General features: G+C 31.2%; 30 protein-coding genes and 1 non-coding gene across 62 annotated transcripts; 27 read left to right on the forward strand and 4 right to left on the reverse strand.

Moving 5' to 3' along the window:
* The first annotated feature begins 113,518 nt into the window (after positions 1–113,518).
* On the forward strand, positions 113,519–114,164 carry mRpL14 (mitochondrial ribosomal protein L14). Its single transcript, XM_076396350.1, has 2 exons — positions 113,519–113,818; positions 113,870–114,164. Exons 1-2 carry the CDS (start codon positions 113,578–113,580, stop codon positions 114,121–114,123), a joined length of 495 nt encoding a protein of 164 aa, XP_076252465.1. The 5' UTR covers positions 113,519–113,577; the 3' UTR covers positions 114,124–114,164.
* Positions 114,165–114,603: 439 nt separating this feature from the next.
* On the forward strand, positions 114,604–127,822 carry Sfmbt (Scm-related gene containing four mbt domains). Of its 6 annotated transcripts, none has more exons than XM_076394984.1 (18): positions 114,604–114,674; positions 115,062–115,270; positions 115,494–115,737; positions 115,987–116,206; positions 118,467–118,662; positions 118,736–118,900; positions 118,956–119,122; positions 122,257–122,443; positions 122,502–122,631; positions 122,682–122,822; positions 122,884–122,987; positions 124,399–124,584; positions 124,647–124,794; positions 125,918–126,012; positions 126,068–126,194; positions 126,244–126,380; positions 126,455–126,622; positions 126,677–127,822. In XM_076394984.1, exons 2-18 carry the CDS (start codon positions 115,073–115,075, stop codon positions 126,851–126,853), a joined length of 2,790 nt encoding a protein of 929 aa, XP_076251099.1. In that variant the 5' UTR covers positions 114,604–114,674; positions 115,062–115,072; the 3' UTR covers positions 126,854–127,822. The 6 variants fall into 6 exon arrangements, with proteins under 6 accessions (XP_076251099.1, XP_076251101.1, XP_076251100.1 ...); XM_076394986.1 differs by having other exon boundaries at positions 126,253–126,380; XM_076394985.1 differs by having other exon boundaries at positions 122,682–122,816.
* Positions 127,823–129,238: 1,416 nt separating this feature from the next.
* crp (transcription factor cropped) lies at positions 129,239–238,830 on the forward strand. 2 transcript variants are annotated; one of them, XM_076396348.1, is made up of 7 exons: positions 129,239–129,690; positions 147,698–147,866; positions 233,852–234,038; positions 234,098–234,273; positions 234,330–234,699; positions 234,753–234,943; positions 235,752–238,830. In XM_076396348.1, the coding sequence occupies exons 1-7, from the start codon at positions 129,614–129,616 to the stop codon at positions 235,758–235,760; spliced, it is 1,179 nt and encodes a 392-aa protein (XP_076252463.1). In that variant the 5' UTR covers positions 129,239–129,613; the 3' UTR covers positions 235,761–238,830. The 2 variants fall into 2 exon arrangements, with proteins under 2 accessions (XP_076252463.1, XP_076252464.1); XM_076396349.1 differs by lacking the exon at positions 129,239–129,690 and adding an exon at positions 130,223–130,560.
* On the reverse strand, positions 151,100–152,945 carry LOC143191364 (uncharacterized). The gene is made up of 3 exons (XM_076396347.1): positions 152,310–152,945; positions 151,530–152,025; positions 151,100–151,427 (listed from the first exon to the last, which is right to left on the reverse strand). Exons 1-3 carry the CDS (start codon positions 152,808–152,810, stop codon positions 151,153–151,155), a joined length of 1,272 nt encoding a protein of 423 aa, XP_076252462.1. The 5' UTR covers positions 152,811–152,945; the 3' UTR covers positions 151,100–151,152.
* Positions 238,831–240,411: 1,581 nt separating the features above from the next.
* LOC143191362 (putative multidrug resistance-associated protein lethal(2)03659) lies at positions 240,412–263,583 on the forward strand. 3 transcript variants are annotated; one of them, XM_076396343.1, is made up of 15 exons: positions 240,412–240,656; positions 241,332–241,547; positions 241,602–241,806; positions 242,415–242,637; positions 243,913–244,069; positions 244,125–244,290; positions 245,804–245,935; positions 245,991–246,357; positions 249,363–249,882; positions 252,114–252,362; positions 259,566–259,629; positions 259,684–259,834; positions 259,896–260,126; positions 260,314–260,481; positions 262,449–262,575. In XM_076396343.1, exons 1-14 carry the CDS (start codon positions 240,580–240,582, stop codon positions 260,451–260,453), a joined length of 2,898 nt encoding a protein of 965 aa, XP_076252458.1. In that variant the 5' UTR covers positions 240,412–240,579; the 3' UTR covers positions 260,454–260,481; positions 262,449–262,575. The 3 variants fall into 3 exon arrangements, with proteins under 3 accessions (XP_076252458.1, XP_076252456.1, XP_076252457.1); XM_076396341.1 differs by lacking the exon at positions 260,314–260,481 and having other exon boundaries at positions 262,449–263,583; XM_076396342.1 differs by lacking the exons at positions 241,332–241,547; positions 241,602–241,806; positions 242,415–242,637; positions 260,314–260,481 and having other exon boundaries at positions 240,600–240,656; positions 262,449–263,583.
* A 2,031-nt stretch (positions 263,584–265,614) lies between these two features.
* Positions 265,615–355,053, forward strand: Ptp10D (Protein tyrosine phosphatase 10D). 11 transcript variants are annotated; one of them, XM_076396333.1, is made up of 32 exons: positions 265,616–265,923; positions 321,352–321,595; positions 332,086–332,217; positions 336,119–336,154; positions 339,554–339,700; positions 343,874–344,080; positions 344,871–345,039; positions 345,114–345,301; positions 345,362–345,496; positions 345,555–345,730; positions 346,587–346,809; positions 346,867–347,005; positions 347,062–347,193; positions 347,415–347,513; positions 347,570–347,751; positions 347,812–348,013; positions 348,938–349,011; positions 349,066–349,306; positions 349,362–349,530; positions 349,582–349,692; positions 349,746–349,901; positions 349,958–350,145; positions 350,198–350,316; positions 350,398–350,415; positions 351,228–351,465; positions 351,650–351,836; positions 351,894–352,009; positions 352,074–352,215; positions 352,271–352,419; positions 352,478–352,713; positions 352,937–353,066; positions 353,874–353,994. In XM_076396333.1, exons 1-32 carry the CDS (start codon positions 265,870–265,872, stop codon positions 353,914–353,916), a joined length of 4,782 nt encoding a protein of 1,593 aa, XP_076252448.1. In that variant the 5' UTR covers positions 265,616–265,869; the 3' UTR covers positions 353,917–353,994. The 11 variants fall into 11 exon arrangements, 7 of the variants coding, with proteins under 7 accessions (XP_076252450.1, XP_076252451.1, XP_076252455.1 ...); XM_076396335.1 differs by lacking the exon at positions 336,119–336,154 and having other exon boundaries at positions 265,615–265,923; XR_013004485.1 differs by lacking the exon at positions 350,398–350,415 and having other exon boundaries at positions 352,937–353,127; positions 353,874–355,053.
* Positions 355,054–355,605: 552 nt separating this feature from the next.
* l(1)G0020 (RNA cytidine acetyltransferase l(1)G0020) lies at positions 355,606–361,049 on the reverse strand. 2 transcript variants are annotated; one of them, XM_076396344.1, is made up of 20 exons: positions 360,819–361,049; positions 360,586–360,744; positions 360,334–360,521; positions 360,145–360,276; positions 359,860–360,093; positions 359,655–359,808; positions 359,314–359,587; positions 358,401–358,522; positions 358,243–358,348; positions 358,063–358,187; positions 357,893–358,009; positions 357,663–357,839; positions 357,421–357,548; positions 357,018–357,155; positions 356,716–356,957; positions 356,486–356,658; positions 356,316–356,425; positions 356,109–356,256; positions 355,940–356,055; positions 355,606–355,764 (listed from the first exon to the last, which is right to left on the reverse strand). In XM_076396344.1, exons 1-20 carry the CDS (start codon positions 360,924–360,926, stop codon positions 355,665–355,667), a joined length of 3,051 nt encoding a protein of 1,016 aa, XP_076252459.1. In that variant the 5' UTR covers positions 360,927–361,049; the 3' UTR covers positions 355,606–355,664. The 2 variants fall into 2 exon arrangements, with proteins under 2 accessions (XP_076252459.1, XP_076252460.1); XM_076396345.1 differs by having other exon boundaries at positions 355,606–355,851.
* Positions 361,050–362,746: 1,697 nt separating this feature from the next.
* On the forward strand, positions 362,747–367,172 carry Jasper (JIL-1 anchoring and stabilizing protein). 2 transcript variants are annotated; one of them, XM_076394987.1, is made up of 15 exons: positions 362,747–363,011; positions 363,157–363,215; positions 363,279–363,441; positions 363,511–363,643; positions 363,697–363,768; positions 363,822–363,893; positions 363,952–364,111; positions 364,344–364,443; positions 364,546–364,582; positions 364,635–364,780; positions 364,861–365,083; positions 365,134–365,254; positions 366,625–366,745; positions 366,801–366,927; positions 366,982–367,172. In XM_076394987.1, the coding sequence occupies exons 1-15, from the start codon at positions 362,940–362,942 to the stop codon at positions 367,041–367,043; spliced, it is 1,668 nt and encodes a 555-aa protein (XP_076251102.1). In that variant the 5' UTR covers positions 362,747–362,939; the 3' UTR covers positions 367,044–367,172. The 2 variants fall into 2 exon arrangements, with proteins under 2 accessions (XP_076251102.1, XP_076251103.1); XM_076394988.1 differs by having other exon boundaries at positions 363,700–363,768.
* Positions 367,173–368,297: 1,125 nt separating this feature from the next.
* On the reverse strand, positions 368,298–370,006 carry LOC143191367 (uncharacterized). Its single transcript, XM_076396351.1, has 4 exons — positions 369,868–370,006; positions 369,656–369,812; positions 369,344–369,593; positions 368,298–369,262 (listed from the first exon to the last, which is right to left on the reverse strand). The coding sequence occupies exons 1-4, from the start codon at positions 369,877–369,879 to the stop codon at positions 368,461–368,463; spliced, it is 1,221 nt and encodes a 406-aa protein (XP_076252466.1). The 5' UTR covers positions 369,880–370,006; the 3' UTR covers positions 368,298–368,460.
* LOC143191369 (TATA-box-binding protein) lies at positions 369,868–379,448 on the reverse strand. Of its 9 annotated transcripts, XR_013004489.1 has the most exons (8): positions 379,332–379,447; positions 379,219–379,271; positions 378,961–379,102; positions 378,657–378,802; positions 378,327–378,597; positions 377,643–377,911; positions 374,634–374,742; positions 369,868–374,539 (listed from the first exon to the last, which is right to left on the reverse strand). XR_013004489.1 is itself a non-coding variant. In XM_076396355.1 (7 exons), exons 4-6 carry the CDS (start codon positions 378,791–378,793, stop codon positions 377,663–377,665), a joined length of 657 nt encoding a protein of 218 aa, XP_076252470.1. In that variant the 5' UTR covers positions 378,794–378,802; positions 378,961–379,102; positions 379,219–379,271; positions 379,332–379,447; the 3' UTR covers positions 369,868–374,742; positions 377,643–377,662. The 9 variants fall into 9 exon arrangements, 8 of the variants coding, with proteins under 8 accessions (XP_076252470.1, XP_076252472.1, XP_076252476.1 ...); XM_076396355.1 differs by having other exon boundaries at positions 369,868–374,742; XM_076396357.1 differs by lacking the exons at positions 369,868–374,539; positions 374,634–374,742 and adding an exon at positions 377,252–377,572.
* Positions 370,397–371,929, forward strand: LOC143191368 (N(4)-(Beta-N-acetylglucosaminyl)-L-asparaginase). The gene is made up of 6 exons (XM_076396352.1): positions 370,397–370,537; positions 370,599–370,752; positions 370,814–371,039; positions 371,094–371,332; positions 371,518–371,625; positions 371,683–371,929. The coding sequence occupies exons 1-6, from the start codon at positions 370,435–370,437 to the stop codon at positions 371,903–371,905; spliced, it is 1,053 nt and encodes a 350-aa protein (XP_076252467.1). The 5' UTR covers positions 370,397–370,434; the 3' UTR covers positions 371,906–371,929.
* A 9,747-nt stretch (positions 379,449–389,195) lies between the features above and the next one.
* LOC143192087 (U6 spliceosomal RNA) lies at positions 389,196–389,302 on the forward strand. Its single transcript, XR_013004712.1, has one exon. It is a non-coding gene; the product is annotated as a U6 spliceosomal RNA (small nuclear RNA).
* Positions 389,303–394,217: 4,915 nt separating this feature from the next.
* LOC143191371 (TATA-box-binding protein-like) lies at positions 394,218–401,551 on the forward strand. Of its 2 annotated transcripts, XM_076396363.1 has the most exons (6): positions 394,266–394,331; positions 397,143–397,320; positions 397,406–397,602; positions 397,716–397,865; positions 397,921–398,190; positions 398,729–401,551. In XM_076396363.1, exons 2-6 carry the CDS (start codon positions 397,275–397,277, stop codon positions 398,972–398,974), a joined length of 909 nt encoding a protein of 302 aa, XP_076252478.1. In that variant the 5' UTR covers positions 394,266–394,331; positions 397,143–397,274; the 3' UTR covers positions 398,975–401,551. The 2 variants fall into 2 exon arrangements, 1 of the variants encoding a protein (XP_076252478.1); XR_013004490.1 differs by lacking the exons at positions 397,143–397,320; positions 397,406–397,602; positions 397,716–397,865; positions 397,921–398,190; positions 398,729–401,551 and adding an exon at positions 396,532–397,001 and having other exon boundaries at positions 394,218–394,331.
* A 413-nt stretch (positions 401,552–401,964) lies between these two features.
* Positions 401,965–410,020, forward strand: LOC143190587 (uncharacterized). Of its 2 annotated transcripts, none has more exons than XM_076394989.1 (5): positions 401,965–402,601; positions 402,690–402,925; positions 403,067–403,203; positions 403,263–403,533; positions 403,663–404,180. In XM_076394989.1, exons 1-5 carry the CDS (start codon positions 402,556–402,558, stop codon positions 403,909–403,911), a joined length of 939 nt encoding a protein of 312 aa, XP_076251104.1. In that variant the 5' UTR covers positions 401,965–402,555; the 3' UTR covers positions 403,912–404,180. The 2 variants fall into 2 exon arrangements, with proteins under 2 accessions (XP_076251104.1, XP_076251105.1); XM_076394990.1 differs by lacking the exons at positions 403,263–403,533; positions 403,663–404,180 and adding exons at positions 409,193–409,463; positions 409,593–410,020 and having other exon boundaries at positions 401,970–402,601.
* LOC143192017 (TATA-box-binding protein-like) lies at positions 408,477–409,155 on the forward strand. Its single transcript, XM_076397477.1, has 3 exons — positions 408,477–408,522; positions 408,611–408,846; positions 408,988–409,155. The coding sequence occupies exons 1-3, from the start codon at positions 408,477–408,479 to the stop codon at positions 409,153–409,155; spliced, it is 450 nt and encodes a 149-aa protein (XP_076253592.1).
* Positions 410,021–414,826: 4,806 nt separating the features above from the next.
* Positions 414,827–422,396, forward strand: LOC143190588 (uncharacterized). Of its 2 annotated transcripts, none has more exons than XM_076394993.1 (5): positions 414,827–414,885; positions 414,974–415,209; positions 415,351–415,487; positions 421,481–421,751; positions 421,881–422,396. In XM_076394993.1, exons 1-5 carry the CDS (start codon positions 414,840–414,842, stop codon positions 422,127–422,129), a joined length of 939 nt encoding a protein of 312 aa, XP_076251108.1. In that variant the 5' UTR covers positions 414,827–414,839; the 3' UTR covers positions 422,130–422,396. The 2 variants fall into 2 exon arrangements, with proteins under 2 accessions (XP_076251108.1, XP_076251106.1); XM_076394991.1 differs by lacking the exons at positions 421,481–421,751; positions 421,881–422,396 and adding exons at positions 415,547–415,817; positions 415,947–416,464.
* Positions 420,765–421,443, forward strand: LOC143192018 (TATA-box-binding protein-like). The gene is made up of 3 exons (XM_076397478.1): positions 420,765–420,810; positions 420,899–421,134; positions 421,276–421,443. The coding sequence occupies exons 1-3, from the start codon at positions 420,765–420,767 to the stop codon at positions 421,441–421,443; spliced, it is 450 nt and encodes a 149-aa protein (XP_076253593.1).
* Positions 422,397–426,833: 4,437 nt separating the features above from the next.
* LOC143191867 (uncharacterized) lies at positions 426,834–428,192 on the forward strand. Its single transcript, XM_076397307.1, has 4 exons — positions 426,834–427,064; positions 427,208–427,353; positions 427,413–427,683; positions 427,813–428,192. The coding sequence occupies exons 1-4, from the start codon at positions 426,969–426,971 to the stop codon at positions 428,059–428,061; spliced, it is 762 nt and encodes a 253-aa protein (XP_076253422.1). The 5' UTR covers positions 426,834–426,968; the 3' UTR covers positions 428,062–428,192.
* A 9,174-nt stretch (positions 428,193–437,366) lies between these two features.
* Positions 437,367–438,730, forward strand: LOC143190589 (uncharacterized). Its single transcript, XM_076394994.1, has 4 exons — positions 437,367–437,542; positions 437,684–437,829; positions 437,889–438,159; positions 438,286–438,730. The coding sequence occupies exons 1-4, from the start codon at positions 437,447–437,449 to the stop codon at positions 438,532–438,534; spliced, it is 762 nt and encodes a 253-aa protein (XP_076251109.1). The 5' UTR covers positions 437,367–437,446; the 3' UTR covers positions 438,535–438,730.
* A 5,410-nt stretch (positions 438,731–444,140) lies between these two features.
* On the forward strand, positions 444,141–445,504 carry LOC143190590 (uncharacterized). The gene is made up of 4 exons (XM_076394995.1): positions 444,141–444,316; positions 444,458–444,603; positions 444,663–444,933; positions 445,060–445,504. Exons 1-4 carry the CDS (start codon positions 444,221–444,223, stop codon positions 445,306–445,308), a joined length of 762 nt encoding a protein of 253 aa, XP_076251110.1. The 5' UTR covers positions 444,141–444,220; the 3' UTR covers positions 445,309–445,504.
* An 8,918-nt stretch (positions 445,505–454,422) lies between these two features.
* LOC143190861 (uncharacterized) lies at positions 454,423–455,787 on the forward strand. Its single transcript, XM_076395431.1, has 5 exons — positions 454,423–454,468; positions 454,557–454,792; positions 454,934–455,079; positions 455,139–455,409; positions 455,539–455,787. Exons 1-5 carry the CDS (start codon positions 454,423–454,425, stop codon positions 455,785–455,787), a joined length of 948 nt encoding a protein of 315 aa, XP_076251546.1.
* Positions 455,788–471,420: 15,633 nt separating this feature from the next.
* LOC143190592 (uncharacterized) lies at positions 471,421–473,141 on the forward strand. The gene is made up of 5 exons (XM_076394996.1): positions 471,421–471,555; positions 471,644–471,879; positions 472,021–472,166; positions 472,226–472,496; positions 472,623–473,141. The coding sequence occupies exons 1-5, from the start codon at positions 471,510–471,512 to the stop codon at positions 472,869–472,871; spliced, it is 948 nt and encodes a 315-aa protein (XP_076251111.1). The 5' UTR covers positions 471,421–471,509; the 3' UTR covers positions 472,872–473,141.
* An 8,404-nt stretch (positions 473,142–481,545) lies between these two features.
* LOC143191868 (uncharacterized) lies at positions 481,546–482,944 on the forward strand. The gene is made up of 4 exons (XM_076397308.1): positions 481,546–481,772; positions 481,914–482,059; positions 482,119–482,389; positions 482,519–482,944. The coding sequence occupies exons 1-4, from the start codon at positions 481,677–481,679 to the stop codon at positions 482,765–482,767; spliced, it is 762 nt and encodes a 253-aa protein (XP_076253423.1). The 5' UTR covers positions 481,546–481,676; the 3' UTR covers positions 482,768–482,944.
* Positions 482,945–492,159: 9,215 nt separating this feature from the next.
* On the forward strand, positions 492,160–493,882 carry LOC143190593 (uncharacterized). The gene is made up of 5 exons (XM_076394997.1): positions 492,160–492,294; positions 492,383–492,618; positions 492,760–492,905; positions 492,965–493,235; positions 493,365–493,882. Exons 1-5 carry the CDS (start codon positions 492,249–492,251, stop codon positions 493,611–493,613), a joined length of 948 nt encoding a protein of 315 aa, XP_076251112.1. The 5' UTR covers positions 492,160–492,248; the 3' UTR covers positions 493,614–493,882.
* Positions 493,883–498,960: 5,078 nt separating this feature from the next.
* Positions 498,961–499,937, forward strand: LOC143191869 (TATA-box-binding protein-like). Its single transcript, XM_076397309.1, has 3 exons — positions 498,961–499,100; positions 499,160–499,430; positions 499,560–499,937. The coding sequence occupies exons 1-3, from the start codon at positions 498,976–498,978 to the stop codon at positions 499,806–499,808; spliced, it is 645 nt and encodes a 214-aa protein (XP_076253424.1). The 5' UTR covers positions 498,961–498,975; the 3' UTR covers positions 499,809–499,937.
* Positions 499,938–505,218: 5,281 nt separating this feature from the next.
* LOC143190594 (uncharacterized) lies at positions 505,219–506,658 on the forward strand. Its single transcript, XM_076394998.1, has 4 exons — positions 505,219–505,395; positions 505,537–505,682; positions 505,742–506,012; positions 506,142–506,658. The coding sequence occupies exons 1-4, from the start codon at positions 505,300–505,302 to the stop codon at positions 506,388–506,390; spliced, it is 762 nt and encodes a 253-aa protein (XP_076251113.1). The 5' UTR covers positions 505,219–505,299; the 3' UTR covers positions 506,391–506,658.
* Positions 506,659–515,220: 8,562 nt separating this feature from the next.
* LOC143190595 (uncharacterized) lies at positions 515,221–516,894 on the forward strand. The gene is made up of 5 exons (XM_076395000.1): positions 515,221–515,355; positions 515,444–515,679; positions 515,821–515,966; positions 516,026–516,296; positions 516,426–516,894. Exons 1-5 carry the CDS (start codon positions 515,310–515,312, stop codon positions 516,672–516,674), a joined length of 948 nt encoding a protein of 315 aa, XP_076251115.1. The 5' UTR covers positions 515,221–515,309; the 3' UTR covers positions 516,675–516,894.
* A 4,417-nt stretch (positions 516,895–521,311) lies between these two features.
* LOC143190862 (TATA-box-binding protein-like) lies at positions 521,312–521,990 on the forward strand. The gene is made up of 3 exons (XM_076395432.1): positions 521,312–521,357; positions 521,446–521,681; positions 521,823–521,990. The coding sequence occupies exons 1-3, from the start codon at positions 521,312–521,314 to the stop codon at positions 521,988–521,990; spliced, it is 450 nt and encodes a 149-aa protein (XP_076251547.1).
* Positions 521,991–522,051: 61 nt separating this feature from the next.
* LOC143190597 (TATA-box-binding protein-like) lies at positions 522,052–522,805 on the forward strand. Its single transcript, XM_076395001.1, has 2 exons — positions 522,052–522,298; positions 522,428–522,805. The coding sequence occupies exons 1-2, from the start codon at positions 522,134–522,136 to the stop codon at positions 522,674–522,676; spliced, it is 414 nt and encodes a 137-aa protein (XP_076251116.1). The 5' UTR covers positions 522,052–522,133; the 3' UTR covers positions 522,677–522,805.
* A 19,314-nt stretch (positions 522,806–542,119) lies between these two features.
* LOC143190863 (TATA-box-binding protein-like) lies at positions 542,120–542,765 on the forward strand. Its single transcript, XM_076395433.1, has 3 exons — positions 542,120–542,165; positions 542,254–542,489; positions 542,631–542,765. Exons 1-3 carry the CDS (start codon positions 542,120–542,122, stop codon positions 542,763–542,765), a joined length of 417 nt encoding a protein of 138 aa, XP_076251548.1.
* A 66-nt stretch (positions 542,766–542,831) lies between these two features.
* On the forward strand, positions 542,832–543,632 carry LOC143190598 (TATA-box-binding protein-like). The gene is made up of 2 exons (XM_076395002.1): positions 542,832–543,107; positions 543,237–543,632. Exons 1-2 carry the CDS (start codon positions 542,943–542,945, stop codon positions 543,483–543,485), a joined length of 414 nt encoding a protein of 137 aa, XP_076251117.1. The 5' UTR covers positions 542,832–542,942; the 3' UTR covers positions 543,486–543,632.
* The last annotated feature ends 5,009 nt before the right edge of the window (positions 543,633–548,641 follow it).

Here is a 548,641-nt window from a genome sequence, read left to right on the forward strand (position 1 = left end):
TAAATATGAAAAACTTTCTAATTACTATTTTGTTCAATTAATATTTATTATATATTATAATGAAATATTTCAATAATTATTAAAATTTTAACGTGGTGTAATATTAATGGCAATGTTGATTCAGTTTATATATATATACATATATATATATATATGTATATATATATATATATATATATATATATATATATATATATATATATATAAATAATATATATAATCTGTTCATTTTTCAGCGCATAAAACAGTTATTATCGAATGGAGCAATGCCTGATAGACGTTTCCATTAAGTTTATATATTTTTATTAAGCATTATTATGTTACTTTGTCGCGTTTTGCTTATATAACAATTATTTTTATTTAACTGCTTGATTAGAGCCAATCCGTCCTATTAGAATTATATTGTCAAACCAAACCGTTTTTATCATTTGATATAATTTGATATAATATTCATTATTTTGTCGATGGAGAAAATTCACCGTATAACACGTCAATTGAAAAGTCCCTGGCCTGACACATAGATGGCGCTGCTAGAAATAAATCCATATGTTTTTTAGTTAGCCCTAACCCTCAGAAGATGAGTGTATAAATTTGGCAGCTGTCGGATCATTAGTTTGTGAATTATAGCATTTTGAGTGAAGGAACTTTTGTTATTGGGAAAAAATGGATAAAAAGGATTTTGTCTTGATGCCGAGTTTCTGGACACTGTCACAGGAAAATCAACTATCAAGGATTGGTATGCTAAGTTTAGACGTTGTGAAATGAACACCGAAGACGGAAAACGCAGTGGACGCCCAAAAGAGGTTGTTGTTACGAAACATTAAAAAAATCCACAAAATGATTTTGAATGACCGTAAATTGAAATTGAATAAAATAGCAGACACTCTAAAGATATCGACTGAACGTGTGCATCATATCATTCACGAATATTTGGGTATGAGAAAGATCTGTGCAAAGTGAGTGACGCGCGAGCTCACTTTTGACCAAAAACAACGACGAGTTGATAATTTGGAATTTTTTTCGGACAAAATTTGCTATAACTCACAAACTAATGATCCAACAGCTGTTAAATTTATACACGCATCTTTTGAGGCTTATGGCTAACTAACAAACATATGGATTTAATTCTAGTAACGACTTTTCAATTGATCTGTTATGACCTCTTCATTCGACCCAAATCTATCATCCCGTAGCTATTTCTTTAAGTTTTGAAATAAGAAATAGTCGTCGAACAGGATGTGGTAACAGTTCATAGCCCAATTTATGGATTTTTTCCATTATGACTAAACTTGTGTGCACCCGTGTTTCATAGTTTTTTGAAACAATTTTTAATTCTCCAAATGCGGTGGTTTTTGCTTCAAATTATCTGTCCAGAAACTCTTTCCAAGAACCCCGATATGGATGCTACCGTGGGTATCCCAAAAAACTGTGGCCGACTGACATCGACTGATCAAACTGTCCTCATACTATCTTTTTATATAGATTGTATTATATTCGCACAATCAAACATAATTATTCTTAATTATATTCTTAGTTATATGTTTACAAATATATTGAATAGCGTCTTTCAACGTAACAAATACTCTATATTACAAAGGATTTCAATCCATTATAGTCAATATTGAATAATTGTTATCTTATTTCATTACTTTGTTGCATTATAAATGGAAGATTTGGTATAATTCATCATTCGTAATATCATCTATAACCGCTACCTTTTCCAACCATTTGGACAATTTACAAATTAACCGCTGCTCAGACAGATCACGGCTCATATATCGGAACAAGTACTAATCAGAAGGAGTAAGGTCTGGAGAATACAGCTGGTGTAGTATGTGTTTCCACCCGTTTTGCAACATGTGGTCGAGCGTTGTCATACTGAAAAATACTGTTGTATCTTTGCTCTTATTCCGGCCGTTTTTCACGCAGTACTCGGCTCAAACACATTAATTGTAATCGATTACGATCGATTGGCTGTTCAGAACACTCTTAGTCTTCGATGTCAAAATCACTACTTTAAAATGTCGAAACCAGGATTCGCATGTTGAAATCGATGAAGCATGGTCGCAGCCTATCTTCATGGAACTAAACAAGTACAACTTCCTGCAAATGCGATTTACTCGGTACAAATTTAGACATTACTACATATACGTAATTGAAAGTTACATTACATTTTCGTATACCTTCTAAGTAAACTACTACTGATCATCATAAAGCAACAAACGAACGTTTAAACATTCACGACGAATGCCATCAGAACCGATAAGAATCCGATCAAAATGTTATGATTATTCCCAGTTTGATTCGTCCGTCGCCAGATTACGAAGAATTCGATTTCGCTTCATGTCACGTTATCACCCGCCCACCCCCTCAATATAATGAGGCGTATCGTTAGCTGCCGCTAACGAGTCAAAGCTCCCGCCTCCCATCGTCCACCCCCCTCCCTCCGGGGGGTCCAGGCGTGAGCCGGATCGGTCTTCATCCGCCGAGAATCGGCATGAAAAATTAACCGAAAAGTCGGCCGGGGGAAACGGCGGCGGCAGCGTTCGACTGTTACCTTTTCCCTTCGGCGCGATTTAACGAGCCGACCGCGATTTTGACACGATCCCGTGTCATTTCCGAAACAAACGAGCGCAATTTCGCCGCCCGCTCCGATCTAATTGCCGGGATTAACCGGTTCGTTCGCGATCGATCCGGACGACGGTTTTAATTGTCGTCCGCGAACGATCCGCGCCCGTACCTCGCCGAGCGCGGGGACGGTATTCAAATGCCGCGGGTTTTGACAGTTTATGCCAAAATTTCGCATGGTTGTCATAACTATACCCAAATCATAAATTAAATATAAATCCTTCATCATTGTAGATGTCAAGATATTCATTAGCTGAAATCCGGCTAGTGGCGAGCTTCTTTTGGGACCCAAAAACCCATCCGTTGACCATGCTGCATTCTTGCAATCATCAAGTGTTCAGATATTACGATCATTTCACCACTTTTTTCGCAGCCTACTAGCATTGACTTTCTTTATAAGGGGTTTCGCAAATTCAGGAATTACATGAATGTTAGCCTGCTGCCGTGCTGTTTTCATCGCAACAGTATTACATAAGTGATTGTTGAATTCTGTTCTTACTTACGCCGTGGTAATTTCATGTTACCCGGCTACACTCTTATTCAAGGTTCGTCTTCGTTAACTTCGCCCACTATTCCTCTTCGACGATGATGTGCCACCGTGTTTTGTATACGCGGTCATTACTCAATACATTTGCTGTTAAAATTAGCTGTTAGTAAAAAGATACTGTATCTGGCGAATACACTGGACAGAAAATAGGACTTTCTATCTAATTCTATAAATATTACATTCCGTTGTGGATTTTGACGGATTTTGCAAGATATTGGCAAATGTTCTAATTTTGCAAAATCACTTGATCGCCATTTTACTTCTATATCGATAGTTTGTGTTCAATGCTTAACTCAACTTAAATCAATATAATTTAATTATAATTAGAAATCAATTAGATCTAAATGGAAAAAACATACTTAATTTTTAAATTTATTACAGGGCTCTAACTGCTAACTGTAATATTGTAATTGACTTACCAATACTTTTATATAGTGTTGGGAACTTTCGACTGAAATTGAATATTGATTGTTTAGTAATTGACCAATTTTTACTATCGACTGTTTCAGTCGCTATTTTTGGTTCGACATTCTGGCTTTGTCGTTTAGCCGCGACTTTGACTAAATTGTGCCGAATTTATACATACATAAATTTATATGTAATATATATAGTTTTATGATTTTTTTGCTAGTTTGCTTGTAAATAACAATATATTGTATATTAACATAGCGACATTTTGGAACGCTTTTTTTCAAGATTATTAAGGTAATAGGGGAAAAAGATTAAAATTTAATGATAAATAGTAAAACACTTTATGCAATAATAGGTAATATTTTTTTGATTAATTTTTTGTCTTTTGATTGTCAAAAATGGTAGTCGCGGCACTTTTTAGTTAAGATTTACTTTATCAGCAGGTAAAACAGAGAAACCTTTTATACAAACTATTTTAATATATTATATATTTTAAGTAGAGTGATGCATTCAGCGAAAGATTCTATAGTTTGAAAATATTTTGAAAGTACATCCTCAACTTCTGCTATTTGCAATTCTCGAATTAACAAATTAGTATTTGCGATTACAAATAATGCTTAGGTAATACGAGAAGTTATCACAAAAGAGATATCCACCATTTTAACTTCAAAAAATACAAATACAGTACTACAACTCGAAATTCAACACACAAATACCGACGAAGACTAGCTAGAATTAATGAAAAATTTACATAATGTACTACAACAACCTTAAAAATTAAGCAGTATTTGGAAAAGCCACTTTTTGGTTGTTTACAAAACCCGTTAGATTTTTGGAAAGCTCATAAAATGATATTACTTGAATTAGTTACTTTTAAAATCTTCTGCTATACCCGCAACATCTATCCCCTCAGAACGAGTTTTTTCAAAATTTGGCCAAATTATTAACAATCGAAGATCACTCTCATCACGGGAGGAAAGCTGAAAATGTATATTATATTTTTGAATAGTGATTAAAAATATTTCCGTTTTATAATAAATGAAACATACATTTTATCTAAGAAAGGCTCCCTATTATGCGATCTTTTTTAGTTACGCGATGGATTAGTTTTTTTTTCTATGATTAGGTATATGTTTAATTTTTATTTAGTATTAATATAAATATATTAATTATATGCGATAAAGCATCTGTGAAGTTATTATTCTATTCCATAGAGTATATATTACTTTATGTACCATCCTTTTTACAGATCCACAAAACATCAAAAATAAAATAGTATGGTAATAGTATTCTGTAATTATTTCTTTCTTTTTCTTTTTTAGAGTTAGTAAGTGAAGGACTATATGCATATCCGTCTCGCTTATACTACCTTTGGAAAAAAAGCACATTTGAAATAAACTGCCCCAAGCAACTTTCTCCGTCCTTTCCTTTCTCACAATTTCTAAAGGGAAGAATTTGTTCATCTTCATCTCACATCACGAATGGAAGAAAATAGTCGAACCGTGCATTTGATTAAAAATAATAATTACTATTTTCAATCAAATGTAGTTTTTTGACTATCGATTGTTTTGCGACTATCGACTGTTTGGACTGTTTTCAGTCGATAGTTCCCAACGTTACTTATATATTAATACTATATTTCTAAATTAGCTCAGATGTTCACTTTATTATTCATAATTTAAGCATTCGTATCTGATTAATTCTTTTAGATAGAGTTTTCTAAATCTCGTGTTCTTGCGAGTAGTCTTTTGATTCAAAATTGTAGAATCGATGTTGACAAATTTTCATTATTTTGCATTAAAGGTTTCTTTAAGCTTAATAATAGGAGGTTGTATCGTCATGTTGTCATTTTTGAATCGAAGAATTATTTTGGCTATTTTATATTTTTAGGAAAAATTTCGAAAATAAATGATTCAAAGATTTAACGGATATAAAACAGAATTTTTATAGAATAAATATTTATTTTAACATAGACTATTAATTAGATTATTTTTAAAATCAATGTAAATACTTAGCTTTATAAAATACCATCGAAATAATCACGAAAAAATATAATACAAAACCCTATCGGTTAAATCAAAACATAAAAATAATTGAACTGACTGATCAGTGACGAACTTAGAGATCATTCCAAAAGACATCCAGTCCTTGTCGGATTTTCCACTGTGCCTGCCTATAAAGACATTTCATTTAACACGTCAATAGAAAAGTCCCAGGCCTACTATAGTAAAACATATTTTTTTGGCCAAATTGTTTTTTTTTATTCACAATAATGCCCTTCAAGGGTGATACACCGATTATAGCGACCTTCCAACTTTTCGATATCATTTTTGTAGTACAATTTGTCCTTTGCTTCAAAATAGGCCTCAGTTTCGGCGATCACCTTTTCATTCGACGAAAATTTCTTCCCAGCGAACATTCTTTTGGGATCTGAGAGTAGGAAATAGTCGCTGGGGCCAGATCTGGAGAATACGGTAGATGACGAACCAATTCGAAGCCCAATATATGGACTTTTGCCATTGTTTTCAATGACTTGTGACACTGTCTTGGTGAAGTAGCAGTTTCTTTTTCTTCAAGCTTCTTTTCGCCAATTTCGTCATTCAAACGGTCCAATAACGCTATGTAACAGTCGCTGTTGATGGTCCTTCCTTTTTCAAGCTACTCAATGAAAATTATTCCATACGGATCCCAAAATACAGACGCCATAACCTTGCAAGCCGACTGTTGCCTTTTCCCAAGCTTTGGAGCGGGTTCATCGTGTGCAGTCCACTCGGATAACTGTCGATTGGACTTCGGAGTAAAATGATGGAGCCATGTTTCATCCATTGTCACATACCGACGCAAAAAATCGATGAGTTTATTACGCTTGATCATCTTCAAACACTGCTCCGAATCATCAACTCGTCGTTGTTTTTGGTCAAAAGTGTGCTCGCGCGGCACCCACATTGCACAGGGCTTTCTCATACCCAAATATTCGTGAATGATATGATGTACACGTTCAGTTGATATCTTTAGAGTGTCTGCTATTTCATTCAAGTTCAATTTACGGTAATTCAAAGTCATTTTTATATTATAGATTATTTTATTGTTTTCATCGGTAATAACCTCTTTTGGGCGTCCACAGCGTTCATGGTATTCAGTGCTCATTTCACCGCATCTAGACTTGGCATACCAATCCTTGATGGTTTGAAATTTATCAATTCTTTTTCACAATAACAAAAGTTCCTTCACTCAAAATGCTATAATTCACAAACTAATGATCCGACAGCTGTCAAATTTATACACGCATCTTTTAAGGGTTAGGGCTAACTAAAAAACATATGGATTTAATTTTAGTAGTGCCATTTATGTGTCAGGCCGGGAACTTTTCAATTGACCTGCTGCAATCACAAACATAATGTACATCCATGCTGCAGCAGGATACGAACCCGCGACTATCGCAACAGTAGGAGAACAATTTAACTTTACTCTCAAGATCTCACTCAATTATGTTCTGTTAATTTCAAACAATTATATTATTGTTTGATTATTAGAAATAATATGAGTCTGTCTCTAGTGTTACCATGTGTTGCTCAGACTGAATAAATAATAATAAATAATAATATTGTGTGATGTTTAAATTAAATATATAAACATGAAATATTAATATTAAAAATAAGCATGTAAAAAATTTAACAATCTGGGTAATCATGAACTAGTATTCATTAATTGATTCCTTTACCAGATAGGTTAAGAGAACTTCCTTTTTCATTTGGTCTTATTAAACAAACATTTTGAATTAAGTTATTAAAATATATTTAAAATGATACTACTAATATTATTATGGTGAAAAAACAACATTATTTACATAATTTATCATCTAACAACTCTGTCGATGATTGACAATATAATCATGGGGAAACTAATCACTCTTAAACGTCTTTATCCGATTATTAAAAAGAAAAACTGAAACAGAGAAGGGAGATATTTCTTTTGATCTGCTATCAAATGAGTTCTTAAGTTTTCACCCTTAAAATGGAAAAACCTTCTCATTATAATAATTTTTCAAGAATGGATCGTGTGACACTGTGGTAAGAGATACCGAACTTCAGTAATTATTTACTTTTTATCATACAATATTATCATATTGCATTTTTAACAGTTAGGAAGGTTTTTCTTTCGTCCTTTGATCATGTTTAAATAGTTCGTTTTGAGGACCGAAGACAAGACGATCTTTTGGCATCATCCTTAATGATTTCCTTTTGTCGTTATCGTTATCTTTCCTTCGTTGTTACTTTAATCATCGGACTTTCTCTACCAAAACACCACCTGGTTGATGAAAATTAATATTATTTTGTTGTTATGTGATATATATCATTATTAATGTTATTTATTTTATATTAGTGCTAAATTTATATGAGTAAAAATATTTTTAAAATCTTTCTAAATTTAGTTAACAAATGTTAAGATTCTTTAAAATATATTAATTAATTGTTAGTAGTCATTACTCGCTAAATTATAATTTATACGTACTGTAAATTTAATAAAGGATCTTATTTAGTTTCAATTATTTTATTATTTTTTATTAGTTAGTTTATTATTTATTAGTTTCCATTAAATACACATACATACACAGAGTACTTTGATGTTAACATGGAATTGGAGCATCTCCTCATGTCTGTTTGTGAACCTCTTAATTTACCGTAACCGAAAGTTTCGACATAATATATAATTCTTACTAGTGATCGATAAGTCATATTTGTTTCCCTCATAATAGAGTAAAAGGACTAAAAATGATATGTTATTTAATTACAATGTCTATATTGATAAGTGTAAAAATACTAAGCCACTGAATATTATCAAATATTTTCATATGTACGATTATTTTTAAAAGTGTAAAACTTAAAAAAAAAGTTAAAAAAACAACTTCGGAGCATCAAATATAAGTAGACATTTTTTTACTAGAAAGTAGTAGTAGTAGACATAGAACTTTTTTTTACTTTTATGCTATAAAAATAAGTATTCAATAATAAATGAAGTTATACATGTTTGTATATTAAAACAGAAAAAATATGAAAAAAGCATTATTTAGCATGTGTATTAAGAAACGAACACAATAAAATAACTTATTATTTACAATTTAGAAATGTATATTAAAGGAATGTATTTACAATCATTAAATTAACTAATAATTTTCCAAAACTTATATTTACCAAAATTTATAAAATAAATAATCAAAATAATTAATAGAAGTTTCAAAGAATAATATGTCACATAGTGACATATATTATTGCATTAATCATTAAACAACTTAATACTTATCAATGCTTTAAAATGTTGAAAAATATATATTAATAATTTATAATTTCTTCTATTTGTCCTATATGTGATATCTATGCAAATTATGTAGTTAGTTTCATTTTAGCTCCTGCATATTTTCACTACATAATTTATGTATTCATTTAGTCTCTACCTTTTATCCATATTTCTCACTTAAAATATATATTACAAAAACAATAAATACACCAGGCTGATTAAAAGAATAATTTTTAAGAATAATCAAAATCTTTATTGTTCGATCTCGCCCTTGCCTATAGCTCATCTTTAGTTTGTCTTCTATATCCTTAATTTATCTTTTTTTCTTATGTGCATGTGTCCCAGTTAAAATTGTTAAGAAATGCATTTATTAATGAAACCTGAAATTAATCAGAAGTTAATACCACCAAAATGTACCAAAACATTCACGCCAAAAACACCTAATTTTAATATTGTGATTTCGAAATTCTAAATATCTTGTAAGCAAAGAAAACAGACGATTCTTGTTATTCTCGAATTTCTTTAATCTATGACGGGTTTTTCTTTAAAAGCCATACAAATTTTGCATCATTCTTTGATAATTCCATCAATACGGGATAGTAACACAAAAATTAAATAACTTCGTTTAATAATGTTTTTATCACTCACTTGCCATTTTAACATAATATCGTTTTAAAGGTAAAAAACAAAGATTCACTTAATTTTAATGAAAACTATCCTACATTTTATTTTATAAAGTTAAAAAAGTCTTTATCCCCAGCGAGTGTCGTTCCTAGAACGTCAGTGTTGATGAGCTAAACCCTTAGGCCGCACCCATTGGGTTTGTTAATATATTTTGTGTCCCTGATCTAACGGCTACTTCAGGTTGCTTGATGGGCGTTTTTGGTTTTTTAGAACATATTTATTTGTAAGGCATATTACACAAATATATTAGGCCTAAAAATTCTTTCTCGATATGAGCTTTAACTATTCGAAACTTTAAAAGGTTCACTAAGCCGATTAAATAATATATATAGTAAATTCAAAATAGCAGTGACACGGGAGACCTGTTAAAACGTCGCAATGTTGCAGCAGCAACTCTGAATTTTACTACATTTTGGCTCTGACATATAACAAAATTTTAATATAAATAAAATAATTGAACAAATATTCTATTAAATATAATTTATTTTAACATAATAGTACATCAAATGCATTTATTATCGAAGAGCTTAAAACTAAAATTAATTTTACAGCCACAATAATTTATAGGTTAGAGTTGTTTTATTATATATATACTGAACTTTTTTCCACACTAGTATCCGCAGGGTTCTAGGCGCGTTTTTGTATGTAGTGGTATTCCCCGAAAGCCTAATCCACATATTTAACAATTGTATATCTGATTAATGTATTTTACTTTCATTAGAGAGTATATTTATGTTTTACGCTTAGTTCTTGTTTCTTTCGATGCAATGTATCCTTGTAAAGTCATTATGATATTACTATATTTCTCTTTGGTTCGTCCTGTTACTATCTGTATACATCTTTCTTGATAAAACTACATTTAATCGCTGCATTATCCTTAATGCATTTGCTATATCTGAAAAAGAGTTAGTGTTATATCTCTCCTCATACATATCAACCAAACGTTCATGTATATTCTGAACAATAACACACACGCTCATACATCTTTCACACTCTATAATACAATTCCCTACAACTACAACTACAACAAAGTATATTAATTGTATACAGACCTTTAGTGATTTCCTCTTTCATCAACTAAGCTGTCTATTTCCAATCTATCAAAAACTTGCTCAAGATTCTACCATTTGTCAATTTCTTCTTCAATGTATCTGATCGAGCTCACACAAACCGAAGGTGCTATTTTTAACAATACCTTGTATCAACTCAATTGAATTAAAAATGCAGTGATAGGGAGGAAGACGAAATACTCTGTGGCCATAACATTCAATAATCTCCTATGTATCTTTTCTCAGGCTTATTTCTAAAAAAGTTAATTACATATATGGTAGATATGGTGTATTGTACATAACAATAACTAATGGTTCCTCCAAGTGCTTTACAAGCTGATTTTCAAACTACTGCAAAGACACGTTATGGTTCATTTCTTCAACTTTTGTTCAATTATTAATATTGTTTTTTGCATGTTACAATTATCTGGTTGCCTCGACACTATTTTCTTCAATTTTTCAAATTTTATAATACTTCATATGATTTGGTATCAAAATTTCGGAATTACGAAGCAAACACTCAATTTAGGACGTTCTACAGTTCTTCTTAACTTAAATAAAAACAAAAAAAGCCTCAAAATCATCGTTTTGAATTAGGAACATTAAAACAAAAACGAGAAAACTTTAAAATTGTCGTAGTTTAGGCAAATTACTTTGAAGAAAACTTTTTTTTTGAATGAATATAACTTTATTATTATTTTGGAATCTCCACATGTTCACTAACTATACATTCTCAGCAAAAATACCAAATCTCAAAATACTCAAATTCTCCGTAGTAGATTTTAAAATTCTCAACCATGAACTCTTTGAAACCATATAAAAAAGGGGTTTCTCCACTCTAATGACTCATTAATGTATCATCCATTCTCACGCCTGTGCTACTGTCGCATCAACATTAGCTGTGTTTACTCTGACTCTATAAGCTGATATAACATTAGCCAAAAATCAAGTTTACAATGAAAGCATCTTCTATTCAGTGAGTCATACCAAATTTATGGCAAAAAGCAATTATCATAATTAAATCATTGGAAACATAGTTTGCGAAAAAACAGCACTAAGTGGAAGTGCGTGAACATAAATCGAAGTACTGCGACTACTCGACACCACTGAAGATTGAAGAGACAAAAACCTTTTGAAATAATATAAAGTGTCGGAAAGCTGAGCGATGTTTAAAACTTATGTGCAGTGCACTTGGAAGCGGATCAATCAAACGCTCATTAATTAAGGACTGCATCTGAGATGTGGGCTTTGAGAACAATATTTAGAAAAAAATACTAGATAGTGAATAACTTGTCGTAATGTGATGTTACCCTGTACTTTTTCAGTTGAATGTACTCCTACTGAAATCTACAATAATGTCAGCAATATGTATTTATAGTAAACAAGAATAATTGGGTTCGAATAATTGTTTTCTATTAATTATTTGAGTTTTTCTGCAACATATTTCCTAATTTTCGTCTCGTTGATTTTGATATATTGATCATTGCGACACCCTATATCGATATAAGCGATATATAATATGATGATAAATCAGAAAATGGCCCGGAGAAAAACTCGAACCGAATAGGGTCGGAGATGCAGCAATACGCCACATCAAAAATGCCTCCCCCTACAACTAATTTGACACCGTCGTGACGCTTGCCGTCGGCACGCGTTCACCACATCGTCCAAATCACTTCAATTATATCTGTTACATTGTTAGTTTATTAATTAACGCCGGCAGCGGTACCCTGCTGAGCTATTTCTCGGCACGTTCTTGGACACCCCACTAGTAATGATAAAAAGCAATTTTATCCCAAATGGAATAATAATTGTAATAATTTGTATTATGTTTGAATTGGCAAAAAAATAATTGTAACACTTATTTTTAAAAATTGACAAAACATATAATATAGTTTTTTCCTTGACTATTATTAGGAATACTTGTTTGTTGATCAGTTAGGAAATTTTAGACGTTGTCAATAATATTCAGTTTGGCAATCTTTGACGTGTTCTATAGTTAATATTTTCTCTTAAATAAGCAACATCTTAAAAACGTTTTAAATTATTTATTTAGATTGAACCTTGTAGAAAATTGTGGTGATAATGTTTCAATTAATAAATAATGTATAAAATGGTGTTGACGGTCAAATGATAATGTTCTTACTTTTAAAGACAAGCCTCTCATTCTACAGTAAAAAATTGAAAACAAACAAGAGAGACGAATATCTTAATTTAAAAAGAAGACAAAAGGAGATTCAGAATCATTAACAAACAGTTTCTGTAGATTCAGTAGTAAGACGATTACAGCGATTTTGCCTAAAAATGATACATGTATACTCCAAGTAGAAGTCAAGTATTAATCGTTGGTATCTACTGCGACATCAACAGCAAAGCTTTTATTATTTAAGTGCACAAAACATATATATTAGAATTAGTTATTATCTATAACTATTTAGTGATTTTTTCTTCATATTGTTGTTGAAGTCCAGATATAAGACCTAATGTTAATTATCATTTCATAGATGTACTTCCACCGGTGCCTTCCACATAGTTTTTACAAATAACTATATTAGTTCAAAGAGTTTTTATCTTTTCAATATCTGGATGAGCCCTCAGTTGTCGATCGGTTGTAGTACTTCGACTTTTTTATTATCACGCAATCTTTCATGATGGTTTTCGCAAATCTTTTAATATCTTCACTGACCGTTGGTATCTTTAGATCTTTGTGGATGTTCTAATTTCTAATGTACGATAATGTGTTAAAATTCTGCGGAGAACTTTGTTTTGATAAGTTTCGATCAAAATCACATTTCTTCGTACAAATCTTCGTATAATAAAAGTTTATTGTGGTGCTCTAATTCCACTATTCAATCCCATTTTCATTAACTTTTCATTAAGTATCATACAAAGTTCTGCTTGTTTATTTTTAAATCCCGATAAAGTTTGGATGAAGGTCTTGTTCATAAACTACAGAAAATGTTACCAAAACAACACACCGAACTACCAAAATCGTACATTACAGCCAGAATGTTTAGAGTTAAACAAGAAGAAGGTTACTCTACAAGATAAGAAGCTAAAGCAGGTGTACCACAAGGAAATGGGACTGGGGCCAATGCTTTATCTACTCTACACTTATAATATACCACAAACGGAGAATATTGCGATGGCTACATTTGCTGATGATACTGCGATTATAGCTGTCGGAGATACTAGTCAAGAAGCCACACGAAAATTACAACAGGCAAGTGACTATATAAATAATTGAACACAAGCTTGGCCAATAGAAATTAACGAAAGTAAATATGTGCTTGTGCAGTTCAGCTACAATCAGACCATACAAGCACCAATAACATTAAATAATACTATCATTCCATATAGCAACAGCGCTAAATATCTCGGAATGAAACTTGATGCAAAACTTCGCTGGAAGGAACAATAAAGAAGAAAAGTAACGAACTGGAATTGAAATATAGGAAAATGTATTGGCTAATTGAAAGAAAATCACGATTATCAAAGTATAATAAATTGCTATTATATAAGCAAATATTGAAACCTATATGGACATACGGAGTTCAATTATGGGGATGTTCTGCAAAGAGTAACATAAATAAAATACAAATTTTTCAGAACAAAGTCCTGAAAAGTATTACGGGCGCACTTAAATACTTCAGGACTGACTACCCACATCGATACCTTCAGATACCCATAGTCAGTCAAGAAATCAAGAGAATTGCAGAGGGACATGAGGAAAGATTCCATTCTCATGAGAATATTGAAGTATTGCAAATTTTGGGTACCACCAGACCAGAACACAGGCTCAAAAGAATCAAACCATCTGATTTTTTGTAGTGTTGTGTAGTGAGATGTAATAAAAAATACAGAAGTGACATGTATAAACATTATTTCATCAGAGACTGAGATAGGGCTGACGGGTACTTTTAGTTATATACCTAGATTTAAGTTATCATAAAGACAAACTTTAGGTTAGTCGGAAAAGACTAGTAAGTAGCTGGAATGCATGCAAAGACATAACAAACTTATTCTTCTGCGATATAATTAAATTTGGTGATAATTACAATCATTAGTTGGTAATAAATCAGCATTATATCCATTACTGGGTGTAATTACCCATAAATGTGATGCAATTTGGAGGACCTGTGATGTGAATTCGGAATTCACATCTTTTACAAAAACCGAAAATTGGCCTCTAATTTTGTTTGAAGCACACGAGACACTTTGCAGTCAGTGAGAAACAATACTTGTGTAATACATTTATTGATTTGCTAGGTATGGTAACCACAAACTGGTATAACTATTCACATATTTATAACTATTTTATTCTTAGGACCATTATTGTTTCAAATTTTAACGTCTTTGATTATATTTCATATGCATATATTTTTTAAGCAAAGGCAATATTTTATTCTAAATATATAACAATTCTCTGTCATGATTTCCTGTCGTGTTAATATCGTGCTAATAGCCCTTTAATATTAAATATTCCGCATAACCTTTTATAGAGTTTTTATATTAAACCCCACTTGATAAGAAACTTAAGCAATGTTAAGAAATACTCGTTCAATAAGAACGTTAAATTAAATCACAACATTTTCATTTAAAAACATTTAAAATTGAAAACAAGAAAATTAAAAGAAAAGTCGTTATTATAAGACTAAATTATAACAAAGCTCGATTACTTATTGCAATATGCATGAAAATCATTATTGGAATACTTAAAGGAGTACTCCGTCATACTCACCTCTTTGTGATTATTACGTGCTTCAACTGAGCAGTGTTTCTATTTTTATGATGATGTTGAATAATTAATCAGATCCTATTCAAAACAATGATCAATGATATGAACGCATATAATCATAGTTAGCGTTGAAAACTATCACCTGAAAACAGTCGAAACAGTCGATCTAGCGACTCAATATACCAAACTTTTTCTGTATAAATTGTGAGAGAGGAAATGACGGAGAAATTTCTTGGAGCAGTTAATTTTATATGTGCTTATGTTTTCCAACGGTATTATAAGCGAGACGGAGATGTATATATGCCTTGACGTACTAACTTTAAAAAAGAAAAGGAAAAAAATATTACTGAATACTATTAACATGCATTTAATAAATTCATTCTAAACGAAAATTCATTTTAACGTAGAATTACTTTTATATTTGAATGTTCTTTGGATCTGTAAAAAGGAATGGAATTTTTCTATATTATGGAATAATACCCCACAATCGTGATTTATCGTGTTCTAATATGTTAATTGATAATATGATAATATACTATAAAAAATATTGACAATACAATAGAACTTAAACAATACCTAAAACTAAAGATGTACAATAACCATAAATACTAAATAAAAATTAAACATAATTAAATTGATCGCACAATAACTACTAGAGCTTTTTTAAATAAAGTAAATGCTTTATTTATTGTTGAACGGAATGAAAAAACGGGAGAGTAATCGAAATATTACCTATTATTATCTTAAAAACAGTCAAAAGTATTTTACTATAACAATCTTGAAAAATATCGTTCCACAATGCTGCTATATTAATATACAATATATTGTTATTTTCAAGCAAACTACCAAAAAAATCCTAAAACTCTGTATATTACATATAAATCTATGTAAGCATTAATTGGGTACATTTTAGTCAAGGTCGCGGCTAGGACGATAGAGCCAGAACGTTAGAAATCAGTCGAATAAAACTATTAGAACTAAAAATAGTATCTGAAACAGTCGATAATAAATAGTAAAATAATCAGTCAAACCAAAAATTGCGACTGAAACAGTCGATAGTAAAAAGTAGTCAATTACTAAACAGTCGATAATTCCCAACGCTAATTGTAAAAGAAAATTTATAAAAAAATGAAAATAGAAAATCACAATCCCTCAACATAACCAAATCTTATTTAATGAATCCATGAAACAACAAGAAATTGACTGATTTAGAAAAATTCTGTCTAAGACTATACATATTGGAAAATAAAAAGTCCTGCCTAGTTTCTTCCATACTCTCTGTCCTTTCTAATAAAACAACTCGAGCAAGAGTGAGGCGACACCATGTAATATCAGTGGCTACGTCCAAACAGGTCCATATATAATATTCAGATTTTTTTCTTAACCAAATAAAGCCGAAAATAATATTAGAATCAATATTTTATTTAAGTTTTTGTTTAAGTTTTATTGTTAGAAAATAGAAATTAATAACTACAAATGTCTAACTTGGACATGAATATGCTGAGATATAAAAAATTGTACTAGCAACAACATAATTAAAATATTCTGAACAAATTAAATTCAGTAATAAAATCAATAATATATTAATATTATGTCTTACATTAGATATGCTTAGTACAATCTTAATTTAAAAATTAATTTATTACTAGTGTTCTATTGTACTTGCACTAATATAATGCAAGACGAATGCGCAATAAATACATGATTTCCCAAATTAAGAGTACGACACTCAATACTATACACTATACAAGTTTGTCTAGTTTGATTTAGTTCAATCTTCTTCCTGCACATTGTCGAATAGTTATATTGCTTCCATTCCATTATTCATTGGTTGCAATGAAAGGCATTTATAATTAATAAGAGAACTTTGTTGTAGCAGTGTGGAATTAGTAGTCTTTTTTATGTAAATTAATTAATAATTAATTAAAAAGAAATATATTAGAAATCACTGGATGATGAAATAATCAAAAAGTTAAATAAAATGTTGTTCCATTGTTGTCATGAAAATTTTAGAAATCCGTAATAATATAATATATTAAATTAATTATAATTATTCAACTATCAAAATTTTCAAAATATTATAAATAATATAAAGCATGTAAATATAAAAACATAGAACAGTAAAAGCTAATAATAAGAAACAATGTGAATTAAAACGTCAACTAATATTGATATTTTTATGCGTACCTATGAAACACTGTAATATTAAAATAGCATAAATATTTTTATAAAATAAGTCTATTATAATATACTAGAGAAAATTAATCGTTTATAGCCAATTGTATAAGTAAAAAAAACAAGTAAGAGATATAATATTTAATTGCTAAATGGGTCAATAAATGTTGCTTAAAATATAAGATATAATTTATAGAATTTTAAGCATTTTTATTAAACGAATTGGAATTAATATATTATATAACAAATAAACAAAAATGAGTACTCACTAAAGATTAAAAAATTATCAAACTTAAATTTTTAACTCAAACTGACACACACAATTTAGCTTAATATCTATCTATACCTATTTATCCATTTTCAATATTAGTTTAATCTTTAGGGAGTTCCTTATTTATTTTTTGAAGTCGGATCAATTTTATTGTTAAAAATATTTTATTTTTCTCTTCTTAGTGTTAGATATTTACTGAATAAATTATGCAGCTATTTTATTTAATATTACAATGGGTAGGCCAAGTAAAGGTGCAGCCCGTATGAGGAAAAATAGAAATAAAGAAACAGTGATAAAATAAGTGACGCTTCAGGTCCCGAGACGATTTGACAAATGTTCTAATTAAACAACAACAAAAAGCTGTTGTCGTCGCCGGAAATCGAACCTGCGACCTCCGTTAGGAAGCTAAACGCTTTAACCGTTACACCATAGAAGCAGTTGTTTACAATATTTCTACGAGGTCTTATATGGTACAGTAAATGCTTAAAACGCAACCTGAATGGTTTTAGCACTAATGTTCTGAATATGAATATGAATATGTTCGATTAAATCAGCTCAGTAATAATATAATAAACAAATATCTGATTATTTAGATAAAAAATATGTGAAAATTTTATACGTACCTTTGAAATTTAAGCATTTCGCTCGATTTCCCCCAACTAATGCTGATTTAATTTCAATAGGCAACACTGACCTAAATGCCAAAAGATATTGTTCGGCTGCTATCCTAGATATATCTGAGGCTTTTGAAAAAGTATGGCATACGGACTTGCAGGTTAAAGTAAAGAAACTTCTCCCTCATCCCGATTATCAGTTACTAAAATCGTATCTCACTGATAGACATTTTATTGTAAATCAAGGCGATGGACATACCGAAATAAATCCCATATATTCAGGAGTTCCTCAAGGTAGTGTACTGGTTCCAGTACTGTATCTTCTTTATACGGCCGATCTTCCCACCACAAAAATAACTACTGTGGCAACATACGCAGACGACACTGCAATATTTGGCATCCCATGAAGATCCGTTCACAGCATCAATATACCTACAAACCCACCTGGATCAAATACAATTATGGTTGAAGACATGGCGCATTAAAGTCAATGAAATAAAATCCACCCATGTAACGTTTACCCTGCGTAGAAGAACATGTCCACCAGTGAATATCAATCATTGTCAACTCCCACAAGCAGAGCAAGTTAAATATCTTGGTTTGTACTTAGATCGACGCCTAACCTGGAAGAAGCACATACTCTATAAACGATAACAACTTCGTCTGAAATTATATCAAATGTATTAGCTCATCGGGCGCAAATCCAAGTTATCATTAGATAACAAGGTGTTGCTGTATGAGTCTATATATATATATCCATCATTCAATGGTTCCAAAATAAGGTGTTGCGTGCCATTGTTGATGCTCCGTACTATATTTCAAATAAAGTGATACAACGCGATATTCCTCTATAACCTATAACGAGTGTAATTCAACGTGTTTGTGTGGAGTACTTCGAAAGAGTGTCGGTGCATCCCAATGTACTCGCTAATCAGCTAAATATGCGACGTGATAGTGAAGTGCATAGAATAAAACGGTTAACACCATCTGATCTGATTACTGGTCATATATAAACTTTAGAATAAGCTTTAGAATAAGACTAATTAATTAAGATAATATTTTATAAAGAAGATCGCTTAATGAAGTGATTTTCTGCATGCCATGTAAATATAATATAGACATAAGAAATACTTATTGCCTATAGGGCAGATTGTGGAGTCACAAAGAGTAAAAAAAAAGTTTCAAAGGGAATCTCGGAAGGGCACTCTCTCAGGTAATTAAAAATAATTGATTAATAAATTATTCTTAAATTATCTCGTTCTTAAATATTAAATAAGTGTAAATAATTATATGTAAATCAATAATAATAAAAACTGAAGTAAAAAAAGTAATGTAAAATTAATTAGGGACAAAAAAAATATTGAAATAGGAAACAAAAACAAATATTCAAAAATATACTAAAAAGGTAAACAAAAAATAGAAACTATATCGTTCTGGACCAGTTAGGATACGTCCCACGACCGCACTGCCACCACCGCCGCCGCCAGCCTCCTCTTCCGCGCCCCTAGCGTCAGTAATCGGCCCTAGCGTTTTAATTTTCTCTTCACGTCAAAAATCTCCAATTTACAAATGGGCTCCCCGAATGCAAAGAGTGAAAACAAATTAAAAGCGACGGTCGCAACCAATGGGGTTTGTTTCTTTTCAGGGCGTGTGACCAATGGACTGCGCGCGATCCGGCCAAGGTGTAAAAGACGAGCATGTGTGCGGCAACGGCTTCGCGTCATGAGGGTCGCACGAAATAACAACAATAACGAAGGAAGAACGTTAAAAAAGAGTGGGATTTTTTTTTCATAGAAAATGGTTGCTGTACCCTCGAAATAAAATGACAGGTTTAACGTTCTTGATAGAGTGGATTTCTCGTTAAAATACATTCCAAAAAATTCCCATAAAAATATGTTTTCCATGGATTTTTTAAATCATCTATTAAAGAACTTACTTACTAAAACATCTTACTAAAACTTAATCTAAACTAATCGACTCCAATCGCAGTTAAATTTTATTAAGGTGTGTTTGGATTTGCCTTGAGGCTATATCATTGAGTCCTAGTGAAAAACTAACATTACAGTGTCGTCTAAGTATGTTGCATCAATAGTGATTTTTGTTTTAAATACTGGACCCAGTACAGTACACAGCCTTTTGACAGCCACTGAATATGTTGGGAATATAATTTAGTATGTTCATCATTCAGCAAGCATTCTTTTGAGATCTGAGAACATGAAATAGTCGCTGGGGGCCAGACCTAGAGAATACGGTGGATGAGAAAGCAATTCGAAGCTCAATTCATGGATTTTTGCCATCGTTTTCACTGACCTGTGACGCGGTACGTTGTCTTGGGGAAGCAGCACTATCTTTTTCTTCAAATGTAAGCATTTTTCAAAAATTTCATCTATGCTAAGTAAGAGTCGCTGTTGATGGTCCGACTGTTACGTCTTCTCACTCTTTGGAGCGGGTTCATCGTGTGCAGTTAACTCGGATGACTGTCGATAGGACTTGTGTGACGGAGTGAAATGATGCTATGTTTCATCCATTGTCACATATCGATGTAAAAACTCGGGTTTATTACGCTTGATCATCTTCAAACACTGCTCCGAATCATCAACTCGTCGTTGTTTTTGGTCAAAAGTGAGCTAACGCGGCACCCACTTTGCATAGAGCTTTCTCATTGATGGTTGATTTTCCTGGGGCAATGCCCAGAATCTCGGCATCAATCCAAGATTTTGCTTCAACTGTATTTTTCCCTTCAAAAAGCAATATTTTATCAACACACGAAATTAATTTTTATCCATTTTTTTCACAAAAATAAAAGTTGCTTCACTCAAAATGTTGTAATTCACAAACTAATGATCCGACAGCTATCAAATTTGGACACGCATCTTTTAAGGGTTAGGGCTAACTAAAAAACATGGATTTAATTCTAGTAGCTCCATATATGTGTCAGACCGGGGACTTTTTAATTGACTTGTTAGTTCGCACACGCGTATGAAGATGAACATGCTAATCTTAAACTTGATTATATACCAGTACCGAAAATAAGATTTAACCTAAATTTCTCAACGTTAAAAAGAAAAGAAAATAAATATAAAGTTGAATGAATTTGAAATGCAAAAAGCATGGTTTAATTGGGAGAAAACCTCAATTATCATAATAAGTAAAAGGTAGATAATAAGCTGCTATATGTATAAACATAGTTTGAAATCATTATGGGGTAGATCCGCTATAAAATAAATACTTTTTTTATTGCAACTTTTGGATAAATCTCGAGCAGAACGCAAATTCAAAACCGTTTGATCTTGTAGTGCAATAAGTTGTATTTAACATAAAATATAGTGACTAAGAGCAGATGGGTTCCCCTAAATAAACACATAATTTTGTTGTTTGTGTAACCAGTTGCAAGTTAGCGAAAAACGACTAGTTAATCTATTAATAAAATCTAAAAAATATTGGTTCAAAGCAAATACGACAAAATCACCCTGCTCACAATTTACTAAGCTTCTTTCTGTGCTATCAGATCGTGTAATATTGTCACAGGTGATTAAGTTGTTACAAGTTTCATTTATCAAATGGTAAATCGTTACCAAATAAGTTACTTATATACTTTCATATACTGGAATTCATACTAAGTTTGCCAATTAAATATATATTATTTGAACATTAGTAATATTCTTGGCTGGCTGGGTTAACATTAATTTCTTAACAACGATATATACAAATTATAAATTGGAGAAGACCACAATAATTATTAATTTACTTTTATATTTTAATATATATAGATATATATATATATATATATATATATATATATATATATATACTGTTAAGGAAGCAAAATAAACAATACTTGAAGAAACAAATGCTAAAAAGCTCCTGATTTTGCCCTAATTGGTGGAAGAATCTTAAAAGAGCTCTCAGAAAAGTGCATCAAATAAATAACATCCATATTTAATGCCATGCTTATTAGAGACTTAATTACTTTCCTAGCACTTGGAAAGTGACTCAAATCATCATGATTCTTAAACCTGGGAAAAAATCAGAAGATTATCGTCCTATAAGCCTGTTACTTGTGATCTATAAACTATTCGAGAATTAAAAGACTCAAAATAATCGCAGAGGAGAGAAATATTATTCCAGACCATCAATTTGGCTTCCGTAATAAACACGAACAACAAAACAAATACATAGATTAATCAACCAAATTAACAAAAACTTAAACGATAAAAAATATTGCTCCGCTGCATTTCTCAATATTTCTCAGGCCTTCGACAAGGTGTGGCACACTGGACTGCATGTTAAATTGAAAAAGCTTCTGCCCCAAACGCACTTTCAACTGCTGAAATCATATCTCACAGACAAATATTTTATTGTCAAGCAGGGCGACGAATACACTGACCTACACCCAATATATTCGGGTGTTTCGCAAGGCAGTGTTCTTGGACCATTCTTATATCTATTCTATACAGCTGACCTACCGACCTCAAGAAACACTACTGTTGCAACATATGCTGACGATACAGCGGTTCTATCATCACACGAGGATCCAACATCAGCTACAAGAAACCTCTAACTTCATCTTAACAAAGTCGGATTGTGGTTAAAAACGTGGCGTATGAATGAAAATGAGACAAAATCTACCCATGTGACATTCACAATTTGTAGAAGAACATGTCCCTCAGTAAAACTGAATAATCATGAACTTACCCAAGCAGACATTGTTAAATATCTGGGAATACATTTTGATCGATGTTTGATATGGAAAAACATATAGTGACAAAACGCAAACAGCTTGGGTTTAAACTAAACCAAATTTATTGGCTGATAGGGCGTAAATCTAAATTATCATTAGATAACAAGGTTTTGCAAAACAAAACAAAGTGTTTGCAAGTCAAAAGTGTTGCAAGTCATCGTCGATGCCCCATATTACGTGTCCAACAAACTCATTGATGGCCCATTCAGGCATTTAGAACCCATAACGCGTGTGATTCGAAGTGTTAGTGCGAAGTATTCTGAAGGACTATTGGTGCATCCCAATGCACTCGCCAAATAGTTAAATGTGAGCGGGGACAATCTAGTGCATAGGTTCAAACACAAACTAATTAACCATACCAACTAATTAATAGACACATGGAGTGAGATTTAATAATCTCTGGAATAAGTAAGAATTGTCTTTAGAATAAGTTAGGATAGACTTTATAATAAGTTAGAATATTATTTAGAATAATATTTATAAGTTGTACAGCAGATCACTTACTGAAGTGATTTCTACATGTCAGGATTTTTATATTATATAACGGAAATCATATAATAATACTTATTACCCACGAGCAGATTGTTGACGTTCTGAGAGATTAATAAAAAAACTTTATAAAACTGATTTATTCAAGGAAAGAAGATAAAAACAGATGTCACTCGTTCATACTTAAGATCAAAAAAACAGATGACCGGATAGTCTGAGTTGTATAACATAACACTTCCCTCCTAAAGAAACGGCCACAAGGATGTACAGGGTTATTATTTCATCTGAACAGCTTATTTTACTTTCTGAATATCGGTTGTACCTTCGTACTCTACGGAATAGTCTTCCAAATGTTAATAACTCCAGATTCCAATAGTCAACAGCTAAGAAAATGAGCAACCGCAATCCGCCTCTGGTGGCCGTACATCTCGAACTGCAAGTTTCTGTCCAAATTCTAGTACAAACCGTTAATTTACAGTAACTTCAGTTCGCCTTTGATGGCCTTCGCATTTGATAGATCTTGAATTATGATGTATGTACCGCTAATCCACAAACTAGAGGTGTTTTTCAAAACTTAACTGTTTCTTGTTTAAATAGCTTATGATTAGGCATCGTTGAGTAAATTCAACGCACCTTTTGTGGCCTTACTGCCTGAACTCCACTTAAATACAGCAAGAAACGTTTTAAATAACTGTAGAACGATAGGGAATCCAATGTCTTTTCTTGATAATTATTTGATTCAGGTAAATTGAATGTATTCAAAAGAGTTATAATTTGGGTAAGTGTATTAATCACAAAAACTATGTACTTTAAAACTACTAATTTACTTTAAAAACTGATTTTTTCAAGGAAATAAGATGTGTGTGTGTGTGTGTGTGTTATTTCTCAATTGTATGAAGCTGTTTGCCTTTTCGCGGCGAATATATCCGATTTTAGCAACTTTTTCTTCGAAAACTCAACTCACATCATTCTGTAACCACCCTGACTGCATTATTTAGATTCGATATACCTTATCTAAAAAAAATTCTTTGGGGCTGTTTTGAATAACGAACATTGGTTTAAAGTCATTTCAATTCAAAAATATCATCATCAGTTTCAGTAAATTTTCAGTTGAAATGTAATTTCAATTTTTTTAAAAAATCTTCTAGAAGAACAATTTCATTTTTCTCACAGAATTGAAAACGATAACAAAAATGATAAAGATAAAGGCCACACATTTAGGACGGCCCTTGTATTAGGACCCTCAGGAAAACCGACAATTTGAGGCGTGCTCCCGACAATGGCAAAATAAATTGAATTAAGATCGCACTAACCGAAAAACCCAACTCTCCTCGAAAATCTCTTTTCAGGAAGAGAAGGCTCAATGGCGGAGAAATAGGTAGAAAAATGCCGACAAAATTGACGCTCACATCTATCGTAGTCACTTTGTTTATTTGTTTACTATAATTGATGCAATAGATTCAATTACATAAATTTAATGTTACTTGTTTGTTTTGTCGCAACTGTCACGTAACAATCTACAGTCATTAAGTAATTACGTAATTTCACTAAAACACATCAACTTAAGAATATAGATGTAACAGGAATAATTATCTGTCATGAGTAATGTAAGTTTTAATATTATACAATTTGAGTATGTAATCCAAGACAATTTAAAAGTTTTGCTAGATAGAGGGCTAGATTTTAAAAACTGTTTTGCTTAAGAACTGAAATATTAACATCGAGAGCTTAACATTCATCAAAAATACTTCAAAAATTGCAGAAATTCCCATATACCAAATATCAAACACACACCAGAACACCAATACTACTTAAAATTATATATAAATAATAGTTTACGATTACCATGTTAATTAATCATTCAGAGAAAAAACCTAATACCAACACACCACTTTGGGTTTATTAACAAGCATTTAACAATTGACTAGGTCCACAGAATAACAGATGTTATGGGAAAAGCCTACGAAAGTATAAAGGTATGCTCACCTATATTCTTAGATGTAGCACAAGCCTTCAATAAGGTTTGGTATGAAGGTTTTGTTCATAATCTACAGAAAATGTTATCAAAACAACACACCGAACTATTAAAATCATAAATTACAACCAGAATATTTAGAGTCAAACAAGAAGACAAGCTTACTCTACAATAAAAGAAGCTAAAGCAGATGTACCACATGGAATTGTACTGGGACTCATGCCTTATCTACTCTACATTTGCGATACCACAAATGGAGAAGATTACGATGGCTAAATTTGTTGATGATACTGCGTTTATAATTGTCTGAGACAATAGTGAAGAAGCCTCACGAAAATTACAATAGGCAAGTAACAATATATATAATTGGACACAAGCTTGGAAAATAAAAATTAATGAAAGCAAATCTGTGCATGTGCAGTTCACCTACAAACAGACCGTACAAGCTCCAATAACATTAAATAATGCTATAATTCCATATAGCAACAACGCTAAATATCTCGGAATGAATCTGAATGAACTGAAAGTATAGGAAAATGTACTGGCTAATTGGAAGATAATCACAGTTATCAGTATATAATAAATTGCTATTATATAAGCAAATGCTGAAACCTATATGGATATACGGATTTCAATTATGGGGATGTTCTGCAAAGAGTAACATAAATAAAATACACATTTTCCAGAACAAAGTTCTGGGAGGTAATGTGAGCACATCCAAATACTATAGGACTGATTACCAACAAAGAGACCTCCAGATAGAGAATTGCAAAGGGGCATGAGAAAAGACTCCATTCTCATGAGAATATTGAAGTACTCCAGCTTTTGGATACCACCAGAACAGGACACAGACTAGAAAGAATCAAACCATCTGTTCTTTTGTATAGTGTTGTGTAGTGAGGTGCGTATAATAAAAAATACAGCAGTAACATGTATAAACATTATTTCACCAGAGACTGAGTTAGGGCCGATGAGCCCCTCTAGTTATATACCTAGATTTAAGTTATCATAAAGACAATTGTAGGTAGTAACAATATTATAATTAAATAATAAAAAAAATTAGTCCTAATAACCACCATTACAGCCGCAATTATATAATCTATTTGTTTATGAATATTATGAAAAAGATCTGTTTATCATTTTATCGACACTGATCTAAACCGTGGAGGCTCTAGATTTAAATTGTTCATTTTTAACCAATTTATGATCATAAGGGACTTCAATTGCGCCTTAGAAATCTATATTATTAGTTATTAAAACACTGATTATAGCATATATAGTAGAATAACTTTATGCATCAAAGAATAAGACGTCAAAACAGAATATTCTATCATAATATTTTTCCATCTTGTTGTTAATCTTCTTGACGATGAGTTATTTACACTTTTCCAACAAATACTCTTCTAGGACCACATGTGTGTACATTCAGATGATTTTATCTATTACCTAATAGTATTTGTACCATTAATTCTTAACAGGGCTCGCAGATAATATAACATTATATATTACTAATATTGCAGGACTGGACGTTCTTCAGCAATAATTCAAAATTTGCTGAATAAAATTGGCCGTGAAAGTTCTAGACTTGAATCCTTCATTTTAGACCAATTTATGATCTTAGGCGACGTCAGTTGCACCATAAAAATCTACATGCCTATTGTTTATTAAAATACTGCTTATTGCATATATAATGAAATAACTTTATACATCGATAACAGTAACAGACGTCAAAACATAACATTTTATCATAATGTTTTTGTATTTTACTGTTAATTTTCTTGACCATGCTTAACATGACATAATAATTAGTTCTTGATCATTGTTATTTTCGATAATTGGATCAAAGGAAGCTAACTAAAAATAATCAGTAGAATAACTTGAGCTAAAGTTAATAATAACACTTTTAACATACAATTTACACAAATTATTATGACTTTCTTTTCGCTGTTGATTACTCTTTGTCTGGTTCCGGGCTTAGTTCACTAATATGTTTTTCGAAGCAATTCGGTTTAAATTCGTTAATCCTGTCGGATTCTATTAAATTTTCTATTGTCTCTAGTGTTTCTGGTTCTGTGCCATACTCATCGATCTTTTCTTCTTTGCTTGCTTATATCCATGACTTCGAGGAGGCAATATACTTCACTATCATATTTCTTTCTTATTACTGGAACAGCTTCAGTTGCTTCTGTTGCAGCTAAATGAATGTGTTATATTAGCCCTATTGTTTTTATTACTCCTCGATAGTTTTCAGTCTTACATTGAAGCTGTTTGGAAGCTTCTCAATTATTAATATAAACTTGTTCCATCAGTACATATGTTACGAATGATAAGGAAACAATATTATTTGACCAATAACTTCTTCTCTTTTTTATTAATTCTTTTATCTAAAGATGTTTTGAATAATAATATGCCCATTATACAAAATGTAAAACTTTTAAACATATGGTTCATTAAAACGCATTATACATTATATAGCAAAACTGATACTTTTACTGATGATACGGCAGTAGCAGAGACTGTAGAGAAATCAACTCGAAAACTCCAATTCTTTTGATAATGTTGGTATCTGGAATAAAATGTGGCAAATCAAATTAAATGAAGCAGAATCACACACACTGAATTCACATTCAAAAGCATTGCGTTGCAATGGGTTTTTATTAGCGCCATGAAAATTTAATATGCCAACAGAGCAAAATACTTGAATACCAAGTTCAGATGGAATGAACACATAAAAAAGAAACGCAATGAACTCAACTCAAACTCAAATTCAAGAAAATGCATTAAATGAGTGGCCAAAACTTTGACCTTTTGACTTACAACAAGCTTATTGGATATCATTAGATACTAAGACCAGTGTGTCTACTATGGAAATCAGCTGTGAGGCTGCGCTAGCAAATTCAATATCCAAGTTAATCAGAGGACGCAAAATAAGGCGCAGAAGTGTATTGTGAAAGCCTTGGTGTGCACCTTCATCATGACCTATAAATCGATATGGTTACGGACATTATCAGAGGATTTTCCGATTCCCATCAAAGAAGACTCTAGAACCGTGTCAACATGGCCAGAACGATAACTTGACTTCTAATTGTACATAATAACATTATTGTTACTGTGTCTTCTGATTTTGAAAATGTTTGAACACTAAGTGATCAGGCTAAGTCAGATTAAAGTTGATTGGTAGTTGTATACTAGTTTTAATAAATACATTTATATTTTATTTTTAGTTCTTGTATTTAATTATTCTTGATCTTAATTAAATAACCCTTAAATATTATATTTATTTTGGTATCTACAAATTATAACAGACTGGTTAATAAAGCAATACCAGTTTTTATTAGGTTTTCAGAATTGGAATATTTATAATCAAATATTATTGCCTTCATATTCTTAAAATGTATTTAACAATTTTAAAGTTACCTTCTAAATTTATTAATGTAATGTTATGATAACTTTAATTATTACATTTTCAATAATTACATGCGAATTAGAAAGGGTTTCCTAATATAATGTAACTTGTAACATTATTGTTTAATATATAGCATCCAATAAAAACACAATGATTTTAATATTTCTTCTATCATATTCACAATTTTCCAAATCTTCTCTTATCAATCAAAAGTCACAAATCAAAGTCTTGATTCCTATAATTCTTCGGAACTATGAAATTACAAACCAACAAAATACTACTTTTTCAATAATGTTTTTCAAATATTTTAAACAGATTTGGGCAAAAATGATATAGTTATTATTTGACGTAGAAATATAAACAAAGAGAGATATGGATTTATGACATGATTTATTTGACTTTATGTAGAGGGTTGAATTTCTGAAATAGTTTTAGATCATGTTGTTATATTTGTGATTATAAAATAGCATCTACTCACTACTTAAACTCTTAAAAAATAGAATAGAATACGATTTTTAACAATAAAATCTTGAATTTTCCAAAACTTACTGTAATGATTGAATCAAGATAAAGTAATAATCGGTAACATTTCCTTCCAACCACCTTCTCCTGCCAATGTGAATTTAAAACCTGCTCATACATCGTTCAAACAAAAAATAATCTTTTGAGATGGTGTGTATTGTGAGGTGAAACCAAGACAAAACCAGTCTTAACAGCATTTCTTGCCCAGGTAAACCCTAGATACTAAAAAAAGAGACTTATATGTATTAGATGGAAAGAAAAAACAATGAAGTTATTTGTAATATAGTTGCCAGTATTGATTTCTCCAATAATCTATACTAAATCGGCATTATTTATTAAGTCCCAAGGAGATATCTTTTTTTTTCATACAGCTGCTGGAACAATACGCCACTGACGCCTCACAATAGCTCATCACTCCTCGTCTTATCTACCGCCCCTTCGGCGACCCCCGATTTCGCCCGCACAACATCTCAACCCCTCAACCCCCTCTCCCGTCGACCAACTTAAAAGTGTTTACCGAACTGTCAGCCAAAGAGAACGTCTCCGAAACATTTTATGTGGAAACGAAATCGAACACTTATCCAATCTTTCGTAACCTTAACGGCGGGGACAGGGGGAATGTTAGCGGCAAGGGTGTGGGGGGTGAGGGGGCGTGTAGAAAGACGTCGACGGTGGAGGTCGGACGAGGAAGAAAGCAGATTCGAGATGATTGGGTTTGTTTCCCCTCGACTTTTAGTTGTGTCTTTAAATCGTTCGTGCCACTTTTCCCTCCCAGAAAAAGAGATAACGAGGATGGACATCTTGGAGCGGGATCGCCTGGTGGAAACGCCAGTTTACGCAGTTCGATACTGTTAAACTGATGATGGTATTGTTTGGTATCGGTTAATTGTGTCGAGCGGCGTACAAGAAATTGTTCCTTTTATATTCGTTGAACAATTTCTAATCATGAAATAAGCTTCAGAAAACCAAAATTATTGAGAGATGATTTAAAATACAAGAACAATCATTAATAAAGTTTTAAAAATATTATTTAAATTTTTAATAATTGGTTTGCAAAAACGTTGCCTTCTACTTAAATATAATAATAATTTTTAGAAAATATTCACCGGTTGATGGTTGGCCTATACAGATGACCTGGCGATTCTAACGCAGGTCATTCAAATAGCTCAAAAACAAATAATAGCTAAATAAAACAGCAGAAAAAGAAACACATTAACACACTGAAGAAGAAACATACAGGCTAAGGAAAAATAATGAAATGGAAAAGTTTAGCAATATATATTTAGGTTTAAAAAAGGCAGGCTAAAAGTTTATGGGCATATCATCACTATAACCAGGCATTAAGGAGGATCTGAAAGGAGCCAAAATAACATAACAAATATAGGATTGAAATATAGTACGGAAAAATTGCGACTAGGAGGTGAACCAATCAGAGATACCCAGGAAACCTGTAAACACGTTCTAAGATGAATGAAGAAGAGCCCATTCCGAGAGAATGTTATTTAATTATTACATTGTTACTAGTCGTTTCCGACTAACCTAGAATTTGTCTTTATGATAAATCTAGGTATATAACAAGGAGGACCCATCGATCCTAACTCAGTCTCTGGTGAAATATTATGTATACCTGTCACTGCTGTTTTTTTTTTAATTATATGCACCACTACACAACACTACACAAGATCAGATGGTTTGATTCTTTTGAGTCTGTGTCCTGCCCTGGTGGTATCCAAAAGTTGCAATACTTCAATATTCTCATGAGAATGGAGTCTTTCCTCATGTCCCCTTGCAATTCTCTTAATTTCTTGGCCGACTGTGGGTATCTAAAGGTCTCGATATAGATAGTCAGTCCTGTACTACTTGGGTACATATTTCGACAGCTATAATCGCAGTATCATCAGTAAATGTAGCGATCGTAATATTCTCTGTTTGTGGTACATCAGAGAGGTAGAGTAGATAAAGTATTAGACCTAGTACGCCTCCTTGTGGTACACCTGCTTCAGCTTCTTTTATTGTAGAGTAAGCTTCTTCTTGTTTAGTTTAGTTCTTCTTCTTCTTAATTTGATGTATTGTGTTGATAACATTTTCTATAGTTTATGAACAAAGCCATCTTGCCAAACCTTATCGAAGGCTTGTGCTACATCTAAGAATGCTGAGCATACTTTTTCGCTTTCGTAAGTTTTTTCAATAACATCTGTTATTCTGTGGACGTGGTCAGTTATTCAATGATCGTTAATAAACCTAAACTGATGTTTTGGTATTAGTTTTTTTTTCTATGATAGGTTTTATTATTTTCAACAGGAGTTTTTCAAAAACCTTATATATTACTGGCATCAGCGATATAGGTCTATAGGCTTTTATTTCGTTTGGTTACTTTCCAGCTTTTGGGATCATTATAATTTCCTCCATCTTCCAAATGTCTGGGACATGTTTTAATCTAAATGCTGTATTGATCAAGTTGGTGAGTTTTATAATTCCCCTTCTTGGTAGCTTTTTTAGTAATTCTACTATTATTAAATCATAGCCTGGTGATTTCCTGGGATTAATGTCAGTTTTAATAACTTTGGTTAGCTCTTTCGGCGTGACTAATTCAATCATCGAATTTTCAGCCGTCCAGGGAATATATATATATATATATATATATATATATATATATATATTATATATAAACTTTCCTAGTATGTCGAAACTATATGCCAGATAAACAATGCTGCATAAGTCTAAACAAGTGGCAATCAGAATGTCTTTATATTTGGCGAGTACGCTAAGTGTGGTAGAACTTAGCGTGCTTACAAATGAATGGGAACGAATATTCAGCTTCGGTGTTAGAAATGCCACGGCGTGTTTGCAATTTTCCCTCTTCTGCGTTTCTCCTATCGCATGTTCAGCAGTCTTTGAACTGTTTTGGTCCACCAGGTCATTCTTTATCACTGACATTAAAATACAAATATAATTTTAAACGTTCTATGATTAGCGTTTGTCTATAATGAATAACTCAGTAATACTAAACTGAAAATTTGTTATTTTATGCAGAGTAACAATCGAATCTCATCAAGAATTTAACAGATTATTTATCTTATCAACACATCTAATAAAGATTATGAATTAATTTTTAACAGTAAAGAAATTCTGTAACTAGGTTGTTACCTCTTCGATTCACGAACATTATTTTTCATAAAGGAATATTTGGAAACGTGAAATGAAACCGAAATTAAAAGGCACTATGTCTGATTAATGCTCGATGTTGAAATAATTTAAACTTTAAGTCGCTGATTTCAGTGATGATTATTAAGCTGCCTGAACAGATACTTTATCTTGGCAATAAACTCAAATCGCATCAACAAAAGTATGCAGAAAATATTTTAAATGACCTTCAAATGTGTATTTGTTCCACTATTAGAAAATAGGGTACCCATTGTGTATAAATTTTTTTAAATATTTTTTGAACCGGCTTGATTGGCGCAGTGGTAAAGGCGACAGAACGATACAGCTAATGTTGCGATAGTCGCGGGTTCAAATCCTGCTGGGGCATGGTCGTAAAGTTGTGTTTGTGATTTTTTAGTTTTTGATTGTCCTAGGCAAGAGTGCAAAACCCGACAAGGAACATAGTCCCAGTCACGCCAGTAATCAGGCTGGGTAAGACCGGATGTCTTCTGTGATGATTTCTAAGTTGCCAGTTTCTTAATGCCGAGTTCTGGAAATAGGTTTTGGTCTACCAGTTGTTATTATTACATCATCTACAACTGGTCTTATTAACATTTCCAATGTCTCTATATTTTACACCCTATATATTCCTTTATTATTTTGAGCATTAACATGACAAAAACGGTTTGGTTTAATATTCGATCTTGTCCTCGTCCTATTTAGGTTTTGAAGGTTTTTGATTTTTGTTATATTGTCTATAATAACGGCATTTATATTTATCTCAAATATTTCGTAAATAATTCTTGTAATTTTATTACTTAAACATCTTTGTTCTAATATAGCTTAATATAGCTAATATAGTGTTTATATTCTTATTCTGTCAAATGCCTTTTCTAGTACTAAAATATTGTCTTCTCTTTCGAAATCCGCTCTGCTATTCTGTTAGTGTCTTATATTAGTCAGTATCTTGTTGGTCGGTATTTTCTTATGTTGCTTCTCGCGTGCAAAGTATTCCTTCCAATTTTCCATTATTTTTCCACCAGGTTTTAGGTTTTCTTTAGTTTTTGTCTCGATCCCTTCTCTAAATTGTATCTGTTTGCTATTTTTTTTTGGTCATATTTTCTTTAACTAACACTACAGGTTAATCATTTTGCAACTTATAAGTGCCTATACTTTAAAACTATGTCTCTTTCTTTGTTAACTGTTTCTGATGTATAGACTCATTGTCTTCTCTTGTACTTGTAATAATCAAATTCATAGGGAAACTGACACTGCAAAAATCAAGCACTTCATATCTCAATCATTCCACAAACAACAACTCAGCTCAAGTTTTTCTGAAAACGCACTTGTTCGCGAGCTGGTCGACATGCTGGGAGCTTAGCACCGCGTCACCGCTAAGCTCTCCCCCTTTTCCAGGCTGAAACGACCTCATCCGTCGCTACAGTCATAACTTTTGCCCCTATACAACAGTACCCAGTTGTGTGTTAACTCAGGTTCGCGAATCAATAGAATCGCCGGGCCCTCGTGCCCAATAACGGCTGCCCGATCAGCGGGTGCCATATCCCCAAATTTAATGCAGTAGCAGTAGTGATCCACAGGGGTCAACTGTGAGGCGGTTTCGGTTTAGTGTATTGGTAAGCCCAGAGGCAGTCCCACATAACCCGGTCCAACTTGTCACTCCAGGGCAAGTCTCCGCGACCAGGTATGCGTCATGCATTCCACCGCCTGGTTTTTAGGCCAGAACAAAAAAAAATCTTGTACTTATACTTTTCAGTGCTAATAAATAGTGATCACTTCCTATTTGTGATGCAGCGCCCACTCTTGTATCCTAAATTGTTATTGTTATTATCATGTTAAGATAAAAACGAAGCATGTTTTATTTGTTATTTCTCATTTCCTGTGTGTTTTCTTAGTATTATGTATAATAGTAGGAATAAATAAATATTATATATTTATTACAGGTATGTAGAATCCAGGTTAATAGATATTAATGTAATATTCTATTTCAAAAATTGAAGAAAATAGTAGAATAATTCACATTCATATAAAATTATGAACTTATTCTCGTTCATTCACGATTAGTAAATATTTTACAATCGACTAGGTTATTTAAATTGGAAAAGAGAAAATTGTTCAATTAGTCATGGTCACCGCTACAAAGAATGGTAAATTGATATAACTGCCATCACGAAGAAATTTATTTTTAAAATATATTATCATTTCAGAGAATTACATTCAAAATATATAAAATTTGGGATTAATCTACAAAATGAGCAAATTGCTACCGCAGAATTACTGTCGACTACTCGAATCATATGTTTTCGAAAGAAAATTTAGTCTCGTGTGAAGAGACTTTCTCATACTTAAACCTATTTCCGCTGGAGTTCCCAAGAATAGTATCTTGGAACCACTCCTGTATCTGATCTACACGGCCGATATTCCAACAACAAAATAAACAGTAAATGAAAGATTTGCTGACGACATATTATCATGGTAAAAGATATATTTGCTCTGCCTAAGGCTGTAAAAAAACGATAGGTAGAAGTCATCAAGATCTTGAGACTAGAAAATACAGCTTAATAGCTACAAATCTGCCCATGTTAATTTTGCGTTACGGCAATATGATAAAAACGTGTCCGATTCCTCAGTTAAATAAAAAAAACCTTCTCAGCGTACATCTCTATGGTAGGTTAAATTGGAAACATCATGTTAGACAAAAAGCACAGAAGATTAGACTCAATGTCACGCAACTGTACTGGTGGGTCAGAAAATAGTCTTAACTTGGCCTAAAATCAAAGGGTGCAAATATGGGGTTGCACTAAAACATCAAACCAAATAGTAAGCCAACACACCCAAAACAAACTTTTACATCTAATTACCATTGATTATCGCTACGCAACCAACAAAGAGCTGCACGATGACCAAATCAAATGGTATACGTAGTGATCCAATATTTCGCATTAAAACATAAAATAAGGTTGCTAAATCACATTAACGTGGAAGCAAACACTGGACTACACGCAGAAAATACAAAAGAAAATTGAAGCGAACCAAACCACAAGAACTTGTTTAGTGTATAAGTGTATTCTTAACTTTATCATAAGTAGTTAAATTTTACTTTAATTTAGGAGATACATACCGATGTATCAATCCCGTACTCGTCCTACTTGTCTACTAATTCAACAACAACATAACAGTTAAGTTAATAAGGCACATGGCTCAAGACTTATATATATATATGTTAGTACTATAGTTGTGATGATGCAGATCATACGCTTTTTTTCATCTAATGAAGTGGACATAATGCAGAGTAGATATACTGTGCAACAAAACGAATAAGCAAAGTATTTTATGTGTGATATTAAAATATGAAGTAGGACAAACAATAATAGACGATTGCTTTAAACACGAATAAGCAACAGTTATTCATGTTAGGTCGGGTATTTTTAGAAACTAAACTAACAATATTCCTTTATTGGGTTTACTTATACTTTTCGTTCTTTTATTAATATCGATATACCTTTATTGATATGTTACAAACGTATCCATTATAAAATGTTTTTACTGAACGTTTACTTGTTATACTGCTTATGGCGATGATTTCAAAACAATAGGCGAAAGAAGCATAAAAGTCATAAAATAACAAAGCTATTGTCTAATTCCTAAAGTAGTAGTAATAATGTTTCCTGATATATATATATATATATATATATATATATATATATATATATATATATATATATATATATATATATATATATTGCACAATTTACGCCTTTTTATAATAGAAAGACCACAGACGAAATGGCGTTCGCTGTTCGCGTATTTATATTTCCTTTTTTGCCTTGTTTCTTGTTTCTCTGTCGTCTGTTAAAATGGTCGGAGAGGCATCATTTAAATGGGGCATCATTAAAATGGGAACTGCCAACTTTGAATATCAGAAGGCTGATGATTAAAAGTTACACAAAAAAATAAAACATAGCCTTCCCAGCTAGGATAATTAAACAGTGCACTGATATCTGTTCATTAAAATCAAACTGTTCTATCAAGATAGCAAGAAAAATATAAAAATATAATATTAGCACATCTTGTTCTTTCCAAATGTTAAGGAATTAGGTTAAAATAATGTTAAGATAGATTAATTTTTTTTAGAATAGAAACTGTAAATATCATTTAATCATAATTTTTATATCAAATTAATATTAAATTAAATATATTTATTAATATTCTGTTTCAGGCAAAATATTTATAGATAGTTTTAAATATCTTTAGAAAATTGCAGTGCTATGTGAATTTTAAACTATTACAATTTTCTTATATTATGGAAGAATTCTTATTTCTACTAATTCTATTAAAATATATAATATTTCTGACATCACTATGATGCCTTGTTCTACCAATAACATTATATTCAAGCTTTATTAGGAAATAATAATTAAATATTATATAATTAAAACAAAACCCTTTCAAGTCGTCTGTAACCTAACATATCTTAATTTACACTTAATTTATTACTACTTTTCATATGTACTTGGACTAATTAACAAGCAAGACGAGTGCGAGAAAATACATCAGTATGTATTCCTCAATTATAAAATTATAATAACTTACTTATTATATTACTTACTATAGCTATAGTTTACACTAAATATATACACTTTATATAAGTTCGTATGGTTTTGTTCGGTTCAATCTCCTGACATCCTGCGCGCTGTCCAGCAGTTTTATTGCTTCAACATTAGTATGATTTAGTAATCTTCTTTCGTCTTTCAAGGCCAAATCTTGGATAACTTCGCAAATCCATTTCATTTCCAGGTCATCGTGCAGTTCTTCATTGGTTACATAGCGATAGGCATTGGTAATCAATCGAAGAACCTTGTTTTGACAGCGTTGTATGACTAGTTGATTTGAATTTTTAGTGCAACCCCATATTTGCAGCCCATAGGTCCAAATTGGCTTTATAATTTTATTATAGATCAACCTGTTTGATTTTAGATCAAGTTGAGAGTATCTTCCAACTAACCAGTATAGTTGTTTTATTTTGGCTCTAATGTGTTTTGCTTTTCGTCTAACATGATGTTTCCAGTTTAATCTACCGTTAAGATGGATTCCAAGGTATTTAGCTGATTCGGCTTAAGTAATCGGGCATCCATTGAGTAATATAATTAAGTTTTTATTATTTTGTCGTAATGTAAAATTAACCTCGACAGATTTGGAGCTATTAAGTTGAATTTTCCAATCTTATCCATTTTGTTGACTGCCACTTGCACTTTTTCTATTGCCCTAGGCAGAGATATATATTGCCATAATAATTGTGTCATCAGCAAAGGTTTCAGGTAGTGTTTCTTTTGTTGTTGGAATGTCAGCAGTATAGAGCAGATACAGGAGAGGTCCTAAGACGCTACCTTGTGGAATCGAAATAGCTTTAAATGTTTAAATTAAATTTAAATTTAAATTTTAATATTTAAATAAATTAAAATACATTTTATTTAAATTTAAACTCCAGCCGAAATAGTTTTAAATGTTGAGAACGCCATTTCGTGCGATACTCTAAATTTTCTTCCGAATAAATATGACTCCAGCAATTGACAATAGTTACGCGGTAACAATTTGCTCATCTTTCAGATTAATCCCAAATACCAAATCCGATCAAAAGCTTGCGAAACATCCAGGAATATTGCAGAGCAATATTTCTTTTCCTCAAACGCTCTTTCAATAGCCGCAGTTACTCTGTGCACTTGATCGATTTTTGAATGGTGATTTCAAAAACCAAATTGGAAATCTGGTATTACTACCAAATGATTCACACGTTTAAATATTAGTTTCTCAAATAGCTTTGATATTGCAGGTAGTAGCGGTAAGATTCGACTTGTTTTGCAGGTTTGTCAGGTTTTTTGAGCATAATTATTTGTGACACTTTAAAGCATTCCGGAACGTGCTTCACCCTTAAACAGGCATTAAATATATATGTTAACATAATGATTGCTTTTCGTGGTAGCTCTTTAAATAATCCAGGTGAAATGTCATCTATAGGTGCTTTTTTAGGATTGAGGTTATCAAATTCAGTGGCAACTTCCAATGCATAAATTAGATTTAGATCTACATCGGCTTGATAAACAGGAGATGTATCCATGGTAGATTCTATATCATTAGGTTAAAATATGTTAGCTAAGTATTGTGCGAACAATTCAACTTTTTCATTGTCGAGTCGAACCCATTCATTTCGATCATTTTTAATTGGCGGTACTCAAATAATTGGTCTTTAAAATCTTCGAGTTGCTTTTTATAGCAAATATTCTTTGTCTGTTTGTGGGCTTAATTCACTTACATACATTTGAAAGCAATTCTCTTTATATTCTTTGATCTTTTGATTTGTCTGATTACTAATTCTATTAAAGGTAGTTTTGCAGCTTAGCTCAAAATATGTTATTTTTCGTTATTACTTCAATCAATCAGTCAATCTTCAATCAATAATTGATATTCCAGCATTATTTAGACATACCCCAAAATATGGCCTCATAACCTTATCAACAGATATTTCTGACCTTCAGACTTCAGACCTTCTAATTTGAGGATCTGATTCTTAGTCGAGTTTCCAGAGTTAGAAATCGATTCTGCAGTAATGCTCTTATTTACCCATACTTCTTAAAACATCAGTTAATATGTCATTTCTCTCACTTTCGGTCAGTTATTATCACTAATATTTTATGGATCATTCTCTAATTATGTTTATGGTAGAAACATTTACAGCAAAAACTAACACCTTAAATCAGCTACATTAATTGTCATCAGAGTAATTACTCTACATCTAACTTAAGCAAAATAAGTGTAATAAGCTTTTAGTTCAAAACAAATTCATATATTAGAGCTATTTTTCAGTCACATCTTTTTAAAACCTTAACTATTTAAATTGACAGAAATATATAAAAACTATATGTGACTATATAAAAAAAATAATAATACATAATAGATAATAAACAATTTTTTGGCAAAATTAGTTTTTTTTATTCAACATAATTCCCTTCAAGGGTAATACACTGATTATGGTGACCCTCCAACTTTTCGATACAATTTTTATAGTACGATTTATCCTTTGCTTCAAAATAGGCCTCAGTTTCGGCGATCACCTCTTCATTCGACGAAAATTTCTTCCCAGCGAGCATTCCTTTGCGATTTGAGAACAGGAAATAGTCGCTGAGGGTCAGATCTGGAAAAGACGGTGTATGAGGAAGCAATTCGAAGCCCCATTCATGGATTTTTGCCATCGTTTTTACTGACTTGTGACACGGTGCATTGTCTTGGTGAAGCAGCACTTTCGTTTTCTTCAAATGGGGCTGTTTTTCGGCGATTTCGTCCTTCAAACGGTTCAATAACGTTATGTAAGTCGCGGTTAATGGTCCTTCCTTTTTCAAGGAAGCCAATGAACATTATTCCATGCGCATCTCAAAATACAGACGCCAGAACCTTGCCAGCCGACTGTTGCGTTTTCCCACGTTTTGGAGCGGGTTCAGCGTGTGCATTCCACTCGGATGACTCTCGATTGGATTTCGGAGTGAAATTATGGAGCCATGTTTCATCCATTGTCACATATCGATGCAAAAATTCGGGTTTATTACGCTTGATCATCTTCAAACACTGCCCCGAATCATCAACTCGTCATTGTTTTTGGTCAAAAGTGAGCTCACAAAGAAAAGTTGCTTTATTCAAAATGCTATAATTCACAAACTAATGATCCGACAGCTGTCAAATTTATACACGCATCTAACATTTACCAAAATCTAGGGCTAACTAAAAAACATATGGATTTAATTCTAGTAGTGCCATCTGTGTGTCAGGCCGAGGGTTTATATATATATATATATATATATATATATATATATATATATATATATATATATATATACATAAAATATTTTAGGTGCAAACGAAACTTTCTCTTAAACTTAACATAGGGTAAGAAGGATAACAATATACCGTACAAATAATAAGTCTTCGCGGAACTATTTGTATGATTGTACTTCGACATCAACAAACTGAAGTCTTTCCGCTTTTCTCATAATACCTGCCAGACTAAAACCCTTCCTGTTCACTCAGCACCATCCTTCCCATACCATTTAGATGTCCGTCGAAGGATTCGGCCCACAAGGGCATAAAACAAATCATTCAGTTTCGTGAAACTAAATCCGATCAATCAGATCCCGATGCCTCAACGACGTCGGCCCTGTCACAACACCGGTCCCATCAATTACTCTAACGAGAGCCGATAGCGCTAAATGGGGTGAAACTCAAGGCCTCCTTCAAATCCAGGCCGCGCCATTCAGTTAAATGATTCGATAATTTATTATAAAGCCGTATAAAAGTCTTTTATAAACCTAATATGATTATTAAGACACAATAACAAATTAGTAGTACTTAATATTAATCAAAATAATTAAAGTTACAATTTAATTATAATTATATTATTAATTAGTTTACATTTTTAAAGATTAAACGGACATTTAGTTAATATCCTGAATGCTAATGTTTAAAATGCAATGCAACTTTTATTTTTAGGTCAATGGAATTGGATATTGGAATTTTGATACAGCGGTGCGCTCAAATACTTAAAAATATATGAAAATTTAATTTTAAATTAACAATGTATACTACATGTAATCTAAATCAAACTGGTAGATTAACACGTCAATTGAAAAGTCTCCGGCCTGACGCATAGATGGCGCCATTAGAATTAAATCTATATATTTTTTAATTAGCCCTATCTCTCAAATCGGATCATTAGTTTGTGAATTATAGCATTTTGAGTGAAGCAACCTTTGTTATTATAAAAAAAATGGATAAAAAGGAATTTCGCGTGTTGATAAAATATTGCTTTTTGAAAGGAAAAAAATACAGCTGAAGCAAAAACTTGGCTTGATGCCGAGTTCCCGGACACTGCCTCAGGAAAATCAACCATCAAGGATTGGTATTCTAAGTTTAGACGTGGTGAAATGAGCACCGAAGACGGTGAACGCAGTAAACGAGGTTGTTATCGACGAAAACACTTAAAAAATCCACAAAATGATTTTGAATGACCATAAATTGAAATTGAATGAAATTGCAGACACTCTAAAGTTATCAACTGAAGGTGTACATCATATCATTCACGAATATTTGGGTATGAGAAAGCTCTGTGCAAAGTGGGTGCCGCGCGACGTCACTTTTAACCAAAAGCAACGAAAAGTTAATGATTCGAAGCAGCGTTTAAAGATGATCAAGCGTAATAAACCCAAGTTTTTGCGTCGATATGTGACAATAGATGAAACATGGCTCCATCATTTCACTCCAAAGTCCAATCGACAGTAATCCGAGTGGACTGCACAAGAGGAACCCGCTCCAAAGCGTGGAAAAAACGCAACAGTCGGCTGGCAAGGTTATGGCATTTGTATTTTGGGATGCGCATGGAATAATTTTCATTGACTACCTTGTAAGAGGAAGGACCATCAACAGTAACTATTACATAGCATTATTGGGCCGTTTGAAGGACGAAATCGCCGATAAACGGCAGCATTTGAAGAAAAAGAAAGTGCTTCACCAAGACAATGCATCGTGTCACAAGTTAGTGAAAACGATGGCAAAAATCCATGAATTAGTCTTCGAATTGCTTCCTCATCCACCGTCTTCTCCAGATCTGGTACCCAGCGACTATTTCCTATCCTCAGATCTCAACATAAGGCTCGCTGGGAAGAAATTTTTGTCGAATGAATAGATGATCGACGAAACTGAGGCCTATTTTGAAGCATAAGGATACAACTAATTTTGCCAGAAAAATATGTTTTACTATGATAGGCCGGAGACTTTTCTATTGACCTGTTATCTATCACAAGGCACAAAATCATGAATTAGTATAGGAGAGCCAACCAGATCGACACCGTAGCGGAGTATTCATGGCCATAAAGTTTTACGAATCGAATGAAACTGTTACTGAAGATATTTACTGATATCATATTCGATGTCAATGAGTAACTTAAAGCCATCGTCTAGCATGATCTAGCATGATAACACTAACTCACTGAGAATGAAGGATACGCTGCTCGAAAGTTCTGCCGTGCCCAGCGTACTCATCAGATATAACACCTTCCGATTACCACTTGTTCGAAACAATGAAGTATGCCTGGGCTTGTTCAAGACTTCTTCATTATAAGTGCGGAAATGGACCAATGATTGGATCGTTGCCAAACCAACATCGTTTTTTTTTTTGAAAAATCGTTTTTAAATTTGAAATTACTTTTATCGTGAATAAATTTCTTTTTAAACTGAAAAAATGACCAGGTCACATGTGATCACATAGTATATATCCAATTATTAATTAAAATGTAAGCAGGTGCATCATTCGTGAACATACGTTTTCGATATATCTAACAATCCCAATGATCTAGACTACAAAATAGGGGGCCTTTTGGGTCTTCGAAGTCTTCGGCAGCTCTCCCACCCGAGCGAAATGTTATAACAAACAGCTTTTGTGTACTTAAATGTCAGAATTCATTTCCGATTTCCGACGCTGATAGAGATTTGATTTTTCAATAGGTGAGATGCGAGTCGATATAAAGTTCCACCTCTTTTGATAAATACGTGAGTGTGTATGTGTGTTTTGTGTATACAAACACGCACACACACCGGCAAATAGAGACAGAGAGGGGACGGTAGGTTGACGCCTTTATTTGTCGATATTGTTTGTCATGCGAAATATTATTAAAAAAAAGGAGATAAAGAATCCTCATAACCCCCCTGATGGTATCGTTGGAATATCATTATTTTTAATATAGTTTTAATGATGTGTAGCGGAGCTGACAGCTACGCACACATACACGGTTAAACGTGTACACGTGTCAGCTTTTTGCGATATTGATATCAGAAGAATTGTCGTTGTTATTTAACGTTTTTTTCCTTTTCATTGGAAATAAATGAGTGTGAGTTTTGAGTTTTTTTTAACATACTTTCAGAGGCATCGTTATTATTTTCAGGTATTATATGAGCAATAATAAGATTTTAAAACTATGTTTTACAATTCTAATGAATCGTGCATTTTTTTTTATTTCACAACCTCTCATATTATAAGAAGATCAACTGGGATTATTTCATTTCATGAACACATATCAAGTATCAATTGCTCCTTGATTATTATTTTATAATATATATTTTAAATAATGCAAAACAATGTGTTCTTTATTAATTATATTTAATTGACATTGACACTTATCTTAAAGATCAGTTGGTTAGTTAACTTGTAGTTATTGACCTTTTATTAAAATTTTTATGTTATTAACATAATCGACTTATACCATTCTTGGACAATTCTTGCGACGTAACCGTTTGCTATATATTTCGAAATAATTTCATCATCTTTCCGTTTGTTTGTTAATAGCCATATATATATATATATATATATATATATATATATATATATATATATATATATATATATATATATATATAAGTGCATTTTCATTTATTCTAATTCCACTTCTTTTCTTTTTTATGTGCTCTCTCTTATGATATGCAAGATATAGACAATTTGTTGAAAACAACATATTTCCTACACAGCGCCACATTTGTGCAATATTAATAGAGATAGCAAACAAAGCACAAAAAAATATATAATATCGGAAATATAAATATAACTATGTAATTTGTTTCTAAAAAATCTAAAAGTTAAAAAGGCATCATTAATAATAAAAATGAACTACATATCAAGCAAAGTAATCAATAGATAAAACATACTATTCCACAAATATTTATATAAACAATTAAACGGTATTCTTACAACACATTTTAAAACATAAAGAAGTAAAAAAACATTGACATTTCTTTAGTTAACAAAAAGATTGCTTTACACTATTGTTACAAATATAGTTATTGAGATTATAATATATAAGGATAGAAAGCTCTAATTTCGATAGAAAAAAAAGACAACCTCATTGGAAATTTGCAACAAAGTATATGAATGAAAATTACGTGAAGAATTTGATAACCAATAATCATGAAATTTAAGCTAAACAATATTTAAATACGTGCGAAGATCAACTTAACATTTTAATAAAATTATGTTGATTCAATTATGAGGATGATCATCTTATTTTAGCAATAATGGTCAACATTTTTGATGCTTTAAATGGGATTCATTGTAAAAATTGAAAATTTTAATAACAGCTTGAAATGTCCTAAAGAAAACCAATATTAAAAACAAAAATAATTGTAACAAAATGTGTTTGTTTATTAATGTATTATAGCATCTAAAACTTATTAGTATTTTTAGAATTGTTTTATTTTTAAATATTAGATTACATCTATTTTGATCATTTTCCCACCTTAAGAAGGCATTTATTGAGAAACATTACCATTTACATTAATATTATCATTTTTCACAGCGTGTTCTAACATTTTAACATGAGGATACTCTATATACAGAGTAAAGTTGATCTCTTCTTTAATTACCTGTTAAGCAATAAAACCGCGATGCTGAAATGGTTTGAAGTGGCATTTTCAGTCAATTCTTGTAGCAGTTCGGCAATTCATCAACTGCTAAACGGTTTTCTGAAGTTTCTTTTAGAATCTCAGATGTATTTTCATCCAACAAGTCTTGCATTTCATTATCTTCGAATTATCGGCCTTTATTTGCTATTGATATAACATTTATCGGGTTTAAATAATAGAAACCAAAGCCAACAATTGAGTTATGACGACCTTCGGCAGCATATTTCCTTAAATTAAACAACATTTTTAAATCAACATAAGTAATGAATGTGGAAAATGTAATTTTGAGCATTACATAATTAGTACCAATAATATCTCAATAATACTAAATGGGACACTATTATTTTATGTGAATAAATGTTAAAACCCATCTAACATAACAGTTGTTAACATTTATATTTCCCATTTCAACCAATAAATAATATATCTGATCAAAATACAGTCAAAGCCGGATTGCGGGTTCGACTCCTCCTGTGGCATGGTCGTAAATTTATGTTTGTAATTGTTTAGCATTTGTAATTATCCTTAGGCAAGAGTGCAAAATCCGACAAGGAAAATGATCCCAGTTACGCTAGTAATCAGGCTGGGTAAGACTGGGTATGTCTTCTGGGATGATTGCTAAGTTTTCACTCACTCACTCAGTCACTAGCCAGTCGGTAGATTCAATACTGAGGACCGTGGTTCGGAGCCCACGTTAAACTGTAGGTCCAGTCCAGATAAACCCTCATTGGTAAAAAGAAGACTTTAATATACATATATATATATATATATATATATATATATATATATATATATATATATATATATATATATATATATATATGTATATATATATATACATATATATATATATATATATATATATAAATTTTGGAGCAGTGGTAAAGGCGACACGACGGTCCTCCTATTGTTGCCATAGTTGCGGGTTCGACTCCTCCTGTGGCATGGTCGTAAATTTATGTTTGTAATTGTTTAGCATTTGTAATTATCCTTAGGCAATATCCTATATCTATATCCTATATATATGTATATATACATATATATATATATATATATATATATGTATATATATATATATATATATATATATATATCACATTCTGGTACTAATATAGTTATTAATTTTATACTATTTTACTATTTATTTTGTTCCACTAGGAAATCTAGATAATTACATTACATGTATTACATACATAACTGTTATGAAATTGAAATGAAGTTCTTAATAAAAATATAAAATAACTGTGGATTAAATATATGCAATGTTGTATGGTATAAATCCTGCATACAATTTTAATTATATCACTGCATATTTGGGTAAAATTCAAACGTAATAAACATAAAAGCTTTTTAAGAACTTTAATAGCGTGGATCGTCAAAAGTCACTCACTCGAAATGTGAAATATCCTACTCTCCTTGGCGTTCCTGCTTCCGACAAAAGGATCGGTCCATGAAACGTAAGAGCATAATGAGAAATTGTGCCAAAACACAATCCCTTTCTGAGTTCAAAGCAAGATGGAGTCGTTTTCGTCTTGAGCAATATTAGAGCTTCTAAGTGAATGGTGCATTTACGAACCCTACCTTTTAACAGAACCTTTTTCATACATCAAAGAGTAAAACTGTAAGCCTACATACACGGATTATTTATTTAATATTTCAGTAATAATATCACTTAATAATCACTATTGTCAAATGAGTATCATTAGATATACTATTAAAAAATATAAATAAAATAAAAGTATTTTTAACTAAATATCACAAAAAAACTCATTTTTAATTTACAGTAACTAGAAAGCAAAGTTTATTAGTTTGATGGAAATTAGGTCCTAATTTTTATGACCGTGAAAATGTTCGTCATGTCAATGTATTTGACTATGACTGATTTATAATTGGTTGACCAATTGATAGTTCAAAATTATCTGAAAATGTAAATCATTATATATATATATATATATATATATATATATATATATATATATATATATATATATATATATATATACATATATTAAAGTCTCGTCTCCTTTTACCAATTATGGGTTTATCTGGACTGGGCTAAAGTTTAACATGGGCTCCGAACCACGGTCCTCAGCATTAAGCCTACCGACTGGTGAGTGACCAACTTTAGAAATCATCCCAGAAGACATCCGGTCTTACCCAGCCTGGTTACTGGCTTGACTGGGATCATTTTCTTCGTCGGATTTTACACTCTTGCCTATAACATTCACAAATCTTAAACAATCAGAAACATAAATTTAGGACCATGCCCCAGCAGGATTCGAACCCGCGGCTATCGCAACAGTAGGAGGACCGTCCCATCGCATTTACCACTGCACCACCAAGCCGACTGTAAATCATGAGAAGTATTTTTATACAGACGTCAAGGTTCGTTCAACATATTTTTAACTTATTATATATGTTAGTATAATATTATAGTCTAGAAATATGAAGAAATCTATTTTTTGCATATTTCCAAAGCCTAACCCTTTTTTAACACCTCCTTAATTAATAGTACTGCTCGTTTACACTTGATTAAAATAAAATGAATTGGCATAAATCAAACACAGCTTTAAAACTTTAAAGTAGTTTATGTGGTTTGATAATTTGTTTCATATTTCTGAATTTTTGCATTTTACTCAGTAATTGTATTAGTTCTACGTTAACGTCATTGAACCTGCGATATCTTCATGGATCCATTTGATTTAAATGTCATCATAATGCTCTTTTTTCAATGTTTAATACTATTCATTAATATTCACTTAAAGACATTTTTTTCGGTAGCATTCGATTGTAAGTTGGTTTTATGGTTAGCGGTAAGCAGTAGGGAGTATCTTCTCTGATCTCTGTTCTTTTGAATATGACACTTGTTTTTGCTTGAAACTTTTGTATGAAATTGGACAAATTAAATTATTGTTTAATCACCACAAGTCAAAGTGGACATAAGTAGAATGTTCGAATATTATTAATAAATAAATTAATTAATAAAAACATATTTTCCAATATCTTTCCCGATTTCAATTTTATTTGCAGTCACTAGACGTTTTTATCCTACTTTAGATAGAGAAATAAATTTGGCACAAATGGCTGTGTTCTCAACGTCAGCAATAGGCAGCAAAGAGTAGAGAGGGTTTTAACGTTAACAATTTCCCTTGATGTCATTGTATACATTTTCTTTCAAAAAGACACAAATTTTAATATACTACATTTTTTATTAAATTTTAGATATGTTTAATACATTCTTAATTTACAAATTAATTTATTACTACTGTTCTGTTGGACTTGCATTAATACACAAGGAAAGCGAGTACGGAATTAATACATCAGTATGCATTTCTCATAATTAAATTAAACTACTTGAGACAAAGTTAAGAGTAGGTTAAGTAACATTATTTCAAGATCATCGAGCAGTTCTTTATTAGTTATATAGCGATAATCATTGGTAATTCAGCGTTAGTTTGCTAATAAAAACACAATAAGACCAAATATTAGTCTTTATATCTTACAGAGAAACCAATTTTTTTTTATCTAAGGATAACTTGAAAGATTATTCCGATTAAATAATACTGTTTTTTGCTCTATACTCTGCTTTTTGACTAACGCGATATTAGCAATTTAATCTACAAGCTCTAACAGGACAATAGAAGATTGAAGCAAACCAAACCATACAAACTTATTTAGTGTATAAGTGTATTCTTAACTTTAGCTTAAGTAGATTAGTTTTATTTTAATTTGGGAAACACATATTGATGTATTATATCCTTGATCCTATAATCGCCTTGCTTGTGTATTAATGCAAGTACAACAGAGCAGTAGTAATAAATTAATTTTTAAATTAAAATTGTACTAAGTATATCTAATGTAAGATGTAATTAATTAAAAGAATAGACGTTTCAGAAATAATTTGGGTATGACATGTAGCAGCGATATAGACTTTTAAGACCCGACTTGTTCTGCCGGTTTAACTGATTTTCTAAGAACAATTATATGAACCACCTTAAATATTCCGGAACATACTTTAGTATCAAACATAAATAGTACCTATGTATTATACATGACGATTTAGAAAGATATGTTGTTGCTAAGATAATTCAAATGCTCTATTTTCACATATAAAAACTAATACTTTGTATTTAGTAAGTGTGAATAGATATAGTTTGTTGTAAGTTAAATCAAGATTTGGAGATGTCTATCGAAATACTTTTTCGAAAATCAACATTTCGGATGCAAGACACAGTGAACAGCTCAGAAGACATGGATCAATGTAATAAATGACAATCTAAAAAATAAAAAACTAACATTCTCCCGGATCAGAACAGACTTCAAAGTTTGAAGAGATTTAGCGAATAATATTTTAAGTCTTCCAGCACCAACAGCAGCATATTGGTTAAGAAGTAGTCCCTTTCCCCGAGCGCCGGCTGTGGCCTGGTTTGTGGTGATGATGATCGATTGTTAATGTTAATAATAAGAGAAGAGCATTAAATTAAAACGACATTTATACAAAGACACAACAAAGTTATTTTGTAATTTGGAAATTAAGTATACCTGGCTTATACAATTTCAATCGAAGTCATGATCTAGTTGAGGAACACTTGTATCTAATTCTTGAGCACTAAATTAAAAAAAAAGCAAATCCAAGCGATATGTCAGTCAATGAATATGAGTTTTGCTGCCAGTTTTTTAGAAAAGCAATAATTTTAATCTTTCTATAAATCAAATTACCATTTATTCGTTTACTATCGCGTCGCTAAACTTAATTAAACGCTGCAAACTCCATGGAAATCTACAAACACTTTTGATAACAAATCTTTATACCATCCGCCCCATTAAGATACTAGGGAATGAGCTAACTCGGAGTTTTGTAAAATTGGAGTAATATTAGATGTATGACTTATTTAGTTTAAATTATTTCTGAGATTGAAATATTTCCGCAGTCTCTAGTAATTTTACAAGAAACAAATTCCATATGTCAGTACACCGAACGACATCCATCATTGATATCTCTAAAACATCAAAACCTACAAGTTTCTACGATGTAGTTTCAGTGAAACCTATGAACAACATTTTTAAGATTAAGATATTGGTTGTTTATATCATATATATATAGTTTTATTAATATAACCTTGAATATATTTTTAAAATTTCATTAATTCATATATTGAACCATTCAATTGGTTAATTCCAACCCAGTATTGTTAAGAGTACTTATTTTTGCCGATTTTCCATGAATAGAGCCTATATAAATTATACATTAACAACTAATAATACAAATATGAATAACCCTCTGAATGAAACGAAAGTGTATTCATGTTTTCGTTCACGCTCATTGTCCCAGGCATTTAACAAAATGGCGTACCAACAAGACCGGCAAATTTAGGGAAAAAATAGCAACAGCTGCACGTTTTTTTTAATGTCCCTGTTGATCTTAAACGGCCTTCCCCATGCATGATGCGCACTCTGTCATTGGAGCGTCATAATTGAAGCAAGGGTGACGTACGACGTGCCTTATTCAATTACCCTTAATTGAAGGGGTGAATATGACGTAAAATGTCAACCCTTATGTGATTTCTCCATTATGGGCGAGCGTCGGTTTGTTAACGACGTAATTTTGGGAACACGAACATGGCCCGTAGGACTTTTTTCGATTACCAACCGAACGTATTGGACCCCGAGGGCCAAGGAGGAAGAAGGTGGAATGGTAGTAGCATGGCTGGAAGAATTAGCAAAAATAAAATACTATTAAGACCTAATATATGAATAAAACTAAAATATAAGGAATTAATTGTAAGAAATTTATCCTTAACAGAAGCTATTTTTACGACGCATAATCAAGTCGTATTGTGAAAATAACTTAGTTGAACTAAGGATAAGAATTGGAAACTTTATTTTAAATCACCGCCAATCAGTGAGAAATAATATATATTAGCTTTGGGAACTATCGACTGAAAACAGTCTAAACAGTCGATAGTCGAAAAAGACCTAATGTATGAATAAAACTAAAATATAAGGAATTAATTGTAAGAAAGTTGTCCTTAACAGAAGTTATTTTTACGAAGCATAATCAAGTCGTATTGTGAAAATAACTTAGTTGAACTAAGGATAAGAATTGGAAACTTTATTTTAAATCACCGCCAATCAGTGAGAAATAATATATATTAGCTTTGGGAACTATCGACTGAAAACAGTCTAAACAGTCGATAGTCGAAAAAGACCTAATGTATGAATAAAACTAAAATATAAGGAATTAATTGTAAGAAATTTATCCTTAACAGAAGTTATTTTTACGAAGCATAATCAAGTCGTATTGTGAAAATAACTTAGTTGAACTAAGAATAAGAATTGGAAACTTTATTTTAAATCACCGCCAATCAGTGAGAAATAATATATATTAGCTTTGGGAACTATCGACTGAAAACAGTCTAAACAGTCGATAGTCGAAAATGACCTAATGTATGAATAAAACTAAAATATAAGGAATTAATTGTAAGAAATTTATCCTTAACAGAAGTTATTTTTACGAAGCATAATCAAGTCGTATTGTGAAAATAACTTAGTTGAACTAAGGATAAGAATTGGAAACTTTATTTTAAATCACCGCCAATCAGTGAGAAATAATATATATTAGCTTTGGGAACTATCGACTGAAAACAGTCTAAACAGTCGATAGTCGAAAAAGACCTAATGTATGAATAAATCTAAAATATAAGGAATTAATTGTAAGAAATTTGTCCTTAACAGAAGTTATTTTTACGAAGCATAATCTAGTCGTATTGTGAAAATAACTTAGTTGAACTAAGGATAAGAATTGGAAACTTTATTTTAAATCACCGCCAATCAGTGAGAAATAATATATATTAGCTTTGGGAACTATCGACTGAAAACAGTCTAAACAGTCGATAGTCGAAAAAGACCTAATGTATGAATAAATCTAAAATATAAGGAATTAATTGTAAGAAATTTGTCCTTAACAGAAGTTATTTTTACGAAGCATAATCAAGTCGTATTGTGAAAATAACTTAGTTGAACTAAGGATAAGAATTGGAAACTTTATTTTAAATCACCGCCAATCAGTGAGAAATAATATATATTAGCTTTGGGAACTATCGACTGAAAACAGTCTAAACAGTCGATAGTCGAAAAAGACCTAATGTATGAATAAATCTAAAATATAAGGAATTAATTGTAAGAAATTTGTCCTTAACAGAAGTTATTTTTACGAAGCATAATCAAGTCGTATTGTGAAAATAACTTAGTTGAACTAAGGATAAGAATTGGAAACTTTACTTTAAATCACCGCCAATCAGTGAGAAATAATAATATATATTAGCTTTGGGAACTATCGACTGAAAACAGTCTAAACAGTCGATAGTCGCAAAACCGTCGAAACAGGCAATAGTCAATAAACAGTCAAATCTTTTCTTTTCAGTTCGTGATATTGAACGAAGATGTACGAATCTTTTCCTGTGTATATTGTGAGATAGAGAATGACGGATTAAATGATTGCTTGGAACAGTTTATTTTAAATGTGCTTATATTTTCCAACCGAAGTATAAGCAAAACGGAGATGTATATAATCCTTCACGTACTGAATTTAAAAAATAAAAGAAAAAACTTACTTAATACAATTAACATTCAATTAATAATTTCATTTTAAAGGAATTACTTTTATATTTAAATTTTCTGTGGATCTGTAAAAAGGAATGGAATTTTTGTATGGAATTGAATAATACCCCACAAATGTTTAATTACATTAACAATTTGAAGAATATCATTCCAAAATGCTGCTATATTAATATACAATATATTGTTATTTACAAGCAAACTACCAAAAAATCATAAAACTATATTCTATATTATATACGACTGAAACAGTCGATACTAAGTAGTAATAAAATCAGTCGGACCAAAAATAGCGGCTAAAAACAGTCGACTAAAATAGTCACTAGTAAAAAGTAGTAAAACCAGTCGAACCAAAAATAGCGACTAAAACAGTCGATAGTAAAAAGTAGTCAATTACTAAACAGTCGATAGTCAATTTCAGTCGAAAGTAACGCTAGTATATACACAAACAGAAACTAATTTTATAACTATTTTCTATATATAATAGGTAGTTACAGTTTAATTTGAATAAGAGTAATAATATAAGGGAGGATATATTTAAAAAACACTACTAAGACAGTACAGACAGGACTATGTTAGAGGTATTATAATTTAAAAATTGTGTTTATTATATTATTGTAATCTATATAATAACTATATAATTATTAGATGAACAATAAGTATTGGTTCTTCAAGTTTTTTTAGCACCTTTTAATAGAAATAATCTTACTCGTCTTACTCTTTATAATTACTTATCTTAGTTTTACATTAATTGATTACTGCTTTTCTTTTGAATTTGATTAAACTACCTTAACTTAAGCTAAAGTTAATAGTAACTTTATACAAGTTCATATGGTTGATTTTAGCGTTGGGAACTTTCGGCTGAAATTGACTATCAACTGTTTCGTAATTAACTAATTTTTACTACTAATTACTGCTATAGTTTTATGATTTTTTTTGGTAGTTTGCTGCAAATAACAATATATTGTAAATTAATATAGAAGCATTTTGGAGCACTGTTTTTCAAGAATGTTAATGTAATATGGTAAAAATATTAAAATTATGAACTATAAATAGTTAAATAATTTTGACTGTTTTTTTGGCAATAATAGGTAATTTTTTTTATTGACTTTTGAGTCCAACTTATCCAACTCTTTCGATTTCTTTTCCTGTCAAAACTTCTTCCCTAAAATCTTAAAAACAAAATTTATTCGAAAGGTTCAAGAAATTGAATCGATACGAAAAGATTTGAAAAAGCACAGTACAAGGAAAAAAGTACAGTAGCAGTTAAATTTCGTAAAAAATATTAACCGTAAATAAGTGATAAACTATATTCAAGGATTATACCAAATATTTGTAATAAATAAATATTCTTATTTTCTTGGCTATTAAATAAATATTCTTATATTCTTGGCAATTATAAAATACAAGAAAATAATTATGGTCGCGACAATTTTTATTTAAGATGTATTTTACCGGCAAGTAAAGCAGATTAATCGTTTTTACCACCTATTTTTATTATTTTATAACTTTTGAGTGGAAAAATGCAATTAGCTAAACGTTCTATGGTTTGAGAATATTTTGAAAGATCATCCTCAACTTCTGCTCTCTGCAGTCCTCGATTTAAAGAATCAGTATTTGATATTACAAATAATGCTAGAAATAAACGATACTAGAAATTATCACAAAAGAGATATATATTCGATTCTAAATTCAAAAAATATATATATACAGTACTACAACTCGAAATTCAGGACACAAATACTAACGAAGAATGTACTTCGCCTGAAGACAATAGGTTAAAAAACTAGCTAGAATGGAAGAGCTAATTATACCAGGTGCTACAACAACTTTACAAATTAAGCAGTATTTGGGCATGAAATTTATTGGGCGGTTAGAAAACCCATTAGATTTTTGACATGCTCATAAAATGATGTTACTTGAATTATATCAGTCTTAAAAACATTTAAAATATTCTGCGATACCTGCAACATAAGTTGTTTCAAAATCTGGCCAAATTATTAACAATCGAAGAAATCTCATTTAATTTATTTAAAAAAAACCAGTAGTTATTGTGCGATCATTTTTAATTGTCATGGATTTATTTTTTCGATGATTAGGTATATGTTTAATTTTTATTTAGTATTTATTGTTGTTGCACATCTTTAGTTCTCAGGTTTTGTTTAAGTTCTATTGTATTGTCTATATTTATTATAGTATGTTATTTGAAAATATTAAATAACATTACTAAATACATTAATAAAATAAAATTAATAAAATAAATATTAATAATATATAATTTTATATATATATAAAATATATAAAATATTTGTGGTCGTTATTATTCCATTCCTTTTTACAGATCTATAGAACATTCAAATATAAAAGTAATTCTATATCCTTTCAAATGAAATTATTCATTGCATGATAATAGTAGCCAGTATGTTTTTTTCCTTTTCTTTTTTAAAGTTAATACCTGAAAGAATATATACATCTCCGTCTCGATTATACTACATTTGGAAAATATAAGAACATTTAAAATTAACTGCTCCAAGCAATTATCTCCGTCCTTTCCTCTCTCACAATTTATACAGGAAAGGATTCGTACATCTTCGTCTGACATCACTAATTGAAAAACAGTGGAACACTGTTGCTAGTTTTTTGACTATCGACTGTTTCGACTGTTTTCAGTCGATAGTTCCCAACGCTATTACGTTGATTTCGATCCAATTTTCTGATTTCCTGCACGTTGTCCAATATTACTTTCATGTTTAGTAAACTTCTTTCATGCTTTAGGCCGAACTGTCAGATTCCTGGACTTCGTTGATTCGGTTGAATTTAAGATTATCTTGCAGCTTTTTATTGGATACATAGCATAGGTAATTAACAGCACAATTTGGTTTTGATAGCCTTGGATCACTAGCCAGTATCCATAGCACTTTAGTGTTTTACTGGGTATAAACATCTTCTAATAATATTAGGTTAAGTTACGCCAAGTTGGACGTATCCTTCGACTGACCAGTACAATTGTTTAATATTGAATTTATATAATAAAGTTTAATATTGATCGGCTTCTTGGCTAAACTGATTTGAAACACGTTATATAAATTATTTTATTCATTAGATATTTAGATATTTTATTTATTTAAATGTATTATAAAAGAGAAAAAACACAAACTATGCTATTCTATTTTATTATCATTAATTAAAATGTTTTTAAATCAATAAATTTACACAATTTCAAATAAAATTGAATAAAAAGTATATCATTTTGTTGATGCTTTCTATTATAAAATTCAATTGAAAAAAACTTTCTCTACCTATAAATTCACAAAATATGTCACACGGTTATTCGGAAATAACCCAATAATAACACTCCAAGTTTCCAGATCCGAAACTTGCAAAATATGACAGAAAAACTTGGTCTAAATTTATTCGCTCGTATTCACTTCTCCTAAACGGATTTTCTTAGATGTTTACCCGATAAAATATACAGAAAACAGCTTTTTCTAGTTACGCAAGTAAATATTATTGGTTTATGTTTTTTTTTCATAAAAAATATTTTCACAATTGATTCAAATAACTCTGAAAAAAAATAAAACATGGGCATATCATTTTTTAGACTCTGGTTTAGTTCAGGATCGTGATAATAGACCCAAATCTCATTTCGAATAATGAAAATAATACAAAATAATTTTAGTTCTTATCCAAGTTGTACTCGACTATATTTTTGTTCCAATATCAAGGAATGCGACACATAGTTCATATAATAATATTCAAAAAAAATTTATTTCTATAATATCTTAGAGCCAAGTGCTTCTGGAACATACTTTAGTACTAATATTAGTACTAGTAGTAATTTTAATATAGGATATTTTTCAATTAATAATAGCTATTACTGTTTCCATTAATTATTTCGCCATCTGATGGATTGAATTAGACCACCACGGTGTATTACGAACGTTTTACCAACCATGGTATTTTTATCATTCAGCTAGTTTATCATATCAAACACACCAGTTTGGGTTTATTAATAAGCATTCAACAATTGACGAGGTCCACAGACTAACAAATATTATTGTAAAAGCCTACGAAAGTAAAAAAATGAGCATACTTTTTTATAGCTATATTCTTAGATGTAGCACTCGATAGCTTTCGATAGACAAATTATGATCCTATATCTCCAACAGAATCTGAACAGAGCTGAACAGCAGAAATTCTTAAATAAAGGAAATACAGAGTGCCCAAGGATAGTGTCCTGGGATCTATACTCCATCTGCTTTGTACAAGTAATAACACATGACCATCCATGAGGATCTTCGACCACATTAGCAGTAGACAGGAAATCTTTCAGATTAGTTTTGATGATTGTCTGTGGATTACTTCAAAATTATTAAAGCAATAAACTTAAATTCCTTTTATAATTTCTGTATCAGTCGGGTGTAAAATAAAATTATAAATATAACACAACAACTTTCAACCATCTCAAAAAATTACTGGATTGTCAAAAAAACAACTTATTACAATGCCTTAGTCAGATTTAACTCCTGCTAATTTCTGGTTCCTTTATTAGAATTCGTAATGCTCAAAATGATGATTCAGTGTTTTATGGAATGATGAAAGGTTTATCTAATGTGTAAAGATATGTGATTTGATTCATACAGATGTTTGAACAAATTTATTCTATAATAAAAAAGGACAATTACGTCACCGCTTAGATTGCAATAAATGTAACAAAAAAGCCTAGACTTGGAAGCACTAAAATAATCTGCAACTGCCATTGCCAATTGTGTATTCAATATTTCGGTGTTTTGAGCTGTGTGTTCTTCATGATACCAACAAATGGTCAAATAAGTCAAGTGATGAATACGCCATGTGCGATAGGACTTCTCAAGCCAAGGTTTTATTCATTAGAAGTTCAAGAGACTCTTATGAATTATAAAAGATCTTCAAGCACACAAGTTTCCAGAAATTTGTAATAATGAACCCTTTTCAAGGCTTAAAGGATTTGTTATTTTAGCGTCAATGTGCAACGTCATTGCAAACTCGCGATCTGTCCTGATTTAACTTTTGAGATTCTTGTAAACAATTTGTTTTATAAGAATATATAATTCTCATCTAAAGTATTTCCGTACTTTAAAACCTATTGGAATTGGTATTAAGAATCCAATACCGAATGTGCTGTTTATCAATTGCTATCATAAAATCTGCTATTCGTAGAAGTATGTAAATCCAGCATTTAGGCCTGGAGTAAATGGTTTCAAAACCCAAAAAGACTCCTAGAATATTTTAATCTTTACTATAATTTTCAGCTAAAAGAAAAAACCTGCAAAAATTAAAATATCGAATTTTTGTAATTTTTGTATTCTAAGGCATATATTAACAGTTTGCAGATTAAGGTTGTCTCTAAACTCTTTTCCACACCACCTATGAGGCAGTGTTCCAGGTGCATTTTAATGTAGTGGTATCCAGTAAATATAGCAAAGTAATGTATTTTACTTTCATTAGAGAGCCTATTAACTTTTTACATTCCATTAGTATTCTTGTTGCCATCGGTGCAGTATTTGCCTGTACAGTCATTTTAATATCACTGTATTTCTCCTGAGATTGTTTTGTTACTAACTGTATACATCTTTCTTGATAAAGCTAAATTTAGTCACTGCATTCTCCTTAAAGCATATCTCCACAATACAATTTCCTGCAGTTATCACTATCACCTTTAGTTGTTTCCACTCTCTTCACCCTGAGTTTGTAATTGCCAACGTTAAAACATATTCCCACATTCAGAAAGTTTCATTTAATCACTTTTACTTTTGGAATCGCTATTGGAGTGAATAACTATGCTGTTAATTTCCAATCTATCTAACACTTGTTCACGATTCCACCATTTGTCAATTTCTTCTTCAATGTATCTGATCGAGTTCATCCAAACCAAAGGTGTTATTGAAGACTTTGATATTGTTTTTGTATGCTTATTTCCATATATCCAGAGATTTCTTCCTTGTACATCATTCTCAATCAGAATGTCTATCGTAATAATTCTTTGTCACACCCCATATAAATTACATTCCTGTGCCCAGCATGTAAGACAATATATCAGCAATGAATTATTCGTAAATGTTACTACTAACCAAAGCGAATCGATTGCTATTCCAACGTTTTCCTTTTTCTATGAACTTTTGTTGTATCTGTAACCATTTGTATTATCACCTTGCCATGAGTGACCGAATGTCCCTTTCTGAAAAATTTTTTACCAGTGACTGTTTCAGTTGACTATTTTCAGTCGCTATTTTCGGTCCGATTGATTTTGTTACTATTTACTATCTACTGTTTAGGTCGTGTACTAGTTTCATTCTTTTTAACGTTCTGGCTGTGTCGTCCTAGTCACGACCTTGACAATAATGTACGTAATTTATGCTTATATAGACTTATATGTGATTTTTGTTAAAACATATTTCCGTTCAATAATAAATAAAACATTTACTATGTTTTTAAAAAAAATCTAGTAGCTATTGTGCGATCATTTTTAATTATGTCATAAATTAGTTTTTTTTTCTATGATTAGGTATAGGTTTAATTATTATTTAGTATTTATGGTTATTGTACATCTTTAGTTTTTAGGTTTTATTTAATTTCTATCGTACTGTCTATATTTATTACTAGCGACCCGCCCCTGCTTCGCACGGGTGCAATGCTGATACTAAATTAAATACACTACAGAAAAAATATGAACGTTGTATATAAAAACATAGCGGCCCGCTCCGACTTTGCACGGGCATAAAATATATATGCCTATGTCACTCAATGAAAACATGATTAAAATCGATCCAGTATTTTTGGTTCATTCATTACTGCCCTTGGCCTGCACGCATTAAATTTGGAGTAAAACAATTCCTCTTCCCCTATACTTACTATGAAGATTTCCTGCTATCTTTGGAATATCTAAATTCATAAAATTTTTATTACATTACACATTTTTAAACACAAATTTTAAATTTGTAATATCTCCGAAAATATTTGTTTAATTTACATGCTGTAAGGAACCATATTGATCTATATCAATTGCACACTGTATTTAAGGTACTTAATTCGATAAGGATTAATGCCATATTGCTTAAAATAGCTTCGTAAATAAGCCATTTTCTCACGTAAAAAGTAAACAATAAAAATGGTTAATGTGGGTTATCCCTAAAAGAAAAACATATACCATCGCGGACTTTTTTGTAGACCTTTTTATGGTGTACAATACTATAGTACATTAATTTGATCTAACTCGTAGGGTTAATCAGCGTTTTTGCTAATTGCTAAATAAGCCTAAAAAAATAGGTTAATTTACGACATCACGTTAGAAACCTCTAAAATTAGCAATGTTGCCTTAATATATTATGCATGTATTATACATATAAACCTTCCTCTTGAATCACTCTATCTATTGAAAAAAACCGCATCAAAATCCGTTGCGTAGTTTTAAAGATTTAAGCGCACATAGGGATATAGGGACAGAAAAGGCGACTTTGTTTTATACTATGTAGTGATAGTATATTATTTGAAAATATCAATTATCGTATTAAAATACGAATAAACATTTGTGGGGTATTATTCCATTCCATCGAAAAAATCCATTCCTTTTTACAGATCTACAGAACATTCAGATCTAAAAGTAATTCTGCTTCGTTTAAAATGACATTATTAATTGCATGTTAATAGTATTCAGTATTTTTTTTTCCTTTTCTTTTTTAAAGATAGTACGTGAAGGAATATGTACATCTCCGTCTCGCTTTTACTACCGTTGGAAAATATAACCACAAATAAAATTAACTGTTCCAAGCAATGTTGTGTTCCTCTCCCACAATTTATACAGGAAATGGTTCGTACATCTTCGTCTGACATCACGAATTGAAAAAAACATTCGAACCGTGCGTATGACTGAAAATTCATTCAAAAAATTTTCAGTCGCTAGTTTTTTGACTATCGACTCTTTCGACTGTTTTGCGACTATCGACTGTTTCGACTGTTCTCAGTCGATAGTTCAAAACGCTAGTATTATTTTAAAAGCAATACATGGAAGTTTCATTATACTTCTTCGTGGGTTATATTTATACCATTTAAATCCAATATTACACAATAGTATATGAAGGGATGTCGGTCAAAGAGCTACATATCTCTAAGTTTTCAATGGATACTTCCCAGTCTCCCTCTAAAATAATTCTATTCAATTATGTTTATACTTAAAAAAAACTACTCATCATTTTTATACAATTCATATTTTTTATAAGTATTGAATAGAATACCAAGGTATGTAGACACTTTCTTTTGTCTTTCTTCATGTCCATATTATTATTCGGTGCTGAAACACAATAAAATATTTCCAATAACAACCCCAACAGTTTAATACTTAACATTAAAAATGCTTACCTCTCTGACGCATTTTCTCACGTATCGTCAGACGTAATCTCTTTCTTACTGACTATTCATTTGACCTCGGCATTTTCAACCAGAGTAATCACAAACATTAAGTAGCGATTTGAAATTTACCAAAACAAGCAAAGCGCCAAAGCAACATTTGCTGGCTTATAACCTCATATCATTAATGTTGAAGAATTTTGCAGACACTTGACCACTTGGACGACTTTTGCAAGCTGATTAGGTTACATGTTCGAACGTATCAGACAGCATTGTATCTCTGCTTAATTAGAATAAAGTTTTTCTTATTAATCTCCTAGAATATTAACAATCTGCCCGTGGGTAATAAGTATTATTATATGATTTCAGTTATATAATATAATCATCCTGACATGTAGAAGATCACTTCAGTAAGTAATCTGCTGTACAATTTATAATATATATCTAATTCTAAAGACTATTCTAACACGTGTCACGACTTTATGAACGTCTTTCGAAGCACCGCGATTGAATTTCTTAAGCATTTCTTTCAAATTATGTGGGATCCAACTGGAACATAACTTTCGCACAGCTGAGTGTTCATATAAAATCGCATATATGCTGGTGAAACTAATGTTTAGGGATGCCTCAATCTCACAATAAGTGACATGACGATATTGCTTACTCATTTCGCACACAGCATCGATGTTTTCTGGCACAACAGTCGATTTTGGACGCCCTTCACGAAAATCGTCGGACAGCGAACTACGACCACGATTGAATTCACTAAACCAGCGATACACGGTGGTTTTTGATGGAGCTTCATCGCCAGAAGTCAAATTAAGTTGATTGATGCAGTCTTGTGGTAATCCACGTCGAAAATCATAAAAAATCATCGCACGAAATTGTTCACGATTCAGTTCCATTTTGTTGCCGAGACGAAACTTTCAACTAAATATAAAATAAACAAATAGCGTCCGTGCGACAAAATGTTCTGAGTACGTATATCGTCAAAAATGTTAAACTTTATAACGGAACCGTCAGATGGACTTACATGACATCAGTGTTCCAATTCCCGAAATATAAATAGTGACCCTCGTATAAAATGAAAGTGTAGTGAAAAATCATCTACAGTATAATTATCTAAAGCAACACCTTTTTAAAAGCCAAATAAATTTCCTTGTTGTTTACTCCAAATATTTTAGCATAAATCGCTAACGAATAAACAGTTGCTACGTGTTCTTGATGATGACAACAGGCGGAAACTCTCAGGTTTAAACCTGAATATGTCACAAACAATGGCATTAGCTTTGCCGAGTGCCCTCCTGTTCTATAACGATGGCCTTTTCAATGTTCTTCGGGCGGTTTTTCGCGGTTCAAAATGGCGGCAATTTACCATGTCCCGAGGTCTTGTCTTCGTTCGCGGTTCGTTAGGCGCGATGATGGAGAGCCAAAGGCGCCTCCCCTCCTGGAGTTACATACCGTCGTAACTCCCCGCGACACCTCCACCCCGCCGGTTCTCTTTTGAGGTTTCGAAATTAAATCGTGAAAATTCATAATGGGCGCTCCGCGGCGAAAATCGCAATTCTCGGTCGTCGACTAATTGGCGCCGGCGACAATCGAGAAATCAGCTCTCAAACGAACCGTTTACGTCGTCTGAATAAATTCGATTTCGCGCGTCGCGAAAGAACTTAGCCGCCGCCGCCGTCACCATCCTCGTCCTCGTCCACGGATGGCTTAATTAGTGACGATTCACGAGGGTCGATCATCATCGTTTTAATCGCGACGACAATAACGAAAACAACTGCAAAAGTCCGCTGATTAACATGACGGTTCATTCAAAATTACACTCATTGTTTCGGATTTTCAGTGTCAGAGCTCCACTGTACCTGCAAATAATTCGAACGTATAAATATTTTCAAATAAATTCAGATAAGCCGACATCTTCTCAGAGTATTTGAAAAATGTCTTTAAACCCTTCCCATCTGAGCTTTCTGAAGACGACGAAAATAAAATTACTAGCTTCCTAAACTTGGCATTACAAATTGATTTACCACATAATTTTACATCGTGGAATAACGGTCTACAAAATACCCAGAAATATAATCCCAGATGTTGAACACGGGCGGGGTGCCAGCAGCGCCAACTAGAACCCGATAACGAATAGCTGGCGGCAACCCCGAGACGTTTATCTGGGATGTTATTGAAAAGTATTTCCATTCATTCAGTACTCGACCATCGTTTGGTTTAGACGTGCCACCATCGACTGCCCAAGCCTCGTCTCCAGGTAACACCGCTGCCATCCGTTTTATGATTTGTATTTGTACATTTTTATATTACTTCAATAAATAACGGTCACATAATGTAAACAGCACTGTTTCATTCCGTTTTACCTCCATTCACCGAGCCACATCATTTACCCTAAACGTCATTGAAGCTCATCAAATAATTATCGCAAAGATTAATGGTAAAAAAGCACCTAGATATGATCTAAAAACCGGAACAATATTACAGGAACTATCAGAGAAGGGGTTAAAATTATTAACATTTATATTTAATGATATTTTACGAACTAATTATTAATTATAACATCTAGAAAGTAGCTCAAATAATAATGAATCTCAAACCAGGGAAAACACCAAAAGATGTCACCTCCTACAGTCCTATAAGTTTATTACCGATAATCTCAAAAGTTTTTCAGAAACTGTACATAATGATGCCCAACTGTATAATAGAAAATTCTGCAAGGTAGTGTACTGAGTCTTCTGTACACAGCTAATCTACCTACAACAAAAATAACAACTATGGCAACCTATGCAGACAACAGGGCTGTCTTAGCTTCTCATTGAAGATCCAGCCATAGCATGGATAAACCTAGAAATACAAATGTGGCTGAAAAGATGGCGTATAAAAGCCAACGAAGCAAAATCTAATCATATAACTGTTACGCTCCGTAGAGGAACATGTCTACCACTCTATATCAATAATTGTCAACTCTCGCAGGCATAGGATGCTAAATCTATTGGTATGCACCTGGATCAACTTGGAAGAAGCGCATACTCGCCAAACGGAAGCGACCTGGACTTAAGCTCTACCAAATATATTGGCCTATCGGGTGCAAAAGTACCAAGTTATGATTAGATTAATAACATATTATTGTATAAATCTATACTCAAGCCTATTTGGTCATAATGAGTCCAACTATGGGAAACCGCTAGCAAGTCTAATATATCCATCATACAACGGTTCCAAAATAAAGTGTTACGTACCATTGTCGATGCTCCGTATTTTGATATTCCTCCAGAGCCAATAACGAGTGTAATTCAACGTGTTTATGTAAAGGACTTCGAAAGAGTATCAGTGCATCCCAATGTACTCGCTAATCAGCTAGATATGTGAAGTAACAGTGAAGTACGTAGATTAAAACGTCTAACATCATCCGATCTGATTATTGGACATATATAGACTCTACAATAAGCTTTAAAATAAGATTAGTTAATTAAAATAGTATTTTGTGCAGGAGATCACTTAATGAAATGATTTTCTACATGCCATGTATATATAATATAAACATAACAAATACTTATTGCCCTCTGGGATGATAAAACAAATAGGAGTAATATTTTAAAAAATATAATTCGGATGATTATAGAGAGAAAAAACCTAATACCTGCAAATCAATTTAAATTTATTAATAAACATTCAACAGTTGACCAGGTACATACAATAGCAGATGTAATTGAAAAAGCCTATGTATTTAAAAAGGTATATTCAGCTATAGTCTATTCAAAATAATAGTGAACCCACGTCATCACGATGTCGAATGTATACTTATCGCAATTTGTAAATTCGTTTTAGAATTAGATAATATTTTCCTTCTCATTTTATTATAGGTAAAAAGAGTTGTAAAATGCTGTCTGATACGTACGAACACGTAACCGAATATGCCTACAAAATTCGCCTGATTACCTACATAAGCAAAATTTTTCAAAACAAGAGTTTTACATAATATTAAGTAACAAAAATGTGAAGTTTTAAGTAGAATAAGTCGTTCGTGCAATGAAACTATGAAAGCCAAAATTCTACATTCCCCATAACATTTTGACACCTATCATTTGAAAGTTATCATACTATCGATTAAATGAGTCTATCTCCGGCTTGGTGGCGCAGTGGTAAAGGCGATGTGACGGTCCTCCTACTGTTGCGATAGCCGCGGGTTCGAATCCTGCTGGGGCATGGTCGTAAATGTATGTTTGTGATTGTTTAAAATATGTGAATGTTCTGGGCAAGAGTGTAAAATCCGACAAGGAAACTGATCCCAGTCACGCCAATAACCAGGCTGGGTAAGACCAGATGTCTTCTGTCGGTAGTCGGTAATAATAATAAAAAATATATATACATATATATATATATATATATATATATATATATATATATATATATAGATATATATATATATATATATATATATATATATATATATATATATATATATATATATATATATATATATATATATATATATATAGATATATATATATATATATATATATATATATATATATAGATATATATATATATATATATATATATATATATATATATATATATATATATATATAAATTCAGTCTATCAACGAGGATGATGTTAAAGTAAAGAAAAGAATAAATGTTGTGTAAAATTAGTGCGCAAACACATGCTTTGTCTTCATTAATTTATATATCAACTCAGTTGTTAATATAACTGCTTAAGTTAAAGGAGTTACAACATTTCCTTTCAACCTAAGTTCAATACACGAGCAATATTGGTACAAAGCGATTCAGGACTTCAGTGCTTCTATTTTATTTCCTAAGAAAGAACAGATTAGATAGTTTTGCATTTTTTTTTATCTATTAGCGCACATGGATTCAGGAATATAGATCCTTCGGCTGGTTTGTTTTTTAAAAATCATTTAAAGTACTCATTATAAGTTAATATTTTTCATCTCATTCGCCGTTAAGATATCGTGAAGGGAATGAACATGGGGGCCTTTAGGTAATTTACGTTCCATACTAATGGAGGATGTATTACCAGGAGTTAAGAAATTGTAAATTGAATCTATACCTTCACTTCCAGATTTTCCTATACGAACAAACAAGACTTTATTTAACAAATTTATTTCAGAAATTAAATTGTTTTTTATTCAAATTTTATTGGTCAATTACACGTGATGTCGGGGCTGTCACGTTCCAAAGTTTATTAAGCAGCCAGTCAAATGTCTTCACAGCAAAATGTTTTTCTTGCCGATACCTATAACGGATATTTTTAGATTAACCAATCAAATTACGCGAATGGCAGATTAAAGTTCCATCCGGACGTTGGGCAAAGCAAAACATTTTCCCAGAGACCCCCCCCTTTTTCTCTATTACTCTAAGAAATATACCTTGTTTTGTCACAACAGATGCCATTTATTACTGATTAACATATAATTGAAATCATTGTCAACATCAGAAAATAGTCCTCTAGTAAGTAGTATTAAACTTAAAGCAATTCCTCTACTACTTGTTCCGTACAAAAGCGGCATTCAAATGAAATTCCATTGTAATAGCTGATCCCATCTTATCCACCAATCGACGACAAATTCCCAATTCCTGGCATCAAAGAGCGGCCATCCCCATCTCGAATAATCAAACCAATTTGCCAACCAGCACCACCGACGAAGGAATCCCGCGATTCCACCATTGCATTTGCATAGCGGTCATTAAAAAAACGACAAAAAAAACGCGCGCAACCCCGCTCGCCCCCTGGACCCCGGCCCAGTTCTTCCTCACCTCCTCCTCTCCTCCTCCTTCCTCGCCATCAACACGGTATGTCATTCGTTCTTCGGCAGTCGGCGATACTCGATGGCATGGTGGCGAACGGATTTAATGGTCGCTCTGTGGGGTTGTCCCCCTTTACCTTGCTGCACGAGGGGCGTAGTCAGTTGTGTCGATCCCCTTTCGTCTTCAGAGCCGGGTTGCGCCGCTCCCCGCCGCTCCCTGCCCGGTTCCCTGTGGAAAAAGTCGCGTTTCTAGAGGTCGGTTTGTCGACCTACTATAACCGAACACAGGCCAGAAATTTGAATGAATTTATATATAATATTATACTCGGTCCTTTAAGTGCGTAATTAAAAGATATCCTTTTCATTAAAAATATTTTTTTTAGTACGTGATTTTAATATATATCTTCTATATCCCAGTACTCAGTTTTAGTGCGGTTTTGAGGAAATCATAGAAAAGACTTCTTAGCCGTCATAATCATGAAGAGCCATACGAGAGGTTGTGATTTTATGGATGCTGAGAAAGAATTTGTCGAAAAATATCAAATATATATAGTAAATTGAAGGATGTAATGAATACTGTCATCAATATAATCAATTTCATTCAAGAACGTGAACTTAATCATCGAAAATTTAAAGAGCTATTTGAGAAATTACATGCTAACATAATTACGGTGATTTAGTTCTGCACACTGCCGTCAAAGGGTTAAGCAAACAAAAAGTGCTATAATCAGAAATAATTGTATTCTCAGAACAAAATGATAAAGAATATTCTCAACTGCTCAGTGATAAATAGTGGTCATTAACGGCTTTTTTTCCTGATATTACTCTGAAGTTTAAAAATCTTAATTTAAAAACTTTAACGTTGCAAGAATCTAACAAGACGATCGAACAAATGTCAAAATTATTTATATATAATACTACCAATGATGGTAATATAATAATAACTATTATAATTGAGTAAATGTTTACAAAATTAATATAATAAATAATAATAATTGGTGGCACATCTGGTCTAAGGTGCTCACTTCTCCACTTCCGTTACGCCGGTCTGTCGTCCGATTCCCATCGGCAACTAATATTTGTGTGATCTACAAATATTTGTTTCGTACGTCTCGGTGATCTTTACAGGTAATTATTACCATACAAAATGTTCTCCCAAAAATATAACAGTTGATTGGTGCTGCAGTTGATTCACGAATGTGCCACCCGCAGTGATATCTCACACTGTCCAATGTCGCCCTTGACTTGAGAAGAGTGTGAGGACCACTGCTATATAATTAAAATGTCCACGTATTAACACTGCTATTTTTTCTGTTAAATGGCACTTCACTGTACTACTAAACCAAATAGGTTAATAATGTGTCACTGGGAGTGTATATCCTGCTCAAGTGTTATCCAAGTTGCAATACTTCAGTATTAACATGATTGCTATGTCTCTTTGCAATTATCTTGATTTTGTGAGTAACAATAGAATCACCGTAATTAATCATTCCTATAGTATCTGGATGCAGCTACCATGGTTTTTAAGACTTTAGGACTACTTTCGTTCTATTATTTTAAGGGAATATCCCCACAACTGGTTTCAGTTGTGTCATATCAGCCATATATTCTCCTAATACTTATTGATAAGATTTTAGTCAAAGTGTGGGAGATGGAAATAGTCTACTGAATCCATGAGAAAAGATTGAGTAAATTGACATGTCCAATCAATAATTTGTTTATCATTATTTATATGTATCTCCTTTCTAAAGAGATAGCGCGGAGAGAAAAAGTCCTTCTTCCATATAAATAAAGTTTTCTTCAACTTTATTCGGATGTCCCTCATTTTACGTCAATATATTATCAATTACCTTGCATACTAGAATTTTCCAAGTTTGCAATCATGAATCCTACATTTTTCAATAATTCCCATTCCTAATGATTGTCAAACCTTCAAGAACATTTGTCAAAAAAACAAAATATGTCTCCTTCCATAGACACCAATACTTTTTACTATAAAATAATGATTTATACAGGAGATAAACAAACCACAGTCGCTGTATTTCAAGAAAATTTATGTATAATTATGCTCCAGCAACAATTTTTTTAATTATTTTAACATTTTAAATAATCTTACATTCTTTTTTTATTAAATAAAATTCGACAGATTTTAAACTGGAACTATATTTACTTTAACTTACAGCTAGACCAATGTATACAATGTATACAGCAATGTGGTCCTACGCGATATATCTGGAAACTATGATAACTTATACAGAGTTCCAGTGTAAACACATCTTTGTAGATTTACCTAATGTTTTCTTCAAAATAATATAACTATAATTCTTAATTAACAAATAGCATTACGTGAATGGTGAACGAAAAAGAATAGAAAAATGTAACCAATGAAAAATTAAATCCAAACAAAAATATTAATAAGAGATTATAAATATTTTTGTATATCAAAAAATGTACAAGCAGTAGGTCCAGTTGTATTTAGCCTAATTCGTTAAAAATGGGCCCATGAAAATGTTTAAAAATATTAAGTATCTATACTGATTTATTATAAATTACTACATTTACAGTTAAAATTAACCTATTAATAACTATAAGGGTTCTTCAATATATTATTCAATAATGAATAAATTTTACTCGACATTAACTAGATCTTTAGTAATTTCGTGTACAGAATATAAACTAACATGAATGAATTCAAAAAATTATAAGAATACAAACGATATAGTAGGCCCACGGATGAAAAATTAAACGAACTCGCCCTAACACACACACATACACTTACACACGTCGAATACAAGCCCTACTGCCTCTATCTCCTCCCCTGATTTCCATGATTTACCATTTGAAAGGACACAGCCATGCAATCTTACATTATGGGTCGACTGATTTGAATATTTATATTTCCAGTCGGGGAGTATAGAGGAAAAAAACCTCCTACACATAATACGTCGGCTGTCTCGCTCCTAAGCGCGGGCCCAGAACGGCACGGACCATTGTGCTCCACCGATTCGTATGGTAATTTTTAAGAGAGATGGAAAAAATACGATATGGCCTCGCTCCGGATGAGACCTGGTACATTCGCGGGCACAAACCACAATTTCGTAAAAACGAAATTATCGAATGAGAAAATGTCATGCTCTGGCGGTATTTACATAAATTTGGGAGGGGAAAGCTTTCGGCTATATTGACAGAAAGCGAAAGCCGCAAAGAAATTGGATTCATAGCTCTAAATGCGGCGATTTATCGTTTAGATAAAGTCATTTGCTATTGTGTCTTAAATTTTATAAAATTATAATTTTATCAATAAATAAAATGAAATTAAGACATGACCATATCCCATAACATTATCCTTGTGTATTTCATATATATTTTTTAAATGTGTGTAAAACTCTGAGCATTTTGGGAGTACAATTATATCGATTCATCAGCATCAATTACAAGTGGTAATAAAGAAACTGAAAGGCTGAGACGCGAAAAAAAGACATATATGGATAGTTAAAGGATTTATGGTTGAGAATATTACCAGGAAATTAACAGAAAATATCCAAATATATTTTGCAAACGAAAGTTTCGAAATTACTTAATACCAACAAAACTGTCACATGAACAAAATATTGTGTCATTATATATACCGAACAAACCTTAAAAGCAGAATAACTCGCCTTAAACATTCAGCAAACTATTTGGAATAATAACCCTACTTAAACTAACAGAATACAATCAATGGAAATAATTACAGCAGAGAAATTAAGGAATTGATTACTGAAAAGCAAAAACTTTACTTAAAAGACAAAATTGCCAACGAAATAAGATGCCTGAAAATAAAAATATATCAAACAATATAACACAAAAAATATAGAAATATTAGAGGTTAAACCAAAGCCACAACAAACTACCTGTGAGAATTAACAGATGACAAAGAAACAGACTTCTCACTATGGAAAGCTACACTTACAAGAGACCTAAGGGGAAACACGCAACAATCAACAAAAAGCTGAAGCTTTCGCGTACCATTTATCAAAGCTTCAAAAAAAATTCTTTATTACATTATATTTTATTACATATTACATATTACATCTTTATTAGATATGCTTAGTACAATCTTAATTATAAATTAATTTATTACTACATTTCATTTATACTTGGATTAATTCACCAGCAAGACGAGTGCGAGACAAATACATCAATATGTATTCCTCAATTATAAAATTATAACAACTTAAACTATAGTTTACACTAAAGGTATACTCTTTATATAAGTTATTTAGTTTGGTTAGCTTCAATCTTCTGATATCCTGCGCGTTGTCCAGTAGTTGTATTGCTTCCACGGTAGTATCATTTAGTAATCTTCTTTTGTGTTTTAAGACGAATTCTTGTATAACTCCGCAAATCCATTTGATTTCCAGGTCATCGTGCAGTTCATCGTTGGTTACGTAGCGATAAGCATTAATAATTAATCGAAGAATTTTATTTTGACAGGGTAGGATAACTAATTGATTTGAATTTTTAGTGCAACCACATATTTGCACCGCATAGGTTCAAATTGGCTTTATGATTGTCTGATAGATCAACCTCTTTGATTTTAGACCAAGTTGAGAGTATCTTCCGTTTTGCTTTCTGTTTAACTCGATATTTCCAATTTAATCTACCGTCACTTTTATTTTTACTGTTTTACATAACTATTGTAAAAAATACAACATAACCAACTAGTATCATAAAATACAGTACAAAATAACCCCTTTTATCAACATAATGCATTTAAATGTTAATTCCACTGTATTAAATGTACACAAAAATGGAATAAAAAACTGTCTACTTCTTTTATTCAATGTTGATTGTTATTTATATAATTTTTACATCTGTCTGTATTCATTTTATATGATAAGCACATCAGTTTTTATATATAGAGTCCATCAGACAATACAACACTCACCCAAATATTGCTAACAATGCTCTATCTGACACTTTATATCGAAATCAAACATCTCTATTCACTCTATCGAGTCTGAACGTGTACCTACCTAAAATTTCGCGGCTAATTTCATTGAAACATTCCTTTCTGGGCTGCAGTTGGTGCACGTCAAGCTTCGACCGCATCACCTTTTGTGATCGAGATTGTAGTGTCCGATAATGATGGTTTCTTTGTCAGCCGAGAACGGTCCTAATTAAATGTCTTTACAGGTGTGTTATCCGCCACCTAAAAATACAATACTATATCATTTTAAAAGGGTTTTTGGTCTACTGGAATTTACGGATAGATTGAAATAAAATTGTGTATTTGTGTTTAAAATAATCGAATTAATCTGTATTGTAGTTTTATTGAATACTTGCATATTGCGTCAACTAAACAATAATATTAGATATTGATCAGCGATATTTGTTGATGAAAATATGAAGTATATGTGTAAACCAAGTACTAAATTCAATATTTTGCCATTTCTCAATGAGCAAGCAGACAACGTTAAATATCTGGGAATGCATTTCGATCGACGTTAGACATGGACAAAACATATAGTGACAAAACGCAAACAGCTTGGGCTTAAACTAAACCAAATGTATGGGCTGATAGGGCGTAAATCTAAATTATCATTAGATAATAAAGTTTTGCTGCATAAGTCAATTCTTAAGGCCTCTTCGACCTATGGTATTGAACTGTGGGGTATTACTAGTAAATCTAACACAGATATCCTCCAGAGGTTCCAGAATAAAGTGTTGCGAGTCATCGTCGATGCCCCATATTACGTGTCCAAGAAACTGATTCAGCGTGATATCCCCATAGAACCCATAACGAGTGTGATTCGGAGTATTAATGCGAAGTACTCTGAAAGACTATTAGTGCATCCCAATGCACTCGCCAAACAGTTAGATGTACGCGATGACAGTGAAGTGCGTAGGTTCAAACAAACTGCCATACGAACTGATTAATAGACAGAGTGATATTTAATAATATCTAGAATAAGCTAGAATAGTTTTTAGAATAAGTTAGGATAGACTTTAAAATAAGTTAGAATAGTCTTTAGAATAAGATTTAGATTATAAGTTGTACAGTAGATCACTTACTGAAGTGATGTTCTACATGTCAGGATAGTTATATTATATAACTGAAATCATATAATAATACTTATTGCCCACGGGCTTGACAATAATTGATTTTGACAGATTAGAGAGACAGACAGACAGATTGTTGACGCTTCTCATGTACAAATCTACACAAACGTTAATCATAGATATCACTCATAATTGCCTTTTCGACATCTAATATTGTTACGGTTTGATTTATAGAAGTCACACTTTTAGAAACTTGTCGTGATGTTGCCTAAATTGTGACAATAATAACGAATGGCTTGGAGGACCCAAAAAGTAAATGAAAAGAATCAAAAAAAAATTGTGACGCTTATTGGACGAAAACTCGGCTCAAGCTTACAGAGAACTTAAATATACTTGATTCCAGACGTTTATATAGGCGAGAAAATATCCAAAATGAGTAAAAAAATGAAAATGACTGAAACGTTTCAAAATTGCGGTTTATTGGCTGACCAAAAAAGGAGAGTTTTCATGTATGAACTGTTACTAATGACGAAAATTGGACCTAATAATTAGCAACAATACCGATCGCAAAAGCTTGTAGATTAATCCAGAAGACCCATCCACATCAACATCGAGGCAAAATATTCATGGTCTTGCAATGCATGTGGTGGTATCGTCACGATGTAATGTATAATGAGCTACTAAACCGAATGAAACTATTACTTCAGATAACATATTATTGCAAAAAATCATGGTTTCAAAATGCTGAATATGGAAATGCTAAAATGGGTCGATTATTGGATTGCTGTAAACCCATGATCATTCTTTGGACACGGTATCGCTCTGTTACTGCAAAGATGAGAAAATTATAGAACATGTTTTAATTGTTATATATTTCACAAGTTTTCCAAAAGTCATTTTTAAGGCGAAAAATTTATCAAAATATATGAAAGCCTGTAATATCACATAATTCGCAATAGAAATATATTATTATCATGCCATATCATATATAAATAATTATTAATAGTACAGATAATTGGTTTCGTACATAACTGGACTATATCACCTTGCTGGTTTATTATCTTTATTATATATTATCAAGTCAAGTATACTAGCAACAGTATTAATTGATATACATGGCGGAAATATATTATTAAAACCATAGGTTCCCACAGATTTTACAACATATCACCAAGCAAAGGCATATGACATATGACATAGGGCCAAGCAAAGAAATTTTGTACATACGTCATCCAAATTTGTGACATCAAAACGTTTCAATTCGTCAAAACGTCAAAATTGTAATCTAAATAAAATAATTAAACAAAAGTACTGTTAGTATATGTTCCACATACGAATGTAATGTACATGTAAAAACATAATTTATAATAATTTATTTTAACATTATAGTAAGTCTAATGCATATACTATCGAAAGCCTTTAAACTACAATTAAGTACACAATTATAATATTTTGTAGGTTAGGGTTGTGTTTGATTATATTTACATTTAATTATTTTCCATACCACTATAAGCTAGAGTTCTGGGCGCGTTTGTAGCTGTATCCCCTGGAGTTTTAATCCACCTAATTAACAATTGTATATCCAAGTAATATATTTTAGTATATTTTCGTCAGAAATTATATTTACCTTTTTACGTTTAATTCTTGGGTTCTAATACCTGTACACATCTTTCTTGATAAAATTAGAATTAGTCACAGCATTCTCCTTAATATATTTGCCATATCTGCAAAACAGTTACTATTCTTTCTCTCCTAACATAATTTAAACAAGTTCTCATATATATTCTGAACAATTACACGCATATATGTACACATAAATATTTCACACTCTAGAATAACATTTCCTATAGCTATCATATACTAATTATATATTGACCTTTACTTGTTTCCGTTCTCATCACCCTGTGCTAGAAATTGGTAGCATTAAATCACATCATATTCAGAAAGTTTGATTCAAGTGAATAAAGAATCTGTTAATCTATCTAACATTTGTACAGAATTCCATAATTTGCTAATTTCATCTTCAATGTGCCTGATTGAATTCATCCAAGCCGGAGGTGTTATTAACCATTCCTGTTTCCAGCATGAAGTACAATATATCTGTAATGAATTACAAATATTCTAATAATAACATTATTTTTATCATCTTGCCATGAGTGACCTTTCAGTATATTGATCCCATTCTTAAATGTCCATGTAAATACATAAATTAAAGTAATAACACTTCATTCATTTTATTATATGCTTTTAAAAATTGTGTTGTTTTAAAAACAACATTCGGAAGTTCCATTGGACCTCTTCAATAATTTTCGGACTAACAGTTTCCTTTGAAATAATTGTATTAAATTATGTTTGTATTGAAAAACTACTCACTGTTTTTATACATTTTATATATTTGATCTCTGATAGAGCTGACATCAAGCCGATCTTGATTCTTCAGCCACTTTGTATGAGGGCAGTTTCTTTTCGGTGAATGCAAGATTATATTTTATATTTTTTCATATTTATGTTTAACCCATTAAAATTGACAACAATACCTGGGCTAGGAACGATAAAGATAAAGCGGAAGTTTTCTGTAAACACTTAAAAACCGTATTTAATCCGTACTCATCTGAAATACCCGCAAGAGAAGAAAATAACATAATTGAATTTCTTAACACTCCGTTTCAAATGGATCTGCTACATAAAAAAATTGCTGTTAAAGAACTAAAAGAAACAAAACTTAAGGAAATCAATGATAAAAAAGCTCCCGGTTTTGACCTAATTACTGGAAGAATCTTGAAAAAGCTCTGAGGAAAGTCATCAAATTAATAACATTCATATTTAATGCCATGCTAAGACTTAATTATTTTCCTAGCACTTGGAAAGTGGCAATCATTATGATTCTTAAACCTGAGAAAAAATAAGAAGACATCTCCTCTTATCGCCCTATAACCCTGTTACCTGTCATCTCAAAACTTTTCGAAAAACTATACATTAAGAGATTAAAATTAATCGCAGAGGAGAGAAATATTATTCCAGACCATCAATTTGGCTTCTGTAATGAACACGGAACAACAGAACAAATACATAGATTAGTCAACCAAATTAACAAATACTTAAACGATAAAAAATATTGCCCCGCTGCATTTCTCGATATTTCTCAGGCCTTCGGCAAGGTGTGGTATAGTGGACTGCACGTTAAATTGAAAAAGCTTTTACCGCATACGCACTTTCAATTGCTGAAATCGTACCTCTCAGACAGACATTTTATTGTCAAACAGGATGACGAATACGCTGACCTACAACCTATATATTCGGGTGTTCCGTAGGACAGTGTTGTCGGCCCATTGTTATATCTTATGTATACAGCTGAACTACCGACCTCACGAAACACTAGTGTTGCAACATATGCTGACGATACAGCGGTTTTATCATCTCACGAGGATCCAATATCAGCCACAAAAAACCTCCAACTTCATCTTAACAAAGTCGGCTTAAACTAAACCAAATGTATGGGCGTAAATCTAAATTATCATTAGATAACAATGTTTTGCTGTATAAGTCATTACTTAGGCCCATCTGGACCTATGGTATTGAACTGTGGGGTACTACTAGCAAATCTAACATAGAAATCCTCCAGAGGTTCCAGCATAAAATGTTGCGAGTCATCGTCGATGCCTCATATTACCTGTCCAACAAACTGTTTCAACGCGATATACCCATAGAACCCATAACGAGTATGATTCGAAGTGTTAGTGCGGAAGTACTCTGAAAGGTACTGAAAGACTATTAGTGCATCCTAATGCACTCGCCAAAAAGTTAAATGTGCGCGATGACAGTGAAGTGCGTAGGCTCAAACGCAAACTACCATACGAACTTGTTAATAAACACATAGAGTGAAATTTAATAATTTGTAGAATAAGTTAGAATAGTCATTAGAATAAGTTAGTATAGACTTTAAAATAAGTTAGAATAGTATCTAGAATAAGATTTAGATTATAAATAGTACAGCAGATCATTTACTGAAGTGATCTTCTAGATGTTAGGATGGTTATATGATGTAACAGAAATCAAACAATAATACTTATTGCCCACGGGCAGGTTGTTGACGTTTCAAAAGATTAAAAAAAAACTATATTTATGTTTCAGTTACCCTTTCCATACCAATATTCAGTGCAGCTTCAACACCCAAAAAATATTCTGAATAAAAACCGCAGCAACTTAATATTTTACAGTAAAAATGTTTACCTCAGATAGCATTGTGTCCTTTTTAACTAGAATAATATGAGAAGGAAAATATTGTCTGATTCCAAAACGAATTTACAAATTTCAGCAGGCAATATATTAAACAACTTGATGATGATGTACAAATCTTTGGATAAACTATATAACCACTTTGAAGTATTATTTTCAATTCTTTTTTAACTATACAGAGCATTTCTTATTGAGTGTTATAATAAAATTACCTACAAAATAGCTAAACGAATATTCAACGTTTTTATTTATCTCGTATATTTCTAGTAAAATTGTTTAGGGTACTTGCAACAGAACTTTCCTTTGTAATTATCTGGAAAAGTAAACTTTCCCACAAGTGATGTTTTGTTTGTTAATGTTAGAAACGACAATAAACATGTAATTTATACATCAATGTGTGGACTGTTATAGTCAACACAAAAATCTGTATTTTCCGAATACAATTTCCTGTATGGCTGCAAAACTTGGATACTGTTACCGCCTGACATCCGTAAGCTCTGAGCATTTCAAGTGCGATGCTTAAGACCAATTATGTGTATTTATTTCCAATATCGTATTAAAAATAAAGTTGTTCCATTATAAAATGTGACACAACTACTGCACTGTTAAGGAACAAATTAAAAGACCCGAATAGAAGGTGAACAAATACCTTACAAACTTCACCTCAATCACGAAATAATCATTTCGAATGGAAAACAAAAGTAGGAGCCTCAAAAAGACACGAGTGGCCAATAGTTTTAAAGATCGTTTTAATAAATAAGACACTAAGAATCCTTGATGCCAGATCGGTTGAGGTGAAATGCCAACAGTGGAGAAATTTGGTAAATAAAGTTGAGGATAATAAAACATATTGGTTGGTACTGGTAAGTAAACATTATTCCCAAGTGCTGGTTATGGATTATCAATCCCAAAAAATTATTGTATACTCTTTGAAAATGTTGAAAAATAGTGGGATTTCTAGTAAAATAAACTTTTTATAAAATTTTTATATATATTTTTAAGTCTCCTTTTTACCAACTAGGGATTATCTGGACTGGACCTACAGTTTAACGTGAACTCCGAACCACGGTCCTCGGCATTAAGCCTACCAACTGGCGAGTCACCAACTTAAAAATCATCTCAGAAGACATCCGGTCTTACCCAGCCTGGTTACTGGCGTGACTGGGATCATTTTCCTTGTCGGATTTTTGCACTCTTGCCCAAGACAATCGCAAGTATTAAACGATCGCAAACATAAATTTACGACCATGCTCAAGCAGGATTCGAACCCGCCACCATCGCAGCAGTAAGGGAACCGTCCTGTCACCTCTACCGCTGCGCCAAGCAAGCCGGTATGAATGAAGTTAGTCTCACTAAAACTCGAAAATTGCAGTGCAGATTTGGTTAGTTTTAGATTTTAAATATTTATGTAAGTCCTAGGAAAGTGTTTATGGTGCGAAAATATGGAATAACTGTGAGAAAAATAGTACAAACAACAATTTTGTTTTCCCATGCATAGTGTTAATGTCACTGTCATCAATAATTTCACTGTCACAAATAATCGACATTGTTGTTGGTTGGTACACCGATTCGATAACAAAAAAATCAAGTGCAAAAATAATGACATATATGTTAAATATGATATAACTATGTGATTAGTAATTTCGAATAGTATTCTAGTTCCGGTCGAGTAAACATTTTCGAAGAATAAAGTTGAAATATATAGTGGCTGTTTATGGTAAAGGATATGTATTTGTAAATGTACTTCACATCGTTATTTCTCGATTAAAGTATGTAGTTAATGGACAGTGTGAAATAAACAGATAACATGAGATTTGAAGCTTTGTGATTTATTATTATTTTCGGTTCATATAACTATTCGAGTTCAGTTCCAACCTTCGTAGGGTGAAGACGTATTTTCAATACGGTCCAAGCTATAAAAAGATACCGTTCTTTAAAAAAAACCCAGTATTTTATTACGGTTATTTAATTGAGTGTTAAAAACGCATAACAGATGCGGCTATCCGTCTCTCAGTGGACCTAAAGTGTAGTGAATACGTGTTTACGTGACCAGACAAAAGGACTGCATCTCATTTTTATTAGTGTTTAAAATTATTTCATCTTATTTTACAACAGTCCTTTTGAAATTAATTTATAGTATTTATAGTAAAAAACTAGTGCTAAAATAACGTAAGTGAAAAATGAAGTGCGTGAAATAAACAATGTATTTATTTTATTTTTTTATCATCTGGAAGTAAATTAAATAAAATATTAAAATATTAAAAAATGGCAAACCATAGCGATTCAACCAAATCACCTGCACACTTTGATATAAGATTAGAACAAACAGCAATAACGCAAACTCCACCATCAGAATGGACTACAGTCATTAACAAAAAACGATTGAGAAGTCCAGAAGAAGAAATCGCGAGGAAACAAACAAGAATCAGTGACTATTGGTTGCAGAAACCGATAGAGACAAAAAACAGTTTTAGCAACCTGTCGGAAGAAATTGAAGAGAACATACAACCAAGCCCTGAAAAAGTTGTTCCCAAACCACCACCAATAACAGTCTATAAGGTAGGAATAATAAAAAATATCCATGACTTATTGAAAACCATTACTACGAACTACACAATTAAAACAGTGAGCTATGAAACAATTAAAATCCAAATGTTCGAAGCGGATCACTTTAAAGTTCTTATAAAAGAATTAGATGAAAGAAACACCCAATACCATACATTCAGGCCAAAATCCGAGAGAACATTTAAATTCGTATTAAAAGGATTACATCACGGGACGGACTTTAACACCATCAAGGTAGCACTAGCTGAAAAAGGCCACGAGGTCGTAAATATTCACAATATACGACATCACATGACAAAAAAACCTCTGCCTATGTTTTATATAGACATAAAACCTAATGGAAATAATAAGGCGGTGTATGAAATCACCAAATTGGAAAATAATATTATTAAATGCGAACCACCACATATAAAAAGAATTATACCACAATGCACAAGGTGTCAAGCGCACGGGCACACAAAGACTTACTGTCGCAAATCATATAGATGCGTAAAATGTGCAGGAGAACATAAGACAGGAGATTGTACTCGTAAAGTTCGCGATGAAAAAGTGAAATGTGTTAACTGTAACGGAAATCATCCAGCGAACTACAAGGGTTGCGCAGTTCACAAGCAACTACAGCAGAAACTCTATCCTGCCTTAAGGGAAAAAAGGCATCAACAAAAACAATCCACTACTACCAATCTACCACTACCCACCAGAACAAGTCAACCAGACATAACTTATGCCCAGATAGTTGAAAATGGTTCAGCACAAAAACGAGAGACAATATCTCAACCTACTGAAACTAGCAACATCTCAAAATTAGAAAATATGATGGCCAAACTAATGGATCAAATGAGTACGATGCTTGGTCTACTCACAACCGTCGTAAGCAAACTTGCCTAATGCCTGAAACCAATAGCTACAAAATCGCCGTCTGGAATGCCAATGGGCTCCAACAACACGCCAGGGAACTAAAAATGTTCGTAAATGAACAAAATATTGACATTATGATGGTTTCCGAAACACACTTTACGGACAAGAATTATCTGAAAGTTCCTAAATATAAGATTTATCATACAAATCACCCTGATGATAAAGCACATGGAGGTACAGCCATAATAATTCGAGATGATATAAAGCATTTCGAAAATGAAAAATTCCGCAAAGACTACCTGCAAGCCACCAGTATAACCATAGAGGAAGCCCATGGACCATTAACAATTTCTGCGATTTATTGCCCACCCAAACATAACAACAAGGCAGAACAATTTCAAGAATTCTTCAGTACGCTAGGTAATAGATTTATAGCAGGAGGAGATTATAATGCAAAACATTTAATGTGGGGTTCAAGAATAATAACCTCAAAAGGTAGAGAACTGCTCAAAGCCATAAGGAAAGATAACTTACAACATATCTCTACTGGTGAACCAACATATTGGCCTTCAGACAGAAATAAAAAACCAGATACAATAGATTTCTGTATTACAAAAAATATTGATCCAAAAAAGTGTCAGGCAGAATCATGTTTCGACCTGTCTTCTGATCATTCACCAATAATAGTAACAATATCTTCAAAAATTACCATCAAAGATAAACCCCCTTCTCTGTGCAATAATAGAACTAACTGGCCCTCATTTAGAGAAAACTTAGACCAAAATATCTCTCTAAACTTACCGTTACAAACTGAAATGGATATAGAAATAGCAGCAATAAATCTTACAAAAAATATACAGGAGGCAGCATATTCCGCGACTCCCAACAGTGAAACATTTCCAAGAAAAAATACACATATATCATGTACAATACAGAAAAAGATAGCAGAAAAAAGAAAGTTACGACGAAATTGGCAACAGCAAAGGACTGAAGAGAATAAAAGAAAATTTAATAGGGCCATAAAAGAGCTGAGAGATCTAATTCAAATTGAACAAAACCAAGGCATTCAAGAATACCTAGAAAACTTGACATCAACTGAGGCTACAGACTATTCGTTGTGGAAAGCAACAAAAAAGCTTAGGAGATCCCAGCAGCATAACCCACCTATTAAAACAAGCGAAAATAATTGGGCGAGAAGCAATAAAGAGAAGGCAGACATTTTCTCAAAACACTTAAAAAATGTTTTTAAACCTTTCCAGTCTCAGCTACATAAAGATGACGAAAATAAAATTACTAGCTTTCTAGATTCGCCATTTCAAATGGATTTACCGCACGAGAAATTAACGGTCAAAAAAGTTAAACATACAATAATGAGAGAGATTAATATTAAAAAAGCTCCTGGTTACGACTTAATTACTGGCAAAATTTTAAAAGAACTATCAGAAAAGGCTATAAAACTATTAACATATATATTTAATGCTATGCTACGAATTAATTATTTCCCTAGTATCTGGAAAGTAGCTAAAATATTAATGATACTTAAACCAGGAAAAATACCAGAAGATGTGACCTCCTACCGACCTATAAGTTTATTACCAATAATCTCGAAAGTTTTCGAGAAATTATACATAAAAAAACTAAACTATATAATAGAAAAAAGAAAAATTATTCCAGAACATCAGTTTGGCTTTCGCAATAAGCATGGGACTATAGAACAAGTGCATAGACTTGTAAACCAAATAAACGCTGACCTAAATGCCAAAAGATATTGTTCGGCTGCTTTCCTAGACATATCTCAGGCTTTTGACAAAGTATGGCATACGGGCTTGCAGGTTAAACTAAAGAAACTTCTTCCTCATCCGGACTATCAGCTATTAAAATCGTATCTCACTGACAGACATTTTATTGTAAATCAAGGCGATGAACATACCGAATTAAATCCCATATATTCAGGAGTTCCGCAAGGTAGTGTACTGGGTCCAGTACTGTATCTTCTGTATACGGCTGATCTGCCCACCACAAAAATAACTACTGTGGCAATATATGCAGACGATACAGCAATCTTAGCATCCCATGAAGATCCAGTCACAGCATCAATAAACCTACAAACCCACCTGGATCAAATACAATTATGGTTGAAGACATGGCGCATTAAAGCCAATGAATCAAAATCCACGCATATAACGTTTACCCTGCGTAGAAGAACATGTCCACCAGTAAATATCAATCATCGTCAACTCCCCCAAGCAGAGCATGTTAAATATCTTGGTATGCATTTAGATCGACGCCTAACCTGGAAGAAGCACATACTCTCTAAACGGAAACAACTAGGACTAAAATTATATCAAATGTATTGGCTCATTGGGCGCAAATCCAAGTTATCATTAGATAACAAGGTATTGCTGTATGAGTCTATACTCAAGCCCATTTGGACATATGGAATTCAACTATGGGGTACCGCTAGCAAATCTAATATATCCATCATTCAACGGTTCCAAAATAAGGTGTTGCGTGCCATTGTTGATGCTCCGTACTATATTTCAAATAAAGTAATACAACGCGATATTCCTCTAGAACCTATAACGAGTGTAATCCAACGTGTTTGTGTGAAGTACTTCGAAAGAGTGTCAGTGCATCCCAATGTACTCGCTAATCAGCTAAATATGCGACGTGATAGTGAAGTGCGTAGACTAAAACGTTTAACACCACCTGATCTGATTACTGGACATATGTAGAGTTTAGAATAAGCATTAGAATAAGTCTAATTAATTAAGATAATATTTTATACAGAAGATTGCTTATTGAAGTGATTTTCTACATGCCATGTATATATAATATAAACAGAAGAAATACTTATTGCCAATAGGGCAGATTGTGGACTCACGAAGAGTAATAAAAAAAAAAAAAGAAAAAAAAAAAAAAAAAATATAACTATTCGGAGCATATTAATAGAACAGAAATATATATCGTATAATATAACATTATTAATAATATATTGTGTAACAAATTTCATTTCCAATAAAATAACCAAAAAAGCAAGCTAAGTAAGACACGCAAATTATATAAATAAAATATTAAAACATAAACTAGAATATATATAATTAATTTTGACATAGACGTATAGTTTTAACCTCTTATAACTCTTTTTTTTTTCCTTATATTATGATATTTTACTTCAAATGGACTATGTACTTCTCTTTGGAGTTCTGTTTTCCTATGGGCTCTAATAATTATTTTATTTTGATAGTTATTAGCATTTATATGTTCAATATCCAAAATTCATTTCCATACTTTCAATCAGATAATGTAATCAATCTAATCGTTTTTCCAACTGTTACCCTAGCATTCCACTTTAGTGTTTGTAGGAGATTTTTCAGACTCAAGGACTATATTGTCGTACTTGTGTTGATTTAAGTATTGTTTTGGTGACAGTAAGCCTTTTTGTTCTATCTTCATCTTAGAAGTAATACCTGGAAAATTAATATATTCATAAAGTTATTGTTAACGCACTAGTAATAGTAGTAGCACTTACATACAAATAAATTAAAAATTAAACTTCATCAGTTCTTATATTTTTGTCACGTACACATCCACCAGCTGCATTTTCAAATTGATTACTGCTAATTTTCTCTACAAAATATTAAATAATTATATTTTCTCAACAAACTTTTGTAGACATAAAATTAACTTCCTAACCACACCTCTCGTAAACAACAACGCGTGCTGGGAAATCTATCAAACTAGTTTAAAATAAATGCGCATGAGCAGTTCTGGTCAATCCCAATGTAATGCATTCCATTGTCCTTTTACAGCCATCTGTCAAAGTCAATGAAACGTGCGATGAAATAAGTCACGTACTAACAGCACTGATGGCTGGCGATGAAGAAAATATGATAATAATCTAATTAGTATGTCACAATTGCAATCTAGAGTAGCTGGAAATGAAGTGGATAGGCTTAGAATGCAACGAGTTTGTTTACAATACATCAAATTCAAACACAACAATAGCTAGCATGGCATAATAAAATTGATTAATTTAGCAGAAACAGTACAGCTCAGGTACATGAACGAGCCACTGCTATACGAAAATAAATTATGGTGCCAACAAGACGGTCACAATAGTTTGTGAAATGAGAATAATTTGTCAATATTGTAAGTCATTAAAATACAGCGGTTAAACAAACAGGTCAATTGAAAAATCCCCGTCTGGACAAATAGATGGCGCTACTAGAATTAAATTCACATGTTTTTTAGTTAGCCCCAATCCTCAAAAGATGCGTGTATAAATTTGACTGCTGTCGAATCATTAGTTTGTGAATTACAGCATTTTGAATGAAGCATCTTTTGTTTGAATTATGAAAAAAATAGATAAAAAGGACTTTCGCGTGTTGATAAAATATTGCTTTTTGAAGGGAAAAAATACAGTTGAAGCAAAAACTTGGCTCGATGTCGAGATTCTGGACACTGCCCCAGGAGAATCAACCATCAAGGATTGGTATGCTAAATTTAGACGTGGTAAAATGATCACCGAAGACGGTGAACACCCAAAAGAGATTGTTACCGACAAAAACATTAAAAAAGTCCACAAAATGATGTTGAATGACTGTAAATTGAAATTGAATGAAATAGCAGACACTCTAAAGATATCAACTGAACGTGTATATCATATCACTCACAAATAATTGGATATGATAAAACTCTGTGCAAAGTGGGTGCCGCGCGAGCTCACTTTGGCCAAAAACAACGACGAGTTGATGATTCGGAGCGGTGTTTGAAGATGATTAAGCGTAATAAACTCGAGTTATTGCGTCGATATATGACAATGGATGAAATATGGCTCAATCATTTCACTCCGAAGTCTAATCGACAGTAATCCAAGTGGACTGCATACGATGAACCCGCTCCAAAGCGTGGGAAAACGCAGCAGTCGGCTGGTAAAGTTATAGCGTCTGTATTTTGGGATGCGTATGGAATAATTTTCATTGACTACCTTAAAAAAGGAAGGACCATCAAGAGCGACTATTACATAGCGTTATTGAACCGTTTGAAGGCCGTAAAACGGCCGCTTTTGAAGAAAAAGAAAGTGCTGCTTCAGCAATACAATGCACCATGTCACAAGTCAGTGGAAACGATGGCAAATATCCATCCATCTACCGTCGTATCCAGATCTGGCCGTCAGCGATTATTTCCTGTCCTCAGATCTCAAAAGAATGCTCGCTGGGAAGAAATTTTCATCGAATGAAGAGATGATCGCCGAAACTGAGGCCTATTTTAAAAAAATGTGTTTTACTATAGTACGCCGGGGACTTTTCAATTGACCTCTTCCTTGCTTATCTTTTGCCGGTGGAAACGTAAAATTGCTGCAATTGGTCCCACTATCAGATCCATTGCGCCAATTAGTTTCTAGGATGGGAAATGATTCTAATCACTTCTCGGCCAACATGCAAGAATATAATGGTTGTTTCGAAATAACACCATTTAGTGCAACACATATTGTAGAAGACAGCCTTATTTCCACTTTCAACGTATCATAACAAAAAAGTTTTTTGGTGACATTCAAATTCGTATCCAAAATAAATTAACAAAATATCAAACAATTACAGATGCAAGGATATACAAGGTATTATCAATTGATAGAATTTATTGGATTGAATTGATAGGCGTACTACTCACAATCCAACCCTGAAACGAACTAATGTCCAACAATTATAAGCGTTTTTTCATCAGAATAACAATTTAGTCGAAATGCTCAAAATAGTATTGGATTGGTTGCCATCTGAGAAATTTGAAGAAAATTTTCAAATAAGATATAGTTGATACGAAGTTCACTGTGTCATCTAGTGAATGAATAAATTAATATATTTCACAAAAAATATTTCTTATCAGTAGGCTCAATTTTTCAGCAAATATACTTTTAAGTGGTACTATATACTGGTAGAACATCATCCGCGTCTTTGCCATGAACGCCAATCAACTATTCTGACGCAGCAATTATCTACAATCAAACACCATCAACATCTGCCCCTGTACCTCTCATCTCAATCCCATTTTTTTTCCTTTTAAGATAAACTCGCCGAATCTGAGATCCGCAATTAAGTCGTCAATATTCATTAGAGGCTGGCGAGCGGGGCCCGAGAATAATTAAGTGCCAAAATGCGGTAATGGCACTCGTTTCCATGGATCTCGCGAAAATAGATGAAAAGTAATGAGAAAAATTAATTAAAATTTAAAGAAAAAAAAGCGGGCTTGATTGAGGCGTGTTAATTAAAACTTTCAAAGTGTCACGAACTTGGGTTTGTGATGTAAGAAACCATATAAAACGCTAAAGACTACCGCAGTCCTAAGAAATACTTCGCAAATAAATTTACATTTTTGTATTTCCAATTTATTTAATTTTACCAGGGTTGTGAATTATAAGAGATTTACAATAGATGACAATTATATAAGAAAAGCATTTCTCCCAACTGAACTAAGAAATGAACACTCGACAATTTATCAGATAGATTATATTGCAGCTTTAATTGAAAAAAATTTTGAATAAAAGTAAGTTTGTTCTACTATATTTCTAGACTTGGCTGAAGCCTTTAATAAAATATAACACGTGGGCTTTAAATACAAGTTGACAAACAAATTTCCTAACCAGATAAGCTAGATTCTGAAATCCTACAGTTCTAACCATCACTTCATAATAATATACGGTGACTTCACAATAAATATTCATATTTTGCTAATAATACTTCCCTATTCAATTCATTGTATTTGTCCCTACAAATAAGAACAGGCAGCTGTTGTATAGGGAATGAAATTAAATGCTACAAAGTCTACAAGATGTGAATTTCGCGCGTGGAATTCCATATCTGCACACAAAAATATACTTGGGTATCACACTGGATGGGAAGTGGAAAGAGCATGTTAGAAAAAAAACGAACAAACTTTGTATAAGGGTCAAAATATACAGTGGTTGATTGGATGATAATCCGAATTATTACTCCACAAATTGTTCATATATAACCAAATTTTGATACCACTGTGGACGGTTTCATCTATGAGGTTGTCGTGGGTGGGTAGAAACGGTCAGCGAAGAAATGTCAACAAAACGTCAAACACCAAGTGAGATTGTGTGAATATAATCGTTGAAGTACTACAAGTTTTCGGCAACAGTGGATTTACCTAGATAGTGAAATGTTTTTAAATTAAAGAAAATCAAATGGTCTTAAGTGGATATATGTACAAATACCCTCCAAATGAGAAATAAGCGATAAACTGCAAAATAATAATAATATGAAAAGGAATACAAAAGAAGATAATACAGAAAATACCAGTCATATTTGAACAACACAGGAAGATGCATCAGGTGCTCCTAAACCTCAAAAATAAAAGAGATCAGCTAAAGGTAATGGGCGTCTCCCAGTGAATATACAAAAGTGTACATACATGTAAATACATATTCCACTTAGCTGTGGCTCAACATCTAGTATGATGGACATGATGGAAATCATCCAGAGACTTTTAATAAATTCCAAAATAATCTCAATAATTATATATATTATTAATTATATATAATAATTATATATAAAATTAATAATATTATATATATATATATATATATATATATATATATATATATATATATATATATATATATAATATATAATATACATATATATATATATATATATATATATATATATATATTATATATATATTAGTTAATTACTTAACATCGATACAGGTTTGATGCTGATTGCTACGTTTTACAAAATGCAATTTCAATGCAATTAGATAACGCTGTATACGCAATAAAAATAATGATACAGAAAAGTGAAACAAACCATACAATTTAAGAAATTTCGAGAAATAAATCCACATTGTGTTAATTATTGTTTTATTGTAATATATGTATCCAGTGATATCATAAAATTAATTCATTACCAAGTTTTTCTAGAGATCAATAAGCCCACTATTGTCATTTTATTATGTGTCATATTGTTTAATTTCAAGTATTTAATGGTTCTAGCCCGTATGGCGTTTGCCCCTTCACTTTCCAATATCATATTTAATGATAGGTACTTTTAGGTGCTGATGAATGTCCTCATTTCAAATATACCACAATGCATTAGCAATAATCCAATAGATCCAAAGTTGGGCAACATATATGTCACGTTACTCTAGAAATTCATACATTCATACATATATCTATGATTCATAACACAATTACTAACTCAAATTTATTACTATCCAAAAGTATAAACATAAAATAACAAAAATCTTTATTAAATTATAAAATTATAAAAATAATTATTAAAACATAAATTCATATACATGACAACAAATAATTATAACTATATACTCAACTAAAAATACAATTCAGACAATGTAAGTTTGATACACTAATTTCTAGCGATCAGATAACCTGCAACAAAGTTGGAATAATAGAGGCAGAGTATACGTTATCGCTGCATTACTAAAACAGATACGTACAGAGTCCTTATACATTCCGGTAACAAGAACATCATCATTAAATTCTGCATAGAACTAAACTAATTTACAGAAATGGAGATTACGCGTAGCTGGTACCTTTTTTATTGTGCGATATATCACGTTCATCTGTCTGAAATTACACAAACAATTAGAACAAATATGTAAGTATCGGTATATAAAAGTGAAGATAAGATTATTTCTTAAACGACATCGAAAAGGGAGAAGGTTCTATGTTCGGCTGTATATGTATATGTATATGTATATGTCTATATGTGTATATATATATATATATATATATATATATATATATATATATATATAGCGATTGTTTAACATTTGTGATTATCCTTAAGCAAGAGTGGAAAATCCGACAAGGAAAATGATTCCAGTCACGCCAGTAGCCAGGCTGGGTAAGACCGGATGTGTTCCGGGATGATCTCCAAGTTGGTCACTCGCCAGTCGGTAGGCTTAATATCGAGGACCATAGTTCGGGCCCATATTAAACGATAGGCCCAGTCTAGATAAACCCTAGTTGGTAAAAATAAGAGTCGAAAATATAACAAAATAATTACCAATCTGAATAATCAAATAAAATAACTTAACATAAAGTTGGAAGAAAACTTAATGATAAAGCAAGGACCTTAATAAACGTTCCATGTTTTATAAAAAAAAACTCCCAACTGTATTAGGAATGTAAAGTTCGCAAGAGAATATAAAACTCATCTCATATTAAAGTAAATGTCTCAACTTCTTAAAGACAGTTGAATAAAGTAAGGTCCGTAAAGTAAGAAAAAATAAAATTATTATAAAATTTTATTTTTTTATTTATATTATATTATTTTATTTATATTATATTATTAAATTTTATTTAAAATTTTAAAATTAAATTTTAAATTTAAATTAATTTATTATTATTAAATATTATATTATTATTTAGTAATTTAAAAAAAAGCAAAATTGATTTTAGATCAAAATCCTACTCAGGTCCCTTTTATTATTAGATATTTACATATATTCTGATAATTTCATTCAATTTATTCACGTACTGATCGTATTATATGCACAACAAACCGCTCAATACATGTTGAGACGGTTCGAAATGGCATTTTCAGTCATCGAATGTAAACATCTGGAAACAGTTGATTCATCCACTCTTAAAATGTCTTAATCTGAAAGTTCTTCGACAGTTTCAGCTGAGTTTTCACTCAATAAATCTTCCAGTTCATTATCTTCGAACTGTTTAGGCCTCCAGACCGTCCTTGACATCACAATTACAACTTTAAAATTATGGAACCGATAACCGACAATTGGGTTTGACCGGATACATAACCATTATTTTAAAAATATTGTAAATGTAGGCGTTAATAAATCAAACAACAAAAGTGGCCGGCTTAGTTGGAGCAATGGTAAAGGCAACAGGACGGTCCTCCTATTGTTGCGATAGTCACGGGTTCGAATCCTGCTGGGTCATAGTCGTATATTTATGTTTGTGATTGTTTAACATTTGTGGTAGTCCTTAGGAAATAGTGCAAAATCCGACAAGGAAGATGATTCCGGTCACACCAGGCTGGGTAAGACCGGATGTTTTCTGGGATGATTTTAAGTTGGTCACTCTCCCGTTTGTAGGCTTAATGCCGAGAACTGTGGTTCGGTTAATGTCCACGTTAAACTGTTGGTCCAGTCCAGATAAACCCTCCTGGTAAAAGGAGACTTTAAAATATACAAAAAAAAGAATATCGAAAATCAAGTTTTGATGGTTCCATGGCTATCAGCTAAATACACCAATAATTTAATAATACTAAATCTTAAACTGTTATTTTATGTAGAAGAATGTCAAAACCATAGAATTTAACAGTTAGATTAGGATTTTTAATAATTACTTATTTTTAATTTCACCAATAGATATCGCCGATCAAAATACATGCAAGCATCTAATTGGTGTATAAATAGATATTTCTCATTAATTAAAATAAAACACCAGGAGATGAAGCCGAAGCCGAAAGGCGTAATGGAAAAGCGTGTGAATAAGTGATCAAAGAGATCACCCATTTTATTCCTAGATATTGGCCCTTTCTGACTACCATTTGTTCCAATCCATGTCAAATAATCGGTCAGAACTTTATTTCATCTCTTGCGAAGAGCCCGAGAAATAGATGTAGGAAGGCGTATCCCCGGTCATATTTATGAATTTTTTAGCCAATTAAGAATAAATTATTTCATTTATATTTTGAGAAAATATTGTACATGTATTTAAGAGTTCATAAACAAATTTTGAAAAGTTTTTTTTTTCTAATCACACAATGAAATTATCGGTTGCCGCGCCGCGCGTTGGTCACAATTTTCATCTGAAACATATTTTACAAGAAAAATATTTTTTAAAGTATTTCTTCTATATGAATTAACATTATTAAAACTAGAATTAATATTTTTTCGAAATGTGAAAAATCAAATTTACAATTTTACAATTTTTTATCAGTTTTATATTTACATGCAATAAAACATAGTAAAAATGAAAATTTTTCTTAGTTTCTAGTGAACAGAGAAATTATATTGGTTAAAAACTGTAAGAGCTAGAATGTACACAACTTCTAAATACGATTTCGAGAAGAACCTGTTTGAAACTTAAAGTAGCAGTAGAGGTACGTTTACGGCGCTAATTAATTAATTTAAACAATTTACTAATTAATCAGCTATCCTAGCACCATATTGCAGTCCTGCATTAGCTTCATATATGTCATTTTCGGCTTCCTGCTGTTCTTTTTGAACTTTTCGAACTTCTTTATAATACAGAAAGCTGTGCTAATTTTGTCGAATTATGTGTCGATTAATTTCTTGGGAATAATTGAAGCTTCTGCTACCAACGGGTATATTAATCTTGTTCAGTGAAATGATCTTTTACGAGATTTAATACTACGGCTTAAACCACCATTCTCGTTTTTCAGATACGAAGACGTTTTTTGTATAAATGATACGCAGGAATGAAAGTTAAGCTATGAAAGCTATGAAAGTTAATTTAGAACTTAATAATTAGAATTAGAATTAATAGTTAAAATGTAAATATTCTTGCTGGGTCACTAATACTTCATACTCTATCATTTATCACTATACATTTATATCCAAAATCTCCATTGTTAAAAAAGACAAAGATTCCTTCCAATACCGCACAGTACTACGTCAATTGTTTCAACCATGAGACTGAAGGACGCTCACTAAAACCCTTATAACTATTAAATGGTTTGGAATTTTACTTTAACATTTTCAGACTATATTTTTAAGTAATTGTACTATCGACTTATAAAACAAAAGAGAATGAAATAAATCTTTTGGAGCCTCTACATCTATTTCCCCCTTAAGAGATAAGTCTCCAGTGCGAAACACGTATATATTACTACCTTTTATATATTTTATTTCAATTTTTCTAACCGTCATACCGCCTCATAACAGAGATAAACATTTAAAACCAAAAAAGTTTTAGAGCCATTTTTTTATTGAAATAAAGAAATTCAAAATATTCCGTGTACGTCTCTGTCGTACAGGTACCTCACACTTCTTAAGAACCTCCCCTCAGTTTTTCACCGCCTGCGGTGGAAATAATGGTCGCTCGAGTTAAATACGACGCTGGGTCTGGTGTTTTTCTCTATAAAAATTTATAATAGCAAGCGCGGAATGAGGAGGGGAAGAGGCGCGGAGGGAGATGTTGCGTGTACGTATGTGCGAAGAAAAATCAAAGCTTCTCACCATCAAATAAATATCTGATATGTAGTTTCTACTTAATTATATTTAACAAGATTAATCTTTAATTAATATCAGGCTGTTGTGTGCGTTCTTAGTTCCTTGTTTCGAGTTAATAACATTGTATTAAATATTATATAAGAACTATGAATTAAGTTGATGAACAAAATGAAAAGACTCCTTAACCATATATCTTGAATATATTGACCAAATGAAGTAATAAACAAAGAGTTTAATTTTAATAATAATATTCATAATATCTTGTAATTGTAAAATAAATTTTATTGTAACAACTTCTATGTAAAATACAATCAATTGTCTTATTCAGTTATGGTTCCAGCTTCCCCAATTAATCCAAGCTCATTGTCAAAATCTCATCAAAGTTCAGAAAAATAATAAGTAATAATAATACAGAATAACAGTATTTTAATTTGAATATAGAATCTGAAACAGAATCAAAAATTCAATATATTATTTATTCATATGTTAGAAAATGATATTAAATTAATTATTATCAAGTAGTAAATACTATTTTTCATATCAATGTATTCAATAACATGCAGCAGAACAAAGTTGAGGAATAAATTCAGAGATGCAAATGATTGTGCTTTGGACATGTTGATTCCTCACAGTCTTCTATACGAAGTCCTCAATTAAACCCATTGGATATATTGATGATGCAATGAGCAAACCAAAAAGAACAGGAATGAATATCAAAAATAGCAATTTGAAAGACAGCAGCCTATTACTATACAACAATTTGTGCCTGTCATCAATAGTTCAATATTTTCATTCATCAATATTTTTTCCTATTTTTGTTTTAATAGATATTTCTACAGATATTTATCGTCTACTGCACTTTTGCCTTTGGGGCATTGCCCTGTTTTTATCAAAAATCATGACAATAATCCTGTCTTCAGAATAGTTTATAGAGGCATAGCTAATTAATCTCAACTCTAATGCAGGAAAATATATCGCTGAATAAAAACAAATTCATTAAAGTCATGTTTTATTCCTTCCAAATTCATTCAATTATCAACCTTCCACTGGTAAAATTATTCGCATAAACTGAGATTCCTCCAAGTCGCATATTCATTAATTAATTATTAAAAATGTAATTTAAACAGTGGTGTTTTGATGATTTTTATTTAGTATATCCATTTTCATATTGAAAATTATCGTAGGTAATTTTGAAAATCTATAGTTATATAAAAAATACACAACAGTAGTGGAAATTATTCTACCGATATTAATTAGTTTATTAAATTGTAGTTTTCAATATTACGACAATTTCCATATCATATCAAATAGGATAGCTATAGTGTTTATAACTTGATTTTGTATATTCAACTACATTGTACCACCTGTCCCACCCAATTTGCTTCCAATTTTCTTTTGCAATCTAGCCAAAAGCTTCCGACTTCGATACTTATTTCAACTAGTAATATATCCTGTTAACATGCTGTGCTATAAGCTTTTACAGAGCTTCATTGCTTCATGTCTTTCTAAGATAGATGACTAGATCCACAAACAATCTAGATACTGTAAAATAATGCTTAATAACTCATAATCTGTCCATATATTATATCAACTGGTGGATGCTCAATTCCTCAAGTAGAATCAGCGAAATACCTCGGCATCCTTCTTGATGGATTAAATTGAGAGAGAACTCACCGAACTATTAAAACCATATATTACAACCAGAATTCAGTTTAGAGTCAAACAAGAAGAAGCCTACTCTACAATAAAAGAAGCTAAAACAGGTGTACCACAAGGAACAACGCTTTATCTATTCTACACTTGTGATGTACCATAAACGGAAAATATTACGATGGCTACATTTGCTGATGATACTGCGATTTTAGCTGTCGGAGACAATAGTGAAGAAGAAGAAGAAGAAGGCAAGTGACAATATAAATAATTGGACACAAGCTTCGAAAATAAAAATTAATGAAAGTAAATATGTACATGTGCAGTTCATCTATAAACAGACCGTACAAGCACCAGTAACATTAAATAATATTATCATTCCATATAGCAACAACGCTAAATATCTCGGAATGAATCTCGATACAAAACTTCGCTGGAAGGAACATATAAAGAAGAAAAGAAAAGAACTGGAATTGAAATATAAGAAAATGTACTGCCTAATTGGAAGAAAATCACAATTATCAGTACATAATAAATTGCTATTATATAAGCAAATACTGAAATCTATATGGACATACGCAGTTCAAATATGGAGATGTTCTGCAAAGAGTAGCATAAATAAAATACAAATTTTTCAGAACAAAATCCTGAGAGGTATTGTGGGTGCACCCAAATACTATAGGACTGATTACCTACATCGAGACCTTCAGATACCCACAGGCAGTCAAGAAATCAAGAGAATTGCAAGGGGGCATGAGGAAACACTCCATTCTCATACGAATATTGAAATATTGCAACTATTGGATACCACCAGAACAGGACACAAACTCAACAGGATCAAACCATCTGATCTTGTGTAGTGTTGTGTAGTGAGGTGCATATATTAGAAAATTCAGCAGTGACATGTATAAACATTATTTCACCAGAGACTGAGAGAGGGCCGAAGAGTCCTCCTAGTTATATACCTAGATTTAAGTTATCATAAAGACAAATTGTAGGTTAGACGAAAACGACTAGTAACAATATATTAATTAAATAATTTTAAAAAATGGGAGAGGGCAGGTTAGACTCAAAATTAAACTGTAGTAGTCAGAAAAAAACCTGATATCAAAGTAATTGATTTATCAATCCACAATAAAGTATATTTGGTTTAGTTTGGTTTGGTAACTAGTCACCAACACTGCCAAAACAAAGTTCTTACCTCTACGGATTCACAAGGTTATCTAGTATTTCGCCACAGAACATAAAAATAGGTTACTAAAACACACTAACATATTCTGGATGAAATTAACAATTAGCTTAAGTGACTAAATTAATTTTAATTTGGGAAATACGTGCTATTGTATTTATCTAGCACACATCTTGCTTGGTCAAGTACAAAAGAACAATCGTAATAAATTAATTGGTTTATAAATTGATGTTGAAACGGTTCAAAATGGCATTTTCAATCAATTCATGTGGTAGCCTCTTTTTAGATCTTTCTCATCATATGCAAAAGTTCGAAAACAGTTGATACATAAACTAGAAGAAGTTTGGTCGAATACCCACGTCCCATATTAAGTATTGCGATTCATGGTTTTTGTTGACGTTGTTAATCGTTACAACTAATTAAAACACTATTTTTAAATCGTTGAAATCAAAATCGACAATTTGATTATGACGAAGCAGCAACACTATAAGTGTCTAAAAAAGTTTCATAGGCATGAATAACAGATTTCTTCCAACCAGCAACTTTGCAAAATAAGCGGTTTTGAACGTTCCTTAATTAGCATCTTCATATTCTGACTAACTCAATATTACTAAATGAAAACTGTTGTTTTTAAAATGATATGTTTAAACTATCGAATTTGACAGTATATTTTGTTATTTAATAGTTTTTATAGATCGATACTTCACTGACAAAATGCTTTGTAAAATCTTCAATATGTATTACTAAATAATATATATAATATATATAATATATAATAATATAAATAATATTATATAATATATGTAAATAATATTTTTAATAAAAAAATTAAACAGACTTCAAAAAAATAAATAAACTAAAAATCGAAAAATAATCAAACTCAGATTTTTAACCCAAAAAAAACATTTTAAAATAAAATATATACATGATAATCGTTGTAATAACTAAACCTATTTATCTATTTACAATATTATTTTAACTAACATACTAATTAATTAATATGTATAATTTAATAATTAATATTAATTAGTATGTTAGTTAAAATAATATTGTAAATAGATAAATAGGTTTAGTTATTACAACGATTATCATGTATATATTTTATTTTAAAATGTTTTTTTTTGGGTTAAAAATCTGAGTTTGATTATTTTTCGATTAGTAGATTAATTAATATTAAAGTAATTTAATTTTTTTGTATGTCACAAAAAATCATATTATTATTTTTATGTTATTTTATGTATTGTTTGGGTTTGGCACCGACTTCACAGTGATCAGTTGGTAGTAGCAAAACATTTTTGTAAATGGATAAAGAGGTTTAGATGGGTTTTAAGTTAAATTATGTGTATATAGTAGAACCGACAATTATTATGTATATATTTTATTTTAAAATGTTGCAATACAGCCCGTACTCAGCCTAGGATTTAACAAATGTTCTAACTACATAACAACAAAAGTTATTGTCCCCGCCGAGAAACGAACCTGCGATCTCCGCTTGGGACCGAAACGCTTTAAGCATTACACCATAGAAGCAGTTGTCTTTAATATTTTTATGAGATCTTATATGTTAGAGTTAGTGGTTAAAAATCAAACTGAATGGCTTTTGCACTCAACGACTAGCGATTTTCTATCACATCAGTCCAGCAATAACATTTTATAAAAATATCTGATTATTTTAGATAAAAAATATGTGAAAACTTTGTACGTGCCCTTGAAATTTGAACGTTTCCCTCGATTTCCGCTCCTTCCCCCAACAGATCCTGATTTGGTTCCAGTGGGACCACCTCGGAAGTGCACCCTTTCGAATAGAAAAAATAAGTTTGAAAATCAGCCCGCAATTGACAGAGAAATCAGCGAACATAGAACCTCCTCCTTTTTCGAAGTCGCTTAATATGTAAAGGAGAATGTACAGATGGGAATATTTGGGCGTTAAAAATTAATAAAGTTTCTTGTTTTAACTGTATCACTATATAAATGACATATGTGACATATATGACGTTATAATTTAAATATATATATATATATATATATATATATATATATATATATATATATATATATATATATATATATATATATATATATATATATTTATAATATATATATATATATATATATATATATATTTATAAATATATATATATATATATATATATATATATATATATATATATATATTTTAAAATCTCCTTTTACCAACTGTGGTACTAAAATTTAACGTGGACTCCAAACCACGGTCCTCAACATTAAGCCTACCGACTGGCGAGTGACCTACTTTAGAAATCATCCCAGAAGATATCCGGTCTTACCCAGCCTGGTTACTGGCGTGACTGGGATCATTTTCCTTGTCGGATTTTACACTCCTGTCTAGAACATTCACAAACATAAATTTACGACCATGCCCCAGCAGGATTCGAACCCGCGGTTATCGCAACAGTAGGAAGTCCGTCCCATCGACTTTACCACTGCGCCACCAAGCCGGCATTTATAATGTTTTCTTATGCGAACATAAGATTGAATGAATCTTGAGTATTGACAATATTGAAGACCAAACAAAAGCGATGTTTAAATATCCCGACATTATTTTATACATAATGTAAAAAAATGTCTTCACATATCAGCCAACAACCCAACCGCAATCCGTAAAACAAACGAACTCCTTCATTTCCTTCCGTAAGCAGTAAGCCTCCGTACCTGACGTATTCCTTCGCCCAAAATAAACAGAAAACAATCCGAATCGAAGCTATTGATACCGCCGGTCCCGAGGCCTAATCCTATTAAACGCACCTTTCCTTTATACCGATATTTTCCTTTTTTCTCCCGTTTTGGTTTTTTGTGCGTTAAGTTCCCTGTTTTGACTGTTTACTAGTATTACCTTTCAAGTGGGTCCGTTTTGTGGCGTGTTTATCCCGTTCCGGCATTGTGCGGCTGTCCCCTTCAATCTGTCGCTGTTGTCGACATCCATTCAGCCGAGGTGTGGACAGAATGAGTACTTGTCAAACAACTTGTCACCGGACCGTTCGCGATGCCGGTCCACAAAGGAGGAATAAAAACCGAATGGCTACCTGTGAGACGCATTATGACGCCCTCTCTCCCCGTATTGACCATTATAGATCGCGGTCAGAATGATCCCACAATTATTCGTTTTAAATATGTCCAGCTTTTGTGGAAGTGAGAGTATGTCGTGCTCACAATGCCGGGTGTCTTGGAAGGTGTCAAATACCATTCGTCATTTATAATTTTATCCAAACAATTTCGTATATTTGAGCGTATTATATTCATCTAGTATGAGATCCAAGAAATGTTATTATATTCTTTTACAAACTGAGTGTGTTGTGTTTATATTAACGAATGTCTAATACATGGCTTTACAACTTCTAAAAGTGTTTAACCATGTACTTCATTGGTTATATTAACAAATTCACACATAGTTATAAATATTAGTTGCCTGCATATATTCTGATCAGTTTTTATCTTTAAAAAGTCATTTACTGAATATTTATAATATTTCAAAATATTTTCCATCATTTTCTACAGCTCTTTCAAAAGTACTAGTCATTTTCCTTATTTTTGTATCTCACTCGCCGCATAAAAAGCTGTACTTGAGTCCACAAAGACACTGTTTCATAACTTTTTTATCCTCCAAGACTTCTTTTTGTCACTGACATACATTAATATCACCAATTCCAAATATCTGAAACCAAAACAGAGATTTGAAGTATCGCCAAAAAATTGGAAAAGCATCATCCAAAGTTTCTAAAAGTATTTAATGGACTTCTGCACCAAATTTCTTCGAGCGGACCAACAAAAAATTTTGAATATTCCATGATTAGCGTCTGCATATTGTGAATAACTCCGTAATACTAAAGAAACGCTATTATGTTATGTAGGGAAATGTCACAACCATAGAATTTAACTATTATTTCCAACACTTTTTACTAATAGTTATCACTGATCAAAATACGATCAAGAACCTAATGGATGTTATCGCACGATTATTGGCATGGAAAAATTCTTTATTATAACCTCTAAATTTCGCATGAATTGTTTCTAATGATAATAGGTCAATTGATAAGTCCCCGGCCTACCATAGTAAAACACGTTTTTTTGCCAAAATTGATTTTTTATACTCAACATAATTCCCTCCAAGGGTGATACACTGATTATAGCGACCTTCCAACTCTTCGATGCCATTTTTGTAGTACGATTTGTCCTTCGCTTCAAAATAGGCCTCGGTTTCGTCGATCATCTCTTCATTTGACGAAAATATATTGAGATCTTAGAACAGGAAATAGGCACTGGGGCCCAGATCTAAAGAATACGGTGGATGAGGAAGCAATTCGGTGGTGAAGCAGCACTTTCTTTTTCTTCAAATGTGGCCGTTTTTCGTCCTTCAAACAGTCCAATAACGCTATGTAATAGTGGCTGTTGATGGTCCTTCGTTTTTCAAGGTAGTCAATGAAAATTATTCCATGCGCATTCCACAATACAGACGCCATAACCTTGCCAGCCGACTGTTCCCACGCTTTGGAGCGGGTTCATCGTGTGCAGTCCACTCGGATGACTGTCGATTGGACTTCAGAGTGAAATAATGGAGCCATATTGTCACATATCGACGCAAAAATTCGGGTTTATTATGCTTGATCATCTTCAAACACTGCTCCGAATCATCAATTCGTCGTTGTTTTTGGTCAAAAGTGAGCTCGCGCGGCACCCACTTTGCACAGAGCTTTCTCATGTCCAAATATTCGTGAATGATATGATGTACACGTTCAGTTGATATCTTTAGAGTGTCTGCTATTTCATTCAACTTCAATTTACGGTAATTTAAAGTCATTTTGTGGATTTTTTTATTGTTTTCCTCGGTAACATCCTCTTTTGGGCGTCCATTGCGTTCACCTTCTTCGGTGCTCATTTCACCACGTCTAAACTTAGCATATCAATCATTGATGGTTGATTTTCAGGGGGCAGTGTCCGGAAACTCGTCATCAAGCCAAAAGCAATATTTTATGAACACGCGAAATTCCTTTTTATCCATTTTTTTACAATAACAAGTTGCTTCACTCAAAATGTTATAATTCTCAAACTAATGATCCGACCGCTGTCAAATTTATGCACGCATCTTTCATTTTTAGATGAACCATTTTTCATCAGAAAACAGTGGGAATTATTTTCAACACTTTAATTAATGGACGAGAAAACATAATCATACTGACCCTACTCTATTAATATTGTTAAATTTCAATGCAAGAATAACTCGTGGAGTATAATTTTGAAAAACAATCAGGTAGATGAACGCATGGCGGCGTCAGCGGCGGCAACAGCCGCCAAGAAAATCCTTTTTATTTAATGGCGAGTAATTGGAAATTTACGGTCTGCGAACGCGGGAGAAACCCGCTCCCACAAAAGCGATACGAAGAATTAGTAGAATACCGCCATGATGTTAAAAACCTGCAGGGGGAGTCGGAGATGACGTAATGTAATAACTGAAACATCCCCGTCCTAACCCCTTCCAGGGCCCCTCAAATAAAAACCCTTAAATGACAGCACTCGAGCGCCTTCGTTACGTAATTAAAAAAATTACGATAGTTTACGACATTGAGGCGTCCTCTTTTGTTCGTTTTGGCGTTATTTGCTTCAATACACAATTTTAATGGAAACTATTACAATTACAAGAAACATTTTATTAATAATTTCCAATATCACAGCTGGAACGCTTTAACTTTAATTAAAATAAATGGAAACTTTGTGACTAATTGTATTTGGTTTCACATTAACAGTAATAAATGGAACATTGAAATATAAAAAATATAAATCAAATTTAACTTAATTAGACTTTTTAAAATGCATATAGGGTATACCAATATTTTTACAGATTGTATCATGAAATGATTTTTTTTGTATATAGTCTGGAATGAAACTACTGCTTACGTGGACTTCGAAACACAGTCCTTGGCATTACTCCTACCGACTGGCAAGTGATTAACTTAGACATCATCCCAGAAGACATCTTGTCTTACCCAGCCTAATTACTGGCGTAACTAGGATCATTTTTCCTTGTCGGATTTTGCACTCTTGTCTAAGAACAATCAAAATTATAAATAATCACCATCATAAATTTACAACCATCCTATTTCCTTGACCCCTACGTCAGCCAAACCAGCAAGAATTGTTTGCTTTATTGTTTATTCATTACTATCTGTATTCTACGGCTTTCACCAATCTTTCAGGCAGCATATAGATTCCCCAAGCTTTTGGCCTCTTCATTAGAAGAGAAGCTTGAGGGTAAAAACAACTGTCAAACAACAGAACATTTTCGATTCTTCAATTAATTTTCAATCTTAAATCCATTTTCATAGTTCTTTTGGAAACCATATGTAAGCCAAGCCATACAGCATCGATCTGAACAAGTAGTAATCACAAGGCGCTTTGTCTGGTAAATGCGCTGAATACAGCGGAACTTCTTATTCGAACTGCAAAAGTATATGCTTAACAACTATTGCTACGTGTGTTCCAGCGTCCATTACTCTTTTTTTTTTTTGTTATATTCTAGAGCCTCCTTTTTACTAAAGAGAGTTTATCGGGATCGGACCTACAGTTTAACGTGGGCTCCGAACTGCAGTCCTCGGCATTAAGCCTACCGATTGGCCAGTGGCCAACTTAGAGACCATCCCAGAAGATATCCGGCCTTACCCAGCCTAGTTACTGGCATCACAGGGATGGTTATTCCTTGTCGGATTTTTTACTATTGCCTATAAACACATTTGAAATTGCAATCACATATATATATATAGCACATCCATGCCCCAGCAGGATTCGAACCTGCGATAACCGTCTGTTACTCGCAATTAATGATCTTTTTTGCAGCAATACTTCCTTCACTTTACACCATTGACGTTAGTAGGTAAAAATAGTAACAGATTCATTCGGCTTTAGCAAAATCTGTACTTGAAATCGAAAACCGACAATTTTCAATTAAACAACAAAAGTAATGAATGTGGAATGAGCACTGAAGAACTCCATAATACTAAAGAGAAAACTGTTAGTTTATGTACATAAGAATCAAAGAGAGTCGCTAATAGATACCCCTTAACAACATACATGGAAAGACAATAAGTACTCCGATACAAAGTTGCTGTAGTATTCCAGGCTTCCATGCAAGTTTGGTCCTTAAAAGACATTGACGACGTTTCGGCAGAATCTCATCTGCCATCTTCAGGAATAAATGGAAGAATAAAACATGGATCGAAACCCGGAATACTGCTATAACACGTAAAACCCACGGAAATATCAGAAATATCAGTTACAACTATTTTAAAACCGGAATAGACCGTGAAAACATTTTAGTACACATATTTTAACTCTGAAGCTTTTTCTGTTGCTACTAAAAGCTGATTCGCTTTAACGTTTTCTGCATAAATTACTTCGATTTTTTAAATCCAGGCATCGCTAATACTTTCTTTTTTTTTATTTTATTCAATATAATATAATAATTCATATCCTTCACTGATATGTAGTGAACCTCTCACCAAATACCTTTAAAATAAACAACTGACTAGACTACTGTTGTAATAGAAAGTGACGTAATTACAATTATTATACATTTCTACACATTTTAAAGAGACAAGATAAGCGTCTTGTTGATAATCATACTATTTGCGAGTTTGTTTCAACAGTTTTATTGTTTTGATTTCAATAGCATTTAATAATTGACGCAATGGATAATGTAAATAATAATAAGTTTGCCAGAATTAGAAAAGTTAAAGCTAACTATTGGTCATATAGTAAATTCACATTTCATTTCGGTATTTATGATAATATAAATTAAGTATCATATTAAAACCATTCAAAAATGAACCACATCTAAATAATTTCAATTAAACGTTATTAACTACTAAACTTTAAATTAATTAGAATCAAACTGCTGATTTTTAAAATTTTAATTCATAGTTACAATTTTCTAGTCGTTATAATTAAATTATTTAATATCAGTATACATATAGTCTATTCAAAGTTTTTTTAGTAATGCGTCGTGGATATTTGTGACGTCGAAACATTACAAACGTTGGCGCATCAACTCTGAATTTTAATTCAGTTCCGCTATGACATACAACAAAATTCTGATCTAAATAAAATAATTGAACAAAAATGTTATCAAATATAATTTATTTTAACATTATAGTACATCTAATACATATATTATCGAAGGACTAAAAACTACAATTAAGAACACACGTATAATAGTTTGTAGGTTAGATTTGTTTTGTTTACATTGAACTCTTTTCCATACCATCTATGAGGTAGAGTTTCTAGGCGCTTTTTTATGTAATATTATCCCCCTGGAGACCTAATCCACCTAATTAACAATTGTATATCTGAGAAACGTATTTTACTTTCATTCGAGAGCATATTTACTTTTTACATTTAGTTATTGTTTCCTTCGATGGTGTGTTTATTTGGCAAGTCATCTTGGTATCACTGTATTTTTATTTCTTCTGCTACTACCTGTGTACACCATGTTTGATGAAATTAATCACTAAATTATGTCTAATGCATTTACCATATCTGCAAAACAGTTAGTATTCATTCTCTTCTCATACGTTCTAACCTAATGCTTATACTTAATTTTGAACAATTACAATCATATCTGCGCACACAAATATTTCACGCCCTACAATACCATTTTCTGCAGTTACATTCATTTAATTATGTGCATACCTATAGTTGTTTCCACTCTCATCACTCTGTATCAGGAATTTCCAGCATTATCACATATCGTGAAAGTTTCCTTCAGTCACTTTCACTTCACGACTCACTGTCCAATTCAATCACTAAACTGTTATTTTCTAATCTATCTAAAACATGTTTTCGATTCCACCATTTATCAATTACTTCTTTTGTAGGTCTTATCGAGTTCATCCAAATCGAACGTGTTATGGTTGACAATGCTTCCTTCCACATATCCAAACAGTTTTTGACGGAATATTCTTCTCAAACAGCAATATATCTACAATTAACTATAAAGAAATATAATGACCAACAAAACACAATTGAATGCTATTGTAACTTTTACCTTTTTCCATCATTTTTTATTGGCTTTACACTTTTTTTTGTTACTGTCTTGTCAAGAGTGAACCACTTTGAAATATTCAAGTTTTTTATATTATTTTAAGCCTTTAATTGAATTCTTTTTAAAGTAATGTCTGGAAGTTCCATTAAACCTGTCCGAGGGTTATCACTACATAATTTAAACCCTATGTCCTGTAAGAGTGTATGAAAGGATATCTTACATCCCTCAAAAAGCTGCATGTCCCTAATTATTTTATGTATACTTCCCAGACAGACAATTTTCTCTAAAATTTTTATTAAATTATGTTTATATCGATGAAATAGTTTATGTACTTACTGTTCATACATTTCGTATATTTAGTCTCGAATAGAGCCAATATCAAGATGGTCAAGATTCGTCACCCACATTGTATGTAGACGGGTTTTTTTGGGTGAATCTAACGTATTATTCCTCATTTTGGCCACCTTGGAAGTGCACTCTTTCGAATAAAAAAATAAATTTTGAAAATCGGCCCATAATTGACGGAGAAATCATACATTACAGTTATTTTTGAATCTGCATCTGCATGTTGTTTTTTATCATTATTATACAATTTCAATAAAGTTACTTTAAATAAGCATAACCAAGTTTAAGATTAAATTAAATTAAAATTAAAATAACTTGAATCTGGGGCGAACAATAATCTGTTTAATTTAAAATATTTAATGAAATAATTTATGGATGTAATACAGATATATACTTCCAACCTAAACAACTCAAGTATCTTACTGTTCTCCTGCTACTTCCGCATCCAGAACATGGCAGTTCATGAAATTATTCTTTTGTTCGCACTTTTACGTCACGACCGACCCCTACACTATTAAATTCTCTGTAATAGATGTTGAATATTCCCGGCCATATTGGCAGCTTAATTGCAAATAGATTGAGCGCGGTATTTCCATATCAAAAATATGTTAATTTTTCGCCAACTCTCGTAAAATCACAATGAGAATCAAATTTTCCTTCGTTATTTTGACGACCTAACGAATACTGTTCGGCGCTCGTCTTTGGTCGATGTCTGAAAAGTGTCTGCTTTGAATTGTCGAGTATTCAAACAATGTTAACTAAAGATTAAATTATTTGTATTGTTGGTATATATTAGCGTTAGGAGCTATCTACTGTTTGGTAATTTTTGATTATCGATTAAGTCACTATTTTTGGTCCGACTATTTTTTACCATGGATTGATTCAGTCGACTATTTTCGATCGCTATTTTCTGATACTTTCTGCTTTCCGTCATAACCGCGACCTTGAAAATGATGTGTCGATATTATGTTTATATGTAAATTAATCGAATATTTTGCATCATTTTTTCAGGAAAACTGGGTCATCTCAAGGCGTGAAATATGGCACGATTAAAGCTTTAGGAAGGAAGAAGTTTTAGGCCTAACATTTTTTATGATATGCGTTTCACACAAAGAAATTCCAATGAAACGAAACACGTCCAAATCAAGCAACCGGAAATAACCGTCAGATCGGTTACACAAAATATATAAATAAATATTTTAGACTCTAACTGACTCAATGCCAGGTCTAACTCTTATACAGCAGACACGGACGCGTCCTTTTTAAAACAAAAATCTGGCAACGTTGTACCGTAAAATATCGTTTGACAATTTGAGATCGGAAGGCAAATCCATAAATTTTACATTTGCAACGATGTTAATAGATAAAGCGAATGTGTTAAAACATTATTAAATGAAGATATTTCATTTTAAGCAGTGTAATTTTTGGTTATTCCCGTGTTGTTGGAACTATTTAAGAATTACGACAAGTTTATAAACAACTATTACGAGTAGTATGATCACGTAAAATTATATTTTGAATATTTATAGCTGTGAAAGAAAAACTCGACATATGCGAACAATTCATCCAAACATAGATTAACAAAATTCGTGAATAACAAAAATCGTACGTCCCCTTTGCTTATAAAATATTTAGATTTTCGAAATCGGCTTTTGATTTCATTTGATGTCTGGTGAACTGAGAACAGTTAAGAAAAATTGTTCTTACTTAAGAACTGTTAGTAATTAATATCGTTCTGGAGACATAGTACATCATTGTACTACAGGTAAGTGTAAAGCTTATAAAGATTTTTGTAGCCGGCTTGGTGGCGCAGTGGTAAAGGCGATGGGACGGTCCTCCTACTGTTGCGATAGCCGCGGGTTCGAATCCTGCTGGGGCATGGTCGTAAATTTATGTTTGTGATTGTTTCAAAATTTGCGAATGATCCCAGTCATGCCAATAACCAGGCTGGGTAAGACCGGATGTCTTCTGGGATAATTTCTAAAGTTGGTCACTCGCCAGTCGGTAGATTCAATGCTGAGGACCGTGGTTCGGAGCCCACGTTCAACTTTAGGCCCAGTCCAGATAAACCCACAGTTGGAAAAAGAGACTCTAAAATATATATAAAGAAAAAAATAAGATTTTTCAGTATATTTTAGTATTATTACCGAAGCACTATCCTAAGTATTCCAGACACAAGTATGTTAATTAACAATTATAAAATACCTTCATAGAATTTGAATTCGTCATTTACCCCTTTACTCTGTTATGAGAGAAACGTGATTAACTTAATTAATTACATTAATATAGTGGCAGTCAGGAGCTCAATTTTTCAATATCATTTATTAATGTAATACGGTAAAAAGATCAAGGTTTAATTGATAAATACCAGAATAATTTTGACTGCGTTTATTTTATCTTGGCAATTATTAAATCTTTTTTTTTATTAACTTTTTCGATTTTCTAAGTCACTCCGATGTTCGTTCAAGTTTTGACTGTTACGAAATAATCTTTAAAAATTCCTGACTAACGATAAATAAAATCATTATTTTATTTAAAAAAGGTACTTAATATAAAAATAACTTTATATCATTCAAAACGAAACTGTTTTTTCGGTTTCTAAAAACTGTTTCCAAACTGTTTCAAAAAAAGTTCCAGAAGGAATACGTACATCTTCGTGTCTCATTTATAAGACAATTGAAATAAAACAATAAACATTCGTAAACACACATAGGAATTAAATAGAAATAAACCAATTAAATGTATATACGACGAAATATATTTAGGATCATTATTCCATTCCTCTTTTCACACTGCCACTTGCCAATTTAAAATTATTTAAAATGAACTGATCTGTCACAGTACATCTCTGACTGTTATCATGAATAGAAACGATAGTCTAGGCTTGTATTATACTGACATACCGACCGATCGACTGTTTCGACTGTTTTGAGTCGATAGTTTCCAACGCTAGTAAATATGTAAGAAATAGCATACAAGATTACAAGCATAATCAAATTTTCGATGATTTTAGGGATAATTCTGGAGTATATTCATGCCAAAGTGCATTAGTCAGTCTTTATTTTGTATGACATGTGATTGATTAAAATTTAAACAACATATAATTCTATCATATCATATATGAGTTTGAATATAAAATATTAGACATGGAACCACTGACCATTACTAATCATTAATTTTGACATGCCACCTTCTATTTAACCATTACCCCTTTACCTAGTTTCCATTCTCATTATCACCCTGTCAACTAAACTGTTATTATCCATCCATACTCTAATAAATATTCCAATATCTTACATTTCCAATATGGTATTAACAATCTATCTTACATTTGTTCACAATTCCATCATCTTTCAATTTATTTTTCAATGTGTCATATCGAGTTCATCCAAACCCAAGGTGTTATTAACCATTTCTGTTTCCAGCAAGAAGTACAATACATCTGCAACGAATTATTAATAAATGTTATAACTAATAAAACTTAATCAATTGTTATTCCATCATTAACTTTTTTCCATCAACTTTTGTTGTCATGGTACTATTTTATTATCATCTTGCCATGAGTGACCGTTGGGTATACTAGCCCCATTCTGAAATATCTATGTCTCACCTAAATATATAAATTTAAATAATAAGTCCTTCATTTTATTATATGCTTTTAAAAAATCGTATTCTTTTAAAAGCAATATCCGGAAGTTTCATTTCACCTCTTCGATACTTTTAAGTGTGTATTGATTTGTCACCTGCTTCGTATGAGAACAGTTTTTTTTTGGTGAATTCAAGATCATAGTTTTCACTTTTTAAAATACTTCAGTAACCGTGTCCATACTAATATTCAGCGCAGCTGTAAAACACTAAAAAATATTTTCAATAAAAATTCTCTCTCTCTTTCTCTCTCTCTTTCTCTCTCTTTTGACAGGCTAGTTCGGTTACATGTTCGGACTTATCAGACAGCATTGTGTCTCTTTTTAATTAGAATATAATAAGATGGAAAATATTGTCTTATTCTAAAGGGAATTTACAGATTGCGGCAGGCAATATATTAAACATGTTGATGACGTATGTACAAAAAAGCTTTGGATACACCATAAATTTTTTCACTCGAGCGTAATTTTCTACTAAAAGTTTTTTTTTTTTCGTTAGCGAGTAATTAGTAAAAATTTAGATTAACATCTTCATAAGTTAATCTAGCTTGTGTTCGGCCAACATGCGTAAGACCCATCTTTCAATATGTTGTTTATTAACTGAGACGTTATGTAACTCACATTGTTACTCGTTGTTCTAAACATTTTCATCCAGTTCTTTCAAAATTGCAATACGTAGAAAAGTTTCCATTCCAATTTTAATACATACATATTTTTTTAATACACATGACATATTCAAGTGTACATTAATTTTTTTAATCAAATCAAGACATACAACCACCAACCGTTACTAATTATTAACTTAGACTTCCCCATTGCTTTTTAATTATATTATAACTAATAAAAATATATTATTTAACATTTATTGGGTAGAGTTATCTAGGAATCATCATCATCATCATTATCAATCCACAACCAGGACTCGTAATGAGTAACTACTTTTCAATCAATAGGCTGTTGTTCACCTTTCATTCGATAGTGTATTTATTAACGCATCTTTATTGAATGACTTCGTTTCTAACCCGATCCCCTAAAGATACGTGTAGAAATTGGCTTAGCCATCGCCAGATGTCAGTCTGTAACAGTATCCAAGTCTCGGAATCATACAAAAGGAGGTGAAATAAATATTCCATTGAGCCGATTTTAGTTTTGATTGAAGTATTGCTTGCCTTTGATGTTGATGCATGAGCAAGAGGTCTCTATGATATTTTCGTTCTGGATTATCGTAATAGATCCACTTTCCATACGAGTGCAACGATACCGTGCAAAGAAAAATCATGTCTCTTGGCCTCATTTCATACAGCACAAGATATCCAAGGTCTTGAATAATTTCCATGTTTTTCTAACTAATGGAAATAATTTCTTGTGTTACTCCAAACAATTCTTCATATTTATCTTGCATTTTACAAAGATCATTTTCGAGTAAGACCTTCAAATCCTCGTCTTCATTTTTTGGCTGCCTAGAATGCTTTTAACCAAGAGAAACCAATATGCACGTGTTGAAATCGATGTATCTTTGCTATAAGCTTCGTTGATCTTGATTGAAGTAAGATAGTAAATCTTCCCACAAATCCAATTTAGTTTGTACAAATTCAGACATTTTCAACGCATTGAAAACACTTCGACAAAATGACATATACTGAAAAGTGAAGCCTGTCAGTGAGACTTCAACATGAAATAGGTTACAAATGTACCGATGCGATTTAATACACATTAACATCATCTGTTAGGATTTACAGCAAATTAAAATGTTGAAAAATGTGATCGTCCAATAACAATTAAAAGTTTTATTTATATCATTAGCTTATTATTTAGCAATTAAACCCGTTTTTGATGTATCGTTTCCGGTTTGGTACCAAGAGCACCTTTTTGTCATTAAAGGGCGTTAAAATCTATAAATCCAACGTTTCGTAAACATCATTATGCGAGATGAAGCATGAACTTAGGACAGATTCAGATACTGTCGATCAATAGAATAAACATCGTAACCAAAGCTATTGGTTCTTCGTTACTTTACCGTGAAAAATTTAAATCGAAACGGACTGCTTCTAGAGTCCGTTTTCGATCTAAATATATTTTTATCAATAGTTGATTATAGAAAACATAAAATTATTACTGATAATTTTACTGTATCCTGACTTCATTGTAATGTTTAATTGATAATCAATACAATGCATAGTCAAGACAACAGAGCGGTCATCTTACTGTTGCAATAATCGCAGGTTCGAATCCTACTGGATCATGACTATAAATTTATATTAGTGGTTATTTTAACAGTGATTGTCCATAAGGTATGAGTGCAAAATCCAACAAGAAAAAACATCCCTTGGATAATTTTCAGTCCAAATAATCCCATTTGGACCAAAAACGAGACTCTAAAATATTAAAAAATAATTAACAACTAGGTTTAAAATACATTTTTTAAATTTTTATTAAAAATATTTAATTATATTTATTTTATTTCGGATAGTTTATTTATTTTTGTAATTTACTAGGCTTTGTAAAGACATTATTTAATATCATGCCATCTCTATTACATGTATTATCTATGATCTTTAAAACTTCGAAGAAATTAAATCTTATTAAGCTCTTTTGTTCTAATTTAGGATATAAACGTATTTAATTTAAGTTTGTTACGGTCTACGAGCGAGATTTATCCAGCAAGAATTATCCATATCCGTTATGAAATCATTAAAGTAGCTAGGAATCACTACTGTGGAAACATAATCTGACGATACGATAGATTTAAAATCATATAATGATTACATATTAGAAAAAAATACTTAAAAACAAGTCAGCGAATAAGCGAAATATACCACCACTCAAAATTAACAGTTGCTAAATTGCTTGATAAGTATTTTATTCAATACTTAGATTGGAAGAAGCACACATTTACAAAATATAAAAAGAGAGTACTTATGCCTTTTGAAAACAAAAAAACTCAATAGTAAAGTTCAACAGAAGACCATTTAATGAAAACATTTACATCTTCTCGTTTAGATATCATAAATGAAGTAGTAAGCACAGTATTGATTTTTTATGATAAAACCTTATACGAAAAGTCTGGTTAAACATTAAAACAAGTTACTAGTTGTTTTAAATAGCATATTATATGAGCATATCAGATTAACTTATGAAAATCTTAACACAAAAATTAAAATTGAATCATCCGCTTATCAAAAAGTCCATAATGGAACCTTGAAGACAAGAACACTCTTACGATTAATTACTAGATGAAATCTAGGGACCGCAACTAAATTAGTATACCAGAAAATAGTCACTAAAAGAACGAACGTTAACACGAAAAATAAGAACGTTAAGAGTAAGAATTACTAACAAAAATATATTTTTTATTTACTAAAAAAATTTTTATCGATATTTCTAATCTCAACGATTATAGTTGGAACCTCGTATATTTTCTATCGTAAGTGCTCAATTTATCAATTCGATTAAAAAGGCCCAAAAGAATCACGGTAATAGTATTTATGAGGGTTTTCTTTAGAATATTCAAATAAAAATAAAATAACAAAACTATATCGACAGACGCATAACTCAAGGCCTTTTCCTAAAAATAATAAGATAAAATATCCAAACAGTGAAATAAAATCACAGGAAATAGTAAAAACAATAATAAAAATATATTCATTCGGAAATATTCGTACTATGTTGGTATACCTCGTATTTAACTAGTTATGGGTTACGGTACATTTTATTCTAAACAGTTTTTGTACTATTTCCTTCCAAGACGTTAAAACGACAAAACATATTACAATTTTGTATTACCTGTACAAATACTGTTGCATCCTTTTCCTTATAAATAAATGACGTTTGTTAGCTGTGCCGAAATTTGCCTGTTTTAATTCCCAAGGTAGTAATTATAATCTGAAGATGCAACATCTGATTTGGTAACTGATGGAATATCTTAGGATTCCTGTGGTACTTCACCGAAGATTTTTGAACAATTATTATTCTTTATTAACTTCATTATAGTGATTTTTTATAGCGACGATGTCTCCATAGAAGTAAGGTGTTGTTAAATCTTAACATATATCTGTCAGAAATGAATGAACTATTGTGTTTTCTAAATATAATAACCAATATTCCATATTGGAAGCGAATCTGGCATTCGTTAAGAATAAACTGACAGTAACACTAACAAACTTGATCGTTATAGAGAATATAAAGAACGGAAACAATAATACATATTTTTAATATTTGTGTAAGTATATATTAATTGAAAAAAAAAACCATTTAATACTTTGTGAATTCCGAAAAGGATCCGACGCTAAATTTAAACTTTTGAAGTGTGTGAAGACAATTACATTAAAATTAATTGAGCTCCTCCATAATTAAATATAATACTATATAACTGGCAAAGATGTGTATAATAGTTGGAATTTATATTATATTGTTAGAAATTATTGAATATTACATATATCTACGAATAAAGCAAGAATGCAAATATTTATATTGTAATATGAATATATTTTGAAATCTAAGTAAACGAAACATAATAATTAATACATTAATAAAATTCTGTTTAATTTTATCACTAAATAATAAAATTACATACTTTCCTTCCAAGGTTCAATAACGCACGCTCCTGAACACTAACAGTTTGATATGCACTCATTTATAAGTCAACAGACCCATCTCTCCATATTATGACGAAATATGATTTCTGTCATCTTTCAGCACCATCTACCCAAGATACGTGAAACTGTTTTCGAAACAGCAAATTTCTAACCTAATATTTTAATATCCAAATAATATAAATTATTGAGTTTATGTTCTGTGTTATAAATACAGTTAAAATGTTCACCAAACCATTTATAATGCAGCCTATTATATCTGTTACACTTTCAGTAACAAAACGTAGTTTTCACGTATCTCATGTAAAAAATGAAATTCAAAAAATGACTAAGCTTCGAGTTGTGGATAACAGCGATATAGGAAGACAAGCTATGGCAGAAGGAAAACCCCCAAAATGTATACATGTTTATAATAGAACAGGAATTGGCTACATAGGTATATACTTTAGTTATTTATATAAAGCCATGTAGAATATTTATATTTTAGGAGACAAAGTACTTGTTGCAATCAAAGGAGAAAAAAAGAGGGGAATCTTAGTAGGTCTTAAACAAAACCAGAAACCGAAAATACCTAAATTTGATAGTAATAACATTGTACTAATTGATGAAGGTGGTACTCCATTAGGAACTAGAATTCATGTACCTATTCCAACAATTTTACGAACTATATTAAAAGAAAAAACTCAGTCAAAAGGTGCTGATTATACAAAACTATTAAGTATAGCTTCTAGATTTGTATAGATATTTTAACAAAATTGTAGAATAAAACGTGTACATATCTATTTTGTGTATATGCCTAAACCAGTGTTTTAAATTTGATAAGTTCTGACACATATCGAAGAATTCCTTCACCAAATTATCAACATTTTCATATATATATAATAATTTTTTTAGTTAAATATTTATTTATATATATACATATTTATAAATTGACCAAATTAGAAACAGCAATGATTAACTGAAGCACAGAATTTTTTTTTTCTTTATTGCTTTATCAACATAATTAAATATAATAAATTATATCTGCGCCATCTAGCGACAATATAATATTAACCTTTATAAAAATATAATTTAAAATATATTCTATTAATATACCATCACCAGATTATATTTTCAAATCACAATTTGTAATTATTAAATATTTTAATTTTCATTAGAATGTACTATTTGTCTTTTAAATTATTTTACGAAATTTATTTCTTGTATCTAGTCTTGCAGTTGGCTGCACTGAAGCTTTGCGATTTTTGACAGTCACTACTCGTTAAAATTTTGTGGAATCTCAAAAAAATCGTGTAGGTCTTTTTCAAATATACATAAATTTTAACTGAAAATGTTATCGAATCGATATAGGGCAAAATTGGAAGACAAACAATAATTTTCTAAAATGAACGGTACGTTATTTTAGCTGTTGTATTAGTAGAAAATCTTTTGTTTGCAAACACCCAAATCTGCCAATGTTGATAGTTTTGTATTTCTTTTCTTTTTTATAACATTAAAACGTCTGTCGTACACTATTCGATTTTGTTATATATAGTTAGTCCTAAAAAAGCGTGTATATATCGGAGAATCTAATTTCAATTAAATGCCGAACATATAAACAAGATTAGATCTCCAAAAAGTGTAGTTAATGCGGTTGTCGTTTTCGGAAGAAGGAAGTGTTTAAAAAAATATTGTTACAGTATACAATACTATGCCCGGTATGGCCGAAATGGGCATGGTATGGATGGGTTCACAACAAGCAGTTGGAGAAGTGCCTATGGGTCTTATGGCCAACGAAAGCAATGAAATTCTTTTGGATCAAGACAATGTTTATTACACACCATCAAACCGTAGTATGTCCAGCCAGTCAATGGATGATATACATAGTACAATGCACAGCTCACAAGTTGTAAGTAAATAAATTTTGTTAAAATTGTTTCAGTTAGTACAGGTATTGTCAACTGATATCATTTAACGTCTACATAAAGTTAGTTAAGCTCAATTGAATTGAACTGATAGGTCACTAGGTATTAATGGAGGGTTTAATATTTAAGTAGTTTTAGAGCACATGAATCATACAATTGATTCCCAATTATGTAAGAAGTTATATTAGTTATATTATTTTTGTACAGGACACAGTAGAGAATTATGAGATGATGCACTTTATTGATATGAAAAATGAGAGTAATGATTCAAGCTACCTCGAAGATGATAATTCCCAACCTGTATATATGATTACTACAGCCACCCAAACTTTGCCTTGTCCGACACGGAAAATCAAACCTGTCAAACATCCAGGGCTGGTATTAAAAACACCAATAGCATATCAGGGGAACACTGATCCATCTGTGATACCTATTCAGAAGGATGGAATAGGTAAGCATCATTGGTTAATATTATTCTTATTATGGTGTTTGTATTACGTTATCTTTATGCCACTAAACCTATTTTGATTTTTATAGATTTTCTATTATGTTGTTACAATACTATTTCAAAAATTATTTATATACAAAGTTAAATCACAGCTATTTACATTTGCAATAATGAAAACCTACTTATTTCTATTTGTTTAACATATTAATAGCCTACCAGGGTCATAAATACCATCATTTTTCTTTCTTTTAGCTGTTTGTGAAAAATGTGGAGCTATAGGTGTGAAACATGCCTTTTACACGCGGGAAAGACGATTTTGCTCTATGGCTTGCGCCAGAGGATACAGCGGTCTGATACCAGAGCCGCTTCCGCAATCCAACCCAGACACACCCGAAGCGAAGCAGCAGTTTGCCAAATATAGATTCTCCATCAAGTACGATGACGATTTCACCGATACTTACATAGATTCGAGGTAAGCAATATACCGATGAGGTTGGTACCGCGCATCGCGTGAACGGTCGATGATTTGAAGAATTTATGCGCTCAGCATTGACGTTTTTTTTTTCTTATCAGTATCAATTCAAACGAAGTAGTACTGGAACAGGTAGATAAAATCGGTTGCTACAGCAAATTTGTGTTCGTTGCAGAACCGCTTATCATATATTGCGAGGACGTAAATTAGTTTTAAATATATTGCAACGGTTATTGTCGGCTAACGGTCTATTGTTTACCAACGTAATTTTAAGCAGATTTATTCTTCAAATATTATTTAAACAAAATTTATACACAAAAACGATTTTCTTAAGATTGTGATTGTTTATATATTAATGTTGAATATATAGCTGACTATATTCACTAGATATGACGCCGTTTGATTGTACCTCCATCAGGTGAGTTACTGGTTGTTTTTGCAACGAAAGGTAATACGGATTACTATTTGTTATTTAAACTCATTTGAAAATAAAACTAACATTAGAAATGTAAAAAATGTCTTTTTTCCATCAGCCTATATTATCATCTAATACCAATCAAAAATTAATAAAGGATTTTTTTAGTTTTCTATATATTACTGCGCCAAATGAGATATTTATTAAAATTACTAGGTAATAGTGCCAATACATGGTGTGAACAATAGAACTAAATACTACATTCGTAAGCAAAATTTACTACAAATCACTAAAATGAACTTAATTCAGAATTGTAGACACAGCAAGTGCTTCTACACAATGGGTTTCCTACTCGTTATCGATGGGACAAAAGCACACACTAGCGCGAGTTTAAAAAATATTTGTCCACTTATTTACCACTATGTAATCAAAATAACTAAATAACATCAAAATAACAAATTATGCGTTAACATCGGACTCTTCAACTTTCGAAGCGAATTAATTTCATAAATCGTCCAAAAAGACCGCAGTTCGTGAAGATACAAATTGCCTTCAATACCCAACTTATACACTACACTTAACATCCTCTTATTTTTGGATCTTTATCAATCGAAGATGTAATAGCTGATATAAACATAGTTGGGCATAGTTAATCCAAAAGTAAACTCCTTAATAGTCGTAAATTCTGGGCTTTGCTTTTCATCTGGTAGCTTCTGATTTTTTCTTTCTCGAACTAGGTAACAGTACTTCTACCTTTCCTCCACCTTGTTGCTGCTTTCGCTAGTACTAATAATACAGTGTATTTTTTAAACCTTTCGACTATTGCATTTACAGTCAAAATGTTGGGTAAAAGGCTTCGGCCAGCATCCTTAGTCTTCTATAAATCATTAAAAAAAAAATCCACATAATGGGACATTTGCGAAAGATATATAAAAATGCACTGGGTGTCTAATATCTTGCACTATTTTCACAATAATTGGTAGGATATAAGTCCCAAGATACTCTTGAGCTTCACCCTCAATTAAATCTAGCGCTCTAACTATTTATGACATATAATCTATTCAAAAAAGCAGTGAACTCACTTCATAACAGTTAACCTACAAAACTCGCCTGGTTGTCAAATGTCTGCAAAATTCTTCAAAACAATTATAATAATTACAGGTTTTAAACCGACAAACGTTGTTTTAGCGCTTTTCTTGTTTTGATAAATTTTAGATTGCTGCTTATTATTACTCTGATTGAATATGTTGAAGCTATCAGATACAATGAAAGACTTAGAATACGTATCTAATTAGTTGCTTCGAACACTTACTATAATGTTAAAATAAATTATATTTGATAACATTAACTTATTAGTTTTAGTTATTTATAGTATTAGTTTCATTATATTATTTAGATTAGATATATAGCAAAACCAAACTGAACTCAAAGTTGGTGCGACGTTTTGACATCTAAAATTTAGATGACGTGAGTTCACTGTATACAACAAATCAAAAATATGTATAAGAAAATTATTAAAATGTCTACATTCAAATATTAGATTTTAGTTCTTTACACAGTATAAGTTAAAGCCAGAGAGACTTTCTATAAAAGTGACACTGATTTTTTTGTTAGTTCATACAGCGTCGAAGGCGTTAATATATTTTTAAAGTTAACCCGTTAAACAGATTATTAGGTTCGTTTGTCTATATTAAAATTATGTTGAGCAATAAAGTCATTTTTTACAACTGTAAAGCTAAATCTTGAAATATCCGCTTTATTTCCTCGAACTTGTTGAACAAGCTAATTCATTCTTTTTTTATCTATAATCTCTGTATCTTTATTCATTCATAAAATATTTTATAGGTTACCGCAAATACAGAAACAAATACCGCAAATCGACGATACCATCCCATTGGTACGACGAAAACCATCCGAGTTGGCTAATTCCTTCAGCTGGGATTCGCAATTGAGTGATCGATACTTCGTAGCCGCTCCGGTTACATGTTTCAAACATGCTCCCATGGCTGATATATGGGAGAATATCATGGTGGGAATGAAAGTAGGTATTCCCAGCATCATAAAACTAATATATTACCTTTTAAGAGATACTGTAGCTGCGTTCTTGTTGTTAGGTTGAGGTGGAAAATACAGACTGTGATAATGTGTCTGACGCTTTTCCGGATTCTTTCTGGGTGGCCACTGTTATGAAAATAGTCGGGTACAAAGCACAGTTAAGATATGAAGGTTTTGGCGCGAACGATTCCAAAGATTTCTGGGTTAGTTTGTGCTCAAACCAGGTAAGCAACAATCAATAACACCGCCAACCATATATCATTTCATTTTTTTATCTAGGTCCATCCAGTCGGCTGGTGTGCGACTAGGGGGAAGCCTTTAATACCCCCTAAGACGATAGAGGATAAGTACAACGATTGGAAGGATTTTCTCCGTAAAAGACTGACTGGTGCTAGAACATTGCCTTCAAATTTTAGTAATAAAGCGAGTGAAAGCCTCAAATCCAGGTAAACGCAACTACATTATAAAAATTTCCACTACATTACATTACATGAATTTTGATTTAAATTTTAATATTACTCAAGTTCTGTTGGGATAAAATTGAGTTAACAAAAAGTAATCAAATGCTTTAGCAAAAATGCAGGAAACATGAATTATATATAAGGAGTAAAAGGTAATAACACCAGATAGCAAATATGTTAATATATATAGTTTCAATTAATACCCATTATGGTTTTCTTATTGTTTTAAAAATTAAATTTGATTACATTTTTATTTTAAAGTGAAAGAAAACCGGTTATGTTTTATTTTATTCAAATTGTAATCTTAAAAATTCTAAGATAGTTATCAAAAAACGAAAGTAACTATTATATTATACATTTTAAAGCATCTTTCAAAATGTTTTAGTCCTATCAAGATAATGTTTGCTTTTTTTCCAATGGAATAGTATAATGAATAATAAAATCTTACCTTTACTGAGTAAAATCTGACTTTTAGGTTTTTTCAAGAACATGACATTTTTCAGGAAACAGAAATCTACTTTTATGAGAATGTCTTTGAGTCATTTGCCTTTGATCATTTTTTTGGTATCTTGATTTTCGCAAACGTCTCAGATGTTTTGCTTTCCGTATTTAATGATCTACATGGATTCGTCAAATGGTTCATATAAAATGTATTTTTTGCTATTAAGTTTGATGGGAACTACTTTATTTATACGTTGGACACGAAATCTTAAATATAATGTATATTAATTGATTTAATCCGAAAATTAAATGTGAAATGTTAAATCTGTATAATAAAAATGTTTAGTTTTAACCAATTTTTATTCAATATTTTGATGACGTAGTCCGTTAAATGATAAATAATTTTGACGTTTTTGACAATAAATGTGTAACACAATTAACGTTAAATTTTTTGACAACATATAGTTAACTGGTTTGACTTTCAAATATTTCCTGTATTTTGCAATAAATGTTTTACACATTTGGCAACATATTCTACAGGTTTAAATTTCGAATATTTCCTATATTTGGCAAAATATTCTACATATTTAACAACAGGTATTTTACAAGTTTTACCGTATTTTATATATTTAACTTTCAAATATTTCCAATATTTGACAATATATTTTATATATTTGACTTTGACTTTGATTTTATATATTTGACAAACATTTTATACGTTTGACAACATATATTTTACATATTGGCTTTAAAATGTTGCCAATATTTAACAAACATTTTATACTTTCCACAACATATATTTTACATATTGACTTTTAAATATTTCCTATATTTTATATATTTGACCTTCAAATATCTCCATTATTTGACAGTAAACATTTTATACATTTGACAACATATATTTTTCATATTGACTTTCACATATTTCCAATATGTGATAGTCATGAAAATATTTTATATATTTGACTTTAAAATATTTCCAATATTTGACAAACATTTTAAACGTTTGACAACATATATTTTACATATTGACTAATATATTTCCAATATTTAACAAACATTTTATAGGGTTGACAACATATATTTTACGTATTGACTTCCAAATATTTCCAATATTTGACAATATATTTTATATATTTGCCCTTCAAATATTTCCAATATTTGACAATATATTTTATATATTTGACAAACATTTTATACATTTAACAACACATATTTTACATATTGACTTTAATATATTTCCAATATTTAACAAACATTTTGTAGGTTTAACAACATATATTTTACGTATTGACAAACATTTAATTCATTTGACAACATTTATTTTACATATTTGACTTTCAAATATTTCCAATATTTGACAAACATTTTATACATTTAACAACATATATTTTATATGATCTGACATTTTGACTTTCAATTATTTCCGATATTTGACAAACATTTAATTCATTTGACAACATATATTTTACATATTTGACTTTCAAATATTTCCAATATTTGACAATGTATTGTATATATTTGACAACATATATTTTACATATTGACTTTAAAATATTTCCAATATTTAACAAATATTTTATAGGGTTGACAACATATATTTTACGTATTGACTTTCAAATATTTCCAATATTTGACAACATATATTTTACATATTTGACTTTCAAATATTTCCAATATTTGACAATGTATTTTATATATTTGACAACATATATTTTACATATTGACCTTCAAATATTTCCAATATTTAACAAATATTTTATACGTTTGTCAACATATATTTTACATATTGACTTACATATTGAATATTTCCAATATTTGACAAACATTTAATTCATTTGACAACATACATTTTACATATCTGACTTTCAAATATTTCCAATATTTGACAAACATTGTATACGTTTAAGACCATATATATTTTATATGATATTGACATGTTGACTTTCAAATATTTCCAATATTGACAAACATTTAATTCACTTGACAACATATATTTTACATATTTGACTTTGAAATATTTCTAATATTTAACAATTTTATACGTTTGACAATATATATTTTACATATTGACTTTAAAATATTTTCAATATTTAATAAACATTTTATACGTTTGATAACATATATTTTACATATTGACTTTCAAATATTTCCAATATTTCACAAACATTTAATTCATTTGACAACATATATTTTACATATTTAACTTTCAAATATTTCCAATATTTCACAATATATTTTATATATTTGACCTTCAAATATTTCCATTATTTGACAAACATTTTATACATATGACAACATATATTTTATATATTGACTTTCAAATATTTCCAATATTTGACAATATATTCCAATTATTTAACAAACATGATATACGTTTAACAACATATATTTTACATATTGACTTTAATATATTTCACTTTTGAATATTTCCTATATTTGACAAAATATTTTACATATTTGACTTTCAAATATTTCGGATATTTAACGATAAACATTTATACATTTGACAATAATATTGTATACATTCAACAACATAAATGTTACATATTTGTGTTTCAAATAATTGCTATATTTGATAAAATATTTTACACGTTTGACAACACGGTATTTTAAATATTTAAAGCAAATTACTTGTATACATTGTATTTCAATGAATGATTTATTATTATTTTCAGGTTTGATCTAGGCCTTAACCTTGAAGTTGTTGATAAAAATCATATCTCTCGAGTTAAAGTCGCTGTGGTCCACAAAATCGTTGGCAAAAGATTAAATGTTAAGTATTATGACATGCCGCAAGAAGATATGGGTTTTTGGTGTCATGAGGACTCACCATTGTTACATCCGGTGGGTTGGGCGAAAAAGGTATTATCATCTCCCTTAGATTGTATGGTAGTCAGCATCTATACATATTTTGTTGCAGGTGGGTCATCATCTAGTAGCACCTATTCATTACGTAGAGCGTCTTAGTCAAGGTATATTTGATGATGATGACGCCACTGAGGATTTATTTAACCCCATACAAGTAGGATCACCAGATTACTCTAGCACTGGTAAGTTACAAGATCAGTGTTTTGAACAAGTTCAAACTGTCCACTTTCAGGATTCTCTACCGGTATGAAACTGGAAGCTATTGATCCACTGAATCTATCATCAATATGCGTCGCTACCGTGATGGACGTCTTGAATTATGGGTATATTATGATAAGAATTGATACATATGATTCAGACGCGACAGGTATGGGTAAGAATCGATGAGCTATTTGGTAGTATAGAGATCTTTTACTAAATTCTTATTGGTTTAGGTGCTGATTGGTTCTGTTATCATGTGAAGTCGCCTTGCATTTTTCCAGTCGGTTTTTGTCAAAGTCACGGCATTCCATTGACGCCACCGAAGGGTTATGGCCAAGTAAGTGTTGCTATGCACGTTAAATAGAAATGTATGAGATTGAAAATGAACACTTTTACTTTAGTTACAAAATATTGTAGTTTAACAGAAACAAACAGGTACTTGTTGAATCTACTGTACAGGCATTACTACTGTTTTGGTTATATTAACATTAGCAAAACTTACATTGTAAATACTATAGGCTAACAAAAATTAAAATATTTGTTGGCATACTGATTCATTTGAACAACCATTGGCATAGTAGGATGTAACTTACTTTCTAAAGAAACAACTAAATGGTTTATTGTCCTATCTGAACAAATTTCAGTTGTATTAAAATACTTTTTGATGATCTGAAATCCAATATTTCTACCCAAACTTCCAATTGGTATGGCTGAGCATATGCTCTAGTTCAGTCAGCCTCTGATGGCCATACACCCAGAACTGCGATGGTTCTACCCAAATTCTTCAAATTTTTGCAATAAATAAAAAATTAATGCCTTTTGGTATTTTCCAAAACTCCAATAAACTAAATTAAAGAATGTTTTGAGTAATTTAGTTAAGTAATTTTTTTTGATAAGTTATTTGATTCTGATCAATTGAATGAATATAAAAGGAAAAAGCCAAAACAGGTCTCCCTAGGATGATCATACCAATTGATAAGAAATGTATGAGGACATAAACAAGAACTTGTTCTTTGATTTTGATTGTTGTATTTTAAATGGATTCGACGATTTTGAATCGGCAGTGAACAAAACCTACAATATAAACTAGTTAAATTGATCAATCTTGCTACAGTCGACGAGCGGCCGCGGCCGAAAAGACCGATTTCGCCACATCAGTCTGTAAAGTCTAGTTAAATTAAACTTGAGAAGAAAAAAAATATGAAAGCCAATACTTTTATAGTGCTTATTGACTAAAAAGTTATACAAAACACAAAATTACATTTAACAAAGATAAGACGAAAATATTCCGTTGAAAATACAAGTACACATTAAAAACTAATTATAAATCAAGAGGCAGAACTATGTTTACTATGTCAATTAAAAAAAAAATAGCGGTAGATATAGTAAGAAAAGTAAAACAGCAACGAATAGTGTAGTTAGGGCATGTGTTAATAAGTACGGAAAAAGTACAATAACCTGTTAGAACTAGGAATGAGAAAAACGTCAACAGGTTAAATTAAGGTGTCTTAAAAAAGAAGTAATAACTGAACGAACAGAGCTTCCTTAGCGGCGATATCCTTTTGATTATGTGCTAATCCATTCATTCATAACAATTCACTATAAGGTATTAATTTGGATAATTAGCAATCGAAAACAATGATTCAGAGCCCACATTAAAAAGCATATTGCATATGAACGTGATTTACCTTATTCGATTTATAACATTTTTTTTTTCTGTTTTATATACAATTTCAATTATATTACAGGCGACTTTTGATTGGAACAAGTACCTACTAGAAACTGGCAACATACCGGCTGATCCGTCACTCTTCAATACCTACGTTCCATTACACGGTTTTGTACCGGGCATGAAAATCGAAGCTGCCGATTTAATGGATCCCAGACTAGTCTGCATCGCCACCATAGACAAAGTTGTCGGCCGATTGCTGAAGGTAATCCTTTCGAACTTTCAAAAGCTTCCAATCTATCAGAAAAGTGTTTTAACGTTACGCAGGTTCATTTCGACGGATGGGATGAAGAGTTTGATCAATGGCTTGATTGTGAGAGTTCAGATATATACCCGGTTGGTTGGTGCCAAAGTGTCGCTCACAAACTGGAAGGACCACCCATCCAAACAGCACCAACCACAAAGAGTCCTAAAGGTAAACAAATATGAGCATTATTTATGATTAATTTGATTTGTGTTTTATTAAAATGTATATTACACATAAATTCTAACATTGTTCTCCAACTAGGCCCATTAATTATTTGATATTTATTCTGAATTTCTTTTTTTGTAATACATTGGGTATGTTCTTTTCATTTTTTCCTGTCTTTTATTTTAAGACGAATGGTTACTCAAGGTTTCGTAAAATAACTATAACTACCAAGAGAAATGCAATGAAATATTCCGTGTTCTGAAAACCTCCTTATATAAATCATTCATCTTTTTTTTTTGTGTGATCCTGAATAGTTAATATTTTATAATTAAATCCTGCTGCACTTCGTCTCTTAACGTCTTGTAGCCAAATCAATGGCTGCATTCAACGATACTAAATATAATGAATAAATATTTTATTGATTTCCTTAATTTTACCCAAACCGGTTAAATGTACAATAGCTCAAAATAGAAGACATTATTTAGTTAATTGATATATAGAACTGGTAAGTACACATTTTGGTGCTATATCAATTTTCACAAAAGAACTTAACATATGTTAATATAGGTTTTCCAATAAGGGCGGGTTTTTTTGCTGCGTCTGCTTAACTTTTTTATTATTCTAAAACTAATACTAAATCACCATGGCACGTCCAAATACTCAAACTTTATGATCAAGAGGAGTCCCCTTAAGGACCCAAATTTTTAAACGAAAAATCATATTACGATGATAAGCGATTTCTTTAGGACGTAATAAGGACGATTAATAGTAACGTACGCCACTATGGATATTCTGCATAAGTCTATTAGCCATCAAGATCATGTGACTTGACCCCGCTAGGCTTTTCCTTCTAGTCACAAGGACTGCCAATATGCTTGAATCCACCCATGTCTTTAATATCAACATAACCCACGCCATCGCTGAAACTCTACTGGTTATTGAAAACTGTACCACTGATATTTCAACGATATTATCGAACGCCTTTCAAATAAAAACGATTTCATTAATACCTCCTATTACGATAAGAATAGTACAAGACTAGCCTTTATTAAAAAACCTTTTATTATCAAAACGCATTAGATTCAATCTCCAGTAACAATGTATTAACAATAAAAAATTGTTTTAGTTAAAAGAAAAAATCGAAAAAAGAAAAATAAAGACAATACAAAGACCAACACCTTGGGTACACAGTCATCAATCCAGCTAAGTAAATTATCCAGAGTAAGTACAAGATCCTATTGTTAAGTATCATAACTAAGAGTCCTTTTAAATTTAGATAGATGCACAGGAATCTTATGAAATGGTATCGCAAGGTGTTGAGGAACAAGAAGCTGAGGATGATCAGTCAGTCAGTATAGATCTCAAAAGTGAGGTCAGTGAGGATAATCACGGACCTGAAACTGGTAAGGATATTTCGTAGGTTATGTTCAGAATTAAGCTTCAGTTGGTTAGTTTTTCTAGCTCAAGAACCAGCAGGACCTGATCAAAGTTTACCAATTGCCACTAATGAGGTGACGATGATCACCAACGTTAGTTCAACACTTAGTAGTGAACCACCTTTAGAGAGAAAACCCACCACTTATGTTAGTGTAAGTCATCTATGTTTAGCACTGTATCACATTTTATTTGTTGCTTCACTATGATTAATAATTATGAATTCCAGTCATCATCTAGTACAAGTTCCAAATTAATACCTCGCTTGATCGATAATACAAGTAGTACAAACGATGCTGGTGGTGAGTTATGTCCAGACCAATGGAATGTATTTGATGTTGCTCAGTTTCTAAGAGTGAACGATTGTGCCAACTACTGCGACGCTTTTAGCAAACAGGTATAATAATTTCCTCTTTTTTAACGAGTAGTTGGTTAATCTCCACGCTTTTAGAAAATCACGGGGAAAATGCTCATGAACCTCAACAAGGAGGACATCCTACAGTACACCGGCGGAAAAGTCGGTCCGAGTCTAAAGATCTATGACCTAATACAGCAATTGAAAATCAAAGTAAACCCCGCCCAGTTACGCCACATGAACATTAAAGCTAATATTAAAAAGTTCTTATAGTGCCTAAAAAATTATAAAGAAAAAAATCAGTGAGCTAGTTAGAGAAAATTATGGTAGACAAATAGAGAGAATGGGAGAGTGAAAGAGAGCGGAAGCAAGAGAGAAAAACGAGAGATGAGATATATGCCTAGCAGGTCTTGATTTTCATCTAGGTAACTATTTCTGACTTTTATTTAAAGATGAAAAAACTTACACTCGTCTAGTTTTTTCTGGTTTTTAAAGTTGTCGATAGTAATATATCTAATCTCTCCAATTTATATGACCCTAACTATAAGGTAAAACATTAATTAATCAAATATTATGGTGACAGTTTAATGATACATTAGTTAAGTTAAACATTTGATTTTTCCAATTTGATTTGATAGGGTGAGCTGCAAGATTTACTATAGGAAGTTCCATGATATCACAAAATATGTGGATGTGCGGTTTTGTTTTGATGATATTACATGATCACCTTCGATTTGGTTAATTCATTATATTTGGTTCCAGATAAGAATCAGTAAGTTAACTGGCTGTATCAGAGTATAAACTGTCTCTAATAATAAGTTGATTAATTTTCTATAGATCATATTGCTATAGTATTTAAAGATACTGTATATATTAAACCAAAATACTACTATTGTCATTTAGCAGTTTTTTCCAGTATTTTGTGAATTTTACTTTTTCTATTTTGTGATCATTTAAATTAAGACCCAATATTATTTACAGTTCGTATTATCGTTGTTATTTCTATTACTTTAGAAATGACTGGCTAAACCTTCGTTTTACAGGATGTAGATGTAGCATTTCCATTTTTTTTTTCTTTAAAGGATTTGTGAGATTGTTTTGCATACTTTAGTAAAAAGCTTCTCCTCCTTCATTTATTTATTATGCTCTTATTTGGAATAGTTCAAACTTACTTGGTTTGTAGCTTTCTGATTTTTCTATAATTTATGTTATAATAAAAATATCAATAAAAATCAAAACGTATTAAGTAGTGTTACTTATTTGTTAAATGGAACTGTATACCCTGTTTGGAAAACTGTTCCACTGCAGCTATGAAGATATCTCAGTAGGTGCTTTGGATCATTCCTAAAGATAATACTGACATGATAATACTAATAAGTTTTATTCTTAATCTCTACTGGCTACAAGAAACGAATCGATTCTACTTCAACACCATTAATGGTAAGAGCTTTACCAAGTGTGAAGTAACATATCATTGAGTAAATCAGTGAAACTGGTGGTTATTAACAGGTTGTTTTATATTTTAGTGGACAGTGGACAGGACAACTGATGTCTCATATTAACACAATAAGAACAATTCTTTCATGGGTGCTTTACTCTGCATAGATTATTAAGCATCACTAAATAGAATATTGATGCAAAATATACTAACACTGTAGAGATAATATATACTGTATTTATTAGTATATAATTTATATAGCTGGTGCTAGCTAATACGACTATACTATGGGAAATAATGAATGGAGTAAATATCTGAGCATGAAAGAAGTGACGTTAATTATATATCGGCGGATATAGATGTTACATTTTTGAAAATATATTAATAGAGTTGATATACGCAATAATCTCAGATTTTGCGGATTTATTTAACTATAATTATGGATTATTCAAATTGGCATCTCTTAAGAAAAGATAGGATCGAGATTTTTAATTAGTAAAATTGTCTTAAAAAAATTAAAATGCCCTTTTATTGTTAAGTAGTAAAGGTCAAGGTATTCAAAACTGATATACGAATTGACTTGCAGAAGATCATTTCAACAACACGTTAGATTTTTACGTCCACTTATAATTGAAGAAAAACTATGATATATTTCCCAGAATACATTTCCATAAACACATGTTAATTTGTTGAAAGTTGAAATTTAACCGGCAACGGTAATTTTTCAATAAAATAACAGGTAGATAATTAAATACATTATCAAAAATAGTAACTTTCCAAATTATATTTTTGTTTCGCAAATTAATTGATCAAAAACCATATAAATGTAAGTTAATAAACATTTCTCCATGACTTCAAAATTTAATGTCAAATAATAACATATCAAAGGATCATCTATCTAAATCATTCCCCGTGAAAAATATGCCTTTCTCTCCATGCGATAATTTCGTTACATCGTTGGGTCAACAGTCAACAAAACCCGTATTATTTTATCTACTTGAGAAAACATCAACCGTATCGTTATCAATAGAGGTGTCAATTTTCATTCATGCCACTTTCATTAATTTTGACCCGCGCATATAGGTGAGTACTCATTTACGTTAATGAATCGTCGTACTCTCAAGTACTTTTAAACTGACCCTTGTAGGAAAGATCAAGACCATGTAAACATGGCAACGTTGCGGGGCCAAGAGACGGGCGGGGCATACACTACAGCTGGCAGACGATACGTATATCCGTTGCGCTCTCTCCGCGTCAAAAATAGTACCCCATATAGCCGATACATTTTCGGTGCAATTTTGCCAATTTACGACATTTATTTGATACTAAGTGAAAATATTTTACGTTTCGTTGGAAACGATGTAAAACAAAAGTGGTGATTTGAGTGTTGGATGGGTGAAATAACGCAACGTTTTCGCGTATGAATCGAAGTGTGGCGTCAACAGTCTCTCAGCTGTTTCCCGCGCTCACAGAAAACCCCTGTGAGGCATACTTGTCGTTTGGAACTCGCGCTCTCGAATTTTATTCGTGTTCGAATCGGTTTTTTTCTTTGAAAATCTTAACAGTAATAACGGACAGTGAGTGACCGTACAGTAATGTATATGAGCGAAGAAAGAGGATTGTTCGAGGAAAACGGTGACGAGAAAAAAGAGCTTTTGGGAAACATCACAAGGTAAGTGTACCGCATGATTTCGCCCGCGTTTCTGTACACATGATTTTGACAACTAATGTACGTCATCATTCGGTCGCTGCTAATCTCTGATGATACTATGTCCTCTCATTTGTTTCTGTGCGATTACTGTTGAATGATTCGTTTTTAAATCGGGATATTTAGACATAACACGATTTGATAAATGTGTAATGCGCCATGTGTACGTGACTTTGGCGGTTCTTGGCTGGGCCCCAGGTCTCTACATGTCTCCGCACCGCGCGCGACGCATTTCCGTGTCGTTGGGGCCGTTTTCTCTCGGAAATTGATCCGCCAGCACGCAAATACGACTCTTGTCGCAGCTGATGCCGCCTAAATATAGGTTTTAATTCAGCCGTGCCGGCACACGGCTTAAAAAATACGCGCATACACAGAGCTCTTGCATCTTTGTGGCATTGAGATGAATGAAATAATGATTCATACTATGCTTATGCTATGTGAAGCTTGTACGTGGGCTAATATGGTTATAAATATTTACGAGACCAGGCGTGGAACCCGGTCGAAACGATCCTGGTGTTTTCGTATACGTGCACGCAAACCCTTGCGAATGCAGTGTGCTTTCTCTTCGTCCAGGTCGTCTGAGTTTATTTTTCTTTTTTTGCGTCCTGTCACCATCGGTAACGAATTTATGGGTGACAGGTGAAAGGGACCAATGTATAATGTTTCCTTATATCACACGGCGTGAACAACTGTTGTAAAATTCTCTTTGGTAAATCTGTTTAATGATTATTATATCATTAGGAAATTCAGGCTCGTGATACTATATCGGAAACATAGTAGCACTTGATTTCAACTTGTAAACAACTGAAACAAGTATTACTAGGAATGCTTATTGTAAGGATATTTTTTGTGTTGTTATTCTTTAGTTTTAGCATATTATTGGCTTGATAATTGGTAATTTTGTTTTTAGCAATGTAGCCTTATATTTTTCAGTGACATTTAAATAGTACCTATGGTTTTTTATAAATCGCTACTGTTTTTATTTTTTTGCGTAGATCAATTTAAACAATTTGATGTATAATCAATGGTCATTGCATGTTTCATTCCACCATTAGGTCATTATTTTGTTTATTTTTATTTTAAAAAGGACATTTACATTGATTTGTATGTTATCTTAGAGCATCTTGTGTTTAATAAATAAATTTCTGTTTTTTGACCTCATTCGCAGATAGTTATGATCTTTATGTTTGTTAGTTAGTGTTCTGCATAATCCATATTATTGAATAATCGAAATAATCAAGTAGTCGTTCGTGTCATTTATAATATAGTCTTGCATAATATTATAATTTTTTCAAATACAATAAGAATATTAATAATTTATTTTCACAAGTGATAAGCTTCTAAATATAAGAAATGAGTTTCATTTTTCCCACTTTTGATTTTAGACATATTAAATAAACAATATTTAAAAATGGCTTGGATATGGCTTAATATCTTTCATGGATCTTTTGAACAACAAACAAATTCATTTAAATTAAAAATAGTATTTACAAGTAAGAATCTTATGCCAGGCGGGTGCCATATATTTATTTCAATTATGCTTCTCACTTGAACATTGAATGATTTGGATGTCGCATTGTGTAGATACTAAAATATAACCACTGTTAGGCAAAACTTGACATTTCCCCGTTAGATGTTTTCAATAATTTATGACGGTTGAATGATAAGCATGGGCCTGTCGAACTGATCTGTCTCGTAATAGACATCTATAAGTCTCCTAGTTATTATAGAATTTTTAAAATCAAATATTCACCAAGAAGTGGGTTAAGATTAATTATGTTCGGAACCAATGTTTAGACCGATAGAATATGAATTGAAACCGAATGATAATAGCTTTCGGATACGCGATAGCATTTCTAATAATATCAAGTAAACAACGTGGACTATTGCAATGTAAAAAAATCGAGTTAAAAATAGATTTTAATAATCTACTGCAGACCACCGTTGCCGCTTTGTTTGGTGGCTTTCGGCATTGGTTTTTAACTGCAGGATATGGCTTTTTAGATCTTTATTTATTTTCCTACATTGTTATTTGATTGTGGATCAATTGTGTCTTCGTTTTTTAACTTTTTAAATGCCTAATTAAACTCTTTGGCATTCTTTTTTAATACACTGCGCTGTTTTTCTTAATGATTGTCCAATTAATTATTAAAATACTAATTTAGATTACTCCGACGAGATCAGTATTAAGCATAATTCATTATATTCCTTGTACTAAAATTATACTACAGTTATAAGATGAAGTAATTTTAATGTCTGTTTTAAAATTAACTTCTTGGTAACTTTATTCACCCCCAAATTCTAATTTTAATGAGGTTTTATAGAATTTTATATACTTAAACGGGTTACTCTTCTTTTATTCCATCATGTTTTGTTCTTCTGGAGTTATTTTGCATAGCCATACAGCTACTTGAATTCATTGTTTTAATATGACTTCGGTACAAATGAGGAAAACGAAACTATACGTCTTAGAATTTGAACTCTCTGATTGGTAAGCACTTAAATTGTCCGTTTATTAGTTGAGTGGTTACATGAAATAGTTTTTTTTTATTTATTTATTACATTATTACTAATCGACTAACCTACAATTTATCTTTACAACTTAAATCTAAGTATATAGCTGGGAAGACTCATCGGTCCTATCTTAGTCTGTGGTGTAATAATGTTTAGACTGCTGTTTTTCTGTTAAATGCTCCTCACTGCACTAAACTACACAAGATCAAGTGGTCTTGAGAGACATGAGAATGTCCTCTTGCGATTATCTTGATTTCTTGAGTGACATTCGGTTTCTAAAGGTCTCGGTGTAAGTAATCGGCCTTATAGTATCTAGGTATCATCTATCTAGGTGATTTTGTTCTGGAAAACTTCTATTTATATAACCGTTCGCGGAACATCCTCATAATTGAATTCCGTATGTCCATATAGCTTTCAGTACATGGTTGTGTAATAGCAATTTATTATGTAGTGATAATTGTGATTTACGTCCAATGAACGAATACATTTTCATGCATTCACATATGGAACGACAGTATTATCTTCAGTATTAGTTTCATTATTTCAGTATTCAGACAGTATTATCTATTGTTTTTGGTGCTTATACAGTCTGATTATATGTGAACTGCACATACCCAGATTTACTTTCGTTAATTTTTATTTTCCAGGTTTGGGTTTAATTGTTTTTATTATAACTTAAATTATATTGTAATTTTCATGTGGCTTCTTCGCTATTGTCTCCGACAGCACGAAATCGTATATTTTTCATTTGTGGTATATAAGATGTATAGAGTAGATAAAGAATTGGCCCTAATACGCTTCTTTGGTGCTACACCTGCTTTAGCTTCTTTTATTGTAGAGTAGGCTTCCTTTAGAGAGAGTCAAACTCTTAAACATTCTGGTTGTAATGTAAGATTTCAATAGTTCAGTGTATTATTTCGGTAACATTTTCTGCAGCTTATGAACCCCATTAGGCCGTCATGCTGCACCTTATCGAACATTTGTACTACATTTAAAAATATAACTGAACTTTTACTTTCATAGGCAAATGAAAAATTGAAATTCCCCACGTATCATTAAATAAGCCACAAAAGTATTTTGCTATTTCCTAATAATTTTTTACTTTTTTTTATAATTATATTTTAAAGTCTCCTTTTTTACCAATGATAATTTATCTGGGCTGGACCTACAGTTTAACGTGGGCTCCGAACCACGGTCTTCGGCATTAAGCCTACCGACTGACGAAACTTAGAAATCATCCCAGAATACATTCGGTCTTACCCAGCTTGGTTACTGGCGTGACTGGGATCATTTTATTTGTTGGATTTTGTCTAAGAACAATTCTGTCGCCTTTACCACTGCGCCAACTAAGTCGGCCATTTTTTAGTTTGCCTTTATTTTTTTTATTATCATTTTAATTGGAAATCTTTACATTATGCACATTTTAACGACTTGGCAACATATTTGTTTCATGTTAACCCTTTCTCCTTTCGATATTTTCATTTTGTTCGTTGTTTTTGAAAACCAAAAACAGAATGAACGTATGTTGCAATAAGTATGACGAGACAGTGCGTTGGTCAATATCGATCTGTTATTGGTTTCTTTTTCACAAAAAGATGGACGCTCGGTGCAATCGAGCGATGAATCATTCCATAAAATTAATGGCGCGTCGGCCAGCGGCATCATAGTCCGAAATCCACCGCGCCACGGCTAAATGAAAACTGCTCGGTCATCATTCGCGGACAGGGGCAATGCCTCGGTAACCCGGTGCCCCAACAAAGGCCCCTCCTCGTAAATGGAGGCGAGAAAATAGCTCGAAAAAATCGTACTGTCGGTTTCGATTGGACAGTACGAATGTGCCGAAATTCGTCGAAATTTCACCTTGTTTCGAGCCCCACCAGACGCGCTCATCTTTCGCCGTGACGTATCTTTGATCCAAGTACCCGTGTTGTAGCTGCAAAGAGTGATTTTAAATGTATTTATAGCTTTTTTATTGATTGGTGTTTTGTCGAACCTAACGCATTATTGTATGAAATTTAACAGTCAAATTATCACTATTTTAAAACGGAAAAATCTTTACATTATTTAACAATCAATCAACATTAATCTAACAATTATCTTTAATTAATGCTTGCCGTTTTTATTGGTATATTTTCGCATCTCTTAACTCTCTTATCTCATCTTCTCCAGTCACGAGCTGGCACTTGAATAAAAGTTCCACGTTTGTCTATTCGCTGATTGGCGCGGAACAAACTTCCAGATTTTATTACGGAAATGTTCCCACAATAGGCAAATTTTAGTTAATTAATTGGAACTTCCGGATAATTTAATTAAAATTACACTCTGTCATCTCTAATCATTAACATTTATCTTTAATTAATGAGTCATTATTAATAAAGATATTTATATTCTTATGTATTTAAAACTTTGCTTCACTGTACCAGTAAAAATGCATAACTTCATAACGTGAAAATGTATCTCTAATTAATTACCGCGCTCAACAGATTTGTCTATCTTGACACTGAATCAATTAACAAGTATCAAATATCATATAGTTATCAGTTTATTTAATAGGAAATTATAATATTTTATTAGTAAAAAATAAATTCACTTGAAACGTCTGCAACAGAAACCGACGACATTTCAATGGATAATTTGTATTTCTAGGATTGTTATCTCTAACGTATATAAAATTTACATCATATTATCAACTTCGCCGTTATTAACCAGTTTCGGTTTAATTTTAATTGTTGTATTTAATTATTTTGTTAAAAACTTCTGAATGCTCTTTGGGCTCATGTCTAACTAACTTATAATAAATAAGTTTCTTTAATAATGAATAAGCCCAAATGTAGTTGTATGTAATACCTTCCGTAGGTTTGTTCAAAATATGAATCTAAAAGTCTGGTTATATATAATTTATGTTTCTAATCAATTAATTGATTTTAAAAAGTTCGTAGTAATCTAATCATTGTTTTTACTATATTTTTATATTCAATTAAATGTAACATCGTGAAATGTAGAGTCTTGATTTTTTATTGGTTACTATCTCTAATTAACTATTGCACCTATCAGATTTATCTATATTATCCATCAATTAAACTGAATCAATTAACAACTATTGTGTATTAAAGATCAAACATGTTATCAATTTAATAGGAAAATATATTTTTACGGGTTTTTATTAATCAGCTTGCTTATATTTCACTAGCAAAAAATTAATTTACAGAAACCAACGACATTTCAATCGATTGTGTTGCGAATTTGTGTTTCTGCCATTGTTATCTCTAATTTATATAACATTTACATGCAATTATCAACTTCGCCGTTATTAACTTGCCTCGGTTGAATCTTAATTGTTATATTTAATTATTTTATTGGAAATTTCTGGATGTTCTTTAGGATCACCGTTAACTAACCTATAATTATTATATTTCCGTAATAATTAGTCTTTTACTATGTAATACACAACAGGATCGATTATTTAGTGTAATGATTATCTTTGATTACCAATTATCTACTTGAATATTTAATTCAATAAACACTAACATATTTTGCATTTTGAATGTTATCTTTAATTGATTAGGACTTTTTGAAGTTTTCGTATTGTTTACGTGTCAAATTAGCGTCTAATTTCAATAATTTGAACGTTGATCGACCCTAGCTCCTTTATCCTCGGATATTTTTCGTTACCCCCACAAATATTCCTGGAGCAAACAACCCGAACCGGCCGACAACTGCACGGAACGTTTAATTCGCGAAAGAAAATTTTATTTATAGTATAAACCGGTTTTGGTTCCACCGGAGATCGGCGGCACGGTCTACGGTCGGTCAGTTAAGAGGCACCGACACCGCTTTGTCGTATTTTTCGTACCCCGACGAATTAAAAACGTTCCTTGGCAGAAGAACGCGTATATATCCGAAAGGAGAGGAAGAAGAGGTACAAAAAAACCGAATAAAATCGCCAGAACAACAGCGTTCCTACCAAGTATGTTGAACTCGGTTTATCAGCACCGGCCGATGCAAGACCCCTGAATCGCTCGGAGAATTTCTAACGCTGATAAAAGACGGGAAAGAGAGAGAGGACCGCGAGGTGCGAGCGAGAGGCCCGTGGCGGGCGAGAGAGATGGCCGATTTCGTATCCGGTTCGGGGCCCAGTCGTTATGTAAGGAATGCAACAATAGAATGTCGGTATGGTGGTACCTAGGTCACGAGAAAAGTTTCGACGGTGATGGTTTTGCTTTTACTTCGCGCGGCAATTTCTCTATCGACCGTTCGCTGCACCGCTTCGGAAAACGTCGTCCTTTACACCTTGATAATTGCATGATTTAATTAGCGGTAATTACCCGCAATTATACGTCGAACTTATCCTACCGTTTAATATCTCGGCCATTACCTTAAAAAATTTTGATTAATTAATACTGAAATTTTACCATCTAACGGCAGTGCCTATTAATAAAATATGATCCCGTGGATTGTCATGATCTGTTATCAATCATTGTCACTAATTAAACTAAAAACTGTTATTAACTGTAATAAGAATTATCCCTTGTCGCTAAAGAAGTCTTTGAGATCAGATATCTTTAAATAATTAAATCAGCAAGTTAGCGTGAATATAGAAATTTTATCTCTAATTAATTTCTATATGCAACTACTGATTAATATGTCCTAATATCCTAATATCATATGTCGTAGTGTGACTATAAATTACCAAGTGGGAAGGAAATAATTATCGATATCTATCTCTAATTAAACCAAGAATCGTTATAATAATTACTATAAATAATTGAGTAATGTTAATTTTATATAATATTTAAAACTGACAATGCAAGTTTAACTTAATATTTATTAATTAACTTAATATCTAATAATCATTAATTAACAATATGTAATTGCTAATTAATACACCCTAATGAGTAGGACTATAAAAGTGTTACAATTATTATCCCTCGGTTTCTCTAATTAAATTGAAACCCGTTATAACAGTTATAGACATAACTGAATTGACTTAATTGAATTAATAAGGTGATTTTATCTGATATTTAAAATTGAACATCCGATTATATTTTAATGAGTAAACTAACAGGGAAGCACTTAGATGAGATGGTTGTCTCTAAATAACATATCCAATAACTTATTATGAATATATAATTCTTATCTTTGATAAGTTGTCTCTACATGCAATTGTTAATTAATTGACCGTAAAAACTATGACTATTAAAGTGTTAACTTGGGCTAAAGGGGCTGTTATAACTATTATCGCTCAGTATCTCTAAATCAAACGGAAAGCTATTATAATAGTTACAGTTAAGTGATTTTGTCTAATATTCATTTGTCTTAATATATCATTTAGATGAAATAGTTATCTCTAAATAATTTAAATAATAATTTGTTATGAGCGTAGAATTTCTATCTTTAATTAACGGTCTCTATGTGCAATTGCTAATTAATGTGCCCTTTGAGCCTGACTATTAAAAGTGTTAATTATTATCTGCCATTATCTGTAATTAAACTTATAATCTACCCAATAACTTATAAACATTTAATTATTATCTTTAATTAACTGTCTCCATGCGCAACTGCTGATGAATATGTCCTGATAAGTGTGACTAGTTAGTGGTAAGGAAGGTATCTCTAATTAAATTAAAAGCTGTTATAATAGTTTTCATCTATATATCATATAATAATTATTAAGTTATTATATTAGTAGGTAATTAAATCAATAATTATTATCAAATTAAACCTTCAGTAAAATTAATTAAGGAGTATTAACAATACTCATTACAATTATTTATATTTATGTATAACTGTATAGTAATAACACTGCTACAGGATTCATTATTCATTATCTCTAATTATTTCTATTGTCGCCATTATCTAAAATCGAAGCACAATAAAGCACAATTATTACGTATAATAATAACCAGCACATTTTTATTTATTCTTATGATCTTTAACTTAATGTGTAATTGAATAGAGCAGCAGTATGAATAGTTTTGTATGTCTGGACAGTTGTTGCTTTAAAATGATGTTACAATTTCAATTTCATTTCATATATTATAATTTCATTTCAATGTTGTTACAAATTGTAATTTCATTTAGTAAAAAGGTCCGTCATCAGTTCAGATAATAACGATCACTGATTAATTCATTGAATAACTCTGAGTTTTAGCTAGTTAAAATTCAAATTAATTTAAATAAACCAAATTAATGCTATTGAAATTGTAATTAAATATTAGTTAGATTTTTAGTTTCATTATTAACTTCAATACCATTTGTTTGTGAAAATTTCTGAAATATTTACCTCTATGTTAATAATCTTGATATTTAATTCATTAACATTAATAATTTTAATTGGTTATTACAAGTGTTTTTACATTTACTTTTTTAATTATTTTTATTGTTACGTGAATTTCCATCAGATTCTTTTCACGACACTATCCTGGCCGTGATATTTTTAAAACTACTCTCGTTTCTCAGATATGATCTTTCTGCGTTCTTTGTGATTCTGTATCGATACTATTTATTGTGTGACCTTCTCGTGTGTATCAGTCAGCTTTGTTACACCACCTGAACATTCTATTGGATGTGAATTCCACGGAAATCTTAAAGCAAATAATTTTTTGTACCTGAGTTCAGGTAGACAACCTTATTTGTGAGTCCGTTAAAAATGTCTTTGGTCGTCAGATGTTCTATTTTAAAATGGACAACACAAAGAAAGCCATGCATCACGCTGGCAAAAATGTGGTGGGTAGTTACTTGAATACTTCTCAACCCCGATGAACAAGCAATATTGTTAGTTTTCTTTATTCTAATTAGATGTTATTTCATCATCACTATATAAGTGATGACACCAGGGGTAAAATAATTTTGATATCATGAAGAAACTTTAATCGTTACTGTAAATGGAAATAAAAGGTCGTAAAAAAACTATTAAGAAGTAAAAGGCAAATACAAAGCAGTCCCTATTATTTATTAATCATAATTAAACTCGATAACTGTCGCCCGAATAGCTTTATACTTTTTCCGGATATACCAACATAATTAAAATCCATAAAACTTTCATAAAGTGAACTGAAAACATTTTTATCGACAACTAGAGCTTAAAGTCATTCTAAATAATTAGGATTAGGTTTTTTTATTATTCACATAATATTTTGTTCGATTTATAAAAGGGTCATTATGGTGTCCGAAATCATTTTTAATATTAGTAAGAATTATTTCGTTGAAAGTTAAATCATATTTTATGATTGTTGAACTAAAATCAGAAAACTAAATGTTGTTGAAAATATAAATAGATTTTTTTAATTGTAACGAAATTGTATTTTTAACGGAGTTGTAGTTTATTAATTACAGAAAAGTATGCTGTCAGTTTTACCCATTCAATGGTGAACCTTGGCTTAACACGATTTAAAACGTCATATGAACGTAACCTTTTAAATGACGTTAGAAGGAATTGACGTAGTTAGACATACATTTAATTAACGCTATTAAGAGCTCATTAAAATAACTCAATGGTTAATAGCATCAGAATTATAACATTGATGTGGTTGTTGTTATGTTTCGAAAGTTTATGAAGATAGTCCATCTTCAACAGTGATATACACTTTCTTACGAAGATCATTTTACTATAATTATCAAAATGCAGATTTTTGATCAGTGGTGTTGAGTATTGGTAGTAGTAGATAGTAGATATAATAATACTATATATAATAATAGTATATATGATAATAGTATATCTAATAATAGTATATATAATAATATATAGTAGTGTAATAAGTAGATAATATAAAAATATTGTTCCCATCTTAACTTCTTAATTGTTTGATTAGTATTGTATTTAGTAGTATTTTAGGTGGTTTTTTGTGTTTCGAAGTATTTTCAATGTTTCGAAGTATTTTGAATTGGAATGTTTCCTTGTTTTGGAGTTCTTCAACCTAAATACAATACGTCAACTAATTGTGTATTGAATTTGTCATTATAGCTTGGTATAATTTTAAATGACTACGTGACTTTCTTTCATAGCGTCCTTGTAGATAGGTCATATTTTTATATGACTTTATACCAAGCATTAAAGTTTCCTGAATAAGAATCTAATTTTTCAGGGTTGCTTAAATTGCTTAAAAAAATCGAAAACATTTATTCAAAATGGATACTAAACAAACAATCCCTAAAATTCATAATAACCCTCCTAAGTAATTAAAATAAAATATCTGAATTTTATGTTTCTGCAAGTGTTGAGTAAAGTTATTCTTATTATTACTAAACCGTTTTAACCCAAAAAACAGAACATCAATACTCGCTTCAGAGTCACTTCCCTGTGATCCAGGAAGGCTTGTTTCTGGAAAAGTGTAAACAGCTGGAAATTAAATTAATTTTGGTGGCCGTTTTTCGCTTTCAGTGTAAAACTTTCAAGTAAAGTCATGGTTCCGAACGTAAAGAGATATCATGCAATTTATAACTGTCATGATCACATGATGTCACTAATTAAACTTAAAATCGTTGTTAACAGTAATAAGAAATATCCCTTGTTAGTAAGAAAGTTTTCAGATCAGATAAGTATATCTATATAATTAAATCAATAAGTTCTCATGAGCGTAGAATTGTTATCTTTAATAATTGTCTCCGTGCTGCTTAATAAGCCCTAATGACTGTGTATTGATCACTATCTCTAATTAAATTAAATACCCTTATAATGGTCATCTCTAGGTAATTAAACCAATAAGGTAATTTTATCTAATATTTAAAACTAAATATCCAATTATAACTTAATTAACAAAATTAGTAGAGATATATGTTACATGGGAAAATAGAATTGCCATCTTTAATTGACTGTCTCCAAATGCAATTGCTGATTAATATGAGTCCTAATGAGTGTGGCTATTACAATCGTAAGAAAATCAATATCTCTAATTAAACTAGAAACAGTTGTAGTAGTGATCTCTATAGGTATTTAAATTTGGTAGTTTAGGTTAAGGTAATTATGTCGGTCAGAAATCGATGATCATTATAGCTTCTAGGTGTGAATAAAAATTAGATTCTTAATTTACATATTAATATTATCTATAATTAGTTAATCTATTTTAGTTCAAATAAAACAGGCAGGAATCAATAATCGCTGTTTGTGATTCATGAAAGCTCATCTCTGGAAAATTGTGAAGGCATCAGCAGAGCTATTTCAAGTGATTTATAATTTCGATAAATGAAAGGCTGTTCAATACTCAAAATAGCAACCTTTTGATCACTGTGGTTGTGGATTGAATAAATGTGATATCTGATTTGAGAGTGTTGTCTAAGTCGTCCAATGAACACGGTCAGTTCTGCGATATTACTCGCAGAACTTTTTTCTTTTTTGACGCGATCTGATGTTGATGGGTCGTTCTCTATCTTTGACAGGACAGATAAATCTCTTCGTATCTCTCATCACGCCATAATTTTTCACAGTTTCCCATTTTCTAAACTCAAAGCCGCGCACCATATGCGCCTAAAAACACCACCGTCTGCCTCGTCTCACGTAAACCACATTTTTTATCCACCCCCGCGCTATCGTACGCTTCTGTCCGTCGTCGACCCGTTCGCCCCCTCATCCCCGACAACTTTCCCGACCCCTGTAGCTCTCCCACTTTTTCCGACCGACACGTCGATCGATAGGACGAAGTGGAATCGCCCTCGTGCTCCCCCCCGCAGCCGCACCAGGTCTCATACATCACCACCGCCCGAAACGCCACCGCCCTGCCCCCTCGCTTACTACTCTCGGCCCGTCATTTTGCGAAATCATGTGTGGGCCCAACAAACCTGACCAAGATACGTCGTAAAACGGCGTTCGGCTTCGGGAAAAGCGGATATCAGGATCTGGCGCGCTATGTGGCAACGTCGCCTCATACTCCGATTTTTTTCCCTTTTCGTATTAAGCCGGAGGATTTATCGCATGAGCTGGCAACGTGATGCTAGAACTTTATAGTGGTGCACTGGAAATATTTTACGGTACGACTTTCGGTAGAAGTTTGTTATTACGAATAATTTTTACCCAACAATACTTAATTAATTTTTTCACGCCAAATCCGTAAAATAGGTTGGGCACTCGTTACATTCTTGACCCCTTTCCGTACCAAGAACATTGCGAATAATTTTGCAATTTATCCGTTTTAATTAGCTTAAACTTGGTGATGTCAAAGTTGGCCATGATTTTTTTTTGCTCGTGGAAATTTCACGCACCTAAATATCGGTCGTTTTCGGGTACCTCTTGCGCTTATTTCGCCGTACCTCGGACGTTACATTATCGAAGGATATTTTAATGTGGAACAAAGCTGCAGCAAAAAAAATATAACGCTGTCGGAAATCTGACCTTGGCAGATGGTCCCCATGTCTTTCAAGTCGTTCGCGAAGGAGACCCCTCGAGCCTCTAACACGTGTTCTTTTTTATTCTTTCTGATCGTCCATCACCTGTCCTGTACCGGTTTTCGTCCGAATGGGCGCTTTCCGTTCTTTTTTTCTAAGAACCCATTTATTTTACTGCACTTTGGCTTTATTGCGTTTTGGTTTGCGCTGTTACTTTTCTTTCTGGTCGCTGATGGTATATTTATTCTAATTTTGCACTTAATATAATTGAAACTAGGCGTTATGTAGTTTTTTTTTGTTTTGTTATTGCAAATGTGCATAATGTTGCAAAAATGCAAATGCATTATCGTGTTCTTTTTGTTTCTGAAGATTTTCTGTTTGTTTCTTTTTCTTCGTTAAAATTCTTATAATGCTTGCCGGTGGTTGGTGATTTTTGTATTGGAATTGAAATAGTAGAGGTAGAATTAGTTTTTGAACCACTTTTCTAGTCTGATTGAGGCTTCGTCAAAACATGTGTTTACCTAATATCTTCATTATGTCGAATTTAGTATATTTTAATAAATGACTGAGTTTGTTTTGGTTGCGGGTTTTTGAACTATTTATTGAAAATATCATACATAACGAAATGTTCCCAAAGATGCTTTAATTGTGTGAATAAAAATATAATAATAAAAAAATAATAATAAAAACATGAGTATCTTGTAAAGATGCATTGTTGTCGAATTGATCTATTCTGAAAATTGTAAAATTGAAATAGCAAATGATGATAAGGTGACTTAAAAGAATATAACCTTACGAATTGTGTTCTCATAATGATGTTTTAGGGGCTGGAGCACCAAACCACACTGCAAAGATACTAGTATTAGTTTGACAATAATTTTGTATGGGTTTTATATATCATGTGTTTAATTAGTGAAAATGGAAAACTTCAGAGAACTGTTCGAATAATTCTTGTACGATAACGTGTCCATGTCAATTTGGTTTATGAAATTAAGGTGATAAATCTTGACAATTTAATTACTTTACAATTTAATTTACAAACGGAATTATCTTAATTATTTGAGAACTATTTCAAGAAAAGGATTGACTCATATGTGTGCGAGAAATATTGCATTAGTTACTAATAATAATTATATTATTCGATTTATTGTTGGTGTAATAAATTTGAATATATTGATTGATGTAGGCCATGTCTTTTCATTATTGATACAAAAACGAAATCATACTTATAGAACATCGCCCTTATTCATCAGATATAGATTTGTTTGACCGACTTGACCTAAAAAACATTTTTGAGAAGTTTCTCTCAAAAAATTGATCATTGTTAAATCTTATTTTGATCGATTCCACCCGAAAAGTAATTTCAGTTTTTCTCTTATAGAAATAAATTAGCAAGTTTTGATGCATCGGCCGTTTATAGCCCAGATCTTGTAACTCTCAATGATGTAAATGTGTTTAAAACATAAATCTGTTAGTCTATTTTCTCGCCTAGAGACCTCAGAAGTTCTATAGTGACGGAATTATAGTTTTGCCATAAAATTGGCAAAGGGTCATAGATCAAAACGGAATATGGCCGGCTTGGTTGGCGCAACGGTAAAGATGACAGGACGGCCCATAGCCTATTCCATAAAAATAAATTCGCTCTCAGAAACATGAAAAAATAAACCGAAATTAGTTTTCGGGCGGACTCAATATTTAAAATCAAAGTTCTGATAATTTGTAGTTATTTTTGTATTCTCAGTAATTATTACGAGACCCTCGTATACAATACGGATAGAAAAAATTTAGTAAATAATGACCATAAACAATGTCGTGTATCATCATTACTTTTCGCTGTCACCTGTACGGTCTAGTCGTAATTCCAACTGAACTCGTTTTATTTTATTTTTCGAGTCTATTTTTTTTTCGAACGGTTGAACAAAACCGTAGACGCCGCCTGTCGTTGTTTCGCGTATGGCTTCGGACTTCGCGTAACTTCTTTTGCATGTCGGGGCCCAGACGGACGCCAGCCGTCTAGCCGCTTTCAGCGTCCTTGATCCAATTCCGACGCTTGGCTAAGGATGTCGAAGCCCTTTAAATTTAATCGGAGGCCCACTTAGGGTTTTGCCTCAATAAAATCCACTAATTCTTGTTATACGTTGTTTATTGAGCATGTCGACCTGAGTTCACAGAATGTACCACACACTTTTTTAAATATATTTCCTATTCCAATTAATTAAATTATTCTTTTATTTTATTATTAGGAATATCATGTTATCATAGTTGTAATTATTTTTGTATTCTTCCTAATTTTACGTTGGTTATGTCAAATATTGTCGTCCTTTTTTGTAAAAAATGTAAGAAAAAACATTACAGGTAAATTAATAAATATAACTTCAAATATTAGGTACGTTACTCCTTTAATTTTGAAAACAATAAACAAGGTGTTAACAAATTCTGTAAAAACAGTTGTAACAACTAAGTTTAAAATCTAAAAATATTTTTTGGGTACCTATTTCCATCCCGGAGACCATATTGAGATCACAATAATCAGTATGTGATATTAAATTGTATTCATAATAATTATGTAAAATTAGTGCTTAACAATCATATTATAATAATCTAATCAGACTTTTGTCAACCATTAGCATGGATTAAGTAATTCTAATTTTCCAGGCAGTAGTGATAAATTTGTGACGTGGACTGACTTAAAACACCTTATTTTTCTCCCTTTTTTTATTGCTTTTATGACAAACTGGGATTCACCGTTACTATTGTCTGACCCATAATTGAAGGCGTTATTATGAATAATTGAGTACATTAATTGTATTATCAAGTATATATCGTATACCCTAACGGTTTTCTCATTTTTTATACAGTATTCGAATTCAATCTCAATAAAACTATTCATACCAGCTAGACTATGACTGATTGGAACAAGTAATTATCAAAAGGTAGATGTCTGATGAATACAGTCTGAATAATTATAATAATAGGTTTACGTAAGTTTTGCCACATATTAAGTTTTGGTAGGTTGCTAAAGCTTTTTTTGGTTCAATGTTATTTTAAACACATTATTTGCAATTGTTAGCGGTACCCTGTGCTAGTTTTAATCGTTTTCAAATCTCAATTAATCATTTAGATGATAATCGATGGCAATTTAGGATTTACTAACTTAATTACAGTGAAGTTTTCGGGTAACAGTAAAAGTAAGAAAGACCCCGTAAAGTATTTATTATTATAAAGTGAAGTAATTTAAAATTTCCATTTCCCAAACATCATTTCCGAAGACATTTATCAATAACATAACCTTCAACTAACAAAATTTTTCATTAGCATCATATTAGTTTCATCGTCACTGAAGATCTCAATTGAAGATGGAATTTGTGATATTTGTTAGCTCAGTGAGTTATTTTTTATGAAGACTTTGAAATTGTCGGATGGTAATATCGTCAGGACCCGGTACTTTTCGGGTGGTCAGATTCTGTACTATTGTTGCACGATTATTTTTTGTTCCAAGTTGACCTTACTTTATGATATGTTCCAAGTCTTTATGATAACTTAAATCTAGGTATATAACTAGGAGGATCCATCGGCCCTATCTCAGTCTCTGGTAAAATAATGTTTAGGCATGTCACTGCTGTATTTTTTATTATATGCACCTCACTACACTGGATCAGATGGTTTGATTATTTTAAGTCTGTGTCCTGTTCTGGTGGTATCCAAAAGCTGCAATACTTCAATATTGTCATGAGAATGGAGTCTTTCCTCATGCCCCCTCATGGTATTTTTCGGGTGGTCAGATTCTGTACTATTGTTGCACGATTATTTTTTGTTCCAAGTTGACCTTACTTTATGATATGTTCCAAGTCTTTATGATAACTTAAATCTAGGTATATAACTAGGAGGATCCATCGGCCCTATCTCAGTCTCTGGTAAAATAATGTTTAGGCATGTCACTGCTGTATTTTTTATTATATGCACCTCACTACACTGGATCAGATGGTTTAATTATTTTAAGTCTGTGTCCTGTTCTGGTGGTATCCAAAAGCTGCAATACTTCAATATTGTCATGAGAATGGAGTCTTTCCTCATGCCCCCTTGCAATTCTCTTGATTTCTTGACTGACTGTGGCTATCTGAAGGTCTCGATGTAGGTAATCAGTCCTATAGTATTTGGGTGCGCCCACAATACCTCTCAGGACTTTGTTCTGAAAATTTTTTATTTTATTTATGTTACTCTTTGCAGAACATCCCCATAATTGAACTCCGTATCTCCATATAGGTTTTAGTATTTGCTTATACAATAGCAATTTATTATGTACTGATAATTGTGATTTTCTTCCAATTAGCCAAAATATTTTCCTATATTTCAATTTTAGTTCTTTTCTTCTTTATATGTTCCTTCCAGCGAAGTTTTGCATCAAGATTCATTCTGAGATATTTAGCGTTGTTGCTATATGGAATGATAGTATTATTTAATGTTATTGGTGCTTGTATAGTCTGATTGTAGGTGAACTGCACATGCACAGATTTACTTTCATTAATTTTTATTTTCCAAGCTGGTGTCCAATTATTTATATTATCACTTGCCTGTTGTAATTTTCGTAATCTTTTATCAATTTAAAACAGTTTATTTTGATATTGTGTCTGCATATATACTCCCTATTAATTAAGTTTTTATGACACGTTTAGTAATACCCTCTTTTATAATTAACTATTTAAAATCAAGATAAGTCGTAGGACAACCGCATTGGCTTAGGTTATGGTCTATTATGGCCATTTAACGGGTCCTACGAGGGTTGAAAATGGTAACCAGGGTTTAAGCGAATGTGACTGTCGTTGCCTAATACCCACCACCTGCCCCAGAACTTTCCCTTCGTTGATTCCGTACAAAAACCTTTTTCTTTAGAAATCAGCAGGGTTTTTTTGTTGGAAATAACAGAATAGCCGGAAAAAACTTTCAAATGTAGTTTTTGTGAGAATTTAGTTTAATAACCGTGGGAAATGGGCTTCCACTGAACCCCGACACGATCAGTATCGAGAAATTGTCTCGCAGTGCGTGAACAAAAATTGGTTTTACGATTTGATATATTTTAACGAGATATATTTAAGGGCCTACCTTAACTGGCGATTTAATCTCGATTGTTTTTTCGTTTCAGTCGAATTAACAAGGGTGGTGAACCACCCACGGCCGCAATGGACCAGGAGAAACGTATACGGCGGGAAATTGCCAACAGCAACGAACGTAGGCGTATGCAAAGCATCAATAATGGGTTCCAATCTCTTCGCAGCCTTCTACCGCATCATGAGGGAGAAAAGTTGAGCAAGGTACGTGGAGTTGTTAGTTTCTAGATATGTTTAAGTCTAGGTCTTATTGAGATTGGTAAGAAATATTAACGGGTAACATGAAATTATAGTTTAGAAAACATGTTACTATGTTTGTACATTATGTACAAATTTAAATTTGAAAAGCGTAATTTCGAAAGGCTTTTAATATTTTATTATTTACTAGCTGACCCGACAGACTTCGTCCTGTCAAAAAGATTTGTAATGTGGCAGTTTTTGTGCCTAAGTATTTTAAAAAATTCTCCTGAACAGAAACATCACCCTGGTGATAGGGCGTTGTGAATAAAAAATAATTAAATAAAACATATATAAGGATTTAAAAGTAAGTAATCACTTTATTGTTAATCATGTGAATCATAATTATTATTATTATTATCATTGTAGTGCTTTGTGGTATACGATGTTTTTTGTTTGATTACCTGGCGAATAGATAAACAAATCTGATGGTTTTCCAACACGGGAACAGGCAACATACAATTGACCATGTGAGAAACATGGGTTTTCTAGATTAATACCACAAACACTTAATGATTGCCCCCGGGACTTGTTTATAGTCATAGCAAAAGCAAGCCGCACTGGAAACTGTAGTCGTTTAAACTCAAATGGCACATCAGTCGGAATCATTGGGATGCGCGGTATGAGAACATCTTCTCCTTTATACTTTCCTTTGAGTATAGTTGCTTCTATCACATTGTTTAGTAATTTTTTTATCGCTAACCGTGTACCGTTGCAAAGACGCGGTTGGTTGATATTTCGCAACATTATAACCACCGATCCAACCTTTAATTGAAGATTGTGAGGTGGCAATCCTGGCAAATCCAGCGAGTTTAAAAATTCCGGTGGATAGTTGACTACATCATCTTGATTAGTAGCCGAATCAACTGATTTATATATATCCTCAATTCGCCTGTAATTTGTTCTTGAATTTTGAAATTTAATTCATTTACATCTATGTTTTTTGCAGCCAGTATAGCTCGTTCGCTCAACCAATCATGGTTTCTGTAATTTTGAGAAACATCTGGAAACACCTTCTGAATAAGTTCATCTTTTGATCGAGTTAACTGACAAAAACTTTGAGAAAAGTTAATGCAGCCAGTCAACATGTCTATAGGAAATTTGCCATTACCAATGTCAATGAGTTGTTTAGAGAATATGTTTCCAGATTGGTCATTTTGCAACTCGACACGCATATTCTTGCTTAAATGAAGTACTTTGACATGTTTCCACAAATTGGAGGACTTTAGACATGCATTGAGTTCATCAGCTGGCATTGATCGTGGAATCACTGGCAATGTTTGACGAAAATCTCCTGCTAATAAATTCATTGCACCACCAAATCGGTTATTATTGCTACGTAGATCTTTTAAGGTACTGTCTAAAGCCTCCAAAGATTTTTTATGTGCCATCGTGCATTCATCCCAAACAATCAATTTACATTGCTGCAAAACCTTTGCCATTGCAGAGTTATTCGAAACGTTGCAGGTTGGAGTTTCATTGCTTTGCATATTTAATGGCGATTTTAGTGCTGAATGGGCTGTTCGACCACCTTCAAGCAAAGTTGCTGCGATTCCCGACGAAGCGAGTGCAAGTGCAATTTTATTTTGTGAGCGAATTGTTGCTAATATTAATGAAATCAAAAAAGTTTTTCCTGTACCACCAGGTGCATCTAAGAAGTAAATCCCTCCAGTTTCATTATTTGTTACTTTCATAAGAGTTTCAGATACATACTTCTGTTGTTCATTTAACAGTGGAAGATTTGTTTGAATTAATTCTTTCAAAGCGTTGAGATCATACAGTCTTTCTCGATGCAACTCTTGGTTAAAAGCGTCATGCATTGGACGATTGGGCGCGGTCAGGCCTAATTGAATTAATATTTTGTTTGACATTATCAAGCACATGTCCTCAATTGAAATCAATGCTTCATTGTAAATTTCTTCACTGATTTGTATATTTGGATTTCCCATTCTATTCCGTATTTGATACAAAATATCATCACACATATAATCTTTGTACTTGATCCACAAATCAATTGGGTTTGATGGGAAGCATGTAGATATGATTATAGAAAACAATGTTCCTATTTGATGAGCGTGTGATGATATTACAGCATCATTGAGAGTTTGATCCCAATGAGCGTCATTTTCAAGCAATTGCAAACATTGACAGGCTTCTCTGTAGGATCCACACAATTCACCATCAACAGTTCGTAACTGTTGGAGTGATGTTTGGCCACGTACATTGACTAATAGCAGTCGTAAATGAAAACATTCATCATTGCTTGGATGTACTGAATAAATCCGGCCAATCGCATCGGTGGAATATACATCTGTATATCCTGGAACTGGTTTTCCTTGTTTCCGTCGTATAAATCTCCTTGAGGATTGATTCCAGGTATAATATTTTGGCATTTCAGAATATAGCAATGTTTGTGCGAAATCATCGTTTTGGCATGTCTCAAAAAAACTGGTTAATGTAGTAGATGGTGGCTGAGCAGCTCTTTGTACTGCGTTCTGTGCTGTAAAATACACTCTTTGTCCATTTTCTAAATGCACAGCTAAGTGAACAATTTTAATCGATTTCACTGAATAGCAAGATTCAACGTTGATGTGTGCTTTGAATGTCTTTGATAAAATGGGTGAATATGGAACAATCCAACGATTATCTATTTCAATATCTTGTTGATTTAATTTGACAATTGTTGATTTTCCATTGTCTGCTGTCGATCTGCGACGATACAATGGATAACCGTCATTACCAGTAATTGTTTCCGATATTATGTCCGTGGATATCGTTTTGAACATTTACCATCCATCATACACGGTGAATTTTGATTAAGAGTTCCACAGGGACCATGTATCATGTTTTTGATAACTACCTCATGCAATCCAGGATCTACTTGTACATTAGGGATTTCAGCTGATATCACTGCATCAACTTCATTTGGCCTTATCTTTTCAACCAACCAAATCAAAATGTGTGCATGTGGCAATCCTCGTTTCTGCCACTCCACAGAATACATCCAGCAGCGTGTCTCACCAAACACATTATGTTTTACGATGAAATTCATTAAAGATTTCAACTTTTGTCTAAAGACTCTGGCTGTAATATCATGACGATCAATGGGTGATTGCCCAGGGAATAACTCCTGCTTAATTTCTATCCATTGCGGATTGCATGTAAATGTGATGAACAAATCTGCTGTACCATAATGACGAACATACGACATGGCATCTTGAGCATATTCGTGCATATGCCGATGGCTTCCGATTTATGTTGCTGGAAGAATAGTCATCCGACCGACATTCTGTGCATTTCCATCAGTATTAATCGCATCTCGAAGGTGAATATACTCTTCAGATCGGAGTTTGGTTTGATTCAACCTGATGAATGTTAATCTCTCCGTTTCAATTTTAACATACATGTCAACAACATATTTGTGATATAATCGCCGACATTTCAATATGTGATTATCTGCATTTTCCCGAATCATTAGGCGGTATGAATAATAGTTCATTGAACTGACTTTTTTGTTGGTTTCAGAACCTGTCAATAGATTTTGTTTTAATAACATTCAAATATAAAATTAAAATACATAATATAGTGACTGAGATATTATCGCCATAGCTAAACTAATATTTTAGTTACCTGTAATGGGATTTATCATTTTTATTGATAAATCGTAGCCATCTTCACCTTGCCAAAATATAATGGGATATTGCAGTGCATCATATGAGCGGTGTGTTTCCTTTATACGTTGTAATTGATCATTCCGACGATGTAAAACAATATCACGGGATTCCAAATTTTCTCCAACTACAATGATAGCAACTTCATCAATAGTTGGTGCATTAAAACGTCTTGTATGTTGACCTGCAGGTGTTTTATCAGCTCTGATTACAATTTTGTGATTATCGGATGGCATCAGATCCAGGGCAGTTTTAAACAATATAATCAATTGATTGTGTTGATGAAATAAAGTTTGTAATTGTTCTACAATAGACCTTTTTACTAAATTGTTATGTGCACAACGCAGATCAATTTCTTGTGGTGAATTGCCCATAAAATAAATTTGCAGGAATTTGTTGTCGCTATCTGACACTGGTAACAGTGAACCTGCTCTGTGATATATTTGCCCTTGTATCTGTAAATAAAAAAAATATTATGGTGTGGTATAAATTAATGGATTGTCAATGATCAAACTTAAATAATATTTGATCTTAAAAAGTATATATTTAGTTTTAACTAATATCTATCAAATATAAAATATAATAAAAGTGTCACTGAAACTGAATCACCATATAATATGATGACTAAGTGATATATTTCGTAATGATTAAGAAATTGAAGATTAGTAACACATCTTAACTTTGGTGACAGAAAATTTTGTTCGCTAAAATAATTATGAGTAACTGCTATAATACATACCTTGAAAGTTGGCATAAAATTTTCCCGAACTACATTTGTTGCCCCAAATGAAGTCATTTGAAAGCAATTGTTATATTGTTGGATATGTGTCAAAAAGTGTATAGAATCTGTTCCTATTCCTGAAACCAATGAGTACAATGGTTCTGGTGGTGGATCCAATGGTATCAATTTCACTTTACCATTTCCGCAACACAATCCATCGGCTTCGTTTTTGTATTTTAATGCCTTACAGTGTGAGCAAACCAAGTTCATAGAACCAATAACAACACATTGGTAGTTACTGTAGTCAATTGACACATCGTAACTGAAAGCAGCTCGATTCAAACTTGCGCGATTATTAGTTGAATGTCGCGCTCGCGCTTCACGCGTTTTTGATATCCGAATTCTTTCACGTTCATTTCCGTCGTCACGTTCTTGTGCAGTACGATTAGATCGGTAATTAGCTTGGTTTATAGCATTTCTGGTTCTTCTACCTAAATTGCTTCGTCTTATAGGAGGCATATCAAATATAAATTATTTTTTCACTAATCACGAACTAAACAAACACTAACTAACTAAACACTCTGCACAAAACACGATATACGAATTTGTTTCGTGTATCAGTTGACAATTCATCTGTCATCTGTCAAAAGTCATCTGTAACAGACAACTTTTTTTTTAAATTTGATATGACTTGAACTCAAATCCTTTTAAGCCGTACGAATTGTTTTATTTATTAAAAATTTGGATATTAAAAATAATAAAACACTGTTGGTAACGCGATTTTTGTTTGACTGATGTAATGACGTGGAAACTGATGCATTTTATCTCGCGTGCCGAAACTAATACAAAAGAAACGCGAGTTTCGGAACGCGACATTAAACTCCTCCAACTATGTATTCTGTGCTCCAACGCACACACGCACATTGTTTTGATAGATATGATCTTTGACGTTAGGAACACACCTACATTGCTTAGACAACAGTGAGTGCTTGTAATTTAATATGAACTTTATACCATAGCAATATAGCTCAAATTGACTACGTTTTAGTTACAAATCATTTGTATGGGAAAAAGAAAAGGGCTATTTTTAGGGTTTTTCCAGCAATAATTCTAATTTTTCTCGTCGTAAAAACCATCCTTGAACTTCAACGAACATTTTAAAAAAAGATTTTGCCAAATTGGTCCAGGCGTTGTTGAGTTATGCGCTTACCAACACATTTTGCGATTAATTTTTATATATAAGATTAAAACAACATTACATAATAGGAGCTCTATTTTGTTTATAATAATTGTATTTGATAATTTTAATGGTAGATTTTTACTTTGCTCTTGTCGTTTAATTGAGCAAAACTTGAACGCACTAAATATAAGAAGCTTAGTGGCTTAGTTTAGTCTAGGATAAACTTTTCAAAAATAATATATCGAGGTTATATCAGGAATATATATTCTGTTAAAAAAAACAGTTTACTATTTGTGGCATTGTAGCTATTAATATGGATTTTTTGCTTCTTAGATTTCAATTCAAAATGATCATAGTTATTGCATTGGAACGATATAAATCGCACAGAACCATATCTGGTAGATACGTTGGTTGATTAACGGACGAATAGCAATGTTGCATGTTTTGGCTTTAAATTGTTATTCTTTGTGCTATTATCATATAGGTTTCATGGATATCATAAAATTATTTTATCAGATTTGGTATAACTACTAATTTCTCTTGAATACTTGCCTTAAATGCATCAATTACGATTTTGGTTCACCGTTTTATACTTAAATGTTTTCGGTTTCTTCTGTTCAACTAGATCGAAATCACCATTAAATTGTCAAAATTTCACAGTTTTATCTATGAAGTATTCTCACTGTGGCATCTAATATTACTTGATTGTTCTATTTTATATCTTTCTATAAAACTTTACTTTAGACTGTACTTTAATATTTCTCTAGTTTTTGCCATCATTTTCGGAATATATGCCAATATCAATGCCAAATCGGTCAATATTTTGTTTGACTAATACCTACCGTTTTTTTTTAAGAAAGCCGTGACTATCACATTCTTTCTAGGTCTTCATTCTGTCTCAACCCAACTTGGTATTGTTTTATATTAACAAACATCATTCATTTTCCTTTTCGATCTTGCATCATTTCCAACTTGATTGATATTTAAATGGATATTTTAACAGAATTTTTTTATGCTTTTCTAGTTATCACATACTCCGCTAAAGGAACCGGAAAATCTAGTGACAAAAGAGTACTTAATTGGGAAGTTAGGAACACGGTAAAAACCTGGAGAGGGTAACAAAGAAGAACCATGCTTCTTAATTTTTAATTCTCGTACCCTGTTAGCGTCTGAAGACTGAAGAGACCTTAAAAAGGTCTTTTCCATCTATGTTCTTTAAAATCCAGATGACAACAAAACATCCATTTATACCGGAGATATCGCTAATGCAGTAACCAACTTGTGCATTGGGATACAGTAATAGTCTTTCAGAGTACTTCGCCTAATACTCCGAATTACACTCGTTATGGGTTCTATGGGAATATCGCGTTGAATCAGTTTGCTGGACACGTAATATGGGGTATCGACGATGACTCGCAACACTTTATTCTGGAACCTCTGGAGGATATCTATGTTAGATTTGCTAGTAGTACCCCACAGTTCAGTACCATAGGTCCAAATGGGCCTATGTACTAACTTATACAGCAAAACGTTGTTATCTGATGATAATTTAGATTTACGCCCTATGAGCCAGTATATTCGGTTTAGTTTAACCCCAAGCTGTTTGTGTTCTGTCACTATATATTTTTTCCACGTCAAACGTCGATCAAAATGCTTTCCCAGATATTTAACATTGTCTGCTTGCGGAAGTTTATGATTATTCAATTTTACTGAGGGACATATTATTCTGCCAAGGACGAATGTCACATGGGTAGGCTTTGTCTTTGCTTTGATATGCCACGTTTTCAACCACAATTCGACTTTGTTAAGATGAAGTTGGAGGTTTCTTGTGTCTGATATTGGATCCTTGTGTGATGATAAAACTGCTGTATCGTCAGTATATGTCTCAACAGTAGTGTTTCTTGAGGTCGGTAGGTCAGCTGTATACAATAGATATAACAATGAGCCAAGAACACTGCCCTGCGGGACACCCGAATATATTGGGTGTAGGTCAGTGTCTTCGTCACCCTGTTGTCATCTCACTCTCACCCTGTCCGTCTGTGAGGTACGATTTCAACAGTTGAAAGTGCGTATGGAGCAAAAGATTTTTCAATTTAACTTAACATGCACTCCAGTGTGTCACACCTTGTCGAATGCCTGAGATATATCGAGAAAGACCTCGAAGTATTATTTTTAATCTTTTAAGTTTTTGTTAATTTGGTTGACTAATCTATGTATTTGTTCTATTGTTCCGTGAATTTTTACGGAAGCCAAATTGATGCTCTGGAATAATATTTATTTTCTCTGCGATTATTTTGGGTCTCTTAATGTATAATTTTTCAAGTACTTTTGGGATCACAGTTAACAGGTTTATAGGACGATAAGAGGAGACGTCTTCTGATTTTTTTCCAGGTTTAAGAATCATAATGATTTGAGCCACTTTCCAAGTGCTAGGAAAGTAATTAAGTCTTAGCATGGCATTAAATATGAATGTTATTAATTTGATGCACTTCCCTGACAGCTCTTTTGATTCTTCCAGTTATAGGAGCCAGGCTTCTAGCCAGGAGCTTTTTTAGAATAGATTTTTTAATACTTTTTTTTTACTTTTTTACGTTTTACTTCCTTAACTTCTCATGTGGTAGATCCATTTGAAACGGAGTGTTAAGAACGTCAACTATGTTATTTTCTTCTGTTGCGGATATTTCAGACGGGTACAGATTAAATGCTGTCTTTAAATATTTAGAGAAAACTTCCGCTTTATCTTTATCATTCCTAGCCCAGGTATTGTTGTCAATTTTGATAGGTGGATTATGTTGTTGAGGTTTTTAAATTTTTTTGTTACTTTTCAGAGAGAATATTCCGTTTCATCAGTTGGCGTTAAGTTTTCTAAATAGTTTTGAATTCCTTGATTTTGTTATTAGCTTATTTATTAGCTCTTTCAGCTATTTTGTGGCCTTTTGTAGAATTTTTTCTTGTTTTCTTCTGTTCTTATTTGTTGCGACTCTGAACTCTCTGTGTTAGTAATTATTAGCATTGGACCACAAACCCACAACATTTTTTGTTTGTGCCGCTCTTTGTATTCACCGGCTCTCAATGCTTATATTAATATTAAGTGTGGATGCAACATACGTGCCTCTCTAACGCATTTTACTGGTAAGAGAGGGCCACCATCATTTCGGTCATGCTCGACGTATCTCATCAGAGATGCAAAGACGCTTTGGTACTTATTAATTATCGATAATAGTTATTTAGTTCATAACTCATAGTTCTAGTTCGACCTCCTAAGAAGTCGCTTAATTAATATTAATACCAAAAGAAAAGACCAAATGTGGCGGTCTTTAATATATCCCAAAAAAGTACCTCTTTCGGTACCACCGACCGCGCTCGCCCATACGAATCGATCTGTGCGATCTCCAATCTTTCACGGCCGGTCTTTTTCTCCGGTCGTTGTTGTCCGTTAACGGCAACTCGCGTTTAGCGAGCGCACCAAAAAATGATGATGATCCCACTTGAATGATAAACCGCTTTCATTCATAAAATACTGAATATGTTTAATTCGAACACATCCGCTTTTGTAATTTGTACGAACGCTAACGAGTAAACCTATTTCGGCATTGTGTCGTAAATGGAACAAAACAAGGTCAGTCGCCGTTACACAGGATGGCTTTAAAGGCAGACTCATTCACTGTTCTTGCACACTTTTGCGGTCGCGGAAGAAGGGTTTTAAATTTTAGAAAATGTGAGGCTGTTTTATGACTCCTAATTTTTTTTGCATTAAGAAACGTGTTAAAATACAGATGTCCACATATAAATAATGAAGCCTGCAGGTGTAGGCGAAAAAATAGGCGACTTAATGAATTGATCCTGAACAGTCTAATTTTAATTAAAACAAAACTCTTAATTCTGAATACTTCACTTATAACATTTCACAGATAAACATAGACACCATTTTTTTCTGAACGTTCGGCCTGCCAATATACTTTTGATCTTCTTAATTACACTGTTTTATCTTACACCTTCAACTGCAATGCTTGTGCCAAGAATCTACGGACTGGGAGTGTTTTTCAATGCATAGATATTTCTTGAATTCTGATAGTTTTTCTAATCTGGGGGACCTTCAAAGACTCTTCTTGAACTTAGACTGGGAAATTCTACCGGACACGTCATATTCATCAGATTTGACTCTAGTTGACTACTATTTATTTCGGACAATGACTAAATCTTGAGACTAATGGATGAACAATTAACGCTGGACAACGTTCATTTTTATCAATTCTGATATGAACTAAATTTGCTGTAAAATATTTAAGCATCAAATTAGATAAATAAAACTATAGATCCAGGTATACTCGTGATGATACAAGGATATATATCCTTTCTATACAAATATAAATATATCTATTAAAATTTCGCTTAGCAATTTCTGGTGTCATCACCTTTCAAATTCCATTTTGATTTGTCAAGGCAACAATTAGTTTTTGTTAATGTAAGTTATATAATTAGACCGTTGTTTTGGTACCAGATTTCTTCGCTTGTAATTTGTTTTTTTTATTTGAGTTATTTTTTAAGGACTGTCTTTTACACTTTTTTTTTATTAATAGAGTTCTGACTTAATCGGTTTTTTATATTTCAATTGTTATTTTTCATGAGATTGTTAATTTTTTTTATAACATATTTATTAGATACGCTTAGTACAATCTACAATTAATTTATTACTACTTTTCCTATATACTTGGATTAATTAATAAGCAAGAAAATACATCAGTATGTATTCCTCAATTATAAAATTATAATTATTTATTAATTATTAACTTATAGCTATAGTTTACACTAAATGTATATACTTTATATAGTTCATATGGTTTTGTTCGCTTCATTCTCCTGGCATCCTGCCAGCCGTTGTATTGCTTCCACGTTAGTATGATTTAGCAATCTTCTTTCGTGTTTCAAGGCGAAATCTTAGATAACTTCGCAAATCCATGTGATTTCCAGGTCATCGTGCAGTTCTTCGTTAGTTACATAGCGATAGGCATTGGTAATCAATCGAAGAACCTTGTTTTGACAGCGTTGTATGACTAGTTGATTAGAGTTTTTAGTGCAACTCCATATTTGCACCCCATAGGTCCAAATTGGCTTTATAATTGTATTATATATCAACCTCTTTGATTTTAGATCAAGTTGAGAGTATCATCCGACTAACCAGTATAGTTGTTTTATTTTGGTAACGTGATCCTTCCAATTTAATCTACCGTCAAGATGGATACCAAGATATTTAGCTGATTCTGCTTGAGGAATCGGGCATCCATTGAGTGATATATTTAAGTTTTTATTATTTAGCCACAATGCAAAAGTAACGTGGACAGATTTGGAGCTATTAAGTTTTGTATTTTCCAATCTTTCGTCCATTTGTAGATTTTTTTGACTTCCACTTGCACTTTTTCTATTGCCTTAGGCAAAGATATATCTTTTGCCATAATATTTGTGTCGTCAGCAAGGGTAATAAAAGTGTTTATTGAACAAAGCTAATAAAAATATGTGCTCAGTCTAAGTTTGATAAAAACTTTTGGCCAAGAAAAGTAGATGTCTTTAACAATCTTTGTAAGAATTATAAATGACATGATGTTGATAGTCCATAAAATACCAGTTTCAGAAGAGATAGATTCAAATTGTAAAATCTTATAAATTTTAAACAGCTTGGTTAATTTTTAGTATATCGAAAGTGGATTATGAAAGTCATTGTGATCATACATCAAAAGGTAATAAGACTTGATAGTCAGAAGGATTCTGCCAAATCAGTTATTATAGATCAGCTTCGAATCTATTTATTATGTTTGGACGTAATGTATCATAGGCTATCATATTTGTTTCAATTTAGTTGCTTTCACATATCCTTAGTAAAGTAAGCTGCTTGTGAATGATTGTTAATTAATGTCGAATTTTTCATTAGTCTATTTTTTTATCCCAATGAAATGCGATAAATAGAAGATAATAAACTGCTTTATTTCAATTGCCTGAAAATTCCATTATATGAGCCTAAAATAAAAATTGTTTATAACGTCAGCTTAACTCGTAAATCTAAATATAAAGAATCACGAAATTATGAAACAACCTGATACTACTTAAGTACACATGTTCTTAGTTAAATATAACTTTGCATGTGATTTTTAATCAATTATTTACATGCAAGGCCTTTTTATGAGTTGAGTGTTTTCCATCGTATAACTTAAGGTATCGCATCAGTACGTCACGTATATTTTCATCAACATAACTTCAAACACAAAGCAACATTAGCAGGAGATTTCAGGCGAAAGAATTTATCGATAAATTTAATTACTGCATTGTTCGAAAAAGATATTGTAATAAACACTTAATGTTTCTGTAATTCTAAGAATTTATATCCCGTATCTTTATAGTTCCAGTAATTTTAAAGTAAAAATTAATATAGAATTAATAGGACCACAATTCTTTTAAAAAAATTATATTATCGAAAATATTAACCTTATACGGCTAAATAAAGTGTGGTATTTCTTTGGCAGGCTAGGGGTGTCGGCCCCCCCATGAAATGTCGATGTTTTAAATAATATTAACAATATATAACGATATTTTTAATAAACATTTAAAATTAAGTGCCAAAATACACTAAAACCTTTAAAAGTATGTGCCAATTTAAAAGGTTTTTTTAAAAATGTTTAAATGGTTAAATGTTTAAGAAATTTATTTCATTTTTTTTTAAATCGTGACGTATCAGTTGGAGGAAGCACCGTCACCATTAATTTATTTAATTAAAATAAATATTAATAACATTCAGAGCCATTTTTTTGAAGACAAATCAAATTCATTTATACTCCCAATATTACATTTATTTTTTCTTGCGTAAGTTTGATTATTATTATCGCAAATACCGCGCCGTATCGCGAAAAAAGTATTTCACTGTATATGATTGAGGTTTTTTTTCGTGGAATTTATGTTGGAGCTATGAATGTATTATGAATAAGTTATGTGCGAAACCTTGGTCTCGATTCAAGCATCACGCGCAACTGCTGTTCAATGGCGTAGGGTTTTTTTCAGTGTTGTGACGTACTTGGATACTGTCGATTTAGGAAAAAAGTATATTAGAAAATTAATTCTCATTCGTTTTTAATGTTTGGTGTTTCAATTGTGCTTTTTCAATCGATTTATTTTATAATTAAAGGAAGAATGATGCATATATTTAAAAATGTTATTATTTTTTTTCTTAATATTAAAAAACTCATTCATATACGCAATATAATTACTAGATTTTTTTTCGAATAATTTCATGTATGTTTCTTATTCTTCATATATTCATCACACAATCTTATCTATAAAATTGTTTCTGCCTCCAAAGCCAACTAAAAATCCCTCTAACCTAAATCTAAACATGCCAAGAGGTTGCTGAGTCTTTAATAAACATTTTCATCTGTTACCACAGTCTGGGTTCCTATTCTGTGGATTTTTAGAGTACTATGTACGAGGTGCGTTCAATATATATTTAGAAAGGTTAGAAAATCAATTTTTTATATATTCCAAGCGTTGATCTGAGTTTTTAAAGCTATCTAAACGGTAAGGTTTGGAAATATCTTTAAAATATGATAAAAACTGTATTTAGATGAACTTTGGAAATAAAAGTTCACTGTAGGTCAAGTTTGATAAAGATTTTTAAAAGCGTTAAAATGTTTTTTGTTGTCCCTTCGCTTAACCGGTGCAATAACCGTATGATATAACATGTCGTATAATCCAGTTATACTTTATTCCTTTTTTAAGGAAAATAAACAGTATAAAAGATTCTGCGTATAACATGGCGAATTTGCCATTCGATTTTGCCATGAAAACTCTTTTTTATTATCTCTTTGCCTCTCTAGTATAATATTACTTGCTATGTTTCCTGCAGAAAATCATTAAGATTGCGATGAGAAGGCACCCAAATCGTATTTTGATGTTATTGTCAATCTAGCCGAAATTTTCACTCCCAAGATTCCCAATTTTCCGTTCAAAATTGAAAACTCTGGACTACTACTACTTTTGATTCATCCATTATTCAAAACCATATCATGAATTTTGCCTTAGAATTTCAGGGATATTCATTTCCTCTGAGGAAATTCAGGACGACTTTGACTAAGCTAATTCGCTTAATTGTAATGAGTTACGAATATAGCTGGAAGTATTCCGTAATCTTTATTCAATTTTGTTTTGATCACCTTCGATGTTCGATGTAACACATTTTTTACTGATGTTCCATGCTACAAACTACGGTTTTCTAAAAACTTATTGAATGATCCTCGTAATATAAGATTAGACATTTCAGATGTGATCACAAATATTTGCGGAAATATTTGAGAGTCTGAATCATACTAGATTTACAGTTCAAGGAATATCTAATAGTTATTCGCAGATCTTGTTCATAATCTATACGATCATAAAGTAACATTACGGATTCAGTCTCTTTATAGCCTTAACCTATTCCCGACATCCATGGCGCGGCTCTTTGACCCACCGATTGCAGTGCGTTTAATTCGTCGACCTCATTTCCTAGATCGATCTGGTGTTCGAGCCAAAATTAACGTTCTAAAACCGAACAGCCGATGACTGAGCCACTGTCTAGACTAAACAAAGGCAAATGGTCGACCGACTGGCCTCTCCCCCTCTCCCGCATCATCAGCTGACTTTTACCGACTCTCTCGGCTATTTAAAATGGTTACACAACGGAAAAAATATTTTAACAACGACCAGCTGATCTGTAACAAGAAGCGCGATCACACCACACGCGTACAGGCTGTCGATTTAGCCAGTTGGACTATTTCTGATCGTCTTAATAAATATCTCACCATCATCACGACGGTATGACTTCCGATCCATAGACCCTGGGGATAATTTGCGAGATCCTGTTTATTTCTTTTTTTGTGTTAACGTTTAAGTAAAACGAAATTGAATTGTTATAAAATGGGGTTCTATTGTTACCTCCACCTGTTTATTATAACTTATTTAGAATATCTACTTTTGCCTTTTGTGTGTGATTATAGTGTTATCAAATAATATGAGATATGATTTTCAATATTTTCCAGGTTTTTATTCTTTCAATTCCTTTTCTTAAATTATCTGTACCATTTAATTACTTAATTATATACTAATTAATTATCTATGGTAATTATTTATATACATTTATAACCTTAAACGGTGTTAATCGGCGGTAATCGGTGTAAGAGCTCTAGTATTTTTTTAGTGAGAATTGATGCCAATTTAAGAGAAAAACTAGGGACAGTTTGAATATAAACGTACTGTTTTAATTTAATACATAACAGGTCAATTGAAAAGTCCCCGACCTGACACATAGATGGCGCTACTAGAATTAAATCCATATGTTTTTAGTTTAGTAGCCCTAACCCTCAAAAGATGCGTGTATAAATTTGACAGCTGTCAGATCTTTAGTTTGTGAATGATAGCATTTTGAGTGAAGCAACTTTTTTTATTGTGAAAAAGCTGGATAAAAAATAATTTCGCGTGTTGATAAAATATTTATTTTTGAAGGGAAAAAATACAATTGAAGCAAAAGCTTGGCTTGATGCCGAGTTTCCGGACACTGCCCCAGGAAAATCAACCATCAAGGATTGGTACGGTAAGTTTAGACGTGGTGAAATATGAGCACCGAAGACGGTGAACACAGTGGACGCCCAAAAGAGGTTGTTACATTAAAAAAATCCGCAAAACGATTTTGAATTACCGTAAATTGAAATTGAATGAAATAGCAGACACTCTAAAGATATCAACTGAAAGTGTACATCATATCATTCACGAATATTTGGGTATGAGAAACCTCTATGCAAAGTGGGTGCCGCGCGAGCTCACTTTTGGCCAAAAACAACGAAAAGTTGACGATCCGGAGCAGTGTTTGAAGATGATCAGGCATAATAAACGCGAGTTTTTGCATCGATATGTAACAATTGATGAAACATGGCTTCGTCATTTCACTCCGGGGTTCAATCGACAGTCGCTGTTGATGGTCCTTCCTTTTTTAAGGTAGTCAATGAAAATTATTATATGCAAATCCCAAAATACAGACGCCATAACCTTGCCAGCTGACTGTTGCGTTTTCCCATGCCTTGTGGTGGGTTCATCGTGTGCAGTCCAATACAGCAACGAGTGGATTGCACACGATGAACCTAACGATGCATATAATAATTTTCATTGACTACCTTAAAAAAGGAAGGACCATCAACAGCGACTATTACATAGCGTTATTGGACCGTTTGAAGGACCAAATCGCCGAAAAAGGGCTGCATTTGAAGAAAAAGAAGGTGCTGCTTCTCCAAGACAATGCACCGTGTCACAAGTCAATGAAAATGATGCCAAAAATCCATGAATTGGTCTTCGAATTGCTTCCTCATCCACCGTATTCTCCAGATCTGGCCCCTAGCTACTATTTACTGTTCTCAGATCTCAAAAGAATGCTCGCTGAGAAGAAATTTTCGTCGAATGAAGAGGTGATCGACGAAACTGAGGCCTATTTTGAAGCAAAGGACAAATCGTACTACAAAAATGGGATCTAAAAGTTGGAGGGTTGCTATAATCAGTGTATTACCCTTGAAGGGAATTATGTTGAATAAAAAAAACGATTTTGGCAAAAAAATATGTTTTACTATGGTAGGCCGGGGACTTTTCTATTGACCTGTTATTTAGTTTTATTTAACCATGGTGTTAATAAGTGCAAGCATAAGTGCATAAGGCAAGCATAAGTGCTACTTATTAGGTGATTGCATATGATCACTTTTGCACCTTTCAAAAGGTATTTATTGATAAAATTTGTCCGATTATCCCATTATTTTCTAAAAATACTAAAAATTTTCTGCCAACATGGTGATACAATGTCAAAAGAACATCATCGATCCATTTTCGCAGTTCTTCAGCATTTCGATATCGTGTGCCCGCCAAGTCATGCCGCATTGATCTGAACATGTGGTAACCCCAAAGGCTCTATGTTTGCTGACTACGCTGGGTACAGCTGAAGTTCCCATTCGAGCTGCAATAATATATATTCTTGCAAGTGTAGCTAATCGTAATGCAATATAATGGCTTTACGTCTCTTACTGGCTATTGCTATTTTACAATAATACGTTTTTCAGTTGACTTTAGCAGTTCATTTGAGTTCAACTTAACAGCTCATAATAGATTACACCTTATTGATTCCACCATATAGACAGAAAAACTGTATAACCATGAATGCATATTTAGTGTCGGTGTTCTCTTTGAATAACATATCAGTTTTTGCTTGCGGTTTTCGAACTAGGTTCACTTTTCATCGCAAGTCACAAAAAACACATCGAAATCATGGATATGATGTGGTATAATAGAACATCACCATAAGTTTCTAAAAGTGTTTGATCGGCTTAGGCGGCAGATTTCCTCAAATACAACAACAAAAGTGTACATTGGAGGTTCTATGATCAGCGATCCTATACACTGTATGTAGATAATTGTTAAAATCATCGAATTTCACAATTAAGTTAGGTTATAACATCGGTATAAACAAAATATAACCAAATCAGTTTGCTTTCTTATTACACCCATATTTAAATGAAGGCATCATCATAACAAAATAAAACTGGGGAATTCTCTGAAGTGACGAATATAAACACATGTGAAAATTGTACTGTCATTGCTATATTTGTCGATGATTTCTCACTTATCTACATTGTCTATTTCAAACAACTAAAATTGGTTCTAAGTTCTGATTTGAAAATTGGATAACTTGAATCCATTAGCCCGAATATTGAACAACATCTTTACTATAACACGGAAAAATAATTACGATTTCAAGACTTGATCTTCATCAGGACAGACACCTCCCTCCATTCTTACTGTGATTCTGGGTTGAACAATATATGAAATACATATGTGAATGTTCTCATTCATTTAAATTATAAAACGCTGAGGAATTCCTGAGGGAAAATAATTGTATTACGTTAATAAAAAAATCTCACGAAAAATTTAACTGGGTCAGTACACAATCCTGAAGTCTTTTTGATTACATTAACCGGGTTCATGGATTTCCGCTAGACTAATTTTAAATATAAACTCAAGCCAATAATCTCAAGCGAAACCGAAAAAGACCCATTAATATACTTGCGAGTACTGGCGCTAAGGTAGAGGGGAATTGGAAGACACACTAACCCAAATAACATCTTTCGCGTAAATGCTGACCCATTTTTTTTTGGACGATATCTATAAATAGCAGCGAGAATACGTTCGCGCATCGATGGATGATGACTTAGAACTATAAGCTGCAGAACATTACTTTCGCATTGATTTTTATCAACTTTGGGAGCAGATAGGACTTCAGGGGATAGACAAATAATATGAACACTCTGAAATATAGTACATTTTGTTGCATGTTGTCAATGCTGCTTCCATGTAAGTGATGTGACTTAGTGATATTGCTCAGTTTACATGCCAAACCTTGTGGATTATGTCAGTGTATTATATTGTGTATTATACGCTTTGTTGAGCGACGGTTAAAACAAATGATTGGAGAAATGTATGATCTCTTAAACGTTGGTTAACGTTTAATGAGCGATAGTATACACTGTAATTATAGCATACAAAAATATAGTAAAATATCATCGGCGAAGAGGAGTAGTGGGCGAAACCCAAAGTTAGTAACTAGACTGGCGAACGAAAAAGTATTGTGGCCAAACAACATAAAACCACCGCTCCAAAAGTGACAATAAAACCGAACATCCACTTGGGTAATACTGGTTTCGACAGGAACGCTACGGAAGGGCTGCGATTGCGAAACCCTTTATAACAGAATCCAGCGCTTAGCTGTGAAGAAGCCTACAATAAGGACTGCCTGCTTCATACAGTCAACCATATTGGATATCCTGGTATGGTTTGAGTGGTAATACGAGGGTCACTATTTAACAGAACGTATTTAACAGTGTTGCCAATTCCCGAAATATAAATAGTGACCCTAGTATCGTAATATTCAGCTGATCCTCTCGAACATCTCGACATCCTTAACGATGAAGTTCTTACGATGACTAGCATATCGCTGCCAAACACTGCCATATTCCGAGGTGATAATGCGCTTATCCACACAGCCAAAGAGGTTCACTGTTGGTTTAAGGAGTATCAGAATATCATCAAACATCTTATCTGGCCAGCATAATCGTTGGACCTCTAAGATTAAACCGTAATGACAAGCGATTGGCAGATGTTTTGGTACAAAAATGGCTCAATTATTTGGGGAAGTATTCAGACATTCTATGAATCTATTCCGTGAAGAATTGCAGCTGCCCTGCAAGCAAACGACGGCTCAACACATTGTTTTGTTAAATATTGTATATATGCCAGGTACTTATATTATTTTGTGCATATTCCCTATCTCGTAAGCTGAGCGAACTGTTTTTTTTAACTTTATTTTATGAGCTAAACTGAGATAGAATGAAAACAAGTGAAAATCTATACAAATTATAGTTATGACATGTTACAAAGTCTGTTTATCTATTTGTAACGTTATCAATTAATATATTAATATAATATAATATAATAATTTCTTCAAATTAGGCAAGACTTCAAGTTGGTTTGATAAACTTTTGATGAAGAAAAACATTTGGTAAGGAGTTAGTTGTCAAATATCTACGCTGGTTATGGTAATGTCTGTGAATTGGGCCCACTAAAACGAAATGCACATTAGGAACCTACAGACTAAGAGTGGAGTCAAATCAACCTAAGTATAACCAATATTAAAAAGCACCGTTCAGTGTACAGTACTTGGAGTAAATAAAATGAATGAATAACTTAAAGATTCAAAATCATCGGAGGTGGTGATGAGGGAAAAGTAATGACGTAATGACGCGTTCCTAGATTCAAGATAAAAGTAACATAAATTCGTAAAATTATTTCTCATCACTCAATAATACTTAAAATAATTCAAAAAGAATTACACTTTCCGAGTTCGTTCATTTTTAAAATATTTCATTCATAAACTTGCTCAATGCGTCACGACAGCACGGTGTATAGTTACACCCTTAAGGACTTTAAAAATATCAAGAGTAGCTATTGAGCTACTGAATACTTGCTTACTACCTATTCTTCATCAAAAGTAAATTGTTAATACAAAGTTGTTCCAACATATGGCGCGTTGTTCTTCCCTTTCGCAGTATCAAGAAACGGCCGATGCATTTCAAAAGGTTTTTCGTCGTTCTCATTAGCTGGAATATATAACGTCATCTTTATTTACCATTTTCATCGGAGAAAAATAAAGGAGTGACGAAAAAGGTCGACCAGTCCATTTCAGTGCCACTTGACGGAGAGAATAAAAGTTAAAACAAACTGCAAGAGAGAATACGTGTCTGTGTCAGTGTGTGTGTAGGTCTGCAACTGCAATTTACATGAATGAACCTTATTTGGGTCACAGAGTTACACACACATACACATAAAAACGCAGACAGGAGCGGCGTTTCTGCATTTTTGCGATATCATTGATGCACCGCGTGCACATTATTGTGTGACTGTGACAACTATTTAAAACACTTTGAAATAATTAAAATTGCCTTGATACAACTTCAAATAGTCATTATTTATTATTTCATTCATAGCCAATCTTTGCTCATTATATTATTTTATGTTAACGATCCGAACAAGCAGTCATCACAAGGGGAAATATCTGGGATAGAACTTTCCCTTTGGGACCGTTGTTATTGTATATAATACATAGCTATTGCATGAATAAACATAGAATAAAGTTTGTGTATGGAATAGCTAATGGTCACTACAGATTTAGTACTACATATACACTTTATAGAGTTTCGTTAATGAACGATTGAATCTCCTTCTTCTTTGATCTTTGACTTTAAGTAACCCCTTTAAAAATAAGTTAAGTATTATTAAATAACATGATTTGAGTCAATTCTGATCAACAAAAATCAGGAAATGTTTCAGTAATTGAATTGTTTAGCAGGCTGTATGGCTTGTCGCACATGTCGTCAACATCAAAGTAATCTAATTTAAGCAGGAACAACCCGATCACAGCTTTAGTAGCATCATGTTTGAAAAAGCTGGTGTAATAATCATGCCTGAAGTCCACCAATCAGTGGTGTGTTGTTTATATTTTTGTGTTTATGGCAAACAAATGTGGGTTTATTAGAATTCAGGAAACGCTGAAGATAAATATGAACTTGCAATTGCTAATTGTGGTCGCCACTTTCATTATTGTTAATATTGTTTAATATAAATAAGTATTGTTTAACAATGAAGAAGCATTGTGGTCTAGTATAGTACACCATGTTACTATCCCTAAACTGTCAGCTGTTTGGGCTGTGATCTTATCTCTAGCGGCTGATTTATTTGTTATTCTCTATATAAAATGTATGTATAAAATGTGTTCATAAACAATACAACTACTGGACAACGTGCAGGAAATCAGAAGGTTGAAGCAACCCAAAGCACACGAACTTGTATAGTGTTAACTCTTAACTTTAGTTTGCATAAGTAATCGTGATATAATTTTAATGTGGGAAATGCGTTTTAATGTATTTATCTCGCACTCATCTTGTTTGTTTGGTAAAAATTAATTTGTAGATAAAGATTGCACTAAACATATCTAGTTTAACAACGAAGAATGAAAGATGGAAATAATACAACGAAGATTGTATTGAAAACTGTTCAGCCTCTTTACAGGTAAACGTTAAAGTTTGCTTTCATTCCTTTTGACGCTCTTATCTCTTATAAAAAAAGCAATGATAAAAAAAGACGTGAACGTTTATTTTTTATTCGTTGAATGTTCATGTCATCTGTTCCGATTCGCTTGAAACGCGAAAAAAGGAAGTGGTACGGGGGTGGTGGCTCGAAAAAGTAGCCTCATCATCGTGCCTTTTAAACGCCATTATGTTTTGGTTCCTTTTTTCGCCTATGGCGGTGGAGAGGAGGGGGCATATCGTTATTCTTAATTAATGCGACGACTAATATGACGGTAGTAATCCATCTACGCTCTCAGGGATGACGCTTTTTGCCGTCCACCCTCTCCCACCCTTGCCCGAACGAACTACCACGGATCCCTCGCCGACCGACCCCCTGACCAGATTCGCTTTCGATCTAATGGATTCAGTGACTTGGCGCTTTTTTTGTCGCTTTCTCCCTCACTTTGCCTGAATAGGCCCACAATATTTCATAACATTACATGAAGGGAGTGGATATATACGGGGGATGGACAAAATAATATGAATGCCTGACGTATACACGATATTTATTTATTAATAAGGTTTTGAGTCACGATTTGTTTACGAACAGTTCGCGGAATAGATTCGTAGAGTGTCAGAATATTCTACCATTCTTGTACTAAAACATCTGCCAATTGTTTAAGCTATGTTGGAGATGGAAATCTACCCCTCACTCCCCTCCAAAACTCCCCATAAAGGTTCATTTATGTTGAGATTTGACAATTCTGCTTGCCTGAAAATATTTTTGATACTCTTCAAAACCAAAACGGAACATTATTATCTTGGAATATGGCAGTGTTTAGCAGCAATATTCTAGTCATAGTAAGAACTTCATCACTGGGTATGCCGATATATTCATTCGCAATAATCTAGCCAGTGATGCGAATGAGAGGATCAGCAAAATACAACGATATTGCGAAATCACCTCCACCCTGCGTGACTGTAGGAAGCCAGATTGTAGGCATAAACTTGGTCGTTTGTAGAAAAAAATGTAATTGATAATTTATCGGACTAACTAATTTATCGACATTCACTTCCAATCATCAAGTGCACCACTTCTTGGCAGCTTACCGTCGACATTTTGAAGCAACATTTGTATAGTGATGTGGTGAAATTTTGGCGTCACAAAAAAGTTTTGTGTTAGTAAAAGTATTTTCATTCTTAAATAATATTTCGGTATTATGATATTTGTATAGAAAGTAAAACCCCATACCCCACGCAAACTATAAAGACTATTCTAAAAGAGTCACTATACGATCACAATAAAGAACAAGGTACACCTGCAGTTGAGTTTCTGCAGGCTTAATCTATGGTTTCTAGAAATAATCTTCTAAACTGCGAAACTGAAATAAAAATGGTGCAGTAAGAATTAAATATTTTTTTATTGAAAAAGCACTCTGCGCATATATATGCCAACTAGTAATTTGATTCTGAATATTATTGAAGTTCAGATCTAAGGTTTCATACCTAAACTTAAATAGACTTTTATGGATGAATATTTCCTTTCACTGGTACACTCCACGTAAGTTTAAAGCTCGGTACTTTTTTTAAGCCACATATCTTATCCATTTTGGCTGTTTGTCTCTTCCATGTCTAAGTCCAGTGTTGTCGAGGAGTTTGCCGTTGTTATATTCACGCAATTTTATTTTTTAATTTTCATCTTCAATATACCATAGATTGGTGACAATATTCTGAAGAACTTTGTTTTGATATAGTTACACACGAGGTTTTTTTACATAATAACAATTTGTTGTGGAATGATAATCCAAGCAACTACCATATTTTTCAGCCTCATACAAAGTTCTGGTGGTTTCTTCATAACATGCTCTCTTCACTTCAGTTTAAAAGTATCGTATTTTGTTATGTAGATAGAATTACTGTAGAGTTATCACTGACAGGTAATCTATTTTTTTCCAGGTGAAATTCTCATATTTAGATTACATAGCATTTAATTCTATACGCTATTTCTTGTTTCAATCAGTAATATTATTGACAGCTGTTTGTAATTTTCTTAATGTTATTATTTGTAGCCAATAAAGCAGTATCATCAGTGAATGTAGCCACTGTTAGTCCTTCACATTTAGAGACATTACTGGTATAAAGCAGTCCAAGGACACTACTGAATTCTCTACTCCTAAGGATCATAAATGCATTTGAGAATCTGATAATTTTCTGAATCGGGAAATAATTTAAGATATTTTCAGCATATTTAAATGTTTTTCAAACAGTAAAAAAACATGACAATATTCTTATTTCTATTGTCGCGGCCTCTCACACAAAAATACACACTCCCAAAATTCTCGATATGACTTTGATATCTGTGTATCTGTATATTCTATTTTGTCCATATACTCTTGATCAGAAATTAATTTTCACCTAACTTTTTCTTCAACGATTTTTCTTAACCCCCTTTCTTAACACACTTTCCACCCTTTCTAAGATCTCAACATCTCATTAATAGGCATATACTATAGGCAGATAACTACTTTCAATATTTACTAAAATATACGTTATATAGACATAAGATATACGTATGGATGAAAGACACGTTCTTTTTTACATGTATTAACTTACCTACTAAATATCTCCAAAGAAGTTAAAATTGATACATTTTATTATATTTTATAAATTATAAATATATACAGAGAATCTAACAAACAGGTTAGTTTTCTTTATTTGAGGGGTTTTCAATAAAACTAACAAATGATTCAACGTAAATGTTGGGAGTAGGGGCACCTGTTTGATCTACGCATTACCCGCCATCAAAAACGTACTCTATTTTTTTGTTCTACAAAAAAAACACTTAACCTTGACAGATTGTGGTTTAGTACGAAACAGCGGCGACAAACTAAGAGCAAAAAACCCATTAAACTACTACGTAATAGTACGGTTTAATTTTTTTCGCATTGCCGAAAATTTAACAAAGAAACGCCGAACAGCTGTTTGATTGGTATCATATCATCATAAAAATTATGTGGATTTAATATATATTCTGGATTTAAAAAGGTTTTTCAAATTTTAGGTTGACATGTGTTTTTAAAATTAATTCAAGAACATTGTTTTATTAGAAACAAATTTTATCATTATATTATCATAATAATATACCTAGGTCAATTTTTTTTTCTTTTGGATTTTCAATTCTTCAATCTTCAATTCTTCAAGTCAATTTCATTCTTCGATCGAAAGCAATAATTGCTATGAAATCTAATTTTTATAAATGTAATCAAATTCGAAAAAATTCGAAAGCAAAACATCACATGGATCCTTAACACTCGGTATCTGAAGTGTTAGCTGATATTACTCTTTGTTTATATACCTGATGACTAATAAACCCAATTCTGATAATAAATATGGTATATTGCTACAAATGAGTAACACGTGTATTCGGTCTAAATATACACACCAACAGGAAAAAATAAACGATTATCCTTTATTTATTAATGAAATTTTGGGGGTATATTATTTATTCCATAATAAATCGTTCGAATAATTTACCAGTTTCCGAAGTTTAATTATCTTGTTATTTCGGACGGTAACAAACCGAAATTCGGTATGTAATTATTAATGGGACTTTTTCTTCATTAATAAGTTAATAACAACGAGCGCTGGTTATGAATACGGAACGCTGAATAGATAATGAGGGGGTTCGGACGTACCGAAAACTCCAAAAGCGGAAAAATAATTGTGATATAAGAATTGACGTTCGACATTTCATTATATTTTAATATGTAGAGAAACGGTAATTAATCTGGCTGATTGATCAATAATAGATAAAAAAAATTATATTTTAAGACTTCTTTTTGCCAACTATTATTTACCAATGTTTACCAACTGACGTAACCATGTGAGGAACAAGAAGATATCCGCTCTTATCCAGCCTGTTTATTAGTCACGGATTATTGTTGCTTATTGAATTTTACACTTATTTGTGTTGCTAGTGAAGAATAATGAATAAGAAATGATAAATCAGAATATTTCGACAAGTATTTGACTTCAATCAAATTTAGATAATTAAGAAATTTTCTCCAATATAATGGTAAATTCGGACAATACAGGAAACGTTAATATAACGAACCTACAAAAATAATGTTGTACCTGTCACATGGTTCTTTTCGAATCTGATAATGTGGCATTCTTCCGTAGTCTGAGATCATTAAAAATGCTCTGTTTATATATTTTTCTTTTGTACATTTTTAATATATTAAAATCTTATTCAATAGTTTTGTCTGTTTTCTCCATTGGTACAAATATTTTTCTTTTTTTCCAAAATTAAGACTATATCTTCAGTTCATAGATCAGCTGGAAAAAGATTCAAATGTTCAAGTATATTATACCTTGTTATTTGTTCTTATATTTTACCATGTTCTTATTTTGAAATCTATTAATATTGAGGTAGGCTTTAATCAACGATAAATATAAACAATTTAACCTATAGTTATGAATAACATAAAACGCCTATCATGGAAAACATTTTCAACTTTCACTACTTTTTTGTTTTATTTGAAGAAATCTTTTTCTGAAGTTCATCAAATACTTTTATAAACTTATGCTCCGTCATATCCCAATTGTCAGTTTTGGTTGGAAGATGGCTACCACACGAATTAACTAAAAATGCTATTTCAAACCGTTGCTATTCAATATCGTGGTTTAATTATTGTCAGGCAAGTAAGAAGAGTTTTCTCTGACATATTGTGACTGGTGGTGAAAAGTGGATCTAACACAACAAATCCCAACCGGAATAAGTCATGGATTAACCCAAGGGAGCCATTCACATCGACACCGCGGAATATTCATGGCTATTAAATATTTCTGTGGATATGTTGGGATCAGCAAGATATAGCGTGTTTACAAGATGTTAAAACCGAACGAATCTGTTACTGCAGATGGTCGACGTCAATCAATTTGACAAATAGAATAATATATTATTGCCAAAAAGTACTTAACAATCGCATGCAACGGTCACACGTTTCAAGAGTTATAGTCCGTATAATACAATAACTAATGCACGTTAAATATAGTTCTAGTTGCAGTTTGTAAAAAAAATAAAATTTGTTCCATAAAATTCTATGAGTTATTTACTGAAGGCTATGTTGCCAAATGTCTGCAAAATTCTTGAAAATATTAGTGACAATAATTAGGTTATAAAACAGCTAAGGTTGTAATCCAAAAGTCAAATTCGATGCAGCGCCATTGCGAAAAAAAAAAACAAAATAGGATTTCTACTTATACATACATTTTTGTATTCCTCTGTTTTTTAAAATAATTCGCTTTGTTTTAAATTTCTGTCCACTGACTCGAATACGAGTCGGGTTCTAAACAACAGCATCGATTCGTCATAAAGTGAAAACCGACGAAAAAGCACTTGTTTAATTCATAAAGTGAATTTCCGTCGAGTAACGGGGCGAGTTTCGCTTTTATCCTCGAACGTCTGTCTGGTGTTCTTGTATCGCCTTCGACAAGGTAAAGGCCAGCAGCGGCACCCGAAAGAACCAACGTCGGAGTTCTTCCAACAGAAATCGCGCGAGATTTTATCACACGGGACTGTCTCAAGGAGAGCGGCTTCGTTAAAATATTAAATCGAGTCGGCCTATCAATGAATATCCCGATGGTTTTTTGTTCCGTTCCATGGCCGGCTCCGATTATACAACGCCTAGACAGATGGTTTACGTTTTTTTCGTCTGGTGTGTTACTGTTTTTTTTTTTTTTTATTTCCAGATTGTATTTAGTGATCTAGACAAAACAGTTTTTAATCATAGGTCATGGCCACCATTTATAGACAGAGATGTGGATTTTTTTTATGTAAAAAACGGCTTTCAGTATCAGTTACTAGAATGTTCACTAAGTTCTTGAAACGGAATTATAGTATAAAAATGACTTCATGATCATCCAATGTATGAATTCCATCAGAGTGTTGGTTTTCTTAAAGATACAATTTATTTTGTTTTTATTTATTAAAACTAGTAAACAACTAACAATTAACATTAATCTGACTTAACCTGCTAACAACTACAACTAAAATATTTTCTACTAAATCACTTAGTGTTCAAACATTTGCAAGATCAGAAAGGTATTTCCATTTGAGACGTCGATGACATCATACCCATTTAGAAGTCTGGACTCTTCCTTGTTGACGTGGTTCTGGAGTCTACTTTGATGGGAATCGGCAAATCTTCTGATAGTGTCTGTAACCATATCAATTTCTAGGTAGCGGTACAGGCGACAAACGCATACATAACAAGGTGCATTCACATTACACATTAGCACTTTATTTTAGAACCTCTGGATTATTTGGACATTGGGGTCACTGGCGCAGCTCCACAGCTGAATTCCATACCATCATACCGGTAGTATCTGCAGATGTGCAGCAAGCTTGTTGCAAGTTGATAGCTCGGAGTTTCGACGAAGCAACCAATACATTTTTTCCTGAACTTGATGTTGAGTTCATCGCGTTTCTTTTTTATATGCCCCTTCCATCTAAGCTTGGCATCCAGGGTCATGCCAAGGTATTTTGCTTTGTTAGCATATGGAATTTTCATGTCTTTAATAAAGAGACGCTCCTCTTATTTTTAAATTCAACGTGTGTAGATTTTGTTTCATTTTATTTGATTTGCCATTCCCTAGTCCAAATAGTAACTTTATCAAGAGAAGATTGGGTTTTCCGGGTTGAACTCTCTACAGTCTGCTTCAGCTAGTATTGCCGTATCATTGGCAAAGGTGCTGGTATCACTGGTGCAAAGGCGATAAAGCACTAACACCAACAAACACACTTGAGGCATGCCAGCCCTTATCGATTTGAAATCATAATCACTATATCTAGTGAAATGCCTAGAACTAAACTACTGGATCTGATCTAGGCCAATCAACAATCATCCAAAACCATCCAAACCTGTATTTTTCCAAAGATTTCTGGTATTAATGCAGTTTTACGCACCTATTTTGCGTACTTCATATTCAAGGAATCAAGCCACTTCTAGCCCAATTGATTGGCTAATCTGGTGCACTTCAGTTTATTATAAAAAAGTTGTGATTAATTTTTACTGTGGATTTTGTTGTTTGGGAAGTTGAGAAGTCCATGAAGCTGACATGTCGAAGAAAATATGTAAGTATTTAAACCTGCAAAATATATATCGAATAAAGAAAGATTGATTACCGCCTTTCAGTCATGAACTTGCTGACTATTAGATGTGAAATCCTCTGATCAGAGTAGTGTAGAATTGTATCGAATTATTTAAAAGTCTTAAGTATGATTAATAACAAGGTATCCAGTTAGAACAGCTGTTGCTATTCGTCATCAATTAATCAAGTTTGGCGAAGAACGTAAATTCTACGATGTAGACACCCACCAAACGCCAACGAAAAGTTTTTTTGGTATTGAATACGTATTGCAATACATGTTTCTAGATCGGTTTATAAAAAATCTATTCTGAAAATAGTTCATTGATGAATTACGATGTTACTAACTTGACCAGGTTCATGATAATAGAGGTTTCATTTCTTCATGGTAGTCACCCTTGGGCTTAGAGAAACACTAATTCTGCACCAGGAATAAAACCATTCCTGTTTCCAGCATGAACAACTAGATGTCTGCAATGAATAAACGTTATGGCCAACAAAACTTATCGATATATATTCGAACGTTTACCTTTTTCCATGAACCTTTGTTGTTTTTATACTATATTTATTATCATCTTGCCACGAGCAACCCAATATACCATTCTGTTATATTCATGGCTCTTTTAAATATATAAATTGATATAATTCTTCCTTGATTTTGTTATATATTTTTAAAAATTATATTCTTTTAAAAGCAATCTCTGGAAGTTCCATTAAACCCCTTTGTAGTTAGGTAGTTTATCTTTACACCACTTAAATACTATATTATCCAACAATGTATGAACGGATATTCTACATATCTTAAATAGCTGTATATCTTTTGGATCGTTGTGGATACTTTCCAGACTAAAAATTTTCTCTGAAATAATTGTATTAAATTATGTTTCGATTGAAAAAACTACTTACTGTTTTATACATTTCGTATATTTGATCTCTGAAACACCAAGATTGATCTTGATTCGTCACCTGTTTCGCATAAACACCGTTTCTTTTTATCGAATTTAAGGTTTTTTTTTGAGGTATTTTAGTGACCGTGTCCGTACTAATATAATAAACTGCAGCTGCAAGGCGCAAAAAATATTTTCAATAACCTCGGCGATTTCAAATCTTTTATTACAAAGCGTTAAAACAACCTTTTCCTGTTTATAACCCGTAATTATAATATTTTGAAGAATTTTCAGAAGTTTGGCAAACGGACAACTTTTGCAGGCTCTTTCCGTTACATGCTCGAACCTCTCTAACAGAATTCTCTTTCTAAATCTCTTTTTAAATATAATAAAATGACAAGGATAATATTGTCTGACTGTAAAACGTATTTACAAATTTAGACAGACATATATTGACACTCGTGTCACTGCTATTTTGAATTGACTATATATTGAAATTGTTCGAAATAACATTTTTAGTCAATTCATATGCTATTAATTGTTCCGCCTTCTGGATCTTTCACATGGCATGTAAACGCCTGGAAACAGTTAATTTATCAACTGCTAAGCCGTCCGAAAGTTCTTTGGGAGTTTCACCTGGGTTTTCATCCAATAAGTCTGGAAATGATCTCTAAGCTGTTTTTTTTTGTCTTTGGGGCATTAAAATCACCACTTTTGAATCGTTTAAACCAAGACAGCTTAGATATGACGAAACTTTTATTATTTTTAAAGAAATGTCAAAACAATTGAATTTAATAGTTAAGTTAGGTAATTTAGCATATGCTAACATTGATACTTTGAATTTTCACCAATAAGTATCATTGGTCGTATAATACATACAATACAACGAACACTTTTTTCATTTTCCAAAAAAAATATCATTAGTTTAAAATAGATGAGCTACGGTAATTTTATTTGACAACGTTCATGGTCCAATCAATGGGATCATTGATTCAGCATAATTGATCGTAACTAGTAAGAGCAGTTCAATAGAGATCATATCAAATGTATTTGATGAACTCCTAGATATCTTTTTTAATAATAAGGATTGATAGAAAACTTTGAATAGGTAAAAAGGTGTGCCCAGGTAATTAAGTGGAATCATGAAAATTAATAAACATCAAGAGTCAATAATGTGGCAAAATATGACCGCACCAAATGAAAAAAAAAGTTTTTTTATTCTTTCAATTTTTACAAATTGATTACGAAAACTGGGTGGACTATAGGGTGGGCTGATATTCATATGACAATCATAATTTTTGAGGTATGATGCGTAATATTTCTACGTTACTCAACATTTATTAATTTCCCCTTTCTTCCCTGAAAATATTCATAACGCAACCGGGGTGGCCACACTGAAATACGTGACGGTCGTCTTTTTACACAACCGTAAAAATTCAAATGTAATTATGGTAAAAGCAAAAAAAAATTACGACAAATATCTGGCACGTAAATGATACCACAACGTCGTCGAACCTCGAGCGAGGGGTGCTTCCTGTGCCGCGAAGGACGGGGGGAGAGACGAGCACTGCCGACAGTCACCGGCTGGGGATTGCCGTCTAGGGGGATACTTGCGTGGTTGCCATGGTAACGTGATCATAATACGAGACTTTTTGGCGAGATTTTGTCGAATTCATATATATATATATATATATATATATATATATATATATATATATATATATATATTTTTTTTTTTTTTGCAGTATGTCTCGTAATTTTATGTGCTAGTCTGAATTTGCTTGACGTATCACAGCTGTGTTTAAAGGGAATACATTAATAGTGAAAATCATATAGATATTTATTCTGTTATCGTTTGTTTCAAGACTCCCTGATTAAACAACAAAAAATTATTTTACTTTGTTCTTGTAGAGGTATTATTTGTTCCTGTTTACTGTTATACTGTCTCATTATTAGTTTCTGTTCAGTGCTCCATCAATGTATATCACAGTTTTACGGATTTAACATATGGTATCATAGTGGTTTTTAGTTCTCTTTGAGGTTGATGATTATTCAGTTTCGTATTCTGATTTCCATCATCATAAAAAGAGTGGCTATAAAAACGTACCTGTGTAACATGCGTTGGTTTGTTTCCTTCAGATTTTTCCGCAATTTTCGTTTTTACATGTATTCATTGAAGTTTTTGTTATCTTGGTATTTTTTTGTTTTTAATTTTTGGTTTCTAAGATTTTTTCATTAATGTTGGAACGATCCAGCTTGTTTGCTATTAAGTAACAATTTGTATTACATTATTTATATGAAACTATATATCTGGCATAGGTCCGAATATATTATGTGTCATATGAAAATGTCGTAATACTTTCATATGTATGTTTTCGCAACGTTTATTTTAAATCCTGTAGTATACGCGCTATCTGGAATAACTCTAACTGTAATGGCATCGAAACGGCTGGCGCCGTATTTGTGCCAATTTGGCATCAATGGATGGAAAACTGAAAACTCGAAAAGATGTTAATTATTCAAGACGGGGCATAGTAATCTGGTAGTCTGCTATGAAATTTTAATCTTCAATGAACCAGTGTTGTAGTAGTACAGTCAGTGGTTGCGGTAGAGCCTACTTACGCGTTACTACTACAATCAATCAGAATGGCTTACTATTCGTCGTCGTCGTACGAATAAACGTATCACCTGTCTCGGCTTTCCGATCCAAAGCCGTAATATCTCGGAACATCTGATGCCCGCGAGGTTGCCATATCACATCGTTTTTTCCTCTGCTGAAGGAAAAACTTAATAGCAATATTTGAAAAAATATACTCATTTTTAATTTCATTATATCAGCTTGAAAGAAAAGTAAAATACAAACAAGAAATACATATTCCGTTAAAAAGAAACCTCGTTAAAATACCATCAAGGATACAACGTAGCAAAACGGTCTTAGTGCAACTGCACCGAGGTTATTTGACCCAAGGGTGGAAAATGTGGGTGTGCTGGGGGGGCGATTGGCGTCCCGACGTCCGTCCCCGTTGTCTGAGCGTCGAGACGGCGCCAAACCCTAATACGACTAACCGGCATTGCCGAACGTGTAACGACGTCGAAAAATAGATTTCAGCCCGATATGGGACTCACTCCCCGCGCTATTTTTTGCCTGCAATGGCAGAAAATCGCGTGGTTACAGCAGGAAAATGTTTTATTCATCTGTGGAAGTCAAGGAGAGGGTTGTCCCTGTTCACGAAAACAAGAAACTGCGACCAAAATAGCCAAATCGTTTCGTAAAAGCTTATGACGAGGCATTGTATGGCATCGCTTTTTCTATTATTAGATCGAAGAATGTTCGTATGCATTTCGCGTTAATTGTGTATATTATTATGGGCATGCGAGGTCTTGAATGACATCAGCTATATAGGCCTTATCAGTCATACTTTATCTCAGTGATTATACGTCTGTATATATTAATCAGATTTTTTATGTTTTAATGATTAATCGTTTCGTGACTCTGACGCTGGGTATTTAATAATGAGCTGTTTGTAATTAAACACATTACTAAATGGTGATGGAACGGGACATATATATAGAAGAAGACAAAATCTATAATAAAAATGGTGCTAAAAGAGTAAGAGAAAATGTTGTTAAAAGAAAATATTAGAGAAGCAGGGTGTTTCGTAGATTTGAAGGAAAAATATAAGACATAACAAGCTGCGCGTTTAATAAACTAACAAAATGGCAACTTTTAGTAAAAATTCAAAATTATTCATTTTTTATTCCTTTTCATAGATTTGTCTTACAAAATAAGCATCAATTTCGACAATAACTTCTTCGTTTGAACCTAACCTCTACTCCTGGAATATTCTTTTGAGGTCTAAAATTGTCCAGCCAATTATCTTGGCAAAGCAGCCTAATAACAAAAGTTGCTTCCCAAAGACCATTATAACTTTTAATTTAAACAACAGATGGTCATAATTGGTGCTGCCATTTATATGTAAGGCTTTACTGATTGACGTGTTGAAATGTGAGATAAAAAACATTTTCGCTATTTTGATTAAAAGAGTGTTCTTCAAAAGAAAAAGTATATACTAATTAATCTGAACTAGAGGTTTGGGTATGTTCTAATTATTTTTTTATTTTAAAAAGGCATTTATTGAGAAGAAATGGTGCAATACATAATGATCAAAACATTTACCATCATTTTCTACAACTTCTCATTCTTCTGGCAATATGACGGTACTGTCTCGTCAGAACAATGTTGATTTCGCAGCGATCCAATCATCGTTTCATTTTCACACTTCAGCATTTCGAAATCGTGTGCCAGCCAAATGTTCAGTCCAACAGACGCGTTATTCTGGGTGTGGCGATTTGAACTACAACACTTCCTTCCTTCGTAATTTTTGCAATGTGTGGACGATCTATGTCAACAAGACAGTGACTTTGCATAAGTCGCTCTCCATTGCTGGTCTTTTTTACAACAATGCGTCGTTTGATGTTTGTTCAGTTGACATCGGTAAACACCTAAAGTAATAGCTTCATTCGGTTTTACTAGCTCGTAATACTCTACACCTTGCTGATCTCGCCGTATGACGAGCAAGATTTTATGGCCTTGATATCCTGCTTCGGTGTCGATGTGGAGGTCTCTCGTGGATTCATGACTTTATAGTTAGGTTGTTTAACCACTATCACTACTACTGGAACGATATAGGACCAAATAACTTTCCGGTCATAGTCTTATTCCACATATTTTAATTGCAAGCTGAATTGTACTTTTTTGTCTGCCATTCTGAATTCTAGATTTTGAACAATCAAACAGTCTATATACACTACCTTTACAATATTTAATGTTCCTAAATTCCAATAGTTCGGGGTATGGTTGCATTGAGCAACTTAGTTCTCTTTTTTATTACTCGTTGAACGGTGATGAATCTTCCCAAATTCCTGTGGGGTATATTAAAGGAGACTTTCATAACTTCAGAATGTCCAGCTTAGAATAGCAGTTTGAACTTTTGGTAGCCGTATAAGATATGTTAAGTGTAACCAAGAAGTAATAACAGAGAAAAAATAGAATAAAATTATCAAAGGTATAACTAGTGGACATACCAATTACACTACGATATTACATCAATTGTACAACGATATTACACTAATCAATCTTAATTATTTAAAATGGATAATAGTAATAAGTTGACGACATGAATCAATTTCGTAGATACGCCAATAATGATTCAAAGCCATATATGGCTCTGTCGGTTCTATTTTCTATCATTTTTACGACTGCGACGCCATTCCTGTGGGCCAATACCGGTGCCCACACGTATCCGACCGCTGTCGCTTGACGTTAACGACGACAACGCCACCTACGAGCGGGATTAAAACAGAAAGATGGCGTCGTCTTTTCGGTCTAGAAGGCGTTGAACGGGACACCGCTTTCGTATTTTACCACACGGTCTTTCACTCGAACGATTTGATTTGTTATTTTATGCGGCATCGGCTCGGATGGTAGGCGTAAGTCGATAAAGTAGGCCAGTGCATTTTAAACTTTTTGCCTTTTTTGTCTTTTTGATGAGTGGGTTGCTGAAGTAGAACTCGATCGCTACTAGAATGATGACTGGTTTCTCTAGAAATTTCTAATAGGTAGATCCATTATATAAACCATTATAGATGGCCTGAGAAAAAGGATGTTAACCATGGATCTGATCCTCTTTATTGATACGTATTTACACTACTCAGAGACGCATATAAGTTATGGAACGTCAAAATGACATCTTATTATCTTATAACCCCTCGCGACCTAAAAAATGTACATAGTCATTGTCTCATGTAGTCAGTTTATAACTGTAGTTAGATTATTTGTGACTATCGGCTCTATCTTCGTCCACTAGTTCGCTTTTAATGATTTTCTGAATTACACTGTCTTTATCCACATTTCTATACTATAGCCTACACGGAATGTTATTATAAATTTTGTTTACTCCAAATTCCAATAGTCTATGGCTAAACAACTGAGTTGCTGCAATCTGCCTTAACCGTACATCTTAAACGCCAAGCTTTTGTCTAAATGTCAGTAGACTATACCTCTCAGCAACTTCAATCGGCCTTTGGGTAGCCTTACAACCTAAACAAGCTTGTACCAGATCAAACCGTATATAACGGCTTGAGGATGTTTCATGCATGAATGTTGAGTAAATTTTATAGTTTATGGCTAGAGGAACATTGAGTACCTTCAATCCACCTTTAGCGACCTTATAGCTTGAACTGCGATGCTTTTACCCCATTACCAATCCGACGTCTACCTCTCTTGTTTTCTTAATCAAAGCGGAACATTTTTTTGATTTCCCTGTGTGCTTGTAGTATTTAATTTTTAAGCCCTTAACGTATTATTATAGGTATATTCATAAGAAGTTAAGTGTAACTCAGACAAGTCACGTCTCATATGTCGGAACAAGTAGTAATCAGAAAGAGCAAGTCTGGAGAATACAGCGGAGTAGCACTTCCCATTTTAATGTTTACAAGTATGTTTTCGCCGATTTTGCGACATGTGGTGGAGTGTTATCCTACTGAAAAGTAACATTATTGTGTCTTTGCTCGTATTCCAACCATTTTTCGTGCAATGTTAAGTTCAACCGATTCAATTGTAGTCGATTTCCATCTCCATTGTTAGTTTCATGGAGTAATCCATTCGATGTCAAAATCACTACTTTAAAAACACCAAAACCAGCATTCACATGTTGAAGTCAATGAGGCATGGTTACCATAATTTTCATACAGCATCTCATGATCTTCAGCCGCCTTTTTCTTCAAATTAAACTAAAACTTACTCGTTATTTCAAACATTTTTAACGCACTGAAAACATTTTTTGTTGGCACTTCGACGAAATGACACGTACTGAAAAGTGAAGCCTATCAGTGAGGCTTCGACTTGAAGTTGATTACAAATGTACCTTATGCGATTTAATGCACAGTGACACCATCTGTTGTAATTGTTAATTATTGTTAATTTTAATTTACAAGCCTAATAATATATTTGAGAAGAAATCATGATTATAGTCATATATATATATATATATATATATATATATATATATATATATATATATATATATATATATATATATATATATATATATATATATATAGATATCCACCAATACCTGATCATGAAACAATGCGTAAACACGCCGAAATGGATTTTCTCGGCAATACCAAAACAAAACCGGACCTTCCTCTCCGACTAACCTCGATGAGCGTTACGCGAACCCCGTAAAAGGACATTAGTGGCGGCGTCGCTACAAACGACGTCTCGGATCGATGCAGCAGCCTCCGTTGCCCAGGCAACCGACCGAGAGAGCCGACTGACGTCACGCGATCGATACCCAAGTCAGAATCCACGTTGGTCAAGAAGACTCGCGAACTTGACGGCCGAAAAGTGGTGCAAGTTTTTTTCCTGTCCGTGATGCCGATGGAATAGTTTTTGTTCCTTTGCTGTTTGATGATTTGAGCTTAAAAATGGCTAGCGCGACCTGTTTGGGTGTGTTCCTTTAATTATACTAGATGAGTGACGGTGAAGCTTAACAGAAGTTGATGTGAACAGGATATAAATAATATTATCTTGTTGCAGTACATTTTTTATATTTTTATAAGCATTATATCATAAAGCTTCTCAATGTTAAGTTGGTTTTCAACAATATAGTTAGTATACATGCTAAGCTCTTTTGAGAGATTTCTAGACAATTCTATTGTAACTAGATTATTTCAACATTTCCATCTATTCAATTTCTTGTAACGATGGCATTCGATGCAAATTGATGGCCTACGATTACCGAAGTATACATGGTTATTCAATAAATTCATTATTTTGCTATTTTTTGCCATGAACGGCCATTTATTGAATTAAAAAGTATAAATCGAAAATGAACAGAGGTTGAACTGAGTCTTATACTGCTTAGGGTTCAAACGTAATCGCTTATCATGCCTTCGTTCCAAAATTCTTGGTATCGCCTTTCGATTTACACTATATCTTGATGTACCCACTCTGCTTTCTAGTGGCTTGTATCGCCCAAGTTTTGTGGAAAAAATCAAGATATGAATGCGGAAAATGTAGTTTGAAAGACATTCCAGCTCTAATCTTACGATAATGTTGCAACAAATTGTCGATCATATGCTTGTAATCCAGTAATTTGTAATTCTCGAGAAAATTGTAAAGAGCACTTTGAAACAGTACCCATACAGCTGTTTCATGGGATGTTAGACATTTTATAAACTTTGCGTCAGCCTTTCGTTAATTCACTCTATGAAATTAGATGCCTTTCTTCTATAACGAAATCATTTTTTCTCATTTTTTACACTTGTGTCTGGACAAATTTGCGATGGATCACTGTCCGTACTTGGTACTAGCTTTCTTGTCATTCCTTGAGCAAAAGTAGCAATCATCTACATGATTTTTCTGTTATCTCCAGAACGTTAGCGTTAGCGCAGAAAATGAAAAGTATACATTGTCACCAAGTGACCACCTAGAGCTTCGTTCTGTATTTGTTACAAAATAACCAAAACCAAAGTAATGCAAATACGTATCTTTGAGTGCCTTTGTCATAACATATAATATCCACAAACGCAATAAAATACTTTGAATCCTTGACTTTACAACAATGTCGTCAACTAACAGCCGTTATAGGGCGTACTGCTACCACCATGCGTGAATTCTAAGTAAACCCAATCTTGGTACACTTATTGAACATCTGAGTTAAGGCATCAAATAATATTAACAATCGTTTTCATCTACTCTGGTCCAAAAATTGAACGAATTTATAAAGTTGTGTTATTTATTTCCAAATTTATATGACATTTGATCAGATCTTTCAGATTTTGCTATTTAACTCGGATATATTAGTCCTTCATGATGGGATAAGTGAAGACTATCCCAAATCAACTTTAGGATCAATATTTCTGTGTAATCCGTAGGCTTCTGTTTTCAGACGTAAAATTCTACATTTCCTAATGCCGCTACAGCATAAACAACTAGTAATTAATGTACATCAGAATTGTCATTACTGAAATAGAACTGTGAGTTCTTCGAAATTAAACCGAATAATTCGTCAAAGGTACTTCTCGTGGCCATAATACATCCTTTAATAATTTTAACATAGAAAAGTATATATATATGAAACATTACTCTCCTTCCATTGCTATATATTCGTACCAACATTCCTATGCCTTTTCTGTATATGTAAAACTGTCTCCTCCTAAAATAAATTACTTCCCAACAAGCTTCTAGTGTTGCCTCATAAAAGTTCGGATCTCATTGTTAATCATAGGGACCTTCGTGTTTCAATAAATATCATCATTACATATATTTCGTGTAAGAAGTAGAGAGTTGTTAAGGGGCTAGCTTTTACCTATTTTCGATACTAATTTTAAGAAAAACCTTTTTTTTATCATTCGTACCATAATACATTAGGTATTGAAAATGTCAATAATAATATTAAGAAAGGGCATAAAACTTTTATGACGATTTTCGAGCACCAGTTTCTTGTTTTCGTCGGTCATAGTCCTTGAGAGTTGCGTATCACGAGGCAACTTCCACTTCTCGGTTTGAATGCTTTAGGGTATTCATGTGCGCGTGTTTTTGGCATATACGATATATCGCTTTAGGTATTTTGTAAAATGTTCAGCAATTCAGTACACGATATATTATTTGAAATACAAAATTTAAAGCTCGTTGTTCGTATAAAAAGCTTGCTGTATATGGCCACGTGTTGTGCTTGCTCAGTCTAGTTAAATTGAAGAGAAAGAATAGAAAAAGTTCACGTTTCTTTTTTTTCCTATTTTCACAAAACTTTTCGTGCCATTGTTTCTAAAGAAATAGACGTTATTTATGCATTAGACATTCAAGAATCATCTTAAAATCGAAAAGACTCAACGTACACAATTCTAATTACTCTTCGATTCTTTCAATCACTGTCACTTCCTCATCTTCATCTTCAAAAACAATGTTAGATCAGAAGTTGCATAATTTCCGTCGTCAGAAGAAATCAAGAATTCATCGCTCTACTGGTCCATCGACATATTTAAAGATTTAATGATTTATTCGCTCCTTTATTCTACAGTTAGCAGTCTTGAACCATAGCTTACACTAGTCAAGTAAAGCAGATTTATAAAATAAATTAATTTTAATTAATTAAACAAAAACATATACATTGCAAAAGGACATATATTTTGCTATACTGACTGCAACACTAATAATATAACATCACCAAATTACAGTAGAATGGAATCAGATATCTTCTCCAGGCAGATATCTTCAAACAATTTTTCAATCAATTCTGGTACTTTTGTACCGAATTTATCACATGACATTAATACTATTCCAGCTTATTTTTTATTCCACAACTAATCATAACTTAGATTGGATTGACCAATTTCACTGGATTTTCTCATACAATATAATAAATTTGTTTCGAATTGAGTTTCAAATGAATCCAGTTTATGTATCAGCGCCGCAATTGACAACATATCTTCAATCGAAAATGAACACATTTGGTTCTAATTATTTTACAACATTACGAACATATACAATTTTGATTGATTTGACAACAGCATTAAGAGCAATAATGAGGCTTGAAGTCAATGGAGAAGAATGTAAAATCCAACAAGGAACAATCGTTATAGTCACGCCAGTAACCAGGCTGGGTAAGAGCGGATGTTTTCTGGAATGGTCTCTCAGTTGATTACTCGCCAGTCAATATATTCCAGTTATGTCGAGATGAACATAACATTCTTTCATTTATAAATAATTTTTGTGAATAACATATGGTTAGGATTTTTTTGAGATTCCTTAATTCATTTAACTTTTCTTAAAATTAATTCACTAAATTATCGTGCTGCGATTTTCTTCTGTAGCGCTGCTGATTGCAACTGAGTTTTATTAAACAAAGAAACTTGCAAAAAGCAATTTGGTAGAGACATACATACATGATTACATACATTAATCAGCTATTAATCTTTTTTATTAATTCTTGTACTCGTATGCTCTAGATTATTGTACGAGTGTTATCCCTCTTGGTTGACACAAATGTAGATGTTAAAAGCAATTAATTAATTATTTTTTCTTTTATTACAGGTAAGTTAATGCCAAACCTGAATAAATAACGTATATAAGAAACAAGATGGTACGTATTATTGGTATAAACATTTGTTATGTTTTATATAATGTAGAGGCTTGGATAACTAACGATATTTTAAATACTTTGGAGACTAACATAAATAATCTTGAAGCTTATGATGATATGATGCTTGATTGATCTGTATGTTTCTTTTAGTGAATATTTTAATTAAAATGTGACAACGACATAATGAGTGATTTCTTCGCACTTTTTGAATCTTTGAACGCACTTTTGATAGAATTATCGGAGAAGTAACAATGTTTAAGATCAACTGATCTACTGAACATCATAATTGAATGATGAAATTTGATGAAGAATTCAGTAATTGATCCTTTTTTCATCACCACTAACAATACGATGAAAAAAACCTTTTCGATTTTGCCATTGAAGAATCATTTTATACATGACTAAACTATTTTCAATATCTCTTGGCTTTAAAACATCCAAGCTTTTTGGATGCTTCAAATGGCTTCTTGTGTGCCTTCCAATAATTCTGCATATTCTTCTCGAGTTTTGCAGTTGTCATCATTGAGTAATGCCTTCAAATATTTGTCTTCCAACATTTTTTGGCCGTCCAGAACACTTTTTGTCTGTATCAAAATCACCTCTTTTAAAATGTCGAGCAATGACGAAAGTACAAGATTCATGATAAAGTATTTGGTTTAAGTTTCACTTCATTTGGACTATTTTTATCTTTAAAATCCTGATATTAATTATCATTTTCTTGTAACAAAATTCAAAATGTAATTTATGTTTTTTTATTCTTAATATAATCTATGTATTTTTTTCCATATAATTTTACATATAAAAAGATGTATCCTCACTATGACTTATTCTTTTTCGTTACATTTTTGCCAATTTGTTTTTTTGGTGCTAGTCATGGTCATTTTAGAATGTAAAAGTTCATTATTATGGCACGACTATACTTGTTATACGATATAGTCAATGAACAGTATTTTATAAACAGGATAGGGTGTTATTGCTTCACTCACTTCAATTTATGTGGTTCATTGTCACTCCATTTTTGATTTATCATTACCTAGATGTTTTTTTGACATTACTAAAATGGGTATTCCATATTATAAGTTAAAAATTCATGTGATATGAAGACTTAGGCGTTAAAGACCCGACGTGTATTCTCCAAATCCGTCGTCAAAGTCCAACGAGCCGCCAACAATAGACCCCAACAGGCTTGAAACGATGCCGAACCGGCTTGACGTAATCGTCGAGCAATTTCCCGTCTTTTTCGTTGTGCATTCATTGAGAGAAAGTCGTCTAAAGCTGTATCAGGCCGCGCCAAATGCTTCCAGGAAATGAATGATCTAGCAATTCGTATATTTAGCCGACCGAAACTGGGGGAACGCGGGCGGGCATAGTAAGATGTTGTTATTGTGAAGACGTCAGCTTTTGGGAGGAGGGCGATAACTGAATCGGATTTAGCTGGAAAGGGTTGTTGTATTCTGATGGTAATGAGAGGGGTAAATTTCTGTTTTCTCTCTAGATGCCCTCTACTTCAAAGATAGATCTCGGGTCTTACCGCTCTCGTTGTGACTTTTAGGATCTCCCCTGCAGGAAGTTGCAGGATTATCTTATTCGCTGATGATTGAATAAACTTCTTCATAGTGGTAAAATTGTTGTTAATATTTGCTAAAACAGTTATTTCAAAAATTGGGGACTGTGAATTAATTTTAAAGTTTTTTTGTTGGTATTATTATATTATTATTTAGTATATTACAAGTTTATTAACACACACTGTAACGCGTGAAAGGAGTTAAGTCAACAGTTAACACTGAATACAATAGTGTTATGGGTTCATAGTGTTGTTAGTTCAGTTTTAACTTGATCTGTCGAAGAGATCACGTCTTACTTTAAATGTTATAAATAATATATCAATATTTTATAATATTTTTCATTTTGTACAATTCTTCTGATGTTCTGATTTAAAATCTCCGTCATTTCCGCCCATCCAAGACTTGAGCAATGTTCAGATATTTGGAAGAGAGGTACTTGGACTTGGCAGATAGGTACCAAGATCTGATATATGCCATCGGATACGGCATGTAGACTTTCACATATTTTACAACGTGTAACTAGCCGTTATCATGCTACAGAACCAGTTCCATGTTTCAATATTCAGAGCAAGCCCATCAATAGCGATGTTACACTGAAATGAATTTTAAATTTCCTTGCTGGTAAGCCCTTGATGACTTTCAGAAGCTGGATTGTTGAACTATTCTTTAAATAAAAAAAAACTTCCTGTGAGTCGTGCTATGTTGATTTACAATTTGATATCTCCATCTGAAAAAATATATTGTTTACTTTTGATACGGCAAACAAATAAAGCTTAGCGTCAGAGTTCTCACGCAACATAAACAGTGGTGTAAGAAGTTGGGTTATCTACTGTAAATACCTCAACATTAATTCACCATTCTAGTATTCTTGCAAAAAAAAAACAATAACCATTTTTTGCTATCAAGACCGACAAATTATCACAAAACGTTGTTGCGATGGGACGGACCTCCTACTGTTGCGATAGCCGCGGGGTCAAATCCTGCTGGGGCATGGTCGTAAATTTATGTTTGTTATTGTTTAAAATTTGTAAATATTCTAGGCAAGAGTGTAAAATCCAACAAGGAAAATGATCCCAGTCACTCCAGTAACCAGGCTGGGTGAGACCGGATGTCTTCTGAGATGATTTCTAAAGTTGGTCACTCGCCAGTCGGTAGGCTTAATGCCGAGGACCGTGGTTCGGAGCCCACGTTAAACTTTAGGCCCAGTCCAGATAAACCCATAGTTGGTAAAAGGTGACTTTAAAATATTTAAAAAAAAACATTGTTGAAATCCCCTTTATTAATATCTTCTAACAATTCAGATTTAAGTGGGTTAAATAATTATTAGTAGTACATTAGCTTTTATTTTTTGTTGTTCTTTTTATTAGAGGAGAGCGTATTCATTCTTGCTTTATATTGTCTTAGTAAGATCCAAAATAAGACTTACCCTAGCGTAAAAAGGATTTTTAGGCCAATTTTAGAGGAAATGTAAACGGTTGGGTAAACTCATGTTTGTTTCTTGATTGTAAAACTATTGTTAGTTTTTTTCGGCTTATTATGTTTTGTCAATTGTTCTAGTTTTTCATTGCTTCCAGTCCGTTGACTTCTCATATATTTCTTAAAATTTGATTTTTTATGAGTTGTGTGAACTGTATGATGAAATTTTTTAATGATTGGCATCGCAAAGCATTACTGTTCAAATCATCAACTATTTTTTTTATTTCGTTTCAAATCAACATTACCAATAACACTCTCAACTACATCGAGAATTTTTGTGTGGTCTTTTCGGTCTGAAACGTATTTCAGCAGAATTTGTGTCCACCAAAAATATTAGCGAATGGAAGTTGCTTAGGAGTTGCTGAATGAAGTCAACGACATAGAACTATTAAAACGTATCATAACATATATTTATAATTAGGGTGTCAAAACTAAATACAATTCTCAATATTTTAGATCGCCAAACCGATAAAAGCTTGACAAATTGGGTCGGATGTCAAGATACTATTGTGTTTTTCAATTTTGATGGAACAATTCACGTTGTGTTGCGTTGTTGCCACAAGACCAAACAGTGCCGACCTGGTTGGCGCAGTGATAAAGACGACAGAAAGGTCCTCCTTCTGTTGCGATAGTCGCGAGTTCGAATCCTGCTGAGGCATGGTCGTAAATTTATTTCTGTTATCGTTCAAAAGTAAGAGTGCAAAATCCGACAAGGATGATCACGGTGTCTTCTGGGATAATTTTTAAATTGGTCACTCGACAGTTGGTAGGTAGGCTTAAAACCGAGGAAGAGGGAGACTCGGCGAATCATACCATAGTTTCGATATTCGTCAGATATAGCACAGTAAGATTTTTTCTGTTCCCAAAGAAAAATAAAACAATTTTCCATCTTCAAGAACGAAAGCTCTGGTAATTGGGAAACGCGCTAGTTGGCATAAGAGTATAATATCTGATTCGGTATATTTAAAGGGAATAGAATTTTTTTGAATTTTAATGGAATCAGATTTATGTAGATGATTAAGATTCTTTCTGAGAAATAAAAATGAACATTATTTTTTTATCACATCTGGTATCTGTTTCAGATAGCTCTAATGTCAGTCTTTTTTTCTTATCGAGTTCAAAATATTTTAATTTTAACATTATCGGTATTATTCTAAACTAGTATATGGATAATCTTGTATGATACTTTCAATTTTAATCAGTATCAATTTAGAGAAAATATTAATAAGATTTTTGTGACTAATTGTGACTCATACTCGCTTAGTCAGTTCAGATCATCATCATATTTGTGAGCTCCATTTTAAAAATTTCTTTTCTTGTTTTATACCACTTTTATATTAAAACTCATGTAACAGTTTTGTATTGTTACAGTATCAAAATTGTCCCTCAGCTAAGTTAATAGAAAGAGACTGTTTTTTTACGATACTATTTGAATAGTTCGAAGAAGGGCGATGTTTCTTATATATTAAAGTAGAGTGATTACTTTCTTCAGTAGTTAATTTTACGGGCATATCCATATTAGAAATTCTACGTCCATAATGACTTGATACTTATTTATGCAATTGTTTCCATCTTATTCTTGTTCGATTCACGTGGTCCATACATTTAAACCACAAGTTGAAAATGCTTTTTACCCTTGGGTGAATCTATAATGTTTGTATGTGTTATATTTTTATGGTTCTTCAGATTAACCAAAAATTGTAATGTATAGTGAAAAAAATTATTTACTATGCAAAATATAACACCATATATGCCATAAAGATCTGGCAAACACTTGTAGTTATCCTTCATAGAGTGATTATAAATTTACGACCATACCCCAGCAGGATTCGAACCCGCGACTATCGCAGCAGTAGCAGGACCGGCCTTTCGTCTTTACCATTGCGCTAACCAAGCCGGCAATCGAAGTAATTACCATCATTATATACTCTGCTTTGTGTATTGTAATTATTTATTTATATTTAAACATCACATTTAAAACAAATTGAACTTCGAAATATCGTGTGTATGTATTAAATTTTTATGGTTCTTCATATTCTGAATGAGACGATAATATGTATTGTCATCGTCACTTTTTGCCCACATGATAATGGAAAACTAACAAAATAAAAAGTCGTCTGCTTTTCACCGTTTAGTAATGACGACCTCCGCCAGAGAACGCGCCTCTTGAACCTTCGCCCTACCTTCATGTCCCTCTTCTCCCTCTCCCCCTCACGACGCCACCAGAAGACCCATAAAGACGTCTGACGACGTTGCCAAACCGAGCGTCTTTCTCGTCTCGCCCCCGCCCCTATTTACGCTACGCGAACGTCGTTATCGATTTTCCCTCGTGCAAGAAGGACCAACCCCTCCGCCAACCGACCGACCGACCGCCGGCCCTCCTCCCGGTCCCCGCTGCCCCAGTCGTCGTGAGTCCTCCTTTTACGTTTACGCAAGTTCCACGATGGAATTCGGCTGACTGATGGAAAAATGCGAAAAAAATTAAACCGTGTAAATTGTCCATTCCCTGGGGATCGTCTGGACTGCTTTTTTGTTATGCTACGTGTGTGTTTTTCAATACAACGTCTTATTTCTATTGACGTACGTTGGCTTTGTACAAAACAATAACAAAAAGTTATAGTAGTCTCAAAAATATTAGAGCCAAGACTAAGTATTTCTGCATTGTGTTTCTGATGATCTGTAAGCTCCTGATTATTATATGGGGGTTATACGACTGCTGCGACCACTTTATTCTCCACATACCAAATACTTATTAGTATTATACAGTTAACTAAATATGTAATAATATATCTATGTAATAATGATATAAATGTCAACGTCAAATATGCATCATTTTTGTAAAGTTCATGTCCAATACCTTGCGCACTTTTATCAGACGAGTATTTTTAACTTTTCATCAATTTTGTCGCAATCAAGTATAATAGAATTGCCACACCTTCATCCTAATATGGCGTCTAATATTTTTTTACTCAAATATTCACTAGAGATATGGGGAATATACCTATTCCATATATTTGTATAATTGATATTGATTAAACCGACACCTTGAATAAAGATTAATTTATTCATATTTACATATTCCCAAATTATGGCTTTAAGAAGATGAAGATAAAATTGAGAATGGCTGGCTTGATAAAAACATCAACAGATTGAATTTTCTTTTTAATGAAAATCTTAAATTTGCATAATATTTTTTAACAAGGAAGAAATCAAATATTCGTTAATCTGTTGTATGACTTTATTGATACTAGAATATGAGTAAGATAGTAAGTGGTATTGATGAATTAAAGAGTTAATGATTGGTTTGATTCGAGCCAAAGAATGACTGCATACAAATTATGGCAACCAAAAACTAGTTTTATACATTTAGAAAGTTTTGTATGTTGTATCGACCACAAGCAATCAGACTACTTTTACTTTTCGATGCATCTGTTAAAAGGTCAGTAGCTCGGTTTTACGGGAATTCCAAACGAATCGAAACATTTACCCCAAAGAAACACCTCTAAATAAAGTAAACAAAACCATTAGATTTTTTAGATCTATCCAAAAGTGCATTTTTTAATTTGGGACAAGATTAATGTTTAGTGAAAAAAAGTATTGTACTATGGAAATGTAACACCATATGTGTGCCATAAATTAACCTGAAATAGGGTCTTTAATACTCGCTGATTATAGATCTGGCATGCATTTAGTATTATCTCGCATAGTTTTCCCTATATAATAATTAGGTGCTTAATACTCAGTAATTAAACAAAAAGATATTTCCATACTGTTAAGGCGAATTCAAATCTAAAAACAGGACATGATATAAATATTTTATGTTTGTGTAAATGTCCCTAGGCAACAGTATAAAATGCGACACTAGCACCTCTAGCTGATTAAGGCCGAATATCTTCTAGGATGGTCTCTAAGTAGATCAGTAAGGTAGGCAAAACCCTGGAGTCAACACCAGTAGGATGGACTTTTATCTGTTGAATATTTATGACATACAAGTTCAAGAACGAAAGCTCTGGTTATTGAAAAAGGCGCTAGCTGGCATAAATGTATAATATCTGATGCAGTATATTTAAAGAAATAAGATTAGTGTAGATGATTAAGGTTCTTTCTGAGAAATTATGATGACCATTATTTTTATCACGCCTGGTATACCTTTCAGATAGTCCTAATGTGAGTATATTTTTCTTATCGAATCCAAAGATTTTAACATTATCTGTATTATTCTGAACTAATATATAGATAGTCATTTTGTATCATGCTTTTAATTTTAATCAGTATCAATTTGGAGAAAAAATCAATAAGATTTTTGTAACTAATTGTAACTCATACTCGCTTAGGCCGCGCAGATCATCTTTGTGAACTCCATTTTAAAATTTTGTTTATTTGCTTTATACATACCAACCTTTATATTAAAGCTCATGTAACAGTTATGTATTGTTATAGTATCAAAATTGTCTCTCATCTAAGTTAATAGGCATTAGTTTCTTTTACGACAGCATTTTAAGAGTTGATGAAGGTCGCTGTTTCTTATATAACTAATCTTTCTTATAAAATGTAGTGATAATTTTCTTCAGTACTTAATTTTACGGGCATATCTAGATTTGAAACTGTAGATCCACAAGGGCTTGATAATTTATTAAGTTAAGACTAGATATCTTCTAGGATGGTCTCTAAGTAGATCAGTAAGGTAGGCAAAACACACTTAGAGTCAACACCAGTCGGATGGATTTTTATCTGTTGAACTTTTATGACATACATATCCTTCCTTGGTATAGTCTGTTTAAGTGCATTTTCTCCAATCGGTGTTCCAAATAGATAAACGTAAGCAATGCTCCCTCGTTTGGACACAGTTACATGTTCATGCATGTGATCTTGCTATAACCATACTTAAAAAATGTAATATAATACAAATGTAGACGTTATTAATTATGAATATATAGTTGTTTTGGAGTAAATTAAACGCAAAAATGGAGAAAAAAGTTCTAAATAATATAACTCCAAGCCATGAAGATAATGAGACTTCTTAATATATTGTATTTCTAGGCCATTTTGTTGTATTGTAAATATTTCATCACATTTAAAACAACTTCGAAATATTATTAAACCACTTTGAACATCTGGTCTTAAACTTTGTTGACATTGTTTCATTGTTTATCATTTTATGATAATAACATAATTATATAATCCTGTACTCTAGATAACGTTTTTTTTAACTAATTACATCATCATCAAAACTCGTTATGTATTTTTAGCGTTTGATAATTTATATATTTTTAGATCTGTTTTCTTCGATTCTATGAAGTAGACTAGACCATTAAATCCTCCTAGATACGAAACGGACTGGAATTAAACTGGTCTGATTAAATTGAGCCGATGCTCTCTCTAGCAACAAATAAAAAAACGTCAGGCTTTCCGATAAACAACAGCCACTGTTAATGGTATTACGTCGGATCGATAAAAGCTACTACGTCGTTCCGTGCCCCAGGAGTGTCTCGCACCAACCACCCTCTTCCGTTCTCCTCCTCTTCTTCCGGCGTCCACCCCTCCTCGCCCCTCCGCCTATCTGTCCCGATTGCATTTTCAAGTCTGCATCTAGACGGCCGAGTGCAGTAGTGCGCACAAACCATTCCGATCCCTTGCACTCTGACCTTTGGACACGACATTGGACGAGGTCGATCGGGAGCTGGAGGACAAGAGGACAAACTGGTGAAGCTAGAGGGGACGATATCTTATGGACTATCGATAATAGAATCTGTCTATACATTTTATCAGTTTTATTTTTTAAATGTTATTAGATGAAAAATTTTCCGCACACCAGTATCAAGTTCCCAATTCTTAATTTTCGGCTAACAAATTATTAGTCAGTATTATATATTAAATATTTTACAACTTACACACCATCAGATTGTTCAGTAAGCTTACAGAACTTTTTTTATTAATATATTATTACTAGTCATTGCCAACTAACAGGTCAGTTGAAAAGTCCCCATTCTATCATAGTAAAACACAACTTTTCCATACCATTTTTATAGTACAATTTGTCCTTTGCTTCAAAATAGGCCCCAGCTTTTCGATCACCTCGTCATTAGTCGAAAAAATTTTCCCAGCGAGCATTCTTTTGAGATCTGAAAACAGGAAATAGCTGGGGGCCAGATCTGGATCTGGACTGTCGATTGGACTTCGGAGTGAAATGGTGGAGCCATGTTTCATCCATTGTCAATATCGACGCAAAAACTCTGGTTTATTACGCTTGATCATCTTCAGACACTGCTCCGAATCATCAACTCGTCGTTGTTTTTGGTCAAAAGTGAGCTCGCACGGCACCAACTTTGCACAGAGCTTTCTCATGCCCAAATATTCGTGATTGATATGATGTACACGTTCAGTTGGTATCTTTAGAGTTTTTTATAACATCTTTATTAGATACGCTTAGTACAATCTACAATTAATTTATTACTACTTTTCCTATGTACTTGAATTAACTAATAAGCAAGACGAGTGCGAGAAAATACATCAGTATGTATTCCTCAATTATAAAATTGTAATTATTTGTTAATTATTAACTTATAGCTATAGTTTACACTAATATTACACACTAAATGTTCACACAAGTTCGTATGTTTTTGTTCGTTTCAATGTCCTGACATCCTGCGCGCTGTCCAGCAGTTGTATTGCTTCCACGTTAGTATGATTTAGTAATCTTCTTTCGTGTTTTAAGGCGAAATCCTGCACAATTTCGCTTCTTTAGAGTGTCTGCTATTTCATTCAGTTTCAATTTACGGTCATTCAAAATCACTTTGTGGATTTTTAAACGTTATCAATCTCTTTTGGGCGTCCACTGCGTTTACTGTCTTCGGTGCTAAATTCACCACGTCCAAACTTGATGGTTGATTTTCCTGGGGCAGTGTCCGGAAACTCGGCATCAAGCCAAGTTTTTTCTTCAACTGTATTTTTTCCCTTCAAAAAGCAATATTCTTTCAACACGCGAAATTCCTTCTTATCCATTTTTTCACAAGAACAAAAGTTGCTTCACTCAAAATACTATAATTCATAAACTAATGATCCGACAGCTGTCAAATTTATACGCGCATCTTTTGAGGGTTAGGGCTAACTAAAAACATGGATTTAATTCTAGTAGCGTCTTCTATGTGTCAGGCCGGGAACTTTTCAATTGACCTGTTAACTTATAGTTTTTCTCTACAGTGACTTAAAACTAGGTCCTTGACCCTTTCTAATTGTATCTCTCTAATTAAATAAAATAAGTTTGTAGTGGGAGTGGAGCCTTTCCTCATGTCTTGTTGGGAATCTCCGAATTTCTCCTATGATAGTTGGAATCCGAAAGTTTCGGTGTAAGTATTTGTTCCTATAGTATCTGCACTATTCTGAAATATTTGATACGTGTTATGTTTATGTCAGTTCTTGCACAACATCCCTACAACTAAATCCCATAATTCTTTGTATGTTTCAGTATTTTCCAATACAGCAGCAAGTTATTATATACCAATACATATTTTTATATTTTTACTCGAGTTTGTTTATATTCCCCTTTCAACGAAGGTTTGCGTTGTGGGATAATAATATTATTCATATTTGTTATTCATATGAACAGTTTGGTTATAGGTGAATTCAATATACTCTGATACGTTGACTTTTATGCTCTATGTTTGCAGTTACAGTTTTGGTAGCTTTTTCCCTATTATCTCCAATAGCAAGTATCGCAATATCATTAGTATATGGAGTTCAAGACACTGCCTTGCGATACGTCCAGGAATGTAGCGAAGCAACTTTCTCTTCGCAGACTTGTTCAGTAATATCTTTGATTCTATAGTATACTCAAAGTTTTTTATACATACGTCATCAAAATGTTTAATATATTGCCTGCCGTAATTTGTAAATTCGTTTCAGAATCAGAAAATATTTTCCTTCTCATGTTATTCTAGTTGAGAAGAGGTACAAGGCTGTCTGATTGTCGGACGTACGCAAAATTCTTGAAAGCACTAGTGATAAGAGGTTATAACTCTAACCTATAAACTATTGTGGCTGTATTATTAACTGTAGTTTTAGATGTACTATAATATTAAAATAAATTATGTTTGATAACATGTTCAGTTATTTTATTTATATTAGAATTTTGTTGAACTAAAACTCAGAGTTGAAGCGGCAACATTGCGACGTTTTCGACGTCACAAATTTAGATGACGTATGTACAAAATAACTTTGAATAGACTATATGTACCTGGTCAATGGTTGAATGTTTTCTCATAACACCCAGATTTTTTTCAACTTTCAAGACTTTTGGTATAACAAGTGCGAAATTTCATCACTTAGATCAGTAGGTGCTTTCTTCTTTTGTTCGGCTAAATTATTTCTGAGTACGAACCTTTTTTCGAAATCGCGGAGCCGGGTTCATACCACTAAAATACTAAGATTTTTATTTTAATCCAAGACAGGATAGTAGACCAATGAATGAGTATGTGGTGAAAAAACAAAATCTTTTAAATAATTATTAGCAGGTGGAATGCCCATGGTGTATACATATTAGTTTTCGATTTATATATAATCATGAAAATGTTTATATTTTTATAACAAGTGCAATATTAAAACGGTTATCGTCTGTACCTTCGTCCACTAGTTTGCCTTTGATAATGTTCTTAATTGCACTGTTTTATCTCAATCTTCATGGTATAGCCTGTATGTTTTCAAATTCCAATAAGCAACTACGAATTCTGCTACTGAGCTACTACAATCTGCAGTGGCCATACACCCCTTAAGTGTAAGCTTCGATCCAAATTTCAGTAGACTGTGGTATATAATTTATGGCTGAAGATTGAAGGTACTTTTAACACCTTCAATCCAACATTGGTGATCTTACAGCTTGTACTGCGATACTTTTGTATAAATTCCACTTAATTATGTCAAGGAATTCTTCGAGTAACTGCGGAGCGATTGCCAATCCAACCCTATTTCTCAACAGCCCTATTTCTTGAACATCTTGTACCGTATTAATCGCTCTATATAACGTATAACTAATTTATTAACTTATATAACAACTTAGTATATAATTTTAGCGCTGGGTGTATATATTTGCTCTGCTGAACTAGAATGTCGTTGGACCACTGCATAATCAGATTATGTTCAACCAGTCAAATTTTCATTGCTTGCTTAATCTATTTATAGTTTTAGAAAGTTCTAAATCATTACACGAATATTATTTATTTCTGCTTGACATTAAACCTTTGACATATATGAAATCTGCGCTATTTGGTAATGTGAAACAACATTATTGTGGCTATAAAATTTTTAAAATATGTTGAGATGGTCATTAAACTGATGTATGTTTAGCTGAGCTTGCATTCTATACAATATATTGCAACTTGTACTGTTTATATTTATGTCATTTACGTTCATAATGATATACTTTCTGTAAATGTAGTTACAGAAAGTCTAATACAGTATAGTCTGATATTTGTGGTAATACAACTGGAGACCTAGGAAGAACAATGCTGTACATTTTGTCATTATTTTCATTTCTTTATGGTTTTTTTATAGTTTTATGTATATCTAGACTGGAAAAAAATCATTATTTGTTTTTTTATTGATTATATATATATATATATATATATATATATATATATATATATATATAATTATAAAGTTGACAAAGATTTTCAGGTATTGACTAGACATGTTTTCAGTTATAAGTTAATATTTTCATTTTAGACTACTGCATTAATTTTTTTCGTAATAATTTTTCTCAACAGTTCAATATTTTATTAATTTTATAGTGTTCACAATTATAAGTCATAAAATACTAATTAATCATTGGAGATATTTAGACCACTGTATTTGATTTCTCGTAATTTGATTTTACTCTTTATTTTTTTGACTTTTGTGATTTTCTCTTATACCATTGTTATTGAAATGAGTTTGTTCTGCTAGTAGTATTTGCTTAATTGTCTAATTCCTCAGTTACCCAATATTATATTATGTTTGTTTAATTCATTTTTAATTTTATATTAATTATGACTGCGGAGATATCCAAGTAATATTTTTGTGCCATTGTATTCTGAACTATAGCATATAAAAGCGTTATTGTCTAATGTGCTATTAATTTTATAATATCTATAATTCTGACAATAAGAAACTGAGAACATTTTTCAATATTCCTGTGGTTTGAGATTGTATTAAACAAGTTTACAACTGATGTCAATCTATCCATATTCAGTTTTAGTTATATTAGTGCAAACGAAACTTGTACCACTGCATATTTTAAAAATGGTATTTTCACTATATTTAGCCGAATTATAATATTATATATATTATATTATAAAAATAAAATAAATATAAAAAGCCAACTAGTTATTCTCCTTTGAAGCTGAAAATCACAATGATATTGTTACAAGTTTTTTGTTGGTAAATATTGAAAAACATCTCCTAGGAATGTAACCCATGCGGCGTGAACAAAATGCGAGCCGGCAAATGAATGGAAATCAATGCGTTTAAATCATTTTCCTTTGTTGTCTGTTAAGAGACAAAGACGGTCGGGGGAGGGAGTGAGAAAACAAGGTCAGACGGGCGGATATTTCAATTTTATATCAAAAGCGTTTCCTACGCAAGGCTTTCTATTTATAAGTCGGCTCGGTGTAACACGCAAATGAATGAAATCTCATCATCCGAACAGTAATAATCTTCATTTTTCCGAGATAACTGGAAGATAATACAAGAAATGTTGATGAGGTCAAGTTCATTCGGTCATCACTACTCATAAACTGTTATAAAAACGTAAATTGCATCATGATCTAGGGAGAAATAATATTTCAGACCATGCGTTCATTGAGACATATCATTAATTCAACCAACCACAAACGAGAGTATTGTTCAATCACCAAATTATGTCAGTATATGTGTTCTGAGATGAGTAATGAACGTTTGGATATTATAACAAAAGTACTACTGAGATTTATAATGGAAACTATGAAAAATGTTTTAGTAGTTCATGCTAAAAATATACCGAGGATATGGTTTTCTGATACTGTGTGGACTGTATGATTAATACAATCAAAACTTTCAACTAAGCCGAATATCCATGGTTCCGAAGCAAATATATCGTAAAGATTTAATACATATATCTGAACTTAAGGTTTCATAATATTCATGAGAATCAAATGCAATAGTATGTTGAGATATTCAATTTATTATTATTTTTATTTTTTTTATAATTTTTAAAAATTATTTTTCAATTTATAATTTAGTCAGCCTGTTGGTATGAGGGACATACTGAAACACCTACCGGTATCATATGTCATTATGCAGTTAATAATCAATGAAGTTCGGGGCCAAAGCATCAAAATAATTTAATTTGCATATTAATTATGAATTCTAAAGAGTATAGCTTGTGTGTGGTCCTGTACAAACGCAAACAATATTAAGCTTACATCCGGGCTTGTTGAAAAAAATATCGATATGTCTATAAATGTTTCTATTTATTTTTAAGAATATGGAAAAGGTAGCAAAAACGTTATTTTTAAAGGAAACCCTAGGTATAATAATGTTTGTATCTCTTCCGAGATCGCCATAACATCCGTTACTGAACATTGACGTAGTTCACTTTAATTGGTATAACTTTCATGGCGGATTGCTGTATTTTCCGGTTATGTTTTGTCAAGTAAACTATCAGTTTTGTTCTAAATATGAAAATTAGGGCATTAATTCGATTTCATTAAATACATTATTTTTTCAATTGTTTATTACCGTCAGTGTCCATTGTACATTAACATTGTTCATTGATTGATAAATAAACCGACTCTGATTAAGTCCCACACAATTGTAGTACGATTTGTCCTTTGCTTCAAAATAGGCCTCAGTTTCGTCGATCACCTCTTCATTCGACGAAAATTTCTTCCCAGCGAGCATTCTTTTGATATCTGAGAACAAGAAATAATAGCTGGGGAGAATACGGTGGGTGAGGACGCAATTCGAAGCCCAATTCATGGATTTTTAACACGGTGCATTGTCTTGGTGAAGCACACTTTCTTTTTCTTCAAATGCGGCCGTTTTTCGGCGATTTTGTCCTTCAAACGGTCCAATACCGCGATGTAATAGTCGCTGTTGATGCTCCTTTTTCAAGGTAGTCAATGAAAATTATTCCATGCGCATCCCAAAATACAGACGCCATAATCTTGCCAGCCGACTGTTGTGTTTTCTCACGCCTTGGAGCGGGTTCATCGTGTCGATTGGACTTCGGATTGAGAAGAGGGAGCCATGTTTCATTCATTGTCACATATCGATGCAAAAACTCGGGTTTATTACGTTTAATCATCTTCAAACACTGCTCCGAATAATTGTTGATCAATTAGATAATTTTAATGAGAAACACACCGAAACACCTACCGGTATCATATGACGTCAGTACACAGTTAATAAGCAATGAAGTTCGGGGCCAAAGCATCAAAATAATATTTTAAAGGAAACCCATTTATTTCCTAGGTATAATAATGTTTAATATGAATATTATGAAACCTAAAGTTCAGATATATGTATTAAATCTTTACGATACATTTGCTTCGAAAATGATACCAAGCTGATCCTGTCAAATACACAACATTAGCTTGAAACCATGGATATTCGGCTTAGTTGAAAGTTTTGATTGTATTCATCATACAGTCCACACAGTATCAGAAAACCATATCCTCGGTATATTTTTAGTATGAACCACTAAAACATTTTTAATGTTTTAGTAGAAACAAAAAAAAGGCGACCAGTTAAGGTCGTCTAACATATTCTACCGCACGCTTTCGAGACGATACTACCACCGAAGCAGTTGTTAAGGCAATCATGTTGCTCGAAGGATCAATAAATTTATATTATATATAATTGTTAAACATATATATTATATATATATATATATATATATATATATATATATATATATAATAAACAATCGAAAAAATAATGTATTTAATGAAATCGAATTATATATATATATATATATATATATATATATATATATATATATATATATATATATTTACAATATGAACAGTTCAATAGAATTGTTTCAATATCCACACAATTATTATATCATGTGCTTTTTGGATGAATCATCATCGCTTAGATGTTATAATTCATCAAACCGTGGCATGAAAGGTACTTTTTTTGCTAAATACATTTCTACGCAGCGAATTTAATTGAAAAGGTCGTAGCCAAGGCCGATAAAATCATTCTGTGTTCCCGCTGGTCTACTAGCTCGGTTGCCATATGGGAAAGTGATCATTTTCATAATTGCATTTGCATACACCGACTAGAAAAAAAACAGGCGAACAGTTAAGGTCGTCTAGCATTTTCTGCTGCACGCTTTCGAGACGGTACTACCACCGAAGCAGTTGTTAAGGCAGTCATGTTGCTCGAAGGATCAATAAATTTATTAAATAGCATTATTGTTATTCATTGAACATATCTCATATATTCGTACGAAGAAGTAGTGTGGTTGAATCACTGTATATGAAAAAGCGGGTTATGACTCCAAATTGATCCACTGTATAAGTTGTAATTTTTTTGTTAATTATGTAATGGTTTACTTTCGTTAAATCACGTAGTTTTTAATGTGTGTTTACTATATACTATTATTAGAACAACCTTAAAAAACTGTTGCTAGACCACTGTGTGAAACTGGGTCGACATTACTTGGTCGATATCAAGTTCCTTTTATTGTTTGGTTTTTTTGCGGTTCTATTATGTCGAATTTTGACGCTGGACAAATTTCCTGCGAGGATAGCAGCTGGCTTAGTGCATCGTTGAACTTGTAAATATAATTTACAGCAAAAATAATTGGACTATTATATAGAAATAATCACCACATTTTTAATAACTGCTTCAAGTAACTTTATTTATTTTACTAAATTTCGGCAGCTATACATGGCATTTGATACATAATCGCTACAAGCGGTAGATAATATTTGTTGTTTATATTGATGATCAAGTTTTTTTTTTTAAATTATAGTATGTGGTATGTAAAATATTATTTGATTATGCCACCAAGAGAGCTCTTCCTATCTATACAGTTTACAAGTACAATTTTATATTATTCTTCAATATAACTTTAAAAAAATATAGGAGGAAAATATAAACTGCCCACATTTATTATAATAAAAAGCGTAAAAGCATAAAATAGTATAAAGTTATTGATTGGCATATTTACATTTGTTGCTAATAATAACTTAATTAATTTATCTCTTAAAGTTAAAATTTAAGGAATATTAATGGGTGAAAATTTTCTTAATCTTAAACATTCCTTGCAAAATCAGGTTACATAACCATTATAAAGTCGATACCCTGTATCGTATAGTACTTACAGAAACGTATGTTGATGGCATTGCCCTGTTATATTTTTTGTCTCTGAAACCATCATCACGATCACCTCCATGAACTTGATGAATCAATTATTTTGCAATCAAATCGTGGCTCTACTGACATGATTCATATATGCCATAAAAAGTAACTATTTTTAGGAATGCTTCCATTTACCAGAAATGTGATATACCTTAATAGATTTTAGCATTTAAAGTCGCTAGATACTTCTATCAATGTCATTACATTACAAACTAGTTTGTTTCACAACCATTCAGTTTTACATGACGTGAAAACAATGTTGCCGTGAAAGAATGGATAAAAAGGAATTTCGCGTGTTGATAAATATTGCTATTTGAAGGGAAAACATACAGTTGAGGCAGAAACTTGGCTTGATGCTGAGTTTCCGGACACTGCCCCAGGAAAATCAACCATCAAGGATTGGTATGCTAAGTTTAGACGTGGTGAAATGAGCACCGAAGATGGTGAACGCAGTGGAAAAAGAGGTTGTTACCGACGAAAACATTAAAAAATTAAAAGATATTAAGGATTAATTAGAAATTGAATGAAATAGCAGACAGTCTAAAGATATCAACTGAACGTATACATCATATCATTCACGAATATTTGGGTATGAGAAAACTCTGTGCAAAGTGAGAGCTCACTTTTGACCAAAAACAACGACAAGTTGATGATTCGGAGCGGTGTTTGAAGATGATTAAGTGTAATAAACCCGAATTTTTACGTCGATATGTGACAATAGATGAAACATGGCTCTATCATTTGACTCCGAAGTCAGTGTATCACCCTTGAAGGGAATTATGTTGATTAAAAAAAAATAATTTTGCCAAAAAAATGTGTTTTACTATGGTAGGCCGGGAACTTTTCAATTGACCTGTTATTATATTGTAATTTGACTTATTTCGTACCTTAAAATAATTTCACTGCAATGCGTTGAACAGCATTGAAGGGACTTTGATTCAAGGGTATGTAATATTCAAATATCTTCACTTAAAAAAAGTTTAACCACTACATATTATTTTGAAATAATTTTATTTAGTAGAAGCAAACATATAATATTTTTAATAAATTGTATGGAAGGAAATTAAGAAAGGATGCATATGTTATTATATATTTTTATTTTAAATCTCAACAATACTTACAACGTTTTTATATTTTTTCACATCACTATATAGTATATTGTAATAATAAATATAAATTATAAATAATATTGCATTCCATTCGATTGAACGGCGTTGAAGACAGTTTGATTAAAGGGTATATAATATTCAGACAGCTTCACTTAAAAATATTTAAACCACAACGTTTTTCTGTAAGCATCAGAATGAATTGCTTTTACCGAATGTTGTCGATTATAGAGTTTAAAATCGAATAAACTTTCCAATTAATGAAATCTACAGTAGATCTACCATCAATAATTTGTATAATTCTAGTGGTGAGTGTGAGTTAAGTGAAAAATGTTGTCAGAAATAATTTATATCAAAAAGTTAATGCAGATATCATTTCATATCATATGAAGATGCCAAAAATCCGTATACAGTCTCAAGAAATCAAGTTTCTACCAACCTGATAATAACAGAATACAAGAAAGATGGGGAAAAATACAGATTATCTATTAACAATATTTTGAATAAAACATAAAAGTTTCGTTCTTTTAAGTAAATTATCCACAATTCTTGATAGAAAAGACCAGTGGATACACCCAATAAAATATTAATCAACTTCGTGTGGTATAATATATGTCATGACTAATATAATAATAAATTGGAGCCATCACAACAATGTAATCGACATAAAAATGGAAATTTTACAAAAAAAAAACACTAACGATCCCGATATCAAACTTCAATTTCCCCGTCTGCCCCTCCTCTTCATACATCTCTCTCCGTTCCTCCCCACCATGCAGATATCTCTCGTTCTATCCGAGAATTCGGTCATTTATTGCGCCATACAAGTCCGTCAGCTGACTGTAGTAGTATATCCTGCATTTTTGTTTGTTGCTTGGCGTTCTTTTTTCCGCGCCTCTAGAGAGACTTCTCTTTCATACGAGCCCCGGCCCATTAATGACTGTTCATGCTTGAATGCTCCTTAAATGCGATATGGAACAAAAAACGGAACGGAATTCACGGTGCAGGTGTTGACGGCGTGGATCGACCTAGATTCTAGGTTTTTTAAAATTAACTCTAGTAAACAACGCGGTGGAAATTCTCGTCTCGACTTTTTCCCGTTAAAAAAAAAACACCGAGAAATGTTTGTTCGTTTCGGTATTTTATTTTATATTTTTAGTAACACAATACTAATGTTTGTCTGTCTTTCTGTTTTGTTCTTTTGACTATGCATTTTTGATAATTATACCACTGTATCACTTAATTGGATGTAAAATAACTAGTATCTAATTTATTTAATACATAGTTTTTTTAACAGATTATACATATCAACATATCAAAAATACCAGGTCAATTTAAAAGTCCCCGGCCTACCATAATAAAACACTTTTTTTGGCCTATCATAATAAAACACACAAAATTAGTTTTGTTTATTCATCATAATTCCCTTCACTATTTATAGCGACCCTCCAACTTTTAGATACCATTTTGTAATACGATTTGTCCTTTGCTTCAAAATAGGCTTCAGTTTCGTCGATCACCTCTTCATTCGACGAAAATTTCTTCCCAGCGAGCCTTCTTTTGATATCTGAGAACAAGAAATAATAGCTGGGGAGATTACGGTGGATGAGGAAGCAATTCGAAGCCCAATTCATGGATTTTAAATTTTGCCATCGTTTTCACTGACTTTTGACACAGTACATTGTCTTGGTGAAGCAGCACTTTCTTTTTCTTCAAATGCGGTCGTTTTTCGGCGATTTCGCCTTTCGAACGGTCCAATAACGCTATGTGATGGTCGGTCGCTGTTGATGGTCCTTCCTTTTTCAAGGTAGTCAGTGAAAATTATCCCAAGCGCATCCCAAAATACAGACTATATTTTTCTATATTCTATATTTTTATGTGATGGTCGGTCGCTGTTTGATGGTCCTTCCTTTTTCAAGGTAGTCAGTGAAAATTATCCCAACCGCATCCCAAAATACAGACTATATTTTTCTATATTCTATATTTTTATGTGATGGTCGGTCGCTGTTTGATGGTCCTTCCTTTTTCAAGGTAGTCAGTGAAAATTATCCCAAGCGCATCCCAAAATACAGACTATATTTTTCTATATTCTACATTTTTCGGCAAGCACTAAGAAATCTACTGTCATTTATTAAATCATAAAGAATAATTAAATTTCATCTGAATTAGAATTATTGCCACCTATATTGTGAACAGCTATATTAGCGCCTATTTTAAGAGCAAGGACAGATCTACAAAAAGAAGAGGGTTGGAATTAATACATCGTTTCTGAAGGAGAATGTGTTAATGAACAAAGTTTAAACAATCGTTATTCCTATCTAGACAGGAAATTATTAAGTGAATATGGAAATTACTAATAGTCTCATTTCTGTTCACAACTGTTCAAAATAATGAAGGAAAAATGTTTATTATTTATGTGATAAATTTGAGTACTAATTTGTTTCATTTCATTTTATTTTTAAGGTAAGACGCGCAGTAATCCTAAAGGTGGTTCGTAACGGTCAGGTCCCAGGCAGGAAGTTTTTGGGTGTTTTTTTTATATTTCAATCAAATTTGAACGCGAAAGCTTTGGAAGCGAATTTGCGTTTATTCCTCCGAAGTTGTTTCGGTATTTTAATATTTTTAACAGGATGTTACGTAAAATACCTGACTTCATAATATTTAGTAGGACAACGTTATTACAAAACAGCTATTAACAGATGGTTGGTGCACTGATACCTTTACATTTTTTTAGTTTTGTTTATTTTTTCGGAATGTTTCAATTAGCGGGATTTAATATATGAATATAACTGCTTATGTGAAATTAATTCCTAGGATGTGATGTTTTATGTTGTGACACTTCACCAATTCATTTTTATATATCATGCCTATAAATTAATTTTAAAGGATTTACAACACATGGTGTTACTGAGTATTAAATCGCATCGGATATATTTCCAACCATTTGAATGTTGAAGCCTCACTAACAGGGTTCGCTTTTTAATATCAATCATTTCGTCGAAATGAGAACAAAATTTTTTTTCAGTGTGTTGAATATGTCTGAATCGTGTAAATCTCATTTGTGGGAAGTTTTACTTTTTCATTTCATTTTGAAGAAAACTGACTGTCACCGAATGCTGTGTGAAGATTATGGCAAGCATGCTGCATCAATGTCAACATGTTAAAACTGTTTGGACGTTTTAAAACTGTTGATTTTGCCACCGAAGACAAGTGGCGTTCTGTACAGCCAAGTAGCACAAGAAACCATTTCCAATCGCTTAAAGATCACGGGAATGATCCAAGGGCTTGGGTATTTTGTGCCGTATGAATAATGGCCAAGAGACATTGATCATGTGTGAAATACTGATTCAGCGGCAAAATTGGAAAGGTTTTTTGAATCGTATTGTTGCTTGGGATGTAAATCAATGCTTCAACGTCAATGGCAAAGCCGAATATGCATAGCTCCACGCTAATGCCCTGTATTTGGAGGAATCAGCTTGTTGTACTATACTGTGAGCTACTAAAATCTAATAAAACCATCAATGAGGATCACTATCAGAAGAACTGCGCAAGGAACAACCGGAATACGAGCAACAATGATCACTAGCCACTAGTAGGTTTTTCTACTTTTTTGACAAAACTTGAATTCCATATAGTTTTATGAATCTCTGAATTCAGACCAGTAGATGTAAAGTCTTGCGAATATAGCAAAATCCTTTTATTTAATTGATTGCACTTTTAAACTTTTCACTGGTTTGTATTTTGTCGGCTTTCTGCTTGTGTTTTCTACTCATCATTGAAATTAGTGATAATCTCTAGTGTTTCTTCAATTGGATTAGAGCATTCAACATTCAACGTTACCATTCAATACAGAGTAGAATTGAGAGTAGTAGAATTTATTAAATTGATAATGCTTTTTATTGAATATAAACGCATTTTAAAAATAGGTAGATTGTGTATTAAGTAATTTAATTAATGGAAAACAGTTGGACGGCTGTTTTATTTATCAACTGCAACGTGTTATTAAACTTTTAGGTTAGTTTTATTTTACATCTGCGTAGAATTGTGAGAGTACAGACTGAATATTTCAAGGTCGGGTCGGCCTTGACTTTGTCTGATGCCTAAAATTGGACACCGCCATCATTTCTAACATCTTGCCGTTCCATTCGAGGACCAGTTCGCCCGTCCCGGCGAAATTCATTCACGTACACTTATTGAAATGGTTCGGATTCCATCCGGAGCGGCGTTCTCACGAAGAAAGTCCGTCTCTCGTTCGGCGTTCTATTATTAGAAACTACAAACGGAACTTTTAGATCGAAATTCTTCGACAGCCGTAAAAATACGCCGCTGTCACCTTTTTTTCTACCGGGGAGAATCTAAAACATCACTCACATGACACTTTTGACTTCCGACAGAGTGCATTGCTTTGGTCGAGCAACGTTTTTGTTCTACTCTATTACATTCAGTACATTTTTTCTTAATTTCTTCACTCAGTCGACTCAACAATATATAATTTATCGTATCATTTGTGTTTATTCGACATACTCACCCCTTAGAAACTTCCCCTCAAAAAGCAATATTTAATTAACACATACTCAAACCACTGTAATTTTTAAACTAAACGCTAGATTATCATGTTGACACGTGACAAGGTTAAAACCACTGAGTTAAATTAGAGAAATTAGGAGGTTGTGTCACCTAATTCATATCAGTGTTATTTCATCATCAATGTCATATTAGGAGGTAGGACTTATAGTCAGGCCCGGTATTGTTAACATATAGTATATCCAATAAAACATCCCATGCATGTCTACATCATAATTTATGACGCCAGCACGTCTCAATGTTAGAGTAAAATGAAAAGGAAAACATCCACTCCGAGTTGAAAACTACTACATTTGGCAACATATTCGGCGTCATCTATGGCACACATTGGCTGTTTTATTGTTAGAACTATAGCTAATGTATTAGAGCTTCTAAATAATCGATGATCAAAATTATAATATTATACCAATATCGTTTCAGTTCATTAGTTTTAAGTCATTTCGTTCTATAACTTGTTACTCATTACTTTTAGTGCTATTAAATTGAATATTGAAAGGCATGGAGGCATTTTATGATTTTTAATTTTCTATTTTTTATATCAAACTTCTATTAAGTTTGCTGTTAAAAATAATGTATAAGATTTAATATACTTAATGATAATATACTTAAATATATGATTATTAAACATATTAAATCTAACTTAAATTATTATAGATACATTTATAAAGACTGAATTTTGAGTTTTTTTTTTCATAAATTGTAAAAAAATATGTTTATAATTTCTTCTATTATCGGTAATATTCGAGTTTTATATCAAAGAAACTACATACTCTTGTATGTTATCCTTGTCCCTTCATTTTCTAATATCTTTATAAAACATGGAATGGCTGCTTACCTAACATGAGACCGAAAAAGACTTAAATCTGGAAAAAGTATTTTAATAAAATGGCCTAAAAAAAATTTTGAACATTTTGACTGAAGCGTATTTCTGTTTAATTCGTGGATTATACTCTGTGTTAAAAATGATTCAAAATTAATTCACAATACATATATTTCCGATTTTCCAACCTAATTTTTAGCAAATCATAAAGCACTACTGTAGTTATGTAATAAACATGTGTTATATGTTAAGATATGTTATAAACATGTGCTTCGCCTGTCTCTTATCTCATCTTTCTGGGTTTTATCTATACATTTAGTTCAACTCACTAATCTCATTTGCAGTGCTCAAGGCGACAGGACAGTCCTTCTGTTGCGATAATCGAGCGTTCTAATCCTGCTAGGGCATGGCGGAAAAATGTATGTTTGTGATTGTCCAAAAAGCAAGAGTGTAAAATCTGACAAAAGGAAAATGATTCCAGTAACGCCAGTAACCAAGCTGGGTAAGACCGGAGGTCTTCTAGGGGGATCTAGTCGATAGGCTTAAGGGCGAGGACCGTAGTTGGCAGCCCCGATTAAGCAGTAGGTTCAGCTCAGATTTACTCTGGTACAAAACCGACTATAGCAAAAAACAATAAATTTGAATGGTGATGTTTTGTTCTGAACATCTCAAAAAGTGTAAACTATATTCCTTAGTTCTATTAGATGAGAATCAGTTGGAGATATATTTGTTCTCTTTGACCAAGCTTGGTAGAATTTTTTTTAACAAACAGTTAAAGTTCACTGCATTTTAGTCCACTATTTGACCTGTCCCCGTACCGTTTCCGTCTCACAACGAAAAACAGTTCTTGCCGCGTCTATCTATCGATGCACAGCGCCAATAAAACGCTTGTGTGAGGTCATTGACGTTTATTTGCATCATTTTTCGATTGAAAAATTAAAAGTTTCGACCGGCTGTTACGAAACGTCGTAGTAGAGTTGTGTGACCGAGCCCGTTCCCTATTTTTCTTGTTGTTGTTTCGCCCGTTGCTTGTTAAAACTAACGAAATACGTTGTAAAGAAATCAATGTTGGTTCTTTATCACGTATTAGCCAGTTTATCAGTGCAACTTTTATTCGGCCTACATCATCAGTTGTTCAACCACTGTCTGTGAACTGGATCACTTTATTTGTACCGACAACATTCCATGGCGCTCCCATATATCGATATTTCTGTCCTTGCTTAAATTCAATACATCACATTTTCTGACTTTTTTTAATACTATATTTAATACATATGCTATTTGTAAGATTTCAGGCTTACAACACATGATCGGTAAAACATCACTCAATAAATATCCGGTCTATTTTCATATCAAATTGTAAATATGGCATCTTAACATCCATAAGGTTATCAGCTATCTAACGGAGCTTGTTACCATTTTTCAAAACAAATTCATGAACCTTATATTTTTTCCGGAAAAGTTACCGATTTTTGGACAACTAGACTTGACTATGAATATTATTGTAAAGCCACGGATTCTCGATTTCTTTGCGTCGTCGTTTAACAATTTTACTCCAGGAAATGATTTTTATTCTATTATATTATGTCAGATTTCTTAATTAATTCCTTATTCATTTACTAACTGGTGGTTATAATAACCTCTTCTTATTGTTTATATAGTAGAGATGAGATTCACTATATTATTACTAGTACATCACCCTTGTACTATATTGTTTAAATTTTCTTGTTTCTTGACTCTCTAAAATAACTATTTCTAACAGCTGGCAACTATTTGGTTACTTGTACTATTTTCAGTAGAGAATATTAAATTGTTTTTTACTATATGAGTTCCGATATTAGACTACTGAATCATATTCTCTTGTATCAGAGGTAAGATATAGTTATTTTTTCTATATGATATCTTCAATTTACGTTTAAAAATCGTATCATCAGTAAACATTAATCCAATATTGAACCACTGTATGTTCCATATTTCTTTTTTTATTTTATTCTATTCTGAGCAGTGAATCATCTAATTATGTTACATTGATGTGATAAAATTACTTCTATTGAAGTTAATTCAATCGAAAAGTTCCAATAATATATTTTTTATCATAGTATTTTTATTATATTTTTATATATTATGTATATATAGGAATATATATTTTTTATTATTGTTATTGCAATCTAGTAAATTAACACTAACAAGCTATTTACTTGTATCCTATTTTGCTATAGATTTAGAATTACAAAGTACTTTTATTCTACGATAGACACTTATGAGCTTAACATATGTCGCTGTTTTTGATATGCAGTTTTACTAATAACTTCACTGAACTAGATCAAACAATTTTAGTTTCTTTAGTCTTCTGACACTGCCATCATTATCTATCAGCTGGAGAACCTCAAAGTTGATGTGCTGATGGATCCTCTGTTCATGTTTTGGGCCATAGTCCTTGATAACGTTATCGACAGTTTCTACCTTCAAGTCCTTATGCAGATAGTCAGTATCTTGTTTTGAGATAATTGTATAATATTTCTATTGCTTTGGCTAGTAATATATAACATAGTTGAAGACCGTCCACAGTCCACACACAGGTTTCAAGACTTGTTAGCAAAAGCTTATTATATACTGACAGTGCCGAATATCTGTTCAATAACCAGTACATTATCTTGTACTTCAGCTTGAGTTCTTCATATTTAGCATTATTTCAAATGGGACTACTTGTAGATTTATATATATGCTCGTTTGTGATTGATTACAAAGAAAATATAAATGTTTATTTTGTTGTCTATGTTATTTGGTGTTTCATTATTATGAATTATTATTTTCAATTTTATTGGAGTTTGTTCATATTTATTAGGCCTATAAATTTACGGTGCCTTGGAAAGGTCTTAATTTGTAGCAAGTGAATCAAATTTATGAGTTTTGATTTTTTACTTCAATTAGAAATGAAAGACTGCTAAGGGTTATTGAAACCCGTGAGACTTATAGTAACCATGTCCCATCGATTTCAATATGTTCAACAAGATAAAAGAGCTTGGACAGCCAAGAAATAGCATTACTTAACGAACATTCGTGTAAGAAGAATATGCACAATTGTTGGGAGTATTACAAGAAAGCATTTCCAATGATCCAAAATCTCGAATATTTTATGCCGGGGAATGGAGCCAAGAGATATTGAAACACTTTTGGTCATGTTTGAAATTCATCTCTAACGGCAAAATCGGAAAGATTTTTTGCGTCTGATGGTTACTAGTGATGAAAAGTGGATTACGATAATCCAAAGTAAAAAAAAATCATGAAGACCACCTAGTCATGAATCAACATCAACGGCAAAGCCGAATATTCGTAGCTCCAAGCTAACGCTGTGCATTTGGTGTGGTATACAGTGGCTGCTAAAACCTAATGAAACGATCAATGGGGATCCCTATTAATTACACTACCACTGTGCGAGAAACGACCGGAATACGGGTCAAGGCACAAAAATGTTATTCTTCAGAATGACAATGCTCGATCACATGTTGCAAAACCGGTAGGAATATACTCGAAAACATTAAAATGGGGGATGCTACACGTAAATTTCTTGAAAGATGAAGAAAGTAGAGGCTGTCTATGGAATTATTATTGGTCCACTGTTCTATGGATCTATTTTCTGCTATTACTAGCATCAGTTTAAAAATCATAAATTTTATCTCCATTTAATGGTCTCGACAAGAAAATTCAATCTAATCTTGGACCACTGTGTGTCTCCAAAATTCGTATTTTCCCGATCGGTGAGTCATCGCGTATCAGGGGTAACTTGCGTTGGTGCTACGCTATTTGCGGCCCCGTTCTACATGTGCACGTGGTATTTGTGGCACGGGTCGTCGTCGTCGTTCGTAAAAGAAATCTATGCCGATATTTCGGCTATCGCGATCCACGTGCCCGACGATGTTGTGTTGTTCCAATTTCCCCCCGGGCATCGATACCTAGGAAAGCCGCGTCCCGTAAATACGTCGTAGCCGATTACTAGATTACGTAACGCGTTGGACTAATAGGAGCGCATTTATCTAATTGTTTTGTTTGTTTACGAACGATCAGCTGATCGGCGAGCGCTGAACGCGACCGAGATGCGGAGAAATTTAGAAAACGCGTTCAAGACACGTCAAATTATTTGACTTACTGGACTATACCGTGTTCTCGTAACATAACGTATTTGTCGGTTTATTTTTGTTTACTTAAGCCGTTGTTTACTTTTATATTTGTACCACTGTACCGGAACAGATAACAAATAAAAAATCTAAAGATATGTAGTCCATGAAATATAAAAAAATATATACCAGTAATTAAAAAAACAATGATAATATAAATGTTGCAACGTAACATACGAGGATAATTTAGATAAGTAGATGTTCTATAAAAAAACTGTTTTTAAAGTCGGAAAATTAATTTAATCTCACACAAGTGGACAATATATTACTGTATTTTTTTATTAATTACAGCTTACATTAGATACATCATCAAAATAGGTATTGATCGTATAATAATACCTTGTTATTTAATAATAGCTTAGATTTGCGCCCGATAAGCCAATACATTTGCTCTAGTTTAAACCCGAGTTGTTTTCGTTTAGCACATGATTTTTCAAGTAGATACTTGCAAGTCTATCTTGATGCATTCCAAGATATTTAATGTTAAATGTTAGATGTCCCCCATCTGTGGGAGTTAGCAGTTGCTAATCACTGTTGAGCATGTTCTTCTACGCAAGGTAAAACTTATTATTACACACCTTAATAAAAACTATAATATTTTATTAAGGTGTACTTGGAGACTGCTTGATTGGGTCCTCGTGATATACTAAGATTGCTGTGTCATCTATGTAGGTTACTACAATAGTGAATGTTGTGTGGTCGATAGATCAACAGTATACAGGACAATGCTGAATACAGCACACTGTCTTGTGTAACTCACTGAATATATGATATGTAGTTCAGTATGTTTATCATCTTGAGCCAAGAACATTCCGCTTCGATGTCGATATGGATGTTTCTCCTTGACTAACCCATGACACCATCCATGAACTGAAATTTCGTCGAATAAATGTTGCAATTCATCGTCTTCGAACTTTTTTGACCTTCCAAGTCTTCTGTATAATTAACATCAAAATCAGTAGTTTTAAGCCTTTGGAACCAAAATCTATAATTTAGATATGACGGAGCAGCATCAATATACGTCTGCAGCAATTGAAATAACTATACCTATTTCACTAGTATTATTCTCCAATATTTCAGTAGCTGAAAGTGTGGATGGGGAAGAAGCTTTTTTAATTTAACCTGCGGCCCTTTTGGTAACATACATCATTATCATATATATTTTCAAACCTTACATTTATTATAAATGTATAGCATTATAAAAAAAATTACAGTGAAGTATGATAAAAAAGAATATAGCGGACATCCAATAACGTAAACACTCAATACTGCAAATATTTTGATAATATGAATTATACTTGGTTTCAATTAATACACATTAACGAGCGTCTGCTGTATTTCGATAAATTAAACTTCTAGTCTTGTCAAAGATAAATAAAATGTGTTTCAATATAATAATATATTTTATAAGCCTATCAGTTCAATACTAAAACATTCCTCAAATGTGTCAATAATTATATTTATTATATAACCTGATTGGCCACTTTTTTTGTTCACTCAGTTCAAAATCTTCCGCTTTAGTATCTTTTTTTCCCAAGAAGAAGCTCGAAGACTGTTGATACGTCAAGGCTAATGTTATAATATATACAAATTGATAGGTTGTAAAAATTATTTGTCTTAATTCGACAGGTTTATTGCTTTATTACTATTAGAATGTACTTTTTATATGAATAATATATTGAGGAGTTGCTTCATAATATTAACCCCGTAGGGATCTAAGATGTATCTCAGAAGCTAGAAAAAATCATAAAACTCGACGTACCGTGGAAAACTACGATAGCCATAACTAGCTAAAACTTGAACCATTAAAGAGAATTTAAAAGGACCGTGTCCGCACCAGATGTTTGGCCTGGGGCGTCGGTCTTCACGTCGTAATTACTTGCACTTGTTCGGCATTCTTCAATTCACGTCCGACTATGGGAAATGAATGGTAAGCCATACGCGAGATAATAGAGAAAAATGTTTATACTGCGTACCAATCTCTTTTTGATCGGATTGAATCAGAGTAGTATAATCAGATAGATATTTCGACAGATGTTTATGACAATAATTTTCAACTATTATTGGTAAAATTGATGCCTCACAGTTATTAATAATAATATAATGTAATTCTTGGTGACCATTTCTTAACAATTTGTTAAGAATGAAACTATTTCTAAGTTAAATGTTTCTTCAGGTATTCCTCAATCTTCAGTTCAGCAGTTTATCGTTGCTTTCATTGACCTAAGTGATAATATAGTTCGAATAGGAACTATAACTTGAGTAGTACTCTAGCCCGGAGTATACCTGTATTCTTGATAAAACTGCTCTTAGTATTCATGATTTCAGTGGTTGTTACCATATAGGAAGCTTCTAAAACTTCTAAATATCATATACATTTCGTGTTATTTTTTCCACTGCGCACAAATTGAGATGCAACTTGGATTTGCCGATCATTAGTATAAAAGCTCGTTCATGTACTATTTAAATATATTATATATATAAATGACGAAACTCATAAGAAGAAAGGGTTGCTGAGGTAACGTTGTCAGAGCAATGTTAGTGCATTTGTAAACCAAACCCTGGTAATAAATTAGATTGATATAATTCAATTAAGGACAATTTTTTTATATTATTTTTTCCAACTAGGGTTTATCTTAAACTTATACAGTTTTACCATCCTGTTGAAAATAAATCCATGTGATACAGGTTGCGGAACAAAATAGGCTGCTGCTGTATAAGTTTCTTAAATAACTAAAACGCATCCGGGTTTATGTAATACTGTTTTTCTTCGTCAACGCTCGTGATGAAAAAATGTAGTAACTTTATAATACATGAAGAATGCCATAAAATGCTGTCAAGTCAGGTGTTTGAATGTACACTTATTATTTTCCTCCATTTTAATGGACAATAAATGAGAGAGAATAAATAAAGAGAAATGTATTTTCTGCAGCTTTTTTCCCATACTTATAGCAACTTGGCGATATAGTGTCGAAACCATACAATTTTCGGGAATTATATGGCTCGATGAATGGAGGTAGAACAAATCAAACTGTGGATGTTTACATGATATGACCGTTATTTATTAGCGCTTAATAAAAATATAAAATGTAATGGATAGAAGGAAGCGGCGCATGTTTTACCAGAAGGCGGGTCTTAAGCAGGTGATGATGGTACGTCTGAACTAAGCTCTGGTCAGTGACTGAAGGGTCTAAAGTAACCTTCAATAATATACCAAATCAAAGACTCTGGGTTACCAGGTTTTCGTTATCGTTTACTGAACGGCGCTACGGGCACCCCGCACTTGTTCAACATCTGGGATGATATTTCTGGTGGTATTTTATTTTAGTTTTGAAACCGTGTAATAATCAGAAGGTGTTATGCCTGATGAGTATGCTAGGTGAGGCAGAACTTTCCATTGACAACAATAGTTCATTTTTATATTTGTTTAATTGTCATCGGTAGTGATTTCTTTTCGATTTTATGACTCTCAGCAACAGACTTTAGGGCCTTGAATATTCTGCTTTGGTGTCGATGTGGGTAAGATATAACGATGTGATGTGGGAGACTGTCTTAGTAAGTACACTTTTAATCGCCAGTCACGATACCTCATATAATATTCTTCTTATGTGACTGACAAACGATGAAGTCTTTTTAGATCTTTTCCATCGTATATAAACGTCTAGAAACATTTGATTCATCAACTGCTAAGTTGTCTGAAAATTGTTTGTGGGATTGGATGGGTTTTCCTATAAAAAGTCCAGCAATTCATTGTCCTCGAACTTTTTGATGATTACTGAATGAGTCAATAATACTAAATAGAAAATTATTTTATGTAAATGACAAAACTATCAAAATTAACAATCTTTTATAGTCGTTTATGTTATGTTACTAGTTAGCCTTTTTGGCCAGTAGATATCACTGATCAAAATACACGCAAGCACCTATTAAATACTATTTCCTATACTGTCACAAAATAAATTAAAAGCGAAAACGAGTCGGTTCCTAAATCATTAAAAAATCGGAAATCGGTCAACTACACATAATTCAATGATGTTGTCAGTCTGGCCCTCGAAACATGCTGCCATAAATTATAAGTAGTAGATCATGATGATCAGTGAACCTTTGCGGATTTTTCGCCGTTTTGGAGTCCGGTTTTGCGCCACGCCCAGCTGATGCCGCAGTGACGTCGGGCGTCGAGACGCCGGCAGCGGGGCGCCGCTGACGTCACGCGGAACGAAGGCGACGCCGCCGGGGTCGATGGACGGCGCTCGGCAACGGCGCCTCTCGTCGTCTTACGGTCGTACGACCAGCATCGGGCAGACATCGTCGTCGACGCCCTAATACCCTACCTTCAAAAATAATACATCCAACCAGACGTTACGCAACATGTAACGGCAATCCAGTTTGTAATTGTTTTATTTTTATCCTCCGTTCTCATAAAATCTCCTTTATTTGATTTGATTCGGGGGTTTCGGAGGTTTTGCTGATGTTCTAGAAAGAGTTCTAGTGAATCAATATATCAGTCAGACACAATCAATCAGAATTGAATATACCTGGTGGAACAATAAATCCGCGTAACTCCATATATTCGTCAGCAATAGAGCAAAACATATAGCCCAATATATCCGATAAAACAGCTAGATGATGTCGAATATACTGTCAAATTTGTTTAACATTTGTAACGAATTTTTCCTTCTGATTTTACCAGTTGGACAGAATGCTATCTATAAAATTCTATTTGTGTTTTCTGTTCTATTCTATTTTGTAATAATTAGAGGTTTCAGTTCGGCAAACGTAAATCAAAATCCATATAAATGTGGCAACATTGTGACATTCCGGTGTGTTGTATATGTTGATGACGTGCTGTTTTATTGGGTATACTATATGTCGCTGTTTTAATATGTTTCATCTTTCATAAAAACATAACCAACATGTCATTTCAGTATGTCAATTCATTCTTCGTTTATAAGCCCAAAATTGACATATATTTTAAATTAAATTAATATAACTTTAAAATTAAAACTCATGCCAATATGGTAAATTTGTCAGATGAATTTGTTCCTACAAAAGCAATAGTTTGTAAATGACCTACCTTGAAGACTATCAATGTCAGAAATCGTCTTAAAAGTACAAGTTAGATTTTAGTTTCTAGACATTTCACAAGGTCTATATGAACAATACTTTAAGAAAGGTTTTGGGTTGCAAAAACTGTGTCTACAATGGTGACAGCATTAATTACGCTAACAATGCAAATAAAAACACATTCGAATGGGATTTTTTCAACCATTGGAGATGTTAGAAAGGATTTCTTTCGTTTCATGATTGAATCTTGGTTCTACCATTATAATCCTGACTCAACACAGGAGAATGGTATGAAATCGATGTTCAGCTCCAAAACAACTTCTTAAAAAATTGGAAAATATTTTTTCACTTCCATTCCGAAAACTTACTAAATATTCTGTTTTCTGTAGATTGTTTGTGGTTAATTCTTGTTCTGATGTCAAGAGTATCCCTACTAAGGGAAGCATCAGTGAACTTATAAATAGAAACTTGTTTTGAATTCATGCATTTGCTAGTAAAGATCTATTTCAGCAATAGTGTGGTAGTGACAGTGTAGAGTAATACCATTAAGCTTTGATTGCTCGGTTGATACCATACCTGTGCTAAATTTGGACATATTAATCGTATTACTGCCTAATTTACCATATTTTTAAGCAATTTCTCTTCTCTGCGGCAGTGAGCTATTCTAAAATTCACATTTCCTCATAATCCTGTGGTATCTTCGGATATTCTCTTTTTTTATTTTCCTAATACATAGCAAGGAACGACATTATATTACTGTTTATACCGATTTAGTCAAATATAATCCAACTATGGGGTACGGCAGGCATCTCTGATGTAGCCTAATCGTTGATGCTCCGTACTATATTTCTAATGAAGTGAAACAGCGTGCTCTTTAGAACCTTTAAGGTGTGTAATTCAGAATGTTTGTGTTAAATATTTCGGAAAAGTGTACCCAATGTACTTAATAATGTGCGACATAGTGAAGTGCATGGACTAAAACATTGAACGCCATCCGATCTGATTAATGGACAAATATATAGGCTTTAGAATAAGAAATTTTATACAGGAAATCACTTGTGTGCATAGCATTCTATTTCCACTACTCTACAGAAAAAGCAAACTACCAATCCCACAGAAAGCAACCCTGTATAAAATGTTGATTCGGCCGAGAGAAAAGTTCCATTCAAGTGTTCCAATACAAAAAGTCCTCACGTTACTCAATTCCCGGTTTATGAGGAACATAAACAGCCGTCTCAAGTCAGGCATCCCATTCGTAAAAATCTTCACGAATATGTTCAGCGTGAGGTTTTTCCTTGGCACCTTGCAACATTATAATCAGTTGATTAAAACCCTACCCACTCATCACTCGCGGTAGATAAACTCGGTCAACTCGACAATCTCAGTCGTATCTAACAGGATCTCTGTTACCCACAAAACTGCTAAACCTAAAGCAACATCAGCAATAGACTAAAGTTGAATTCTTACTGATTAACCCCCCAAATATCTTTAGCACCTACTCCGATACCGTTTTTATAACTTTCTCTAGTCTAGAAATTTTTGAGCTCTAAGATTGCCACCATTTGGTAATATGCACTTAGAAACACAACTGCTTAAATGAACCTGATGTTTTTTATTTGGATAATCTGGCTGTTACTAAGAATTTAAACACCACAAGTTACTTTTGACCCGCTATATTTTTTGTAATGGAATATAAAATTTGCAATCCATCAATCTTCACCTAGTCTAGCTTTAAAATAATATCAACAAATTTTGTTGCATTTGATTTGCTTTTTTGATTTTACATGTACAGACTTTCACGACTCTTTCATTTAAAAGCTTTTTAATAATGTGCTGTTGTCCTTTTCAAAGCCCCTCGTATGCATAACATAATTTCTAAATATAATGTATGAATCTAACATACTCTGGATAAAAAAAAACTATTAAATAAATAACAGATAACAATATCATATATTTCTGGTAACTTTCAATGAGGTCAAAAACCAAACATTGTCAACCCCGTTTTGGTTTCAATAGTTCAACTTTATGATCATGGATCCATCCAAGAAACCGAATATCATAATATTAATTTAGTGAAGGAAGCATTTGCTTCAAACTAAATCTGTGCTACTGATTTGGAGAGATGGCACACACCCGTTTCTCAACCCAACCATATCAGATGTTTATTTTGGTTGAGAGTTGCATGAAACCGTGTATTTGTATTCGATAAAAAGTGACCTACTTTTGTCGAGAATAACAACAACACCTCGTTGAATGGTAATAGTTTCCGAAATAGCAACAGAGTTCAAGAAACCCACGAGCAAGCGGTACCACGCCTGTCACTTCAACGGGAAAAATCGGTTTTTTTCCTGTTAATAGATTCGGTTAATAGATGAAGAATTTGTTGGAGAACAGTTTAAATTCTGTCTTTTCAAGAGAGAAAGTAATAAATCCTCAAGGCTTTTTCATAGAGAACTGTTAAGGCTTTTCAAGGCCATAATCTTGGTATCTTTCGAGAAGCGTTATTCAGAAGATTTACTGATCTTCGTTCATGTTCAAAGATGATAATTTTGAATTGTCAATATTTAAAAAAATATTTTTAATTTTAACAATTGTTCATTTAATTTAACATAAGTATTATGTTAAGTAAAAATATTGCATATTGATTGATTCTTGTCATATTTAAACCGTTTTTGCTTCAATAGTCACAATTTGATCTTAAACATTATTTCACTCTAGTTTTTTGAGCAAAATTAAAGTGACCAACTTTTTGACGTCTACATTTTTCTGCCACACATGTCAAAGTTATCATTTAAAAATGTTTATAAGTTCCAAGACTTGATAGTATCAAGACCAAATTCAAGCAGTTATTTATTCTTTAGGAATGAGGAGAATTAAGCACATTTGTTGTATTTTCTTTTTTCAGTTAGGAAGTATTTTAAATTGTTTTATGTGAGTGAAATAACAAACAAATCGCATTAATTATAGGTCAAAACCACTGTGCCGCTTATTACAGCTTTAAATTATTTAAGTTTGTTTGATTTTAATTATTAATTACGTGTTCGGAAACATTTTTAAGACACATAATAGTATTCAGGATGGCTTCTATATGATTAAAAAAATCCAAGGTTTTGTAGATCAAAATTGTTTAGAGCTGAATAATTAACATTCTTAATTAATTCAATTTGCTTAACTAAAGGAATATTGTTTAGCAGTCTCGTTCTATGAATAAGCTTTCTTAATAGATAAAAATAAACAAAACGAATTACATTCCAAGTCTTGTCCAAACGAAAAAACCATTAGGACATTTCAAGGCCAAAACCCTGTAATTAATTTCAAAAATATTAACATTTTCCCATATAAAAATAATAATATTATAGGTCAATCTCACTTTACATTAAAATATTTACACCTGTTCGATTATTAATATTAAACATATGTTTTACAGTTTAAAACGTTAAAAACAAAATAATATATATAATATATATGGAGTCTTCTTTATATAAATATATTACATATTTTCTGTATAAATTATTAATACTTTGTAGGTCAAAAAAATAACGAGCTGAAACTTATTGCTTATTTTATTTGATAAATTATATATAAGAAATATTATTTAGCAGTTTCTTTAAGTGGTTTGCTTTTGTTAAAGAATTATTCTCTAAATACTGTATTTACAGCTCAAACCAAATGTTTTAGGCCCACTTCTCGAAGTTCTCGAATTATCTAAGGTTTTGTGGGTTGAATATATTTTGAACTAAATAACTTTTTAATTAATTACCTTAGTTTTATTGAATTAATAATATTAAAAGGGTATTTTCAACACTTTTGTAACTTCACAAATTATTTTCGTATGTGTAAACTGCCCTGATAATGCCAAAGGTTTGTATAGGTCAAATTTATTTTATATTTGATCAGTAACATTAGCTTGATTATTCAGAATCACCTTTTGTGCTAGCACTATCAAAGCTTGTTTGTACGAAACTCTCAAAGCTTTTATAGGTCAAATCTATTTTGAGCTGAATAACACACTTTTTAATTTTAGATTTAGTTATTTTTGTTATTATTATTATTTTGGATGAATATTCTTTAACTGTCTTCTTACTTTAAATAGTGAATTTTTTCAGTTCATACATATATATATTTTAATTTATTATATATTAAAAATTTTAAGTTATAATGTTTTTCAAATATTTCTTTACTAAAGCATTTAAATGTAAAACTGAGTAACGTATTTTTTATCAAACAAATATTGGTAATAATGTATGCTTCGAAGAGCTTGATATCAAGGTCTTTCTGGGCCATTTTTCGTCAAAAATCGAACATATAAAATTTTTGTATAGATTAGTTTACACATTGAAAGCCACAGTCCTTTTGATCTATTTTTTAAAAATAAAAATGGAACATATTTATTTTTCCAATCAATTCCGCCCCCTGTATGTTGAAAATAAACATATTTTTGATTCTGATAATGTATTTTTAAACGTTCCGTAAATGGTCAGATAACGTTCTGTAGCCAAACAAAAAGAAAACAACAAGATGGAGAGAAAAGTTAGCGATCTCTAAAACGTTTTAACGATATTAACTCCGTTTATGTCGGGTGTCTGTTCTCTGATCAGAATTTGAACGTGGGAACACGGCGACATTTCTGCGGCTGCCAGCCTTCGCCGGGAGAGATCGTGCTGCAGCAAGCGGAGGGACCAGTGGGTGGGGGGCATCACCTCGGGCGACGAATAATCGACCAGAATGTCATGCGAAATAAAAATTCGCATTCCAAACTCTTGCAAGACGGTGAAAGAAGGAGAAGTAGTGAAAGGGTGTGTGTGTAAGAGAGAGAGAGAGGAGGCTGCAGTAGGTGGTAACGACCCATGTAAATTCTTGAGCCGGTCACTGGATGAATTAGTGACGTTATATTTGAAATATTCATGCAGTTTATTTTTTGTTGTTATTATATGGAATAGGAATGATTACTGATTTTAAAGTACTGTTAACACAAAAAATTCCGTGTTCAATGTATTTAATATTATTAAAAATATATTGTTTTTGTGAGAAGTTTTCGGGTTTTTCTATGTTAAATTTTAAATTGTGCGCCAATTTGTGACTTCAGGTCTATGTAATTCAGCAGTAAACGCTAGGAGCCTGAACATGAAAGCCATTTATTTAATTATGTGTTAATTATGAATTACAAGCTCTATAATTGGTGTGCCATGACATAATGTATCAATAAAAAATCAAACAAATTATTTGTTTCTATACGAGGAGGTCCAACAGCAGCTATGTCCAAATTCAAATATATGTTTAAACTTCTAAAAATTGTATTAGGCGTTATGGTATTTCAGCTTAGTTAACAATTGTAGAGTTCCTTTCCTTCGTATAGAAACTTATCAAGGAGTCCACTATATGATGGTAGTTTAGACTTACCACTAAATAAATCATTTAAAGTTTGGCTAGTCTTAAGAGTGTATCTACTACTTAAACATTTGTATATGGTTTCATTGTTGTTCGTAAACCATTAAATTAGTAATTAAGAAGTTCTGCAAAATTCACATCCCTAGTCAAATTTAGTACAATGGTTTTTAATAAATTAACAAATTTTTTAATAAAACTAAAATATATTGCCAATTATTTCAACTAAACTACTTCAATCCAAAGTATTACACACAGACAACTGACCAAAAAACAACAGGATTTTTATTGTGTAGCCCATCGACGTAGGGCAATATTCCTTTCTTGTATGGTTCAAAGTAGTTCGGATGCCCTCGACATAATTAGATGTAACTGTTGACATCTATAAAAAGTTACATTAAGAGAGAGAATGAAGAAATATGGTAAAGCAAACGTGTAGTGTGTGTATAAAATATTTAGAAAATAATATGTCATCTAGCGTAATGTGTTTATTTAAAGTTAAGTGAATAAAATTTATAAACAGTTGAAAATATAGTTTATTATTTATTAAGCATATTAAACATTCTAGAATAATTAGGTAATTTTGGCCCTAAGGGGCTTAAGCCAAGGCTTCTCCGCAGCGTCAGTTATTGCTAGCACTACTACTACTAATGATTCACGGTTACTAGACTAATTGATATTCTGGTACCTGTTTGTTCTATAGAGTTAATAAATGTGTAACGTTTGGACATTATGTAATATTTGTAAAAATTAAAAATGAATTTCAAAAATATGAATTATTTTTTCACGCACTCAATACATAATATGTAAGGGCATAATTTTCTTACTAAATCTATATTAATGATAATAATCCTCTTTAGCGAGCCACACTTGGTCACACATGTTTTCGAACGGGAAAACCTTTTTATTCTCATAACTTTGGGACGGAAATGTATTCATGTTTCTCGTCGTTGTTGTGAGCGGATGTGGTATTATGAAAGTAAAGACGCCAACCGAAGGAACCCCCTCCCCTCCGCAGACAAGGAAAGCGACCTTGACAGCAAGTAGATTTTGCTTATTTTGACATAGGACAAGACTTATCGAATGATCATTTAGGAAAATAATATGATCTACCTGTGAAATGCCTGTGTATGCTTGTCTTAAGATGGATTGATTTATTAAGACTCCTATCACTCTCGGTCATGTGATACAAACTGTAAAAAATTGCCTAGGCACATATACAGCGATGATTTATGTCTCAAGCCGTCAATCATCATCAACACTTCGATACACTCACAAAGGAAACCGACAAGGCTATTTATGGACGTCGATTTCAGGTAAGTTCACCAGATGGTCCTGTCGTTCTCATTGTCAACAACCTGGAGAGCTCGAAAGACCTCTCGTACCTGCAAGGCGACGCCCAACAAAAACGGAAGGAACGCCAGACATCTGCATATAAGCAGGCAGCAGATGTTGTTCCCCACTGCTGATAAATCGCGTCGATTTCCATGATGGCATCACCAATGAAGCATAGTACAAAATACGATGTAACATAAATATTAAGAAATGCGTTGACTATAATATTACAGATTTTTTCAATAATATACACTCATTTTGTTCTTATGAAAAAACTGTGATAAGATAGGGCTTGAACAAATAATCAACGTTTACGTTTGATAACAATTCTGTACATTCCATGAATGGAGATTTTTTATTTGCATAAAAGAGGTGTGATAATATGTCTAAAATGTAAGTAATAAACATGTAAATATGCTAAAAGTATGTTTAAAATGTGACAATTAAGTTAAAATGTATAACGCAAAGCATCAGTATTATAAGAAAAATATACAAGTAAAAATCAAAAGGAAAATGTTAATAGGAACATTTTATACTACGCTAAAACTAATGAAGAAGATAGGTGATAAATCACTCTGAATATCACAAACTAGCTGGACAGCTTTCTGCAAAAGAACTTAGGACCAAATCACTGCATATATTCTAACAAATACTTATATCAAGTAGTCAGAAATATAATATATTTTTAAAATAAGGAAAAATTATATAAAGATCAAATAATCTCCATCCGACTGTTGTTGAATTGATAACATGAAATGATCATGATTTAATTCCATTTTTGGAATAATACTTTATTTTTTGAAGTGTCGTAATAATGATGTAATAAAGCAAAATATAAGATCACTTTTCCTATGAGTATACATAACTTTTTTGTCAACTTATTCTCATGGATTTTTTAACATCAATATCACAGTGTAGGGATAATACTTTTTTTCTATAACATTGATATATTAGTCCACTCTTGCATTTATTTATTCGTGGATTCATTACATTATATAAAAAGTAAAATACACCATACCACCATGTAATAAAAAATACTTTCTACAAGTCATGCCGGACTTCATCCAATCAATCACTTCCATCTTGGTTTACCCTTTTCTTTTGGGTCCTGTTTCGATCCTGTTATATATTTCCAACTTCTTTCTGATCGCTTCTCTACTTCTACTACAAACACCCATTTTCCTTTTTATCTACTTCCATTTCTTTCTCAATATCATAATTTATTTTTATACATGTTCTCGGTTATTGTTGTTGGTCTCAGTGCGTGCCCATACAATATAAATTAAAAGTAATCTTATTTTTAAACGAAGAAATCAAAATTTTGAACACTATATCCTGTTAAATACAATTGCAAACAAGATGTTCGGTACATTCGAAACTGAAACGAACTATCAGGCACAACCAAACTATTTAATAATAACGCCGATATAATTACCCCGCAAAAAAACCTAAACAAACCGGACTGCGATTTAACCGCGCTTGGAACGCGCTCGACTATAAAATTGGCCGGCTCCGTCTCTCTCTGTCTTGTTCCTAGTTTCGTACGCGGTAAAAAAGATTCGAAAATCTAAACGTTGAGCGAAAATCTACCACATGACATTACCGAATAACAGCTGATTTAGCTGATACGGTGTCAAGTGGGCGCCAAACTGCTGCGACGCCATTTCGCCAGCTATTCAAGGTCAACCGTGTTTTCTGCGACGGCATATCATTTTTCGACTGCGAACTGCATGCGGCTCTACCGATTCCTTTAGGTAACGCCGCCGTTTCAAGCCTGCAAACTACGTTCTATTGGTTGCATCAAACAATTAAAATTCTGTTTTATTTTTAACCATTATTATTATATTAATAGGCGCCGATCGAGAATTTTGCATGCATAATTCATACGCAAACATAATGGCACGGTTATTAACAAAGTTGACTCAATGCTGTTTCTAAAAATATTTTGTTCCCTTTGATTCTATTAATTATTGGGTTAAAACCCCATATAATTATGATTTACTGAATATGAATATTTTATTGTATTAGGTGTAAAATTTTCAGGGTTTATGTTTTGTTGAATATCAAATCAAAGGGTATTTATCTCGAGTTCGGAAACACATTTTCTAATGCACCTCGTAACGGCGGGACGATATGACTTCCCGTTGATGCCGAAATCCGGCAACCGCGCACCGACTCACCAATTGCAACCGGAGTGGGTTGCCCCTTCCCGCATGCCTACCGGTCGGTATTTTTCTGTTCCACGTTGCCTGGCAACCGCTCGACAGAAGTTGAATGTGCGCATAGCGACCTCGGTTCCGGATTCCGCCGTCCACGGCGTGGGGTAGCAGCACCTATCAATCCGGCGAAGCGTCTTGGCGCTCCGTTGCCAGATCCGTTGTACGGAAGTATGTTTTAATGAAAAATACTTTCATCGCTAGTATTTATTTTCCTACTTTTTTAGGAGTTTTAAGTAATTTGAATACGAATTAGTGTGTAGGTTCATCGATGAAAACAAAAGGGTTTATTGTCACATGTATTAGATGGAACGTCATTAAACAGGTACAAGTCCAAACAAGATGGCATTCACCATTTGTCAGATGTCAACTAATGCAATTAGGAAGTTTATCTTACATTGTCATTTCGTCTTTCTGGTTATTCAGAAAATATTGGAGAAAATGTGTGGCTAAAGTTCCAAATCAGTAGTTCCACTTTAAAGATTTATAAACCTGGCAACGCTGTTGTTGCCTAGGTTACCCTACGTCTATTTTTAGATGGCCAAAAGCGCGCGCTGCTTTTCGCTCTCTCATTTTCATCTGTGCATCCGCGTCTTCTCTCTTTGTCGCACGCGGCGCTTGGTAAAGAGCAGAAAAAAAAACGTTACGATTAGAGACGGACGACAAGGAGCGATGTAGTAGTAGTAGTAGTATTGTGGTACGATACAAAATTATTGAAGCGGCCTTACGCTGGCGCGGCGCAGAATACGTTTATCTAGAAATCATCTGTTTTTAAAAGAGAGCGCGACAGAGACGGAGCAGCGGCCTGCTACGGTGTTGCGCCGGGACCGGGGGATTTAAGCGAGGAATGTGGAGAATGTCGTCGATTGGTCAGGGATTGAGAGAATGCGGCATTGGAAAACTGCCGGTTATCCTTTGACCGTTCAAAGCGCACTTTTGCAACTATTGAAGAGTGGCCATGCTGTTGTCTTCATTCTCTGTTGACCTCTCTTTTTCGATGTTACATCGACATTTATTATTGTAACTCGGCTTCATTATTGAATCTAAATATATTACATCATTAGTAATTGTAACCATAGCGTGGACATCGTAATCTTCTGGAAGTCCACCCTAAAACATCACAGAAATAAAAATAATAGTATGTTTTTCTACCTAGGTAAAAATATTTACATTACCAAACTATCAAAAATAAAATTATAAGAAATCAAAACAATATTATATCCCTGCATTGCGACTATATAATATGAACATAACCTTGACATATTAACTAGGCATAACCTAACACAATAGAAATTAAATTGTGTCATATAGAACCAACTGTTAGGGTGACAATCTTATCATTTTTGAGGATTTTATTTTTAACAATGATAGTGTTTAGAAATCAAAAAGAATTAGCAAATTTGTTGATGAGAAAAATCATCATGAATATATCTAATAATTGTTTTTTATATAAACTCTTCGAGTTTCTTTCTTGGATAATTTATTTTTGAAAATAGCACGTCAGATGTAAATTAAATTGTAACCGCTTTCAATATTATACATAGTGTCTGTTAAAGATGTCCCTGGATTTTTTAACTGTGAATGTGAAAGCATTATTATTAATACCCTATTTTACGACTATTGTAAAGATTACTACAAATAAGGTATGAAGATGAGGATAAGTTATGAGTGGCTACGTAATAATAAAATTTTAAGCAACAAGTGGTACTAAATTTTGCACTCTTTAAATATTATAAATTAAAAAAAACTATTGATTTAGGTGTTTTTTATTGGACTACAATTAATTTGATAGGACCAGACGTAGCTCAAATAATACTAAAATGGTAGCATAAAATGGTATTTTTTAGTAATGAGTTAGTAATGAGACTCTGGCTATCACCAGGGCATTTCCATAGGTAACTTTGCGAACTAGATCCCATTGGCGGAATTGTCAGAATTTTTAAAACCTATGTTTCTTTAATAATTATAATTCTTTATATTGCTCAAAATTTTAAAAATAAATAAACAGAGAAAATATGACGATGAGAATTAGGTTTCAAAACCGATATAAAAATCTATAAATATATTTTTTTACTAGTTGATTGCACAAAATATTCAATTCGAACTGGAATATACAATTAAAAAATATATTTTTAATATATTTTTAAAAATATACATTTTTTGGTGTACTTATAATGTTGATGTTTTTCTGTCTTTTGAACAAATAAATTCATAATTAAGGACATGTTAGATGCTTACCAACAAAGGATTAACACAACTGGGAATGACAACGCTTAATGCACACAACGCATTATTTAATCAAAAGTTAATATGATTCCGAGGTACTAAAAGAAAAACTGTTCCAGGAAACCTTCCCCTTCTAAATCAACAACAAAAATCGCGGTTTTTTCTTAGATGCTCCTATTGTAGTGTAACTTGAAAAACGTTTTTAATATCAGTGTAATTCGAATCATTGATGGAAACACTTACAGTCAGTTTTGTCAACGATTCGATCGCAAAATGGAATTGCATTGGAAAGCAGTCGAACAGCTTATTCAGCAAGCTACTGTTGAACATGCAAACTAATGATACTGTAACTTGCGACCTTTCGAGGAAGTTTGCGAGTGTTAAAAGCAAAGCAATCTGATCCTAAATTGATTAATTGAATGGTTAATGCATAATGATACAAAAGCAGAATGAAAAAGTTATTGCAGGCATAGACAAAAATAGACGTAAACATTTTAATGCTTGAATTCCAATAATAATAGGTATTTAGAATAAATGAATGTTAAGATATGTTAGCATAGAACTAATTAAAAAACAATTACTCTAAACCAATTAATGTAATGGTTTTGGCGGAACCAACTTGGCCAATTGTGCAACACAATCAAGGGACTCTCAATCAATCGCCTTGCAATGTAGAAACACAACGTTCATTGGTCCAATAGCAACGATTTGCTAGGAATTGTAATCGATTGACGTGTTATAATTGAATGCAGCTTAATTTCGTCCAACTTCATTCCACTTTACATTACTTGTCAGTTTCATTTGCTTGTATGTATCTTTGATTTGCAGCATTGCGAGTTCTGTAACCAAAGTTAGTACGTTTAATTGCTGGCATTTTAAAGAACCATATTCAAATGAAAATAAAAAATTGACTCCTGTAATGTTTCTGTTTAACCATATATATATATATATATCTTAGTCTATCAAAATTGGATAAACGTTCAGATCGAATGAATTGTGCACTAAGAAATTAATAAATACATTTATTGATCGATATATGCTGACTGATGCAGCTGTTAAACATTTGTCATGCTATCACATGGCCAAGTTTAAACACTGGTTAAGTTTTCTTACATATTCAATTTTTTTGCGCAAGGAGTAATAGGGATTCATTTATTCTAATATCTGTATCTATTCTTTTCAGGCGGCTATTCTCCAACAAACAGCAGAATACATTTACTCATTGGAACAAGAAAAAACTCGACTCTTATCACAGAACTGTCAGTTGAAGCGGTTGGTCGGGCAGCATGAGGGAGGGGAACTGCCGCCAAAGAAGCGAATGAAACCTGAACTTATTTTACCCACCATATCGGCTGAGTCGGCTGACGAAGGTATTAATGTTTTAATTTTATATTTGTATTCCTTTTATTTAATGATGCTTTCGTTGTAGGTTTAGGGTCTATGTCACCAGAACCGGTGAAACTTATAACAGTGACAGTGAATAATCCAAACAATAGTGAATCTCCTGCAGAGTTGAAGCAGGCTTTGGACCAGGAAAGGAATATGCGGATGGTGCTTGAAGACCAAGTACGACAGCTCGAACAACAGCTGTTTCAACAGCAACAGGTATTTGTTAAATCTCGACAACTATTGAAACGTTTTCTATTTGAACAACTTTACAGACTGTGCAGTCCACGCAAATCCAATTCATTACCACCGAAGAGACTGAGAACATCGCCGGGCTTCAACTAGTGGCTCCAGATAGTCTTCCTGTGGGACATACGCAAACGGTCGTTTGTTCACCGCCGACTTCAAGATGTTCTAGTCCTGAGCCCGCTTTGACCACGGTAACAATGGAGCAAAGGCTACCGAGCGTCTTGGAAGCCGCTATCAAGGCGGAGCCCAAGGTGGAGGTGGAACGATTGCCCTCGCCGAATAATAACGCCAACGCTGGAGTCCACGAAGAAATGTCGGGTGCACGACTTTATGCCGTGAGCAATACATCCAGACAAAATCTAGAGACGATTGTCGAGGCTATTAGGCATCTTGAAGGTACGCCATTTCGTATTCGAGTACGCGACAAATTGGCATTAGTATAATTGCAGGTGATCATATGTTCGGCGATGAACCAGCGCTTGGAGCTTCGGTAACGGTAACCACAACTCCCGCAACTCAGGAAGCGCCGTTAGCTCTAACCACCCGCACTATTAATTCTGATGGCGCTTTTGTGGAGTATAGCGCCGCCACAGTTCAACAACATCAACAGTCTCGACCGGGCGTTATTGTAGTTAAGCAGGTATATTATATTAAAGAATAATGTTATTAGATGTGAATGAAAAAGTCATCTATATAGTAAGTTAATTATGTCTAAATAGATTGGGACGAAAAACCATTTTTCGCTTAACACATTCGCTGTGTCTGGTTAAGAAAACCAGAAGATGAAGTGGAAACATTCACGCCCGGTAGGCGTCCTTTAACACTATAGTAAATAAATGGTTGGCGCCACCGTGGCGCCAGACGCCTCGAATTTGTTTGCAAATAGTCATTTCTTTCATAAATTTTGGTTCAATGAAATGATTATTTTCAGCCTTAGAATATTGACAACATGTCTACCTTAGGTTGATATCGCATTTGAGGAATTTTTACCGCTTTCTTTTCTGTTTATGTCTCATCCCCAGAATCCTTTTGGTCAAATTGTTGCTTTAAAGACAGGTGAACTGCGTTCTTTTGCTCTAACATTCGATGTTCAATTGTGATACACTTTTAAATAAATGTTGGCTATATCCTAAAAACCGATGAGGTTGATGTAATAACTCGCTGACAATCTTATTTATTCATTCATCAAAACTAACAATGAAGCATAGTAATTTCAACTATTTTTTAAATTTATGAAGCAAACGACTTATTACTTCTTAACAATTATAATTATATCTGGGTATACTATTTTTAGTACAAATATTGTAAACATTCCAAACAAAAATACGTTAACAAAATACAATGATTGATAGTATGAAAAAAAAACGATGTTACTTGTTCCTTGCTGATATTTATAGTTGTTAAATTGCTTTTTCTGTTGTAATCAATTTTCGTGTTCTATTTTTCAGGCTTCGTGATCGAATATAATCCGTTTCGCCAAGATGCGTTCTTGCCAAAGCCGAAACCCGACAGTTGGCTCCAATCATCTGGCGACAGAACTAGATGAATGAACATCCAGAGGCGATCGATGTTGCGGCAGTACTAATTCGCAGATGCCGTCGATCACACCACACCACCACCACCACCACCACCATCAATAATAACAGGCCGACCTCGGATTGTGTCAAAATTGTTCAGTTCCCATCATCGTTTCGTTGAAGATAATAGCAACCGTCACCATTCTCATAGCCTTAAACTTGATGATGCGCCGCTCGATTTGACCGTGTCCAAGCCTTGCGTCTGCTTTATGGGACTCGGCGTCAGCGCCAAATCCCGATAATCCAGACCCATTACTGCACGAGCAGACCACCTAAATTACTTATAGCATCGCCGTTTCGGGACTAAGATTTTTGTCGACGGTGAAGTATGTCATTCTGAGTAATCGTATCGTTGGGTAATTATTTCAATACTGAGTTATTTAGGTGGTCGATTGTAGAATGAGACACGAGCCAAAGACTGACATTATTTGTTTGATTTTTGTAATAAAGCAAAAAGTTATATATATATAGTATATATATATATATATATATATACATACATACATATATACATATACATATATATATATATATATATATATATATATATATATATATATATATATATATATATGTGCATATAAGAATATATTTACGAATACTAAAAGATAGTATGGTAGAGAGATAGTCCGAAGATTGAACATGACGATTTTTTATTTTATTATTTTGTTACTTAAAATGGTCGAAAGTTTCTTTTATATTGAAACGCCAAAAATATATATTTATCTCTGGTAATATTAAAGAGATACGTTATAAGAAGTTTAGTGAATTCTCTGTTCCTTCTGTACATAGAATATTTAATTTTTGTTCTTAGGATAGACATTATGGAGGCGCGGTGATTGGGCCTCCCTGTTTAGTATTAGTTTTCGTACGTTTTTTTTTTTTTTTTTTAATTATTATTTCTGCAACTCATAATGTGCCAGATCCTTGTTCCCTTTTGTAGTAATTTATTTTAGTTTAGACGATTATATATTGTACATTCCGTGTAAAACGTATTAAAGTGCAGCATAATGCATTGTTTAGAGTATCGAAGGATCCTAGTACCAGAATGCCAAAATTGATACATGATATCTGATATCTGTGATGCAACTAACGATATTGTGTAAGAAGTTTCGAATGATATTGAATCTGTGTGTTTCTTCGTTTTAATTTCGGTTATGTTTGTCCCTCAAAATTTTCTTTATCGACGGCACAGTATGGGTTGTCTTCACTGTCACTGTTGTTTTATATGTTTCTCTCTAAGGCTCTATATTTTCCCAAGGTGGCCCTTAAAAACTATATTTAGTTTTGTATGATTGGACACAACAGATCTAGGCAATATTTCTTCCCAATGCTCTTCGTAAATTTCAGTCGCGGCGACGATGACACGCGAAGACTAACGCGAAGGTAACGGCACCATTTAAATAGTTTATACTTTTTAAATACACGTGTCCGTTATTTTAGTATGTCTTCACGATCGATCGCCACTATTACCTTGCCAAAGACAATTTCAAACAAAAATTGCAGGAAAAAACTGCTAGTTAGTAAAACTGATTTTAAGTGCCATCTAGCGACATGGGTGTATATATAACATTGAAATAGTAAATTTGGTATACGCGAACTATGAAGTTTTAAGAATATAGAAGTTGTTTTCCGTTGAATGTAGTAGTATTGTAGTTGACAGTTTTTATTAGTAGCGTTACCACTTTGTCGTAGTGCTTTGTATGATGAAGATGGGTCATGATGAAAAAATAGCATAGAATGACCGTGGACATGTTTAGGTTAAATTTTCTCCCCCATCCTTATTACAATATGTAAATATCTTGGACACAATTTCGGCTTAAAATAAACAATATCCATTCTCCATCTGAGATCCACCTCGTTCAGAACGACGGTGACTCTTCGATGGTAACTCTAGAAAATTATCCTACGTTTGGTAAATGCATTTTTTTCAAATATTGTGTGGAAAATGTTTAGACTAATCAATATAGTAAAAATTCGCGAAAATATCCATAGTATTTCCGGTTTGGTTATTTGGAACGGACGCATAATGGATACTTTTTATGTCTTAACGTGGATATAGGACAATTTGGAGACGCTGCCTCTCGGAGTAGCTAAATATGTACTGAAACCTAGTTTGAGCCTGTTCGATGCGTCGTGCTGTAGGAAAATTATTGTTCAATAGAATAGAAGTAAGGAATAAGAGAAGTTTATGATTTGATGGTTAAGGCATCGACACAGGGCCAAACGGGTTTTTTTTTTATTGAACCTAGTTTGGACCTGTTTGATACGTCGTGCTGTAGGTAAATTATTGTTCAATAGAAGTAAGGAATAGTGGAAGTTTATGACTTGATGGTTAAGGCATTAAGATAGGACCATGCGGGTTTTTTAGTGAATCACAGTTGGCCAGGCAGCGTCTCCGCCAAGATTACGAAAAGGCAATAGGAGCTATTTTGTACGCCTGTTTTTTAGAGGAATATGTTACACGACATCAACCGCGACTTAGCTTCGGTTACAGTGGAGTTCATGTCACATTAACTATTCCCAAATATTACATAAGCAATTATATTGTTGATCGTTATTCTACTAAATTGCCTTTTCTTCCGCGCTCGGTTTCAGCAAGCCCTTTTTTAAACCGCCAGATTTAAAACCGTAAAGTACGTGTCATCTTTTGTTTTCATTGGTGTATATTAGCAAATAGATTTTTTTTTGTAAAATTTACATGGATCTGTGGAATTCTTTGTCGTCCTCACCTCTATATGTTATACAAATATTGTACAAATTACTATTTTATTTTGTTTTTACTTTTCACGTACCAGTTACGGAACGAGGCGTGGTACTACGTTTATATATTTATGTATTTGACATTTACTAGGCGGATTAATCTTTTGAGAAATTGTGCTTTTCGAAGACATGTTTATGTTTCGCTTGTAATCAGTCTGGAAGATTTAATAAAACCTTTAAGATGTCAGACGTTGTCTTTTATTTTTTATTATCACAAACACCTTTACATGGTTTCCCAAAATAATGTGTAATATTTTTTGTTTTAATATCTCGCTCTCAACTGAATTGACTTTTCATAATGGACCTGAAATAATATATTAAAGCAAATATTTTCTTTTAGTTTAATAGCTTTTTTTTTCTTATTCCTTGATGACCAGCTAGAATCAAATGGTCTTCTGTTTGCGGGCGACAGAGACCCTGGGTTACGACTGGGATTGTCATAGTTGGTTTATTACCGAGGTTTGTGGATGGGTAGGGATTTGGAACACTTGGAGTAGTTCAAGTTGTTTCTCAGAGACATACCTGTACTACACCTGTGCTGCGTAAAGGCAGACTGGGCGGACTAGCATTTTGTAGGCAGACTGGACGGACAGAGTCGCTTTCTGGGAGATTGGGAATTTACTTTTTCTGCAGAGGAGTGGAAATAGTAGGCTGTACACGTCATTGCCTTTGTAAACAGCGTGCTGTATTTGAACTGACCATTGGAATCTGCGGTCGAACTGGAGAGCGAGGTATGAAACTTTCTGAAGCTAGGGGATAGGGACTTTATCAATTTGGAGACGATAGGCGAGGAACTCCTTCTTGCGGTGGAACAGAATAGCCTAAGTTTTGCTCTGGTTTATCTGCAGCCGCCAGAATTTGTACTACGCAATCGCCTGGTTCAGCTGGACTTGAAGTCTGTCATGAATAGCTTCGGAACTATAACCAGTTGTCGAAAAAGCAGTATCATCTGCATAAAAAGCTCTGTGGGAAAGTTTATGGAGGGAGAAATCAGCCATATAGAAGGTTGAATAGGGTTGAGGCTAATGGAGCACTTTGCGGGACTCCTGCAGAAAACATTTTTACGAGAGGAGACAGCGTCACCGATCCTCGCTTGAAAGGACCTACCATCCAAGTATGAATCTAACAGGGACATTGGCTCATTCGGTAGACCATGCTGTTTCGCTTTGAATATTAGACCGTGGTGCCATACCTGATCGAAAGCTTTGGAGACATCTAAAAAGATGGCTCCAGTTTTTCAACCTTTTCTTAATGCCTGTTGGATTGTTTAGTAGATGATTCAGAAATATTAAAACTTTGTAGCCATCTTAAATTAATTTTATAGTTTCAAAATTTTTTATACCAGCAAAAATCGATAAATGTTAAAAAAAAGAATATGGCCAATTTTTAACAATTAATAATTTCATATTTATTTTATATCCAAATTTTGCAGAAATAAATATGTATATTCAAATATTATAAAATTTCTGTTTATATAATAAATACGTTATAATTATTGTACATTATGTGCTAAAGAAAATTTGTTTTATTTAAAAAGTCATAAGAATGGTATGTCAATATCGGGTTAGCATTCATGGGTTTACATGAAAATCGACTATGCTATAACACCATTTCTACATTTTTTTAGGTTTAGATGACATTCGCAAAATATAATAAGTATTAAGAGAATTAAATTAAAGGGAAGCGTCTAATGTGTTGACTCCGTTTACTAAGCAATTATTGTGTTAAGAACTTAAATACAAAAATGATGCTGCAGGATGAACAGCTTAGTGATATCACGAAATGTATTTGTTAAAAACAAGTTGTATAAATAACAAGTAGTTTCATTGTTCACCGCAGATAAATTGTTTTAATTCAATAATTGAATTAAGGAAGGGATATTAGTACTACAAATTTTACGTTGCAGATCTAAGATAATTTGAAATTATTAACGAATATGTATATGGGATATAAAAGTGTTTCAAAACAAAATCCTAGAGAAACTGCAGGTATATTGTCATTTTTGACGTTTGGGTAAGTGCTTAAAATATATTTCATGCTTGTTAAAATGTGTTAACCTATCTGATACATTAACATTTTGCCACATCAGGTGATTTATTTGAATGTATTATGTAGTAGCCCTTCCGATAAAACAGCCAATGCACGTAATCAACGTCGAACGTATTGCCACATTCAGTTTATAAAAACGTAAAATAGCATTTAATCTCAGGGCAATTTTTTTCATTTTACTAACTACCATTACTAGTTAAAAAGAGACAGAATTAAGTCTGGCGTCCGACATGTAACTGATTTGGTCGATGAAATTGGATTGGTACTGGTCGACACCGTTGTCGTATATCAATGTAAATATAATAAAAGAACTCTAACCTACAAACTGTTGTGGCTATTTAATTAACTGTAGTTTAGGCCCTTTAATAGACACGCATTAGATGTAACATTATAGGTTAGAATAAGTGATATATAAAGTTATTTTTGTTTCATTATTTAATTTACCATTAGTATTTTGTTCTCAAAGTTAAAATAAAGAAATACTTAAATTTGGTGCGGCAATGCATTATAAATTTTGATGACGTGCATTAACTGTTTTATTGGAAAGAAAGGTTTTACAAAACCATTTAAAAATTTATACAAATATAAGCTATCGGCAAAACAGAATCTTCTGATACCGACATATTATTATTTTGACAGGTATACATTGGAATTATTTAAAAAGGGTTTGAAGGGTGGTTTGACAGAAAACGATATTTATGAAATACCAGACAATTGCGAATCAAAAAAGTGTGCACTGAAAACGGAAAACGCTTGGAAGGAATGTAATGAAATATTCCCATTGTTATGGAAAAGATTTGGAAAAACTTACTTAATGTATTCAAGCATTCATTTAACATGGCTTTTAATCAACAGGTATGGATTTATCAAGTTTCTGACTAACGCCTATAGGTGATTCATTTTTTCTAGTTGTATTAGGCCGTATGCAATGAGTCGCTTTATTTCTTATTTCGATAAAAGTCAGTCAAGTTATACTAAACAAGATGCGTATTATTATGGAGGAATTGTTATATCGTTGTCAGTGATCAGATGTGTTTGGATTCACAACTATTTCATGCTTGAATGCATTCTAGGCCTACAAGTTAGAACGTCGATCTCGTCGTTAGTATATCGGGTGGGTATTTGAGGAGTTTTATCGATGCCTTCTATGTATAGTCTATCCAAATTTGGTGTGAACATACGTCATCTCAATTTATGACGTTAAAACGGTGCTATGTTGCCACATCAACTCTGAGTTTTAGTTTATTTTGTCTTTGACCTATAACAAAATTCTAATCCAAATAAAATAATGAAACAAAAATGTTATTTTTTTAATTTCATTTTAATTTATTGTAACATTATAGAACATCTATAAATACAGTTAATTATACGACCACAATAGGTTATATGTTAGAGTTATAACCTCTTATCATTATTGTTTTCAAGAATTTTGCATATCCTTGACAACCGGACGACTTTGGCAGCTCATTCGTCTATGTGTTCGAACTTGCATTGTGTCTCTTTTTAACTAGAATATAATGAGAAGGAAAATATTGTCTAATTTTTAAACGAACGAATTTACAAATTGCGGCAGGCAATACATTAAACATTTTGATGACGTATGTTCACAGCAACTTTGGATAGACTATATTACTTAATTCACTTTAATCAATATGTTTATTTTATGTCAAAATTATTTTTAATGTTGTCATTATAATAATTACCTTTTGCTGGTGTTTTAAGAAAATTTTAAAGCTAAGCCCTCAAATTGGAAACGCCAAATTGGGAAATTTGGTGACTATTTTAACAAAAGACATTAGATCGATTGTTGATAACATGTGGCCGATGAGTGACCTATTTATAGGCAGTATCCAGCTTATTGTATCCAGCTTCCTTCTCTATATGAAGATGGGATATCCAGCATTGTTGGGAATAGTCATATTATTATCAACTATAGTCATACAAGGTAGACACTTCTTATAACATAAATTACTAGGTAAGGCGGTTATGCATTTTCTTAGGCGGCTTATATATTTATTTATATATTTTTATTGGTCTTTACTGACTAACCTAACCCTTAACTGAAACACTAGTTATATTTCTAGGAAAAGCCGTTCTTACTTTATTTTTTCTATTTCTTTGTTTATTTTTTCTGCTATATACACTTCACTATATTACATGATCAAATGGTCTCTCCTCATGTCTCTTTGTGAGTCTCTTCATTTCCTCAGTATCTGATGATCTCTATATAAGAAATCACACCGAAAAATCTGTTGCAGAACTTATTTGGGTGTCTATGTATTTGGTTGGTCAACATTAAATTAGCTTTTTTAAGAGATTCTATTTTAATTTCGACGCCTAAAATTATCTTAATTATCCAAAGTCTATCCAAAGTTATTTTGTACATACGTCATCTAAATTTGTGACGTCAAAGCGTCAGTTTTTTATAATTTCTGATAGTTAGCTCTATCTCCCAAGCTGATCTTGATTAATTACCCGCTTCGTATGAGGACGGTTGTTTTTTCAGTAAATTCAGGATTATACTTTTCATTTTTTAAAATATTTCAGTAACCGGGTCCATACTAATATTCAATTAAAATAAACTGTTAAAATCTGTTCCTTATTCCTGTTAAAATAACTGATTACAGAAGCAAACTGTTCTGTCTGGATTCGGAATTTTTAATCAAAGTAATAATAAACAGCAATTTGAAATTTATCAAAACAAGCAAAGCGTTAAAATAACGATTGCCGGTTTATAACCTCTTATCATTGCTATTTTGAAGAATTTTGCATAACTTTGAAAACCGGATGGCATTTATAGGCTAGTTCGGTTACACGTTCGAACTTATCAGACAGTATTGTGCCTCAGCAACTTTGAATAGACTATATGTGAGTGTTGAGTTCTGTCACTTTTGTCGCGGTAGTTTTATGTTGTCGTCAGTCCCTGTCAGTCAGTCGCCTATGATGTTTTACCATGTTTTTCGTATGCTGTCATCACTGTGGATACTGTTGCTCGCAAAACGACTGACAGGATCACATATTTCACCGATCGCTTGTATTTACCGTCGTAGAATAAAACGTACAACACACTGAAATATAACCTTCAAGACTTGCCACGTAAACTGAGCAATATATACGCGTCACATTATTTATACTGAAGTTGCGTTGCCAACATGCAACAAGAATTACTATATTACATGGTGTTCATATAACTTTATTTATTCCCTGTACATCTCCACAGCCTTATTGAGTAGGACGCTGATGCGGATGCGCTTGAAAGTGGGAAAGATGGCCGATACTCGTTTAGAGATGACCAAGGAAACCGTAGCATCATTAAAAATGATTAAAATGTATACATGGGAGGATTTTTTCCAGAAGAGAATTTGCGATGCTAGGAAGTAAGATATTCCCTGCTAACACATCAACGTGCATCCAATCTGACATGCTTTTCAGAAAAGAAATGAGAGCTACATTGAAAGCCTGGTACCTGGGGGTTATCTTAGTGAACATGGGATGGTTGGTGGCTAAGATGAGTTTCCCAACCTTGATACTCATTTATTTACGGCTAGGATATACGATTGATACAGAATTCCTTTTCTACGTTTTGAGTTTATATAAGGTAAGTAGAAAATGACGATTTTAGGCTATCCACAAATTGATTCAGAGTCTTAGTAATAGTAATCGTTGAGTTTGAGCAACTTATGATGATCTACAATATGAGTTTCCTTTTGAATATTAAGTGTGACTAGTGGTATTGAAGCATGACTAGACGACCTCGATGACTTATTCTTCTACCAGGTGTACCGGAAAGTCATTACCGGTTTTTATAAAAGATGTCGCTTGGCTTAAGTATATGTAAGATGTTTATCTGGTCGGTCGGAATGTGTGGCTGTTGACACGATTGTTTGTCCGAACACTCACTACTATTTTTGTGGAAAGAATTCGCACGAGAACAGAACAGAACAGTCGTCGTGGTGGTATTTTATAGCCGGGAACCGCATGGTACTAATCCACCAGCGTTGCCTACCTTTGAACTTAATGTAGATGTTATAGTGGTGGCCTAAAGGGTTTTAGCGGCCGCTACATTAGTCCTTTTCTAGCGGAGCCGCCCTGGAACGTACCTCCATGCGGTGCAGGTTCCTGAGCACACCCACAATCATGCAATCAATCGCCCAGGGACTGCTTATGAAATGGGGGTCCAACCTTAGTCAGGAGATTTTCGGGATCAGCTGCCATCGAAGGAGTAGCAGGATGTAGTTCATCTTGGGGCGTTCCAATTTGTTTTAGGGTACCTATAAGTGTACGGGTGCCTTACGTTTCGTGGTGCAAGGGCGTTGATGTCATGCATGATGGGCTTCTGTGGTATTCGTCCATCGCGCTAGTCCCGTGTGATAACGTCGAGCATGTGATGATGACGGGTTCCTCGCGCTATTATTCCATGAACGTCTCGAGCGCGTGGTTCCTGTTGACTTGGTTTATCCGTCAGGTACTTCGATTACGTTGGGGTCACCAATTGTGGGAATGTTCGTCTTGTCGGTCGGAATGTGTGGCTATCGACGCGATTGTTTGTCTTAACACCCACTATTATTTTTGCGGAATGAATTCGCACGGAGACAGAAAACACCGACTGAGTAAAAACTTGCTTATTTCGATCTTAAATACCACATGTGGTCGATGGGAGGATGGACAGGATATTAGGTTAGGTTAAGAAAGTACGGAAGTGCTATGGAAGTGATACTGTTACAAGGGGTAGAGAAAAGAGAAAAAAACGTTGTCGTGGTGGTCTTTTACAGACGGGAACCGCAGGGTACTAATCCACCAGCGTTGCTAATCTTTGAACTTGTAGATGTTATAGTGGTTATAGTAGCATAAAGGGTAGTAGCGGTCGCTACATATACAATGTTCGGATTTTACACATATGTCATTTAATTTTACTGACATCATGCTTCAAAACTATACATTTAGTATTTAATAGATCAAATTATGTTCTATTACGGATATTATGGATAAGGAAATATGGATGTTTTCGAAAAAAAAAGTTATGCTGATACAAAGTTGTTAATATTTTAAAGTTCTTCACTATAGTTTAATATTAAAATAAATACTAAACAGTTTAATGGATATTTTCACAGGATCTCGGTCACGTTATCGGCGCCGTGATTCCAACAGGATTCCGGTTTACTGCTGAATTATATGCATCGGTGAAACGAATCGGACGTGTCTTATCACTGGAGGAGTTTGAGAAACAGCCACCCCGTTCTCTGGTAACAACGAGAGTGTTTTCAACGAACACTTTTGATAGATGTAAACATGTTTTAGGTCGGTAACCCTCGCTTAGAACTTAAACAAGTTTCGATCGTCACTCGTCAAGACACCATCCTCAAAAATATCTCGTTTACTATCGACGAGCCGGGACTGTACGTTTTAACTGGTCCCTTGGGTTCTGGGAAATCCACATTGTTGAAAGTCCTAATGGAAGACTGTATAGGGGTGTCAGGGTCGGTGATGATTAACGGCAGAGTGAGTTATGTTTCCCAGGAGCCCTGGTTGTTTCCGACCACGATCAGGAGGAATATATTGTTTGCTGAAGTGTTCGACAAAGTTAGATACGAGAGGGTCATGAGCGTATGCTGTTTGAATCAGGATTTGAACTCTATGACTGACAGAGATAACACCGTGGTAGCAGGTAAGTGATTTCTCTATTTATATGTTCTGATCATTTCTTTTTCATTTCAAAAATGTATTTGAGAAAAAATGGTACAAAGTATATTAATCAAAACATTTTCCATAATTTTTAAAAACTTTTTCTCATCTTTTTGGCAACATGGCCATATCGTGTCGAAATAACGATGTCGGTTTAACACTTCCTTAGTATTTCGAAACCGTGTGTCAGGAAATCCGTACTGTATCGATCTGAAGAAGCGGCAGTCACGTACTACTCATAACACAGAGTAGGAATGCCGAAAAATATCGATAGATCGATCCTTTTGTGGCCTATATTATTCGATATTTTTTTTCAGAAAAGTATCGTTAGTTCTAAAGGAGATTATCAAATTTTGAGTTTAAAATGAAAACATCGATATTAAAAATCTAAGGTTTTTGAGTATCGAACTTGTGTTATACTCTTTACCCTTTTGATGAAGATTAAAACTGGATCGCAAAAATTTACGAAGAAGAAGATACGAAAATCTTCTAGTTGTCAAAAGAATTTTGCCTGGCAAATTGGGGTTGGAGTGAACAAAATTAAAATTATTAAAAAAATATCAATATATTGACGAATAAAAAATGTCGATACCAAACGTCGCAAAATTCACTTGATATACGGATGGAAAAAATTTTAAAACAAAAGTTCGGTATATGTATTGAATTTCTTCTGCTCTAGTCAAACAAAAGTTCGAAAAAAAATAAGTTTTTAATATTAATATTTCACTTAATACTTGCATTTATACCTTTTGAAACTTCTTGGAAAAAATATCGATATCGCGATATCCTTAGCTTGTAATAGACCTTGCAGGTCCCAACATTTTGTGAATACCATGGAATATACTGCTACGTTGTCGATATGAATAATTTTCCTGTATTTGGGCTGGCACTGTATGCAGTAGATCCCTTTCCTTTTTTTTCGCCCCAATTGCCACGTTGAAATTTTCAGTCAAATCATGTGGCAACTATTCTCGCTTCTTTAGAATCCCCCCATTGTAATTTAAATATTTGGAAACAGTTGAGATTCATCAACTGCTAAGCTGCCAGTATTTTAAACACTTTACCATGTCATCTAGCTGCTCTTGAACGCGCGCCTGGTGATGATCTTATGAAGTTAGGTAAGCCGTGTCATCAGCGATTACTACTTTGATGTACGTTCTTCTTGGAATGATTGGATTGTTAGAATGGCTGTGGAACGCTGGACTTAACATTTTTCCGACTTCCGGAGAGACAGGAATGTATCTTCATCTGTGATGAGTTTTTAGGTTATTTGGATGATAAACACTTTTGAGCTAAAACTAAACTAAAACTAAAAACGAGTGCTAAAACGGATCTACTCTGAACAACAATGTCTTATTGTCTCTAAAGCTTGACATTTAACTTAATACTTATTTCGTATTTAATTTGGAGATCGAACTGAACAGACTGATAGTCCGAAGGCGAAAATTATTTTTAGGAGTCACGTCAATATGCGAGTGTTTCCATAACGCTGGGAATGTTGCAGCCTCAGGAAAGAGTTGGCTATACAACGTGGGGCAAAAGTCCCGCTACCGCTTTGATTGCATATAACTTTGCTCTAAGAAAAGATAAGTAAGTTTGGTTTTCATAAAAAGTTTATTTGGTCTTTAAATTTTTTCGTTATGATTTTGTTCGTTTCGTTATCAGCTCTTTTTAAAGCATTTTTCATGACATCCTGCAACATCTGATGCTTGAATTTCTTCCATTTTGTGACGAATATTGTCTTTAAAATGTTGAAGCGTTTGGGGCTTATTCACATAAAGTTTTGATTTCAAAAACAGTCTGGTGCTGTTAAATCCGGAGATCTGGTTGGTCATGCTAAATCGCCACTTCGCGAAATTAGTCTTCGTGGAAAAACATCATCATCGTCATTAAACGTCATTCAATAATTGAATTGTTGAACGAGCCATATGTGTTGTGGCCCCATCTTGCTGAAACCATATGCCCTCTAATCCTTGCTCTTTCAAGAAAATGTCTAGTCATGTCTTGATACCATTCAGCAGTAACTGCAACAGCTTGGTCATTTTCAAAAAAATAGGGATTAATGATGTTTCCAGCATGAATACCACACCATACAGTTGTATTTAGTGGATGCAATAATGTGTTCCCCAATATCGACTGTTCTGTTTATTGACGTGGCCACTTCAACTTCACCACACTATCGCTCATTATCAATTTAGACGAAAAATCTTAAATTTCACCAGACAGCCTTAGGATTACACTACTATACTCAACTCGTTGATCATGATCATCGGTAGCAATTTTTGGACTAATTGAATTTTTACGGGAACATTTTCAAATCAGATTTCAAAATTCGCCTTAAACTGCCTGCAGAAATGTGTAACTGGGAACAACGTCTCCGAATCGATGTTTCTGGAGACTCTGCAACACTATCGCGCACCACAGTCACATTTTCAGCGTTACAAGAGCTCCGTTGTCATCCAGAACGAGGCCTGTCTACTGTCATACCGTACTGTCGAAAATTGTGAGGCACTGGACGATTAGGATATTTTTGATGCAATTTCCGCTGAGTGGCAATAATGGAACGATTATTTTCAATAAATATTGTCAATATTTCTGCCCGTTCTTGTCTTATCCATAATAAAATTTCGACGTCTACACAAACAATAAAGCGAAACTGAGTTAGACGTCACATAACCAAGATGGCGCGCAATTAAAATAGTAGCGGGACTTTTGTCCCACCTTTTATTAATCATCTCAGCGACCTGCTTATGTGGAATCTTTCTGAAATGGATGACGGATTTTCTTCGAATAATTGTTGAAAATTATTGTCTTTTTTGACTTCCCAAATCCAAAACCGACAATTGAGATATGACGAAGCAGAATCACCTGATGACTGATTGTGTCCTCTACTGTGCAAAAATGTTACAACATCACCCTCGTTTGATATATTTTCAGCATATACTAACTTGGTGTTTTGATTGATAATAATTTGTTCGTCATTTACAGATGGTGGCTTGAACCTTAGCCGTGGTCAGCAGGCTAGAATAAACTTGGCCAGAGGAATATATCGGAATAGCGATATCTATCTTCTGGATGACCCTCTGTCAGGCCTGGACGTCCGAGTGCAACAAGATATCATCAACAACTGTTTAAAAACCTTCCTGAAGGATAAAATCGTAATATTCGTCACCAACAATATGGATCATTGCGAACATGCTAAGAAGGTGTTGGTCTTGCAATCTGGCTGCATTACCATGTGTGATAACGTCAAGGCTACACCACAATGCCGTCTTGACGGGGGTTGTGATATCGTTGATGTAGAGAGGAAGGATCGTTCTAATTATTGGAGGGAAGAAATATCTCAAAATATTTACCGCGAAGAAAACAACTTAGGCGGGGTTAACTTAAAGAACTACATAAGATACGTGCGTTATGCCGGTGGTTTCTTGCTGTTTGGAGTCATCGTTGGTATTTTCGTCGTCTCTCAGTTCACGGAAAGTTACTCGGAGAAACTCTTATCCAATTGGTAAGTATTAATTATTATAATATTTGATTATTAACTAAGCATTTCATTAAAACAAAATTTTACCATCGTATTTATTGAAGCGTAGAACACGTATTTGATTGAAAAATGTAAGTGAATTTAAACATTTATTCGTGAACTACTTTAATTACAATTACAAATAATACAATACATATAAAACAGATACAAATAATAAGATGTAATATAATGATTTTAGGTTATTTCGATGATAAACACATTTAAAAAAACTATTATATTTAGTTTTCTTCACTTTTAAACTATTAAACTAAAACGAATCTAGTATAAACAAACAGAAAACACGTGTTATTTTCTTCAAAGCTTTTCTACAACACTTACTCACTTCATTTGACAATGAAATTCTTCAACAATTCTTATTTTAAGGTGAAAGTCCGAAAACAATAATGATATAAAGTTTTCGTTCTTAACATAATACGAGGGTCACTATTTATACTTCGGGAATTGGCAACACTGTTGTCATGTGGGTCCATCTGGCGGTTCCATCGTAAAATTTGACATTTTTGACGATATACGTACTCAGAACATTTTGTCGCACGGACGCTATTTGTTTATTTTATATTTAGTTGAAAGTTTCGTCTCGGCAAAAAATGGAACTGAATCGTGAATATTTTCGTGCGATGATTTTTTTACCATTTTCGATGTAGATTATCACAACAAGAGTGCATCAATCAACATAATTTGAATTTTGGCGATGAAGCTCCATCAAAAACCACCGTGTATCGCTGGTTTAGTGAATTCAATCGTGGTCGTAGTTCGCTGTCCGACCAGTTTCGTGAAGGTCGCCCAAAATCTGCTATTATGGCAGAAAACATCGATTCTGTGTGCGAAATGATTAAGCAAGATCGTCATGTCACCTATTGAGAGGTTGAGGCATCCCTAAGCATTGGTTCCACCAGCTTGTGATTTTACATGAACACTTAGCTGTGCGAATACTATGTTGACGATGGATCCCACACAATTTGACAATCGCTCAAAAAAAGGCTCGTGTCGACTGGTGCAAAGAAATGCTTCAGAAATTCAATCGCGGTGCTTCGAAAAACGTTTATAAAATCGTGACAGATGACGAATCGACTGTATGGGTATTCCAAGATGAACACTGGATTGTCCTTCATCATGACAATGACAAAAAAAATGGACACATACAAAACTAATTACAAATAAAAAAACAATTAAATTTACAATAGAAATAAAACGGCAAGAGTAGTATTATTAAGTACTTTATTGAATATAATTTTATTGAATTTTAATTTATAAACGATATCTGTTGGTGAAAATGCGAAGTATCAGATAAATGTGTCATCGTTATGAACATCAAACAAGTATTAAATAACCTAACCTAATTATTATATTCACGTCTTGATAGTCTTTCATTTAGTACTATTAAGTTATTCAGTATATACAAACAGATAGAAATCATGGAACACTAAAAATTTCCAACATTCATTACTTTTTTTGCTTTATTTGAAGGAATCTTTGCTGTCAAAGCACATCAAACGCTTTTAGAAGTTTACTGCGATGCAGCTTAGTCATATCGTGTCTGTTTTGGATTCAACGATTTAAAAGTCGCGATTTTGATGTTAATAACATCCTGGAGTAACAAAATAGTTAGAAGGCAATGATTTACAAAACTTATTGGACCTAAACCCAGCTCAAACTCAAAAGAGACTTTCCAGCGGTTTACTAATTGGTGAATCGACTGTTTCCAGATGATTCAAGACAAGGAAAAATAACTATTGAAAAAGAAAAATAATAGTCTATAGAAGCTAGAATAGTCCCGGTCATCGCGCCTTCTATTTGTACAATACGGTACATGTTCCTACAGATACCAGAAAGATTGAAAATGTTTGTAGATGATTATGCGAAATTCTTTGATTAGTACATATTTTTCTCAAGAGATGTCTTTTTAAAGTTAAAAAATTATCAAAAAGATGCAAGGACCCTTGTAAATACTGATTAGCCTTGTAAAACATAGATTACCTCATGTAACATTTGAATCTGATTATAGTTAAATACCACAATGCAAAAACAAAACTGTACATAACTGCATAGAAGTCGTAGCTGCATTTGGGAAATAAAACTTTTCGATTTCTATTAAATTTTGCATGGACATACTTCCAAAATCAATTATTAGGTACTACCAAAATACCTTGTTAATATTTGTCGAATTCTGTAAATAATATACGACTTAATTTTAGGGTAGACCGTCAACACAATACATCACATAACTCTGTACAGAAACAAGACTCTAACGAAAGAGACCAATTGTTCAATCTGTATCTGATAGTCATTACCTGTTCAGCCGCCCTGGACTTGATTAAGAGTTATATTTTTTTGGGATACTGTCGAAGAGCTGCTATAAAGTTCCACAACATCATGTGCAACAGGATCATAAACTGTAGAGTATCATTTTTGGACACCCATTTTATAGGCAACATATTAAACAGGTAAGTAACAAGTCAGTTGAAATCCCCGGCCTGGCACATAGATGGCGCTACTAGAATTAAATCGATATGTATTTTAGTTATCCCTAACCCTCAAAAGATGCGTGTATATATTTGACAGCTGTCGAATCATTAGTTTGTGAATTATAGCATTTTGAGTAAAGTAACTTTTGATATTGTGAAAAAAATTGATGAAAAGGAATTTCGCGTGTTGATAAAATATTGATTTTTGAAGGGAAAAAATACAGTTGAAGCAAAAACTTGGCTTGATGCCGAGTTTCCGGACACTGTCCCAGGAAAATCAACCATCAAGGATTGATATGCTAAATTTAGACGTGGTGAAATGAGCACCGAAGTCGGTGACCGCAGTGGACGCCCAAAAGAGGTTGTTACCGACGAAAACATTTAAAAAATCCACAAAATAATTTTGAATGACCGTAAATAAAAACGTGAATGAAATATCAGACACTCTAAAGATATCAACTGAACGTGTATATCATATCATTTACGAATATTTGGGTATGAGAAAGCTCTGTGCAAAGTGCCATTGCCGCGCGAGCTCATTTTTGACCAAAATCAACGACGAGTTGATGATTCGGAGCAGTGTTTGAAAATGATCAAGTGTAATAAATCCGAGTTTTTGCGTCGATATGTGACAATGAATGAAACATGGTTCCATCATTTCACTCCGAAGTCCAATCCACAGTCATCTGAGTGGACTGCACACGATGAACCCGCCCCAAAGCTTGAGGCAACCGACGGCTGGCAAGGTGATGGCGTCTGTATTTTGGAATACGCATGGAAACATTTTCATTTACTATTTTGAAAAAGGAAGGAGCATTAACAGCGGCTGTTACATAGGGTTATTGGACCGTTTGAAGGTCGAAATCGCCGAAAAACGGCCGCATTTGAAGAAAAAGAAAGTGCTGCTTCACCAAGACAATGCACCGTGTCACAAGTCAGTGAAAACGATGGCAAAAATCTATGAATTGCTTCCTCATAGACCGTATTCTCCGGATCTGGCCCCCAGCGACTGTTTCCAGTTCTCAGATCCCAAAAGAATGCTCGCTGGGAAGAAATTTCCGTCGAATGAAGAGGTTTTTTTTTTTTTTTTTTTTTTTTTTATACTTATAATGCATTATTATTACTCTTCGTGAGTCCACAATCTGCCCTATTGGCAATAAGTATTTCTTCTGTTTATATTATATATACATGGCATGTAGAAAATCACTTCATTAAGCAATCTTCTGTATAAAATATTATCTTAATTAATTAGTCTTATTCTAATGCTTATTCTAAACTCTACATATGTCCAGTAATCAGATCAGATGGTGTTAAACGTTTTAGTCTACGCACTTCACTATCACGTCGCATATTTAGCTGATTAGCGAGTACATTGGGATGCACTGACATTCTTTCGAAGTACTTCACACAAACACGTTGGATTACACTCGTTATAGGTTCTAGAGGAATATCGCGTTGTATCACTTTATTTGAAATATAGTACGGAGCATCAACAATGGCACGCAACACCTTATTTTGGAACCGTTGAATGATGGATATATTGGATTTGCTAGCGGTACCCCATAGTTGAATTCCATATGTCCAAATGGGCTTGAGTATAGACTCATACAGCAATACCTTGTTATCTAATGATAACTTGGATTTGCGCCCAATGAGCCAATACATTTGATATAATTTTAGTCCTAGTTGTTTCCGTTTAGAGAGTATGTGCTTCTTCCAGGTTAGGCGCCGATCTAAATGCATACCAAGATATTTAACATGGTCTGCTTGGGGGAGTTGACGATGATTAATATTTACTGGTGGACATGTTCTTCTACGCAGGGTAAACGTTATATGCGTGGATTTTGATTCATTGGCTTTAATGCGCCATGTCTTCAACCATAATTGTATTTGCTCCAGGTGGGTTTGTAGGTTTATTGATGCTGTGACTGGATCTTCATGGGATGCTAAGATTGCTGTACCGTCTGCATATGTTGCCACAGTAGTTATTTTTGTGGTGGGCAGATCAGCCGTATACAGAAGATACAGTACTGGACCCAGTACACTACCTTGCGGAACTCCTGAATATATGGGATTTAATTCGGTATGTTCATCGCCTTGATTTACAATAAAATGTCTGTCAGTGAGATACGATTTTAGTAGCTGATAGTCCGGATGAGGGAGAAGTTTCTTTAGTTTAACCTGCAAGCCCGTATGCCATACTTTGTCAAAAGCCTGAGATATGTCTAGGAAAGCAGCCGAACAATATCTTTTGGCATTTAGGTCAGCGTTTATTTGGTTTACAAGTCTATGCACTTGTTCTATAGTCCCATGCTTATTGCGAAAGCCAAACTGATGTTCTGGAATAATTTTTCTTTTTTCTATTATATAGTTTAGTTTTTTTATGTATAACTTCTCGAAAACTTTCGAGATTATTGGTAATAAACTTATAGGTCGGTAGGAGGTCACATCTTCTGGTATTTTTCCTGGTTTAAGTATCATTAATATTTTAGCTACTTTCCAGATACTAGGGAAGTAATTAATTCGTAGCATAGCATTAAATATATATGTTAATAGTTTTATAGCCTTTTCTGATAGTTCTTTTAAAATTTTGCCAGTAATTAAGTCATAACCAGGAGCTTTTTTAATATTAATCTCTCTCATTATTGTATGTTTAACTTTTTTGACCGTTAATTTCTCGTGCGGTAAATCCATTTGAAATGGGGAATCTAGAAAGCTAGTAATTTTATTTTCGTCATCTTTATGTAGCTGAGACTGGAAAGGTTTAAAAACATTTTTTAAGTGTTTTGAGAAAATGTCGGCCTTCTCTTTATTGCTTCTCGCCCAATTATTTTCGCTTGTTTTAATAGGTGGGTTATGCTGCTGGGATCTCCTAAGCTTTTTTGTTGCTTTCCACAACGAATAGTCTGTAGCCTCAGTTGATGTCAAGTTTTCTAGGTATTCTTGAATGCCTTGGTTCTGTTCGATTTGGATTAGATCTCTCAGCTCTTTTATGGCCCTATTAAATTTTCTTTTATTCTCTTCAGTCCTTTGCTGTTGCCAATTTCGTCGTAACTTTCTTTTTTCTGCTATCTTTTTCTGTATTGTACATGATATATGTGTATTTTTTCTTGGAAATGTTTCAATGTTGGGAGTCGCGGAATATGCTGCCTCCTGTATATTTTTTGTAAGATTTATTGCTGCTATTTCTATATCCATTTCAGTTTGTAACGGTAAGTTTAGAGAGATATTTTGGTCTAAGTTTTCTCTAAATGAGGGCCAGTTAGTTCTATTATTGCACAGAGAAGGGGGTTTATCTTTGATGGTAATTTTTGAAGAAATTGTTACTATTATTGGTGAATGATCAGAAGACAGGTCGAAACATGATTCTGCCTGACACTTTTTTGGATCAATATTTTTTGTAATACAGAAATCTATTGTATCTGGTTTTTTATTTCTGTCTGAAGGCCAATATGTTGGTTCACCAGTAGAGATATGTTGTAAGTTATCTATCCTTATGGCTTTGAGCAGTTCTCTACCTTTTGAGGTTATTATTCTTGAACCCCACATTAAATGTTTTGCATTATAATCTCCTCCTGCTATAAATCTATTACCTAGCGTACGGAAGAATTCTTGAAATTGTTCTGCCTTGTTATTATGTTTGGGTGGGCAATAAATCGCAGAAATTGTTAATGGTCCATGGGCTTCCTCTATGGTTATACTGGTGGCTTGCAGGTAGTCTTTGCGGAATTTTTCTTTTTCGAAATGCTTTATATCATCTCGAATTATTATGGCTGTACCTCCATGTGCTTTATCATCAGGGTGATTTGTATGATAAAGCTTATATTTAGGAACTTTCAAATAATTTTTGTCCGTAAAGTGTGTTTCGGAAACCATCATAACGTCAATATTTTGTTCAATTACGAACATTTTTAGTTCCCTGGCGTGTTGTTGGAGCCCATTGGCATTCCAGACGGCGATTTTGTAGCTATTGGTTTCAGGCATTAGGCAAGTTTGCTTACGACGGTTGTGAGTAGACCAAGCATCGTACTCATTTGATCCATTAGTTTGGCCATCATATTTTCTAATCTTGAGATGTTGCTAGTTTCAGTAGGTTGAGATATTGTCTCTCGTTTTTGTGCTGAACCATTTTCAACTATTTGGGCATAAGTTATGTCTGGTTGACTTGTTCTGGTGGGTAGATTGGCAGTAGTGGATTGTTTTTGTTGATGCCTTTTTTCCCTTAAGGCAGGATAGAGTTTCTGCTGTAGTTGCTTGTGAACTGCGCAACCCTTGTAGTTCGCTGGATGATTTCCGTTACAGTTAACACATTTCACTTTTTCATCGCGAACTTTACGAGTACAATCTCCTGTCTTATGTTCTCCTGCACATTTTACGCATCTATATGATTTGCGACAGTAAGTCTTTGTGTGCCCGTGCGCTTGACACCTTGTGCATTGTGGTATAATTCTTTTTATATGTGGTGGTTCGCATTTAATAATATTATTTTCCAATTTGGTGATTTCATACACCGCCTTATTGTTTCCATTAGGTTTTATGTCTATATAAAACATAGGCAGAGGTTTTTTTGTCGTGTGATGTCGTATATTGTGAATATTTACGACCTCGTGGCCTTTTTCAGCTAGTGCTACCTTGATGGTGTTAAAGTCCGTCCCGTGATGTAATCCTTTTAATACGAATTTAAATGTTCTCTCGGATTTTGGCCTGAATGTATGGTATTGGGTGTTTCTTTCATCTAATTCTTTTATAAGAACTTTAAAGTGATCCGCTTCGAACAATTGGATTTTAATTGTTTCATAGCTCACTGTTTTAATTGTCTAGTTCGTAGTAATGGTTTTTAATAAATCATGGATGTTTTTTATTATTCCTACCTTATAGACTGTTATTGGTGGTGGTTTGGGAACAACTTTTTCAGGGCTTGGTTGTATGTTCTCTTCAATTTCTTCCGACAGGTTGCTAAAACTGTTTTTTGTCTCTATCGGTTTCTGCAACCAATAGTCACTGATTCTTGTTTGTTTCCTCGCGATTTCTTCTTCTGGACTTCTCAATCGTTTTTTGTTAACGACTGTAGTCCATTCTGATGGTGGAGTTTGCGTTATTGCTGTTTGTTCTAATCTTATATCAAAGTGTGCAGGTGATTTGGTTGAATCGCTATGGTTTGCCATTTTTTAATTTTTAATATTTTATTTAATTTACTTCCAGAGGATAAAAAAAATAAAATAAATACATTGTTTATTTCACGCACTTCATTTTTCACTTACGTTATTTTAGCACTAGTTTTTTACTATAAATACTATAAATGAATTTCAAAAGGACTGTTGTAAAATAAGATGAAATTATTTTAAACACTAATAAAAATGAGATGCAGTCCTTTTGTCTGGTCACGTAAACACGTATTCACTACACTTTAGGTCCACTGAGAGACGGATAGCCGCATCTGTTATGCGTTTTTAACACTCAATTAAATAACCGTAATAAAATACTGGGTTTTTTTAAAGAAAGGTATCTTTTTATAGCTTGGACCGTATTGAAAATACGTCTTCACCCCACGAAGGTTGGAACTGAACTGAATGAAGAGGTGATCACCAAAACTGAGACCTATTTTGAAGCAAAGAACAAATCGTACTACAAAAATGATCTCGAAAAGTTGGAGGGTCGCTATAAACAGTGAAGGGAATTATGTTGAATAAAAAAAAATAATTTTGCCATAAAATGTGTTTTACTATGATAGGCCGGGGACTTTTCAATTGACTTGTTAATTCTTTGGCAATTTCTGATTCTCATTCTCGCTATATCGTGGTTTATCGCTGAAAGTCCTTCCTCAAGTTCTTGATTGTAGCTGAGACGGTTGTTTTAAAATACTCTTTTCTGCATCCCGATTCGTTCAAAATTTCGGGTAAGGAAAGACTCTTTCAGCTAGGAACTTCTTCTGGCGATAGAACGCATGCGTTACGGACTCTTAAGAAATGCTCGAAAATTCCACGAGCTCGGGCCTTCTTCAAGTTTATTGTTATAGCCATTATACGGGGTCCTCTACCTGGTCTAACTTCTTACACACTTCGTCTAGCCCCGATACCTGAACCCCTATTATCCGGAACACTCGGCAACTTTGCTCGTTGCCTTTCTTATCTTGGTCTAACTTCACCAGATATTCGATACAATGCTGTATTTTATATTGTAAAGGTCAAGGTCTTAATTCTTTTCTCAAAAAACAATTAAATGGTCTAATAAATTAAACCTAAACTATACAAAAGTTCTACCACCATAGTGAGAAATGGTGAGAATACAGCTTTTCAGTCTTGAAGCAAATTCGTGTTCAACAATTGTCCGAAGAGCAAAAGGATTTTTGGTATGCAGAGGGAATTTGGTTAATGTATTATCTCCAATCTGGTAAATCAATAAAATCACATTCTTATTGTAAGTTTTTGAACAAAGTGTATGTAAGCTCGTGAACAAAATGTTTAAGAAAAACTTTGTTATCGATCAGGACCATTTGATTGACACTGAACTCGCGTTTCTTTTCCGCGGACTTACTTGACATCCAAGGAAAGAAGGAACTCTATACTTCTATGCAATGACTGATATACTATATCCAATAAAACAGCTAATACGTGTTATTAACATTTATGATGTTAGCACGTCGTAATGCTGCCGCATTAACTTTTCTTAAGTAAGTAAGAGTTTTGGTTTTCAAAGTTTGTCGACTGATAACCTCTGATTATTATCACTAATGTTTTGAACAACTTTGTTTTGACATTTGACAATATTGTCGACCAGTACCAATACAAATCATATTTTACAGTCTTTTCTGTGTCTCATTTCTTTCTCTTTTTAACTAGGGTAAAATGAGAAGGAAAAATCCGCTCCAAGTTTATTGACTATGTTATTGAAAGGACTATAAGTCACATATCAAAATAACCAAAAGCATTCGTACCTTTGGGATCAACAAACATTAGAAAATCTTAATTGACTATTGATTATTTGTTTCAATTATTGCAAAAGATCTTTAAATAATTAAAATTGTCTTTAGGAAAAGCCTTTAATTTCCAAATTAAGGATAGAATGAAGGACATGTATCTGTTATTTAAAAAAAGTAAAGAATTGCCAATGGAAATTTTGTATAAATTAACTGTTAAAACCCGTTAGTTTTCTTAAATACAATGTTAATTATATTCATTATAGATTTTCATACGATCTGGACAACATTGATGAGGTGTTTCCTATGTTCTTCATGAACATTATAAAGGTACTTTTATTTCGCTAAAATATCCGAGAAATATTAATTCATATTATGATTTAGGCTTCACTGTCTGTTGTTGGAGTATTGTTACTGATTTTCTCAGTTAACTGGTTGTTTCTATTGATGTCATCGTTGGTGATCATCGTAATGATCGTACTGAGAATGCTATATATTCCTGGAGCTCGAGGATTAAAGAGACTAAGTGCTTCAAGTATGTATATGCCAAAGGTACTACTAGTAGATCGTGTAGAAAGATATAAAATATGTTTTAGCTCGAAGTCCTTTGCTGGGGCACATAAACGCTTCTCTTGATGGTTTGACAACGATAAGAGCCTTTCAAGCTCAAGAAATCCTCACCAAGGACTACGATCAACATCAAAACACCAATACATCAGCGAATTATATGGAAGCCACCACTTCACGTGCTTTTGGGTTTATTATGGACACAACGGGAGCCATGTTTGTTGTTATGGTCATCATAACATTCTTGTTCATAGATATAGGTGAGAAAAATGAACTAAAATCGCTCTATCTTTCTTATTAAATCTCTCTCTAGCTAAATATTTAAAGGATATTATTAAATATTAAACCTAAATATGTCTTCTTACTTTCAAATGCTAATGTCAGAAATAGTAAGTCTTTTGAAATAAATGACAATCGCGAGTTTTATAAAATTGTTTTCTAATCTAGATGAAGAAGGTGGTTATGGAATTATACGATTTGTATTTTTTGGTGAAAAAAGCTGTAGAAGGACGAACACAGGGGAAATTAACCTCAAGGAGCGTTCCTTTTCTTTAATACCCATTTGGCATGACGGAAGGACTACATAAACAACAACACGGTGTCCTACGTATTTACGTAACTTCTCTACATATTTCTTTTTTTTTCTATTCAAAACTATGTTAGTAAACATTAAATAATTTATAACAATTGGGCTTAAAAATTAATTTTAAATGATTTGCAACAGATGGTGTTAGTGCTTATGTTACCAAAAAAATGTCAGTGCGTTGAAAATGTCTGAATTTGTACCGAGTAAATAGCATTTGCGGAAGTTTTACTTTTATACCTCAATTTAAAGAAAAAGCTGGCTGGAGGTCATCGAATTTCAACATGTGAATAGTGGTTTTGACGTTTTAAAAGTGCTGATTTGACACCGAAGACAAAGAGTCTTTTGTCTCTGGAGAGACAAAAAAATTATTTGAAGGAGAGCTTTTGAAGGCAGTATTCGATAAACCATCAATGTGGGCTATCGACTGCAATCGATGCACTTGAGCTAAGCACTGTACGAAAATCGGCCAGAATACGAGCAAAGATGGCAATGACCCCATGTTGCGAAACCGGTGAAAACATACTTGGAAACATTAAAAGGGGAAGTGCTGCCCCACTCGCCGACCTTGCGACTTTTTCCAGGCAGTTTTCCAGACCATGTTCCATCTGATTACTATATGTTCCCACATATTTGTTTTTCCTTTGAGATGATATTTTTAAATTGCCTGAAAGATGAGAAATAGTAGCGGCTATCGATGGACAATACTTTAAATAAAATGCATTGCACTGACTTTTCGAATTTAAAAACAAATCCTTTCAAACTAATTTATAGCCTGATATATAACTATACTCAAAGATATTTTATACGTACGTCATCTAAATTTGTGACGTCAAAACTGAGTTTTAGTTCAGTTTGGCTTTGACATAAAACAAAACAATAATCTAAATAAAACAATTAAATAGAAATATTATCAAATATAATTTATTTTAACATTATAGTACATCTAAAACTGCAGTTAATTATATAGCCACAATAGTTTATAGGTTAGGATTATAACCTCTTATCACTATTTCTTTCAAGAATTTTACATACGTCTGACAACCGGACCTCTTTGACTGGCTCATTCGTTTACGTGTTAGAACTAGTCAGACAGCATTGTGTCTCTTTTTAACCAGAATACAATGAGAAGGAAAATATTGTCTGATTTTAAACGAATTTACAAACTACGATAGGCAATACACTAATCATCTTGAATATGTATGTACAAAAAACTTTTAATAGACTATATCTGTAATATTGCTATAACATCAAAATATAAGCATTGAAAGATTCGTTGGTTAAATTAGACAATGAGGAAAACTGACATTATCGGCGAACAAGAGATTGAGAGAATAATTTTAAAATGATGTAATTTATTTGGTGATATACTAAAATTACATGGTATAATACAAGTGATAAGAATTTTTGTTTAGATTTATGAATAATATTAATTATTAGAAGAATATTTTTAGATAATATATTTTCGTCACATATAGGCTACTAGGCATACAGATGCAGCTTCCTATAGAAAATAGTAATTAATTTTTATATATCTCTAAAAATATATAATTGCGGCTTTTTAATTTGTAGCGTAATTGTAAATAGGTAGTAATGTGTAACATTACCGTTGGACATTATCGACTACATACATATATGATTGTTGACTTTAGGTAACTTATAATACTAGGTGCTTATATAGAAATCTATAACATAATTCGGAATTTTCGAGGAGGTCAGGTTAGATGGCGCCGTTGTTGTTAATCCGAAATAGTTCAGGCATTTATGAGCAGATGGTACTATGCTAATTTCAAAATAATAATTTATAGTATATTTAATAATTATTACCATTTGTTATGTATAATTAAAAGTAACGTTTTTGCATTTCTAAAGTAATTGTTGATTCAACTCTTATGCAACTAACAATATAAATTAAAGGCAGCGATTGAGATAAACTGGTGTAACACTAACGATTTCATCCAGTTTCAGTCACTCAATACAATTTCTTCTTATTTTCCAGATAATACCGTTGGTAATGTAGGCCTGGCCGTTAGTCAGGTTTTTCAGTTAAGTGACACCTGTTTATGGTTCATCCGAGCATGGGCTGAGCTGGAACAGTGCATGACGTCCGTTGAGAGAGTGGTGGAATATTCGGAGGTCCCCAAGGAGGAAAATAATGATACAACGCCACATGGGAGGTGGGGTGTAGGCAAAGTGGAATATAAAATGGTCAATTTGTCTTACAGAGCAAAACATCCCATCCTGAAGGGTGTAACTTTCGTTATAAGACCTCGAGAAAGAATTGGTATAGTTGGTAGAACTGGTGCCGGCAAATCTTCAATAATATCCACTTTATTCCGTCTTTACGATTATCAAGGAGATATCCTGATCGATAACGTCAACACATCGACATTGCCTTTGCGCTACTTAAGATCTCATCTATCCATAATACCCCAAAATCCTTTAATCTTCAAGGGAACTCTTCGTGTCAACGTTGATCCTCTGGAACGGTATCAAGATGACGAGATATGGCAGGTCCTGGACCATGTCAAACTAAAGCACCTGGTGCCAACTTTGGACGTGCCCTTGAAAAACTTGAAATTGAGTACTGGCCAGTGTCAGCTCCTATGTTTGGCACGGACGTTCCTCGCCAAGAATGATATCGTCATCTTCGACGAGCCCACGGCCAACTTGGATGCGACCACCGATGACGTTATCCAAAAACTAATCGATAATTCTTTTACTGATTCCACCTTGATCATGATAGCGCACCGTTTAGATACCGTGATGAAATGCGATAAGGTTATGGTGATAGCGGATGGACGAGTGTGCGAGTTTGACCATCCGGATATACTGCTTCGAAACGAAAATGGCATATTTCGATCTATGATAGAGACTAACAGTGTCCACTGTAGGTGATTTTTCAGCTTGCGCAATTACGTCAGCTTATCACTATCAATAAAGACGATACTATGCACCAGATTCCGATTAGATGGTTATTAGAAGTTAATTTTTACTAAATAACAAAATAGTTCACTTTACCACTAGTAATATTAAGGGTAATTTAACTTTAACAGTGTAATTAAGATTTCTCAAATTATGAAGCCATTATGTATTTAATTTGTTTTTATAATAAAATACTTTAAATAGTGAAAGTGTTATTGAGAATTATATTTTCTTATATATTAATGTTTTTAAAGGTTTTTATAATAATATTTTGTTTTAGTTATATAAATTTTATAAATATATATTATAAGCATGAAAAATAAATATGATTTACGGCGATAAAAAAATTAATGATATTTGAATAATATTGTGAGGAGGAAATAATTTTAAAAATTATATCAAAGTTATGGAAGTTTCCTCGTGTTTAGATAACTAGTAATACTTTAAATGTTGACTGAATTTTATTCTGCGGAAACTTATTAACTAATACATATTCCCTAAATACACTCCTTCATTGCTAATTAAGCATTTCCCGTTTGATACTGATGGTGTCACAAAACCGTTATTGTTATATACCCAGAGAATGATATCACGGACATTGCTGGTCGCCTAAATGCTCTAAGGCTCTATTTGAAACATTCTAAGGAATAAAACTTTTTCTTTTAGTGCAAAACGCCATGTATTAAACATTAACTGGCTTCATAATCACATCTAAATTAAGGCAATTTATCGGACAGGTGGATTTATGCAGTATCACACATACCTTTTACACCTTTTCAATAATTCAGCACGTCAGGATTCGGCAGGTGAAATGTTGCCAAGATGCCGCGATTGACGTTGATCTCGGATTTATAGGGTCGACCAAATAAAATGAAAACTTATTTTTTTTATTTTAAAAGTACTCGTTATTATTCCGATTTCTGACACTTTAAATCAATATAAAATTTTTTATTAGCTTTCTGATCGTTAATTTAAAACAAATTGTTTTTTATTTTATAATAATTCAAGTAAACTAAGATTCATTAATCCAAATTTGTTAAAAAACTGTTATATGTTTAGTACAATTATTAATTTATTTTTATTGTTATGTTGTACTTGCAATGCACGATCAAGATGAGTACGGGATATATACATCAGTATGTATTTCCCAAATTAAAATTAAATTAAACTACTTAAACCAAAATAAAAAATAATACTTATAGTAATTCAATAAAACAGCCAATGCATGTCATCCAAGTTTATGACATCAGCACGTTGCAATGTTGCCCCATAAACTTAAAATTTTTGTTTACAACATTTGGCGCTCTGTAAACTCTTGTTTTGAATATTTTTGTAGAGAACAGCGTCGATCGGTATCAATATTATAGTACGTTCAATATAATAGTGAACTCATATCATCTGAAACGATGACGTTAAAACTTCGCAATTTTGCCTTATCAACTTTGAGTTCTAGTTCATTTTGGCTTTGGCATATAACAAAATTCTAATCTAAAGAAAATAATTAAACTTATACTATAAATAACTAAAACCAATAAAATAATCTTATCGAATACAATTAATTTTTCTGTTCTAAGTAACTGAACGAAAACGCAATTAATTTTTGATTTTGCCTAATAGCTTCAACATCTTCAATATCTACATCATATATTCCATATCGTGATGACGTGTGTTCGCTGTTATTTTGAATAGATTCTGACCGACTGATTCGGTTACATGTTTCATGGTTACGTGGCACAGCAGACAGCTTTCTGTCTCTTTATAACCAGGAGACTTTAAGTAGTAAAATGAGAACGAAAAATCTGCTCAAAGTTTAAAACAATGTTTGCATTTTTATAAACAACATTTGGTACTATTTTTGACGTACATTGGCTGTGTTACTGGAAGGACTATACATTATACAAGTTCCTATGGTTTTGGGTTAGTTCATTCTTCAGATATACTGAGTTTTGTTCAGTATTTGCATTGCTCAGTTTTTCTGTGATTCATAGGTCTGTTTTGAATTTTAGTCATCGTGTAATTTCTTCGTTGGTTACGTAGTGATAAATATTTTTAATTAACTTTGTCTTGGCAGCGTGGTGAGCCCACAAGTCCATATAGGCTTTATTATTGATTAATAATATTATAATTATTCGGTTGATAATTATTTTGGGGACACTATATGCATTATACACCTTGCCGAGAGAGTCTGACAACGCTGTAATGCAACAAACGTGCATAGCTAAACGTCAGCGGATATCTGTCAGTAGTAACAGAGCCAGACAGTTAGTTTGCGCTAGCGATGGCGTTGGTGTGGAGTCTGGTTCGTAAAAAATAAAGAGAAAAATGCGACGGACATAAGTTGTGCTGTGATTTAATCGAAACACGATGCCCAGTACGCCTCTTCGCGTTGTTTGTTTGTGTGAAAACCGTTAGTTTTGCGTCCTATCGTTTCGGTAGTGTTATTTGTTGTTGTATTGCGGCTTTTACCTGTAGAATTTATATGCCAATACATCAAAATGAGCGGATTTAAGTGTGTTTTGCTGTTTGTCGTTTATTGTGCTTTTATCCAGGTATGACACAGTGTAGTTGTATGTAGCTTTAAATTTTCAGACTATGCATTTTGTTTATGTCTTGCGGTGACGGCTCAAGCCTGAAACTTTCGCGATATTTTGAGTCCACTAGTATTTGTTACCCGCTGAAAGCCGTGATCGTACAGCAAATACTACTAGACACTTTCTCTTTTTCTAGTTTACTGGCGTTATTCTGTTTTGTATCGTTTTAGAATAACGTTGCGACCAAAAAAAAGTCCTTCCTCAGACTCGCGAATCGATTTAAATTAATCAGCCTTAACTTACGAAACCGATTTAGTTTGAACTGGGAAAAAATCGACTGCAATTTTTAATATTGCATTGTGTCGTTTTTTTCTCTGTCCCCAATAGTAATTAAAATTCGGTTTATATTTTTGTGTATATCATTTGCGCCTTCGTCGTAGCTATTCTCTCGGAACGTTTGTGTTTTGGGATTGTTTTTGTCTAATGTCACTGCGAATTGTATTGCTGAAGGGAACCGTGTAATGGAACCAAAAATTGTTAATTCTCGCCTTGTTTTTTTACTACCTGTTTTAATTGAGATTTATTATATGTCTTTAGAATATTGACGCCCAATAATCATAAACTAAAAGGCGACTAGTCTAATTAACAAAAAAAATTCTTCCTTCAAATATTTTATATATTGCAGTTGTCAATATAGTTTCCTACTATAGAAATTCAAACAGTCTAATGTCTCTACAATATTTTGTAACAAGGTAATATAATAGATATTTGTTTTAGCTATGACTGCTTTAATAGATGACATTTTTTACTGAAAATGACCTTTCTTGTGAAATATTTATCAAAGAGAGCCAGATCTGGCCAGTGCGATGGAGCGACAAGCTACATTCATTTCAGTCGGTGCAATTTTGTAATCGAAACCAAGCGTTTTGGACAATATGCAATATTTTCTCAGTTTCTACATTTAAGATATCAAATAATTATGCGTCTCAAATTCGGATATTAAAACTTTTCCAAATTGCTGTTGTATTTTTGTGTATTTCAGTCCATTTACATATTTTTGTTCGATTTTAGATAGTTTTCCGTGTGCCGGGATGAATTAATGTTTCAACTATTATCAAACAACGACGCAAAAACTGTTTATTGCATTGAACATTGCCAAGTAGCACTCTGAATCATCAACACATTGTTGTTTTCGATCGATATTCCAATCGATGTTTTGTAACAAGGATCTGTTCTAAGCTCTAACGCCGTACAGAGCATATACATAACTTAAATATACTTAATAACCGTGAATGACGGTAAGCTTTGATCTGTATAGCCAAGATTTTAATGCGCAAAATTGTGTATATTATTATTTGTCAAAGTATTGTTACTTATAGTTATATAGTATTCGGATCCCATGTCGGATCTTGAAATTTTCTTAGGTTTTGTTGTAAGAATGAAACTGCTGTTCAAATGCAATAGATAACGACATTGATGACCTTTAGAAACACCTTTAAATAGAATGTATAGAATTATTATATAATTTAGTCTTCATCAAAATCCTTGAAAATTAATTCACGGTGCCACTATTAGGTCCTTGCATGTATTCTGGCCATTATTCACCTTAAAAAGGCATTTATTGAGAAAAATTGATATAAAATATATTAATTATTAAATTATATATTTATAAAATATATTATTAAATTAACTTTTTCCACATTGCTGGCAACATGGCGATACCGTGTCTAAAGAACAATATTGCGACGATCAAATTATCCATTTAGTATTTCGAAACAGTGTGTCAGCACGCTACGCTCCACCTATCTAAACAAGTGGCAGTTGGATGGGCCTATGTCTGATGAGTACGGCAGGAAAGAATGTCCCATTTGAGTTACAACAGGTATCCTTCAAAATTCGTAAGATCATTGCCAGTAAGAGTTCGTTATAGAAAGCTCTTAAACTTGCCCTTCCTGTTGAATTTTTGCCATATAATACAAACGTATATACAGTAGATTCATCAACTGCTAAACAGTCTAATAATTCTTTGAGGGTTTGAGTTCAGTTTTATTGCAGTTCATTGTCTTCTAACTTACCACATTTAAACCATTGAAAGTAAACCCTAGCGTAGCGTCTGTATATACTAAATAATTCAATAATACTAATAGGTAAATTATTAAATTATGTAGGGAACTCTCAAACCCATCGATTTTGACAGTTAGTTTAGATGTTTTAACAGTTATTTACATTGATACTTGATATTTTCACCATTTATATAACGCAGATCAAAATATATGCAAGCACCAAATATTTTATGAGTTCATCGTTTACCAGACTGTTTTAGGAACCAAGCAAAAAATAATTCCATGTTTACACATCTTTTTAGTGAGAAATTTTACAAAACCCAACTTATATTAATAAATTATCTGACAGTTGATGTAAGGCATGAAATAAATTTTATTTTAAATTATCCTTTTCTTTATTGCTGATATAGTAATATTCGTTTGAATAATAATTTTTAATTAATTCCGAAAATTGTGTCCATATCCCCCAATTACTGATGGCATCCATTATATTTTAGGGTTCCCAGTTTCGTTATAGGTTTATCAATTTTAATTAGCTAAATCGAGTGCGAACCCCTTAGAACAAAATATTGGAATATTCCTTGGAAATCCATTGAGGATTTGAAGTTCTAAAGGAGACGCTTTGCCCTCTACAAATTCATCGATTAAGAACTTTAATATCTCTCTAGCAATATTATTTTCCTTTTACGGAAGCTTCCAATAACTTCGTCTTACAAATTCTTGTTAACACTAGCTGATGTCTATGAAAGAAATAATTCAAAAGAATAATGTTTTCTTCTGGGAATATTAACGTTTTATTTAAAAATTTCCCATTTTTGAACTGTTTCTGGGCCCTTATGTATATGGAATCACAAAACTATTTTAAAGATACGACTTTAAAACATTGTTGATGTGGAAAATAATAAATGTTGTCGGCAGCAAGAGAATCTGCTGTTCTTATACCGTTGTGAACAACGTAGGCATGACAGCTGAACCGAGTTGAAAAAATTCATTTTTCTTTTCAAAATTGCAATTTTTGTTATCTCCACAAAATGTTATATTTTCTGATGTAGTAATGTTCGTCGGGTCGGTCAATCGGTCGATGTGTGTGGCTGCCGCTGCAATTCTTTATCAGAACACTCACTACTATTTTTGGAAGGAATTTGCACGGGAACTAAAAACACTGATTGAATCAAAGTTGTTTATTCTAACTTACGATTGATACATGTGGTCGATGGGAGGATTGACAGGATCTTAGGTTAAGGTGAAGGAAGTACGGTAGCGCTGTGGAAGTGGTACTGTTACAGGGGGACGGTGATAAGAAAAAAGGAGCGAGACGTCGTCGTGATGGCCTTTTATACTCCAGAACTGCATGGTACCAATCCACCGGCGTTGCCAACCTTTGTAGTTGTTGATGGTGAATTGGTGGTGGCCTAAAGGGTCGTGGCGGTCGCCACACTGATGTATTTGGCTATTTGAGAATGTGGAACATTTTTGCCCTCGTCTATAGGGACAGGGTAATCTATTTTTGAGCATAACCCGCCTTATCAACCTTTCATGGCATGCCATATGATAGATAATATACGATATATGTGACTGGTTTTTATATGAAAAAGGTAATTAGCAGCACTATTAGATTCTTGTAGGTTTTTTTATCAGCAATCTCCATTGGTGAAAATGCGAACTATCAGTGTAAATAACGTAGAAGAGTTTTCTGTGGTGTATTATAATTAGCGATAACACTAGTAATAGTAAAGTAAATAATAATAATTCCAAAAAAATCAAAAAAAGCCATGAGTTAGTCCAGGAAAGCCGGCCATATCGATACCGAAACGAAATATTCATAGAATTAAGGGCGTATTGTAACAGTAACAGACGCAGCCATGCTCTTGTATTACAACGCTCGGCCACACATTGCAAGAACACCAATAGGATGTTCTGTTAAGCCCAGCGTACTCGCCAGACATAGCACCTTTTGGTTACCACTTTTTAGATTGATGCGGCATTGTTTGAGGGGCACACGGTTTGGAATGTCTGAAGAAGTACGAATAGGGATTGATAACTGGATCGGTCCTAAACCAATATGTTTCTTTCAACGCGGTATCGCCACGCTACCGGAAAAATATGAAAAAACCTTTTTAAAGTTAAGAAATCATCAGAATAAATGCAAGAATTTAGTATATTTGTTTCAATACTCAAGTTTCTACTTTATTTCTTAAAAATAACGTAACCAATTAGAAATGTGCGTTGTTTCAAATATATGTATATCGATTTTATTTTTAGTCAGTATTCTTGATCATTTGACATTTGATCATTTAACTTTCTATATTATTTCACAGCGCTATATTAGTTTCCATTTCATTTCTTAAAATAACGTAAATAATATTTTTTTAAATATAATTAATATTATATAATCATAATATTAATATAATTTAATATTAATATATACTTGATTTTTTAATATATAATATGTGTATTTATTTTAATTCTACCTAAAAGTATTTTAAAGTTGTCCCATTTGGTTTCTTGTTATTGTTCGAAATAACATTCACCCCTAAAGCCAAACTATGCGTAATAGCTTGTTACTTAGGTAATTCTAGTCAACAGAGAAACATATGGTACCGATAAACTATGCAGTTCGTTTATTTTCGTGGTATAATCGCTTGTATCATCTTCCTAATGCAGATGCTGGAGTAGGTAAATATAAGTGAATGCGTTTCCTGTTTTTTTTCGAGTGCTATTACTCAATGTTATTAATAATAAACATTGAACACAGACCTTGATGTATGTAACCTTTTACTTTTGTTAATTTTATTCGAAAATCGCGGTTTATCCACTCTGGCAATTGTTTGGCTTTTATAAATTTCGGTTAAAGTATTTAAAAGACCTTCTTTCCGTATTTTAAACACAAATTTCATTGTACATTTGTCGTTTTATTACTTCCTTGGGCAGAAATATAACCAGCTATTTTGAATATTGCTTTATTTGGAATGTTATTATTTTTAATTGAATAATAAATTATGATGATTGTATCCCTATCATCATCATCATCATCAAATCAGATTATATTAATTTTTCATTATTTATTCAGTTTTTATTATTTAAATACATATGTATGGTGGGACTTACTGTTGACATAAATTTCATTGTATACTTGTCGTTTTATTACTTATTTTATTAAAAAAATCGGAAAAGCTCAAACGTAAAAAGCAACTTTCTTTGGATCTATTCGTCTCGTCACATATTGATTGTTTTTTTTTCATTTCTAATATTATCATCGAGAAACACAGACCTAACAGGTCAATTCAAAAGTGCCCGGTGCTCGATACCATTTTTGTAGTGCGATTTGTCCTTTGCTTCAAAATAGGCCTCAGTTTCGGTGATCACCTTTTTATTCGACGAAAATTTCTTCCCAGCGAGCATTCTTTTGGGATCTGAGATCAGGAAATAGTCGCTCGGGGCCAGATTTGGAGAATATGATGGATGAGGAAGAAATTCGACATAATTTTTACCATCGTTCTTACTGAGTTGTGACACGGTGCATTGTCTTGGTGAAGCAGCACTTTCTTTTTCTTCAAATGCGGCCGTTTTTCGAAATTATAGAGCCATGTTTCATCCATTGTCACATACCGACGCAAAAACTCGAGTTTATTGCGCTTGATCATCTTCAAACACTGCTCGGAATCACCAACTCGTCGTTATTTTTGGTCAAAGTGAGCTCGCGCGGCACCCACTTTGCACAAAGCTTTCTCATACCTAAATATTTGTGAATAATATGATGTACACGTTCAGTTGATATCTTTGGAGCGTCTGCTATTTCATTCAATTTCAATTTAGGGTCATTCCAAATTATTTTGTGTATATTTTAAATGTTTTCGTCAGTAACAATCTCTTTTGGACTTCCACTGCGTTCACCGTCTTCGGTGCTCATTTCGCCAGGTCTAAACTTAGCATATCAATCCTTGATGGTTAATTTTCCTGGGGCAGTATCCAGAAACTCGGCATCTCACCAAACTCGGCATCAAGCCAAGTTTTTGCTTTAACTGTATTTTTTCTCTTTAAAAAGCAATATTTTATCAACACGCGAAATTCCTTTTTATTCATTTTTTCACAATAACAAAAGTTGCTTTCATCAAAATGTTCTAATTCACAAACTAATGATCCGACAGCTGTCATTTATACACGCATCTTTTGGGGGTTACGGCTAACTAAAAACATATGGATTTAATTCTAGTAGCGCCATATATGTGTTAACTTTTAAAAAGTCTACAATCTGATTCCATGTAACCTTCAGTTCATGTTATTGTTTGCTATTGATAGTAGGGGAATTAAAAACGAATGCATAACACAAATATAACACATCGCAGCGTTATATTATCCTCTTTGGTCGCTAAATCTGTACTAAAAGTATATAAAACAATAATTCAGAGCATCAGAGCTGCGAAAAGCAAAAAGCGAACGTGTCAGTTATCATAGAAAACATGGCAGTCTTTCTACCAAGTGAATATGTATAGTCTATTCAATTTTTTTTTATATCTCATCAAAATGTTTAATGTGTTACCTGCTGCAATTTGTAAATTTGTTTTAGAATCAGACAATATTTTCCTTCTCATTTTATTCCAGTTAAAAAGAGACACATTACTTAGATAATTACTACAATAATACTTACAATAATTAGTTCTAACATGTAAACGAATGAACCTATCAAAGTTGGACGTTTGTCAGATCTATGCAAAATTCTTGAAAGCAATAGTGATAAGAGGTTTTAACTCTAACCTATAAACTATTGTGGCTATATAATTAACTATAGTTTTTAGATGTATTATAATATTAAACTAAATTATATTTGATAACATTTTTTTTCAATTATTTTATTTATATTGGAATTTTGTTGTATGTCAAAGCCAAATTGAACTAAAACTCAGAGTTGATGCGGCAACATTGTGAGGTCTTGACATCACAAATTTAGATGATGTATATACAAAACAACTTTGAATAGATTATATATAGAGTGATGTAGCGAGAGGTAAAAGCTTAGCACGTAATGATTAATAAATTTAATACAAAAATATTATAGTACCATTTTGTTATTTTGTACCCATTTTGTTCGTGCGGCAAACTACTTATTTGGAAACAAATTCTGAATCGCATGTGTACATATGGCAAGCAGCTGTGGATTACATCAATAATAATAATATGAAAATAATCCTGCAATTACAAGTACTCAGGGGTATTGAACGTTCTATAATATTCCATCAGTATTGCTGTGTAAACGGATTTGGACATGGATACAGACAACTATACAATTTATTAAGTAAAAAAATCCTTAATTATTATTGTTATTGTTTTTTATATATTTTAGAGAATTATTTTCTTATTCTGTTATTTTGTTAATTTTTTCGTAGAAAATTGCTTTATAGTATCGGATACTATAAATATTAGGTGTTCTATAACTATTAGTTGAATATTTAGTATAATATATATATTAATCAAAATATTTTCTACTATTTTTTATGACTTTTTCCCATCTTTTTGGTAACATGGCGATACCATATCGTAGGGCTGTCGGCCACCAAGAAAAATATCGATATTTTAAGAAACTTATCGATACTTTAAAAAAAATATCGATATATCGGAGGAAAGAAAATATCTATAATTTTTTGCAATATATATTGATATTTTTAATAAACCCTTACAATTATCTACCAATATAAAGTTTAAGAAATTAAGAAATACATTTAATTTTTTTGAGAAAATATTGAAGAATATCGGCTTACAAAAATATCGATATTTTTTTCAAGAAATATCTGAGCTTTTCTTAACGTCTTTGTTTTTTGTTGTTGGAGTAATGTTTGAATATAGTCGCATTAAAGCGAATTATAACTAAATTATTTAAAACTAATTTTTCGACTATATCGATTATATCCAACACTAACATATACAGATGAGTTGACACTTGAGTAGCCTGAAAATTCGTGTTATTTTTACAACGTTGAATTCATATGCACAAAGTAATAGAGATGCAACTCAATAGTGGACTCTGGCACAAAGTTTTGCATTCAAGTAATTTGATTGGTCAATTTAAATCTCCATTACAGGCATCTGTAAGAAAAATATTTTACTGTGAAGACATTTGATTGGCTCATAGGTAATGTTTGGCACGTGACAGTCGTGACGTCATGTTTAATCGAGCAATGCAATTTAAATAAAAAACAATTTTTTTCTTAAATAAATTTATTAAGTTTTCAATTAAATATAAATATGTTATTTAAAAATAACTAAATATAAATATAATCTACTACAATAAATATAAATATATAATGTAAATTTATATACAAAATATAAATATAATATAAAAATTAATATATATAAAATAATATCCATAAAATATAAATATTATATACATATATATAAAACCATGCAATGTGCAAATCAAAATTCCCTTCCGTCTTCATACTTTTGAAACTTCATACTCAAGGAAACTTTTCCATATTTGTTTAGTGTCATTAATTTAATAGGATTTATCAGAGTTCTGTCTTTTTGTTTTCTTATACTAAAAGCAAACTTTGAGTCTTTCTCTCTTAATATTATGTTCACCTGTTTTACTCAAAAGTATATAGCACACCTTGTTAGTACTTGTAATATTTTATCCAAAAGATCATTATTGAATGTACGATTGAAGGGTTTTAAATTTACTTTTTTTTTAAACATTTAACAAAAATTTTGTTATATTATCGAAGTGGCAAAATCTCTGAATAAAATAAGACATAATTCAAAGACCTACTGACAGTTTAATAAAACAATTTTGTTAGAGTCTGGGACCGAGATATTGTCTTTTCTCTATAGAATCAATCTCAATTTGTGGGTCTACTGATTTATTCATAATTGTATGTAAACAAAAATTTTACTAAATAACCTGAGCTGTACACTAATACATAACGTAAAACTTTGTTTGCTCTTATAGAAACATCTGGACTAAAGTTATAAAGTCAAGTAGTTTACAATAAGAATAAGCAGAAAGGGGGATACTGGCTGAATGAATACAAACTTTACCATTACCTTCTGGAGGTTGTTCAAATGTCGATGATACTTGATGATACTAAAATAGGCACTATAAATATAGTAAGACAGTTTAGAAATTAAAGGTAACAATTATGAACAGAAATGTGACTGACCCCTTTAATTTACCTTCTATATCAATTTGATTTTGATTCACTTCCATTTGTACTTATTCTGGGCTCGTGGTATTATTTTCACCATCACTAAATTGTTCATAAGTACTTAAAGGAAAGGTTAAATATATCACAAAAATGTTTGACATGGTAACGATCATAAATCTGTTTCATGTTTAACCCAACCAGTTTAGGATTTTTAATGTCTTCTACTCATTTCTTAAAGATCGCCGGATACTTTTTTAACAGAAAACGATGATGCCTTTTCTTATCATCTGGGCATCGGGGCACACAACACTTCCTAGAACGAGAATGCATTTCAACTACCGACTTGTATATACTAATAAAATAAAATAATAATTTAATGTATAAACGTTATAAAAAGCTAATCACACTTCTCTATATAGGACACATTGAAAATGGCGTACAATATAAACAAACCATAGAACCAAATGAACAATGCAGATCCCGTCGCCGCTCTTAGCATAGCGAATAAAACAAGTAATATGTTAAATGTAGCGACATCTACATGTTGGACGTCACGAAACATTCCCATAATAATAGCCACTAGCAATGCTCAATACTTTAAGAAATAGTACTCAATTTTTCATGAATTTCAATTAATTTTAACTTTGAATATGCTGATAAAATCCTTTTAAAATGTATTCACCCTTGTATTAAACTTTTACGTTGGATTTTAAAATAGAAAGCGGTTTCTACGGGTCTTCGGGGACATAACTTTATTTCCTCCAATTCCCTGTAGTCCTATTCTCCCTTTCCGCTTCGTAACTGCTTTAAGTAATGTAATAAGGGTAATTAGTTTTGCATATTAGAATGATGTTAACGTATAATAGTATGGACTTTGATTTGGTTAATGTTCCATTTTATTTGGTGATGTATTAATTCCATTACTGTTGCGAGAATCTACTCGTAGGGACGCCTGGCGTGCATTTTGCCACGTTGCCGGTTCTTATAAATTGTATGCATATTTTGAGAACATAATCTATATAGAATACATTTTCTTGGATTTACAAATTAACCTAAAATATTCCTTTAAGTTCAAGTTCAAATATTGATATGTTTATTGGTACATATATCATATCAAATATTTATTGTAACTATATAATTGTACATCATCCATATAAGCTGTTATATTTAAATATTTCAATAAAAAGTGTTTCATTTTTGCCTTTTGCTTTTCTGTTCACTTTTCTCATCCACCAAAACAAACAACACCTACTATTATCTCTCTAATTATGTCTCGTGCAGAATTCTCAAAACAGTTGATTGTTTTGAAAAATACAGGAATTTGGTGATGTAAGATATTGGACAGACTGCTTGTTAAGTTTTGTTCATAATCTGGGAATTCAATAGAACATTCAAGATATCATTTATCAACAAAGTAAAAAAAGCCTCTGGCTTTGTCAAATTGCATCTATCATTCTGCCGGGCTTTAATAACTTCACTGTTCAACTCACATTTCCTAACATATTTGAATCAATGTTTTCTTTCTCCTATGCCACAGCTAAAATGGAGCCTTGTTATATTTTACAAATCAGTTACATATAATTAACATTATAAAAGACTTACAATGTAAATAACAACTGGAATGGTATCCCTTCCATTCCACTCTTCTACATTTCGGTTTGTAGTTATCCTGTGTAAGATGTATATTACAAACGCTTTTGCTCTAATTTAAGACCTCACAAGAGATTCTCATCAGTTTTTCATTATTTATTGCTACAAGCCATTTCTGACATAGAGCAGGATCCCTAGGAAAGCTAGGTATTCTATTTGAGATGGTACTACATCCAGAGACGCAACACTTGAAATGTCTTAAGATTTAAACAAATCATTTTAACTAAAAAAGAACCATAAAAACACAGTTAACAAAATAAGAATATTTAACACGTTTTTAACACAAGTTTTTTAAGTTTGCTTTGTCAGTAATGAAAGAGACGCTTTCAACAAAAGCTTTGTCAAAAAAAATTAAACCAAAATTCTTTGTATATAAATAAAACTGTTTCTATAGGCTGCATAGAATTACCAAAAAAGTCCAAAATATCCAGTAAATTTTTTATTATTTCCACCAAACATACGTACACTACGCCTTCTTATTTTTTAGAATAGGCTTCTGAAAGCAGAAAGTGTCAAATTTCAGTTTTGCTACCATATTTATACCTCGAGCCACCTGGTGGCAAATTAATGAACTAAAACACTGTATCGCATGCGCACATTTAAGATGATACCCTTCTAAATTCTCCATATTTTGTGCTTCTCGCTCACTTGTAATTGCTAATGTCGAACAACAACGCGAAAACTGCCGAAGCTAACCGAGTCTGACAAAGTGCCACTGAAAGTAGTCAATGCTATTAATGTTTTAATATACTGATAAAATATAATTTTAGATTAAATGATAAAATAATTTGTAGATGTTAGTGCTAGGAAGAAAATAAGAACAATAATAAAAAAAGATAATATATTAAAACATTTGGTTGTGTATTATATGGACGATTCAGACTTTTTCACTACCAGTCAAGAAGTTTTTATCGAAAACTTAAGAAGTTTTCGTGTTGTCTGGTGTAGACATGATGAACGTTAACACTCTTCTTATTGATTAATTTTATTTTGGTAATTTTTTTACACTTGTATTAGTTTTAGCCGTTTAATACGATCAGAAATCATTTTATCTGAGGCAATGCAGGCCTAATCGGTCCCTTATTTTACTCACTATATGTTTAGATATTATGTTTAGGAAATTGTTCTATTTTATTTTTTCATTTCTATCAATACTGTATCAATTATGTATTGTTTTGTATCTTATGTTTTCAAATATAAACATTATATAATATAATCTACTATATAGCAATATTATGTACGTTGCTAATATATATTGTCAATTTATTTCAATAACATTTTTAAATTACTGAAGAATATTTTTGATTTTGAATTCTGGTTTCCATTTATCATCTAATATTCGTATTAATGAATATATAAGCTACAATAATACTACAATCTTAAGTTGTTTCATAATTTAAACGCCCACTATCATTAGAACATTACAATCTTAACAATTTAGATTAATTTAACGACCAATTTGTTTTTAACAACTGTCTTAATAGTGTAAAGGTTGGTATATATTAGTTTCCCCTCATCAGATTCCATCAATTGTCTTTTTCCTTACTTCTATGGCATTTCATGGAGTAGTTTGCTTTAGTTTTCTTATTATGAGTTGGTATTGTGCTGTGTTACTTTTCCTATCTCAGAGACACGTTTTTAACGATCTCTTAATGTTATTTATTACTGTTTAAGTGATATTAAATCGTTAACACTTGATTTTCATTGCAACTTTCTTGAGGTAGAAGATCGTCATTATAGGCGAATCATGAGATAAGACAATGTTGGAATCACCATTCATTCAATATTGCATGACACTCGATCCGTATCAGTCCACGTGATTTTTATTGTCTATATTTTTTTTACCTAATAGCATATTATTACGATCCATTCATTCACTTCCATTCGCAGTTCCATTCATGTTGTTATTATCAAGTTTGGCTTATATTAGTAATTTGTAGTCTTGGGAACAATCGACTGAAATCGACTATGGACTGTTTAGTAATTGACTACTATCGACTGTTTCAGTCGCTATTTTTGGTTCAACTGTTTTACTTGTGACTGTTTTCAGTCGCTATTTTCGGTCCGACTGATTTTATTACTATTTACTAGACTTACTACTTTTAGTTACTATTTTCGGTTCTCATTCTCTTTCATTCGACTGATTTTTAATTAATGCGAAAGTAATGCGCCGAATTTATGCTTATATAGATTTATATGTAATATATGTGGTTTTATATTTTTTTTGTAGTTTGTTTGTGAATAACTATATATTGTAAATTAATATAACAATTTTTTGGAACGCTAGTTTTCGCGGGCAAAAAAATTAAATTGTATATCATAAATAGTAAGATATTTTTAACTAGCATAATAAGTAATACTTTTTTGATGTACTTTCACGATTTTTGTCCAATCTTTTTGTCTGTCAAAACTTTTTTCCTAAAATCTTGAAAACTAAAGTTAGGTTCCAAAGGTTTCAGAAATTGCATCAATTCTAAAAGATTTGAAAACGTTTTTGCAGTAGCAGTTGTTAAATTTCTTTTAAAGATATTAATGGTAAAGAGGTGAATAAAGTATATTAAATCTTTATAATAAATACATTTTCTAATAGGAAAACTTTAGTATTCAGCAATTTATTTTGATGGCTGTTAAGAAGAGCACCACAGTTTCTATTTGTTGACAAACAGACTATCTTAACAGAATGTGTTCAACTTTTAAAGCCCATTGAAATAATGACCACTGAGTTATCTGGTGAAATATATCCCCCGATGTTTTTAATTATACTGTTAATAAGAGGACTGCAACATTCCATCAAATCCAGGATTTTAACAAGTGAATAGGGAAAAATATTACAAAATTGACTATTAGATGTCATCAGTAAAAGACTGGCAATTTTAGAAATGAACACGATATGCGGGAAATCCATATTTTTAGATCTTAGCTTTATAAAAGCAAGATTTGTTATTGCAAATAATGCTGAGGCGATGCAAAAAGTTATCACAAAAGAGGTATCTTCCATTCTAACTTTAAAAAATACAAATATAGTTACCACAACTCGAAATTCGAGACAAAACTACTGACCAAGAATGTATTGACATCTGGAGATATTTTGATAAAAAAATGGCTAGAATGAAAGAATTAATTACTCCAAGCACTGCAGCAACTTTACAGATTAAGCATTATTTGGAAATGCCATTTATTGGGAGTTTAGAAAACCCATTGGATTTTTGGCAAGTCCATAAAATCCAACACTACCTGAATTATATCAGTTACGTATACATAAAATATTCTGCAACATCTGTCCTCTGGGAACGAGTTTTTTCAAAATCTGGGCAAATAATTAACGATCGAAGAAATCGCCTCACGGTAGAAATGTTGAACATGATAATTTAAAAATATTTCCGTTCAAAAATAAATAAAACTTTTATTTAAAAAGGATCTGGTAGTTATTGTACGATCATTTTTAGGTTCGTCGTGGATTAGATTTTTCAATGATAAATGTATACCTACATTTACATTTTATTTAGTATTTATGGTTACTGAACATCTTTAGTTTTTAGGTTTGGTTTAAGTTGTATTGTACTATTTATATTTATTATACTATGTTGTTTAAAAATAGCAATTAATATATTAAGACACGATAAAACATTTGTGGTGTTATTATTCCATTCCTTTTCACAAATCCACAAAACATTCAGTATAAAAGTAATCCTACTTCCTTTAAATTTATATTATTTATTACATGTTAATAGAAATTAGTAATATATTTTTTTCCTTTTCTTTTTTAAGTTAGCACGTGAATGAATATATATATATATATATATATATATATATATATATATATATATATATATATATATATATATATATATACATCTCTGTCTCGCTGATACTACCCTTGCAAAACATAAATACATTTAAAATTAACTGCTCCAAGCAATTATATCCGTCCTTTCCTATCTCACAATTTATAGAGACAAGAATTCCTACATCTTCGTCTGACATCGCGAATGGAGAAAACAGTCCTACTGTGCATTTGACTGAAAATAGTAATTACTATTTTCAGTCGCTATTTTTTTGACTATCGACTTTTTCGACAATTTTCAATCGATAGTTCCCAACGCTAGTAATTTGATTATTTATTGGTTAGTATCCTGGTGTTTTTCTGTGTAAATGGCAACCACATGCGGCTAATAATATGGTTAAAATCGTGGAATATCCCAAATGTTACACAACATTAATTGACGCAGCGGAAGTATTATTGATGAACGGAAGTTGTAGCAATACACAACAATATTTCTGTGGTAATTTTAATGACCAATATTGAACGTACGTATATATTTCCAGGTTCACACCATTTGACATACATTGATAGGTTGTCCGTAGTGAAATACATAATCAGGAATGCTTAAAAATTTGTTTGAAAATGCCTAATTATTTATTTTATAATGAAATTTCCTATAAAAAGGCGTTATATTTTTGTTAGAGTGTATGAGGAAAAAACTATGGCTGAGACTATTTCTAAAGGCACTTTTTTGACGTAAAATATGAGGATAAAGTGAAAATGAATTAGAAGCGTTATCTGAACCAAGATTCTTGCCAAATAAGATCTACAAGAAATCAATATCACCCAATTAATACACTTTTACATTACATTTACAGTTATTTGAAAGCCATTGGAATATTTCGGCAGTAAGAAAATTGGGTTCTTCAAATATTGCTTCAACACCAGAAACAGAAGTAGTATTTGTATCGGCATATGGGTTATGGAAATTGGAAAAAAATGACAAATTGCTTTGACAACATGTTTTGCATTTGATGAGACATTACATGATGTTTCAACAATATATTGATCTTATTTTACGCGATCAATCAAAAACCATTGAATGATTTCATAAAACACCTGAAAGATGAGCATCATTTATAGCTTCCATGACACAATTTTGAATAATTTATTCATGTTATTATAGAGTAAATAAAATTTAAAAACGGAAACTTTTGCAAATTGGATGCTGTAGATTGAATGTATTTTAATCCTTTGATGATGATCATGTGTTTCTGCTTGATATAGCGTTTATTTTGAAGTATAATATGATAACTAATATTTTTCAAAGTTAGGTCTTTTTTTTGTTCGAAGTTTTTTGTTGTTTTAAATCCTCCGTATTTCATAACTCATATTGACCAACCATATGTACCTACATCGAAATTAGAAACAGCATTATCGTCATTTTTGATTCATCGATAAATCGTGTGCTTTCTAAACTAGAGAATGATTATGGGAACAGTTATTTATAACTATGTAAGCTTATACATCCTGTTGTGTCCAATTAGTACCGTAAATTAATTTTGAATATATTTTTTTTTAATTCAAGGTTTTATTGTGAAAAATCGTGTGCAATTATTTTCTAAATACATTACTGTGCATTCCATTTAAATTCCTCATAAAGAATCTTTTGAAGATATGTAATAGTCGATTCGTTTTTATGTGCTATACAGTTGCATCGATTGGTGGAAAAATTTCGCGGAGTATTGAAACATTTTTGATAAAGATAGTCTTTTTCGCTCATAAAGTCACAACAGCATTCGATGACTGAAAGCCCATTAAACTGACTGAATTACTGAAATCAACCTTCAAGGCTATACACATTATATTTTGCAAAAGTAACACCGTCATAGATTTATACTTCTTTGAAAATGTTAAGGTTTGTACCTGAAAACGTGCCTTTGTGGTACGCATTACTTTTCTTATTTAATCAAAAGAAAAAAGCCGCAGAAACGCCGCATGCTCTGACCTTAAAGACATCTGAGGCATGGTTTCGAAAATTCAAAAGTGGTAAATTCGATGTTCAAGACAAACAACGTTATGGTAGATCTAAAAAATTTAAAGATGCGAAACTGCAAGAGTTATCGGATGAATTTCCAACCTAAACGCAAAAGAAACTCTTGAAACCTGATGAAATAGTTAATAGTGATCGCTACCGACAACAAATGATTAATTTGAACCATGCATTGATCGAAAAACATCCAGAATAGGCCCGAAGATGATGCGCTGTCTCATAAAACCGGCCAAGGAAGTGTTGAAAGCACTTGGATGGGACATATTATCGCACCCGCTGTATGCTCTAGACCTTGCCCCGTCGGACTATCAACGTTATCGCATCAATTGGATACGCACTTGCAGAATATCGGAGAAGTTAAAAAATGGCCCAATGAATAGTTTTTCTCAAAGGGCAAACAGTTTTTTTAGGGATGGTATCCATAAATTGCCTGAAAGGTGAACAAGATGTAGAGAATCAAATGGTCAATATTTTGAATAAATATATTTTTCCATTTTCTTGAAAATCATGTAGTTTAAAAAAAAACGGTTACGACTTTCTGTTACACCTGATGTATAGACTCTGTATATTAGATTTCCTTTTCGTTCATTAAATTTCGTTTGTTTTAAGTAGCACCATTATTCTATTACAGTGAAACATTTTTTGGACAATTGAGTGAAGTTATTTTTACGCGATTATTTAAGCGAAGTTTTGAAGCTATTTATTATTCCAATCAAGGATTTAAGACTAATAAAATATTCATAAATGCCCATTAAGGTATCATAACTTACGAACAAAAGGTATAACCACATCATTAAGAAACTGAGAAAAGATTAATACCTGAGAATGTCAAAAAATAGGTATTAAATGAAAGCAATAATATTTCTGAACAATATCATTAGATCAAAGGTGACACTCGAAATCCCATAATTTAAAAATACTCCTTTTCCTCCCATTTTTCCTAATGTAAGAGCAACTTAGTGGCTTGTGAAATATGTGGTTCAGAAACTTAATTTCAGGCACTTTTTTTGCAACATTCTCTGTACCCATATATTTCTTATATATTCTTATTAAATATACTTCTTATTAAATATACACATCATATTTTTTATATAATTACTTTGAACAATGACACAAATATTAATATATACAAATTAGATACCCTACCAAGCAATATTAGATAGCTTTATATATTTTCTGCAGTCAGGTGACTTTTGAAAACTACTCTATACCGGTTATTTTGTTGATATTGTCACATCTAGAATATTCTAGAGTTGTTATTTATATTTTTATTAATATGGTAACAAATACTTACTAGAATTAATATATACTAGTGATATGTGGTCAAAATTCGAATTTATTAAGTTAGTTATGTCTCTCTCTTAACAGAGTAAAGTTTTCACTAGCGTTGAAAACTATCGACTGAAAACAGTCGAAACAGTCGATAGTCAAAAAACTAGCCACTGAAAATAGTCATTACTATTTTCAGTCAAATGCACTGTTCGACTATTTTGTTCAATATTCGTGATGTCAGACGAAGATGTACAAACCCTTTCTTGTATAAATTGTGAGAGAGGAAAGGACGGATATAGTTGCTTGGAGCAGTTATTTTTATGTGTTTATATTTTCCAACGGTAGAATAAGCGAGACGGAGACATATTCCTTCACGTACTATAAAAAAGAAAAGGAAAAGAAATACTGAGTACTATTAACATGCAATTAATAATTTAATTTTAAACGAAGAAGAATTACTTTTATATTTGAATGTTCTGTAGATCTCTAAAAAGGAATGGAATTTTCTATTGAATGGAATAATAACCCACAAATGTTTTATCGTATTTTAATATGTTAATTGCTATTTTTGAATAATATACTATAATAAATATAAACAATACAATAGAACTTAAAGAAAACCTAAAAACTAAAGATGTACAATAACCATAAATACTAAACAAAAATTAAACACATACCTAATCATAGAAAAAAAATTCATTACTTAATTTAAAATAATCGCACAAGAACTACTGGAGATTTTTTAAATAAAGTTAATGCTTTATTTATTATTGAAAGGAAATATGTTTTTAACAAAAATCGAGAGTAATTGAAATATTACCTATTATTGCCATAAAAACAATCAAAAGTATTTTACTATTTATCATTCACAGTTTTAATCTTTTTAATTGCATTAATAATCTTGAAAAATATAGTTCCAAAATACTACTATATTAATATGCAATATTTTGTTATTTACAAGCAAACTACCAAAAAAATCATAAAACTATATATTACATATAAATCTATGTAAGCATAAGTTGGGTACATTTTTGTCAAGGTCGCGGCTAGAACGACAAAGTCAGAAGGTTAAAAATCAGTCGAATGAAACTAGTAGAACCAAAAATAGTAACTAAAAGTACACGACTGAAACAGTCGATAGTAAATAGTAACAAAATTAGTTGGACCGAAAATAGCGACTGAAACAGTCACTGGTAAAAAGTAGTAAAATCACACGAACTAAAAATAGCGACTGAAACAGTACTGAAACCACTGATAGTAAAAAGTAGTGAATTACTAAACAGTCGATAGTCGATTTCAGTCGATAGTTCCTAACACTAGTTTTCACAGTATTTTCAATATAAGATCAGAAATGTATGTTGATATATAACATTAATTAAAAGAATACTTGTCTGCATATTAAAACATATTAAAATAGCTATCACATCAAACACTAAGGAATACTTTTAGGTAATTTATTTTTTACAATATAGAAATGTATATTAAAGGAATGTATTTACAATCATTAAATTAACTATTAGTTTTTCAAAACTTAGGTGAATGAATGAATAAAATGTTATATAGTCACATATAATACTGATTGCTTGATTGCTAAACGCCTTAATATCAATCAATGTCTTAAAATGTTTACAAATTTACCGTTAATAATTCATAATTTCTTCTATTTGTTAATATCATTTTAACTGCTGCATATTTTACTGTATTCATATAATCTTTATCTTTTATCCATATTTTTCAGATTTATTTCACTCGATCTCACCCTTGCAGATAGTTTATCTTTAATTTGCTTTCTACGGGTTTTGTTTATTTGCTGCTTTCCACTTTGTCTTATATCTCACATAGGAGCTAACATCTTACAATCAAATGAGGGATTAAAATTCTATGAACAATCATTTTAATTCTTGATGCACAAGTACACAATACGATCTGACGGCTATTACTGGTTGCTTCATTTGAAATTATTGTGCATTTATTTATTTTATTGTTGAAAAACACTGAATTTTTGTATTTTTTTTTCGTAGGTAATATTAAAATTAGCAAATAATAAACAACTAGATATAGATTATCGAAGTGCTTGTGGGCATGCGTAGAACGAACCAATTATATATTGCATTTCGTTTGTTTTCCTATAGTCTGTTAAAACTGATCTGTTAAAATAATTATTAGAAGTGAGGTTTAACCAATTTGGGTGTTATCTAGATTTTTTTATGTTAACTGGTAGAAGTAAGTACTAAAACGCGGATAATAACGCTTATAAGGCGTCTTAAAACTGTTAATTGGCTTTAAACCGTTAAACTATGATAGTTAATAAACATTTCGAAGGTGTTCAAGTTCATAAATAACTCGAATATATAAAGTGTTAAATACCAAGTACAAAGATAAATAATTAAATGTATATTAGATATACATCTCCCTTTCATATCTTTCCTTGATTATTATTTCTGGTTTTATATCGACCTGGTCTACTTTACAATTTTAAAATAATATTTTGAAAAAGGTCTAGTACACATTCTCTTGACTTTCTAACGTACGATTTGTTTTTCTTTTTTAAAGCTAACGGATTTTAGTCTCGGTCTATCTCGCAATTGAAAATAAAAATCCTGATTCCCTTCGAGTTCTCGTATTTCCCCTTTTCTTTCAGTATGTTTCCCTCGTACTTGCTTGTTAAGATCTCCCCCCATTGTTTAAGTTAACGAATCTTTTGGGATTTTATTGATCACAGGTAAGGATACCGTATATGTGCAATAAATACGATATAAAAACGAGGATCTTTTGTTTTCCGATATTTAATTAAAGTTGGTGTGTTAGTGTTAACAATTTTCTAATTATAAATATTCTACAGTACTATGATTTTTTAAAATTTAAAGTTTTATTTACGAGGATAGCCATGAAATAGTCTCAGAGATAACAGAAAAAAACTATTTTATACGTGATGTATGAATTCAAGATATATATTTACCCTATGCGAAAAAACGGCTATAAAAAAGATACATTTTAATATTTTCTCTTTTTAATAGACCATATTTTCTGTACAAATCTTATCAGATGATTATGCCATATGCAGTAAAACAGTTTAGCATATTTTTTCCATGTTGATAAAAATGATTTATTTTATAGTATAAAATCAATTTTACTTTTTTGTTAAAAAAATATATTTAAAAAATATCATTATATATGGATGGAATGGATGGATGGAATATCATTATGGATGACTAATTGCAACAAAAGTAATAATTATCTTTAGCATTACTTCTAGTATTATTTATTACTTCCCTCACATCCATCACAACTTTTCTTATTTCAACAACAATAATTTTTTCACAGCTACGCATTGTTGCTTACGAGAGTTGTGGTTAGGAAGTGCTTTTTAGATAAATTTTATATTTACAAAATTTTCTTGAGGTAATATAATTATTTATTACTTAATAGAGAAAATTAGCGGCAGATAATGAGAAAATAAGTGTAGAGGGTATGAATTATTAGTAAAATGTTATAATTTTGTAGATTACTATGGAACACAGGAATATTTATGTTAAATAATACGAAAACAGAATTTGTTTAAATATTGTAGTGAACGTAAGAATGAAAAATGACCATATTTGTATAATTTCTACCTATAACTTTCTGATTTTGCAAATATTTCAAAAGATTAACAAAAAGTAGGTGTTTAAATGAAATGTTGTACATTTTTAGGATAGTGTCAATATAAGATTTATGATTTATTATTTCTTTCGGTTTATATAAGTCTCCGTCATAACCAGGCGAAAACTACCGAGGTTTACCGAATACGGTTGGGATTTTCCAGAAATAGCTACTACAGAAACAATACTCTTAAATTGTCTATGAAGTTAAATTTATAATTACTTCATGATTTATATGGTTAAATAGCATTTTAAAAATGGCGAAAAAATTAGAGTTATTATTTTCTCAACTCATTATAAAACAATAAAAACAGTTAAGAACAGTTCGTCAATGAAAAGAACTAAATCGCATACTATAAAATCGAGGCGCTATATAATGCCGCCGATGGCCCGTCTGTCTTAGCCGTAGTCGCCGCTGGTGATTTCTTTTTCGTTGCTACTCGTTCGGAATACCTAGGAGGTTTATTTAGGTTTCTCAGAGTTTCCTGTCCGCCATCGTTCGCGAACGGTTCTTATTAACTAACCCAATTTCTTTTCTTGAACGTAATTCAGGTTTGTTCGTATTACAATTGTAGATTAGTCGTTGGTTTCTAGTCGAAAAAGTTCTACGAAATGTGTCGAAAGTTTAGCGAACGTTCTCGTTTCGTTTGTTTACGCTGTTCGGGAGATATTTGTTTGTTCTCCTCCGTTTTATTAGCTCTTTTCTTTCTCGAAATAGCCTATTTTATTGGCTATTTCCCGTCACTGGGTCTCTAATTAGTTTAGTCTAGGTGATAAATGATTATTATCGATGTTTGCGCCTTCTTTTTTAATTAAAACTTTAGCAACAGTTCTACGTTATATTTATTCTTTTTATTAATTTCGTTATTGGGATAAAGTTCGATATAAAAACAATTCGATAGGTATTAGTAATACGGGCTTTTTCTTCTTTTTATTTCTAGCTCTGTCATTTATAGAGAGTGAACATACACTATAAATTCTTCTATAGTATCAAAGTAAAAGATGTTTGTAAAAAACAACATTTTTTTCGTCAAACTACGGCTTCATTGAGAGAAAAAAACCTAATAGCAACACAGCAGTTTGAGTTTATTAACAAGCACTCAACAATTGACCAGATCCACAGAATAACAGATGTTATTGAAAGAGCCTACAAAAGTAAAAAAGTATGCTCAGCTATATTCCTAGATGTAGCACAAGTCTTCGATAAGGTTTGGCATGAAGGCCTTCTTCATAAACTACAGAAAATGTTACCAAAATGATACACTAAAATCGTACATTACAGCCAGAATGTTTAGAGTTAAAAAAGAAGCAGCTTACTCTATAATAAAAGGGCCAATGCTTTATCTACTCTACACTTGTGATATACCACAGAAGAAGAATATTACGATAGCCACATTTGCTGATGATACTGCGATTATAGCTGTCGGAGACAGTGGTGAAGAAGCCACACGAGAATTACAACAGGCAAGTGACAATATAAATAATTGGACACAAGCTTGGAAAATAAAAATTAGTGAAAGTAAATTTGCGCATGTGCAGTTCACCTACAATCAGACCGTATAAGCAGCGATAACATTAAATAATAATATCATTCCATATCGCAACAACGCTAAATATCTCGGGATGAATCTTGATGCAAAACTTCGGAAGGAACATATAAAGAAGAAAAGAAAAGAACTGGAATTGAAATATAGGAAAATATATTGGCTAATTGGAAGAAAATCACAATTATCAGTACATAATAAATTGCTATTATATAAGCAAATACTGAAACCTATATGGACATACGCAGTTCAATTATAGGGATGTTCTGCAAAGAGTAACATAAACAATGTACAAATCTTTCAGAACAAAGTCCTGAGAAGTATTGTGGACGCACTGAAATACTACAGACCTTCAGATACCCAGAGTCAATCAAGAAATCAAGAGAATTGCAAGGGGGCATAGGGAAAGACTCCATTCTCATGAGAATATTGAAGTATTGCAACTTTTGGATACCACCAAAGCAGGACACAGGCTCAAAAGAATCAAACCATCCTATCTTGTATAGTGTTGTATGGTGAGGTGCATGTAATAAAATATACAGCTGTGACATGTATAAATATTATTTCATGGGAGACTGAGATAGGGCCGATGGGTCCTTTTAGTTATATACCTAGATTTAAGTTATCATAAAGACAAATTGTAGGTTAGTCGGAGACGACTAGTAACAATAATAAAAAAATACGGTCGTTCGCAAAAACGTGAACTTTTTCCTATTTTTTTGACATTCCGAATTTTTTAAAAATTGCAAAAACTGAAATTTGGGTATAGTTTTATTTTTGCACGAATAAAATAGTTTCAAGAAAAGCTCCTTTAATATTTACTTTTACACGCCGCGTTACTAATACTGCTATATCTCCGAAAATGAATATGAAAAATCACTTTTTTCTAGGCTAGAATAAGGAGTATTAAGGTATTAAGGACAAGTAGTTAAGAGAATGTACTATCTCTATAACAAATTCATCTGAGATATTTTCTAAACAATTATTCGATAAAAATTTAAATATATATGTTTAGAGTCAAATATTTTGTGTCTAAATTTAAGATACAAAATGCCACTGTGGAACTAAGTAATGAGACACATATATTTCCGAAAACAATTTAAATTTTGATGTTTTAAAAGTGTCATGAATATGAAAAATCTATTTTTTCTAGACTAGAATACCTAAGGACAAGTAATTAGAGAATGTACTATCTTTGTAAAAAATTAAACTATATTTTCTAAAAAATGTATAGAAAATTATATAGGAAATCCCAGGACACTTTACGAAATAACTTCTCTCAAGACTAGAATATTAAACTGGCCTATAAACGTTCGTGATGTTTATTATACTAAAATAATATCAAAATCAATAACTCAAGGATTCGCTTCATGTTTTGCACCTTCGTGGTGTATTATTTGTAGGAAATGTGGATGAAATTCTCCGTATAAAAGATCGATCGGGTTTAGTAAAACACTAAAAATCGTTGGCTAAAGACGTTAATATTTTATGAGCCAGAATGTTGATGTCATTTTGAACCACTATATTTTGATATTTTTAAATTATAAGTCAAGCAAACGCTGCTAATTTTGGTTGACCTGATTGCAATTTAGTTATTATATAAAATATTTTTTTTATCAACAATGTTAGTTTAAATTCCTATCGATATTAGAAGATTACTCACTAGAGGTTTACAAATGTCGACGTAAATTGTTCTTAAGCAATGTATATGAGTATATGAAAATTGTCGTATATGAGCGATTTAGGTATATTAATATATTATAGAGGAAATTAAAAGATTCGCAATAAGATATGAGAAAAGACACCACTGCCGTGTAAACACATGTAAACAAATGAACTAGGATGACTCAAGAAAACCAAATCATGTGATCTGATTTAGTTGTGCAGTGCAGTACACTAAATAGTAAAAACATTGAAAACTGCCACTAACTTTATTTTGTAATAATTAGACTAAATAAAGGCTAACGGGTCTTCTTAGGATCTTAGGAAGTTTTAGGGAAAATGTTCTTTTTGTGAGGTAAATTCTTTTTATTGGCAAATAAGCTTGAAGATAATTTTTAAATCTTTAGGTAACATTCAGTAACGTTAATTTTATTACATTATAGTCCAGTAATTTTTTTGTATATTTTAAAGTCTCCTATTTACCAACAAGGGTTTAACGTGGGCTCTGAACCACGGTCCTCGTCATTAATCCTACCAACTGGCAAGCGATCAACTTAGGAGATCATCCCAGAAGACACGGTCTTACCCAGCCTGGTTACTGGGTTGACTAGGATCAACTTGTCGGATTTTACAGTTTTGCCTAAGAACAATAACAAATGTTAAACAATCACAAACATTCGAACCCGCGACTATCGCAACAGCAGGAGGACCGTCCCGTCGCCTTTACTGCTGCGTCAACCAAGCCGGATACAGTTAATTTAATTGTTGAACAAGAACAAGTAGGTGTTAATTACATGTTTATTATTAACTTTTTATTGTAAATTATATACGAAAATGAATATATCCGTTACTACGTATTTGAATGTCATGGGAGACAAACTAGGAGTAATACATCTTATTGTCCAATTGTTCATTCACATTATCGCTTGTTAAAGTTGTTGTTAATTGGCTGTGTACCTACTCAGTTTTCGATTCGTTTTGGTTGAAGCGGTTAATGAGTTTTCCAACTAACGTCAATTTACTTGATAGTCAAACTCGGTTGTCATATTAAATATAAATACATCGTGTATATTTTTTCATAACAAGCGAACAAAACATATTTCTGGGAATCGTTGAAATAACAAAGCGGCAGAACTAATGAAACGATTCAATGAAATTTAACATTTTATGTGCGTTTGTTATTATCACGTTTCGGGACCGGTGGCAATAACAGCGACAATATATAAAAACAGGTTAATTTAATTATCTTGGTTTTTTCAACATCGAAACATAAGGTAAAGGCAAATAATGAGAAGTGTTATTTAAATATATTTTTTATTATTTGTTTTTATTTTTTCTTTCAATATTTTGCATGAATATTTTATTTTGTCATTTTAATGATTTCTTTTGTGCAGGATTTAATATATTTTAGTAATCTATATTAGGTGGCATAATTTGAAGTCAATTTATACGGGGATTGGAGATCTCAAACCAAAACTTTTGTCCGCAATTCAGCATCATTACATTTAGTATACACGCCATTTGTTGGAAGTATTGTTTTTGCAAAAAACTAAACAAAGACATACGGTGACGAGTGTATTACGTGCTGAAAAAACTTGTCAGGAATGGTTCGATAATTGGACGATAATTGTTGCCAAATTTAACAAGAGCTTGCCTACTTATTAGATGCTACTCAATAAGCCATTTCCCGCGGAATAAAAACCTTAGAAATGTTTGAGCAAGAAGGTTGTTGGCTACCATACCAATGAAAACCTAGAGATATTGAACGGTTTTACATCAGGAAATTTTGGGATTTTTGCATCCCGTAGTTACCGAAGACAAAAAGTGGATTCACTTTGAGCACCACAAACCCAAAAATGTGAATAACCCGACCACGTTTCTACATCGATGTATTAAGACAAATGTTTAAACATCTGTACTTTGTTTACTTTGTTCAAATTTGACTGTTAAAATATGCTCTGCGATCTTTACACATTTAACAAATAATTTGGTCCACATCTCTAATCTCTACGACCTCTAATTACGACACGTAAATAACTATAAATCTTTTCATTTCCATTTACGGAAATTTACGTTTCAGTTACTCGAAATTATTGAACACTCTAGTATATGTCATATATATTCTTTTTCTATTTCTACATATCTCTATATGCATAATATTAGCATCGGTTATTTTCTTTTTCCTTTCACATGATCCGAGCGACTGGCAAAAATATCGACAGAACCAACAGGAAGCAAAAGAAGAAAACACGTGGCTCGTGGAAAACGAGGTTATGTCCCGTTTCTCAGATATATATTTCTCGGCCGATGGCTTTCTGTGTAAGCTGATACCGTATGATAAACGAGCCTGGCAACTGTTCAGAATACAACGCGTCGTTTAAGAACAACATCCTCTCACTCTGGAATGGAGAAATGCATCCGATCCACATACCATCTCGGTTAATTTTTCCTCGGGCGGAATAGGATCGGAAAAGAAACCTGAATTTATGTTTTGCGTAATAGAACACTTGGACGTTTGAAAGTTGCGTACGACTTAATACAGGTGAATTTACATATCGGCAGTTAAAATTGATATCCGCGTGTGATGTAACGCCATAAAGATATTTATTAACGCTTTTACATAATTAATTGGGAAAAAGGTTTTTATATTCATTCCGTAAACTCGAATAAAATAAATAGTAAATAAACCGGCAATTACGATTTATGCGCGCGATTTCTGCTGAGAAATTGGTATAAAATAAAAAGATAATTAAAATTTTATATAACTCTTATATAAATAAAAAATATGGTAATAAAATTTCATTATTTTTTTGACCCCAGATGAATAATCTACATTTTTATTTAAAATGTTATGCCGTCTATTGAGGCTACAAATACATTTTCGCCGGTGTTAAAAATTTATTAAAAAATAGCCTTGATCAGGCCCTGTGCGATTGCCATTTCCTTTCCTCTCGGCAATACTCTTAATGGCAAAGTTGGCTTCAAAACACAATTGTTTCAGTTTTTCATGAATCAAAATGGCACATGTAAAATCTATTAGCGCTTGAAATTTATAGTATATTCAAAGTTATTTTGTATATATGTCATCTAAATTTGGGACATCAAAACGTCGCAATGTTGTCGCATCAACTCTGAGTTTTAGTTCAGTTGGGCTTTGATATACAACAAAATTCTAATCTAAATAAAATAATTGAACAAAAATGTCATCAAATATAATTTATTTTAAGATTATAGTACATCTATAAACTACAGTTAATTATACAGCCACAATAGTTTATAGGTTAGAGTTATAACCTCTTATCACTATTGCTTTCAAGAATTTTGTATACGTCTGACAACCGGACGACTTTAACAGGCGTGTTCGATTACGTGTTCGAACTAATGAGAGAGCATTGTGTTTCTTTTTAACTAGAATAAAATGAGAAAGAGAATATTGTCTGATTCTGAAACGAATTTACAAATTGCGGCAGGCAATATATTAAACATCTTGATGACGTATGTACAAAAAAACTTTGATCAGACTATAAATAACATTTTCCTTGAAATAACATGAGAAATACCGAAGTAACATTTTCCTCATCCCAATATTACCGGTTTCAGATACCTATGATAAATATGAGATTATTTCAGGTTATCCCAAAGCTTTGGTTACGGATATAAGATATTTAAAGAAATGCAAAATGGAAATATAAATAGGTAACGATTTGACTTTGTCGTCATTTTGTTTGTCTAATATGTTATTCAACATTTTTTACAGAATATATGTCCTATTTAGACTCGTATTGGAAATGTTTTTTAACAGATTCGGTTACGATTTCAGAACAATTCTGCGACGAATGCATCTCAGTTTTTGATATCTTCACATAATGTGCGGTCTTAATTGAAACAAAGTATTCATCAGAAATATGGATTTTCACTGATTTGGGGAAAAGATGTGACCGAAAGTTATTCTGTTCCAAAATCACTCGATAACATTTTTATTTCTATAATGACTGACTTAAACTAGTAGTTTAGTTTAGTTAGTTAAACTATAGTTTCAATTTAAAGTTTTCATTCAATTCATCGTTTTTAAACTAGTGAATTTACTTACCATAGCTTATTTCATAGAATTCAGATTTTATTCGAAAAGTAATTGATGTGTTATCCGCAGATTTTTTTCAAGTTATGAAATAAAATAAAAGTTTTACGCAAATAATTATCTCAGAAAATTTTATAAAATATGTGAAAGTAGAATCTCTAATACTTGTAGGTTATATTGGTGACAGATTTTTATTGATTTTAGTTACGCCAAGCTCTGGGCCTTTTTTTCTTTTTTTGCTCGGTATGTTATGGATTCGAATACAGTTGCCTCATAATCATGTCTGTTTGTTTACAATTTTTTAATGATCTTTTAATAGGTACGTCTAGTACAGTCTTAATTATTAATTTGTTGCTACTTTTCCATTGTACTTGGCTGAATTCATAAGTAAGGCGACTGCAGCATAAATATATTATTAGGTGTTTCCTAATCAAAAATTAAAGTTTGTGTGATTTGCTGCTGCTTTGTTATCCAGTGGCCTGCACCTTTCATATGTTATTCCGAAACCTTTGATAATTCATTATCTTCATTAGTTACGTAGCGATAAACATTGGTAATAAATCAAGGAAATTTTTTTCTTACACTCGAATTGCTAGCCAGTTTGATTACTTAATGCATCCCCATATTCGTATCCCCTAATTTATTTACGTTATTATTGACTGATAAAGTCAATATCTTTGATCTTAGTTTTAATTTTTTTCTTATCTGATTTTCTTTTTATCTAACGTGATGTTTAAGTTTCTATCAACGAGATGGATACCGAGGTATTAGCTGATTCTGCTTGAGTACTAGTATAGTATCAAAAGTTTGAGTATTCGATAAAATAATGTTAGGTCCGACAAAATAACAGAACACCCAGTAAATCACTGGTTTAAGTAAGAAAAATGTGTCTTTACAAAATTAAACTTTTTTAGAGAGATTTATTAATATATCATCACCCGTATAATATTTTTATGTTTTGTTGGTGCAACAATTTGCTTTTATTTTCGAAATAAGCCATGGTTTGGTCAATCACTTTTTCTTTTAAAGGGGTTTTCCCTGAACCATCTTTTTGAGATCTGCAAAGAATTCATGGGTATTCGCTGGGCACCAAATCCGGAGATGTTAAGTCTGGAGTATGTCAATAAATTTATTTGTAATTTATTCAGTCTTAGGACCATTTTCCTCTTGACTGTGAGGTTTTTTTCATTTATAAGTTCAGTTGATCCAATAATGCCATGAGTTACACCATCGTAAGTAAATCCTCAAAATTAATTCACGACGTTAATATATAATGAACGATTAGCCTTGTGAATTCAACATTTTTAACATTCCTAGTAATTAGTATTCTAATTAAATTGCGCAAATACACTTCGGCCAATAAACGTGGTTACTGCGGCAATTATTGGTCTAAACCTGCGTTTTTTTTTTCAGCCGCAGTACGACTCGAAAACATGAGTCGCGCCTGAGGCTTATTACGTACCCACGTGAATATCGACGGTTGTTGTATAATTAACATTATCTGGTGTAATTGGTAATTTTGCAATAACACAAAAGACCGCGTACTTTCTATTGTGGCAATGCAGACTAGTTTCGATCGAAACGCTGCAATTGGTGCAAGAATTGATCAATACAATTCAATCAACCTCGATTTGCGTTTGTTCCGTCTTGATGCGAATCCGACCGAGACGTTGCTAGCTGATGAGAAGAATCCCATCGCTATCGCCGAAACCTAGAAACGCCGATTAAGAACATCTGGATACATGGGACGCTCTTATCGACACTGGCTGATACTTAAAACGGTTCCCATGCGATTTTTGTTAATCGGCATTAAGAATGCAGTTTTTCAAACTTCCTTCTCCTATCTATCGATAAGAAACACCAACGAAAATAACATGCGTGCGAACTTATTTAAGAAATAATAGGAATATTTTACATATAGTTTTCCAGCTTATTTGTCTGTTTGTAGTGTTCTTTGTCACTTATCACTATAAGTTACAATCATGTTTGCACAGTCCACCTATAAAAGATATATGTCAGAATTGGACACGCAATAATCAATAAAAAGCTTAAGTATTCGCTGATCATTTAGAGCTCACATTTCAAAAAGAGGAAAGTCAATTTGAGCATAAGTTATCATCAAATGAGTGTGAGAATTCGATAATTCGCCAAGTCATGCTAAAAAAGTAATCAAAAAATCCAGGCTATGACCTCACTATGAGCAACGACTATTAAAAAGTTAAAAGCAAATTATATATAGAAAAGTCTAATATATGGCCATTAGATTATCTTTCATCCATAAAAAGTTTGCTTAGCTATATTCCTGATATAGTGCAAGCCTTTAACTAGGTTTGACGTTCAGGACTTATGCAGAAATTGAAAAAAATTTTGTAGCAGCATGAAAACCAAAGCAGCACGCTGAATTTCTAAACTCTTACGTCTCGGAATATTTAGGAAAATTATTATTAGTGAAATAAGATGTAATCTATTCTACAATAAAAGAAGCTAAAACGGGTGTACCACAGGAAAGTGTAGTTGGAAAGGACCTGTTGTGGTGGTATGATGATGGTGTTGGATATATATGATGGTTGGAGACAACAGCGAAGAAGAAAATTGAATATTTCAATAAGCGAGTAATAATATAAATAATTGAACCAAGACTTGGTGAAAATAAAAGTTAACCATAGCAAATCTGTGCACAATGTATAATACTGTCATGCTATATAGCAACAATGCTAAGTACCTGGAACTTCGATGCAAAATTTCATTGAAAAAGAAAGAAACAGATTAAAGGAAAAGAAAAAAATGAAATATAGAAAAATGCATTCGTTGATTGGAAGAAAATCTCAATTATCTGTACGTAATAAGTTACTGTTGTGTAAAAAAAAATCTAAAAACGATATGGATTTATGGAATCTAGTTACCCATAACTATTGCACGAAAAGTATCATAAATAAAATACATTTCCCATTTCAGAGGCATCGTAGATACACTCAGATACTAGAGGAATAATTACCTAACTGAGTACTTCACATGAATAACCTACTGTTATTTGAGAAATCAAGAGAAGCAAATAGACATGAGGAGAAACTCCACTCTTATCGAAGTATTGCAACTCTTGAATAACATTTGAGAAGGACACATACTCAAATAGATCAAACAATTTGATCTAACAGTGCAGTGAATTTTATTTGACAGAAAAAAAAACAGTAGTGGTGATATGTGAACATACTACTGGAATGTCCCTTTCCAAAATTTAAGAATGTTTGGGAAATTAAACAAATGAGTCTACTATATCTACAATGTCCTAGCATTGTTACCTTTCAAACTCGCTGTATTATGACTTCACTGAATTTCAACATATATTTCTTGAATCGAAATTACTTTTTTCCCAACCTAATATTCACAATTGCCTTATATTGTATCTTAATCTAGCTATGTAGAAAAAATATCGATGTTTCAATTTTTTTTTCTGAATATATCGATATATTTGGCTGACATATCGATATTTTCTAGCCTATATTTTTCGATATTTTTTCAAAATAAATTAAATATTATTTTTAATAAACCTTTAAAATTGGTACTTAATTTTAAATATTTGGTGAATTTTTTGTTCACTCCACCAAAAATATCAGTTTTTAAAAATATTTAGAAGTAATATATATCTTTTTAAACTAATATTTTATTATTTTTTTACTTGTTGCAAAAATTATATAGTTGTTTTTTAAAATATCGATACGTTTTTCGGTGGCCATCATCCCTACCTTAACCACAATAATCCTTTTTAAAATTTGGCATGTGCAGAGGATATAAAAATATATATTCATTGGTTGTCTCAAACACATCACTGGTCGACATTCTCATTGATGAAGCTCTTAATATGACTAGCATATTACTGTCAAATACTGCTATATTTCAACATGATAACGTGCCCATACTCATAGCGAAAAAGGTTCACTATTGGTTTAAGGAGCATTAAAATATCATGAAACATCTTCCGTAGCCAGGACAATCTACGGATCTCTCCAGAATAAGAATAAAATATTTGACAAATATCAGTAAGCCATTTTTCTAACATAATTTATAAGTGTATCTTCGGAATTTTATTTGTAATAATATTCGATATATTATATATAATTTTTCTCTATTGTTTTCTATGGATCTGTAATGATATAGAAACTAAAACATATTAAACATATCAGGATGCATGTAATATTCTTATCGTCATAGTCTGGTGGTTGACACGGTTCACATGGGATCATTTCAGTAATCTACTCGAAGAATGCCACATTTCGAACTTCCTTCTCCCATCTATCGATGATAAACAGTAATAGAAGCAATATGCGTGCGGTTTTATTCGGTAAATAATAGGCATACTTTACGACATATGGGGAATTGTGAAACTTGAAAATAATGAGATAAAACGTACGCTATAAAAGGAGTCAAGGTAATCGTGCCAAAAGCGTTTGTATATCTTACAAGGACTGTTTCTTGTATGCGTTGTTTCTTCAGTTAATGTCGAGGGCTTGGTAATGCGGCACAATATCAACTACATTTTAGATTTTTCTCATCAATTTATATGAAATATGTTGAAATGAATATTACATTTTAAACCTTTAAATTCAAGTTAATTTTTAATTTTTTTCGTTATTTTCAATTATTAGTAATCACTTTCAGTAATAATTTTATTCCCATAAAATAAAATAGGCAACACTAACTACAACTCACGTGCATATTGCTTAAACATTAAACATTTTAATGTTTAACTTTGAGTTCCGATTAAATAACTGCGTAATGTAAATGTATTTCTGTTGAAATTGAAATGATCAATATTCATCGAGTAATTAATCCAAATTTAAATGCTGTGTGGCAAAAGTCCTACTACCATTTTGATTGCCTATAACTTTGCTCAAAGAAAAGCTAAGTAAGTTTCATATTCATAAAAAGTTTATTTGTTCTTTACATTTTTTTTTTTCGTTATGATTGAAAAATTATGTCGGCTAAATGGTGACCGCGATTCGCTATGCAACTTTCGGCTCATTTAAAGGTATTTTTCATGACATCCTGCAACATCTGAGGCTGAATTTCTTTAATTTCGTGACGGATTTTATCTTTGAGATGTTGAATCTTTTGGGGCTTATTCACATAAATTTTTAATTTTTAAAAACCCCATAAGAAAAAGTCTGGTGCTGTTAAATCCGGAGATCTGGATGGTCATGCTAAATCGCCACTTCGCGAAATTAGTCTTCGTGGAAAAATGTCATTCAATAATTGAATTGTTTGAACGAGCTGTATATGCTGTGGCCTGATCTAGCTGAAACCACATGCCCTCCAGTCCTTGCTCTTCCATTTCAAGCACAAGAAAATTTCGAATCATGTTTTGGTACCGTTCAGCCGTAACGACTGCAACACCTTAGTAATTTTCAAAAAAATTAAAAAGGATGATGTTTCCAGCATGAATATCACACCATACAGTTGGTTTTATTGGATGTAATGATGTTTCATGAATTAATTGATGATTCTGTGTTCCCCAAAACCGACCGTTCTGTATATTGACGTGGCCACTGAGAAGAACATGGGCTTCAACGCTCATTATCAATTTAGACGAAATATCTCCAATTTCACCAGAGAGCCTTAAGATTCCATTACTGTACTCAACTCGTTGATCAGGATCTCTTGGTAGCAACTTTTGGACTAATTTTGTACGGATACATTTTTAAATCAGTTTTCAAAATTCGCCTTAAACTGCGTGCAGAAATGTGTACCTGGGGGCCACCTTTCCGAATAGATGTGTATTGTTTCTGGAGACTGCAACACTATCGCGCATCAGAGCCACATTTTCAGCACTACGAGACGTCCTTTGTCTTCCAGAACGGGGTCTGTCTGCTGTTGTGCCATATCGTCGAAAATTCGCATGTAAACGATAAATTGTGGTTTTGTGAGGCACTGGATGATTAGGATATTTTTGACTGACTTTCCATTGAGTGGCAATAATGGAACGATTATTTTCTATAAATATTGTCAGTATTTCTGCTCCTTCTTTGGCGTATATTTATCCATAATAACATTTGGACGTCTACACAACACATTGGTTAAAGCGAAACTAAGGTAAACGTCACATAATCAAGATGGGGCGCAATCAAAACGGTAGCTGAACTTTTGCCCCACCTTTTCAAAAAATGTCTCCAATACAAAAATTCGCATATAGTTAAATAAAATTTGAATTAAACTCCAGTTCGTTTATAAATTGCTAATTCCTAATTACAATATAAATAAAATAGGTTAGAAGCACTTCACAATAGAAAAAATTATAAAAACAATAATTACACGTGTATTTTTTGCTATTAATACTTTTTATGGTTTTCTTTTATTTTATATCAGACTATAAATTTGAATTGAAAGTGTTATGCTTTAATTAGTTGAATTTGAAATCGCGATTAATTACGTAATAAAAAACTTTAATTATTCTTAGATATAAATATTTGCTGTTAATTATAAAATACGAGGGTTGATTTTTATATTTCAGGATGGTCTATTAAAATGTTTATCAACCTGGCTTTGTTCTTGAAATTATTATCAGTTTTTCCTGATATTTTTACTGTATATATTTAATTTTATTACATAATGCTTTAATAGAGATTTCGGAAGGCGCAATCTTTGAGAAGGCACAGAATGTGACAGTTAAAAATATCCAAACTAAAATGTTAATGTTGTACAACGTGCCATCATAAACATTGACATTGAGATATTTTTAACGATTTAAATTTAGTCGATTTTTTGAATAGCTAGGATGTTTTTTGATTAATAATAAATTAGTTACAATGTCCAGATGTTTTGACACATAAATGAAAAAGTGAAACAGAGACATATAATATTTTCTATGATAATAAAGGGTGGACCATTTATTGATATTTTTTGATAATGTTTTTTAGTCACGATACAATTTTAAATGAAATGTTGCTTGGCATTAGCTCATTTTCTTAAATCGAATTTGCAACATATTTTTATATTATATTTTAAAGTCTCCTTTATATCAACTAGGATCTATCTGTACTGGGCCTACTACTTAACGTGGACTCCGAACCACGAACCTCGGGCATTAAGCCTACAGACTGGCGAGTGACCAACTTCATTTCAGAAGACATCCGGTCTTGCCCAGCCTGGTTCCTGGCGTGATTGGGATCATTTTCCTTGTCGAATTTTATACTCTTACTTTTTGGACAATCACAAACCATACCCCAGCGGTATTCAAACCCTCAAGTACAGCATATTGTCAAGATCAACGGTAGGGATGATGTCTATAACTGGCTAAGAATTGGATATCCAGGAAACATAATTAATATTGGATTGTATTTCTTGATAGTTGTGATGCATTTCTTGTTATAAGTAATGAGCGGTTATAGTCTTATGTAGTTGATTTTGGAAAAAAATGATGGGTGCTAATGTTCTGAAACTAACTAATGTTCAAAGTGTCGCAAAATAAAATAACACAAGTATAAAATTAGTTTTGGACCTCAGCAATCAAAAGTTGTTCATAAAGTAAATTAGGGGGCTGAACGCAAATCAGCAGCCCGTTTTTTAAAATGGGTTCTAGTTTTCAATATTCAATAAATTCATTATTCTACTATTTTTGACCATTAACGACCATTTATTGAATTAAAAAGTATAAATCGGAAATGAACAGACATCGAACTAAGTCTTTTATATTTCATAGGATCTGCTTCACGCATTAGAATCCAATAGTAATCCCTCAAGAATTTGTAAATTTGTGTAATTTGGATTTCTATGTACATTAACACGTTCGCTGCCGATCTAGGATCAAATACTTACCCTAGAAGCCGACTACATTTTTTTTTGATTACAACAATAAAATATTTGTAATAACTAATTCGTATTCGTAATGAGAAGAATCAACTACTAAAATAAGATAAAAAAATATTCAGCGGAAGAACGAGAAAAAAAAAACTAAAGAAATGTTACTAAAAACAAACAAAATATCTATTCAAGTAAATTGAGAAGTCAATAGAAATAAATGAACGACCATAAGTTAATACAAATTTTCACTAAAATTCACAAAAATTCCTATTCAGATAAATGAAAAGAGGCCATGACTAATTTTTGCACAGTCTAAACAGTAACCAGGATATCCAGGATATGCTATGCATACATAAATATTGTCTTTACTTTTTTTTGTAAATAACAATTTTTACATTGCTTTCTTATTACCTATTAATCGATATATACCGATAATCCGATAATCGCTCTGGAAGCAAGTTTGGACTGAGCCTTTGTTAACCTTTTTATGACAGACAAACGAAAGTCGTAAATTGGAAGACGATGACCTGAATATTTATTGTTTTCATATCCTATTTTTCCATTTTTAGGACAAGAGGGCCCTAACATATCGATATGTTTTCCCGCCATATACAATTCTGTAATATATATGAATCAAAAAGGAAAAATAGAAACGAAGCACGTAAATGACTCACCTATAGTCTTCAACTAATGCCGATTCAACTGTACGGGCACATCGCTAATGCCGAACTAAATACAAGGCTTAGAAAGACCACTGCACATATAACGCGCTGGAGCGTAATTGACATCCAACGAATGCTTCACGTTACGCGCTAGCTCGTTATTAGCAGCGAACGTGTTAATCTACTCAGCGTAATTACTAATACTACAATTATTTATTTTTGCAACATAAACGTTTTCAAACCATTCCTAGAAACATGTCGTCTACCGACTCAAGAAGCTATGATTTTACCATTTTATTTCAACTATTAAAAACAAAATGTACTGTAATTATGGCTACAGCGTTGTCAGACAGTTTCAAACTTCATCTTTCTTTATTCGGCTTTCCGTCTGATGAATTATTTAGAGTCCAATTTCTGTGCGTGAATAGAATGTGTAACGTGCAAAGATACCGGGAATTGGTAGTTTAACAGTCCTGCGTTAATGGCTTTTTATTATTTGTTTTTTCGAAAAATTATAAAACTGTATTAAATCAATAGGTTAAAATAAGTGTGATTATTATGCTACAGCCGGCTGTTAACTAGATTGTTTACAGCAGCTGGTTAAGTCAATACATTTTACTAATGTTTTATGGTGTGTAAAGGGTGTGTTATTATAGTGAAGAAATAAAAAGTATAATCTAAGTTTTAAGCAATTTTTCAAAGTATTTAGAAATATTTCCGGAATATATTCATCTGAGAAACCGAATTTGAATATTCATTTTTTAATTGCGCTCTAATTATAGCAGATTTTACTTCATGATACATTACGTGGTTCCAAAATAAAGTGATGTATGGCATTGTTAATTCTTCTTGCTAAATCTTTAATGAAGTGTTATAAGTATAATAAGCTTTTTAAACTAAAAGAGTACTACTACTTCCAGCCGATCTAATTAAAGACGTTTAGAGATTTAAAACAATATTTAGGTTATATTTTTTATATGCCTCCAGTAATAGGTCAATTGAAAAGTCCCCGGCTTACTATATTTTTTTGGCAAAATTAGTTTTTTTTGTTCAACATAATTCCCTTTAAGGGTGATACACGATCATAGCGACACTCCAACTTTTCGGTATCATTTTTGTAGTGCGATTTGTCCTTCCTTTTTCAAGCTAGTCAATGAAAATTATTCACGACTGTTGCGTTTTCCCACGCTTTGGAGCGGGTTCATCGGTTCAGTCCACTCGGATGACTGTGTCGATTGGACTTCGGAGTGAAATTCTGGAACCATGTTTCATCCATTGTCACATATCGACGCAAAAACTCAGGTTTATTACGCTTGATCATCTTCAAATATTCGTGAATGATATGATATACTCGTTCAGTTGATATCTTTAGAGTATCTGCTATTTCATTCAATTTCAATTTACAGTCATTCAAAATCATTTTGTGGATGTTTTAATGTTCTCGTTGGTAACAACGTCTTTTGGGCGTCCACTGCGTTCACCATCTTCCAAATTCACCATCAAGCCAAATTTTTGATTCAACTGTATTTTTCCCTTCAAAATGCAATATTTTATCAGCATGCAAAATTCCTTTTTATCAATTTTTTTTTCACAGTAACAAAAGTTACTTTACTCAAAATGCTATAATTCACAAACTAATGTTCCGGGAGCTGTCAAATTTATACACGCATCTTTTGAGGGTTAGGGCCAACGAAAACATATCGATTTAATTCTAGTAGCGCCATCTATGTATCAGGCTGGGGACTTTTAAATTGACCTGTTAATATAGCATTTCGTTATTCTTTCAGGCAGTCTATTCCCAACAAAAGAACTGTTACTAAGCGTTTATATTTGGTACATTTTGGAACAAATTTTGGTACAAATAATGGCATTCGTACATAAAATAACATTTCGTTATTCTTTCTGACAATTTCTGACAGCTGTTATTAGGAGCTTACATTCGGTACATATTAGGAAATTGGAATATCGGTGGCAGGAATAGTGCACTTCTATAAAAATTTCAATAAAATCCATCGAATAAGATTGCTATAAGATTTATGAATTCCATCAAAACGGCCACATTTCCTCCGATGCGTGATTTATTTCTTGCTCGAAAATTTCAATTATTTTACTTACAAAAAATGTTAAACGAATTACATAAAATATGTGTGGATGGGGTCTCTCACGAAAAAGATTATGCAAAAAAAATAATGGGCAATTTCGTGTTGTTTTCGTAATGGGTTTCTCTCTCGCGTGGACGTCCTTCCTGCTAAGCTTACTAATAGCTAATGTAAATTTGTTCTGACTGTAATAACGTTGTTTTTTTTTTCGTTAGATTTACCTTGAAAATTTCCGCATGAATATAAATGTATGGCAATGTGTTTTGTTCTTTGTTCCCCACATAAATCTGAATTATTTGTAACGAAACGTTAATCTGTTTATTGTTGTGTTCCTCTGTATATACGAAGATACGGGTGTTGTATGACAAATACATGATCAAGATCAGAGATAACTCGCTAGTTTTAAAATGGGTTTTTTCGCAATTATTGTTTGTCTCGATAATCTTCTCAATAATCAATTAAAGTGTCAAAGGATTTAGATGTAGGAATATTTTTTTGCTTTATATATTTATATTTATATAGAATATAACTAAATAACTCAATATCGCTAAATGATTCAAATTTAAGTTTTTTATTATAGTACTTCGCATTTTCGCTAATAGATATCGTTGATCAAGATACATGCAAATTCTTAATATGCTAGAAAGATACATTAAATTACAAGAAAATATACAAAACCCGTCCAATAAAACCGGCGATGTATGTTATAGAATGTCATCTATAAATCAGAGCGGATTGTTCTTCATCATTTTATCCTAGTTAAAAAGAGATATAATGGTGTGTAAAGTATTGGAACATGTAACCGAGTCAGCCTATAAAATTCAATTTGGGTTGGTAGTGGTTGGCCATGTTGTCTCCCGTCAGTTGCTTGGAACGGGAATGAGATAGTGAACGGCTCCATCTTTCCAGTAAAATGCATTGGAGAGGTTACTTATATGTTGGATATAAATATAGTATACCTATATACTATACACTCTTAGGAAACATAGCTTTTAAATGGCGTACAAAATAGCCCACAAAAGCTAGTGAAACCTCCACAAAAATACAATTCCGCTACGTACAATATTCGTTACTTAAATTTCTGTATCTAGACGAAATATAGATATTCCAAAATGCAACATTGGATCACTCATGGCAAGACGGTAATAATAACAACAGTGTAAAGACGTTCAACGACGTTGAGGCCGCATTGGAGAAATAAACCGGAACACGTTTTTGTTTTTATTTGAAAATCATTATGAGTATATTTAACATTTTCTTAAAAATTAGTAGATTTTTTATGGACTTCTTGCTACTTTTTTCAAATGGTATGCCGGAAAAATTCCTCGGAAAAACATTTCCATGTAATGAAATAACAATATTATTGAACAAAAAGCTGCTTTTAAATTATATATTTATGAATGGATTTTGATATGTCGATTCGCAAAATATGTCAAAAGTAAAACGTTATTCATCATCATTCATACTCGAAGGAAGTTGGATTCATTAATTATTATCATTCCGTGAAATAAATAAATTTCTGTCTGACAATCTTTTATAAAACCGCTCGTTGGATTTTAATGAATCGATATTTTTTTGGCATTCGTTGGAAGTTCACAGCCGTAGATTCATTCATCGTTTTATAACTAATCTATCGGTTTTTCATGCTAACAATCAGAAACAGGTAGCGAAATAGTTGGCGAAAGATGATCCGAAACCGAAGAAACTACTTTAAAATGACTTTGGATTGTCAAGGTGATCAAGATGACTCATTGTTTTCTTAGACACACGATGTTTGATATATCATGAATTTCGGTAAGGCTATTTCGGTTAAGGTTATTGGTAAAGATAATTTAAGACGTATCTTTTTGCGGAAATACCAAATAATCGCCGTATCTGTTAACATTTCTCTATTTTCTTGACAAACTATTAAACTTTAAATGATAAGTCTGCTTAAATTCAACGAACCCAATATTCGTAATCGTATTCCAATTGTGATGAGAAGCCCTTGACGAACAATACAAGTTATTAGACACATACATGTGTAGGAATATTTGAAGGAAAGAAAGGAAATAGAAAAGAGAGAGAAACTGCTCATGCGCATTTATTCTCAACTAGATTGACATATTTCACAGCAACATTTAACATCGTGGTTTTATTGCTTGTCAGGCAATAAAAGGAAAGTTTTGCTGTGACATATTGTGATTGGCGATACAAGTAGATCTACTAAATAGCCAAAAGTCGTGGGTTAGTCCATCTACATTTGTACATATGATACATATGAAGGTGTAGTGTCTTAAGAGCTGCTAAAACCTACGTCGTATTATTGCAAAAAAAGTAACAGGCGCAATGTCATTATATCCCATGTCACACGTTGCAAGGATACAATGTTGCCGCTTGAATGGTAAGTTATGTCCGGTAATGGACTTTTGACACTGATTATCTCCGTGTTACCAGAAAGATAAAAAGTGAAAAAATGTTCGGTTCGTTTCTCATTTCTGTTCGGTAAAAATAAATACATCATTCTAAAAAAACTAACGCTACAATTCAAGATCGATATTCTGAAGTTAAACAGAAATTGGACGAATGGAATGGTTTTTAGCATTTCGAATTTAAAGTGAAAATCTTATATAGTCATCACTAAGTTCTAAAGAAGATCGCTTTGGGTTAATATCATAATTGCATTCTCAGAAATGCACAGTATGGTATGGTTCATATAACAGGTGAATTGAAAAGTCTCCGGCCTGACACATAGATGGCGCTACTAGAAATAAATCCATATGATATTAGGTTAGCCCTAACCATCAAAAGATGTGTGTATAAATTTGACAGCTATCGGATCATTAGTTTGTGAATTATAGCATTTTGAGTAAAGCAACTTTTGTTATTGTAAAAAAAAATTGATAAAAAGGAATTTCGCGTGTGTGGAAAAATAAAAACAACTACAATGTAAACGAAACACATTTAACGGTGTATCGTATCACTCATGGTATATAACGCCTTTCTCCCGAAGAAACGACCAAAATGATGTTTGTAATTGTTGTTCAGTCTGGAGACCTTACAGTTTTATATATACTATATCTTGTTGCATGTTGGCAATGCTGCTTTCATGTAAATAATTCGACATGTATGTATTGCTTAGTTTATGTGCCATGTCTCCGGTGGACGTCGTTGGTGCCTATTTTACGGGAGGGCCTACGATGAAAACAGAACAACTGAACTGAAAACTGAAAAGTTTCATAATCTAGCATTCATAGGAGGGTCGCGATTGTGAAACCGTCTGTAAAAGAAGCCAACGTTAAGCTGCAAAAAAGGTGATGCAATGCTCATAAAACCTAGACACTTGATGATTAGAAGAAAATGGTATATTCCGATCATGATGTAACAGCCGGGTTTGCGTATAAAGAATGCCAAAAAAGCTTACATTCTGGACTATCTACTTCCTGCAGTCAAACATTGGGGAAATTGCGTTATGATTTGGGCAGCTGTGTGATATTCTTCAGCTGGGCCTTTTACTCTTATCACCGACCGGGTTACTAACGAATGAACGTCTTGACATCCTCAATGATGAAGTTCTTACTATGACTAACATATTGAGGCTAAGCACTGTCATATTCTAAGATGATAATACTCCCATATACACCACCAAAAAGGTTCAGTCTTGGTTTGAGGAGCATCAAAATATCATTAAACAGTTTCTCTAGCCAGCACATTCGCTAGATATTAACATAATTGTACCTCTATGGGGAGTTTTAGAGCAGACAGTGGGGAGTAGATCTTCAACGTCATTAAAGAAATTGGCGGAAATGTTTGAGTAGGAACGGGACAACATTTTGTTGGAAATTATTCCGCGAAAATCTGCAGCTACTTTAAAAGGAATTGGTTGAGCTTATAAATAATAACAACAATAATTAAATATTGTGTACATTTGTCGGGTATTCATTCATATTATTTTATCCATCCGTTAGTTATTTGTATCAACTATACCTTCGTCTGCCAGTTCACCTTTGATGAAATGTACAAATTTTTATCCAAAGTATAGTTTTTATCCAAATTTCGACGGTATATTGGTTGGTCCGGTTGTCCCAAAATTCCAACTGGACCGATTGATTGAGCAATCTGCCTTTGATGGCCGTATAAATCTGAACTTCAAGTTTTTGTTCAAATTCCAGTAGACTATCTTAGTTTATCCATCTTAAACTTGTCTTTGGCAGGCTTACACCCTGAACTACGATACTTGGGCCAGGAATTCGCGGGTGTTTCCTAATTCTAACAGTTTTCAGTTCTAACGTTTCATAACTTGACATGTATTTAGAGGTTTCTAATTAATGCACTATTAATTCTTGAGTACAAAATCACCTATTAGATTAAATTAATAGACATGTAATTTACACGTACTTGTATAGGTCGAAAAGCCTAGGACAACGTTCATTCAACTAACTGAATATGATTTTCAACAATACAACTTTCGAAGCGAAGCTTCATTAAAATGTTTATTGACGAGCCGCCGACAGGTCTTGCATCAAAAATAGACAACCGCTGGAGAAAACCCAGGAAGGAGACGTTTATTATTTTAATACGTCTCTATTGTCTGGGCTTGACCAGTGTGGTATGAACTTTGGTACATTTTTACGATGCAAATCAGTTGTTTGGCTATCAGAAAGGACTCTTGGTTTGGTTATCAAATATTTAGCGGTATATTCAGAAATTTACTTTGCGACAAAAAATAATATTGATTAAAACTACCGGCCAAAACTACCATCAAGCGCCAAGTAGAATATATAATATATTAGACATTGAAGATAATTTCTCGGTACTGATTCGTTTAGTACTTTACGACTATTTATATTTCATACAAATATAGGTATTGAATGATATATCAAGTGAAAAATAATGGCATATATGTCAAATATGAGATAACTATGCTAATTATGCGCATTCTAATTGCTTGTTGAATTGACTCTCGTCTGAACTGTTTATGGTAAAGCGTACTTTGTATATATATTTCACATTTGTTATTAGTTATGTAGCGACCTAGAGGCATGTCGAATTTTATATCGTGGAATAACGGTCTACAAAATACCCAGAAATATAATGCCAGATGTTGAGCCATATAATTTACCCTAAAGTTACAATTTAGTTTTAATATTCCTTATTATTAGTTAATATTAGTTACAAATTTAGTGCGCGAGAGCTTTCTTTTTTTATTATTATTAACAGCACCAAAGGGAAAACGACCTGACTCGATCATTAAAATCATTCAAATATGTCGTTAGCTACCTCACGCACTAACCGCACTGATAACCAGTAAGAGGAAGAGACTGGAAATGAAGTGGATAGGCTTAGAATGCAACGAGTTCGTGCACATTAAACCAACATCGCGTGCGACACCATGAAATTGAACGATTACGCAGACGCATGGTCCTATGATTCAGGAAGGATCAGCATTCCACTACGACCCGAAATTATATTATGGTACCGACAATGAAACTCAAGAAGAAAATTTACATTAGAAATAACACAAAAAACAATTTTACGTCATGTAATTTAATTAAGAGTAACATGGAAGCCAAATAAATCAAAATAGAATTTTTTATAGGGAATCTTTCTTTCCAGGCATCTAGGACAGAGCTATGTTTGTATCATATAGACACTGGTTATGAAAAATGGGTCCACTATGATAACTCAAAGAAGAGAATATCAATGAAAAATTAATAATTTAAAAAAATATTCACGATTAATATGTTTGACTGAGTAGAAGGGGAGATATTGTGAGTTATATATTAAAAGTTATTGTTCCTTCATATTTTGATCGTTGAGTAATATTAATACAGTAATACTTTATATCACATGAATAGTAATAACTAGATCTATTTGTAGATAAGATAGTATATTCTATATCGTAATGTATCTTCAAAAACTAAATAAGTTTCATTCTATCGACGCGGTATCCCTATGGTGTCGAAAGATAGGATAAAGTGGGACTAACGATGGAACATAGTTTGAATATAACGTGAAATTTCGATCTTAAGAAACAAAAACTTCTTTGTACTGTCACTAATAATTTAAATGAATTATTTTAATGCAAATATTATTAAAATCAGAAATTAAATATAGTATTATACAGTAACAAAGTTCATGAGACTAGTTTGATGGTAGAAATAGACAAGGTACACAAGGTGACACACATTGTAAAAATACAAACACATCTTACCTAATTTCACTGCAGTCCAAACATTTGTATGGACGTTTTTATATTTTTCGAAAAAACTGCAGATTTTGGGCTACCTAAACATCCATCATTCATAATTATTGTTTAAAAACTAACATAATAGTTAATAATAATTGATATCAGTGTCTGCTTCTAATATGTTTCCTTTTCAAAAAAAAGTGAATCATCACGTGAAATTATTTTTTATCTATTGTTTTTTAAAATAATAATCTTATTTAGTAATATGTATAACTTGTATAAGTATTATGTTTAACGCTAACATTTGAAAATTTCGCTCGGGATGTAATTAAAAAGATGGTGATTGAATGCCTATATGCATTAGGGATCGTGCCATTGACTGACTGGCCAGGTGGGAGAAACTGCAATGTCGCTAAGAACGAGGCCAAGATAATGCTCTCCATTTTATTGACTGGCGTAAATAACTCGTATCGTCAGGTGTGCGATGAAAGTTAACAAAAGCGAAAAACACTAAAGAGAAATATTTGTTACAAATAGTTTCGACTTTCTTTAATGACATGGGGCTATGTCATACCCAAATTTTTTTCATACCAATCTATTATGATCATCGTTTCATGTGCAGAAATGTTATACAATACAATAAAATGTTAAAAATGTAAAATTATATCATCAGAATTATTGAAATGATTCAAAATTAAAATTATTGAATGATAAAGTTTTTATTTTTATTATTTAATTAATATATTGATACTAGTCGTTTCCGTCTAACCTACAATTTGTCTTTATGATAACTTTAATCTAGGTACATAACTAGGAGGACCCATCGGCCCTAACTCAGTCTCTGGTGAAATAATGTTTATACATGTCACTGCTGAATTTTTTAATATATGCACCTCACTACACAACACTACACAGAATCAGATGGTTTGATTCTTTTGAGTCTGTGTCCTGTTCTGGTGGTATCCAAAAGTTGCAATATTTCAATATTAGTATGAGAATGGAGTCTTCCCTCATGTCCCCTTGCAATTCTCTTGATTTCTTGACTGACTATGGGTATCTGAAGGTTTCGATGTAGATAATCAGTCCTATAGTATTTGGTTGCACCCACAATACCTCTCAGGACTTTGTTCTGAAAAATTTGTATTTTATTAATGTTACTCTTTGCAGAACATCCCCATAATTGAACTCCGTATGTCCATATAGCTTTCAATATTTGCTTATATAATAGCAATTTATTATGTACTGATAATTGTAATTTTTTTCCAATTAGCCAGTACATTTTCCTATATTTCAATTCCAGTTCTTTTCTTTTCTTCTTTATATGTTCCTTCCAGCGAAGTTTGGCATCGCTATGTGTTAATATTATGTGAATTTCTGGGATTTATGAGAGTTTGTTGATTTGTATTTAATTTTGTATGAAGATTTCTTGTGGTTGTAGTTCTATTGGATTAATATTAAATAGCAATATTGATATCTTAAACGTATATTAGTGTAGTAGTGACACTTATTGTCAATAACATATTACATGTAAGCGAACAAGATCTGATATATGATTAGCTAGTTAGACAAATTTGGTCCTAGATAAAACTATTAATATTTAAATTTATAATAATCTGGTTACGTATGACATTTTAATTGTTTATAGACCAATATATCGATAAATATATCGCTGATTTCATAGTGAAGTAAATTTAGTTAACAATATTGTGTACATTATTATTTAAACGGTTTGAAAATTAATTCATCTTAATTTAGTTATAATTATTAACATTTTAGTACAATTAATGGAAGTTAAAGTTGAAAAACTCAAATTTATGGGAGATGTTTTTGAAAATTCGCTCAAACAATTCAAAATAAAATTAAACTTATTTCAATAGATAATGATTCAATATTGTATATAGCATTGTGGCAACATTTTAACTCACTTCAGTAGAGTAATAGTAATATGTAATTAGCTATAATATATAAACTCAATTTATCGTATCAGCCTCGCTGTTATTTTTTCATTTCCTCTTTCATTACTAATAAAAAACTAGTGTTTCTTTTTTCTCATTACATTTTTACAGTCATAATTAACAAGATAATAAAAACTCAAATCATAACCATAACATTACAGATTAGATTTATCTTATTGAAATGCACATGGGCAGAAGGAAATATATACTACATATTGTGTGTTTCCTTGTATCTGGTAAACACCTGGATCGGGGAATCATGAAGGATCAATCGGTTGAAACTGAATGACAAAGGACCATAACATATTCAATGGGCAGCTGTATATAAGAAGTACAATATTTCGCAAAAAAATGACCTAAATGTAATTCAATACCAGGAATACATTTGAGTGGTTTAAAATGGGCTTTATTTTCTTTATATATGTTCACTCCAAATTGGTACCCTTGTCAAACGGGTAGGATACGTCTATCTGTAACAGCTGAAATATATTTTCATTTTGTGATGATCATCCTTTCATCTCTTACGATTTACAGCAGTTGCAATGTAGAGATGTCAGGTAATAATTCTATAGATGTATAGCAAGAACCATCTGTTTGCTAGTATGCATGTATATAATAATTTGTTCAATCAAGTTTTATGTTTGGTAAAAGACGGCACAATTATTTCTCTATCGTCATTTAATTAAGAGTGATTTAGTTTGGTTTTCGATTTCAAACAAATGCAAAAGGTGCATATTGAGTTCTACATTCACTAACAATGAGACTTAAATATAAGTTTCAGTTGTTTTGGAATATAAAAGGAATGTATTTAAAAAATCGGATTAAAATAAAATTAGATTACTATCATAGCTTTTTAACGAATAAGAGTACAAATTCAAAGGAAAATTTGGTTTATTAAAAAAAGAAGACATTCTTTATTAAGGCAACTTTTTTTTTAATTAGTTAATTCAAGAAAAAAATGTTACCACCTTGTTTGTTAATTTAAAACATAAATATATTAATATTTATTACAGCCGGCTTGGTGGCGCAGTGGTAAAGGCGATAGGACGGTCCCCCTACTGTTGCGATAGGCGCGGGTTCGAATCCTGCTGGGGCATGGTCGTAAATTTATGTTTATATTTAAAATTTGTGATTGTCCTAGACAAGAGTATAAAATCCGACAAGGAAAATGATCCTAGTCACGCCAGTAACCAGGCTGAGTAAGATCGGATATCTTCTGGGATGATTTCTAAAGTTGTTCACTCGCCAGTCAGTAGGCTTAATGCCGAGGACCGTGGTTCGGAGTCCACGTAAAAACTGTAGGTCCAGTCCAGATATACCCATAGTTGATAAAATGAGACTTTAAAATATATTAAAAAAATATATTTATTAATAAATGAAATTAAAATATATGAATAATTTTAAGAATATGTAAAAAATAATGCAATAAATGCTTTCATTATGTATTTAAAATCATAAAATCATGTTTTTTATCATACGACAAAACTTAATTTACTATTACAGAACTTAATATCTAATTAACTTTAAATTAAAAATGAATTAATATCATAATATACGTCATTGGTAAAAAACAAAATCATCTTCGAATGATATCAGACATAGGTGACAATTAAGGATGACTGGATGAAAGGAAATTAAGAGGCTATTAAGTGTTAACGATAGTTTATTTATAGAACATGGTGATTATTTTCATGTCTATAACAATTGTCACCTTGGGATTGATGAATATTAAAGAAACGTCATATCTGGGCATTTGGTAATTTTTCGGTGATTGTCTTCAACCAATTAATATTTTGTTAGCTCCTAGGTCAGAGTCATTGCAAAAGTATGATTTAAGTTTTATAGATTTCTCAACATATCAATATCATAAGAAAAATATGCAACAACGAACTTGTCTCTTTATTCCTAAGAGACATAAAATAAATTGAGTAGTACAAATAAGCTGTTTATGGTTTATTTCAAGAGTGGTAATGTATATTTGTCCTGTAATTTAAGTAAATACTTTTATTTTAGTACATACTAGATACATGTGTTTAATTAATAATTATAATTTCTAAATTATTGAAAATTTATAATTACATTATTCACTTCTTATAATTTTATTTATAGTTTGCGATATTTTTATGTTTCCTATAATTGATATTGCGTTTTTATTTAAATACAATTAATTATTAATTTATTTCATAAAAAATAGACAAAGGCAGACTTAATCTTAAAGATATTGTCCATTGTTTTCTATTACATTGCGCCATCTTTTAGATAACATTTGAATTATGTCGTGAAACAAACTTGCAGGCTTTGGGACGATAAAGTGATGACTGTTGGGTCAGATGGCGCCAAGTTTGATGAATATACTGTGTTTGTGGAGAATAGCCCGTCCCAAGTTCAATAGAGTTTTTTTCTATGAGAGATCTGGCTTTGCATGCAACATGAATGCTTAGGAACAGATGTTCTATGTTAGTAACTTCTAAAGTTCCGACTTCTGATAATTATCTTCCGGAATCATCTTCAATTTAAGATGAAAACTTTATCTGAGGAAAACCCGTGCTTTTGATACTTTTTAAGAGACGTTTAGCCCAGTTTCTTATCCAGATGTTGCAGCACATTAACAATCGTTTATTGCTTTATTTCACATTGATCTTAATTGTTATTTTCATGACGTGCATCAAGTATACATAGATCATTTGAAAAACTCTGGTTATTAACACTACACTCACAACAATACACTCATTTCAATCTTCTAAATTTGATACTTTTTTGAGATGATTTGTGGTTGGTCACCTGAGACTGCTTTGTCTTTTTGATACATTGTGTGCAAAAAAAGTTTCACACTACTTCATTTTACAATTCTATTTTCTGGACTTTTTTATGTAGCTGTTGTTTTGGGCAACCGGATTTTCGACATTTCAGCATTATCGACGTTTGTATAATCGCATTTAAGTTCAGCAAAGCAACTAACAATGGCTGATTTTTTTGATTCATTCTTATGCCATTTAACATTATTTTCCTATTATCAAAGTATTAATTAAAGTACGGAATTATTTTATCCATTATTTTTAAAATAATACGTTGCCTCACTAAAACCACTGTAATAAAGTTTGAAGGTGTAACGAATGTATTAATATTAACAGAAACACTAATTACTTTTTACTTATTTACTTGGTACTGGTTGATAGAAGGATGGATAGATATATAGGTTAAGGTTATAATGTAAATCAGAAAGAGGAAAGGACGTAGTCTTCCTGGTTTTTTATACTCCCTGACTGCATGGTACCAATCCTCGTGAATTACCATATCACTATATTTACCTTTGAATGTTCAATACTCCCCTCCCAGCAGAGCTGCTGGGGAACATTTCTTCGTAGGTTTAATAATTCGTGATGTATGTCGAAACCTTATACTTGTACCACAGAATTAATAGCCCTGGGACTGTTCGGTGGAATTCAAATGTTAAATAGTATTTATTTATTATTATGAATAAACATTGTATTGCATTAACATTACGTTATTTAACATAATGGACGATCAGGGGATCCGCTAGCGTAAAACCAGGTTACGACCTTTTATGTGAGAGATTACCTTCCATGTCTCCTTTCATTTTAAATGGAATTATACAGAAATTTCTAAAGGCATTAAATATAACATATGTAAATATATCCCCTTCATTCAGAATTAGTGAAAAATGTTCCATTTCTACAATATCTAATATGAGAATTCATGTAAAATTGCCCTTTAAAATTCTACTGACTTTTTCTATCCAAAAAAGCAAACACTTTATTATTACAATATATAAATTTAGTTCTTGGTCTTTTTGGTGTTGCTCATGCTAGTTGTTACTATCCAGATGAAGTTGAAGGTGACGATTCGTCTGCTTCAAGAAAATACTCAAAATTTTCAATAAAAATTTCAAGAAAATATTTCTATTTCTAATTATTTTTCTAGAGAGATTCTAATGTCCAATTCAAATTCCAGTATTTAAATTATATAACATCATATATTCCTACTAGATAGGTTAAGGTAAATAATATATGAACAAATAAATAATATATGAACAAATACATGTTATGTATTGGTTCGTCAAGTATAATGAAAGATTATTTAAACTATTTATTAATTTTTGAAATTATTACTACTATTTAAATTCCAATTAGGAATTGCAAGTTGGTTAAGTGTTGATTTCCCATCATATTTGGATCTATAATCATCCGGCCTGTACGGAGAATACGCAGAAAATCAGAAGATTGATGATTGACCAAACCACACGAACTTGTATCAGTTGAAAAGTTCCGGCCTAACATAGTAAAACACATTTTTTTGGCAAAATTAGTTTTTTTTATTCAACATAATTCGCTTCAAGACCAACAATACACTGTTTATAGCGACGCTCCAACTTTTCGATACCATTTTTGTAGTACGATTTATCCTTTGCTTCAAAATAAGCCTCAGTTTCGACGATCACCTCTTCATTCGACGAAAATTTCTTTCCAGCGAGCATTCTTTTGAGATCTGAGAACAGGAAATAGTCGCTGGGAGCCAGATCCGGAGAATACGGTGGATGAGGAAGCAATTCGAAGCCCAATTCATGGATTTTTGCCATCGTTTTTACTGATTTGTGACACGGTGACATGATATGATGTAAATGTTCAGTTGATATCTTTAGAGTGACTGCTATTTCATTCAATTTCTCAAGGCCATTCAAAATCATTTTGTGTTTTTTTAAATGTTTTCGTCGGTAACAACCTCTTTTGGGCGTCCACTGCGTTCACCGTCTTCGGTGCTCATTTCACCACATTTAAACTTAGCATACCAATCCTTGATGGTTAATTTTTTTTGGCAGTGCCCGGAAACTCGACATCAAGCCAAGTTTTTGCTTCAAATGTATTTTTTCCTTTCAAAAAGCAATATTTTATCAACACGCGAAATTCCATTTTATCCATTTTTTTTCACAATAACAAAAGTTGCTTCACTCAAAATGCTATAAGCTATTAGCGCCATCTATATGTCAGGCCGGGGACTTTTCAATTGACCTGTTATGTAAAATCTCGTACTGGCCTTGCTTCTGTATATTCTTTTTGTTTATATACCTCCGGACCTCTGATGGTTACGAAGTCACTCGGAACATGGATTTCATTCTATAGAAGTTTTAAGTGATTGTATCACTATGACAATAATAATAAATTAAACATGTTTTTGTTAGTTAAAATCTATTATTTTTAAATTAATGTATTATACATAAATTAATATTAGAAAGATAATTACTGAAATCTTCTTGATTGCAGCTAAACGGACAATGTTATACAGGTGTGCAACTTCAAACTACTACTACTACACGTGTGGTGAATGTCATGTTTCTTGTGTTATGTTTTTTTTTTACATTTGTCCTATTCTGGAGGTTGTTCACCCAATGATCATTAATTGACCAGGCGAACGCTAGATAACGAGTCCATCCAATCCATGCTAATTAGACATCAATGGAATGAATTATCGTTTGAATGTCAATAAGAATTCAGAACGAAAAATGAATATAAATGGGCGATGCACGGCCCGCTTGATCCCACTTATTAAAGTCGTCGTTGTTCCGCTGTTTTTTACTGGCCGTCTCTCACCAAGATAACGATTAACGCAATTGGGATTGTTAGCGACGCATTGTTTCCAATTGTTTCGCTAAAACCAGCCTCGTTATTATATGCATTATTGTTAGATCGGTTCTTAGATGTATGTTGAACCTATTAACCCGTTGAATCATGTCGGCGTTTCGGGGAATGACATACAGACTAACCAAATTATCTATCGAGTTGTCGGAAAGAAAACAATGTAAATGAAATACAGATTATTTTCTCTTTTTTTTGCGTAAATTAATGTTCAAAGACTAGTTGTTTATTTAAATTAATAATATAAAAATATATACATTTAAATATGCTAAATCTATATGTTATAATGAAAAGAACGAAGGAAGGAAGAATATTGGTTGGCTTAGTTTCACCAGACATTCGAGACAATGCGAATGTTTTATGTTGTCTCGAGTCATAATTATCTTCCCATGTCACAAATATTAGGAAAAACAGTTAAATGGTATAATAAATTAGACTCCTAAACATTTATATTTCTCCTAAACCTAAAACTACACAATTTTCTTAAACATAGATAAATAATAATTACGTCGCACCATTATCATTGTTAGATTTTTGTTTGGATGAAATTAGATTTCTCACGATATAGAGTAAAGAAATGCGATTAGAAACCGGATGTGTCAGCGATTATTTGTTTCCTTTCATATATATTTTATTTTAAGAAGACCCGAGTTAAATGCAAAATCTTACAGAATTGAAAAATAAAATATTTTTACCAAAAAAAATTGAACCGACTTGGGTAGGCCAAGTAAACGTAAAAGTATGAGGAAAAATAGGAATAAAGAAACAACGCTCCAGGCCCCAGGACCTGCTATCTAACCTAGGTGATTTGACAAATGTTCTAACTAAACTAGAACAGCAAAAAACTGTTCTCCGGGAATCGAACCCACGATTTCCGTTTGCAAGGTAAACGCTTTAGCCATTACACTAATAAAATTTTTACTTAAAAAAATAGATTTTTTCATATTTTCAAAGCTTGACGTTCTAATAATATACCCTTAAGAGTATTTTTCAACATTTATATTATTTTCGGAAATATAGCTGTTTTAGTGACATAAGTCATGACATGACAAGACAGGAACCAAGTCATGATCTGATGGGAGAAGGGGTTTTTCACATATTTTTATCTAAAATAATCAGATGTTTGTGTATAATGTTATTGCGGACCTGATGTGATGGAAAATCGGAAGTCGTTCAGTGCAAAAGCCATTCAATTTGCTTTTTAAGCACTATCTTAGCTTCTATGGTGTAATGGTTAAAACGTTTAGCCCCCGAACGGAGGTCGCGGATTTTTGTTGTTGTTTAGTTAGAACATTTGTCAATCACCTAGACTAGGTAGTCTCCCCTGTGGTCTAGAGCATTCCTTATTTTGAATCATTGTTTCTTTGTTCATATTTTTCCTCATATGGGCTGCACCTTTACTTAGCCTACTCATTGTAATATTAAATAAAATGACTGCGTAATTTATTGAAAAAATATCTAACTCTAAAAAGAGAAAAACAACCGACTGCAATAAATAAATATAGGACTCACTAGAATTTTAAAAATGATCAAACGTATATTTTTAACACAAGAGAAAAACATTTTTAAAAACAATATCTACATAATAATCGTTATAATAACTAAATAAAAATAAGCAAATACCTTATTTAACCTATTTACTACACGTATTTTATTTTCTACTATATACACACAATTTAGCTTAATAACTACCTAAACCTATTTATCTATTTACAATATTATTTTAGTTGCTACCAACTGAACACTTCAGGTGCCGAGCGCAAAAAATACAAAAATAATAATATAATTATGTGACATACATAAAAAATTAAATTAACAACGAAACAAATCTAAATTAATATAATTGTTTGAGTTTAGCACCGACTTCAGAGTAGTTAGTTGATAGTAGTTAAAATAATATAGTAAATAGAAAAATGGGTTTAGGTAGGTATTAAGCTAAATTGTGTGTATATAGTAAAATATGAAATACGTGTAGTAGATAGCTTAAATAAGGTTTTTGTTTATTTTTATTTAATTATTACAATGATTATTATGTACATATTGTATTTTAAAATGTTTTTTTTTGTTACAAATCTAAGGTTGATTATTTTTTAATTTTTAGTGAGTCCTTTATTTATTTATTGAAGTCGGTTCAATTTTTTTGCTAAAAATATTTTTTAATTGTATTATTTGTCTATTTCAATAATTTAGAAAATATTATTAACACCTTATAATACGTTATTATCACGACTCATGATGATTTTTGTTTCAGGTTGCTTTCACCGCTGAATTGGTCATCCACATTCCGGGTAGTCTCGGTCAGGAAGGTGTCGTCTATCGGCTGGACTACTATCCACCGTTCGGGAACCCCGCGCCTAACACCACCATCGCCTCCAAGGATATAAGAGATGTCATCAAATTTTCCCAGGCCCTGCCCGGTACCAAGTACGATTTCTGGCTGTATTACTCCAACTCCACTCATAACACGCTTACGTGGACGGCCAATTTTACGACTGGTAAGTCCAAATAAAGGCAACGAACGATTCCCAAACTTGCAACAAATTAATTTTAATTAAGGCGGTCGTCTTAAAATAGGCTCTGAATAACCATCCGCTAGTACTGTCGTAACATCGGCCTAATCCCTGCCTTGGTCTTTGATACGTTTAATAAAAAACGACACTAAAAAACAGAGAAGTCTCTGGTGTATTTCAAAGAATTCCATCGCGTTTTAAATTAAATTTTGTTAGTTTCTTGTTATTTACAATGTTATCACAGTAATGTTTTCTTTTAAAAAAATAAAAAAACAAAAAAAAATTAACAAAGAAAAAATCGTTGATAACTAAAAGGAAGCGATCGTTATATTTCGATATTCCTCCACATTTCATTAAGTTATTGATATTTCTCTCAAGATAGTGTAAAGAGAATCATTTAAAAATTATATACTAAAACTTGTTTTGTAATAAATGTGTGTACATACATGCAAACTATCTCAAGAAATAAAACCCACTAACTTTTTTTAAAAGGCATTTAATTAAATCTAATTTCCATTATGTTGTAATAGTCAACAAAATATTAATAGGTATAAATTTTTACATCTGTGAACATTACAACAAAAGTATCATGAATCATTATTTTCAGAACTGTAACAGCTTGAAAGCATCAAACATAAGTATACATGATTTAATATATAATTATTAATATTAAATCAAGTAACACATATTTGTATATTAATAAAAACAATAACACCAAAAAACAATAAAACAATAAACAATAACTAGGCGCTTTCTTCTAAGTAAAGAACTAAAATAATTAACATATTTTATTGCAAAACTATTAAACATCTTAATAATTATCAGCGGTTTAAAATATTTACCCAATTTCTGTAAATAATTTATTATTATTAATTTATGTCTCATTTCATCTACATATTTTCTTTACTTCATTTATGTGCTAATATAATTTTTATTTTTTATACATATTTTTTTACCTGAAATATATATTGAAAAACTATAAATTATGTTATTTGATAATAAAATCATTTTTTACCTACATTTTAAAATAAAATTACATTGTTCTTTACTTCCGCTGCATTTTATTCCACTTTCTTTAAAGCATTATATTTTTCCCTGACAGTAAAGTTATTTATTTGAAGCTATAGTTTTATGTAATATTCTAAACTCGCACCATTGCAAATAGTTCATCTTCAAATTGTCTTCTATGGCTTTCGTTAATCTACTGCTTTCTACTTTGTCTTACGTCCCACGTGGGGATTAAAAAATCTCCAACAAATGAGGAATTAAAATTTTAGAAACTATTTTATAATTGCTAATATTCTTTACAACATTCATTTTAACTCTTGATGTACAAATTAACGTATTTATTACTTGCAATATTTGGTTACTGTTTTGTTACGAAATATATTGAACTAATGAAACTAACTACTAATGAAACCTGAAATGGATTAGAACTTATATAAGTTATAAAAAAATTTTACCATTACCTTTGATATAATTATATACTATGTCTCCAGAACCTTTCCAATTACTACCAGTTCCTAAACAAGAACAATTTTTCTTAACTGTTCTTGAGTTCACCAGATATCAAATTAATTGAAATTCTTAAAATTGAGAATGTATTGATAGTGATTATGTTATGAGTCTGAAAAAGCTGCTTCCGAAAATCTGAATACCTTGTAAACAGAGAACAGACGATTCTTGTTATTCTGATAAAACGGACACATTAAGTTATCCCTACAAATGATCATACTTGTCTTAGTCATAACTACCGTAACTGTAATAACAGGTGGCGAAAAATGTCCACTACCATTTTGATTGCGCGCCGTCTTGGTTTTGTGACGTTTAGGTCAGCTTCGCTTTAACCATTGTGTTGTGTAGACGTCCAAATTGTATTGTGGATAAATATACGCCACAGAACAAGCAGAAATGGTGACATTATTTATTGAAAATAATCGTTCCATTATTGCCACTTAGCGGAAATTGTGTCAAAAATATCCTAATCGTCCAGTGCTTCACAAAACCACAATTTATCGTTTACATGCGAATTTTCGACAGTACGGTACGATAGCAGACAAGCCTCGTTCTGAAAGACAACGGACGGCTTGTAACGCTGAAAATGTGGCTTTGGTGAGCGATAGTGTTACAGAGTCTCCAGGATCATCATTCCGGAGACGTTGTTCCCAGTTACACATTTCTGCACGCAATTTAAGGTAAATTTTAAAAATCGAGTTGAAAATGTTCCCGTACAAAATTCTATTAGTCCAAAAATTGTTACCGAAAGATCTTCATCAACGAGTTGAGTACAGTAATGCAATCCTAAGGCTGTCTGGTGAAATTGAAGATTTTTCGTCTAAATTGATAATGAGCGATGAAGCCCATTTTCTTCTAAGTGGCAACTTCAATAAACAGAACAGTCAGTTTGAGGAACACAGAATCCTCAATTAATTCATGAAACATCATTGCATCCACTAAAACCAACTGTATGGTGTGGTATTCATGCTGGAAACATCATTGGTCTCTATTTTTGTGACAATGACCAAAGTGTTGCAGTTACTGTTACTGCTGAACGGTACCAAGACATGATTCGAAATTGTCTTGTCCCTGAAATGGAAGAGCAAGGACTAGAGGACATGTGGTTTCAGCAAGATGAGGCCACAGCCCACGCAGCTCGTTCAACAATTCAATTATTGAATAACGTTTTTCCACGAAGACTAATTTCGCGAAGTGGCGATTTCGCATGGCCAGCCAGATCTCCGGATTTAACTAACCAAACTAACTTATCTTTTCTTTGAGCAAAATGGTAAATGGTAGTTCTCACGTTGTAGTTTGAACAACATGGGAATAACCACAAGTAATACAAAATCGTAAACAGCATTGCGTGAAATTAAAGAAAAATCATTTAATAATGTCTTAACTCACTCACTTTTCGTGTTAATATCGTTTCAAATACAAAACGCACGGATTTGTCTTCTGATTTAGAATTGCCCTACCGGCATTTTGCGGTACAGTGCTGCCAGATTTACGTCTTCGATTTACGTACAACAGAAACGGCGAATAATTCGCCGTCTTAGAATTGGAGCTGGTAATGAAAGTAGAGCCTAAAATATTGTTTATAATTTTGTGTCACCCATCTGACGGCTATTCCTGGTTGCTTGGGTTGTTGTCCTGGTTGGGTATATTACACACACATTTTAAGCCTAAAAATTCTTCTTCCATATAAGCTTTAACAGTGTAGCCGTTTACAACAACAATCAGAATGAATGTATTGAGATGATTGAGAGATTGAATGATTCAGGGTATATAAGTTATATGTGAAAAGTTTAAAACAACAAAAATAGTTTTGTTTTATAGAAAGAAGTGGTGACTTACTGAACGGCGATACAAAACGATTATATATATTTAAATCTATTCCCATACATGTATTTCCACTGTCTCTGAATGCCTCACTCATTATACCATTCACTTCACTCTATTCATTACACGAAAACTCCCCATTCATAGATGTTAACACAAACATAAGTTTTCGAATTCGCACTCCGTAACTGGGTCCAACTATAGTTGTAATAACATTATTTTTGAGTTTTCCGCCAGTTTGTCTAATGATCTTCAAAATAGCACTGTTTCTACCCATATTTTCTTGGCATACCCTGTATGGAGTATGATCCCAAGCAAGTTTTGTTAATTCTAGATTCCAATAGGCCACGGCTAAGAAACTAAACTGTCATCCGCCTTTGGTGACCGTGCACCCTGAAACCTCTGTCCGAATTCCAGTAGAGTATTTTAGTTTACAGAAACTTCAGTTCGTCTTGGGTGACCTTACATCCTGAACTGATTTATTTACATTTATTTTTCTTTCTACAGTGCCCTTTTTGAGATATCCCAAACAAAAAAATACGTAGAAAAAAAAACAGAGAAAAATACATGTTATATGTTTCAGTTCGATATGGAGATATTTGAATCTACGTCCTTTAAAATTATTATATTTCTATTTTCCCAATACTTCACCAAAACTGTCCAGTAATATTTTAGGCTGTGTTGTGTGTGACATCTGTGTTGGTGGCTGGTTGGTTTTATTGTGGTCTTTTTATAAAACTAACAGCCAGGTCTTTCTCTCTTTTAATCTGACCCACTTTTTCTAAAAAAATCTCTTCCGTGTTATAACTATGGTAGTGTTCCGAATAGTACGATTTTATTTATAATTGTCACTGTAATTATAATCAATAAATAACATTCTTTATTATTTATTTAGTAGCAGTGAGCAGAATATGAGCTTCTCTCGGTTAGGAATAATCGTTTTATTTTGTCTAGTTCGATTTTGCATAATTTTAACATTTAAATTTCATTATCGTTGAAAAACATTGAACTTCAACTGGAAATTGTTGATGTAATAATTAAAATTGCAAATATTTATAGATTTTAATACGGCTTTAATAACAACTATAACTAAATATTAATTATGTAATTGCTATCAGAATTCCGCAAAATTATTTTAAATATAATTATTTGAAATTTCAGTAGTAAAAATATAATTTACGTTGATAAGGAATAAGCCTAAGCCTAACGTGGTTCACAACATTTATGGAAATATAAACAAAACTAAAATATCTAAGGGACCTTTTATTGATGATAAACAAAAACAAAACTAAAAATATATAAAACAATATAAACAATAATTCTAATGTTCGCCTGCGAGACATAAGTAATATCAAAAAAGGAGAAAAACAAAATCCAAGCAGTGAAAATGAATTATCTCATCTTATGAAAGAGTAAGAGGTGTGACAAGAACGGGCAGAATGAGAAACACTGAAATAAGAAAATATCGTCTCAACATAACATTTTTAGAAGAGTACATAGAAAAGACAGGTTATTTGTGACCATTTACAGCCAGTTGAGGAAACAAGACAAGTCAGAAGAGTTTGGGAAGCGAAGATGGAAAGGAAAAGGTCCAGGGAAGGACCTAGGCGACCCTGAGACGAATATATCAAAGAAATAACCAATTATAATATACCTACACATTTTTAATAATAACCTTTTATAGTGAAAACCAATGCGTTTTTTAAGTAGACAAATCTTTGAACATCAATTCGTGTTTTTAAAAAATAGCGGTAATATTATAGTGGATAGTGGTATCTAGCATATTCTATCCAGTACAGTAAAAGCTTTCCATTTCACGTAAGGCTACTCTAATGGTTTTAATAGTTCAAAGTCATGTGGTACAAATTAATGGTTTAACCAGTTCATCTAGATAGAGCACGGGTATAGTTCAGGTATATTGGCAATAGTATGATCAAAGCTGTTACGAGTTTGAGCAATCCTGAATACATTTTGGTATGTCAGGAACTCTCAATCACATCCTGACAACACTTGTTGAAGGTTTTCTCAGATTTATGTGGGCTAAAGCCAGAAGCTTTCATGATATTAATGCAGTATTCACAAACCAGATCATGATATAATTGCAATATCAGAAAAAATCTTGACTAAAAAAAAATCACTCTCTTTCTTTCTTAATTCCTTAACTTATATTCAGCCCAACACTAGTCTATATTCATATTCAGCAATACAAATTAGCCAGCGATTCTGTTCCTTTGCATAATATAACAATAACAACGGGAAGTATTTGTTGACGAGTAATAACATACTCGCTACACTTACAGCCAGCAATCGCCATCTACAAGTCAGATCGGGTACTTCTCAGACTATCCTCGTTATTAATCGATTCTATTATATGTGATTTTTGGTTTTGAACATAATTTTGATAAACGTTAAATTGAATTTAGTTTATTAAACAATATTTAAAATTATAAATAGATTGTTCATAATTATAATAGGGATCTATTGAATGTAATTTATAATATTAAATTATGTGTAATTCTAGCAATTTTGTATTTTTATTATTTGATAGTTTATAACAGGTCAATTGATGTAAGTCCCCGGCCTAGCATAGTAAAACACATTTTTTTGCCAAAATTAGTTTTTTTTATTCAACATAATTCCCTTCAAGGATGATACACTGATTATAGCGACCCTCCAACTTTTCGATACCATTTTTGTAGTACGATTTGTCGTCCTTTGCTTCAAAATAGGCCTCAGTTTCGGCGATCACCTCTTCATTCGACAAAAATTTCTTCTCAGCGAGCATTCTTGAGATCTGAGAACAGGAAATAGTTGCTGGGGGCCAGATCTGGAGAATACGGTGAATGAGGAAGCAATTCAAAGCCCAATTCATGGATTTTTGACACAGTGCATTGTCTTGGTGAAGCAGCACTTTCTTTTTCTTCAAACGCGGCCGTTTTTCGACAATTTCGTCCTTCAAACGGTTCAATAACAGACGCGCCATAACCTTGCCAGCCGACTGTTGCGTTTTACCACGCTTTGGAGCAGGTTCATGGTGTGCAGTCCACTCGGATGACTGTCGATTGAACTTCAGAGTGAAATGATGGAGCCATGTTTAATCCATTGTCACATATCGACGCAAAAACTCGTCGTTGTTTTTGGTCAAAAATAAGCTCGCGCGGCACCCACTTTGCACAGAGCTTTCTCATACCCAAATATTCGTGAATGATATGATGTACACGTTCAGTTGATATCTTTAGAGTGTCTGCTATTTCATTCAATTTCAATTTACGGTCATTCAAAATCATTTTGTGGATTTTTTAAATGTTTTCGTCGGTAACAACCTCTTTTGGGCGTCCAGTGCGTTCACCGTCTTCGGTGCTCATTTCACCATGTCTAAACTTAGTATACCAATCCTTGATGGTTGATTTTCTTGGGGCAGTGTCCGGAAACTCGACATCAAGCCAAGTTTTTGCTTCAACTGTTGTCAAATTTATACACGCATCTTTTGAGGATTAGAGCTAACTAAAAAACATACGGATTTAATTATAGTAACGCCATCTATGTGTCCGGCCGGGGACTTTTTAATTGACCTGTTACGTAACATGTACCAGATGTGTCGGTAATGCCTTTCCATTTTTGTCGATTTGTTGTGAGATAGTTAAAATGTATTCGTTCAACATTTTAACCATTTAATTCTAGCACATCTCTCAATCAATTTATGGATTACCATCATATTCATCGAGGCATTTTTTAACTTTTTCGAAATTAGCGTGAAATTGGTTGAAAGTGCTTATCACGTGCCTGATGGATGCGAAAAGGTGATAGTCTAAACTCCCCATTCAAGTGATTCCAACACTTTTTTCATTGCTTCAACATTGTTTTTTTTTTCATTTCAACACTTCTTATCATGTCTTTAAGTGTATTATGGACGTTTGGATCAATGCACAGTTCAAATTGATCATATTTGTCGGTAGCGATCAGTGTTAACTGTTTCTTCAGGTTTCAACAGATCATAATATACGACACTGACTTGATCTCAGTAGACACAGGTCTTTGCTCATAGTGGTGTAGCGTAGAGAAGTACGGTATTTCCTGGGTGGCGCTTTTAGGGGCTGCAAATTTCACAATAATAATAATATCTTGTACCTACTTTTCGGACCAACTGAAGGAACATTTTTGATGACGGAACTGGTGATGCTTACTTGCCTTATGAAAATAAGTTGAAAAGAAAGCTATTTTCTTAGGTAGATTGAATCATGTTAGACATTTATGAACGTTATTAGATGCTACATAATTTGGCGGGTAAGTTTGCTTATCTAACTCCGGTCATATTATTAGATTCGGACGGCCATATTAGTATCTTCCGAAGTTGGCAGGACTTCAAACTAGAACGACTCCGACTGCGGACTTTTATTACTGCCACAGGTAACGAAAATAAATCAGTGAATTGTTAAAATGTATTGTGAAATTAAAGCTAAAAAATAAACTCTGCAAGTCATTGGTACCGAAATTGTTTGGTAACGTGTGTAGAACAAAGCTGTACAAGGTCACTTGGTTGAAAATGTATACTTTTAATTTTCTGTGCCAATATTATGGAGAGAATAGATAAATCATGTAGATGATTGCTACTTTTGCTCGATGAATGTCGTCTCTATAGATGCAGAAAATAGCAAAGTATAAATATCCTGACATCCCTTGCCAAATTGTCCAGCTACAAGAACAAAAAAAAACTGTTTCTAAAGGTGTCATACGCTAAAATCAAAGACGGAATATTGTTCGAAGCTGAGATTCGAAAACAAATGGCTGACGCAAAGTTGAGCTGAACATTTGCTTGATGAACGCCTGATGAAGCAGCAGGATGGCCATCGTTTCAAAGTGTCGTTCACAACTTTTTTACATAACCGACCATTTATTGCAAAATTACCACAAAATCGGGGCTCGAATGTCTCTCAAAATATATTTTCTGCATTCACACCTTGATTTTTTCACCCAGAATTTGAGTTACACGAGCGACAAGCAAGGAGAGTGGCTACACCATGATATAGCGAAAATCGAAAGGCGATACAAAGAATTTTGGAATGAAGAAGGCAGGATAAGCGATTAGTATTGGACCTTAATGCGTGAAACAGATTCCAAGAAATATAAAAGACCAGTTCAACCTCTGTTCCTTTCTGATTTTGGTTACTCAGGTTCAAAATCATGTATACCTGTGTAACGCCTCGAATATTCTTCACAATTGCCATAAGCAATGCTAGCGGTACGAAAAGTTTTTCAAAATTGAAATTAATTTATTGAAACATTATTTAAGATCAACAATGTGTACTTTGAGGATAACCAACCGACTATCTGGTCTATTGAACAAGACGTGTGTGATGCTGTAGAGATTGATAGTACAATAAAATACTTTTCTCTTAAAAAAGTAGAGAAATAAAGTTTTAGTTAAATATTGAAGTGAAGTCGATTTACGTTTTATATTCAAACCGCTAATAACTTTATAGCTATCATAATAAATGTTCTATACCTATTTTATATCAACGTAAATGCCATTATGTTCAATACATTAAGTAAGTGGATGTAAATAAGTATAAATGTAAGTCTACAATACTCAATAATAATGACTGTTCTTGCTGAAAAGCTCTTTAGAATTACTGTATATTATAATATTTTAAATGGAAATATCTAAATGAGAGGGCTGCAAAATTATTCTGCCCCGGGAAGCTGACACCCACACTATGCCATTGTTTTAACGATGATCTATTGAAATTTCAGTAGTTTTGGTATTTACCTATCAAGAGTGATATTTTCTTCGCCATTAATTTGTCTACATATGCTGAAATAATAATGATTAAATTACCGTTATTTATTTATTATTAACCAACGATTTCAAATTCTTGGTCTATCATATCAAAGTTTGACTAAAAGCCGACATTGTTCTATCATCACACATCACTCTGTTAATTGAATTTTTACAAATAACAATAACCTGACAAACCGACAGAACAAGAATTTATTTGAGAAACTGCTTTTAAAACGCATTAAACCATTTATAGAAATACCAGATTTCCAGTTTGGATTTCGGAATCACCATCCGACAATCGACCAAGTGCTCAGAGTAACAGCGGTTGTTGAAAAGGCATTCGTAGAAAAAAAATACTGCCCTGTAATATTCCTGTAATGTCTCGCAAGCTTTTGACCGGGTATGGCATTTGGGATTAATCTACAAAATGAGCAAATTGCTACCGCGGAATTACCATCGACTGCTGGAATCATATTCATTTCGGAAGAAAATTTAGAGTATCGCATGAAGGGGCATTCTCAACACTTAAACCTATTTTGGCTGGAGTTCCACAAGGTAGTGTCTTGGGACCATTTCTATATCTGCTCTATACTGCTGATATCCCAACAACAAAAGAAACAGTACTTGGAACATTTGCTGACGACACAGCTATAACGGCAAAGGATGTGTCTGTGTCTAAGGCTGAACAAGTACAAATAGCGGTAAACAAGATCTACAGATAAATTAGAGACTGGAAAATACAGCTTAATAACTCCAAATCTGTCCATATTAATTTTCCTTGCCGAGAATTTACAAAAACTGAATTATATCATTTGACGGATGCCCGGTTCCTCAAGCAGAATCAGCTAAATATATCGGAATATATCTCGATGCTAGGCTAAATTGGAAACATCATGTGAGACCAAAAACCGAGCAAATTGGACTCAAAGTCAAGCAACTCTCCTGGTTAGTCAACTTGATCTAAACTCAAAGAAATTTGTTTATCAGTCAATCATATAGCCTATTTGGAACTATGGGGTTGCACTAAAACATCAAATCAACTAGTAATTCAACGCACCCAAAACAAAGTTCTACGATTAATTACTAATGCTTATCGCTACGTAACCAACGAACAGCTGCTTTAACTTTAGCTTAAGTATATTAGTTTTATTCTAAATTGGGAAATACATACTGATGTATTAATCCCATACACACCTTGCTTCTATATTAATGCAAGTACTGTAATAATAAATTAATTTGTGAATTAATATTGTACTAAGCATATCGAATTACCAAAGTAAATAGTTAATTCCTTGTCCTAATTTAATGTAAAATTATTATTGAATTAATTAATTAATACCGTTTTTATCTTCCACAGTTCCTGATCCACCTTCTGGCTTATCGGTGTACGTTCGCAGTGGCAAACAGGCGCTCATATCATGGTCACCACCAGCCCACGGCAGCTACACGAGCTTCAAGCTGAAAATCAACCCTCTAGTCCATTTGCCTGGTAAGTATCACGAAGTAGAACAGGCACCAGTGAAATCATAAAGTCTTACTAACAGTCAAAAATAATAAATGCGAACTACTTCAATTTATTTTGGTGTTTTTTCCCCAAAAGATTCAGGACAAAAATTAAGTTTAACTTTTTATTATTAAAAATAATATTTTATAAGTAAAATAATCAAACAAAAACAATAAGCAGATGTAATCCATTAACATCATAATACCGACATCTAATACAATCTGAGAACAGGAAATAGTCGCTGGGAACCAGATCTGGAGAATACGGTGGATGAGGAAGCAATTCGAAGCCCAATTCATAGAATTTTGCCATCGTTTTCACTGACTTGTGACACCGTGCATTGTCTTGGTGAAGCAGCACTTTCTTTTTCGTCAAATGCGATCCAATAACGCTATGTAATAGTCGCTGTTGATGGTCCTTCCTTTTTCAAGATAGTTAATGAAAATTATTCCATGCGCATCCCAAAATAAAGACGCCATAACCTTGCCAGCCGACTGTTGCGTTTTCCCACGCTTTGGAGCGGGTTCATCGTGTGCAGTCCACTCGGATGACTGTCGATTGGACTTCGGAGTGAAATGATGGAGCCATGTTTTATCACATATTGACGCAAAAACTCGGGTTTATTACGCTTGATCATTCAAACACTGCTCAGAATCATTAACTCGTCGTTCTTTTTGATCAAAAGTGAGCTCGCGCGGCACCCACTTTCACAGAGCTTTCTCATACCTAAATATTCGTGAATGATATGATATAGACATTCAGCTGATATCTTTAGAGTGTCTGCTATTTCATTCAATTTCAATTTACGGTCATTCAAAATCATTTTGTGGATTTTTTAAATGTTTTCGTCGGTAATAACCACTTTTGTGCATCCACTGCGTTCACCGTCATCGGTGCTCATTTCACCAAGTCTAAATTTAACATACCCAATCATACAATCCTCAGCATCAAACCAAGTTTTTGCTTCAACTTTATTTTTTCCCTTCAAAAAGTAATATTTTATCAACACGCGAAATTCCTTTTTATCAATTTTTTCACAATAACAAAAGTTGCTTCACTCAAAATGCTATAATTCACAAACTAATGATCAAACAGCTGCCAAATTTATACACGCATCTTTTAAGGCTCAGGGCTAACTAAAAAACATATGTATTTAATTCTTGTAGCGCCATCTATGTGTCAGGCTGGGGACTTTTCAATTGACCTGTTATATTTTATGTTGAGGCTTTATTTCAAATTTGTTGAAAGCTGTGAATCAATATTCATTATATATTCATATTTAATCCTTTCAGCTTTCTGATGGTCCAATAAAAAAGATCTGCAAAAAATACAGAGAATAGACCTGAAAAATATTATTCTATTCACAAACCAGTAACGGTATATATTTTTTAGCTACTACATGTTCACTAGCAAATACTAAAATCATTTCTTTCTCCCGGCGAAGTTGCTCTTTGTATACCTTCGCTTGCAAGAAGAATCTGAAAAATATTTCTGAAGCGTCTAACAATAGTCTCCATTTTTCTCGCCATCTTTTCTCCATCTTTTTAATGTCTTACCATTATTAAACTCATCAGGGAACCTAAAGCTTGAAATGGTTTTAACATTTCTTAAAAACAATTCACCTTTCTTTTTGAGAATCTACCACAGAGGTGATGAATTGTGGGTCAGTCGTTTAGTCCGATAAAAATTTCCTTCACCTTTGCTTCGAAGAGGCCTGGAAACTTTGAAACTATATATTTGAAACAATCTCCATCTTTGAAAAGTGATTTTACAAATTACTTAATCAATCCCAACTTTATGTGCAACGATGGTAAAAGAACTTTATGTGGAGGCATCAATGTGTCTTGAAGGACGTTCTTTTCGCCTTTACTTTAACTTACTGCTCTCTAGTCCAATAATTTGCTTGGGTTTACTATCGCGTAGACACAAAAGGCAAGAGAATTTGGTAAATCCAGCTTATTGTCGACCAACATGCACATTATTTTAAAATCGCCACACACCTGTCAACTATGGCCGTCATATTTTAATTTGCAAAGAACCAATTCCAAGATCTTGTAGGTTTCTTCGGAGTTAACGGAAGTAATGCAAATAATAATTCATAATTCATTCATAATAATTTTCATGTTGAATTCAAGAAACCATAATAAAATATTTTTACACATGTATTACACATTATGATTACATATATTGCAGTATTAAATGGTTTTTCGTACTTCGTGAGCATATACGACCACGAGTAAACCTTCTAATATACCAAAAGAAATAAGTCATTTTTTATTTTCATTGCAGTCACTACATAAATATAGCATACATTAATCTTCACCAATTCCACTCATATTTTTGTTATTATAGCTGTGGTAGAATTGCTTTTCTTATAAAAAAAACAGAATGAAGAACATGAATGTGTTTACATAATATACCTATAACTATTCATCATATAATAAAAACTTATAACATCACTTATGATACAACTTTTACTCTGAAGGAAATGTTAGAGATTTTAAAAAATACTTAAATATACTTCCTTCCTGAACGTACTGATTTATACGATTGCTAAAAAAATCTATTGAGCGAAAAGAAAACTAGTATTTCTGTAATTTTTAATTTAACATTAGTTAAATCCATATTCCTTTTATACGTTTTATGAGTGCTGTTTACATATTTATTCTAGGTTTTAAAGTTTTTCATTCATAATAATTTTCATGTTGAATTCAAGAAACCATAATAAAATATTTTTTACCTATGGAAAATATACCCAATTGCAGCTAACATGTACATATACTTATAATACTGTGATATTATCGTTCTTTATGGTTACATATATTGCAGTATCTTCTAATATACTAAATAATATAAGTCATTTTTTATTTTCCTTGCAGTCACTACATAAATATAGCATACAGTAATCTTCACCAATTCTACTCACATTTTTGCTGTTATAGCTGTGGTAGAATTGCTTTTCTTATAAGAAAAAACAGAATGAAGAACATGAATGTGTTTACATAATATAAAATACCTTTGATATTATTTCCAAGGCTCTGTCAATTATATAAATTTTAACATATTTTTTATTTATAGTAGTACCCTACTAGGCGGTCCTTTTCGCATATCACACTTACCAGAACTAAGTCATATTACTCAGTATTTTCATATTATTAAACTAAATAGTTTTAACAAAAAAAAATTAACCAACTTCAAAAAATGAATAAAGAACTCACTAAAAAGTGAACAATAATCAAACTTATGTATATAATAATCGTCGTAATAACTAAATAAAAATAAACAAAAAACTTATTTAACCTATCTACTACACGTATTTTATGTTCTACTATATACACACAATTTAGCTTAATACCTACCTAAATATGTTTATCTAGTTACAATGTTATTTTAACTACTACCAACTGATCAGTTTGATGTCAGTGCCGAGCAACAAATTAGATTTGTTTTGTTCGTAATTTAATTTTGTGTATATGTCACAAAATTATATTATTATTTTTGTATTGTTTGGGCTCGGTACCGACTTCAAACTGTCGCCTACACCGTTTCTACGACACCTCATATGGTACTGACAAAACACTGACTTTTATACTGAACTACTTCCGATTTTTCGTCATATCAGTTCAGCAATAACATTATACACCAATATCTGATTATTTTAGATAAAAAATATGTGAAAACATTGTACGTGGCTTTGAAATTTGAGGTTTTCCCTCGATAGGCGGGAATACCGGAAATTTGGAAGCAACAACCTCTTGCAAATCTGCCAATTCTTGTTAGTGCGAAATGCTTTTGCACAAATTTAGCCCTAACTCTGGCAAGACTTTATGATTTCAGTGGATTCTGAATAAAACAAAACCTATCGAACGTTTATTCCTTTTTGTAGTCGTAAAAACGTATCTTAACTTTCGAGACAAAAGCGGTGAGTATTCGAGGGGAGTTACGTTTGAGCTAGTGCGCTTCCTGCTGCTCGGTCACGCCCAGCTCGATTCACTTCATGACTATTCATCGAACATATTCCGTGTGATTTTCCATTACCGTTACTTTTAATTATTAAAACATTAACTGATTAAAGTGGCAGGTAGATAGGAGGGTGTTTTGAGGAACAGAACTCTTTTGATTAAAAGGAGCTGCGAATTCTGTCGAGCGCACGTGGTTTGCGTGTTTCTTATCTGCCTGTTTCTAGCCATCTCATTTATTTTCATTCATCTATCAGCATACGTAATACAAAATATGCACAGGGTGCGACATTTCGTCTTAAAAATATTACCAGATGAAAAGTGGTAAAAATAAGTAACAGTATTAGTTAAAAGCTATTTACTATCTTTGTTTATTAACCTTTTGTATCTGGTTATTACATTTGCTGGATCGCCAGCTATACAATACAAAATAACCAAAAACGTAACCTGAATCAAATGAAGAAGACAGAGCGAAAATAACTGATATTTCTTATAGTTCAATAAGAATGATTCATAAAAAAATATCTTTTCTTATACTTATAAAATGTTTTCTTTCTTTCTTATAAAATATTATAATTATAAAAAGATAATGATTTTTGAAATTACTAAGAAATTATAAATAAGAAGCTCTGGAGGGGCCATGTTATCATCATGTAATAGATAAAAAATCACTTCAAACTATGGTGAGATTTAGAGGATATTGTAAACTGAAGGTATTTTAATTTATTTGAATTAATAGTCTCAATGAACAAGCACTCGCCTGGTAAGCTCTACGTAAGTGTATACACTTTTTTCTGTAACTGGCGTTGAATATTTTAGTCTAATATATTTTTCTTTGTATATCATTCCGAGACTGAGAAATTGATCCCCATGAAATTAAAAATCAACAATCAAACATGTTACAATAATAAAAGAAATGCTAATAATCCTTAAGTACTGGAAACTCATTTAAGAACTAACAAAGACAGGACTTGATATTATTTTATTTACAAAAAGTCCAGAAACCATATTTGTATATGTCATTCATCTGTGTCTCCAAACAAAATCTTCATCTTGCAGACTACCGTATTTTTCACCTGAAAAAAGTCACCAGTTCATCATTATTTTTTCATAACTATAATTTATTTACCTATGATCTTTTGTTTGTTTCACTCCTCCAATTTCAAAGTAGTAGTCATTAGATCATTAGGGTGAAATTGGTGATTAATGTTATATGTTTCGTTTATTCGATTCAGGTCAAGTCTTACTGGTAAATTTGATCTTTTTAAAGTATCGTTCCTCACTGCTCTTGCATCCTGCTAAATCCTACCTATTTTTTTCTATTAACTTTCATCAGTTTTACCTCAACAAGTAACAGGTCAATTCAGAAGTCCCCGGCCTGACACATAGATGGTGCTACTAGAATTAAATCCATATGTTTTTTAGTTAGCCTTAACCCTCAAAAGATGCATGTATAAATTTGACAGCTGTCGGATCATTAGTTTGTGAATTATAGGATTTTGAGTGAAGCAACTTTTGTTATTGTAAAAAAAATGGATAAAAAGGAATTACGCAAAGAATGGTATGATAAGTTTAGACGTGGCGAAATGATCACCGAAGACGGTGAACGCAGTTGACGCCCAAGAGAGGTTGTTACCGACGAAAACATAAAAAAATCCAGAAATTGATTTTGAACGACCGTAAATTCAAATTGAATAAAATACCAGATACTCTAAAGATGTCAACTGAACGTGTACATTATATCATTCACGAATATTTGGGTATGAGAAAGCTCTGTGCAAAGTGGATGCCGCGCAAGCTCACTTTTGACCAAAAATAACGACGAGTTGATGATTCGTAGCAGTGTTTGAAGATGATCAAGCGTAATAAACCCAAGTTTTTGCATCGATATGTGACAATGGATGAAACATGGCTCCATCACTTCACTCCGAAGTCCAATCCACAGTCATCCGAGTGGACTGCACACGATGAACCTGCTCCAAAGCGTAGGAAAACGCAACAGTCGGCTGGCAAGGTTATGGCGTCTGTATTTTGGGATGCGCATGGAATAATTTTCATTGACTACCTTGAAAAAGGAAGGATCATAACAGCGACTACTACATAGCGTTATTGGGCCGTTTGAAAGACGAAATCGCCGAAAAACGGCCGCATTTGAAAAAAGTGCTGCTTCACCAAGACAATGCACCGTGTCAAAAATCCATGAATTTTGGGCTTCGAATTGCTTCCTTATCCATCGTATTCTCCAGATCTGGCCCCCAGCGGCTATTTCCTGTTCTCAGATCTCAAAAGAATGCTCGCTGGGAAGAAATTTTCATCGAATGAATAGGTGATCGCCTAAACTGAGGCTGCCAAAAAATGTGTTTTACTATGGTGTGTCGGGGACTTTTCAATTGATCTGTTACTACCAACTTCACCTATAAAAGAAAAATTAAATCGTTACTAAAATATATCATGATTGAAGTAAATGTCTAATTTTTGTAAGTCGCCGCAATTTCTGCTACTATTTTTGATGAACAAACCCCAGTAATGAATTGACTACTAAACTGATTAGCTTTTGGTTGACACATTTACCAACCTAAAACGAATGGATGATTAATTACAACAAAATGTGTATAAACGTTTTAGTTACCTTTACAATTGTATATTATTTCTCTCATACCCTTTGCATCGTTTTTATTTGAACAAAAAGAATAATTTTCTTGTTTGCTTCTTGTTATCGTTTTGAAATCTCCAGCTATGTCTCCAGCATAAATTAGGCGCATTACTTTCAAGGTAGCGGCTAGGACGGAAGACCAGAACGTTAAAAATCAGTCGAATGAACTAGTAGAACCGAAAATAGTAACTAAAAGTAAACGACTGAAACAGTCGATAGTAAATAGTAATAAAATCAGTCAGGCCAAAAATAGCGATTGAAAACAGTTACTAGTAAAAACAGTCGAACCAAAAATAGCGACTGGAATAATCGATAGTAAAAAGTAGTCAATTACTGAACAGTCGATAGTCGATTTCAGTCGATTGTTTCCAAAACTAATACTAATGAATTAAAACATGAAAAAATATAGTAAGGGTATAAATGATAATAAACAAAAAATAAAGAGAACTAGTCATAAAACACTATATCAATATGTCAACGATAATTCATGAAACTTCATCGCACCCTGTAGTCGCTTTATCTATAATGTTATTCACCCTAAGCGGGTGGGGCTCTTTTATCATCATATGCTATATGCAGTTTGTCGCCAACACATATGTTTTCTTTCGCATCAAGCACTCTAACGAGATTAAATCCTTTTTCATTTTGGATAACGTTATTTTATGTCTCACAAAGAAGAATTTTCATTTATCTTGAAATTAATTTTCAGATGGGAAAGCTATAACGATCGACAATGTGGAGAACACCCAGTACACTCTGAAGGACTTGGTGCCCGGAGCTACATATCAAGTACAAGCCTTTACAGTATTCGAGAATAAGGAGAGCGCAGCTTACACGTCAAGAAATTTTACCACCAGTAAGTTTTATATAAGGTGATTTTTCTTTGTGCAGAAATTAAACTAAAAGATAAACATACTGATATTTAAATTATACTGCTTGAGGTCATAAATGGAGAAACTAAAACTGAAAATTAGTTATTTTTTTAATATTCGATCGTTAATTTTTTTCCAGCACTTAATTAATTTGCTTAATAAATGTTGCGATATTTTGGATCAAGCTTATGACATTGCAGCCAATCCATATTACTGTTGTCTGACTCTTTAATAACCCTATGGTGGCCTTGTCATACGTCATTTAAGACATCTTTTATTACTTTGTTTTTAACAATGGAATCATTATCATGTTGATAATTCTGCATCAAAAGTAAATAGTCTTCAACATAGGGCAACATACTTCGTAAGATATATAGGGCGTTCATTCAGACAATTCATATTTTAAATTTGGATTGCTTTGCAGAAATTATTGTGGGGTAGTGGGTAGTGATCTTGATCAACGCTCGATCCACAACTGTATCATAGTTCTCCATACTTGTTTCAAGAGTATGGACAATTATTCATTTCGTTACAGATCATTTCATTATTATCATTACAGATTATATTATTATCGTTACAGATCATTCATTTATTACAAATCACAAAATTAAATTACTCAAAAGCTGATTATGATATTAAAGAAAAATTATTATGTTTTATTTCAGCAAGGAAGTTTCGTATCTAGCATAGAAACAAAAAAGAATAAGCCAATATCTCTTTAAGATCTAACTCAAAATAAATACATCAAAATTTGTCATATAGTGTGAAATGGGTGAAAAACTTTTGTACTTAAATGCATAAAATAAAATGCGCTAAAATTACGATAATCTTTACAACCAAATGGTTTTGTGCAATTTATTTTTATAGACTCCATAATGCTTTCAGTTGCTACAACTGCCTCACTCCATGGCTGGAAAAGCACCATCAGATCGTTGATCGACTTTGCTAAATGCAGATTTTATATATTTACGATTGAACACTTTGAACATTTTCCGTTAGTTGAACACGGTATTACCCACTTTGTTGCGTCTAGTTCGCATAATTTAAACTTACTTTCATGAGAGAACGAGAACATGGAACATGGAAAAATAACATTATTCTCCAACTGTTGTAAATGTTTTCATACACAAAGTTCTAATCACCATATAAGGTTTTTCGAAGTTGCAATTTTTGTCATGTCACCACAACGACATGTAGGAATAAAGCTATCAGTCAAAAGTTATTAAGTTTTGAAAATGGAGACGGAGAAAAGAGCGTTCTGTAGTCTGTCAAACTGTAGTTAGCTTTATAAATGGTAGCAAGCTCGCATTGGCGTTAACGAAGGTGATGCTAAATATTTGATGGGACTGAAAAGATATTGTTCACCATTGCGTAATCATCATCACCATTCAGAAGCACGCTCCTTATATCTTGCCTCGTCCCAATAACATTTATTTCGGTCTTTGAAAAACTCTCTTAATGATGTAAATCTTGCTCCAAGAGGCTTATAATTTATTTAAAATAATTTAATTCATCTTTTCTTCCAGAAATATCAGAGTGAATGAAAAACTCTAACTGTGGGAATAATACTTATAAACATTGTTATAGCGTTAAACCGTTAAACCAATTGAAAGTTCGGTCACTTAAAAAATATCTTAAAATAATAATTAGTCGATATAATACCGGAATAAAGAGTAACCACGATTTGGAAGTATTTGATTGTACACAGCGAGGTCAGATTTTTTCGATGCTTTTCTTGCCGATGACTCAAATGGGACCTATTAATTTGTTAGTCATCATTGTCATCTGGTTATGCAATTATAATAGTCACCATTCGATTCGGATTGGATTTTTTTGCTAGTCCAAAAATAACTCTCGGAGTATATAGTTCGCAGATTTCATTTTCGTGAAACGCAATAACATCCAGTGATAGTCTTACATATATTCTTGTGGAGACTGAACATAATGCAGCAGTATGTTAGGGGCTACAATTTTTTTCAAATATATTTGGCTTAGTTTTATTTTGAGTGGAGTTTTTGAACTGTGCCGAAATTTGGAAGAACTTTTTTGTAAATTAAAATTATTGTTTTTCAAAGTTTTATTTTTATTATGACCCTTAATAGTTCAACAACAGACGAACTTTCAATTCAAACCAATTTCTTAGATCTAACTTCTAGTAATCTAATTCTAATATAATCTAATAATCCCATCATCCCTATATGCACTCCGATGGTCTTACTAGACTTCAGTGATTTTATTGCTGTTCTTAGCTCGCCTATTGTTTATTATTCATCAAGAAATAAGATATCTCAAATATTAATTATTGAGGGCGTTACTTATATATATGACCAATCATAATCACAATTAGCAATAGGGATCCTCGGAGAAAAGTTTCGCTACGTCCGATATCCAGATGGGGTGATAATCGGCCATTCAAGTAATTTAATTGGTCAATTTAAATTTCCTTTGTAGGAACCTCTAAGAAGATTTTGCTGTGAAGACTTGATTGACTCTTTGATAAAGTTTGGCATGCAATGCGACACATCACAGCCTGGACGTTGACCAATGAAATTTAAATAAAAAACAATTTAATTTCTAGAATAAGATTATTAAATAAAATTCAATGGAATACAAAAATTTTTATATTATCGACTTGGCAATATCGTGGCATAAAAGACCTACTGACAGTATAATAAAATAATTTTGTTGCAGTCTGGAGCATAAGATATTGCTCGTTAGTAAGGAATGTAAATTATCTAAAGCGCCCTCATGTTTATCCTCTTCGCAATTTCCTAAAGGCGAATGAGATGAAAAAAACTGGAATTACTAGCCGAAAATACTTCTGAAATATACTAGCCGTATATTTCTGAATCCATGAGCTCTAATAGATCTAAAACAAATTCTAAACTATCTTGGTTGAGTAGTCTTAAGCTGATATATTTATTCGGATAATTACACTTTTTTTTAATTTAATGCAATAAACCCCTTCAAGACAGTTATTAAATTTTTAATTGATGACACTTGACAAATTTGTTCTTACGTGGGCAATAAAATTTTGTACTATATAAGTACTGAATCGCTTTACACCAAAAATTCATCATGTATTGAACTTTAGGAGCTATCATTTTAGTGGAGTTGCAACTATCGAATAATTGATCCAAAAACAAAAGTATATCACCGTTTGCATAGCTTCTTTCAGAATAATCCCTTTCTTTTCTAAAATTAAAAAAATACATATTTGAATGATTATTAACATGAATAAACTTACCCCCACTTACCACAGCAAAATACACTGTAATGATCATAAAACTCTTTCATACTTAATCCAGTCAGTTTGGAATTTTTAACATTATCAAGCATTTTATAAAAAGCACCGAATACTTCTTCGGTGAAGAAAAACGATTCTATATTTATTTACTATCTGCGCATCCGGGTACACAACACTTACTAGAACGAGAATGCGTTTTACTTATTGTATTGCCTTTATGCCATATGCCTATATGCCAATGAACTAATAATTTAATCCCTAAACGTTATAAAAAGCTTAACGGACTGTTTACGTAAAACACTGAAAATAACACCTAAAACAAATAAACAATCGACACAATATAGAAACAAAATGAACGAATCAGATCCGGTTGCGGCTCTTAACACAGCGATTAACACAAGTAGTAAGTTAAAACGTCGCGAAACATTTCTCCAAAATTTATATGGTTATAAAGTTAAATATTTATTTCTCTGTGATGTTAACCCTAAATGTTTAGCATTAAAAAATTTGGATCAGCGATATCAGATATATCCGTGGGGAAACGCAAGTATCATTGTAAAGAATTTTTAATCAAACAACAGTTTTCCATTTAGTATAATTTAACTCAATAATACTAACGTATATAGATGCTAATATCATGAAACGTTCAAAACTGAATTTTGTACATTAATTCCTTTTTTGCTTGATTTAAATAAATCTGCTACCGTAGTATTAAAACAATAAAGTAATAAATAAAATAGCATTAAAATAAATATAATTAAAAATATTTTTATATTCTTTTACATTTTTTTTTGAGAACTTTAGAAATTCTGAAAACCGTTTAGTACACTTACTGCAATTATTTACTAAATTTACTAAAGGTTGTGTCATTGTAATAATCGCCTGATATCAATTTATTTTTCATTTGCAGAGCCAAACACGCCGGGTAAATTTATCGTCTGGTTCCGAAACGAGACGACTCTGCTGGTATTGTGGCAGCCCCCGTATCCTGCAGCCATTTACACCCATTATAAGGTGTCAATCGACCCTCCGGATGCCAACGATTTCGTTTTGTATGTGGAAAAAGAAGGCGAACCACCGGGCCCTGCACAGGCCGCATTCAAAGGATTAGTACCTGGTAAATGTCTTTCCATTCTCTTAGTTTTTGCAAATCTATATGGGATCTTTTAATCGTATTATTATCAGTCCTTTTATCTTGACTATGAGTTGAATTGAACCATTTGCAATCGTATTGCATATTCTTTAAGTACATTTTTGTTTTCAGTTCAGTACTAATCTTCAAAAGAAAAGAAAGCATAAGTTTATGAGTTTTTGTGCTAAGATTGACACTACTTTTGTTATTTAAAAAAAAATGTTTTAATTTTACATTGCTTCTTGATGGGAAAAATACCGTTCAAGCCAAGCAGTGGCTTGAAAAGTGTTATAAGGACTCCACTCCATCAGAAACAGCAATAAAACGTTAGTTTGTTGACTTCAAACGTGGTCGTAGAGACACCGATGATGCAGAATGCAGTGGACGTTCAAATGAGGTAGTAACACCAGAAAACATAAAAAAAATCCACAAAATCGTTTTGAATGACCGAAAAATGTTGTAGAACGATCGTTATCAAAATGGACTGCAACTGGTGATTCTAATAGAATTAGAATGATTGTGTGGCTCTTGTTGGAGATTGCGTCGATAAATGAAGCCAATTTTGAGCAAAAAAAAAACGCGTTTTCTTTGTTACGTCCGGGACTTTTCAGCCTATGTGTTATAAGGTCACATATATCTAGTAATACGAAAAACTCTCGAAAACAAGACAAAATTCAAAAATATAATGGCCCTATTGCGTTTATGACGAAATATATTCCATAAATGTCTGTGATATATATAAAGGTATATTTAAACATGTATAATCATCTTCCAGGCCGAGCTTACAACATCTCGGTTCAAACTATGTCAGAGGACGAAATATCTACACCCACTACAGCTCAGTATCGTACGGTACCCTTAAAACCTGGTAAAATTACATTTGATAAGGAGAAAATAACCACAAGTTCATTTCTGGTTCATTGGGACCCACCTAGTGGTAAAAGGTAAAACTATATAAAAATATATACTCTATATCAAGAAATAACGATAATAAATTTTTGTTCTTAATTAATTCCAGTGAATTCGATAAATATCACATATCTTTGGGAACTATTCGGAAAATACCGCCATATCATCGGCTCAGGGATGAGCCGACATTCTGGGAATTCAAGGATAACTTGGAGCCCGGTAAAACTTATTCAGTTGTGGTGAAGACTGTATCGGGCAAAGTCACGTCATGGCCAGTATCAGCTGAAGTTACCCTAAGTAAGTTATATAAAGTCAATATTGTTATTTCAAACTCTTCAACTAAAATCATACTTTTAGAACCTTTGCCTGTTAGTGGTCTCCGTTCGGTCCTAAACGACAACACCGGTACGATAAGTATTTCTTGGCAACCACACCCCAATAGTACTCAAGACAGCTTCCTAGTATCATACCATGAAGTAGAAAGTACCATAGGTATGTCCTATTTGTAAACAACAGTGAAAAAAACTTAAATACATTGGTTTGTTTTCAGGGGACAGCAATACATTAACAACAAATGAGACCACCATTGAATTAGAGTCGCTTTTCCCCGGAAGAAATTATTCAGTGACTGTACAAGCGCTTTCCAAAGAAATGAACTCGAAAGAGGAATCAATTTATGTTGTTACAAGGCCCAGCTCGCCCATCATTGAAGACTTGAAACCAATGGTAATTAAATCTGAAACACTAATTCATTTAATATAAATAAATGTAATATCGAAGTATTTTTTAAGAGAAAGAAATATTTCTTGGTACTCTTTATATAAAAAAAACCATTCAATTTTTTTTTTTAAATCAATCAGTACTTGTTCAAAAATCAATTCTAAAATGAAATGTCACAATTTTTTTAAGAATTGGAATAATTTTTAATATTGCCGAAATAATTAAACCTCTACAAACTTCTGATCTGGAAAATGCAGTGTCGAGATATTATTTGACCAAGGTTCCTGTTATAACAATAATGAGAGATATTGAACGGCGATTTTGCAAGAATGTGAAGAATTGTTTTGATGTAAAAAATATTATTTTGCGTAATACTGTCACTGACAATGAAAAATGGATATGCTACAATAATTCTAAGTATAGAAAATGCTGAGGTTTGCCTGGTCATGCATCAATATTCACGGCAAGGTCGAATATTCATGGTTCGAAGCTCATATTCTCTGTATATGGCATCAGCTTAGTGTTGTGTATAACGAGATGCTTCAAATGAAATAATTGCGAATAAATTCTATCGAATACGGTTGATACATAACAACTCGAGGAGGTACGTGTTGCAAAATCAATTAAAATCTACATACAGGAGCTTAAATAAAAGTGAGAAGTACTACTACGTCCACTATTTGCCCAGACGTATTTCCTTGAATGTCACGTGGTTTGGCTAAATATTAATATTTTGTTTATAGAATTATCTAGAAATATATATGAATAAGATAAATTATCAAAAAGCTGATAATATATAACTTTTTATAACAAAATGTATATTAAAAACTCCTTAAATTAATTAGTAACATCTTGTCTGCAGGTTGATGGTTTAAATATTAGTTGGAAATCGGACGTTAACTCCAAACAAGACGGTTACGAGATCGTATGGATAAGGAACGATACCAATGAAAGAGACTTCAATTCCACATCTAGCTCAAAAATACTACTTAAAAATTTATATCCCGGGGCGGGCTATTTAGTGAAAATATACGCCATATCACATCGTCTCAAAAGCGAGCCTCATGAATACTTCCAACCAGTTTGTAAGTTGCGCTAGCCTTAGGTCCACCGGTTAATTTTCAATGAATTACTTTTCACAGTCCCTAAACCACCAAGAAATATGACCATTGAAAAGACCACAACCAATTCGGTCATCGTCCAATGGCAAGCCCCCCTAGACTCCTTGATAACGGAGTACTCCATCAGATACAAAACAGGAACAGATAACCAGTGGATCAGGTAAGAAATATGCTCTATAACATTTTGGCCTCAACATATCACAAACGATCTTGCAGATTGCCTGCTGTTCAAAATACAGAAGCTGAAGTCACTGATATGACTCCTGGTGAAAGGTATACTATACAAGTGAACACAGTGAGTTATGGTTTGGAAAGTAATGAACCTCAACAACTTAATCATACTGTTAGGTAAGTGCAAATTAGTTATGTATTGTTTCTGCTTTAAAATATTTGTAAAAAATACAGCGATATATCTGCGATAAAATATTTTCTAAAATATTAGCAAAAAGAAATTTTTACTTTATTAGTATTTATATGACTATTACTTTAATCATAGGTATAATTATAACAAAACTACAAATATATTGTGAAAAAATCACCTTTCATTATCTACTATTTGTTTTTTTTAGACCAAATCCAGTATCAAACATAGCACCATTAGTGGATTCTAACAACGTTACTCTGGAATGGCCCCGTCCCGAAGGTAGAGTCGAAACTTATGTAGTAAGGTAAACCTATCCTCTAATCTTTGAAGCGAACGATTATCATATTATTATCTTTCCAGGTGGTGGGAGGCTACTACACCATCGCAAGTTAATAAAAGTACCGTCGATCAGAGTCAAAACGGAACTGGCTTGGTCAGATTACTGGTCGGTGATCTGATGCCTGGTGAAGAATACGTGTTTGATATACAAGCGATATCCAATGACTTGGAAAGCGACGTAACAGTGTTACGAACCCGAACAAGTAAAATGGACGAAGATATATCGTCAGCAACTACCATCAACTCTTTTTCTCCTGTTTCAGTGCCGCTTATTCAATCCGAGGTCGTGGTTGTTAATAATCAACAGTCAACAGACTCTATCAGTTTGAGATACACCCCCACACCACAAACATCATCCAAATTCGACTTGTACAGATTTTCGCTATCAGAACGCAGTACTCCCGAAGAGAAGTCTGCCAATGATTCAGAAAGACTGGTCACATTCACAGGTTTGGTACCGGGCAGGTAATAACATTTCTATTTTTGAATTTTAAGGGAATAACACATAAAAAACATCTTTATATAAAATTCGGGTTGTGTTAGATAGGAAGTAATTGTTGTTAGCATATTATATTAATTTTAATGTATATTATGATACATATGTATATTAATGTCTATATATCTGAATGCATAGGTCATTTAAAATTACTAGTGATCCCAAAGTAATTTCACCCTTATTTCTTTTCTTTCAAACCTTTTGTTAATTTGAAATTAGACAAAGTCTTTTTCCTGACTAATCCAATCTCAAAACATTTTTAAAATTATTAAGATTGCTCCTTCAAGCAGATTCTACATGAGGCGGTAATGTGAAACAAACATATTTATAGATATGAATATTTACTGACAATTTCTTCCAAACTTGAGCTTCCAAACTCTTGTTTTAGTCTAATTAAATAACGTGATAATTTTAACTCTATTAACATTTAGTAGTAACATAAGTAGTTTATTTTAATAGAAGTTTGAAGTGCAGTTTCATTTAACTTACTTTTTATAGGACACTAATTTAATGATCAATATTACCTATGTATAAACTCAGATTTACCCACAGTTTCCGGGTTTCAATAGATAAATAGAAAAAATAACATGGATTGATTCCTCTGTTTGCGTCAGTAATTTAGAAGAAAATATAATAATTAAATTGAAACATATTTGAACAAATGATCTTGATATTTTGAGTTGAATACACATATGTCTATGTTGCATAATGTTGGAACTCTTCATCATAAATTGAAAAAAGTCTCCATGTGATAATATTTCCTACTACAGTTCAAAGCGTTTAATAGAAACGGCAAATATCAGGCGTATGAAAAGTATTTATCCTTTTCAACCATTTAAATATCAAACCTGGTATAAAACTGGCAAAATTGATATTTAAATAATGTTATTCAGGTTATACAATATTACCGTTTGGACTGTGTCCCAAGGAGTAACTAGTCAACCTCTGCAAAGGCAAGATCGCCTGTGTATGTATAATAAAAATAAAAAACACCAGTACATACTAATGGTGTAACGTTCAGTTCCAGAACCAGTAACTGGAATCAACGCTACCTACATATCCGATACAGAAATTACATTGACCTGGACCCTTCCTAGAGGTGAATACAATGCCTTCGAGGTGCAATACATCAATTCGGAAGGCGGCTTCAGTCAAAACCTGACCTTACAGAATTCTATAGCGATAATTGATTTAAAACCTCACCGAAACTATACATTTACGGTAGTCGTGAGGAGTGGTACCGAATCGAGCATTTTACGACGGTAAATTAAATCATTACACAATATAACATAGATTTCAAAATGTATTCATTTTCAGCTCATTGCCAGTTTCGGAAAGCTTTACAACGAAAGAATCTGTACCTGGTAAGGTGGAGAAATTTGAACCCATAGATATCCAACCCAGTGATATTGTATTTGAATGGTCTTTACCTTCTTCCGAACAAAATGGTATTATCCGGAAATTTACTATCAGCTACGGGCTAGAAGTAATTAAATATTTTTCATAATTTTTAAAAATTAATCGTTATATCTCCTAGGGATCTTCGCATTTACTCTTGAAAGATTTTGCACCTTACGAATTTCGAGGTACTATAGCCAAATTATTACCCGGAAAAACATACATATTCAAGATTCAAGCTGAAACAAAGGTAAATACTACTTATTTTTAAAAGTACACTCAGTTCATTCTAATTTACTCCAGATCGGTTTCGGACCAGAAACTATATGGAAAGAGAAGATGCCGATTTTAGCTCCCCCAAAACCAAGTATGCAAGTAGTACCTACGGAGGTGTGCAAGAGTTCGACTTCCATACAGATCCGATTCAGGAAAAATTACTTTAGCGAAGCTCACGGTCCTGTAAGTTTCTTTTAACTTGATTTTGAGGTCCAAATTTACCTTTGTTGTATTTTCAGATTATTTCTTACGCTATAATCGTAGCCGAAGATGATTCTAAGAACGCGTCTGGTTTGGAGATGCCGAGTTGGAGGGACGTACAGGCATATTCCATCTGGCCGCCATACCAAGTTATCGAACCGTATTATCCGTTCTTTAACACATCCGTGGAAGATTTCACCATCGGATCGGAGACTTGCGACATACGGTAAGTACCGATTTTTGAAATTGTATAAATTATTCAAAAGCATCTTTCTCAGTCAAGTCGGTTACTGCAACGGACCTCTCAAGTCTGGATCTACATATAGAGTCAAAATCCGAGCGTTTACAGCTCCAGACAAGTTCACAGATACCAGCTATAGTTTTCCTATTCAAACAGGTATGTTAATTGAAAAATCTCCGTAATTCTTTATTACTAAATCCATAAAATTTTATTTCCCTATACACGTACATACAACAGGATTACTGCGTTTAGAAGGTAATAATGATGTAAAATGTTCAAATAATGAATGTGTTAAAGATATTTATTACTGTGCAGCTTATAATTTGATAACGAAGGTAACACTGCTAGTGAAGTTAAAGGGGACTTTTTGTTTTCATGTCCATTCTCATACTTTTAAAATAAAATGCCTTTTTCTGCTCTGTTGTTTAGTTTTTTCATGTACCAGATTGATTAAATATTTTGCTTCTTCAATTTATGTTACTTTTATCAAGGCAATTACAGAACATTGTCATAATTTTATTCAAGACATGGAATTTTTCAGTTCATATAGTAATATAGCACATACATTAAATCAATCGCAAGATCCTTCATCAAATCCGCATCAGACTTTACTCATATCGATATTTTCTTTAGTTTTTTCCAAATAACGTAACCTACTTCAACATCAAACTTATCAGATATCTGTATTGTATTAAGCATAGGTAGGCACATTTAACACAAAAGTTAATTTTGTTAATCGCTAATTGGAAATTTTAACTGTTAAAATGTAAGTTAATCATTCATGGTAAATAAAGCGAAAGCATGTAAGTAAATTAATTATTATTAAGTCATTAAAAACACGGTGTATGTTACCTCTAAGATAAATATCATAATACTATCTTATATCTTATGTGTAATCTGGTATAGGCTACAATTTCCATCAAACCTTGATATCTTCATAGAAATAGAATAAACTTTTTGCTAAACAGTAATGAAGGCGAACTATTGATCCTTCGCCGTTTTAATATTAAAAATGAATTTACAATATAAAAAGTGAATCTATTGTTTATTGAATTTATTGTTCATAGATCAAGACAACACTCCCATTATTCTGGGCGTGGTAATACCCATCATACTGATTTGCCTTCTATTCATCACGATCATCTTCATCCGACGAAGGCGATCGGCTGGCAGAAAGGGTATGGTAGAATCCAGAGCTAATGATAATATGTCCATACCCGACTCCGTTATCGAAACCAGCCGCCCTGTTAGAATCGAGAACTTTGCCAATCACTATAGAATAATGGCGGCTGACTCCGACTTCAGGTATTCATATACTTATTTTAAAATAATGTAAATTATTGCTTTAAACTTTAATAACGCATTTGTTCTTAATTGCACCTTAGTAAGGAATGGAATCCAAATAATAAGTGAGTGGCTTTTTTCAACGAGATGACAGAATGTTTAAACTTTATCTTACATAAAAACAATATTTCTTATTTGATTATAGGTTTAGTGAAGAATTTGAGGAACTGAAGAACATCGGACGTGATCAACCTAGCACAGCAGCCGATTTACCTTGTAATAGACCAAAGAACCGGTTCACTAACATTCTGCCGTATGATCATTCAAGATTCAAATTGCAACCTGTTGATGATGAAGAAGGATCTGACTATATCAACGCCAACTATGTACCAGTAAGTGTAATTTCGCTCTTTTAGCCATTGGAGTAGACTATCAGATGGTTTTTGTAGGGTTTCAATTCTCCTAGAGAATTCTTAGTTACTCAGGGACCTTTACATTCCACAAGAGATGACTTTTGGCGCATGGTATGGGAGTCAAATTCAAGAGCTATTATAATGTTGACTAGGTAAAACCTATCAATTTTTATATTATGTTTTTAAAACTATGGTTTATTTCTGTTTGTCATGCAGGTGCGTAGAAAAAGGTAGAGAGAAGTGCGATCACTACTGGCCATATGATTCCATGCCTGTTTACTACGGAGATATCTCAGTACAGATATTGAACGAAACTCGATATCCAGACTGGAATATATCAGAATTTTTGGTCTGCCGGGTAAGGATTAGTTATTTTACTCTGTACTAGATAGTTTACTTTTTTCCCCATCTAGGGTGATCAACAAAGAGTTGTTCGACATTTCCACTTCAGCACGTGGCCAGATTTTGGAGTACCGAATCCTCCACACACTCTGGTTAGATTCGTTCGCGCTTTCAGGGAGAGGGTACCTCCCGACCAAAGACCCATTGTAGTTCATTGCAGGTAAGCCCATTCCAGATTACAATTTAAACATTTCAATTCATTATTTGCTCCTTTACAGTGCTGGTGTAGGTCGTTCCGGAACCTTTATCTGTTTAGATCGAATCTTGCAACAAATCCAGACGTCAGACTACGTGGACATTTTCGGTATCGTCTACGCCATGCGTAAGGAAAGGGTGTGGATGGTACAGACTGAACAACAATATATCTGCATCCACCAATGTCTGCTAGCAGTCTTAGAGGGGAAGGAAATGACTGGACCACCACGAGAAATTCACGACAATCAAGGTTTTGAAGGTACATACAGACCATAAAGATTCTTCTTGTTTTGGGCGAGTTATATAGCTTTTTATTTATTCCTAAAGGAAGCGGTAATTGGTTATATTGTTGAATGTATCCATCATTTATACAAACGAATTTAAACAAGTTAATTAGTATATTTGGGTCTCTTTAGATGATGGATATTGACATCTTGCTTAATTTTGGCTTACCTGTATGTATTATTTTGTACTTGCTACAGACATGGTTTGGCACATATTTAGTCAGTGTAAAAAGCTGCTTCTCTGTGGTTCAGGAAAGAGCATAACTGGTACTAAGCCGGTCGTCGAACCTCCCAAGCTGGGTTCGCCGGACGAAAAGGGAAAGGAGAGGTAGCTTTGCAGGTTGTCGGCACTAAATCTGGTTTTTCTCACCGCTGATGGGTTTAACGGTGTAAGGATAAACGATCTATTTCTTTCACTAGTTTGCATGGATCAGTCGCCTTCCAGTAGAACATCGTTTAATACATCTAGCTCAAATCCGATAACTAATATTGTTTCATATAAATGCAGTTATTTTATTTTAACCAAACACAACTTTTTTCAATCCGACTAACCTAACACAAGCAGACATTATTTAGAAAGAAAAAAAAATACAAAAGAACAAATCACACCAGTCCTAATGATCATTAACACTAAAATACATTTAAACTACTGCATGATTTTACTAACAAATTAATGTATCCTTTAACGTAACTAAACGCGCATTTGCACTCATCGTTTTGTATTACTATACATATCTTTTTATTTCTGTACAATCCTGAGCTATATTTTATCTGTATATATATAAAATAAATGTAATAAAAAAATTAAAATAAGTAATGTATTGTACAAAATGAATAATTATTATTGTTCATATTGGCTGTATTAGACGAATCAAATATCCATGTGCAGATGACTACTCAATTTCAATGAAATAATTTTGAATTTTGTTAAGCTTTATTTAAAGATTGCAATTATTTATAACAGATTATTAATAATTTTAATACAGAATATAATACACTTTATAGTTTAAAAAATTATTATGGATATAACGTCGAAATAATTCTATTCTGTCGATGCATCAAATGCGCGTTTATTTTACTATCTAATTTAATTAACTATATATCACTATTATAAATTAATTGTTATTATTAACAGAGGACGAAGGAATAGCAGAATCGGGAATGTGACGACCAAATAGCCCGGGGAGATGGAACCAGTAGCATTTACTTTAAATTGTATTCAGTAATTATATCTATATACTCATGATTAGATATTACAGACGTGTTCTTTTTTAATGGTAGAATCAGTAAACGATTATTTAATTAATTCAAATAATACCACTTATTTAGATAACACGTCTTAGTATTACAATAGTTGGTTCTTATCTGAAACCACACCGTATATAAAAGAATACTCATCTTAAACTTATTAAAACATTTAATTAGATGCACATACTTAACGATATAGGGAATGATTTATTATTATTTATGTAATAGTTATGTTTTATCTGTTAGACCTATGGGTTTATTTTTGTTGTATTATATATTGTACAGTATTTTTTAATTAATTAAGGTTTTTTTAATTAATTGTAACTCCTGTATTGTAATAATTTCTATTTCATCAGGGCACTTAAAATAGTTAATGAAAGACGAATACGCCAGATGTTTGAGTAGCTTTAAACCACATGCGAGTTAACCAGTGAATTACAGGCAATGCAAAAAAAAACTATTCAAGCATCTTATGGCATAAAATTAGAAACGAAATATTTTCTGAGAGGTTTTTTATAAAAAGATGATAAATTCTCCATAGATTTTAGACAATCCAAGTGCCAATTTTACCGAGTATTTCCAAATATTTACGCCATTTACAGGCGGGTAATGTTAACGTCCAAGAAAGTACCAATGAATAGTAATTCTCATTACATTTTTTTATTTGGACCTGTTATGTTGTTGATTGATGTATTCATAAGGCTTACAATAAAGTATCGTTTAAAATTGCACGTTAATTTATATCAAAATTGACTTAGATTAAATTAAGTTATGTCACTGTGATATGGTTTGGTTGACTATTTTGTTTTGGTGTTGTTGTTTCTGTAAATTGCCAAACGGTTGGACTTCCAAGGATATCTTTTATGAAACTGTTCTTTTGCTTTGTTGATGTTGATGTGACTGGTTTTTTATTTTAACACAACGTAGATTTCCAAAGAAGACCAATATAATTTAGGTTTTATACGCACAATATTTAAAATTATCTGCTAGTTCACATTTCATGTACTTAATTATTTTTATATACTCTAACATTAGACATGTAACTGAAATAAAATATATAACAAAAATATGGAGTTTTATTTATTATTGGTTCTGATGACAATTATAAAAACAACACTAGACCCTAATTTGTAGAGAAAACCGATATTTTATTACCAGCGACCAAATATGAAACAATATAATGACTCTGGTCTCTGTTTGAGAATCATTCAAATTTTCTTTTTCTAGTTTTCGTCAAATTTTACCACCGGTGGTTATCATAGGAAACAGCAGTCAGCAAATAAATTAAACAATTTGGTGCAATCTCACCATCAAACATAAGAACATCGAAGCACTTGTTGGTTTCTACGTCACTAGTATTTCAATGATCTAGAGAACCGTCGTATATAAGCTAATCTTTGATAATTAATCATTAAGAGGTTGAACGAAATGGTCAAGTGATAGTTTGTCGAAAGGTGTCAGTGCCACTAGAGGCCCCAGCAAATTGATTTTTTTTGATAATAGGTCCTGGAAACAAATATTCTCTCAAAGTACCAATAGAGTTAGCCTTAGAAATTCTGAGGTTCATGGTCAATATAGACCTGAATTAAGAAACATCGGATTTTTAAAGAAAAAAGAAGTTTGTAACAGGCAAATATATATATTCTATTTGCTTTTTATAAAATATTCACATTTTTACTTATAACGACCGTTTCTTCTTCAATTTCTTCTTCTTTTTCCCCGGCGTCTCATCCACTTCTAAGTCCTTGCCATTTTCTTCAAAAACTCTCTTTTCTCCACTGTAGAAAAGATAATTTAGTCACTTATTTTGCAAAGACAATTCATCAATGGTTGAAGCACATTTATCAATATCATTTTCAATGTCACTAAAAGAGTTCATCTCATGTGGAACTTTTACCACGACGAAGCTAAGCAGCCGAGAATATTTTCATATCTTAAGACAATAAAACTTACCTTTTAACTGATATGATACTTTTCTTATTCTTCCCCGTCAATACTTTGGACCATTCTTCCTCTGAACCTTTTATGACAAACTGATCCAAATTTTCCTTTTTCAACTTTTCCAATTCCTAAAATAAAGGGATTTATCAGCACTGAGGCAAAAATATTTCACAATTTTTACCTTCTTTTGTTTCTTTTGTAGTTCCCTGGCTGCCTCTTCTAGCTCATCGTTCATACTTTTTGCTACTGGTGTTAAATTAATATCTTTCTGAGGTTGAAGTGATTTTTCAATGTCTTTCTCGAGGATAGAATTCAGATAATGTTCACACCTACGAATTTCAATTCCAATAATTTTTATTGTAATATTAATGCAGTAATTAAAAAATACCTTCGCATCATTCTATTGAACAGACCCAAGACTTGGGACGATGGTAGATCCAGCTCCGCGGACAAAGAATCTACTGTTTTATGTTGCAAACCCAAGCCCAACATAATTGCCTATAGTTGAAATAATAATAATTTAGCGTGACTTAAATTGAAGTAAACCGATCGACTTACCGATTGAACAGCTGACATTTGCACTTCTCCCATTTGATTCAAGAAGAATAATCTGGCTAGGGTTGGTAAAAGATCCATAATTAAGTGGTAATCAACCAGATTCTTGCTGTACATCTCAAGTCGTTTAATATCATATTTGGTTATTAGCATTTCCATTTCTTGTCTGCTTAAATCTAAAAATAATTTAATAGTTTTAAGATGCTTAATCTAACAATCTCACATGAAGTCACCTTGCGTTTTTGTTTTAACAGCTTTGTTAGTGAGTACACCCAGAGCCAGAGTAGGCGAGAATTTATTGAATTGATAAGCCAGTAAACTGACAAAGCGTCTCTTGAAGTCGATCCAATATGAGTTAAGCCACGTGGAACTTGCAGGCCTTTCGTCAGTGTTTAAAACATCCAACATAATACAGGAATGCTCCCCAGTCAGATCATTTGTGGTCTGTCTTAAATAAACTGGAACGAAATTGGCCCTGAAAATTTGAATATCATTTATAATATGTAGTTTTATTTTATAATTTAAAATAACTTACTTTTTCCAAAATTTAAGGAGTTGTTCTGTCAATCCAAAGGATACACCAATATAGTCCAGTTTCTCAGGAGGCCTTTCACTTAATTTCAGTAATAATGGCGGTAAAGACTTTCTAGGCTCAATGGTTTCTTCAAGTAACCTAATAAAAAATATCCTCCATTAGATATACCAACAATAACAGTTTTGCCATGTACTCCATATTTGTGTAAAAATATTAAGATGAAGAATTGGATGCATCATCTCATGAAGACTCTTATCAAGAAGTAAAATAAAGGATGTCATATAAGTTAACACCAAGAGATGTTAAATGACAAGTTCATTCAGCTTCTTTATAATATAAAGTGATAAAACTTAATAGTATTAAATAACACTTATGTTTTTAAAAAGCCAAACATTTTACATACCCTACTGATTCATCGTCGACATTCTCCAATGTCTCCTGTACTTGTGATGTGCTATCATCATCCAAACTAGGAATTTTCATTTCATAATATTGTTTTAACAGCTCCAAAGCCCTAGCACCATACCCCATCTAAAATTATGAATAAAAATAGATTCCAGTCAATGAAATTATTCAAACACATTGTAGGCATTTTAAAAATAAATTTTCATTAGAGGATTTTACACAACAAAACTGAAAACATACTCCTTGATAATCAGGATGAGTGGCAATTCGAACAATTCGAGCACCAGCTAATTTAGGGAAGTCCGAATCTTGGTACTGCTGACCTATAGTCCATGGAATCAGATCTCCAGAAGCTTTCTTTCCCCTTGAAAAACCATCCGTTACGGTATTCTTCGATATTTCACCTTCTAAACAAACCTAGAAGAGCAGAATCAAAACAAGCTGATAACATACTATACACACTTAATCACCTGTATGAATACCAACACTTCAGGTAAGGTTTTTTTATTCGGATCAACAGGTCCTAGAAGACAGAATAGATGATGAGCAGGAGCATCGGACATCATTTGAAGATCATTCGGTGTATTCTAAAAACGATCATGTGTTATATCAAGACTAAAACAATACTACATTTTGATACCTTATAATGCGATGCGACGTAGAGAGCGACCAAACGTTGTAAAAATTCCTCCGACGCTCGATGGTAACAAAACAAAGTGTCTCTATTAATGTAGTATAAATCACAATTATCTGGAGGGGGGCAACCTATGGAAAAAAAACTGTAAATGAAAGACCCAGTCGCTTGTCGCATTCAACTAACCAGACAAAATTGACGCCACACTTGTGGAATCTAAACAGAGGAGTTTCGTCAGCCAGCTCTCCACAGCATCTCCGGGCTTGTAACGGATAGATTCATCTAAAGTTACCTGAAAGTAATTCTTTTTAACTGGACTTAACATTATTACTTTTCCCTGTTACCTCATGTAAGGTTCGACCTGTGGCTGCCGCCGTGTCCTTTTTGTTAGCAGCATTTGTGTTTGCTCCAACTGGTACCGTCTGAATCCTAAGCTGTTGCAATAGTTTCAACGATAAAGAACGACCTACAAACATAATAGTTTCTATGTCACTAAGTCATCTGCGTTATTCTTGTGTGGGAAATTCTATTACAACTTCTAAAAAGGTTTTCTTTTCATAATTCCGAAATATATCAAGAGTATATTGGCAAGAACAAAAACCTGAATCTTAAATATTTACACTGTTAGAAGGCAAGACGTAAGTTAGAACAAAATGCATTCAAGTAGCTAGAACACTATAGACCACATAGAAAAAGGAATGGGTTACAGATTCCGAATGAAAATTTTCAGGTGAAGGAAACTTAGGACCGATAAAATTGTAAAAATACTTATATATAGTTTAGTTTATATACTTATAGTTCGACACATTGGTGGCAGAAAATTTTCAACAAAAATCCAAAACGTTCGACTAGTGATTGGCGCTATGTTTTTTTTTTTGCGCCATTGGAAACCGCCGATATTATCCATCCTGATATTGAAGTTATTAGAATTAGTTATCAACTGATGAAGATTTATTCATAAATGATTTACTACGAAGGTGCTTGGAAGGTCATACCCAAAATTCTTGGAATGTTATTAACAAAATAAGTTGTAATTTCTAATTATATAAATGTATCATTTTCCTAGATATAAAAGAATAAAAATACCTTCCAATGTTCTAATAAGATGTAAAAATCTTTAAATAATACAATTATTTTATAAACTTTATAAAAAATGGTTAAAAATACAATGTCTAAAATTTTAAGGCATTGAAAGGAGTTTCCTCTTAAGTTACAAATATATATTCATCTAATAGTATTCCAAAAATAAGTACATACCAGTTCCTTCATAACCATTAATAGTAGAAGCTAAAAATACTAAATAAGGACCAAACATAGACTTCACAAAAGGTAAAGGTATAGCAGCAGCTTCATCTATCACCAATAGCTCAGCTTGTGATAATTTATGTGCATCTGTAGGATGAATATACTGTATAGTTTGCCTATGGTCCCTAAATATATTAACCCTAACTATAGCTTTATTAAAATCTGGATTAGTACTTTGAACTAATCCATAATCAATGTGTTCTTGGTACTCCAAAGCATCAAAACCCTGAAAGAAGGTACATAAATTAATTAACAGGTTCTTAAGTAAGCTCAATTTAAATATTTTAACTTACTTTAAAAACAAATTCAAAAAATGTATTCAAATTTTCAGGACTGGGACTAGTGACAAATATGTTAGAGTATCCAAAAGCCACAGCTGCTGATACAGCCAATCCCAAAGCTGCAGATTTACCCCGACCTCTTGATGCTGTCAGTGATACTGTAGATCTACAAATAAAACAGTGTATGCATTCTACTATATATTAATTCCAAATTTACCTTAGGGTTTTTTCAGATATTGCTTCAATAAATTTCAATAAGGCTTTGCCTTGATCTAATGTTTTACAACAGTTGATAAGATTACCAACAGGTTGAGTGTCTCGCAGTTGTTGTTTCAGATCAGATAATTCAGTTTCACTTTCAGTTGGTTCTTGAGAAATTTCTACAGGTGTCACATGAAGATTATGGGATGATATTGGAAGAACTGTCAGTTGATCATCAACAACCAAACACCTATTAATAATTGCTGATAAAAACAGTACATTTTATTTAAAGTTCACCTACCTTTTGCAAGAAGCAAGTGATAAAAGGAATCTCTCATTAAATCGACAGATAACATCTTGATGAGCTTCAGTCCTAAATCTTTGATGAACATCCATACTCATGGTATACAGCTGCTTTAATGAATTAACACTCCTATATAAAATATTATTTACTATAGCACTCACTTTCGACAGAAATATACTAACATACCTTAACAATAAAACAACCAGTCCTCCTCCCTCAACTGTTTCAATAGTTCTAGCTAACAAATTTGGAGTTAAAGCTTCAAAATCTTGTAAAACACACATACCATAAGTGTTACCCAAAATTTTATGGGTTTCTGAATAATAACAATATCTAATTTTTGTCGATGATAAAAATAATTCAAATGGATCATCCTAGAAATAAAATGTTTATTAAAATGAAGATGAATCAAACTTATTAAATGTATTAACAGCCTACTTCATTAACACTGAGTTTTCCTGCTTGTATTTTATGTTGGAGATGCTTCATTCTTTTCTTTCTGTGACTGCTAAAACCAAGTTCTTTTTTGTAACACCATAATACAGAAGGTCTAGCTTTAACTTCAGCTTTAGACAGCATATGATGCAAAATTACAACCTAAAAGATGTTTATTTAATATTAAATAACTTAAAGATATGCAATATATTCATAGTATATATTGCAAGTAATACCTGGTCTCTTCCTTTATCTCCAACTATTACAAATAAAGTTCTATGTCCTAATTCAACGCCATTTTCAATTAGTGTCCTAATACGATTATCAATTTTCTTTCGGACCATTTTAGATATATTAGAGAAAAACACAAACCGTTTAAATTAAGATGAGCAATGTTTTGAATTTCAAAATATTATATACACGTGAAATTCTGAGGTTAATACCAACGGCTTCTTCTTCTTAAACTTGAGGTCATATCCATTTATATATATATATATATTTTTTTTTTTCTATTGGTATCTGCGTCACTATTTGATCTGTGTTACTTGTATTGTTAAACTTTTGCATAAATACAAATAAGTATTATAATATCCACAATTTGCATACAGGTTACAATTAAAAATTATTATTATTATTAGTTATTTGAATAAAATATGGATTTTATTTAATCCATAGAATGCGATCTTCCGACTTAATAAAGTTGTACCTATATTATATACTTCTGAACCACCAGAGGGCGCGCCAAGAGGGCTTACAGCGGAAAATTTAAAAAATACATTTTAACTATACATGAAGGGGTTTACGTGAAAGGGTTTAAAAAATAAAAACTATTAATTTACTTCAAAGATTTTGTATACGGCGATACAAAGCGACATTGAGCGTAAAAATAATAAAACACATACACATTTCAATGCAATCCACTTAGAGCAAGTGCAGGATTAGAAGAAAGTGGCATCTACCGCCGAAGTTCTAAGCGAAATCGACCAAGCTGCAGGTTTTGCTTTTGTTTTTATAAAATGGTGCGTGTGGAAGAGAAGAAATATTACTATCAAGACTAAAATTCGCGTCTTTTGAACACTTATTTTCCCAATCCTTCCGTATGGCTTCAAGACACTATTACAGTGTGACATCTGTAAGGTTGGGGTCTTTCAAATGCTTAAGGCAAATTTAACCATAGAGTATATATTAATCACTCTATGAATTCAACTAAGAACATTCGAAGTGCTGCGTCATCAACAGTGGCGTATTGTTTGAGAAATAGAGACTCCTCTATGTATTACATAATAACAATCAAATATTATTTAACAGTTAAATACTAAATAAAATAAAAAATACTATGTAATCTGACAATTAACACTTAACAAATATTGAAAATTTTTCATTATGCCAATAATATAATTTTAAATGGGATATTATACTGGAATAATTAGACATTAAATAATAGTTATTCAAAGCATATTCTCAACATTAATAAAAAAAAATATTTTCATAACATTTCATGTGAATATACATATACAAAGGTAATATATATGTAATATTAATATTAATATTATATATGTAATAATAATGTTTATTTCCTAAAAAGCTAACACTTAAATGCAATATCTACAAAATAAATTGTAGTATAAAATATATTTTTATAGTACAATTTCTATACTTAGAGTAAACATGAAAACATTTACATTGACACAAAAAGCCATTTGAAATTGGAACATAATTAACTGAATAATATATTATGCATCTGAATTATCTTCCTCAAACTTCTTCTTCCTTTCCTTCCTTATATATTTCTTGAAAGTATGTAGTTCAACACTATCCATATATATAGATTTTGCAATAGTTTTTTTTTTAAATTACCTTTAACATTAGCAACGCGGAAAGAATATCGATAGGTTTTTGTATCATCATCGTGAGAAGTATGTATAGAATAAACGTTATATCAATAGATATTTTTGTTTACCAGTATTTTCTGATTGTTGCAAAAAAAACATTTATATATTGAAAATGAAATATCGATATTTCTATTCTCCGATCTATTGATATTTACAAAAATATCCCAATTGATCGATATTTACAAAAACATATCGATAATTTTCTTCGCCGCCGACTTTCCTATTGTCGATTGTGTCGCTTTACACATCTGGCCCTCTAGTGTTTCTGAAGCATATATAGTCATGGTCCAAGGTCATGCGGTTAAGATCCCCTTCTAAGTATAATTTTTGTATTATTTAAGCGTCGGTTTGAATTCTAAAAATTTGGAGTTTTTATTCTGTCAATTATCTATTTAGTGGAATATTTACAGAAACTTGGAGAAGTGTTAAGAAAATTCCTATTCGATTTATTGACTAGAATCCGGAATGACTAAAGTGTATAACATAGGAGACAAAGTGTTTGCCAAAATTAAAGGATATCCTCCATGGCCCGCTAAGGTGAATATTTACAATATTTAAAAGGGTGTTTTAACTGATATATCATTATATGTATAGCATTGCTTAGTAAATTAAGTTTAAACATATCAAAGTCATCATTAAACTAATTTTGTTTCTTTTGGTATTACTGTAATTTTTTTTTCAGATAGAAAGTGATACAGGTAAAAAGAAGTACAATGTAACTTTTTATGGAACACAAGAAGTGTAAGTTAATAATGTTATACTGTAAATATATATTTTCATATGATAATGTTTATTTTATTTTAGAGGAGTTATTAAGGCTGAGGATATTTCGTACTATTTAGAGAATAAAAACAATTTTGTACATAAATATCTAAAAAGAGTAGGCTATAACTCTGCTGTGAAAGAAATTGAACAAGCGATAGAAGAAGATGGAGGAGATGGTAGTGAAAATGCTGTATTAGTTGATGTAAGTAAACATACATTTATTGAATAGGACTCCGAATAGTATTCAGTAAAATAAATGCTTTCTTTTAAGAATTCAAATACATCTGTTAACACAAGCATTACTGATAAAAGGGGTGTTAAAAGAAAAAGCACTGCAGGTAATGATGAAGTGAAAAAACCAAATACCAAAACAAGAAGAAAAAGCACTGCTATAGATGTTAAAGGTGAGTTTTGAACTTTGTAAAAAAATAATATATTGCATTTGATGTATATGTAGTAGAAAGCTTTGCTGAGTCTGAAGAGTCAAATCTTAAAAAAGCAAAGAAGAAATTACTCAAAGTTGAAACTGGTATGTGTATATATTTCAATAATATATAAAATAATATAAAGTATTAATTGCAGAGGCAGAGTCAGAAACAGTAACTGAATCACCTGGAAAGAAAGTGAGGAGAAAGTCTATTTTATCAGAAAAGGGTTGGGATATTTTCAGGTTTATGTTTCCTATCATATTTTAATAAAATTGCTATTTTAGAAACTACAGAAAATACACCTAGCCTAATTGAAGGTTCAGGTCATAATTTGTCAGAGACAGATAGAAAAAGCACTGAGATAAAAGAGGTTAAAATTAAGCTTTCTGAACTTGAACAACCATCAGAAACTACTGATGCTACTGTTGAAGATAGAACAAAAGAGTAAGTGTTACAAAACTTCTCTTGGATAATTTATAAATAGTATAACTGATTGGTAACTTCCTTACATACAGCCAAAATGTGAAGTTGTATATGTTGGCTGGACAGAAAGTACCAGATATAATAATTGAAAAGAGCCGACAAGCTTTTGTTATTTGTGAAAAGTTTGTGCAACTTCTTCAAACATGTTATCCAAAAATACATTCGAGTATTGTTTTATGTGAATTTGTTGTAGGAATGATCAAGACTTGGATAGTGCAGACAAAGAAAATGAAATATTAGCAATTAAATCAGATATAGTTACAGAACAAATGTTAAGGAATAATCTTTTATATGTAAGTATTAATATAACTACATTAATGCAAAATTTCTGTTGTTTCACAGTACTTACTTAGTGTTAGTTATTTTTATATTATAGAATATCAGTATTTTTTTAGGCGGAGCATGTGAAAAAGAAGGAGAATATGTATAGAGGTACTTTTGTCACTCCTGTTCAAAATTTTTGCTAAAAATATTTTATTTTTAGAGAAACCTGTTGAAAACAGACAGGACAGCAAGAACCAGACATTCCCTGTTAAACTATCATCAGGAGCAATATGTGGCTTTCTCATTCATAAAGACTGGCCACTATGTCATAGCAACGAATATGAAAGAGCTTTATATGATGCAAAGGTAGAATTAAGTTTTTCCTTTTGTTTGAAATTTTTCATTTTGATAACATAAAATTTTTTACAATTAAAAAAAATATTTAGGTGGCGACATTGTTATTCCAACTCAAAGATCAGGTAACTTCAGGAGATAAAAAAATTGAAGACGTGGATAGTTTTAAAGTCATGCCAGACCTGCGTATTACAGACGATGAACTTACTGAGATAATCTACACAAAAGACATTGAGTCTAAGAAAAAAAGATTAGCACGGTTGAAGACAGAAGCGGATCTGGTAACATTGGACTCGAAGATAAAAATGAGCCTTGGTAAGTTTGATAGATTAACTGTTGCTTAGAGATATTAATTAGATGTTTAGGTCTTGATAAAGCACTTTTGGATGATGCGTTAAGTTGTTTAGAAGAATTTAAAGACATAGAGAGATCGCTGGACGCCCTTATGTTTAAGAAACACCCACATGTTCTAGAGACTATACGGAGGTAAGTTCCTTTTGTCCTATACTGCGTTTAGCTCAGCAGCTAGGTGAGTTTTGCTAAGTTCATGATTTTAACTGATCATTTACATGAATTTTTTTACGCATTTAAAATACATTCAGCTTAGAAATCTAAATGACCTTCCATAAACCGGCGTTGAGCAAAAATATTTCGCTTTGTTTCTTTGCGAGATTTTTGACGTCTCATTTGCATAATATTCATAAATATCTTTCCGACTATTGATAGGAGACTTATTTCTTTATATATAGGTTCTACAATGCATATTATCACTGTTTCAAATTGCACCTATCAATGGTTAGCCAATGACGTAATATTAAAGTTTTGAAAAATCTAAAATTTCTCAGAATTTGCAATTAAATTAGTAGAAAACATACCTCATACATTCCAATTATGATAATAGAGGCGATTACATATACCTACTTTTTGTATACCACATCCTTGTCTAGTTTGGTCATGCTCACATGCTCTATTACAACCCACTCTCACAAATATCTATTTCAGGACATAACTTTGTATAAAATTAGTATTTACTTATTGTTCGATTAATAAAACAATGAACTCACGTCATCTAAATTTGACATTAAAACGTCGCAATGTTGCCGCATCAACTTTAAGTTTTAGTACATTTACAACAAAATCCTAAATAAAATAATGAAACAAAAATAATTTTATTAAATGTAAAATATTAAATAAAATATATCTCGTTCTTGTTCGAAGTTATTGTTTAAAGACGCAATCTGTTTCTGGCTGACTGCCTAGTGGCCGTATTTTATATCAGAGTAATAATAAGCAGCGATTTGAAATGTATCAAAACAACGTTTGCCGTTTTATAACATTAATGTTTTAAAGAATTTAGTAGGTGTTTGACAACCAGGCGAATTTTGTAGACTTTGAACGTATCAGTCAATATTGTATCTCTTTTTAACTAGAGTGGATTGAGAAGGAATATATTGTCTGTTTTTAAAACGAATTTACAAATTGCTATAGGCAATACATTCGACATTCGTGATGACGTGAGTTCACTGTTATTTTGAGTATATACGGTGTCCACCCTTTAATAACTAGGAAAAAAATTAATTTACTGTTTATTGTTCACAAGCCTCTTTTAGTTAATGCACAATAAATATTTAGCCATAGCATTACCAGAATATAGTGTCTTATTTGTAACTAATCACTGGTTAAGTTAATTTATGGATTAAACAAGTTTTTGAATAAAAATCAAACCATACAAATGTCTTTAAGTGATTATAATATAGATAACCATCAAGGTTAACTTCTTCCTTGATGGAAAGATTTGATTTCTCAGTCTCGTCCTTTGAGCCAGAATACTAATGTATATTTACAATTTCTTTTAGATTACGTAAATATGTAGGAAACGTTAGAGAATGGAAAATGGACGATAAAGAGTTAACAACGTTTTCTAAAAAAGCCGAGAAGATACGATATGAAGCAGATAAAATTTACAATAGTTTAATGGTAATTGAATGCTATCAAGTCAAGCTGCAATGTAACTAGAGTAATTTTATTTTAGAGTATTATTGATGTGCGTATTGAAAAAAATACCTTTTGGGACTCATTTCTAGAGGTAGTGTCTGAATTCAGAGCTCAATGTAAAGAGTTCTCTGATTTGGACATTTTGGTACTGTGTGCTGAACCAAGTGAGATATATTTTCGTTTTATATTGTCTCTAGATTAATAATATTTTTTTATAGATTCTAGGCAAGCCTTTTTGGATCAACTGGATGAGATAACTGAACCAGAGGTGCAAAACTGACGTACCGCCTAATTCGTCTGAAATAATTATAACTGTCTTCTTTTGGATGTCTTGTGAATAGATAGAGTATTGAAATAATACAACTTTTTTTTAAAATTGTTTTGAATAAAGTATACATTAAGAATTTTACGTTAATGTTTTTATCCCTTTAGAGGGAGTTTGTGGATTTTTTTCACTCTAATTTTTATTTAAACTCTGTATACTCCACCAAAACCATAAATTTTCTTAGCTTTGTAGTATTCTCCACTGTTGATCAAAATGTCTCCTGTTTTATGGGCTTACTTTAGCTCTATGTATTGCAAAGTACATTGAGATTTAGAGTTGCTGGTGATCCGGCTGTTATTAATTTTTTCTTTATTTTATCAAGCCATGAAAGTTATATAGTGTAGAGTAGGAGCGTCAACATTTTTAATATTAAATCTGTTAAGAATTTTGTATTATAATATCGGCTAATAATAAATATTTTTCATGTAATTATATCCGCTGCTGTGTTGAAAATGAGTGTATAGACGTCATAATCACGAACTTCGGTTTTGGTCGCAAATAAATCACATATTGTTTAATAGAGTAAAACAACCCACATGAGAGATATTAACCAAATTATTGTTTCATTTAAACATAATTGGCCCACGACACCACTGAATTTGGTTAATGGCTACATGATGATGGAATGGGTTATTAATTTTAAAATCGGCTTATTGATATAGATTTGCAACTCCTCAAGGAAAAGTTTAGGACACGTAACCTCTACGAACAATAACCATATCATCTTGTCTATATCGATGAATTAGGGCTAGGAGAAAGTTACATATAGTAATTATATAGCGTTTTTATCGTTAATACAGTGAAAAACTATCAATCGATCAGTCTGCCGGCTAAAAGTCCGCACCAAAGTGTAACTTTTTGTGTACTCCACTTTACATTGTTTTCACATAATTACTTCCACTACAATATTATGAAACATGGGAGAGATATTTTTTTGGCGAATTTCGATTCGGATAGCAAATAGAGCTGGTGAAAAGAGGTCTGCAGGATTTTAATAATTTATATCTTGAATTACTACTTTAAATTAATATGGTTTTCATAAACATTTTTCCATATATTTGTAAGATATTTACTTGCTAATAGTTTTTATAACTGTAGCATATCTTTAATTTTTTGAAGATCAACCTTCAAATTCATTATAAGATGAAATATAAGACATTTTATTGCTATTTTTAGATATAGAAAGGAAGTCCAATAAATAAACTCAAATTTTAGACTGGCATAAATATTAAAACAACAAATACTTTTATTGTCTGATTCATATTTCACAAAGCATATTACATGAATATTGTGAAATAGTTCAAAAATGATATATTCAGACTTAAATAATCATCATTTAAATTTGAAACGCTATTTTACATGTAAACTTGTATTAATGCCTTCTTCCACCTCGAGGATACCTTTTGAAATTGTCGGGATTCGGCGATCGCCTCTTATCTCTCGATGTATAAAACTTGTCGCGACGTGGAGATAATCTGGTGTTTAATCGCTGTGGGGAATGTCTCTGACTCACTCCTCGGTCTTGTGAGTAAACTTCACCATACCCATTTGGACTCTCTGCATGCTTAGCATCTTCATTGTGCAATGAGCGATGTTTAGATTCAACCGACGGATAGTTTCTAACAGACGAATCTGTATGATTTGGTGAAGCATTCTGTTCCCATCTGAATGAACTGCCCTTCATATTTGGAGACTTGTCTTCTGGAGTACCAACAGATTCTCTGCTTTGAAGCTTCATGTGATCATTGTAATCTCTATTGTGCCTTGTATTTTCTGTGTTAAACGATTGTTCTCTTTTTCCCGCATATGAGTCATTAACGGGCGAACGAAAATGAGTCTTTTCTGATACTAGTCTTGCCTCTTTTGGCGGGGTGTACCTTTTTGATATCTTTCTTGGCGGGGAATGGCAATCCCGTCCTCCTGGTGAATTGCTCCCAAGTCGCAATGGAGAACGCTTCCTCCCGTGAGTCCTCTCTCGATGCCTCTCCCGTCTCTTTTCCTCTTCTCTTTTGCGTCGCTCTTTTTCTTTAGCTTTCCTTTCTTCCTCTTCTTGAATTTCTAAAGTGATCGGTTTCTTAAAGGGGCGGTCTCTGCCTCCAAAACGTAACTGGCCAGATTCTTTTTTTCCACCAAAACCACCACCCAATCTTCTTGGAATCCAACCTTTAAGCAATCTAAAAAGTTATAATTTTATTATATAACAAATTAAAAATACAAAAATAATGTATTACAACTATTTACTAAAAAAGCAGTACCTTTCACATTCAAAATCAACAAAGATCACATTGCCGTCAACAACCATTTTGTTTGCTAATCGATAAGCATCTTCGGCTGCTCTTTCTTCTTCATACTCGACAAAAGCATATCCTTTAGGCATACCGGTCACAATGTCTTTAACCATTCTGAATCTCTTTAATTTACCATATTTTGAGAAAATGTCCTTAATGGTATCTTTAGTTGTTTCATGATTTAGTCTACTGACGAAAATAGTGCACTGTGGATGTCCTAAAATAATTAAAACAAACTTATTAAAAGTTCGTAGGTTTATACCTCAGAAACAAAGTAACCTTTCACAAAGCGATTGGGTCTGTAGGTGGATTTTAAGGCTCTTTCTACAGCTCTGTCGTGGGGTAAAACGTCGGTACCATCAATCGAAGCACATTTTATAGGGTCATAAACCTTTGCAAACTTACACCAGTTTTGTAGTACATCTTGATTTTTTTTCTAAAATATAAATACTTATACCTTGAAAACATTAATAATGAATAACTAAACTAACCTCGTGTTGCATTACTTATTAAATTTAAATACAATAGATTTTAAATTAATATTTAAATACTCATTGAGTATTTCTAGTATATGTTAATTTGAGGTTATGTCTAACCTATATCCTCTATATACAATAAGTAAATATTTAGATACAGACTACAGATACTTTCTATACAAATACAGATTATATACAGATACGATACAGATATTTGTATTCTATGATAGATAGGGTGTTGGGGACCGAAAAAAATTTCGATATTTCCATATATATTGAAATTTGGTTTATTGGTAAAGAAAATCGGAAAATATCGGCTATAAAAATATCGATATTTGGATATATACTAAAATTGATTAAAATTTGGTTTATTAGTAAAGAATATCGGAAAATATCGGCCAAAAATATCGATATTTTTTCCGCATCCCTATTCTATGATAGTTTATAAAGTTAGAAGAGCTTTGTTTAATAATTTATTTGAAGTACATTGCTATTAATTATAGGTACATAAAGATTAAATTTAGACGTAATTACTTCTACTTCCCGCAGTAATACACACATTATTATAGTTTTAAGGATATAATGATACTTTATTGGATATTTTTAGCAACAATTATTTGTTGCAATGCGGTTAATCTTCCAGTTGTTATAAATACCTGGGCATTTACTAAAGCAACAGAAAATGGTATTTTAAAAATTGTAATGTTATAGTGTCACTTGTGTGGTTTAATTCAAATATGTTTCAGCTTGGAACACTTTAATAAAAGAAGACGATTCTATTAGTGCTTTAGTAGACGGTTGTAAAACATGTCAAGATCTTCAATGTGATTACACTGTAGGATATGGAGGAAGCCCTGATGAAAATGGAGAAACTACCTTAGATGCTTTGATATTTGATGGGTCAATATTTAAATAAAAGTAATTGTTAATCAATAACAATTCAATATTAATGTATTTTTAGAAATACTATGGATATGGGTGCCGTGGGGGGATTGAGGCAAATAAAAAATGCAATTGGTGTAGCTAGGAAGGTGTTAGAAAATACAAAGCATTCATTTCTGGTTGGAGAATTGGCTACAGATTTTGCAAAAACGATGGGTTTTCCTATAGAGTCTTTGGAAACAAATTATTCTTTACAATTGTTAAATTCTTGGCTAGAAGCAAAATGTCAACCAAACTTCTGGGCTGTATGTATTTATTGTTAATTTTTGTGAAGTACTCTTATATTACCTTCGAATTAGAATGTTTCACCTGACCCATCTAATAATTGTGGACCCTATAAACCCATAGGTAGACTCTATTTACCCAATTCTCATAAATGCAGAATATTTGATCAGTTACTGACAAATGAAATATCTCAAAAATGCAGTGATGGTTTCAATTCAAAAAATCATGATACAATTGGAATGCTCGTCATTAACAAGAAGGGACATATAGTTGCTGGTACTTCTACCAATGGTGCTAATCACAAAATTCCTGGGTAAGGGTAAATATAAACATGCACTTCTATGCTAATTATTATCTTGACAACACTGTCAAAATTATTTAATTAGTTTTCCTCATACTGTTAAATTGAATATCTGTTCAATGCAAACAAGTATGTGCTTATTTTAATTATGCGATTATATCGGCGTTTGCAGTTACATGATTGTTGATTGTTTTTAGGAGGGTTGGTGATTCACCAATTGCCGGCGCAGGTGCTTATGCGGATAGTGATGTAGGAGCATCTGCAGGTACTGGGGATGGAGACATAATGATGCGTTTTCTCCCGAGGTAAATGATAAAAATGCCACTTAATTTCATCGTTCAGCATTATATATCGAATTATAGTTTTTTGGCAGTTGAACAGATGCGACTAGGGAAAACACCCGAAGCCGCCGCCCAATACGCAATCTCTAGGATAGCAGCAAAATATCCGACGTTTTTCGGTGGAATTATTGCCGTCAATAAAAAAGGTATCGTCGGGGCAGCCTGCAATGGCATGGATAAGTTTCCGTACTCTATAATGAATGCAACAACTGCTGAACCGGTTGTCAACTATGCACAGTGTTAATTTAAATAAATACATTTCTACCTATTTATGTGCTTCTTTATTAATTTAATTTTTTTTAAATTTAATAGCCACATGGCATACATTTACAAATTGTTATTCATTATCTATAGTCTATCCAAAGTAACAGTAAATTAACGTCATCTCAATTGCCTCATTTAAAGTTAAAATTGTACCCATTTTTGTTTATTTTAGGTTCAGTATATAACAACATTCAAATATAAATAAAATTATGAAATAAAAATATAAAATATAATTTATTTTAATATTACAGCATATGTTATCTAAGGACTTAAATTACAGTTAATTAAACAGCTACGACAGTTTGTAAGTTAGACTTACTTACTTTTTTATGTTTAGATTCAACTCTTTTCTAAACTATCCATGGTATCATTTGGTGGCTTAATCTACCAATTATTAATTGTACATCCATAATATTACTTTATTTTATTTTGATTAGATAATATATATAGGTATATATATAAATAGAATATATATAAATAGGTATTTATGTTTAGTTCCTTTTAGCTCTTCGTTGCTGTGTTTTCTTGTAAAATCATCCTGATATCAGTATATTTCTCCTCAGTTTTTTCTGTGAGTACCTGTGTATACTTTTCTTGATAACATTAGATTTAATAATAAATTTTAGTAACATTTCATTATTGTACTTAATACAGATTCCTTCTTTTAAACTAAAGAAGAAATATTTACTTTAATACTTTCCTTTGTTAAGTACAATAATCAAATAAAGAAAAATAATTTAATCCCATAGCAACCTTAAACTAAATGTCTGCCATCTGCTGCTCCGTCGAGACATGTTGAATTACGTTGTTAGTTGTCGCCCTTAACTGTAGATCTGGTCTGATGCCAAGCATTAGATACATCAACGCTTCGACTTCTCAGTTTGAAAACTTCTGCTTTGTATTATTTTCTTTCCCTGATTGCAAAGAATTTAATCATTCAAAGACTGAGGCTTTTTTTTAAATTGACCGATCTTTTAGCCTGGCATCTAGTCTCTCTTCTTGAAGCTCTGAAACAACTTCATTTAAGTGGTTCTTTGAAGTGTTTCTCTCACAATCTTGTGATTCATCATTAACAGTTTCCTCTTCTGGTTTCACATCTTGAAATGGTAGTTTAATATGTTCATTGCAACATTCAGGTTTCTCTTCATACTGTACATCTCTAGACAAAATAACGCTTTGATCCTTTTCAATCCAAATTCTAAACCGGTCACCACCATCATATCCTATGAGGCGCCCTTTTACGGCTTTTCTATCCATTTTTCTTCTTTTCTGACTAGGGATATCGGCATAACATGTTGAACCAATGATCCTTAGATGTTTTGTTAGATGATTTTCCCGTTCTGTTCATTTATACTGCAGTGTTAACTAACTTAGCCCATAATCCTGCTGGATAGGTCACTTCTGTATTTGAATATTTTAAGTTCCTGGCCATTTCAACTACAGTTCTATTGTCTCGTTCACAAACTCCATTATGCTCATAAGTGTAGGGTGCCGTCAACTTTTGTGTAATTCTGTTTTTGCTTAAAATAGATCTAATCTTTCTATTGTAAAACTCCTTGCCATTATCACTCAGAATCTCTTTTACTGAATGTACTGTCTTTGTGTACCTTAGAAAGTCCTTCAGTGCTTCAATTACCTTTGACTTTTGTGCTATAAAATAACCATACCTAAATTTTGTATAATTATCATTAACCAAAACAAAATAACGCTTCTTTCTGAATGATTCATCAAAAGGTCCACACACATCTGTTGATATTAGTTCACCTGGAGTTTTTGACACCTCTCTTGTACCAAATGGTGAATAATGTACCTTTTCATGTGTACAAATATCTATAATTCTTCTATAACGCCTTCCCATATATGTTTAGTGCCATCAATTTTATGGGATCTATTAGAGCTCTAACTTATCTTGATATATTGAACTTAAAATCATTCCCTGTTGATATTGCATTAACTTCATTAAACCAAAAGTACAATCACACCTCATAATAAATTAAAATTTGGTCTTGAAAATCATTATGGATTGGAGAGTTGAAACACTAAAAATGTATGTGTTTTTTAAAGATATTTAGATTTTAGAGTATTTAATCTGTGGAACTACTTAATATAGAATATAGACAAATATTGCATGTTGTCTCTCAGAAGTTTTGTTAAATAGCCTGAACTAAGACAAAATACAATATTAGACTCTTGTTTTCCTCAGAGCAAAATTCTCTGGAACTGAAAATATAGACTCAGCTGGTGATTTAACAACCTCAAGTGGTACTAGAGCTCCCGTTAAAAAAGAATATAAGTTATCTACCATCTTCATCTTCTTCACAATTTTCTCCGGGAGAATGATGTGAAAAAATTGAAGTTATGAGCCCTTTTAAAGATTTCTAGAACATACTAGGGGAAGGATGCTGTTTCTACCTCCATGACCTCTAATAGATCCAACAAAATTCTTTAAGCAATCTTGGTTAAGATTTGCTAAACAGATGTAGTTATTTGTAAATTTAGACAAAATAGATTTCTTTAAGGTAATAAATCCCCTAAAAGTAGCAATTAAATTTTTAATTGATGGCACCATAACAAATATTTTCTTCATAAGGCAATTGATTGAACACTGATTGTTCTACAAAGTTAAAGTATTGCAAATATTTTAGGGATATTTTACAATTAAAAGTAGTATTTATTACTACTAATTATCCAGTTATATTAATTTTTACCTTCTTGTAAGACTTCTTTATGCAGAGACATCACACTGACAGCATACGAACAACTTGGTAGATTAATTGAATTTTATTACTACTAACATTTTCATAAGGTTTTGATTTTCTGTAAACAAACAATATATAAACAGACATGAAGTAGATAGATAATTTTATATGTACTTGATAAAACCAATGATGGATATGCATTTACCCTAATACCTGTTCCTGAAGGAACTGGTATTAGGAATTCCTGGAAAATGTCCATAACAGACACCATGACGTTGATATATTTACATTGTGGTTTATCCAGGTAACTTACTACTATGTACTTGATCAACCCATTTTTGGAAAGGAGCGAGATCATTCTTTGGGAAACGATGTCTAATTTCAGTAGTAGATTTTTACCCCGGTACACTACATCTTTTATTACACTGACGCATTGTCATCATCAAAAATGGAAGCCCATAGAAAATGCTGACTTCACAGAATTTGATCGACCAATCACGTTTCATGTTAGTGGCGGCACCAGGAATTTAAACTAGCCAATCACAATTTGCGATCGCAGCGCTACAGTTGATTGAACTAAACAAAACATTTCCCCAAGGTCGCCTATACCGTGTAATTTCTATTTTTTCTATGATTCTAATCTAAATAAAATAATTGAACTAAAATGTTACCAAATATAATTTATTTTAACATTATAGTATATCTAAAAACTACAGTTAATTATATAGCCACAATAACTTTTAGGTAAGAGTTAAAACCTCTTATCACTATTGCTTTCAAGAATTTTGTATACGTTTGACAGCTGGTCGCCGTCCGGTTTTCAGATGTACGTTAAATTATTCAAAATATTAGTTATAATTACTATAGGTTATAAACCGTCAAATATTCTTTTAGCCATGACGCATTACTAAACAAACTTTGAATAGATTATCGCAAAAATAGTATGGCAATACATTAATGCTACTTGCTAAAGTAGTATTTAAATTTTTTAATTTATTTATTACGTTGTTAATAGTCGTTGCCAACTAACCTACAATTTGTTTTTAAATTAACTACTTATATATCTGGGAGGTCTCTGGTCTAATATGTTTATTAGGGATGCAGAAAAAATATCGATATATCGAGATTTTTTAACCGTTATTTAATTTCATCGGGCTAAATTACTCTGTCACGGAGCGATAAAAATATATTAGACTAAAATTTTCAACATCATCAACAACGAAACAAAGTATTTGTGTTCGAGCGGAACCTGCCGGAAGAACGCTTGTTCCTTCAGACTATTAATTCAAAGAAATGAAAATGCACATGGCCTAAACCGAAACTACATTATGTTATACAGAATAGAGGAAATGAAATACGAAGAGTTGATTTAAGTAATATAAAAAATATTAATTAATAACGAAGTATTTACAATATATACCAATCTTCTGAACTTGTTATCTACCGATTATCAATCACTACATAGTATAAAACAAAGTCGCCTTTTCTGTCCCTATATCCCTATGTGCGCTTAAATCTTTAAAACTACGCAACGGATTTTGATGCGGTTTTTATCAATAGATAGAGTGATTCAAGAGGAAGGTTTATATGTATAATACATGCATAATATACTAAGGCAACATTGCTAATTTTAGAGGTTTCTAACGTGATGTCGCAAATTAACCTATTTTTTTAGGCTTATTTAGCAATTAGCAAAAACGCTGCCTAACCCTACGAGTTAGATCAAATTAATGTACTACAGTATTGTACACCATAAAAAGGTCTAAAATGTTTATCTTTTAGGGATAACCCACATTAACCATTTTTATTGTTTACTTTTTACGTGAGAAAATGGCTTATTTTCGAAGCTATTTTAAGCAATACGGCATTAATCCTTATCGAATTAAGTACCTTAAATACAGTGTGCAATTAATATAGATCAATATGGTTCCTTACAGCATGTAAATTAAACAAATATTTTCGGAGATATTACAAATTTAAAATTTGCGTTTAAAAATGTGTAATGTAATAAAAATTGTATGAATTTAGATATTCCAAAGATAGCAGGAAATCTTCATAGTAAGTATAGGGGAAGAGGAATTGTTTTACTCCAAATTTAATGCGTGCAGGCCAAGGGCAGTAATGAATGAACCAAAAATACTGGATCGATTTTAATCATGTTTTCATTGAGTGACATAGGCATATATATTTTATGCCCGTGCAAAGTCGGAGCGGGCCGCTATGTTTTTATATACAACGTTCATATTTTTTCTGTAGTGTATTTAATTTAGTATCAGCATTGCACCCGTGCGAAGCCGGGGCGGGTCGCTAGTTTTCTATAAGTTTATTTTATTAGAATCAACGACTCACCTAGATTTGTTAAATAATCCTGAGTTTGCATAGCACTGAAAGTTTCCCTAAACTTAGTTTAGTGTAATTATAAAAATTATTTGGTGGTTTAAACAATCTTTGCGATAATGTAACTTTGATTCTTTATGGACAGTATCATCAGTATTGAGTGTTTTATTGTTGCTAATTAACATAATAAGATATACTTCGTATTAATATAAAGCGACTTGGTTGTCCCAACCAAGATAATGTTAAGTAAACGTTAAAGGTAAAGTTAAAGATAATAATTACACATTACATACTACACATATTTAAAATTTTTTTATAATAAAACTGTGTTATAATAAAAATCAGAATACAGATACTATGTACTTGTGTAGATAGTACATCAAATATTCGTTTTAAAAATGGTTATCAACTATGTTACACTTTACAAATCTAGAGTTATGCTAAAATATTTTTTCTATTTGTTCATTATCAATAATAGTCATTAACTAATATTATTTGAAATGTGATCTAGTTAGTGACAATATTAATTATTATCTTTGATATCCACAAAATAAGTTAATCTTCGTGTGAATTTTATTTCATCGTAAAGGCTCACGAAATAATGAAACCCTCTGAAATATTTAACACTAATATTGTTGCAATCACACTCTGTAATATTAGTTAACTGTTTAATAAACTTACTTAAAACGAACGTTCAAAAATCATTGTTTCTTGAACATCTTCAGGGTTGGATAGATGTTATCAAATGCCTCATCTATTTCTTGTCGTACTTTAGCACCACATAATACCACTTTGCCCGAGAGGAATATCAATAATACGATCCGAGGTTTTTTCATACGGTAAATTAGTCCAGGGAATAGTTCCGGCTCGTAGGAACTTAAAGAACCGTGCACCAAGGCTAAACCTTCCAATCTGATCTGAAACTTGACATCGCAACTTCCTACCATATTCTGTAACAGAAACACGGACTAAATGAATTAGTTAAAACTACAAATTTGATTTACCGCCCTGAACCGCCCGCTATTATATTTAAAATTAAGGTGTTTTTTTTCTCTTGAGTGCATGACTCCCAAGGAATCATGCCAAAAAGCATTTATTTTGATCTCAAGAATTCTAGACTAATAGCGAAAAAAATTGCAATTGTATTTTCAATAATAATTTTTAGTTGGAAAAGAAATTTTTATTATTCCTTTAAAAATTTCTATCATGAAAAGCCTATATTTAATTACTAGATTTCTATTATTTCACATCCTATAAAGATCTAAATTACCACAATATCGGAACTTATGAGTCTGAAGTGCTCGTTTTGAAAAAGAAAATGATGCGATAATGCGTTGTATTATTATTATTATCTACAATATACACCTGTATTTTAAAATCCAAGAACTTGACGGAAAATCCGAGTTTCTGTATTATCCGGGCATATTTTCTTGCTGCCAGCCTTGCGTCTTCTTCGCTCTTTGCCCCTGTACATACCATCTTCCCAGAGCTAAATATTAGAGCTGTAGTTCTTGGTTCTCTTATTCGCATTATCGCAGCAGCGAAACGTTTTGGATTATATTCCGCATTTCTGGCATGTAATGCTATTTTCTTCAGGTCCAGTTTGCAGTTCAAGTTTACAGCTGATACGATGTTCCTAGAAAAAAGAAAACTAGAAATGTTACCTATGAACTTTCTGAAGGAATTTGCACATACTGTAATTGAGGTTTAATTCCATGGTCTACTGAAAGAGGTGTTATGGGGGTCATAGGGGATGTTATTGTAGGGACCTCTATAGTAGGTGTAGTACCACCGGCTTCTGATTCTCCTAAGTTTACCATTGGTAACATCATAGTATATTGCTATAATAATGAAAATAAATATATAGATGGAAAAATGGTCTTCTGTTAAATCGTTCATATATTATGAATGTTATTACAAAATAAAACGAGAACAGTAGATTTATTTAGTAGATAATTCAGTTGTTTTTTCATATATAAGTATATGTATATACGTATACCTTCAAACTTTCAAAATTCCTAAACCTAAATTCGGTGTTAGTCCTCCTATTGGGGCTAGTGATGGTACTTGACTAGTAACAAGCTGAATCTGCTGCTACTATTGCAAAGCACTTGGTAAAATTTGCTGATATAAAGCTGTACCTAAACAGGATTGTACATATAGTTTTATTTAGGAACCCTTATTGTTTGATGTAGATTATAACAATTGTAACAGCAAATACCTTGCATTTCTAAAAATAATTTTAAATAATATTTACCAGTACTAGGTATACTACAGCCAGGGCTGAAAGAAACACAAGGCAAGGAACACCTGATCCATTTTGATATAAGATTATAAATATATATATTTATGTTATATAACTCTACAAACCTTTATACACACTAAATTCACTTACAATTATAAAGTTATATATTTCTTCATCAGGAAAATGATTACAATGCATTGGGGGCTATATATATAGAGGCTCCTCCTACCCCCTATGAATAAATCAATTGTTTTCTTTGTATATATATATGTATATACAAAGAAAACAATTATAAAAATTATAAGATAAAACAATATACAACATACAAAGAATAATATATACAAAGAAAACATTTGATTTATTTTCTCAATAGTTCCATTGTTCTTGTTTTATCTTGTAATTTCTATAATTTTATCTTGCGGTGTATATACATATAGATAACATAAATACAAAGAAACAATTGATTTATCTACTCAATAAACAATTGTCTTTTGTATATATGTATATATATATATACAAAAATTTACAAAAAACAATTAATTTATCTATTCAGTACATCCGTTGTTCTTGTTTTATCTTGTAATAACATTCATGATATATGAACGGTTTAACAAACTACAGAAGCCCATTTTCATAACGTAGCCGTAAACTTTTTCTGGTCACAAAAAGAACAGTTTACCTAAGGATACATTAAAAAGTCATCGTGATCCAGAGATGCGGGTATTTTTGCCAGTATTCGTATCTCCGGGCAATCTGAAATGCTATAGGTCTATTTTGCCAAATTTACCGTTAGGCTATTTGCTTTATGGGCTTAATTTATATTAGAAAAACAATTATTAAACAAAACTTTCCGAAATTAACTTTTATATCTTGTTGTGAAAAAAAATTAATTATAGAGAATGTTAGATACATTTTTTACTATTTAAAACAATATATAGTTCTTGCCTTTAGATTTCTACTCTTGTCTTAGAACTCTGCAGAGTACTCCTCAAAGGAAATGGCGGTAAATGGTATTGCTCTGTTTTGATGTTGGACATAATGGTCACTATATTTACAATATACAGGGTAACACAACAGTTATTACAATAACATTCGTCTATCAATTACGTCAACAAGTACTCTTCGAGAGAATCTAAGAAACTATATGATTTCCAGTCAAGGCGCCGGCCTTTCTATCCGAAAAGCATATATCTCAGCATTCCTTTCGCCCGGCTTTATACCACGTCTTCCTCGACCAGCGAATCAGGTCATCAGGTGCCCTTTACTTAATTTGTCAACAATGCCGTTCTGTATTTTCTTACATTAAATTTTGCAGGGAAAGTAAATTAGTATGCCAAGTTTGTAATAAGATATGTTTAGCAAAGACAAACAACAGACATATGCAAAAAATTTACCATGATCTTGTCGCACAACGAAAGCCGATGACAAAAAGGATCATCTGCCCCCTCTGCGTCCTCAACTTAATGATTTTAGTATCCATACATAGTGAATTTCGGCAGCATCTTTGTGGGATCCATAATATAGGTTTTAAACAATCTAATCTTTATATTAAGAATTTGTAAGGCTTTGAAAGTTGAAAGTCACGGGACGATAAAGAAAAAAAAATATTGCCTATAGAATTTTTCAAGTTTCAAGAAATCAAGAGGCTTAATATACATAGATATGTAAGTATCGAGGTGATTATTATCGTATGAATGAATTCTAGGTAGGGTACGATAAAGCAACAAGAGTTACGGCAAAAATTATATTAAGTCTGTCTATATAAGTATTTTTTGTTAAGAATACTACAAGATTCTATATAGAAGCAAGTACAATTAGCCAATATGAATCCCAGAATAATATCATACAATTGAATTATGACAAGATAATGGGGAGTTATTTATTTAAGTAATGTCAATTAATCGTCCGGTTTATAGGCATTGCATAAGTGCAGGAAAATTGCATACCATTAATCAAGTATTAATCAGTACAATACTTAATAATTAAGTATTGTACTTGCTACAGCTGTATCATTTGTTGATAAATAAGAGTAATCTTCCCAAATATTAAAGGCGAGGAAAGCAGACCTAAGAAGAAATAAAAGGAAATGCATGGAAGGTTGCAAATTTTATTGTATTGTAATTAATTAGTAATTAGAGTGAGAAGTATAAAATATCTACAAAGAAGTTGTTTGTTGTAAAATTTTATTTATATATAATAACATTTGTAGTATTGTATATCGAAATATATGGTTTCGTAACTGATTTATGACATAGTTAAGGTTCATTGTTTCATATCCTTTAATTTGTTATTAACACAAACTTGTCGTCTTACTGATTCTTTTCCAACACATTGTCTGGAGATTGAGGGGGTTCCGGTTACGCAGCGCCATGAAGGGACAAATTTGAATTATTACACAGTATTGATAAAAAATCAGTTAATCATAATTCACTTATCACGTCGATTCTCAGGGCATGCGTCATCGAGCAATATTCTTTAAATTTTTATTTATTTATTATTTTAAAAACCCATCAGTCTCTTGGGCTATTTAGGGTCGAGTTACAATGTAGTCTTTACTTAAGATATACAAAATAATGACATTTGAAAATAATATTCAATACAAATTACAATACAGAAGAATTACAGGAGTTGTATCAGTCCCGCGGCAGTTAAAAAGCATGTCCAAATGCTTGGGTTGGACCAGTTGTTCTAATGACCTGGGCATCTCGAGCTGTTGTCTCAGTACCTCAAACTTTTCATAGTCCAGAAGGATTTGCTTGACGCTCTGTTGTGTTTGGCATATGTCACATTGTGGAGGGTCTTTTCCTTTTAACAAATTCTCGTGAGTCAGTCTGCTATGTCCTATTCGCAGCCGAGTTGCTCAATTGGAATCTGTTGAAGTTGTTAATATTAGGAGATTGATGAAAAACCCTCTTCATTTCCCATAACTTGTTACTTTCCATAAGGAGATCCCAATTTAGTTGATCCAGTTTTTTTTGTATAGAGTTCTTATATGTGTTTAAATGTCTTCCTTACTAAATAGAACGCTCAGTTTGACTGAATCTTCCTTTCTTCTCGCCAGATAGTTGGCTCTTTCGTTACCGGGAATTCCCCTATGAGAGGGCATAGATATTTTACCCTTACTCCCCTTCTCTCCGATGCTGTAAGTAGATCTCTGATAGCTAAAATTAGGGGGTGGACTATCTTTACTGAAATCAGATTATCTAAGGACCTTATTGAGTCCAATATTATAAGTATTGATGCGCCTGTCGGTGACCTATTCAGGGCAGATAGGGCCTTATAAATGGCCAAAAGCTCCGCGGAAAAAATGTCAGTAATAGTAGGAAGCCAAAAGTGCTTTTCCAATAGTCTTCAAGTGTATGCGACATCAACGAAATCTTCCCGTTTAGAACCATCCGTATAAATGGTGAAGTGATTTGGGTAACTCTCCACAAGGGTCTGGGGGAAGAGCTGTTTTACTATGGAGGAGCTAATATATTCTTTGTTTAGTACCTTCATGGATAGGTCTATGGATATATTGGAGTATTGCAAGGGTGGTATTACCGCAGTCCTGTTGACTGCAGCAGGGATTGTTGTTTTTAGTCGATTACAGATCCTATGAAAAACTTATGACGGACTTCGGCTTTTTTATTGTAGTGTTGTTGTTTAGGTTGTTAGAGAAGAAATAGCCGAATTGACTCAGAGCTGGATGAAATTTGAGGGAGCTTGCATAGTTCATGAGAAGGAGCTCTCGCCGTGATCCAAGTGATGGAATTTTTGCCTCACATTGAAGGCTCTCAACCGGACTGGTCTTCTAACATAGGAAGGAGCTGCAGTGATGTAACATTGACTTCCATAATCCAGTTTACTTCTAATTAATGTCTTGTGTATGTTACTCAGTGAAATTCTATGAGCACCCCAATAGTGATTAGAAAGAGTCTTCTTCATTAATCGTATGTCTGTTAAGCATTTTTCCTTTATGTATTTTATGTGAGGGATCCAATTTAGTTTGTGGTCAAATAACAATCCAAGAAATTTATGTTCCTGTTTATTTATTAAATTCTTACCATCCAATCCGTGCAACCATCTGTGAGAAATTTCTTCGTCTGCAAAAATGAACATTTACGGACTTTGCGACAGAGAATTTTAGACCGTTTTGATTGACCGAATTTCGTATTTTATTGAGACAATTCTGTATAAGATGTTGGCTATATTTATGATCCGAATGCTTATGATTAAAAATCACTTCGTCTGCGTAAAGCCCAGCATTGATGTGTGGTGGGATAAGCTGATTAATCGAGTCTATAGCGATAATGAAAAATAATGGGCTAATGCAGGAATCATGTGGAACTCCATTGGTCTGACGGTAAGATGAGACCCCATTCACTTTAACCCGATAACATCCGTCGGCCAAGAAGGATGAAATAAATTTATACATATTCCCTCCTATTTTCCACTTCTCAAGTTGTTTTTGAATACTGGATTTTTTTATGGTGTCAAATGCTTTTTCTAAATCGAGCAAAACGGCGGTCACATGTCCCACGTTGAATCCTTCACATAGATCCACCTGGAATCCGATTAGATGGTCGAGTGTGGAGTATCCTCTTAAGAATCCCAATTGACGATCATTCAGTGATTTTTGATTTTTAATTAGGTATATAAGTCTACTGAAGACCATATGCTCCAGTGTTTTGCACAAATGGCTACTTAGGGTAATAGGTCTATAGCTCTTAACTGAATGTCTCGGTTTACCTGGTTTATGTATAGGTTTCAAAAGTGATCGTTTCTATTTTAGAGGCAGATGTCCTTGACTCCAAATTTCGTTGTATATTTTAAGCAGGCGAATTAGTTGGGAATGTGCGAGATTCTTAATTAGAGGGAAATGGATTTCGTCAGGTCTACAAGACGGATCTTTGCCTTTGTTTAAAGCTCGACCAAGCTCCTTCATTGTGAATGGGTCGTCCAGTTGATCATATGCGCCCTCAATCTCCTCAGATCCGCCGCTCTCATCCTCTTCCCCGTGCGCGTTTAGTATGGTGTCGTAGTGTGTTGCAAACAAGACCGATATATTGCAGGGGTCCACAAATCGATGATTTCGGTCTACCATCGCTGGGATTTTAGGCGGTGGGATGCCCTCCAGAATTCTTACTTTCCTCCACACATCACAGGATGGAGTTTGTGGAGTGAGGTTGCTTGTAAATTCTCCCCAGGAGTTGATATTCGCTTGCCTTATGGTTTTTCGGGTGATTGCTTTTGTTCTCTTGTAATTTACAAAATATTCAGTCGTCGGGTTTAATTTAAACCGGTTGAGAGCCTTTCTTCTGGCCTTTACAGCTCTGACGTAGTTCTTGTTCCACCATGGTACTGATAATCTATTTGTCCCTGTCGTAATGGCGGGAGTGGACTCCTTGACCGCTTCGATGATAGGGGTTGTAAACTCTTATATATCTGAAATTTTTGTGGTTTTCATTTGCGATCTAAATTTATCCCATTTTATGTATCTAATGCTCAGCCTTGTTGTTGTAGGTGATGTTTTTATGGTAATCGCTATCATGCAGATCAGCGATGGTAGTTCATCTCGTCAAACCCACCAGTGTGTGGGTGACCATAAATGTGGATGACCCATCATTTATCATGTGTCATCATTTACTATTTTTATCTATTTCCTCCATCAACCATCGGCCTCTTTGTAATCCCCACTTCTGAGTAATATTATAATATTATTATATATATATTATAATATTATGTTTCTTCCTGCTAGATGTGTTCGGATTGCCATCGCTTCCAGTTCCGTTACTATATTCAATTCTTCTACATATATGTCGTTATGGGCTAAGATAGATACGCCTCCAAATGGACGTGCACTGTTTGTCCTGTCCTTTCTTGTGATATTGTAACCTCGCACCTGGAAAGAGTCTTCAGGGGATAAATTGGTTTTGTGCAAGAGCATGATTAATGGTATGATGGTAGACAAAGTAGAGAAAGCTTCTCTCCTTTGCCGGGACGTGGATTGGAACGAGTGGGAATGGGGAATAGGAAGAGGACGGGGAAGGGATCGATCCCTCCCACCCGAACCAACTCGGGATGGTGAGGACCTTTGGTATGAGGATAGAGGGGCCATCATGTAGTCGTGATATTTTTGTGGTTGTTTTCTTTCTAATCGATTTCTAATTGTTTCCCGATCATCGATGTTACATTGAGTGATTGTTGTGATATAAAATTTTGGCAGCTTTAACATAATTCATTTGGGTATTACCCAATTCTATGTAGCTATATTTCTGGCCATGTAGTACGATATCTTCTCTTTGGTTTTGACTTTTTGTATTAGTAATTATTCTTTGTATACAGGGCATCTCTTGTATATTGGAGAGTGTTCCTAGTCGCAGTGGACACAATAAGGTGTTGGAAGGCATTCAGCCTCTCCATGTGTATTTTTTCCACAGGAGGGGACGCATAGTTACAATTTATGGATATATGCCCAAACCTTTCGCACCTGATGGGGTTCAGGAGGTACTGTCTTACTTTCAGGCCTTGATCCTATTGGCCAGAGCCTATATCCTGCCTTGACCCTTTCAGGGATATGTTCTTTTCTGAAAGTCAATATAAAGCTGTTGGTTGCAAAACTTTCTCCATTTTTGCACGTGATGACTCGCTCAACAGATGTGACCCCCTGCGGTCACATCCGTGTCAGTTTCTCAAGGATCTCCTTCTCCGTACATACAGACAATTCTCTGCTAGATATTACTACCTTACAAAAGTTTAACGTCGCATGTGGGATTACTGTCACTTCTACACAATGAATCTTTCTTAGCTTCAATATTTTTTCCGACTATCTAGGGTTTTCCACTACTACCAGTATTGTTCCATTTCTCAGTTTCTTAGTTGATTGTACGTCTCCCACCACTGAGAACAATTCTCTATATTTTACAAATGGCGAAAAGCCCGCCAACAGATTATTTTCTGAAGATATCACAAAATATCTATCAAAATCACTATGCGTATGTTTATTCAATGACACGTTCTCTCTCCTGGATTTTTTTAGACCAATGTTTTGGGTGCCAGTAGTCATTATCTGCACCCCGGTCACCTACCCAAAAATGCTGCGCAGTTAACGGCCAATTTTCAAGCGGGGCCAGTGCGACCGCCCACGGCCTCGGCCGGTACTGGGGTTCCGAGTCCCTGCACCGTAATTCTATTTTCTAATTTATGTAGATCCATATTTGGGAAAGAAAGAACATAGAACATATAGGGGACACCACCGTGACACACAACTGGAGCCCCGGAGTCGTCACACCCGCACTATGTCCGCGAAACATCAACCTTGGTCAACGCCACAGCTCCCTGACGATAACTGGGATCCCGGGATCGTTATACCCGTACCACCGCCGTAGAGTATAAACCATAGTCCATCACCCACAGCAACGGCTCCCTGAAAGACTCGGGCCTCGGGGGCGTCACTCCCCGAACCCAAACAATCAGTCTGAGTCCCGTGAGGGTACAATATTCTTTAGAAATTGTCCTTTTAGACATGGTTAACAACATGTTACACTTTACATGTCTGAAATTATGCTAAAATATTTTTTTTATTTGTTCATTGTCAATAATAGTCATTAACTAGTATTAATTGAAATGTGATATTATCAGTGATAATATCACACACATATTATCCTTGATTTTAAGAAAATCTTCGTGTGAATTTTAAATTATGTTGATTGTACGAAAATGAAAATCCGAGTTTCTGTTTTTTCCGGGCAAATTTTCCCTCTCAGTGCCTTGAATTTTCTTCACACTTTTTAATTTTAGCATTTTAAAACCCTTTTAATTATATTTAATAAACTTTTAAAATTGGTACTTAATTTTGAATTGTATCTATTCTATAAATTGGTGCTTAACTTTAAAGGTTTATCATCGCTTCCTATTTATTTAAAGAATATGGATGACATATTTCCTAAGGTCTACTCTGCTAAGGCCATACGAAACAATTCTTAATTTATATTTTTGGTTTTTCCTAATCCGAGGAAAATGTTTAATACATCCTCTTACATCACAAACTGCCTAGTTATGCAGAACTACCTGTCGATGAGAAAAACTCATGATAGCATGCGTAGCCCTAAGTATCTGCCATTCCGGGGTTCAATTAGGACCTCAGCAGCTCCCAACTGGTATGAACAGCAGTGGAAATTTCCGGACTCGTTGAGAAAAGGCCATAAGGGTGGCGGAATACAAAATAGAGACTTGTGATGAATGTCATATAGCGGCGTTGAAAGCCAACTGGCTAATTGGGGTTATTAAGAGAATTGGAGGTGGCCTGAGATAAGTGTTGTAAAACCAAAATTACCTTAAATTTGAAAATGACCATACAAATTAATATGAGAGAAGCCATAAACCTTTTCTGGTCACAAAAAGGACAATTTATCTATAACTATGTTGTAAATAAAATACAATGAATTTTATTAGCGTATATTAATGCACAAAGACGAGTTTCTTTATTGGAATCAATAAAATATACAAAATAAAAGAAGTACAAATAGAAATAATATAAATTCGATACGGAATTCAATAAAGTGTTTAAATAGCAAACTGAGCGGCTCTTGCCTTAAACGTCTTTGGTAAGTAGACCTTTATTAAAATCTCCTCAAACACCCCTGAAGGATATGGCGGCCCGATATGCTTTCATCAGTAGCTTACCTAAATAACTTCGAAGTATACAATTAGTTCTCTGTACGTCCCAATAATATTTAAAGATATATCCTCTAATTCCTAACCTTTGTGACGTTGGAAATAGTGTACGTACCTTTGAAATTTGAGAATTTTCCTCGATTTCCCCTGATTCTAATCCCATATAATATTACAATTGAGGTAAGCGTATATTACTCATGATGCCTCTGAACTTCTCATGAAATATTATAATTGAATTAAGCTTTTATGTCTTGTAACGCCTTTGAACTTCAAGGATTCTATAATACACGGAGCGACTATACTATACTGACTATACGAAGGGCGAGAGAGGAGGAGAGACTTGTCGAGAGAGAACGATAATCCATTTGTTTTTGCCCATAAAGGAAAGGAATTGAGACAATTCTCCAATAGGCTGTGACTTGGCTTATGATTTCTATTCCAGTAAATGACAGCGTCATTCGCAAAAAGCAGTCAAGATCCTACTTTTTTCGGTATAATCATGTTGATCGAGATAAAATCTCTGAGGAACAGAGAACTTATTCTCGATATTTGCGGTACTTCATTAAATTGGGGATATGAGGATGACAGCGCATCATTAACCCTCACCCCGACGGATCGATTTGTTAAAAAAATATAACATATGTGAAATCAGCATGAAGCGTTATATATAACATCCTATTTTCCATTTGTTAAGAGTCAAATGCTTTTTCTGGGTCCAGAAAATCTGCAGTTGTATATTGTTTGTCATTAAATCCAACCACAATATTCTCAAAGCTCATCAGGTGGTCCAAGGTAGAGAAGCCCCTAACAAATCCTAATTGGTGGTTGCCTAGTAGGCCGTATTTCTATATAATAAACATTAGATTATTATTAACAATTATTTCCAGTATATTGCATAGACGACTGGTCAGGTATATCGACATATGCCCGTTGATAGTGTGTCTTGATTTTCCAGTTTTATGGATCGGAATCAGTATGGAATGTTTCCACAATAACTGTCCCTTATTCCATATTAAACTGATACTGAGTTCTTTAGATTATTCTTATGCCGTCAGAGAGGGTGAAGTTCGTCGAAGATAATGGAGCAGTCCAATGTAGCATCGTCTCTCTCCACTTCTGGTATATTTGCAGCAATATTATTATCTTGATCTATGGAATATATTAAGTGGAAATGATTGTAAAAAGATTCAGATAATTCTAAAGGGTCAGATATGCAATCTGAATTATTAACATTCGTTGTTAACTTTGATGGTGGCGTACCTTCAGCTTCCGGATATTTCTTCATATAGTTTGGGATGTGGTTTGTTAATTTAGGTTTCTGGCAAACTCTCGTACTTACTTCGGTGGTACGTATACTAAAATTGGAACGATACAGAGAAGATTAGCATGGCCCCTGCGCAAGGATAACACGCAAAATCGTGAAGCGTTCCACGTTTTTCGACTCGCTCATATATAAAGAGACTAAATCCAATCCATAACACAGTACTAAGGATTGCTCTAGGAGTATACCATACAAGTCCAATTGACACTCTACTCTGTGGGGCGTAGATTTTTTCCCTAGATTCTCGTCGAGAACTTTTGCTACTAAGGTACACAGGCTCATTAAAACTCAAGCTTATCTAACTATCTCAGTATGGGAATTTTTCCCCATCAACCGCAGTATTAAAATAAATGGGAAAACATACAAAGGGTCTGACTATTGCTTCCAGAAAATCTGCAATCGCTTGTCATTGGAAATACCTACCATCTGTAAATTTACGAATAGAATATCTCCCTGGCAGAACGTACATATTGCCATTGATCTTCAGTGAGTTTTCTTCCTAAGGATGCTCTTAACTCTTATAGTGCAATTGATCTATGAAAATTCCCTTAAACACCATCAGATTTACACTGACGGATCTCAAGCGATGAATATACAGGAGCTGCATATATATCAATATTCAAGGAAGAATATTACAAATTGCCCTCTTTAACGAGTGTTTTTACTGCTGAATTGTTGGCTATATACAAGGCTCTTAAATGCGCTCAAGACAGTGGAGATATGATCTCGGTGGTAATCATCACTGACTCTATGAGCTCTCTTGAGAGCTTAAAATCGGCACAGGTTCATCATTCACTGACAATGCACATTCGAGAATTAAACACTGCCGCTCGTAATAGCGGCAAGAATATTACCTATATAAGGGTACCATCCTACATGGGAATCGAAGCTAACGATCACTTTTAGAAAACCATCTGTACTGGAGAAAGAATCTGAATACATATCATACCGCACTTTATAAAAAACAAGACCAACTAATCTTTTTTTTTGGCCTGGAACCGGGTTGGGGAATCCTGTTACGGATACTTGGTCGGGAAGACCCGCAGGAATAAGCGAGTTGGACTGGTTATGTGGAGACTGCCTCTGGGCTACCCACTAAACCCCACCCTATCAGTTGATCCAATGACCCTAACTGATACTTCTTACTGTTAGTAAGGAGGGTGCCCGTAACCGGCAACACCGTTAAGAGGCACAAGGGCCAGGCAAGGACGTGGCGTCGTTATCACACCACACAGCTTGCGCTACATGAGTTAATCGCTCGCCGGAGAAGGTCGAGACAATTTGGAGTCAGAGCGCGACGGGGTAGTGTCGGCTATGATAGAATAAGGCTACGAAGAGCCGAATGAGTTATTGGCCTAAAATATCGGCCAGCTCGGTAATACATCTATTGTCCGAGAGACGAAGAGTGGAGAAATATCTTGAGTAAAACTCGGATATAAAATCGTGAACTTGGGGGACGTCTGTTTCTCTATGAATTTGATTGTTCCTGACGAACAAGGGGGCGTTGATTATTCTCCTGAGAATTTTGTTTTCAAAGACTTGAAAACGTTCCACCTGGCTAGGTGAGACGTATTTTAGATAGACACTGGAGCCGTATAGAACGACTGATCGAACCAGCATCTTGTACAGGAGATATTTTATAGATAGAGGAAGCCTGCTGGCCCGGTTGATAAACGGGAACAGCAAATTAACAATACCTTGACCTTTATGGAGGGACTTTTGAATATGGGAATTCCACCAAAATTTGCGATCGAAGACAAGACCGAGATAGGTGGCTTCTTCTGACCATGGGATTTCGGCGTTCTCGATTTTAAGACGCGTAATGCTCGGTGCAAAACGCTTCTTGTGGAAGAAGATGACCTGGGTTTTCTCTGGGTTGACCTGCAACATCCAGAAATGTAACCACTGGACCGTCTCATCGAGTTGTTTTTGGAGTCTGCTTCGGATGTGCGGTGCTACTCTTGAAGAAGCAAAGTAAGCAGTGTCGTCTGCGTAAAAAGCAGCCTCAACTTGTGGTCTCCTATGAATATCTGAAAGAAAAATATTAAATAGAGCGGGTGCCAGGGGGGAGCCTTGTGGAACTCCTGCGTCGATGGTTTTCCGGCTAGAGAGAATATTTTTAATCTTCACCTGGAACGATCGTTCTGACAGAAATGATTTGATAAGAGCTGTTAGGTCATCAGGTAGACCTAATCGGATGCATTTCGCCACTAAGCCTTCGTGCCAAACCTTGTCAAAGGCTTTGGTTAGGTCCAAGAAGACCGCTCCAACTCTTTCACGTCGATTAAAAGCACAGTTGATTTTTGCGGCCAGCCGATGGACCTGATGAACGGCTGAGTGTTTGGCGCGGAACCCGAATTGCTCATCTGGAATGATATTGTTTGTCTTCGTAAAATCATTAAGATTATAGAGACCAACTAATCTGGGACTTACTGATCAATAACAATTTCTGCGAGGTAAAAGAGGAGTTTACCAAGGTATCAACTTTTGTAACTTTAGCAGGCGCAAATTCGGTATTTTTTCCAGGCTCAGAATAGGCCACTTATGACTATTATGACTGATCATCATAAGTCATCTCATAAGTCAGTCGACTTATGAGTTTCTACTCAAAGGAGAAAGTCCGCTCATCTGGGATAGATGTAGATGTTATGTTAAATTAACTATAAGCTCTTTTAGTTTTGTTCTTTATATTGTTTGTTCTGTAAATAACCCTCGAGGCTGATTGGCCTTTAATAAATAAATCTAATCTGGTAAACTCTTATACTCCACAAAATGGAGAGTTGTGGGGTGACTTTTGAACCTATTAAGTATCATTTTCCTTTCATTGATGGCACTCTTACGGTTTTCAATAATACAGGGGAATTTTATAGTATGATTTGATACAAGGAGCTGATAAATCAACTGTTTTAGTAATAGCCTCCGTACATTTTTCTACCAATGTATCTATATTGGATGTGCGAGAAGGCAGTGAGATTGATTGTCTATATTTATACCAATCTATTTTTTATGTTATTCGTAGACGTAATTTGTAATGTAGACGAGTTATCGTTAAGTATTATCATATATCATTTCTATTATAAGATGAACCCCTATTTGGCAGCATGGGCAATGAGGTATCCCATGATTATTATTGGATGAGGCAATTGTGATATTATCCTAACAATATATGTTGTGGTGGCAATTATCGATGAAGAAATAATTGCTGATACTAATAAATCTGCCTGCTATATGTATTTCGATTATTCAATCCCTTCCATTTTAATGGATTTGAAGCTTTAGATTAAGAGAGATCATGTGTTCATCATTATCAGAGATCTGTGTTCTTTAAGTTGGTTTCCTGGAGGATCAAAAGGGAGGGCCTATAGAGCCCCACCATAAAGTGCATTTCGGTATTTCTGGATTTGAATCCATTCAAATTTCATTCTACAATTTTAATTGTTACGATTTTAATTAATTACATGCCAATTAGACTGCTTAGTTTAATGTCTCATTCCCAGAAGAAGTGCAAGAGGCCGGACAGGAAAGCCATGTGTATGAGATGTGGGGTCACAGGGCTACAGTATGCAAGGAGAGCGCCTTTTGTTCAGTATGTAATAAGGCTGTAGGGCATGGTGTTGGCAGTGGCAAATGCTCAGAGTTTAGAGCGGCTTTGAGCACGATACGTCGATCGTAGGATAGCGGCGTACGACCTGCTGCTGCACTCCGCTTCGGTGGAGGGACTGGATGTTGTCCTGGGCCGGGAACCTTGTAAAAGAGCTGTGATGAAAAACAACTGAGATATTAACTGTGATACTTTTATAATTTTATATTGTAATAAGACTGTGAGATAAGTTTTGCAAAAGGGTGTTGTTTTGTATGCGTGGAATTTGTTGACTTGTGTATGTTTTCTTACACGTATATATATATATATATATATATATATATATATATAAACGTAATAAGCATATATTAGTAGATAATTGTCTATACTCATTGCAAACAATGTTGGATAAACATTTACTCCAGGACCTATTCTTGATAGAAGAATAGTTCTTAATTCCTCACTAAAATATCTATGATACACATACGATAGCCATGATAAATTTATATTAATTCAAATCAGATATTATTTACTTTAAAAGCTGTCTCTTTTCTGTAGCAGCTTTAGGTTAAAAAAATAGTCCATCAAATGTCATAGGGTATTATATAGAGCGCTAACTTAATACATATAAACTGTTTTGCGAGGTCTTAGTAAAGAAGGTGCTGAGAACGCCATATCACTGCATTTCATTGGTTAGTTTAAATTACCATTAAAGACAGACTAACAGGATTTCATATGTATCGCATGACTAACTGGTGACGTCATATTCTAGAGAGATCAATTATATTTAAAGTAAAATCAAAATTTAATTTCTCAAAAAAATATATTAAAATAAAATTCTGTATATTTCATAAAAAGAAAATAAATTTTATAGAATATCAAAATACTAAAATATAAGATACAACGTCCCAAAAACGTCATTAAATAATTACAGTTAAGGTTGGAAAGAGTGGTCAGTTCCGGTCAAAGGGCAGGGCAAGGGCATCCGATGATGGATCGCTAATAATGGGCCTGTAAAATTCTTCAAAACATTAGTGATAAGAAGTTATAAGCTGGAAAACGTTTTTTTTTATTCTAATTTAGCTTTCTTTAGCTTTTGCTCGATAAATTCGAGCAAGACTTCACTTCACCTATAAAAGAAAAATTAAATCATTACTAACATAAGTTATTTTTAAAGTAAATGTCTGGTTTTTATCAGATATTGCTACTTTTGATGGCTAAACCCTAGTAATGAATTGACTATTGTACTAACTATCTAGCTTTTGGTTGACGTTTTGTATCATTACTAACATAAAACGAACTGATGATTAATTTTCTTTTCTCTACTCCCTTGTAACAGTACCACTTCCATAGCGCTTCCTTCTTCTTTAACTTAACCTAATATACTGTCCATTCTGGCGTCGAACACATGTATCAATTAAGATCGAAATAAACAAGTTTTTATTCAGACAGTATTTTCTGTTCCCGTGCGAATTCCTTCCACAAAAATAGTTGTGAATGTTGAGTGATAAATACCGCGTCGACAGCAGCATATTCCGACCGACAAGATGAATAATCCTACAATTGGTATAAACAAAACAAAATATGTATAACCGTTATAATTACCTTTAAAATTACTTCTGGTACAAATTTATATTATTTCTTTCATACCCTTTGCAACTTGTTATCGTTTTGATATCTGCAGCTAAATCCATAGAGTAATAGAGAGAAAATTCAATGGAGCTATCTGGAGAAAAGTTTTTCTTTGCTCAACATCCAGATATAATCGGCCATTCGAATAATTTAATACGTCAATTTAAATCTCCATTATAGGCACCTATAAGAAATATATTTTGCTGTGAAGACATTTGATTGGATATTTCATAAAGTTTTTCATGTAATAGCCCGACTAGTCACGTTAAATTGTCCAATAAATAAAATGTAATGAATGAAATATTGGCTGATTCTAAAACGAATTTACAAATTTTGGCAGACAATACATTTGATGAAGTGAGTTCGCTGTTATTTTGAATAAACCATATTTTCTTTCTTCTTTACGTAAAATAATAGTTTATTTATTGGATTGAATAAAATATATAAAATAAATAAAGTACACAGTTTTGTATTTGAAAAAAATCATTCATCGAGCCATTTTCTAAATTTTTCGTCATTGGCGAAGTGCTGCTCTCCAAGCGCATGACCCATTGTTGCAAAAAGTTGATAGTCGGACAAGGTAAGGCCTGGGCACTATCGTGCGATAATATGTCTCACCCAAGTGCTTTCAACGTTTCATTAGCCGGCTGTAGAATCAGTATATCGTGCTGTAAAATAATTTTACCGTGTTTTCAGGTCCATTCCGGATGCTTCTTCCCAAAGTCAAAGGGGAGAGTGTTTACTTAATACATATAATTTACCTTCACCTAAGACATTATCCCACAGGCACCACAAAAAAGAAAGAGGAAACTAACTTCATTGTATCCTCAGAACTATTTAATTATTATTGTCATAAACTTCTTATTGTATCAGAAAATCTAAATATTCTAGATTATTTGTTTTCACTCAATCGACGGTAGAATACGCTACTCCAGAACATCTCCGGTTTGACGCATATGCAGCTTCATTTACTTAATTTTTTATCGTGATTATTGGATTTAATGTCGAATATATTAAGCAGGTAAATAGGTTCAGGAGGTAAATAAAAATGGTAAAATTTTGGAAATAACAACATTCATTTAAAAAAGTATTGAGTAAAATGAAATAATAAAAATAGTTTCTATATGATTTTCTATTTTTATAAAAACACTATATTTAAATAAATTTACATATTTGAACAATGAATAAGAACTCCAAGAACCATATAATATATATTACCATAAAAATATCAAAATCGTTTAGCTCAAACATAGCCAATATAGTTAAAAATCAAACGAAAAAGCCACCACTATATATGAAGGCAGCAAAATTTTTCTAAAAATTTCCAAATATTACCACTACTATTCTTGATCAACAAACCCCATTAATACATCATTATTTTTACAAAACAATAATTTATTTATCTATACACTTATAACCTTAATGCCTTGTATTTTCCTTGTCTTTAGATCATTAGGGTGTCGTTGATAGTTTTATATTTTGTTTATTTGATCCAGATCTGCTTTTGTTAGCAAATTTAATTATTTCAAAATATCACTGTACTGTTCTTATATCTTAGCAAAATGCTGTCTAATTTCTTCTCCGATTCTCTGAATTTCACATTCTTCAGTTTTTACTCTCAGCAAATTCTAGCTACATTAGCTATAAAATAAAATTTAAATCATTACTAAAATACCTTATGTTAAAATAAATGTGTAATTATTACGAGTTACTACAGTTTTTGATAATATTCTTGATGGACAAACCTTATTAATGCCTTTATTACTTCCAATACAACAAGAATGATTTTATTCTTTGTTCTTGTTATCATTAAATTTTGGCATATGTTGATACCTATTCCAGGTGGTTGAAAATTATGTGCTGACTGATGATTGATGCTGTTTGAATTTTATAACTTTTAAAAATTTAACCTCATATTCTGCACTTACTCTTGTTCTTCCATACTTTGAAACCAGTATGTGAGATCACTAAGAATAGCACAACAATTTAATTATTATTACTATAGAATTATTAACACAAAATCTACTGAATGTTAATGATTTTGTTGGTTTGATCTGACCAACTGTATCGTACATCGTGTGCGAATACGACGGCTCTTACACCGTTAGATTTGTTATAAAATTTCTTATTGTAGTCATAACCATAAAGCTACAAAAGGCCAGAAACTGCATAATACCGGAACATTCCTTAAGAGTCCGTAACACATGTGTTCGTACCATCCACGTGAAATATTGAACAAGAGTGAAGTTCAAAAATTATATAGAGAAACAGAATAGAAGTACAGAACTAAGATCAGAAAGAGAAAGGAGAGTCAAGAATTGCCCAGAAGTATCGAAGATTAAGAATCAAAATCAGTCAGCACAGTCAAGAGTAGAAAGAAAAGAATCAAGAAAAGTCAGGTCAGAGGATTAAGATCAGAACAATTGAATTGTTATATTCCATTGTTATCATCAACGATCATCATCATCATTGTATCATATCAAACGATGTAGTGAACACCATTTCATTTCGTATCAAATTTATACAATTCGTTTTTGTACTTCTTTCATTTTATGTATTTTATTGATAGCAATAAAACAAACACAACATCTTTCTTAATTAATATACGCTAATAAAATTCATTTATTAGCGTATATTATTTACAACATTGTTTTCTCATCTTAAGAACTCAAGAGTGGGGTTTATCCCAGTTAAATTGTTCCTTTTGTAACCAGAAAAGGTTTATTTTATGGTTTCAAATTTGAGGTTTTACAACACTCATATCAGGCCGCCTCCAATTCACTTAATAACCCCAATTAGCCAGCTGGTCGCCACCCCTGTAGATTTTTCCACATTGTACCCACAGAGGGCCCTCACGCGCCAAAATGGTCTCCCGAAATGGATCAGATATTTCTTAGGTTTGGCTTTAGTATGCCTAGTTTTGGTAAGTATTATTTAAAATTATTTTTTTATTTTTATAAATATAAGATAGTTGTCGTTAAAGTTGTTATATGTACAATTCTGTTTAGGTACACCTTTATATCAGACAGAAGAAGGTCAGCAAATTTTGCAAAATGCTTTACAACAGCAGCAATATTTCCAACCTGTTACTAATCAAGTACCATCACCAACACCACTAGGAGGGCTAAGCCCAACTTTACGTTTACAAATAGGCAATGCTGTGTCAATTCCTCACACAATATACGTAACAACGCCACAAACACCAGTAAGTCCACTAAATATATTAGGTATGTTAGCAATAGGAGCTTCCGTCTTTGTTAGATCGTTCATAAATTATGAATGTTATTACAAGATAAAACATAATTTCCATTATTATAGCAACATACTATGACGTCACCAATGGTAAACTTAGGAGAATCAGAAGCCGGTGGTACTACACCTACAATAGAGGTCCCTTCAATACCATCTCCTATGACCCCCTTGACACCTCATTCAGTAGACCCTGGAATTGAACCTCAATTACAGCATGTGCAAATTACTTCAGAAAGTTCATAGGTAACATTTCTAATTTTCTTTTCTCTAGGAACATCCTATCAACTGTAAACTTGAACTGCCAACTGGACCTGAAAAAATAGCATTACATGCCAGAAATGTGGAATACAATCCAAAACGGTTCCCTGCTGTGATAATGCGAATAAGAGAACCAAGAACTACAGCCCTAATATTTAGCTCAGGGAAGATGGTATGCACAGGTGCAAAGAGCGAAGAAGACGCAAGGCTCTCGGGGAGAAAATTTGCCCGTATAATACAGAAACTCGGATTTCCCGCCAAATTCTTGGATTTTAAAATACAGGTGAATATTGTAGAAGACTTTATTCTAATCTATTCTATTTCAGACCTCATAGATATATTAGCTATGTATATGGTCGTATTTTCGATCTTTGCGGAATTTGAATTTCTAGATGTGTTACAATCTTTCTCGGTATAAGTCTAGAACTAATGAGATCAATATCTTGTCAACTTTGGATTTATAAATATACACACATATGTAAGCTAGTTAAGTATAGTATAAGTATAGTTAGTTAAGAAAATGATAAAATTACTAATAACGCAAGGATTTTGAAACAAAACACATATGAAGATATCACTAAGTAGGTATTTACTATTTATATTAAACTTTTTATAGTAAAATACACATAAATATCTTTCGACATGATACATTGGGGTTCACTTTCTGCAGAGAAAAATGAAAGCCGTAGATTTAAATTACATTGCGGGTGGTTTTTATATCGCTTAAACTTCTGAGACCATCAACCAATATTTACTTATTTACATTCTAAATCCATTTTTTAGTTTTAACTAATTCATTTTGTCCGGTCTTTCTGTTACAGAATATGGTATGCCGTTGTGATGTAAGCTTTCCCATCAGATTAGAGTGTTTGGTATTGACGCACAGTTCATTCAGTACGTACGAACCGAAGCTATTCTCTGCACTAATTTACCGTATGGTAAAACCCAGGATTGTATTATTGATATTCCTTTCGGGAAAAGTGATAATAGCTGGTGCTAAAAGGCGACAAGACATATATGAGGCATTCGACAACATCTATCCGATCCTGAAGAATTTCAAGAAGTGATGACTCTTCGCTATGTTATTAGTGTTAAATATTTCAGAGGGTTTTATTCTTTCACGAAAAGTTCTTTTCTAAGAATAATATTTAATATTATCACTAACAATATCACATTTCAATTAATAGTAACATAGTTGTTAACAATTTCTAAAATGACAATTTCTACAGAATAGTGTTTAGTGCGGCAGTCCTGTGCATCGAAGTGATCACTGAAATGTGATTAATTAATTTTTTGTCAATACTGTGTACTGAATAAATTTTGCTCCTCAATCTCCAGACGCTATGGAGAAGAATCAGTAAGACGGCGAGTTTGTGTATTAATTTACGCAAAGAAGAAAGGAAACAAATTATGTATTACTTACAATATTTTTTCTCTCCTTAGCATATTAATAGCGGGTTTTTCCATATTTGATAGCGGGTATCCTCATTATTGCTTGGGGCGTCGTGGGTCACTCTGTGTTTTCATAAGTTTTTTATTATATTTTATTTTATATTATATCTGTATATACATATATACTTATATATATAGTAAAAATGACCTTAAAAAACAGTAAGATGGTCCATTCATTTACGGGATATTTTAAAGATAGTAAAAAGGAAAATACAGCAAAGTATTAAATTTTTTTAACTAACCTTAAAGTAACAGCACGATATTTAATGAAATCAAGGACTCAAATACCTAAAAACGCAATGATGTATACTAATTTGTATGTTTTTAAGTATATATCTAGTATATATACCTTCCAAGTATTTGCTTTTATTTCTTCTTAGATCCTTTCCTCTTCTTTGATAGTTTGGCAGAACATTCTTTTTCTCGACAAATCATACAGCTGTAGCAAGTACAATACTTTCCCAAATACCTTCTCAAGATTAATGGTATGCCGTTTCTTTGCACTCCTGCAATTCCTAAAAACTGGACGATTAATTGAAATTTCCTAAATATGTAACTTCCTATTACCTTGTCGTAATTCAGTTGTATGATATTATTCTGGAATTCATATAGGCTATATGTACTTGCTTCAATATTGAGTACTATAGTATTCTTAACAAAAAAACTTATATAGACAGACTCAAAATAATTTTTGCTGGAAACTCTTTTTGCTTTATCGTACCCTACCTAGCATTCATTCGTAAGATAACAATCACATCGATGCTTTTATATCTATACATAACTAAGCCTCTTGATTTTTTGAATTTTCTTGTTTTCTGAAAAATTCTATAAGCAATAGTATTTTTTTCTATATTGTCCCGTGACTTCCAACTTTCAAAGCCTTACAAATTTTTAATATAAAGATTAGATTGTTTATAATCTATATTATGGATCCGAGAAAGATGCTTCCGAATTTCAGTATATATGGATACCAAAATTATTAAGTTTACACAGAGAGGGAAGATAATCCTTTTTGTCATCGGCTTTAGTTGTGCAGCAAGCTCATGGTAAACTTTTTACATATGTCTGTTTCTTTGTCTTGCTGCTGAGCATGTGTTATTGCAAACTAGGCATACTAATTTACTTTTACTGTAAAATTTAATACCAAAAAATAAAAAACAGCATTGTTGACGAACTATTTAAATGACCCGTGATGACTTATTCGCTATAAGAGGAGTACTTCTGTCGGGACCGCGCGATGGTAATGCTGAGATGTACACCAGATGAGATCCTTATTTATTTTTGAGGTCGGTTAAATTTTTTTTGTTATAAATATTTTATATACTCTACTATATAACCCAATTTAGCTAATGCTTACCTAAACCTATTTATCTATTTACAACATCAGTTTAACTACTACCAACTGATTAGTTTGAAGTCGGTACCGATCCCAAACAATACAAAAATAATATACTTTTGTGACACATACACTAAAATAAATTACGAAAAGATCAAAAATAATTTGTTGCTTGGCACCGATTTCACTGTGATTATTAAATTAGTTAAAATTGTTGTAAATAGATAAATAGGTTCAGGTAGGTAATAAGCTAAGAAGTGTGTATATATTAGAACATAAAATACATGTAGTAGATAGGTTAAATAAATTTTCTGTTTATTTTTCTTAAGTTACTACAACAAATGTTATGAACATGATTCATCTTAAAAGCTTTTTTGTGTTTAACATATAAATTTGATTACTTTTTAACTTTTGTGAGATCCTTACTTATTATTTGAAGTCGGTTAATTTTTTCTGTTAGAAATATTTTATATACTCTGCTATATAACCCAATTTAGCTAATACCTACCTAAACTTAATTATTTATTTACAATCTTATTTATTTATAATTTTATTTAACTGCCACTAACTGATCAGTTTGAAGTCAGTGCCGAGCTGCAAATTAGATTTGTTTTGTAGGTAATTTAAATTTATATATGCTGCGAGATTTTGTTATTTATTCCCATGCAATTTTTGCTACGTAACAAAAAGTAAGAGCAAAGCAACCCGCTCCGTCACTGTTTAATATACTTAAAATTTTTGTCGTCTTACCCAATAAATTAATTATTGCTGACTTTAAAGAAATGCAAAAAAATTGAACTGAATTTAAAAATTAAATAAAGAATACCCTATTGCTTTCCTGAACTCACCTATTCTTTACTTATTTTATAAAAAAAATATTCTTCTCTTTTTTGAGTTAGATATTTACTCAATAAATTATGTAGTTAATACTTTATTAAGTATTACAATGGGAAGACTAAGTAAAGGTAAACGAATATTTTTAAAATCTTCGTGGTCTTACATAATAAATGAATTACTGCTGAATTCATTGTTTTCTGAAAAATTGATTTTTTTTTGAAAAAAAGGAACTTTGTAAAATGCCATATCAAACGCTTTAATAGTTAAATAAATAAAAATCCAACATTAAATCAAAGCAGTACCGTTTATCGCCATTTTCTTTGAATAGTACTCTGCTGAGTTACCAAATCTAAAGGCAGGAACTATATATTGTACCAGATAGTAAAAAATATACCTACTATATAATTATTTTTATTTATAAATTTTTATTTTATAAATATTTTTAATAATTGTTATTCTAAAATAAATTACGTCCATAGAGTAAATAGCCTAACGGTATAGTATTTCAGCTTGCCCGGAGTATAGAGCGCCGACAATATATAAATAGTGGCGAAAGTACCCGAATCTCTGGATCACTATGATTTTTAATGTATTCTCAGGTAAACTTTAAAATTCAACACCAATTTTAAAAGTTTATTAAATATAATTAATTTTTTTTATAATATTCAAGAAATACTTTAATTTTTTTTAAATATCGGTAAAGAATATTTTTATATTTCTTTAAAAAAAATTTTTCATTATTTATTAAAATTTTTTAATTTTTATAAATATTTTACCGATATCCCTACCTATGCCTAAAGCTTACTATTGGACGTAGAAATCGGAGGGTGTAGGAGGCGGAGCAGGAGGAGGAGGAGGGGGTAGGAGGAACCTATACCTATATATATATTGCCCCCAACGAATTATAATCATTCATTTTCTAGTATCTGCCCGATGAAGATAAATATATAACCTTATATTTTTAAGTGAATTTAGTGTGTGTAAAGATTTTTAGAGTTAAATAATATAAATTCATATATCATAATGGATGAGTTGTTTCTTAGCCCTGGCTTTAGAATGCCTAGTCTTGGTAAGTATTATTTAAAATTAAAAATATTATAATCTAGATCAAACAATAAGTATTATTAAATTAAACTATTATTTACAATCCTTTTTAGGTACGCCTTTATATCAGCCAGAAGAAGATCAGCAAATTTTACCAAGTGCTTTGCAACAGCAGCCGCAGATTCAGCCTGTTTCTAGTCAAATAACATCACCTGCACCAAGAGGAGGACTAACACCGACTTTAGGTTTAGGAATGGGCAATACTATGTCAATGCCTCACACAAAATATGTCACAGACTTTGCCTTACCTATTTCGGAAATACATAGTGTAATGACGCCACAGACACCAGTGAGTAAACTAAATATATAGCTACGTTATGAAAATGGGCTTCTGTACTTTGTTAAATCGTTCATATATTATGATTATTATTACAAGATACAAAAGCAATCTGATTAAATTATGCATATGTATACATTTTTATTATTATAGCAACACACTACAATGTCACCAATGGTAAACTCAGGAGGATCAGAAGCCGGTGGTACGATACCTAGTATAGAGGTCCCTACAATACCATCCCCTATGACACCTCATTCAGTAGACCCTGGTATTGAACCTCAATTACAGTATGTGCAAATTACTTCAGAAAGTTCATAGGTAACATTTCTAATTTTCTTTTTTCTAGGAACATCGTATCAACTGTAAACTTGAACTGCAAACTGGACCTGAAGAAAATAGTATTACATGCAAGAAACGCGGAATACAATCCACAACGGTTCCCTGCTGTGATAATGCGAATAAAGGAACCAAGAACTACAGCCCTAATATTTAGCTCAGGGAAGATGGTATGCACAGGTGCAAAGAGCGAAGAAGACGCAAGGCTCTCGGGGAGAAAATTTGCCCGTATAATACAGAAGCTCGGATTTCCCGCCAAATTCTTGGATTTTAAAATACAGGTGAATATTGTAGACAATAATAACATCAAAGGCTTTTCATGATAGAGAATTTTAAAGAAATAATAAAAGTTTCTTTCTAACTAAAACTTATTATTGAAAATAAAATTTTACAATGTGTTTCTGTTACAGAATATGGTAGGAAGTAGCGATGTCAATTTTCAGATCAGATTGGAAGGTCTGGCCTTAAAGCACGGTTCTTTCAGTTCCTACGAGCCGGAACTATTCCCTGGACTAATTTACCGTATGGTGAAACCTCGGATCGTATTATTGGTATTCCTCTCGGGCAAAGTGGTGTTAACTGGTGCTAAAAGGCGGCATGAGATACATGAGGCGTTCGACAACATCTATCCAATCCTGAAGAAGTTCAAGAAACAATGATTCATTCATTTTAATTATGATTATTAAACACTTAACTAATAGTATTGGGAAAAAATGTGATTGCGACATTATTAGTCTTAAATATTTCAAACGGTTTCATTCTATCGTGAGCCTTTACCATAATCTAAAATTTACACGAAAATTTACTTATTTTGTCGATATCAACGATAATATTTAATTGTAGTTAACTGTTGTATTTATTATAACAATATTTTATTATAATTATATATGAAATAAGTATCAAGATGGTTTCCATACAATAAATGTTGTTTTGTCAGTTTTATGTATTTATTTTTGTTATTATTAAGTAATTGTGTGATATGCTCCAAATAAAGCAGTAAACACCTTATACGAACATAGTTTGCTTGGTATATCTCGGTTAAAATAACCAAATAGCTTTATACTAATATGAAGTATATCTTGATATGTTAATTAGCAGCAATGAAAACATTCCATACTTATTATACTGATTATAAAGAATCAAAGTTACTTTGTCGCATGGATTGTTTAAAATAACTATGTGGTTTTTATAACTACAGTAAACTAATAAGAAGAAAATTTGCAGTTCTATGCAAACTAGGGGTTGTTTAAAAAATATAGGCGAATCGTTGATTCTTATGATATAAAGATATAGAAAATTTCTGATGATTCTGAAAATTCTGAAGTTCTGATGATTGGTATAGATTGTAAGTATTTCGTAATAAATTATTAATTTATTATGTTACTTAAATCAACTCTTCATATTTCACAACCAGTAGGTGTAACCCTTATCCAAGATACAGCAAACAGAATGTAATTTCGGTTTAGCATATGCGCATTTTCATTTCTTTGAATTAATAGTCTAAGGCAACAAGCGTTCTTCCGGCAGGTTCGGCGCGATCAGATATACTGTTTCGTTGTTGCTGATGGTGAACATTTTAGTTTAATATATTCTATTTCTATATCACTTCGGGGCAGAGAAATTTAGTTACATTAAATTAAAAGCAATAATGAAGCATATGTTGCAATAGTAAGAAATTGTTAATATTTATTAAAGTCCCGCGGACTCATTTTAAGATTAGCAAAGATGGCAAAATGAATAGTTATCCTTCCTTATTTATGAAATATTTTGAATTAAATACTAATTCAAATGTACAATTTCATATTTGGAAATGCTGCAATTTTGTTTCCCAAGTACTAATGCTTTAGTAGCTAAAAGAATTAAACACGATGGTGATGTTAAAGTCAATAGGAATAAAGGACAACTAAAAATCTAGAGTCAAGAACCATAGACAATAATTCTTTCTAGGATATGTTAAATCCTGATAATTATAGAGAGAGAGAAAATGACGTGTGAAATAATGAAAGTGATTGCCGTAAGTTGGCTAAAGATTTTGTTGAGATTATGTTAAAGAAATAGTATTCGTTATATTGAACAAGATTATTTCTAAATGCTTTGATGAATGACGATTCATTCATCACGTGGCCACTTCTACTATTAAAGAGATGTAATGTATAATAGATTTTCAGATAGATACATGTCACATCATTGTTAAAGAAAATCCATAATATATAAATATGATTACGATGAAATAAAGGAGTTCATGTTTCAAAGATTGTAGGCATGCCTTAACTCTTGATTAAATGTTTAAAGTCACTTCCTTGTACAATTTTAATAATCTTAATTTCTAGTAAAAAGGTTAATTTATCTTATTTTATATTTATGACCTATATATATATTAACGAACAATGTCTTAAACGTGCATATACCATAGACTTATTAGATATATAGTAAATGAATCTTATCCAGCTAGTATTTAAATAAATTACTGTTCATAATAATACTGGTATTAATCACTTATGATGAAAACAACCTCGATCATATTATATTATTTTCTGATAAATAAGTCACGAGACATGTAGTGAGAACATATAGTACATTTACAGGTTATGTAGTATCATTTGACGTTAGTAAATTAATAATCAGAGCTGCCTCTTTCTTTTCTTTCGTCGTTGCAATGTCAACAAGCTTATTCTTCCGTGAGCTTCTCCATAGTTTGATTGGTCGACTGCCTACCTAACGATCTGTGAACAAATCATAACTTACCATCCATTACGTAGACTATGTAGCGGACCCCGGGTTCTGAAGCGGTCCTTATTTCTAATCATCGTTTCTTTATTGCTATTTTTCCTCATACAAGCTGCATTTTTCATTTCGCGCTCTATTGTAATACTTATTATATAATTCTTATACTAAAATATTTTTAACAAAAAAATTGAACTTCAAAAAGCAAATCTTACTAAAAGTTAAATAATAATCAAACTTTTGTTGTAGTAACTAAATAAAAATAAACAAAAAACGTATTTAACCTATCTACTACCTATACACTATATTCTACTATGTTGACACAATTTAGCATAATACCTACCTAAACCTATTTATCTATTTACAATATTAGTTTAACCACTACCAACTGATCAGTTTGAAGTGGGTGCCGATCCCAAACAATACAAAAATAATATACTTTTGTGACATATACACAAAAATAAATTACGAACAAATCAAAAATAATTTGATGCTCGGCACCGACTCAAAGTGATTAGTTGGTATTAGTTAAAATAATATTGTAAATAGACAAATAGGTTTAGGTATGTATTAAGCTAAATAGTGTGTATATATTAGAACTCAAAATACATGTAGTAGATAGATTAAATAAGTTTTCTGTTTATAATTCTTGAGTTACTACGACAAATGTTATGTAAATATTTCATTTTAAAAGGTTTTTTGTGTTTAAAATCTAAGTTTGATTATTTTTTAAGCTTTTGTGAGATCCTTATTTATTTTATGAAGTCGGTCAATTTTTTTTTGTTAAAAATATTTTATATATTCTACTATATACCCAATTTAGCTAATGCCTACCTAAACCTATTTATCTATTCACAATATTAGTTTAACTACTACCAACTGTTCACTTTGAAGTCGGTACCGATCCCCAACAATACAAAAATAATATACTTTGTGACAAATACACTAAAATAAATTACGAAAAGATCAAAAATAATTTGTTGCTTGGCACAGACTTCACAGTGATTGTTAAGTTAGTTAAAATAATATTGTAAATAGATAAATAGGTTCAGGTAGGTAATAAGCTAAGAAGTGTGTATTTATTAGAACATAAAATACATGTAGCAGATAGGTTAAATAAGTTTTCTGTTTATTTTTCTTTAGTTACTACAATAAATGTTATGAACATGATTCATCTTAAAAGCTTTTTTGTGTTTAATATCTAAATTTGATTATTTTTTAACTTTTGTGAGATCTTTATTTATTTTTGAGGTCGGTGAAAAATTTTTTGTTAGAAATATTTTATATACTCTACTATATTCCCATACAATTTTTGCTAGTCAACAAAAAGTAAGAGTAAAGCAACCCGCTCCGTCACTGTTTAATATACTTAAAATTTTTGTCGTCTTACCCAATAAATTAATTATTGCTGACTTTAAAGAAATGCAAAAAAATTGAACTGAATTTATAAATTAAATAAGGAATACCCTTTTGCTTACCTGAACTCGCCTGTTCTTTACTTATTTTATAAAAAAATATTATTCTCTTTTTAGAGATAAATATTTACTCAATAAATTATGCAGTTAATACTTTATTAAGTATTACAATGGGAAGACTAAGTAAAGGTGAACGAATATTTTTAAAATCTTCGTGGTCTTACATAATAAATGAATTATTGCTGAATTCATTGTTTTCTGAAAAATTGATTTTTTTTGAAAAAAAGGAACTTTGTAAAATGCCATATCAAACGCTTTAATAGTTAAATAAATAAAAATCCAACATTAAATCAAAGCAGTAACGTTTATCGCCATTTTCTTTGAATAGTACTCTGCTGAGTTACCAAATCTAAAGGCAAGAACTATATATTGTACCAAATAGTAAAAAATGTACCTACTCTATAATTATTTTTATTTATAAATATTTATTTTATAAATATTTTTAATAATTGTTATTCTAAAATAAATTACGTCCATAGAGTAAATAGCCTAACGGTATAGTATTTCAGCTTGCCCGGAGTATAGAGCGCCGACAATATATAAATAGTGGCGAAAGTACCCGAATCTCTGGATCACTATGATTTTTAATGTATTCTCAGGTAAACTTTAAAATACAACACCAATTTTAAAAGTTTATTAAATATAAATAATTTTTTTTATAATATTCAAGAAATACTTTAATTTTTTTTAAATATCGGTAAAGCATATTTTTATATTTCTTTAAATTTTTTTTTTATTATTTATTAAAATTTTTTAATTATTATAAATATTTTACCGATATCCCTACCTAGGTCTAAAGCTTACTATTGGACGTAGAAATCGGAGGGTGTAAGAGGAGGAGCAGGAGGAGGAGGAGGAGGGGGTAGGAGGAACCTATACCTATATATATATTGCCCCGAACGAACGAATTATAATCATTCATTTTCTAGAATCTGCCTGATGAAGAAAAATATATAAACTTATATTTTTAAGTGAATTTAGTGTAAAAGGTTTTAGAATTAAATAATATAAATTCATATATCATAATGGATGAGTTGTTTCTTAGCCCTTGCTTTAGAATGCCTAGTCTTGGTAAGTATTATTTAAAATTAAAAATATTATAATCTAGATCAAATAATAAGTATTATTAAATTAAACTATCATTTACAATACTTTTTAGGTACGCCTTTATATCAACCAGAAGAAGATCAGCAAATTTTACCAAGTGCTTTGCAACAGCAGTCGCAGATACAGCCTGTTTCTAGTCAAATAACATCACCAGCACCAAGAGGAGGTCTAACACCGACTTTAGGTTTAGGAATGGACAATAGTATGTCATTGCCTTACACAAAATATGTCACAGACTTTGCCTTACCTATTTCGAAAATACATAGTGTAATGACGCCACAGACACCAGTGAGTAAACTAAATATATAGCTACGTTATGAAAATGGGCTTCTGTACTTTGTTAAATCGTTCATATATTATGATTATTATTACAAGATACAAAAGCAATCTTATTAAATTATACATATGTATAAATTTTTATTATTACAGCAACATACTATAATGTCACCAATGGTAAACTTAGGAGGATCAGAAGCCGGTGGTACTACACCTACTATAGAGGTCCCTACAATATCATCCCCTATGACCCCCATGACACCTCATTCAGTAGATCCTGGAATTGAACCTCAATTACAGTATGTGCAAATTACCTCATAAAGTTCATAGGTAACATTTCTAATTTTCTTTTTTCTAGGAACATCGTATCAACTGTAAACTTGGACTGCAAACTCGACCTGAAGAAAATAGCATTACATGCCAGAAACGCGGAATACAATCCACAACGGTTCCCTGCTGTGATAATGCGAATAAAGGAACCAAGAACTACAGCCCTAATATTTAGCTCAGGGAAGATGGTATGCACAGGTGCAAAGAGCGAAGAAGACGCAAGGCTCTCGGGGAGAAAATTTGCCCGTATAATACAGAAACTCGGATTTCCCGCCAAATTCTTGGATTTTAAAATACAGGTGAATATTGTAGACAATAATAACATCAAAGGCTTTTCTTGATAGAGAATTTTAAAGAAATAATAAAATTTTCTTTCTAACTAAAACTTATTATTGAAAATAAAACTTTACAATGTGTTTCTGTTACAGAATATGGTAGGAAGTAGCGATGTCAATTTTCAGATCAGATTGGAAGGTCTGGCCTTAAAGCACGGCTCTTTCAGTTCCTACGAGCCGGAACTATTCCCTGGACTAATTTACCGTATGGTGAAACCTCGGATCGTATTATTGGTATTCCTCTCGGGTAAAGTGGTGTTAACTGGTGCTAAAAGGCGACATGAAATAAATGAGGCGTTCGACAACATCTATCCAATCTTGAAGAAGTTCAAGAAACAATGATTCATTCATTTTAATTATGATCATTAAACACTTAACTAATAGTATTACATTATTAGTGTTAAATATTTCAGACGGTTTCATTCTCTCGTGAGCCTTTACGATAATCTAAAATTCAAACAAAAATTAAATTATTTTGTCGATACCAAAGATAATACTTAATTGTAGTTAACTGTTGTATTTATCATAACAATATATTATTATAATTGTATATTAAATAAGTATCAAATATTTCCATTCAATAAATGTTGCTTTGTCAGTTTATTGTATTTATTTTTGTTATTATTAAGTAATTGTGTGATATGTTCCAAATAAAGCAGTAAATACCTTATGCGAATATAGTTTGCTTGGTATATCTTGGTTAAAATAACCAAATTTGATTGGTCGACTGCCTACGTAACGATCTGTGAACAAATATTCAAAATTTCAATATTTTGTTTGGAAATAATGTAAAAGAAATAGTGACAAATATACATAAGGCTTTATATATATCATAAGAAATCATAACTTACCATCCATCACCTAGACTATGTAGCGGACCCCGGGTTCTGAAGCTATTTTTCCTCATACAAGCTGCATTTTTCATTTCGCGCTCTATTGTAATACTTACTGTATAATTGTAATAATAAAATATTTTTAACAAAAAATTGAACTTCAAAAAGCAAATCTCACTAAAAGATAAATAATAATCTAACTTTTGTTATACTAACTAAATTCAAATAAACAAGAAAACGTATTTAACCTACCTACCACATATACTTTATATTCTACTATATTCACACAATTTAGCATAATACCTACCTAAACCTATTTATCTATTTACAATATTAGTTTAACTACTACCAACTAATCAGTTTGAAGTCGGTGCCGATCCCAAACAATACAAAAATAATATACTTTTGTGAGATCCTTATTTATTATTAGAAATCGATTAATTTTTTTTGTTAGAAATATTTTATATACTCTACTATATAACCCAATTTAGTTAATGCCTACCTAAACCTATTTATCTATATACAATATTAGTTTTACTACTACCAACTGATCAGTTTGAAGTCGGTGCCGATCCCAAACAATACAAAAATAATATCCTTTTGTGAGATCCTTATTTATTATTAGAAATCGATTAATTTTTTTTGTTAGAAATATTTTATATACTCTACTATATAAGCCAATTTAGCTAATGCCTACCTAAACCTATTTATCTATTTACAATATTAGTTTAACTACTACCAACTGATCAGTTTGAAGTCGGTGCCGATCCCAAACAATACAAAAACAATATACTTTTGTGAGATCCTTATTTATTATTAGAAATCGATTAATTTTTTTTGTTAGAAATACTTTATATACTCTACTATATAACCCAATTTAGCTAATGCCTATCTAAACCTATTTATCTATTTATAATATTGTTTTAACTACTACCAACTGATCAGTTTGAAGTCGGTCCCGATCCCAAACAATACAAAAATAATATACTTTTGTGAGATCCTTATTTATTATTAGAAATCGATTAATTTTTTTTGTTAGAAATACTTTATATACTCTACTATATAACCCAATTTAGCTAATGCCTATCTAAACCTATTTATCTATTTATAATATTGTTTTAACTACTACCAACTGATCAGTTTGAAGTCGGTCCCGATCCCAAACAATACAAAAATAATATACTTTTGTGAGATCCTTATTTATTATTAGAAATCGATTAATTTTTTTGTTAGAAATACTTTATATACTCTACTATATAACCTAATTTAGCTAATGCCTACCTAAACCTATTTATCTATTTACAATATTAGTTTAACTACTACCAACTGATCAGTTTGAAGTCGGTCCCGATCCCAAACAATACAAAAATAATATACTTTTGTGAGATCCTTATTTATTATTAGAAATCGATTAATTTTTTTTGTTAGAAATACTTTATATACTCCACTATATAACCCAATTTAGCTAATGCCTACCTAAACCTATTTATCTATATACAATATTAGTTTTACTACTACCAACTGATCAGTTTGAAGTCGGTGCCGATCCCAAACAATACAAAAATAATATACTTTTGTGAGATCTTTATTTATTATTAGAAATCGATTAATTTTTTTTGTTAGAAATATTTTATATACTCTACTATATAACCCAATTTAGCTAATGCCTATCTAAACCTATTTATCTATTTATAATATTGTTTTAGCTACTACCAACTGATCAGTTTGAAGTCGGTCCCGATCCCAAACAATACAAAAATAATATACTTTTGTGAGATCCTTATTTATTATTAGAAATCGATTAATTTTTTTTGTTAGAAATACTTTATATACTCTACTATATAACCTAATTTAGCTAATGCCTACCTAAACCTATTTATCTATTTACAATACTAGTTTAACTACTACCAACTGATCAGTTTGAAGTCGGTGCCGATCCCAAACAATACAAAAATAATATACTTTTGTGAGATCCTTATTTATTATTAGAAATCGATTAATTTTTTTTGTTAGAAATATTTTATATACTCTACTATATAACCCAATTTAGCTAATGCCTACCTAAACCTATTTATCTATTTACAATATTAGTTTAACTACTACCAACTGATCAGTTTGAAGTCGGTGCCGATCCCAAACAATACAAAAATAATATACTTTTGTGAGATCCTTATTTATTATTAGAAATCGATTAATTTTTTTTGTTAGAAATACTCTATATACTCTACTATATAACCTAATTTAGCTAATGCCTACCTAAACCTATTTATCTATTTACAATATTAGTTTAACTACTACCAACTGATCAGTTTGAAGTCGGTGCCGATCCCAAACAATACAAAAATAATATACTTTTGTGAGATCCTTATTTATTATTAGAAATCGATTAATTTTTTTTGTTAGAAATACTTTATATACTCTACTATATAACCTAATTTAGCTAATGCCTACCTAAACCTATTTATCTATTTACAATATTAGTTTAACTACTACCAACTGATCAGTTTGAAGTCGGTGCCGATCCCAAACAATACAAAAATAATATACTTTTGTGAGATCCTTATTTATTATTAGAAATCGATTAATTTTTTTTGTTAGAAATATTTTATATACTCTACTATATAACCCAATTTAGCTAATGCCTACCTAAACCTATTTATCTATTTACAATATTAGTTTAACTACTACCAACTGATCAGTTTGAAGTCGGTGCCGATCCCAAACAATACAAAAATAATATACTTTTGTGAGATCCTTATTTATTATTAGAAATCGATTAATTTTTTTTGTTAGAAATACTTTATATACTCTACTATATAACCCAATTTAGCTAATACCTATCTAAACCTATTTATCTATTTACAATATTAGTTTAACTACTACCAACTGATCAGTTTGAAGTCGGTGCCGATCCCAAACAATAAAAAATAATATACTTTTGTGACATATACACTAAAATATATTACGAAAAGATCAAAAATAATTTGTTGCTTGGCACCGACTTCACAGTGATTATTAAGTTAGTTAAAATAATATTGTAAATAGATAAATCGGTTCAGGTAGGTAATAAGCTAAGAAGTGTGTATTTATTAGAACATAAAATACATGTAGCAGATAGGTTAAATAAGTTTTCTGTTTATTTTTCTTTAGTTACTACAATAAATGTTATGAACATGATTCATCTTAAAAGCTTTTTTGTGTTTAATATCTAAATTTGATTATTTTTTAACTTTTGTGAGATCTTTATTTATTTTTGAGGTCGGTGAAAAATTTTTTGTTAGAAATATTTTATATACTCTACTATATTCCCATACAATTTTTGCTAGTCAACAAAAAGTAAGAGTAAAGCAACCCGCTCTGTCACTGTTTAATATACTTAAAATTTTTGTCGTCTTACCCAATAAATTAATTATTGCTGACTTTAAAGAAATGCAAAAAAATTGAACTGAATTTATAAATTAAATAAGGAATACCCTTTTGCTTACCTGAACTCGCCTGTTCTTTACTTATTTTATAAAAAAATATTATTCTCTTTTTAGAGATAAATATTTACTCAATAAATTATGCAGTTAATACTTTATTAAGTATTACAATGGGAAGACTAAGTAAAGGTGAACGAATATTTTTAAAATCTTCGTGGTCTTACATAATAAATGAATTATTGCTGAATTCATTGTTTTCTGAAAAATTGATTTTTTTTGAAAAAAAGGAACTTTGTAAAATGCCATATCAAACGCTTTAATAGTTAAATAAATAAAAATCCAACATTAAATCAAAGCAGTAACGTTTATCGCCATTTTCTTTGAATAGTACTCTGCTGAGTTACCAAATCTAAAGGCAAGAACTATATATTGTACCAAATAGTAAAAAATGTACCTACTCTATAATTATTTTTATTTATAAATATTTATTTTATAAATATTTTTAATAATTGTTATTCTAAAATAAATTACGTCCATAGAGTAAATAGCCTAACGGTATAGTATTTCAGCTTGCCCGGAGTATAGAGCGCCGACAATATATAAATAGTGGCGAAAGTACCCGAATCTCTGGATCACTATGATTTTTAATGTATTCTCAGGTAAACTTTAAAATACAACACCAATTTTAAAAGTTTATTAAATATAAATAATTTTTTTTATAATATTCAAGAAATACTTTAATTTTTTTTAAATATCGGTAAAGCATATTTTTATATTTCTTTAAATTTTTTTTTTATTATTTATTAAAATTTTTTAATTATTATAAATATTTTACCGATATCCCTACCTAGGTCTAAAGCTTACTATTGGACGTAGAAATCGGAGGGTGTAAGAGGAGGAGCAGGAGGAGGAGGAGGAGGGGGTAGGAGGAACCTATACCTATATATATATTGCCCCGAACGAACGAATTATAATCATTCATTTTCTAGAATCTGCCTGATGAAGAAAAATATATAAACTTATATTTTTAAGTGAATTTAGTGTAAAAGGTTTTAGAATTAAATAATATAAATTCATATATCATAATGGATGAGTTGTTTCTTAGCCCTGGCTTTAGAATGCCTAGTCTTGGTAAGTATTATTTAAAATTAAAAATATTATAATCTAGATCAAACAATAAGTATTATTAAATTAAACTATTATTTACAATCCTTTTTAGGTACGCCTTTATATCAGCCAGAAGAAGATCAGCAAATTTTACCAAGTGCTTTGCAACAGCAGCCGCAGATTCAGCCTGTTTCTAGTCAAATAACATCACCTGCACCAAGAGGAGGACTAACACCGACTTTAGGTTTAGGAATGGGCAATACTATGTCAATGCCTCACACAAAATATGTCACAGACTTTGCCTTACCTATTTCGGAAATACATAGTGTAATGACGCCACAGACACCAGTGAGTAAACTAAATATATAGCTACGTTATGAAAATGGGCTTCTGTACTTTGTTAAATCGTTCATATATTATGATTATTATTACAAGATACAAAAGCAATCTGATTAAATTATGCATATGTATACATTTTTATTATTATAGCAACACACTACAATGTCACCAATGGTAAACTCAGGAGGATCAGAAGCCGGTGGTACGATACCTAGTATAGAGGTCCCTACAATACCATCCCCTATGACACCTCATTCAGTAGACCCTGGTATTGAACCTCAATTACAGTATGTGCAAATTACTTCAGAAAGTTCATAGGTAACATTTCTAATTTTCTTTTTTCTAGGAACATCGTATCAACTGTAAACTTGAACTGCAAACTGGACCTGAAGAAAATAGTATTACATGCAAGAAACGCGGAATACAATCCACAACGGTTCCCTGCTGTGATAATGCGAATAAAGGAACCAAGAACTACAGCCCTAATATTTAGCTCAGGGAAGATGGTATGCACAGGTGCAAAGAGCGAAGAAGACGCAAGGCTCTCGGGGAGAAAATTTGCCCGTATAATACAGAAGCTCGGATTTCCCGCCAAATTCTTGGATTTTAAAATACAGGTGAATATTGTAGACAATAATAACATCAAAGGCTTTTCATGATAGAGAATTTTAAAGAAATAATAAAAGTTTCTTTCTAACTAAAACTTATTATTGAAAATAAAATTTTACAATGTGTTTCTGTTACAGAATATGGTAGGAAGTAGCGATGTCAATTTTCAGATCAGATTGGAAGGTCTGGCCTTAAAGCACGGTTCTTTCAGTTCCTACGAGCCGGAACTATTCCCTGGACTAATTTACCGTATGGTGAAACCTCGGATCGTATTATTGGTATTCCTCTCGGGCAAAGTGGTGTTAACTGGTGCTAAAAGGCGGCATGAGATACATGAGGCGTTCGACAACATCTATCCAATCCTGAAGAAGTTCAAGAAACAATGATTCATTCATTTTAATTATGATTATTAAACACTTAACTAATAGTATTGGGAAAAAATGTGATTGCGACATTATTAGTCTTAAATATTTCAAACGGTTTCATTCTATCGTGAGCCTTTACCATAATCTAAAATTTACACGAAAATTTACTTATTTTGTCGATATCAACGATAATATTTAATTGTAGTTAACTGTTGTATTTATTATAACAATATTTTATTATAATTATATATGAAATAAGTATCAAGATGGTTTCCATACAATAAATGTTGTTTTGTCAGTTTTATGTATTTATTTTTGTTATTATTAAGTAATTGTGTGATATGCTCCAAATAAAGCAGTAAACACCTTATACGAACATAGTTTGCTTGGTATATCTCGGTTAAAATAACCAAATAGCTTTATACTAATATGAAGTATATCTTGATATGTTAATTAGCAGCAATGAAAACATTCCATACTTATTATACTGATTATAAAGAATCAAAGTTACTTTGTCGCATGGATTGTTTAAAATAACTATGTGGTTTTTATAACTACAGTAAACTAATAAGAAGAAAATTTGCAGTTCTATGCAAACTAGGGGTTGTTTAAAAAATATAGGCGAATCGTTGATTCTTATGATATAAAGATATAGAAAATTTCTGATGATTCTGAAAATTCTGAAGTTCTGATGATTGGTATAGATTGTAAGTATTTCGTAATAAATTATTAATTTATTATGTTACTTAAATCAACTCTTCATATTTCACAACCAGTAGGTGTAACCCTTATCCAAGATACAGCAAACAGAATGTAATTTCGGTTTAGCATATGCGCATTTTCATTTCTTTGAATTAATAGTCTAAGGCAACAAGCGTTCTTCCGGCAGGTTCGGCGCGATCAGATATACTGTTTCGTTGTTGCTGATGGTGAACATTTTAGTTTAATATATTCTATTTCTATATCACTTCGGGGCAGAGAAATTTAGTTACATTAAATTAAAAGCAATAATGAAGCATATGTTGCAATAGTAAGAAATTGTTAATATTTATTAAAGTCCCGCGGACTCATTTTAAGATTAGCAAAGATGGCAAAATGAATAGTTATCCTTCCTTATTTATGAAATATTTTGAATTAAATACTAATTCAAATGTACAATTTCATATTTGGAAATGCTGCAATTTTGTTTCCCAAGTACTAATGCTTTAGTAGCTAAAAGAATTAAACACGATGGTGATGTTAAAGTCAATAGGAATAAAGGACAACTAAAAATCTAGAGTCAAGAACCATAGACAATAATTCTTTCTAGGATATGTTAAATCCTGATAATTATAGAGAGAGAGAAAATGACGTGTGAAATAATGAAAGTGATTGCCGTAAGTTGGCTAAAGATTTTGTTGAGATTATGTTAAAGAAATAGTATTCGTTATATTGAACAAGATTATTTCTAAATGCTTTGATGAATGACGATTCATTCATCACGTGGCCACTTCTACTATTAAAGAGATGTAATGTATAATAGATTTTCAGATAGATACATGTCACATCATTGTTAAAGAAAATCCATAATATATAAATATGATTACGATGAAATAAAGGAGTTCATGTTTCAAAGATTGTAGGCATGCCTTAACTCTTGATTAAATGTTTAAAGTCACTTCCTTGTACAATTTTAATAATCTTAATTTCTAGTAAAAAGGTTAATTTATCTTATTTTATATTTATGACCTATATATATATTAACGAACAATGTCTTAAACGTGCATATACCATAGACTTATTAGATATATAGTAAATGAATCTTATCCAGCTAGTATTTAAATAAATTACTGTTCATAATAATACTGGTATTAATCACTTATGATGAAAACAACCTCGATCATATTATATTATTTTCTGATAAATAAGTCACGAGACATGTAGTGAGAACATATAGTACATTTACAGGTTATGTAGTATCATTTGACGTTAGTAAATTAATAATCAGAGCTGCCTCTTTCTTTTCTTTCGTCGTTGCAATGTCAACAAGCTTATTCTTCCGTGAGCTTCTCCATAGTTTGATTGGTCGACTGCCTACCTAACGATCTGTGAACAAATCATAACTTACCATCCATTACGTAGACTATGTAGCGGACCCCGGGTTCTGAAGCGGTCCTTATTTCTAATCATCGTTTCTTTATTGCTATTTTTCCTCATACAAGCTGCATTTTTCATTTCGCGCTCTATTGTAATACTTATTATATAATTCTTATACTAAAATATTTTTAACAAAAAAATTGAACTTCAAAAAGCAAATCTTACTAAAAGTTAAATAATAATCAAACTTTTGTTGTAGTAAATAAATAAAAATAAACAAAAAACGTATTTAACCTATCTACTACCTATACACTATATTCTACTATGTTGACACAATTTAGCATAATACCTACCTAAACCTATTTATCTATTTACAATATTAGTTTAACCACTACCAACTGATCAGTTTGAAGTGGGTGCCGATCCCAAACAATACAAAAATAATATACTTTTGTGACATATACACAAAAATAAATTACGAACAAATCAAAAATAATTTGATGCTCGGCACCGACTCAAAGTGATTAGTTGGTATTAGTTAAAATAATATTGTAAATAGACAAATAGGTTTAGGTATGTATTAAGCTAAATAGTGTGTATATATTAGAACTCAAAATACATGTAGTAGATAGATTAAATAAGTTTTCTGTTTATAATTCTTGAGTTACTACGACAAATGTTATGTAAATATTTCATTTTAAAAGGTTTTTTGTGTTTAAAATCTAAGTTTGATTATTTTTTAAGCTTTTGTGAGATCCTTATTTATTTTATGAAGTCGGTCAATTTTTTTTTGTTAAAAATATTTTATATATTCTACTATATACCCAATTTAGCTAATGCCTACCTAAACCTATTTATCTATTCACAATATTAGTTTAACTACTACCAACTGTTCACTTTGAAGTCGGTACCGATCCCCAACAATACAAAAATAATATACTTTGTGACAAATACACTAAAATAAATTACGAAAAGATCAAAAATAATTTGTTGCTTGGCACAGACTTCACAGTGATTGTTAAGTTAGTTAAAATAATATTGTAAATAGATAAATAGGTTCAGGTAGGTAATAAGCTAAGAAGTGTGTATTTATTAGAACATAAAATACATGTAGCAGATAGGTTAAATAAGTTTTCTGTTTATTTTTCTTTAGTTACTACAATAAATGTTATGAACATGATTCATCTTAAAAGCTTTTTTGTGTTTAATATCTAAATTTGATTATTTTTTAACTTTTGTGAGATCTTTATTTATTTTTGAGGTCGGTGAAAAATTTTTTGTTAGAAATATTTTATATACTCTACTATATTCCCATACAATTTTTGCTAGTCAACAAAAAGTAAGAGTAAAGCAACCCGCTCCGTCACTGTTTAATATACTTAAAATTTTTGTCGTCTTACCCAATAAATTAATTATTGCTGACTTTAAAGAAATGCAAAAAAATTGAACTGAATTTATAAATTAAATAAGGAATACCCTTTTGCTTACCTGAACTCGCCTGTTCTTTACTTATTTTATAAAAAAATATTATTCTCTTTTTAGAGATAAATATTTACTCAATAAATTATGCAGTTAATACTTTATTAAGTATTACAATGGGAAGACTAAGTAAAGGTGAACGAATATTTTTAAAATCTTCGTGGTCTTACATAATAAATGAATTATTGCTGAATTCATTGTTTTCTGAAAAATTGATTTTTTTTGAAAAAAAGGAACTTTGTAAAATGCCATATCAAACGCTTTAATAGTTAAATAAATAAAAATCCAACATTAAATCAAAGCAGTAACGTTTATCGCCATTTTCTTTGAATAGTACTCTGCTGAGTTACCAAATCTAAAGGCAAGAACTATATATTGTACCAAATAGTAAAAAATGTACCTACTCTATAATTATTTTTATTTATAAATTTTTATTTTATAAATATTTTTAATAATTGTTATTTTAAAATAAATTACGTCCATAGAGTAAATAGCCTAACGGTATAGTATTTCAGCTTGCCCGGAGTATAGAGCGCCGACAATATATAAGTAGTGGCGAAAGTACCCGAATCTCTGGATCACTATGATTTTTAATGTATTCTCAAGTAAATTTTAAAATTCAACACCAATTTTAAAAGTTTACTAAATATAAACAAATTTTCTTTATAATATTCAAGAATTACTTTAATTTTTTTTTTAAATATCGCTAAAGTATATTTTTATATTTCTTTAAAATTTTTTTTTTATTATTTATTAAAATTTTTTAATTATTATAAATATTTTACCGATATCCCTACCTAGGTCTAAAGCTTACTATTGGACGTAGAAATCGGAGGGTGTAAGAGGAGGAGCAGGAGGAGGAGGAGGAGGGGGTAGGAGGAACCTATACCTATATATATATTGCCCCGAACGAACGAATTATAATCATTCATTTTCTAGAATCTGCCTGATGAAGAAAAATATATAAACTTATATTTTTAAGTGAATTTAGTGTAAAAGGTTTTAGAATTAAATAATATAAATTCATATATCATAATGGATGAGTTGTTTCTTAGCCCTTGCTTTAGAATGCCTAGTCTTGGTAAGTATTATTTAAAATTAAAAATATTATAATCTAGATCAAATAATAAGTATTATTAAATTAAACTATCATTTACAATACTTTTTAGGTACGCCTTTATATCAACCAGAAGAAGATCAGCAAATTTTACCAAGTGCTTTGCAACAGCAGTCGCAGATACAGCCTGTTTCTAGTCAAATAACATCACCAGCACCAAGAGGAGGTCTAACACCGACTTTAGGTTTAGGAATGGACAATAGTATGTCATTGCCTTACACAAAATATGTCACAGACTTTGCCTTACCTATTTCGAAAATACATAGTGTAATGACGCCACAGACACCAGTGAGTAAACTAAATATATAGCTACGTTATGAAAATGGGCTTCTGTACTTTGTTAAATCGTTCATATATTATGATTATTATTACAAGATACAAAAGCAATCTTATTAAATTATACATATGTATAAATTTTTATTATTACAGCAACATACTATAATGTCACCAATGGTAAACTTAGGAGGATCAGAAGCCGGTGGTACTACACCTACTATAGAGGTCCCTACAATATCATCCCCTATGACCCCCATGACACCTCATTCAGTAGATCCTGGAATTGAACCTCAATTACAGTATGTGCAAATTACCTCATAAAGTTCATAGGTAACATTTCTAATTTTCTTTTTTCTAGGAACATCGTATCAACTGTAAACTTGGACTGCAAACTCGACCTGAAGAAAATAGCATTACATGCCAGAAACGCGGAATACAATCCACAACGGTTCCCTGCTGTGATAATGCGAATAAAGGAACCAAGAACTACAGCCCTAATATTTAGCTCAGGGAAGATGGTATGCACAGGTGCAAAGAGCGAAGAAGACGCAAGGCTCTCGGGGAGAAAATTTGCCCGTATAATACAGAAACTCGGATTTCCCGCCAAATTCTTGGATTTTAAAATACAGGTGAATATTGTAGACAATAATAACATCAAAGGCTTTTCTTGATAGAGAATTTTAAAGAAATAATAAAATTTTCTTTCTAACTAAAACTTATTATTGAAAATAAAACTTTACAATGTGTTTCTGTTACAGAATATGGTAGGAAGTAGCGATGTCAATTTTCAGATCAGATTGGAAGGTCTGGCCTTAAAGCACGGCTCTTTCAGTTCCTACGAGCCGGAACTATTCCCTGGACTAATTTACCGTATGGTGAAACCTCGGATCGTATTATTGGTATTCCTCTCGGGCAAAGTGGTGTTAACTGGTGCTAAAAGGCGGCATGAGATACATGAGGCGTTCGACAACATCTATCCAATCCTGAAGAAGTTCAAGAAACAATGATTCATTCATTTTAATTATGATTATTAAACACTTAACTAATAGTATTGGGAAAAAATGTGATTGCGACATTATTAGTCTTAAATATTTCAAACGGTTTCATTCTATCGTGAGCCTTTACCATAATCTAAAATTTACACGAAAATTTACTTATTTTGTCGATATCAACGATAATATTTAATTGTAGTTAACTGTTGTATTTATTATAACAATATTTTATTATAATTATATATGAAATAAGTATCAAGATGGTTTCCATACAATAAATGTTGTTTTGTCAGTTTTATGTATTTATTTTTGTTATTATTAAGTAATTGTGTGATATGCTCCAAATAAAGCAGTAAACACCTTATACGAACATAGTTTGCTTGGTATATCTCGGTTAAAATAACCAAATAGCTTTATACTAATATGAAGTATATCTTGATATGTTAATTAGCAGCAATGAAAACATTCCATACTTATTATACTGATTATAAAGAATCAAAGTTACTTTGTCGCATGGATTGTTTAAAATAACTATGTGGTTTTTATAACTACAGTAAACTAATAAGAAGAAAATTTGCAGTTCTATGCAAACTAGGGGTTGTTTAAAAAATATAGGCGAATCGTTGATTCTTATGATATAAAGATATAGAAAATTTCTGATGATTCTGAAAATTCTGAAGTTCTGATGATTGGTATAGATTGTAAGTATTTCGTAATAAATTATTAATTTATTATGTTACTTAAATCAACTCTTCATATTTCACAACCAGTAGGTGTAACCCTTATCCAAGATACAGCAAACAGAATGTAATTTCGGTTTAGCATATGCGCATTTTCATTTCTTTGAATTAATAGTCTAAGGCAACAAGCGTTCTTCCGGCAGGTTCGGCGCGATCAGATATACTGTTTCGTTGTTGCTGATGGTGAACATTTTAGTTTAATATATTCTATTTCTATATCACTTCGGGGCAGAGAAATTTAGTTACATTAAATTAAAAGCAATAATGAAGCATATGTTGCAATAGTAAGAAATTGTTAATATTTATTAAAGTCCCGCGGACTCATTTTAAGATTAGCAAAGATGGCAAAATGAATAGTTATCCTTCCTTATTTATGAAATATTTTGAATTAAATACTAATTCAAATGTACAATTTCATATTTGGAAATGCTGCAATTTTGTTTCCCAAGTACTAATGCTTTAGTAGCTAAAAGAATTAAACACGATGGTGATGTTAAAGTCAATAGGAATAAAGGACAACTAAAAATCTAGAGTCAAGAACCATAGACAATAATTCTTTCTAGGATATGTTAAATCCTGATAATTATAGAGAGAGAGAAAATGACGTGTGAAATAATGAAAGTGATTGCCGTAAGTTGGCTAAAGATTTTGTTGAGATTATGTTAAAGAAATAGTATTCGTTATATTGAACAAGATTATTTCTAAATGCTTTGATGAATGACGATTCATTCATCACGTGGCCACTTCTACTATTAAAGAGATGTAATGTATAATAGATTTTCAGATAGATACATGTCACATCATTGTTAAAGAAAATCCATAATATATAAATATGATTACGATGAAATAAAGGAGTTCATGTTTCAAAGATTGTAGGCATGCCTTAACTCTTGATTAAATGTTTAAAGTCACTTCCTTGTACAATTTTAATAATCTTAATTTCTAGTAAAAAGGTTAATTTATCTTATTTTATATTTATGACCTATATATATATTAACGAACAATGTCTTAAACGTGCATATACCATAGACTTATTAGATATATAGTAAATGAATCTTATCCAGCTAGTATTTAAATAAATTACTGTTCATAATAATACTGGTATTAATCACTTATGATGAAAACAACCTCGATCATATTATATTATTTTCTGATAAATAAGTCACGAGACATGTAGTGAGAACATATAGTACATTTACAGGTTATGTAGTATCATTTGACGTTAGTAAATTAATAATCAGAGCTGCCTCTTTCTTTTCTTTCGTCGTTGCAATGTCAACAAGCTTATTCTTCCGTGAGCTTCTCCATAGTTTGATTGGTCGACTGCCTACCTAACGATCTGTGAACAAATCATAACTTACCATCCATTACGCAGACTATGTAGCGGACCCCGGGTTCTGAAGCGGTCCTTATTTCTAATCATCGTTTCTTTATTGCTATTTTTCCTCATACAAGCTGCATTTTTCATTTCGCGCTCTATTGTAATACTTATTATATAATTCTTATACTAAAATATTTTTAACAAAAAAATTGAACTTCAAAAAGCAAATCTTACTAAAAGTTAAATAATAATCAAACTTTTGTTGTAGTAACTAAATAAAAATAAACAAAAAACGTATTTAACCTATCTACTACCTATACACTATATTCTACTATGTTGACACAATTTAGCATAATACCTACCTAAACCTATTTATCTATTTACAATATTAGTTTAACCACTACCAACTGATCAGTTTGAAGTGGGTGCCGATCCCAAACAATACAAAAATAATATACTTTTGTGACATATACACAAAAATAAATTACGAACAAATCAAAAATAATTTGATGCTCGGCACCGACTCAAAGTGATTAGTTGGTATTAGTTAAAATAATATTGTAAATAGACAAATAGGTTTAGGTATGTATTAAGCTAAATAGTGTGTATATATTAGAACTCAAAATACATGTAGTAGATAGATTAAATAAGTTTTCTGTTTATAATTCTTGAGTTACTACGACAAATGTTATGTAAATATTTCATTTTAAAAGGTTTTTTGTGTTTAAAATCTAAGTTTGATTATTTTTTAAGCTTTTGTGAGATCCTTATTTATTTTATGAAGTCGGTCAATTTTTTTTTGTTAAAAATATTTTATATATTCTACTATATACCCAATTTAGCTAATGCCTACCTAAACCTATTTATCTATTCACAATATTAGTTTAACTACTACCAACTGTTCACTTTGAAGTCGGTACCGATCCCCAACAATACAAAAATAATATACTTTGTGACAAATACACTAAAATAAATTACGAAAAGATCAAAAATAATTTGTTGCTTGGCACAGACTTCACAGTGATTGTTAAGTTAGTTAAAATAATATTGTAAATAGATAAATAGGTTCAGGTAGGTAATAAGCTAAGAAGTGTGTATTTATTAGAACATAAAATACATGTAGCAGATAGGTTAAATAAGTTTTCTGTTTATTTTTCTTTAGTTACTACAATAAATGTTATGAACATGATTCATCTTAAAAGCTTTTTTGTGTTTAATATCTAAATTTGATTATTTTTTAACTTTTGTGAGATCTTTATTTATTTTTGAGGTCGGTGAAAAATTTTTTGTTAGAAATATTTTATATACTCTACTATATTCCCATACAATTTTTGCTAGTCAACAAAAAGTAAGAGTAAAGCAACCCGCTCCGTCACTGTTTAATATACTTAAAATTTTTGTCGTCTTACCCAATAAATTAATTATTGCTGACTTTAAAGAAATGCAAAAAAATTGAACTGAATTTATAAATTAAATAAGGAATACCCTTTTGCTTACCTGAACTCGCCTGTTCTTTACTTATTTTATAAAAAAATATTATTCTCTTTTTAGAGATAAATATTTACTCAATAAATTATGCAGTTAATACTTTATTAAGTATTACAATGGGAAGACTAAGTAAAGGTGAACGAATATTTTTAAAATCTTCGTGGTCTTACATAATAAATGAATTATTGCTGAATTCATTGTTTTCTGAAAAATTGATTTTTTTTGAAAAAAAGGAACTTTGTAAAATGCCATATCAAACGCTTTAATAGTTAAATAAATAAAAATCCAACATTAAATCAAAGCAGTAACGTTTATCGCCATTTTCTTTGAATAGTACTCTGCTGAGTTACCAAATCTAAAGGCAAGAACTATATATTGTACCAAATAGTAAAAAATGTACCTACTCTATAATTATTTTTATTTATAAATATTTATTTTATAAATATTTTTAATAATTGTTATTCTAAAATAAATTACGTCCATAGAGTAAATAGCCTAACGGTATAGTATTTCAGCTTGCCCGGAGTATAGAGCGCCGACAATATATAAATAGTGGCGAAAGTACCCGAATCTCTGGATCACTATGATTTTTAATGTATTCTCAGGTAAACTTTAAAATACAACACCAATTTTAAAAGTTTATTAAATATAAATAATTTTTTTTATAATATTCAAGAAATACTTTAATTTTTTTTAAATATCGGTAAAGCATATTTTTATATTTCTTTAAATTTTTTTTTTATTATTTATTAAAATTTTTTAATTATTATAAATATTTTACCGATATCCCTACCTAGGTCTAAAGCTTACTATTGGACGTAGAAATCGGAGGGTGTAAGAGGAGGAGCAGGAGGAGGAGGAGGAGGGGGTAGGAGGAACCTATACCTATATATATATTGCCCCGAACGAACGAATTATAATCATTCATTTTCTAGAATCTGCCTGATGAAGAAAAATATATAAACTTATATTTTTAAGTGAATTTAGTGTAAAAGGTTTTAGAATTAAATAATATAAATTCATATATCATAATGGATGAGTTGTTTCTTAGCCCTTGCTTTAGAATGCCTAGTCTTGGTAAGTATTATTTAAAATTAAAAATATTATAATCTAGATCAAATAATAAGTATTATTAAATTAAACTATCATTTACAATACTTTTTAGGTACGCCTTTATATCAACCAGAAGAAGATCAGCAAATTTTACCAAGTGCTTTGCAACAGCAGTCGCAGATACAGCCTGTTTCTAGTCAAATAACATCACCAGCACCAAGAGGAGGTCTAACACCGACTTTAGGTTTAGGAATGGACAATAGTATGTCATTGCCTTACACAAAATATGTCACAGACTTTGCCTTACCTATTTCGAAAATACATAGTGTAATGACGCCACAGACACCAGTGAGTAAACTAAATATATAGCTACGTTATGAAAATGGGCTTCTGTATTTTGTTAAATCGTTCATATATTATGATTATTATTACAAGATACCAAAGCAATCTTATTAAATTATACATATATATATAAATTTTTATTATTACAGCAACATACTATAATGACACCAATGGTAAACTTAGGAGGATCAGAAGCCGGTGGTACTACACCTACTATAGAGGTCCCTACAATATCATCCCCTATGACCCCCATGACACCTCATTCAGTAGACCCTGGAATTGAACCTCAATTACAGTATGTGCAAATTACCTCATAAAGTTCATAGGTAACATTTCTAATTTTCTTTTTTCTAGGAACATCGTATCAACTGTAAACTTGGACTGCAAACTCGACCTGAAGAAAATAGCATTACATGCCAGAAACACGGAATACAATCCACAACGGTTCCCTGCTGTGATAATGCGAATAAAGGAACCAAGAACTACAGCCCTAATATTTAGCTCAGGGAAGATGGTATGCACAGGTGCAAAGAGCGAAGAAGACGCAAGGCTCTCGGGGAGAAAATTTGCCCGTATAATACAGAAACTCGGATTTCCCGCCAAATTCTTGGATTTTAAAATACAGGTGAATATTGTAGACAATAATAACATCAAAGGCTTTTCTTGATAGAGAATTTTAAAGAAATAATAAAATTTTCTTTCTAACTAAAACTTATTATTGAAAATAAAACTTTACAATGTGTTTCTGTTACAGAATATGGTAGGAAGTAGCGATGTCAATTTTCAGATCAGATTGGAAGGTCTGGCCTTAAAGCACGGCTCTTTCAGTTCCTACGAGCCGGAACTATTCCCTGGACTAATTTACCGTATGGTGAAACCTCGGATCGTATTATTGGTATTCCTTTCGGGTAAAGTGGTGTTAACTGGTGCTAAAAGGCGACATGAGATAAATGAGGCGTTCGACAACATCTATCCAATCTTGAAGAAGTTCAAGAAACAATGATTCATTCATTTTAATTATGATCATTAAACACTTAACTAATAGTATTGGGAAAAATTGTGATTACGACATTATTAGTGTTAAATATTTCAGACGGTTTCATTCTCTCGTGAGCCTTTACGATAATCTAAAATTCAAACAAAATTTAAATTATTTTGTCGATACCAAAGATAATACTTAATTGTAGTTAACTGTTGTATTTATCATAACAATATATTATTATAATTGTATATTAAATAAGTATCAAATATTTCCATCCAATAAATGTTGCTTTGTCAGTTTATTGTATTTATTTTTGTTATTATTAAGTAATTGTGTGATATGTTCCAAATAAAGCAGTAAATACCTTATGCGAATATAGTTTGCTTGGTATATCTTGGTTAAAATAACCAAATTTGATTGGTCGACTGTCTACGTAACGATCTGTGAACAAATATTCAAAATTTCAATATTTTGTTTGGAAATAATGTAAAAGAAATAGTGACAAATATACATAAGGCTTTATATATATCATAAGAAATCATAACTTACCATCCATCACCTAGACTATGTAGCGGACCCCGGGTTCTGAAGCTATTTTTCCTCATACAAGCTGCATTTTTCATTTCGCGCTCTATTGTAATACTTACTGTATAATTGTAATAATAAAATATTTTTAACAAAAAATTGAACTTCAAAAAGCAAATCTCACTAAAAGATAAATAATAATCTAACTTTTGTTATACTAACTAAATTCAAATAAACAAAAAAACGTATTTAACCTACCTACCACATATACTTTATATTCTACTATATTCACACAATTTAGCATAATACCTACCTAAACCTATTTATCTATTTACAATATTAGTTTTACTACTACCAACTGATCAGTTTGAAGTCGGTGCCGATCCCAAACAATACAAAAACAATATACTTTTGTGAGATCCTTATTTATTATTAGAAATCGATTAATTTTTTTTGTTAGAAATACTTTAAATACTCTACTATATAACCTAATTTAGCTAATGCCTACCTAAACCTATTTATCTATTTACAATATTAGTTTAACTACTACCAACTGATCAGTTTGAAGTCGGTCCCGATCCCAAACAATACAAAAATAATATACTTTTGTGAGATCCCTATTTATTATTAGAAATCGATTAATTTTTTTTGTTAGAAATACTTTATATACTCTACTATATAACCTAATTTAGCTAATGCCTACCTAAACCTATTTATCTATTTACAATATTAGTTTTACTACTACCAACTGATCAGTTTGAAGTCGGTGCCGATCCCAAACAATACAAAAATAATATACTTTTGTGAGATCCTTATTTATTATTAGAAATCGATTAATTTTTTTGATAGAAATACTTTATATACTCTACTATATAACCTAATTTAGCTAATGCCTACCTAAACCTATTTATCTATTTACAATATTAGTTTTACTACTACCAACTGATCAGTTTGAAGTCGGTGCCGATCCCAAACAATACAAAAACAATATACTTTTGTGAGATCCTTATTTATTATTAGAAATCGATTAATTTTTTTTGTTAGAAATACTTTATATACTCTACTATATAACCTAATTTAGCTAATGCCTACCTAGACCTATTTATCTATATACAATATTAGTTTTACTACTATCAACTGATCAGTTTGAAGTCGGTTCCGATCCCAAACAATACAAAAATAATATACTTTTGTGAGATCCTTATTTATTATTAGAAATCGATTAATTTTTTTTGTTAGAAATACTTTATATACTCTACTATATAACCTAATTTAGCTAATGCCTACCTAGACCTATTTATCTATTTACAATATTAGTTTAACTACTACCAACTGATCAGTTTGAAGTCGGTCCCGATCCCAAACAATACAAAAATAATATACTTTTGTGAGACCCTTATTTATTATTAGAAATCTATTAATTTTTTTTGTTAGAAATACTTTATATACTCTACTATATAACCTAATTTAGCTAATGCCTACCTAAACCTATTTATCTATTTACAATATTAGTTTAACTACTACCAACTGATCAGTTTGAAGTCGGTGCCGATCCCAAACAATACAAAAATAATATACTTTTGTGAGATCCTTATTTATTATTAGAAATCGATTAATTTTTTTTGTTAGAAATACTTTATATACTCTACTATATAACCTAATTTAGCTAATGCCTACCTAGACCTATTTATCTATTTACAATATTAGTTTAACTACTACCAACTGATCAGTTTGAAGTCGGTCCCGATCCCAAACAATACAAAAATAATATACTTTTGTGAGACCCTTATTTATTATTAGAAATCTATTAATTTTTTTTGTTAGAAATACTTTATATACTCTACTATATAACCTAATTTAGCTAATGCCTACCTAAACTTATTTATCTATTTACAATATTAGTTTTACTACTATCAACTGATCAGTTTGAAGTCGGTGCCGATCCCAAACAATACAAAAATAATATACTTTTGTGAGATCCTTATTTATTATTAGAAATCGATTAATTTTTTTTGTTAGAAATACTTTATATACTCTACTATATAACCTAATTTAGCTAATGCCTACCTAAACCTATTTATCTATTTACAATATTAGTTTAACTACTACCAACTGATCAGTTTGAAGTCGGTCCCGATCCCAAACAATACAAAAATAATATACTTTTGTGAGACCCTTATTTATTATTAGAAATCGATTAATTTTTTTGATAGAAATACTTTATATACTCTACTATATAACCTAATTTAGCTAATGCCTACCTAAACCTATTTATCTATTTACAATATTAGTTTTACTACTACCAACTGATCAGTTTGAAGTCGGTGCCGATCCCAAACAATACAAAAACAATATACTTTTGTGAGATCCTTATTTATTATTAGAAATCGATTAATTTTTTTTGTTAGAAATATTTTATATACTCTACTATATAACCCAATTTAGTTAATGCCTACCTAAACCTATTTATCTATTTACAGTATTAGTTTTACTACTACCATCTGATCAGTTTGAAGTCGGTGCCGATCCCAAACAATACAAAAATAATATACTTTTGTGAGATCCTTATTTATTATTAGAAATCGATTAATTTTGTTTGTTAGAAATATTTTATATACTCTACTATATAACCCAATTTAGTTAATGCCTACCTAAACCTATTTATCTATTTACAATATTTGTTTTACTACTACCATCTGATCAGTTTGAAGTCGGTGCCGATCCCAAATAATACAAAAATAATATACTTTTGTGAGATCCTTATTTATTATTAGAAATCGATTAATTTTTTTTGTTAGAAATATTTTATATACTCTACTATATAACCCAATTTAGTTAATGCCTACCTAAACCTATTTATCTATTTACAATATTAGTTTTACTACTACCATCTGATCAGTTTGAAGTCGGTGCCGATCCCAAACAATACAAAAATAATATACTTTTGTGAGATCCTTATTTATTATTAGAAATCGATTAATTTTTTTTGTTAGAAATATTTTATATACTCTACTATATAACCCAATTTAGTTAATGCCTACCTAAACCTATTTATCTATTTACAATATTAGTTTAACTACTACCAACTAATCAGTTTGAAGTCGGTGCCGATCCCAAACAATACAAAAATAATATACTTTTGTGAGATCCTTATTTATTATTAGAAATCGATTAATTTTTTTTGTTAGAAATATTTTATATACTCTACTATATAACCGAATTTAGCTAATACCTACCTAAACCTATTTATCTATTTACAATACTAGTTTTACTACTACCATCTGATCAGTTTGAAGTCGGTGCCGATCCCAAACAATACAAAAATAATATACTTTTGTGAGATCCTTATTTATTATTAGAAATCGATTAATTTTTTTTGTTAGAAATATTTTATATACTCTACTATATAACCCAATTTAGCTAATGCCTACCTAAACCTATTTATCTATATACAATATTAGTTTAACTACTACCAACTGATCAGTTTGAAGTCGGTGCCGATCCCAAACAATACAAAAATAATATACTTTTGTGAGATCCTTATTTATTATTAGAAATCGATTAATTTTTTTTGTTAGAAATATTTTATATACTCTACTATATAACCCAATTTAGCTAATGCCTACCTAAACCTATTTATCTATATACAATATTAGTTTAACTACTACCAACTAATCAGTTTGAAGTCGGTGCCGATCCCAAACAATACAAAAATAATATACTTTTGTGAGATCCTTATTTATTATTAGAAATCGATTAATATTTTTTGTTAGAAATATTTTATATACTCTACTATATAACCCAATTTAGTTAATGCCTACCTAAACCTATTTATCTATTTACAATATTAATTTAACTACTACCAACTGATCAGTTTGAAGTCGGTGCCGATCCCAAACAATACAAAAATAATATACTTTTGTGAGATAATTATTTATTATTAGAAATCGATTAATTTTTTTTGTTAGAAATATATTATATACTCTACTATATAACCCAATTTAGTTAATGCCTACCTAAACCTATTGATCTATTTATAATATTGTTTTAACTACTACCAACCCATCAGTTTGAAGTCGGTCCCGATCCCAAACAATACAAAAATAATATACTTTTGTGAGATCCTTATTTGTTATTAGAAATCGATTAATTTTTTTTGTTAGAAATATTTTATATACTCTATTATATAACCCAATTTAGCTAATGCCTACCTAAACCTATTTATCTATATACAATATTAGTTTTACTACTACCAACTGATCAGTTTGAAGTCGGTGCCGATCCCAAACAATACAAAAATAATATACTTTTGTGAGACCCTTATTTATTATTAGAAATCTATTAATTTTTTTGTTAGAAATACTTTATATACTCTACTATATAACCTAATTTAGCTAATGCCTACCTAAACCTATTTATCTATTTACAATATTAGTTTAACTACTACCAACTGATCAGTTTGAAGTCGGTCCCGATCCCAAACAATACAAAAATAATATACTTTTGTGAGACCCTTATTTATTATTAGAAATCTATTAATTTTTTTGTTAGAAATACTTTATATACTCTACTATATAACCTAATTTAGCTAATGCCTACCTAAACCTATTTATCTATTTACAATATTAGTTTTACTACTACCAACTGATCAGTTTGAAGTCGGTGCCGATTCCAAACAATACAAAAACAATATACTTTTGTGAGATCCTTATTTATTATTAGAAATCGATTAATTTTTTTTGTTAGAAATACTTTAAATACTCTACTATATAACCTAATTTAGCTAATGCCTACCTAAACCTATTTATCTATTTACAATATTAGTTTAACTACTACCAACTGATCAGTTTGAAGTCGGTCCCGATCCCAAACAATACAAAAATAATATACTTTTGTGAGATCCCTATTTATTATTAGAAATCGATTAATTTTTTTTGTTAGAAATACTTTATATACTCTACTATATAACCTAATTTAGCTAATGCCTACCTAAACCTATTTATCTATTTACAATATTAGTTTTACTACTACCAACTGATCAGTTTGAAGTCGGTGCCGATCCCAAACAATACAAAAATAATATACTTTTGTGAGATCCTTATTTATTATTAGAAATCGATTAATTTTTTTGATAGAAATACTTTATATACTCTACTATATAACCTAATTTAGCTAATGCCTACCTAAACCTATTTATCTATTTACAATATTAGTTTTACTACTACCAACTGATCAGTTTGAAGTCGGTGCCGATCCCAAACAATACAAAAACAATATACTTTTGTGAGATCCTTATTTATTATTAGAAATCGATTAATTTTTTTTGTTAGAAATACTTTATATACTCTACTATATAACCTAATTTAGCTAATGCCTACCTAGACCTATTTATCTATATACAATATTAGTTTTACTACTATCAACTGATCAGTTTGAAGTCGGTTCCGATCCCAAACAATACAAAAATAATATACTTTTGTGAGATCCTTATTTATTATTAGAAATCGATTAATTTTTTTTGTTAGAAATACTTTATATACTCTACTATATAACCTAATTTAGCTAATGCCTACCTAGACCTATTTATCTATTTACAATATTAGTTTAACTACTACCAACTGATCAGTTTGAAGTCGGTCCCGATCCCAAACAATACAAAAATAATATACTTTTGTGAGACCCTTATTTATTATTAGAAATCTATTAATTTTTTTTGTTAGAAATACTTTATATACTCTACTATATAACCTAATTTAGCTAATGCCTACCTAAACCTATTTATCTATTTACAATATTAGTTTAACTACTACCAACTGATCAGTTTGAAGTCGGTGCCGATCCCAAACAATACAAAAATAATATACTTTTGTGAGATCCTTATTTATTATTAGAAATCGATTAATTTTTTTTGTTAGAAATACTTTATATACTCTACTATATAACCTAATTTAGCTAATGCCTACCTAGACCTATTTATCTATTTACAATATTAGTTTAACTACTACCAACTGATCAGTTTGAAGTCGGTCCCGATCCCAAACAATACAAAAATAATATACTTTTGTGAGACCCTTATTTATTATTAGAAATCTATTAATTTTTTTTGTTAGAAATACTTTATATACTCTACTATATAACCTAATTTAGCTAATGCCTACCTAAACCTATTTATCTATTTACAATATTAGTTTTACTACTATCAACTGATCAGTTTGAAGTCGGTGCCGATCCCAAACAATACAAAAATAATATACTTTTGTGAGATCCTTATTTATTATTAGAAATCGATTAATTTTTTTTGTTAGAAATACTTTATATACTCTACTATATAACCTAATTTAGCTAATGCCTACCTAAACCTATTTATCTATTTACAATATTAGTTTAACTACTACCAACTGATCAGTTTGAAGTCGGTCCCGATCCCAAACAATACAAAAATAATATACTTTTGTGAGACCCTTATTTATTATTAGAAATCTATTAATTTTTTTGTTAGAAATACTTTATATACTCTACTATATAACCTAATTTAGCTAATGCCTACCTAAACCTATTTATCTATTTACAATATTAGTTTTACTACTATCAACTGATCAGTTTGAAGTCGGTGCCGATCCCAAACAATACAAAAATAATATACTTTTGTGAGATCCTTATTTATTATTAGAAATCGATTAATTTTTTTTGTTAGAAATACTTTATATACTCTACTATATAACCTAATTTAGCTAATGCCTACCTAAACCTATTTATCTATTTACAATATTAGTTTTACTACTACCAACTGATCAGTTTGAAGTCGGTCCCGATCCCAAACAATACAAAAATAATATACTTTTGTGAGATCCTTATTTATTATTAGAAATCGATTAATTTTTTTTGTTAGAAATACTTTATATACTCTACTATATAACCTAATTTAGCTAATGCCTACCTAAACCTATTTATCTATTTATAATATTGTTTTAACTACTACCAACTGATCAGTTTGAAGTCGGTGCCGATCCCAAACAATAAAAAATAATATACTTTTGTGACATATACACTAAGATATATTACGAAAAGATCAAAAATAATTTGTTGCTTGGCACCGACTTCACAGTGATTATTAAGTTAGTTAAAATAATATTGTAAATAGATAAATCGGTTCAGGTAGGTAATAAGCTAAGAAGTGTGTATTTATTAGAACATAAAATACATGTAGTAGATAGGTTAAATAAATTTTCTGTTTATTTTTCTTTAGTTACTACAACAAATGTTATGAACATGATTCATCTTAAAAGCTTTTTTGTGTTTAATATCTAAATTTGATTATTTTTTAACTTTTGTGAGATCTTTATTTATTTTTGAGGTCGGTTAAAAATTTTTTGTTAGAAATATTTTATATACTCTACTATATTCCCATACAATTTTTGCTAGTCAACAAAAAGTAAGAGTAAAGCAACCCGCTCCGTCACTGTTTAATATACTTAAAATTTTTGTCGTCTTACCCAATAAATTAATTATTGCTGACTTTAAAGAAATGCAAAAAAATTGAACTGAACTTATAAATTAAATAAGGAATACCCTTTTGCTTACCTGAACTCGCCTGTTCTTTACTTATTTTATAAAAAAATATTCATCTCTTTTTAGAGTTAGATATTTACTCAATAAATTATGCAGTTAATACTTTATTAAGTATTACAATGGGAAGACTAAGTAAAGGTGAACGAATATTTTTAAAATCTTCGTGGTCTTACATAATAAATGAATTACTGCTGAATTCATTGTTTTCTGAAAAATTGATTTTTTTTGAAAAAAAGGAACTTTGTAAAATGCCATATCAAACGCTTTAATAGTTAAATAAATAAAAATCCAACATTAAATCAAAGCAGTACCGTTTATCGCCATTTTCTTTGAATAGTACTCTGCTGAGTTACCAAATCTAAAGGCAAGAACTATATATTGAACCAAATAGTAAAAAATGTACCTACTCTATAATTATTTTTATTTATAAATTTTTATTTTATAAATATTTTTAATAATTGTTATTTTAAAATAAATTACGTCCATAGAGTAAATAGCCTAACGGTATAGTATTTCAGCTTGCCCGGAGTATAGAGCGCCGACAATATATAAGTAGTGGCGAAAGTACCCGAATCTCTGGATCACTATGATTTTTAATGTATTCTCAAGTAAATTTTAAAATTCAACACCAATTTTAAAAGTTTACTAAATATAAACAAATTTTCTTTATAATATTCAAGAATTACTTTAATTTTTTTTTAAATATCGCTAAAGTATATTTTTATATTTCTTTAAAAATTTTTTTTTATTATTTATTAAAATTTTTTAATTATTATAAATATTTTACCGATATCCCTAACTAGGCCTAAAGCTTACTATTGGACGTAGAAATCGGAGGGTGTAGGAGGCGGAGCAGGAGGAGGAGGAGGGGGTAGGAGGAACCTATACCTATATATATATTGCCCCGAACGAACGAATTATAATCATTCATTTTCTAGAATCTGCCTGATGAAGATAAATATATAAACTTATATTTTTAAGTGAATTTAGTGTGTGTAAAGATTTTTAGAATTAAATAATATAAATTCATATATCATAATGGATGAGTTGTTTCTTAGCCCTGGCTTTAGAATGCCTAGTCTTGGTAAGTATTATTTAAAATTAAAAATATTATAATCTAGATCAAATAATAAGTATTATTAAATTAAACTATCATTTACAATACTTTTTAGGTACGCCTTTATATCAACCAGAAGAAGATCAGCAAATTTTACCAAGTGCTTTGCAACAGCAGTCGCAGATACAGCCTGTTTCTAGACAAATAACATCACCAGCACCAAGAGGAGGTCTAACACCGACTTTAGGTTTAGGAATGGACAATAGTATGTCATTGCCTTACACAAAATATGTCACAGACTTTGCCTTACCTAATTCGAAAATACATAGTGTAATGACGCCACAGACACCAGTGAGTAAACTAAATATATAGCTACGTTATGAAAATGGGCTTCTGTATTTTGTTAAATCGTTCATATATTATGATTATTATTACAAGATACCAAAGCAATCTTATTAAATTATACATATATATAAATTTTTATTATTACAGCAACATACTATAATGACACCAATGGTAAACTTAGGAGGATCAGAAGCCGGTGGTACTACACCTACTATAGAGGTCCCTACAATATCATCCCCTATGACCCCCATGACACCTCATTCAGTAGACCCTGGAATTGAACCTCAATTACAGTATGTGCAAATTACCTCATAAAGTTCATAGGTAACATTTCTAATTTTCTTTTTTCTAGGAACATCGTATCAACTGTAAACTTGGACTGCAAACTCGACCTGAAGAAAATAGCATTACATGCCAGAAACACGGAATACAATCCACAACGGTTCCCTGCTGTGATAATGCGAATAAAGGAACCAAGAACTACAGCCCTAATATTTAGCTCAGGGAAGATGGTATGCACAGGTGCAAAGAGCGAAGAAGACGCAAGGCTCTCGGGGAGAAAATTTGCCCGTATAATACAGAAACTCGGATTTCCCGCCAAATTCTTGGATTTTAAAATACAGGTGAATATTGTAGACAATAATAACATCAAAGGCTTTTCTTGATAGAGAATTTTAAAGAAATAATAAAATTTTCTTTCTAACTAAAACTTATTGAAAATAAAACTTTACAATGTGTTTCTGTTACAGAATATGGTAGGAAGTAGCGATGTCAATTTTCAGATCAGATTGGAAGGTCTGGCCTTAAAGCACGGCTCTTTCAGTTCCTACGAGCCGGAACTATTCCCTGGACTAATTTACCGTATGGTGAAACCTCGGATCGTATTATTGGTATTCCTCTCGGGTAAAGTGGTGTTAACTGGTGCTAAAAGGCGACATGAGATAAATGAGGCGTTCGACAACATCTATCCAATCTTGAAGAAGTTCAAGAAACAATGATTCATTCATTTTAATTATGATCATTAAACACTTAACTAATAGTATTGGGAAAAATTGTGATTACGACATTATTAGTGTTAAATATTTCAGACGGTTTCATTCTCTCGTGAGCCTTTACGATAATCTAAAATTCAAACAAAAATTAAATTATTTTGTCGATACCAAAGATAATACTTAATTGTAGTTAACTGTTGTATTTATCATAACCATATATTATTATAATTGTATATTAAATAAGTATCAAATATTTCCATCCAATAAATGTTGCTTTGTCAGTTTATTGTATTTATTTTTGTTATTATTAAGTAATTGTGTGATATGTTCCAAATAAAGCAGTAAATACCTTATGCGAATATAGTTTGCTTGGTATATCTTGGTTAAAATAACCAAATTTGATTGGTCGACTGTCTACGTAACGATCTGTGAACAAATATTCAAAATTTCAATATTTTGTTTGGAAATAATGTAAAAGAAATAGTGACAAATATACATAAGGCTTTATATATATCATAAGAAATCATAACTTACCATCCATCACCTAGACTATGTAGCGGACCCCGGGTTCTGAAGCTATTTTTCCTCATACAAGCTGCATTTTTCATTTCGCGCTCTATTGTAATACTTACTGTATAATTGTAATAATAAAATATTTTTAACAAAAAATTGAACTTCAAAAAGCAAATCTCACTAAAAGATAAATAATAATCTAACTTTTGTTATACTAACTAAATTCAAATAAACAAAAAAACGTATTTAACCTACCTACCACATATACTTTATATTCTACTATATTCACACAATTTAGCATAATACCTACCTAAACCTATTTATCTATTTACAATATTAGTTTAACTACTACCAACTAATCAGTTTGAAGTCGGTGCCGATCCCAAACAATACAAAAATAATATACTTTTGTGAGATCCTTATTTATTATTAGAAATCGATTAATTTTTTTTGTTAGAAATACTTTATATACTCTACTATATAACCTAATTTAGCTAATGCCTACCTAGACCTATTTATCTATTTACAATATTAGTTTAACTACTACCAACTGATCAGTTTGAAGTCGGTCCCGATCCCAAACAATACAAAAATAATATACTTTTGTGAGACCCTTATTTATTATTAGAAATCTATTAATTTTTTTTGTTAGAAATACTTTATATACTCTACTATATAACCTAATTTAGCTAATGCCTACCTAAACCTATTTATCTATTTACAATATTAGTTTAACTACTACCAACTGATCAGTTTGAAGTCGGTGCCGATCCCAAACAATACAAAAATAATATACTTTTGTGAGATCCTTATTTATTATTAGAAATCGATTAATTTTTTTTGTTAGAAATACTTTATATACTCTACTATATAACCTAATTTAGCTAATGCCTACCTAGACCTATTTATCTATTTACAATATTAGTTTAACTACTACCAACTGATCAGTTTGAAGTCGGTCCCGATCCCAAACAATACAAAAATAATATACTTTTGTGAGACCCTTATTTATTATTAGAAATCTATTAATTTTTTTTGTTAGAAATACTTTATATACTCTACTATATAACCTAATTTAGCTAATGCCTACCTAAACCTATTTATCTATTTACAATATTAGTTTAACTACTACCAACTGATCAGTTTGAAGTCGGTGCCGATCCCAAACAATACAAAAATAATATACTTTTGTGAGATCCTTATTTATTATTAGAAATCTATTAATTTTTTTTGTTAGAAATACTTTATATACTCTACTATATAACCTAATTTAGCTAATGCCTACCTAAACCTATTTATCTATTTACAATATTAGTTTTACTACTATCAACTGATCAGTTTGAAGTCGGTGCCGATCCCAAACAATACAAAAATAATATACTTTTGTGAGATCCTTATTTATTATTAGAAATCGATAAATTTTTTTTGTTAGAAATACTTTATATACTCTACTATATAACCTAATTTAGCTAATGCCTACCTAAACCTATTTATCTATTTACAATATTAGTTTTACTACTATCAACTGATCAGTTTGAAGTCGGTGCCGATCCCAAACAATACAAAAATAATATACTTTTGTGAGATCCTTATTTATTATTAGAAATCGATTAATTTTTTTTGTTAGAAATACTTTATATACTCTACTATATAACCTAATTTAGCTAATGCCTACCTAAACCTATTTATCTATTTACAATATTAGTTTTACTACTATCAACTGATCAGTTTGAAGTCGGTGCCGATCCCAAACAATACAAAAATAATATACTTTTGTGAGATCCTTATTTATTATTAGAAATCGATTAATTTTTTTTGTTAGAAATACTTTATATACTCTACTATATAACCTAATTTAGCTAATGCCTACCTAAACCTATTTATCTATTTACAATATTAGTTTAACTACTACCAACTGATCAGTTTGAAGTCGGTCCCGATCCCAAACAATACAAAAATAATATACTTTTGTGAGACCCTTATTTATTATTAGAAATCTATTAATTTTTTTTGTTAGAAATACTTTATATACTCTACTATATAACCTAATTTAGCTAATGCCTACCTAAACCTATTTATCTATTTACAATATTAGTTTAACTACTACCAACTGATCAGTTTGAAGTCGGTGCCGATCCCAAACAATACAAAAATAATATACTTTTGTGAGATCCTTATTTATTATTAGAAATCGATTAATTTTTTTTGTTAGAAATACTTTATATACTCTACTATATAACCTAATTTAGCTAATGCCTACCTAGACCTATTTATCTATTTACAATATTAGTTTAACTACTACCAACTGATCAGTTTGAAGTCGGTCCCGATCCCAAACAATACAAAAATAATATACTTTTGTGAGACCCTTATTTATTATTAGAAATCTATTAATTTTTTTTGTTAGAAATACTTTATATACTCTACTATATAACCTAATTTAGCTAATGCCTACCTAAACCTATTTATCTATTTACAATATTAGTTTAACTACTACCAACTGATCAGTTTGAAGTCGGTGCCGATCCCAAACAATACAAAAATAATATACTTTTGTGAGATCCTTATTTATTATTAGAAATCTATTAATTTTTTTTGTTAGAAATACTTTATATACTCTACTATATAACCTAATTTAGCTAATGCCTACCTAAACCTATTTATCTATTTACAATATTAGTTTTACTACTATCAACTGATCAGTTTGAAGTCGGTGCCGATCCCAAACAATACAAAAATAATATACTTTTGTGAGATCCTTATTTATTATTAGAAATCGATAAATTTTTTTTGTTAGAAATACTTTATATACTCTACTATATAACCTAATTTAGCTAATGCCTACCTAAACCTATTTATCTATTTACAATATTAGTTTTACTACTATCAACTGATCAGTTTGAAGTCGGTGCCGATCCCAAACAATACAAAAATAATATACTTTTGTGAGATCCTTATTTATTATTAGAAATCGATTAATTTTTTTTGTTAGAAATACTTTATATACTCTACTATATAACCTAATTTAGCTAATGCCTACCTAAACCTATTTATCTATTTACAATATTAGTTTTACTACTATCAACTGATCAGTTTGAAGTCGGTGCCGATCCCAAACAATACAAAAATAATATACTTTTGTGAGATCCTTATTTATTATTAGAAATCGATTAATTTTTTTTGTTAGAAATACTTTATATACTCTACTATATAACCTAATTTAGCTAATGCCTACCTAAACCTATTTATCTATTTATAATATTGTTTTAACTACTACCAACTGATCAGTTTGAAGTCGGTGCCGATCCCAAACAATAAAAAATAATATACTTTTGTGACATATACACTAAGATATATTACGAAAAGATCAAAAATAATTTGTTGCTTGGCACCGACTTCACAGTGATTATTAAGTTAGTTAAAATAATATTGTAAATAGATAAATCGGTTCAGGTAGGTAATAAGCTAAGAAGTGTGTATTTATTAGAACATAAAATACATGTAGTAGATAGGTTAAATAAATTTTCTGTTTATTTTTCTTTAGTTACTACAACAAATGTTATGAACATGATTCATCTTAAAAGCTTTTTTGTGTTTAATATCTAAATTTGATTATTTTTTAACTTTTGTGAGATCTTTATTTATTTTTGAGGTCGGTTAAAAATTTTTTGTTAGAAATATTTTATATACTCTACTATATTCCCATACAATTTTTGCTAGTCAACAAAAAGTAAGAGTAAAGCAACCCGCTCCGTCACTGTTTAATATACTTAAAATTTTTGTCGTCTTACCCAATAAATTAATTATTGCTGACTTTAAAGAAATGCAAAAAAATTGAACTGAACTTATAAATTAAATAAGGAATACCCTTTTGCTTACCTGAACTCGCCTGTTCTTTACTTATTTTATAAAAAAATATTCATCTCTTTTTAGAGTTAGATATTTACTCAATAAATTATGCAGTTAATACTTTATTAAGTATTACAATGGGAAGACTAAGTAAAGGTGAACGAATATTTTTAAAATCTTCGTGGTCTTACATAATAAATGAATTACTGCTGAATTCATTGTTTTCTGAAAAATTGATTTTTTTTGAAAAAAAGGAACTTTGTAAAATGCCATATCAAACGCTTTAATAGTTAAATAAATAAAAATCCAACATTAAATCAAAGCAGTACCGTTTATCGCCATTTTCTTTGAATAGTACTCTGCTGAGTTACCAAATCTAAAGGCAAGAACTATATATTGAACCAAATAGTAAAAAATGTACCTACTCTATAATTATTTTTATTTATAAATTTTTATTTTATAAATATTTTTAATAATTGTTATTTTAAAATAAATTACGTCCATAGAGTAAATAGCCTAACGGTATAGTATTTCAGCTTGCCCGGAGTATAGAGCGCCGACAATATATAAGTAGTGGCGAAAGTACCCGAATCTCTGGATCACTATGATTTTTAATGTATTCTCAAGTAAATTTTAAAATTCAACACCAATTTTAAAAGTTTACTAAATATAAACAAATTTTCTTTATAATATTCAAGAATTACTTTAATTTTTTTTTAAATATCGCTAAAGTATATTTTTATATTTCTTTAAAAATTTTTTTTTATTATTTATTAAAATTTTTTAATTATTATAAATATTTTACCGATATCCCTAACTAGGCCTAAAGCTTACTATTGGACGTAGAAATCGGAGGGTGTAGGAGGCGGAGCAGGAGGAGGAGGAGGGGGTAGGAGGAACCTATACCTATATATATATTGCCCCGAACGAACGAATTATAATCATTCATTTTCTAGAATCTGCCTGATGAAGATAAATATATAAACTTATATTTTTAAGTGAATTTAGTGTGTGTAAAGATTTTTAGAATTAAATAATATAAATTCATATATCATAATGGATGAGTTGTTTCTTAGCCCTGGCTTTAGAATGCCTAGTCTTGGTAAGTATTATTTAAAATTAAAAATATTATAATCTAGATCAAATAATAAGTATTATTAAATTAAACTATCATTTACAATACTTTTTAGGTACGCCTTTATATCAACCAGAAGAAGATCAGCAAATTTTACCAAGTGCTTTGCAACAGCAGTCGCAGATACAGCCTGTTTCTAGACAAATAACATCACCAGCACCAAGAGGAGGTCTAACACCGACTTTAGGTTTAGGAATGGACAATAGTATGTCATTGCCTTACACAAAATATGTCACAGACTTTGCCTTACCTAATTCGAAAATACATAGTGTAATGACGCCACAGACACCAGTGAGTAAACTAAATATATAGCTACGTTATGAAAATGGGCTTCTGTATTTTGTTAAATCGTTCATATATTATGATTATTATTACAAGATACCAAAGCAATCTTATTAAATTATACATATATATAAATTTTTATTATTACAGCAACATACTATAATGACACCAATGGTAAACTTAGGAGGATCAGAAGCCGGTGGTACTACACCTACTATAGAGGTCCCTACAATATCATCCCCTATGACCCCCATGACACCTCATTCAGTAGACCCTGGAATTGAACCTCAATTACAGTATGTGCAAATTACCTCATAAAGTTCATAGGTAACATTTCTAATTTTCTTTTTTCTAGGAACATCGTATCAACTGTAAACTTGGACTGCAAACTCGACCTGAAGAAAATAGCATTACATGCCAGAAACACGGAATACAATCCACAACGGTTCCCTGCTGTGATAATGCGAATAAAGGAACCAAGAACTACAGCCCTAATATTTAGCTCAGGGAAGATGGTATGCACAGGTGCAAAGAGCGAAGAAGACGCAAGGCTCTCGGGGAGAAAATTTGCCCGTATAATACAGAAACTCGGATTTCCCGCCAAATTCTTGGATTTTAAAATACAGGTGAATATTGTAGACAATAATAACATCAAAGGCTTTTCTTGATAGAGAATTTTAAAGAAATAATAAAATTTTCTTTCTAACTAAAACTTATTGAAAATAAAACTTTACAATGTGTTTCTGTTACAGAATATGGTAGGAAGTAGCGATGTCAATTTTCAGATCAGATTGGAAGGTCTGGCCTTAAAGCACGGCTCTTTCAGTTCCTACGAGCCGGAACTATTCCCTGGACTAATTTACCGTATGGTGAAACCTCGGATCGTATTATTGGTATTCCTCTCGGGTAAAGTGGTGTTAACTGGTGCTAAAAGGCGACATGAGATAAATGAGGCGTTCGACAACATCTATCCAATCTTGAAGAAGTTCAAGAAACAATGATTCATTCATTTTAATTATGATCATTAAACACTTAACTAATAGTATTGGGAAAAATTGTGATTACGACATTATTAGTGTTAAATATTTCAGACGGTTTCATTCTCTCGTGAGCCTTTACGATAATCTAAAATTCAAACAAAAATTAAATTATTTTGTCGATACCAAAGATAATACTTAATTGTAGTTAACTGTTGTATTTATCATAACCATATATTATTATAATTGTATATTAAATAAGTATCAAATATTTCCATCCAATAAATGTTGCTTTGTCAGTTTATTGTATTTATTTTTGTTATTATTAAGTAATTGTGTGATATGTTCCAAATAAAGCAGTAAATACCTTATGCGAATATAGTTTGCTTGGTATATCTTGGTTAAAATAACCAAATTTGATTGGTCGACTGTCTACGTAACGATCTGTGAACAAATATTCAAAATTTCAATATTTTGTTTGGAAATAATGTAAAAGAAATAGTGACAAATATACATAAGGCTTTATATATATCATAAGAAATCATAACTTACCATCCATCACCTAGACTATGTAGCGGACCCCGGGTTCTGAAGCTATTTTTCCTCATACAAGCTGCATTTTTCATTTCGCGCTCTATTGTAATACTTACTGTATAATTGTAATAATAAAATATTTTTAACAAAAAATTGAACTTCAAAAAGCAAATCTCACTAAAAGATAAATAATAATCTAACTTTTGTTATACTAACTAAATTCAAATAAACAAAAAAACGTATTTAACCTACCTACCACATATACTTTATATTCTACTATATTCACACAATTTAGCATAATACCTACCTAAACCTATTTATCTATTTACAATATTAGTTTAACTACTACCAACTAATCAGTTTGAAGTCGGTGCCGATCCCAAACAATACAAAAATAATATACTTTTGTGAGATCCTTATTTATTATTAGAAATCGATTAATTTTTTTTGTTAGAAATACTTTATATACTCTACTATATAACCTAATTTAGCTAATGCCTACCTAGACCTATTTATCTATTTACAATATTAGTTTAACTACTACCAACTGATCAGTTTGAAGTCGGTCCCGATCCCAAACAATACAAAAATAATATACTTTTGTGAGACCCTTATTTATTATTAGAAATCTATTAATTTTTTTTGTTAGAAATACTTTATATACTCTACTATATAACCTAATTTAGCTAATGCCTACCTAAACCTATTTATCTATTTACAATATTAGTTTAACTACTACCAACTGATCAGTTTGAAGTCGGTGCCGATCCCAAACAATACAAAAATAATATACTTTTGTGAGATCCTTATTTATTATTAGAAATCGATTAATTTTTTTTGTTAGAAATACTTTATATACTCTACTATATAACCTAATTTAGCTAATGCCTACCTAGACCTATTTATCTATTTACAATATTAGTTTAACTACTACCAACTGATCAGTTTGAAGTCGGTCCCGATCCCAAACAATACAAAAATAATATACTTTTGTGAGACCCTTATTTATTATTAGAAATCTATTAATTTTTTTTGTTAGAAATACTTTATATACTCTACTATATAACCTAATTTAGCTAATGCCTACCTAAACCTATTTATCTATTTACAATATTAGTTTAACTACTACCAACTGATCAGTTTGAAGTCGGTGCCGATCCCAAACAATACAAAAATAATATACTTTTGTGAGATCCTTATTTATTATTAGAAATCTATTAATTTTTTTTGTTAGAAATACTTTATATACTCTACTATATAACCTAATTTAGCTAATGCCTACCTAAACCTATTTATCTATTTACAATATTAGTTTTACTACTATCAACTGATCAGTTTGAAGTCGGTGCCGATCCCAAACAATACAAAAATAATATACTTTTGTGAGATCCTTATTTATTATTAGAAATCGATAAATTTTTTTTGTTAGAAATACTTTATATACTCTACTATATAACCTAATTTAGCTAATGCCTACCTAAACCTATTTATCTATTTACAATATTAGTTTTACTACTATCAACTGATCAGTTTGAAGTCGGTGCCGATCCCAAACAATACAAAAATAATATACTTTTGTGAGATCCTTATTTATTATTAGAAATCTATTAATTTTTTTTGTTAGAAATACTTTATATACTCTACTATATAACCTAATTTAGCTAATGCCTACCTAAACCTATTTATCTATTTACAATATTAGTTTTACTACTATCAACTGATCAGTTTGAAGTCGGTGCCGATCCCAAACAATACAAAAATAATATACTTTTGTGAGATCCTTATTTATTATTAGAAATCGATTAATTTTTTTTGTTAGAAATACTTTATATACTCTACTATATAACCTAATTTAGCTAATGCCTACCTAAACCTATTTATCTATTTACAATATTAGTTTTACTACTATCAACTGATCAGTTTGAAGTCGGTGCCGATCCCAAACAATACAAAAATAATATACTTTTGTGAGATCCTTATTTATTATTAGAAATCGATTAATTTTTTTTGTTAGAAATACTTTATATACTCTACTATATAACCTAATTTAGCTAATGCCTACCTAAACCTATTTATCTATTTACAATATTAGTTTTACTACTATCAACTGATCAGTTTGAAGTCGGTGCCGATCCCAAACAATACAAAAATAATATACTTTTGTGAGATCCTTATTTATTATTAGAAATCTATTAATTTTTTTTGTTAGAAATACTTTATATACTCTACTATATAACCTAATTTAGCTAATGCCTACCTAAACCTATTTATCTATTTACAATATTAGTTTTACTACTATCAACTGATCAGTTTGAAGTCGGTGCCGATCCCAAACAATACAAAAATAATATACTTTTGTGAGATCCTTATTTATTATTAGAAATCGATTCATTTTTTTTGTTAGAAATACTTTATATACTCTACTATATAACCTAATTTAGCTAATGCCTACCTAGACCTATTTATCTATTTACAATATTAGTTTAACTACTACCAACTGATCAGTTTGAAGTCGGTCCCGATCCCAAACAATACAAAAATAATATACTTTTGTGAGATCCTTATTTATTATTAGAAATCTATTAATTTTTTTTGTTAGAAATACTTTATATACTCTACTATATAACCTAATTTAGCTAATGCCTACCTAGACCTATTTATCTATTTACAATATTAGTTTAACTACTACCAACTGATCAGTTTGAAGTCGGTGCCGATCCCAAACAATACAAAAATAATATACTTTTGTGAGATCCTTATTTATTATTAGAAATCTATTAATTTTTTTTGTTAGAAATACTTTATATACTCTACTATATAACCTAATTTAGCTAATGCCTACCTAAACCTATTTATCTATTTACAATATTAGTTTTACTACTATCAACTGATCAGTTTGAAGTCGGTGCCGATCCCAAACAATACAAAAATAATATACTTTTGTGAGATCCTTATTTATTATTAGAAATCGATTAATTTTTTTTGTTAGAAATACTTTATATACTCTACTATATAACCTAATTTAGCTAATGCCTACCTAAACCTATTTATCTATTTACAATATTAGTTTAACTACTACCAACTGATCAGTTTGAAGTCGGTCCCGATCCCAAACAATACAAAAATAATATACTTTTGTGAGACCCTTATTTATTATTAGAAATCTATTAATTTTTTTGTTAGAAATACTTTATATACTCTACTATATAACCTAATTTAGCTAATGCCTACCTAAACCTATTTATCTATTTACAATATTAGTTTTACTACTACCAACTGATCAGTTTGAAGTCGGTGCCGATCCCAAACAATACAAAAACAATATACTTTTGTGAGATCCTTATTTATTATTAGAAATCGATTAATTTTTTTTGTTAGAAATACTTTATATACTCTACTATATAACCTAATTTAGCTAATGCCTACCTAAACCTATTTATCTATTTACAATATTAGTTTTACTACTACCAACTGATCAGTTTGAAGTCGGTGCCGATCCCAAACAATACAAAAATAATATACTTTTGTGAGATCCTTATTTATTATTAGAAATCGATTAATTTTTTTGATAGAAATACTTTATATACTCTACTATATAACCTAATTTAGCTAATGCCTACCTAGACCTATTTATCTATTTACAATATTAGTTTAACTACTACCAACTGATCAGTTTGAAGTCGGTGCCGATCCCAAACAATACAAAAATAATATACTTTTGTGAGATCCTTATTTATTATTAGAAATCTATTAATTTTTTTTGTTAGAAATACTTTATATACTCTACTATATAACCTAATTTAGCTAATGCCTACCTAAACCTATTTATCTATTTACAATATTAGTTTTACTACTATCAACTGATCAGTTTGAAGTCGGTGCCGATCCCAAACAATACAAAAATAATATACTTTTGTGAGATCCTTATTTATTATTAGAAATCGATTAATTTTTTTTGTTAGAAATACTTTATATACTCTACTATATAACCTAATTTAGCTAATGCCTACCTAAACCTATTTATCTATTTACAATATTAGTTTAACTACTACCAACTGATCAGTTTGAAGTCGGTCCCGATCCCAAACAATACAAAAATAATATACTTTTGTGAGACCCTTATTTATTATTAGAAATCTATTAATTTTTTTGTTAGAAATACTTTATATACTCTACTATATAACCTAATTTAGCTAATGCCTACCTAAACCTATTTATCTATTTACAATATTAGTTTTACTACTACCAACTGATCAGTTTGAAGTCGGTGCCGATCCCAAACAATACAAAAACAATATACTTTTGTGAGATCCTTATTTATTATTAGAAATCGATTAATTTTTTTTGTTAGAAATACTTTATATACTCTACTATATAACCTAATTTAGCTAATGCCTACCTAAACCTATTTATCTATTTACAATATTAGTTTTACTACTACCAACTGATCAGTTTGAAGTCGGTGCCGATCCCAAACAATACAAAAATAATATACTTTTGTGAGATCCTTATTTATTATTAGAAATCGATTAATTTTTTTGATAGAAATACTTTATATACTCTACTATATAACCTAATTTAGCTAATGCCTACCTAAACCTATTTATCTATTTACAATATTAGTTTTACTACTACCAACTGATCAGTTTGAAGTCGGTGCCGATCCCAAACAATACAAAAACAATATAATTTTGTGAGATCCTTATTTATTATTAGAAATCGATTAATTTTTTTTGTTAGAAATACTTTATATACTCTACTATATAACCTAATTTAGCTAATGCCTACCTAAACCTATTTATCTATTTACAATATTAGTTTTACTACTACCAACTGATCAGTTTGAAGTCAGTGCCGATCCCAAACAATACAAAAACAATATACTTTTGTGAGATCCTTATTTATTATTAGAAATCGATTAATTTTTTTTGTTAGAAATACTTTATATACTCTACTATATAACCTAATTTAGCTAATGCCTACCTAAACCTATTTATCTATTTACAATATTAGTTTTACTACTACCAACTGATCAGTTTGAAGTCGGTGCCGATCCCAAACAATACAAAAACAATATACTTTTGTGAGATCCTTATTTATTATTAGAAATCGATTAATTTTTTTTGTTAGAAATACTTTATATACTCTACTATATAACCTAATTTAGCTAATGCCTACCTAAACCTATTTATCTATTTACAATATTAGTTTTACTACTACCAACTGATCAGTTTGAAGTCGGTGCCGATCCCAAACAATACAAAAACAATATACTTTTGTGAGATCCTTATTTATTATTAGAAATCGATTAATTTTTTTTGTTAGAAATACTTTATATACTCTACTATATAACCTAATTTAGCTAATGCCTACCTAAACCTATTTATCTATTTACAATATTAGTTTTACTACTATCAACTGATCAGTTTGAAGTCGGTGCCGATCCCAAACAATACAAAAATAATATACTTTTGTGAGATCCTTATTTATTATTAGAAATCGATTAATTTTTTTTGTTAGAAATACTTTATATACTCTACTATATAACCTAATTTAGCTAATGCCTACCTAGACCTATTTATCTATTTACAATATTAGTTTAACTACTACCATCTGATCAGTTTGAAGTCGGTGCCGATCCCAAACAATACAAAAATAATATACTTTTGTGAGACCCTTATTTATTATTAGAAATCTATTAATTTTTTTGTTAGAAATACTTTATATACTCTACTATATAACCTAATTTAGCTAATGCCTACCTAAACCTATTTATCTATTTACAATATTAGTTTTACTACTACCAACTGATCAGTTTGAAGTCGGTCCCGATCCCAAACAATACAAAAACAATATACTTTTGTGAGATCCTTATTTATTATTAGAAATCGATTAATTTTTTTTGTTAGAAATACTTTTTATACTCTACTATATAACCTAATTTAGCTAATGCCTACCTAGACCTATTTATCTATATACAATATTAGTTTTACTACTATCAACTGATCAGTTTGAAGTCGGTGCCGATCCCAAACAATACAAAAATAATATACTTTTGTGAGATCCTTATTTATTATTAGAAATCGATTAATTTTTTTTGTTAGAAATACTTTATATACTCTACTATATAACCTAATTTAGCTAATGCCTACCTAAACCTATTTATCTAAATACAATATTAGTTTTACTACTACCAACTGATCAGTTTGAAGTCGGTGCCGATCCCAAACAATACAAAAATAATATACTTTTGTGAGATCCTTATTAATTATTAGAAATCGATTAATTTTTTTGTTAGAAATATTTTATATACTCTACTATATAACCCAATTTAGCTAATGCCTATCTAAACCTATTTATCTATTTATAATATTGTTTTAACTACTACCAACTGATTAGTTTGAAGTAGGTCCCGATCCCAAACAATACAAAAATAATATACTTTTGTGAGATCCTTATTTATTATTAGAAATCGATTAATTTTTTTTGTTAGAAATACTTTATATACTCTACTATATAACCCAATTTAGCTAATGCCTACCTAAACCTATTTATCTATATACAATATTAGTTTTACTACTACCAACTGATCAGTTTGAAGTCGGTGCCGATCCCAAACAATACAAAAATAATATACTTTTGTGAGATCCTTATTTATTATTAGAAATCGATTCATTTTTTTTGTTAGAAATATTTTATATACTCTACTATATAACCCAATTTAGCTAATGCCTATCTAAACCTATTTATCTATTTATAATATTGTTTTAACTACTACCAACTGATCAGTTTGAAGTCGGTCCCGATCCCAAACAATACAAAAATAATATACTTTTGTGAGATCCTTATTTATTATTAGAAATCGATTAATTTTTTTTGTTAGAAATACTTTATATACTCTACTATATAACCTAATTTAGCTAATGCCTACCTAAACCTATTTATCTATTTATAATATTGTTTTAACTACTACCAACTGATCAGTTTGAAGTCGGTGCCGATCCCAAACAATAAAAAATAATATACTTTTGTGACATATACACTAAGATATATTACGAAAAGATCAAAAATAATTTGTTGCTTGGCACCGACTTCACAGTGATTATTAAGTTAGTTAAAATAATATTGTAAATAGATAAATCGGTTCAGGTAGGTAATAAGCTAAGAAGTGTGTATTTATTAGAACATAAAATACATGTAGTAGATAGGTTAAATAAATTTTCTGTTTATTTTTCTTTAGTTACTACAACAAATGTTATGAACATGATTCATCTTAAAAGCTTTTTTGTGTTTAATATCTAAATTTGATTATTTTTTAACTTTTGTGAGATCTTTATTTATTTTTGAGGTCGGTTAAAAATTTTTTGTTAGAAATATTTTATATACTCTACTATATTCCCATACAATTTTTGCTAGTCAACAAAAAGTAAGAGTAAAGCAACCCGCTCCGTCACTGTTTAATATACTTAAAATTTTTGTCGTCTTACCCAATAAATTAATTATTGCTGACTTTAAAGAAATGCAAAAAAATTGAACTGAACTTATAAATTAAATGAGGAATACCCTTTTGCTTACCTGAACTCGCCTGTTCTTTACTTATTTTATAAAAAAATATTCATCTCTTTTTAGAGTTAGATATTTACTCAATAAATTATGCAGTTAATACTTTATTAAGTATTACAATGGGAAGACTAAGTAAAGGTGAACGAATATTTTTAAAATCTTCGTGGTCTTACATAATAAATGAATTACTGCTGAATTCATTGTTTTCTGAAAAATTGATTTTTTTTGAAAAAAAGGAACTTTGTAAAATGCCATATCAAACGCTATAATAGTTAAATAAATAAAAATCCAACATTAAATCAAAGCAGTACCGTTTATCGCCATTTTCTTTGAATAGTACTCTGCTGAGTTACCAAATCTAAAGGCAAGAACTATATATTGAACCAAATAGTAAAAAATGTACCTACTCTATAATTATTTTTATTTATAAATTTTTATTTTATAAATATTTTTAATAATTGTTATCTTAAAATAAATTACGTCCATAGAGTAAATAGCCTAACGGTATAGTATTTCAGCTTGCCCGGAGTATAGAGCGCCGACAATATATAAGTAGTGGCGAAAGTACACGAATCTCTGGATCACTATGATTTTTAATGTATTCTCAAGTAAATTTTAAAATTCAACACCAATTTTAAAAGTTTACTAAATATAAACAAATTTTCTTTATAATATTCAAGAATTACTTTAATTTTTTTTTAAATATCGCTAAAGTATATTTTTATATTTCTTTAAAAAATTTTTTTTATTATTTATTAAAATTTTTTAATTATTATAAATATTTTACCGATATCCCTAACTAGGCCTAAAGCTTACTATTGGACGTAGAAATCGGAGGGTGTAGGAGGAGGAGCAGGAGGAGGAGGAGGAGGGGGTAGGAGGAACCTATACCTATATATATATTGCCCCGAACGAACGAATTATAATCATTCATTTTCTAGAATCTGCCTGATGAAGATAAATATATAAACTTATATTTTTAAGTGAATTTAGTGTGTGTAAAGATTTTTAGAATTAAATAATATAAATTCATATATCATAATGGATGAGTTGTTTCTTAGCCCTGGCTTTAGAATGCCTAGTCTTGGTAAGTATTATTTAAAATTAAAAATATTATAATCTAGATCAAATAATAAGTATTATTAAATTAAACTATCATTTACAATACTTTTTAGGTACGCCTTTATATCAACCAGAAGAAGATCAGCAAATTTTACCAAGTGCTTTGCAACAGCAGTCGCAGATACAGCCTGTTTCTAGTGAAATAACATCACCAGCACCAAGAGGAGGTCTAACACCGACTTTAGGTTTAGGAATGGACAATAGTATGTCATTGCCTTACACAAAATATGTCACAGACTTTGCCTTACCTATTTCGAAAATACATAGTGTAATGACGCCACAGACACCAGTGAGTAAACTAAATATATAGCTACGTTATGAAAATGGGCTTCTGTATTTTGTTAAATCGTTCATATATTATGATTATTATTACAAGATACCAAAGCAATCTTATTAAATTATACATATATATAAATTTTTATTATTACAGCAACATACTATAATGACACCAATGGTAAACTTAGGAGGATCAGAAGCCGGTGGTACTACACCTACTATAGAGGTCCCTACAATATCATCCCCTATGACCCCCATGACACCTCATTCAGTAGACCCTGGAATTGAACCTCAATTACAGTATGTGCAAATTACCTCATAAAGTTCATAGGTAACATTTCTAATTTTCTTTTTTCTAGGAACATCGTATCAACTGTAAACTTGGACTGCAAACTCGACCTGAAGAAAATAGCATTACATGCCAGAAACACGGAATACAATCCACAACGGTTCCCTGCTGTGATAATGCGAATAAAGGAACCAAGAACTACAGCCCTAATATTTAGCTCAGGGAAGATGGTATGCACAGGTGCAAAGAGCGAAGAAGACGCAAGGCTCTCGGGGAGAAAATTTGCCCGTATAATACAGAAACTCGGATTTCCCGCCAAATTCTTGGATTTTAAAATACAGGTGAATATTGTAGACAATAATAACATCAAAGGCTTTTCTTGATAGAGAATTTTAAAGAAATAATAAAATTTTCTTTCTAACTAAAACTTATTATTGAAAATAAAACTTTACAATGTGTTTCTGTTACAGAATTTGGTAGGAAGTAGCGATGTCAATTTTCAGATCAGATTGGAAGGTCTGGCCTTAAAGCACGGCTCTTTCAGTTCCTACGAGCCGGAACTATTCCCTGGACTAATTTACCGTATGGTGAAACCTCGGATCGTATTATTGGTATTCCTCTCGGGTAAAGTGGTGTTAACTGGTGCTAAAAGGCGACATGAAATAAATGAGGCGTTCGACAACATCTATCCAATCTTGAAGAAGTTCAAGAAACAATGATTCATTCATTTTAATTATTATCATTAAACACTTAACTAATAGTATTACATTATTAGTGTTAAATATTTCAGACGGTTTCATTCTCTCGTGAGCCTTTACGATAATCTAAAATTCAAACAAAAATTAAATTATTTTGTCGATACCAAAGATAATACTTAATTGTAGTTAACTGTTGTATTTATCATAACAATATATTATTATAATTGTATATTAAATAAGTATCAAATATTTCCATTCAATAAATGTTGCTTTGTCAGTTTATTGTATTTATTTTTGTTATTATTAAGTAATTGTGTGATATGTTCCAAATAAAGCAGTAAATACCTTATGCGAATATAGTTTGCTTGGTATATCTTGGTTAAAATAACCAAATTTGATTGGTCGACTGCCTACGTAACGATCTGTGAACAAATATTCAAAATTTCAATATTTTGTTTGGAAATAATGTAAAAGAAATAGTGACAAATATACATAAGGCTTTATATATATCATAAGAAATCATAACTTACCATCCATCACCTAGACTATGTAGCGGACCCCGGGTTCTGAAGCTATTTTTCCTCATACAAGCTGCATTTTTCATTTCGCGCTCTATTGTAATACTTACTGTATAATTGTAATAATAAAATATTTTTAACAAAAAATTGAACTTCAAAAAGCAAATCTCACTAAAAGATAAATAATAATCTAACTTTTGTTATACTAACTAAATTCAAATAAACAAGAAAACGTATTTAACCTACCTACCACATATACTTTATATTCTACTATATTCACACAATTTAGCATAATACCTACCTAAACCTATTTATCTATTTACAATATTAGTTTAACTACTACCAACTAATCAGTTTGAAGTCGGTGCCGATCCCAAACAATACAAAAATAATATACTTTTGTGAGATCCTTATTTATTATTAGAAATCGATTAATTTTTTTTGTTAGAAATATTTTATATACTCTACTATATAACCCAATTTAGTTAATGCCTACCTAAACCTATTTATCTATATACAATATTAGTTTAACTACTACCAACTGATCAGTTTGGAGTCGGTGCCGATCCCAAACAATACAAAAATAATATACTTTTGTGAGATCCTTATTTATTATTAGAAATCGATTAATTTTTTTTGTTAGAAATATTTTATATACTCTACTATATAACCGAATTTAGCTAATGCCTACCTAAACCTATTTATCTATATACAATATTAGTTTAACTACTACCAACTGATCAGTTTGAAGTCGGTGCCGATCCCAAACAATACAAAAATAATATACTTTTGTGAGATCCTTATTTATTATTAGAAATCGATTAATTTTTTTTGTTAGAAATATTTTATATACTCTACTATATAACCGAATTTAGCTAATGCCTACCTAAACCTATTTATCTATATACAATATTAGTTTAACTACTACCAACTGATCAGTTTGAAGTCGGTGCCGATCCCAAACAATACAAAAATAATATACTTTTGTGAGATCCTTATTTATTATTAGAAATCGATTAATTTTTTTTGTTAGAAATATTTTATATACTCTACTATATAACCGAATTTAGCTAATGCCTACCTAAACCTATTTATCTATATACAATATTAGTTTAACTACTACCAACTGATCAGTTTGAAGTCGGTGCCGATCCCAAACAATACAAAAATAATATACTTTTGTGAGATCCTTATTTATTATTAGAAATCGATTAATTTTTTTTGTTAGAAATATTTTATATACTCTACTATATAACCGAATTTAGCTAATGCCTACCTAAACCTATTTATTTATATACAATATTAGTTTAACTACTACCAACTGATCAGTTTGAAGTCGGTGCCGATCCCAAACAATACAAAAATAATATACTTTTGTGAGATCCTTATTTATTATTAGAAATCGATTAATTTTTTTTGTTAGAAATATTTTATATACTCTACTATATAACCCAATTTAGCTAATGCCTACCTAAACCTATTTATCTATATACAATATTAGTTTAACTACTACCAACTGATCAGTTTGGAGTCGGTGCCGATCCCAAACAATACAAAAATAATATACTTTTGTGAGATCCTTATTTATTATTAGAAATCGATTAATTTTTTTTGTTAGAAATATTTTATATACTCTACTATATAACCGAATTTAGCTAATGCCTACCTAAACCTATTTATCTATATACAATATTAGTTTTACTACTACCAACTGATCAGTTTGAAGTCGGTGCCGATCCCAAACAATACAAAAATAATATACTTTTGTGAGATCCTTATTTGTTATTAGAAATCGATTAATTTTTTTTGTTAGAAATATTTTATATACTCTACTATATAACCCAATTTAGCTAATGCCTACCTAAACCTATTTATCTATATACAATATTAGTTTTACTACTACCAACTGATCAGTTTGAAGTCGGTGCCGATCCCAAACAATACAAAAATAATATCCTTTTGTGAGATCCTTATTTATTATTAGAAATCGATTAATTTTTTTTTGTTAGAAATATTTTATATACTCTACTATATAAGCCAATTTAGCTAATGCCTACCTAAACCTATTTATCTATTTACAATATTAGTTTAACTACTACCAACTGATCAGTTTGAAGTCGGTGCCGATCCCAAACAATACAAAAACAATATACTTTTGTGAGATCCTTATTTATTATTAGAAATCGATTAATTTTTTTTGTTAGAAATACTTTATATACTCTACTATATAACCCAATTTAGCTAATGCCTATCTAAACCTATTTATCTATTTATAATATTGTTTTAACTACTACCAACTGATCAGTTTGAAGTCGGTCCCGATCCCAAACAATACAAAAATAATATACTTTTGTGAGATCCTTATTTATTATTAGAAATCGATTAATTTTTTTTGTTAGAAATACTTTATATACTCTACTATATAACCCAATTTAGCTAATGCCTATCTAAACCTATTTATCTATTTATAATATTGTTTTAACTACTACCAACTGATCAGTTTGAAGTCGGTCCCGATCCCAAACAATACAAAAATAATATACTTTTGTGAGATCCTTATTTATTATTAGAAATCGATTAATTTTTTTGTTAGAAATACTTTATATACTCTACTATATAACCTAATTTAGCTAATGCCTACCTAAACCTATTTATCTATTTACAATATTAGTTTAACTACTACCAACTGATCAGTTTGAAGTCGGTCCCGATCCCAAACAATACAAAAATAATATACTTTTGTGAGATCCTTATTTATTATTAGAAATCGATTAATTTTTTTTGTTAGAAATACTTTATATACTCCACTATATAACCCAATTTAGCTAATGCCTACCTAAACCTATTTATCTATATACAATATTAGTTTTACTACTACCAACTGATCAGTTTGAAGTCGGTGCCGATCCCAAACAATACAAAAATAATATACTTTTGTGAGATCTTTATTTATTATTAGAAATCGATTAATTTTTTTTGTTAGAAATATTTTATATACTCTACTATATAACCCAATTTAGCTAATGCCTATCTAAACCTATTTATCTATTTATAATATTGTTTTAGCTACTACCAACTGATCAGTTTGAAGTCGGTCCCGATCCCAAACAATACAAAAATAATATACTTTTGTGAGATCTTTATTTATTATTAGAAATCGATTAATTTTTTTTGTTAGAAATACTTTATATACTCTACTATATAACCTAATTTAGCTAATGCCTACCTAAACCTATTTATCTATTTACAATACTAGTTTAACTACTACCAACTGATCAGTTTGAAGTCGGTGCCGATCCCAAACAATACAAAAATAATATACTTTTGTGAGATCCTTATTTATTATTAGAAATCGATTAATTTTTTTTGTTAGAAATATTTTATATACTCTACTATATAACCCAATTTAGCTAATGCCTACCTAAACCTATTTATCTATTTACAATATTAGTTTAACTACTACCAACTGATCAGTTTGAAGTCGGTGCCGATCCCAAACAATACAAAAATAATATACTTTTGTGAGATCCTTATTTATTATTAGAAATCGATTAATTTTTTTTGTTAGAAATACTCTATATACTCTACTATATAACCTAATTTAGCTAATGCCTACCTAAACCTATTTATCTATTTACAATATTAGTTTAACTACTACCAACTGATCAGTTTGAAGTCGGTGCCGATCCCAAACAATACAAAAATAATATACTTTTGTGAGATCCTTATTTATTATTAGAAATCGATTGATTTTTTTTGTTAGAAATACTTTATATACTCTACTATATAACCTAATTTAGCTAATGCCTACCTAAACCTATTTATCTATTTACAATATTAGTTTAACTACTACCAACTGATCAGTTTGAAGTCGGTGCCGATCCCAAACAATACAAAAATAATATACTTTTGTGAGATCCTTATTTGTTATTAGAAATCGATTAATTTTTTTTGTTAGAAATATTTTATATACTCTACTATATAACCCAATTTAGCTAATGCCTACCTAAACCTATTTATCTATATACAATATTAGTTTTACTACTACCAACTGATCAGTTTGAAGTCGGTGCCGATCCCAAACAATACAAAAATAATATCCTTTTGTGAGATCCTTATTTATTATTAGAAATCGATTAATTTTTTTTTGTTAGAAATATTTTATATACTCTACTATATAAGCCAATTTAGCTAATGCCTACCTAAACCTATTTATCTATTTACAATATTAGTTTAACTACTACCAACTGATCAGTTTGAAGTCGGTGCCGATCCCAAACAATACAAAAACAATATACTTTTGTGAGATCCTTATTTATTATTAGAAATCGATTAATTTTTTTTGTTAGAAATACTTTATATACTCTACTATATAACCCAATTTAGCTAATGCCTATCTAAACCTATTTATCTATTTATAATATTGTTTTAACTACTACCAACTGATCAGTTTGAAGTCGGTCCCGATCCCAAACAATACAAAAATAATATACTTTTGTGAGATCCTTATTTATTATTAGAAATCGATTAATTTTTTTTGTTAGAAATACTTTATATACTCTACTATATAACCCAATTTAGCTAATGCCTATCTAAACCTATTTATCTATTTATAATATTGTTTTAACTACTACCAACTGATCAGTTTGAAGTCGGTCCCGATCCCAAACAATACAAAAATAATATACTTTTGTGAGATCCTTATTTATTATTAGAAATCGATTAATTTTTTTGTTAGAAATACTTTATATACTCTACTATATAACCTAATTTAGCTAATGCCTACCTAAACCTATTTATCTATTTACAATATTAGTTTAACTACTACCAACTGATCAGTTTAAAGTCGGTCCCGATCCCAAACAATACAAAAATAATATACTTTTGTGAGATCCTTATTTATTATTAGAAATCGATTAATTTTTTTTGTTAGAAATACTTTATATACTCCACTATATAACCCAATTTAGCTAATGCCTACCTAAACCTATTTATCTATATACAATATTAGTTTTACTACTACCAACTGATCAGTTTGAAGTCGGTGCCGATCCCAAACAATACAAAAATAATATACTTTTGTGAGATCTTTATTTATTATTAGAAATCGATTAATTTTTTTTGTTAGAAATATTTTATATACTCTACTATATAACCCAATTTAGCTAATGCCTATCTAAACCTATTTATCTATTTATAATATTGTTTTAGCTACTACCAACTGATCAGTTTGAAGTCGGTCCCGATCCCAAACAATACAAAAATAATATACTTTTGTGAGATCTTTATTTATTATTAGAAATCGATTAATTTTTTTTGTTAGAAATACTTTATATACTCTACTATATAACCTAATTTAGCTAATGCCTACCTAAACCTATTTATCTATTTACAATACTAGTTTAACTACTACCAACTGATCAGTTTGAAGTCGGTGCCGATCCCAAACAATACAAAAATAATATACTTTTGTGAGATCCTTATTTATTATTAGAAATCGATTAATTTTTTTTGTTAGAAATATTTTATATACTCTACTATATAACCCAATTTAGCTAATGCCTACCTAAACCTATTTATCTATTTACAATATTAGTTTAACTACTACCAACTGATCAGTTTGAAGTCGGTGCCGATCCCAAACAATACAAAAATAATATACTTTTGTGAGATCCTTATTTATTATTAGAAATCGATTAATTTTTTTTGTTAGAAATACTCTATATACTCTACTATATAACCTAATTTAGCTAATGCCTACCTAAACCTATTTATCTATTTACAATATTAGTTTAACTACTACCAACTGATCAGTTTGAAGTCGGTGCCGATCCCAAACAATACAAAAATAATATACTTTTGTGAGATCCTTATTTATTATTAGAAATCGATTGATTTTTTTTGTTAGAAATACTTTATATACTCTACTATATAACCTAATTTAGCTAATGCCTACCTAAACCTATTTATCTATTTACAATATTAGTTTAACTACTACCAACTGATCAGTTTGAAGTCGGTGCCGATCCCAAACAATACAAAAATAATATACTTTTGTGAGATCCTTATTTATTATTAGAAATCGATTAATTTTTTTTGTTAGAAATATTTTATATACTCTACTATATAACCCAATTTAGCTAATGCCTACCTAAACCTATTTATCTATTTACAATATTAGTTTAACTACTACCAACTGATCAGTTTGAAGTCGGTGCCGATCCCAAACAATACAAAAATAATATACTTTTGTGAGATCCTTATTTATTATTAGAAATCGATTAATTTTTTTTGTTAGAAATATTTTATATACTCTACTATATAACCCAATTTAGCTAATGCCTACCTAAACCTATTGATCTATTTATAATATTGTTTTAACTACTACAAACTGATCAGTTTGAAGTCGGTCCCGATCCCAAACAATACAAAAATAATATAATTTTGTGAGATCCTTATTTGTTATTAGAAATCGATTAATTTTTTTTGTTAGAAATATTTTATATACTCTACTATATAACCGAATTTAGCTAATGCCTACCTAAACCTATTTATCTATTTACAATATTAGTTTTACTACTACCATCTGATCAGTTTGAAGTCGGTGCCGATCCCAAACAATACAAAAATAATATACTTTTGTGAGATCCTTATTTATTATTAGAAATCGATTAATTTTTTTTGTTAGAAATATTTTATATACTCTACTATATAACCCAATTTAGTTAATGCCTACCTAAACCTATTTATCTATTTACAATATTAGTTTAACTACTACCAACTAATCAGTTTGAAGTCGGTGCCGATCCCAAACAATACAAAAATAATATACTTTTGTGAGATCCTTATTTATTATTAGAAATCGATTAATTTTTTTTGTTAGAAATATTTTATATACTCTACTATATAACCGAATTTAGCTAATGCCTACCTAAACCTATTTATCTATTTACAATATTAGTTTAACTACTACCAACTGATCAGTTTGAAGTCGGTGCCGATCCCAAACAATACAAAAATAATATACTTTTGTGAGATCCTTATTTATTATTAGAAATCGATTAATTTTTTTTGTTAGAAATATTTTATATACTCTACTATATAACCCAATTTAGCTAATGCCTACCTAAACCTATTTATCTATATACAATATTAGTTTAACTACTACCAACTGATCAGTTTGAAGTCGGTGCCGATCCCAAACAATACAAAAATAATATACTTTTGTGAGATCCTTATTTATTATTAGAAATCGATTAATTTTTTTTGTTAGAAATATTTTATATACTCTACTATATAACCCAATTTAGTTAATGCCTACCTAAACCTATTTATCTATTTACAATATTAGTTTAACTACTACCAACTAATCAGTTTGAAGTCGGTGCCGATCCCAAACAATACAAAAATAATATACTTTTGTGAGATCCTTATTTATTATTAGAAATCGATTAATTTTTTTTGTTAGAAATATTTTATATACTCTACTATATAACCGAATTTAGCTAATGCCTACCTAAACCTATTTATCTATTTACAATATTAGTTTTACTACTACCATCTGATCAGTTTGAAGTCGGTGCCGATCCCAAACAATACAAAAATAATATACTTTTGTGAGATCCTTATTTATTATTAGAAATCGATTAATTTTTTTTGTTAGAAATATTTTATATACTCTACTATATAACCCAATTTAGTTAATGCCTACCTAAACCTATTTATCTATTTACAATATTAGTTTTACTACTACCATCTGATCAGTTTGAAGTCGGTGCCGATCCCAAACAATACAAAAATAATATACTTTTGTGAGATCCTTATTTATTATTAGAAATCGATTAATTTTGTTTGTTAGAAATATTTTATATACTCTACTATATAACCCAATTTAGTTAATGCCTACCTAAACCTATTTATCTATTTACAATATTAGTTTTACTACTACCATCTGATCAGTTTGAAGTCGGTGCCGATCCCAAACAATACAAAAATAATATACTTTTGTGAGATCCTTATTTATTATTAGAAATCGATTAATTTTTTTTGTTAGAAATATTTTATATACTCTACTATATAACCCAATTTAGTTAATGCCTACCTAAACCTATTTATCTATTTACAATATTAGTTTTACTACTACCAACTGATCAGTTTGAAGTCGGTGCCGATCCCAAACAATACAAAAATAATATACTTTTGTGAGATCCTTATTTATTATTAGAAATCGATTAATATTTTTTGTTAGAAATATTTTATATACTCTACTATATAACCCAATTTAGTTAATGCCTACCTAAACCTATTTATCTATTTACAATATTAGTTTAACTACTACCAACTGATCAGTTTGAAGTCGGTGCCGATCCCAAACAATACAAAAATAATATACTTTTGTGAGATAATTATTTATTATTAGAAATCGATTAATTTTTTTTGTTAGAAATATATTATATACTCTACTATATAACCCAATTTAGTTAATGCCTACCTAAACCTATTGATCTATTTATAATATTGTTTTAACTACTACCAACCCATCAGTTTGAAGTCGGTCCCGATCCCAAACAATACAAAAATAATATACTTTTGTGAGATCCTTATTTGTTATTAGAAATCGATAAATTTTTTTTGTTAGAAATACTTTATATACTCTACTATATAACCCAATTTAGCTAATGCCTACCTAAACCTATTTATCTATATACAATATTAGTTTTACTACTACCAACTGATCAGTTTGAAGTCGGTGCCGATCCCAAACAATACAAAAATAATATACTTTTGTGAGACCCTTATTTATTATTAGAAATCTATTAATTTTTTTGTTAGAAATACTTTATATACTCTACTATATAACCTAATTTAGCTAATGCCTACCTAAACCTATTTATCTATTTACAATATTAGTTTAACTACTACCAACTGATCAGTTTGAAGTCGGTCCCGATCCCAAACAATACAAAAATAATATACTTTTGTGAGACCCTTATTTATTATTAGAAATCTATTAATTTTTTTGTTAGAAATACTTTATATACTCTACTATATAACCTAATTTAGCTAATGCCTACCTAAACCTATTTATCTATTTACAATATTAGTTTTACTGCTACCAACTGATCAGTTTGAAGTCGGTGCCGATCCCAAACAATACAAAAACAATATACTTTTGTGAGATCCTTATTTATTATTAGAAATCGATTAATTTTTTTTGTTAGAAATACTTTATATACTCTACTATATAACCTAATTTAGCTAATGCCTACCTAAACCTATTTATCTATTTACTATATTAGTTTAACTACTACCAACTGATCAGTTTGAAGTCGGTCCCGATCCCAAACAATACAAAAATAATATACTTTTGTGAGACCCTTATTTATTATTAGAAATCTATTAATTTTTTTGTTAGAAATACTTTATATACTCTACTATATAACCTAATTTAGCTAATGCCTACCTAAACCTATTTATCTATTTACAATATTAGTTTTACTACTACCAACTGATCAGTTTGAAGTCGGTGCCGATCCAAAACAATACAAAAACAATATACTTTTGTGAGATCCCTATTTATTATTAGAAATCGATTAATTTTTTTTGTTAGAAATACTTTATATACTCTACTATATAACCTAATTTAGCTAATGCCTACCTAAACCTATTTATCTATTTACAATATTAGTTTTACTACTACCAACTGATCAGTTTGAAGTCGGTGCCGATCCCAAACAATACAAAAATAATATACTTTTGTGAGATCCTTATTTATTATTAGAAATCGATTAATTTTTTTTGTTAGAAATATTTTATATACTCTACTATATAACCCAATTTAGCTAATGCCTACCTAAACCTATTTATCTATATACAATATTAGTTTAACTACTACCAACTGATCAGTTTGAAGTCGGTGCCGATCCCAAACAATACAAAAATAATATACTTTTGTGAGATCCTTATTTATTATTAGAAATCGATTAATATTTTTTGTTAGAAATATTTTATATACTCTACTATATAACCCAATTTAGTTAATGCCTACCTAAACCTATTTATCTATTTACAATATTAGTTTAACTACTACCAACTGATCAGTTTGAAGTCGGTGCCGATCCCAAACAATACAAAAATAATATACTTTTGTGAGACCCTTATTTATTATTAGAAATCTATTAATTTTTTTGTTAGAAATACTTTATATACTCTACTATATAACCTAATTTAGCTAATGCCTACCTAAACCTATTTATCTATTTACAATATTAGTTTAACTACTACCAACTGATCAGTTTGAAGTCGGTCCCGATCCCAAACAATACAAAAATAATATACTTTTGTGAGACCCTTATTTATTATTAGAAATCTATTAATTTTTTTGTTAGAAATACTTTATATACTCTACTATATAACCTAATTTAGCTAATGCCTACCTAAACCTATTTATCTATTTACAATATTAGTTTTACTACTACCAACTGATCAGTTTGAAGTCGGTGCCGATCCCAAACAATACAAAAACAATATACTTTTGTGAGATCCTTATTTATTATTAGAAATCGATTAATTTTTTTTGTTAGAAATACTTTAAATACTCTACTATATAACCTAATTTAGCTAATGCCTACCTAAACCTATTTATCTATTTACAATATTAGTTTAACTACTACCAACTGATCAGTTTGAAGTCGGTCCCGATCCCAAACAATACAAAAATAATATACTTTTGTGAGATCCCTATTTATTATTAGAAATCGATTAATTTTTTTTGTTAGAAATACTTTATATACTCTACTATATAACCTAATTTAGCTAATGCCTACCTAAACCTATTTATCTATTTACAATATTAGTTTTACTACTACCAACTGATCAGTTTGAAGTCGGTGCCGATCCCAAACAATACAAAAATAATATACTTTTGTGAGATCCTTATTTATTATTAGAAATCGATTAATTTTTTTGATAGAAATACTTTATATACTCTACTATATAACCTAATTTAGCTAATGCCTACCTAAACCTATTTATCTATTTACAATATTAGTTTTACTACTACCAACTGATCAGTTTGAAGTCGGTGCCGATCCCAAACAATACAAAAACAATATACTTTTGTGAGATCCTTATTTATTATTAGAAATCGATTAATTTTTTTTGTTAGAAATACTTTATATACTCTACTATATAACCTAATTTAGCTAATGCCTACCTAGACCTATTTATCTATATACAATATTAGTTTTACTACTATCAACTGATCAGTTTGAAGTCGGTTCCGATCCCAAACAATACAAAAATAATATACTTTTGTGAGATCCTTATTTATTATTAGAAATCGATTAATTTTTTTTGTTAGAAATACTTTATATACTCTACTATATAACCTAATTTAGCTAATGCCTACCTAGACCTATTTATCTATTTACAATATTAGTTTAACTACTACCAACTGATCAGTTTGAAGTCGGTCCCGATCCCAAACAATACAAAAATAATATACTTTTGTGAGACCCTTATTTATTATTAGAAATCTATTAATTTTTTTTGTTAGAAATACTTTATATACTCTACTATATAACCTAATTTAGCTAATGCCTACCTAAACCTATTTATCTATTTACAATATTAGTTTAACTACTACCAACTGATCAGTTTGAAGTCGGTGCCGATCCCAAACAATACAAAAATAATATACTTTTGTGAGATCCTTATTTATTATTAGAAATCGATTAATTTTTTTGTTAGAAATACTTTATATACTCTACTATATAACCTAATTTAGCTAATGCCTACCTAGACCTATTTATCTATTTACAATATTAGTTTAACTACTACCAACTGATCAGTTTGAAGTCGGTCCCGATCCCAAACAATACAAAAATAATATACTTTTGTGAGACCCTTATTTATTATTAGAAATCTATTAATTTTTTTTGTTAGAAATACTTTATATACTCTACTATATAACCTAATTTAGCTAATGCCTACCTAAACCTATTTATCTATTTACAATATTAGTTTTACTACTATCAACTGATCAGTTTGAAGTCGGTGCCGATCCCAAACAATACAAAAATAATATACTTTTGTGAGATCCTTATTTATTATTAGAAATCGATTAATTTTTTTTGTTAGAAATACTTTATATACTCTACTATATAACCTAATTTAGCTAATGCCTACCTAAACCTATTTATCTATTTACAATATTAGTTTAACTACTACCAACTGATCAGTTTGAAGTCGGTCCCGATCCCAAACAATACAAAAATAATATACTTTTGTGAGACCCTTATTTATTATTAGAAATCTATTAATTTTTTTGTTAGAAATACTTTATATACTCTACTATATAACCTAATTTAGCTAATGCCTACCTAAACCTATTTATCTATTTACAATATTAGTTTTACTACTACCAACTGATCAGTTTGAAGTCGGTGCCGATCCCAAACAATACAAAAACAATATACTTTTGTGAGATCCTTATTTATTATTAGAAATCGATTAATTTTTTTTGTTAGAAATACTTTATATACTCTACTATATAACCTAATTTAGCTAATGCCTACCTAAACCTATTTATCTATTTACAATATTAGTTTTACTACTACCAACTGATCAGTTTGAAGTCGGTGCCGATCCCAAACAATACAAAAATAATATACTTTTGTGAGATCCTTATTTATTATTAGAAATCGATTAATTTTTTTGATAGAAATACTTTATATACTCTACTATATAACCTAATTTAGCTAATGCCTACCTAAACCTATTTATCTATTTACAATATTAGTTTTACTACTACCAACTGATCAGTTTGAAGTCGGTGCCGATCCCAAACAATACAAAAACAATATACTTTTGTGAGATCCTTATTTATTATTAGAAATCGATTAATTTTTTTTGTTAGAAATACTTTATATACTCTACTATATAACCTAATTTAGCTAATGCCTACCTAGACCTATTTATCTATTTACAATATTAGTTTAACTACTACCAACTGATCAGTTTGAAGTCGGTCCCGATCCCAAACAATACAAAAATAATATACTTTTGTGAGACCCTTATTTATTATTAGAAATCTATTAATTTTTTTTGTTAGAATTACTTTATATACTCTACTATATAACCTAATTTAGCTAATGCCTACCTAAACCTATTTATCTATTTACAATATTAGTTTTACTACTATCAACTGATCAGTTTGAAGTCGGTGCCGATCCCAAACAATACAAAAATAATATACTTTTGTGAGATCCTTATTTATTATTAGAAATCGATTAATTTTTTTTGTTAGAAATACTTTATATACTCTACTATATAACCTAATTTAGCTAATGCCTACCTAAACCTATTTATCTATTTACAATATTAGTTTTACTACTACCAACTGATCAGTTTGAAGTCGGTCCCGATCCCAAACAATACAAAAATAATATACTTTTGTGAGATCCTTATTTATTATTAGAAATCGATTAATTTTTTTTGTTAGAAATACTTTATATACTCTACTATATAACCTAATTTAGCTAATGCCTACCTAAACCTATTTATCTATTTATAATATTGTTTTAACTACTACCAACTGATCAGTTTGAAGTCGGTGCCGATCCCAAACAATAAAAAATAATATACTTTTGTGACATATACACTAAGATATATTACGAAAAGATCAAAAATAATTTGTTGCTTGGCACCGACTTCACAGTGATTATTAAGTTAGTTAAAATAATATTGTAAATAGATAAATCGGTTCAGGTAGGTAATAAGCTAAGAAGTGTGTATTTATTAGAACATAAAATACATGTAGTAGATAGGTTAAATAAATTTTCTGTTTATTTTTCTTTAGTTACTACAACAAATGTTATGAACATGATTCATCTTAAAAGCTTTTTTGTGTTTAATATCTAAATTTGATTATTTTTTAACTTTTGTGAGATCTTTATTTATTTTTGAGGTCGGTTAAAAATTTTTTGTTAGAAATATTTTATATACTCTACTATATTCCCATACAATTTTTGCTAGTCAACAAAAAGTAAGAGTAAAGCAACCCGCTCCGTCACTGTTTAATATACTTAAAATTTTTGTCGTCTTACCCAATAAATTAATTATTGCTGACTTTAAAGAAATGCAAAAAAATTGAACTGAACTTATAAATTAAATAAGGAATACCCTTTTGCTTACCTGAACTCGCCTGTTCTTTACTTATTTTATAAAAAAATATTCATCTCTTTTTAGAGTTAGATATTTACTCAATAAATTATGCAGTTAATACTTTATTAAGTATTACAATGGGAAGACTAAGTAAAGGTGAACGAATATTTTTAAAATCTTCGTGGTCTTACATAATAAATGAATTACTGCTGAATTCATTGTTTTCTGAAAAATTAATTTTTTTTGAAAAAAAGGAACTTTGTAAAATGCCATATCAAACGCTTTAATAGTTAAATAAATAAAAATCCAACATTAAATCAAAGCAGTACCGTTTATCGCCATTTTCTTTGAATAGTACTCTGCTGAGTTACCAAATCTAAAGGCAAGAACTATATATTGAACCAAATAGTAAAAAATGTACCTACTCTATAATTATTTTTATTTATAAATTTTTATTTTATAAATATTTTTAATAATTGTTATTTTAAAATAAATTACGTCCATAGAGTAAATAGCCTAACGGTATAGTATTTCAGCTTGCCCGGAGTATAGAGCGCCGACAATATATAAGTAGTGGCGAAAGTACACGAATCTCTGGATCACTATGATTTTTAATGTATTCTCAAGTAAATTTTAAAATTCAACACCAATTTTAAAAGTTTACTAAATATAAACAAATTTTCTTTATAATATTCAAGAATTACTTTAATTTTTTTTTAAATATCGCTAAAGTATATTTTTATATTTCTTTAAAAATTTTTTTTTATTATTTATTAAAATTTTTTAATTATTATAAATATTTTACCGATATCCCTAACTAGGCCTAAAGCTTACTATTGGACGTAGAAATCGGAGGGTGTAGGAGGAGGAGCAGGAGGAGGAGGAGGAGGGGGTAGGAGGAACCTATACCTATATATATATTGCCCCGAACGAACGAATTATAATCATTCATTTTCTAGAATCTGCCTGATGAAGATAAATATATAAACTTATATTTTTAAGTGAATTTAGTGTGTGTAAAGATTTTTAGAATTAAATAATATAAATTCATATATCATAATGGATGAGTTGTTTCTTAGCCCTGGCTTTAGAATGCCTAGTCTTGGTAAGTATTATTTAAAATTAAAAATATTATAATCTAGATCAAATAATAAGTATTATTAAATTAAACTATCATTTACAATACTTTTTAGGTACGCCTTTATATCAACCAGAAGAAGATCAGCAAATTTTACCAAGTGCTTTGCAACAGCAGTCGCAGATACAGCCTGTTTCTAGTGAAATAACATCACCAGCACCAAGAGGAGGTCTAACACCGACTTTAGGTTTAGGAATGGACAATAGTATGTCATTGCCTTACACAAAATATGTCACAGACTTTGCCTTACCTAATTCGAAAATACATAGTGTAATGACGCCACAGACACCAGTGAGTAAACTAAATATATAGCTACGTTATGAAAATGGGCTTCTGTATTTTGTTAAATCGTTCATATATTATGATTATTATTACAAGATACCAAAGCAATCTTATTAAATTATACATATATATAAATTTTTATTATTACAGCAACATACTATAATGACACCAATGGTAAACTTAGGAGGATCAGAAGCCGGTGGTACTACACCTACTATAGAGGTCCCTACAATATCATCCCCTATGACCCCCATGACACCTCATTCAGTAGACCCTGGAATTGAACCTCAATTACAGTATGTGCAAATTACCTCATAAAGTTCATAGGTAACATTTCTAATTTTCTTTTTTCTAGGAACATCGTATCAACTGTAAACTTGGACTGCAAACTCGACCTGAAGAAAATAGCATTACATGCCAGAAACACGGAATACAATCCACAACGGTTCCCTGCTGTGATAATGCGAATAAAGGAACCAAGAACTACAGCCCTAATATTTAGCTCAGGGAAGATGGTATGCACAGGTGCAAAGAGCGAAGAAGACGCAAGGCTCTCGGGGAGAAAATTTGCCCGTATAATACAGAAACTCGGATTTCCCGCCAAATTCTTGGATTTTAAAATACAGGTGAATATTGTAGACAATAATAACATCAAAGGCTTTTCTTGATAGAGAATTTTAAAGAAATAATAAAATTTTCTTTCTAACTAAAACTTATTGAAAATAAAACTTTACAATGTGTTTCTGTTACAGAATATGGTAGGAAGTAGCGATGTCAATTTTCAGATCAGATTGGAAGGTCTGGCCTTAAAGCACGGCTCTTTCAGTTCCTACGAGCCGGAACTATTCCCTGGACTAATTTACCGTATGGTGAAACCTCGGATCGTATTATTGGTATTCCTCTCGGGTAAAGTGGTGTTAACTGGTGCTAAAAGGCGACATGAGATAAATGAGGCGTTCGACAACATCTATCCAATCTTGAAGAAGTTCAAGAAACAATGATTCATTCATTTTAATTATGATCATTAAACACTTAACTAATAGTATTGGGAAAAATTGTGATTACGACATTATTAGTGTTAAATATTTCAGACGGTTTCATTCTCTCGTGAGCCTTTACGATAATCTAAAATTCAAACAAAAATTAAATTATTTTGTCGATACCAAAGATAATACTTAATTGTAGTTAACTGTTGTATTTATCATAACAATATATTATTATAATTGTATATTAAATAAGTATCAAATATTTCCATCCAATAAATGTTGCTTTGTCAGTTTATTGTATTTATTTTTGTTATTATTAAGTAATTGTGTGATATGTTCCAAATAAAGCAGTAAATACCTTATGCGAATATAGTTTGCTTGGTATATCTTGGTTAAAATAACCAAATTTGATTGGTCGACTGTCTACGTAACGATCTGTGAACAAATATTCAAAATTTCAATATTTTGTTTGGAAATAATGTAAAAGAAATAGTGACAAATATACATAAGGCTTTATATATATCATAAGAAATCATAACTTACCATCCATCACCTAGACTATGTAGCGGACCCCGGGTTCTGAAGCTATTTTTCCTCATACAAGCTGCATTTTTCATTTCGCGCTCTATTGTAATACTTACTGTATAATTGTAATAATAAAATATTTTTAACAAAAAATTGAACTTCAAAAAGCAAATCTCACTAAAAGATAAATAATAATCTAACTTTTGTTATACTAACTAAATTCAAATAAACAAAAAAACGTATTTAACCTACCTACCACATATACTTTATATTCTACTATATTCACACAATTTAGCATAATACCTACCTAAACCTATTTATCTATTTACAATATTAGTTTAACTACTACCAACTAATCAGTTTGAAGTCGGTGCCGATCCCAAACAATACAAAAATAATATACTTTTGTGAGATCCTTATTTATTATTAGAAATCGATTAATTTTTTTTGTTAGAAATACTTTATATACTCTACTATATAACCTAATTTAGCTAATGCCTACCTAGACCTATTTATCTATTTACAATATTAGTTTAACTACTACCAACTGATCAGTTTGAAGTCGGTCCCGATCCCAAACAATACAAAAATAATATACTTTTGTGAGACCCTTATTTATTATTAGAAATCTATTAATTTTTTTTGTTAGAAATACTTTATATACTCTACTATATAACCTAATTTAGCTAATGCCTACCTAAACCTATTTATCTATTTACAATATTAGTTTAACTACTACCAACTGATCAGTTTGAAGTCGGTGCCGATCCCAAACAATACAAAAATAATATACTTTTGTGAGATCCTTATTTATTATTAGAAATCGATTAATTTTTTTTGTTAGAAATACTTTATATACTCTACTATATAACCTAATTTAGCTAATGCCTACCTAGACCTATTTATCTATTTACAATATTAGTTTAACTACTACCAACTGATCAGTTTGAAGTCGGTCCCGATCCCAAACAATACAAAAATAATATACTTTTGTGAGACCCTTATTTATTATTAGAAATCTATTAATTTTTTTTGTTAGAAATACTTTATATACTCTACTATATAACCTAATTTAGCTAATGCCTACCTAAACCTATTTATCTATTTACAATATTAGTTTAACTACTACCAACTGATCAGTTTGAAGTCGGTGCCGATCCCAAACAATACAAAAATAATATACTTTTGTGAGATCCTTATTTATTATTAGAAATCGATTAATTTTTTTTGTTAGAAATACTTTATATACTCTACTATATAACCTAATTTAGCTAATGCCTACCTAGACCTATTTATCTATTTACAATATTAGTTTAACTACTACCAACTGATCAGTTTGAAGTCGGTCCCGATCCCAAACAATACAAAAATAATATACTTTTGTGAGATCCTTATTTATTATTAGAAATCTATTAATTTTTTTTGTTAGAAATACTTTATATACTCTACTATATAACCTAATTTAGCTAATGCCTACCTAAACCTATTTATCTATTTACAATATTAGTTTTACTACTATCAACTGATCAGTTTGAAGTCGGTGCCGATCCCAAACAATACAAAAATAATATACTTTTGTGAGATCCTTATTTATTATTAGAAATCTATTAATTTTTTTTGTTAGAAATACTTTATATACTCTACTATATAACCTAATTTAGCTAATGCCTACCTAAACCTATTTATCTATTTACAATATTAGTTTTACTACTATCAACTGATCAGTTTGAAGTCGGTGCCGATCCCAAACAATACAAAAATAATATACTTTTGTGAGATCCTTATTTATTATTAGAAATCGATAAATTTTTTTTGTTAGAAATACTTTATATACTCTACTATATAACCTAATTTAGCTAATGCCTACCTAAACCTATTTATCTATTTACAATATTAGTTTTACTACTATCAACTGATCAGTTTGAAGTCGGTGCCGATCCCAAACCATACAAAAATAATATACTTTTGTGAGATCCTTATTTATTATTAGAAATCTATTAATTTTTTTTGTTAGAAATACTTTATATACTCTACTATATAACCTAATTTAGCTAATGCCTACCTAAACCTATTTATCTATTTACAATATTAGTTTTACTACTATCAACTGATCAGTTTGAAGTCGGTGCCGATCCCAAACAATACAAAAATAATATACTTTTGTGAGATCCTTATTTATTATTAGAAATCGATTAATTTTTTTTGTTAGAAATACTTTATATACTCTACTATATAACCTAATTTAGCTAATGCCTACCTAAACCTATTTATCTATTTACAATATTAGTTTTACTACTATCAACTGATCAGTTTGAAGTCGGTGCCGATCCCAAACAATACAAAAATAATATACTTTTGTGAGATCCTTATTTATTATTAGAAATCGATTAATTTTTTTTGTTAGAAATACTTTATATACTCTACTATATAACCTAATTTAGCTAATGCCTACCTAAACCTATTTATCTATTTACAATATTAGTTTTACTACTATCAACTGATCAGTTTGAAGTCGGTGCCGATCCCAAACAATACAAAAATAATATACTTTTGTGAGATCCTTATTTATTATTAGAAATCTATTAATTTTTTTTGTTAGAAATACTTTATATACTCTACTATATAACCTAATTTAGCTAATGCCTACCTAAACCTATTTATCTATTTACAATATTAGTTTTACTACTATCAACTGATCAGTTTGAAGTCGGTGCCGATCCCAAACAATACAAAAATAATATACTTTTGTGAGATCCTTATTTATTATTAGAAATCGATTCATTTTTTTTGTTAGAAATACTTTATATACTCTACTATATAACCTAATTTAGCTAATGCCTACCTAGACCTATTTATCTATTTACAATATTAGTTTAACTACTACCAACTGATCAGTTTGAAGTCGGTCCCGATCCCAAACAATACAAAAATAATATACTTTTGTGAGATCCTTATTTATTATTAGAAATCTATTAATTTTTTTTGTTAGAAATACTTTATATACTCTACTATATAACCTAATTTAGCTAATGCCTACCTAGACCTATTTATCTATTTACAATATTAGTTTAACTACTACCAACTGATCAGTTTGAAGTCGGTGCCGATCCCAAACAATACAAAAATAATATACTTTTGTGAGATCCTTATTTATTATTAGAAATCTATTAATTTTTTTTGTTAGAAATACTTTATATACTCTACTATATAACCTAATTTAGCTAATGCCTACCTAAACCTATTTATCTATTTACAATATTAGTTTTACTACTATCAACTGATCAGTTTGAAGTCGGTGCCGATCCCAAACAATACAAAAATAATATACTTTTGTGAGATCCTTATTTATTATTAGAAATCGATTAATTTTTTTTGTTAGAAATACTTTATATACTCTACTATATAACCTAATTTAGCTAATGCCTACCTAAACCTATTTATCTGTTTACAATATTAGTTTAACTACTACCAACTGATCAGTTTGAAGTCGGTCCCGATCCCAAACAATACAAAAATAATATACTTTTGTGAGACCCTTATTTATTATTAGAAATCTATTAATTTTTTTGTTAGAAATACTTTATATACTCTACTATATAACCTAATTTAGCTAATGCCTACCTAAACCTATTTATCTATTTACAATATTAGTTTTACTACTACCAACTGATCAGTTTGAAGTCGGTGCCGATCCCAAACAATACAAAAACAATATACTTTTGTGAGATCCTTATTTATTATTAGAAATCGATTAATTTTTTTTGTTAGAAATACTTTATATACTCTACTATATAACCTAATTTAGCTAATGCCTACCTAAACCTATTTATCTATTTACAATATTAGTTTTACTACTACCAACTGATCAGTTTGAAGTCGGTGCCGATCCCAAACAATACAAAAATAATATACTTTTGTGAGATCCTTATTTATTATTAGAAATCGATTAATTTTTTTGATAGAAATACTTTATATACTCTACTATATAACCTAATTTAGCTAATGCCTACCTAAACCTATTTATCTATTTACAATATTAGTTTTACTACTACCAACTGATCAGTTTGAAGTCGGTGCCGATCCCAAACAATACAAAAACAATATACTTTTGTGAGATCCTTATTTATTATTAGAAATCGATTAATTTTTTTTGTTAGAAATACTTTATATACTCTACTATATAACCTAATTTAGCTAATGCCTACCTAAACCTATTTATCTATTTACAATATTAGTTTTACTACTACCAACTGATCAGTTTGAAGTCAGTGCCGATCCCAAACAATACAAAAACAATATACTTTTGTGAGATCCTTATTTATTATTAGAAATCGATTAATTTTTTTTGTTAGAAATACTTTATATACTCTACTATATAACCTAATTTAGCTAATGCCTACCTAAACCTATTTATCTATTTACAATATTAGTTTTACTACTACCAACTGATCAGTTTCAAGTCGGTGCCGATCCCAAACAATACAAAAACAATATACTTTTGTGAGATCCTTATTTATTATTAGAAATCGATTAATTTTTTTTGTTAGAAATACTTTATATACTCTACTATATAACCTAATTTAGCTAATGCCTACCTAAACCTATTTATCTATTTACAATATTAGTTTTACTACTACCAACTGATCAGTTTGAAGTCGGTGCCGATCCCAAACAATACAAAAACAATATACTTTTGTGAGATCCTTATTTATTATTAGAAATCGATTAATTTTTTTTGTTAGAAATACTTTATATACTCTACTATATAACCTAATTTAGCTAATGCCTACCTAAACCTATTTATCTATTTACAATATTAGTTTTACTACTATCAACTGATCAGTTTGAAGTCGGTGCCGATCCCAAACAATACAAAAATAATATACTTTTGTGAGATCCTTATTTATTATTAGAAATCGATTAATTTTTTTTGTTAGAAATACTTTATATACTCTACTATATAACCTAATTTAGCTAATGCCTACCTAGACCTATTTATCTATTTACAATATTAGTTTAACTACTACCATCTGATCAGTTTGAAGTCGGTGCCGATCCCAAACAATACAAAAATAATATACTTTTGTGAGACCCTTATTTATTATTAGAAATCTATTAATTTTTTTGTTAGAAATACTTTATATACTCTACTATATAACCTAATTTAGCTAATGCCTACCTAAACCTACTTATCTATTTACAATATTAGTTTTACTACTACCAACTGATCAGTTTGAAGTCGGTCCCGATCCCAAACAATACAAAAACAATATACTTTTGTGAGATCCTTATTTATTATTAGAAATCGATTAATTTTTTTTGTTAGAAATACTTTATATACTCTACTATATAACCTAATTTAGCTAATGCCTACCTAGACCTATTTATCTATATACAATATTAGTTTTACTACTATCAACTGATCAGTTTGAAGTCGGTGCCGATCCCAAACAATACAAAAATAATATACTTTTGTGAGATCCTTATTTATTATTAGAAATCGATTAATTTTTTTTGTTAGAAATACTTTATATACTCTACTATATAACCTAATTTAGCTAATGCCTACCTAAACCTATTTATCTATATACAATATTAGTTTTACTACTACCAACTGATCAGTTTGAAGTCGGTGCCGATCCCAAACAATACAAAAATAATATACTTTTGTGAGATCCTTATTTATTATTAGAAATCGATTAATTTTTTTGTTAGAAATATTTTATATACTCTACTATATAACCCAATTTAGCTAATGCCTATCTAAACCTATTTATCTATTTATAATATTGTTTTAACTACTACCAACTGATTAGTTTGAAGTAGGTCCCGATCCCAAACAATACAAAAATAATATACTTTTGTGAGATCCTTATTTATTATTAGAAATCGATTAATTTTTTTTGTTAGAAATACTTTATATACTCTACTATATAACCCAATTTAGCTAATGCCTACCTAAACCTATTTATCTATATACAATATTAGTTTTACTACTACCAACTGATCAGTTTGAAGTCGGTGCCGATCCCAAACAATACAAAAATAATATACTTTTGTGAGATCCTTATTTATTATTAGAAATCGATTCATTTTTTTTGTTAGAAATATTTTATATACTCTACTATATAACCCAATTTAGCTAATGCCTATCTAAACCTATTTATCTATTTATAATATTGTTTTAACTACTACCAACTGATCAGTTTGAAGTCGGTCCCGATCCCAAACAATACAAAAATAATATACTTTTGTGAGATCCTTATTTATTATTAGAAATCGATTAATTTTTTTTGTTAGAAATACTTTATATACTCTACTATATAACCTAATTTAGCTAATGCCTACCTAAACCTATTTATCTATTTATAATATTGTTTTAACTACTACCAACTGATCAGTTTGAAGTCGGTGCCGATCCCAAACAATAAAAAATAATATACTTTTGTGACATATACACTAAGATATATTACGAAAAGATCAAAAATAATTTGTTGCTTGGCACCGACTTCACAGTGATTATTAAGTTAGTTAAAATAATATTGTAAATAGATAAATCGGTTCAGGTAGGTAATAAGCTAAGAAGTGTGTATTTATTAGAACATAAAATACATGTAGTAGATAGGTTAAATAAATTTTCTGTTTATTTTTCTTTAGTTACTACAACAAATGTTATGAACATGATTCATCTTAAAAGCTTTTTTGTGTTTAATATCTAAATTTGATTATTTTTTAACTTTTGTGAGATCTTTATTTATTTTTGAGGTCGGTTAAAAATTTTTTGTTAGAAATATTTTATATACTCTACTATATTCCCATACAATTTTTGCTAGTCAACAAAAAGTAAGAGTAAAGCAACCCGCTCCGTCACTGTTTAATATACTTAAAATTTTTGTCGTCTTACCCAATAAATTAATTATTGCTGACTTTAAAGAAATGCAAAAAAATTGAACTGAACTTATAAATTAAATAAGGAATACCCTTTTGCTTACCTGAACTCGCCTGTTCTTTACTTATTTTATAAAAAAATATTCATCTCTTTTTAGAGTTAGATATTTACTCAATAAATTATGCAGTTAATACTTTATTAAGTATTACAATGGGAAGACTAAGTAAAGGTGAACGAATATTTTTAAAATCTTCGTGGTCTTACATAATAAATGAATTACTGCTGAATTCATTGTTTTCTGAAAAATTGATTTTTTTTGAAAAAAAGGAACTTTGTAAAATGCCATATCAAACGCTATAATAGTTAAATAAATAAAAATCCAACATTAAATCAAAGCAGTACCGTTTATCGCCATTTTCTTTGAATAGTACTCTGCTGAGTTACCAAATCTAAAGGCAAGAACTATATATTGAACCAAATAGTAAAAAATGTACCTACTCTATAATTATTTTTATTTATAAATTTTTATTTTATAAATATTTTTAATAATTGTTATTTTAAAATAAATTACGTCCATAGAGTAAATAGCCTAACGGTATAGTATTTCAGCTTGCCCGGAGTATAGAGCGCCGACAATATATAAGTAGTGGCGAAAGTACACGAATCTCTGGATCACTATGATTTTTAATGTATTCTCAAGTAAATTTTAAAATTCAACACCAATTTTAAAAGTTTACTAAATATAAACAAATTTTCTTTATAATATTCAAGAATTACTTTAATTTTTTTTTAAATATCGCTAAAGTATATTTTTATATTTCTTTAAAAATTTTTTTTTATTATTTATTAAAATTTTTTAATTATTATAAATATTTTACCGATATCCCTAACTAGGCCTAAAGCTTACTATTGGACGTAGAAATCGGAGGGTGTAGGAGGAGGAGCAGGAGGAGGAGGAGGAGGGGGTAGGAGGAACCTATACCTATATATATATTGCCCCGAACGAACGAATTATAATCATTCATTTTCTAGAATCTGCCTGATGAAGATAAATATATAAACTTATATTTTTAAGTGAATTTAGTGTGTGTAAAGATTTTTAGAATTAAATAATATAAATTCATATATCATAATGGATGAGTTGTTTCTTAGCCCTGGCTTTAGAATGCCTAGTCTTGGTAAGTATTATTTAAAATTAAAAATATTATAATCTAGATCAAATAATAAGTATTATTAAATTAAACTATCATTTACAATACTTTTTAGGTACGCCTTTATATCAACCAGAAGAAGATCAGCAAATTTTACCAAGTGCTTTGCAACAGCAGTCGCAGATACAGCCTGTTTCTAGTGAAATAACATCACCAGCACCAAGAGGAGGTCTAACACCGACTTTAGGTTTAGGAATGGACAATAGTATGTCATTGCCTTACACAAAATATGTCACAGACTTTGCCTTACCTATTTCGAAAATACATAGTGTAATGACGCCACAGACACCAGTGAGTAAACTAAATATATAGCTACGTTATGAAAATGGGCTTCTGTATTTTGTTAAATCGTTCATATATTATGATTATTATTACAAGATACCAAAGCAATCTTATTAAATTATACATATATATAAATTTTTATTATTACAGCAACATACTATAATGACACCAATGGTAAACTTAGGAGGATCAGAAGCCGGTGGTACTACACCTACTATAGAGGTCCCTACAATATCATCCCCTATGACCCCCATGACACCTCATTCAGTAGACCCTGGAATTGAACCTCAATTACAGTATGTGCAAATTACCTCATAAAGTTCATAGGTAACATTTCTAATTTTCTTTTTTCTAGGAACATCGTATCAACTGTAAACTTGGACTGCAAACTCGACCTGAAGAAAATAGCATTACATGCCAGAAACACGGAATACAATCCACAACGGTTCCCTGCTGTGATAATGCGAATAAAGGAACCAAGAACTACAGCCCTAATATTTAGCTCAGGGAAGATGGTATGCACAGGTGCAAAGAGCGAAGAAGACGCAAGGCTCTCGGGGAGAAAATTTGCCCGTATAATACAGAAACTCGGATTTCCCGCCAAATTCTTGGATTTTAAAATACAGGTGAATATTGTAGACAATAATAACATCAAAGGCTTTTCTTGATAGAAAATTTTAAAGAAATAATAAAATTTTCTTTCTAACTAAAACTTATTATTGAAAATAAAACTTTACAATGTGTTTCTGTTACAGAATATGGTAGGAAGTAGCGATGTCAATTTTCAGATCAGATTGGAAGGTCTGGCCTTAAAGCACGGCTCTTTCAGTTCCTACGAGCCGGAACTATTCCCTGGACTAATTTACCGTATGGTGAAACCTCGGATCGTATTATTGGTATTCCTTTCGGGTAAAGTGGTGTTAACTGGTGCTAAAAGGCGACATGAGATAAATGAGGCGTTCGACAACATCTATCCAATCTTGAAGAAGTTCAAGAAACAATGATTCATTCATTTTAATTATTATCATTAAACACTTAACTAATAGTATTACATTATTAGTGTTAAATATTTCAGACGGTTTCATTCTCTCGTGAGCCTTTACGATAATCTAAAATTCAAACAAAAATTAAATTATTTTGTCGATACCAAAGATAATACTTAATTGTAGTTAACTGTTGTATTTATCATAACAATATATTATTATAATTGTATATTAAATAAGTATCAAATATTTCCATTCAATAAATGTTGCTTTGTCAGTTTATTGTATTTATTTTTGTTATTATTAAGTAATTGTGTGATATGTTCCAAATAAAGCAGTAAATACCTTATGCGAATATAGTTTGCTTGGTATATCTTGGTTAAAATAACCAAATTTGATTGGTCGACTGTCTACGTAACGATCTGTGAACAAATATTCAAAATTTCAATATTTTGTTTGGAAATAATGTAAAAGAAATAGTGACAAATATACATAAGGCTTTATATATATCATAAGAAATCATAACTTACCATCCATCACCTAGACTATGTAGCGGACCCCGGGTTCTGAAGCTATTTTTCCTCATACAAGCTGCATTTTTCATTTCGCGCTCTATTGTAATACTTACTGTATAATTGTAATAATAAAATATTTTTAACAAAAAATTGAACTTCAAAAAGCAAATCTCACTAAAAGATAAATAATAATCTAACTTTTGTTATTCTAACTAAATTCAAATAAACAAAAAAACGTATTTAACCTACCTACCACATATACTTTATATTCTACTATATTCACACAATTTAGCATAATACCTACCTAAACCTATTTATCTATTTACAATATTAGTTTAACTACTACCAACTAATCAGTTTGAAGTCGGTGCCGATCCCAAACAATACAAAAATAATATACTTTTGTGAGATCCTTATTTATTATTAGAAATCGATTAATTTTTTTTGTTAGAAATACTTTATATACTCTACTATATAAACTAATTTAGCTAATGCCTACCTAAACCTTTTTATCTATATACAATATTAGTTTAACTACTACCAACTGATCAGTTTGAAGTCGGTGCCGATCCCAAACAATACAAAAATAATATACTTTTGTGAGATCCTTATTTATTATTAGAAATCGATTAATTTTTTTTGTTAGAAATATTTTATATACTCTACTATATAACCCAATTTAGTTAATGCCTACCTAAACCTATTTATCTATAAACAATATTAGTTTTACTACTACCAACTGATCAGATTGAAGTCGGTGCCGATCCCAAACAATACAAAAATAATATACTTTTGTGAGATCCTTATTTATTTTTAGAAATCGATTAATTTTTTTGTTAGAAATATTTTATATACTCTACTATATAACCCAATTTAGCTAATGCCTATCTAAACCTATTTATCTATTTATAATATTGTTTTAACTACTACCAACTGATTAGTTTGAAGTAGGTCCCGATCCCAAACAATACAAAAATAATATACTTTTGTGAGATCCTTATTTATTATTAGAAATCGATTAATTTTTTTTGTTAGAAATACTTTATATACTCTACTATATAACCTAATTTAGCTAATGCCTACCTAAACCTATTTATCTATTTACAATATTAGCTTAACTACTACCAACTGATCAGTTTGAAGTCGGTCCCGATCCCAAACAATACAAAGATAATATACTTTTGTGAGATCCTTATTTATTATTAGAAATCGATTAATTTTTTTTGTTAGAAATACTTTATATACTCTACTATATAACCCAATTTAGCTAATGCCTACCTAAACCTATTTATCTATATACAATATTAGTTTTACTACTACCAACTGATCAGTTTGAAGTCGGTGCCGATCCCAAACAATACAAAAATAATATACTTTTGTGAGATCCTTATTTATTATTAGAAATCGATTAATTTTTTTTGTTAGAAATATTTTATATACTCTACTATATAACCCAATTTAGTTAATGCCTACCTAAACCTATTTATCTATTTACAATATTAGTTTAACTACTACCAACTAATCAGTTTGAAGTCGGTGCCGATCCCAAACAATACAAAAATAATATACTTTTGTGAGATCCTTATTTATTATTAGAAATCGATTAATTTTTTTTGTTAGAAATATTTTATATACTCTACTATATAACCCAATTTAGTTAATGCCTACCTAAACCTATTTATCTATTTACAATATTAGTTTAACTACTACCAACTGATCAGTTTGAAGACGGTGCCGATCCCAAACAATACAAAAATAATATACTTTTGTGAGATAATTATTTATTATTAGAAATCGATTAATTTTTTTTGTTAGAAATATTTTATATACTCTACTATATAACCCAATTTAGCTAATGCCTACCTAAACCTATTGATCTATTTATAATATTGTTTTAACTACTACAAACTGATCAGTTTGAAGTCGGTCCCGATCCCAAACAATACAAAAATAATATAATTTTGTGAGATCCTTATTTGTTATTAGAAATCGATTAATTTTTTTTGTTAGAAATATTTTATATACTCTACTATATAACCCAATTTAGCTAATGCCTATCTAAACCTATTTATCTATTTATAATATTGTTTTAACTACTACCAACTGATTAGTTTGAAGTAGGTCCCGATCCCAAACAATACAAAAATAATATACTTTTGTGAGATCCTTATTTATTATTAGACATCGATTAATTTTTTTTGTTAGAAATACTTTATATACTCTACTATATAACCTAATTTAGCTAATGCCTACCTAAACCTATTTATCTATTTACAATATTAGTTTAACTACTACCAACTGATCAGTTTGAAGTCGGTGCCGATCCCAAACAATACAAAAACAATATACTTTTGTGAGATCCTTATTTATTATTAGAAATCGATTAATTTTTTTTGTTAGAAATACTTTATATACTCTACTATATAACCTAATTTAGCTAATGCCTACATAAACCTATTTATCTATTTACAATATTAGTTTAACTACTACCAACTGATCAGTTTGAAGTCGGTCCCGATCCCAAACAATACAAAAATAATATACTTTTGTGAGACCCTTATTTATTATTAGAAATCGATTAATTTTTTTGTTAGAAATACTTTATATACTCTACTATATAACCTAATTTAGCTAATGCCTACATAAACCTATTTATCTATTTACAATATTAGTTTAACTACTACCAACTGATCAGTTTGAAGTCAGTGCCGATCCCAAACAATACAAAAACAATATACTTTTGTGAGATCCTTATTTATTATTAGAAATCGATTAATCTTTTTTGTTAGAAATACTTTATATACTCTACTATATAACCTAATTTAGCTAATGCCTACATAAACCTATTTATCTATTTACAATATTAGTTTAACTACTACCAACTGATCAGTTTGAAGTCGGTGCCGATCCCAAACAATACAAAAACAATATACTTTTGTGAGATCCTTATTTATTATTAGAAATCGATTAATTTTTTTGTTAGAAATATTTCATATACTCTACTATATAACCCAATTTAGCTAATGCCTACCTAAACCTATTTATCTATTTACAATATTAGTTTAACTACTACCAACTGATCAGTTTGAAGTCGGTGCCGATCCCAAACAATACAAAAACAATACACTTTTGTGAGATCCTTATTTATTATTAGAAATCGATTAATTTTTTTTGTTAGAAATACTTTATATACTCTACTATATAACCTAATTTAGCTAATGCCTACATAAACCTATTTATCTATTTACAATATTAGTTTAACTACTACCAACTGATCAGTTTGAAGTCGGTGCCGATCCCAAACAATACAAAAACAATATACTTTTTGAGATCCTTATTTATTATTAGAAATCGATTAATTTTTTTTGTTAGAAATACTTTATATACTCTACTATATAACCTAATTTAGCTAATGCCTACATAAACCTATTTATCTATTTACAATATTAGTTTAACTACTACCAACTGATCAGTTTGAAGTCGGTCCCGATCCCAAACAATACAAAAATAATATACTTTTGTGAGACCCTTATTTATTATTAGAAATCGATTAATTTTTTTGTTAGAAATACTTTATATACTCTACTATATAACCTAATTTAGCTAATGCCTACCTAAACCTATTTATCTATTTACAATATTAGTTTTACTACTACCATCTGATCAGTTTGAAGTCGGTGCCGATCCCAAACAATACAAAAACAATATACTTTTGTGAGATCCTTATTTATTATTAGAAATCGATTAATTTTTTTGTTAGAAATACTTTATATACTCTACTATATAACCTAATTTAGCTAATGCCTACCTAAACCTATTTATCTATTTACAATATTAGTTTAACTACTACCAACTGATCAGTTTGAAGTCGGTCCCGATCCCAAACAATACAAAAATAATATACTTTTGTGAGATCCTTATTTATTATTAGAAATCGATTAATTTTTTTTGTTAGAAATACTTTATATACTCTACTATATAACCTAATTTAGCTAATGCCTACCTAAACCTATTTATCTATATACAATATTAGTTTTACTACTACCAACTGATCAGTTTGAAGTCGGTGCCGATCCCAAACAATACAAAAACAATATACTTTTGTGAGATCCTTATTTATTATTAGAAATCGATTAATTTTTTTTGTTAGAAATACTTTATATACTCTACTATATAATCTAATTTAGCTAATGCCTACATAAACCTATTTATCTATTTACAATATTAGTTTAACTACTACCAACTGATCAGTTTGAAGTCGGTGCCGATCCCAAACAATACAAAAACAATATACTTTTTGAGATCCTTATTTATTATTAGAAATCGATTAATTTTTTTTGTTAGAAATACTTTATATACTCTACTATATAACCTAATTTAGCTAATGCCTACATAAACCTATTTATCTATTTACAATATTAGTTTAACTACTACCAACTGATCAGTTTGAAGTCGGTCCCGATCCCAAACAATACAAAAATAATATACTTTTGTGAGACCCTTATTTATTATTAGAAATCGATTAATTTTTTTGTTAGAAATACTTTATATACTCTACTATATAACCTAATTTAGCTAATGCCTACCTAAACCTATTTATCTATTTACAATATTAGTTTTACTACTACCATCTGATCAGTTTGAAGTCGGTGCCGATCCCAAACAATACAAAAACAATATACTTTTGTGAGATCCTTATTTATTATTAGAAATCGATTAATTTTTTTTGTTAGAAATACTTTATATACTCTACTATATAACCTAATTTAGCTAATGCCTACCTAAACCTATTTATCTATATACAATATTAGTTTTACTACTACCAACTGATCAGTTTGAAGTCGGTGCCGATCCCAAACAATACAAAAATAATATACTTTTGTGAGATCCTTATTTATTATTAGAAATCGATTAATTTTTTTTGTTAGAAATATTTTATATACTCTACTATATAACCCAATTTAGCTAATGCCTATCTAAACCTATTTATCTATTTATAATATTGTTTTATCTACTACCAACTGATTAGTTTGAAGTAGGTCCCGATCCCAAACAATACAAAAATAATATACTTTTGTGAGATCCTTATTTATTATTAGAAATCGATTAATTTTTTTTGTTAGAAATACTTTATATACTCTACTATATAACCTAATTTAGCTAATGCCTACCTAAACCTATTTATCTATTTACAATATTAGCTTAACTACTACCAACTGATCAGTTTGAAGTCGGTCCCGATCCCAAACAATACAAAAATAATATACTTTTGTGAGATCCTTATTTATTATTAGAAATCGATTAATTTTCTTTGTTAGAAATACTTTATATACTCTACTATATAACCCAATTTAGCTAATGCCTACCTAAACCTATTTATCTATTTACAATATTAGCTTAACTACTACCAACTGATCAGTTTGAAGTCGGTGCCGATCCCAAACAATACAAAAATAATATACTTTTGTGAGATCCTTATTTATTATTAGAAATCGATTAATTTTTTTTGTTAGAAATATTTTATATACTCTACTATATAACCCAATTTAGTTAATGCCTACCTAAACCTATTTATCTATTTACAATATTAGTTTAACTACTACCAACTAATCAGTTTGAAGTCGGTGCCGATCCCAAACAATACAAAAATAATATACTTTTGTGAGATCCTTATTTATTATTAGAAATCGATTAATTTTTTTTGTTAGAAATATTTTATATACTCTACTATATAACCCAATTTAGTTAATGCCTACCTAAACCTATTTATCTATTTACAATATTAGTTTAACTACTACCAACTGATCAGTTTGAAGTCGGTGCCGATCCCAAACAATACAAAAATAATATACTTTTGTGAGATAATTATTTATTATTAGAAATCGATTAATTTTTTTTGTTAGAAATATTTTATATACTCTACTATATAACCCAATTTAGCTAATGCCTACCTAAACCTATTTATCTATTTACAATATTAGTTTAACTACTACCAACTGATCAGTTTGAAGTCGGTCCCGATCCCAAACAATACAAAAATAATATACTTTTGTGAGATCCCTATTTATTATTAGAAATCGATTAATTTTTTTTGTTAGAAATACTTTATATACTCTACTATATAACCCAATTTAGCTAATGCCTACCTAAACCTATTCATCTATATACAATATTAGTTTTACTACTACCAACTGATCAGTTTGAAGTCGGTGCCGATCCCAAACAATACAAAAATAATATACTTTTGTGAGATCCTTATTTATTATTAGAAATCGATTAATTTTTTTTGTTAGAAATATTTTATATACTCTACTATATAACCCAATTTAGCTAATGCCTATCTAAACCTATTTATCTATTTATAATATTGTTTTAACTACTACCAACTGATCAGTTTGAAGTCGGTCCCGATCCCAAACAATACAAAAATAATATACTTTTGTGAGATCCCTATTTATTATTAGAAATCGATTAATTTTTTTTGTTAGAAATACTTTATATACTCTACTATATAACCCAATTTAGCTAATGCCTACCTAAACCTATTCATCTATATACAATATTAGTTTTACTACTACCAACTGATCAGTTTGAAGTCGGTGCCGATCCCAAACAATACAAAAATAATATACTTTTGTGAGATCCTTATTTATTATTAGAAATCGATTAATTTTTTTTGTTAGAAATATTTTATATACTCTACTATATAACCCAATTTAGCTAATGCCTACCTAAACCTATTCATCTATTTACAATATTAGTTTAACTACTACCAACTGATCAGTTTGAAGTCGGTCCCGATCCCAAACAATACAAAAATAATATACTTTTGTGAGATCCCTATTTATTATTAGAAATCGATTAATTTTTTTTGTTAGAAATACTTTATATACTCTACTATATAACCCAATTTAGCTAATGCCTACCTAAACCTATTCATCTATATACAATATTAGTTTTACTACTACCAACTGATCAGTTTGAAGTCGGTGCCGATCCCAAACAATACAAAAATAATATACTTTTGTGAGATCCTTATTTATTATTAGAAATCGATTAATTTTTTTTGTTAGAAATATTTTATATACTCTACTATATAACCCAATTTAGCTAATGCCTATCTAAACCTATTTATCTATTTATAATATTGTTTTAACTACTACCAACTGATCAGTTTGAAGTCGGTCCCGATCCCAAACAATACAAAAATAATATACTTTTGTGAGATCCTTATTTATTATTAGAAATCGATTAATTTTTTTTGTTAGAAATCTTTATATACTCTACTATATAACCTAATTTAGCTAATGCCTACCTAAACCTATTTATCTATTTATAATAATGTTTTAACTACTACCAACTGATCAGTTTGAAGTCGGTGCCGATCCCAAACAATAAAAAATAATATACTTTTGTGACATATACACTAAGATATATTACGAAAAGATCAAAAATAATTTGTTGCTTGGCACCGACTTCACAGTGATTATTAAGTTAGTTAAAATAATATTGTAAATAGATAAATCGGTTCAGGTAGGTAATAAGCTAGGAAGTGTGTATTTATTAGAACATAAAATACATGTAGTAGATAGGTTAAATAAATTTTCTGTTTATTTTTCTTTAATTACTACAACAAATGTTATGAACATGATTCATCTTAAAAGCTTTTTTGTGTTTAATATCTAAATTTGATTATTTTTTAACTTTTGTGAGATCTTTATTTATTTTTGAGGTCGGTTAAAAATTTTTTGTTAGAAATATTTTATATACTCTACTATATTCCCATACAATTTTTGCTAGTAAACAAAAAGTAAGAGTAAAGCAACCCGCTCCGTCACTGTTTAATATACTTAAAATTTTTGTCGTCTTACCCAATAAATTAATTATTGCTGACTTTAAAGAAATGCAAAAAAATTGAACTGAACTTATAAATTAAATAAGGAATACCTTTTTGCTTACCTGAACTCGCCTGTTCTTTACTTATTTTATAAAAAAATATTCTTCTCTTTTTAGAGTTAGATATTTACTCAATAAATTATGCAGTTAATACTTTATTAAGTATTACAATGGGAAGACTAAGTAAAGGTGAACGAATATTTTTAAAATCTTCGTGGTCTTACATAATAAATGAATTACTGCTGAATTCATTGTTTTCTGAAAAATTGATTTTTTTTGAAAAAAAGGAACTTTGTAAAATGCCATATCAAACGCTTTAATAGTTAAATAAATAGAAATCCAACATTAAATCAAAGCAGTACCGTTTATCGCCATTTTCTTTGAATAGTACTCTGCTGAGTTACCAAATCTAAAGGCAAGAAATATATATTGTACCAAATAGTAAAAAATGTACCTACTCTATAATTGTTTTTATTTATAAATTTTTATTTTATAAATATTTTTAATAATTGTTATTTTAAAATAAATTACGTCCATAGAGTAAATAGCCTAACGGTATAGTATTTCAGCTTGCCCGGAGTATAGAGCGCCGACAATATATAAGTAGTGGCGAAAGTACCGGAATCTCTGGATCACTATGATTTTTAATGTATTCTCAAGTAAATTTTAAAATTCAACACCAATTTTAAAAGTTTACTAAATATAAACAAATTTTCTTTATAATATTCAAGAATTACTTTAATTTTTTTTAAACATCGCTAAAGTATATTTTTATATATCTTTAAAAATTTTTTTTTATTATTTATTAAAATTTTTTAATTATTATAAATATTTTACCGATATCCCTAACTAGGCCTAAAGCTTACTATTGGACGTAGAAATCGGAGGGTGTAGGAGGAGGAGCAGGAGGAGGAGGAGGAGGGGGTAGGAGGAACCTATACCTATATATATATTGCCCCGAACGAACGAATTATAATCATTCATTTTCTAGAATCTGCCTGATGAAGATAAATATATAAACTTATATTTTTAAGTGAATTTAGTGTGTGTAAAGATTTTTAGAATTAAATAATATACATTCATATATCATAATGGATGAGTTGTTTCTTAGCCCTGGCTTTAGAATGCCCAGTCTTGGTAAGTATTATTTAAAATTAAAAATATTATAATCTAGATCAAATAATAAGTATTATTAAATTAAACTATCATTTACAATACTTTTTAGGTACGCCTTTATATCAACCAGAAGAAGATCAGCAAATTTTACCAAGTGCTTTGCAACAGCAGTCGCAGATACAGCCTGTTTCTAGTCAAATAACATCACCAGCACCAAGAGGAGGTCTAACACCGACTTTAGGTTTAGGAATGGACAATAGTATGTCATTGCCTTACACAAAATATGTCACAGACTTTGCCTTACCTATTTCGAAAATACATAGTGTAATGACGCCACAGACACCAGTGAGTAAACTAAATATATAGCTACGTTATGAAAATGGGCTTCTGTATTTTGTTAAATCGTTCATATATTATGATTATTATTACAAGATACCAAAGCAATCTTATTAAATTATACATATATATAAATTTTTATTATTACAGCAACATACTATAATGACACCAATGGTAAACTTAGGAGGATCAGAAGCCGGTGGTACTACACCTACTATAGAGGTCCCTACAATATCATCCCCTATGACCCCCATGACACCTCATTCAGTAGACCCTGGAATTGAACCTCAATTACAGTATGTGCAAATTACCTCATAAAGTTCATAGGTAACATTTCTAATTTTCTTTTTTCTAGGAACATCGTATCAACTGTAAACTTGGACTGCAAACTCGACCTGAAGAAAATAGCATTACATGCCAGAAACACGGAATACAATCCACAACGGTTCCCTGCTGTGATAATGCGAATAAAGGAACCAAGAACTACAGCCCTAATATTTAGCTCAGGGAAGATGGTATGCACAGGTGCAAAGAGCGAAGAAGACGCAAGGCTCTCGGGGAGAAAATTTGCCCGTATAATACAGAAACTCGGATTTCCCGCCAAATTCTTGGATTTTAAAATACAGGTGAATATTGTAGACAATAATAACATCAAAGGCTTTTCTTGATAGAGAATTTTAAAGAAATAATAAAATTTTCTTTCTAACTAAAACTTATTATTGAAAATAAAACTTTACAATGTGTTTCTGTTACAGAATATGGTAGGAAGTAGCGATGTCAATTTTCAGATCAGATTGGAAGGTCTGGCCTTAAAGCACGGCTCTTTCAGTTCCTACGAGCCGGAACTATTCCCTGGACTAATTTACCGTATGGTGAAACCTCGGATCGTATTATTGGTATTCCTCTCGGGTAAAGTGGTGTTAACTGGTGCTAAAAGGCGACATGAGATAAATGAGGCGTTCGACAACATCTATCCAATCTTGAAGAAGTTCAAGAAACAATGATTCATTCATTTTAATTATGATCATTAAACACTTAACTAATAGTATTGGGAAAAATTGTGATTACGACATTATTAGTGTTAAATATTTCAGACGGTTTCATTCTCTCGTGAGCCTTTACGATAATCTAAAATTCAAACAAAAATTAAATTATTTTGTCGATACCAAAGATAATACTTAATTGTAGTTAACTGTTGTATTTATCATAACAATATATTATTATAATTGTATATTAAATAAGTATCAAATATTTCCATCCAATAAATGTTGCTTTGTCAGTTTATTGTATTTATTTTTGTTATTATTAAGTAATTGTGTGATATGTTCCAAATAAAGCAGTAAATACCTTATGCGAATATAGTTTGCTTGGTATATCTTGGTTAAAATAACCAAATTTGATTGGTCGACTGTCTACGTAACGATCTGTGAACAAATATTCAAAATTTCAATATTTTGTTTGGAAATAATGTAAAAGAAATAGTGACAAATATACATAAGGCTTTATATATATCATAAGAAATCATAACTTACCATCCATCACCTAGACTATGTAGCGGACCCCGGGTTCTGAAGCTATTTTTCCTCATACAAGCTGCATTTTTCATTTCGCGCTCTATTGTAATACTTACTGTATAATTGTAATAATAAAATATTTTTAACAAAAAATTGAACTTCAAAAAGCAAATCTCACTAAAAGATAAATAATAATCTAACTTTTGTTATACTAACTAAATTCAAATAAACAAAAAAACGTATTTAACCTACCTACCACATATACTTTATATTCTACTATATTCACACAATTTAGCATAATACCTACCTAAACCTATTTATCTATTTATAATATTGTTTTAACTACTACCAACTGATCAGTTTGAAGTCGGTCCCGATCCCAAACAATACAAAAAGAATATACTTTTGTGAGATCCTTATTTATTATTAGAAATCGATTAATTTTTTTGTTAGAAATACTTTATATACTCTACTATATAACCTAATTTAGCTAATGCCTACCTAAACCTATTTATCTATATACAATATTAGTTTTACTACTACCAACTGATCAGTTTGAAGTCGGTGCCGATCCCAAACAATACAAAAATAATATACTTTTGTGAGATCCTTATTTATTATTAGAAATCGGTTAATTTTTTTTGTTAGAAATACTTTATATACTCTACTATATAACCTAATTTAGCTAATGCCTACCTAAACCTATTTATCTATATACAATATTAGTTTTACTACTACCAACTGATCAGTTTGAAGTCGGTGCCGATCCCAAACAATACAAAAATAATATACTTTTGTGAGATCCTTATTTATTATTAGAAATCGATTAATTTTTTTGTTAGAAATATTTTATATACTCTATTATATAACCCAATTTAGCTAATGCCTATCTAAACCTATTTATCTATTTATAATATTGTTTTAACTACTACCAACTGATTAGTTTGAAGTAGGTCCCGATCCCAAACAATACAAAAATAATATACTTTTGTGAGATCCTTATTTGTTATTAGAAATCGATTAATTTTTTTTGTTAGAAATATTTTATATACTCTACTATATAACCCAATTTAGCTAATGCCTACCTAAACCTATTTATCTATATACAATATTAATTTTACTACTACCAACTGATCAGTTTGAAGTGGGTGCCGATCCCAAACAATACAAAAATAATATACTTTTGTGAGATCCTTATTTATTATTAGAAATCGATTAATTTTTTTTGTTAGAATTATTTTATATACTCTACTATATAACCCAATTTAGCTAATGCCTACCTAAACCTATTTATCTATATACAATATTAGTTTTACTACTACCAACTGATCAGTTTGAAGTCGGTGCCGATCCCAAACAATACAAAAATAATATACTTTTGTGAGATCCTTATTTATTATTAGAAATCGATTAATTTTTTTTGTTAGAAATATTTTATATACTCTACTATATAACCCAATTTAGCTAATGCCTACCTAAACCTATTTATCTATATACAATATTAGTTTTACTACTACCAACTGATCAGTTTGAAGTAGGTCCCGATCCCAAACAATACAAAAATAATATACTTTTGTGAGATCCTTATTTGTTATTAGAAATCGATTAATTTTTTTTGTTAGAAATACTTTATATACTCTACTATATAACCTAATTTAGCTAATGCCTACCTAAACCTATTTATCTATTTACAATATTAGTTTAACTACTACCAACTGATCAGTTTGAAGTCGGTGCCGATCCCAAACAATACAAAAATACTATACTTTTGTGAGACCCTTATTTATTATTAGAAATCGATTAATTTTTTTTGTTAGAAATATTTTATATACTCTACTATATAACCCAATTTAGTTAATGCCTACCTAAACCTATTTATCTATTTACAATATTAGTTTTACTACTACCAACTGATCAGTTTGAAGTAGGTCCCGATCCCAAACAATACAAAAATAATATACTTTTGTGAGATCCTTATTTGTTATTAGAAATCGATTAATTTTTTTTGTTAGAAATACTTTATATACTCTACTATATAACCTAATTTAGCTAATGCCTACCTAAACCTATTTATCTATTTACAATATTAGTTTAACTACTACCAACTGATCAGTTTGAAGTCGGTGCCGATCCCAAACAATACAAAAATACTATACTTTTGTGAGACCCTTATTTATTATTAGAAATCGATTAATTTTTTTTGTTAGAAATATTTTATATACTCTACTATATAACCCAATTTAGCTAATGCCTACCTAAACCTATTTATCTATATACAATATTAGTTTTACTACTACCAACTGATCAGTTTGAAGTAGGTCCCGATCCCAAACAATACAAAAATAATATACTTTTGTGAGATCCTTATTTGTTATTTGAAATCGATTAATTTTTTTTGTTAGGAATACTTTATATACTCTACTATATAACCTAATTTAGCTAATGCCTGCCTAAACCTATTTATCTATTTACAATATTAGTTTAACTACTACCAACTGATCAGTTTGAAGTCGGTGCCGATCCCAAACAATACAAAAATACTATACTTTTGTGAGACCCTTATTTATTATTAGAAATCGATTAATTTTTTTTGTTAGAAATATTTTATATACTCTACTATATAACCCAATTTAGCTAATGCCTACCTAAACCTATTTATCTATATACAATATTAGTTTTACTACTACCAACTGATCAGTTTGAAGTCGGTGCCGATCCCAAACAATAAAAAATAATATACTTTTGTGACATATACACTAAAATATATTATGAAAAGATCAAAAATAATTTGTTGCTTGGCACCGACTTCAGAGTGATTATTAAGTTAGTTAAAATAATATTGTAAATAGATAAATCGGTTCAGGTAGGTAATAAGCTAAGAAGTGTGTATTTATTAGAACATAAAATACATGTAGTAAATAGGTTAAATAAATTTTCTGTTTATTTTTCTTTAGTTACTACAACAAATGTTATGAACATGATTCATCTTAAAAGCTTTTTTGTGTTTAATATCTAAATTTGATTATTTTTTAACTTTTGTGAGATCTTTATTTATTTTTGAGGTCGGTTAAAAATTTTTTGTTAGAAATACTTTATATACTCTACTATATTTATTCCCATACAATTTTTGCTACGCAACAAAAAGTAAGAGTAAAGCAACCCGCTCCGTCACTGTTTAATATACTTAAAATTTTTGTCGTCTTACCCAATAAATTAATTATTGCTGACTTTAAAGAAATGCAAAAAAATTGAACTGAATTTATAAATTAAATAAGGAATACCCTTGTGCTTACCTGAACTCGCCTGTTCTTTACTTATTTTATAAAAAAATATTCTTCTCTTTTTAGAGTTAGATATTTACTCAATAAATTATGCAGTTAATACTTTATTAAGTATTACAATGGGAAGACTAAGTAAAGGTGAACGAATATTTTTAAAATCTTCGTGGTCTTACATAATAAATGAATTACTGCTGAATTCATTGTTTTCTGAAAAATCGATTTTTTTTGAAAAAAGGAACTTTGTAAAATGCCATATCAAACGCTTTAATAGTTAAATAAATAAAAATCCAACATTAAATCAAAGCAGTACCGTTTATCGCCATTTTCTTTGAATAGTACTCTGCTGAGTTACCAAATCTAAAGGCAAGAACTATATATTGTACCAAATAGTAAAAAATGTACCTACTCTATAATTATTTTTATTTATAAATTTTTATTTTATAAATATTTTTAATAATTGTTATTTTAAAATAAATTACGTCCATAGAGTAAATAGCCTAACGGTATAGTATTTCAGCTTGCCCGGAGTATAGAGCACCGACAATATATAAGTAGTGGCGAAAGTACCCGAATCTCTGGATCACTATGATTTTTAATGTATTCTCAAGTAAATTTTAAAATTCAACACCAATTTTAAAAGTTTACTAAATATAAACAATTTTTTTTTATAATATTCAAGAATTACTTTAATTTTTTTTAAATATCGGTAAAGTATATTTTTATATTTCTTTAAAAATTTTTTTTTATTATTTATTAAAATTTTTTAATTATTATAAATATTTTACCGATATCCCTAACTAGGCCTAAAGCTTACTATTGGACGTAGAAATCGGAGGGTGTAGGAGGAGGAGCAGGAGGAGGAGGAGGAGGGGGTAGGAGGAACCTATACCTATATATATATTGCCCCCAACGAACGAATTATAATCATTCATTTTCTAGAATCTGCCTGATGAAGATAAATATATAAACTTATATTTTTAAGTGAATTTAGAGTGTGTAAAGATTTTTAGAATTAAATAATATAAATTCATATATCATAATGGATGAGTTGTTTCTTAGCCCTTGCTTTAGAATGCCTAGTCTTGGTAAGTATTATTTAAAATTAAAAATATTATAATCTAGATCAAATAATAAGTATTATTAAATTAAACTATCATTTACAATACTTTTTAGGTGCGCCTTTATATCAACCAGAAGAAGATCAGCAAATTTTACCAAGTGCTTTGCAACAGCAGTCGCAGATACAGCCTGTTTCTAGTCAAATAACATCACCAGCACCAAGAGGAGGTCTAACACCGACTTTAGGTTTAGGAATGGACAATAGTATGTCATTGCCTTACACAAAATATGTCACAGACTTTGCCTTACCTATTTCGAAAATACATAGTGTAATGACGCCACAGACACCAGTGAGTAAACTAAATATATAGCTACGTTATGAAAATGGGCTTCTGTATTTTGTTAAATCGTTCATATATTATGATTATTATTACAAGATACAAAAGCAATCTTATTAAATTATACATATGTATAAATTTTTATTATTACAGCAACATACTATAATATCACCAATGGTAAACTTAGGAGGATCAGAAGCCGGTGGTACTACACCTACTATAGAGGTCCCTACAATATCATCCCCTATGACCCCCATGACACCTCATTCAGTAGACCCTGGAATTGAACCTCAATTACAGTATGTGCAAATTACCTCATAAAGTTCATAGGTAACATTTCTAATTTTCTTTTTTCTAGGAACATCGTATCAACTGTAAACTTGGACTGCAAACTCGACCTGAAGAAAATAGCATTACATGCCAGAAACGCGGAATACAATCCACAACGGTTCCCTGCTGTGATAATGCGAATAAAGGAACCAAGAACTACAGCCCTAATATTTAGCTCAGGGAAGATGGTCTGCACAGGTGCAAAGAGCGAAGAAGACGCAAGGCTCTCGGGGAGAAAATTTGCCCGTATAATACAGAAACTCGGATTTCCCGCCAAATTCTTGGATTTTAAAATACAGGTGAATATTGTAGACAATAATAACATCAAAGGCTTTTCTTGATAGAGAATTTTAAAGAAATAATAAAATTTTCTTTCTAACTAAAACTTATTATTGAAAATAAAACTTTACAATGTGTTTCTGTTACAGAATATGGTAGGAAGTAGCGATGTCAATTTTCAGATCAGATTGGAAGGTCTGGCCTTAAAGCACGGCTCTTTCAGTTCCTACGAGCCGGAACTATTCCCTGGACTAATTTACCGTATGGTGAAACCTCGGATCGTATTATTGGTATTCTTCTCGCGTAAAGTGGTGTTAACTGGTGCTAAAAGGCGACATGAGATAAATGAGGCGTTCGACAACATCTATCCAATCTTGAAGAAGTTCAAGAAACAATGATTCCTTCATTTTAATTATGATCATTAAACACTTAACTAATAGTATTGGGAAAAATTGTGATTACGACATTATTAGTGTTAAATATTTCAGACGGTTTCATTCTCTCGTGAGCCTTTACGATAATCTAAAATTCAAACAAAAATTAAATTATTTTGTCGATACCAAAGATAATACTTAATTGTAGTTAACTGTTGTATTTATCATAACAATATATTATTATAATTGTATATTAAATAAGTATCAAATATTTCCTCCAATAAATGTTGCTTTGTCAGTTTATTGTATTTATTTTTGTTATTATTAAGTAATTGTGTGATATGTTCCAGATAAAGCAGTAAATACCTTATGCGAATATAGTTTGCTTGGTATATCTTGGTTAAAATAACCAAATTTGATTGGTCGACTGCCTACGTAACGATCTGTGAACAAATATTCAAAATTTCAATATTTTGTTTGGAAATAATGTAAAAGAAATAGTGACAAATATACATAAGGCTTTATATATATCATAAGAAATCATAACTTACCATCCATCACCTAGACTATGTAGCGGACCCCGGGTTCTGAAGCTATTTTTCCTCATACAAGCTGCATTTTTCATTTCGCGCTCTATTGTAATACTTACTGTATAATTGTAATAATAAAATATTTTTAACAAAAAATTGAACTTCAAAAAGCAAATCTCACTAAAAGATAAATAATAATCTAACTTTTGTTATACTAACTAAATTCAAATAAACAAAAAAACGTATTTAACCTACCTACCACATATACTTTATATTCTACTATATTCACACAATTTAGCATAATACCTACCTAAACCTATTTATCTATTTACAATATTAGTTTAACTACTACCAACTAATCAGTTTGAAGTCGGTGCCGATCCCAAACAATACAAAAATAATATACTTTTGTGAGATCCTTATTTATTATTAGAAATCGATTAATTTTTTTTGTTAGAAATATTTTATATACTCTTCTATATAACCGAATTTAGCTAATGCCTACCTAAACCTATTTATCTATTTACAATATTAGTTTTACTACTACCATCTGATCAGTTTGAAGTCGGTGCCGATCCCAAACAATACAAAAATAATATACTTTTGTGAGATCCTTATTTATTATTAGAAATCGATTAATTTTTTTTGTTAGAAATATTTTATATACTCTACTATATAACCCAATTTAGTTAATGCCTACCTAAACCTATTTATCTATTTACAATATTAGTTTTACTACTACCATCTGATCAGTTTGAAGTCGGTGCCGATCCCAAACAATACAAAAATAATATACTTTTGTGAGATCCTTATTTATTATTAGAAATCGATTAATTTTGTTTGTTAGAAATATTTTATATACTCTACTATATAACCCAATTTAGTTAATGCCTACCTAAACCTATTTATCTATTTACAATATTAGTTTTACTACTACCATCTGATCAGTTTGAAGTCGGTGCCGATCCCAAACAATACAAAAATAATATACTTTTGTGAGATCCTTATTTATTATTAGAAATCGATTAATTTTGTTTGTTAGAAATATTTTATATACTCTACTATATAACCCAATTTAGTTAATGCCTACCTAAACCTATTTATCTATTTACAATATTAGTTTTACTACTACCATCTGATCAGTTTGAAGTCGGTGCCGATCCCAAACAATACAAAAATAATATACTTTTGTGAGATCCTTATTTATTATTAGAAATCGATTAATTTTTTTTGTTAGAAATATTTTATATACTCTACTATATAACCCAATTTAGTTAATGCCTACCTAAACCTATTTATCTATTTACAATATTAGTTTAACTACTACCAACTGATCAGTTTGAAGTCGGTGCCGATCCCAAACAATACAAAAATAATATACTTTTGTGAGATCCTTATTTATTATTAGAAATCGATTAATTTTTTTTGTTAGAAATATTTTATATACTCTACTATATAACCCAATTTAGTTAATGCCTACCTAAACCTATTTATCTATTTACAATATTAGTTTTACTACTACCATCTGATCAGTTTGAAGTCGGTGCCGATCCCAAACAATACAAAAATAATATACTTTTGTGAGACCCTTATTTATTATTAGAAATCGATTAATTTTTTTTGTTAGAAATATTTTATATACTCTACTATATAACCCAATTTAGTTAATGCCTACCTAAACCTATTTATCTATTTACAATATTAGTTTTACTACTACCATCTGATCAGTTTGAAGTCGGTGCCGATCCCAAACAATACAAAAATAATATACTTTTGTGAGACCCTTATTTATTATTAGAAATCGATTAATTTTTTTTGTTAGAAATATTTTATATACTCTACTATATAACCCAATTTAGTTAATGCCTACCTAAACCTATTTATCTATTTACAATATTAGTTTTACTACTACCATCTGATCAGTTTGAAGTCGGTGCCGATCCCAAACAATACAAAAATAATATACTTTTGTGAGACCCTTATTTATTATTAGAAATCGATTAATTTTTTTTGTTAGAAATATTTTATATACTCTACTATATAACCCAATTTAGTTAATGCCTACCTAAACCTATTTATCTATTTACAATATTAGTTTTACTACTACCATCTGATCAGTTTGAAGTCGGTGCCGATCCCAAACAATACAAAAATAATATACTTTTGTGAGACCCTTATTTATTATTAGAAATCGATTAATTTTTTTTGTTAGAAATATTTTATATACTCTACTATATAACCCAATTTAGTTAATGCCTACCTAAACCTATTTATCTATTTACAATATTAGTTTTACTACTACCATCTGATCAGTTTGAAGTCGGTGCCGATCCCAAACAATACAAAAATAATATACTTTTGTGAGACCCTTATTTATTATTAGAAATCGATTAATTTTTTTTGTTAGAAATATTTTATATACTCTACTATATAACCCAATTTAGTTAATGCCTACCTAAACCTATTTATCTATTTACAATATTAGTTTTACTACTACCATCTGATCAGTTTGAAGTCGGTGCCGATCCCAAACAATACAAAAATAATATACTTTTGTGAGACCCTTATTTGTTATTAGAAATCGATTAATTTTTTTTGTTAGAAATACTTTATATACTCTACTATATAACCCAATTTAGCTAATGCCTACCTAAACCTATTCATCTATATACAATATTAGTTTTACTACTACCAACTGATCAGTTTGAAGTCGGTGCCGATCCCAAACAATACAAAAATAATATACTTTTGTGAGATCCTTATTTATTATTAGAAATCGATTAATTTTTTTTGTTAGAAATATTTTATATACTCTACTATATAACCCAATTTAGCTAATGCCTATCTAAACCTATTTATCTATTTATAATATTGTTTTAGCTACTACCAACTGATCAGTTTGAAGTCGGTCCCGATCCCAAACAATACAAAAATAATATACTTTTGTGAGATCCTTATTTATTATTAGAAATCGATTAATTTTTTTTGTTAGAAATCTTTATATACTCTACTATATAACCTAATTTAGCTAATGCCTACCTAAACCTATTTATCTATTTATAATAATGTTTTAACTACTACCAACTGATCAGTTTGAAGTCGGTGCCGATCCCAAACAATAAAAAATAATATACTTTTGTGACATATACACTAAGATATATTACGAAAAGATCAAAAATAATTTGTTGCTTGGCACCGACTTCACAGTGATTATTAAGTTAGTTAAAATAATATTGTAAATAGATAAATCGGTTCAGGTAGGTAATAAGCTAGGAAGTGTGTATTTATTAGAACATAAAATACATGTAGTAGATAGGTTAAATAAATTTTCTGTTTATTTTTCTTTAGTTACTACAACAAACGTTATGAACATGATTCATCTTAAAAGCTTTTTTGTGTTTAATATCTAAATTTGATTATTTTTTAACTTTTGTGAGATCTTTATTTATTTTTGAGGTCGGTTAAAAATTTTTTGTTAGAAATATTTTATATACTCTACTATATTCCCATACAATTTTTGCTAGTCAACAAAAAGTAAGAGTAAAGCAACCCGCTCCGTCACTGTTTAATATACTTAAAATTTTTGTCGTCTTACCCAATAAATTAATTATTGCTGACTTTAAAGAAATGCAAAAAAATTGAACTGAACTTATAAATTAAATAAGGAATACCTTTTTGCTTACCTGAACTCGCCTGTTCTTTACTTATTTTATAAAAAAATATTCTTCTCTTTTTAGAGTTAGATATTTACTCAATAAATTATGCAGTTAATACTTTATTAAGTATTACAATGGGAAGACTAAGTAAAGGTGAACGAATATTTTTAAAATCTTCGTGGTCTTACATAATAAATGAATTACTGCTGAATTCATTGTTTTCTGAAAAATTGATTTTTTTTGAAAAAAAGGAACTTTGTAAAATGCCATATCAAACGCTTTAATAGTTAAATAAATAAAAATCCAACATTAAATCAAAGCAGTACCGTTTATCGCCATTTTCTTTGAATAGTACTCTGCTGAGTTACCAAATCTAAAGGCAAGAAATATATATTGTACCAAATAGTAAAAAATGTACCTACTCTATAATTGTTTTTATTTATAAATTTTTATTTTATAAATATTTTTAATAATTGTTATTTTAAAATAAATTACGTCCATAGAGTAAATAGCCTAACGGTATAGTATTTCAGCTTGCCCGGAGTATAGAGCGCCGACAATATATAAGTAGTGGCGAAAGTACCCGAATCTCTGGATCACTATGATTTTTAATGTATTCTCAAGTAAATTTTAAAATTCAACACCAATTTTAAAAGTTTACTAAATATAAACAAATTTTCTTTATAATATTCAAGAATTACTTTAATTTTTTTTAAACATCGCTAAAGTATATTTTTATATATCTTTAAAAAATTTTTTTTATTATTTATTAAAATTTTTTAATTATTATAAATATTTTACCGATATCCCTAACTAGGCCTAAAGCTTACTATTGGACGTAGAAATCGGAGGGTGTAGGAGGAGGAGCAGGAGGAGGAGGAGGAGGGGGTAGGAGGAACCTATACCTATATATATATTGCCCCCAACGAACGAATTATAATCATTCATTTTCTAGAATCTGCCTGATGAAGATAAATATATAAACTTATATTTTTAAGTGAATTTAGAGTGTGTAAAGATTTTTAGAATTAAATAATATAAATTCATATATCATAATGGATGAGTTGTTTCTTAGCCCTTGCTTTAGAATGCCTAGTCTTGGTAAGTATTATTTAAAATTAAAAATATTATAATCTAGATCAAATAATAAGTATTATTAAATTAAACTATCATTTACAATACTTTTTAGGTACGCCTTTATATCAACCAGAAGAAGATCAGCAAATTTTACCAAGTGCTTTGCAACAGCAGTCGCAGATACAGACTGTTTCTAGTCAAATAACATCACCAGCACCAAGAGGAGGTCTAACACCGACTTTAGGTTTAGGAATGGACAATAGTATGTCATTGCCTTACACAAAATATGTCACAGACTTTGCCTTACCTATTTCGAAAATACATAGTGTAATGACGCCACAGACACCAGTGAGTAAACTAAATATATAGCTACGTTATGAAAATGGGCTTCTGTATTTTCTTAAATCGTTCATATATTATGATTATTAATACAAGATACCAAAGCAATCTTATTAAATTATACATATATATAAATTTTTATTATTACAGCAACATACTATAATGACACCAATGGTAAACTTAGGAGGATCAGAAGCCGGTGGTACTACACCTACTATAGAGGTCCCTACAATATCATCCCCTATGACCCCCATGACACCTCATTCAGTAGACCCTGGAATTGAACCTCAATTACAGTATGTGCAAATTACCTCATAAAGTTCATAGGTAACATATCTAATTTTCTTTTTTCTAGGAACATCGTATCAACTGTAAACTTGGACTGCAAACTCGACCTGAAGAAAATAGCATTACATGCCAGAAACACGGAATACAATCCACAACGGTTCCCTGCTGTGATAATGCGAATAAAGGAACCAAGAACTACAGCCCTAATATTTAGCTCAGGGAAGATGGTATGCACAGGTGCAAAGAGCGAAGAAGACGCAAGGCTCTCGGGGAGAAAATTTGCCCGTATAATACAGAAACTCGGATTTCCCGCCAAATTCTTGGATTTTAAAATACAGGTGAATATTGTAGACAATAATAACATCAAAGGCTTTTCTTGATAGAGAATTTTAAAGAAATAATAAAATTTTCTTTCTAACTAAAACTTATTATTGAAAATAAAACTTTACAATGTGTTTCTGTTACAGAATATGGTAGGAAGTAGCGATGTCAATTTTCAGATCAGATTGGAAGGTCTGGCCTTAAAGCACGGCTCTTTCAGTTCCTACGAGCCGGAACTATTCCCTGGACTAATTTACCGTATGGTGAAACCTCGGATCGTATTATTGGTATTCCTCTCGGGTAAAGTGGTGTTAACTGGTGCTAAAAGGCGACATGAGATAAATGAGGCGTTCGACAACATCTATCCAATCTTGAAGAAGTTCAAGAAACAATGATTCATTCATTTTAATTATGATCATTAAACACTTAACTAATAGTATTGGGAAAAATTGTGATTACGACATTATTAGTGTTAAATATTTCAGACGGTTTCATTCTCTCGTGAGCCTTTACGATAATCTAAAATTCAAACAAAAATTAAATTATTTTGTCGATACCAAAGATAATACTTAATTGTAGTTAACTGTTGTATTTATCATAACAATATATTATTATAATTGTATATTAAATAAGTATCAAATATTTCCATCCAATAAATGTTGCTTTGTCAGTTTATTGTATTTATTTTTGTTATTATTAAGTAATTGTGTGATATGTTCCAAATAAAGCAGTAAATACCTTATGCGAATATAGTTTGCTTGGTATATCTTGGTTAAAATAACCAAATTTGATTGGTCGACTGTCTACGTAACGATCTGTGAACAAATATTCAAAATTTCAATATTTTGTTTGGAAATAATGTAAAAGAAATAGTGACAAATATACATAAGGCTTTATATATATCATAAGAAATCATAACTTACCATCCATCACCTAGACTATGTAGCGGACCCCGGGTTCTGAAGCTATTTTTCCTCATACAAGCTGCATTTTTCATTTCGCGCTCTATTGTAATACTTACTGTATAATTGTAATAATAAAATATTTTTAACAAAAAATTGAACTTCAAAAAGCAAATCTCACTAAAAGATAAATAATAATCTAACTTTTGTTATACTAACTAAATTCAAATAAACAAAAAAACGTATTTAACCTACCTACCACATATACTTTATATTCTACTATATTCACACAATTTAGCATAATACCTACCTAAACCTATTTATCTATTTACAATATTAGTTTAACTACTACCAACTAATCAGTTTGAAGTCGGTGCCGATCCCAAACAATACAAAAATAATATACTTTTGTGAGATCCTTATTTATTATTAGAAATCTATTAATTTTTTTTGTTAGAAATACTTTATATACTCTACTATATAAACTAATTTAGCTAATGCCTACCTAAACCTTTTTATCTATATACAATATTAGTTTAACTACTACCAACTGATCAGTTTGAAGTCGGTGCCGATCCCAAACAATACAAAAATAATATACTTTTGTGAGATCCTTATTTATTATTAGAAATCGATTAATTTTTTTTGTTAGAAATATTTTATATACTCTACTATATAACCCAATTTAGTTAATGCCTACCTAAACCTATTTATCTATATACAATATTAGTTTTACTACTACCAACTGATCAGTTTGAAGTCGGTGCCGATCCCAAACAATACAAAAATAATATACTTTTGTGAGATCCTTATTTATTTTTAGAAATCGATTAATTTTTTTGTTAGAAATATTTTATATACTCTACTATATAACCCAATTTAGCTAATGCCTATCTAAACCTATTTATCTATTTATAATATTGTTTTAACTACTACCAACTGATTAGTTTGAAGTAGGTCCCGATCCCAAACAATACAAAAATAATATACTTTTGTGAGATCCTTATTTATTATTAGAAATCGATTAATTTTTTTTGGTAGAAATACTTTATATACTCTACTATATAACCTAATTTAACTAATGCCTACCTAAACCTATTTATCTATTTACAATATTAGCTTAACTACTACCAACTGATCAGTTTGAAGTCGGTCCCGATCCCAAACAATAAAAAAATAATATACTTTTGTGAGATCCTTATTTATTATTAGAAATCGATTAATTTTTTTTGTTAGAAATACTTTATATACTCTACTATATAACCCAATTTAGCTAATGCCTACCTAAACCTATTTATCTATATACAATATTAGTTTTACTACTACCAACTGATCAGTTTGAAGTCGGTGCCGATCCCAAACAATACAAAAATAATATACTTTTGTGAGATCCTTATTTATTATTAGAAATCGATTAATTTTTTTTGTTAGAAATATTTTATATACTCTACTATATAACCCAATTTAGTTAATGCCTACCTAAACCTATTTATCTATTTACAATATTAGTTTAACTACTACCAACTAATCAGTTTGAAGTCGGTGCCGATCCCAAACAATACAAAAATAATATACTTTTGTGAGATCCTTATTTATTATTAGAAATCGATTAATTTTTTTTGTTAGAAATATTTTATATACTCTACTATATAACCCAATTTAGTTAATGCCTACCTAAACCTATTTATCTATTTACAATATTAGTTTAACTACTACCAACTGATCAGTTTGAAGACGGTGCCGATCCCAAACAATACAAAAATAATATACTTTTGTGAGATAATTATTTATTATTAGAAATCGATTAATTTTTTTTGTTAGAAATATTTTATATACTCTACTATATAACCCAATTTAGCTAATGCCTACCTAAACCTATTGATCTATTTATAATATTGTTTTAACTACTACAAACTGATCAGTTTGAAGTCGGTCCCGATCCCAAACAATACAAAAATAATATAATTTTGTGAGATCCTTATTTGTTATTAGAAATCGATTAATTTTTTTTGTTAGAAATATTTTATATACTCTACTATATAACCCAATTTAGCTAATGCCTATCTAAACCTATTTATCTATTTATAATATTGTTTTAACTACTACCAACTGATTAGTTTGAAGTAGGTCCCTCTATCCCAAACAATACAAAAATAATATACTTTTGTGAGATCCTTATTTATTATTAGACATCGATTAATTTTTTTTGTTAGAAATACTTTATATACTCTACTATATAACCTAATTTAGCTAATGCCTACATAAACCTATTTATCTATTTACAATATTAGTTTAACTACTACCAACTGATCAGTTTGAAGTCGGTGCCGATCCCAAACAATACAAAAACAATATACTTTTGTGAGATCCTTATTTATTATTAGAAATCGATTAATTTTTTTTGTTAGAAATACTTTATATACTCTACTATATAACCTAATTTAGCTAATGCCTACATAAACCTATTTATCTATTTACAATATTAGTTTAACTACTACCAACTGATTAGTTTGAAGTCGGTCCCGATCCCAAACAATACAAAAATAATATACTTTTGTGAGACCCTTATTTATTATTAGAAATCGATTAATTTTTTTGTTAGAAATACTTTATATACTCTACTATATAACCTAATTTAGCTAATGCCTACATAAACCTATTTATCTATTTACAATATTAGTTTAACTACTACCAACTGATCAGTTTGAAGTCAGTGCCGATCCCAAACAATACAAAAACAATATACTTTTGTGAGATCCTTATTTATTATTAGAAATCGATTAATCTTTTTTGTTAGAAATACTTTATATACTCTACTATATAACCTAATTTAGCTAATGCCTACATAAACCTATTTATCTATTTACAATATTAGTTTAACTACTACCAACTGATCAGTTTGAAGTCGGTGCCGATCCCAAACAATACAAAAACAATATACTTTTGTGAGATCCTTATTTATTATTAGAAATCGATTAATTTTTTTGTTAGAAATATTTCATATACTCTACTATATAACCCAATTTAGCTAATGCCTACCTAAACCTATTTATCTATTTACAATATTAGTTTAACTACTACCAACTGATCAGTTTGAAGTCGGTGCCGATCCCAAACAATACAAAAACAATATACTTTTGTGAGATCCTTATTTATTATTAGAAATCGATTAATTTTTTTTGTTAGAAATACTTTATATACTCTACTATATAACCTAATTTAGCTAATGCCTACATAAACCTATTTATCTATTTACAATATTAGTTTAACTACTACCAACTGATCAGTTTGAAGTCGGTGCCGATCCCAAACAATACAAAAACAATATACTTTTTGAGATCCTTATTTATTATTAGAAATCGATTAATTTTTTTTGTTAGAAATACTTTATATACTCTACTATATAACCTAATTTAGCTAATGCCTACATAAACCTATTTATCTATTTACAATATTAGTTTAACTACTACCAACTGATCAGTTTGAAGTCGGTCCCGATCCCAAACAATACAAAAATAATATACTTTTGTGAGACCCTTATTTATTATTAGAAATCGATTAATTTTTTTTGTTAGAAATACTTTATATACTCTACTATATAAACTAATTTAGCTAATGCCTACCTAAACCTATTTATCTATTTACAATATTAGTTTTACTACTACCATCTGATCAGTTTGAAGTCGGTGCCGATCCCAAACAATACAAAAACAATATACTTTTGTGAGATCCTTATTTATTATTAGAAATCGATTAATTTTTTTGTTAGAAATACTTTATATACTCTACTATATAACCTAATTTAGCTAATGCCTACCTAAACCTATTTATCTATTTACAATATTAGTTTAACTACTACCAACTGATCAGTTTGAAGTCGGTCCCGATCCCAAACAATACAAAAATAATATACTTTTGTGAGACCCTTATTTATTATTAGAAATCGATTAATTTTTTTTGTTAGAAATACTTTATATACTCTACTATATAACCTAATTTAGCTAATGCCTACCTAAACTTATTTATCTATATACAATATTAGTTTTACTACTACCAACTGATCAGTTTGAAGTCGGTGCCGATCCCAAACAATACAAAAATAATATACTTTTGTGAGATCCTTATTTATTATTAGAAATCGATTAATTTTTTTTGTTAGAAATACTTTATATACTCTACTATATAACCTAATTTAGCTAATGCCTACCTAAACCTATTTATCTATATACAATATTAGTTTTACTACTACCAACTGATCAGTTTGAAGTCGGTGCCGATCCCAAACAATACAAAAATAATATACTTTTGTGAGATCCTTATTTATTATTAGAAATCGATTAATTTTTTTGTTAGAAATATTTTATATACTCTACTATATAACCCAATTTAGCTAATGCCTATCTAAACCTATTTATCTATTTATAATATTGTTTTAACTACTACCAACTGATTAGTTTGAAGTAGGTCCCGATCCCAAACAATACAAAAATAATATACTTTTGTGAGATCCTTATTTATTATTAGAAATCGATTAATTTTTTTTGTTAGAAATACTTTATATACTCTACTATATAACCTAATTTAGCTAATGCCTACCTAAACCTATTTATCTATTTACAATATTAGCTTAACTACTACCAACTGATCAGTTTGAAGTCGGTCCCGATCCCAAACAATACAAAAATAATATACTTTTGTGAGATCCTTATTTATTATTAGAAATCGATTAATTTTCTTTGTTAGAAATACTTTATATACTCTACTATATAACCCAATTTAGCTAATGCCTACCTAAACCTATTTATCTATATACAATATTAGTTTTACTACTACCAACTGATCAGTTTGAAGTCGGTGCCGATCCCAAACAATACAAAAATAATATACTTTTGTGAGATCCTTATTTATTATTAGAAATCGATTAATTTTTTTTGTTAGAAATATTTTATATACTCTACTATATAACCCAATTTAGTTAATGCCTACCTAAACCTATTTATCTATTTACAATATTAGTTTAACTACTACCAACTAATCAGTTTGAAGTCGGTGCCGATCCCAAACAATACAAAAATAATATACTTTTGTGAGATCCTTATTTATTATTAGAAATCGATTAATTTTTTTTGTTAGAAATATTTTATATACTCTACTATATAACCCAATTTAGTTAATGCCTACCTAAACCTATTTATCTATTTACAATATTAGTTTAACTACTACCAACTGATCAGTTTGAAGTCGGTGCCGATCCCAAACAATACAAAAATAATATACTTTTGTGAGATAATTATTTATTATTAGAAATCGATTAATTTTTTTTGTTAGAAATATTTTATATACTCTACTATATAACCCAATTTAGCTAATGCCTACCTAAACCTATTTATCTATTTACAATATTAGTTTAACTACTACCAACTGATCAGTTTGAAGTCGGTCCCGATCCCAAACAATACAAAAACAATATACTTTTGTGAGATCCCTATTTATTATTAGAAATCGATTAATTTTTTTTGTTAGAAATACTTTATATACTCTACTATATAACCCAATTTAGCTAATGCCTACCTAAACCTATTCATCTATATACAATATTAGTTTTACTACTACCAACTGATCAGTTTGAAGTCGGTGCCGATCCCAAACAATACAAAAATAATATACTTTTGTGAGATCCTTATTTATTATTAGAAATCGATTAATTTTTTTTGTTAGAAATATTTTATATACTCTACTATATAACCCAATTTAGCTAATGCCTATCTAAACCTATTTATCTATTTATAATATTGTTTTAACTACTACCAACTGATCAGTTTGAAGTCGGTCCCGATCCCAAACAATACAAAAATAATATACTTTTGTGAGATCCCTATTTATTATTAGAAATCGATTAATTTTTTTTGTTAGAAATACTTTATATACTCTACTATATAACCCAATTTAGCTAATGCCTACCTAAACCTATTCATCTATATACAATATTAGTTTTACTACTACCAACTGATCAGTTTGAAGTCGGTGCCGATCCCAAACAATACAAAAATAATATACTTTTGTGAGATCCTTATTTATTATTAGAAATCGATTAATTTTTTTTGTTAGAAATATTTTATATACTCTACTATATAACCCAATTTAGCTAATGCCTACCTAAACCTATTCATCTATTTACAATATTAGTTTAACTACTACCAACTGATCAGTTTGAAGTCGGTCCCGATCCCAAACAATACAAAAATAATATACTTTTGTGAGATCCCTATTTATTATTAGAAATCGATTAATTTTTTTGTTAGAAATACTTTATATACTCTACTATATAACCCAATTTAGCTAATGCCTACCTAAACCTATTCATCTATATACAATATTAGTTTTACTACTACCAACTGATCAGTTTGAAGTCGGTGCCGATCCCAAACAATACAAAAATAATATACTTTTGTGAGATCCTTATTTATTATTAGAAATCGATTAATTTTTTTTGTTAGAAATATTTTATATACTCTACTATATAACCCAATTTAGCTAATGCCTATCTAAACCTATTTATCTATTTATAATATTGTTTTAACTACTACCAACTGATCAGTTTGAAGTCGGTCCCGATCCCAAACAATACAAAAATAATATACTTTTGTGAGATCCTTATTTATTATTAGAAATCGATTAATTTTTTTTGTTAGAAATCTTTATATACTCTACTATATAACCTAATTTAGCTAATGCCTACCTAAACCTATTTATCTATTTATAATAATGTTTTAACTACTACCAACTGATCAGTTTGAAGTCGGTGCCGATCCCAAACAATAAAAAATAATATACTTTTGTGACATATACACTAAGATATATTACGAAAAGATCAAAAATAATTTGTTGCTTGGCACCGACTTCACAGTGATTATTAAGTTAGTTAAAATAATATTGTAAATAGATAAATCGGTTCAGGTAGGTAATAAGCTAGGAAGTGTGTATTTATTAGAACATAAAATACATGTAGTAGATAGGTTAAATAAATTTTCTGTTTATTTTTCTTTAGTTACTACAACAAATGTTATGAACATGATTCATCTTAAAAGCTTTTTTGTGTTTAATATCTAAATTTGATTATTTTTTAACTTTTGTGAGATCTTTATTTATTTTTGAGGTCGGTTAAAAATTTTTTGTTATAAATATTTTATATACTCTACTATATTCCCATACAATTTTTGCTAGTCAACAAAAAGTAAGAGTAAAGCAACCCGCTCCGTCACTGTTTAATATACTTAAAATTTTTGTCGTCTTACCCAATAAATTAATTATTGCTGACTTTAAAGAAATGCAAAAAAATTGAACTGAACTTATAAATTAAATAAGGAATACCTTTTTGCTTACCTGAACTCGCCTGTTCTTTACTTATTTTATAAAAAAATATTCTTCTCTTTTTAGAGTTAGATATTTACTCAATAAATTATGCAGTTAATACTTTATTAAGTATTACAATGGGAAGACTAAGTAAAGGTGAACGAATATTTTTAAAATCTTCGTGGTCTTACATAATAAATGAATTACTGCTGAATTCATTGTTTTCTGAAAAATTGATTTTTTTTTGAAAAAAAGGAACTTTGTAAAATGCCATATCAAACGCTTTAATAGTTAATTAAATAAAAATCCAACATTAAATCAAAGCAGTACCGTTTATCGCCATTTTCTTTGAATAGTACTCTGCTGAGTTACCAAATCTAAAGGCAAGAAATATATATTGTACCAAATAGTAAAAAATGTACCTACTCTATAATTGTTTTTATTTATAAATTTTTATTTTATAAATATTTTTAATAATTGTTATTTTAAAATAAATTACGTCCATAGAGTAAATAGCCTAACGGTATAGTATTTCAGCTTGCCCGGAGTATAGAGCGCCGACAATATATAAGTAGTGGCGAAAGTACCCGAATCTCTGGATCACTATGATTTTTAATGTATTCTCAAGTAAATTTTAAAATTCAACACCAATTTTAAAAGTTTACTAAATATAAACAAATTTTCTTTATAATATTCAAGAATTACTTTAATTTTTTTTAAACATCGCTAAAGTATATTTTTATATATCTTTAAAAATTTTTTTTTATTATTTATTAAAATTTTTTAATTATTATAAATATTTTACCGATATCCCTAACTAGGCCTAAAGCTTACTATTGGACGTAGAAATCGGAGGGTGTAGGAGGAGGAGCAGGAGGAGGAGGAGGAGGGGGTAGGAGGAACCTATACCTATATATATATTGCCCCGAACGAACGAATTATAATCATTCATTTTCTAGAATCTGCCTGATGAAGATAAATATATAAACTTATATTTTTAAGTGAATTTAGTGTGTGTAAAGATTTTTAGAATTAAATAATATACATTCATATATCATAATGGATGAGTTGTTTCTTAGCCCTGGCTTTAGAATGCCCAGTCTTGGTAAGTATTATTTAAAATTAAAAATATTATAATCTAGATCAAATAATAAGTATTATTAAATTAAACTATCATTTACAATACTTTTTAGGTACGCCTTTATATCAACCAGAAGAAGATCAGCAAATTTTACCAAGTGCTTTGCAACAGCAGTCGCAGATACAGACTGTTTCTAGTCAAATAACATCACCAGCACCAAGAGGAGGTCTAACACCGACTTTAGGTTTAGGAATGGACAATAGTATGTCATTGCCTTACACAAAATATGTCACAGACTTTGCCTTACCTATTTCGAAAATACATAGTGTAATGACGCCACAGACACCAGTGAGTAAACTAAATATATAGCTACGTTATGAAAATGGGCTTCTGTATTTTGTTAAATCGTTCATATATTATGATTATTAATACAAGATACCAAAGCAATCTTATTAAATTATACATATATATAAATTTTTATTATTACAGCAACATACTATAATGACACCAATGGTAAACTTAGGAGGATCAGAAGCCGGTGGTACTACACCTACTATAGAGGTCCCTACAATATCATCCCCTATGACCCCCATGACACCTCATTCAGTAGACCCTGGAATTGAACCTCAATTACAGTATGTGCAAATTACCTCATAAAGTTCATAGGTAACATATCTAATTTTCTTTTTTCTAGGAACATCGTATCAACTGTAAACTTGGACTGCAAACTCGACCTGAAGAAAATAGCATTACATGCCAGAAACACGGAATACAATCCACAACGGTTCCCTGCTGTGATAATGCGAATAAAGGAACCAAGAACTACAGCCCTAATATTTAGCTCAGGGAAGATGGTATGCACAGGTGCAAAGAGCGAAGAAGACGCAAGGCTCTCGGGGAGAAAATTTGCCCGTATAATACAGAAACTCGGATTTCCCGCCAAATTCTTGGATTTTAAAATACAGGTGAATATTGTAGACAATAATAACATCAAAGGCTTTTCTTGATAGAGAATTTTAAAGAAATAATAAAATTTTCTTTCTAACTAAAACTTATTATTGAAAATAAAACTTTACAATGTGTTTCTGTTACAGAATATGGTAGGAAGTAGCGATGTCAATTTTCAGATCAGATTGGAAGGTCTGGCCTTAAAGCACGGCTCTTTCAGTTCCTACGAGCCGGAACTATTCCCTGGACTAATTTACCGTATGGTGAAACCTCGGATCGTATTATTGGTATTCCTCTCGGGTAAAGTGGTGTTAACTGGTGCTAAAAGGCGACATGAGATAAATGAGGCGTTCGACAACATCTATCCAATCTTGAAGAAGTTCAAGAAACAATGATTCATTCATTTTAATTATGATCATTAAACACTTAACTAATAGTATTGGGAAAAATTGTGATTACGACATTATTAGTGTTAAATATTCCAGAGGGTTTCATTCTCTCGTGAGCCTTTACGATAATCTAAAATTCAAACAAAAATTAAATTATTTTGTCGATACCAAAGATAATACTTAATTGTAGTTAACTGTTGTATTTATCATAACAATATATTATTATAATTGTATATTAAATAAGTATCAAATATTTCCATCCAATAAATGTTGCTTTGTCAGTTTATTGTATTTATTTTTGTTATTATTAAGTAATTGTGTGATATGTTCCAAATAAAGCAGTAAATACCTTATGCGAATATAGTTTGCTTGGTATATCTTGGTTAAAATAACCAAATTTGATTGGTCGACTGTCTACGTAACGATCTGTGAACAAATATTCAAAATTTCAATATTTTGTTTGGAAATAATGTAAAAGAAATAGTGACAAATATACATAAGGCTTTATATATATCATAAGAAATCATAACTTACCATCCATCACCTAGACTATGTAGCGGACCCCGGGTTCTGAAGCTATTTTTCCTCATACAAGCTGCATTTTTCATTTCGCGCTCTATTGTAATACTTACTGTATAATTGTAATAATAAAATATTTTTAACAAAAAATTGAACTTCAAAAAGCAAATCTCACTAAAAGATAAATAATAATCTAACTTTTGTTATACTAACTAAATTCAAATAAACAAAAAAACGTATTTAACCTACCTACCACATATACTTTATATTCTACTATATTCACACAATTTAGCATAATACCTACCTAAACCTATTTATCTATTTATAATATTGTTTTAACTACTACCAACTGATCAGTTTGAAGTCGGTCCCGATCCCAAACAATACAAAAATAATATACTTTTGTGAGATCCTTATTTATTATTAGAAATCGATTAATTTTTTTGTTAGAAATACTTTATATACTCTACTATATAACCTAATTTAGCTAATGCCTACCTAAACCTATTTATCTATATACAATATTAGTTTTACTACTACCAACTGATCAGTTTGAAGTCGGTGCCGATCCCAAACAATACAAAAATAATATACTTTTGTGAGATCCTTATTTATTATTAGAAATCGATTAATTTTTTTTGTTAGAAATACTTTATATACTCTACTATATAACCTAATTTAGCTAATGCCTACCTAAACCTATTTATCTATATACAATATTAGTTTTACTACTACCAACTGATTAGTTTGAAGTAGGTCCCGATCCCAAACAATACAAAAATAATATACTTTTGTGAGATCCTTATTTGTTATTAGAAATCGATTAATTTTTTTTGTTAGAAATATTTTATATACTCTACTATATAACCCAATTTAGCTAATGCCTACCTAAACCTATTTATCTATATACAATATTAATTTTACTACTACCAACTGATCAGTTTGAAGTGGGTGCCGATCCCAAACAATACAAAAATAATATACTTTTGTGAGATCCTTATTTATTATTAGAAATCGATTAATTTTTTTTGTTAGAATTATTTTATATACTCTACTATATAACCCAATTTAGATAATGCCTACCTAAACCTATTTATCTATATACAATATTAGTTTTACTACTACCAACTGATCAGTTTGAAGTCGGTGCCGATCCCAAACAATACAAAAATAATATACTTTTGTGAGATCCTTATTTATTATTAGAAATCGATTAATTTTTTTTGTTAGAAATATTTTATATACTCTACTATATAACCCAATTTAGCTAATGCCTACCTAAACCTATTTATCTATATACAATATTAGTTTTACTACTACCAACTGATCAGTTTGAAGTAGGTCCCGATCCCAAACAATACAAAAATAATATACTTTTGTGAGATCCTTATTTGTTATTAGAAATCGATTAATTTTTTTTGTTAGAAATACTTTATATACTCTACTATATAACCTAATTTAGCTAATGCCTACCTAAACCTATTTATCTATTTACAATATTAGTTTAACTACTACCAACTGATCAGTTTGAAGTCGGTGCCGATCCCAAACAATACAAAAATACTATACTTTTGTGAGACCCTTATTTATTATTAGAAATCGATTAATTTTTTTTGTTAGAAATATTTTATATACTCTACTATATAACCCAATTTAGTTAATGCCTACCTAAACCTATTTATCTATTTACAATATTAGTTTTACTACTACCAACTGATCAGTTTGAAGTAGGTCCCGATCCCAAACAATACAAAAATAATATACTTTTGTGAGATCCTTATTTGTTATTAGAAATCGATTAATTTTTTTTGTTAGAAATACTTTATATACTCTACTATATAACCTAATTTAGCTAATGCCTACCTAAACCTATTTATCTATTTACAATATTAGTTTAACTACTACCAACTGATCAGTTTGAAGTCGGTGCCGATCCCAAACAATACAAAAATACTATACTTTTGTGAGACCCTTATTTATTATTAGAAATCGATTAATTTTTTTTGTTAGAAATATTTTATATACTCTACTATATAACCCAATTTAGCTAATGCCTACCTAAACCTATTTATCTATATACAATATTAGTTTTACTACTACCAACTGATCAGTTTGAAGTAGGTCCCGATCCCAAACAATACAAAAATAATATACTTTTGTGAGATCCTTATTTGTTATTTGAAATCGATTAATTTTTTTTGTTAGGAATACTTTATATACTCTACTATATAACCTAATTTAGCTAATGCCTGCCTAAACCTATTTATCTATTTACAATATTAGTTTAACTACTACCAACTGATCAGTTTGAAGTCGGTGCCGATCCCAAACAATACAAAAATACTATACTTTTGTGAGACCCTTATTTATTATTAGAAATCGATTAATTTTTTTTGTTAGAAATATTTTATATACTCTACTATATAACCCAATTTAGCTAATGCCTACCTAAACCTATTTATCTATATACAATATTAGTTTTACTACTACCAACTGATCAGTTTGAAGTCGGTGCCGATCCCAAACAATAAAAAATAATATACTTTTGTGACATATACACTAAAATATATTATGAAAAGATCAAAAATAATTTGTTGCTTGGCACCGACTTCAGAGTGATTATTAAGTTAGTTAAAATAATATTGTAAATAGATAAATCGGTTCAGGTAGGTAATAAGCTAAGAAGTGTGTATTTATTAGAACATAAAATACATGTAGTAAATAGGTTAAATAAATTTTCTGTTTATTTTTCTTTAGTTACTACAACAAATGTTATGAACATGATTCATCTTAAAAGCTTTTTTGTGTTTAATATCTAAATTTGATTATTTTTTAACTTTTGTGAGATCTTTATTTATTTTTGAGGTCGGTTAAAAATTTTTTGTTAGAAATACTTTATATACTCTACTATATTTATTCCCATACAATTTTTGCTACGCAACAAAAAGTAAGAGTAAAGCAACCCGCTCCGTCACTGTTTAATATACTTAAAATTTTTGTCGTCTTACCCAATAAATTAATTATTGCTGACTTTAAAGAAATGCAAAAAAATTGAACTGAATTTATAAATTAAATAAGGAATACCCTTGTGCTTACCTGAACTCGCCTGTTCTTTACTTATTTTATAAAAAAATATTCTTCTCTTTTTAGAGTTAGATATTTACTCAATAAATTATGCAGTTAATACTTTATTAAGTATTACAATGGGAAGACTAAGTAAAGGTGAACGAATATTTTTAAAATCTTCGTGGTCTTACATAATAAATGAATTACTGCTGAATTCATTGTTTTCTGAAAAATCGATTTTTTTTGAAAAAAAGGAACTTTGTAAAATGCCATATCAAACGCTTTAATAGTTAAATAAATAAAAATCCAACATTAAATCAAAGCAGTACCGTTTATCGCCATTTTCTTTGAATAGTACTCTGCTGAGTTACCAAATCTAAAGGCAAGAACTATATATTGTTCCAAATAGTAAAAAATGTACCTACTCTATAATTATTTTTATTTATAAATTTTTATTTTATAAATATTTTTAATAATTGTTATTTTAAAATAAATTACGTCCATAGAGTAAATAGCCTAACGGTATAGTATTTCAGCTTGCCCGGAGTATAGAGCACCGACAATATATAAGTAGTGGCGAAAGTACCCGAATCTCTGGATCACTATGATCTTTAATGTATTCTCAAGTAAATTTTAAAATTCAACACCAATTTTAAAAGTTTACTAAATATAAACAAATTTTTTTTATAATATTCAAGAATTACTTTAATTTTTTTTAAATATCGGTAAAGTATATTTTTATATTTCTTTAAAAATTTTTTTTTATTATTTATTAAAATTTTTTAATTATTATAAATATTTTACCGATATCCCTAACTAGGTCTAAAGCTTACTATTGGACGTAGAAATCGGAGGGTGTAGGAGGAGGAGCAGGAGGAGGAGGAGGAGGGGGTAGGAGGAACCTATACCTATATATATATTGCCCCCAACGAACGAATTATAATCATTCATTTTCTAGAATCTGCCTGATGAAGATAAATATATAAACTTATATTTTTAAGTGAATTTAGAGTGTGTAAAGATTTTTAGAATTAAATAATATAAATTCATATATCATAATGGATGAGTTGTTTCTTAGCCCTTGCTTTAGAATGCCTAGTCTTGGTAAGTATTATTTAAAATTAAAAATATTATAATCTAGATCAAATAATAAGTATTATTAAATTAAACTATCATTTACAATACTTTTTAGGTACGCCTTTATATCAACCAGAAGAAGATCAGCAAATTTTACCAAGTGCTTTGCAACAGCAGTCGCAGATACAGCCTGTTTCTAGTCAAATAACATCACCAGCACCAAGAGGAGGTCTAACACCGACTTTAGGTTTAGGAATGGATAATAGTATGTCATTGCCTTACACAAAATATGTCACAGACTTTGCCTTACCTATTTCGAAAATACATAGTGTAATGACGCCACAGACACCAGTGAGTAAACTAAATATATAGCTACGTTATGAAAATGGGCTTCTGTATTTTGTTAAATCGTTCATATATTATGATTATTATTACAAGATACAAAAGCAATCTTATTAAATTATACATATGTATAAATTTTTATTATTACAGCAACATACTATAATATCACCAATGGTAAACTTAGGAGGATCAGAAGCCGGTGGTACTACACCTACTATAGAGGTCCCTACAATATCATCCCCTATGACCCCCATGACACCTCATTCAGTAGACCCTGGAATTGAACCTCAATTACAGTATGTGCAAATTACCTCATAAAGTTCATAGGTAACATTTCTAATTTTCTTTTTTCTAGGAACATCGTATCAACTGTAAACTTAGACTGCAAACTCGACCTGAAGAAAATAGCATTACATGCCAGAAACGCGGAATACAATCCACAACGGTTCCCTGCTGTGATAATGCGAATAAAGGAACCAAGAACTACAGCCCTAATATTTAGCTCAGGGAAGATGGTATGCACAGGTGCAAAGAGCGAAGAAGACGCAAGGCTCTCGGGGAGAAAATTTGCCCGTATAATACAGAAACTCGGATTTCCCGCCAAATTCTTGGATTTTAAAATACAGGTGAATATTGTAGACAATAATAACATCAAAGGCTTTTCTTGATAGAGAATTTTAAAGAAATAATAAAATTTTCTTTCTAACTAAAACTTATTATTGAAAATAAAACTTTACAATGTGTTTCTGTTACAGAATATGGTAGGAAGTAGCGATGTCAATTTTCAGATCAGATTGGAAGGTCTGGCCTTAAAGCACGGCTCTTTCAGTTCCTACGAGCCGGAACTATTCCCTGGACTAATTTACCGTATGGTGAAACCTCGGATCGTATTATTGGTATTCCTCTCGGGTAAAGTGGTGTTAACTGGTGCTAAAAGGCGACATGAGATAAATGAGGCGTTCGACAACATCTATCCAATCTTGAAGAAGTTCAAGAAACAATGATTCCTTCATTTTAATTATGATCATTAAACACTTAACTAATAGTATTGGGAAAAATTGTGATTACGACATTATTAGTGTTAAATATTTCAGACGGTTTCATTCTCTCGTGAGCCTTTACGATAATCTAAAATTCAAACAAAAATTAAATTATTTTGTCGATACCAAAGATAATACTTAATTGTAGTTAACTGTTGTATTTATCATAACAATATATTATTATAATTGTATATTAAATAAGTATCAAATATTTCCTCCAATAAATGTTGCTTTGTCAGTTTATTGTATTTATTTTTGTTATTATTAAGTAATTGTGTGATATGTTCCAGATAAAGCAGTAAATACCTTATGCGAATATAGTTTGCTTGGTATATCTTGGTTAAAATAACCAAATTTGATTGGTCGACTGCCTACGTAACGATCTGTGAACAAATATTCAAAATTTCAATATTTTGTTTGGAAATAATGTAAAAGAAATAGTGACAAATATACATAAGGCTTTATATATATCATAAGAAATCATAACTTACCATCCATCTCCTAGACTATGTAGCGGACCCCGGGTTCTGAAGCTATTTTTCCTCATACAAGCTGCATTTTTCATTTCGCGCTCTATTGTAATACTTACTGTATAATTGTAATAATAAAATATTTTTAACAAAAAATTGAACTTCAAAAAGCAAATCTCACTAAAAGATAAATAATAATCTAACTTTTGTTATACTAACTAAATTCAAATAAACAAAAAAACGTATTTAACCTACCTACCACATATACTTTATATTCTACTATATTCACACAATTTAGCATAATACCTACCTAAACCTATTTATCTATTTACAATATTAGTTTAACTACTACCAACTAATCAGTTTGAAGTCGGTGCCGATCCCAAACAATACAAAAATAATATACTTTTGTGAGATCCTTATTTATTATTAGAAATCGATTAATTTTTTTTGTTAGAAATATTTTATATACTCTTCTATATAACCGAATTTAGCTAATGCCTACCTAAACCTATTTATCTATTTACAATATTAGTTTTACTACTACCATCTGATCAGTTTGAAGTCGGTGCCGATCCCAAACAATACAAAAATAATATACTTTTGTGAGATCCTTATTTATTATTAGAAATCGATTAATTTTTTTTGTTAGAAATATTTTATATACTCTACTATATAACCCAATTTAGTTAATGCCTACCTAAACCTATTTATCTATTTACAATATTAGTTTTACTACTACCATCTGATCAGTTTGAAGTCGGTGCCGATCCCAAACAATGCAAAAATAATATACTTTTGTGAGATCCTTATTTATTATTAGAAATCGATTAATTTTGTTTGTTAGAAATATTTTATATACTCTACTATATAACCCAATTTAGTTAATGCCTACCTAAACCTATTTATCTATTTACAATATTAGTTTTACTACTACCATCTGATCAGTTTGAAGTCGGTGCCGATCCCAAACAATACAAAAATAATATACTTTTGTGAGATCCTTATTTATTATTAGAAATCGATTAATTTTGTTTGTTAGAAATATTTTATATACTCTACTATATAACCCAATTTAGTTAATGCCTACCTAAACCTATTTATCTATTTACAATATTAGTTTTACTACTACCATCTGATCAGTTTGAAGTCGGTGCCGATCCCAAACAATACAAAAATAATATACTTTTGTGAGATCCTTATTTATTATTAGAAATCGATTAATTTTTTTTGTTAGAAATATTTTATATACTCTACTATATAACCCAATTTAGCTAATGCCTACCTAAACCTATTTATCTATATACAATATTAGTTTAACTACTACCAACTGATCAGTTTGAAGTCGGTGCCGATCCCAAACAATACAAAAATAATATACTTTTGTGAGATCCTTATTTATTATTAGAGATCGATTAATTTTTTTTGTTAGAAATATTTTATATACTCTACTATATAACCCAATTTAGTTAATGCCTACCTAAACCTATTTATCTATTTACAATATTAGTTTAACTACTACCAACTAATCAGTTTGAAGTCGGTGCCGATCTCAAACAATACAAAAATAATATACTTTTGTGAGATCCTTATTTATTATTAGAAATCGGTTAATTTTTTTTGTTAGAAATATTTTATATACTCTACTATATAACCCAATTTAGTTAATGCCTACCTAAACCTATTTATCTATTTACAATATTAGTTTAACTACTACCAACTGATCAGATTGAAGTCGGTGCCGATCCCAAACAATACAAAAATAATATACTTTTGTGAGATCCTTATTTATTATTAGAAATCGATTAATTTTTTTTGTTAGAAATATTTTATATACTCTACTATATAACCCAATTTAGCTAATGCCTACCTAAACCTATTTATCTATATACAATATTAGTTTAACTACTACCAACTGATCAGTTTGAAGTCGGTGCCGATCCCAAACAATACAAAAATAATATACTTTTGTGAGATCCTTATTTATTATTAGAAATCGGTTAATTTTTTTTGTTAGAAATATTTTATATACTCTACTATATAACCCAATTTAGCTAATGCCTACCTAAACCTATTTATCTATATACAATATTAGTTTAACTACTACCAACTGATCAGTTTGAAGTCGGTGCCGATCCCAAACAATACAAAAATAATATACTTTTGTGAGATCCTTATTTATTATTAGAGATCGATTAATTTTTTTTGTTAGAAATATTTTATATACTCTACTATATAACCCAATTTAGTTAATGCCTACCTAAACCTATTTATCTATTTACAATATTAGTTTAACTACTACCAACTGATCAGCTTGAAGTCGGTGCCGATCCCAAACAATACAAAAATAATATACTTTTGTGAGATCCTTATTTATTATTAGAAATCGGTTAATTTTTTTTGTTAGAAATATTTTATATACTCTACTATATAACCCAATTTAGTTAATGCCTACCTAAACCTATTTATCTATTTACAATATTAGTTTAACTACTACCAACTGATCAGTTTGAAGTCGGTGCCGATCCCAAACAATACAAAAATAATATACTTTTGTGAGATCCTTATTTATTATTAGAAATCGGTTAATTTTTTTTGTTAGAAATATTTTATATACTCTACTATATAACCCAATTTAGCTAATGCCTACCTAAACCTATTTATCTATATACAATATTAGTTTAACTACTACCAACTGATCAGTTTGAAGTCGGTGCCGATCCCAAACAATACAAAAATAATATACTTTTGTGAGATCCTTATTTATTATTAGAGATCGATTAATTTTTTTTGTTAGAAATATTTTATATACTCTACTATATAACTCAATTTAGTTAATGCCTACCTAAACCTATTTATCTATTTACAATATTAGTTTAACTACTACCAACTAATCAGTTTGAAGTCGGTGCCGATCCCAAACAATACAAAAATAATATACTTTTGTGAGATCCTTATTTATTATTAGAAATCGGTTAATTTTTTTTGTTAGAAATATTTTATATACTCTACTATATAACCCAATTTAGTTAATGCCTACCTAAACCTATTTATCTATTTACAATATTAGTTTAACTACTACCAACTGATCAGTTTGAAGTCGGTGCCGATCCCAAACAATACAAAAATAATATACTTTTGTGAGATCCTTATTTATTATTAGAAATCGATTAATTTTGTTTGTTAGAAATATTTTATATACTCTACTATATAACCCAATTTAGTTAATGCCTACCTAAACCTATTTATCTATTTACAATATTAGTTTTACTACTACCATCTGATCAGTTTGAAGTCGGTGCCGATCCCAAACAATACAAAAATAATATACTTTTGTGAGATCCTTATTTATTATTAGAAATCGATTAATTTTGTTTGTTAGAAATATTTTATATACTCTACTATATAACCAAATTTAGTTAATGCCTACCTAAACCTATTTATCTATTTACAATATTAGTTTTACTACTACCATCTGATCAGTTTGAAGTCGGTGCCGATCCCAAACAATACAAAAATAATATACTTTTGTGAGATCCTTATTTATTATTAGAAATCGATTAATTTTTTTTGTTAGAAATATTTTATATACTCTACTATATAACCCAATTTAGCTAATGCCTACCTAAACCTATTTATCTATATACAATATTAGTTTAACTACTACCAACTGATCAGTTTGAAGTCGGTGCCGATCCCAAACAATACAAAAATAATATACTTTTGTGAGATCCTTATTTATTATTAGAGATCGATTAATTTTTTTTGTTAGAAATATTTTATATACTCTACTATATAACCCAATTTAGCTAATGCCTACCTAAAGCTATTTATCTATTTACAATATTAGTTTAACTACTACCAACTAATCAGTTTGAAGTCGGTGCCGATCCCAAACAATACAAAAATAATATACTTTTGTGAGATCCTTATTTATTATTAGAAATCGGTTAATTTTTTTTGTTAGAAATATTTTATATACTCTACTATATAACCCAATTTAGTTAATGCCTACCTAAACCTATTTATCTATTTACAATATTAGTTTAACTACTACCAACTGATCAGTTTGAAGTCGGTGCCGATCCCAAACAATACAAAAACAATATACTTTTGTCAGATCCTTATTTATTATTAGAAATCGATTAATTTTTTTTGTTAGAAATATTTTATATACTCTACTATATAACCCAATTTAGCTAATGCCTACCTAAACCTATTTATCTATTTACAATACTAGTTTTACTACTACCATCTGATCAGTTTGAAGTCGGTGCCGATCCCAAACAATACAAAAATAATATACTTTTGTGAGATCCTTATTTATTATTAGAAATCGATTAATTTTTTTTGTTAGAAATATTTTATATACTCTACTATATAACCCAATTTAGCTAATGCCTACCTAAACCTATTTATCTATTTACAATACTAGTTTTACTACTACCATCTGATCAGTTTGAAGTCGGTGCCGATCCCAAACAATACAAAAATAATATACTTTTGTGAGATCCTTATTTATTATTAGAAATCGATTAATTTTTTTTGTTAGAAATATTTTATATACTCTACTATATAACCCAATTTAGTTAATGCCTACCTAAACCTATTTATCTATTTACAATATTAGTTTAACTACTACCAACTGATCAGTTTGAAGTCGGTGCCGATCCCAAACAATACAAAAATAATATACTTTTGTGAGATCCTTATTTATTATTAGAAATCGATTAATTTTTTTTGTTAGAAATATTTTATATACTCTACTATATAACCCAATTTAGCTAATGCCTACCTAAACCTATTTATCTATATACAATATTAGTTTAACTACTACCAACTGATCAGTTTGAAGTCGGTGCCGATCCCAAACAATACAAAAATAATATACTTTTGTGAGATCCTTATTTATTATTAGAAATCGATTAATTTTTTTTGTTAGAAATATTTTATATACTCTACTATATAACCCAATTTAGTTAATGCCTACCTAAACCTATTTATCTATTTACAATATTAGTTTAACTACTACCAACTGATCAGTTTGAAGTCGGTGCCGATCCCAAACAATACAAAAATAATATACTTTTGTGAGATAATTATTTATTATTAGAAATCGATTAATTTTTTTTGTTAGAAATATTTTATATACTCTACTATATAACCCAATTTAGTTAATGCCTACCTAAACCTATTGATCTATTTATAATATTGTTTTAACTACTACCAACCGATCAGTTTGAAGTCGGTCCCGATCCCAAACAATACAAAAATAATATACTTTTGTGAGATCCTTATTTGTTATTAGAAATCGATTAATTTTTTTTGTTAGAAATATTTTATATACTCTACTATATAACCCAATTTAGCTAATGCCTACCTAAACCTATTTATCTATATACAATATTAGTTTTACTACTACCAACTGATCAGTTTGAAGTCGGTGCCGATCCCAAACAATACAAAAATAATATACTTTTGTGAGACCCTTATTTATTATTAGAAATCGATTAATTTTTTTTGTTAGAAATATTTTATATACTCTACTATATAACCCAATTTAGTTAATGCCTACCTAAACCTATTTATCTATTTACAATATTAGTTTTACTACTACCATCTGATCAGTTTGAAGTCGGTGCCGATCCCAAACAATACAAAAATAATATACTTTTGTGAGACCCTTATTTATTATTAGAAATCGATTAATTTTTTTTGTTAGAAATATTTTATATACTCTACTATATAACCCAATTTAGTTAATGCCTACCTAAACCTATTTATCTATTTACAATATTAGTTTTACTACTACCATCTGATCAGTTTGAAGTCGGTGCCGATCCCAAACAATACAAAAATAATATACTTTTGTGAGACCCTTATTTATTATTAGAAATCGATTAATTTTTTTTGTTAGAAATATTTTATATACTCTACTATATAACCCAATTTAGTTAATGCCTACCTAAACCTATTTATCTATTTACAATATTAGTTTTACTACTACCATCTGATCAGTTTGAAGTCGGTGCCGATCCCAAACAATACAAAAATAATATACTTTTGTGAGACCCTTATTTATTATTAGAAATCGATTAATTTTTTTTGTTAGAAATATTTTATATACTCTACTATATAACCCAATTTAGTTAATGCCTACCTAAACCTATTTATCTATTTACAATATTAGTTTTACTACTACCATCTGATCAGTTTGAAGTCGGTGCCGATCCCAAACAATACAAAAATAATATACTTTTGTGAGACCCTTATTTATTATTAGAAATCGATTAATTTTTTTTGTTAGAAATATTTTATATACTCTACTATATAACCCAATTTAGTTAATGCCTACCTAAACCTATTTATCTATTTACAATATTAGTTTTACTAGTACCATCTGATCAGTTTGAAGTCGGTGCCGATCCCAAACAATACAAAAATAATATACTTTTGTGAGACCCTTATTTATTATTAGAAATCGATTAATTTTTTTTGTTAGAAATATTTTATATACTCTACTATATAACCCAATTTAGTTAATGCCTACCTAAACCTATTTATCTATTTACAATATTAGTTTTACTACTACCATCTGATCAGTTTGAAGTCGGTGCCGATCCCAAACAATACAAAAATAATATACTTTTGTGAGACCCTTATTTATTATTAGAAATCGATTAATTTTTTTTGTTAGAAATATTTTATATACTCTACTATATAACCCAATTTAGTTAATGCCTACCTAAACCTATTTATCTATTTACAATATTAGTTTTACTACTACCATCTGATCAGTTTGAAGTCGGTGCCGATCCCAAACAATACAAAAATAATATACTTTTGTGAGACCCTTATTTATTATTAGAAATCGATTAATTTTTTTTGTTAGAAATATTTTATATACTCTACTATATAACCCAATTTAGTTAATGCCTACCTAAACCTATTTATCTATTTACAATATTAGTTTTACTACTACCATCTGATCAGTTTGAAGTCGGTGCCGATCCCAAACAATACAAAAATAATATACTTTTGTGAGACCCTTATTTATTATTAGAAATCGATTAATTTTTTTTGTTAGAAATATTTTATATACTCTACTATATAACCCAATTTAGTTAATGCCTACCTAAACCTATTTATCTATTTACAATATTAGTTTTACTACTACCATCTGATCAGTTTGAAGTCGGTGCCGATCCCAAACACTACAAAAATAATATACTTTTGTGAGACCCTTATTTATTATTAGAAATCGATTAATTTTTTTTGTTAGAAATATTTTATATACTCTACTATATAACCCAATTTAGTTAATGCCTACCTAAACCTATTTATCTATTTACAATATTAGTTTTACTACTACCATCTGATCAGTTTGAAGTCGGTGCCGATCCCAAACAATACAAAAATAATATACTTTTGTGAGACCCTTATTTATTATTAGAAATCGATTAATTTTTTTTGTTAGAAATATTTTATATACTCTACTATATAACCCAATTTAGTTAATGCCTACCTAAACCTATTTATCTATTTACAATATTAGTTTTACTACTACCATCTGATCAGTTTGAAGTCGGTGCCGATCCCAAACAATACAAAAATAATATACTTTTGTGAGACCCTTATTTATTATTAGAAATCGATTAATTTTTTTTGTTAGAAATATTTTATATACTCTACTATATAACCCAATTTAGTTAATGCCTACCTAAACCTATTTATCTATTTACAATATTAGTTTTACTACTACCATCTGATCAGTTTGAAGTCGGTGCCGATCCCAAACAATACAAAAATAATATACTTTTGTGAGACCCTTATTTATTATTAGAAATCGATTAATTTTTTTTGTTAGAAATATTTTATATACTCTACTATATAACCCAATTTAGTTAATGCCTACCTAAACCTATTTATCTATTTACAATATTAGTTTTACTACTACCATCTGATCAGTTTGAAGTCGGTGCCGATCCCAAACAATACAAAAATAATATACTTTTGTGAGACCCTTATTTATTATTAGAAATCGATTAATTTTTTTTGTTAGAAATATTTTATATACTCTACTATATAACCCAATTTAGTTAATGCCTACCTAAACCTATTTATCTATTTACAATATTAGTTTTACTACTACCATCTGATCAGTTTGAAGTCGGTGCCGATCCCAAACAATACAAAAATAATATACTTTTGTGAGACCCTTATTTATTATTAGAAATCGATTAATTTTTTTTGTTAGAAATATTTTATATACTCTACTATATAACCCAATTTAGTTAATGCCTACCTAAACCTATTTATCTATTTACAATATTAGTTTTACTACTACCATCTGATCAGTTTGAAGTCGGTGCCGATCCCAAACAATACAAAAATAATATACTTTTGTGAGACCCTTATTTATTATTAGAAATCGATTAATTTTTTTTGTTAGAAATATTTTATATACTCTACTATATAACCCAATTTAGCTAATGCCTACCTAAACCTATTTATCTATATACAATATTAGTTTTACTACTACCAACTGATCAGTTTGAAGTCGGTGCCGATCCCAAACAATACAAAAATAATATACTTTTGTGAGACCCTTATTTATTATTAGAAATCGATTAATTTTTTTTGTTAGAAATATTTTATATACTCTACTATATAACCCAATTTAGTTAATGCCTACCTAAACCTATTTATCTATTTACAATATTAGTTTTACTACTACCATCTGATCAGTTTGAAGTCGGTGCCGATCCCAAACAATACAAAAATAATATACTCTTGTGAGACCCTTATTTATTATTAGAAATCGATTAATTTTATTTGTTAGAAATATTTTATATACTCTACTATATAACCCAATTTAGTTAATGCCTACCTAAACCTATTTATCTATTTACAATATTAGTTTTACTACTACCAACTGATCAGTTTGAAGTCGGTGCCGATCCCAAACAATACAAAAATAATATACTTTTGTGAGATCCTTATTTATTATTAGAAATCGGTTAATTTTTTTTGTTAGAAATATTTTATATACTCTACTATATAACCCAATTTAGTTAATGCCTACCTAAACCTATTTATCTATTTACAATATTAGTTTAACTACTACCAACTGATCAGTTTGAAGTCGGTGCCGATCCCAAACAATACAAAAATAATATACTTTTGTGAGATCCTTATTTATTATTAGAAATCGATTAATTTTGTTTGTTAGAAATATTTTATATACTCTACTATATAACCCAATTTAGTTAATGCCTACCTAAACCTATTTATCTATTTACAATATTAGTTTTACTACTACCATCTGATCAGTTTGAAGTCGGTGCCGATCCCAAACAATACAAAAATAATATACTTTTGTGAGATCCTTATTTATTATTAGAAATCGATTAATTTTGTTTGTTAGAAATATTTTATATACTCTACTATATAACCCAATTTAGTTAATGCCTACCTAAACCTATTTATCTATTTACAATATTAGTTTTACTACTACCATCTGATCAGTTTGAAGTCGGTGCCGATCCCAAACAATACAAAAATAATATACTTTTGTGAGATCCTTATTTATTATTAGAAATCGATTAATTTTTTTTGTTAGAAATATTTTATATACTCTACTATATAACCCAATTTAGCTAATGCCTACCTAAACCTATTTATCTATATACAATATTAGTTTAACTACTACCAACTGATCAGTTTGAAGTCGGTGCCGATCCCAAACAATACAAAAATAATATAATTTTGTGAGATCCTTATTTATTATTAGAGATCGATTAATTTTTTTTGTTAGAAATATTTTATATACTCTACTATATAACCCAATTTAGTTAATGCCTACCTAAACCTATTTATCTATTTACAATATTAGTTTAACTACTACCAACTGATCAGTTTGAAGTCGGTGCCGATCCCAAACAATACAAAAACAATATACTTTTGTGAGATCCTTATTTATTATTAGAAATCGATTAATTTTTTTTGTTAGAAATATTTTATATACTCTACTATATAACCCAATTTAGCTAATGCCTACCTAAACCTATTTATCTATTTACAATACTAGTTTTACTACTACCATCTGATCAGTTTGAAGTCGGTGCCGATCCCAAACAATACAAAAATAATATACTTTTGTGAGATCCTTATTTATTATTAGAAATCGATTAATTTTTTTTGTTAGAAATATTTTATATACTCTACTATATAACCCAATTTAGCTAATGCCTACCTAAACCTATTTATCTATTTACAATACTAGTTTTACTACTACCATCTGATCAGTTTGAAGTCGGTGCCGATCCCAAACAATACAAAAATAATATACTTTTGTGAGATCCTTATTTATTATTAGAAATCGATTAATTTTTTTTGTTAGAAATATTTTATATACTCTACAATATAACCCAATTTAGTTAATGCCTACCTAAACCTATTTATCTATTTACAATATTAGTTTAACTACTACCAACTGATCAGTTTGAAGTCGGTGCCGATCCCAAACAATACAAAAATAATATACTTTTGTGAGATCCTTATTTATTATTAGAAATCGATTAATTTTTTTTGTTAGAAATATTTTATATACTCTACTATATAACCCAATTTAGCTAATGCCTACCTAAACCTATTTATCTATATACAATATTAGTTTAACTACTACCAACTGATCAGTTTGAAGTCGGTGCCGATCCCAAACAATACAAAAATAATATACTTTTGTGAGATCCTTATTTATTATTAGAAATCGATTAATTTTTTTTGTTAGAAATATTTTATATACTCTACTATATAACCCAATTTAGTTAATGCCTACCTAAACCTATTTATCTATTTACAATATTAGTTTAACTACTACCAACTGATCAGTTTGAAGTCGGTGCCGATCCCAAACAATACAAAAATAATATACTTTTGTGAGATCCTTATTTATTATTAGAAATCGATTAATTTTTTTTGTTAGAAATATTTTATATACTCTACTATATAACCCAATTTAGTTAATGCCTACCTAAACCTATTTATCTATTTACAATATTAGTTTAACTACTACCAACTGATCAGTTTGAAGTCGGTGCCGATCCCAAACAATACAAAAATAATATACTTTTGTGAGATAATTATTTATTATTAGAAATCGATTAATTTTTTTTGTTAGAAATATTTTATATACTCTACTATATAACCCAATTTAGTTAATGCCTACCTAAACCTATTGATCTATTTATAATATTGTTTTAACTACTACCAACCGATCAGTTTGAAGTCGGTCCCGATCCCAAACAATACAAAAATAATATACTTTTGTGAGATCCTTATTTGTTATTAGAAATCGATTAATTTTTTTTGTTAGAAATATTTTATATACTCTACTATATAACCCAATTTAGCTAATGCCTACCTAAACCTATTTATCTATATACAATATTAGTTTTACTACTACCAACTGATCAGTTTGAAGTCGGTGCCGATCCCAAACAATACAAAAATAATATACTTTTGTGAGACCCTTATTTATTATTAGAAATCGATTAATTTTTTTTGTTAGAAATATTTTATATACTCTACTATATAACCCAATTTAGCTAATGCCTACCTAAACCTATTTATCTATTTACAATATTAGTTTAACTACTACCAACTGATCAGTTTGAAGTCGGTGCCGATCCCAAACAATACAAAAATAATATACTTTTGTGAGATCCTTATTTATTATTAGAAATCGATTAATTTTTTTTGTTAGAAATACTTTATATACTCTACTATATAACCTAATTTAGCTAATGCCTACCTAAACCTATTTATCTATTTACAATATTAGTTTAACTACTACCAACTGATCAGTTTGAAGTCGGTGCCGATCCCAAACAATACAAAAATAATATACTTTTGTGAGATCCTTATTTATTATTAGAAATCGATTAATTTTTTTTGTTAGAAATATTTTATATACTCTACTATATAACCCAATTTAGTTAATGCCTACCTAAACCTATTTATCTATTTACAATATTAGTTTAACTACTACCAACTGATCAGTTTGAAGTTGGTGCCGATCCCAAACAATACAAAAATAATATACTTTTGTGAGATAATTATTTATTATTAGAAATCGATTAATTTTTTTTGTTAGAAATATTTTATATACTCTACTATATAACCCAATTTTGTTAATGCCTACATAAACCTATTGATCTATTTATAATATTGTTTTAACTACTACCAACCGATCAGTTTGAAGTCGGTCCCGATCCCAAACAATACAAAAATAATATACTTTTGTGAGATCCTTATTTGTTATTAGAAATCGATTAATTTTTTTTGTTAGAAATATTTTATATACTCTACTATATAACCCAATTTAGCTAATGCCTACCTAAACCTATTTATCTATATACAATATTAGTTTTACTACTACCAACTGATCAGTTTGAAGTCGGTGCCGATCCCAAACAATACAAAAATAATATACTTTTGTGAGACCCTTATTTATTATTAGAAATCGATTAATTTTTTTTGTTAGAAATATTTCATATACTCTACTATATAACCCAATTTAGCTAATGCCTACCTAAACCTATTTATCTATTTACAATATTAGTTTAACTACTACCAACTGATCAGTTTGAAGTCGGTCCCGATCCCAAACAATACAAAAATAATATACTTTTGTGAGACCCTTATTTATTATTAGAAATCGATTAATTTTTTTGTTAGAAATACTTTATATACTCTACTACATAACCTAATTTAGCTAATGCCTACCTAAACCTATTTATCTATATACAATATTAGTTTTACTACTACCAACTGATCAGTTTGAAGTCGGTGCCGATCCCAAACAATACAAAAATAATATACTTTTGTGAGATCCTTATTTATTATTAGAAATCGATTAATTTTTTTTGTTAGAAATACTTTATATACTCTACTATATAACCTAATTTAGCTAATGCCTACCTAAACCTATTTATCTATTTACAATATTAGTTTAACTACTACCAACTGATCAGTTTGAAGTTGGTCCCGATCCCAAACAATACAAAAATAATATACTTTTGTGAGATCCTTATTTATTATTAGAAATCGATTAATTTTTTTTGTTAGAAATACTTTATATACTCTACTATATAACCTAATTTAGCTAATGCCTACCTAAACCTATTTATCTATATACAATATTAGTTTTACTACTACCAACTGATCAGTTTGAAGTCGGTGCCGATCCCAAACAATACAAAAATAATATACTTTTGTGAGATCCTTATTTATTATTAGAAATCGATTAATTTTTTTTGTTAGAAATACTTTATATACTCTACTATATAACCTAATTTAGCTAATGCCTACCTAAACCTATTTATCTATATACAATATTAGTTTTACTACTACCAACTGATCAGTTTGAAGTCGGTGCCGATCCCAAACAATACAAAAATAATATACTTTTGTGAGACCCTTATTTATTATAAGAAATCGATTAATTTTTTTTGTTAGAAATACTTTATATACTCTACTATATAACCTAATTTAGCTAATGCCTACCTAAACCTATTTATCTATATACAATATTAGTTTTACTACTACCAACTGATCAGTTTGAAGTCGGTGCCGATCCCAAACAATACAAAAATAATATACTTTTGTGAGATCCTTATTTATTATTAGAAATCGATTAATTTTTTTGTTAGAAATATTTTATATACTCTACTATATAACCCAATTTAGCTAATGCCTATCTAAACCTATTTATCTATTTATAATATTGTTTTAACTACTACCAACTGATTAGTTTGAAGTAGGTCCCGATCCCAAACAATACAAAAATAATATACTTTTGTGAGATCCTTATTTATTATTAGAAATCGATTAATTTTTTTTGTTAGAAATACTTTATATACTCTACTATATAACCTAATTTAGCTAATGCCTAACTAAACCTATTTATCTATTTACAATATTAGCTTAACTACTACCAACTGATCAGTTTGAAGTCGGTCCCGATCCCAAACAATACAAAAATAATATACTTTTGTGAGATCCTTATTTATTATTAGAAATCGATTAATTTTTTTTGTTAGAAATACTTTATATACTCTACTATATAACCCAATTTAGCTAATGCCTACCTAAACCTATTTATCTATATACAATATTAGTTTTACTACTACCAACTGATCAGTTTGAAGTCGGTGCCGATCCCAAACAATACAAAAATAATATACTTTTGTGAGATCCTTATTTATTATTAGAAATCGATTAATTTTTTTTGTTAGAAATATTTTATATACTCTACTATATAACCCAATTTAGTTAATGCCTACCTAAACCTATTTATCTATTTACAATATTAGTTTAACTACTACCAACTAATCAGTTTGAAGTCGGTGCCGATCCCAAACAATACAAAAATAATATACTTTTGTGAGATCCTTATTTATTATTAGAAATCGATTAATTTTTTTTGTTAGAAATATTTTATATACTCTACTATATAACCCAATTTAGTTAATGCCTACCTAAACCTATTTATCTATTTACAATATTAGTTTAACTACTACCAACTGATCAGTTTGAAGTCGGTGCCGATCCCAAACAATACAAAAATAATATACTTTTGTGAGATAATTATTTATTATTAGAAATCGATTAATTTTTTTTGTTAGAAATATTTTATATACTCTACTATATAACCCAATTTAGCTAATGCCTACCTAAACCTATTGATCTATTTATAATATTGTTTTAACTACTACAAACTGATCAGTTTGAAGTCGGTCCCGATCCCAAACAATACAAAAATAATATAATTTTGTGAGATCCTTATTTGTTATTAGAAATCGATTAATTTTTTTTGTTAGAAATATTTTATATACTCTACTATATAACCCAATTTAGCTAATGCCTACCAAAACCTATTTATCTATATACAATATTAGTTTTACTACTACCAACTGATCAGTTTGAAGTCGGTGCCGATCCCAAACAATACAAAAATAATATACTTTTGTGAGATCCTTATTTATTATTAGAAATCGATTAATTTTTTTGTTAGAAATATTTTATATACTCTACTATATAACCCAATTTAGCTAATGCCTATCTAAACCTATTTATCTATTTATAATATTGTTTTAACTACTACCAACTGATTAGTTTGAAGTAGGTCCCGATCCCAAACAATACAAAAATAATATACTTTTGTGAGATCCTTATTTATTATTAGACATCGATTAATTTTTTTTGTTAGAAATACTTTATATACTCTACTATATAACCTAATTTAGCTAATGCCTACCTAAACCTATTTATCTATTTACAATATTAGTTTAACTACTACCAACTGATCAGTTTGAAGTCGGTCCCGATCCCAAACAATACAAACATAATATACTTTTGTGAGATCCTTATTTATTATTAGAAATCGATTAATTTTTTTTGTTAGAAATACTTTATATACTCTACTATATAACCCTATTTAGCTAATGCCTACCTAAACCTATTTATCTATATACAATATTAGTTTTACTACTACCAACTGATCAGTTTGAAGTCGGTGCCGATCCCAAACAATACAAAAATAATATATTTTGTGATATCCTTATTTATTATTAGAAATCGATTAATTTTTTTGTTAGAAATATTTTATATACTCTACTATATAACCCAATTTAGTTAATGCCTACCTAAACCTATTTATCTATTTACAATATTAGTTTAACTACTACCAACTAATCAGTTTGAAGTCGGTGCCGATCCCAAACAATACAAAAATAATATACTTTTGTGAGATCCTTATTTATTATTAGAAATCGATTAATTTTTTTTGTTAGAAATATTTTATATACTCTACTATATAACCCAATTTAGTTAATGCCTACCTAAACCTATTTATCTATTTACAATATTAGTTTAACTACTACCAACTGATCAGTTTGAAGTCGGTGCCGATCCCAAACAATACAAAAATAATATACTTTTGTGAGATAATTATTTATTATTAGAAATCGATTAATTTTTTTTGTTAGAAATATTTTATATACTCTACTATATAACCCAATTTAGCTAATGCCTACCTAAACCTATTGATCTATTTATAATATTGTTTTAACTACTACAAACTGATCAGTTTGAAGTCGGTCCCGATCCCAAACAATACAAAAATAATATAATTTTGTGAGATCCTTATTTGTTATTAGAAATCGATTAATTTTTTTTGTTAGAAATATTTTATATACTCTACTATATAACCTAATTTAGCTAATGCCTACCTAAACCTATTTATCTATATACAATATTAGTTTTACTACTACCAACTGATCAGTTTGAAGTCGGTGCCGATCCCAAACAATACAAAAATAATATACTTTTGTGAGATCCTTATTTATTGTTAGAAATCGATTAATTTTTTTTGTTAGAAATATTTTATATACTCTACTATATAACCCAATTTAGCTAATGCCTACCTAAACCTATTTATCTATTTACAATATTAGTTTTACTACTACCAACTAATCAGTTTGAAGTCGGTGCCGATCCCAAACAATACAAAAATAATATACTTTTGTGAGATCCTTATTTATTATTAGAAATCGATTAATTTTTTTTGTTAGAAATATTTTATATACTCTACTATATAACCCAATTTAGTTAATGCCTACCTAAACCTATTTATCTATTTACAATATTAGTTTAACTACTACCAACTGATCAGTTTGAAGTCGGTGCCGATCCCAAACAATACAAAAATAATATACTTTTGTGAGATAATTATTTATTATTAGAAATCGATTAATTTTTTTTGTTAGAAATATTTTATATACTCTACTATATAACCCAATTTAGCTAATGCCTACCTAAACCTATTGATCTATTTATAATATTGTTTTAACTACTACCAACTGATCAGTTTGAAGTCGGTCCCGATCCCAAACAATACAAAAATAATATACTTTTGTGAGATCCTTATTTATTATTAGAAATCGATTAATTTTTTTTGTTAGAAATACTTTATATACTCTACTATATAACCTAATTTAGCTAATGCCTACCTAAACCTATTTATCTATATACAATATTAGTTTTACTACTACCAACTGATCAGTTTGAAGTCGGTGCCGATCCCAAACAATACAAAAATAATATACTTTTGTGAGATCCTTATTTATTATTAGAAATCGATTAATTTTTTTTGTTAGAAATACTTTATATACTCTACTGTATAACCTAATTTAGCTAATGCCTACCTAAACCTATTTATCTATTTATAATATTGTTTTAACTACTACCAACTGATCAGTTTGAAGTTGGTGCCGATCCCAAACAATAAAAAATAATATACTTTTGTGACATATACACTAAAATATATTACGAAAAGATCAAAAATAATTTGTTGCTTGGCACCGACTTCACAGTGATTATTAAGTTAGTTAAAATAATATTGTAAATAAATAAATCGGTTCAGGTAGGTAATAAGCTAAGAAGTGTGTATTTATTAGAACATAAAATACATGTAGTAGATAGGTTAAATAAATTTTCTGTTTATTTTTCTTTAGTTACTACAACAAATGTTATGAACATGATTCATCTTAAAAGCTTTTTTGTGTTTAATATCTAAATTTGATTATTTTTTAACTTTTGTGAGATCTTTATTTATTTTTGAGGTCGGTTAAAAATTTTTTGTTAGAAATACTTTATATACTCTACTATATTTACTCCCATACAATTTTTGCTACGCAACAAAAAGTAAGAGTAAAGCAACCCACTCCGCCACTGTTTAATATACTTAAAATTTTTGTCGTCTTACCCAATAAATTAATTATTGCTGACTTTAAAGAAATGCAAAAAAATTTAACTGAACTTATAAATTAAATAAGGAATACCCTTTTGCTTACCTGAACTCGCCTGTTCTTTACTTATTTTATAAAAAAATATTCTTCTCTTTTTAGAGTTAGATATTTACTCAATAAATTATGCAGTTAATACTTTATTAAGTATTACAATGGGAAGACTAAGTAAAGGTGAACGAATATTTTTAAAATCTTCGTGGTCTTACATAATAAATGAATTACTGCTGAATTCATTGTTTTCTGAAAAATCGATTTTTTTTGAAAAAAAGGAACTTTGTAAAATGCCATATCAAACGCTTTAATAGTTAAATAAATAAAAATCCAACATTAAATCAAAGCAGTACCGTTTATCGCCATTTTCTTTGAATAGTACTCTGCTGAGTTACCAAATCTAAAGGCAAGAACTATATATTGTACCAAATAGTAAAAAATGTACCTACTCTATAATTATTTTTATTTATAAATTTTTATTTTATAAATATTTTTAATAATTGTTATTTTAAAATAAATTACGTCCATAGAGTAAATAGCCTAACGGTATAGTATTTCAGCTTGCCCGGAGTATAGAGCACCGACAATATATAAGTAGTGACGAAAGTACCCGAATCTCTGGATCACTATGATTTTTAATGTATTCTCAAGTAAATTTTAAAATTCAACACCAATTTTAAAAGTTTACTAAATATAAACAAATTTTTTTTATAATATTCAAGAATTACTTTAATTTTTTTTAAATATCGGTAAAGTATATTTTTATATTTCTTTAAAAATTTTTTTTTATTATTTATTAAAATTTTTTAATTATTATAAATATTTTACCGATATCCCTAACTAGGCCTAAAGCTTACTATTGGACGTAGAAATCGGAGGGTGTAGGAGGAGGAGGAGGAGGAGGGGGTAGGAGGAACCTATACCTATATATATATTGCCCCGAACGAACGAATTATAATCATTCATTTTCTAGAATCTGCCTGATGAAGATAAATATATAAACTTATATTTTTAAGTGAATTTAGAGTGTGTAAAGATTTTTAGAATTAAATAATATAAATTCATATATCATAATGGATGAGTTGTTTCTTAGCCCTTGCTTTAGAATGCCTAGTCTTGGTAAGTATTATTTAAAATTAAAAATATTATAATCTAGATCAAATAATAAGTATTATTAAATTAAACTATCATTTACAATACTTTTTAGGTACGCCTTTATATCAACCAGAAGAAGATCAGCAAATTTTACCAAGTGCTTTGCAACAGCAGTCGCAGATACAGCCTGTTTCTAGTCAAATAACATCACCAGCACCAAGAGGAGGTCTAACACCGACTTTAGGTTTAGGAATGGACAATAGTATGTCATTGCCTTACACAAAATATGTCACAGACTTTGCCTTACCTATTTCGAAAATACATAGTGTAATGACGCCACAGACACCAGTGAGTAAACTAAATATATAGCTACGTTATGAAAATGGGCTTCTGTATTTTGTTAAATCGTTCATATATTATGATTATTATTACAAGATACAAAAGCAATCTTATTAAATTATACATATGTATAAATTTTTATTATTACAGCAACATACTATAATATCACCAATGGTAAACTTAGGAGGATCAGAAGCCGGTGGTACTACACCTACTATAGAGGTTCCTTACAATATCATCCAATATGACCCCCATGACACCTCATTCAGTAGACCCTGGAATTGAACCTCAATTACAGTATGTGCAAATTACCTCATAAAGTTCATAGGTAACATTTCTAATTTTCTTTTTTCTAGGAACATCGTATCAACTGTAAACTTGGACTGCAAACTCGACCTGAAGAAAATAGCATTACATGCCAGAAACGCGGAATACAATCCACAACGGTTCCCTGCTGTGATAATGCGAATAAAGGAACCAAGAACTACAGCCCTAATATTTAGCTCAGGGAAGATGGTATGCACAGGTGCAAAGAGCGAAGAAGACGCAAGGCTCTCGGGGAGAAAATTTGCCCGTATAATACAGAAACTCGGATTTCCCGCCAAATTCTTGGATTTTAAAATACAGGTGAATATTGTAGACAATAATAACATCAAAGGCTTTTCTTGATAGAGAATTTTAAAGAAATAATAAAATTTTCTTTCTAACTAAAACTTATTATTGAAAATAAAACTTTACAATGTGTTTCTGTTACAGAATATGGTAGGAAGTAGCGATGTCAATTTTCAGATCAGATTGGAAGGTCTGGCCTTAAAGCACGGCTCTTTCAGTTCCTACGAGCCGGAACTATTCCCTGGACTAATTTACCGTATGGTGAAACCTCGGATCGTATTATTGGTATTCTTCTCGGGTAAAGTGGTGTTAACTGGTGCTAAAAGGCGACATGAGATAAATGAGGCGTTCGACAACATCTATCCAATCTTGAAGAAGTTCAAGAAACAATGATTCCTTCATTTTAATTATGATCATTAAACACTTAACTAATAGTATTGGGAAAAATTGTGATTACGACATTATTAGTGTTAAATATTTCAGACGGTTTCATTCTCTCGTGAGCCTTTACGATAATCTAAAATTCAAACAAAAATTAAATTATTTAGTCCATACCAAAGATAATACTTAATTGTAGTTAACTGTTGTATTTATCATAACAATATATTATTATAATTGTATATTAAATAAGTATCAAATATTTCCTCCAATAAATGTTGCTTTGTCAGTTTATTGTATTTATTTTTGTTATTATTAAGTAATTGTGTGATATGTTCCAGATAAAGCAGTAAATACCTTATGCGAATATAGTTTGCTTGGTATATCTTGGTTAAAATAACCAAATTTGATTGGTCGACTGCCTACGTAACGATCTGTGAACAAATATTCAAAATTTCAATATTTTGTTTGGAAATAATGTAAAAGAAATAGTGACAAATATACATAAGGCTTTATATATATCATAACAAATCATAGCTTACCATCCATCACCTAGACTATGTAGCGGACCCCGGGTTCTGAAGCGGTCCTTATTTCTAATCATTTCTTTATTGCTATTTTTCCTCATACAAGCTGCATTTTTCATTTCGCGCTCTATTGTAGTACTTACTGTATAATTGTAAAAATAAAATATTTTTAACAAAAAATTGAACTTCAAAAAGCAAATCTCACTAAAAGATAAATAATAATCTAACTTTTGTTATACTAACTAAATTCAAATAAACAAAAAAACGTATTTAACCTACCTACCACATATATTTTATATTCTACTATATTCACACAATTTAGCATAATACCTACCTAAACCTATTTATCTATTTACAATATTAGTTTAACTACTACCAACTAATCAGTTTGAAGTCGGTGCCGATCCCAAACAATACAAAAATAATATACTTTTGTGAGATCCTTATTTATTATTAGAAATCGATTAATTTTTTTGTTAGAAATATTTTATATACTCTATTATATAACCCAAATTAGCTAATGCCTACCTAAACCTATTGATCTATTTATAATATTGTTTTAACTACTACCAACTGATCAGTTTGAAGTCGGTGCCGATCCCAAACAATACAAAAATAATATACTTTTGTGAGATCCTTATTTGTTATTAGAAATCGATTAATTTTTTTGTTAGAAATATTTTATATACTCTACTATATAACCCAATTTAGCTAATGCCTACCTAAACCTATTTATCTATATACAATATTAGTTTTACTACTACCAACTGATCAGTTTGAAGTCGGTGCCGATCCCAAACAATACAAAAATAATATACTTTTGTGAGATCCTTATTTATTATTAGAAATCGATTAATTTTTTTTGTTAGAAATATTTTATATACTCTACTATATAACCCAATTTAGCTAATGCCTACCTAAACCTATTTATCTATTTACAATATTAGTTTAACTACTACCAACTGATCAGGTTGAAGTCGGTGCCGATCCCAAACAATACAAAAACAATATACTTTTGTGAGATCCTTATTTATTATTAGAAATCGATTAATTTTTTTTGTTAGAAATACTTTATATACTCTACTATATAACCTAATTTAGCTAATGCCTACCTAAACCTATTTATCTATTTACAATATTAGTTTAACTACTACCAACTGATCAGTTTGAAGTCGGTGCCGATCCCAAACAATAAAAAAATAATATACTTTTGTGAGATCCTTATTTATTATTAGAAATCGATTAATTTTTTTTGTTAGAAATACTTTATATACTCTACTATATAACCTAATTTAGCTAATGCCTATCTAAACCTATTTATCTATTTATAAAATTGTTTTAACTACTACCAACTGATCAGTTTGAAGTCGGTCCCGATCCCAAACAATACAAAAATAATATACTTTTGTGAGATCCTTATTTATTATTAGAAATCGATTAATTTTTTTGTTAGAAATACTTTATATACTCTACTATATAACCTAATTTAGCTAATGCCTACCTAAACCTATTTATCTATATACAATATTAGTTTTACTACTACCAACTGATCAGTTTGAAGTCGGTGCCGATCCCAAACAATACAAAAATAATATACTTTTGTGAGATCCTTATTTATTATTAGAAATCGATTAATTTTTTTTGTTAGAAATACTTTATATACTCTACTATATAACCTAATTTAGCTAATGCCTACCTAAACCTATTTATCTATATACAATATTAGTTTTACTACTACCAACTGATCAGTTTGAAGTCGGTGCCGATCCCAAACAATACAAAAATAATATACTTTTGTGAGATCCTTATTTATTATTAGAAATCGATTAATTTTTTTGTTAGAAATATTTTATATACTCTACTATATAACCCAATTTAGCTAATGCCTATCTAAACCTATTTATCTATTTATAATATTGTTTTAACTACTACCAACTGATTAGTTTGAAGTAGGTCCCGATCCCAAACAATACAAAAATAATATACTTTTGTGAGATCCTTATTTGTTATTAGAAATCGATTAATTTTTTTTGTTAGAAATATTTTATATACTCTACTATATAACCCAATCTAGCTAATGCCTACCTAAACCTATTTATCTATATACAATATTAGTTTTACTACTACCAACTGATCAGTTTGAAGTCGGTGTCGATCCCAAACAATACAAAAATAATATACTTTTGTGAGATCCTTATTTATTATTAGAAATCGATTAATTTTTTTTGTTAGAATTATTTTATATACTCTACTATATAACCCAATTTAGCTAATGCCTACCTAAACCTATTTATCTATATACAATATTAGTTTTACTACTACCAACTGATCAGTTTGAAGTCGGTGCCGATCCCAAACAATACAAAAATAATATACTTTTGTGAGATCCTTATTTATTATTAGAAATCGATTAATTTTTTTTGTTAGAAATATTTTATATACTCTACTATATAACCCAATTTAGCTAATGCCTACCTAAACCTATTTATCTATATACAATATTAGTTTTACTACTACCAACTGATCAGTTTGAAGTAGGTCCCGATCCCAAACAATACAAAAATAATATACTTTTGTGAGATCCTTATTTGTTATTAGAAATCGATTAATTTTTTTTGTTAGAAATACTTTATATACTCTACTATATAACCTAATTTAGCTAATGCCTACCTAAACGTATTTATCTATTTACAATATTAGTTTAACTACTACCAACTGATCAGTTTGAAGTCGGTGCCGATCCCAAACAATACAAAAATACTATACTTTTGTGAGACCCTTATTTATTATTAGAAATCGATTAATTTTTTTTGTTAGAAATATTTTATATACTCTACTATATAACCCAATTTAGCTAATGCCTACCTAAACCTATTTATCTATATACAATATTAGTTTTACTACTACCAACTGATCAGTTTGAAGTAGGTCCCGATCCCAAACAATACAAAAATAATATACTTTTGTGAGATCCTTATTTGTTATTAGAAATCGATTAATTTTTTTTGTTAGAAATACTTTATATACTCTACTATATAACCTAATTTAGCTAATGCCTACCTAAACCTATTTATCTATTTACAATATTAGTTTAACTACTACCAACTGATCAGTTTGAAGTCGGTGCCGATCCCAAACAATACAAAAATACTATACTTTTGTGAGACCCTTATTTATTATTAGAAATTGATTAATTTTTTTTGTTAGAAATATTTTATATACTCTACTATATAACCCAATTTAGCTAATGCCTATCTAAACCTATTTATCTATATACAATATTAGTTTTACTACTACCAACTGATCAGTTTGAAGTCGGTGCCGATCCCAAACAATAAAAAATAATATACTCTTGTGACATATACACTAAAATATATTACGAAAAGATCAAAAATAATTTGTTGCTTGGCACCGACTTCACAGTGATTATTAAGTTAGTTAAAATAATATTGTAAATAGATAAATCGGTTCAGGTAGGTAATAAGCTAAGAAGTGTGTATTTATTAGAACATAAAATACATGTAGTAAATAGGTTAAATAAATTTTCTGTTTATTTTTCTTTAGTTACTACAACAAATGTTATGAACATGATTCATCTTAAAAGCTTTTTTGTGTTTAATATCTAAATTTGATTATTTTTTAACTTTTGTGAGATCTTTATTTATTTTTGAGGTCGGTTAAAAATTTTTTGTTAGAAATACTTTATATACTCTACTATATTTATTCCCATACAATTTTTGCTACGCAACAAAAAGTAAGAGTAAAGCAACCCGCTCCGTCACTGTTTAATATACTTAAAATTTTTGTCGTCTTACCCAATAAATTAATTATTGCTGACTTTAAAGAAATGCAAAAAAATTGAACTGAATTTATAAATTAAATGAGGAATACCCTTTTGCTTACCTGAACTCGCCTGTTCTTTACTTATTTTATAAAAAAATATTCTTCTCTTTTTAGAGTTAGATATTTACTCAATAAATTATGCAGTTAATACTTTATTAAGTATTACAATGGGAAGACTAAGTAAAGGTGAACGAATATTTTTAAAATCTTCGTGGTCTTACATAATAAATGAATTACTGCTGAATTCATTGTTTTCTGAAAAATTGATTTTTTTTGAAAAAAAGGAACTTTGTAAAATGCCATATCAAACGCTTTAAAAGTTAAATAAATAAAAATCCAACATTAAATCAAAGCAGTACCGTTTATCGCCATTTTCTTTGAATAGTACCTTGCTGAGTTACCAAATCTAAAGGCAAGAACTATATATTGTACCAAATAGTAAAAAATGTACCTACTCTATAATTATTTTTATTTATAAATTTTTATTTTATAAATATTTTTAATAATTGTTATTTTAAAATAAATTACGTCCATAGAGTAAATAGCCTAACGGTATAGTATTTCAGCTTGCCCGGAGTATAGAGCGCCGACAATATATAAGTAGTGGCGAAAGTACCCGAATCTCTGGATCACTATGATTTTTAATGTATTCTCAAGTAAATTTTAAAATTCAACACCAATTTTAAAAGTTTACTAAATATAAACAAATTTTTTTTATAATATTCAAGAATTACTTTAATTTTTTTTAAATATCGGTAAAGTATATTTTTATATTTCTTTAAAATTTTTTTTTTATTATTT

The sequence above is a fragment of the Rhynchophorus ferrugineus genome, unplaced genomic scaffold, assembly GCF_030347505.1.
Source record: "Rhynchophorus ferrugineus isolate W39M unplaced genomic scaffold, kcgeb_rfMv2 rfM2, whole genome shotgun sequence".
In the NCBI taxonomy this organism is placed as follows: Eukaryota; Metazoa; Arthropoda; class Insecta; order Coleoptera; family Curculionidae; genus Rhynchophorus; species Rhynchophorus ferrugineus.

Bases quoted from the DNA above. Each gene is read 5' to 3' on its own strand.
- mRpL14 (XM_076396350.1), top strand. From the start codon at position 113,578: ATGTTCTGTGTTATAAATACAGTTAAAATGTTCACCAAACCATTTATA. The intron at 113,819-113,869 runs GTATATACTTTA...TTTATATTTTAG, and splicing joins AACAGGAATTGGCTACATAG to GAGACAAAGTACTTGTTGCA.
- Sfmbt (XM_076394980.1), top strand. The intron at 118,901-118,955 runs GTAAGCAACAAT...TTTTTTATCTAG, and splicing joins TTAGTTTGTGCTCAAACCAG to GTCCATCCAGTCGGCTGGTG. The intron at 119,123-122,256 runs GTAAACGCAACT...TATTATTTTCAG, and splicing joins AGTGAAAGCCTCAAATCCAG to GTTTGATCTAGGCCTTAACC.
- crp (XM_076396348.1), top strand. From the start codon at position 129,614: ATGTATATGAGCGAAGAAAGAGGATTGTTCGAGGAAAACGGTGACGAG. The intron at 129,691-147,697 runs GTAAGTGTACCG...TTTTCGTTTCAG, and splicing joins CTTTTGGGAAACATCACAAG to TCGAATTAACAAGGGTGGTG. The intron at 147,867-233,851 runs GTACGTGGAGTT...TATTCTTTTCAG, and splicing joins AGGGAGAAAAGTTGAGCAAG to GCGGCTATTCTCCAACAAAC.
- LOC143191364 (XM_076396347.1), bottom strand. From the start codon at position 152,810: ATGCCTCCTATAAGACGAAGCAATTTAGGTAGAAGAACCAGAAATGCT. The intron at 152,026-152,309 runs GTATGTATTATA...TTTTATTTACAG, and splicing joins ATTTTATGCCAACTTTCAAG to ATACAAGGGCAAATATATCA. The intron at 151,428-151,529 runs GTAACTAAAATA...ATCTATTGACAG, and splicing joins AATGATAAATCCCATTACAG to GTTCTGAAACCAACAAAAAA.
- LOC143191362 (XM_076396341.1), top strand. From the start codon at position 240,580: ATGTATATGGGATATAAAAGTGTTTCAAAACAAAATCCTAGAGAAACT. The intron at 244,070-244,124 runs GTAAGATATTCC...CATGCTTTTCAG, and splicing joins AGAATTTGCGATGCTAGGAA to AAAAGAAATGAGAGCTACAT. The intron at 252,363-259,565 runs GTAAGTAACAAG...TATTCATTATAG, and splicing joins ATAGGCAACATATTAAACAG to ATTTTCATACGATCTGGACA.
- Ptp10D (XM_076396333.1), top strand. From the start codon at position 265,870: ATGAGCGGATTTAAGTGTGTTTTGCTGTTTGTCGTTTATTGTGCTTTT. The intron at 349,012-349,065 runs GTATGTATAATA...TGTAACGTTCAG, and splicing joins GCAAAGGCAAGATCGCCTGT to TTCCAGAACCAGTAACTGGA. The intron at 353,067-353,873 runs GTAGCTTTGCAG...TATTATTAACAG, and splicing joins GACGAAAAGGGAAAGGAGAG to AGGACGAAGGAATAGCAGAA.
- Jasper (XM_076394987.1), top strand. From the start codon at position 362,940: ATGACTAAAGTGTATAACATAGGAGACAAAGTGTTTGCCAAAATTAAA. The intron at 363,644-363,696 runs GTGAGTTTTGAA...ATGTATATGTAG, and splicing joins CACTGCTATAGATGTTAAAG to TAGAAAGCTTTGCTGAGTCT. The intron at 366,746-366,800 runs GTAATTGAATGC...ATTTTATTTTAG, and splicing joins AAATTTACAATAGTTTAATG to AGTATTATTGATGTGCGTAT.
- LOC143191367 (XM_076396351.1), bottom strand. The intron at 369,594-369,655 runs GTTACTTTGTTT...TAATTATTTTAG, and splicing joins ACCCAATCGCTTTGTGAAAG to GACATCCACAGTGCACTATT. The intron at 369,263-369,343 runs GTACTGCTTTTT...ATAACTTTTTAG, and splicing joins GTTGATTTTGAATGTGAAAG to ATTGCTTAAAGGTTGGATTC.
- LOC143191368 (XM_076396352.1), top strand. From the start codon at position 370,435: ATGATACTTTATTGGATATTTTTAGCAACAATTATTTGTTGCAATGCG. The intron at 371,333-371,517 runs GTAAGGGTAAAT...GATTGTTTTTAG, and splicing joins GCTAATCACAAAATTCCTGG to GAGGGTTGGTGATTCACCAA. The intron at 371,626-371,682 runs GTAAATGATAAA...ATCGAATTATAG, and splicing joins ATGATGCGTTTTCTCCCGAG to TTTTTTGGCAGTTGAACAGA.
- LOC143191369 (XM_076396355.1), bottom strand. From the start codon at position 378,793: ATGATGTTACCAATGGTAAACTTAGGAGAATCAGAAGCCGGTGGTACT. The intron at 378,598-378,656 runs GTATGTGCAAAT...TCTTTTTTCTAG, and splicing joins GGAATTAAACCTCAATTACA to GAACATCGTATCAGCTGTAA. The intron at 377,912-378,326 runs GTGTATATTGTA...TTTCTGTTACAG, and splicing joins TCTTGGATTTTAAAATACAG to AATATGGTAGGAAGTTGCGA.
- LOC143191371 (XM_076396363.1), top strand. From the start codon at position 397,275: ATGGATCAGATATTTCTTAGGTTTGGCTTTAGTATGCCTAGTTTTG. The intron at 397,321-397,405 runs GTAAGTATTATT...AATTCTGTTTAG, and splicing joins CTTTAGTATGCCTAGTTTTG to GTACACCTTTATATCAGACA. The intron at 397,603-397,715 runs GTAAGTCCACTA...CCATTATTATAG, and splicing joins TAACAACGCCACAAACACCA to CAACATACTATGACGTCACC.
- LOC143190587 (XM_076394989.1), top strand. From the start codon at position 402,556: ATGGATGAGTTGTTTCTTAGCCCTGGCTTTAGAATGCCTAGTCTTG. The intron at 402,602-402,689 runs GTAAGTATTATT...AATCCTTTTTAG, and splicing joins CTTTAGAATGCCTAGTCTTG to GTACGCCTTTATATCAGCCA. The intron at 402,926-403,066 runs GTGAGTAAACTA...TTATTATTATAG, and splicing joins TAATGACGCCACAGACACCA to CAACACACTACAATGTCACC.
- LOC143192017 (XM_076397477.1), top strand. From the start codon at position 408,477: ATGGATGAGTTGTTTCTTAGCCCTTGCTTTAGAATGCCTAGTCTTG. The intron at 408,523-408,610 runs GTAAGTATTATT...AATACTTTTTAG, and splicing joins CTTTAGAATGCCTAGTCTTG to GTACGCCTTTATATCAACCA. The intron at 408,847-408,987 runs GTGAGTAAACTA...TTATTATTACAG, and splicing joins TAATGACGCCACAGACACCA to CAACATACTATAATGTCACC.
- LOC143190588 (XM_076394993.1), top strand. From the start codon at position 414,840: ATGGATGAGTTGTTTCTTAGCCCTGGCTTTAGAATGCCTAGTCTTG. The intron at 414,886-414,973 runs GTAAGTATTATT...AATCCTTTTTAG, and splicing joins CTTTAGAATGCCTAGTCTTG to GTACGCCTTTATATCAGCCA. The intron at 421,752-421,880 runs GTGAATATTGTA...TTTCTGTTACAG, and splicing joins TCTTGGATTTTAAAATACAG to AATATGGTAGGAAGTAGCGA.
- LOC143192018 (XM_076397478.1), top strand. From the start codon at position 420,765: ATGGATGAGTTGTTTCTTAGCCCTTGCTTTAGAATGCCTAGTCTTG. The intron at 420,811-420,898 runs GTAAGTATTATT...AATACTTTTTAG, and splicing joins CTTTAGAATGCCTAGTCTTG to GTACGCCTTTATATCAACCA. The intron at 421,135-421,275 runs GTGAGTAAACTA...TTATTATTACAG, and splicing joins TAATGACGCCACAGACACCA to CAACATACTATAATGTCACC.
- LOC143191867 (XM_076397307.1), top strand. From the start codon at position 426,969: ATGGACAATAGTATGTCATTGCCTTACACAAAATATGTCACAGACTTT. The intron at 427,354-427,412 runs GTATGTGCAAAT...TCTTTTTTCTAG, and splicing joins GGAATTGAACCTCAATTACA to GAACATCGTATCAACTGTAA. The intron at 427,684-427,812 runs GTGAATATTGTA...TTTCTGTTACAG, and splicing joins TCTTGGATTTTAAAATACAG to AATATGGTAGGAAGTAGCGA.
- LOC143190589 (XM_076394994.1), top strand. From the start codon at position 437,447: ATGGACAATAGTATGTCATTGCCTTACACAAAATATGTCACAGACTTT. The intron at 437,543-437,683 runs GTGAGTAAACTA...TTATTATTACAG, and splicing joins TAATGACGCCACAGACACCA to CAACATACTATAATGACACC. The intron at 438,160-438,285 runs GTGAATATTGTA...TTTCTGTTACAG, and splicing joins TCTTGGATTTTAAAATACAG to AATATGGTAGGAAGTAGCGA.
- LOC143190590 (XM_076394995.1), top strand. From the start codon at position 444,221: ATGGACAATAGTATGTCATTGCCTTACACAAAATATGTCACAGACTTT. The intron at 444,317-444,457 runs GTGAGTAAACTA...TTATTATTACAG, and splicing joins TAATGACGCCACAGACACCA to CAACATACTATAATGACACC. The intron at 444,604-444,662 runs GTATGTGCAAAT...TCTTTTTTCTAG, and splicing joins GGAATTGAACCTCAATTACA to GAACATCGTATCAACTGTAA.
- LOC143190861 (XM_076395431.1), top strand. From the start codon at position 454,423: ATGGATGAGTTGTTTCTTAGCCCTGGCTTTAGAATGCCTAGTCTTG. The intron at 454,793-454,933 runs GTGAGTAAACTA...TTATTATTACAG, and splicing joins TAATGACGCCACAGACACCA to CAACATACTATAATGACACC. The intron at 455,080-455,138 runs GTATGTGCAAAT...TCTTTTTTCTAG, and splicing joins GGAATTGAACCTCAATTACA to GAACATCGTATCAACTGTAA.
- LOC143190592 (XM_076394996.1), top strand. From the start codon at position 471,510: ATGGATGAGTTGTTTCTTAGCCCTGGCTTTAGAATGCCTAGTCTTG. The intron at 471,556-471,643 runs GTAAGTATTATT...AATACTTTTTAG, and splicing joins CTTTAGAATGCCTAGTCTTG to GTACGCCTTTATATCAACCA. The intron at 471,880-472,020 runs GTGAGTAAACTA...TTATTATTACAG, and splicing joins TAATGACGCCACAGACACCA to CAACATACTATAATGACACC.
- LOC143191868 (XM_076397308.1), top strand. From the start codon at position 481,677: ATGGACAATAGTATGTCATTGCCTTACACAAAATATGTCACAGACTTT. The intron at 481,773-481,913 runs GTGAGTAAACTA...TTATTATTACAG, and splicing joins TAATGACGCCACAGACACCA to CAACATACTATAATGACACC. The intron at 482,390-482,518 runs GTGAATATTGTA...TTTCTGTTACAG, and splicing joins TCTTGGATTTTAAAATACAG to AATATGGTAGGAAGTAGCGA.
- LOC143190593 (XM_076394997.1), top strand. From the start codon at position 492,249: ATGGATGAGTTGTTTCTTAGCCCTGGCTTTAGAATGCCCAGTCTTG. The intron at 492,906-492,964 runs GTATGTGCAAAT...TCTTTTTTCTAG, and splicing joins GGAATTGAACCTCAATTACA to GAACATCGTATCAACTGTAA. The intron at 493,236-493,364 runs GTGAATATTGTA...TTTCTGTTACAG, and splicing joins TCTTGGATTTTAAAATACAG to AATATGGTAGGAAGTAGCGA.
- LOC143191869 (XM_076397309.1), top strand. From the start codon at position 498,976: ATGGTAAACTTAGGAGGATCAGAAGCCGGTGGTACTACACCTACTATA. The intron at 499,101-499,159 runs GTATGTGCAAAT...TCTTTTTTCTAG, and splicing joins GGAATTGAACCTCAATTACA to GAACATCGTATCAACTGTAA. The intron at 499,431-499,559 runs GTGAATATTGTA...TTTCTGTTACAG, and splicing joins TCTTGGATTTTAAAATACAG to AATATGGTAGGAAGTAGCGA.
- LOC143190594 (XM_076394998.1), top strand. From the start codon at position 505,300: ATGGACAATAGTATGTCATTGCCTTACACAAAATATGTCACAGACTTT. The intron at 505,396-505,536 runs GTGAGTAAACTA...TTATTATTACAG, and splicing joins TAATGACGCCACAGACACCA to CAACATACTATAATGACACC. The intron at 505,683-505,741 runs GTATGTGCAAAT...TCTTTTTTCTAG, and splicing joins GGAATTGAACCTCAATTACA to GAACATCGTATCAACTGTAA.
- LOC143190595 (XM_076395000.1), top strand. From the start codon at position 515,310: ATGGATGAGTTGTTTCTTAGCCCTGGCTTTAGAATGCCCAGTCTTG. The intron at 515,967-516,025 runs GTATGTGCAAAT...TCTTTTTTCTAG, and splicing joins GGAATTGAACCTCAATTACA to GAACATCGTATCAACTGTAA. The intron at 516,297-516,425 runs GTGAATATTGTA...TTTCTGTTACAG, and splicing joins TCTTGGATTTTAAAATACAG to AATATGGTAGGAAGTAGCGA.
- LOC143190862 (XM_076395432.1), top strand. From the start codon at position 521,312: ATGGATGAGTTGTTTCTTAGCCCTTGCTTTAGAATGCCTAGTCTTG. The intron at 521,358-521,445 runs GTAAGTATTATT...AATACTTTTTAG, and splicing joins CTTTAGAATGCCTAGTCTTG to GTACGCCTTTATATCAACCA. The intron at 521,682-521,822 runs GTGAGTAAACTA...TTATTATTACAG, and splicing joins TAATGACGCCACAGACACCA to CAACATACTATAATATCACC.
- LOC143190597 (XM_076395001.1), top strand. From the start codon at position 522,134: ATGCGAATAAAGGAACCAAGAACTACAGCCCTAATATTTAGCTCAGGG. The intron at 522,299-522,427 runs GTGAATATTGTA...TTTCTGTTACAG, and splicing joins TCTTGGATTTTAAAATACAG to AATATGGTAGGAAGTAGCGA.
- LOC143190863 (XM_076395433.1), top strand. From the start codon at position 542,120: ATGGATGAGTTGTTTCTTAGCCCTTGCTTTAGAATGCCTAGTCTTG. The intron at 542,166-542,253 runs GTAAGTATTATT...AATACTTTTTAG, and splicing joins CTTTAGAATGCCTAGTCTTG to GTACGCCTTTATATCAACCA. The intron at 542,490-542,630 runs GTGAGTAAACTA...TTATTATTACAG, and splicing joins TAATGACGCCACAGACACCA to CAACATACTATAATATCACC.
- LOC143190598 (XM_076395002.1), top strand. From the start codon at position 542,943: ATGCGAATAAAGGAACCAAGAACTACAGCCCTAATATTTAGCTCAGGG. The intron at 543,108-543,236 runs GTGAATATTGTA...TTTCTGTTACAG, and splicing joins TCTTGGATTTTAAAATACAG to AATATGGTAGGAAGTAGCGA.